The sequence below is a fragment of the Homo sapiens genome, chromosome 4 (assembly GCF_000001405.40).
Source record: "Homo sapiens chromosome 4, GRCh38.p14 Primary Assembly".
In the NCBI taxonomy this organism is placed as follows: domain Eukaryota; kingdom Metazoa; phylum Chordata; class Mammalia; order Primates; family Hominidae; genus Homo; species Homo sapiens.
The window spans coordinates 146,706,334-147,283,049 of record NC_000004.12 but is presented as its reverse complement, the minus strand read 5'-3'; the positions used below and the strand labels follow the sequence as shown (position 1 = coordinate 147,283,049).

At 37.2% G+C, this 576,716-nt stretch overlaps 1 protein-coding gene, 4 long non-coding RNA genes and 1 pseudogene across 19 annotated transcripts, besides 6 other annotated features; 2 read left to right on the top strand and 4 right to left on the bottom strand.

Moving 5' to 3' along the window:
* Positions 145,264–145,800: an enhancer, noted in NCBI's record as "NANOG hESC enhancer chr4:148058402-148058938 (GRCh37/hg19 assembly coordinates)". NCBI's record gives its function as "activates a minimal SCP1, AML or CMV promoter by ChIP-STARR-seq in naive H9 embryonic stem cells {active_cell/tissue: H9 hESC(naive)}" and the evidence as "EXISTENCE:reporter gene assay evidence [ECO:0000049][PMID:30033119]".
* LOC105377476 (uncharacterized) lies at positions 185,751–211,918 on the bottom strand. Its single transcript, XR_939316.3, has 3 exons — positions 211,715–211,918; positions 209,824–209,971; positions 185,751–186,229 (listed from the first exon to the last, which is right to left on the bottom strand). It is a non-coding gene; the product is annotated as an uncharacterized LOC105377476 (long non-coding RNA).
* Positions 211,919–254,244: 42,326 nt separating this feature from the next.
* On the bottom strand, positions 254,245–255,071 carry LOC100996262 (uncharacterized; annotated as a pseudogene).
* A 6,973-nt stretch (positions 255,072–262,044) lies between these two features.
* On the top strand, positions 262,045–299,357 carry LOC105377475 (uncharacterized). The gene is made up of 5 exons (XR_939315.3): positions 262,045–262,188; positions 263,057–263,180; positions 278,872–279,016; positions 280,686–280,816; positions 298,712–299,357. It is a non-coding gene; the product is annotated as an uncharacterized LOC105377475 (long non-coding RNA).
* Positions 291,117–291,782: an enhancer, noted in NCBI's record as "H3K4me1 hESC enhancer chr4:147912420-147913085 (GRCh37/hg19 assembly coordinates)". NCBI's record gives its function as "activates a minimal SCP1, AML or CMV promoter by ChIP-STARR-seq in naive H9 embryonic stem cells {active_cell/tissue: H9 hESC(naive)}" and the evidence as "EXISTENCE:reporter gene assay evidence [ECO:0000049][PMID:30033119]".
* Positions 291,783–292,449: an enhancer, noted in NCBI's record as "H3K4me1 hESC enhancer chr4:147911753-147912419 (GRCh37/hg19 assembly coordinates)". NCBI's record gives its function as "activates a minimal SCP1, AML or CMV promoter by ChIP-STARR-seq in naive H9 embryonic stem cells {active_cell/tissue: H9 hESC(naive)}" and the evidence as "EXISTENCE:reporter gene assay evidence [ECO:0000049][PMID:30033119]".
* Positions 299,358–307,594: 8,237 nt separating the features above from the next.
* On the bottom strand, positions 307,595–349,046 carry TTC29-AS1 (TTC29 antisense RNA 1). 3 transcript variants are annotated; one of them, NR_188447.1, is made up of 7 exons: positions 348,713–349,046; positions 340,059–340,204; positions 337,496–337,619; positions 331,915–332,032; positions 325,564–325,662; positions 323,475–323,605; positions 307,595–307,895 (listed from the first exon to the last, which is right to left on the bottom strand). It is a non-coding gene; the product is annotated as a TTC29 antisense RNA 1 (long non-coding RNA). The 3 variants fall into 3 exon arrangements; NR_188445.1 differs by lacking the exon at positions 337,496–337,619 and adding an exon at positions 320,705–320,807; NR_188446.1 differs by lacking the exons at positions 323,475–323,605; positions 337,496–337,619 and adding an exon at positions 320,705–320,807.
* Positions 322,699–323,898: an enhancer, noted in NCBI's record as "BRD4-independent group 4 enhancer chr4:147880304-147881503 (GRCh37/hg19 assembly coordinates)". NCBI's record gives its function as "activates an origin of replication core promoter dependent on BRD2, P300/CBP, MED14 and CDK7 cofactors, and independent of BRD4, by STARR-seq in HCT116 cells {active_cell/tissue: HCT116}" and the evidence as "EXISTENCE:reporter gene assay evidence [ECO:0000049][PMID:35650434]".
* Positions 324,691–325,890: an enhancer, noted in NCBI's record as "BRD4-independent group 4 enhancer chr4:147878312-147879511 (GRCh37/hg19 assembly coordinates)". NCBI's record gives its function as "activates an origin of replication core promoter dependent on BRD2, P300/CBP, MED14 and CDK7 cofactors, and independent of BRD4, by STARR-seq in HCT116 cells {active_cell/tissue: HCT116}" and the evidence as "EXISTENCE:reporter gene assay evidence [ECO:0000049][PMID:35650434]".
* Positions 337,054–337,193: a silencer, noted in NCBI's record as "silent region_15740". NCBI's record gives its function as "represses an Ori minimal core promoter by ATAC-STARR-seq in GM12878 lymphoblastoid cells {active_cell/tissue: GM12878}" and the evidence as "EXISTENCE:reporter gene assay evidence [ECO:0000049][PMID:35858748]".
* TTC29 (tetratricopeptide repeat domain 29) lies at positions 337,186–576,433 on the top strand. Of its 13 annotated transcripts, XM_047416240.1 has the most exons (15): positions 337,186–337,341; positions 337,973–338,019; positions 338,717–338,953; positions 340,366–340,466; positions 343,149–343,246; positions 345,373–345,456; positions 373,801–374,024; positions 379,321–379,506; positions 408,122–408,334; positions 415,467–415,552; positions 449,153–449,244; positions 462,802–462,925; positions 479,365–479,593; positions 575,499–575,565; positions 575,862–576,433. In XM_047416240.1, exons 4-15 carry the CDS (start codon positions 340,395–340,397, stop codon positions 575,890–575,892), a joined length of 1,506 nt encoding a protein of 501 aa, XP_047272196.1. In that variant the 5' UTR covers positions 337,186–337,341; positions 337,973–338,019; positions 338,717–338,953; positions 340,366–340,394; the 3' UTR covers positions 575,893–576,433. The 13 variants fall into 13 exon arrangements, 12 of the variants coding, with proteins under 12 accessions (XP_047272196.1, XP_006714399.1, XP_005263327.1 ...); NR_133922.3 differs by lacking the exons at positions 338,717–338,953; positions 340,366–340,466 and adding an exon at positions 451,256–451,409; XM_006714336.2 differs by lacking the exon at positions 338,717–338,953 and having other exon boundaries at positions 479,365–479,566; positions 575,502–575,565.
* Positions 449,251–449,813, bottom strand: LOC105377474 (uncharacterized). The gene is made up of 3 exons (XR_939314.2): positions 449,765–449,813; positions 449,589–449,678; positions 449,251–449,493 (listed from the first exon to the last, which is right to left on the bottom strand). It is a non-coding gene; the product is annotated as an uncharacterized LOC105377474 (long non-coding RNA).
* Positions 576,434–576,716: the final 283 nt, after the last annotated feature.

Sequence of the window (576,716 nt, the reverse complement as noted above, 5' to 3'; positions counted from 1 at the left end):
TCATTCATCATTTCCATACTTTGAGTATTGTAAATAATGTGGAAATTAACATGGGAATGCAGATATCTCTTGGAGAGCCTGATTTCATTTCCTTTGGATGTATACGCAGTAGTCAGGTTACTAGATCTTTTTATTTTTTGAGGAACCTCCTACTGTTTTCCATAATGGTTGTACCAATTCACATTCCCAGAAACAGTATATAAGAGTTTCCTTTTTTCCACAGCCTCTCCAACACTTGCTATCTTTGGTCTTTCTGATAATAGCCATTCTAACAGATGTGAGGTGATAACTCAGTTTTGATTTGAATTTCCTTGATGATTAGCAATGTTGAGGGCATTTTCATAAACTTGTTTGCCATTTGTATGTTTTCTTTTGGGAAATGTCTATTTAGATCCTTTGCTAATTTTTGAAACAGGATGTTTTTCATTATTGAGTTGTGTGAGTTCCTTATATATATTGGATATTAACCCCTTATCCTTCTCGCAGTTTTTCAGTTTCAGGTCTTACATTGAAGTCTTCAATCCATTTTGAGTTGATTTTTGTATAGGTGTGAGATAAGTGTCTAATTTCATTCTTCTGTATGTGAATATCTATTTTTATCAGCATCACTTATTGAAGAGACTGTCCTTTCCTCAGTTTGTGTTCATAGCACTCTTGTCAAAGACCAGTTGATTGTAGATGTGAGGACTTATTTCTGGGCTTTCTGCTCTGTTCCATTGGTCTGTATGTCTGTTTTTATGAAGGTACCATACTATAGATTTGTAAAATAATTTGAAATTAGGAAGTGTGATGCCTGCAGCTTTGTTCCTCTTGCTCAAGATTGCTTTGTCTATTTGGGGTATTTCGTGGTTCCATATGAATTTTGGAAGTTTTTTTCTATTTCTATAAAGAATGACATTAGGACTTTGATAAGGATTGCAATACTGTGAATTGCTTTGGGTATAATGAACATTTACAGACGTTAATTACTCCAATCCATGAACACAAGATATTTTCCCATCTATCTGTGTCTTTCTTAATTACTTTCACAAACATTTTATAGTTTTTAGTGTACGTGTCTTTCACCTCTTTGATTAAATTTATTCCTAAGTATTTTAAACTTTTGGCTGTTATTGTTAATGGATTATTTTTAAATTTCCTTTTCAGATGGTTCATTGTTGTGAATAGAAATGTAATTGATGTTTGCATGTTGATATTTTACCTTGCAGCTTTACTGAATTCATTCATTATTTCTAATAGTTTTTCTTTTTGCTCGTTGTTGAGCCTTTAAGATTTTCTATGTGTATAATTATGTCATTTACAAATAGACAATTTTACTTCTTTTCCAATTTGGATGCCTTTTTATTTCTTTTTCTTGCCTAATTGCTGTGGATAAGATTTTCAATTCTAGGTTGTAAAGAAGTGGCAAGAGTGGGTATCCTTGGCTTGTACTAGATCTTAGAGGGAAAGCTTTTAGTTTCCCGCCACTGATTATGATATTTACTTTGGGCTTTTCCTATGTGGCCTTTATTGTGTTTAGGTAAGATTCATCTGTAGCTGTTTAGTTGAGAGTTTTAAGAATGAATGGATGTTGAACTTTGTCAAATGTGTTTTTTTTTTTGCCTCTATTGAGATGATCATGTGTTTTTTTCTCTCATTTTGTTAATATGTTGTATCATGTTGATTCATTTGCATATATTGAACCATTCTGGTATCCCTTTGTTAAATCTCACTTGTTCATGGTGTATGATTCTTCCAATGTGTTGTTGAATTTGGTTTGCTAGAAAAATTGGCCTGTAGTTTTGTTTTGTTTTTTTCCTGTAGGGTCTTTTCTTGGTTTTGGTATCAGGGTGAAGCTGACCTTATTCAGTGAATTTGGAAGAGTTTACTTTTTTTCTATTTTTTGAAAATTTAACAAGGATTGATATTAATTCTTCAAGTGTTTGGTAGAATTGACATGTGAAGCCATCAGGTCCTGGGCTTTGTTGGAAGGTTTTTGATTACTGAGTCAGTCTCCTAATTTATATTCAGGCTTTCTATTTCTTCCTGATTCAGGTTTGATAGCTTGTATGATTCTGGGAATTTATTCTTCCAGATTACCCAGTTTGTTGGCATATAATTGTTCCTAATACTCCCTTATAATCTGTTTTATTTCTGAGGCTTCCATTGTATTGTCTCTTCTCTTATTTCTGATTTTATTTATTTGCGTGTTCTCTTTTTCTTAGGATTTGTAGATTTTAGTAATCTTTTAAAAAAACTTGTAGTTTTATTTTATTATTTTTTATATTTGTTCTGCATTTGATTTATTTTTTTCTCCAATCTTCATTATTTCCTTCCTTCTGCTAACTTTGGGCTTAATATTTTCTTTTTCTAGTTCCTTGATGTGTAAAATTAGACGTTCATTAGGGACCTTTCTTCTTTATTAATGTAGGCATCTATTGCTATAGACTTCTCTCTTATTACCGCTTTTACTACATCCCATAGGTTTTGGTATGTTGTGTTTTCATTTTCATTTGCCTCAAGATCCTTTTTAAAATCCCTTTTCATTTTTGCTTTGTCCTAATGGTTGTTTAAGGGTATGTTGTTTAGTTTTCACATGTTTGTTGGAATCAGTTACTGGAAAATTATTGTGTTTGTTTTTGTGGCACCACTTTTTGAATTTTTTTTTTGTTCGTTTCTTGTGGCCTTGCATTGATGTCTGTACATTTGAGGGAGCAGTCACCTTGTCCACACTTTATAGACTGGGAAAAGACCTTCAGCTATGTGTGGGTGTGAGGACACTGGCTAGGTGGATTGTGGTGGTTCTGGCCCTGCAGGGCAGGATGCAATGGTGGTTCTGGTCTTGGAGAAGGCACGGTATTGAAGTCTCCATGGAATTTCATCAGCTGAGGTTAGTGTTGGCAAAGACTGCAGGAGTCCTCTGCAGCTAAGGCTGCAGGTGTCTACATTGGCAATGGGCTATTGGAGTCATTGGTGGTGAAGTCTGTTGATATCCACCTATTCTCATTTATTCCTTCAGGGAATAATTATGGCTGAAGGGATCACTCTTGGCATGTGGTCTAGCACATGTGATCACATGCACTGGTGGCAGCATCTGGGTTAGGTTTGGGGCACAGACACATTTGACATAGTGGTGGATGTGTTGTCCAAGGTACAAGAACACACCAAGTGTTCGTGGAAGCACACTAAATGGGGTCTGGGGCTTGGGGGTACGTTGAATGAGTGTGGCATTTGGGGCAGAAGTAGAAATGTACTTACTACAGTGGTGGCACCAGTGTTCAAGGTGCAGATGATCCGAGTGACCCTGGATCTGAGGTCTAGGTCCTCTGTGCAATTGTGGGAAGGTGTAGGAACTCTGAGGAGAAGGGGTTGGGTAGGACACAGCAGTGGTGGCTCTAGTCCTCAGGATGGGGCTTAGGAGTGGGCTTTGGCCCCAGATGGTGTGGGGAGCAGCAACAGCAGCTTTGGCAGGGAAGGAGGTGCAGCAATGCTTCCTCTCTGGTGGGGGTAAACAGTAGCTTCTTTTGTAGTGGGGATGCAGTGGTGGCTCCTTTGGGGTGGTGGGCTGTGGTGGCTCTTCCAGTGGGGGAGGTGCTACAGCTGCTCCTTGGTTGGGGAAGTGCAGTAACATGGACTTTGTCAAACTGGGTCCTGTGTTGATGAAGGCTGTGGGGGACCTTGGTGGTGCAAGACACAGGGTATCAATAGTGGCAACGAGGGCTGTTGTGGTCTTACCACTCTCTTTTCCCACAATGTGGGGTGGGGAGTGAGGCCAAGGGGATCCCTCCTGACACCAAGCCATGCCTGACAGGAATGGAGTAACACAGGCATACTGCTTTCTGTGCTTTTTCATGTAGCCACTTTCAGCCTCTGTGCACCACAGGATTCCTGGAGCTTCTTTATTATATTCCGGAGTTCTCCCGTGGCTATTCTTGTCAGCATGTAGTTTTTATTCACTGTTTTTGTTGGGGGAGGACAAGCGTCAGGGCCTCCTAAATGGTCATCTTGCTCCTATAACTCCAGTGGGAGAAATAAAGGTATGGTTCTTACAAAGACTTTTGTCCTGATTATAAAATCTATAGATGTTTATTATAGGAAACTTAGAACACATAAAAATGCTCAAATTAAAAAAAAATTCTTCCATTCCAATCTCACCATTGTTAACATTTTCATATTCTTTTGGTCTTACTATCTGTAAATACAGTAAAATTTTAATAATCTTGCATAAACACTTTTGTACATTTAAGTGAATTTACTGGTTCAATGTATGTGCTAAAATTACTTAGTAGGTATTTTATACTTACTCTCTGTAAAGATATAACAATTTGGATTCCCATCAAGTTAGATATCAGGGTGCCTATTTTTTTCAAATTTTCATCATCACAAGATATCATTGACTAAAAAAATTGGTAACATTTGTAGGAGAAAAATGATATTCTGTTATAATTTGTATTTATGTGACCTCTTATGAGGCTGAATGAATACAATGACATTTGTATTCACTGAACTATATCTTTTTATGCTTGTATCTTAGTGAATAATACAGAACCTGGCATTAGTAGCTGCTCACCTAATTTTGTTTTTATTGATATGTTACAACTGTAAGAACAAGGCTATTTATTCAGTTGGAAAGTTTTATTAATTTACTAAGGATATCAAATTATCTCATGGACAGGACTCAACATAGTTGTGTGTGAGGTGCAAACAGGGGTTGGGAAGGGTGAGGAGGGGTCAAAGTCTAAGCTTATACTTAAAAAGGAGAGTTCATCTGGGCCAAAGGGAAGTTGAAATAACACGGGAAAATGTTTCACAAAGAGGGGAGACCAAGTGCAAGGTTCTAAAGGTAGTACAACATAGTGTCTAGATAAAGTATATGGTTTCAGGCAGATGGATGATAGAGAGTATTTAAGCTGTACAGGGAAACACTAACCAGATCATAATGGGTTTATTTTTCTAACGAGTTTGAACTTTATCTAGAGGATAACTTGATAATATATATTAAACGCTTCAAACCATGTATTGCCTCATTTCAGAAATTCCACAATGAAAAATGTACTGTAAAGAAGTAGAGATGCAACAAAAATAGTCTTTGTATCGTTAATCATAACAGTAAAAATTGGACACAGCTTAAATATCCAATTATAAAAAATTGATGAAGTAAATTATGCTCATTCTATGAAATTATATTGGTCATGAAAAACACACTTTGGAGGAATGTTATTAGAAAAGATATTTTTCACATAATCTTAAGGGAACATATTATATGAAAAATATGGTCCCAAATTAAAAAAAAAAGATGTATAAGTGTTGATCATTTAAAGTGTCATTTCTGAAATGTACAAAGAATATAGAGCTTCTTCATTTTCTATTGCTACTCTCATATTGTTCTTGAGCCCCTTTAGCTGGGTTCAATGTGTGTGTGTACATGTGTCTTACTTAAATACAATTTATTCTCTTCTAGTTAAAAAGAGGCTCTTTTGTTTTTAGACGGTCTTATTTGGACAAATCTTCAACCTTTCACAGTCCTTGCTCAACCCCTTTTGCTCCCCACATATGGCTGCCAGGTATGCTGGAGCAGGTAAGACCTCCAGCTGGCTAGAGAGGGAAGCTTTAGGTGTGTTTACCAGTGTCCCTTGGTGGTCTTCTAAATTACTTTAAACCTGTTGGGGAGAGATATCATTCCACTTGTCTTGGGCATTAGCCTCTTCCTCATCATTACTGAGGTGCTTGTTCCTACCTGGTCTTTGGGCCTGTGATGCCATCTGCTACTAGTGAACTCCATTCTTGCTTCTGCCTTAATGTCCTGGCCCTCAGAAGTATCTATATTATGTTTCCATGCCTCTTTTTTTGCATCAGCCTTTCCCCTTGGGTGGGAATATTTTGAAAATCTGAATTTCCTTTATACCACATACAACCTGGGAGGTATTTTTTGATACACTTCCCTCTGATACTATTGCACTGCTGTTGTTGCACCATCTTGGATGTGGTTTCAGGCTAAGTGCAAGGCTTCTGGGGGAGTTTGCAGCCTCCACCAGACAACACCAGGACGAGTGGAACACTAGCTTAGATGCTCTATTATCCTTTGATATTAATATGAATGTCTCTACAGTGCATTCCCCACATCCCATGAAAGTCTCATACTCTCATATTTAATCTACCGACTATATCCCTTTAATGAATTCCTCTTTCTTTCTTCCAGAAGTGGAAGTATTTTTCTTTCATTTTCTTTTCCATTCTGGCTAGGAGTGTTTCTATATAATGTTATTTTTCAGGATGTTTTGATGGGAAGCATGCAGGAAATCATGATTTTAAAAAATCTCTTGAACAATTTCCTTTACAGCACTTGTTATATGCCAGGTACTATTTTTAAACACTTCACAAATACTAAATTATTTGTGTCTCCTCAAAATTCATATATTGAAATCCTAACCCTCAATGTGACAGTATTAGTAGTTGGGGCCTTTGGGAGGTAATTAGGTCATGAGGGTGGAGACCTCATGAATGGGATTTGTATTCTTATAAGAAGAGACACAAGAGTTTGCTATCTGTCTCTGTTCTCTATCATGTGAGAAGATGTAATGAGAAGATAGCCGTCTACAAACCAGGAATGGGCCCTTACCAGACACCAGGTCTGTTGACACCTTGATCTTGGACTTCTTAGCCTCCAGAGGTGTGATAGATAAATGTTTACTGTTTAAGCCACCAGTCTATGGTAATTTGTTGTAGCAACCCAAACAAAGACACATCCCAATGGTTGAAATTGCAAAGGAAAGTTGAGATCCCGAGAATCCAGATATTGCTAACAAATATTTACCCCAAAAGAAAGGGATTGCACACAGGAGTAGAAAGTCTGTCACTCAATCTCAGCCAAACAGCCAAACTAGGAGAGGGCTTTTGAAGCCCCTTTGTCTGTATGAGTGCGGGGAGACTTTGAGAAGCTTGAAAATGCTATAAATTTGAACCCTATAGAGTACCTGGTTACCAATCTTTATGCTATAAATTCGAGCCCTGTGAATTCTTATAACTAATCAGCTGAAGTTTTCTTCTAAGACAAAGCCTCATATTGAGGAACGACTTCAGGGGGTAAAATCCACATTGACAGCAGGACAGAGCCATTAAGGGGAAAAAAAGAGATTCAGATATGAAAAGGAGAAGAGAAAAGAAAGCAGATTTTGGAAATAACTGTCTCCATATTTTAAATTATTCAATTGTTAGTATAGAACTATGAGCCCTATAATAAAGAAACTAAGAAATATCTTCTGTTCATCCTGCTCTCCTACAAAGCAGGCTCCTCTTAGAAGCACAGAAAAACGTGTTGTGCTTAAACATGAGTGACACAAAAGGATTGTAATTAAGTTCTATACGAAGTTATGATAAGGGAAAAAATGAGCAAAGTAACATCCCCAAGTACATTGAAGCTAAAAACTGTAACCATAATATTTAAAATAAATTTTTAATAGGTTGAGATATCAGCAAGGTGGCAGAATACGATTTTTAACACGCATCCCCCTGCAGAAACATCAATTTGAACAACTATCCATGTACAGAAATACCTTCACAAAAGCTAAGGAAAACAGTTGAGAGATTGTAGTACCTTGATGTAGTGCAGAAGTAAGAAAAGATACATTGGGAAGGACAGTTTTACATTTCTCATGTCGGTGGGGAGGGTGGGTGGTGGGGACAGGGGAGACACCCTTCACTTGCTGGAAGGAGAGGAAAGTGAGCACCAGACCTTAGATCCGAACACCAGGCGCACCCAAATGCAGTTCAGCACTGGCAAGACCCCCTTGTCTCCAAACACTAGACTGGTAACCATAGACTGTGCATTTAGGTTTACCCCAACACCAAGCCTGACATTGCAGCCCCAGTGTCCAGGCCTGCCAGGTATGTTCAGTCTTCGGGCCTTCTCTACCACCAGGCAGCCCCACCCAGCAGCCCCAGGCTCTAGACTGGCCCCAGCACTGGGCCAGCCCCAGTAGCTGCAGGCTTTGAATGCCAGCCAGCCACCAGAGACAAGGCTTCAGAATCATCCTGCAGACTCAAGTCTCCAAGCCAGGCACAGTGGCCCTTGGCTTCAGGCCTGCCCAAGCCACCAGGCTGGTCCTGCAGCCCTAGCCATCAGGCTAGCACCTATGGACCCAGCCTTCAGGCCAGCCCCTGTGGATATAGATTCTAGGCTCACCCAATGCCCAGGCCAATCTCTGTGGCTCCAGGCTCTAGGCTTTCCCAGTTTCCAGCCCAGCCTAGAGCCAGGTCAGCCCATGTAGCCTCAGACTTCAGGCCTGCACCAGCACTAGGTTGCCATACCTGGCTTCAGGTGACAGGCTGGCACTTACAGCTATAGGTACTAGGTCTGCCTAGTGTCAGGCCAATCACTGCATCCCGACCCTCCAGACTGACCACACGTTCCAACAGACTCAGGGTCCAGGCCCATCCCAATAGACCCTAGTGCTGGGCAGCCTCCATGGACTCAAGCTCCACGACTTCTCCTATAGACCCAGGTTCCAGGCCTCAAAGCCCCAGGACTGAGGTAGGCCATTGCAGACCTTCAGGCCAGCATCAACAAACCTAGACTTGAGACTAGCACTCATGTACCCAAGCTCCAGGCTGACTAGGCCTCCTAGGACCCAAAATTCTAGTCTCCATGGCTTCAGGTACCAGGCCAGTACACACAACCCTAGGCTTTAGACCAGCCCCTGCATACCCAGATTTTCTGCCTGCCCCAGCACCAAGCTGGCCTGAGGATCCAAGGAAGTCCTAGTGGCCTCAGGCTTCAGTGGACCCTGGGTTCAGGCCTGCTTCAGGACACCCAAGGTCTAGGGCAACTTCAATAGACTTTAGTACCAGGCTGGCCCCTGTGGTTCCAGAACCACCCTGAAGATCCTGTCTCCAGGCCATCCCCATGGACCCAGGACCTAGGCACATCTCCATGGACTCAGGCTCCAGGTTGACACCAGTGGACCTAGGCACCAGGCCTATCCCAAGATCTGGTCAGCTTCTATAGACTCAAACTCAATGCTCACCTCAGTGCCAGGTCAGCAATGTGCATCAAGGCTTCAAGTTAGCAACCACGTATACAGGCTCCAGGCCCACTGTTGCAGAACCAGGCTGCAGACACACGCCCCCTCTCACCCCGCCACAAACCTAAACAACAGGTCTACCTCAGTGAACAGAGGCTCCACACCCAACCCTGTGGACTCAGGTACCAACTGATCCAGACACCAGGCCAGCCTGCCTGAGGACTCCAGCAGTAAGTCAGCCTACAAACGAGGCCAGATGTCTTGCCGAAAAATCTCTGCAGGGGCTGACTGGTAAAGGGCATTCCCACACAAAGCCAAACTGTAAAAACTAAAATAAGTCACTGCTTCAAATGTGCAGGCATCAATGCAGCCACAAGCATAAAAAACAATCTGGGAAACATGACACCATCAAAGGAACAAAATAAAGCCCTTACTTCTTCAGAGTAACTGGCTCTGAAGATATGGAGACTTACGAATTGCCTGACAATTCAAAATCATTGTTTTAAGGAAGCCCAGTGAACTTCAAGAAAATACAGAGAAGTAAATCAATGAAATCGGGAAAACAGACAACCAAAATGAAAAATTTAATGGAGATATTGAAATTATATATATGCACACATACAAATGTTATAACATATATAACATGTTATATATATCAAATATACTATATGCATATATAATGAATTCTGGAGCTGACAATTGTAATAAATGAAAAGAAAAATGCATTAGAGAATGTCAGTAGCAGACCTGATCAAGCAGAAGAAAGAATCCATGAATTTAGAGACAGGTTATTTGAAAATATAGGACCAGAAGAGGAAAAAAAGGAATAAGTGAAACTAATGAGACATATGGGACAGCATCTAACAAACAAATATTCAGATTATAGGACTTCAAGGAAAAGAGAGAAACACTGGGCCAGAAAACTTCAAGAAACAATTGCAGAAATTTCTCCAAATCTGGGGAAATATATAAATATCCAGGCGCAGGAAGGTCAAAGTTCTCCAATTAGATACAACCGTAACAAGACTACACCAAGAAAAGTTATGATTAAACTGTCAAAAGATAAAGAGGTCATTCTTAAGGCAGTAAGAGGGGGAAAAAAAAGGCCTATCACTTATCAGGGAGTTCGAATAAGGCTAGCAGCAGACCTCTCACAGAAACCTTACAGAGCAGATGAGAGTGGGATGATATATTCAGAACACTGAAGGAAAAATAAAGTCAAAACAAACCTACCATCCAATAATTTACCCAGCAAAACTGTTCCTCAGGTATAATTTACCCAGCAAAGCTGTTTTTCAGATATGAAGGAGAGACAGGGTTTCTCAGACAAACGAAAGCAAAGAGAATTCATTACTACCAGACCTGTCTTACAAGAAATGCTAAAGATAATTCTTCAAACAGAATGAAAAGTGTATTGTCAAATTCAGAATACTCTAATACTGTAATGGTAATGTGTAAATGACATATCTTTAGTACAAAAGTTAAAAGACAAAATTATTTTAAAATAACAGCTACAACAACTGTTAAGAGATACACAGTATAAAATGATATAAATTGTGTCATCAAACACATAAAATTGGTGGAGAGGTTGAGGAAGAAATGTTGAGGATTTTTTAGTGATCAGTTAAGTTGTTATCAGCTTTAACGAGCCTATTATAACTGTAAGATGTACATTGGCCTTGTGGTAAAAATAAAACAAAAACCTACAGTAGATACACAAAAAATAAATGGTAAGAATTCGAAGCATACCACTAGAGAAAAATCACCAAATCACAAAGGAAGACAGCAAGAAAGGAAGAAAGGAACAAAGGATCTACAAAACAATTGGAAAACAATTAAAATGACTGTAAGTCCTTGCTTGTCAATAATTATGTTGAAAGTAAATGGATTAAATTCTCCAATCAAAAGATATAAAGTTGCTGAATAAATTTTTAAAAATCCCAACTATATACTGCCTATAACAGATTCACTTCACCTTTAAAGACACACATATCCCAAAAGTGAAGGTATGAAAAAGGATATTCCAGACAAATGGAAACCAAAAGAGAGCAAAGTTAACTATACTTATATCAGATAAAAATAGATGTTAATAAAAAATTATAAAGAGAGACAAAGAAGGTCACTATAGAATGATAAAGGGGTCAATTCATCAATTGGATATAGCAGCTGTAAATATATATGCACCCAATATCCAAGCTCCTTAATTGTATGAAGCAAATATTTATAGATCTGAAGGGTGAGACATACTGTAATACAATAGTAGTAAGACATTTTAATATCCCACCTTCAGCAATGGACCAGTCTTCTAGACAGAAAATCAACAAGGAAACACTGGACTTGAACTGCACTTTAGACCAAATGGACCTAACAGACATATACGTAACATTGCATCCGGCAGCAGCAGAATACACATTTTTCTCAAGCCACATGGAGGATTCTTCAGATATATTACCTATTGAGCCACAAAACAAGTCTTAATAAATTTTAAGAGACTGAAATTATATCAAGTATCTTTTCCAACCACAATGGTATGACACTCTCAGCAGAAACCTTACAGACCAGATGAGAGTGGGATGATATATTCAAAACACTGAAGGAAATGAACAGAATGAATTTTGGAAAATTCCATTATTTACTCCTGAAAAACCCAAATCGATCAAAGAAGAAATTTTAAGAGAAATTAGAAAATGTCTTCACACAAACAAAAAGGAACACACAACATACCCAAAATGATGGGATGCTGCAAAAGTGGTTGTAAGAGGGAAGTTTATAGCAACAAACATCTGCATCAAAAAAGAAGAAAGATCTCAAGTGCAATCTATTATTTCATTGTAAGGGACTAGAAAAAGAAGAATAAATTAAGCCTGAAGTTAGCACAAGAAATAAAATAATAAAGATCCGAGAAGAAATAAAGGAAACATAGAATAGAAAAAAATAGAAAAGATCAATAAAGTGGAGAGTTGGTATTTTTGAAAAGATAAACAAATTCAACAAACCTGTAGCTAGACTAAGTATTAAAAAAGAGATAACTCATATAAATAAAATCAGAAATGAAAGAGGAAGCATTACAACTGATCATAACACCATATTCAATGGTGAAAATTTGGAAACTTTTTCTTTAAAAGATCAGCAATATGACCAAGAAGCCTACTCTCATCACTTCTATTCAACATGGTACTGGAAGTCTTAGCCAGAGCAATTAGGCATGAAATACAAGAAAAGAAAGGCATCCAAATCAAGAAGGAAGAAGTGAAATTCTCCCTGTTTACAGATGACATCATTTTATAAAAAGTCCACAGGAATACAAATAAATCCAAAAGGATCATAAGAGACTATGAATAATTATATATCAAAAATTGGATAGCCTAGAAAGAATGGATAAATTTCTAAACACATACAGTCTACAAAGACAGGATCATAAAGAAACAGAAAATCTGAATAGAACAAGAATAAGTAAGGAGATTTAATCATTAATTTAAAAAAACTCAAATAATTTATGTTCTCACTTGTAAGTGTGAGGTAAGCTATGAGGATGCAAAGGCATAAGAATGATGTAATGGAATTTGGGGACTAAGAGGGAAGAGGGGAGAGTGGTGAGGGATAAAGGACTACACATTGGGTACAGTGTACACTGCTGGATGACAGGTACATCAAAATCTCAGAAATTACCACTAAATAATTTATTCATACAACCAAAAACTGCCTGTTCCCCAAAACCTATTAAAAAAGTCTCCTGTCAAAGAAGTGTTCAGTATCTAATGGCTTTATTGCTGAATTATACCACGTATTTAAGCAAGAAGTAATGTTGATCCTTCTCAAACTCTTCCCAAAAATTGAAGTAGAGGGAATACCTACAAACTCATTTTACAAGGTAGCATTACCCAGCCAGAGCAGGACACTAAAAGAAAAGAAAACTGCAGACCAATATTCATGATACACATACATCGAAAAACCCTAAAACAAATACTAGCAAACTGAATTCAACAACACATTAACAGGATCATTCACCATGATCAAGTGGGATTTATCCCTGGGATGCAAGGATGTTTCAACATATGCAAATCAATAAACTTGATGTTACATTCACGGAATGAAGGGCAAAAACCATATGATCATCTCAATGGATACATAAAAAACATTTGACAGAATTCAATATCCTTCTATGATAAAAACACCCAACAAACTAGTTATAGTAGGAATGTACCTCAACACAAAAAAGGCCATATATGACAAGCCTACAGCTAACATCATATTCAATGGTGAAAAGTTGGAAACTTTATCTTTAAAAGATCAGGAATATGAACAAGAAGCCTACTCTCATCGCTTCTATTCAACATGGTACTGGAAGTCCTAGCCAGAGAAATTAGGCATGAAATACAAGAAAAGAAAGGCATCCAAATCGAGAAGGAAGAAGTGGAATTGTCCCTGTTTACAGATGACATCATTTTATAGAAAGTCCTGAAGACTTCACTAAAACACTGTTAGAACTAATAACAAAATTGAGTAAAGTTGCAGGATATAGAATCAACATGCAAAAATCAGTAGGGTTTCTATTACTAATAACAAGTTATATGATTAAAAATATCCCATTTTCATTAGCTACCCAAAAAGTAAAACACTTAAGAATAAATTTAACCAAGATAAAAAAAACCTATACTGTATACTACTATAAAACATTGATAAAAGAAGTGGAATAATACATGAAGAAATGGAAAGATATCCCTTTTAAGAAGATTGAGGAATTAATATTGTTAAAATCTCTATACTACCCAAAGTGATCTACAGATTCAATGCAATCTTCATCAAAATTTCAATGACATTTTTTACAGAAATGGAAAAAATAATCCTAAAATTCATATGGAAGTAAGATACTCCAAATAGCCTGATCAATTTTGAACAAAAAGAATAAAGCTGGAAGCATCAGTCTACCTGATCTCATAATACAAAGCTATAGTAATCAAAACAGTATGGTACTGACATAAAAACAGACATATAGACCAATGGAAACAAATAGCCCAGCAAAAAACCCACACATTTATTATAGTCAATTGATTTTTGATGTAGATGTTAAGAACACACAATAGGGAAAAGACAGTCTCTTGAATAAATCATGTTGGGACAAATGAATATCCACATGCAGAAGCATGAAATTAGACCCTTATCTCACACTATAAAGAAACTCCAACTCAAAGTGTATTATAGGCTTAATTCTAAGACCTAAAATTGTAAAATGACAAGAAAAAAATAGGGGAAAATGTTTATGAAATGGTCTGGGCAATAATTTTTTGGATATAAACCCCAAAGCAGGCAACAAAAGCAACAATAGACACACGGGATTACAGTAAACTAAAAATCCTCTGCATAGTCAAGGAAACAAACAACAGAATGAAGAGGCAACTTATGAAATGGGTTAAAATATTTGCAAGCCACAGATCTTAAAAGGGGCAAATATTCAAAATATATAAAATACTCAAAAAACTCAATAGCAAGAAAAATAACCTGATTAAAAATGGGAAAAGGACCTAAATAGACATTTCTACTCAACAGATAGATAAAAAGATGTTCAACCTCACAAATTATCAGAAAAATGCAAGTTAAAACCACAATGATATATCACCTTTCACCTGTTGGAATGGCTGTTATTAAAAAGATGAAAGAATAACAAGTGTTGAAGAGGATATGGAGAAAAGGGAACCCTAGCACACTGTTGGTGGGAATGTAAGTTAGTATAGCCAGACTGGAAAAAGAGTATGCAAGTTCCTAAAAAAATTAAAAATAGATTTGCCATATGATCCAGCAATCCAACTACTGGGTATACATCCAAAGGAAATAAAATTATGTTCGTACTTCCATGTTTATTGTAGCATTATTCACAATAGACATGACATAGAATCAACCGAAGTGTTCATCAGTGAATAAATGGGTAGGGAAAATGTGCTGTATAGATACAGTGGAACACTATTCTGCCATAAAAAGCAAATTTTTTTATTTGTAACAAAATGGATGAACCTGGAGAACATTATGTTGAGTGAAATAATCCAGGTGCAGAAAGATAAATACCACATGATTTTACTTATATGTTGAATCTTAAAAAGTTGAACTCATAGAAGCAGTGAGTAGAATATTGGTTACCGGGAGCTGAGGGTTGGGAGAGTGATTGGGGAGATGTTGGTCATAGGATAAATATATTCAGCTGCTAGGTGCAATAAATACAAGAGCTCTACAACACTTTGTACAACACTTTGGCCATAGTTAGTAATAATGTATTATATTCTTGAAAGTCACTGAGAGTAGATTTTAAGTGTTCTCACTACAAAAAGTATAAAGGATATGTGGTAATTCATTTGTTCATTAGCTCAACTTAGCCATTCCACAATGTACACATATTTCAAAACATCATGTTGTACATGATAATTATACGCAATTTTTATGTGTCAGTTAAAATAAATATATTTAAAATAAATGTAAGGAGCTTTCACTTCTAGATGTACCTTTCCCTATTCTTCCAGCTAAGCTCTAATTAACTACAAATCCGGGACCTTATATATAAAATAAACAATAGAAGCCATTGAAAAAGAAGAAGGCAGGCTGGCTAAGAACCTTGGGATGTGAGGGGTGATGTGAATGTTTGGTTGGCTTTTTTTTGGGGTCTCATATATCTCAGACCTGGATATGAAAAATCAGAAGCCCCAAAATGCCAATGAGTGCAGACCAACAAAAACAATAAAAACCCGTCTAAAAGCCTTATCTCTTTAACCAGAAGACCAGGAAATGGACAACCCAGGAAGACAAAAAAATTTTAGATGTTAATTTGTCGACTCCAGTTAAACATATGTGAACAGTTGACCCACTTGCAATCACAAAATCAAAGGCTGAGTGGAAAGCTAGAGTTTCACCATTGCAAGACTATGAAAAAGCACCCATCAACCCATCTAGGGTGCTATCAGAAAAGGCCAAGTAAGAGTTTAATTCTGCCATTCTTGTAACAAGGCCCTGTGGTGTCAGAGAAGACCACTGCTACTAAACAGTAATGAGGATTATCCCATGTCAGGTGTCAACTGAGGATGAGTGGGTGACTAAGAGATTTCTGCCTTTGCTTTGAAGAAATGAGGCAGCACCACCTTTTCTTCCCCTTCCTGAGCAGTTTTAGAGAAAGTCAACTAAAACAGAAGGCTTAATTATATACAGTCTCAGAACATAATAGGAAAATGCCTGTGTTTTTAGTTCAAAATCATTCATTATCCTAAGGACAATAAATTTCTCAAACTGAATAAAAAAGACAATCAATAGATGCCAACATTGAGATGACAAAGCAGCTGTGATAAAAATGCAATAAGTAATTACAAACATATTTGAGCCAAATGAAAAATTAAAAAATAAATCTTAGCAAGAAAATAGTCTTAACAAATAAATGTAAGATATAAAAGGGAATCAAATGGAAATTTCAAAATGAAAAAATACAACAACCGAAAATAAAAAGTACAATTGATGGGCTCAACAACAGAATGGATGAGACAGAGGAAATATTCAGTGAACTATAAGAGAATAGAAATTACCCAATCTGAAAAACAGAAAGAAAGTAGACTTTTAGAAAGAAACAGAGCCTCAGAGACCTGTGTAACTACAAGAAAAGATTTAACATTTGTGGTTTTAGAGTACTGGAAGAAAAGGAGGAAAAGGATGGGGCTGAAAAAGTACCAGAGGAATAATGACTGAAAATGTCCCAAATTTGGTAAGAGACAAATCTACAAATTTAAGAAGCTGAATGAATCCTGAACAAGATAAATCCAAACAAATTCACACCAAGATACATTATAATTAAACTTTTATAAACTAAAAACTTTTTAGGTCATCAAAAAATAGTTTCACTTTACCTATAGGTGAAAAACAATTCAAATCATAATTGATTTCTTACCAGGAACTATGGGACCCAGTAAGAAGTAACATATTTTTTAGGTGCTGAAATGAAAGAACTGCCAGCCCAGAATCCTATACCCCACACAAATATCTTTCAGGAATAACGAATAAGTTAATACATTCTCAGAGGAAGGAGAAGTATGAGAATTTGTCACTAGTGGATGTATTCTAAAATAATTGAAGTTCTCTAAATAGAAATTATGTGATAAAAGAAGAAAACTTGGAACATTAGGAAAGAAAAACACAGTAAGAAAAAACATGGGTAAATACAATAGGCTTTCCTTGTCCTCTTGAATTTTCTAAATTATGTATGTAGTTGAAGCAAAAATTATAACATTAATGTGGCTCTAAATGTACATAGAGAAATTACTTAAGTAATTATAAATGGAGGGGGGTAAAGGAACTAAGTTATGTATATTTCAGTCAAACTGGTAAGAAGATGACACCAGTAGGGAGTAGAGTATGATTCTATGATTCTATCTATCTATATGTCTGTCTGTCTGTCTATCATCCATTTATCTATCTATATCTCTATTTAAAATGTAACATCTAGAGTGACCACAAAAAAAACTATCAAAAACAGTATAGGTAAATCAAAATCGATTCCAAGAAAATGTTTAAATAGCCCCCAGGAAGGGAGAAAAAAGAAAATTAAGAGAGAAAAAAAAACAAAGAGAAGAAACAGAAAATGAAAACTAAAATGGCAGATTTAGGCTCTAATAATAATTACATTAACTATAAATGGTCTAAATATGTCTATTAAAAGACAGAGATTGACAGATTGGATTAAAAACACCACTTGACTATACTTTGTTCATAAGAAATTCATTCAGTTACAAGCACATAGGCAGGCTGAAAGTAAAAAGATGAAGAAAACACATCATGCAAACATTAATCAAAAGAAAGCACAAGTGGCCATATGAATATCAGGTAAAATTGATTTTAGAACAAAGAAGATTATTAGAGAGGGAAAGAGTTATTACATAATGATAAAAAATCAATCCATCAAGACAACATAGAAATCCTAAATGCATATGCAACTGAACAACAGAGCTTTGAAATATGTAAAACAAAAACTGATAAAACTGAAAGGAGAAATAGACAAATCCTCTCTTAATAATTGATAGAATAATCGACAAAATTATTAATATAGATGAACTCATCAACCAACAAGATCTAATTGTTATTAATAGAGCACTCAACTCAACCACAGCAGAATGCACTTTCTGGGCCATAAGACAAACCCTCAGTGAATTTAAAAGTATTGAAATCATATACAGTGCATTCACCAACCACAATGGAATCAAACTAGAAGTTAATAACAGAAGGATAACAAGAAACTCACCAAACTCCTGTAAATTAAACAAAACACTTCTAATTTATCCATGAATAAAGAAGGAAGTTTCAAGGGAAATAAAAAAAGTTTAACAGAATAAAAATTAAAACTTATCAAAAATAATGGGAAAAAGCAAAAATAGAATGGGGGAAGAAATATGTAGCAGTAAATACATATGTAAGAAAAGAGAACACATCTCAAATTAATAATCGAATCTCTCATGTCAGTAACTTGAAAAGAATTGTTGCAATATAAACTCAAAGCAAGGAGAAGAAAGGAAAAAATAAAGATAAAGCAGACATAGAAATTGAAAATAAAAAAGAGAGAAAATATATGTAGCAAAGAGCTGAATTTTTGCAAAGATCAATACAATTGAAATTAAAAAACTTATAGCAATATCACCAAAGAAGGAATGCAACAGGGGCGATCAGTACAGACCCTGTAGATAATAAAAGCATAATAAGTGAACACCACAACCCATACATTTGATAACTCAGATGAAATGATTTAAATCCTTGAAAAATATAAACACCACAACTCACCTAATATGAAATCAATAATTTAGATAGGCTTTATTAAGGAAATTGAATGTATAATTCAAAATCTCTCCAAAGGTTTAAGGAAGAATTAACATCAATTCTACATAACTTCTTTCAAAAAATAGAAGAGAAATGAGTATTTTCCAATTTGCTTTATGAAGTTACTGTTATCTAGATACCAAAACAAAGACAGTAAAAAAAAATAGAAAATAAAACAAAATATTAATAGATTAATATCCCTCATAGTTATGGACACAATAATCCTTTACAAAACATTAGAAAATGGAGTTCAGCAATTTAAAAAATTAAATCCCATTACCATAGGGGGTTTATTCCAGGAATGTAAGGCTATCTGTTTTAGAAAATAAATAAATGCAATCCACCATATTAACAGGCTAAATTTCCAGAATAAAGTAACTCTATAAAGGTAGAAAATACATTAGAGGTTACCTAGGGGTGGTAGTGGGTGGGTAGGAAATGAACAGCAACTACTAATCAATACAGGATTTCTTTTGGAAGTAGTAAAAGTATTCTAAAATTGACTTTAGTGATGATTGAACTACTTTATGAATATATTAAAAACCACTGAATGTTACACTTTAAGTGGGTAAATTGTACTCTATGTGAATTTTATCTCAATAAAACTGAATGTGTGTATATATATATGCATAATGTATACATACACACATATGTATACGTGTGTATATATAAATAAGTGTAAATCTTATATACATATTATATATATGTGTAAATCTAATAAAACATGTAAAGTACTTCTACTCTGAAAACTGTATAATGCTGGTGAAAAAAATCAAACATGTTCATGGACTGTAATACTCAACATAGTAAAGTTATCAATTATCCACAAATTGATAAACAGGTTTAATCACAATTTCTATCAAAATTTCAGCAATATATTTTTGTAACCATATCCAAGATTATACTAAAAATTTTAAGGAAAAGCAAGGAAATTAAAATTATAAAACAGTTTTGGAAAAGAAGAATAAATTGGAGTAACACTCTACCTGATTTCAAGACTTACAGACTATATAGCTACAGTAATCAAACTGTGTGGAACAATAGACACAGATCAATGAAACAGAAGAGAGAATCCAGTAATAGACCCATGAAAATATGCCCAACTAATTTTTTACAAAGTTGCAAAAGCAATTGAATAGAGATGCAATTTAACAAATTGTCCTGGAGAGTTGGAAATCCATAAGCAAACAAAATTCCCTACATAAGTCTCATAGCTTACATAAAAATTGACTCAATGTCCAGAGAATTATGGCAAGTAAAAACCAATTCCAGTATGTTAGATAATGTATGACTACATTTATATAGCACTCTTTTTTTTTTTTTGAGACGAAGTCTCGCTCTTGTCACGTAGGCTGGAATGCAATGGCATGATCTCGGCTCACCTCAACCTCTGCCTCCTGGGTTCAAGTGATTCTCCTGCCTCAGCCTCCTGAGTAGCTGGGATTAGAGGTGCCTACCACCACGTCTGGTTAATTTTTGTATTTGTAGAAGAGATGGGGTTTCACCATGTTGGCCAGGCTGGTCTCAAACTCCTGACCTCAAGTGATCACCCTCCTCAGCCTCCCAAAATGTTGGGATTACAGGCGTGAGCCACAACACCCAGCCTACACTTCACTCTTGAGATGACAAAACTATAGAAATTAGTCGTTGCCAGGATTTAGAGATGGTGGTAGGGATGGGATGAACTAGGATGTTGCTATGGCAGGGCAACATATGGCATCCCCACGATGATGATAATGTTCTGTATCTTGTCTGTATCAAAATTCATTCAATGAAAGTTAGACTTATGTTACAGTTAATTAATACATATTATGGTGACCTTAATGTCACAATATAATTTATGTAATTTCCATAAAGTATATTTAATTCCAATTTAAGCAGAAGAAAAAAATCACATGCTTTATGTGACTCTGACTCTAGGACAATACTTACAATATGACTTTATCACAACTCCAGAATAATGAAGAACATATGTCTTCAATTACACATGGAACATTATAAAATTTGCCATATCTTGTTTCCAAAGAAAACTTTAATAAATTCCAAAAAACAGAAAAATCAAAAAGCATTTTCTGATCACAATACATTAAAATTATTAATATAAATTATAAACAAAATAAACAACAACAAAAATTCCATAGGGTGGCTTATGGCTGTAATCCCAGCACTTTAGGAGGCTGAGGTGGGCAGATCACTTGCGGCTGGGAGTTGTAGACTGGCCTGGCCAACATAGCAAAACCCCATCTCTACTAAAAATACAAAAATTAGCCAGGTGTGGTGGCGGGTGCCTGTAGTCCCAGGTATTCGGGAGCCTGAGGCAGGAGAACTGCTTGAACCTGGGAGGCAGTAGTTTCAGTGAGCCGAGATCATGCACTGCACTGCAGCCTGGGCGACAGAGCGAGACTCTGACTCAAAAAAAAAAAAAAAGCCCTTTTATGTTGACATTTAAAATAATATATTAATACATCTGGGGTAAACGGAAAACTATATACTGAAGTTATATATTTTTTAAAATAGAACAATAAAGTAAGAATATTATACCAGAATTCATGAGATAAGCTAAAGAAGTTATCAGAAGAAAATGTATAGTATTAAATACTTCTGTCAATAAATATGGAAAACATGAATTGCACTCAACCCAAAAAGCTAGAAAAGGAACAACCTAAAGAAAGCAGTGTCTTAAATATAGTCTCGTGAAGTGTTGCTGTTGAAAAGATAATCTGATTTTCTTTCCCTTTTAAGTGACTTGGTCTTTTTGACTGTACGGCATTTTTTTTTAATTCCACTTATTTCAATAGTATATTTCTTAGTGTTGGTTATGTCTGGTCAATTTTTCCAGCTATGCAGTATGTCCTTTCAACACGTAGTTGAAATCTTTTTTTTTTAAACCTTAACTTCAAGAAAGTTTTCTGGATTCATAGTTTTTATATGCAGTGTGCCTTTTCAGATTTTTAATTTTAGATAAGTATTACTGAATTTTAAAAAATTATTTCATTGCTTCAGTGTTTTTTTTTTTTTTTTTGGAGCTTCCTGTTGTATGTGTTTACTTTTCTTTGCCTGTCTCCATTATCTATCACTTCTCTTAGGTTTCTTTTTTTTTTTTTTTTTTTGAGATGGAGTCTCACTCTGTCACCCAGGCTGGAGTGCAGTGGCGCTATCTCAGCTCAGGGCAAAATCCACCTCCCGGATTCAAGTGATTCTTCTGCCTCAGCCTACGGAGTAGCTGGGACTACAGGCATGCGTCAACACGCCCGGCTAAATTTTGTATTTTTATTAGAGATGGGGTTTCACCATATTGGCCAGGCTGGTCTCGAACTCCTGACCTCATGATCCACCTGCCTCGGCCTCCCAAAGTGCTGGGATTACAGGCGTAAGCCACCGCGCCCAGCCTAGGTTTCTTTTTTTTAAAAAATCTTTCTGATTAAAAAAATTTCTACCTTTTCATTTTTTATTTCTTCTATGGCATTATTTCTTCTGTTGTTATTTTTTTGGTTTGTTTCCTTGCAGTTTATTCTTTTCTGAAAAAAATTAAACAAAATTTCTACTTTTTTAAAATTATACTTTAAGTTCTAGGGTACATGTGCACAACGTGCAGGTTTGTTACATATGTATACATGTGCCATGTTGGTGTGCTGCACCCATTAACTCGTCATTTACGTTAGGTATATCTCCTAATGCTATCCCTCCCCCCTCCCCCCTCCCCCCACCCCACGACAGGCCCCAGTGTGTGATGTTCCCCACCCTGTGTCCAAGTGTTCTCATTGTTCAATTCCCACCTATGAGTGAGAACATGTGGTATTTGGTTTTCCATCCTTGCGTTAGTTTGCTCAGAATGGTGGTTTCCAGCTTCATCCGTGTCCCCACAAAGGACATGAACTCATCCTTTTTTATGGCTGCATAGTATTCCATGGTGTATATATGCCACATTTTCTTAATCCAGTCTATCATTGATGGACATTTGGGTTACTTCCAAGTCTTTGCTGTTGTGAATAGTGCTGCAGTAAGCATACGTGTGCATGTGTCTTTATAGCAGCATGATTTATAATCCTTTGGGTATATACCCAGTAATGGGATGGCTGGGTCAAATGGTATTTCTAGTTCTAGATCCTTCAGGAATCACCACACTATGTTCTACAATGGTTGAACTAGTTTACAGTCCCACCAACGGTGTAAAAGTGTTCCTATTTCTCCACATCCTCTCTGGCACCTGTTGTTTCCTGACTTTTTAATGATCACCATTCTCACTGGTGTGAGATGGTATCTCATTGTGGTTTTGATTTGCATTTCTCTGATGGCCAGTGATGATGAGCATTTTTTCATGTGTTTTTTGGCTGCATAAATGTCTTCTTTTGAGAAGTGTCTGTTCATATCCTTCACCCACTTTTTGATGGGACTGTTTGATTTTTTTTCTTTGTAAATTTGTCTGAGTTCTTTGTAGATTCTGGATATTAGCCCTTTGTCAGATGGGTAGACTGTAAAAATTTTCTCCCATTTTGTAGGTTGCCTGTTCACTCTGATGGTAGTTTCTTTTGCTGTGCAAAAGCTCTTTAGTTTAATTAGATCCCGTTTGTCAATTTTGGCTTTTGTTGCCATTGCTTTTGGTGTTTTAGTCATGAAGTCCTTGCCCATGCCTATGTCCTGAATGGTATTGCCTAGGATTTCTTCTAGGGTTTTTGTGGTTTTAGGTCTAACATTTAAGTCTTTAATCCATCTTGAATTACTTTTTGAAGGGATCCAGTTTCAGCTTTCTACATAGTAATCCATCTTGAATTACTTTTTTGAAGGGATCCAGTTTCATCTTTCTACATATGGCTAGCCAGTTTCCCCAGCACCATTTATTAAATAGGGAATCCTTTCCCCATTTCTTGTTTTTGTCAGGTTTGTCAAAGATCAGATGGTTGTAGATGTGTGGTGGTGTTTCTGAGGGCTCTGTTCTGTTCCATTGGTCTGTATCTCTGTTTTGGTACTAGTACCTGCTGTTTTGGTTACTGTAGACTTGTGGCATAGTTTGAAGTCAGGTAGCGTGATGCCTCCAGGTTTGTTCTTTTGGCTTAGGATTGACTTGGCAATGCAGGCTCTTTTTGGTTCCATATGAAATTTAAAGTAGTTTTTTTCCAATTCTGTGAAGAAAGTCATTGGTAGCTTGATGGGGATGGCATTGAATCTGTAAATTACCTTGGGCAGTATGGCCATTTTCACAATATTGATTCTTCCTATCCATGAGCATGGAATGTTCTTTCATTTGTTTGTGTCCTCTTTAATTTAGTTGAGCAGTGGTTTGTGGTTCTCCTTGAAGAGGTCCTTCACATCCCTTGTAAGTTTCTAGGTATTTTATTCTCTGAAGCAATTGTGAATGGGAGTTCACTCATGATTTGGCTCTGTGTTTGTTATTGGTATATAGGAATGCTTGTGATTTTTGCACATTGATTTTGTATCCTGAGACTTTGCTGAAGTTGCCTACCAGCTTAAGGAGATTTTGGGCTGAGATGATGGGGTTTTCTAAATATACAATCATGTCATCTGCAAACAGGGACAATTTGCCTTTCTCTTTTCCTAATTGAATACCCTTTATTTCTTTATCCTGCCTGATTGCCCTGGCCAGAACTTCCAACACTATGTTGAATAGGAGTGGTGAGAGAGGGCATCCCTGTCTTGTGCCAATTTGCAAAGGGAATGCTTCCAGTTTTTGCCCATTCAGTATGATATTGGCTGTGGGTCTGTCATAAATAGCTCTTATTATTTTGAGATACGTGCCATCAATACCTAGTTTATTGAGAGTTTTTAGCATGAAGCGCTGTTGAATTTTGCCAAAGGCCTTTTCTGCATCTATTGAGATAATCATGTGGTTTTTGTCTTTGGTTCTGTTTATATGATGGATTACATTTATTGATTTCCATATGTTGAACCAGCCTTGCATCCTATGGATGAAGCCAACTTGGTCGTGGTGGATAAGCTTTTTGATATGCTGCTGGAATCGGTTTGCCAGTATTTTATTGAGGATTTTTGCATCGATGTTCAGCAGGGATATTGGCCTGAAATTCTCTTTATTTGTTGTGTCTCTGCCAGGCTTTGGTATCAGGATGATGCTGGCCTCATAAAATGAGTTAGGGAGGATTCCCTCTTTTTCTATTGATTGGAATAGTTTCAGGAGGAATGGTACCAGCTCCTCTTTGTACCTCTTGTAGAATTTGGCTGTGAATCTGTCTGGTCCTGGACTTTTTTTGGTTGGTAGGCTATTAATTATTGCCTCAATTTCAGAGCCTATTGTTGGTCTATTCAGGGATTCAACTTCTTCTTGGTTTAGTCTTTGGAGGGTGTATGTGTCCAGGAATTTATCCATTTCTTCTAGATTTTCTAGTTTATTTGCATAGAGGTGTTTCTAGTATTCTCTGATGATAGTTTGTATTTCTGTGGGATTGCTGGTAATATCCCCTTTATTATTTTTTATTGCGCCTATTTGATTCTTCTCTCTTTTCTTCTTTATTAGTCTTGCTAGCAGTCTATCAATTTTGTTGGTCTTTTCAAAAAACCAGCTCCTGGATTCATTGATTTTTTGAAGCATTTTTTTTGTGTCTCTATCTCCTTCAGTTCTGCTCTGATCTTAGTTATTTCTTGCCTTCTGCTAGCTTTTGAATGTGTTTGCTCTTGCTTCTCTAGTGCTTTTAATTGTGATGTTAGGGTGTCAATTTTAGATCTTTCCTGCTTTCTCTTTTGGGCATTTAGTGCTATACATTTCCCTCTACACACTGCTTTAAATGTGTCTCAGTGATTCTGGTATGTTGTGTCTTTGTTCTCATTGGTTTCAAAGAACATCTTTATTTCTGCCTTCATTTTGTTATGTACCCAGTAGTCATTCAGGAGCAGGTTGTTCAGTTTCCATGTAGTTGAGCAGTTTTGAGTGAGTTTCTTAATCCTGAGTTCTACTTTGATTGCACTATGGTCTGAGAGTTTGTTATAATTTCTATTCTTTTACATTTGCTGAGGATTGCTTTACTTCCAACTATGTGGTCAATTTTGAAGTGTGATGTGGTGCTGAGAAGAATGTGTATTCTGTTGATTTGGGGTGGAGAGTTCTGTAGATGTCTATTAGGTCCGCTTGGTGCAGAGCTGAGTTCAACTCCTGGATATCCTTGTTAACTTTCTGTCTCGTTGATCTGTCTAATGTTGACAGTGGGGTGAAGTCTCCCATTATTATTGTGTGGGAGTCTAAGTCTCTTCCTAGGTCTCTAAGGACTTGCTTTATGAATCTGGGTGCTCCTGTATTGGGTGCACATATATTTAGGATAGTTAGCTCTTCTTGTTGAATTGATCCCTTTACCATTATGTAACGGCCTTGTCTCTTTTGATCTTTGTTGGTTTAAAGTCTGTTTTGTCAGAGACTAGGATTGCTACCCCTGCATTTTTTTGTTTTCCATTTGCTTGGTAGATCTTCCTCCATCCCTTTATTTTGAGGCTATGTGTGTCTCTGCACTTTGGTGAATCTGACAATTATGTGTCTTGGAGTTGCTCTTCTCGAGGAGTATCTTTGTGGCGTTCTCTGTATTTCCTGAATTTGAATGTTGGCCTGCCTGGCTAGGTTGGGGAAGTTCTCCTCAATAATATCCTGCAGAGTGTTTTCCAACTTGGTTCCATTCTCCCTGTCACTTTCAGGTACACCAATTAGACGTAGATTTGGTCTTTTCACATAGTCCTATATTTCTTTGAAGCTTTGTTCATTTCCTTGTACTCATTTTTCTCTGACATTGTCTTCTCACTTCATTTCATTCATTTGATCTTCAATCACTGATACCCTTTCTTCCACTTGATGGAATCGGCTACTGAAGCTTGTGCATTTGTCATGTAGTTCTCGTGCCATGGTTTTCAGCTCCATCAGGTCATTTAAGGTCTTCTCTATGCTATCTATTCTAGTTAGCCATTCATCTAATCTTTTTTCAAGTTTTTTAGCTTCTTTGTGATGGGTTCGAACATCCTCCTTTAGCTCGGAGTAGTTTGTTATTACTGATCGTCTGAAGCCTTCTTCTCTCAACTCGTCAAAGTCTTTCTCCATCCAGCTTTGTTCTGTTGCTGGTGAGGAGCTGTGTTCCTTTGGAAGAGAAGAGGTACTCTGATTCTTAGAATTTTCAGCTTTTCTGCTCTGGTTTCTCCCCATCTTTGTGGTTTTATCTACCTTTGGTCTTTGATGATGGTGACATACAGATGGGGTTTTGGTGTGGATGTTCTTTCTGTTTGTTAGTTTTCCTTCTAACAGTCAGGACCCTCAGCTACAGGTCTGTTGGAGTTTGCTGGAGGTCCACTACAGACCCTGTTTGCCTGCATATCACCAGTGGAGGCTGCAGAATAGCAAATATTGCAGAATGGCAAATGTTGCTGCCTGATCCTTCCTCTGGAAGCTTCATCTCAGAGGGGCACCTGGTCGTATGAGGTGTCAGTCAGCCCCTTCTGGGAAGTGCCTCCCAGTTAGGCTACTCAGGGGTCAGAGACCCACTTGAGGAGGCAGTCTGTCCATTCTCAGATCTCAAACTCCATGCTGGGAGGACCACTACTCTCTTCAAAGCTGTCAGACAGGGACGTTTCAGTCTGCAGAAGTTTCTGCTGCCTTTTGTTCAGCTATGCCCTGCCCGCAGAGGTGGAGTCTACAGAAGCAGGCAGTCCTCCTTGAGCTGTAGTGGGCTCCACCCAGTTCGAGCTTCCCGGCTGCTTTGTTTATCTATTCAAGCCTCAGCAATGGCGGACGCCCCTCCCCCAGCCTCGCTGTGGCCTTGCAGTTGGATCTCAGACTGCTGTTCTAGCAGTGAGTGAGGCTCCATGGGCGTGGGACCCTCCGAGCCAGGCCTGGGATATAATCTCCTGGTGTGCCGTTTGCTAAGACCATTGGAAAAGCACAGTATTAGGGTGGGAGTGTCCCGATTTTCCAGGTACCATCTGTCAAAGCTTCCCTTGGCTAAGAAAGGGAATTCCCGGACCCCTTGCACTTCCCCCCGACCCCTTGCACTTCCCAGGTGAGGCATGCCCTGCCCTGCTTTGGCTCATGCTCTGTGGGCTGCACCCACTGTCCAACAAGCCCCAGTGAGATGAACCCGGTACCTCAGCTGGAAATGTAGAAATAACCCATCTTCTGCCTTGCTCACACTGGGAGCTGTAGACTGGAGCTGTTCCTGTTTGGCCATCTTGGAACCTCCTCCTGAAAATTTATACTTTTTTTAAAAAACTATACCTTCTGAAAAGGGAGACTTCTTTACTGATTTTATCACCTCATTTCTGGAATCTTTTATTTATACTGTCTTTTTACATTCTGCATGACTTTCTTGCTTTTTATAATTTGGCTTAAAATATTGCATTCTAATTTTCATCTGTTTTGGGGGGTTATAGTTTTGGTGGTGTGTTTCCATAATCTGTGGGAATTTTGTACCAGTGCCTATTCTCTCTTTTTTGACAATAACTACGTATGTTTATAATCTTTTCTGTTGCTCATTTGTCTGCAGATTAGTTTTCTGGAAAAAAAGGTAGATGGTATCTGGATAGCTGTGGATCTTTTATCTTCATGAAGTGTTCAAAAATGTAATCTCGTTCTTTTTGGGATCTCTTGATTCTGTTTTTCTCTGTTGCTTTTACTTGGCTTTCTCTTTTCTTTTGCTTCTACTGCCTCTGTCCTGTTTAATTTGGAATCTATTCTCAGCTGTTTCTACTCACTGTAGAAATGTATTCTGGAATATGTTAGATTCTAGTTTTCATAAGACTTGGTCTCTTCCCTTTCTGTTCCCATGCACAATCACCTGAAGTATGAACCTCTTCCAGTTTAATTGTTTTGCTGATATTGTCCCTTCATACTTTCTAGTAGGTGTCTGTTATCATTTGGCTTTCCTGTTCTCATGTCTGATAGATGTCCATTGCCTCTCCCGCTTCCTTCAGTGCACGTGTTCATATACCATGTGGGTCTTACAGATGTGGGTGGTATGTCTTCATCCACTAGTATTTTGGGGTTTGTGAGATACCTTGTCACTTAGTTTTGTTTTAGATGCTCCACATTTAGTTTTGCTATCTAGGGACATCTCTTTTTATAGGAGGGTTTTGGTGAGAATAAAAACGATGCTACTACTTTTTCTGCAACCCTGTCAGAATCCTCCCAAAAAGGAATTATTGATTATTCCTTCTAAATGTCTCGATTTAGAATGAATAAACAAGAATTCATTCTAAATCAAAACTTATTTAGAATGAATTATTATTGATTATAATAACTGTTTATTCTAAACTGATTATTTATTCTAAACTAGTCTTTACTAAATTTTCTTCATATCAGTAAATGGTATCACACAATCACACAAGCCAAATCAGTCACACAAGCCAAAAATCTATGTGTCAGCAATAATGTATCCTTTGCCTTCATCCTTCACATCTGATAGTTATGTCAACAAGACCATCAACAAATCCTGTTTCATATAGCTCCAAGATGCATATTAAATTTCTTAATTTCTCTTCATCTTCACTGTTATTACTCAAGTTCAAATTGCTGTCATCCTCTCCCTGGATTTCTGTATATCCTCTTTTTTTGGCCTCTCTGTTTATTCTCTTTTCCTCCTACAAAAGATAGAGTGGCCTTTTAAAATTATAAACCAAATTGTTACTTTTCTGTGTGAAATGGCTATTAGTAACATTTCAATAAAATAAAATTTTTCTGTAGTATAAAATCCCAATTCATTTCCAGGTCTAAAAAGTCTCTATGTAATTGGATCTCCTACTTTTACCCTATATTCTACTCTCACTTCTGTCTATCCACAGTGGCTTCCTTTTTAGATGAAATAAGTGCTGAATAGATTGGGAAAAAAATATAGAAGTAGCAGCCTGATGACTTCAATGAAGTAGAAGAACAAGTGACACTGCAGAGTAAAAGACAATGAAAATTAGGACATTGTGGTCAGGAGAAAAGATGCTTGCAATTACATTTTCTGTCATGAGGCAGTTTTGGGTGAAAAGTTTCATCAGCGTTGCCTCTGTGTAGGTGGTGGCTCATGATGAATGCTATTGGAAACATATTGGAGTTGAAGCAATTAATAAAATAAGAGGCTAGAGAGTGGGACGGGCTAACTGCATGAAGATGGCTTTTACTCAGTATGATGACAGAAAATAGAGTTTAAAAAACAGTGATAGGTACTCATAAAAATCAAATTTTTGGTTGATAGGTCTACTCCAGAGGTTTTTCTGTCTATATAAATGAGAGATGTTATTGAAATTATTGAACCCTCTCAAAAAAAAAACACTGGAGAAATATTGATCAGGTCTGAGTTTCCAGCTCTCATTTTTGTAGATTTAGTACTGTTCATGTCCTGATATTAGTATTGTCACTAAACAGTCTTTTTATTCAACAAACACTCATAGATCACATCCTGAGATAGGCTCTCTGAAATGGTCCCTGATTCCATGATTTTTTTTCGTGGAGATATAACTCACATACCATAATTCACTCTTTTAAAATGTACAATCCGATGGTTTTTAGTATGTTCACAATGTTGTACAACCATCGACACTATCCAATTCCAAAACACTTAATTACCCCGAGAACAAACTCTGTATCTATAAACAGTCACTTCACACTTTTTCCTATCTCTATGGATATGACTATTCTGGACATTTCATACAAATAAAAATATGTGACCTTTTGAATCTGATGTCCTTCACTTAACATCATGTTTTTAAGGTTCATCCATGTTGTAGCATGACTCAGAACTTCATTACTTATGGTTAAATAGTAGTCCCTTATATGGACTGATAAAGTAGGACTTAAATCTACTATTTTGCTATTTGTTTTCTACATGTGTATGCCTTTTTTTGCTCCTCTATTTCTCCATTGCTGCCTTTTTTCTGAAATAAAAATTTTCCAGTGTGCAATTTTAATTCCCTTGTCATTTATTTTACTGATTTTTGGTTGTTAGTTTCTTAGTTATTGCCTGGTGTTATAATTAACATCTTCACTTATAGCAACCTAGTTTGGATTAATACCAATCTAATTACAATAGTATATAACAATTTTGCTCTTATACGGCTTTGATTTTTCACTGTCTTTCTGCTGTTATTTTCATATAAATTATATTTTTATACAGTGTGTGCCCCTCTATACAGATTTACTGCTTTATAAAATTTTTCTTTTTGATTTTTTAAAATGCAATTTTCTTTTAAATCAGATAGTAGAAAACAGTTACAAACAAAATATACAGATATTTATGAGGTAAATGCATATATTTATTTATGTAATAACCTTTACTAGTGCTCTTTCTTTCTTCATTAGATTTGAGTTACTCCAAGGACTCTAGTATTTTTTATAGCACAGGCTTCTAAGTGATAGATGCTCTTAGTTTGTGTTTTTCTGGGGGTATCTTAGTCTCTCCACCTTAAGTTTTGAAGGATAGATTTTCTGGATATAGAATTTTTGATGACAATATTTTTTCAGCACTTTAGACATGTCATCTGTTTCTAGCTTCCATGGTTTGTAATGAGAAATTGGCTGTTAATCTTATTGAGGATTACTTGTATGTAATGAGTCACTTTGCTGTCGCTGTTTTCAAGGTTCTTTCTTCATCTTTGTCAACACTTTGATTATAATATGTCTTGATGTGGGTCTCTTTGAATTTATCCTGCTTGGGTTTCATTAAACTTCTTGGATATGTAGATTATTTTTAAATCAATTTTGAGCTTTGGCTTTTTTTTTTTTTCCAAATAGTATTTTTGCACCTTTTGCTTTCTCTCCTTTTTCTTGTACTCCCATTACACTGAAGTTGGTACACTTTATCTGGGAATATTAAGATATCACCAGATAAACACAAACTAGGAGTCTGTTCATTTTTCCTTTTTTTTTTCTTTCTGTTCTTCATATTGAATAATCTCCATTGACATTCCTTCAGGTTTGTTGATTCTTTCATCGCCATGGTCACATTTACTGCTGAGCCATGCTAGTAAATGTTTCATTTCAGTTGTTATATTCTCAATTCCAGAATTTCTGTGTATGAAGTAATTTTTTATCTATTTATTGATATTTTACATTTTGATGAGATATCATTATTTAGGTATTGTTGTGTTTCATTCTTTGAACACACTTAACATAGATTATTTACAGTCTTTTGTCTAAAAGTACAATGTTTGATTTTCCTCAGAGACATTTCTATTGTTTGCTTTTTTCCCTGTGTATGGAGCATACTTTCTTTTTTTTCATGTCTAGTAATTTTTTTTTTGAAAACTGAATATTTAAAATAATATGATGTGGCAAATCTGAAAATCAGATTACACCCTCCCCAAGGAGGAGGGAATGTTGTTGTTACTTAGTGTTTTTTCTGAAAGAATTCTACAAAATCTGTATTCTTTATTATATGTGGCAACTGAAGTCTCTGCTTGATTAGTTTGTTAGCTTAATGGTCAGTTAAAGGATTGGATAGATATTTTCTTAAACACTTGAAATAAGTGTTTTCCTATCTTGGGGAAGGGCCTTGTGTATATATTGGGGCATACCTTCAACCCTCAGCAAGGCCTTCTTACTTGTGCAGAGCCTCCAAGTCAGCCCACAGTGACAGCTCAGGTCTTTCTCAGGTCTCTTCTGACTGTGTGCACAGACATGGGCATGTGCACAACTCTGTGCATCATGTTACCTTCTGGATTCCAAGAAATATGTTGGAGCTTTTCAATACCTTTGTGGGTATCTACTTCCCCAGGCTTTACTTTTAAGCATTTTGGTTAGCCTACTGTTTGCCCCAACTGTTGTCCATTGCCTCATACAGCCAGAAAGTTATTCAATTGCCTCTAATTGTTTTTGGAAAATGCTCCTGGGGAAACTGGATGAGTTCTGGGCCAAGTAAAAAACAGACAGCTGTGGGTATGGGGTCTTCCAGGGACCATAAGACAGGCAAAATAATGACAGTGCTTTGAAAATGAGCCTTTAAAGAAGCTTCAACACTATTTTTCCCTCTCTGGCAGCTGTCAGCCTACTGGTTTTCACTGTGATTGCAGGCTGTTGGCTTTCAAAGCTACTTCAGAGCTGTGGAGGAGAGGATTGGATAAGACAAGTTAAAATGCTACAAAGCTTGCTCTTTACCAAGATTCAAATTTTTTCATTTTTTTTTTCCAAATAAATGCTCCCCAGGTTTCTGCAAACCTTTAGCTAATTTCTAGAGTTCTGAGCAAGTTGATTCTGATCATTTTTGCCAGTTTTCTCATTGCTTTTATGGAAGAGAGAATTTTTTTAAGTCCTTACTCTGCCATTTTTGCTGATATCATCTCTCCAAGATTTTATCATGTAGGTTATATAACAAGCTCCAATAGATATTCACTTGAACACATATTCATATGTTATAGTCCCTAAGATTAGTTTTTTTTTCCCCAGCTGATTCTTTAAATAGTGAGAGAAATTTAGTTCCTAGGAAGTATGTGCTCTGGCCATAATGATTAATAATATGTAGAATACTACTGACAACAAACTGAACATTTTTATTCAATTTTCAAAAATGAAGTTAACCAACCTCTGTACTATTTTATGCAGTTCTTATTTCTATCTGTTAAGAAATCATAATGGCCATAGAGAATATGCATATGATATAACATTAGGGCTTTCTAGTTTTAAAAGATAAAAACTCAAGGAAATTTATCCATGATTAATGAATTTGTGGAGGTTGTTTTTCAAGGGCTAATAGAGACTAAAACATAGATATATGTCTTAGTCTGTTTGTGCTGCTATAACAGAATATCAGACTGGGTAATTTATAATGAACAGAAATTTATTGTCTCATAGTTATGAAGGCTGAGAGATCCAATATCAAAGTGCTGGCATCTGGGGAGGACCTTCTTGCTTCATCATAACATGGTGGAAGGCATCATGTTGTGAGAGAAACCAAGTGAGAGAAAGCAAGCATGGGCAAAACCATTCCTGCAGTAACAAACCCACTCCTGCAGTAATGGTACTAGTTGATTCATGAGAGCTCTGCCTCTAAGAGATCCCACCTCCCAATACCATCACAATGACAATTGAAATTCAACATGAGTTTTGGTGGCGACAAACATTCAAACTATAGCAATATATTGAATTATCATATCAAAAATATGCCTTTGCTCTCATTCCTTCAATAAGTTGGACAGGGCAGTAGAAATGAATTAAAATTTAGAAAATCCTTCTTACCTGAATGTAAAATATTGTAAAATTTAAGTTTAGCAGGATTTGGCCCTTGTCTCTAATGCTATAACAGATTTAGAGATTGTTCCATTCAGAGAAACCATGGTATTACTAAGAATAATGAAATACTTACTTAAGAACATTTCTGCCATTAGCAGGATAAAGTTTGATTAAAAATCTAAAAAGTATTTTCTTGCTAATTGAAAGGAGATATCAAATCCTAGGCCTAATACTTTAGCAATGTTCATAAAATCCCTGCCAAGATTTGGCTTCCCCCATGAATCATGGGAAACTGTGATGTGCTAAGTCTGACCTTAGAAGATCTATACTGATCTAAGTGATTGAAAATAAACTTTGTTTTTTTAAATTTAATTTTGGCCAATTGACTTCCTGTGTTTCCTATTTATGTATGTATGTAGTATGCATTTTGAGAGAAAAAATGGAGAAAATTTTAAGGATTATTTTTAATCCAAAACAATCAGAATCTTCAATTTCAGTTCCAAAATTAATTAATATCAGCATAAAGGACAAAAATATACATGTGCTTAGTGAAATTATATTGTACTCATGATGTATATGACTAAAATTATCTGTTAATTTTATGTAAAACATAAAACAGAGTACTGTACGTGTTGCCCCATGCACCTATGTGGTAGGGGTAGGTCACTCTTCAGGTAAAAAATATCCGTAGCCCACATGAGGCTGGTGGCAGTGAGAGCAAACAGAAGTGGATGGAGGGGAGATGTTTAAGAAGGCAAAAAACCAACATTTGTAACTTCTTTCTCCCCATTTAATATAACTCACTTCACCCAGATTGTAAGATTTTATGGCATTAAACATTCCATTACCTTCCAATAAAATGAACTGTCTTCCATGTCATTCTTTCTTAGAAAAAATGCTGTGCTCTCTAGCCACACATTTGAAAAATACTTCTAAAATGTCTTAGGAGAAAGCCTTAATGTGGAGACCTTCATACTAAAACTAAAAGAATCATTTTCATTTGGCCTAAATTGAATTAGTTGGCAACTTTTAAATGTAGAGAGTTTCTTCACATAAAAGTACAGATTTTAAAGCTTTCCTTGAAAATGTGGGTGATCTGGCCACATGGACTCTCTCGGCATGAAGCTACCAGTTGGAGCAGAGTAGCTGCTCAGAGACCATGTGCTCTCCAGACTCTGACAGTTCTCACTCATTAACAGGAGCTTCCTGCTCCTCCTGGAGGCATTTAAGTTGGCAACTTCTGCGGCAAGTTTAAAAAAAAAAAATCCCCAGTTGAAGTTATAGGTGGTTTTGAGAATACTTCTTTCCAGTTTGGGTCAAGAGTGATCAGAGCTTTATATAGCTAATGTTTGTTCTGTGAAGATAGGGAAGCTATAAAATATTAACTTGACATCTCTGGGCCACTTGAAGCTAAGAAGCCCAGATATGTGACTCAGCAGAAAGAGGAGTGAAGGAAAGAAGAAAGAGAAGTGATAATCAAAGAATATTTGCAAGGATTTGGAGGCATGGAGAATTCAGAATTGACCTCGAGTGTTCGCAGAGAGCAGCTTTAAAAAAAATATTTGCCAGTTAGAGATTAGGCGAGGAGGAAGCTTGGCAGAAGTTGTTAATTAGAAATTTGGGGTCCATAAAAAAGATAGACTAATAGAGAAAAATTCCTGTAACTGGGCAAATGTTTCTTGGTTGGAAATTTTTATAACTAGAGATAAAGTGATTTTTCCTTTCTCTGAGGATAGATTTGGGACCCAGCAAGAAAGAAAGTAACCAGGAAACAAATAATTGGTGTTTCTGAGAGAGAGAAGTCTGTCTCTTTTTCCTTTCTTCTTTTGTCCTTCCTTTCTTCCTGTTTCCTTCCTTTCTTCCTGTATTCCCTCTCTCCCATTCCTTCCCTTCTTTCTTCCTTTTTGCTTCCTTCCTTTCTTTCTTTCTGTCTCCCTCCCTCTTTCCTTGTAACCCTCTGTCTCTCTCTTTCTCTCTTTCAGTTTATTTATTTATTTATTTTGAGTCAGAGTCTCACTGTGTCACCCAGGCTGGAGTACGGTGGCACAATCTTGGCTCACTGTAACCTCCACCTCCTGGGTTCAAGTGATTCTCCTGGCTCAGCCTCCTGAGTCGCTGGGACTTCAGGCATCAGCCACCATGCCTGGCTAATTTTTGTATTTTTAGTACAGACAAGGTTTCACTGTGTTGGTCAGGCTGGTCTCAAACTCCTGACCTCAGGTGATCTGCCCGCCTTGGCCTCCCAAAATGCTGGGATTACAGGTGTGAGCCACCATGCCCGGCCTTTCAGTTTATAAAGCACATGCTGTCCTCCTGGTGTACTTGTACATGACTGTAAAATGAGGCAATAAGTGTTAACTACTATATTAGAGGTTCAAAGTGCAATAGTAGAGGGCCTAGGTTTAACAGGGGAGAGGTAGTATGATATAAAAGCAAAGGGATTTGCAGCCAGACTTATCTGGATATCATTAGATCTTATAATTTCCTAGCTATATAGCTTTGAATGAATTATCTCAAAATCCTGCTTTCCTTGTCTGTTAACTTGGGGCATCAGTATTTATTGAGCACTTACTATATACTAAGTACATGCCATATATTATTGTAGTTGATCTTCACAGGAGCCCTATTAGACAGGAAATATTGTCCTCTTTTTCCTGAGGAAGACATGAAGGCAGAAGTTCTGCCCCATTTCCAAGGTCACACAGCTGTTTCAACATAGGTTTTATTATTATTTAGGCATGATAAAGCAACACACCAGGAGGTGACTGCTATTGAAAAGATAGTTTGCTATACTCATAGATTCCAAGAGAAGTGGCACGCCACACCATGGGGGGTTACATGGGGAAGCACTACATCCAGTTAGGAGGCAGAGGGAGAGAAGAAACTATGAGCAAGGGCCAGTATTATAGTTTCCATGGGAAGGAAGGCAGGGTAAACAGGCTTAGGATTGGCTGGTTTGAATGATTTCATGGACTCTTGGGTACGGGGACTGTCCCTAGTTGTCTGGGGTGATTAGGGCAGTGGGAGTGTGAGAGCCCAGTTAAGGAGATGGTTGGGTGTATGGGCTCTAGATTGGTTGGTTTGCATTTGAAAAGCAAGCTCCCACATTTACCATCTCTGAATAGCTAGCTCTGGGAGGGACAGGCTGTCCAGGATCAGTGGGGCCCTACATGTCAAAGCATCAGAATACTGAAAATTAAAAAAAAAACATGGTTAATACAACAGGTTTTAAGTAAGTGATGGAACTGGGATTGGATACTGATTTCTTGACTCAAGCCCAAGTCCTTAACATTCTGTGATGGATGTATGAAGGGGCTTAGGTGAAGGGATTTGAGGAGATGACCAGAGGACTGGGAATTGAAAATCTGTTAATTAACTGTAGAATTTAGTTGAGCTGATTTACTATATGAGATCAAGGCTCTGCTTCCTTGTAATTCCTTGAACAGGGACCTTTCATTGCCCTTAAGTATTGTTAGTTTTCCCCGTCAGAATAACAGCCTATGAAGTGCTGCAGTGAGATTAGCAGAGAAGATAGCAGAGATTCATAAAAGGAAGAATGTGCTGGCCATTTTGACCTGGCTTTGTGGAGACAATGCCTCCTTTTCTCTTAGAAGGAATTTCCAGAATTACTAGTATGGGAAAGGCTCATGCTTTGAGGGCTCCTTTGGGCCCATTTTATCAGAGTTCCTTGAAGTGAAGGGAAGTTTCTTGTTCTAATTGTTTCCTCTTAAGACCTCAGGCCTAACAAGGATCACCTCAGTTGGAAAGGGAAGATGACCAAGGGAGGGAAGCTGGAGCCATGTTGAGGTTGCTCTGCAACAGCCCCATCATTCTGTTAGTCCCCACCTGCTTTTCTTCATCACGGTGCCTGTGCAGTCCAGGCTCATTGGCCAGATGTTGGAGGGTATGTAAGAGGCAAGGATTAAAGAGTGGGACCCCACTTAGAACAGTACATTTAAGACAGAACTGCTAGTGTTTTTCTGAATTTGGGTATGATCACCCAGAGTTACTTTGTAGAGAAAAGTAACTGAAGGAAAATCTGTTTTTCATTTATTCAGCAAGTTAATTGCCTCTTTACACATGTAGTTCTGAATTGTTTACTAATATGTAACATTCCTGGAATTTCACAAGTTCTCTTTAAATAGTACACTTTATTTTCAGGCATAGTTCAAGAACTGAGTTAAAATCAGTTTTGCTTATGAAACTAGATTCCATATGATTTATTTACTGCGACTCAATGACTTGCCATTTATGGGGAAAATATAAGCTACTTGGTTTCTTTAAACAGTATCTTTCACTAGAAAATCTGGAATCTTTAGAATGAAAGCTTTAGGAAAATGTGTACATTTTATCTCAATATTGTAAAAGGTGGCTTTAAGAATGAAAATATCAGGGTCCTTCTAAATGAATCCTGCCAGGAAGATGGAGGAAATTTACCAAAATGACAATGATTGAGTACAAATATTGTAGTCAATACAATAGACTCTTAAGATGGAATGATGTTCTCAGGGCAGCAGAAACATTTGAATAATGGAGCCAAAATGTCACTTTTTTAATTGGCTCCATTACTTGGCCAATAAAGGTGTGACAACCACCGTGGCAGTGGTATGAGTTATGGTTTATTCTTTGAGGTTTAAATATCTAATTTCAAACAAGAATCACTACTGTTTAGAACAAACTGTTTTGCTATGATCACTCTCAGAATTTAATCAAAGACTAGTTGGGAGGAGGTTTGCTTTTGTGAAATCTTCTGATACAGGAATCACTTTAAAAGTGACTCAACAAGTATCCTGTCTTACAACTTAATTTTTGAGTAATAGGATTTGTAACTAAAAAAAAAATTCCATTGCTGAACTAAAGAGTTACTGTTCTCTATTAAAATACATTAGAATGATAGTTCACTAAAAGAATATACTAGGAATATAGCTGAATTTTGAGTTGGGAAACTTTGTTAGAAAATAACTCTCTTTGGAAAGACTGCAATTAAGAGCCAATTTTATGGCTTCACACATTTGCTTAATTTTAAGGCCAACTTGAATCTCTTGTAAGATTTGGGTTTGGGGTTGAGTTTCGGTAACACCTTCCTCACATGTATGATTTTGTTGGCAGTATAGCATCTACAGAACATGGGTGAATTTCCCTCTAAAGAGGGAACATTAGCTTTGAGTTAGAGGATCAGGCAGACCAAGAGGAGGGAGGAAAAAAAGACAGAGATTGAGACAGACAGATGCTAGTGCAAGGGGTTCTTGTTTTTTATTTCATCCCCTGAATCCCAGGATAAGACTTTTCTATTGTTTTCTGTTTCAGACTGCGATGGTCTTTATGATTTTGATACATATGTAGTAATTCTTTGTAGTCTCTCAGAAATATCCAACTAAAAGGTTTTAAACAAACTTCAGAAGTTTTAGAAAAGTTCTTGTGTAGGTTTCATAATATGTCGATTGGTAAACAGAGTATCTCAGTTTGGAGCATTTTTATTGCTGGCCAGGGGCCCCAAACAAATCTGAGTGTTTTGTTTATCATTTCAGTGCCTTTGATTCAGTAAGGACAATTCATATATGTGTGCAGGATAAGAAAATCATGTACATAAATCCCCTCAAAGGTATTTGATCTTCAGAGGTACTGAAGAGTCCTTGTTCATTGCAGTTACAAATCTGTGATTCATCCGGTTAGCTTTGTGATTTAGGGAATGACTCTGAGATGTCACCTGGGGGCAACATTGATGACTTAGATGGTGGGAGTGATCATGTACATGTTGCGCATCTTGAGGCTGCTGCTAAACCTTCTGGGGAGACTGAGTAGGTTACAACAGAGAGTCACCACGCTCCCTCAGTAGTCACGGCTCAGCTCTACCTAACATCTTCCCGAGAGGCACTGGAACAAGAGTGTAACTTTGGGGATATTTCAGATTTGGAAACTCACCGATGGAAAGCTCACCTATTCTTCCTGGCTTGGCAAAGTTGGGAAGTTACATGGATGTAACCTAGTTTATTTGCCCTTCCTTTCTTTTTATTGGTCTCTCCTTTGTTATTCTGTCTATATTCCCTGTGCTGTGAAATAAAACCCTGCCATCTTGGTCTCCACTAATTCTTTGACGCTTTTTGACACACAGGAGGTTTGCTGTGAGGAACATTATTGTATTATATCACCCTCACTGGTGAGCCTGTTCTTCACTCCCTTTAATCTTACCTTCTCTAAGTTGGTTAAATTCACTCTATGTATATGGTGCAATAAAGACAGATTTTGTTAATGCCTCTACCAGGTTAGATCTCTGAAATCATTCAGAATAGTGCAAATAATAGGGTTTTAAAATTCACAGCCTGGAGATGGAACAAATCCAAAGTGCATTTCCTTGTACTTTGAATAGAAATAAGTCAATGTGTGTGGCCAGTGATGCTTTTCAAAAGCCTTATATGATGCAGTCATTTGAAGTGAATATTGTTCTCACTATAAATATACACACTCTCTTCCAGTGTATGAGAAGACATAAATAATTTCTAAATAGATAGGTTGCTGTTTCAGCTTTTATTGTACCTTCCTCCATAGCTAACCTATTGTTTTAAAACAAATAGAAGATTAGCAGGACTATTTTGAAAGACATTTTCATGAACGTTGCTCTTGGGAGTGTAAATTGCAACAAAATTTATGGAGGACAATTCAGCAATATATTTTAAAAGGCTTAAAAGTCTCATACTCTTTGAACTCAATAATTTTACTGTTTTGAATTTACTGTAAAGAGAAAAAATCACAAACATGCAGAAAGAATTATATTCGAGGATTTTTTATTGCAGAGGTAATAATAGTGAAAAATAAAATCCCCTCTATGTGTCCAACAATTAAGAGTGATTAAATGAATTACAAAATATACATATGATGAAATACATATATGCTTTTGAAGTTATTTTATACATAAAAAGCTAAAAGAAATTACTGACTCTTAATAATGCTTATTTCTTTGTAGCATGTGGGAAAATTTTATTTTCATTTTTTTCTTTGTTTTGTAACTTATTCTGCCTTGTATTACTTTTTTAAAATGAGAAAATAGCATAACAACCAAAATAAAGAGAACTCATTCTTCTGATTATTCTTAACCAGAATAATCAACTATATTATTAACTTGACATGTTTCAGCAATTGTTCATCTTTGTGATTATCTAAGAATCTTATTATTTTGTTTGTTTATTCTCAGCTTCTGTTGATTTAACCATTTATTAGTCCTGTGCTTCAAAGTGAATGAACAGGGAGGCTAGGAAGCAGACAGACTCGCAGGACTTTATTATGGACTGGATTTGAATATAACTTTTATTAATAAAAGTTGGGGGAAAGTCTTTTATTCAATAAAATAATATTTTAAAAACAAACGTTTTCACAGAGATTGTTGAAGTGATGAGATTATGTGGGAATCAGTAGTAAATCTTCAGAGTAACTTCTGATTCTTTGTTTCTTTTAAAGAGAATTCAGGAGCAGGATCTGTATAGGCATAAAATCAACATGGCTTCCTTCTGGGTAAGTGTAGCTAACTGAGGGTTTCTTCCCTAAGAGATCCTGGGGAGAAGCGCTGTTGACCTGACACAGAGGACTGTTGACCTGACACAGAGGACTCGGATTTTTTTTTTCTCTTCTTAGCTTCCTTTTCCTCTATCCTAGTCTCTCTAAAAGTTTCTCAGCCACATAGTTGATATGCTCAAGTATTTAACAGATTTCAACTATAGAGTACTGAGCAAGAAATTACTTTAAAAATGCCTGTTCCATATAACCATAATGATGGAAGCTGGAAAATTAAAGTCATATTATTTGTGAAAAGAATCATGCTCCTTATACGTGTACATTCTCTGTGTAGGCACTTTGTGTTTTGATCATATTAATAGTCAACAGCATGGCCCTTTTCAGTTTTATTACTGGCTTGGAACAATAGAAAATGTGTTACAAGGGATGACACAGGGGCACAGGCATCCCAGTCTTGGCTTTTATCTTTTTAAATGTCTGATGGTTAAAAAGTTTTCTTTTCATGACCTTTGCGAAGGCTGAAATGAGTTGATATGTGTCTAGTCCATTAGCCTGAGAAGTTGTTCTTAATTGCTGTGGTGAAGCCCAACATTATTTTGTTCAAGTTAGAGAGTTTGAAGGTAGTCTTGCAACTGCTGTCTCCCTCTTTGCCACTCTGTTCAGTCATGACTACACCCAGTCTATGCTGAATAAATAAACTTCTTGGTGCTTTGTTGGGAAATGAAATTATTCTAGGAAAGGCACTCCGGCCCATCAAGATCCATCAGGTATTGGGTCTTAAAAATTAATCGGCCACTACATCAGATCCATAATGAGACACAGTTCATACAGTCAGGGCAGGCACTGAGTGACTACATTGCTGTGATACATTTTAGAAAGCATTTAGATTGCTTAATATTGGGTGCTCTGTTGAGGTAATTTGCAAGAGACCTATAAAATGTGGGGACTGATATACCTACTGAGGAACTTCAATGTTTTATTTTCTTTTTTTCTGATTATAAAAGTAAATTATGCTCATTGTGGAAAACTTGGAAAATCCATACATATTTTAAAAAAGAAAATTAGAATTACCTTTTATTCCCAGACATCCAGGTAAATACTGTCAGCATTCTGTTGTATTTTTTTTCTAGTCCTTTTTCCTCTGGATATTTACATATGTAGCATTGTTGAGATCCTTAAGTGTTTTGCTTTGTTTTTCTTTCATAAACATTATATCATGATTATTTCTCTTAGCATTAAAAATTCCTCAGATATATATTTAGAATTTATAATATTTAATCAAAGAACCTCAAAGCCCCCCTGTTTTTGGACATTTAGATTGTTTGCAGTTGTTAATTATAAATAATGATGCATTGAACATCTTGTGCATACATTTTTGCCCCTATACAACTAATTCTTTAGGACAGCATCTTAAAAGTGGAATTTGTGTGTAAAATGATGTGTTGAAAAGTTTATATTCTCTCAGGTATGACTAAAATCATATTTCTAGAAAATCAGATTTATTTTCTGGGAAATAAGGCTGGGAAGTGATAAAGTGGGAAGACTGTAGAGCCTTCTAACATAATAATTTAAACTCTGTTCTGATCTCCCAATTAGCCATAATGGTTCAGACTCCTGATAATGCCACTTCAACTCTTTGTGCCTAATTTTCTAATTTTGTGGGATGAATACTACTACTCTTTTTTTTGTTGCCGTTTTAGAAAATTTTAAAGTGGAATGATTGATGGGAGTTTTTAAAGTACTTTGAAAATTAATTTTAAAAGTGCTGTGGAAGAATAAGTAATGCCAATCGGTTGTTTACTTTGTGTTAGTGAACCAAAATCAGATGTGTGGACCTCCAGTGGTTAGAGGCTTGGCTGGGAATGCAGGAGACAATGAGACTGGCCAAAGCAGCATTTACTGTTCAGTATAATTTCAAAGATATGCTAAGAGAAAGAAAGCTCAGTCAAGAATTTATGAGTCGGTCAGAGGCAAAGTTGAGAGCTATCACCTGCTTCAAGGAGGACAGCTTTGGATGAGTTCATATATATGCATGGCACACTGCTGCAGTCTAACTTTATGACTTTTAATGACTCCGACCACCTAATCACTTGTGAAAGGATGTGCTGGAGTTTGCCTTCACTCAGCTTGACAAGGTGATGGGAGGCATATATCTTCCTTACATGAAAACACTTGTCAGTTGCATCATATTTGGTAAGACAAGCACCAATGTCACCTTGGGGGGAAAGAAAAGTAACTCAGCTGACATCCAATGCATATGAGTTTCCAATGTGCTGCAACATAGCCTAATTTCAAGTGAAATATGCAAATACACCCTATTTTGTCTGTAGTTTTTATTTTCCTGATGCTTTCTCTAAGTGCCATATCTTCTGCTGATGGAAACATTGTGTAACTTCTTCTGAGCTGATGCATATTTAAATACGCAAGGCAAAGAATGCTCAGCCTTTGAGTAGAAGAAGCAACATGGCAAGCCAAATGCAAATCTCTCAGTCACCTGTTCTTGTTTTGTTTGTTTTTATTTTATTTTTGGACTTGGGCTGCACTTATATAACCAGTTCACTTTAGTTCAAATTGCTGAATTTTAGACATTTTGTGGGTAGTAGGTCAGTGGAGTGAAGTCAGGGCTTATTAGAGTTTGGGACTAAGCTATGTGGGTGATAGAGGAGAGCAGAGGGATGACTGGATGTGTTCTCATAATGAGTAAGATCATAATGAGTTCTCATAATGAGTAAGGAGTTGGATCACAGATTCATGTCTCTTTCTTTCTTTTAACTAAACTTTTAAGAAGAATGTTAAGGCAAATATGTTTTGTAATCCCCACGGTGAGTTTGTATATTTATTTTGTTTTAATTTCTAAATGACTTATGCATTTGGGCAGTGTACCTAAAGAATTTTAGATATAAATGCATCTCAGAGATAAATATTGTCGATCAGTTGAATATGCTGAATTAGGCCAGTGAGGTACATGGTTTTCAGAGTAGCAGAGTCCTGTTTCCCAGGGAAAGGAAAAGGTAAGTTGAAAATGGGGTGCCACTGAAAATGCTTCAGTGCAAGCCTTGTGCAAGAATAGAAGAAAGCTATAGAGGTATTTTAGAGAGATTGCATTGCCGATTGCTAAAATGGTTACACAGTGTTCCATGGAAAACAAAGAACTTTGCCCACCATCAGACTTTCCCTAATAGAATGTCCTTGTTAAATAAGGAGATAGGTGTCCCTCTTTGTGTACTTCAGAGGACCCAATCTGCCAGTGTTTAATTTGAGTCTCCTAGGTTGTCGTAAATATGTTCAGTCCAACTCCCTATAGTATGCTTTTCTGTTTGTTTTTAATATATATGTATACATATATGCGCATTTATTATAGTTGCCATTTTCTTACAACAAGCTGGTTAGCTGTTGCAAATTACAATGGTCAAAGGTTTCATTTTATTTCGTAAATATATATTGCCTTTGATTGCTGCCAGCCACATATATTCATCACTTCTGAGCGGCTAGAGCGGACCTTTCTCCCACTGAATTGTGTAGTAGAATTCTCCCTATTTTGGAAGCAAAAATTGCTGAGCATTTGCTCATATGTGTAGAGCAAACAAAGGTTTTGTTTTCAATTGGATATAACTTTATTTCCATTTCGTTGTTTCATATCATGAAGAAATGAGTCCTGCTGATGTGCTGAGCCAACGTGTTTCCTCATCCAAGAAACAAGAATCTCATTGTCAGAATTTGATTCTTCATCTGCTAAGTCTTGTCAGTGCTAATGGAAACAGTTGATGCTTACTTTATATAGTTTTTAGAATGTCAAGGAATAAAGATCCAGCGGCCTGTAATTGTCCTCAGTAGCAGACTAAGATAAACATGCAGATAGTGATGTGATATAGTTCCATTTACAGTGCTACACATTCAGAAAAAGAGAGTTCTCTTATAGTCAGAAACAAAACAAAAACAAAAAACCCTACAAATTGCATGGCCCATTGTGAAAACACTATCCTAGAAAATAGTAAGTAAAAACTACATTTTTAAATTCATTTTAATTCAATAAGGGGCAAAATGATGTCAAGTTTATATCTGTGGCCATCCATAACTTTCTTTAAACAAAAACACTAATCAGTAAATGTAAGAGACAGCTATGTGGTTTGCTATGTTAATGAAAACCTTGCTGCTTGGGGCTGGTAGGCTGTATTGAAATTTTTCATTTTAAATTTCAAGCCTTTCTTTCCAAAATTCAACATTCATGACTATGTGATGTTGTTATTATTACTATTTCTTTTTTAAAAGTTGGTGGAAGCTGTATTCCAATGATCATCCACTTATGGTTTGATTTTTTTTTTTTTTTAAATTGGAAGTTATTTGAGAATAAAGTAAGCATCACTATTAATCTGAAATGAAATACATGTTGGGAAACAAACTTTTGCTCATCTGCAATTGTCTCTTATACGATAGGTAGGAACAATGACCCACTTTAGAGTTTATTATTGTGTAGCTCCTTCCACATGTGGAACATCAGTTACATATTTCCTGCTGGTGCTATTGTTCAGTGGTGGAGGAGGGAAACAAAGGAAACGCACTGAGTTGTCACATGACTATTTGAGGGTAGTCGTGAGCAACATTTTCTTCTTGTATGAAACAATAACATTTAAATTTTGTGGTTATGTATCATGAATGTCTGACAGCAGAAACCATTGTGATTGGCAGGCAGTAGATTAAATTTATGGGTTTTAGGCTTTTTTTTTTTTTTTCTTAATAAGGATACCTTGAGAAAGTCCAAGGGAAATGAAAGTCAGTTTTGTCATCTCACACAGATTTCAAAGGCAGGGGGCTACACCAGGGCTTGAAAGGTCTATATTACACCGCTGCTGTCTAGCCATACCTGACAATGAGACATACCGTATTTGCTCACGGTGCTGGAGTTTATCATGCAAGAAGAGTAATTATATTTGAATTGTGTCAGCCAGCCACCCTAAAATGAAGGAACGTCAACGAATGTTGCTCCAAGGAGAAGGAGATGATTAGTTATAATTATACTCAGTGTCCAAGAAAAATGCTTCATTCCCTCATTGTGTTGCAAAAGGGAGAGGAAAAAAACCAACAAAAAATTTTCAGTACTTTTCGGTATTTTTGAGAACTTTTAAGGTGGTCATTTGTTGTAGAAATTTCAGATAAACTGTCTGGTGTGACCATTTAAATCTCTGGGGACTTACTTGGTCTGTGCACAATTTTATAGTCTTAAAAATAGATAACATGTTATACATCTTTAGATTTTTCTTCCTCACCATTTGTGATGATCTCCTAACAGGGGAATGTTAAACAATAGGAAGCAAATTTCTTAATTCCTCTAACTATGGTTTCATCTACATATGCCAAGGTTTAAAATATGGCTTTACAACCACTCATGAGTATAGTGATTTGATCTATAGTTTTTATCAAGCAATTTGTTTGAGATGATGAGATGGATACCTTGGACCATTGCCACTCTGATTTCCTAAAATGCACATTTTATAGTTTATGTGTCTTTGGGACTTTTAAGTTGGTGCATGTTGTCATATATTGTTTCTTATTATGCAGCATCCATGACTAGTTTAGAGTGAGAGTTTTGGGGGCATTAATTTGTTGGTCAACTTTTACAGTAGTTGATTTCAATCATTTTTTATGTATAATCTTTTGGGTAAAATTCTCTGTTTAGCAACTTTTTGTAATGTTGAGATGATCATATGGTTGACGGACTTGGGTTATCCTCAAATAAGTTATTATTGTTCTTAGTTATGAAAATTAGCTTTATTTATAATTATTAACATTTACGTGGCTTTAGTAATTTACCAACACAATTTCATGCAATCATTGTTATAAGTAATGGTAAGATGAGTAAAAATAATGGATTTTAAAAGGGATAATGTTGATATATTTGCTGAAAAAAACAAATTTGTACTTGTAATTTTTGCACAGTATTTAATCCAACTTTCTTATCAATGAAGATACAACCAATACATTTTAAATATTACTTCTATTATCTAAACAATGTATTATTAGTTTTATAACTATAATTATATAATCAGTATGTACCTATTTTCATTGGAAATTGAAATAGTAGTGAAGTATTTTCAAAGAAACTACAATGAGAAAAGTCATTGAAATTGTCTAGTTTCCATTTTAACGTCTTGTTGAATGACTATATGGATCACTCAGAAGTGCCTTGACTCATATTTAACAAAATAGTTTACCTTTCATAGAATTCTGCAAACTTATCAGATGATGTGCAATGTAACTATGTCTGATCCATATATAGTGGACTGGGGACATGACATAGTCTTCATTCAGATCATACCCCATCATTTTGCCTGAAACAGCCAGGTCATTGAAATAGAATTTCTCATTTATTCACACAGACACACACACACACACACACACACACATAAATGTGTGTGTATATATATATACACACACATACAAATCACACAAATATATGTATATTTTAGTCTCTCTATATATGTGTACACACACACATATGTTTCTTTTTCCTTTCGGCTGCTTAATCCATGCACATATGTAGCAAAGTGATGACACTGCTGCCTGATGTAGTTGCCTCTTCCAGGTGGTGCTGGGCATCTTAGTGCCAACCCTGATTTTGTAAGTTAGATACAAATGTGCCACGTGAGCGCTGTTGCTGCAGTGAACTGTTCAGATAGTCTTCCCTTGGTTTGATTTGCTTTCTTCATGTGTTTAAATACTATCAGACCCATAAATCAATTTTAGAAGTGAAAAATTTCTGCATAAGATTTTAAAGCTTTCTAAATTCTACTTAACTGTGGTTAAAATTATGGTTTTGGGATATCACCAGTCTATATTTTTTTGCTATGCTTTTTAAAATATCATTTTCTTTCTCTTTAGATGAATTTTATCTTTAGATGTGGCTGCGTATTGATTGTTCCTAATGTCAATAGCTATAGCTACAAAGTACTTATGTGTTTCTTCGTTTTTGTTTTTGGTCAAATACACAGAGTTGAGTCAACTATGGTCCTTGTTCATGGCCCACTATGTCATAGGTTGGCTTGGTACAAGCCTCTCTTCTGTTTCATCTAATTTTCTCACTTGGTCCCTAAGCTCCTCTCTCATTCTCTTGCCCCATAGACATCTGCTGTAACATACTTAAAGTGTATTCTTACAATTCTTCTCATAAAATAATATATACAATTACATATACATGTAATAATTTATACAGTTGACCCTTGAACAACACAGGTTTGAATTGCGTGGGTCCACTTATCCATGGATTGTTTTCAAGAAATGTTACACCAAGTATGCCTGTCTCTCCTGCCGCCCCTTCCACCTCCTCCACCTCCTCCACCTCTTCTGCCTCTGACACCCTTGAGACAGCAAGACCAACCCTTCTTCTTCCTCCTTCTTCTCAGCCTACTCAGTGTGAAGATGATGAAGATGAAGACCTTTATGATGATCTACTTCCATTTAAAGGATAGTAAATATGTCTTATCTTTGTTATTATTTTCTTAATAACATTTTCTTCTCTCTAGCTTACTTTATTTTAAAAATACAGTATATAATACATACAACAAGCAAAATGTGTTTTAATCAACTGTTTATGTTATCGGTAAGGCCTCTGGTCAACAGTAGGCTATTAGTAGTTAAATTTGGGGGAGTCAAAAGTTATAACCTGATTTTCCACTGTGTGGAAGGGGCAGTGCTCATAACCTCATGTTATTCAAGGGTCAATTGTACATGTAGATTTAAATTTATATCTATACAGTTGGCCTTCTGTATCTGTGGTTTCTGCATCTGTGGTTGGTTGAATCTGCGGATGTTGAACCCACAGATACAACGGGCGAACTGTAGTACACCATTTTATAGAATGGACTTGAGTATCTGCAGGAAGTCCTGAAACCAATCTCCTGCAGATAAGAAGAGCTGACTGTATAACTACACAGACTTAAAGTTAAGTACAATAGCCCCTGCTCATCCTAGGGGGATAATAGTTTTCCATGACCCCCAGTGGATGCCTGAAACTATGAATAATAGTGAACTCTATATATACTATATTTGTTCATATACATATATACCTATGCTAAAGTTTAATTTATAAATTAGGCACATTAAGAGACTAAAAATAGCTAATATACTATTAAAATAATTACAATAACACAATTATAACTATAAGCCAGTACCACTACTCTTGTGCTTTGGGGACATTATTAAGTAAAAAAAGGGTTGCCTGAACACAAGCATTGGGATACTGTGATGATGGATCTGATAACCAGGACAGCTACCAAGAGACTCACAGGCGGGGAGTGTCTGCAGTGTGGACATGCTGGACAAAGGAGGATTCATGTCCTACATGGGCTGGAGTAGGACAGGGCGAGATTTCACCCACTAAACAGAACAGTGCACCATGTAAAACTTAGGAATTGTTCATGTCTGGGATTTCCCATTTAATGTTTTTGGATTGCAGAAACAAACTGTGGATAAGAGAGGGAATACTGTATATCCCTGGAACAATATAGTATTGTTTTAAAATTTATACAAATGATTGTGTGCTATAAATATCATTTCATTTCTTTTAAAAAACTAAGTATTAGGTTTATGAGCTATTTCTATATATGTATTGCTAAATGTAAATCTGCTCATGAGTTCTGACTTTGTACTTGTTTTGTGCACCTGTGATATTTTCCCATTCCCTAGAGGTACTCTATTTTGTTTTCTTTTTGCAACCATTAAGAATGCTTCTATAAACATTCCTGTACAATAGGATCTGTGGATCTGTGAGACTAAATATTCAGCAGAAAGACTGCTGGGTTGTGGAGCTTGTGTCCTTTTCCTTTTCCTTTTTAGGAAAGGATTTAGAAAAGGCTCCCTTAATAAAGCCTTTTCCATCTGACTTTTTACTGATGAATGAACGCATGCTGATTTACTTTTTGGGATGACCTAGAATCTTGTTCCTTGTTTGGGGTTCAAAATTAGGTTAACAGATGTCTTGGAAAAAGAAATGATCCTATTGTCCCCCTTTACATAATCTAATTAGGTGACAGTATAAATATATTTTACTTTTTAAAACCCAGGAATAAAATGGAGGAGGCTTTATAGTAAACTGTGTAAAATATTTATCCTAGCATTGTAATCAGTAGGTCTGTTTTTACAATGAGAATGACTATTTTTTTGAGGATTCTACATTTACCTAGATGACTAATAAAATAACTTCAATGATATGATTGGCCATTTGAATACATTTTTTTACTATATTGCCCACTATGGGCAAAAGAGTAAACAGTAGGCAAAAAAGTGTCCAGAGGGAACAATTGTGCCTTTTGTGTGTGTGTGAGCATCTGCCTGAGCTCTTCATTTTCTGGTTTGGTTGTTCTTATTATAATTTCTTCCATATTCTTTTTATCTCCCAAATCAATAAGCACTTTGAAACAAGTGCTTCAGAAAGTAAATTAGAATGATGTTTGGTGAATAATATTATTTGCCGAATACTTTTGTCAGGCCCTATTACCGGAAGAGTCCCCATTTCAGTGAGTCCCAGACTGTGTTGCACAGCATCTTTTGTTTACTGGAAACATAAACCTTGTACACCCAGGTAGAGGGGTCCGTTTATGTGGGACAAACAGTTATTAGACAGCTAAACTGAGAATCTCTGATTGCTTTCTTATGAGGAATCATATAAATTTCTAAAATTACTTTAAGTGCTATTTCCTTTCATATTTTATTTTCCTGTCTTTCCTGGTATATCTGCAATGAAAATCAGGAAGAACTATAATAAAAACGATTATAAAGGAAAATGTGTTGTTTAGCTTGGTCATGAGAAAGCTGTTATATGGCTGTTTAGATAAAATCTTAATGACCAGTTCTTAATTTAGAAGATTTGGTTATAATTCCAAACAACATTTGTTGTTTCTTCTATATAATAGAAAAAAAGTGTTAACTCTCAGGCATTCTGCTTTACCACAGCTGTATTGATAGCCCTCTGCCCTAATTTTATTGGATAGAAACAGTGATTTCTTTTTCTATTTCCATTGTAAATTCTTAGTGTATTTTTTTAAAATTAGCTGATAGTAACACTGATTTATATAAAAATTATTGAACCCCATTTTTACAAAACTAAATATTTCATCAGATTTCACAGCGATAACAAGAACCAAATTCTTGAACTTTTAGTGTGTGCCTTCTTTTTACCAACCCTTAACTACTCCATTTGGAATTGAAGAGTCCTTTCTGGCTTGTGTTGGGGCTGGGCATGGTTATTAATTCATTAGGGGATGGTGGATGCACTGTTAGGCTCTTCTGCCTTTCTTTGGTCCTGAGAGCCATGGAGAGAGAGGAGGAGGGGTGGTGGGGGAAAGAGTGAAGGGAAGAGGGAGACAGGGAGACAAAGCCTGAGAGGGAGACAATGACATTAGAGGTGACACCTAGCTATCATGAACTTCCTAAGACTGAGGGAAAGAATAATGAAGGGTTTCCCTGCCTTCTACAGCCCGAGGACAACCCTATGGCCACAGCACCTTTTCTAATCCCATTTTCTGTGTGCTGCATGTCATAATCTGTAAGGCACTGGTTCCAAGGGAAAACACTGAATCCAAACAGTGACTGGGTCTTGTATTTATTTGCACTTTAAAACTACAATGTGCAGGAAAACTTACTCTAAAAAAAAAAAAAAATAGAAAGGGAGAGGGACAGCAGCAGCACAGCACCATAAGTTTGTTGACATCAAAAGGGAGTCACTGGGCCCAGAGAGCCTTACATTTTAGTTCTCTGATTTACAGTGGCATTTTACCCATGAAAGAAAAGTGTGTGTTCTCTTTAAACAACTTTTCATAAAAATCTGCCTCCTTTGGAATGTCTTTGTTTCATGCAGTGTTGGACCCTGTGAAAGTAGTTGTCCTAGAGTCTGGCAGACCCTAAGTCCCCCCAGTGTCTGCCGGACCTTGGAAAGCTAGAGTAAAGTGACTCTGAGTGGGAATGGGGTCGGACAATTTTCCTAGAGGCCGGGACCTGGGAGGCAGCATGTGAAAAACAGGGTTATATTCTGCATGTTATTTTGTACATGAAGATAAAACGTAAAAATCAGTAAGAAGAATCTCTATATGGAGCCCATTGCCATAGCCCCTTACCAGCTTTCCTCTACCAGCCTGGTGAGTAGAAGTCATTGGATTAAATTATTTTATTGTTTTGTAAGGAGGGAGTTAGTTGATGGTTTAAAAGTGTGGACAGGGCCGGGCGCGGTGGCTCACGCCTGTAATCCCAGCACTTTGGGAGGCCGAGGCGGGTGGATCATGAGGTCAGGAGATCGAGACCATCCTGGCTAACAAGGTGAAACCCCGTCTCTACTAAAAATACAAAAAATTAGCCGGGCGCGGTGGCGGGCGCCTATAGTCCCAGCTACTCGGGAGGCTGAGGCAGGAGAATGGCGTGAACCCGGGAAGCGGAGCTTGCAGTGAGCCGAGATTGCGCCACTGCAGTCCGCAGTCCGGCCTGGGCGACAGAGCGAGACTCCGTCTCAAAAAAAAAAAAAAAAAAAAAAAGTGTGGACAGTCTGTGTGTGTATCCTGAAAATATGAATAGTATTTTTAAGCCTCCTGGGAGTTACAGGCAAAGAAGGTTGGATATGAACTAGGGTGACAAGATGATTCATGACTGCATCAGTAAGGAGGGAGGAACAAATCAGGGGCACTGGAAACCAGGCAGACTTCTGGGAATAGCATTGGTGTCTGCCTGCCTGTTAAAGAGCGTTCCAGGCAGACCTTAAAGAGAAACTCTTGGAAAGAGCGTAATCTGTCCATTTTACAAATACTGATTAATCATTATGGTTGTAAATATCTCACTGATGTAGAAAAATGATGATTATAGTTGAAAAAAAATTATTACTTAGATCTTTAGTCATTAGAATTCTATGGACAAAATGTTCACTATTTTACTCCTTTTTCATAGTTGGGGCATTAGAGACGTTAAGAATTTAGAACACAATTTTATTATGAAATTGTATTTACTTTTTGCAAATATAAAAAACACCTTGTTTTGAGCTAGTTTACATAACTGGAAATAGATTGTGACAAAGTATTAATAATATGCACTACTTTTTAATAAAGAAGTTTAAACAATATAAAAAAACTGAAGAAAATGCTTTTAAGTGAACATTTAATTTAGCTTTTAACATTCTTCTTATCCCATAAATCTTCTTTCATTTGCTTGTGGATAAGTTGGGGGTACCTAATTTCTTTGTTCACTCTCTCGGGCTATAAATTTACTTCATGTAATTATGCAACAATTCCAAAGGAAAATATTTGGTTATCTTTTGGTTTAATAAAAATCATTGGCTGAAGATTAGAGAGTTGGTTTAAAAATCCACAAATGCATACTAAACATTTTTCAGTAATTATGCCTCTTAGAGCAGTAATAGAAGTCCTCCACTTAAAAAAGTATGGAATAAGAATATGGAGGAAAATAATCTGCTTATCCAACCAGTGAGCATCTAATACTTTGTACAAAAAGGCTGTTTGGCTGTTAGAATTTTATATGTGTATTTTCTGATTCCTGAAGTTAGTTATTATTAGAACTGGCTATCAACTTGGAGGGAGTGTGATGAGCCATCCTTAAAAAACATTTTTAGATCAGTATTTTTTTCACTTAGATTATAATTAGGCATTCATATCTAATAGAATTTGCTAGTTCCCATTAGAATATTATGATTTTTACCCTTTTCTATCTGGTAGTTATTTATAGAGAAAACAAAAGCATTATAGAAAGGCCATTTCAGGTCATTTATCATTGTGTGTGTTTAATGGAATTTTGGCTCATTTAGTATATTCTCATTTTGGAAGAATTAATGGATACCCCAGTGGATAAAAATGCACAATCATTTGTGCTTGACTAAGCTAATTTCTTATTTTTAAAATGATAATATTCTAATAAGATCTCAAGTCACTTCATTTCAGAATAATATGAATACTGTAATAGGCATAATTGTATAATTTCAGGTACATTATGGATACAGAATTTGATTGCATTTCAATGTCATCACTAACTAGCTATATAATGTTGGACAATTCACTAAATATTGTCAGACTTCAGATTCCTTATCTAAAATGAGGACGGGGAAGAGGAATTCCAAGGTCTTTTTCTAATTCTAAAATTTCATGATATGGAAATAATATGCGTGAACTTTAACTGAATGTCTATGTAGAAAACCAGAATTACTTTGATAGGGCAATAAAATTAAATTGAACATTAATTTTCTTTTCAGACATTCAGAAATGTTGTTGAGAAGAAAGTTGAGATATCCTTTCAGTGATTCTGACCATTTCATCTGGTCTGAGTTCATATGACCTGATAGTTGCCTATATGTAAGAAGAGATACTACATAGTAGCTTGCAGTAACTTACAAAATAACATCACAATTTTATTAGTTAGCAATCTATTGGTTATTGGTTGCAAAGTGCCTAAACTCTGGCTCAAATGACCTTATGCAAAATATGGGGAAATTACTGGAATATTGACTACCATCCAAAGATAGATGTAGCTTCAGGTATAGGTAGGTTCAGGGTTTCAAATGATGCCCAGAGGGCTTTGTTTCTCTCTCAGTTCCATTTTCCTGTTGGCTTAATTTTCAGGCAGGCTGCTTCTCAATATGGTAGGAAAGGAATCCCCAAGGATATATCCTTCTTAATTTTGATCAAAGAAAGACTCTTTCTCTCACAGCTAGCTTACATCAAATCTGATCAAATACTCTGGCCTTTTTGAGGTAATGCTGTCATCTAATTTTCATGATTGACATGAGGATAGAACATTCTCTTTGGCCAGTTGTGAGTCACATGATCACCATGGCAGGTGGATTCATCCTACCTAAACCATAGAGAATAGACTCTCTAAAAGAAAAAAAGAATTCCACTATTAGAAGTGAGATGCACAGGCCGGGTGTGGTGGCTCACACCTGTAATCCCAGCACTTTGGGAGGCTGAAGTGGGTGGATCGCCTGAGGTCTGAAGTTCCAGGCGACCAGCCTGGCCAACATGGTGAAACCCCATCTCTACTAAAAATACAAAAACTTAGCCAGGAGTGGCGGCAGACACCTGTAATCCCAGCTACTCGGGAGGCTGAGGCAGGAGAATTGCTTGAACCTGGGCGGCGGAGGTTGCAGTGAGCCTAGATTGCATCATTGCATTCTAGCCTAGGCAACAAGAGTGAAACTCCGTCTCAAAAAAAAAAAAAAAAAAAAAAAAAAAAAGTGAGATGGACATGCTGAAAAGACACAATTAAATAGCAAATCTAACACAGTGTCTCAGATGGAAGACCTTTTTTGCAGTTGAAAAATTTTAGCCAAAGAGACAATTTGTCAACACCTAGGGAAAAAAAAAGCAACAACCTGCTGTTGAAAGGCTTCAACTTTTTCTTTAGAACATTCAATCAGGCAAATGTCAAGGCCCTTCCAGAACTAATTTAAAATTGATCTGCCCAAGGATTCAGAAACTTTGCTTTATTCATGCATTTATTTCATTCTTTTAATAATTTATAGTGGTGAAGCTCCAATGTATTCAAGATGGGTACCTCAATTTTCTTGGTTGCTAACACTAATATGTTGTTGCTAGTATTTCTGCTCCATTCCTATTTTATATAATAAAGAATATAATTTGATATGATAGGAATGGTTTGGTTTAAACGGTGTACTCTTAAGTGATTTCAGCCTATTTTCCCCTGGGCGAGACAATAGTCAAGCAAAATTATTTTATTGCTAAACATTTATAAACTAATGATTAACTGTTTATATGTTCGCATTCTAATCTAGTTAGAAGGAGGTGTGAAAAGAGTCTAGGAAAACGCTGGAAATCTTAAATACATTTTAACCTCACTTTCTTTTAATTCTTGCCATATGATTTGACACTCGAAAAAGTTATGAGGAATGAGAGAACAGAGTGAAAATGTGTAGATTGGAGTTGGAAGTAGAAATAATCCTCACACAGTGAGTGTTCTACTCACAGAATTTACCCTAGTGTACAGCAAATACCAGGAATATATTCAGTCCATAATATACATTTTGCATTTTTTAAGAATTCTTTGTTGATTTTTTAAAATTAAATGAGGTAATAATTTTGTCCTGAACCTTTTTTGATATGAAAAAATGAAAGTAATAGAGTTTTTCCCCCCAAAGACATTTTAAATCATGGAATTTTAAATGATGTCACTGTATATTTTTAGATTATAAAAAGTTATTGAATTTAATCAATTATACAGAACAAAGGCAAATTCAAGGGAGTTTCAATAGCTTTCTAGACAATGACATCACAAGTCAGCCTTCCATTAAGGCAAATTGAAGCCCAACAATCAATAGCATGCTGTGGGCAATAGGTAGGAACTGGAACTTGGAGTTTTAATTGCTACTTTGCTCTAGGTCATGCCTCAGAGTTTCATCTAAATCTCTGGTGTAAAGAATCCCTTGTTTTCTTCTTGTTGCATTTGAATACCTAATGGAAAGAAGCCTGTGCTCCTCAGGGAAATAACTTTGAGCAGTGTGAATCAATCTCTCTCTCCCTCACTCTTACTCTTATTGTCTCTCAATTTCTCTTCTGTGAAATCTAATTTTAGTGTAAATATAGCAAATCAAATGCAAAGAGAAAAGAGATCAGAATTGGTGTCCATTTTTTCTTTCAATGCAAAGTTTTTAACCAGGAAGAGAAAAAAGAGTTGATTTAATCAGAACAGTTTTAAATTTCTGTGTAGAAAAGGGAAAGCCTAGTGGAAATGAAAGTCTGGAAAGCACCAGGATATGTTTGGCCCTAACCTCTGCTATTGAGTAAAAACTATGATTTTGAATAAGTCTTGGATTCTCTACTTGGTCGTCTACATTATTTTAACGACAGTATTTTGACTATGTAGACTCCAAGTGGGAATGGATATGAGCCCAAAGACTGTTGCATTCTAGCACAGAAGAGGATGCGTACATAAATAACGCATCTAATGTTAGGTAGAATGTGATAAATTGTCATAATAAAAATTGTTATGTTGACATGCTTTGGGAGTTCCTAGTGAGGAGAGATTATTTCTGTTGGAATGTGGGGAAGGGGACAGCAAAGGATTAGAAATGAAAAGATAAAGACATTCAAGAAACTGATGACCTTTGAGTGAAATTTTGACAGTTAACAAGGACTTAAGGAATACATTGAAAATTCAAAAGCTATTTAAGATTTCAGAGATGTTGGGATATAAGAAAAAATGTAGTATAATACAACTAATACGAATCTAGTTAAATTAATTAAAATTATTCCCAAACATCTTCATAGCAGCTATATATGTTAATTATATAAAGCTGAGTAAAGCTGTAACTTTCTATGTGTGTGTATTTGTGTGGGTAGATATGGGTTTTAGAAGCCAGTATTTGTGTCTGACTGTCAGAGTTCAGTTTCAGTTTTTATATTGATGAGGAATTTTAACCTCTGCTTGTTCCAATTTTTTGCTGCTTAACACTTCAGCCACCCTGGTCTCCTACTCTTTGAGGTGAAGCAAGCCAATATTAGGAAACTACATTCACTTTGGAAGGTATATACATGAGGATATTTTTTTTCTAATTTTACTTTAAGTTCTGGGATACATGTGCAGAACGTGCAGGTTTGTTACATAGGTATACATGTCCCATGGTGGTTTGCTGCACCTGTCAACCCATCATCTAGGTTTTAAGCCCTGCATACATCAGGTATTTGTCCTAATGCTCTCCCTCCCCTTGCCCCTACCACCCGACAGACCCTGTTGTGTGATGCTCCCCCACTGTGTCCATGTGCTCTCATTGTTCAACTCCCACTTATTAGTGAGAACATGTGGTGTTTGGTTTTCTGTTCCTGTGTTAGTTTGCTGAGAATGATGGTTTCCAGCTTCATCCATATCCCTGCAAAGGACATGAACTCAATTCTTTTTTATGGCTGCATAGTATTCCGTGGTGTATATGTACCACAATTTCTTTATCTAGTCTATCACTGATGGGCATTTGGGTTGGTTCCAAATCTTTGCTATTGTAAATAGTGCTGCAATAAACATACATGTGCATGTCTCTTTATAGTAGAATGATTTACACTCCTTTGGGTATATATTCACTAATGGGATTGGTGGGTCAAATGGTATTTCTGGTTCTAGATCCTTGAGGAATCGCCACACTGTCTTCCGCAATGGCTGAACTAATTTATGCTCCCACCAACAACGTAAAAGCCTTCCTATTTCGACATGAGGATATTTTTAACCACATGGCACATGAACCACTGATTTAGTTAAGCTGATATCTTTGAGATACTATTTTGTAAGTGATTTAATATTCAGATTGGGATCATATATCATAAATACCATAAACTACAGAGAATTCCTCTCTATTTTGACCCCCAAGAAAAATCACATTTTGTCCTAATAAAATTTTGTGAGTCCTAAAAGGTTGGAGTTAAAAGTTATAAGCCACAGATTTTTCAAAAATGTCAAATGAACTAAGTAAATGGATTAATCATTTTCTTAACTGGGGCAAACAAATAAATAAATACATCATAGTCCTGGAATATATCAAGGGTAACTAATTTGCTGGCTGTTTTTGAAAGAACAAATAAGGTTCAAATGTGTAGTGAGGAAAAAAATGATGTTGTTAAGTTTAATTAATTAGACTTTAATTCATTATGCCATTGGAATTTCATTTGAACAATGTGATAATGAGCAGGTAATGGCACCTCTGAAAAGGAATACTGAGTGAAAAGTGCACTGGATTATAGCCCGCTAGCTTTGAGCTACCTTGGCATAGACAGCTGTGAGGTAGCTAAGTTCAGAGGCGCATGGGCTGGAGTCATGCCCGCACTCCCCACTGAGGCTATGGATATGCACAAGTTGTTCTTTTGGATTCTCGCTTTTCTTACATGCTGGCTGGGGGAAATAATAACTATTGCCTGGGGTTGTTTAAGGATAAATAAAACGGAACATGTAAAATGCCAGGCATATAACTGACACTCTATAATTTACAGGTTTTATTGTTGCTGCTATGTATTATTTGCAAAAGGAGTTTTGAGGCCATCTTGGATCCCAGAACATTTGTTGGTACTAAACTAAAACAAGAAAAAATTCAGGAAAGACAATGCTACCAAGAAGTCTACAAAATCTTACTTATTTCTGGTGATGGTGCAAACTGGAATAACTCTTTCTGAAAATGATTTAGCAATTTTGAATCTATTATAACATTGCTGCAGTGCAAGAATGCTCTATTTTAGAGTATTGTAAGAGAACAAGGTGGTCAGGAAAGTGCTTTTGATGGTCCAGTGGGACAAAGGGAGCCCAGAGGAATCAGGAAACGTCTCTTTGGTAAACACCGGAAAAAATGAGAGAAGACAGAGAGGGAGAGAGAGAGAGAGAGAGAGAGAAATGCCAATCTTCGTGGAATTAAACCTTTGCTCTCACTCTTAGCCTGTTTTGACAGCATGACCTAACTACATGCAGAAGGTGGCAGACAAAGCAGATGGTGGTGCAGGCAGTTGGGCTGCTGGCAGGTGGAAACTGGGAGCAACTAAGTCCGTGGCAAAGATTTTTCAAACTGAATCTTGATTCAGTGTCTAGCATGCCATGGGGAAGGAGTGAAAACACACCCTGATGAAAACCCATCCAGAGTCAGCACATTTGAGAAGTTCCACTGTGAGGTAAGGACCAGGAGACAGCACTGACCTCAAGGAGTCACATGAGCAGGTGCGATTAGGTTTCCTAGGCTATGCCCTCCTGAATTTTCCAGGCCTGGGCAGCTTCCACACACCTGTATGAGCTGTATACCATCTAGCCTTTCTGTTACCTACACTTCTTATCAACACTTTTTGGTGTGAGAGTTTGTCCTTTATTGTAAATGTATTGGTGAGACCTAAAAGGTTGGAGTTTGGTTTAAAACTTGTAAGTCATGGATTTTACAAATGAACTAAGCAAATGGATTAACCATTCCTTAACCGCGACAAAAATAAAGAAAGAAAGAAAGAATACATCATAGTCCTGGAATAGTATCAAAGGTAATTAATTTGCTGGCTGCTTTTGAAAAAAAAAGTAAGATTTAAATTTGTAGTTAGGAAAAATAATGGTGCAGTTGAGTTTAATTAACTAAAATATTGAAAAAAGCTAGGACAAGGTGTATACCATCTACCCACATTACATGAAACTATCTGAGAGAATACTAGAGAAACATACAGAGATCAAGGTACTGGAGTAACTGATCTAGAAGATGTCCACACATTTTTTTGCTGCAGTAGTCCTGGATCACACTACTCAATCTGGAAAGGATCCAGAAATACATGAAGAAGTTAAAAAGATAAGCATTTTATTTAAGTAAAGATTTACTTAAGAAATAATAAATAGAATACTTAAAAGTTTAATTAAATTAATAGAATATTGTGCTTCTAATAAAAATTACACATGTGAAAAGGCAATTTTATTTAATGTTATATAGGAAAAAGAGGGTACAATATTTGATGTATGTGATAATTGCAATATGAAAAACATATAAAGTAATGTTTATTTAAAGAGAATATACAAGAACAGTGAAGGGAATATACAAAAATAGGATAATGCTTATATTAGGTGACATGCTTATGGGATATTATTTTTATGTTAATTTTAAAATAAAACAAGAACTTATTTATGTAAAGCTTTTTCTTTTAAGAGAAACTATTATATGTACATCTTTTGAGAACTGGAAAGACAAAAAGAAGAAATTGGTATTTTATTGTGAATATGATAAACTCTTTAGATGAAGTTCTCAAGGGTTGGATTTATTTGAAAGTGAATTATAACTAAATAAAAAACTAAATATAGTCCCATAACTTTAAAATTAAAAGCAGAAATTTTAAAAATGAACTTCAAGATATATGAAAGTTAACCACCTTACCATCACACCAACTAGATGTATTTATTTGTGTCACAGTATAAACAGAAATTACAGACATTGGAGATGCAAAATATTCCTCATCTAATATTTCTTTGGGAATTTTTCATCTCTGCCCCCTTCTGTGTTTCTGGGAATATAAAGACTATTTTGACATTGTTTACTGTGTTGGTCTTCTACTCCTTAATTATTAAAACAGAAAATGGTAGAAAAAGGTGTTAGAAGATCATGTTTCTTTGGGAATGTCCACCAGCTCTTAAGGAAAGTATATTTTCTAAGTCAAAATGTCACAAATATTCAAACAAGAGAAAATCTGGAGGCTGGTTATGGAAGGGAATGTTTTATCATTCGGACCAGATTTTTTTGTTCTCACTTTTCACATAGAATATCATGAAAAGTCCTTCTTCTCTGTTCGAACTACTTTTTCTTTGATGTCTTTGATAATTTTCCAATCAAACAACTAAGAGAAAAGTTTTTTTCTTTTTGTGAAGAAACTAAGGATCCTTTCCCCTAATCCAGTTAAAAGTACAAGAAGACTAAATAATTAGACAGCAGATCTCAGAATCTGCCTAAATCAGCCTTACCAAGAATCATAAAAACCTTGCACTTCCTTCTAGTTCTTCTTTCTTTATATTGGCCTATTTCCTAACAGACTATAACCTCTGGTATGACTCATAAGGTAGTTAATGTTGGAAGTTTCCTTTAATTGGAAGTGTTGATTTTAGGCCGAAAGACCCTTGAAATGCATTTAAAATTAGCATATTGGATTCATTCCTTTTAAAAAATTGACATTTGAATATATCCACTCTATGGAGAATGTTTCTTAGTTTTTCCATTCCTGTCTCCTGACTTAATGGGGAAGTACATTCATAAATATTTAGAGATAGATGCATTATAGCACACAAACTTTTAAAAATGTTAACCTATAAATAAATGCATTCAAACTTGTAAAAGCATGCATACTTCATGGAATACTATGTCAAGCCTATTTTCAATAATTCAAATATTTCAAGGCAGCCATCTAACAAAACTCAGGTCAAAACTTTTTATTTGAAAATGGAAAATATGTTGGTGTGTTTCAATGCTAGTTTCTTCCATTAAATTAAACAGTGTCCAGAAACCAATCATACAATGGGTCTTATGAAATAATGTAATATACCCTTTTTTACTTTTTAGTATCAGTATTTATTTTCTTTACTGGAATCTGTTTTAAGGGTGATTGATTGGATTACGTTTACTGCCAGCTAAAACTTGCATTTTCTCTGTCTATTAGTAGAGAACAAATAGAAAGAGGCAGTGGCAATACTAATATGAACTGAGTCAATATTAGTCTTTTGATCAATTAGAGTACATTTATGTATATAATTTTTGTAAACTACTTACAAGCTAAACTAGTAGGAAAAAATGAATAGATTTTATTTCAATGGAAGCAAACTACCACACCTATCCTTCAAGTATTCCTTGGACTGCCGTCAAAGCATGTGAAGTTTGGTTGAAAGAAAGAGAAAAATAATTGGTTGACTCTGAATTGAAGCTTAAGTAGGGTTGAGGAAATGGAATGGTTGCTACTGAGAACAGAGTTTCAGTGGATCGACTACTGTCCTAAATTCTGTAATAAATACAGTCTACACAGTCATAGATTTAAGCATGTTTATTCTATTGGATGAAAAAGATCAGGGCCCTCTTTCCAAACTCCTCTGCATTTAAAACCTTCTTCTGGTTTGATCCTATTCCGGAGTAAGGAAGTCTTTAATCTGTTTTGGGTTTTAGGAAAGAACCCATTAATCCAAAATAGTTTATCATACTTGCAGTGTGTAAAAATTTATTTGACATTAAGCAAGTTTAATTTCTAAGGTCTCTGGCTTAGAGCAAACTCTTCATGTGGGGTACAGTTTAACGTAATACCACCTAAGAGATGAAGTTACCTCTTTATGCACAAATTATGAAATTCATACATAATAGAAACTGAAGATGTCTAAACTTATCTTCTTGGAATCAAGGATGGATTGAATGTTCCCCTCCCCCCCATTCACTCTATTGCTGTCCATGGACAGTGCCATTTTTCATTTGAAAGTTCAGGTCAATTCAACTAAATGTATCAAGAGCCTGTTTCCTCTGTGCTGTATGTGCCAGGTACTCTGCTGGGTACTCCTGGTGGTTTGCAAGTGATAGCCAGGAATCCTTGGCAAAGACTCAAGAGCCCACAGCAGCCTTCTGAATTGAATTGAAATTATTTTATGTTGAATTTTGGCAGACAGGCAAATTTTTATTCAGGAGGTTTCTCTTGTGTAGTTTTCTTTTCTCATAGTTAAAATATCATGTGATCTTATTATTGCAGAACAACGTGCCTTCAGTTATGAGCTGGTTTCCTTATGCACATACAATATTCTTTTCTCTTATTGGTACAAGATGTTCCAGCCCTAAGAATGTCTCGATTTTCCATAATTGGGTTGTTTTTCATTGTTACAGTAGATTCCAAGGAAAATCCACATACTGAGTGAGCCAAAGGCAAAACTGGGGTACTTTATTTTTTAAAACTGAAGACTCTCATCTCCTAGTTAGTTCTTGGTTGCTTGTTTGCTGATTATAATAGCTGAGTTTTAGGTCCAGGCCCGTGTTGTTACAAGGCTAAATTTTATGCTTAAATATTTTACAAAGTGCATCATAAATAGTAATTAGACTTACCTTTCATTGATACATATAAACCTCTGGGAAGAGAAGTGTTCAGTGCATAATTAATACCTAATATATGTTTCCTATTATTATTACTGAACCCCCTTCACTTTGTGGTTGATTATGGCCCTTGTGGGCATGTTACTTATCATAGAATGTAGGCACTATCAAATATGTGGTTTTGTTCACTGACTTATCCAAAACACCTGGTAGAGTGCCTAGCAGAGTAGGTACTCTGTAATTTTTTAAAATTAATAATAGATTGGTCTCAATCTGGCTGCCCACCTGCCATCCCAGCCTTAGACTTCAACTTGACACCAATAGGTTTGCAGCTATAATGAGTGATGAAACACACTCCAGACAAATGCTGTTAACACTCCTGTGTTATTAGGTGCTGTGATGGCAAAGGTGCTCACTTATTTGACTGAAAGTCATGGTCAAGGGAACTCCTGGACTTGAGTGCAGAGAGAGCATGAAAGCTCTACTCCTGATAGGAATTTTAATGAACTCTTCCATTTCGGTTTCTATTGGCTACATTTTATTAAAGCTCTTTATTTCTGGGTACTTTACATTACAGATATTGTCTTGGAGGGGAAATTATAAACAAAGGGATATATATGTTATATCTTTGTTATAATTGATAAAGGGATCTATATAATATAAATATATAATGTATAATAAACAAAGGGATATTATATAATATAAATATATAATATATATTATAAACAAAGAGATATTATATAATATATATAACTTAAATATATTATATATTATATATAACTTAAATATATAATTAAGTTCATAATTAATGTATTTATTACTTGTTAATTATTAAATAATATATCAAATTCAAAAATGAACTTTATATATATTTATTTTAATCCTACCTGGTATTAAGATGATAAATTTTAAAAATGAAATGAAATATACATATTTAAGTTCATGTATATATATAAGTTCATTTTTAAAATTTATCATTTTAATACCAAGTAGTTACAACTTAGAGACAATGACAAAATATTAAAGGTTTTAATACATCTGAAGTCTGTTCCAAAGCAAAACTGGGAGCAATTATCTTCTAGTTGTGGCAAATGAAGAGAAAAGTCATTTCAGGACAGATTTGTTTTTCAGTTTAAGGTGAAAACACTTTTCTGGCTCATAGAGCATATGCCTTCTTGCAGCCCTTCAGGAATTGACTTGTTGAATGTTGAGAGGATAGCACAGCTAATTTGGCTTGCCACATAAAAGTAGAAATCTCCTGTTTTCTTTGTGGTGCTTCTCAGCAGACCATGTTTCAGTTAGATGATTTTTTAAATTCTAGTTTTCTCAAAGGTTTCCAAATTCTAGTCACTCTTGAGATTTATATTGCCTCTAAAGTCTAAGGATTTTTAGATTTGTTCAGTGTTAAAAATAAATGCTGGATTTATTTCATGACTTCTTATAATCCCCTGTGATTTTTTCTACTGTTACACATTTACCAATTACTGTCCCTGCTTTTAAGTAAAGTTTTCATTTATGACTCAATGGATTAGCATTATTACAATTATATTGTGTTTTGTACATTTGCTTCCATTCCCCATCCCTTAACTAGTTTTTATTTGTGTTAATCACTAACTTTATTTTATTATTATTATTTTTTAGAGATGGGGTTTCACTGTGTCACCCAGGCTGGAGTGCAATGGTGCTATCATAGTTCACTGCAGCCTTTAACTCCTGGGCTCAAGTGATCCTCTCAGCTCAGTCTCCTGAGTAACAGACTACAGGTACATGCCACAACACCTAATATTTTTTTAAAAAAGTTTTTTAGAGATGGGGTCTCACTATATTGCCCAGACTAGTCTAAAACTCCTGACTTCAAGTGATCCTCCTGCCTCAGCCTTCTAAGTAGTTGGAATTACAGGTGTGAGCCACCATGTCTGGCTTCACTAACTTTGACCAAAGTCATTAGGATGGCTGAATTTGTCATTTTAATTTTTACTCTGAAAATTTAAATCTTTCCATGTCCCTATGATAGTGAAGTGAAATCTTGCCTCATCTCTTGAGTAGCTTATATTTAAACATATGTTTCAAGGTATGATGTGTTGGCCTTGCTGAGTTTGCCTAGAGTCAACTATTCTTCTTTTATATTTTTGTTATTCTATCAGTCCTAATTCTTATTCATCCGTTTCCATTGCTCCATTGTTCCTATTGACTATTAGGAATGATCACATTGCATTATTCTGATCTATGTCTCACAAACAGAGATTATAAATATTTTGAAGATATAGACCATTCCTTTTCAACTTTATATATGCAATATGTGGCTTATACTAGGCATTCAGTTATATTTTTGTTGAAAAAATAAAACTGTGGCCAGGTAGTATTTGTTACTTAAGTCATGGACTCTACAGAGAAGTATGGAAAAGAATAGATATTACAAATGAATATTATTACATCTTTAAATATAAGAAACATACAAATATAAAACTCACAGCTCTGGTGGATCCTTGAAAAACAGCTTGTCCTGTGCTGCTTTCAAGAAGGCCAAATGTAATAAATTTGATTTGAAATCATCCTATTATTAACTCTCAGTTTCCATTTTATGGGATTATTTTACTGATGAGACTAATTTAGACTGAAGTTCTTATAGAATTATATTAAATACACTTGTTTAGGTTCAAGGCTAAACCACATTTTACTGAATATTGTATCATATCTCACATATTATCTAGTATCGTAGAGTTGTAGTTACTTTTAAATACTTCAGTGGAAATATATTCTATATTCTTCTTTGATAACTATTCTGATTGTTAAGAAGAAACATATTTTTAAAGGTTCATTTGAAAAGTGAGCCCTGGAGGTAGATACTGTGACAAAAATTGCTTTCTCTGTATAATGATGTAGGGTGCCTGAAAGACTTCTTAATTGCATTTATAGTCACCTGTAGTTCTTCAGGGCTTAAAGAACTGAACAAGGGCCAGATATTTATTAAAAATAAAGGTAAGTTTGCAGTTTCCATTTTCACCTAGGATGTAAAAAGCTAGAATGTATGCCACTTCCACCCAACCTAACAAGGAGAAAAACTCAGATAAACGCTAAAGTTGTAACTTTTCTTGAACCTATAAGAGAGTTGAGGTCACAAGGAAGCCTAAATTCCAAGGAGTGACAAGTCCATGGAATATGAAGTATCTTAACTACTGGGGGAAGACACAAGGGCCACTTAAGCTGGTAAGAAGAAATCAGTAAAAATTTTAACTAATTGTTCAAGGCCAAGTGTGGACTAGCATGCCAATCTGAAATAAATGAGTACTCGCTCTCTTAGTCTCTTTGGATTGCTATAACAAAATACTATAAATTGGGTAGCTTATACACAGCAAAATTTATTTCTCATGGTTCTGGAGGCTGGGAAGTCCTAGATCAAGTTGCCAGTAGATTTGGTGACTGTTAAGAGCCTGTTCCTTATAGATTGCATCCTCTTACTCCATCCTTACATGGTGGAAAGGCAGAATGAGCTCCCTTGGGCCTCTTTCATAAGGACATTAATCCCAATTTCTGAGGGCTCTGCCTCATGACCTAATCACCTTCCAAAGGCCCCACCTCCTAATACCATCACTTTGGAGGTTAGGATTTCAGCATATAAATTTTGAAGAGGGACACAAACATTCAGACTCTAGCACACTCACTAGCAAGAACTTTTCTATTAGGTTTCACTGGGTGCTCCTGAGGGCAGGACAGGAGACCGCAGAGACCATCTTTCTTTGGGGGCATAGGCATGCAGGAGGTAACCTGTGGCTCCTAGGGAAAACCTCAAAGTCTCTCTCACCCCTTTTTGGGTCCCTTCTCTCCTGTGAACCAAACTCCTTAAGCCACTGAGGCAAGGGAACAAAAACTTACACTCATGGGGCACAAAGAATGATTGTGGCTGGGAGAAGAATGGAAGAAAAACTCCATGTTTGTGGGAGAACAGGAAAGCAGGCTGGATTCCATAGTGATACCCTCCACTGGTCTGCTACCACTGGGAGAGAGCAGAAAATGCCTGTCCAAGATAAACCACAGATGCAAGTTCTTAGAGACCTATAAAGAGACATAGACTCCTACACAATAATAGTGGGAGACTTCAATACTCCATTGACAATATTAGACAGATCATCGAGGCAGAAAATTAACAAAGATACTCAGGACCTGAATTCAACATTGAAACAAATGGATCTAATAGACCTCTGTAGAACTCTGTACCCCAAAACAACAGAATATACATTCTTTTCATCTCCACTTAGCACATCCTCTGAAGCTGATCACATAATTGGATATAAAACAATTCTCCACAACTGTGAAAGAACTGAAGTTATACAAAACACACTCTTGGACCATAGTGGAATAAAAATATAAATCAACACAATGAAAATCACTCAAAACCATACAATTACATGGAAATTAAACAACATGCTCCAGAATGACTTTTGGATAAATAATGAAATTAAGACAGAAATGAAGTTCCTTGAAAGTAATGAGAACAAATATACAAGGTACCAAAATCTCTGGGACACAGCTAAGGCGTGGTAAGAGGGAAATTCATAGCACTAAAATGTCTATATTAAAAAGTTAGAAATATCCCAAATTAACAACCTAACATCACAACTGAAAGAATTAGAGAAACAAGAACAAATCAAGCCCAAAGCTAGCAGAAGACAAGAAATAACCAAAATCAGAACTGAACTGAAGGAAATTGAGACATGAAAAACCATTCAAAACACTAATGAATCCAGGAGTTGTTTTTTTTGAAAAAATTGATAGGCCACTAGCTAGACTAATAAGAAAACAGAGAAGATCCAAATAAATGCAATTAGATATGATGAAGGGAATGTTACCACTGACCCCACAAAAATAAAAACAAACATCAGAAACTACTACACACACCTCTACACACACAAACTAGAAAACCTGGAAGAGATGGATAAATTCCTGGACACATACACCCTCCCAAGACTGAACCAGGGAGAAATGATTTTATGAATAGACCACTAACGAGCTCCAAAATTGAATAAATAAAAAATAGCCTACCAACCAATAAAAGCCCGGGACCTGGTGGATTCACAGCTGAATTCTGAAAGATGTACAAAGAAGAGCTGGTACCATTTCTACAGAAACTGTTCCAAAAAATTGCAAAGGAGGGACTCCTTCTCAACTCATTCTGTGAGATCAGCATCCATCCTGATAACAAAAACTGGCAAAGGCACAACAAAAAAAGAAAACTTTAGGTCATTATCCTTGATGAACATCGAAGCAAAAACTCTCAACAAAATGCTTGCAAACTGAATCCAGCAGCACATCAAAAAGGTAATCCATCCCAATCAATTAGGCTCCATCCCAAAGACACAAGATTGGTTTAACAAATGCAAATCAATAAATGTGATCCATCACATAAACAGAGCAAAGAGAAAAAACACATGATTATCTCAAAAGACACAGAAAATGCTTTTAATAAAATTCAGCATCCCTTTATGTTAAAAACTCTCAATAAACTAGGTATTGAAGGGACATACCTCAAAATAATAAGCGCCATCTATGACAAACCCACAGCCAACATTATACTAAGTGGGCAAAAGCTGGAAGCATTTTCCTTGAAAATCAGCACAAGACAAGGATGCCCTCTCTCACTGCTCCTATTCAGCATAATATTGGAAGTACTAGCCAGAGCAATGGGACAACAAAGAAAGGGCATCCAACAGAAAGAGAGGAAGTCAGACTATCTCTGTTTGCAGATGACATGATCCTATATCTAGAAAACCTCATAGCCTTGGCCCAAAAGCTTCTTCAGCTGATAAACAATTTCAGCAAAGTTTCACAATACAAAATTAATGTACAAAAATCCGTAGCATTCCTATAAACCAACAGCGAAACTGATAGCCAAATCAGAAAAGCATCCCATTCACAATTGCACAAAAAGAATAAGATAGCTAGAAATACAGCTAACCAGGGAGGTGAAAGTTCTCTGTAATGGGAATTACAAACCACTACTCAAAGAAATCAGAGATGACACAAACAAATGGAAAAACATTCTATAATCATGGATAAGAAGAACCAATGTCATTAAAATGGCCATACTGCTTAAGGCAATTTACACATTCAATGCTATTCCTATCAAACAACAAATGCCATCCTTCACAGACTAGAAAGAACTATTTAAAAATGCATATGGAACCAAATAAGAGTCCAAATAGCCAAGGCAATCCTAAGCAGAAAGAACAAAGCTGGAGGCATTACATTACCTGACTTCAAAATATACTACATGGCCATAGTAACCAAAACAGCATGGTACTGGTACAAAAACAGACACATAGACCAATGGAATGGAATAGAGAGCTAAGAAAGAAGGCTGCACACCTAGAACCATCTGATCTTCAACAAAGCTGAGAAAAACAAGCAATGAGGAAAAGATGCCCTATTCAATAAATGGTGCTAACTGGCTAGCCATATGCAGAAGACTAAAGCTGGAACCCTTCCTTATACCATATACAAAAATCGACTCAAGATGGGTTAAAGACTTAAATGTAAAACTGCAAAATATAAAAACCCTGGAAGACAACCTAGGCAATACCATCCTAAACATAGGAAGGGGCAAAGGTTTCATGACATAGACACCAAAATCAATCAAAACAAAAGCAAAAATTGACAAATGGGATCTAACTAAACTAAAGAGCTTCTGCACAGCAAAAGCAACTATCAACAGAGGAAACAGACAACCTGCAGAATGAGAGAAAATTTTTGCACACTGAATCTGACAAAGGTCTCATATCTAGCATCTATAAGGAACTTAAACAGATTTCAAGCAAAAAACAACCCCATTAAAAAGTGGGCAAGGGACACAAAGATACTCTTTTCAAAAGAAGACATATGTGGCCAACAGGCATATGAAAAAAAGCTCAATATCATTGATCATTAGAGAAATGCAAATCAGAACCACAGTGAGATACCATCTCACATCAGTCAGAATGGCTATTATCAAAAAGTCAAAAAATAGGCTGCGCATGGTGACTCATGCCAGTAATCCCAGCACTTTGGGAGGCCTAGGTGGGTGGATCACTTGAGGTCAGGAGTTTGAGAACAGCCTGGCCAACACAGTGAAAACCTGTCTCTACTAAAATTATAAAAATTAGCTGGGAATGGTGGTGCATGCCTGTAGTCCCAACTACTCAGGAGGCTGAGGCAGGAGAATCGCTTGAACAGGAAAGGCAGAGCAGAGGTTGCAGTGAACCGAGATCACGCCACTGCACTCCAGCCTGGGTGACAGAGCGAGGCCCCGTCCTAAAAAAAAAAAACAACAAAAAAACAGATGCTGGCAAGGTTGCAGAGATAAAGGAACACTTACACACTGTTGGTGAGAGTGTAAATTAGTTAAACCATTGTGGGAAGCAGTATGGCGATTCCTCAAAGATCTAAAAGCAGAATCAACCTAGATGCCCATCAATGACAGATTGGAGAAAGAAAACATGGTACATCTAGACCATGGAATACTATGCAGCTGTATAAGTGAACAAGATCATGTCTTTTGTGAGAACATGGTTGGAACTAGAGGCTATTATCCTCAGCAAACTAACATGGGAACAGAAAACCAAACACTGCCATGTTCTCACTTATAAGTGGGAGCTAAATGATGAGAACTCACGAACACAAAGAAAGAAACAACAGACACTGGGGTCTATTTGAGGGTGGAGAGTGGGAGGAGGAAGAGGAGCAGAAATAATAACTATTGGGTACTGGGCTTAATTCCTGGGCTATGAAATAATCTATACAACAAACTCCCTTGACATGAGTTTACTTACATAACAAACCTTCACATATACCCCCAAACCTAAATTAAAAGTTTTAAAAATGAAAAAACTCCTTCAAAAAATGAAGATTAAATACTTTTTCATACAAATTTTTATATAAAATTTTTATACAAAATTTCAAACAAAAAATGAGAGAATTCATTGCCGGTTGAACTGCCATATAAGAAATACAAAATAAAGTTCATGCAGGAGTATGATACCAGGTAGACATTAGGATTTATTAGAAAAGAAAGGCAAAGTGCCAATAATGGTAAAAATAAAGGTAAATGTAAAATGCACATATAACTTATTTTAATCACTTTAAAAGATAATTGACAATTTAAAGCAAAAATAGTAAAAATGTACTGTAGGGTTTATGATACATGTAAAAATAAAATGTATGACAACAAAATGTAAGTTATAGGGAGAAGAAATGGAAATATACTGTCATAAGTTTTTTTCATTGTATGTGAAGTAAAAATATTATTTGAAAACAGTATATGATTGTTAAAGATGCATAGTGTCAACTTTAGGGCAATTTTTCAGAAGAAGATGTAACTAACAATCCAACCATAGAGAAAAAAATTAAATGATAAAATATACATAATCCAAGTGATTGCAAAAAAGGGAGAACATCTAGGAAATGGAAAACAACTAGAAAGGTGGTAGATTTAAATGTCATTATATCAACAATTACCTTAAAAGTGATCTAACACACTGATTAAAAGGCAGAGATTGTCAAATTAGAGAATAATGCAAGACTGAATTATTTTCTGTCTATAAGAAACTGTTTTAATATAAAGATCTAGATCTGTCAAAAGTGAAAGGATGGAAAAAGATATACCATACAGTCATGAATCAAAAGGAAGTGACCCTATTAAAATCAGACAAGATAGACTTCACTCAAGATATATTATCAAGGATCAGGAGGGACATTACATATTGATAAAGGTGTCAATTCATGAAAAATGCATTGCTATTTTAAATGTTTTTGGATCACAGTAGGATACATGAACCAACAACTTATAGAAATACAAAAATCCATAATTATACCTGAACATGTCAATACTCTTAGTAATTAATGCAACAAGTTGACAGAAAATAACTAAAAATACAGAAAGTATAATAACTGTCAACTAATTTGACCTAATTGACATTTTACGTTCATCAAAGTAGACCATATTCTGGGCCATAAAACAATCCCAACAAGTTTTAAAGAACTAAAATTTTACAAATTGTGTTCTCTTTGAAGTTTTATAAAGAATTGAAATTTTACAAAGTATGTTCTCTAATTTAATTCTGGGGAATTAAACTAGAAATCAATAACAAAAAGATATCTGGAAAATTAGAAAATATGTGATTAAACCTAATGCTTCTAAATAACCCATTCAAAAAGGAATTTACAATGGAAAGGAGAACATATTGACAATGGAGTAAATAAGAAAATATAAACTATTAAAAATTAGAGGTGCACCTGATGAATAAAATAAAAATTATAGCATAAAGTTCTTATATTTTTTAAAAGCACTTTTACATCAATATTTAAAAATTTCTTCTTTAGACACTAGAAAAAAAAGAAGAGCAAATTAAGGTCAAAGCATGCAGAATGAAGTTTTTATATGACCAAAAAAAGAGAAAGAAAACAGATGAGTAAGAGACAAATTGATAAACTGATCTAAAATTTAAAGATTTAATACCAATCAAAATCCTAGCTGAATTTTTTTTGGGAGGGAGGCATGGTACTTGATAAGCTGACATTAAAATTTACATGGAAATGCAAATGGCTGCGAATAGGCAGACACTCTTAAAGAGAAAAACAAAATGAGAATATGATCTCAATTGGTTGTCAAGTATAAAAGCTATATTAATGGAGCCGATATGGAATTGGTGCAAGAATTGCCAAATAGGCCAGTGAAATAAAATTGAGAGCCTAAAATTCAACTCTCACATATATGAATCCTTGATTTATGACAAAGCTGGCACTGCATGATAATGGGAAAAGGGCAAATATAAAAGCTGCTAGGAAAAGTTACATATCCACCTCAAAAAGAGTAAATTGGGATCCTACTTCATACTATATATAAAACTAATTTTAGACCTACATATTTGAGGGAAAACAACAAAAGTTTTAGAAGCTAACATTTGGGGTTTCTTTGTGACTTCTAGTTAAAGAAGCAGTACTGAAAAATATTTTCTTGAGTTCCGATAAAAAAAGAGATTACTTTGGCCTAGGTAATGATTTAGAAAGTTTTTTGAAGAAGATCAAGTTGATCGGAGCCTCGAAGAACGGGTAGGATTTGAACAGGTAGAAATTATAGGGAAGGATATTCTAAGCACAATCAAAATGTAGACTTTGGAAAACATTGATTACACTGGTTTGGCTGGAGCAGAAGATCTTCCGTTTTGAGAGAGCTGGTGGGGGAGATGCCCAAGGGCCAAGAGTTAGTGGGCTTTGATTGCCAGATGAAGTTGGTATTTACCTCATTGTCAATGAAAATGAGAATATAACGTAATGCAAGTAATAACATGGCGGCAGTGTCAAGTACGGATTGAGGTGAGGAAGTAAGAATGATGCAGTTGGTGTATCCAACCCTGAAATGGTGGATACAAGAGACTTCCTTCAAAGATGAATATTACAAGTACTGTGAATAGATCATTGAATGTGGAGGTGGATGAGGTGATTCAAAGATAACTAAGATTTTAACTCAGAGTAACTGGAGGATTGGTGGGAGATGTTTAGTAGCAAGAGGAACATAAGGGAGAAGACGTTGTGGAGAAAATAATAAATACATTTGGAGCATGTCACACTTAAAGAATGAGCAAGATAGTCCAGGTAGAAATTTCAAATGGCCATTGGAGATGGGTAGTTTGAGCTTAGGAGATTGATCAGGAGAGGAGATATTTGTGTACATAAATGAATGTAATGATGTTTAAAGCTGAATAGATGAGGTTTCAGGATAAGTGCTTAAAGAGAAGAGAAACCTGGACTTTAAGCCTTGGGGAACACCCACATTTAGGAAAATGAAGAGGCAGAAAAGGAATCTGGGACAAGGTGATTAGAAACATATGGAAAACCAGCAGAGACTGGATTTCAAGAACAGATATTGTTAACAGTTTTGAGTTGCGACAAATTGGTAAAGAATGAAGGCAAGGCAATTGCCTTTTAAGTTTGTGGTCAGGAGATGATGGATAACATCAGGAACACAGTTTCAGTGGAGTGGGAGAGGAGACCAAATCTTCAGGGACCAAGGAGTGTGTATGGGAGTTCATTCCCAAACATTTTGTAAACAAAAGAAAGGAATGAAATAGATTATAGATAGAGGAAACAAAATGTCTTTTATCAGGCAATTAGTTTAAATTTATCTTCAAAGATGGAAGGAGCCTTAGAAATTATTTAATTCAGAGACAATTATCTGAATGTCTGGGGACAAATGTGATTTTCAGGCTGCATTACACCAGTAGATATTTTTTGCTTGGCCAATAGAGTGCTTAAAAAATTGAATTAGTTGTGAACATTTAGAAATGGGAAGAAGTTACATATAAATCTTTAATTTCTAGCTTCTCTTGAAAAAGCTGGAAATTTGGCACTTCTGGGCCCGTACTAGGCACATACCATTTAATTAGCTGGAGATGAATAGCACATGACCCTTTGGAAGGGCATGCATTCTTCACTTAACTGCAATCCTTACGCTGCTGGGTCTCCCCATTAAACTACCTGCTGGATCCTTGTAGGTATTTGAGTTGGCAGTCCCTAATTAAGTCCAACTCTCTCATTCTATAGACTAGGAGACTGAGGTCCAAAATGGGGGAGTGACTTGCTTCCAAAGTCACATATCTGGTAGGTGGAAGAGTTCATGTCAGAGCCCAAGACTCCTGATTCTTATTTCAGTAGTTCTCCTCCCGTATTAACTCACTAAGTGTTTCTCTAGCTTGGTAGTCTCTTGAGGACAGGTCCATGGCATTCCACCCTCTTCCTGGATTCTAGCATTGCCAGATGGCACCTACATGATTTGTTTGGCTCTGCCCCAACCAGGTTCTCGATACTTTTCATGTGCTCCAGATGGTGACCAAAGCTATTCCTTGGACAAGAAGGAAACTCTACTCTATGGTCACCAAGTCCAAGTTCACTCTTTTTAGAACTTGGCATGCAACAAAGCTCATAAATTCCCCATAAGGTTTCTTTTATGGAGATTTTTTAGTCCTAAGTGGAATATGTTAAACAATTACTCTCATGCATTGCCTCCCAAACTAGAAAATTCAATTCAATTCACTGAAATTAGTACCAGATCACACTCTCCAAGTCCCTCCACCCAAGATCTGTAGTTGGTCTGTCAACTGAATTTGAATACTGTGTTTACATTTATGTACTTTCTATCTTAAGAAGAAAGTTGTTATATAATGGTGTTTCCTATTTTCCTTTAGATATGCAAATTCATTAATTTTTCAAAAGTATTTCTTTAAAATTTAGGAGAGCTGGTAACAGTATTTAAAAAACCAAACTGCATTGTTAGCCGGAGCATAAACAGTTTCTAACCCACTCACTCAAAAAGGACTTTCAGAAACCCTGGTGTAACAGCCACATTAATTCCTTTCTCCTTCCTCACGCCTATCTTTGTCCCTCCACCACTCAAAATGTATAGGCTTGGCTCAAAGACAGAGGGCCTGAAAGATGTTTGACTATTGGACTTCAGTTAGACAGTGTCATTCTGCTTAATGTTAAAGTTATAATAGCCCTGTGAAAATTCAGAAATACTGCTATTTCAATGAAGCATGACTCCTGAGATAATTTAGTGTTCCAAACTAGCCAAATCTTTCCTGAGCTTATCTTTTTTATGTAATGCCTTGCCAAATGCAGCCTATATTAGCCAAGATACACTATGGGTATTACATCTTTCCATTTTCTTCCTCTAGAGCCTCTGATGCAGTGGGCTGTAGTCTTGTCTATTAAGTTATCATTGATAATAGTTTTACAACCTGCTTCTCATTGTGCAACTTAGATCACCGTATTTCCAGCCTGTGAATTAGCTTCTTTGATGCCTGATGCTCTGCCACATCTTAAAAGTTTCATGATACAGTATCCACTGCCAGTATTAGTCAGGTTGGGCTAAGTTGTGGTGCAGTGATAAACAAGCTTGGGACTCTCAGTGGCTTAGTAAATTAAGATTTACTTCCCTGTCTGATGCAGTTGAAGTTGCTCTGCCATTTTCATTGCATAGTCTCCATTGTTGCCTTTATGGATGACCATGCATTGAATTTTATGAAATAGGCATGAAAATGGTAAATTGCTTCCTTCTATATATCACTGGCCAGAACCCAGGTACCTGTAATTAACTCAACTGCAGAAAACACTGGGAGTTTTATTTTTCCTTTCTTTTTGGAGAAAAGGAAAATAAGATTAGTAAATGTCTACCCAATCTTGCTGTAATATGGATTCAAATATACATCACTTTAACTGTAAATAGCGTTTTTGTTTCTTTTAAACTAGTACCTTGTGACAAGAGTACGACATAAACTTTAGAGCTCTAGAATTCAACTCTGTGATTTGACCAAGCAGATGAGATCACCAAAGGAAAACCTTGTGATGAAAGAGATCAGAGTCTCAAATATCATCTGTTTGTGGTAGGTACCTTCTAAACAGGAAAATAAAAGCATTTAAATGTGTATATGAATTTGTTAGAAAATATAAATGTTTGTTCCTACAAGAAAGAATCGACATATATGAATGCGTATTAGTATGTCTACTAATTACTAACAAGTGATCATCTTTCTCTATCGCAAGGGCGATTCCAACCAGCAGACTAAACTACAAATCATAACAGTGTCATTTCAGAGTTATTGAAATAATTTTATAATAAAAATAATTCTAATCAGCTCATTAAGAAGTAAATAACATGCTTAATTGCCCCAATGTTTAAATATCAATTTTTTAAAAAATTCGATTTTGATGGTGATTGTTTTTCTATGGAGTTTATAAATTCAACTTTTTGGACTTATATATTAAATATGTTAGTTCAAAGTTAAAATTTTAAAATGCATTTTATAAACATGGAAAGTTTAAAACTTTTAGTTTGGAGATTTCCTTGTATGCAATGAAGAAAAATATCTCTGGACACATTAAGTGTGTATATGTACATGTGAATAGTAAATTTTTAAAAAATAATGTGTTTGCTTAGTGATGACCAAGTATTTTCAAAAGAATGCATACGGATCAAGAATGTTATATTTTAATCTAAGAAAAAATTCTGGCTTTGGCCTAGAGCAAAAAAAGCTAATATTTTCGATGTCTATAATTTTCTGATTTTTAATTTTTGTGTTTACTTTAAAAATCCCTTATACCACTATCTGAACTGATAATAAAAGATTTGTACTTATAATACATACTTATTATGCTTGAAGAATTCTCTTTAATACAAACGTGCTGTTGTTTTTCTAAATAACCAATTTCAGAATCCTGACAAAATAAATCTATAGGCATTGTTATTCTTAAATTCTTTGATGTATTTATTGCATTAGATCAAAAATATTGATCAAAGTATAGATCGTTTCTATTTCTATCAAGAAATACATAAAATCATTAAATTTAATCTATTTCTCTAATAATTTAAAATTTTAATTTTATGTAGTATATTTAACTTGATATTAATTGGGTTGCATTATTTTATATTTCTACTTTGAGGGAAATAATTGTATTTATCTAAAGACCTTTCAAAGTTGGTCTCTAACACTAATTTTTTCTGAATTAGGAAGTAGTGATGTTGGAAAAATTCCCCACCATAGGTATTATTTTATAATATGCTTGGATAAGATTTAAGTTTATTTTTAAAATCGAAGTTATGAAAACTTTAAATATGAATTTAAATAATAATTTGGTATAACAATATATGATAGTATATTAATGTTAATAAGAAAATATTATACATTACATAGGAGAGAAACTGGTAGGATAGAAAAAGGAAAACATGAAAAACTTTTGTATCGGGATAAAATGAGATAAAGTGAAGTTAGATTTAAATTGATGCATTCAAAACTTTACAGTCTAAGGACTCATGTATCATTGCACATAATTTGGTCTATTACCAAACTCACATGTAATTCAAGTGTGAATTAAACATTGTGAAAAATTAATATTGGAATGATTATAATCCCATTACTATAAAAGTAGGTTTACCTCAATTAACTGTAGCCTAAGAAGAATCACCCTTGGAAATAGAATGCAGATTCTCTATTGATAAGCTGAAATGTTAACATTAGTGGTTATAGACTAATATGATCATTCTGTTCTTCTTGGTTAGGGGACTAATATGTAATCCTGGGATGAAGAAATGAATAAATTAAAAATATTAATCAAACTGAAATGTCCTATAGAAGAGCTTCAGGAACCATCCTGCCCACTGACAATGACTTCATATGATGTTTGCAAACTTGATTCCATGTTTCCAAACAGCCTCATTTATAAATTAAATTCATTAACCACTTCAAAAAGTGTTTAAAACTTTAATATAGCTGATTTTCTCTGATACTTCAAATGCCTGACAAATCTGGCAAGCAACAACTTTCTGAGCATTTAGTCTGTTCCTGCAATTTTAATAAATCTTGTTTATAGTGATTTGGCTACTATGTACGTTGTTTTTATATATGTATGGTAACACATTACATTGCTTTGTGTGTGCTTCAACTATTAGGATGCATAATATGCCTAGAAAACCACATTTATTACTATCCAGTAGTTGAATGATGCACCAAATAGGGAATGTAATCTGCATAGGAATCTATTTCTAATTGCAAGTGTTCTACACAAAGTAAGGAATTTCTTAGAGTTACTCAAGGGCAAATAATTTGACTACATAATTAGGTAGGTATATTCAAATGATGGCCCACTAAAGTCAACTGCAATATTGTCTGATTGTTAACCTAGAAGTTTTATTGTTACTGGGGATATTAGTGAAGTTTTGTTAAAAACAAGACTTGATAGTTGGTGGTGCAATAGTCTGGATCATCAGCATGGGGGCTGTGTTGCAATATGATAATTAAGATCATGGTCAATGAAACAGATAAAAGCTTGTATGCTAGTATCACTATGCAGGTGGAGGAGTGCAGAATTCCCTCAACTTTAATGAGGCAGGATGGAGGTTAATTTTAATCTATAATTTAATCTATAATTTTAATCTATAAATGTGGGTGAAGAATCTTACAACTCTGAACAACTAACAGAAAGTTGTAAATGTTACTCCAACTTTCTAAGACTTGGTTTCCTCTTTTGTAAAAACAGGGAAAATAATAGGATGTCGTTCATAAGGGTACTTGAAGGATGAAGTTAAGTCATCTATATGCCGTGTTTAGTAGAGCACATAGTCAATAAGCATCCCACTGCAGCTGCTGATAGCAAAGGTGGCTGTTGATGGTAGCATTGTTGTTAAGTAGCATGTTAGGCAGGTCAAGCAGACACTTCTTTTGCTGCAGAGAGACATGACAGAATGTGCTGTGTGTGGGATGGAATTCTTTCTATTGCTTCCTTCAGAGGACTTGTCCACTTTGGCTTTCCTCCATCATTCTATTAAGTCTCTTACTGTTTATATTTTTCAGAACCTAAAACAAGCCAATATATTTCAGTTTGGATGCCTTCCTTCTCCCTGTAACTGATACTCCTCTCCTATCTTTTCTCTCTTCAGTTCCCGCCCATTTTGGTGGTAATTCTGGTGAATGTCTTTTCGTTAAGGCTTTGTCTTCTGTTGGGTCTTTGGTGGAGAACGTTAGGGATAAGAGGAGCTTTTCTTATTCTAATTGATTAAGGAACCTAGAGTGACAACTAGGCAGCTCTAATATCTTTCCTGTACTTAGAAACTTTCTCTCTCTCATTGTGGACTTTTGCTTTTCAAATCAATGGCTCGAACATTCTCATTTTAAACATATATTTTTTTGTTTCCTAACACTCCTCATTGAGAAAACATTTTATAAGTGAAATTTGCTTAGAAGGATGTTTCTGGCCGGGTGCAGTGGCTCATGCCTGTAATCCCAGCACTTTGGGAGGCCGAGGCCGGCGGATCACGAGGTCAGGAGATCGAGACCATCCTGGGTAACACGGTGAAACCCCGTCTCTATTAAAAAAAATACAAAAAATTAGCCAGACATGGTGACAGGTACCTGTAGTCCCAGTTACTCGGGAGGCTGAGGCAGGAGAATGGCGTGAACCCGGGAGGTGGAGCTTGAAGTGAGTCGAGATTGTGCCACTGCACTCCAGCCTGGGCAACAGAGTGAGACTCCATGTCAAAAAAAAAAAAAAAAAAAAAAAAAAAAAAAGAAGGATGTTTCTTTAGTAATTCCTTTTGTACTTTCTCTGCTCCCTTTTTTCATCTTTTCTTTTCCTACAGGGTCTACTTGCTGCCCAACTCTAGCAGGTAGTATTCATATTGAATGCTATGTGAATGGTGGCCCTGAAATCATGCAATTAAGTCATCTTGCTCCCAACCCAAACTTGTAGTTCTATTAAAGCAATACTCTACAGAATCATATAAAATATTAGTACCATGAGAAAATGTAGATGAATCATAAATTCCTAACATAGAGATATTGGAGAGATATTATCATAGAGGTATTAATATAATTTTATGAAGTGTATGCAAATGGTTACTTTTAATGACTACAAGTCCACTGGACCCCATTTTTCTCAGCAAGAAAATAAAATTGGAGTCTTTGGTAGTAGTATTCTACTTGACTTCTGGGTCTTATTTGCCACTATATCCTTAGAGAGTGCCTCACATGCCATAGATAATTTATTGAAAGCTTACCAATATGGTTGAGGACCTCACTCAAAAACCTTTTCTCTACATGGTTCACCACGTCTATAATCCTGTGGGTGATTGCATCACAGAGAATAACAATAATTGTTAATCATTTTAAGAGCTACAAGTAGCAGCTTTGAACAAAGTTATTATTAAGATGGTTATTAAAGTGACTCATATGATCTTCAACTTCTACACTTGCTTTCTATCAGTAGCAGTTTCAGATGGTTAGTGTTATTTCCTTTCTAAACCATTTTGATATTTTTGTTTATAATCTTTCTAAGATGGTATGCAGCCTGTTCTGTCTAACTGAGGTCAGAGTATCTGAACTACCAGAGAAAGCATCTCAGAAAGTGGTTGTATATGTATCCCAGCTTGCAAGTTCTTTGTGGAAATCATCCAATCTTGGGCTAATTCTTGCTGTCTCTACCACACTGTCATAGTCAACTACTTTTTACATTTTTAAAGAGGATTAGACTAAGAAAATTCACAGAATATTTACTCACTTTAAATACCTTCTGTTTTTTCCCTACATCACGGACGACAATGAAAAAAAATGAAACAAGAAAAAGAAGAAAAGAATTGTAAAGATTTAATACATTTCTTTTAAATGTTAGGTTCACCCTGACTTCTTTCAGGTTGAGGGTAAATAAGTTTGTATCTGATTTGCGAATGCGTAGTATAGCTCAATTTTGCATTCTGAGGTTCTTGTATTGGTTGGTATTTAAAACATGAATGCAATAGCGAAGATTATTGGAGCACCTATCCTGTGTCCCTTTCTCTTTATGAGACTAAATAATATTGACTCATAATCCCTATTTCATCACATAAAGGCTCATGATACCACGGAGGACCTTAGAATCTTACTTATTTTCCCAAGGAAATGCTTGAACCATCCGTATCCATTAAGGGAGTGTTTCTCTGGCGGATGCTGTTCTGGGTTCTTGGGTGTAGGTCGATATTGATCCATGAAGCCCAGGCTGGCAGAGCATGACTTAGAGTGCCTGGAGCCCCCTCCTCCCCATCACTACTTTCACTTTCCTCTCCTTCCCCAGCTAGTTACTTCTAGACACACTGACTTGTCTGATTACTGCTGAGTATAAATACATACTATCATTTTCTCTGAGAGCCATTACTTGGGAAACACTGCTTTAAGTGTTAATATGATCATATCTAACTTTTTCTAGTCAGATACATATGAAATCCTGTGGACTGTTGGTATATCCCAAATCTGAGAGAGACACCAGAACCAGCTGAGAGGATAAAGGCAGACTGTCAGGTGTCCCAGCTATCTGCTAACACAAATACTACCCTTCATTCACACATGATTGGTGCAGTGGAGTCCTGAATAAGGTGGCTGTGGAAATTGTAGAAACCCTTAACAATTCCCTTAATAAAACATTTTGGGGGACTTCTTTTTTAACATTGAGATGGGGGGCAACAAAGGATAAAGGTGTGTGTGGCTGGAGGCGAGCAAATGACATCCATTATCAACTACATTTTCTCCGAGCCTCCCATTAAATGAAACATTCTTAAATGCAATTTTTTCTCTCCCATACTCATGTTACCTTAAGTCAAGGCTTAATTCAGTGCCACTATGTAATGATCCTCTGATGGGCCACAAAAAGTACACTTAACATTTTCCCTAAAGATGTTCTACGATCCCTTGTTCTCAGAGGGCCAGATTTAATTGTTTGCTTTGGTAATAAGAAGCCATTAAGTCCACCAGTGCTTCTTGTCTTCAGAAGTTGTAGCTAAATATGCAGGTGTGGCTGAAGGGCTGCTCAGGACTGTATCCTGTGCTCTCACATCTGTTGGTTTTCATTATGGTCTCATGTAAGGAGACCTGTAGATGTGGCCCTTCCAGTTAAACAATTCAGCCCTCATTTCATGTAAATCCTTCTTCGATAAGTAATTTGGCCCTTCTCTCTTCATGGCTTATTGTTTGTCTTATTAAAAACTGTTGGTCAGGGTAGTTATGATCTTCTGGCACAGTTCATTAAGTGAAATTAGTAATTAGAAGAAAGCTAAGAAATGAATAAATTCAGAAGTGTTCCACATTTGTACATTCTTATATGATTGTGGCCAGCAGGGAGTCAGGTCTGACTACAAACACTTTTGGTGCATAAATCCTTGTGTTTTTGTGCTCTGGAGAAATAATTGTTACATGCCTAAGAAATTAATACATATTTCATGTTCTAAGTTATGGACCCACTGAAGTACCAACAAACTACAAATAAAACCAGACTAGCCCATACTCACAGATTGTTGCTATTACAGCCGCATTTGTCAGACCATCCTGCAAATATTGACCATCTCAGAATCTTCAGTCACAAAAACCAAGAGGCAGGCTTACTGTGAGAAGATATTATAGATGTATCATCTGCTCCTTCCCAGTTTTTCAGGGTTAATAGCCTACTGGGCTAAAGCATAACATGGTTCACTTCTTTATAACGGTTCTCTAATTAAATTGAGGAGGTTGATGTCCCTTCTTCAGAATGCACACATTTTACCATTAAACAAGCAGTCCACTCTATTAAGTCTGGAAAGGATCAAGCTATGCTTCAGGGACAATTGTCTAAGATGATGTTCCCTGCTAAGGAGTGTGAAGTAGCACAGCCTGGTGATGCTCCTACTGAGCCTCGACATGAAGAGACTGGCTTCTGCAGAAATATATTTGAAACCATGTCTTCTGGCATAAGAATGATGTGCTTATTTCCTTACAAGATGGCTATTTTTCATTGAGACTTAGTTTTTGGCCTTTGTTTCCTGTGTGTACGTTTCTGATATGGCGTGATTAGGCTGTTTGTTTAAATTAATCTGTGCTTAAAGGAATGTGATAGAGAATGTGAGAGCATTTCTGGAATTCTTTGGAATGCTCTGGCTATTTGCAAGAACATTCCTGCCTTCAGCTTGATTGTTTTTGGCTGACAGGTGCTGACTTTCCCCTTAATTATCAGGGTAACAAAGAGATGTGCAGTTCTCATCTATCTTCAATATTAGAAAAACTTGGATATGCTAGCTTCACTTATTAACAAATAACATTTGGTCAGCTTTATTTCATGCCATGCGTGGCTGGTCTAATCCTCATGACAAATTTTTGATATAACTACTAATGTGATCATTTTACAGATGAAAAAACCGAGGCCTTAAAAATTACCCATTGTTCCAGATGACACAGCTAAAATGTGTTGGAGGATTCAGTGTTCAGGCTTCTTTGATACCAAGGCTTGAGCCCACAATTTTCAAGATTTATAAATGTTTGGTACATTAAAGGATGCAACATATAAGCTTATGATTTGTGAATTATTCTGAGAAGCTAGTGACTCTTCCCTTTTGGGGAGTGGCTTGTTTTTGTTTGTTCTTTGTATGCCAGCACAGCATATTGGACTATGTTCTTTAGAATAATGCATCGTTTCATTTAATGTATCACTTTCATTTGTATGAGGTACTTTCACATCCATGATCTAATTGGTGCATCATAGCACTGGATTTGATGCTTTGCTCACATAAATTAACCTGCGATGTTCCCCATGGGAATGCAGTCTCCCTCCCCTGCCAGGCATACTCCCTCTTATTTTCTTATGCCCAGTTTGGCTCTTACCTTTATTGTGACACTTTTCCCGAATTCCTAAGGTAGAGTCAATTTCTCCCCTTCTGAGCTCTTAACTCCTTTAGAACGGCTATCAGGTTGTTGCTTAATTATTAACTTACATGTCTTCTTCCCCTCACGGGGCTCTAATCTACTCGAGGTGGGGGTATTATCTATTTATCTTTATATTCTCTGCATGTCACATGCTTGTAAGTATACTTACATACAGAGAAATGGTAGGGAGTCCAGGAAGATGGCAGAAGTGAGAAAGGAATCTGTTACTGACAAGAGTTTGATAATAACACCTCACTTCTATTATCCAGGAGAGCACTTGATTTAATAGCCTATATTTCTATGATAGAAGAACTAGTATATAATTAATAGGATGCAGATTTGGAAGGATCTGAAGCTTATACAATTTTGGAATACACTCCTTAAAAAATATAAAGTTATGAATATAAAATTGTATAAAAGGTAAATATTTATTACAGATAGGAAATCACAAGAAGTTGCCAACTAATAAAATCTGAGAAATGCCATATATACTTTAACTTCCAGAAAAATAACATAATGGTTTTTATTAATACAGTGCCTTGCAAAATTCCATATTATCTTTTTACCCTACTTTTTGGCTACGTTCTTTTTTTATCACCTCTGCATAAGACAACAATTTTGTAATATTTTTCATAAAGAGAACACAAAAAGAATTCAGTCTTTTCTCTAAAACATGATTGATTTAAATGTATGTATTATTAATAACATAGAAAAGTTTGTTTCAGATTTATAGCTTGTTACTGGTAATGCCATACATTTTTAGGGTTGCTGTCAAATTTGGGAAGACTTCTATCAAGTTTCTTTTACATATGAGCCTTATAATTTAGAAGAATTTTCACAGACTAGCTGTACCTTCATGTCATGATGCTGCCTAAGTTGGCAGAGCAAGTATTTAAAATACATTCCCTTTATGATTCTTTTAATAAAAGATCATTGAACAAATTGATTAGTCTTGTCTGTTGTTAAGGAGGACTCCTCTTACCTCAAACTTTTCCCTAGGTTTCCTTGAAAATGTCAAATTCAGTCAAGAACGCCAGAGAATGAGGAAGGTGACATGGCCATTGTATTTCACAACAGGGAGTTTTTTGTGGATTTACAAACATTGTTGTCCACAACCTTTCATTATGGCACCGGAGAGAGGAGAGAGAGTCCATATTCCTAGGTGAGCAGGAGGAAGCAGGTGTTGAGAAAAAAAAAAAGGAGGCAGTGAATATAGACTATATATTTGAAACTTTTGTAAAATAAGAAAAACTAGTAAGAGAAAGACCAGTAGGATTAAATAAAAAATTGTGAGAGAGGGCTATTTGCATTTTTAAGAAAGAGGAGCTTGAATGCAGATTCATAAATTTGTCTAATCAGCTCTGTGTTGGCTCTGATGCAGCTTCCCAGGAAGGCATTGTTTGTGGGAGAGTGTTAACCTGGCATCAATCACCAATGCATAGAAATGCTCCTTCTAATAACTCCGTCATGCACTTGTCAATCATAAGCTTAGATAAACTGGCTAGGCATGGTGGCTCATGCCTGTAATCCCAGCACTTTGAGAGGCTGAGGTGGGTGGATTACTTAAGGCCAAGAGTTCGAGACCAGCCTGGCCAACATGGTGAAACCCCATCTCTACTAAAAATACAAAAATTAGCCGGGCCTGGTGGCGGGCACCTATAGTCCCCGCTATTCAGGAGGCTGAGGCAGGAGAATCACTTGAATCTGGGAGGTGGAGGCTGCATTGAGCCTAGATGGTGCCACTGCACTCCAGCCTGGGTGACAGACCACAACTTTATAAAAAAAAAAAAAAAGTTTAGATAAGTCAATGTTTTAAGTTATTTGACTTGTAACATCTTGCAGGTGAATATTAATGATATCTTCTATTAATGTACCACTTCATTTGTATGAGGTACTTTCACATGCATGATCTAATTAGAGCATCATAGCTGTTACATTATTTATAAATAAATAAGTGATGTCCAGTTTACAAGAAACAGGTGAGACTCTAACATGCCTAGGGAAACATTCGAAAGAATAGACAGTTAACAGTTTGGGGAACTGAAAGAAATGGCATTGGGAGTACCTTCCTCTTCTTGACAATGTGGAGCAAAGGGACTGATGGGAATACTTATGGGGAATTAAAAAAATTTTTTTCTGCAGTATGCAATGAATTTCCCCTCCCTCTTCTGTGTCACCTAAAAAAATGCTTGGAAAAACAAGATTCACTGTTCCAATGTTTTTACATCAAAGGATTCTTTAAGGGGGAATAATGAGCATGCTTTAGTGTGACTAAGTGGGTGCTTGAGTAGAGAGTGAAACTGCAGACTGAAATTCAATGGAAACAAAACGGGACAGGGAACTCAAAGATGTGTTGAGTTCTGCATCCAGGTGGGTGTGGGTCATGGGCTGGAGCGGGAGGATCAGGACAAAGCTGATCTCTGGATTGTGCCTGTTTCTCCAAGGAGGAGTCTGAGGCTTAGAGAAATTATATGACTTACCCTAGGTAGCTTAGAGCTGACAATTGGAGGTGGACCAGGGACTTGAACCTTAGTCTTCAGTCCTTCAGTCCTACATTGTAACTGGCCTGAGAGACAGCATACCAATGCGGTGAAGACTGTGGATTTTAGAACCAGGCTCCTTGGGTTCGAATCTCAGCTCTTCCACTTATTAGCTATATTATCTTAGACAAAAGATTTAATCTTGGCATGCCTCAGTTTCCCCATTTGAAAACAGGGATAATTTGTCATAGCTTTAAATGAGTTGCTACTGGAGAATCCTTTCAGTAGGCACCATGCAACTATCTGTAAGATAATTAAGAAACTCCTCTCTCATGACCTACAGGGTAGAAGACAGTACTTTATTTGTTTGCCCCAAGTGTATATTGCACTTCATTGCCTCCTCTCCACCTACATCCTCATCTATGGTATCCACATCTGGTGTCTCCCCAGCTCTGCCTTCACTGAGTCTTCTCTTTCAGCTTTGTGGGCTCCAGGAAAGGATAGAGCGACCCAGTTAGAGGCAGGCACTAGCTGCCTTCCGTGCAAAGCCAGCAGAGGCAGAAAGGGTGTTCTAGCTCATTCTGTTGCTTTGCCCTTGCTTGCATTCACAGAGATTTAAGTTTCAGTTTTTAAATCGGCTGGTAGAAAATGATTGAAAATGCTACCCAGGCACAGGAGAAAGTGGGCTTTTTTGTTTTGTTTTGTTTCCCCCTTTGGACATTCTAATATTCTACTCTTACTGGCCAGGAAATTTGCCACACGTTTTCCAAATCTGTAATGATTCCCTTTCCTCTCTCTTTTTCAATGTTTTTCAGAGCAAGTCTTATTTGCTGAACGTGGATGGCTCCTTTTTCACCCTGTCCTATTTGTTAAAGGAAAACACATATGCATTTAAAAATCATAATTTTCTCTCTGACAGTGTCCAGCAATTCTCAGTTGCTTTGTTATTTTTGGATATTTTCCTTTGCTGGCCTCTGATATCACAGTACATGTGGGTGTTGTCAGTGGCTGTTAGCCAATCCATGGGACAGCTGGGTGTTGTCTCTTGTCCTTGCCTTGTCTCACAAAGGTGGCACTAGTAGAGGGCCTTCATAGACTTTTTCTGTGGGAAGCCATGACTGCCCAGGCAAGTTGCTGGCTCACTCAACCATAAAGGGCAGTGGGGCAGGCTCGTTTATACCCACTGCTGGGAGTGAAAATCAGTACCTGGTTCCGAAGATAAATATGGCAAAATGTATGCATACATATTACAAATACATACCTATTACTTAATACAAAGTACATGTTAAATCTTAAAAGTTTGCAGTCCCTGACTTGGTAATTCCATGTCTGGGAATTCTTTATTTCTAAGGAAATATTAAACAAGTGTACTAAGGTTTATAAACAAGTGTATTTATAAAAATGAGTTGTTTATAACAGCAAGAAGATTGGAAGCCACTCTACTGTCCATTAATAGAGGCTTGACTAATAAGTTATGGTACATCTACATAATGGAATGTCAGGCAACTATTTAAAACCACGATATGGGATATAATTATTATATATAATATGGAAATTTTAAATTTAGCTATGGGAAAAAGGATTATATATAATGCATCTTTAAAATTTGGTATATTTATCTATGTATGAATTTTTATATGCTTAGAAAAAGTCAGCAAATATACACAACAAAATATTAACAATAGTTATTTCATACTGTGGTATTATTAATGATTTTAATTTTCTTATTTTAGCTTATTTATTTTTCTAATTTTTCATACTAATAGTGTATGTTACTTATGTAATAAAAATGACTATGCGGAACAGTTTATATATGACAAATAGTGTGTTGTAAGGTGTTCTTCCCTGAATTCTTATTAGAGAAGTTTATACATGGGAGTAAATGTTCCTAACATTTCATTTTGTCAAATGAGGGAGAAGAAAGAGGCAAGATGGCTCCTTGAAGTGCTTCTTGAAGTGCTGCATCAGTACTCAGAAAGCCAAATTGCTTTAGGTCTGTCATTTGTTGGCTTGTACAGAAAGATATCTCCATAAAGTTAGACCACTGTTGGGTTAGCTTGTGGACCCTCTGTTTTTATATTCTCAAATCCATGCTACAAAACCAGAAGGACTGACCATCTTCCATGTTTTTATAGTGCACATCTAGAAGCCAAAAGAAATAAAGAATAAAGCCAAAACCCAATACATATACATATAATTGTTCTATATTTTACTTGGAAAATATTCTAGAGAAACATCATTAGCGCCCAAGATTGCATGGCATTGAATTTGCTTCTTTGTACTCTATGCCATTTAAATTATTCTACATTCTTATCTGCAATTTTATGGACATGTTACAAATAACCTTCTGAATGCCAAGAGTCTTTTTTAAATGCTTTCTCAGTTTGAGGTTTTCATGTTGTTTCTATAATAGAGAAGAAAATATGTCATCATGGTAAGTTAGGCAACCAGATTTTAAGCCTGGTTTTGCAGTTGACTGCTCTGTGAGCTGGTATGATGGTGATCATGATGATGATGTAATAGTAGTTGTAGTAGTAACAATAATAATTACTAGGTAGTTATGCAATAATAATAATATTAATTGTTAATATTAAATGTTATTAATAAATCTAATACCAATATCATCTATTGATCCCTTACTATATGTGAGAAACTCTACTAAATGCTTTACATACATTGTCTAATTTAATCTTGAAATCTCCCTTATAAGTAGATATTATTACCTTCATTTTACAAATGACAGAATTGAGGTATAGAAAGGTTAAATAATCTGCACAAATGAGAGAGTTAATAGGTTGTAAAACTACTGATCCAATCCAGGTTATTTGTGTTGAAATACCTTGCTCCTTCTGGTATACACACTGTCTTCCCAAATCTCTTAACAATCCTTGGAGCTTTAGTTTACTACTAATACAATAAGGAAGTTAGGCTAACTAAATAGTTGCTGTGTTTTCCTGTAAGTTTAACATTCTTGCAGTCCATATACATTACAGTAGGAAATTGAGATAACTAAATGGATAAAGCCTGTGTTCAGATCTTGGCTTTACCATTTGCTAGCCTTGTGATCTTGCCAAGTTACTTAATCTCTCTGTACCTCTATTTCCTTATCTGTAAGCTTAAACTTGCAATAACTACATTTCATAAGATGGTGATGAGGATAGAAAGAGATGATAGGTTATGTACAGTGTTTGACATGTTATGAATGTTAGCTTTATGAAGGGAAGATCAAATTGAAAGCATGTAAGTTCTACAGTGTCATCCTGAACCTGACAAGTAAGGTCCTCTCCTCTCCCTCTTGTCCCAGGGTTAATCTACACATGAGCTGCTGAAACATCCCAGGTGGTTTCCTGTGACCTAAAATGTCTTTGCATTTTCACTGACCTGGAATATTTAGCTGAAAAAAAATACTCATATGCCTCAATCTTTTTACTTTAATAAGTATTTACTTTAATAAGCATTTCTTCTGCAATGGCCTTCATGGCTTGAAACTAAAGTGTCAGAATATGTGACCCAGGCATGTGGAAGTATGCAAATATTTCAGTGATACCACATGATCAGCTAACCCATGTACCCTGACTACTTCTACATTGTTGGAATATAGTTGAAAGTCCTTTAATCATCTGTCACATGTCAATTTTGTGTCAAGATTTCTTCTAGGAAAAAATGCCTAAAATGCATGCCTTTATTTCCTTATCTGTAAAAAGTAACTAATAACAGTACTCATCTACTAAGGTTGCTTTGAGGACAATTGAGATATTCCGTGCAAAGCACTTCAATCTGTGGATGGTATGTTAAGTTCCCAATAAGTATTTGACAGTATTATTGTCTTTCATTAATATGTATGCAGCTAGCACAAAAGTCCCTGGACAAAGTTGCATTCAACAAAGTACAGCCTACCAATCAAGAATAATAAAAATATTTCTGATATTTTCATATTTTCGCAAGATACGTTAAAGAAAGTCTAACTTTCTTTTCTTTTCTGTACAATTCTTTCACATCCTTAATCTTTGATTGAGCAAAACTCCAAACAATTTCAAGTTCTAGTAATCAATTCATTGGGGTTTGCCAGGGACTTTTCCAGCTTGAGCCCTGAAAGTCTCATTTCCCAGGAGACTCTTCTGTGCCAGATAAACTTGGATAGTTGGTTACCCTACTTTTTAATTCTCTACCAAAACTCCCTGAGGCCCCAGTTTCTGTGGCTTGTCTTTTCTTCATTCATCTTTACATTTCCAGTAGCTTTGTCTCTCCCATCCTGGAGGGATGTGGGAGAACTCATTAATAAATCTCTTTCTTGCTACACTTCTCTATGTGCTTTCCTACCAGCTCACGCCATCGTACCAACTCACACAGTCAAAAACAGATATATATATATATATATATATATATATATATATATATATATATATATGCATGCTTGTTCTACATTTTACTTGAAAAATATTCTAAAGAAACATGATACAATTTCCATCTATGCAAACTTGGATGGCATTAATTTTGCTTGGCAAATTGTGACTCTTAAGTCAGAGTGTTATAGAACTCTAGCTGAAAGTTATCTTAGATTGATTGTATCTTGTCATGTTTTGAGATATGGCTGGAAGCGGCCCAGGTGACTGTAATAGGATGAGGAGGCAGAAAAAAACTCAACCCATACATTAAGGTCATGGAGGGTTTGGGGGGCACAAAGCCAGGTGTAAAGTAAAGAAAAGTTCACCCAGTTTGTTCCATGTGAGGACTCTGGTGACAGGTGGCAAAGAGTAGTCTTGATTTTTGGGAAGGAGAAAAATACACCGATGAGTCCAACAGGTGAGTGGCACACAGCAAAGGAAAATCCAGGGACAGGGATTTTCAGTTTCAGACAGGAAAGGCAGGTAGGCAACGTCAGGGAAACCAGTCATTAAGCAGACAGACTCCAACTAAAGAACAGTTCAGGGACAGAGGCCCAGGCAGGAAGCCATAGAACTGGCCTTCTGAAAGCGGCCAGAATTTTAGGCAGGTTCCAGTCAGGGAATCACTAAAAAATAAGGCAAAATCCCAATTATTTGAATTGGGACACAGATGCAAACCACATTTAATGAAAAGGCAGAAGCCCATTGTCAGACTCAGGGCACTAAGTCAGGGCCAGAATATTGACAGGATGGCTTAATGCTAGGTATTAGAGTCTTTGGCTTTGTTCCCTAAATCGGAATTTTAGCCTAATATCAGGATTGGCACCAGAGTAGTAGTTGCCAGTCTTTACTGTTTATAGGAATCACCTGGAGTATTTATAAACAGGAAGATTCTGAGGCTTGATTCTTTTTTAAAAAAAAAAAATGATTATTATACTTTAAGTTCTGGGATACATGTGTAGATCGTGCAGGTTTGTTACATAGGTATACACATGCCATGGCGGTTTGCTGCACCCATCAACTCATCATCTACATTAGGTATTTCTCCTAATGATATCCCTCCCCTAACCCCCAACCCCTGACAGGCCCCGGTGTGTGACATTCCCCTCCCTGGGTCCCTGTGTTCTTACTGTTCAGCTCCCACTTGTGAGTGAGAATATGCGGTGTTTGGTTTTCTTTTCCTGTGTTAGTTTGCTGAGAATGATGGTTTCCAGCTTCATCCATGTCCCTGAAAAGGAAATGAACTCATCCTTTTTTATGGCTGCATAGTATTCAACGGTATATAGGTGCCACGTTTTCTTTATCCAGTCTATCATTGATGGGCATTTGGGCTGGTTCCAAGTCTTTACTATAGTGAACAGTGCTGCAATAAACATACGTGTGCATGTGTCTCTATAGTAGAATGATTTATAATCCTTTGGGTATATACCCAGTAATGAGATTGCTGGGTCAAATGGTATTTCTGGTTCTAGATCCTTGAGGAATTGCCACACTATCTTCCACAATGGTTGAACTAATTTACACTCCCACCAGCAGTGTAAAAGTGTTTCTATTTCTCCACATCCTCTCCAGCACCTGTTGTTTCCTCACTTTTTAACAATTGCCATTCTAACTGGCGTGAGATGGTATCTCATTGTGGTTTTGATGTGCATTTCTCTAATGACCAGTGATGATGAGCTTTTTTTCATGTTTGTTGGCCGCATAAATGTCTTCTTTTGAGAAGTGTCTATTCATATCCTTTGCCCACTTTTTGATGGGACTGTTTGTTTTTTTTCTTGTAAATTTGTTTAAGTTCCATGTAGATTCTGGATATTAGCTGCTTGTCAGATGGATAGATTGCAAAAATTTTCTCCCATTCTCTAGGTTGCCTGTTCACTTTGATGATGGTTTCTTTTGCTGTGGAGAAGCTCTTTGTTTAATTAGATTTCATTTGTCAATTTTGGCTTTTGTTGCCATTGCTTTTGGTGTTTTAGTCATGAAGTTTTTCCCATGCCTATGTTCTGAATGGTATTTCCTAGGTTTTCTTCTAGGGTTGTTATAGTTTTAGGTCTTACCTTTAATCCTTTAATCCATCTTGGGTTAATTTTTGTAGAAGGTGTAAGGAAGGGGTCCAGTTTCAGTTTTCTGCATATGGCTAGCCAGTTTTCCCAACAGCATTTTTAAATAAGGAATTCTTTCCCCATAGCTTGTTTTTGTCAGGTTTATTGAAGATCAGATGGTTGTAGATGTGTGGTGTTATTTCTGAGGCCTCTGTTCTGTTCCGCTGGTCTATATATCTATTTTGGTGCCAGTACCATGCTGTTTTGGTTCCTGTAGCCTTGTAGTATAGTTTAAAGTCAGGTAGTATGATGCCTCCGGCTTTGTTCTTTTTGCTTATGATTGTCTTGCCTATATGGGCTCCTTTTTGGTTCCATATGAAATTTAAAGTAGTTTTATTCTAATTCTGTGAAGAATGTCAATGGTAGCTTGATGGGGATATCATTGAATCTGTAAATTACTTTGGGCATTGTGGCCATTTTCACAATATTGATTCTTCCTATCCATGAGCATGGAATGTTTTTCCATTTGTGTCCTCTCTTATTTCCTTGAGCAGTGGTTTGTAGTTCTCCTTGATGAGGTTCTTCACGTCCCTTTGTAAGTTATGTTCCTAGGTATTTTATTCTCTTTGTAGCAATTGTGAATGGGAGTTCACTCATGATTTGGCACTCTGTTTGTCTATTATTGGTGTATAAGAATGCTTGTGATTTTTGCACATTGATTTTGTATCCTGAGACTTTGCTGAAGTTGCTTATCATCTTTAGGAGATTTTGGGCTGAGATGTTGGAGTTTTCTAAATATACAATCATGTCATCTGCAAACAGAGTCAATTTGACTTCCTCTCTTCCTATTTGAATATCCTTTATTTCTTTCTCTTGCCTGATTGCCCTGGCCAGAACTTCCAATACTATGTTGAACAGGAGTGGTGAGAGAGGGCATCCTTGTCTTGTGCCAGTTTTCAAAGGGAAGGCTTCCAGCTTTTGTTCATTCAGTATGATATTGGCTGTAGGTTTTTCATAAATAGCTCTTATTTTTTTGAGATACATTCCATCAATACCTAGTTTATTGAGAGTTTTTTTAGCATGAAGGGGTATTGAATTTTATTGAAGGCTTTTTCTGCATCTATTGAGATAATCACGTGTTTTTTGTCATTGGTTCTGTTTATGTGATGGATTACATTTATTGATTTGCATATGTTGAACCAGCCTTGCATCCCATAGATGAAGCCCACTTGATCATGGTGGATAAGCTTTTTGATATGCTGCTGGATTTGGTTTGCCAGTATCGTATTGAGGATTTTCACATCAATGTTCATCAGGGATAGTGGCCTTAAATTTTCTTTTTTTGTTGTGTCTCTGCCAGGCTTTGATATCAGGATGATGCTGGCCTCATTACATGAGTTAGGGAGGAGTCCTTCTTTTTCTATTGTTTGGAATAATTTCGGAAGGAATGGTACCAGCTCCTCTTTGTACCTCTTGTAGAATTTGGCTGTGAATCCGTCTGGTGTTGGGCTTTTTTTGGTTAGCAGACTATTAATTACTGCCTCAGTTTCAGAACTTGTTATTGGTCTATTCAGAGAGTTGACTTCTTCCTGGTTTAGTCTTGGGAGGGTGTATGTGTCCAGGAATTTATCCATTTCTTTTAGATTTTCTAGTTTATTTGTGTAGTGGTGTTTATAGTATTCTCTGATGGTAGTTTGTATTTCTGTGGGATCAGTGGCGATATACCCTTTATCACTTTTTATTCTGTCTATTTGATTCTTCTCTCTTTTCTTTTTTATTGGTCTGGCTAGCAGTCTATCTATTTTGTTGATCTTTTCAAAATACCAGCTTCTGGATTCATTGATTTTTTGAAGGATTTTTTGTGTCTCCATCTCCTTCAGTTCTGCTCTGGTCTTAGTTATTTCTTGTCTTCTGCTAGCTTTTGAATTTGTTTGCTCTTGCTTCTCTACTTCTTTTAATTGTGATGCTAGGGTGTTGATTTTAGATCATTCCCACTTTCTGCTGTGGGCATTTAGTGCTATAAATTTCCCTCTAAACACTGCTTTAGCTCTGTCCCAGAGATTCTGGCACATTGTGTCTTTGTTCTCATTGGTTTCAAAGAACTTATTTATTTCTGCCTTGATTTCATTATTTACTCTGTAGTAATTCAGTAGCAGGTTGTGCAGTTTCCATGTAGTTGTGTGGTTTTGAGTGAGTTTCTTAATCTTGAGTTCTACCTTGATTGCACTGTGGTCTGAGAGACTATTATTGATTTCCTTTCTTTTGCATTTGCTGAGGAGTTTTTTACTTCCAATTATGTGGTCAATTTTAGAATAAGTGCAATGTGGTGCTGAGAAGAATGTATATTCTATTGATTTGGAGTGGAGAGTTCTGTAGATGTCTGTTAGGTCCACTTGGTCCAGAGCTGAGTTCAAGTTCTGAAAATCCTTGTTAATTTTCTGTCTCATTGTTCTAATAAATTGCTTTATTTCATTGACAGTGGGCCGTTAAAGTCTCCATTATTGTGTGGAGTGTAAGTCTCTTTGCAGGTCTCTAAGGACTTGCTTTATGAATCTGTGTGTTCCTGTATTGGGTACATATATATTTAGGATATTTAGCTCTTTTTGTTGCTTTGATCCCTTTACCATTATGTAATGCCCTTCTTTGTCTTTTTTGATCTTTGTTGGTTTAAAGTCTGTTTTATCAGAGACTAGGATTGCAACCCCTGCTCTTTTTTGCTTTCCATTTGCTTGGTAGATATTCCTCCCTCCCTTTATTTTGAGCCTATGTGAGTTTTTGCATGTTAGATGGGTCTCCTGAATACAGCACACCAATGGGTCTTGACTCTATCCAATTTGCTAGTCTGTGTCTTTTATTTGGGGCATTTAGCCCGTTTACATTTAAGGTTAATATTATTGTGTGTGTGAATTTGATCCTGTCATTATGATGCTAGTTGGTTATTTTGCCTATTAGTTGATGCAGTTTCTTCAGTGTCAATGGTCTTTACGATTTGGTATGTTTTTGCAGTGGCTGGTACGAATTGTTCCTTTCCATGTTTAGTGCTTCTTTCAATAGCTCTTATAAGGCAGGCCTGGTGGTGACAAAATCACAACCACAAGCATTTGCTTGTCTGTAAAGGGTTTTATTTCTCCTTTGCTTATGAAGCTTAGTTTGGCTGGATATGCAATTCTGGGTTGAAAATTATTTTCTTTAAGAATGTTGAATATTTGCCCCCACTCTCTTCTGGCTTGTAGGATTTCTGCAGAGGAATCCACTGTTAGTCTAATGGGCTTCCCTTTGTGGGTAACCTGACCTTTCTCTCTGGCTGCACTTAACATTTTTTTTTTTTTTCATTTCACCTTGGTGAATCTGATGATTATGTGTTTTCTGGTAGCTCTTCTTGGGGAGTACCTTTGAGGTGTTCACTGTATTTCCTGAATTTGAATGTTGGCCTGTCTTGCTATGTTGGGGAAGTTCTCCTGGATAATATCCTGAAGAGTGTTTTCCAACTTGGTTCCATTATCCTTATCACTTTCAGGTACACCAGTCAAATGTAGATTTGGACTTTTCACATAGTCCCTTATTTCTTGGAGGCTTTGTTCATTCCTTTTCATTCTTTTTTCTCTAATCTTGTCTTCATGCTTTATTTCATTAAGTTGATCTTCAATCTCTGATAACCTTTCTTCTGTTTGATCAATTTGGCTATTGATACTTATGTATGCTTCACAAAGTTCTTGTGCTGTTTTTTTCAGCTCCATCAGGTCATTTATGTTCTCTCTAAACTGATTATTCTAGTTAGCAATTCCTCCAACCTTTTTTCAAGGTTCTTGGCTTCCTTTCATTGGGTTAGAACATGCTCCTTTACCTCGGAGGAGTTTGCTATTACCCACCTTCTGAAGCTTACTTGTGTGAATTCATCAAACTCATTCTCCATCCAGTTTTGTTCCCTTGCTGAAGAGGAGTTATGATCCTCTGGATGAGAAGAGGTGTTCTGGTTTTTGGAATTTTCAGCCTTTTTGTGCTGGTTTTTCCTCATCTTCTTGGATGTATCTACATTTAGTCTTTGATTTTGGTGATCTTTGGATGGGGTTTCTGTGTGGATGTCCTTTTGTTGATGTTGATGCTATTCCTTTCTGTTAGTTTTCCTTGTAACAGTCAGGCCTGTCTGCTGGAGTTGCTGGAGGTCCACTCCAGACCCAGTTTGCCTGTGTATCACCAGCAGAGGCTGCAGAACAGCAAAGATTGCTGCCTGTTCCTTCCTCTGGAAGCTTCATGCCAGAGGGGGGTGTGCCAGATGCCAGCCAGAGCTCTCCTGTATGAAGTGTCTGTTGTCCCCTGCTGGGAGGTGTCTCCCAGTTAGGAGGCACAGGGGTCAGGGACCCTCTTGAGGAGGCAGTCTGTCCCTTAGCAGAGCTGAAGCACTGTGCTGGGAGATCTGCTACTCTCTTCAGAGCCGGCAGGCAGGAACATTTAAGTCTGCTGAAGCTGTGCCCACAGCTGCACCTTCCCCCAGGTGCTCTGTCCCAGGGAGATGGGTGTTTTGTCTATCACGCCTTACTGTGGCTGCTGCCTTTCTTTCAGAGATGCCCTGCCCAGAGTGGAGGAATTTAGAGATGCAATCTGGGTACAGCAGCATTTCCTAGCTGCAGTGGGCTCCACTCAGTTCGAACTTCCTGGCACCTTTGTTTACACTGTGAGGGGAAAACTGCCTACTCAAGCCTCAGTAATGGCGGATGCCCTTCCCCGCACTGAGCTAGAGCATCCCAGGTCAACTTCAAACTGTTGTGGTGGCAGCGAGAATTTCAGGGCAGTGGATCTTAGCTTGCTGGACTCTCAGGGGGTGGGATCTGTGAGCTAGACCACTTGGCTCCCTGGCTTCAGCCCCCTTTCCAGGAGAGTGAGCGGTTCTGTCTTGCTGGCATTTCAGGTGCCACTAGGATATGAAAAAAAACTCCTACAACTAGCTCAGTCTCTGCCCAAACAGCCTCCCAGTTTTGTGCTTGAAACCCAGGGACCTGGTGGCATAGGCACCAGAATGGATCTCCTAGTCGTGAAGACCGTGGGAAAGGGTAGTATCTGGGCCAGAGTGCACAGTCCCTCATGGCTTCCCTTGGATTGGGAAAGGAGTTCCTCGACCCTTACGCTTCCTGGGTGAGGCAGCGCCCCACCCGGCTTTGGCTAGCCCTCTGTGGGTTGCACCCACTGTCTAACCAGTCTCAGTGGATGAACCGGGTACCTCAGTTAGAAATGGAGAAATCACCCACCTTCTGTGTTGATCTTACTGGAAGCTGTAGACTGGACCTGTTCCTATTTGGCCATCTTCAAGTTTCTTTTTTTTTTAATCCATTCTAGCACTGGTGGCATAATCAGTGATTGACATTGAAACGTCAACCTGGAAATATAATTTTTAATCATTCTCAAGAACATTTATGAGATAACTATTTTGGGCTAGGCAGTTTGGAAGAACAAATCCTGTGCTCAAAATCATTCAAAGGCTGGTAATTTTCTATTAAAGGAGGGAGGGTGCTTGACGTAATAGAAAAATAAAGGGATGTGTAGTCAGACAAACTTGGATTTGAATTTCAGTTCTCCATTTTCTAACTAAGTTACTGTCTAGGAAACTCTCGTGGAAAGTAACCTAACTTACCTGAGACTTTGCTTCCCTTCTTGCAAAATAAGATAATCATGGGTGTGTGACAGTCACTGCCAGTTGCCTTGATAATACTTATTCCTCTCCTTCTCCCTATTTTGTTGGGGTGGCAATGTACCCAGCTAATAAGCTTGATTTCTCAGACTCCCTGGAAGCAAGTGGTGGTCAAGTGACACATTTCTGATGAATGAGGACTAAGCAAAGGGGAAAGTAATAGTCTTGAGGTCACAGGGATAATGGGGCTAGGCAGATTCTGAGGGGCCTTGAGGCTATTTTAGGGCTTTGGATTTTACTGAGTGAAAGGGAAGCCATAAAGCATCCTGAGAGATGACCACTCCAGATGCTATGTTGAGAGTAGACTGGAAGGGTGAGGAAGGGAGATCTGGTCAGAGAATGTTGCAGTAATCTATGTGAAAGACCATGATGGCTTAAACTAGGTTGGTGAGCTGTAGAGATGGCACAAATTGTCTGATTTTGGATAGGTGTTGGAAGGAGAGTCCACAGGATTTGAAAATAGAATAGTTGTGGAGAGTGTGATTACGATAATTAAGAAATAATCCAAGTTTTTGGCCTGAGTAACTGTCAGGAAGAGATTGCCCTCAACTGAGGGGAGGAAGGCTATAATAAAGTGTGTTTGATGGGAAAGGCTAGGAGTTCATTTTTGTTTATGGTGAATTTGATGTGTCTACTAGAAATCCAAGAGGAAATGTGAAGTAGGTAATTTTGTGTATAAATCTGGAGTTGAAGAGAGAAACCTGTGCTGAAGAAGCAAATTTAGGATTCTAACATGTGTTTAAAGCTGTGAGATTGGATGAGATCACCAGAGTTAGCATAAGTAAAGGAGAGGTGTGTGTGCCCTGTACCAATCCACCATTATGAAACACGGAGAAAAGAAAGGAGACTGAGAAGGAAGATCTAGTAAGGCAGGAGGAAAAGCAAAGGGGTGTTGTCTTGGAAGCTAAGAGAGGGGGTGCTCAACTGTGTCAAAGGCTGCTGATTAGTCACTCTAAAATTCAGACAAAGAATTTACCATTAGATCTAGCACCATGGAGGTCATAGGTCACCACAGGGAAAGCGCTTTGTGCCTGCTAGATGTGCCTTGGGGGAAATGAAAGGGGAAGAATTGGAAACAGAAAGTAAACAGGACTCTCAAGGAGTTTTAAGGCAAAGATTTAAGATAGTTGTTAGTAGGAAAGTGGAATAAGGGGCAAGAGAAAGTGGTGTGCATGTGTATATATATATGTGTGTGTTTAGAAAAATTACATAATAGTATCTTGATGAAAATAATCCCATCATCAAAATTTTGATGATGTTATAGAGAGGAAAAATGGCTAATCACTTTAAGTAGGATAGAGGAGACGTAATCTAAAACACATTTAGAAGAGCTTATACTTTTTTATGTATACCATCTGTAGTTAAGGCATGGGTGGTTATGGAAGAAACAAAAGGCAAAGTCTGTTACCTCAAAGTACATATAGTTTAGCTAGGGAAATGAGAACATTATGTACGCTGCTACCTCCTTAGAGCACGTCCCACCCCATCCTTTTTGTTTCATGCGTTGTGAAGATTCTTTGACTCACAGTGAGATGGACACACTATTATCTTTCTTTGTTATCTCTGGGCAGAGAATTTCAAAAGTGGTATGCATTTGTCAATTAAATTCACCATACCAGAGGACTACCATAATTTTACCTATATTTTATGATTGGTTTATAACAGCTTCATTGTGTTTCTTTAAACTTTCAACAAACTTTTTCCACTCCCTCTACAATTCCAGGCCGTTTGCTAGGTGCTGGGTTTGGAGAAATAGGAACTCTGTACTTAAGCAAGTAATGAGACCCTGAAATAAAGCAGTGGTGTTGACAGCAGGGTAGAGGGAAGGGGGCGTGTTAGAAAGAGATCCAGAAAGTAGAGTCAGTACAATTTGGTGATTGCCTAGAAATGAAAAATTGGTGAGACTGAGGAGTTTAACTTTATTTTGAGAATGTTCTAAATACAAATCTCAGTTTCTACAATAATTAGATTGATAATCATATATTATTACTCATTTTATTTGACTTCTTAAGCTAGTTTTGTTTGTGTTTTCCTATAAATTAATCAATTTTGTATACATTTCTCATCGTTTTACCATCAAGTTGTACGTAACATTCTGTTTACATTTTAAATATTTTGTAAATAAATTTGCATTCCTAAGATTTTACACTGGTGCTTTATCTCTTAGCTTTTTGAAAATTTTAGATGTTTCACTAACCTCTGTGTTTACCTTTTTGCTCTTTCATTTCTTGCTTTCCTTAAAATTTTCATTGATTTTTCCCTTTAGATTCTAGAATTAAATATTTACTTTCATTGTTTCCATTCTTTCTTATTTAATAATAAAAGCTTGTAAAAATACAACTTTTCCTCTGAATATAGTTTTGACCACATTCCACTTCAATTATCTGAGTAGCGTGTCATTCCTACTTGACCCAGAAGAGTGATTTTTCATATACTTTACTTTTAACATACATTGATGTTTTCACTTTTATTAATAGGTTAGAGTCTAACTTTATGGTATTCAGAGAATATATTGAATTTTTCATGGAATAATAGGTGATAAACTGAAGGCCTGCTATATAAAGTGATTCCAAAGTGATAGAGAAATAGTTTTCTGTTTTGTGTGAACCTTGAGTTCTGAAATAGGAAGTAGGCAGAGGGAGAAAGGAAAAGAAAGGATATTCTTACTTTTAGGTGAGCAAAGCATGGGTAGGCCACAATTAAATAGAGCTTTATTGGCCTTCTAGTGCTGTAGGAAATTGTAGGTTGTAGGAAATTATCTAATTTTATTTTATTTCTGATACTTTATTTCTGATATTTCCTTGACTTTATATATACTTTTTTGGTTTTATTTTATTTTTTTAAAGATAAGGTCTTTTTCTGTTTCCCAGGCTGGAGTGCAGTGGCACGATCATAGCTCACTGCAGCCTCAAACTCCTGGACTCAAGTGATCCTCCCATCTCAGCCTCCCTATATATACTTTTTCATTTTTCGTTTTAGAGATGGCATCTTTCTATGCTGCCCAGGGTTGTCTCAAACACCTGAGCTCAAATGATCCTCCTACCTTGACCTTCCGAAGTGCTGGGATTATAGGAGTGAGCCACAGTGTCCAGCCCTTATATATACTTTTATACCTTATTTCTGATATTTTATTTCTGTTACTTGGGTTTCAATGTTACTGTAAGTTTTCATTTTTCTGTCTTCATAAGGTTAAGTGAAATGTTAAGACCATCTGCCTTGTAGTCTTCCTTATAGCTGGGTGCCTGAAAGAATGACAAAATTAATACATGATTAATTTATGAAAATTTTAAAATATAAAAAGTGAATTTAGATCTATAACTTTATCACCCAGAGACAATTATCAGCATTTTTACACATCATGAATATGCTTGCTTATATAGAACAGTAATATTATAAGTAAAAAAAAAATCATTTAGTAAATATTGTGTGTAACTTGAGTATTTCACTCAACAGTATATGTGTGTATTTCCCCATATTACTAAGTATTATTCTATAACATGCTTTTTAAATGGATGCCATTCTGTAGTAGCATTATTTATATATACTCTTTTGATGAACCTATATATATTACCTTTAAAATATATATATACTTTTGCTATTATGAACTTCCTTGTGCATATATTTTCTATAGATCCCTGTGGTTTTCCTAGGATAAACTTCTAAGGCGTTTAAGAATTTGTGGGGAGAGGCACCTCAGCGCTAGGAAGCTTTGCTCTATGTTGCAGTTTGCCCTTTAGAATGATGGTATCAATTTACACCCTCACCAGTATTGCACTTAGGCCCAATGGATATTACCATTTATTGTTATCTTTCATATTAGTTTGCTAGGTCTGCCATAAGAAGATACCACTGGCAGGCACAGAAATTTATCTTCTCACGGTTCTAGACAATAACAGTCTAAGATCAAGGTGTCAGCAGGTTTGGCTTCTTCCCAGCTCTCTCTCCTTGTCTTGCGATGGCTGTCTTCTTGCTGTGTGTTCACATGGTCCCTGAGTGCATGAACGTGCCAGGTGTCTCTCTGTGTGTCCAAATTTCCTCTTCTTATACAAACACCAGCCAAATTGAATTAGGGCCCTACCTCAATGGCCTCATTTTAACTTGACCACTTCTTTAAAGTTCCTATCTTCAAATACAGACACATTCTGAGAAACGTGGTTAGGGCTTCAACCTATGATTTGAAGAATAGGACACAATTTAGGCCTTAACATACATCTTTGTTGGAGAAGAGGCAAGTAATGCTATCTAATTGTTGTTTTCATTTTTATTTATTTAATTATTAGTGAGGTTAAACATTTTATATATTTACTCACCATTTGTATTTCCCCTCTTCATATTCTTTGTCCAGTTTTGGATATTTCTAGTTTCTTCTTATTCTCTACATCTTCTTATCTTTTAAAACATACATATTAATATATATGCATCTTGTTGATTTATAAGGGCTCTTTCTATGTTATAAATATTGGCTGTAAAATATATTGAAAATTTTCAATTGTACCAGTCAGCTTTAATAATCTTCACATTTTGGTATATAAATGTTTTTAAAATTTAAATGTTCCTTTTTGGAGGTCGTTAACCAGTTTTTCTAATGGATTCTTGAGAAGTACATCTTCTTAGTATTAAAGGCTACCTTTTATGTATTAAAGTATTACATAAATGTGAATGAATTCATTTATTTTTATATATGGAATCTCTATGTTGTTTAATAACATAATTTTATAATGCATTTTAAGAAAATTGCAGGGCAAGCCTTGCATCTTTTTTTTTTTGAAAAATACTTTTTCCTTATGTTTCTTGTTTCTTTTTTGCCATTTTTTTCTTCACATACATTTTATAATTATTTTGAAAAATCTTCTGCATTGTCTAATGCCACCCTGCCACCGATGCTATTGGGATTTGCACACGTAATTTCATTAAACGTTTGGGCTGCCCCAAAGTTTAGCCCTCTGTCACATAAGGCAGAGAAATCCCCACAGCAACCCCAGGTTTCATGCAGTAAACCAGGCTCCAATTTCCGACCTCCCTCCAACAAATTGAGTTAGTTTTGGTGACACCCTGGGAGCTGAATTCCGAGCCTCTTTTGTCTGCCTCTGCATCTGGAACCCAGGAGGCCCATGGCTTCAACTCCACTTACTTATTTCACCCCTTTGTGTTTCAGACGCACAGAGACAGTTACTTAATTTTTGATAATGACCGGGCTATTTGAATTATCCCTTTATAACCTAAGTGTCATTGCTATGTATTTAGAACAGAGGAGCTCTCAAAGCATGAATTTTTAATACCCTTTAAAACAGAAGATAAGCAATTGATCTTGTATTTTTCATTTGTAATTGACAGCCTTGTTGAACTCTCTTCCTAGTTTTCATGTTTCATTGATTTTTTGGGTTTTCCAAAGAAATTACTGACTTGAAAATGTTACCAGTTTGGTCTTCTCTTTCCCATTTTTAGATTGCTTATTATTAATACTGTCACATGTCGCTGAATGACAGGAATACATTCTGAGAAATGCATTGTCAGACAATCTGGTTGCTATGTGAATATCATAGAGTATACTTAAACAAACCTACATGGTATAGCCTACTATACACCTAGCCTGTATGGTATTGTTTATTGCTCCTAGGCTACAAACACGTACAGGATGTTACTCTTCTGAATACAGTAGGCAATTGTAACACAATGGTATTTGTGTCTCTAAATGCAGGAAAGGCAGTGCATTGCACTACAATGTTAGGACAGCTACAGTGTCAGTAGGTGGTAGGAAGTTTTTAGCTCCATTACAACCTTATGGGACCACCATTGTATATGTGGTCCATTGTTGACTAAAACATTATTATGCAGCATATCACTGAATTATTATTTGTTCTCTTGCACCAGCTAAAGCTGTAATGTTAAATAAGTTTGGGGAAGATGGGGTAGTAAGCATGCTATTTTGGAGAAGCTTATGGAAGCCAAACTGGCTGGAGTGGGCCAGAGAAGGAGCACAAGAGGTCAGACCACCTCTGTGCCTGAGATTAATCTGGTTGTATATATTTTTCATCACCTTTATATGTCAATGACTGATTACACAAATTGGCTGATATAAAATCATAAGACCCAAACTTTTTAAAAGAACTCTGTAGAATAGATGTTACGCTACTGTCCTTTGGTTTTTAAGACTGAGAAAAAGAAATCTGAGATTAATTATTTTTCTTTCTGCCTGGGTTTTGCATTTGCTCTTTTTTTTTTTGGAATTTAATTTTGTTGCCCTGAAATATGTCTAGATGTTGGTATTTCTTTAGTAACATTACTTTGTGTATGGTAAATCCGTTTGTTCTGCACCTTCATATCTTTTTTAGTCCAGAAATAGATCTAATGGTTACGTCTTTATTACTTATTTTCTGTCTGCTCTAGACTCTTCTTTAAAAGTTAATAATCATTCTTGTTTGGGATCTTTGTTTTCTATTCTCTGTATCATTCATCTGTTATAATTTTCTGTTTTATTTCTTCTCTTCTAATATACATTTTAACGTCTCTAACATATTTTGTTTTCTTGGAGGAAAATTTTTTGTACTGCCCTTAACAGTTTATCTTTTATTTTACAGTATTGTTTCACTTCATCTTATATTTTATTTCATATTCTGTATTTTTGAAGGCAGAGAGTGTCTTTCTGACCAATATTTCTTTTTTTTTGTAATGTCTTTATCAATATTATTCTCTTCCTCTGTATCTTGCATGATATATTCTCCCTTTTTTATATAGAGGAATCTTTTTCTTTCTAATTATCCATGAATGAAGAACAGGCTATCCAAGCCCATTAGATGCATGGGAAGCTGTGACTTGCAGTCTCTAACTATCTTCCATCACGTATTCAATGTCTGTTAATATAACTTTAAATTACTTGCTCAGTTGTTGGACTGCCACGAAAGGGCATGGGAAGGGAGTTAAAGCCCTTGGGCAGTCCAAGCTGAGGATCATTTTTTTTTTCTGACTTTGTAGGAGCAGCTTCCTATATCTGTCTGTTAGGCCATTCCACATCAGCTATATTGTGTGTTTGTGCTGTGTCTCCTTTATGATGCAGCCATCTACATCCAGATATAAGCCCCCACCTCTCAAATCTTAGAGAATCCTTGCCCCTCTCCTGGCTCTTTTTGATGCCCCCATTTTATGAGCCAGTTGGGCCTTTCAGCACGATTGTTTTGAATGCTGCAGATTCCCATGGCAAACGGCCTTTCCAAGTGGTGTGCTCCTTCTGTCCTTAGACCCTTTCCTTTACCTCTAAATCAGAGGCTTTTGAAAGAATCTCTTCTATTGTTTCCAGGGTCTCCCTTATCTATTCATATGGTATGTTCTCAAGAAGCTCTTTGTTATTTTTCTATTGTTGCCAAAACAAGTTAGTACAAAGTTAGTGGCTTAAAGAAACAAATAGATTATCTTACAGTTCTGAAGTTCAGAAGTCTGACACATACACCTCACTAGGCTAAAATCAGGGCCTTGGCAGAGCTGCATTCCTTTCTGTAGGCTCTAGGTAGGATACTATTTTTTTTTTCTTTCTGCCTTTTCCAGCTTCCCCAGGCCTCCTGCAAGCCTTGGAGTGTGGTTCCTCCCACCATCTTCAAAGCCAGCAAAGGCGTCAAGTCCTTCTTGTATTGCCTCACCCTGACCTCCTCTTCTGCCTCTCTTCTACTTTTAAAGACCCTGTGATTCCACTGGGCCCACCTGGGTAATCCAGGATAATCTCTCTCTTTTAAGGTTACATGATTAGGAACCTTAATTCCATCTTAATTACTCTTTGTTATATGGTTTAGTGTATTCATGGTGTACTTTAGGGATTAGGACCTGGACATCGTTGGGGGGACCATTATTCTGCCTACCAAGGCCTCTGTATCTTTTTCAACTGTATTATACCTCCAAAATATCTGGTGACACTTCCTTAACATTTCCGGCATAATCTTGATACTCTTAACCTATTTTCCACGACTGATGCCACTTTTCGTGTACTTTATTTTCAATGGGAGAGTTACATGGGTGTACTCAGGCCACCAAATTTTCAGGAAAGTGCAGATACTATTTATTATAAAAGGAATTATGTGACTTTTTCAGGGAGTTTCCCCATGATTACATTTACATATTGATTATGAAATTTGTGGTTATTCAGGTTATATTTATTTTCCTGGATTTATGGCTTTCTGTTGCATTTTTGGGAATTTCTCTGCAAGTTTTGTTATCCAGGAACTCCCTTTCTCATGGACATTTTCAGCACAGGGTGGATAAGGAACTAAATTTAGCCACTTTTGGTTCTCATGTAAAAAATGGACTGGGGAATGGGTCAAAAACTTCTCCTCTCAAAATCAGTGTACTCAATGCAAATTTGTTATGTTTCTCTTATATTGAACATTAAGCTCTATTTATCAAACACTTCCCACATATGTTTTCCGTTAGCTTTAAACCCTGGTGAATTTTTGGAAGATACCCTAGCTTTTAATGGTCCCTTGAGGAAACTGCTGAAATTTTTCCAATTCATTTTATGTTGTGAAAACTAATTTTTATTCTACTTTAAATTGTGTCTTAAAAATGTCAAGGGTTTAAATTTCTATGAACAACTTCTTTGAATTTTGTCTCATAAATTAGGATTCCCATGGGCATATTATTTTCCTTAACATTTTAAAATTTTCAAGATTATATGACATTGTAATATTTACTTATTCTCCAGGGATGCAGTCTCCAAAGAAATTGGAAAGTTTTTTTTTGTTTGTTTGGTTGGTTGGTTGATTGTTGTTTGTTTTTACATTAAAAAAATTTTCCTAATTGGCTAGTAATACCTTAAATCCCAGCTGTATACTTCATATTTCAAAAAGGCTGAAGAATAAGCTGTCCCAAATGGCACTAAGATAATATCTATACGTAAAACAACATATGAGTCTCTTGTTTCTTTATTACCAATAAACTGCAAGATTAATTTCTTTGTTTCCCTCCAAACATCATTTTATTTGGAATGGAGTCATTGTAACATTTCTTTTATGCACTTAATGACCTAGATTTTTGTTGAACTCCGTAATCTAAACACCATTTAGATCTACTAATGGTGTAAGCCTTCTGTGCTGACAGAACACCCCATGTGCTAACTTTCAGCTTGGGTCCCCCGATATAAAGTCTGCTGGTAAAAGTTGCTGAGCACTGTCAGGCTTATCAACAGACTTCAGTGAGGAGTGTGGCATTTCAGTGATACTAAGCCAGGGCTGTGCTGTTCAGACATACCATTCATCACCTCCTTCACAGGGCCTGGACAGGCATTCCTGCTTCTAATCAGTACTTATATGGTGTTGGGAACAACGACAACAAAAAGATGTCCGCTGCACCAAAGTAGGACAGTCATTATATCTAGTGGTTGTTGAATTGGTCGTGTACTAATTGCTCTCATTGAGATATACTGCTCAAGAAAAATGAGGAATGAATAGCGGCCAGGACAGGCGTGAATGAGAAAGAGCTTCACAAATCCTTAGGTTTGGTGTTTCAGAGGAACCAATTGTTGAAGAGAAGGCCAGAAGCAAATAATGAAAATAGGCTCTGCAAGTATCTGCATTAATATACCAAATAAAATAAAGTTTATTTTTATTTGGATTATACAGAGCAATATTAATGCATTCTATATAGAAAATCAGACCACTGAACCAGAGGGCCCGCCTCTGTCCAAGACTGACTTGGTGTGATCAGACCTCACTGTGTTTTTAAACCTGCTGAGGTGTGGGAGGATATGGAGCCATGAATCTTTCCCTGCTTGGCACAAGATGAGTTGGTGGTGTCAGGTGTGGCAGTGGCATGATTCCTACTAGTGGTTGTTATAGCTGTCTTTGAAAAAGAGGTTCTCCTAAATATCCTACATTAGAAATTAACTAAATAAAGTATGGTTTGTAATTAGATTATGAAGAAGTCATTAAAATCACATTCTTTAAGAATATTTAACTACACAAAAGTATATACATATTTTAAAGGTAATATATACAGGTTCATCAAAAGAGTATATATAAATAATGCTACTACAGAATGGCATCCATTTAAAAAGCATGTTATAGAAGAATACTTAGTAATATGGGGAAATACATATATTGTTGAGTGAAATACTCAAGTTACACACAATATTTACTAAATGATTATAATTTTAACTACACAACAAAATACTCACTATTACAAAAAGGGGTAGGCAACAGGATGCAAAAATTATTAAAATGTGCCAAAATGTTTTCAGTATTTGTTTCTGGATGTTAGCATTATAGTAAATTTAAAATTTTATTTTTTATGTTTTTTTTTCTATTTCTTGGATATTCCACAATGACCATATGCTCTTATTATCACAGGGAAGATGTATTTTTAACAAAGAAATTTAAGGAAATATTTAAAGCAAATATGCCAGGCCTGGATCTATCAGTTCTAAATTTTGTTGAATAAGATTTAGAGCTATGTGGACAATATTTAATCTTGAGATTTGGGTTATATTGGACAGGTAAAATGTTAGTTGAATATATTTTTAATGGAATTTGATTCTCATGTTATTTCAGGGGTCTATTTTAAAGATAAATATGAAAGTAATAATTATTTTCAATATGTTAAATGTGTACAAAGATAAGCTTTAAATTTTATATTTTTCAGTGGGAAAAGAAAAAATTAAGCTAGTGCAATGCTATGGTCCCAACGTTGGTGGCCACTAAAATTCACATGTGAAAACTACTCCTTAATGAAAACATATTAAGAGGTGGGCATTCGTAAGGGTGATAAAAGAGGCTCGAGGGACCTGTTTACCCTTCCATCATGTGTGGACATGTAGAAGGCACTATCTATGAGAAACAGGGCTTCGCCAGACACAGAATCTGCTGGTGCCTTGATGTTGGACTTCCCAGCTCCCAGAACTGTAAGCAAAAAATTTCTGCTGTTTATAAATCACCCACATTTTATCTGGAATAAATGATAGTGGAAATTTGGTTATTCCACATCCATATCACCTTTTAAGTACTCAATAGATATTTTTCTTAATGAATAAATAAGTGTCTGTTTCAGTCAATCTATTGTAGAACAATTATTGCCAGTGACAAAAGTCATTGTTTGTTTGCCCTTTGGCTAAAACTAACAAATAGAGAGAAAGCTGAACTCAACAGTAAGCAATTTTGAGCTGTGAGCATGTTATGTGAAGTTATTCTATGTTCTATGATAACCATGAAAATATCATTTAGTGTTATTTCCAGGATATACAAAAATGTAGGAGGTAAGCTCTTTGAAATACAGCTCTTATTTTCTTTATGCTACAGAGAAAGGGGACAGTGGAAGGTAAGAATAATATCTTATTGTCGAATGACAGTAATCTACTAAACTAGTGAAGGCAAGAAGATACGATGCTATAAAACAAAGAATTGGGAATCAGATTTATTTGGTGTCTCCCTCTGCTTTGTGATTAATTTGTGTCTGTTGGTTGCTCTGTAGGCCTTAGTTTTTTCAAGTGTAAACTCAAACATTTGTTCTAAAATTAGTTCTAAAATTGTCAAATTGCAGAGGCCCAGGAAAGCTACAGAATCTGGCAATGGCAATAGTGAGGGGAGAAGCAGGGTACCTATGAGCCATTTTCACCCTTTCTGATCAGATTGCCACTTTGCTTATCTGTTTTTGGAAACTGGTTGTTTTATGGCTTCCAATGCAAAATAAATAAACACACTCCCTACTTATGAAGAATTGTTTTGGTGGGAGAGGCACGGAACGACTTGTTCAAATGAGTGGGGTTAATTTAAGCTTTATTTTCATATATATAATGATGTTTGATAATTATTTTTAAAGGCTTGCTGACACTACAGGATTGCAATTCATTGTTGTCAATGTGCTTTGTTCTGGAGGTGTGGTTTTACACTAGCTAGTTATTATTTCATGTGGTTAGTTCAGGGATGAGATGAAATCAGTCATCAAGTTGTAAGTAGTGAGTGTCCCTATAAAAGAATGGGATCTAATGGCTGAAAAAAAAAATAGTCCCTGATGGGAAACCAGAAAATGTGCATTCTGTTCTCATCACCCACTGGCTAAAGGAAGGGGGACAATATAATAGAATTTTCTGCATTTTGCTTTTCCTATCAGCAAAATGGAGGTAGCACATGTCAACCATCAGTCTCCACTGAGGTTTTCCTGGGAATCAACTAAAAAGGCTTTTCAAGTGCTCTCTGGGGTAGACACAGTTTGTATTTAAACGACTTTGACAACCATCTTGGAACAGCTTCACTTGGCATTCTAGTGAATGAGCTCAGATAATTTTTTCATTCAATTTATTATTTTATTGATACATAATAGCTGTACATCTTTTCAAGGTACATGTGATAATTTGTTTTTTGTTGTTGGTTTTTTTTGTTTGTTTGTTTTACTTTAAGTTCTAGGATACATGTGCAGAATGTTCAGCTTTGTTACATAGGTATACATGTGCCATAGTGGTTTGCCACACCTACCAACCCATCATCTAGCTTTTAAGCCCCGCATGCATTAATGCTCTCCCTCCCCTTTCCCCCCACGCAACAGGCCCTGGTGTGTGATGTTCCCCTCCCTGTGTTCATGTGTTCTCATTCATTGTTCAACTCCCACTTATGAGTGAGAACACGCAGTGTTTGTTTTCTGTTCCTGTGTTAGTTTGCTAAGAATGACTTTTTTTTCTTTTTTTCTTTTTTTTTTTTTACTTTAAAGAGCCTGGATACTTTTAGAATGACTTTTCTTACTCTTATATAACTGAACTACTAATAACTTAATTTTCCCCAAAGTATTATTTCCTTTGTGAGCTTGAATGAGGGAGAAAGAAAGGAGGTATGGCAAAGTTTACATAATAGACTGTACTTGAGTGTTTTAACTATAGTAAAGCACAATGATCTTGCTTCTCACCTGGGGTGACTAGTTGTTCTGAGGTCTGGAAAGTCTGTCAAGACCTACATCCATGAGAGAGAATCTTATTGACCACAGTCCTGTGTGTTCTCAACCTCATGGGTCACCCAAAGTTTTCTTGTGACCATAGAAAGATAATTATTATCTTTTCTCTGCTGAGATGTTTGTGTTCTCTTAGATTTCAGAAGATTCCAGCAGTTAGAAAATATAAGGCCAATATTTTGCAAAGATTCAACAATTTTTTTGGGAGAGCTAAATTTGCAATGCACAGTAATGTATCTGCTTTCATCAAATAATCAAAGGCTTCCTTATTGGTATAATGTAACTTGTAAACTAGCCCACATTTTTTAGAGGAACCAACTAGACCTAGAATTGCAGTAATAGATTCCTGGACTGCAAAATTAAATGCCCCAATAGTTTGCCTCTGTATCCAAAGTCACGGTTATCCATTCACTGGGTGACGTGTGTTACATGCCCTTCTGTACTCAGGAGTATTAATTCCCTTTCATTAATAATGTGGAAGTTAAAAACATATATTTTTTCTTAAGTAATAAATAGGATCATAAAATGTAATAGATAATGAAGCTCCTCCTATGGGCAAAATCTTAAATTTGCTTAAACCTTAAATTTGGTTAAGTCTTTTGCTGTGAGTGTAGAATTTTCCATCTCCAAATGGGATCAAATCATTTCTTGACTGTGTTCAACTAATTTATTTTAAGGATGTTCATTTTTCTTATACACAGATTTTCTCATTCTACTTACTTTTCTTTCTTTTGGAATACGATGCATCATTCCAGGTCTTCCTCATATCCCACCTCTTCTGGGAAAGCTTTCTAGCCATGAATGGCTCACAGTGTTCTCTCTCTTATAGGAACTTTCTCAGTACATGATTGAGAATTTCTTTGATCTTTATTTTTGTGTAGTAATTTATCCTCCATTTCTTTTTTTTTAAACACACATTTTTATTGTGACAAAATATGCATAACATACAATTTACCATTTTAACCACTTTTAAGTGTACACTTCATTGGTGCTAAATACATTCACATTATTGTTCCATCATTGTCTCTCACCTTCTCCAGAACTTTTTCATTATTCCAAACTGAAACTCTATGTCCATTAAACAATAACTCCATATTCCCGCAGAACCCTACCAACCTTGGTAACCATCATTCTACTTTCTTTTTATTATTATCATTATTATTATACTTTAAGTTTTAGGGTACATGTGCACAACGTGCAGGTTTGTTACATATGTATACATGTGCCATATTGGTGTGCTGCATCCATTAACTTGTCATTTAACATTAGGTTTATCTCCTAATGCTATCCCTCCCCACTTCCCCCACCCCACAACAGGCCCCAGTGTGTGATGTTCTCCTTCCTGTGTCCATGTGTTCTCATTGTTCAATTCCCACCTATGAGTGAGAACATGTGGTGTTTGGTTTTTTGTCCTAAACCATCATTCTACTTTCTATGTCTACGGATTTGACTACTTCAGGTACCTCGTATAGGTGGAATCCTACAATATTTGTCTGCTTATGCCTGGCATATTTTATTCAGCATGATATCTTCAAGGCTGTAGAATGTGTCAGAATTTCCTTCATTTTCAGGGCCAAGTCATATTCCACTGTATGTATATACCACTTTTGGTAATCCATTCACATGTTGATGGACATCTAAGTTGTTTCCACTTTTTGGCTATTGTGACTAATGCTGTTATAAACATTGGCATGCAAAGCTTTCATATATATCTATATATGATTTGAGTACCTAAAACAAAATCTTTTAGATAAGACAAACTAATAAGACATTAGAAATCTAATACTTGGTGTTAACTGGGATGCCATACCTGGTGAAATTTTTGAATCATTTTGGAAGTATACATTATAGTTAGAGTGACCACATAATTTATCATCCAAACCAGGATAGTCTTGACAATAAAAATAATATGACTAGTATTTACCTAGACAAAATTGGCACAAAACAGAACTATCCCAGGCAAACCAGGTCATGTGGCCATCTTATCCCTTTGAAAGGCAGTTTAATAAATAGAATCTTTTGTTTCCAGGTACTGGGATCTGTCATTTGAAAATATTGTATTTAATTTCATTGGAAATCATGGTCAGATTTTCAGATTAGGAAGTATATTAGTAGTTTTAAACCTCTGGGATTCCATTTAGTGAGATGAAGTCAAACCCATTATTCTCTTCTCATGGAGAATCTGAGATAATTACTGACAAAAGTGCTAGCAATAGAAAACAATGGGTTCACCTAGACCTATCTGCTTGGTGCCACCTCTGTTAATAATTATCATTTCCTTAATATCAAAGGACAGTATTAAGTGGTTAACTTAAGGGAAATATATTCCATTTCTTTAGCAATTTCCACAATGTCTAGCTCAATGCCAGTATGGTGCCAAATAACAAATAAGTGCTCATTAATTACTTGTTGATGACCATTTCTAAAATGAATAAATGAACAGGTCTTCAACTAATACAAAATTATTTTTACTGGTTTTAACTGTGGTTTCTGAACTCTGTGTTGTTCTGGGAATAATCACAGAGAGACTAGAAGAACATCACTGTAATTTTAGAAGCAGGAAACCCAATTTTTTGTATTGTTTTGAGACACAGTGGATAAACAGAAGGGTGATACTAGCTTAGAACATAGAAGGTTAACCTACTGAGTCAGAGGTTGGTAGTCATTATGCAGGGGTTAAAGGGGAGCTTCCTTGACTTTTAGACGTAGGCACTCAGGCCACTGTGGTTGGTCAGTATCTACTGTTGACTAACCTTTAATTCACTTACTAATTGTACTAATTGATAATTCAAGCATTTCCATTGGACTGATAAGGTATTTTCTTCACTCTAAGAGAATAAATTGGCATTCTGATTTACCAGTCTCTATGTTCTTGGCTAACGTTACTCTACAACCAGGAAGATAGTTCCTGGTTGGACTGATAAGGTATTTTCTTCACTCTAAGAGAATAAATTGGCATTCTGATTTACCAGTCTCTATGCTCTTGGCTAACATTACTCTACAACCAGGAAGATAGTTCCAGGTTGGCCCTGCAGGGCTGAGGGCCAAACTCTTGGCTGTGGTGCTGAGGAGGCCCTTCTCATGGAACCTTCTATACTTCTTATACTACATACCTTAACATTAAGAGCACTAAAAAGAGCTAAAAAGAGACAAAGCCTTTTATCCCAAAAACTATTTATCATATTTTAAGCATATAGAACATAGCAGCACACTTTTAAATGCAGAATACAACAGTTTCCTCTCAATGCTCCATGATCAGTTTCTTTTCCTTTTTTCTTTTCTTTTTTTTCTTTTTTTTTTTTTTTGAGACAGAGTCTTGCTCTGTTGCCCAGTCTGGAGTGCAGTGGCGTGATCTCAGCTCACTGCAACCTCTGCCTCCCGGGTTCAAGCAATTCCCCTGCCTCAGCCTCCCAACTAGCTGGGAACTACAGGTGCATGCCACCACACCCGGCTAATTTTTTGTATTTTAGTAGAGACGGGGTTTCACCATGTTGCCAGGATGGTTTTGATCTCCTGATCTCATGATCCACCCACCTCAGCCTCCCAAAATGCTGAGATTACAGGCATGAGCCACTGCACCCGGCCTCCATGAATACTTTCAACAGGGAGTGCAGATGACCTTCTGAATGCAGTTCTGAGTGACAACATTTAGTTTCCTTTTTATGTATTTAAAGAGGCATAGAAAGAGAAAAAGAAAAAAGAAATTCAGAAACAGTCATAAGGGACTTAAAGATTCCATTTTTTAAAAATGAAGTCTCATAAACACTAACCAGTTTAATTTTTTTAAGTTTTATGTGCCCATGTGGTATGCTTAAAGAGACACTATACATTTATGTAAAAGCAAGAGCCAGAGACGGAAGGGGACAATTATGGTGACCCAACATGGCTAAGATGGAAGAATTTTTCTTTTTAAATTTTAAGTACCTGCACACCAGAGGGACTTAGGTCAACTGGCTACTGCAATCCCAATTTCTCAAGTTTTCCAACTAGGTTGGAAGAGGGCTGAGGGACCTTTTGGCTCTCCATGGAAATTTGAGGCACGTAGGAGTCACTATAGATAAGGAGATTTGAAGGTGTAAGAAAGGGAAGCTGAGTCGTAAAGGATTTTTTATTTTTTTATTTTTTGCTCCACAGTATAGCCATGTAATCCCAGCACTCTGGGAGGCTGAGGCAGCTGGATCACCTGAGGTTGGGAGTTCGAGACCAGCCTGACCAACATAGAGAAACCCCATCTCTACTAAAAATACAAAATTAGCTGGGTGTGGTGGCAGGTGCCTGTAATCCCAGCTACTCGGGAAGGCTGAGGCAGGAGAATCACTTGAACACCTCGGAAGGCGGGAGTTGTGGTGAGCTGAGATCTTGCCATTGAACTCTGCCCCAGGCAACAAGAGTGAAACTCCGTCTCAAAACAAACAAACAAACAAACAAACAAAAAAAAAAACCAAACCAAAAACAAAAAAACTCCACATGCCTTTGATTTCACTTTTTGTTTACCTAGAAGTGGCAGTCTCTTCATGTGTAAGGTAATGGCAGTTGCCTTTTTGATTTTGAAGTGTTTGAGGAGGATTGAAATGGAAAGAATTTTAAAATTTATTCTCGGAATGGTGAGAAGTAATGGCATTGGTAGAAAAATCATGCTAACGTCTCATGTATTCTATTTTCTCACAGAAATTATAGAGCTAGATCTTTGGCATTTGTCCCCCATCTAGATATAGTTTTCTTTGGACGTTTTCTCAGTCTTTTGGAAAAATTTTGAATTTGGAAGACAGTACCTAAAGACATTTATTTTCTTCTTTAGGATGACTTTTTTTTTTTTTTTTTGGTTGTTATACAACACAATGACAATAGCTACTATTTTCAAATGCCTATTGGGTTTTTAGGGGTTTTACGCACAGTATCTCATTTCATCTTCTTACCAACTCTGTAAGAAGTGAATAGTAAATATAGTAAACTTTATTTACTTCCCCTGTTTAATTTAACTAAGGTGGCTTAAAGGAGGGAAGTCAGTTGTTCAAGGGTACAGAAGAATTTTTTTAAAATTCACTAACTATCATACAGGAACAATGTTATGTAAAAGAGCAGGTTTCCAAAGCTGATGAGACTGGCTTGTTGTATAACTTACATTATGCAAATAGTGCTCTGGTTGAGGAAAATACTGTGATTGGAGGCTCATAGGAAACTAACACTCTATTTCCTCTAGGAGTGATCGTTTGACATTTACTAATTCAGTGATTATGATGACTTTATAGAACACAGCTACCACAAATAACAAGAATCATCTGTATACAGTAAGTCCTCACTTAATGTCATCCATAGGTTCTTGGAAACAGACTTTAAGTGAAATGATGTATAGCAAAACCTATTTTACCATAGGCTAATTGATATAAATGAGTTAAGTTCCTATGGCATATTCCTAGTCACAAAAATTCACCAAACTTCTAAATAAAGATGAAAACACTTCTAATATTAAACATTGAAATAAATGTGAGATATATATACATTTAAGAGAGATTAATAAAAACAAATAAGGTAATAGTTTACCCAGTTATTCCAGCTCAGGGTTGCAGGTGGCCTGATTCCATCCCCGCAGCTCAGGGCACGAGGCAGGAATCCCACCCTGGACAGGATGCCATCCCACCACAGGGTGCACTCACCACTCCCACACTCACTCAGGCATGGAGACGCACCAATTCACCCCACGTGCACATCTTCAATATGGGAGGAAACCAGAGTACCTGGAGAAAACCCATGCAGACCTAGGAGAATGTGCAAATTCCACACAGACAGTGCCCTTGGCTGGGAATTGATGCTTTTCCTCATCAATGTTGTAACAAAATAACATTGAACGAAACAATATTAGTTGAGGACCTGCTGTATTCACCAGGGATAATGTAGTGGATTCTAAACACCCTTTGACTCCTCTGAGAGGGTGGACTCTGTCTTTTAACACATCTTTGGGCTTGTTTTCTTTCTCTTTATGATGGTTCCTTCATTTTTATGTTGTTCTCAAATTCCATATCAAGTAAGAGCTTTTCTTAGCAGAACTGACAACCTGGGAATCAAAGGATGTTGACCCCATATTCCAATATTACATTACTTTGGAATGAAACTGTCATCTTCTTCAGTCAATGACTGCAAGTCTGAGTGTAGTGTTTAACCAATGAGGCGAGGAGAAATGGCAGTGCCACAGCCTTCAGGTGGGATTATTCTTTGACCTGGGAATCACAGAGCATCATCTATGTATTCAGCAAGTATGTGAGCCCAAGTATGTATTAATGCCCAAGGCACTGCGAGTGGCTTGTGCATCTCCTCGGAAAGAAAAGAGCTTCAAATATATATTTAACTTTGATAAAAAATGGACTTCCACAAAGAAGGGTTCTTTAGGATCACATTTTCCAGGTTTGTTCTTTCTGAGGACCAGAATTTCGACTTTAATAGTCAGGAAGGTTCTACTGCATTGAGGTATCAATATGTCACAATCCCTGAAGGGATGCTTGAACTAAGCATTTTATGAACATAGCAAAACCTCATGACTTAGCCAAGGCTGGGTAAAGAGTAGGCACTCAATACTTATTTATGAAATTTATAAATAAATGAATGATTGATAATCAACACTGTACATTGGTAGTTATATGTATATATGTACACACACAATAAAACAAATGACAAGGAATGTGTGCATGTGCTGTACAGTCTTGCTGTGATTTCCAATTCCTTCTCCCTGTGGAATTAGTCTGGAGTGTGACCAAGAGAGTATATGTGATCCTGATCTGGTTTGAATTCCTCTTCATGCATGGGTCCAAGTTCCTGCTGGATAAGCTCCAAAAGGACAAGCATTATGTTTGTTTTGTCCACTGATGTATTCCAAGTATCTACAACAGTGCCTGGCACACAGTAGATACTCAGTAAATATTCACTGAGTAAATGAATGAGCACTCATCATCTTTACATGTGTGCCAGACTGTTGTCTTCCCATGCTGTCTACTGGACTGTTGTTCTCATATGTCAGAGCCCTTTTGGGTAAGTGGGTAACATTACTTCTTCCAGTCTTTATCATTGTTTTGCTAGAGTTGTCTGCTCCTTCAAATCTGCTCTGAACAAAGCCTGCTTCCTGCTTGACTTGACAACATGAGAATGTCTATTGCTGCATTTTTTGCCTCTTTCTGATTGTAGAGCTGTGACTACATTTCTGCATTTATTGCCGGCCATAATGTGGTTAAAAAAGAGGCATTTGAAACTCTCTTCAACTGCATGTTTTCAATGTGGACAGTGTGCAGGGACCTATGAAGAACGGCAGCTATAGGTTTTGACCAACGGTTGGAGGTTGTGAGGGTTAAATAGGCTTCTTATTTCCCATTGGTAGACAACTCCTTAAAAGGAGCACTCATGGCTGAGGAAGAATCTATTTAGGTGTGAGCTGAAAGGTAAAACCTTAAAGGTTGGGTACACTTTCCTACCTCATTGATTTTGCTCTCTAAAAACGGTATCACTTTGATTTTTTAAAGCTGGGGAGCTTTTTAGAAAATACAGTTTTTCAGGTACTGCACCCATTCATTTGTTCTGAGGTGTAGCCCAGGAATCTGGATGTTTATTCCCAGGTTATCACGATGAGAGAGAGGTTGTTGTTATGGAGAGGGAGTCTGGTAGGGAAAAGAATTCAGAGAGAAAGAAGATATCTACTGTATCAAGTGAAAACCCACTGTCTTTTGCAAGAATGCTCCTATGAAATGTTTCTGAGTTCCAGCATGTTATATCTCTATACTTAGGGATGTTATATCTCTGTGCTTAGGTTTATTGGAAAGACAGGTGAGGCTATGCCCTGTTCATTGCACAAGTGGACCTCTTTGTTATTCAAAGTCCAGATCCATCTGAATTTTCCTCTCTGCTCTCTTCTGGGATATCATTCTGCTGACAACAGCATGAGATTTTAAGTCGCAATGTTTATTCATAAGGAATTAGACTTGAAATAAGCTAAGCAATAAAATTTTTTTAAACCTCTAAAGCTCTATAGGCATCTTTTGTATTATTATTACTACTAAGAAAAACAGTATTATTGCTGAATCTTGTGGGTGCTTTGAGGCATGCAGTAAGCCAAGCTGGACATGGTAAGTAGGAAGGCCCAGGTGTGGTTGGTGGACTCACCTCTGGTGAGCGCTCTGTGAAATCAATTGAGTTGGCTTATGCTCTCTAGCCCCAGGAGGATACACTTTTCACATTGTATCCTTTGGCAGTTTAAAAATGTGTGTTCCAGGATTATTACTTTAAAAATTTTTGCCTGTGATCCTACACCCTAACAAATATGTTGTTTTTCTAGCAGATTTCTTTCTTTATTCTTATACATATATGCACATATTTTATACAGTTTTATTTATGTTATGGATACAATTTTCTCAATTTTTTTAACCAAACATTTTTCTTGTTTTTTCTAATCTTCACAATTTTAATCGTAATAACTACATATTATTTGGTATTTTTATTTGATTATTGTACAATTATTAGATAGGTTGTTTCCAAATTTTTCTGTGATGAATAAACCTAGGATTAATATGATATCTTCATGCCAACACCTCCTCCAACAATTTGAGTTTTTATCTTTGGCCAAACACTCAAATGTGAGATTATAGTCGCAAAAGATAGAAACATTTTCCAGGCTCCTGAAAACTATTAGAAAAACCTCTGCGCTTGATTTTCTCATCCTTATGATGAGGTTATAATAGTATGTTAAGTGATTAGAACAATGCATTCAATACATATTGGTGGCCACAGCTGCCACCACTACCACTGTATTACTACTACAATATTATTTGTATTATCATTTTGGGGAAGATCAGCTTTATTCTTATGAATAAAAACAAACATCTTAATACAATTTTGATAATCAGAATGCTCATATAGGGTTTTTTTTTTTTTTTTTGGTTTCTCTTTGTCTTTTTAAATTGATTTGAAGGCTGTTTGGTTTTTGTCCTTCCTCAATACCAGCTTTCGTCTTAAAATAATTGTCTTCTTAATTTCCTCCTTTTCCTTACTTTTTCCTCATGATGCCATTTCCATATAGGAAAGTAAACTATGCGTCTCTTATATTTATATATAATATTCTTACATTGTATTTGGTGGTAATAAAGGTAAATTGAAGAGGAAAAGGTGCTAGGAAAAGAAACACCATTGTCTGTCTCAGACTCAAGCTTAGCATCTATTCGGGTGGGGTGTAAAAATCTGACCTCTGGTGGTTCTGACCTGTAGCTGCAGGTCAGACTTAACCAAGTCTGAAATGGAGCACAGAAAAATGTATCCTCTGGCAGTGGCTGAACTGGTACAGGGCTGATTGATTGTTAAAGTTCTTTTGTACTGGTTGTGATGATCATTCCTTATGCCAGTTAAGACACTCTTGCTTTCTTCCTTACCAAGGAATTATCTTATAATTCAGTTCCTCAGAATGAAGGGCTTTAAATAAGTGTACCAAGCATCACAGTCTCCAAAAAATATTTTCTTAAAACTACTAACCACTACCATCATCGCCACAACCACCACCTGTTGAATTTTATCTAGAAATTTCAGAGAGGAAAAATGGATTCTAAACATGAGCAAAAGGGAACATCAGAGGGATTAAAATTCTATTTTTTTTTGGTCTTCAGAACTTCTTTAAATGGAGATATACCTTATCTCCTGATCAAATATTTTCAAAATTTTTACCTCCCAGGATTTAGGTTTTCTTAAAAAGTAAACTTAAAAGTCTCAAAAATAATTGTCAGATCTCATCAGATATCCGTATTTATTTATTGATCATGTAATTAAAAGGGAATAATATAAATGAAGGAAATAAAATTAGGTCTAAGAGGCTACAGGGAGTTTACGAGAAACACATGGAATATTTTTGTTTTTAATGGTTGTTTAAAATGATATGGGAAGGGTGTCCCTTTGCCTAAGCTTGAGAATAAATATTTATATTAAATTTTTATTATTTTGACTCTATAAAAACCTGTTTTCAAGGTGATTGAATTAATAGCACACAACTAAAAGTTAATTTGGTATTGTGCGTTTACATGTGTTTGTGTACAAAAGCTAGTTGAAAAGTGGAAGGATTTAGTTAATCATAGCTATGTGTTTGGTTCACATGAAATTATAGACTGTGAGACAGTTGGCATTGAAAATAAGTTTATTATTTCTAGATAGATGACACATTCTCCTTTGGTCCCACTATAAGTAGGGGCTGGTGTCTATGTTATTGTCTCTAGTCAAGAAGGGGATTATTAGTGACATGTCCTTTGCAAATTGGTTCATCAATCGTCCCCAGAATTTATACTATTGACCTTGACTTCAAATAAACAAGATTAATACTTTTCTGTAAAATAAGGTTGAGATTTGAATGTGTTTCTCGATCTCTTCCAAACCAAATCTTAGACTGACTAATGTTTAAAAGCTTACTAATGAGCCCTGTCATTTCAATATATTCTAATTATATATTATTGCTATGAATTATTTTTGAATTTGTATATATGTTGCAAAAAAGTTCAGAAATGCCAAAATATATAAATAGGACAATAATATATATATATATTTTGAGACGGAGGCTTGCTCTGTTGCCCAGCCTGGAGTGCAGTGGCGCGATCTCGGCTCACTGCAAGCTCCACCTCCCGGGTTCACGCCATTCTCCCGCCTTAGCCTCCCAAGTAGCTGGGACTACAGGCGCCCACCAACACGCCCGGCTAATTTTTTTGTATTGTTAGTAGAGACGGGGTTTCACCGTGTTAGCCAGGATAGATTTGATCTCCTGACCTCGTGATCCACCTGCCTCAGCCTCCCAAAGTGCTGGGATTACAGGCATGAGCCACCGCGCCCGGCCTAATATTTTATTTTTAAAATATGTTGACATTATAATTTATTTTAAATGGCCCATAGTTTTCTTATTTGAGCAGAATTAGTTAGCAAAAATAAATAACTAATATTTATTGTGTGATAATTCTGTGTGAGACAGTTTTTAGTTTTCATATGTAGTACCTAATGTAATGTTCCAACAATCTCATAAAGTACTATTATCCCTAATTTTGCAGGCGAGAAAATCTACAGAAAGTTTGCCCAACATGATACAGTAAGTGGCTACATGAGGAGGTGAACCCAGGTTACGTGACTACAAAGCCTGTCTTATAAGCAATGCAAATTTAAAATGGTAAAATCTACGTGTGGACCGATCATGAGCCATACCTCAAAACACACAATCCAGACATATGAAACTGCTTAATTAAAATCAGTTATAATAACTGGAAAACATTCTCTACCATCAATGAATTTTACTAGTATAAAATGTATTTAAAACAAATCAGAAATCTATGTATATTTTGATAATATGAAGTCATCATTTTTTTCATACTTTAGTTTATCCTGGGAATTTTGAGCAACCAGAAATTGGTTTAGAGAAGGAATTTCTTCTTTACTTAAATCCTATTCTAGTTCCAATCTTTTCAATTCACTGAACTTAAAAATAATTGCTATCCATATTTTCTCACTAGCAATAATTGCAGTTCTGGAAATGTATTAAGTGGTTTTATTATTTTCTAAATCCTGCTTGCATTTCTTTTTCCCAGTTGAATCCACACCCAAAGCCGTATCTTCACCCCACCACAAACTATTAGCTTTAGAAAGGAAAAGAAAAACCACAACAAAACAGTGTGTGTGTACCAAAGACTTATATGTGCATAAGCAAAAGCAAACAATAGCATTAGCAGGAACTCGTGGACATTCCAGGGAAGGGGAGGAATTAGGCGGGGGAGCGCGCTTCGTTCCCTCTGATCTGATGCACAGACAGACACGGACACGGTTATCCCCTAGGGTCTGGAGGGCTGTCAGGGAGCCCTGGCTCAGTCTTGCTGAGTGACAGGCCCAGGGAGCCCCGACTCCCCGCTGACCCCGCTCGGCGCCTGCCTCAGGACGGCCGGGAGCTGCCGGGAGGGGCCGCGGTGCCTCCTGACAGCCAGACGCCAGGCACAGCTCTGGGGCAGAGGGACGCAGCTCAGGGGGCCCTCTGAGAAGGAAGGGGGCGTCGCTTCAGGGAGAGAGGGAACGCGGCGCTTCACGGGGCTCAGTTTGTGCAGTGCCAGAGTGGCGGATGAGGCAAAGATGATACTAGGAATGCAGCTGCTGCCCTCTGAGGATACAAACTCGCCCCTGATTGGCAATAGAGCAGAGAAGAGCCTTGTTTTCTAACTAAAATCTGTAACTCCTGGTCTCAAGCAGGGCATCAAGCCATTCTACCCAGGCAGTAACTAGGGTTACTTAATTGAAACAGCAAATACTGACTTGAGGCTAAGGTGTGCCATCTACTGTTCTAGATACTGGGAATATGGAGCTCTCAGAAAGCTGACAGTTTATAGAACTGGGTCTTTTATATCTTATCCTCTTCCCACCGCCCAATTAGCATGGGACCTGATGCGTGTAATAGATACTTGGTCATGTTCATTGATTGAATGAGAGCAGTGAAAGGTGCCAGGGCAGAGGGGATTGCCCAATGACCCAGCGATGAACCTGGTGGATCACTGTGTTTCCAGGTTTGCCAGCAGTGCTAAGATGGGTTTTTCTCCCACCTGGCTGCTGCTTCAACCTTCTCCTGATTTCTTCTCTTCAATCAGGCAGCTTAGGTGAGCCTCTCCTTTCAGTTGCTCAGATCATGATGGAGATGGATGTTCTAACAGCTGGTAGTGGCCTCTGAAAAGCCAGAGAGGAAATCAGGTGAATTGGAGAAAGACTTGTATTTTGAATGCCCAGAAAAGAGAGAATGGAGTAAACAGACAAGAGTGCAGGAAATGAAGAAAGTGGCAGGAAATACAGATGGATGAGGACAGACCTCTCCTCGGCAGTCAGACGGCTGTGCTGCCTTCCATCCCAGGGGGGCTCAGAAATAGGATTCCAGAATCTATTGGCAGAGGCCTGCAAATGACTTTAGCTGGGTAGGTCTGTTTCCACACAAACTACTCATTTTGCTCTTTGCCTATTAAAATGTAAACCACTGTGTCCCTTAAAATGTATCACACTTAAAAATGTTCCTGTAGCAGAGCCAGTTTCAAAGATGAACAGTTGTACCTCAGTGGTCAAGGATGCCCGTGGCCACTCACAACTCCTGACTCTGTAATATGAGGGGCTGGAAACTGCTTCCCATCCATCTTGCCCTTGTAAACCATTTGGGCAGGCTGCAATGGCTACTCCCACCAGTGTACTAGTACAAGTTAGGATCACTTCGACAGTTGAATTTCATGGTAGGGAGAGGTTATGGGAAATTTCCTCGGCTGCAACCATGAAAACGAGAATTGTGGTTTGGATTTTTGTTGTTTGCTGTTTGCCAGTGAGAAATAAGGACTGTATTTCTCCAGACCAAGTCTATTCCTGATAGTTTGACAATTAGGATCAGGGATAATGAGAACCATGTCTGCGGAAGCAGAACAGCCAATCTCCTTGTATGATGGGCCTTTCCCCTTTCAGAACCTGATGTGCTGCCACAGCCTTTTTTTTTTTTTACCCCCTGCCTGAATGGTGAGCTCTAAGATGGCTTCAGCATGTGAGACACAAAGATCACATCCAAGACTTGTTTCTGTGGCATGGATGAATCCTTTATCAGATGCCAAAAGTAGTTCCTGTTTGTATACATGGGTCACAGCAAAAACTCTTGGGCTAGTGAGTGAAAGTGTATGTTTTAGTCTTAGTGCTTTAATCTATATATTGTTTTTTTTTTCAGAAATGTTAGCTATATGAGTGCACTAAGAATGCTACAAAATTTGGGCCTATTTTTCTCGATAATTAACAAAACTACATGAGGCTATTTACATTTTGGTTGTTATCCTTCCTCTGAATAGTAGGAGGCTTCTCATTCTGGGCTCTGAAAGGCCCAGCTGATGAGATCTGATGAGATCTGATGAGATCTGATGAGATCTGAAGGGCCTGTGCTGCCGCAAAGCCACTCATGTACATGGAGCTCATAACTTTTCCTGGCTGTTGACACATCTTGGCATGTGAGCAGATTGAAAAAGCCTTGTTCCACAGCTCAATATTAAGATGGATGTTACTGAACCACAAGGTTAGGGGAGTGTGATTAAAAAGAAAAAAACTAGATTTGTGTAGGCTGGGTCTAGGCAACACTAGGAAAGATGTAAAGTTTACCTTTATCGTTTTCCCTTTTGTGTGTCTTTCACTTGCTTTGCCAAAGTAAAGTTTAGGGGTGTGTGTACATATTTGTGTGAATGTATGTATGAGTCTCTCTGTGTTTGTCTACCAATGAGTTAAATCCCAGTTATCCAAAATGAAAACATTCAGCCTCTGTCTTCAGTGTATTATTGATAAAGCATCTACAAATCTTTAGCTAAGGATGGTTCTGTAATGCCATGGCCATTGCAATGTTACATAAGAAAGGTGTCTATGTTTTTCCTCAGTTAGGTAATGTCTTTTTAATAATCCCCAACTCTGATATGTCATGGTTTATTTTAGTTAGTGTTCATTTAGAATCTCTTTCCTAAATGGCAATTAGCAGCACTTCTAACCCTTTCTAAAAGGAAAATATTCAAGTAATGCCTAAGGGAAAATACTGACCAGGGTAAAAGGTCAAAAGAAGAATACTCTGCTATGTTGAACTCTCAAGATCTGTTGACTGACCTGAGGTGACCATTACACAACTCACAACCATGAAGAACAAGGAAATTCAATCAAGAAAGCACTTATTGCAGAAAACCTTAAATGTAGACAAATTATGATTAATTTAAAAATATTGATGAAACTTATAGGCAAATTGTAGCAATATTTCAAAAATTTCTCATAATTGTCCGTTTATCTACCTACCTATTTGTTTCTATATGATGGGTATGATAGAAGTTGACATTCCTCAAAGTATATTCCATCTGCAGGATGCTCAGGGCGAAGTAGTTCCATAGTAAATAATTTTGGGACTTACCACCTGCTTATGTCTCTCTTATTAAGACAGTCAAAGGACTCTCTTACATAGAGAGTTCTGAGAAGTTCTGCAGTAAACAAGCCTATTAAAATTTATTCAGTTCAATGTTCTTCAAGTGTACTTGACTCCAAATCCTTCTTTACAACGATACCTATTTTGCATTCTCTTTTTCTTATCAATGCAAAAAAACAGATGAATCTGTTTTAACAGGGAGCTAACTTTTACTAACATTGATGCACACACACAATTTTAAACAAAATTTTTAAAGAAATCTTAACAGATCAATACTTATGGAACAAAAATTTTAACTTATAAAAATTTCTTATAGATTTCTAGGTTAGATATATATATGTGTATATATATGTATATACATATATATGTATATATATGTATATACACATATATATGTATATATATGTACGTGTATATATATATATATATATATATATATATTTTTTTTTTATGAGATGGAATCTTGCTCTGTTGCCCAGGCTGGAGTGCAGTGGCGTGATCTCGGCTCACTGCAAACTCCACCTCCCCGGTTCACGCCATTCTCCTGCCTCAGTCTCCCAAGTAGCTGGGACTACAGGCGCCCGCCACCACGCCCGGCTAATTTTTTTTTTTGTATATTTAGTAGAGACGGGGTTTCACCATGTTAGCCAGGATGGTCTCGATCTCCTGACCTCGTGATCCGCCTGCCTCGGCCTCCCAAAGTGCTGGGATTACCGGTGTGAGCCACCGCGCCCGGCCTCTAGGTTATATATTTTTGTGGTTAATTTGTAGGAATATTTAAAGGAGCTCATACTTCTTATACTATATGTTAAATTAATAAATCATTTTGAAGCATATAGAATGATGGACAATATTCCTGCCAAAAATACCTGAAAAAGATCTTTTCCTTATCTCTCACCCTCTCCAGCCAAAGAAAACCTCAGAGCAATTCTTGTTATGAATGTATATTAATTCTTAAACAATAAGTAAGCCATATTCCTTGGTCTATCTAAGAACAATCCGCTATCGCTAACTAGGGTTAGCAAGGAATGTAAGGGTTATTTATTTATTAGAATATTAAATAATGTAATTATTTCAAAAGGTTAATAATGATAAATCATTGAGAAAGATTTTGAAAGCCCATGATAAAAATTAAGCCTCTGTTTGTGTATAGCTCTGTGAGCTAGGACTTGAAGAATAATTATTTAACAAGATAACCAATGCCCACCTCAAATCAATTGCCAATCTCATCTTTAATGGTGAAAAACCATGGGAAATAAGAATGTCTTTCATTACCATGAACATTTCCATTTCAAACCAATACAATAAGAAACAAAGCAGAAACAAGAAACCAACCAATAATAATATATAATAAAACACAAGATTATTATTATTTTCATATAATATGTTAATCTAGGAAAACAAAAAATCATCCCACCAAATTTTCCAATAGTTCAGATAATTGGCTAGTATAGAATAAATGTGGGAAAAATGTCAATAGATTTTTCTCTAAATTCCTAAAAACACTCTATTATCTGAAACTGAAGACCTCACTAACAATATCAACAACAACAAGCAAGAATCCTACATAAAGAAAACTTTAAAAGTGTACTGAGTGATTTTCTCTTCCATAAATGATGAGTGGGACAAATGAAGATATAATCTGTTCTTGAAGAATAGATTTATTCAAATAAATATATCTATTCTTCCTTTTAATTTAAAGTATTAATGAATTCTAATTTAAAAACCTCAACGTTTCTTTCTTAACTTGGAAAATATCTTGACATTAATTTAGAAAAATTAATATGCAAGGAAGAGCTAAAATGTTTTGAGAAGAAAAATAATGGCTTAGAAGATTTTATGAGATATTTAAACTTGATTTGAATTCCTGGTAATTAAAATAATATGGTATCAGGAAAAAAATGGATAAGCAGATGAATGGAAAAATACATCAGCTTTTAAAATTGTTGCAGTACAATAGTGTTACAGGAAATTATTAAGGTTAAATACAGGAAGTATTTAGGGTCAAATAAATGAAACTATTTTAAAGAGGTTTTCATAGCTGTATAAACATTACGTAACCTTTATTTTGGTCGCATATATTGGGAATCTCCAAGAGGGGGATTTAATATCCCATATTCTCACAATCATTTAAACATGAAACTTTTTATTTTAAACTAGCTTATTGCTGGAACCATTATTCTTTGAAACATTGTTTGTGAAAGGCTGGCAAAACCAATCTAGAAACAGCAAATATTTGCTAAATAAATAAGAAAATCTTTTGGTCTAATAGCACACTATAAAAGTTTATCTCCTCATCGAGTATTCCTTGTTAAACCCTAAAAATATTTCTTTTAGTTTAAAAGGACAACCTTCTCTTATATCTCACAAATCCACTGTTAGTATAATGTCCAATTTCTCCTTTGCGCTACTATATGGCCACGCTAGGAGATACCATACAGCAGCATTTATCATTTAGATGTTAATAATTATTTCTAATTACTAGCTGTACTCCTAAAACATGAAAACAATATCGGAATATAATTGCACAAGAGAGATTCTTACCTAACAACTATGTATCAGTGAAGTTCCAAAATAGGGCCTGAGGAGAAGGTTAATTCATTCTAGGCATGGTTTATTAAGAGGGTCCCAAGAACAGTTGATAAGCCTTCAAGTTTGGGGATTCTCTAGCTGAGGGTCCATGCCTGTAGGATTCCTGGCAATTATAAAATTAATATGAAGCCTTGACCAGAATTTAAATTAGTTTACCTTTTTGCTGTTGTTTTTCAAATTCAATTTAGACTATAAATTAATACCAAAGTCCAGTAAAGTCAGTTTCTAAATTTAATGACATTGTACAGGGTTATTCTTAGTACAAATAAAAAAGATCCTCCCCAGCCCCTGTCGCTCTTCTACCTTATCCCCATATATGTAGCTTTTTGAAAACTGGCAAATACATTTTTCTCTTCTCATATATCAGCACTGTTCACTGTTAAGATTTTATCTCCTCCTATCTTTTTTTCCCAACCCTTTTCCTTTTCCTGCTTTGTTCCTTTCATCTCAACCCTATGACAAAATCTTCATGGATTGGCTACTGTCTTCCATGCGCTGTTTCTTTGTCCCTGTTCCTAATCCATAAGCAGGGACCCTGCTGAGCAACATAAGCCATTTCTTCCCCTCTGTCCTCCTCTGGGCTGCCTCAAACACACACACACATCTTTGGGTTAACATATCGCCAAGCTGAATGCAGCTGGAAGTTACAGTGGTTACTTGCATACCTTATGGGTTTAAAAGCCATAGATACATAGGAGTTTACTGCCTATACTGCATTTTGATTATAATGTCCAGTAAGTGTCAGCTATTGGACAATTAGCCAGTTAGCCAATAAGGCAGCTGGCTAAATGGTTCTCATTAGCATAACTTGACCTTTTTGCATTTGTGCAAGCCTTACTCTTTCTTTCAAAGATAGATTTAAGTCAGCAGTTCAACCAACTGGACATGTGCCTTATGCAAATGTTAAAAATTAGTTCCAACTCCTAGAGAGTGTGCCTCCTTTAAAAACCTTAAGCAACTTATAGTAACATTTAACATTCCTTAAAACCAGAGGGATGTCTAATCCATGATGCCAAACTACAAGTCCAGACCTAATCAATAATTCAATTGCAGATGAGAGATATTTTTTTCCTATGAGGAATTTATTCATTTGAGTTTAGTGAATTAAGTTTCAGAAAAAGTGGGAGAATGTATAATAGATATGATTTTGATGATAATACTATATTTCATCTGCTTTATATCAAATATTACAAAACATTTCCCATACTTAAATATAGGATAACATTTGTTTTAAATGATATTTTTCATAGACTATCACAGGCTACATAAGCCTATTATTATAAAAATTATACACATAATTGAATTGTAGTTGAGGGTATGAATGTGTCTATACATTTTATATTGTAAATGAAAGACAGAATTTCTGGTCAATTAATTAAAAATGAATATATATTCAGTGATTAGATTGGCAAAAGTATTAAAGTATTCTAAGTGAAAATGCAAATTGTCATGAGTTAGCCAAAGGAAATGCTTCAGTGGAATGAAAAACTGGCAAAAAGGTGTATTTTGCATTTCTCCTTGTACTCGATGTGGTGCATAGAGGCAGACCACTTACGAGATTTGCCATTTATTCCTGATACCCACGTGACCTGAGGTATGTATGAGATTGGGTGGCCTCAAAATATGCTTGCAGAGGTAAGAATACCAACAAGACCAGAAGCTGTGGCATTATTAAATCATAAACTACATTCAGGGAGGAGTGCACATTCGTTTTCATTTTGTAATGCAAGCAGAAAAGATAATTTTACTCCTGAATCCCATATATCTATTAATAGATGAAAAGTATGTTTGTAGATAAGACAAAAAAGATAAGATAGGAAAAAGTATCAAAAAATTTCTAACAAGATTGAAAGCTGATGGATACATGTAGCCATCATCTTTAACAGAATCAATTAGACTAGTAGAAGGTGAAATCATTAATAACAAAACTAGTAAATTATAAAACATCTAGGGTATTGTAGCTATTATTGAAACCTGTACTGCAATTATTTTACAAAATTTTTGAGTTTGATATAGGCTCATATATTTTTTTAAATAACAGATTTCCAAAAAATAAATTGAAGGAAAATATGCTGCTAGAATTACTGCAGTTTCCACATCCTTGAAAAACAAGAAAGCCTGTAAAATGTATAACGTTAGTATCAGAGAAAAATAATGAATTTCTTTCTATTCGTATTTGGGAAGAGAAAATACCTTGTCCCTACTCCAAGAGGAAAATGACATTCTACTTTGGTCACTATTGGATTTCAAAATAGCTTACTTTAAATGGAGCTCCATGCAGAAATAGGGCTAGAGATTTGCTAGTTTTAAGAAATGATAACACATAGATTTTACAAAAGAAGAAAAAATACCTTCAATGGAAAAAATAAATTTAGTAAAGCCTGAGCCATTGTTTTTTTGAGCTCTAGGAAAATAAACAATCAAATCGACAGCTTCACTTTGCAACTGATTATTACTTAAATACATTCATGACACCGTAAAGGAAAGGTAAAATAAAGAAATCGATAGTGTATCTGTTTGTGTGACTAAATATTGAATGTTTTTATTTTTATTTTTTGAAATGTTTTAGATAATCAGAATAAATATAGGATCAAATGTAAAACTACAAATGTAAAAACACTAGTAAGTAGTTTAACACAACATGTATTGAAATGAGGCCGGAGAAAACTTGCATGCAAAGTGATGACACACAGGCACACACAGGTCGCATTTCCAAACAAACTTGACACAGTGAACCAAATGAAAAGAATGAATTCTTAAAGTTAACATTTTATAAATCAATTTTTTAACCTCATAAAAACTGAGAAAAATGTCTTTCTTATTCATAATTTACACCAAAACCCAATAAGGTGCATTAAAAGATTTTAGAGAAGTGAAAAACAGAAAAAGACATTCACTAAGCAGTAAGCTTTCCTTAAAACTATGGTGATTACTAAGTGACATGCTAGAATGTCACATGGCTTACTATTAATTATTAATCAATTGCTATAGACCCGCAATTTTTGAAGCTTTTCCAGACCTCGGTCTTCTTCAAAATGAAAAAAAAATATGAATGGCTCACTCCATCTGCTCATAGAAGACAGATATCAGATAAAATAAACATTTCTCCAGAATATCAGAAGAACTAGTTTTACATCTTATGAGATACCAATGAACTCAGTGAATTTTATTCACCTCAGATAAATTAATAATTCATACTAAAATATTAGTTATAAACATTAAGATTAGAAAATGACAAACTACAAGTCTGTAGACATCCTAGAAGCCCTTTATTTTCTGTTAAAAGTCTTTCAGAGCTCTTCTCTTTCCTTCCTGAAAAATTCGGTCCTAAATCGTGAAGTGGGGCAGAGCAAGGCAAGCATCCGAGGTATGTGTGTGTCGGAGATGGACTGCAGTGGTCCAGAGCCTAAGCAGGTTGAAGATGGTCCACAGCAGGGTGTCCAGTGTCAGAATCCATGCAGGCTGGGAAAGGCATCCCTGCAGGGGTGGACTGGTGAGGAGATTGAGCCTGATCAGAGTTAGGAAGACGTCCATGCAGAGGGGCAGAGGGAAGTTGGCATAGAGTATCAACCCTGAGCAGGGTGAGGAGTGAGTCCACGTGGAGGGGAAGCTGGAGAAGGACAGGAAAAGAAACTCCAAGGAAGGTGGCCTGGGGTGGGATGTCAGAGCTCGAGCAGGGAGAGAAGAATGTCCTTGTTGGGGGTGGCCTGGTGGGAGATAACCCAAGCAGGGTCAGGTGCAATGCCTCACAGAGATGTGATGTGAGCTGTCAGAGTCTGAGCAGGAGAGGAACTGTCTACGTGGAAGCAAGGGCAGCTCAGATTGTGGAATCATAGCTGTGCAGAGAAGAGGAGGCAGCCTCGCAGGGGAGGACTGATGGCAGATTACATACAGTGGGATGGATCAATTAAGTAAATACATAAAAAATAATTGAGGGGCTGAGCACGGTGGCTCATGCCTGTAATCCCAGCATGTTGGGAGGCTGAGGCGGGCGGATCACGAGGTCAGGACTTCGGGACCAGCCTGGCCAACATGGTGAAACCCCGTCTCTACTAAAAATACAGAACAAATTAGCTGGGTGTGGTGGTGATTTCCTGTAATCCCAACTACTCTGGAGGCTGAGGCAGGAGAATTGCTTGAACCCGGGAGGCGGAGGTTGCAATGAGTTGAGGTCGTGCCACTGCACTGCAGCCTGGGTGACAAAGTGAGACTCCATCTCAAAAACTAATAAATAAATAAAAATAATTGAGACAGATTTCTCACTTTTGGAGAAGGGAGTTAAAAATACAGAAAGGGAGAAAACTAGAATAAACCCAGTTGTTGGATTGGATATGTAATGTCCATGTGAACTCATGGACTCTGATAGATAATAGATATGACGATGGATAAATAGGTAGATACACAGAAAGAAAGATAGATAATTAAAGATATAAATGTATGGATATGGAAGTTATCTGTATGTGTATTACATACATATATTTCCTAGCTTTCTCCACTGAGAGAGGTGGGAGCAGTGACACTCCAGTAGCAATGAACACACCTAACACTCACATCTTGGCTTTTAAATACCATTTTCCATGCAAAAGAGCCAGGGCTCCTTGAGAAAATAGCTAATTTCAAGGATGGGACAGGAAAAATACGAAACAGGACATCTTGTGCCAGAAAGTAAGGATGTGCTAAAAGGATATTGCGAACATGTCAAAAGGAAGTAGAAATGAGTTTAAATCGGCTTCTTGTAGCCAAACTTGGGACAATTTGAGCATAAAATTAATGATAGTAATGGGTTATAACCCACTAAATGAAATAGGAAATTCATTTAGGTATAAATAAATTTATGAATAAATAGAAAATTTGGAGAGAAGCAGGATATTTATATAGTTTCAAAATATTTCCCCCAAAATAATTGTTAATTCCTAAGGAGAAAGGAAGAATTTTGCAATGGAGAAGCTTTGCAGATATCACTTCCATCAAGAAATCAAAGTAAACATCATCAGTAATGGGACTAATAAAAATGACTTGTAATCTGGTAGAATTCAGTGAGAACATGTTGTCACCTCTGAAATATTCTTGCCAAAAAGGCATAGTCTGAATCTAATCAAAAATAAATACTGAACAAAGCCAAACGGAGGGACATGCTACAAAGTAACTTGTCTGCAGAGTTTCCAGTGTCAAGGTCAGGAAAGTCAAGGAAAGACTGCAAATCTGTTCTAGGTTGAAGGGACTAGACAATTAAGGGACATGACAACCAAATGCATGATTCTGGACTGGATCTTTTTGCTCTAAAGTGTATAATTGGGGAAATGTACAAAACGTAGATGGCGTTTGAGAATTAGGTGATGCTATCACTGTGAGATATCATGGTTAATTTCCTAATATCTGAGTCCATTTTCGTGTTTCTATAAATGAAATCCTGAGGCTGGGTAAATAAAAGAGGTTTATTTGGCTCATGGTCTTGCACACTGTACAAGCAGCGTGGTACCTGAATCTTCTTGTGAGGGCCTCAAGAAGCTTTCACTCATGGTGGAAGGGAAAAGGAGAGTTGGCATGTGCAGATCACATGGCGAGAGGAGGCGGTCCCAAGCTCTTTTCAACAAGCAGTTCTCATGGCAACTAAGTGAAGACTCACTCACTCCCATGAGAACGGTACCAAGCCCGTTCATGAGGGATTCACTCCCAGGACCAAAACACCTCCCACCAGGGCCCACCTCCAACTCTGGGGATAAAATTTCAATTTGAGATTTGGAGGGGGACAAATATCCAAACTAAATCACCTAACTTAATAGATGTATTGTGGTTACATAAAAAAAGTTCTTGTTTATCAGAAATACACACTAAGAAATCCAAGCATAGCAGGACATCAGTTAGGCAACTTTTAGTTCATTTGCCCAAAAAATAAATAGAAAATGTTCTATGTATTGAATATCCAGCTGTTTTGTATGTTTGTGGTTATTAAAAACTATAGGCACATGCCTTGCCTTTTGTTCCAGCTACTCAGGAGGCTGAGGCTGGAGGATCGCCTGCATCTAGGAGTTAGAGGCTGCAGTGCACTATGATCGTTCCTGTGAATAGCCACTGCACTCCAGCCTGCATAACAAAGCAAGATCCTGTCTCAATTTTTATTTTGTTTATTTATTTATTTAAGATGGAGTCTTGCCCAGGCTGGAGTGCAGTGGCGTGATCTAGGCTCACTGAAACATCTGCCTCCTGGGTTCAAGCAATTCTGTGTCTCAGCCTCCTGAATAGCTGGGATTACAGGCGCCCACCACCATGCTCGGCTAATTTTTTTGTATTTTTAATAGAGATGGGGTTTTGTCATGTTGGCCAGGCTGGTCTCAAACTCCTGACCTCAGGTGATCCACCCACCTCAGCCTCCCAAAGTGCTTGGATTAAAGGCGTGAACCACCATGCCCAGCCTCTATTTTTAAAAAATAGATAATTTTTAAAAATTGGAGAGGGACCAGACCAACCCCCCTGCCTCTCCCACCCCCACACACACAGCCTCCAGAGGCTGCAGCTGCGCCTGAGCTCTGGCATTATTTCTGGAACCTATCATTCCCACTAATACCGTCTCCAAAGGGAGCTGAGGGGCCTCTCTCCAAGACCCAGCTTGTCTGGAATCTAGAAGCTCAGACCATAAAGAGTAGAGAGCTTCTTCATCCTCTGGAGGTGAGTACTAGGTCTAAAGTCTAGCCCTTGACCTATTGCTGCAGCCCTCAGTGATGCTTGCCCTTCCTAACAGGTGAGGCTTAAGAATCAAATAATCCTTTGGCTAGCCTACTCACCTTGACGAGGTTCCCTAGTGATCAAAAATGAATCCCACCTGTAACTAATTCAAACAACCTAACTGTCTGCAGCTCCAAGAAGAAACCTATTATTAATTCTTTGGAAACCCTGAGGACAGCTGAACCCACCATGCCTCACATCTCTGACTTCCTTGATTGACACTTAGGACAAATGGCCCTCCAGTTCTTTCTCTCCTCAGGTATTCTCTTTCCCTTGAGTCAACCTCAGACCATTTCCCACCATCCCAGGCTCTCATCTGAGATTTGTGGTACCCTTTTCTATAGTTAACCAACAACATTACATCCTCAACCCATCTCTGTTGGTTCCATCCATTACTTGTCTGCATCTGAGGAAATCACTTCTCCTGAAGCCCTCTCAAGTCAGGTCAGGTTATCTGTCCACACATCACTTTCCTCAGGGTAGGAAGTGGGCTCAGCAGCCTCCTCCTTGGCTTCTTTCAAACCACTGCTCATCCAGCCTGATAAAAAAAACACTGTTTTGGTGCTCAGGCCATCTGACTGTATCATCTTTTATCCTTCTTCATTGCCCTTTCCCACCAATGTATTCCTTTGTCTGCTCAAGACTTTAGTAGCTACTTGTGTCTTTCTTTCACTTTGAGTTCTGGCATTCTCCTGCATGTCTGTGTAGATGATGCACTGACACCCTGGCTCTCAGTTCCTTCATAATCCCAACTTCAATGGCCTTCTCCTCCATGCCCCTTGAACTGTTCATTCTCATGTCCGTAACCTGGATCTTGCTAGCTCCTGGATTTTCTCTCCACCTCAGAATATTTCAATTCATTTATGCCACTGTTTTACATCATCCTCCTTTCCTTCAGTCTCTCATATGTAATGACTCTCAATATTCTTGACCTTTTACTTCATAAATATATTTAATTTCTAGCCCTTTTTGCTGTATCTACCAGTCTTCCTTCATGCCAATTTCATTCCTTTCCAACTCTGCTTCCATGATTTATCCCTTGAGCCATCTTTCTGTCAGTATCCACAGAATCTTTTGCATTTTCATTCTTCCTCCATACTCACCTGGCAATACGTTAAACTAAGTCCTTCCAAATTTCTACTCTTACCTCTACCTGGGCTCTGCTGAAGCCATTAACATAGTTTTCCAGATTCATTCCACTAGAAGTGTATGGCTTTAATCTCAACAAAATACTCAACATTACCCAGAGACACTTGCATGGTTACTTAGTCATCTCTCTGTGCTATTTTCCAATGTGGCTATTTCAGAATCCCCACCCTTCTCAAACTCCTGACCCTACCTCCTCCCCTGTTACTCTTAACAACAAATCTTGCCAGCAGATATTAAAGAAAACAGAAACAAGAAGATCACTTCCTCAATTCCTGCCACCATATTGAAAACTTTACCTATATCCAAATCTACCATTTGCTTTTTCCTCCTGTTTCAATGGATGATGTGTCTTTCTCTCAAAGATACTCCCTCAATCTGCATTCTGGATGACATCCCTTCTTGTGTCCCTTAAGAACTGTTTTGCTGATTGCATCTTCAATCTTCTATATGGATTTGTTAACATCCATATTTAACATGGTCAATTTTCTCCCTTCTTACCAAACAGTTCCCCCTTTGGCCTGTGACACCACTGCTTTCACTACCTTCATATGGGTTATAGGAGCCATATGTAATATTAAATTATATGGCTACCATAATCCAGTTTTCCTGAAATCTATTTTTTAGTCTGGGGTCAGTGTTAGTCTTCTAAAACACAAATCATTTTCATGGCTTCCCTGCATAAAAACCTCCAAAGGCTCCCATTACCCTCAGGGTAAAATTCAAAATATTTGATACGGCTTATGAGATCTTTTACAACCTATCCCCTGCTACCAGCTTGAAAACTTAAGCACCATCCATATCTTCTTCCTCCTCCATCACATATTCCAACCCCACTCTTCCCACAGCCCTCACCAATATAGGCTCTTGTAATTTCTGGAATGTATCTCTTGTCTCTGGGCTTTTGAAAATACGTGCTCTTATTAGAACATTCTTCTCTTTTGTCCTTTGTTCAATTCTTCTCATTCTTTAGGTTTCAATTTTGAAGTTCCCCTTGAAAAACTTCTCTGACACCCCAAGCCTTTGTCTGACAATGTGCCCTCATAATTAGCACTTATCCTCAGTCATAGCGCTTTGCACACTCTTGGAATGCCCTGTTTACCTGTGCTCATTAGGATGTCAACTCCTGAAGGGCAGCAGTCAGTTGTATTTCACTTGCCTTTGTCTTCCTATTGCACAGTTCACTCACTTGTACAAAGTGGATGTAGCTGGTAAACATTGTTGAATACATGTGTCAGTGGTCACTGCCAATGAATTGTACAATTTTGGCAAAAATATTTTAAATTAAAAAAGAAATTATTGCACATTTTCAGAAAACTGAGTAATTCAAATGCAGCTAAAATGTGTTCAAGTTAGTGGACAGGAGCTTCCTATTTAATACAGTAATAAATGGTAATTAAGGGAAACCATCTCATTTTGGGGGAATGTTTGGAAATAATGAGGATAAAGGATCAGGAGTAGCCATTGCTAACATACTATTTTAAAGACTTATTTAGAGTTTTTTCCCCCTTGTCTTTAGAGATAAAAACACCTGTTCAGAAAAGTGATAAAAATAAGTTATATTTTGGTAGTATTCACTGAGCTATGATGGAGAGAGAACTGAAAAGAAAAAGAAGTACAGGCATACCTCAAAGGGATTGCAGGATTGGTTCCAGAACATGACAATACAGTGAGTCAAACACATTTTTTGGCTTCTTAGTGCATATAAAAGTTATGTTTAGGCTGGGCGCAGTGGCTCATGCCTATAATCACAGCACTTTGGGAGGCCAAGGTGGGTGGATCACCTGAAGTCAGGAGTTCAAGACCAGCCTGACCAACATGGTGAAATCCCATCTCTACTAAAAATACAAAAATTAGCTGGGCATGGTGGTGTGTGCCTGTAATTGCAGCTACTTGGGAGGCTGAGGCAGGAGCATCGCTTGAACCTGGGAGGTGGAGGTTTCAGTGAGCTGAGATCGTGCCACTGCACTCCAGCTTGGGTGACAGAGTGAGACTCCATCTCAAAAAAAAAAAAAAAAAAAAAAGCAAAAAAGTTATGTTTACACTATGCTGTAGTCTGTGCAATGGCATTATATCTAAAATAAAAATACACATACCTTAATTTAAAAAACACTTTTTTGCTAAAAAGTGCTAATAATCATCTGAGCTTCAGTGAGTGATAAACCTTGTCGCTGGTGGAAGGCCTTGCCTCAATGTTGATGGCTGCTGACTAATCAGGGTGGTGACTGCTGAAAGTTGGGGTGGCTGTGGCAATTTCTTAAAGTAAGACAGCAATGAAGGTTAGATTGACTCTTCCTTTTATGACATACTTCTCTGTAGCGTGTGATACTGTTTAATAGTATTTTACCCACAATAGAACTTCTTTCAAAATTGGAGGTAATCCTCCCAAATCTTGCTGCTGTTTTATCAGTTTATGGAATATTCTAAATCCTTTGTTGTCTTTTCAACAATGTTCACAGCATCTTCACCAGGAGTGGATTTCATCTCAAAAAATTACTTTCCTTGCTCATCCATAAGAAGCAACACCTCAGCTGTTCCAATTTGATTATGAGATTGCAGAAATTCAACGGCATCTTCAGGGTCCACTTCTAATTCTAGTTCTCTTGCTACCTCTGCCACATCTGTAGAGACTTTCTCCACTGACATCCTGAACCACCCCCCAAAGTCATCCATTAAGGCTGGAATCAGCTTCTTCCAATCAGCTAATGATATTCTTCCAATATCAGCTAATGATATTTCGACCTCCTCTCATGAATGTTCTTAATGGTGTCTAGAATGATGAATCCTTCCCAGAAGATTTTTAATGTACTTTGCCCTGATCCATCAGAGGAATCACAGTGTATGACAGCTATGGCCTAACAAAACTGTATTTCTTAAATAATAAGACTTGAGAGTCAAAATTACTCCTTGATCCATGAGCTGCAGAAGGAATGTTGTCCTAGCAGGCATAGAAACAACATGACTCCTTGTACACCTCCATCAGAGCTCTTGGGTGACCAGGTGCATTGTCTGTGAGCAGTAATATTTTGAGAGGAACCTTTTTTTTCCTGAGCAGTAGGTTTCAGTGTGCTTAAAATATTTAGTATACCATTCTGTAAACAGATGTGCTGTCAACCAGGCTTCATTATTCTATTTATAGATGACAGGCAGAGAATACTTGTAATAATTCTTTTGTGTGTGTGTGTGTGTGTGTGTGTGTATGTTATCAAGCTGAATCTAAGATTCCCACCAGACCATTATAGGCTTTTTATCATTGTTATCGTACTTTAAGTTCTGGGATACAGAACCTGCAGGTTTTTACATAGGAATACACATGCCATGGAGGTTTGCTGCACCCATCAACCCATCATCTACATTAGGTATTTCTTCTAATGCTATCCCTCCCCTAGCCTCCAACACCCCCCGACAGGCCCCCGTGGGTGATGTTCACCTCCCTGTGTCCATGTGTTCTCATCGCTCAACTCCCACTTATGAGTGAGAACATACGGTGTTTGGTTTTCTGTTCCTGTGTTAGTTTGCTAAGAATGATGGTTTCCAGCTTCATCCATGTCCCTGCAAAGGACATGAACTCATCCTTTTTTATAGCTGCATAGTATTCCATGGTGTATATGTGCCACATTTTCTTTATCCAGTCTATCATTGATGGGCATTTGGGTTGGTTCCAAGTCTTTGGTATTGTGAACAGTGCTGCAATAAACATACGTGTGCATGTGTCTTTATAGTAGAATGATTTATAATCCTTTGGGTATATAACCAGTAATGGGATTGCTGGGTCAAATGGTATTTCTGGTTCTAGATCCTTGAGGAATTGCCACACTGTCTTCCACAATGGTTGAACTAATTTACACTCCCACCAACAGTGTAAAAGCATTCCTATTTCTCCACATCCTCTCTAGCATCCGTTGTTTCCTGACTCTTTTTTTTTTTTTTAGACGGAGTCTTGCTTTGTCACCCAGGCTGGAGTGCACTGGCACGATCTCAGCTCACTGTAGGCTCCACCTCCCAGGTTCGCGCCATTCTCCTGCCTCAGCCTCCTGAGTAGCTGGGACTACAGGCACCCGCCACCACGCCTGGCTAATTTTTTGTATTTTTAGTAGAGATGGGGTTTCACCTCGGCCTGCCATAGTACTAGGAGTACAGGTGTGAGCCACTACACCCGGCCAGCATAATTCTTAAAGCTTTACTATATAGTTTTTGTATGTGACCCTCCAAACCTCATGTTGAAATTTGATCCCCAGTGTTGGAGGTAGGACCTGGTGGGAGGTGTTTGGATTGTGGGGGCCAGATCCCTCAGAATGGCTTGATGCTATCCTCACACTAATGAGTGTCTTCTTGCTCTATTCATTCCGTGAGAGCTGGTTGTTAAAAAGAGTCTGGTGCCTCCCTCCCCACTTGTGTTCTCTCACTCTCTCTCTCTCTCTTTCTACCTCTTTCTCCCCATGTGATCTCTGCCTGCTCCTGTTCACTTTCTACCATGAGTGGAAGCGGTCTGAGGTCTTCACCAGAAGCAGATGTTGGTGCTATGCTTCTTGTACAGCCTGCAGAACCATGAGCCAACTAAACCTGATTTCTTTACAAATTACCCAGATTTGCATATTTCTTTATAGAAACAGAAATGAACCAAGACAGAACCCTAGGACATTCAGAATGGTAAATGAGTATTGGCTTCGACTTAAAGTCACCAGTTGCATTCGCCTCTAACAAGAGAGTCAGCCTCTCTTTTGAGTCTTTGACTTCTCTTCTCTGGCTATAGAAGTCCTAAATGACGTCTTATTCCAATATAAAGCTATTTTATCTGCATTGAAAATCTGTTGTTCAGTCTAGCCACCTTTATCTATTATTTTAGTTAGATCTTCTGGATAAGTTGCTGCAGCTTCTACATCAGCATTTGCTGTTTCACTTTGCACTTTTGTGTTATAGAGATGGTTTCTTTTCTTAACCTCATGAACCAACCCCTGCTAGCTTCAAATTTTTCTTCTGCAGCTTCCTCACCTCTCTTAGCCTTCTTAGTATTAAGTAGACTTAGGTTCTTGCTCTGGATTTAGCTTCACCTTAAGAAAATATTGTGACTGGTTTGATCTTCCATCCAAACGACTCAAACTTTCTCCGTATCAGCAATAAGCCTGTTTTGTTTTTTTCTCATTCATGTGTTTGCTTGAGTAGCACTTTTAATTTCCTTCAAGAAGTTTTCGTTTGTATTCACAACTCGGCTAACTGTCTGGCTCAAGAAGCTTAGCTTTCAGCCTGTCTCGGCTTTCGATACGCCTTCTTCACTAAGCTTAGTAATTTCTAGCTTTTGATTTTAAGAAAGAGATATGCAACTCTTCCTTTTACTTGAACACTTAGAGGTTGTTGTGTGGTTATTAAATGGCCTAATTTCAGTTATTGTGTCTTAGGGAGGCCTAAAGAGTGGAAGAGAGATGGGGGAACCGCCAGTCAGTGGAGCAATAAAAACACAACATTTATAAATTAAGTTCACTGTCTTACGTGGGCATGGCTCCTGATGCTCCCAGATAATTACAAGAGTAACATCAAAGACTAGTGATCACGGACCACTATACCAGATATAATGATAATGAAAAAGTTTGAAATCCTAAGATGTGACATAGACACAAAGTGAGCACATGCTGTTAGAAACATGGCTCTCATAGAGTTGGCAGATGCAGGGTTGCCACAAACCTTCAATTTGTAAAAATTGCAGTATTTGTGAAGTGCAATAAGGCAAAGTGCAATAAAACAAGGTATGTCTGTATTTAATCAATATTTTCAGAAATGACTTGGGGCCTCACCAGGCTCATATTTCTCCCTTCTTACCTAGCAGTCCCTCTTTGGCCTGACACTGCCACTCCAGCCACCCTCAACTTGTGTAGGGCTTGTTATAGTCCATGTTTTCCTGATACCTATTTTCAAGACCTATAACTTAGTTATCTTTGTGTACCTGGTACCAGATGCAATGCCTGGCACAGAGTATTGCCCAATAAATACATATTAAATAAATAAGTGAAGATAGAGGTGCCCTCTTTGATCCAGGTCTATAATTTTTCTTTTCATGTTATACTTCAAAAAGGATTGCAGTCCTTTTCCTTATCCTATGCTTCCTCTTGTGAGAGTTTAGGAGTAGGAAGTTGCTTATCCTTATTATCATCTAGTATCTTTACCTGTGGTATGATCAATGGCAGGACACTAATTTTATCAGATCAGGTTCTACTTTGGCTGCCTCTATGGAGGTGTGAATCTCAAAAAAGTTGTGCCTTCTATAAGCTCTATTACATATGAAGCTGGAGGCAGCCTATTTCCTTGCTCTTTCTTCTATCAATACATTTGTCATTATCTTCATTCTCTCAGAAGTGACCTTACATGATCTTTCTCTTTTCTCTTATCTTATAAAACATATTTTGGTGTGTTTACTCACTCAGTTTTCCTCCCATCCCATTGATCATGAGAGCAAAATTGCATTAGACTGAAACAAGCCTGGCTCCCAGGACTGCTGACCAAAGGCAGTTCACAGCCCTGGGGACATCTTCTCCCCAGTGTTCAAACCTCACATTCCATTCTGGTCATGCTTTCCGTTGTTAATCCTGGCTTTAGATGAAGCCCAGCTTAGAAGCCAAGGATGTATTAAGTAGTTTCCAGTGATCAATTTTGCCTCTGATCTTTGATTGCAGATGTAGTTTTCAACCTATGCATATGAGTCATGTAAGTTGGCTATTTGATGAGAAGTAAGGGCACTATGTTATTTTACTTAATCGAGTGTTCATAAACTCCTTATAAAGTTGTGGCAATCTAGCAAAAATCCCCCAGTCATTTACCTTAGCTCATTAAGCAAAAATGTATGTTCTTTGTTTAGGGAAATGTCTTCTCAGGAGATTGTCTTGGAAATATTATTCTGAAAATGATGAAGACACAAATATCCCCACAAGAGAAGACAAACATAGCTTCTTGTGTGCCTATAAATGCTGTATTTTCTCTGGTTCAGTTGGCAAATGTGCATGGCATACCCTAAAACATCTATCAAATGTTCAGTCCCTGACAGACCCTTACCCAAAAGTAGCTAATAACTGTTCTTGTTATGCCTTTTGACAGCTAAGCCACAGGAGCTGCAGCGATCACCCAATTTTTTATTCTGGTCTTGCTCATGTATTCATTCAATACATATTTATCTTGTTCTTCTGGTGTCCCAAGCACTATTAGAGGTGCTGGAGATACATCAGTAAACTAGGTATGATTCTTGCCCATGACCAGTGGAGGCGGTTAGAAGACAGGTGATTAATAGAAAAAATATTAGAGAAAGTGTCAGGTGGAATATTTAAAAAGTGGATTATGTAGAGAATAACAGAGGGTTTGAGGAGGAGAGATTTTAGATTGTGAGGCTGGGAAAGGCTCTCCTAGGGAGACAACACTTAAGCTGATCACTGAGGACAGCGGGGAGCCAGCCAGCCAAAGATGACAGAAGGGCATGCCCCACAGTGGCTCAAAGTCAGACATAAGCTTGGTGTGTTTGCAGCAAAGAAAGAAGGCCTCCAAGTGGTGAGACTTCCGTGCTTTAAGATGAGGCCATATAAAGGAAGATAAGATGCTTGTGTTTTTATTTTAAGACACTGATGACCTCATGGCCTGGCTGCTCTGGGAAAATGGAGGCAGAGTGGATGAATGGAGGCCAGTTAGGACACTATTATAGGAATCCAGGCAAGAGAGGGTAGTGACTGGGATCAGGATGGCCACAGTGGGGATGGAGAGAACTAGGCAAATGAGGGAACTCTTTTATCAGAGAAGTTGACAGCAGTTACTCTTAGCTGCGATGTGGGGCTAAGGAAACAAGGGGACCCAGGATAATTCGCAAACATTTTTAAATTTCCTTTCTCTTCATTAGGCTTGTTGACTGTGCACTTGAAAACCTCGGAAGCTTCCTAAGAGTAAACCAGCTTTCGGTGTTCCAGGAAATAACCACAGGGAGCTTTCAAAACTAGGGGCCAAGGAACCAGTACTTCCCTCCAGTCTGGAGAGGTTGTGATTTATTTTCATTCATTGACGTTCATTTTAGTGAAGCTGTTTGGTTAACATAGAAATTTTTACAAATAATTGATAAGAGTTTTGTTTTAAAACTTGTATTTTATGGAAAGTGTGTAGCATTTCATCTTGAAATGACAACAATGACTCTCTGTCCTCAGCTTTTTGATTAAGGAGAGAAGTGTGAATAACATTTGTTTGGGGTTTTTAGCACTACTATGGTTACAGTGTGATGGTTGAAAATGTTCTATCCAGCACATTATTAGTTATTCCATTTCTTGATAAAGCAGACATTTACCAACAAGGCAGAGGCAGGGAGTGTGGTGGGGGTGGGGGAGGCCAAACTCTGTGAAACGCTTAACCTTTTAACATAGTTCAACAAAGTTTAGATTTCTGGCAAAACGCCTAGACTTTGTAAGGCTGTTCATGGTTGCAAAACCCGACAAGACCCTAGTGCTTAAATTATTCTGGCTCAAAAATTGAGACAATATGAAGAGAGCAAAGGGAAAAAACAAACACACCCTGATAGCTACAGCTGGGCTCATGGCACAGAGTAAGTAATTTGGAAAAGGATGCTGGAGGTGGTTGACTACAACCTACAGTTCTCCTTGGAGGTTTGTCAACTACCTCTGCCAAGAGAACAAATTCTACCCAAAGGGAAAGCAAGTTCGGCATGCAAGGTGAAGAAGGACCTTAAGAACACATGACAAACCAAATATGTCATACATTCGAGACAATCGCTTGTTTCCCAGAACCTCAGCGATTGTCCTCACAGAGAACAGCAGCAAAGATTCATCAAGGAATACAGGTGTTAAGCACTTTGCCTGAGAAGAGTTGTCTCATCCAGAAATGCAGATGTAGGTTATAATTGCTGACAGTGTCAATGACAGCATCTTCTAGCCAAAGAAAATGGGGAATTTGTAACTAGCCAGAAGTAATCACATATTTCCTTATACCGGCCTTTGTCTGGTATGTGTCAACATTTCCGTTGGTTTGAATTCCTAGGAGTTTGTCTAAAATTTGTTAGAACATATGGATCATTTGTAAATAAGAAAGCATAAAATGATAATTATGAAATAATTATGGATGAATGTAGTACAGTGGTTCCCATACGTGGTCCTCAGAACCCTAATTCTGAGGGAGGCGCTGTAGATGACAAAGGGATTAATTTAAGTATTAGTTCCTTGGTCAATAAAATTGGGAAGCTTCTGAATGTTGCTTAGATTTCTCTACAATAGTATTTCTCCTTTTCAAAGTCTGTAACAGTTTTATATGCATTGTGAAGCTCTGGAAGGGGAACAGAGTATCCATCTTTTTTTCCAAATATATTTGGTCACAAAATTATCTCTATACCGTGTCTTCATCCCACTATTTTGATGGATTATATCATCAAACACATATTCTGAGGGCACATACACTGGTCAACACTGGTGTAATGCAATGTGCATCATAGGCATGTCTGCAGATGGATGCGTTTTCACATAGGGGCTCAAGAACAGTGGAGAAGGAATCAGACAAACAGCAAAACAAATGGAGGAACTGGGTAATTCAGTTCAGTTCGGCAATTTTACAATGTCAGATCCAAGATTTCTGCATTCCTTTCAGCTGTTCCTTCCTAATTGCAATATGGCTGCTCTAACTCTGACAACCACATCTGCATCCGATGTAGGAAAAAAGTAGGAGAAAGGGGAAGGGTGTGAGAAAGGCTGTTTTTGTAATCAAGAAAATGAAAAAGTTTCCAGGAACACTACAGCAGATTTGTGAATGTATATAATTTCATGGGACTATGTCACACAGGAAAGAGCTGTGAAAGAGATTACGTTAGAATTTTATTTTGCTCTATGGGGCATTTTCTTGGTGACTTAGAGGCAGTAAGAGAATTGAGGTCAGAAAAGGAGTATGGGGTGATTTGTGCATATTTCAAGCTGTAGAAATATGAGGTGGAATGTGTTATTTTAGACACATTCCTTTGAGCAAGTCTTTTGAAGTAACTGGGTCCTTCTTTTAAAAAGTGGTAAAATATCCTATCTCCTTTTTTTTTTTTTTTTTTTGTCTTGGGGGAAGTATACTCTCTTAAAATAAACATACACAAAACCACACACACATACTCCTTTAAAGCTAGGTCGGGAGCAGACATGCCCCCCATCCCTGGAAACGCTGTCTAGTGGCTTTTCAACCATCAGATCCAGGTCAGTACTTGTCAGAGGACAAAATGTTCTGAGGCTTTTCCTTAGGTTACTAGTAGACTTTGTTGCTTTTGCTAGATTGGATCTTTCAGGACCCAATCCAGGCCATGGCTTCAAACATGAAAGTGTTTTAGAGACATCTGAGATAATTGCCGTATTTTTTAACTCTCTGTGCTCTTAATGAGGATAAACATACACTAGGAAACAAATTGGTTCAGTTTGCTTATGAAATTTTCCTTGGTAGCAAGACACAGACATGTTGGTACAACACTGTTCTCTATGGAATGGAATTTATGAAGAGGAAGCCCCATGATGAAACCTCCAGAAGGGGCTAGCAACTTTTAGTCTACGAAATACCAAAAAAGAATATTTGCTATAAAATGATTTCTTTGAAAATTGTCAATCATATGGGCCTCTAATTCTGTTATAATAAAATCCCACTGGTTTTATATCACTTTTAGCAAAAAAAAAAAAAAACTTAAAACATGTTCATTTTTATATTTTTCATTTTTAAAATAATATAAGCCTCATTATTAACTCTTCAAAAAAATGGAAACACTACTCTGAAACCAATCATCCTAAGCATTCTCTTGAAATATCTTCTAGGTTTTTAAATATGAATTTTCTTTAAACACATGATTAAACTTGTAGCATTATACCGACATCTTACTTTCTTCACTTTCTGTTATATGGTAAGCACTGTTGTCATGATACTATCTAGTCTCATACAACCATATGAACAATTGGGTTGTTTTCATTTTTTTCTCAAAGTGCCATATTATTGAGCCCATATTGTCATCCCTCATATGGTAATACTAGTGTTTTTGCCCATAGATGCAAAAATTATTCATTTAATCCTTCAACTGATTTATTGATTACCTATTTACATATGTGCAAGAAACCATGAAGGATACAAAAAAAAAAAAAAGAAGTGGGCCCTAACTTCAGGAGTACGAGGGTAAAAGTTATCCATATGTATGTCCATATGGAGTTGACAAAACTAGCCATTTGTAGAAGGTAAGTATAAAAGATAATAGGAACACCAAGGGCATGTACACAGAGGAAAGGCCACCTGGGGACACAGCGAGAAGGCACCATCTGCAAGCCAAGAAGAGAGGTCTCAGGGGATACCAAACCTACAGACACCTTGCTTTTGGATTTCTAACCTCTAGAATAGTGAGAAAATAATTTCTGTTGTTTAAAGCAAAACTAGGAATAAAAAAAAGATGACAGGTGCTACAGGAGTTGAGAAGAAAGGGGCTGAGGAAAGAAGAGATTGGAAATGGACTCACCATTCCATTCAGCCCGGATCTGATCTGGATTTAGAGAGGTGAGGATGAGGGGGCTGAGGGACATTTCAGGCAAAGCAGAAAGGGTGGGAAATTCCTGGGTATGTTTAAGGAGTAGTCAGATTTATGCCTAGTTTGCATAGTGGAGTTTATTTTAACCGCAATTTCCTGCATTTCCAGAAGAAAATGGTCTGGAACCTTTAAATGCTGAGAATTTCCCAGTTCTCTTCTTCACTTGTATGTGCAAAATCAGGGAGTACGTGTTTGACAGTGAATAGACATGAGGTCTCCTTTTTTCTAGTGTAAGCTACTTTCCCAGACTCATACTCTTTGCCTGTCATCTCTTAAAAAATCTGAAAAAAGAAAGCTTCATTTGGAAGAAAAGAAATCAAAGCCATTTATACCTTTTCATACTCAGCCTTCCCAGAATTTTCATGTTGACTCATATTTTCGGTAAAACTGGAGTTAAATGTCTGTGCATTTTGCTTTGTGAGAATGGTATTGAAAAGTACATGCAAGTTGAAGAAATTTTGTAATTACAAAGTGTCAGAGCTGGAGAGGCCTCATTACAGATCACTTAGATCATCTAGCCAGTGGTTTTCAAACACTGCATTTTTAAATGTGTATTTGTCCTATTAAATGGAAGCTTTACTCTTAAGACCAAATGCAAGCGACATAAAACCAAGTCCCTCTCCTTAGGCAAATTATCTGAGTCCTTAAAGTTTCTCAGAGCACAGATGAAAAAACACCTGTTTAATCTTATCTGCTTACCTTACAGATAGTAAAATTGAGTCCTAGAAAACAAAGTACCCTTAGAGGATATCATAAGTCCATTATGAGGGCAGGTATGTTCAGGATTCAGCATCTTGGCTGACTCCAAGCTTTTAAATCAGAGATGAATGCAATGAGTTAAGCCATAGTAAGTCTCTATTTCTTCATTCTCCCATCTCCCTTCTCCTAGGGAAAAGAAAGAAAGTCATGTTTCTGAGGCCTGGGAAGCAGAGGACAATGCAAAGGGTATTCACCAGTATTCAGCTGCATCCTCCACTTTCAGGTCCTCTGGGTCCCAGGGTCTGGGCTTCCCCTCACACAGCCCCAAGAGAGCAGGGAGGCTCATAGCTACACGTCCGCTGTGACGAGGCTGCCTTTCAAGGAGCACCAAGCAGCATCAGAATGGGAATGAGAGCAGGAATTCTCATTCTTAAACAAATACTTTGTGCCCTAAAAACAATCAATTTTTACTTTCTGAAAAATTGCTGTTTCTCAGTTCCAAGCCTTGAAATCCTTCTAGTGAATTGGTTCTATTTCATGTAGACAGAAGAAACATATCTAAAATGGACTACAAATGACTCTTCTGATGGAGTATTTCTACTGGCACCTATTATGCCCTCATGCTTCATGGGCAAAGTTGTTACCATGATATGATTACCTTTCAAGTCATGCTGATAGTTTTTGGATTAAATGTACCCGTGGGATAAATGGTGATGTTTAGAACATGGGTGACCCATGCACGTTAGGTGTATTTTGCATAGGCCACAAATTGGTGAACGAAGAACCAAATGTGTGATGTAGATTTGCTTTGTGAGGGGTGTCTGGCATTTTAAAATTTTTGAATGAATTTTTAAGGGATTTCACCTAAAAATTCAGATTTCCTATTTCTCTTCAAAAATCAGAAGACTGGGCAATACTGCCTCCAAAGTCTTAAGGATGACTGACATGATAATGTTTGATCTGAGCTGTGCGGTATCTGGTTCCGTTAGATGAGACATGCATTCCTCAGTTTTCTCTAGTTCCCTATTGTGAAGCCACCACAGGGGCCTGGTGCTTTTTTATAGTATTCAATATTCCTTTGAAGCCATGCTTCTGCTAAAAGTGAAATAAATATTTGGTGTAGAGGGTACATGTTTCTTACATAGAGTCGGGCTAAATACCTGATTTAATTGGCCTTGTGAGCATTTGAGTTTACCGCTCCTGTACAATGTGTAAATGGATAACACGGTGTGGCACTAATTCTGTCATAAACATTTTTCTCATATTTTAGCATCTCTAAAATTGGGAGGCATCTTAGATTTGCTGTCACTGGGCCGCAGCCATGGGGAGTTAAATGGTTGCTGCCTGCAAACTTGGTCATAACTGTTTATGTTGTTATATCAATTGATTTTATGTCTAGTGTTGGAAAGGTGCAACACCAACAAAGGCATTGGTTTTAAGTTACTATTTAAAACATCTTCAATAAGATTATGCCATTACTCAGTATTGACACAAAAAGTGACTTTAATATGCAGAAAGACAGGGAAACAGCAACTTGCCATGACTTTGATATTAGTGAAGCAAAAGTTCCTTGTAGGAGTAATGACTGCATTTCCTTCTTTTCTTGGAAAGAGGATCCAGGTGCTTTAGGAGACCTAAGAAGGGGAAATCTTACAGGTCTATGAGGCTTTGTTACATTTTGTTACTGAGATAAGTGCAAAAGAATTCTTATTACAGGCCAAGCAGTGCAACCAAAGGCAAGAGAAAATGCCAAATAGTTTGTAATAGATAAAAAGAAATGTCCGGACAAAGGCTGTGTGGCCCACCCAGGCTTCACAGAGGACTATCATTAAGGTGTTGCATCTGGGATTGATTGGAAATGTATCCTCTTTTCTGTATTGGTACCATTAAAAAGAACCTGAGCCAGACAGTATTTAAAGCAATTGGAACACGTTTTATTCAGGAGCGATTGCAATATGGGAAAAGAAACCTCAGTATAGGACTGAGCTCAATTCTGAATACAGCAAGGACAAGTGGGGAGGTATAGCTAAGGAACAGGGTAGCGGGGGCGGGAGGGGGGTTCAGTGGATGAAAAATGACTAAGAGGACACATCAAGAGTAGGGGAAGTTTTGATAAACTAACTTAATAGGATTCTTGCTACAACTGGGCTATGCAGGTCCAGCAAAGATGGAAGGAAGGCTGAGACCTTAGGAAGAGGGCTCAGAGGAACCTGACTGAAGTTTGGTCAAGAAGAGTTTTGGTCAGTGCATAAAATAATGGTGCATTTCACCATCCATGATGTCTTAGATTCAATAAATATGATGAAACAAAGCCAGAAAATGGGAAGGCCTTGCTGCCTCTACTAACTATCAACATGGTCGCTTCTGCTACTGTCTATCTGCCTTTTTCAGAATCGCCTCCTCTCTCTTTCTGACTACTGAGTGAAGAAGAAATGGAGGCAAAATGCTTAAATGGCATGACTCTTAGGAAACAGCAAATGCTGCTGCGGTAGAAAATAGAACCAGACACAACAAACCAAGCTGCCTCTAAAATTCTAAAGGCAGACCAACCTAGACCCACACATCTGAGAATTGTCTTCCCAAGTCTTTCCAAGTTTAAAAAAGGACGTTTAATGAAAACCCCAACAGATTCATAGGAAGCCACAGCTGAAGGGCTAGGTGAACTTGGCCTGTTGTCTTACAGGCACCAAAACCTGCTGTTCAGGACAGTGACAAATCCATCCCCTGTCATGTGTTATTACTTATAGTACATGTCATGGGACAAATGTTTGTTATTAACAGAAGTTCCATGGACAAATTTTATCATCCGCTTTCTGGTCCTCTCCAATTTAACAATTTTATATTTTGCCTGCAGGCTAGGAGAGCTGAGTTTATGCCAAAGACATTTCTATTTTAGCTGTCATGCCCCAAAATGAACACTTTGTTTTAAAAAGAACTGGAAAAATAACAGGCAAGAAGAAAAAAGTAATTCCTTTTTTGACATTTTGAAAATAATTTAAAGTTAATTCTAACCAACCAATAGCTGTTTGGTTCAGTTATCTTTCCAGAAAGTGAGATACTGGGTTTAGTATTAGAAACAAATCATCTTTACTTAGCAAAAGGCCCTATTCATAACACACATGTTTAGGGAGTTGTTTAACTTTATTGCTATGCTGAAAGACACCGTGAAATGTCCTAGGGAGGTGTGCATTCATTTGAGTATTTTCTGTTTCTCACATTTATAAGCCATGCTATCAACCAAATAAACTGCTAGCACGGGAATGACCCCCTCATATCACTTTTGGTAAAATTCGTTGAACTCCAGGGTTAATTAGCATATTTTTTACTGGTAAAACAAAGTGGAAATGGCCTTGCCTAAAAATTAACCACCCATACTCCTTTCTTCAGAAGGAACACAAGAGCCAAGGTAAAATGTTACTTTCTCCAGAAAATGTATGCTTTCACTTTTAAATTGCTAAATTATTGTGTTTTGGGGGCTGACATTTTCATACCTTTTACAATTATCTAATGGTGAGATTTTGGTGATTGAATTTTAAAAGTGTAATTACAACATATTTGAAAGCTAAATGATAATCGCCACTGTTACTGCTAGAAATTTTGTACTGAATAGAATTAGAGCTGGAATATGTCAGAAGCTTATTTGGGTGGAGCACATCAACATAGTTTTAATGTTTTAAATCTGGTGTGTTTCCAGAGTTCCCAGGGCAATAAGACAAACTTAATAGGTGAATAACAGTTTACATAGTGTCTGATATTGAGTAGGCACTTGTGAATATTTGTTGAAAAAACTTTGCATATGCATGCACAGATACATGAAATGTGCACACTATCTTTCAATAAAATTCAAAATTAGGACATGTCCCACAAATATTACATTTAATACTACTCAACAAGTGAACTCAATATATTTAGAATAATGATGATAATTATTATAGGTAAGTTATAAATAAATTTTTTTATTATTAACTAACTCTCAACTTCATTTACCTTTTCTGCTGTCATCTCCACCTCAGATAGTACCTTAAGACCTCAGTAATTCTAGAAAATGTCTCTGATAAGAAGGCCACAAGTCATCTCTAGAGCAATTCCTAGACCCAAACTGTGTCAAGTCACAGAGAGCTGCACCTTCATACTCCAAAAGAACAATGACCAAGAAGAATCTTTTCACTGGTTTTATCTGGATGAGAGGAGAAAAGCAAGAAGAAAGATCATTCATTTATTCACTGATATATTCCAGATATTTATAGAGAAGGGGAAAATATATAAAATTTCTGGTGATAGAAGAAAGCCATTTATACAGAAACGTGAGCACCCTGTTGCAACTTTACCTAAACATTCTCACGAACTTCTCAGTGAATTAAAGTTAACTTGATTTGGGAGGAATTTGGAAAAGTTTGAGTCTACGTCATATTGATAGTGGAGACTCACCATGTGGCAAACCAGGTACAGTACAAGGGTGGTCCTCCAAGAGAGACTAACACCAAGATTGCTTAGTTTATTTATTTAGACTAACAAAAAATTCACTCCTTGACCAAATTTGAGTCTGACTCCTCTGAGTCCTCTTTCTATCTAGGTATTGTCCTTGGGCTCTGTCATTGGCCCACTTAGTTCAGTTTTAGCAAGTATTCTGCTAGGTCAGTGATATGGTTTGGCTGTGTCCCCACCCAAATCTCATCATGAATTGTAGCTCCCATAATTCCCATGTGTCATGGGAGGGACCCAGTGGGAGGTAGTTGAATCATGGGGGCAGGTTTTCCCATGCTGTTCTCATGATAGTGAATACGTCTTGCAAGATCTGATGTTTTTATAAGGGGCAGGTCCCCCCCACACACACACTCTTGCCTGCCGCCATGTAAGATGTGACTTTGCTCCTCAGTCACCTTCTGTCATCATTGTTAGGCCTCCCCAGCCATGTGGAACTGTGAGTCCATTAAACTCTTTTTCTTTATAAATTACCCACCCTCAGGTATTTCTTCATAGCAGTATAAAAATAGACTAATACAGTCAGGTTAGTGAAAAATCCCCCACCTTTGGAATCTGATCACCCTCCATGTCTGATCAAATTCCTTATCCTCTCACTCTTGATATCTTATTTCCTTGACCTGTCTTCAGCAAGAATCCTGTGAGTCCAGCTCTCAAGAATCCTCCGGTCTTGATATTTAATCTTGGTAATGTTCCCTCCACTGACCCTGACTCTGTTCCTTGCTATAAATCCCTGCTTGTCTTTGTTATATTTGGAGTTGAGCCCCATCTCTTCTCCCCACTGCAAAACCTTCATTGAAATAATCTCTCTTGAATAACATCTTCCTTACCGTCTTTAACAAACAAGTGTCATGAACAACTTTTTATTTAACAAAGTGTAAATATTACCATAGCTATTTTATAGCCTGTAACTTAAATTGCTAAATCATTAATCCTCTATTAAATTTTAAGTCAATCTAGGCATATAAGAGATGGTACTCTACGACAGTTATAATCTGAATAGTTAGGACCCTATTCACAGATTTATATTTCAGGCAATAGAAATCTCTGTATTGGCATGTCAAAACTAATAATATTTTATTTTATTTTTAATTCTATGTATTTTATTGTATTCATTTATCTATTGACTTGACCAAACTCTCACGGAGATCCATGGCACAAAAATGATTTTAAAAAGAAAACCCTGGATTTATTCTATTGAAATATTTTTTAAAATTCAATAATATACTTTGTTTAACCCAATATGTCTAAAACATTATCATTTCACCATGTACTCAATATAAAAATCATTAATAAAATATTTTACATTTTTTTGCTGTCTTGTTAAAAATATGTTGTTAATTTTACACTTATAGTACATTCCAATTCACACTTGCTACATTTCTGAAATAATCTATAAAAATAACAAATCAGAAAGCCTATGTTCTGTGTGCCTAAGCTTGATAGAACTTTGAAGGGATGTCATATCGGTGACTCTTCCTTTTAAGACAGCATTAGAAGAGATAAGTTGAGAAGACCTGAGAGGAACGTAAAACAAGTTGGCAGGATTTCAATGCGGATGAAAATTTATAGGTTTGCAGTCCAGGACTTTACCAAGTATAGTTCTACAGTAAATCATAGCTGAATTGTTTTCCAATGAAGTTCAAATTTTGAAATTAAAGAGAAATTACAAGTGTTGTTAGATTTAGCTTCTGGAAAATAAATGTTTCAACCATACCTGTTGTATAATGTCATTGACCTCTGTCAATTAATTGGGAGAAAATGGTTTGCCTGTCTGCTTGGTTGTTTAGGGGACTAAAGGTCTAACTATACAACACACCTTGGTGTATGAGCAGAAAATGTGAGCTCTGTATTCTGACTTTGTTGGCTGAGTGGATGTAGAGTTAATGTTTGGTTGACATTTATTGAGCATCTATTTAGCCAGGCACTGTAATAGGGTCTGGGGAGGCTATAAAGGTAAGTGAGAGAATTTCTTCAGATGACTACATTGCTTGGGCATAGAACAGAATCCCTGTTTTTGTAGAATGTGAATATTTTGTTAAATGGCACTTTTATGACTTTAAACAGTTAGTTCTCCTTTTACCCCAATTTCTTATCATCAGGAAATAATTGGATGATCTAGTTTTCCTTTCTTCTAGAGTTTTCCAGAACATTAATATTCCCAAGCACCAAATGTGAGCTCCTTGAGCAGGGCACCACATCAAGAAGCAGCTTTATCATGGTGGCAAGTCCTGAGATGTCAATAAGGCATGGCTTAGGAGGCCTGGAAGGCCCTCTTGACCCAACAGGTTTCTCCCAGTTTGCCCAAGATAGTCACATTACTAAGTAGCAATACATTAGAAATTCATTGGATAAATAAGTATTGATTATACCTCCTAATGACTCTTTGAGCCCACCTTCACTGAGAAAGTAGAAATTTTCACAAGATTGGGGGTAGGTTGAATATGAGCCACTGCAGAAGGTGAGGTGACATGGGGCAGAGCAGATTGAGGTGCGCAGTGCTGCTTGCAGTGTGCAGCATGAAGACCATAAGGCAACCCACTGGCAACCTGAGAAAATTCTGTCCATTTCAAGAGTGGCCTTGTAGAGTAGTGCAGATGGGGTAACTCTTCCAGTTAGAGGAAGGGTGCAGAAGCCAGTGTTGAGAGAGGAGGGATGATGCCCCCTGACCTTGTCCTCAGTAGAGTCCTCTTGCCCGGTGACTCCACATTTAAGCTGATCTCTGGCAGTGCTGCCTCCCTCATTGGACTGACTGTAAATGATGATATGTTGCTTCTGAGAATTCTTCAGAGCACAATGAAATGCAAGCAGCAACATTCAAATAAGATTTTATTAACCACTTACAGATACCTGAAGGTAAAGAGAAATAACAGCATGAAATTAAATAGTTTGGATTTTAAGGAATAAGTACTCTGTCTTCAAGTTGTAGTCCAGCAGCTCCAGGCCAGGTGTGTGGCAGAGGCCATCCTTCTTCCCTGACCTGGGGATGTCCTGTAGCATATTTAGGCCCCTCTAGGCCCATAGAGATGCCAGCCACAAGGGGAAGCCTCAAGAGATAGGAGTTATCATTCCTGTGGACTGTAACTTTCTTAATGGCAGAGATCACATCTGTTTTACTCACATTCTTTCATTGAGGAATTTTTTCACTGAGCATCCACCCTATGCCAGATGCTTGGGATACATCAGGAAGCCAAAGAGACAAAAACAAAACATTTTCAAGTAACAGACAATAAAAAACATTTTTAAAAAGTTTGGTTAGAGTGAAATAAATGCTGCAGAACATGATAGATAGGTAAAGGGGGACTGGAAATTCCAGCGGGGAGTTTGTATGTTTGGGGGTGGGTGGTGGAGTGGGGTGTTTTTGCAATGCAAAATAGGGTGGTAAGAGTAGCCTCATAGCTATAGAAGGTGAAATCTAAGACAAGGTTTGAAAGAGATGCACAGATGAACCACGTCAATATAGAAAGGGAGAGCAGGAGGCAGAGAGAAGAACCAGCACCTTGACCTTAAATTGGTCACTATTAGATAATTAGAGGAAGAGTGCTAATTAGAGGGAGGGTGCAGAGGCTGCCATCAAGGAAAGGATGATCTCAGAGAGGTAGGAGGGATGAGGGGTCATGGGAAACTTAAAGGCCATAATAAGGACTTTGGCTTGTCTTGAGTGAAATGCAGAGCCACTGGAGGGTGTTGAGCAGATGAGTGGTATGATTTGAACTTAAATTTTATCAGAAATACCTGTGGAGTGGTGCTGAGAACGGACTATAGGGAGGCAAGGTGAAAGCTGAGGTGCCAGTATAGAGATGATGGTGGATGAGAGCATGGTGACAGCGGTTAAAGTGGTGGAAAGAAGTCAGACTCTGGATATATTTTGAAGGAAGAGCCAACAGGATTTCCTGATAGATAGGATGTGGACTGTGAAAGGAAGAAAGGCATCAAGTCTTTTGGTTTGTGCAACTGGAAGCATAGAGTTGCCATCAGCTGACACGGGGAGGAGTGGGTTGCATATGGTGGGAAGTTGGAATGTAAGTTTAGTTGTGCACACGTAGAATTAAAGATGTCCATTAGGTACTTTTGTGGAAACACTTAATGGGCAGTTGGATATACAGTTTCTAGTTTTGGGCAATGATTTGGGCTGGAGAACACTGCCGGATAGGTAGTAAGCATTCAATAAATATCCATTGAATGAATGAATGGGCGAATGAATGAATTGAAATTCTGTCTTCCAAGGTTGGATTTTCTGTCTGAGGAACTTCCTTTCCCCAGATAATTGTCACAGAAATACTAACTTTGCTTAGTGGAGACATCAATCCATATAACATCATAAGACCACACTGTCAAAATATAGCAGAGTAAGTCTAACATATGTATGTAGGTACAAATATCTACTCATTTATAAACTGGTTGGGCATGGGTGCATGTGTTGGTTTGGTGGCAGCTGTTATAATTTTTACTAGGTTATTGAATAAGTGACGATTAGAGTGGAGCCAAGGAAAGTGATACGGGTGATCTTAAACACACAGGGTTTCTAAATTTTGCTTAGAATTTCCTTGGAATGGATTTAGAGACCTAAAAACCAGTATCATGAAATCAAAGACCACTAGGACGGCCCATAAATTATTGTTTGACTTGAAATGTTTCCAGTAATTCAGAGAGGGCAGAGGTGAATGTCTAGGTTTCCAATCTTATGATCTAAACTTCCTTCTTTCCCCATTTGCTCCATTTGTTTTTCTAGAAAATTTGTCCCTGTAGGAGGTAGCTGAGCTATTGGAAGAATTTGATCTCAATAAATTACTATAGTAGTAATACTGTAACACATCTTTACTTTTTAAAAACAGAGCTTCCTTATCCAGCCAAAAAGCATGTAGGTCTTTGCATACACAATACATTTCTACAAAAGTAATTAAAACAACATGAAAGAACCATGTTGGTGGAGAGCCTTTTAAACAGCCCAACGAGTTTGTTTATAAATGTGGTTTTCTAGATCATGCTCAGAATTCTTTGCAAATAAATATTTGCATGATATTTTTGTTCAAAGATTAATTTTTCCTGGGATAAAATGGGGTTTTAGAAATATTCTTGTGTTTAGCTTCATATTGCTTTTCAGTGATATTATGGATTTATAGAACTATTTCTATTAAATGGAAATTGTACACTGAGCACAAAATTTTGTGAACTTAATTTGAAATGTGGGCTATATTCAAACTACAGAATGTGCTGTTTTAAATAATTCACAGTAGAGATAGACAAAGACAAAAATACATCTGGACAGCAGTAGTTGAGCTGGCTATTTTAAGAAATCAATCTCAGTGGTAGCAAACTCACTCTCTTTTATGAGATTGTAATTTCTAAAGCACAGTTAATATTGGGCCCTATCACATGCATCTGGGAGTAACTGCACATCTGTGAAATGTTTTTACAAAGATAATTCATCTTTTTCTAAAAAGAGACATAAAATTACTTGTTGGGTGAGGCTATTTATATGCAAAATATTGTTATTTTTTTGCACCCAACCAGGAAAGGGGATTGGTTTGCATCAGGTTCTCCTTGTTTTCCTTCTGTTCTGATTTATTCTTTTGTTTTTATCATAATTATTATCAATAGTAGGGTGTTTTTTTGTTTTTTGTTTTTTTTTTAAAAAAAAAAAACAGGGTCTTGCTATTTTACCCAGGCTGGTCTCAAACTCCTGGCCTCAAACAATCCTGCCTTCTAGCCTTCCAAAGTGCTGAGATTACAGGCATGAGACACCATGCCTGGCCCATCAGTAGTTTTTTTACTTGGTCTAGTGCTTTATATTATTTTAATTCCCAGATGGTCGATTTGCTTATACATCAGTTTTCCTGTGAAATGACTAGAATACTTTGATCTTGGCAACAAGAATTCTTTCAGGTTTACGACATGTTGAATTGAATCTTATCATGAGGGAAGTGAACAAATCAGGAAAACCGAGTAGGTATCGTAGTTGTATTCATCAAAGTACAGCAATTGGAACAAACAATTCAGGCAGTTGACTAGATTCGAACTGTAACATCATTCCAAATATTTATGGTTGTGGATTTAACCTGCAAAAGTTTTGATTCCTAAAATATAAGAGTTTGTAAATAATCTCTGGTTTCCTAAAAAGGAAAATGATATTACAGTACACATACACATATAGATCCTAAAGTAATAAGGGCTGTACTCCAGCACAGTTTAGTTGAACTCAAACAATATTATAAGGTCCTCACTTCAAAGAGGAGCTCAAGAGAGTATGTTTTTAAAAGAAAATCGATCTAATGAATGACTTGTCTCCATTTTTCACAGCTTAATTAAGCTTGGCTTTATCCTTAGAACTTAATGAGAGGGTTCCTTAAAATGTTATCCTGGATTCTTGAGGCTTCTTCAGACTTCCTCAGGCTTCTTCACTGCTTCAGGCCAATTTGGCATCAAGCATCCTTCCAGGATCCCATAGTTCAAGCTCACAGGGTGGGTGTCCTCTGAATAATCAAATTGCTCAGTTAGAAATTTCTCTAGCCTCATGCCTCTTTCCAAGTGGTTCTTTTCTGAAGTAGAGTAAGAAAAAAACTGCCATAGAGAAAGAAATATAATTTATCCTTCCTGCTCTACCTTCTCTCCACTTTTCCTTCTTTGTTCCACTTCAGGGTAAGGCACAAAAGGTACCTGTGCTAGGGTACTAGAGTAAGGGAGAGTAAAAACCCGAAGCAAAGTCAGGAGACACACTGCTTGTCTCTTTTCTGTTTGCTTTGAATACTTATCAGTTCTTCCTCCTGTCTAACTGAAACACTGTACCCTTTGGCCACCAGCTCCTCATTCCCCTGACTCCTCAGCCTCTAGTAACCACCATCTCCACTCTGTTTGACTGTTTTAAATTCCAAATGTAAGTTAGAACATGGTATTTGTCTTTCTGTGCTGGCTTATTTCACTTGGCATAATGTTCTCCAGGTTCATCCATGTTGTCACAGGTGACAGGATTTCCTTCTTTTTTACAGCTGAATAATATTCCTTTGTGTATATACACCACAGTTTCTTTATCCATTCATCCATTGGTGGACACTTAAGTTGATCCCGTAACTTGGCTATTGTGAATAACGCTGCAATAAACATGGCAGTGTGGATGGCTCTTTGATGTACTGATTTCAAATCCTTTGGACATGTCCCCAGAAGTGGGATTGCTGGATCATATGGTAATTCTATTTTTTTTTTTTTTAAGGAACCTGCATGCTATTTCGAATAATGGCTGTATTGATTTACATTCCCACCAGCAGTGTGCTAGGGTTCCCTTTTCCCCACATCCTCACTAACATTCACCTCTCATCTTTTTGGTAATAGCCATTGTGACACTCCCTGTGTCTTTAAAGAACACATCACCTGCAAGCTCCCTGCTCCTTGAGGTGTGTCACTCCAGACGCTGGGTCTCGTGCTATTTGTTACAGTCTTATATCACAGCATATAATGTTTGGAATAGTACATTTAAACAGAAAATTTAACATTTTGAGACGTTTAACAACGAGGTTACTGTTTGTTTGTTTGTTGGAGAACAGTCTATAAAAAACATTTACTTTAGGCCAGGTGCGGTGGCTCATGCCTGTAATTCCAGCACTTTGGGAGGCTGAGGCTGGTGGATCACCTGAGGTCAGGAGTTCGAGACCAGCCTGACCAACATGGCAAAACCCCATCTCTACTAAAAATTTAAAAAATTAGCCGGATATGGTGGTGGGCACCTGTAATCACAACTACACAGGAGGCTGAGGCAGGAGAATTGCTTGAACCCAGGAGGCGGAGGTTGCAGTAAGCCTAGATCGCGTCATTGCACTCCAGGCAACAGAGTGAGTCTCCAACTTAAACAACAACAACAACAAAAAAAAACCCCAAACATTTACTTCATACATTTCTTGGGATAGTTATCCAAGTACATTTTAGCAGCCAGTTGAATTGGCTGGCAGCATAAAGTAAGTATTACCATTGTGTTAGGGTTTATGAGATTGCTAGTTGCAATACCGCTATATTATTCTTCTAGTTAGTTAAGTCATAATCAATTTCTTTACACTTTCTGCTTTATGGAGGCTATTGCTCTGATCTTTGGAGTGAGAGAGAGAGAAAAAGGCCTCGTTCAGTCAGCAGTGGTTGAGTTTTCTGAGTAGGTGGGCCAGCTCGCATCAGGAAGAATGGAAGCAAGCCTCCTGGGATGTGCTGTGTGTGGCTCTGTTCTTACCAGATTACAGTATTTTAGGGACCAGTGGCCACTGCGATCAGGACCAACAGCATTCAACAAGGACCAACTTCTGTGATTTCTCTGCTCTCTAGGCAGAAGTGATGCTGGGTGGGGGTGGGGAAGGTCGGGTGAAACAGGAATGAACTTCTAAACTGCTGTAATCTCTTGAGCAGGGGTGAGCTCACCTGGCAGCAGAGCCCTGGGTGGCAGGAATTCCACAGTGGTGGTCTTCACCTGCCACACTTGTTCTGGCCATCATGACTGACACCTGGATGAGACAGGGAGGTGTCTGTGCTGGAGAACCTGAATGGTTATGTTTTAATATGAACAGTGCAGAAACTGAATGTCTGGATTTCACCATCACATTTGCAGCATCATTAGGACACAAGTTGGTCTCTGAGAGCAAAGCGTACTTGTCAGGGGGAACTGTTCCTTTGCAAAGTACCAGAAAGTGAGATGATGGCAATAAAACTGCAATAAGGGGACAGAGAATACTTTTCACCTCTGCCAAGTTTTCCTAATGCATTCTCTAAAATGCAGATTCTGATTTTCATTAATTCTCTTTATGTAGGCAGAATTTTCCATTATTCCTCAGCAGACAATGCCTTAGTGTATCTCCAGATTTGGAAACATTTCACCTTTAAAATTGTTAATGTGGATTGTGAGAGTGAGAGAATTCTGGTGGTAACCCTTTTTAAAAGGAATATTTTGTTATCCTCCCTACTTTCCCAATCCCAACTGGCATGAGGTGGGCAAAGCCGTCTGCCTACTTGTTGTAAATGTGTACTCCAAATGGACACATTTTCCTAAAGCGGGTTTCCTTGGATAAGATAATCATGCTGATCTTTGTAATGACCAATGGCTAAAGTTCATTTGCAAAAGAAGAAAAAATCATGTAGATATAAATACAGACTCTGATGTATTTATGTGATCATATATTTATATTTAGCTACATGTCACATTTTATGTAGCATTTATTAATTTTAAGAGAGCAAGATACCCACTTCATCTGTATTAATGCCTTATCATTTAGAATATCCACTAGCTTAAGGTACCTTATTCTATTTTATTTTCTATTACCTATTCTCTTGGGAAATGTATTAGATGAAGTGAAGAACAGGAACGGGAGAGAAAAAACTCTCCTAACATGATTGTGATAAACCTCAGGAGCAGTATCATGTTTACTAAGGAGTTTCAGTTTTGCTTGGAAGCCTTCCCCTGTCCATTCTTGGTTATGGGCTTTGGTCCAGTTTCTCAACTAGCCGTGCTGTTAGCAGCAATAACTAAAGAGGAAGAGAAATTACACAGCAGCATCAGCTCTGTGAAATCAGGGCCTAGCACATAGTGGTCACTTAGTACCTGTGTGCTGGATTTGGAAGTGACAAACAATATAGTGCATCCACATTTTGGGGTCAGGATGCTGCCCCTGCAAAGGTCCACTAAGAAGGTAAGGACTGTGTGATGGTCGTGGTAGGGCCAGCAGGTGCCGAGGCAGGGCCAGGTGTCTTGAAAGCAGAAAAAGATGGGAAATGCTCCTATTAAAAGTTAGGGGCAAAAAGAGACTGAATGCTTTCTCTGTATTTTTGCAGATAACCTAGTGTGTAATATAGCACAATATGTCAAAAATCCATTCCCACACCTCCTAAACAGCCATACCCCAGTATTTTAACCAACAACTGAGATCATGTGGGAGTAGAGAGGCTGGTATTAAAAAATATAATATTTGTGGGCTTTTTTTTCTGTAAATAATCTAGTTTTTCAGATAAAATTTGTAATATTATTTTTAATAAATAAAATTGAGTTTCAGTTAGAGTACATCTCTTGTGCATTTATTTCATCTCTGTTTTGAAATAATCATCAAGTGAGGAAGCCTGAGTTTTGTATCAGTTTTTCAGGTGTGTTTTGATGTTATTATAAAAATATGTTTGAAAGGAGCAGAAGAAGATACCTATCATCCTCCAAATATCAGAGATTTGCTGAGCATGACGAGAACAATATTGCATTTTCCTTAAAACGAAGAATGAAAAGATTAAAAGAACATTGTATTTTAGAACCCAACTCCTTTTTAAAATATAAAAAAATGAGATTGTTTGCCAGACTATATAGGGTCCATGGAAAAACTACCACCATAGCCAGATCTGAGAAGAAACCCAAGGATCTAGAGTGAGAGAGTGAAAAACAACTCATAATGTTTGGACTGAGGGTTAAAGAAGGAAAAATCCACAATCAAGGTGTGATTCCAGGAGAGAAGGAGTGAGACGGCCGTCAACAAGAAAGCTGGCTTATTGCAGAGCAGGAACTTGGCAGGAGCGAATGGTAATACAGACACACTATCTTATCTTCTCCCGAGAAAGGCCTCCAGCTCTGAGCCTAATCCTTTTGGCAAGGGAGAATCAGGAAGCTTAAGATTTTATAGCCTTGCTGGGCTCTCCCTGTACCTATTTGGAAGATAAACAAATAACTCCAAGGCTTTTCATCACCCTTTAGCCTAAATAAGGAGTACATTTCTCCAGATAGATGGCTATTTTCAAGCCAAAAATGAGAGAGCAGGAACACATCCACTGTGGAAAGAGATAAGAGCTGTTCTGCTTAGACAGCAGAAGATCTGGAGACACCAAATCCCAGGCCAGATTTCACCGTGAGGAGTCTGGGGAAAATTTCCAATCTTTTGGGGATAAGAGACTGTAACTAATTCCCTTGGCAAATGGAGTTACGTGGGAAATAATCTTCAGTGACAAAGTCATCTTAAAATGATCTAAAATGACAATTGTCTGCATTTAATATTTTTTATCACTTACTACTTGATTAACCAAAGGTTTGGCACAACATTATGTGGTTTTGAAAGTGATGTGGCCAAAAAGAGAGGTAATTTTTTTATAAAGATATAGCCTGGTGTAGCAGAAGGATCATGGCTTTGGGAGCTAAAGATGTGGGCTTGTGTCTGAAGTCTTCATCTTGCTTCCTTTGTGATCTTATTACAAGTTACTTACTCTCTCTAAGTCCCAGATATTGTTTTCATCTGATGATAATGATAACCTACTTATTCTTTTGTGGTGGGGATTAGATAAGATACTAAGAATAGACATATATTAAATGATGTCACCTAATAGCATGTTTTGGATACTTGGAACGTAATCTGAATCCTGAAATTCCTTTTTTTTTTATTATTATACTTTAAGTTCTAGGGTATATGTGCACAACGTGCAGGTTTATTACATAGGTATACATGTGCCATGTTGATTTGCTGCACCCGTCAACTCATCATTTACATTAGATATTTCTCCTAATGCTATCCCTCCCCCAGGCCCCCACCCCCCGACAGGCCCTGGTGTGTGACGTTCCCCGCCCTGTGTCCAAGTTTTCTCATTGTTCAATGAGTGAGAACATGTGGTGTTTGGTTTTCTGTCCTTGTGATAGTTTGCTCAGATTGATGGTTTCCAGCTTCATCCATGCCCCTGAAAAGGAGATGAACTCATCCTTTTTTATGGCTGCATAGTATTCCATGGTGTATATGTGCCACATTTTCTTAATCCAGTCTATCATTGTTGGACATTTGGGTTGGTTCCAAGTCTTTGCTATTGTGAATAGTTCCACAATAAACATATGTGTGCATGTGTCTTTATAGTAGCATGATTTATAATCCTTTCGGTATATACCCAGTAATGGGATTGCTGGGTCAAATGGTATTTCTAGTTCTAGATCCTTGAGGAATCGCTACACTGTCTTCCACAATTGTTGAACTAATTCACACTCCCACCAACAGTGTAAAAGCGTTCGTATTTCTCCATATCCTCTCCAGCATCTGTTGTTTCCTGACTTTTTTTTTTCTTTTTTTGAGACGGAGTCTCACTCTGTTGCCCAGGCCGGAGTGCAGTGGCGCCATCTCGGCTCACTGCAAACTCCGCCTCCTGGGTTCATGCCATTCTCCTGCCTCAGCCTCCTGAGTAGCTGGGACTACAGGTGCCTGCCACCACGCCTGGATAATTTTTTTGTATTTTTAATAGAGACGGGGTTTCATCCTGTTAGCCAGGATGGTCTTGATCCCCTGACCTTGTGATATGCCCACCTCGGCCTCCCAAAGTGCTGGGATTACAGGCATAAGCCACTGTACCCAGCCTGTTTCCTGACTTTTTAATGATCGCCATTCTAACTGGTGTGAGATGGTATCTCATTGTGGTTTTGATTTGCATTTCTCTGATGGCCAGTGATGGTGAGCATTTTTTCATGTGTCTGTTGGCTGCATAAATGTCTTCTTTTGAGAAGTGTCTGTTCATATCCTTTGCCCACTTTTTGATGGGATTGTTTGTTTTTTCTTGTAAATTTGTTTAAGTTCTTTGTAGATTCTGGATATTAGCCCTTTGTCAGATGGGAAGATTGCAAAAATTTTCTCCCATTCTGTAGGTTGCTTGTTCACTCTGATGGTAGTTTGTTTTGCTGTGCAGAAGCTCCTTAGTTTAATAAGATCCCATTTGTCTATTTTGGCTTTTGTTGCCATTGCTTTTGGTGTTTTAGTCATGAAGTCTTTGCCCATGCCTATGTCCTGAATGGTATTGCCTAGGTTTTCTTCTAGGGTTGTTATGATTTCAGGTCTAACATGTAAGTTTTTAATCCATCTTGAATTAATTTTTGTATAAGGTGTAAGGAAGGGATCCAGTTTCAGCTTTCTACATATGGCTAGCCAGTGCTATGAATTTCCCTCTACACACTGCTTTAGATGTGTCCCAGCGATTCTGGTACATTGTGTCTTTGTTCTCATTGGTTTCAAAGAACATTTTTGTTTCTTTTCTTTTTCTTTTTTTTGGATGAAGTCTCGCTCTGTCATCTAGGCTGGAGTGCAGTGGCACGATCTCCACTCACTGCAAGCTCCGCCTCCCGGGTTCATGCCATTCTCCTGCCCCAGCCTCCTGAGTAGCTGGAACTACAGGCACCCACCATCACGCCTGGCTAATTTTTTGTATATTTAGTAGAGATGGGGTTTCACCGTGTTAGCCAGGATGGTCTCAATCTCCTGACCTCGTGATCCACCTGCCTGGACCTCCCAAAGTGCTGGGATTACAGGCGTGAGCCACTGCGCACAGCCAGAACATCTTTATTTCTGCCTTCATTTCGTTATTTACCCAGTAGTTGTTCAGGAGCAGGTTGTTCAGTTTCCATGTAGTTGTGTGGTTTTGAGTGAGCTTCTTAATCCTGAGTTATAATTTGATTGCACTGTGGTCTGAGATAGTTTGTTGTGATTTCTGTTCTTTTACATTTGCTGAGGAGTGCTTTACTGCCAATTATGTGGTCAATTTTAGAATAAGTGCGATGTGATGCTGAGAAGAATGTATATTCTGTTGATTTGGGGTGGAGAGTTCTGTAGATGTCTATTAGGTCTGCTTGGTGCATAGCTGAATTCAAGTCCTGGCTATCCTTGTTAACTTTCTGTCTCGTTGATCTGTCTAATGTTGACAGTGGGGTGTTAGAGTCTCCCATTACTATTGTGTGGGAGTCTAAGTCTCTTTCTAGGTCTCTAAGGACTTGCTTTATGAATCTGGGTGCTCCTGTATTGGGTGCATATATATTTAGGATAGTTAGCTCTTCTTGTTGAATTGATCCCTTTACCATTATGTAATGGCCTTCTTTGTCTCTTTTGATCTTTGTTGGTTTAAAGTCTGTTTTATCAGAGACTAGGATTGCAACCCCTGCTTTTTTTTTTTGCTTTCCATTTGCTTGGTAGATCTTTCTCCATCCCTTTATTTTGAGCCTACATGTGTCTCTGCATGTGAGATGGTCTCCTGAATACAGCACACTGATGGGTCCTGATGGGTCTTGACTCTTTATACAATTTGCCAGTCTGTTTCTTTTAATTGGGGCATTTAGCCCATTTACATTTAAGGTTAATATTGTTATGTGTGAATTTGATCCTGTCATTATGATGTTAGCTGGTTATTTTGCCCATTAATTGATGCAGTTTCTTCATAGTGTCTACGGTCTTCACAATTTGGTATGTTTTTGCAGTGGCTGGTACTGGTTGTTCTTTCCATGTTTAGTGTTTCCTTCAGGAGCTGTTGTAAGGCAGGCCTGGTGGTGACAAAATCTCTCAGCATTTGCTTGTCTGTAAAGGATTTTATTTCTCCTTCACTTATGAAGCTTAGTTTGGCTGAATATGAAATTCTGGGTTGAAAATTCTTTTCTTTAAGAATGTTGAATATTGGCCCCCACTCTCTTCTGGCTTGTAGGGTTTCTGCCGAGAGATCAGCTGTTAGTCTGATGGGCTTCCCTTTGTGGGTAACCCGACCTTTCTCTCTGGCTGCCCTTAACATTTTTTCCTTCATTCCAACCTTGGCAAATCTGATGATTATGTGTCTTGGGGTTGCTTTTCTTGAGGAGTATCTTTGTGATGTTCTCTGTATTTCCTGAATTTGAATGTTGGCCTGCCTTGCTATGTTGGGGAAGTTCTAGATAATATCCTGCAGAGTGTTTTCCAACTTGGTTCCATTCTCCCCGTCACTTTCAGGCACACCAATCCGACATAGATTTGGTCTTTTCACATAGTCCCATATTTCTTGGAGGCTTTGTTTGTTTCCTTTTACTCTTTTTTCTCTAAACTTGTCTTCTCACTTTATTTCATTAATTTGATCTTCAATCACTGTTACCTTTTCTTCCACTTGATCGAATCTGCTATTGAAGCTTGTGCAGGCATCATGAAGTTCTTGTGCTATGGTTTTCAGCTCCATTAGGTCATTTAAGGTCTTCTCTATACTGTTTATTTTAGTCAGCCATTCATCTAACCTTTTTTTCAAGGTTTTTAGCTTCCTTGCAATGGGTTAGAACATGCTCCTTTAGCTCAGAGAAGTTTGTTATTACTGACTTTCTGAAGCCTACTTGTGTCAACTCATCAAAGTCATTCTCCATCTAGCTTTGTTCTGTAGCTGGCGAGGAGCTGTGATCCTTTGGAGGAGAAGAGGCACTCTGGTTTTTAGAATTTTCAGCTTTTCTGTTCTGGTTTCTCCCCATCTTTGCAGTTTTATCTACCTTTGGTCTTTGATGTTGGTGACCTACAGATGGAGTCTTGGTATAGATGTCCTTTTTGTTGATGTTAATGCTATTCCTTTCTGTTTGTTAGTTTTTCTTCTAACAGTCAGATCCCTCAGCTGCAGGTCTGTTGGAGTTTGCTGGAGGTCTGCTCCAGACCCTGTTTGCCTGGGTATCACCAATGGAGGCTGAAGAACAGCAAATGTTGCAGAACAGTAAATATTGCTGCCTGATCCTTCCTCTGGAAGCTTCATCCCAGAGGGTCACCCGCCTATATGAGGTGTCTGTCGGCCCCTACTGGGAGGTGTCTCCCAGTTATGCTACACAGGGGTCGGGGATCCACTTGAGGAGGCAGTCTGTCTGTTCTCAGAGATCAAACACCGTGCTGGGAGAACCACTGCTCTTTTCAGAGCTGTCAGGGAGGTTTAAGTCTGCAGAAGTCTACTGCCTTTTGTTCAGCTATGCCCTACCCACAGAGGTGGAGTCTATAGAGGCAGTAGGCCTTGCTGAACTGCGGTGGGCTCCACCCTGTTCAAGCTTCCTGGCTGCTTCGTTCACCTACTCAAACCTCAGCAATGGCAGATGTCCCTCCCCCAGCCAGGCTGCCGCCTCACAGTTCAATCTCAGACTGCTGTGCTAGCAGTGAGCAAGGCTCCGTGGGTGTGGGACCCACTGAGCCAGGAACGGGAGAGAATCTCCTTGTCTGCTGGTTGCTAAGACCTTGGGAAAAGTGTAGTATTTGGGTGAAATTGTCCTGTTTTTCCAAGTACAGTCTGTCATGGCTTCCCTTGGCTAGGAAAGGGAAATCCCCAGATCCCTTGCACTTCCCGGGTGAGGCGACACCCCACCCTGCTTTGGCTCACCCTCTATGGGATGCACCCACTGTCCAACCAGTCCCAATAAGATGAACCAGGTATCTCAGTTGGAAATGCAGAAATCACCCATCTTCTATGTTGATCACGCTGGGAGCTGCAGACCAAAGCTGTTCCTATTTGGCCACCTTGGAAAGGAGGTGAATCCTGACATTCTTTTGGAAATGTTCTGAAATGATTTCTTTTTCTTCATCTTAGATATAGAATTGGTGGGGGGGGGGCGGGATATGAGCAAGAATGAAATAATGGGTACTGTGTTCCTGGCTTTAGAGAATTATCTTTAAATAAAAATACAACATGAAAGTCCTGATTTATTTTTATTTCTTTTATGTTTGAGATGAAGTTTTGCTCTTGTTGCCCAGGTTGGAGTGCAGTGGGGCAATCTCGGCTCACTGTAACCTCTGCCTTCCAGGTTCAAGCGATTTTCCTGCCTCAGCCTCCCGAGCAGCTGGGATTATAGATGCACACTATCACACCCGGATAATTTTTGTATTTTTGGTAGAGATGGGTTTTTACCGTATTGGCCAGGCTGGTCTTGAACTCCTGAACTCAGGTGGTGCACCTGCCTCGGCCTCCCAAAGTGCCAGGATTATAGGCGTGAGCCACTGCACCTGGCCAGAAAGTCCTGATTTAAATAATAAAGTTCAAGAGTGTGTCCTCTGCCATCCTCGATTTACTAGCTTGCTCTGCTTTAGTGTATCCATCTCTAAAATGGGAATATTATTACTTACAGTTATAAATAGCTGTAACAGAGCATACAGTAATGGTCCTTGAGCTTCTCAGTGTCAGAAGATTCATGTTTTAAACATTTTAAATTCTTCTGCTTATCTATAGCACTCAAGAACATAAAGTGCTTTGAAATAGTCCAATAAAAAGGCCAGGTTTTTTCCTGCTATAGATATGTGGGATGAGGTACATTCAAGTGGTAAATCAGTGACACCCAGTGGCTGCTGCTTTTATATTTAGTTTTTAAATTTTCAATTTAACTTTCTAAAGTTCTGTCCCAAAACAAATGAAAGAAGATGATGAGAGCATGGAAGTTATAGATGCCTTTAAAGAAAGAGTTTCTCAGCAGTGATATGATTTTCCTAGGACATGAGAGCTATTGAATAGCAATACCAAAAATAGAGAGAGTGCAGGACAGTGGAAAACGGTTCTGGGAATTTCCAGCCCCATCATTTGCATGCTATTAAAGAGTGTACTCAAGCTTTCCTGTCACTGTTGGATTTCCCAAGAAACATTCTCATCCTTGAAGTGGCATGTTAACTGCCCAAATCCAGCGAAATCCTTATGTGTTAGAGACAGTTGGGAACATTCACTGGATATTAGACTTCCTAGGTGTAAGCAAGACTTAACTGGAGGTTTAATCCATAGCCCGCACCAAAACTCCCCTCAGTCGTAATATGACTCGCTGTAACTGCCTCAAATCCCCACACACATGAAGTTGAGTAGATTAGCATAATAGAACATGCCGGGCTCAAATCCCAGCTTGCACACTCTGTGGTTGGAGTCTCTTAAGTCACTTAAACCTCTTGGAGCCCTCAGTTGTCCTTCTGTATAATAAAGAATAAAGGCGATAATACTTAACTCATGGGTTAATAAAAAAATATTAGGTTGGTGCAAAAGTAATTGCGTTTTTTTCTCTTCCTTTCTTCCTTTCTTCCTCTCTTCCTCCCTTACTCCCTTCCTTCCTTCTCTCTCTCTCTTTTTGATGGAGTTTCACTCTTGTTGCCCAGACTGGAGTGCAATGGCACCATCTCACTCACTGCAACCTCCACCTCTTGGGTTCAGGCAATTCTCCTGTCTCAGCCTCCAGAGTAGCTGGGATTACAGGCGCCTGCCACCATGCCCGGCTAATTTTTATATTTTTAGTAGAGACGGGGTTTCACCATGTTGGCCAGGCTGGTCTTGAACTCCTGACCTCAGGTGATGCACCTGCCTCAGCCTTCCAAAGTGCTAGGATTACAGGCGTGAGTTACCATGCTTGGCTTGCCATTATTTCAATGACAAACATCTCAGTAACTTTTGCACCAACCTAATAATACATGTAAAGTGGTGGTCATATTACAGGCACTCATCATTGTCCTGATTTGTATCAGCTGACATTCTCTGTTGACCTAGATGCACAATGGCTGCTGAGCAAAACCCTTCTCTGAAACTGGATGAGTCTATTGCACTTTTTAGGTGTTCTGTGATCTGACTCCTCTCTGAGGTAACAGCTTGGATGGAAATGTACTCATTGTCATTTTTTATAATTAGAGAGTGGGACTATTTTCCATATATGACTAGTGTTGCTAAAGTACTTAGGATTTTCTGGATGAAGGACTCTGGAGAAATACTGTATTTAAAAATTCTTAGCTAATAACTTACATTTTAAGGATTAGTATTTTTTCCACATAAAACATTAAAGAAGTTTTAATAGCACAGAGATATGCTAAGTAAGGCAATTAGGTAACAGAGTTTATTAAAAACTACACAAAGGGTACATTAAAACAAAAGGCTCTAGTGCTTAGTTGCTGCTCCTTTTAATTGCTAGATAAATATCTTCAATAACTAGGTTATTAAACTATATACATAGAAATATGGTAGTAATATTTTTAAAAGATGACCTTTTTCTACATTAGTTAAAAAAGTGGAATGGTTAAGATGCCAGGCCTTGCAGCTAGGTGGACTTGAACTTGAATCTTGGATTTTTCCACTTACTGGTTTACTTAGATTCTTTAAGCTTTAGTTTATATAAACAATATAAAATTATGTAGTTTTATGTCATCGATAGAAGGTTGGGAAGAGTGAAGGAGAGCAAGTATGGGAAATACTTAGTATCTGGCACACAGGAAGCACTCAATATGGAAAGTGGAAAAATAGGAACTGCATAGAACAGAGGCTCTTAACCTTATCTGATTCCAACCCTACATAACAAATATTTATTTATATATTTTTACTTGACAAAAATTGTGTATACCTATGGTATCTAGCATGATGTTTTGATAAATGTGCACATTGTGGAATGGCTAAATCAGGCTCTTTAACATATGCATGACATCACATATGTATTTTTTGTGGTAAGTGCTTGAAGTCTTCTTGCAATTTTCAAGTATACAATATATTGTTATTAACTATAGACACCATGATGTTCAATAGGTCTCTTGAACTCATTCCTCCTGTGTAACTGGAAATTTTGTGTCTGTTGACCAATGTTTCCCCAAATCCTTTCTCCCCCAACAAATAGTTTTATATTTTCTTTTCCCTTTACTATCTTAGAAAGAAATTTTAGAGCTAACACAAGATACTACATTATTTAAATTCGAGCACATTAGAGTGCTCTAATTATAACATAAAGGAGAAATAGAGGAAATTGGCAAATGGTGAAATCATAATATGCATTTCATGATAATTGGCAAATGGTGAACTAATAAGCATTTCAACATAATGCTTGGATACAAATGACACCAGAAGACAAAATACTTGTGCTTCCACAGTCATCCTGAGTATGGCAACTAGCCATGCAGAGCTATCCAGCTATGTGACTCAACAAAAAGTAGAACCTTGGTGACTTTTTCAAATAGGAAAAAACCCTTGGTAATATATCAAACAAGGCATAGTGATATTCCCTCACATATGTGGTAGGTGCATTACTGGGAATTTTATATTGGTTTATACAAACTAAATGTATCGTTTATATTTAAACCATACAGAAGCACCATTAGAGTTAAGGTTCTAAGCTAAAAAAGTTATAATCAGATTTTTTGGCCTACACAAACTTGGGATGGAATGATTTTTCATTGTGGGACTGTCTCCTTCATTACACCATGTTGATAATTCTGGACCCCCATCTACTAAATACCAATAGCCCCTACCCTCTAAATCTTAACCAAAAGTAACCCCACAGCTTTCCAAAAATACCTCCTAGTGGGATATGCTACTCTCTTTAGGAATCAATGGCCCAGAGAGGCATTGAATCTCAAAGCTGATTTTCTTAACTTCTTAAACAAGCCAAAGGTTTTGAAATCCAGGCTGTGGGGAGTGAGACTGAGGAATTCCTTTTTTTTTTTTTTTAACTTTTATTTTAAGTCCAGGGGTACATATTCAGGTTTGTTATGTAGGTAAACTCATGTCGTGGGGGTTTGTTGTACAGATTATTTCCCCATCCCAGTGTTAAGCCTAGTACCCATTACTTATCTTTCCTGGTCCTCTTCCTCCTCCGACCCTCCAACCTCTGGTAGGCCCGAGTGTCTGTTGTTTCCCTCTTTGTGTCCATGTGTTCTTGTCATTTAGCTCCCACTTATAAGTGAGAACATGCGGTATTTCATTTTCGGCTCCTGCATTAGTTTTCTAAGGAAAATGGCCTCTAGCTCCATCCACGTCCCTGCAAAGGACTTGATCTCATTCTTTTTTATGGCTCCGTAGTAGTTCATGGTGTATATGTACCACATTTCCTTTATCTAATCTTTTATTGGTGGGCATTTAGGTTGATTCCATGTCTTTGCTATTGTAAATAGTGCTACAGTGAACATTCATGTGCATGTGTCTTTATGGTAGAATGATCTATATTCCTTCAGATATATACCCAGTAATGGGATTGCTGGGTCAAATGTTAGTTCAGTTTTTAGCCCTTTGAGGAATCGCCACACTGCTTTCCACAGTGGTTGAACTAATTTATCCTCCCACCAACAGTGTATAAGCATTCCTTTTTTTCCACAACCTCGCCAGCATCTGTTACTTTTTTGACTTTTTAATAATAGCCATTCTGACTGGTGTGAGATGGCATCTCATTGTTTTGATTTGCATTTCTCTAGTGATCAGTGATGTCGAACATTTTTTCATATGCTTGTTGGCCACATGTATGTCTTCTTTTGAAAAGTATCTGTTTATGTTCTTGGCCCACTTTTGAATGCAGTTGTTTGTTTTTTCTCTTGTAAGTGTATTTAAGTTCATTATAGATGCTGGATATTAGACCTTTGTCAGATGCATAGTTTGCAAATATTTTCTCCCGTTCTGTAGCTTGTCTGTTTACACTGTTGATAGTTTCTTTTGCTGTGCAGAAGCTCTTTAGTTTAATTACATCCAATTTGTCAATTTTTGCTTTTGTTGCAAAAGCTTTTGTTGTCTTTGTCATGAAATCTTTGTCCAGGATGGCACTGCCTAGGTTGTCTTTCAGGATTTTTGTTTTTTGGGGGTTTTACATATAAGGTTTAATCCATCTTGAGTTAATTTTTGTATATGGCATAAGGAAGGGCCCTAGTTTCAATCTTTTGCATATGGCTAGCCAGTTACCCCAGCACCATTTATTGAATAGGGCATTTTTTCTATTTTTGTTTTGGTTGTTTTTCTATTGCTTGTTTTTGTCAACCTTCTCAAAGATCAGATGGTTGTAGATGTGTGGCCTTATTTCTAGACTCTCTATTCTGTTACATTGGTCTAGGTACCTCTTTTTGTTCTAGTACCGTGTTGTTTTGGTTATTGTAGCCCTGTAGTATAGTTTGAAGTTGGACAGTGTGACATCTCCAGCTTTGTTCTTTTTGCTTAGGATTTCCTTGGCTATTTGGGCTCTTTTTTAGTTCCATATGAATTTTAAAGTAGTTTTTTCTAGTTCTGTGAAGAATGGTATTGGTAGTTTGACAGGAATAGCATTGCATCTATAAGTTGTTTTGGATAGTATGGCCATTTTAATGATATTGATTCTTCCTATCCATGAGCATGAAATGTTTTTCCATTTGTTTGTGTCATCTCTGATTTCTTTGAGCAGTGGTTTGTGATTCTCATTGTAGAGATCTTTCACCTGGTTGGCTGTATTCCTATGTATTTTATTATGTTTGTGGCAATTGTGAATGGAATTGCATTCCGGATTTGGCTCTCAGCTTAGCTATTGTTGGTGTATAGGGATGTTAGTGACTTTTGTATTTTGATTTTGTATCCTGAGACTTTGCTGAAGTTGTTTATCAGCTGAAGGAGCCTTTGGGCCAGGGCTATGGGGTTTTCTAGATATAGAATCATGTCATCTGTAAACAACAATAGTTTGACTTCCTCTCTTCCTATTTGGATGTCCTTTATTTCTTTCTCTCGCCTTACTGCTCTGGCCAGGACTTCCAATACTATGTTGAATAGGAGTGGTGAGAGAGAGCATTCTTGTCTTGTGCTGATTTTCAAGGGGAATGCTTCTAGCTTGCTCATTCAGTATGATGTTGGCTGTAGGTTTGTCATAGATGGTTTTTATTATTTTGAGGTATGTTACTTCAATACCTAGTTTGTTGAGAGTTTTTATCATAAAGGGTGTTGAATTTTATCAAAAGCCTTTTCTGCATCTATTAAGATAATTATGTGGTTTTTGTCTTTAGTTCTGTTTATGTGATGAATCACATTTATTGATTTGCATAATCCCTGCATCTCAGGGATAAAGCCTACTTGATCATGGTGGATTAGTTTTTCTATGTGATTCTAGATTCAGTGTGCCAGTATTTTGTTGAGGATTTTTGCATTGATGTTCATCAAGGATATTGGCCTGAAGCTTTCTTTATTTGTTGTGTCTCTGCCAGGTGAGGTATTTCTAATAACCAAGATTCTTTGAAATTTCAAGAGGAAAGACTGGCAGTTTGTGGAGTTTACCTAAGGGAATCCTTGCCTAACTCTCCCCCTACCAGGAGAATGTTAGAAGGAGAGAAAAATGAGAGAGGCTGGGTGAGACATACATGTCCCCATTTTTCCTCTTTCTGGTCAGGAGCCAAGGGAGGAGAGGTGTTGGGTCGAAGGATGAGAAAAATTTGCCCAGTTTGGAACCCTGTAAGGAGCTTCTGTATAGAGTGACCACCTCAACATGGGATGGTGGAGGGGGCAGGATGGTCGCAGCTGAGCACTGAGTAGCAGAACAGGATTGAGCAGAAGAAGGGCCAGGTTTAGCTTTCCCAGGTATTTTTGACACCTCTGGGATGTGAATGGAACTCAAACAAGCCCACAGGCCTCCAAGGAGAGCCAGTAAATGGGCCAGGGATCTGTAAAAGGAGAAGGGTAAGGGATGCCCTCACAGCTGAGTGCACAGCCTAGGCCAAGGGCAGAGGGAAGAGGAGGGGCAGACTCTGACAGGCTGCAGCACTTCCTCATGGCAAACCCAAGCCTGGAACATGAGGAGGCTCCACAGAATCCCACACATGAAGCCAGGAAACGCAGCAGCCTTTCAGTAACAGATGTCAGCAGGAAGCCCAGAGATGGACTCGTCACAATTTAGTGTTTAAATCCAGCCTGAACAAGTCACTGTGCCTAAGGGGCCAATGAGGGTCCAGAGGATACCTCTTGTCTCCTCTGTCACCATCTGATCATATAAGCCACACTCTTTGCTGATAAAGCCAGAGATGATCTAGAGTGACATTTAAGAGACTGAACTTGACCTCATTCATGACCTCAGAGATGGAGCATTTACCAAAGGGATATTTTAAATTATTGAGTCAGACTATATTAAGTTTTTTTCCCTTTCATTATCCATCAGGTAGAGGCTTATGAGAAAGATAGACTCAATTATAAGGAGGAAGTGGAAATCTGTACTTTCTTTACACATATTTATAGTGTGAATAAATTTGTGATTTTCTATGCTATTATTAACCAAGGGTTTACACCCAGGATCTAGACATGACACGCTGGTAGTGCTTTTTGATGAGAGATGGTTTTGACATTACATATTATAGTGGCTTCATTCACAATGTCAAGCCTAACTCACACTTGTGTTTGGCATTTATCTCATTAACAAACAAAATTAGCCCAGTAATTTTCACTGGCAAATTAAGAGACCATGGGACTTTTGTAGGAAAACAGGGTGTCAATTTTAAAATATTACTTTTAGGTAAGTTGCACTTGAATCTCATAAAATTTACCTTTCGCCCTGATTTGATATGATCAAATAATATTTGGTTATTTGATAGTATTAATACATGGCAATTTTTAAAACATCGCTCCTAACCAGTTTTAGAATTTCCTCTCACTCATCTTTTAAGGAAAATAGTTCTGTGATTTGTTCATGGCCAATGTTAAAGGGTCAGGTAGCACTATAGATTAAGGGAGGCAGAAAATTTACAGAGAAAAAACTATTTCCATTGTTATGAATTTAATGTTGGAAAAAACAATTTCCATAGTTATGAATTCAATGTAGCTCCGCGCCCCCCACCCACCAAATCAAATGCCTATGGCTCACACGGTTTTCACGTGTGTTCTACATTTCTCGTTGAGTCACAGACGGGAGCAGTGAACCCTGAGGAAACTCAGTACACATTCTAAGGACAGTCACGCCAGAAGCTTGCCTCCCCAGGCTTCATGCAGCCCCAGTGAGTCAGGCAGAACTTTCCCAGCAAAGCAGCCTGTGTGTCACAGTGGACCAAGGCGAGCTCCTGCTGTTATAAATAGATTCTTAGTGGGACTGGGAAGGGCATGGAGACACCAGAAAATATAGCAGTTCTGGGTGGGGTGGCAGACTGAGGACAGAAAGTGGTAACAGACTATGATGCAAGTTAAATTGATGCCAGAACCTAGGCTTCTGCTATTAACAGTGTTTCCTTTCTCAGAAGGGACTAACTGGGCAGTTCTTTGGCTCCAACTGACTTCTACCCCCCTTGCTAAATCATTTGATTTCTGCTGGCTCGCACCCTCTTTGCTTCTTCCTGGCAAGCTCTTGGGCTGATTTCCAATCGCTTCCCCTTGTGGGTACCCTTTTCCAGGGTTACTTGAGGTCGTGCAGTTGTTTTGTTTCTTCACAGACTTTTAGGCAAAGTTATTCCACATGGCTCTTTAAAGGCCACCCAAACTACAAATTTCTTAAAAATATATGTGCATATACATGGGGAAAAATCATAAATTTGAGTAAAAATGTTCATTATAAAACAAAGCTAAAAAAAAAAAGCCAGTGGCCCCCACACCAAATCTGAATAGACTACATGGTCCAAATTTTGTATTATAACCTTATAGGAATAGATTATGTTTACATTACTATACAAATGCATAGACAAAACTACAATAGCAATATAAAACCTGGAAGGAAATATAAGAAAATATTTATAGGAATCTACCTCATGTAGTACAATTATAAATTATTTTTATGGTTTTCATTATAATTTTCTTCACTTTCAAATTTCTATAATGGTATATATAAGTTTTATAGTAAAAACTATTTAAAAACCACCAGTTGTTTTTTTTTGTTTCCATTTTTACATCAGCTAGTACATACAGTTTTCTAAAACAGCAATAGCTGTGTGCAGCTGGTGGTATATGGTGGGTGGGGTGGGTGTAATATAGGAAGAGGAATGTAGAAAAGAACAGTATGTTCAGAAGAAATGAATTGAGGCTCTTGCTTTAGACATAAAGTATTTTACACAAATTGCCCAAGACTTCTCATTTACAGTCGGTCACAAGCTATAGTGAATATTGGCTGGGTTTTGGCAATGCTGAATGCAATTTTGCCTTTCTTTTCTTTCCTTTTCTTTCTTTTCTTTTCTTTCTTTCTTTTTCTTTTCTTTTTTTTTCTTTTTTTCTTTTTCTTTTTTTTTTTTTGAGATAGAGTGTCGCTCTGTCACCCAGGCTGGAGTGCAATGGCACGATCTCGGCTCACCACAACTTCTGCCTCCCGGGTTCAAGTGATTCTCCTGCCTGAGCCTCCTAAGTAGCTAGGATTACAGGTGTCCACCACCACACCTGGCTAATTTTTTTATTTTTAGTAGAGATGGGGTTTCGTCATGTTGGCCAGGCTGGTCTCAAACTCCTGACCTCAAGTGATCTGCCCTCCTCGGCCTCCCAAAGTGCTGGGATTACAGCCGTGAGCCACTGAGCCTGGCCAATTTTGCCTTTCTAACAACAATTTTCTTTTCAGAAATTAGTTCTCACCCAGTCTAGTTTAACTGTTATCAGGAGCCCCATACTTACTTAGACTGGGGACAGATACACAACCCAAGTCTAGTTATTGAAATGTTCTTTTTGCTGTGAATTTGAACTATGAATAGAGAGACAAAAGAACTGAAAAACTGATTGTAACTCCATTAGGTCCTGGCAGCACCTTGTCATTCCCGCTACCTTGTCCAGGGCCTGCCTTGCTATGTGCCTGTTCCCAAGTCTAACTAAATTCCCTGCTGCTTAAGTTAATCAGAATCAGTTTCTTTTGCTCATGCCTGTGTCATACAGTTATTTTTACAGCTTGACTGGGGCATCTCCATGCTGACCTCCATGAATGCCTGGATGCTTTGCTTTGACACTTGGCCAATTTAAGGTCAGTGGGCTAACTAACCAACTAATCAGTGATTTGCAATGCACTGTTTACAGTCCAGAAGTCCCCTGGCGAAACCCAGGGCCAGAATGTTTGTTGATAGCTTTCACCTGGTGTGACCAGTTGCCTGTCTTGGCTAACAAAGGGGTGAGGGGTTTGGGGAGACTGCTGTCTAGAGGTTTTGAGAAGCCAAGTTCATATCACAAGTCTTGGTTATTTAATCTGGAGAGCAAGCACCTCCTCACACAAATCAGAAGAAACACAGTGCCTGGAGATGTCTCAGATTCCCAGTGCTTGAGTGCCATCTCTTTCTCTTGGTATACCTGAGCTTTTACCTTTATTTGAAGTCTTAGGTGAGTGTGCTTTGTGAAATTTCCTGAGCCCTTTCAGATAACTTAATCTGAGTAATCTTTTTGGGACCCTAACTGACACAGAAGTAAATAGCAGATACAGAGTGACAGAAAACCCTCAGTGATGAAAAGGTCTAAGACAGCGAGTAGGTAGAGGCACGATTTAAGGTGGAGAGAGGGGCTTGGCTAGCTAGGCAGTCTTTTTAAAAACAGTTTTTTTAAATGTTTATTTCTTCAGAGACAGGATCTTGCTCTGCTCTGTTGCCCAGGTTGGAGTGCAGTGGTGCCATCATAGCCCACTGCAGCCTCAAACTCTTGGGTTCAAGGAAGCCTCCCACCTCAGCCTCCCAAAGTGCTGGGATTACAGGAGTTAGCTGCCATGCCTGTCTAACAGTCTTTCATATCAGATCCAGAGAGGGGCAATGTGCAGTCATTTTTCCATGAATGTGTGAAAAACTAGGCGGCATTCTAGACCATTCTTATAAGATACTGTATATCAGAATGAAGTCAGGAGAACCTTTGACTGTTTTGTGAATATGATAGAACCCATTCCTGTTACTGGACAGGTGTCAAAGCCGTGGCTCCGCGGTAGTGCTAATGAGCAGGTTGCTGCTGCTCTTCTTGGGTGCATCTTCCTCACAATTCCATGCCCCGGGTTGCATCCTCTGGGCCGGTTCTACCATTCTCCTGTGGTTGCTTGGTGAATTGTAAGCTAAGATCTAGTCAGGGAATGATATGTTGGGAGTCAGTGAATGATATGTTCCAAAAATGCTGTTAATCTGTGGCTGGGTGTGGTGGCTCACACCTGTAATCCTAGCACTTTGGGAGGCTGAGGTGGGTGGATCACCTGAGGTCAGAAGTTTGAGACTAGCCTGGCCAACATGATGAAACCCTGTCTCTACTAAAAATACAAAAATTAGCTCGGCATAGTGGCGGGTACCTGTAATCCCAGCTACTCAGGAGGCTGAGGCAGAAGAATCACTTGAACCCAGGAGGCGGAGGTTGCAGTGAGCCGAGATCACACCACTGCACTCCAGCCTGGGTGACAAGAGCGAGACTCCATCTCAAAAAAAAAAAAAAAAAGAAGCTATTTATCTACTGGGGTCAAGCTGTGGATGAGTTCTGGTTCACAGAGATTTGCAGGATTCACTGGTTCCATTCCTCTCTTTTTGAAATAATCAATTGCGTTATTGCACTATCACAGTGAAGTTTAAGTCTTTATTTTTTAATCTCCTGTACTGGCTGTGAGCATTTGATTGCTGCAGTTTGGCATTTATCTTCCCATTTTCAACAGTATCAAGCAAATGCCTTGCATATAGTAGGTGCTCAAAAAGTATTTGCAGAATAAGCATATACATGTATATATTTATACATTTGATGACCAAGCTACCAGAAGTTCAAAGAAACCTGTGTTTTTCCTTCTGCTCCACTGTCATAAATTAGAGAGTGACAAAAAGGAAGCACAATAAACTGATAAAAGAAAGAAATGCAGCTTATATCCTCATTTATAAAATGGGGATAATGATCCTACCTACCTCCAAGGGTTGTTCCAAGGATTAAATGAGCTAATTTTTCTAAGCAGTTTCTGGTACATAGAAACCATCCCCCACCACATTCCCTTGGCCATGTAATCACACAATAAACCCAATATCTAAGGCCTTACCAGCAAGGAGTTTGCAATATAAGCTGAAAGGCTGCTATAAGCCTTGTATTCTCTATCACCCTTTCTCTGGGTTATCCTTAGATATTCTCTCCTGGCAGATCTTCCTGCATGTGCACAGACTGGAACAGGAAAGCCCTACTGTATCTCCTTGGCCTCAGGCTACCCGTAAATTCTTCAAGAGGGCTAGTGGAGGCTTTCTATAAACCCATTCTCTCACACCGATCATGCGCCTTTTCATTTCCAAGGGATTAGATAGGAAATACAGATTGCCTAAATTAATCAAGAAACAAATCTTGCATAAGAATACCTTTTGTTCAGGTAAACACAGAAATAGGTCCCATTAAGTGAGAAGTAGAAGGAATAGATTACTAGTAGTAGTGACTGGGATTTCCATCTAAGAAGCTCTTTAGGGACCTCTGCTCTACTAGGGGACCCTGTTTCAATGTGTAAGAGTTACTTTGCTGCTTTTTGAAATATAATGTTATACACTCCACCTTTCAAAGACACACCATCTATTAAAGATGGCTGTCCTCAGACCAGTCTTGGAACTCTCAGAAACAAAAAAATTAAGCTAGAGTAACATTCAACTTAAGACATATCATGACCTAATTGAGATCACTTAGATGAAACCAATTATTTAAAATTAAAATGACTAAAATTACTTATAATATACCTCTTTGATTTATTCCTTTCCTTACTTGCTGATCATATGTGCACTAATATCTATGGTCAAGTGTGCATGTGCAGACATGAAAGTCTTCCTCATCCAGATGATTTGGGAGGCCAACTCCCTCACACAGCTGAGTCCTTGGAACATAGGCAGGCTCAGTCTAGGATGGCTTCTAGAGAGAATACTTGGAGCAGCAATGTGACCCCCTAAGATGTCAGAAGTGGGGAAGGGGCTGAAATCTCCCTTTCAAAGGCTCACAGCTTCCTTGGCAGCTTGAGTAATTGGAAGAAACTAGTAGCCCAGCCATAGCTTCAAAGGGTGGTATCACTGATGATTTGAGAAACTCCCGGTATTAACATCTACCTTAGAACCTTCACAAATACACAAACATGAGAGGATTTGTCATACTATTGTTAGAGTCAAATGAAACACAACCTTGTTGTCAACTGACCAATACTTTGATTTTAGAGCTAGAAACTAGCATGAAGATTAAGGGGGTCTGGTGGTAGTAGCATCTGTAGTTGGGAGAAATCCCCTCAATAATAGAATTTTTTTTACTAAATTTTTTTAATGACTGTGCAAAAACAATTTATTTTGAGAATAAAAATATCTATGAAGTTCAAAATGCATGACAATAATACAAAAGATGAGTTGGTGGTAAATGGAGTTAAACTGGTAAAATTTCCTAGCATCATCAAGGAAATGGTATAAGCAATTATTTTATTATTTATTTATTGAATTTTTTTATTTTTCCATAAGTTATTGGGGTACAGGTGGTATTTGGTTACATGAGTAAGTTCTTTAGTGGTGATTTGTGAGATTTTGGTGCACCCATCACCTGAGCAGTATACACTGCACCATATTTGTAGTCTTTTATCTCTCGCCCCCCTCCCACTCTTCCCCCCAAGTCCCCAAAGTCCACTGTATCATTCTTATGCCTTTGCAGCTTCATAGCTTAGCTCCCACATGTCAGTGAGAACGTAGATGTTTGGTTTTCCATTCCTGAGTTACTTCACTTAGAATAATAGTCTCCAATCTCATCCAGGTCACTGAAAATGCGGTTAATTCATTCCTTTTTATGGCTGCTTAGTATTCCATCATATATATATATATATATCACAGTTTCTTTATCCACTCATTGATTGATGGACATTTGGGTTGTTTCCACAATTTTCCAGTTGTGAATTGTGCTGCTATAAACATGCGTGTGCAAGTACCTTTTAAATAATGACTTCTTTTTCTCTGGGTGGATACCCAGTAGTGGGATTGTTGGATCAAATGGCAGTTCTACTTTTCGTTCTTTAAGGAATCTGCACACTGTTTTCCACAGTGGCTGTACTAGTTTACATTCCCACCAGCAGTGTAGAAGTGTTCCCTGATGTCTGCATCCACACTGACATCTACTGTTTCTTGATTCTTTGATTATGGCCATTCTTGCAAGAGTGAGGTGGTATCACACTGTGGTTTTGATTTGCATTTCCCTGATCATTAGTGATGTTGGCATTTTCCCACATGTTTGTTGGCCATTTGTATATCTTCTTTTGAGAATTGTCTATTCATGTCCTTAGCTCACTTTTTGATGAGATTGTTTGTTTTTTTCTTAGTGATTTGTTTGAGTTCGTTGTAGATTCTGGATGTTAGTCCTTTGTCAGATGTATAGATTGTGAAGATTTTCTCCCACTCTGTGGGTCGTCTGTTTACTCTGCTGACTGTTCCTTTTGCTGTGCAAAAGCTCTTTAATTAGAGCTATTTATCTTTGTTTTTATAGCATTTGCTTTTGGGTTCTTGGTCATGAAATCCTTGCCTAAGCCAATGTCTAGAAGGGTTTTTCCAATGTTACCTTCTAGAATATTTGTAGTTTCAGGTCTTAGGTTTATGAAATATATTTACATTATTTCCTGAGCTGTCTTTTCCTTCAACTTGAAACTTCTCGCAATGGTCTGATTCATTAATGTCTTCAATTGACCACTAGATGGCAACATTGTTCTTTTATGTTGCAGCTTTGACTCCCAATAAGCAAGACAGATTTAATTTTCCAACAACCAATTTTAAAAAGTAAAAATGCAAAAGCTAGTAATTTAAATACATCACTCTGTACAATGGGAACAAGGTACAGCATATTAAATTATGATTTTTCAATTCATTTACCTAAAAAGTGTACTACACAGTATTCTATTTCTGTGCATTTTTGGATAACAGACATTTGTACCTGGTGCATTTGGAGATGGTGTGGCCTCGGCTCTTCTAGTCTTTGTGGCTACAGAGAACTGCCCAGATGTTGAAATATGTTTTCATTCAAATCATTTAACATCTCTCTTGATTTTGCAACATCCTGGAGCAGTGATTTCCAAATCTGGAAGCTAAATAAATAAATAAAATTCCAGGAACCCGTCCTCAGAGATTCTGATTTAGTAGCTCTGATGTGGGCATGGGTATCTGAGTTTTTAATAGCACCTCCATCTGCTTCTGATTATCAACAAGTTTGGAAGTGGTCTTCGTGTCCTTAATTCCTTTAGCAACAGAATCCTTCAAATAATATGAATTTTAAGTCAACTTAATTTAAAATTGCCACACTTTTTTTTTTATTTTAGCAAAATGGTCTTCATTAAAAATACTCAAATATCTCAATTACTAGAAAGTTGAATTCATTGTAAAGATAGTAGGGCTTTAACAATTGTAATTAATATTCATTCACCCTGTGTGTCTGAAAGAAAGGTGATCAGACCCACGTGTGAGTTGGGATTGATGTGATGAGAAAGATGGCTCGCACATGGGTTGCCATTCCTGTGTGTTTCTCAGAATGGGGATCCTTGCACTGGGGAGGGGTGGATTTCTGCAGGAATAATTTCAGACATTGCAGAAGGATGTGTCTCTATTGTTATTCTGTTAAATACTAGGATGTATAACATAAAATGTCATTATCATTTCGGATAATTTTGAGGGTCCCATCAGCTATGTGAAGTAGTATTTTTCTTTGTCATTTCCCATTTTCCCTCTTCTCTTTTTCTCCCTGTCACTTTCTCTTTCTCTGTGTCTGTCTCTCTCCCTTTCTCTCTCTGTCTATATATATATACACACACACACATATATACACATATGTGTTTATATACGTATATACACGCATATATACACTTATGTGTATATACACATAAGTGTATATGTATGTATATGCACTTATGTGTATATACACATATGTGTATATGTATCTATATACACATATGTGTATATACACATGTGTATATGTATGTATATACACATGTGTATATACACATGTGTATATGTATGTATATATGTGTATATGTGTGTGCATGCACTTGTGTGTATGTACACACACGTGTGTATGTGTGTGCATGCACTTGTGTGTATGTACACACGTGTGTATGTGTGTGCATGCACTTGTGTGTATGTACACACGTGTGTATGTGTGTACATACACTTGTGTGTATGTACACGTGTGTATGTGTGTACATACACTTGTGTGTATGTACACACATGTGTATGTGTGTATATACACGTATATATACATATGTGTATATGTGTGTATATACACGTATATATACATATGTGTATATGTGTGTATATACACGTATATATACGTGTATATGTGTGTATATACACGTATATATACGTGTATATGTGTATATGTGTGTATATATACACGTATATATATACGTGTATATGTGTGTATATATACACGTATATATATACGTGTATATGTGTGTATATATACACGTATATATATACGTGTATATGTGTGTATATATACACGTATATATATACGTGTATATGTGTGTATATACGTGTATATGTGTGTATATACACGTATATATACATATATACGTGTATATGTGTGTATATACACGTATATACACACATATACACGTATGTACACACATATACAGATATATATATCTAAATAAATATATATTTCTGTCATTATTTGTTCTGGATCATTATTAACTCTTTGGTTTAAGGTGATAGCTTTAGACCAATTAATCACTGTTCAAATATTATTTGCCTTGGCTCATTTGAATTAAGTGACCTCATTAGTTTTTTTTCTTTCTCTAATATTATATTTTTGTATTTAAAAATGATATGAAAATATAACGAAGACTAGTATTACAAAATAGCACTATCCTTTTCTGGTGTTAATTCATGAATGTGTATAAAGGCCCTCATAATGATAATTAAAGAGAATGGTGCTTTCTTGAATGGGTTTACAGTTAAGCTACACATAATGTTTAAACATTAAAAGCCAGTTTTATTCTCATAGAAAAAGAGTACCAGAATACCATAGCATGACTCTCCGGTTTAAAAGAGTCAAGTCTACTGATCTCCAAACTATACTTACACAGATTTTTGTTGCTAGAAGTTAAGAGTCTGGGAAAATTACTGCTTTGTCACATTCTCTTGCCTTCTTTCTTCTTGTTTCTCTAGTTTTTTAAATAAATCCTTGACTTTAAAGACAAGGAGCTTCTTATAAATTTTCTAGTTCACAAAAACCACTTCTAATTTTTAAAAGACAATTTCAAAAAAGCATGGTTAGAAAATGGAGCATGTATTGAAATGTACATTGACTTCTGAGTCAGATACACAACTTAGAGAAATTCTGTCTGGGCGGCTGCTTGATTTTCCTGTCATAGTTGGAGTCCACACTTACCACTCCCTGCATTCCAGTGATGGTCCTTGGCCATAGGAGAAGAGTAAACACAACATTCTATTTACAAGTTTTCATTTAGAGGTAGAAGTCTCTGAACCTGCCCTTGACAGCTCCCACTGAGCTGGACCAGCAGAGGGACCTGAAGCTCCGCTCATGCACCTGGGGTCAGGGATAGAAATTTGTGTGTCCAAATAAACATTTATTTTCTTAGAATTTTATTGCCTGTTTCTCCCCTTTAAAAAATGCAAGAGAATTATCTGCAGGAAAACATTCAGATTTAGATCAAAACAGAAAAATGAAGCAATGCTCTCTAGTGAGAGGGCTAAACCATACTTCTTCCCTCCTGAAAAATTGTCAGTGATTTTGATTAGCAGGAATCATTGACACTACAAATCAACCCTGTTTTAATTTTTAAAAGACACTTGAGGTGTGTTTCACAGCACATTGTGTCTGTGCAAACTAAAAAATTAAAATAAAGTAAAATTTAAAAATATTTTAAGCCCAAAAAGCAGGAAAGGGAGTACCCCTAAATTTAGAAGATGCCAGATCTTAAATACTAGAAAACCCTGTCCTGGTTTCCAAATGTTTACCCTTCTGCAAGGCTGGCCCACAGAGTACCTTCTCTCTTCAAAAGAAAATCCTGGCACCTAGAAGATTGGGCTGACAGTGAGTATTAAAATGACTTGTTTAATGAGCAGCGTGATTGAACAGGGTAGGGAATGCTGGGGAGTTTTCTCGCAAGGACTAGGTTTGGTGTTTATATTTTGTTATGTTGTGTGCTTCCACTGTCCCTTATTTTGACAAGCTATCGAAAAGTTTAAGATGAAGATGGGCAATTTAAAAAAAAAACTGATTGCTAAAAAGAACTGGTGCCTCTTCTTACCCGTCTCTAATGGAATATAGGCTGTACCACTTAAGTGAGAGAGTACTTGGCATTAATACAGCACCAAAGATTCTTGAGGTCTGTATAGTACTAATGAGCAGGGGCTGTGATAGATGTTTTATTTTTTTAAAGCATTAGGCTACCCTCCACTAAGTAAAGGCTATTTACTAAATGGTAGGCAAATTGCCGATTCTTAGGACTGGAAGGAACTGTCCTCCAGAAATCATTAACTGCATTCCACGCTTCTTCCAGGTTGGACTACATTTACAATGTTTGTGTCCTGCACTCTCTAAGATGATATTGTCTACTCTAATCTTTACTTCCTGATAGACTGGACAAATTCTGCCCCTCACCACCCAGATGATTCCATTGTTTAGGAATCTAACCTCAATTTCCCTTCCTAAATTTAAGATTATTACTTTTTTTTCTTACTAGAAAAATGGAGAACTTTTCTTTTCTTTGCCAGGACAGATATACTGACTTCTTTATGTTTTATGTTTGTCATTTTGCCTCTAAAGTTTGGACTTATTTCTCAAGGAGTTCAATCTTCTCTTTTCTGTCATTTCAAACTTTTCACCATTTCCATTTTTTTCAGGGAACAGGAAATTAAATAACTAGTAAATGTTGAATCAAAAGAAACTCAGGATGTAATATCAAAAACCATACATAGAAATATCATATAAATCTAGTATCATAAAATTTTAAATTTCATGGCTGACTAGTAGGAAGAATGTAAGTGGACAGCTTTATTCTCTTCTACTTCATAGAATTGGGCTCATCAATTTACAAAATGTCCTAGAAGCAAATAAGTGGGTGGTAAATATTCTAAAGATTCTAGCATTTATTCTTTTAAACTAAAACTTCCAGACTTTTATGGATAATATTTTATTCTTTGTGTCTTCCAGAGAAAAAGGGAGTCTATATTGTTCAAATTTACATTATCTATGTTAGAGTCATTTTCCTGAAGGCTATTTAAAGGTTGAGAAATACTGCAAATGTCTGAAAGACAAGTGTATATTTTAAAAACAGATGCATACGTGCATGGCTTTAACAGAGAAATACTAACATATATAACTAATTTTTTTTTTTTGAGACGGAGTCTCGCTCTGTCGCCCAGGCTGGAGTGCAGTGGCGCGATCTCGGCTCACTGCAAGCTCTGCCTCCTGGGTTCACGCCATTCTCCTGCCTCAGCCTCCCGAGTAGCTGGTACTACAGGCACCTGCCACCACGCCCGGCTAATTTTTTTTTGTATTTTTAGTAGAGACGGGGTTTTGCCGTGTTAGCCAGGATGGTCTCAATCTCCTGACCTCGTGATCCGCCTGCCTCGGCCTCCCAAAGTGCTGGGATTACAGGCGTGAACCACCGCGCCCAGCCCATAAATAAATAATTTTTTTAGAGATCATACTATTGCAACTAAAGAGAAAATTTGCTCTCTTTCGACCTCTCTATTCACATGGTCTAAGATTTCTTTTCATATTGCAGTAGGTGGAATGGAGTAAAATGACCACAGTAGGGCTGTAGGGAGAATGCTTCCAAGATAGTGAAACACTGATGGGTAATAATTGGTAAAAGCTCGGTTGTTTCAGGGAAAAAATTTTCATCAGGCTTGGAAATACACATGCAAATGGCACAGAGTTCCAAAATGGGCTGTTGCACCCAACACAAAAGAAGACCTGTGAGCGCATGCATGTGCAGGCATATGTATGTGTGCACGGGTTTTCTGCTGCCAAAGGCTTTATATCTTGGTGGCACCCAGATGGTGAGGAGGAAGTAGTCAGAATTGCCTTGCTTGACTAACTCTCCATTTTGATGATCAAACCCCAAACAAACCCAAAGCTTTGGTCTGGGGGCAGGGTTGTCACTTTTAAATATAACAAAATAAACTACCCTCCCTCTCCCCCCAAAAGCAGCCATTTGTAACTTGGACATAGATTCAGGGCCCATGAGAGCAGAAAGGCTCCTAGAGCTACTGAGACCAAAGCCTCCAGGTGGCGGAGGAAGCGTCAGGCCCAGGTCAGCATGTCTTTTCAGAAATTAGTCAGGAAGACTATGCTGGCAAAGGCAGCTCCTATGCAGACCTGTGTCACCCTTCTCTTCAGAGTAAGTCTCTAGTCCTTGCCTTTTCTTCTTATGGACTCTCCTTTTCCTCCCTCTTCTCAGGGGGAAAATGATCTCAAAGTCACAACATGAATATTTGCTAGGTTTGATTTTGGCAAAATTAAATAACCCCTTGGTTTAAGCCAGGCCACAGGAGAGCTGTGTGTTTTGCCTGGTGTAGGCTGGAGCCTGGTGAATTGTGCTTTCGTGTTGTGCTATTGCTTGTATTGAGAGACACTAGCAAGGGGCCTTATAAAGCCTGTTACTTTGTTCACTGTAGGGATTCTGCAGGCTGCCATCCATACAATCAGGCCATTGGCGAATGCTTTCACATAACTCATGGGAATTAATATTTTAAGTTTTATGATCTGCGAAAAATCATGTTTCTCCCCAACAATTGTGAATTTTTTCCACTATAAATTTTGTAACTGAACATTGTCTGTTTATTGCTTAGGCTGTTGGGAAGCATTTGTCTGAGCTTGCAGGTTCAGTTTCCTTATCTGTAAAATGAAGATAATAATAACGTACCTCATAGCTTTACTATGAAGAAAGATAATGGCTTTATTTTGAAGAATAAATGTTTTTTTCTACAAAGATAAAGAAGGTAAAACATGGTGCATCTTTTTTAGCCCATGGTGAATGTTTAATTAATGTCAGTTGTTATGATTTATGCATGTGACAACAATAATGTATCGGTAAGCAGTAGTGATATGTCAGGCACTCTGATAGATGCTGGAAATAAGGAGCAACCTAGACCCAGCTCGAACTCTCCAAGAGTGCATTCTCAAACAGCAAAAGCAAGCTGGTAAGTAAATAATGAAGTGTGACAGGTGCTGTGACGAGGAAGGACAGGTGGGAACATGCTTCGGGAGCACCTACTCCAGTCTGAGGAGCATGACCCAGAACTGGAGGAAGTTTAAGTGCAAGTTCAGCTGGTGGAGAGGCAGAGGAGCCTCACTGAAAAAACTGTGCAGGAAAGGACATATTTGAATTGTTGAACGAGGTCTGGTGTGACCAGAGGGCAGAGTAGCTGGTGGGGTGCTGAGACTGCCAGAGAGGTGGACAGCAGTGAGGTGCCGGGTCAGGCTAGTATTATAAGCTACACTGAGGAATTCTGACTTTATCTTATGTATAGGGGGCAGTCATTAACATGTTGAAGCAATGATAAGACCTCATCTGATTTGCTTTTTAGAGGTATCACTCAGGTATGGAGACTGAGATTAGAGGAGGGCTAGGTGGGAGTTGAGGAGATGAATTGGGCATCTCTTGAGCATTGGTGCTGGGGACTGGACTAGAGTCAGGGCATCCATCCAGCCAAAGTTCCACCTTCCACTTTCCAGCAACCATACAGGAGTGAATGGTTTGCATTTATATATATTTTGGAATATTTCCTTCAGCATTAGTTTTCTTGTCTATTTTCTTTTTTGCTCCAATTTCAGCTATTTATTATATCCTGTGTAGTGTGTGTCTTCAGGTATGCTTTAAATTCTTTTGTGAAATCAAAATGTGCAGGAAAGAAGGAATGAAAGACGGAAGAAAGAAAGGAGGAGAGAGGCTGGTGATACTCATGAGCTGGTACTCCCTTCTTTACATACATTTATTTCAAAATAACTATAAAGCATCTGTCCTAGTTTTGACCCGATTTGAGGGAAAGTCTTTATATCAGACTCTGTGTATATTTTTTACCATTAAATGCATTATAACCTTGTTGAGGATGTGACTCAGATGGTGTTACCATTGTAGGACAGATATGAGCTTTCCTCCTCTGTTAAACTTCTGACCATAATTCAAACACCTGCGTATTTAAACTGGTGCAGTCAGAACAAGTTTCTGCACTCATCACTTCTTCACCCAGCAAGGTATGTGAAAGAAGATTTGTGCAGCCAGTTGGTACTAAATTGCATAATAGGTTAACCTGAGCCCTTTGAATTCAAACAAAAGAAGTTCTCAACCTGATTGGAATTAACCTACACTGACTTTCTGCTTCATCTTTCCTAAAGTGAAGATGATACCGATCGGCAGGCGGGGAGCCTGATGGATGTTAATGGGGGGTTTTCAAGTTTGTCTTGCTTTTCTTAAACTATTAAGAAAGAACAAAAAACATTATTTAGAGTGGAATCAGTTTCCAAGAAGGGAAAAAAGAAAACTGAGAATTTATTATTAAAGAAAGAAATGGAGCCAAGGTGAAAAAAAGAAAAAAAAAAAAAGGCCTTCTCACATCTCCTGGCCAGGTGCTCCGTGCATATAAATGTTTCAAGTTAAGCTTTAAGATCAAGGGAAAGTCTGCAGGGAGCCTTGTTTCCTAGAGGTCTGCTTGCTAGAGCTGCTCCCGAATACGGGCTGCCCATTTTTATTTGGTTATTAAGGATTAAAGCAGGCGACAATTCTGGAATGGTAGTTCCTTGGTTTCCATTGACTTTGTACAAGAGAGTGAAAAGCAAGCTTCCAAGGGAGGGTTTGCATATGTATTTTGGGCTATCAGCTCGCCCCCTTCCCTGTCATCTTGTGTGTATGTTTAACATGAAATTGCCCTTCCTCTCATGAACTCACACTACAAGAAAGCTGCCTCGTTGCAACGATTGAGAATCTCTGTGCCTCTCAGAAATCCTCCTGGTTTTCACAGGAGTGTGGAGGGAAGATGAAAGGAATTTCACATTAGATTGCTGGTTGCTCCAGATACTGCAGGTTAGCAATTGCCCAGGTTCTCTGGGCTTTCAGCCTCTGAATACATGATTAGGAAGGCAACCCATCACTCTGTGTCCATATCTTTAAATTTTCCTTTTTTCTTGTTAGTTTTACAGCCTGCCCTCAAATCTAAAGCCCGTCTGAAGTTACTTTAGTAAAGTGACTAAGTTTAGTGATAAAACAACACACACCTGAAGAGAATGCCTGATCGTCCTGGTGGGTAATGGGGTCATGAGTGTCAGTTTTAGTAACAGTCGTTATAATAAAAGCAGAGATGAAGAGCTCAGCCTTCCAAAGTCACAAAATAACAGTACAATTTGCTGATTTAATCCAAGCAATGTTTTAAAAACAGAACTGGAAACTCAGAGTTTATAAAGACTTACACCCTCTGTCATCAACATTTTTCAATCCCACAGGAGCCCAGGAGGTTCAATGTATAAACTAAAAGGCTGAATATAAATAAAGTGACTTGTCCCGTGTCACATGACTGGACTAACAAATCATGGAATCTGAAATGAAAACTGTTCGGTTTCACTTCAGTATTGTAATATCCAGTGCCATTATTGTGATTTCGATGCTGCATGTTGTTCTTAATCATTGCCAGGTTTTGCAGCACGGAAGGCTGCATAACATGAATGGTGAAAGATCAACCAAAAACATGTAATTCTGGAACAGTGTCTCTTATTGTATGTTTTTTTAATTGAAATTTTTATATGCTCAGAGCCGAATTTATTTTCTATTATAACCTCATAGTTTTATGTTCATGGCTACTCAATAGCATGGTTATTTTAAAAGCAGTAATCAATAATTATATGTCCATAGTCATTATTACCTAATATGGTAATGAACACAGTTAAAGACTATAGACTTGCAGTTTCATCCAGAGGTTACGTCTATCTTCTGTTAAAATGTGAACTTCTCTTTGATGTGGAATAATAGTTGAGAAATAAAGATGGCTGGCCATGGTGGCCCACGCCTGTAATCCCAGCACTTTGGGAAGCCGAGGTGGGCAGCTCACGAAGTCAGGAGTTCGAGACCAGCCTGGCCAACATGGTGAAAACCCCGTCTCTACTAAAAATACAAAAATTAGCCAGACCTGGTGGTATGTGCCTGTAGTCCAGCTACTTGGGAGGCTGAGGCAGGAGAATTGCTTGAACCCGGGAGGCAGAGGTTGCAGTGAGCCAAGATCACGCCACTGCACTCCAACTTGGGCAACAGAGTGAGACTTCGTCTCAAAAAAATACATAAATAAAAATAAAAATAAAAATATTTCAGTGCTTAGTAATCCTGACACCTCTGTGCAGTATTTGCTCTCTCTCTCCCTCTCTACTTTCAGAACGTTCCAGAATGCTGTCTTTTGATAGTCTGTAATGCAGAAGCTGTTAGAGAAGCCTCACCCTGGGAAAGTATTCTTCAGGACAGATGGCATTCTATTTTATTTACCCTTTGATTGTATCTTAGGAAAAAGTTATCACATTTACTGGGCACAGGAATTTGGGGATGTTGAATTTGGTGATGGTCATTTGTGAGATTTGACTCACTCTGCTGCCTCCACCAGCAGTGCCTTCATATATGGGCCTTAAAGGAGAAGAGGCATGTGGCATCACTCACTCATACAGCAAGTGTTCACCCAGTTCATACTTCATCGGGGCAACTGAGCGGGTCCACAGCATCCAGCAGCCAACTAGAGAGAAGGAGGCAGTGGCTGCAAAGAGCATGGAGTCCACAGATAGAACAGAAGAAGCACACTGGGTGTGAAGGTGGCATTCTCATTAGTGGGGAAGGGTCTAGGATCACTGAAATCCTAGTGGAAACACTGAGTGGATGTGTCAAGTGAAGAATCAGTAATGTCTCAGTGTAACCATCACTTTAACTTAAATGAACGCAAAGACAACAAGCTAATTATTTTCTACTGAAATTCTTGTTTCCAGTGTGCATGTCAAAAATTTATAATAGTTACCATTGTTTGGGACCAGACTTTTTTTTCCTAAACATTATTATTTGTTGTTATAATTCAGCTTGGGTTTGAGTTGTTCGGGGATAAAATAAGAAAACAATATAAAGTGAATTAATCTAATGATCAAACCAACAACATGAAAGTTACAACATGAATGATCTAAGGAAACCCAGGTTGCAAAAGCTACCAGGGCCATTAATAGGTTTCTTATTAATTTTTTCCCCCACTCAGGAACTTCTGTGTTAGTTTATAACAGCAATTTGGATTCATAGCACTGGATGGTTTACAGAGTTCATTTCTGCACATTTTTATCTTAAGATCTTTAAACAATACTATGACTATGACCTAGAGAGTGCAGATTTTATCTCCAACATATAGAAAATAAACTGAGGCTTAGGGATACACTAAAGATAACCACTTAATGGTAGAGACTAGAACTTAACTCCAAATTCAATCTTCATTCTACTACTTTCTGCCTTCCTACTATGAATTCTAAATCAGATCTTCAAAAAATTTAAAGATGATAGCAGTCATATCCTTATATCGAGAATTTTAAACACCCAGTATGTCTAGTTTAAGTACCTATTCTGGGAGATAAGTGATCTTTAAATCACCCACTCTTTCACGCAACCCCATCTCAGAACTGAGAGTGAATTCAGGAATATTTTTCCAGCCTCGGAATAGAGAATCCTTTGGGAAAATAATTTTAATGGTTATGGATCACTAGCAAATCTTGACTGGTATTTTTTTTTTAAACCAAGCCATCTGGCAGTTGTGTCTTATTTCTTCCTGCTGTCAATGGCTGGACCCACACACATTCCAACCTCATACAAGAATGCCAATGTCTGCACATTTTCACTATGAACAGGCATTTTCAGTCAAAGCAGAGAGAAATGAGGCTCTGCCTGTCTGTGGCAATAACATTAATATTACCTCTGTACAGATGCTTTTAGAAGTATGAAGTTAAATGCAGAGCCCTGGAGATGCCTAGAAGCACACATGAGATAAGCACAGCCATTCACGGAAGACCTAAGAAACTGAGCATTTGCAGGACAAACTTTTCACCATGACAAAGTACAGCAATGTTGCGTATTCCAATATGAGACTGACAGCAGGAAATAATGACAATAAGATAAGTGTAAGATGCATTTATGATGCAGAGAGGTGGAAGATACATTTATATGTATGTATTTGGTCAGAATAAGCAAGGATATTATTAATTACCAATGTAAATTTAGCCTTGGGGAATAAAACAGCTGAAATCTGAAGGCAGCAAAGTCAGTCTGGCTACAGATAAGCTAAGAAGTGTAGATCTGAAATAAACATTCATTACAATCCCTTTGACAAGAAAAACTGTTATATTAGTGGATAGCATTTAGGAACTCAGAGGAGCAGAAGGTCAGCTTCACAACAAAAATGCCAACTGCTAAATGAATGTGCTGAGCAAAACTGGCCAGAGAGTGCCCTCACAAAGGCAGCGGTAGGGTGGGACTGGCCCCTGGGGATGCTGAAGAAAATGCTGGTGTCCAGTGGCTTATTGACCCATTTCACTCTCATTCTTTCAACTGCTGTTAAGTGAAAACAGGGTTACATGTGAGCATACACACCTGTGCATCTGTATACATGCATATTTATTTAATGCCAGCAGTCTCTTTCCTGTTTACCCTTCTAACTTCATAAACAAGAGGAGAACATTTTCTAGGCATTAAAAAAATCTGATAAAGCAGAACCACCCTAACTTATGGGAAAAGAAGAAAAGCATTTAGTCCATTGAGTCAAGCTCATGGAACCAGAAGTATGCTTGGAAATCGGCCATTAAGGATAAAGTTGAGCATTTGCAATCCAGGCACTAGATCTAAATACCTACAATTGTTTGTTCATGTCATGGACTAAATATGCAGGTTGTATTTTAACATTCATTTTGACCCCTGCATTGAATTCTGTAGATAACAAGGCTGTTTTCTATTTGTGGATCATGATAGTGGCCATCAGATGCTCTGCAATGGTGTACTTACCTAAAATGTGAGGCCATGGTCAGAATTATATAGTGTTCATCTTATTTTAAAGAGTTAAAAACTGTAGTTTTAGGAAATCAAGAGATTTTTAGGATTTTACGCATGTGCACTTGGTGAAGATTTCACTACTCTGTAATTCAGGTTTTGCTTTTTATTTTTCATGCAAATAGAACCAAGACACTATTCTCTCCACAATAAGGGAGTTAGAGACTGGAGCCCAGAAATGAGACCAAGCATAGGCTTGGTCTTGACTTTGTACCTTAGCCATGATCGGTTTATTGCATTTTATAGTTGGATCATTCCTTTATTCCATGACTGTGAAGTGTGAGGTGGAGACAACAGGATTAGTAACACATTAAGTGATTTATTCACTTCCATTAATTGCCAACTATATATGAGGAACTATGATAAGTATTAGGGATGCAGAGATGAATAAGACAAGGCCTCTGATTTAGAAGATCTCATAGTTAAATGAAGGAGGTAAATTAGCAGACAAATCATAATACAAATAGTCTAACTGAGACATGACTAAAATGTTCTGGAAATTTAGAGGAGAAAGAAACCCTGCCATTGTGAGAGGGCATTTGACTTGGGTCTTGAGTACTTTTTGAATATTTGTATTAATTCTCCCAGGAAAAATAAAGTGAGGAGCCTTCCAATCTCATGTGTCTCACAAGCCTTCTGCTAAAATGATTGAGATTTGCTTAAAGCTGGCTATATGCTACAGCAACTATATATATATTTTGTTTCTCAGTTTACAAAGTGCTTTCTAGCATGACTCTCACAAAATGCCCTTACCATGGGGATTATTCTCCCCATTTTACATGTGAGAATGCTGAGGCACTGAATGGGAAGTAACTTGCACCAGGGCCTGGATTCAAACATTGCAAATATTGGCTTTCTTCCAATTCCAAAAACTTAAATCTTTTTTCTTGTTTATATAAACAAAAAAGTGTATATATATATACACACACACACACTTTGGAGATACATATATACACACACACACACACACACACAACCTTGATTATAGAAATAACAAATTTCAACAGCATCATTTCATTAAGCTTCCCATTTAAAATGGATCCATTTCATTTATGCTTCTATTGAAGAGATGGATGTTCATCTGGTCCTGTTTCCTATTAGCTAAAAGGAACTTTGGAATTGCTCTGCTGGAAAAGCCCATGTTCCATCCAACCTAATATTGTGTTGACAACAGAGGCCTCAAGGGATTTGCCAGGGAAGGACATAGTTTTCCTCCCTGACATTAACCTTAAAGGTTAGGTGTACTCTCAGTAGCCATTTATGGCTCTGACATTCATAAATTTGGTCAAAACCTTTATGAATCCATTTATATTCCTTGCCTGTACCTCTTTTGTGATAATGAGCTCCATACGTTTATTATTTTCTTTGTAAAGTAATACTTCCTTTTATTGGTCCTTAACTCACCTCACTCAAGTTTCAAGGGGGTCCTCTACTTCCAGTGAGAAATTGAGGATTAGTAGAATAACTGTGCTGTGTTCAGTTTACAAATGATCTCCAAAATTCTCCGGGTTTATTTTATTTTTGTCTAAAGCAAGAATAAATAAACTGTACATTATATTTTTATTGTAGAGAGACCAATATTTTATTTAAAGATGAAGATTCTGCCTAGTGGCATATTTTTAGTATACTTTTTGATGCTGCTAAAATTTGCTCTAGAAAAATAACCTCATTTTGGTATTTGTAATACACATTTTGCATGTCGAAGGCAGCTCCAATCTGGCTATGGGGAAAGCTTGAGGTAATTTTTGTTGTCTTCTACAACCACTTTTGAAGAGTAAGTATATTGCATATTATGTATATTTGATAACTGATTATAATGGATGATTATAATGGATGTATGAGAGAATATCATGAAGTAGTAGAAGAATGCTGTCCTAGGTGTCAAAGACCTGGTGTTCTAAAACCATTTCTGGACTGTAGATTTCAAGCTTATGAGATTAGGGATTAAATTAGGTAATTTTCAAGATTACTTTGTACTTTAAAATTGTAAGTCCTTGATTTCCTTAGCCATTCACTTGGTGACTTTAACAGAACACAGCCAATCCTAGCTTCTCTAAGCCTCGGCAGCCATCTCCTGATTCTATCACGATTCATTTGCTCTCAGTACTATTGAAGGCTTGTAGATATTTCTTATTTCCCACTCCAGGGATCTCAGTAAATGAAAAAATTATAATTTCCTCACTCTACCCCCTTACACAGATAATTACCTTTCCTACAGATTTTTCTCAAGTGGTGGGTTTATTTTAGGCTCCCCAAGCTTTTCTTGTTTGGAGGTAGGGCTTAAAGGCCTCTTCTGGATCTCTTCTGTTCTAAGTGGTCACCCTTATATTTGATCAGTACCATCCTTTAGAACTCACTACAAACAAAAGTAAATATTCACCAAAGCCTCTTCATTTTCATCTTTCAATTTGCTCAGAATCTTGAGGCTGATGGCTTTCGTCCCAACTACATTTGTTTGTTGACTTGGGTTAAAATTTTTTTCAGCATTGGCCACTTACTAGTTTTGCCATGAGAAGTAGACATTTAATAAGAATTATTTTATTTGCATTTTTTTCAAATGGTGAGTACAGGGTTGCAAAGTTCTCAGCCATTTTTTTTTTTTTTTTTTTTTTTTTTGAGACGGAGTCTCGCTCTGTCTCCCAGGCTGGAGTGCAGTGGGGCAATCTCGGCTCACTGCAAGCTCTGCCTCCCGGGTTCATGCTATTCTCCTGCCTCAGCCTCCTGAGTAGCTGGGACTACAGGCGGCCACCACCATGCCCGGCTAATTTTCTGTATTTTTAGTAGAGATGGGGTTTCACTGTGTTAGCCAGGATGGTCTTGATCTCCTGACCTCGTGATCCGCCTGCCTCGGCCTCCCAAAGTGCTGGGATTACAGGCATGAGCCACCATGCCAGCAGTTCTCAGCCATTTGAATACAACATCACTCTGCTCATCAAACGAACACTCACTCCTTACACACCCGTTTATGACCAGGTCTCCGCTTGCTCTACCCAGACACAGTGACACTTCAAGCACACAGTTCATGGCGTGGTGAAAGCATGTGAACTTACAGGTTTAACAGTCACATCTGTAAAATGGAGCCAGTGATGCCCACATCATGGGATTGTGCTGGGCCCTAAATGAGGAATGCATGTCATACCTCGGACACATAGAGGAAATTTAGGTGTATGACTGTTGGCTTTTTTCCTGTTATTTTCTAGTTCTCTAATTAAGCCATCCAACAATTCAAATTGGAATAGACCACTGTATCAGAGGTGTATTAAAGCAATAGGACACTGACTCCCCGAAAAACATTGTTTATAAATAGAGAAACACTGTGGTCTGTGAAAACTGAAGTGAATTGAATGTGTCTTGTAAAGTTGACCAGGCTGATTGTCATTGTTTTGAGAAAAGTTTTTCCTGCTCACATTGGCTCTAGTTGTTATCAGATGCTGTGTTGCTATGCTGTTCATACTTTGCTGTGTGGCTGATATTAACCACAATGATCTGGGTCTTTCTCTTAGATAGCCTATTTTAGTAGGCTATAAAGCTTTATCTGTCCAGGTCTGAAATCAGGGCCCCTGCTCCTTAAATGATTTTCTCTGACAGTTGAGTAGCTCTCTCAGCCTCTTTGTGCTGTCAGAGAGTTACTGTCATGAGCGAGTTGATTTCTGCCACCTGCCCTGCAATAGTCCTTAAAGGAGTTTTTTTTTCTGTTTACCACCCAGTACTGCACCTCTATGTTCCCTTGATCCCACTAAGTAGAGGGATGAGGAGGCTGGAAATAAAACCAAAAAGGAATATAAATCCTGGAAATATTATTTGAAAATCCTAGTTGTAGATAGGGTAATGTTTAATAAAATGGCTCACTTTTGGTATCTCTAAAATTAAAAAAATTGTAACAATTTAAACATGTTAATCAGACAAAAATGAGTGACTTTATTTTAGAAGAGCAGGCTGTGTATTTATTCGTAAAGATACTTCATTAATCCTAGAGGATTAATAAAGTTGATTTTTAAAAGTTCAAATACTGCTTTGAAGTACCTAATAGAAGGTACTTGGTAGACATTGGAGACTATAATGATGAATAAAACAAAAGTTCTGTCTTTGTTTCATTTAAATATATAGCATCATTTTTAGCTTAGATTAATGCTTAATCTAGGTGGATTTTGAACGAATCACATTGTATCCTGGTGAATTTCTGATGAGAGTGCACAGGGAAGAGGGAATGGGTAAAACAGCTGCACTTACTTTCATAGTGACTTGACTACAGGGTAAATACAGCTATTTTCATTATAAAGCCTTTTGGCAGCAAACAACAGAACAGTTATTTACCAGGTTAGAGAAAGGGGGTTCTTTTTCTCATGTAGCAGAATGGTGCAGCTGCCTATGGTCAGAAGAGATGCTTCACAGTCCCTAGAAGGGGCTGCAGCTCTAAGTACCAGCTTCAGGCGATGTCCACACTCAAAGCAGGAAGAAGGGCACAGAGGCCAGCACAAGAAACATCTGTCTTTCATATCAGGACAGCAAATACTTTCCCAGAATCCCCCAGAAAAAAAAAATCTTAGGTACTATTGGACAGAAATAGGTGACATGCCACATGCTTCAAAGGAAGCCGGGAAAGTGAGTGTTCAGTTTTACCAGCTTCTAAGAGGCAGAAGAAGGGAGTTGAGAATGGAAATTGGGCTAGTCAACTTACAATGTCTGCCATAATGTTTTAAACATAAGAGCCCCAAATCAATTCTTCCCAAAGCCCGAGGGAGAGAGAGCAAAAAGCAAACACAATTGGAGAGGAGAGCACTGCTCTGTCACATTGGCCTGTCAGCTGCTGGTGAGGTGCTTCTCTTCTAATTTCTACAATTGTTTTAAGGAGAAAAATTTCCACCTGGTTTTACTATGTCAAGTTCTCCAGAATCTCTTTGCCTTTTTATAATTTTCCATGCAAACAGAAGAGTGGCCAAAAGACCTGGCATTTGGCAGGTGAGAGAAAAGCCGTTAAGTTACCCTTTGTCTTAAATATGAAATATCCTCCTTGAGTCGTATCCCATGGTGCTGGGAAGTCTGAACCCTTCCCACATACACCAAGCTGGGCTCACATGGCTTTTCTAGAAGTGGTCCATTTCCCATCTCGCAGTATTTATAACCCTCTCTTTGAGAAGAAAATGGGCTTTACTAGGAAGTCATATTAAGATAGAGAATTCAGGCAGCCCCAGTAGTAAAAAGTAAGGACATAATTTAACTTCATTTGGTTGAAAAGACAAATGCAGATAAAAGCAGTAGACAGGAGCCAAATGCCTTGGCACAGGAAGCAGGCAGACAATGAACTTGGCCCTTTGCCACAGGAGCCATTCACGTCTGCTGAGGGCCTGGTTCTGAGCAGCGGCGAGTGCCCACTGAGGGTCTCTGCCCAGTGCTGTGTGTGGAAGCGAAGTACTGAATGAAACTACTGGGGAAGTGGGGGCAGGCAGAAAAGCTGCAAGAGCGTGAGAAAGCCAACTGGCGGGGAGGGAGGCCCCAAGTCTGCAAGAGCTACACAGTCAAAAATAGCCTCGGGCCACGGTGCTCGGGAAACTTTGCAGATATGCCCTTTGCTTTCAGAAAGAAAATGCAGAATGCTGTTGTCCGTCTTAGGAGTGAAACATTATGTTTTAACTAGAAAATGTCTTCATTAGAAGTACCTGGAAGAACGCTGTTGACACTGCCTGGGTTCTCTGTGGCGTTTTGCTGGAACAGTGTCACACTTCCTGAGCTTCAGATCAATTCATTAAACGTTGGCTGAGTGTATGTTATGAGGCAGGCACTCTGCTAGTTTCTGAGTTTAACAAGATGAAAAAGGTAAGGTGCAACCCTGGAGTGGCTTGCACTGTAACTGGAGGCGCTTTTGTCCTCCAGGGAACGTTTGGCAATGTCTGGAGACATTTTTGATTGTCACAATTTGGAGTGATGCTACTAGAATCTAGTGGGCAGAGGTCGGATATGCTGCGAAGCATCCTATGATACCCGGAACAGCCCGCCCCTGCCACTACAAAGAATTAACCGGCCTCAAATGTCAATAGTGCTGAGGCTGAGAAACCCTGCACTATAGTGAAGATACATGTGGAAAAATAAAAATAGTACAATTGTAGAAGTGTGGATAAGATGAAGTGTCTGAAAGACAGGACTTATAAATTCTATCCAAGGAATCTGTGAATGATATGAAAGTGATGTAAGGTCTTCAGTGAGTGTTGAAGAATGCTCAGGAGTTCACCAGAAGATTAAGAGGAGAGAGAACTCCTTATGGGATTACCTAAGCAAGAGAGGATAAGACTGTGGGCAGAAGCATTTCCAAATCAGAAAGACTTCAGATTGCACAATGTGAACAGTAGGAAGTGCTGGGAAGCAATTTGGAAGGGGATAGGCAAGATCATATTATTAATGGCCTGGGAAGCCAGTCTAAGGAGCTAGAACTCAGTTATATAACTGATGGGGAAAGATTGAAGAACTACAAAGTAATGTAACCAAAATTTTAGGTAAAATAATCCATATAGAAGTAACAAACTGCTTTTCTCTGTTCTTACACTCAACACAGAACATGTCTGTTACCAAATGTGTGGGTGCTTCTCCCACACCAAGAAATTCTCCAATTATCTGTGGATACCAACTGGTGTCCTACAATTTATCTCAATTCTGAAACTATGTACCTGGAGGTAGCATCAAATCAAGGGCTTGGTCCCATGGGGTGCCTCCGCTCCAGACGCCAATCACAAGTAGTGAGTGAGTACCTAGGTTACCCACAACTTCTGTCCAACTTGGCTACAAATTGGTGGCTCCCATGACCTTTCTCAAGTTTGATAATGTGCTAGAATGGATCATGGAATCCAGGAAAATGGCTTACTTACTAGGTTACCATTTTATTACAAAGACTACTTTAAAGGATACAAATGAACAGCCAGATAAAGAGATACACAGGGCAAGGTCCTGGAAGGTCTTGAGCACTGGGGCTTCTGTCCCTGTGGATCTTGGGATGCACCATGCTCCCAGCATGTGGATGTGTTGCTGTTAACCACCTGGAAGTTCTCTGAACCCTGCCCTTCTGGTTTTTATACAGGCTTCCTTACATAGGCATGATTGATTAAATCATTGGCCATTGGTGATCACCTCAACCTTCAGCCCTCCTCTGCTCCCTAGAGATTGAGGGGTGGGGTGGGAGGTAGCATGGGGCTGAAAGTTCCAACTGTGTAATCACTTGGTTGGTTCTCCTGGCACCCAGCCCCCATCTTGAGGCTATTCAGGAGCCCCGCCACCAGCCATCCCATTAGCACATGAAAAGACACCTATCACTTGGTTTTAGGAACTGTCTACTAGGAAAGGGAGGCGGAGACAAAACCTGTATTTCTTATTATTACACAGATAAATAACTATTACATTTTGAATTATTTTGAAAAGGATTTGAGAGGCCCCGTTACCTAGTCATTAGCATTCTACCAGCTCTTTCTCAGCTCATCACACAAAGGCACATCTTTGATGATATGTCCCCAGAATCATCTATGGTGCTGTAGACTGACTTTATGGAAGAGACGTTGCTTGGTGATCAATAGAGAGGCCTGGTCTAGATAGGAAAGTAAAACCAAGAAAGGTTTCATTACTTGACAAAATGTGGAGGCACTGAGAGCTTAGAGATGTGTACGAAGCCAAAAATAAAAAACAAAAAACAAAAAGAGACAAGTTTGGCAGGAAAAAGACCATGAGAAAAATGTAGGATTGGAGATTGTGTCTAGGGAGTGGAATGTAAGTATTCTGATATAGAGCAGATCAGGTGAGATAGGTGAGTAAGATACCTAAATACCAGTGAATGAAGTAGAAAGCAGTTGTTGGCACTGAGTGTGAAGAGAACAATCAGTCCTTGGGCTGGGGAGTTGGGCAGCTTATTCATGTGATCATAAAAGATGCCAGAGATGAGGGCAGGACTTGAGGTGAAAATGATGAGTGCAAAGCAGGTGTCAAGTGTGTCCATAAATATGATGGAAAACATCTCATACATTAACCATGAATATGCTGGAAGACAGCAGTGATGAGGGAGGGTAGAAGCTATCCAATGGCTTAACTGGCAGAGTGAGAGGGAGTTTTGCAACATATTGGGGAGTAATTCCCTGGAAATAGCAATAGGGAGCTAGAGAATGCCAACTTAGTACTGTTGCAGGACTTTTCCTTAGTTCAGCTACAGATGGAGTCCTTGTCCATCCCATGCCACAAAAATATAGGCTTGCAGACAGTTTGAAGTGTGAGTAAAGCAGGGTTTTATTGGGTGAAAAGGAAAAAGCAGGGAACAGGGACCCTCTGCAAAGCCAGAGTCCCCTGCTCCTGTGCTTCCCGCCTCGCAGTTTGAATCCCAGTTTCCACACAGGAAGAGGAGGGGCCAAGCTTTTCCCCCTGCTGCAAAAGGCTCAAACTTCCCAAGACTCCACCCTAGTGTACAGGCTGGCTGGAGTTTTGCCAGGGAGCCCCTCCCACCTGGCTGTCTCAGTGAAGTGATGAATTGCCCTTGAGAGAGCCACATGTAAAGCCATGTCTTCAAGACAGTGCTAGAAGCAGAGAGAGGCTGTTTGGTGAAGAAAATAAAGATGTTGGGAAGTTTCTTTAGCATGGAATGGGAGTTCCAGACATCACAGTTAGGAGATTTTTCAACAATCAGAATGGGAGCAACAGATGGGATGTATTAGTTTGCTGTGGCTTCCATAACAAAATAAAAATGCCACCAACTGGGAGGCTTAAACAACAGAAATTTATTGTCTTACAGTTCTGAAAGCTAGAAATTTGAGAAGAAAATGTCTGCAGAATTGGTTCCTTCTGAGAACTGTGAAGGAGAACCTGTTCTAGGTCTCTGTCCTAGCTTCTGGTGTTTTGCTGGCCATCTTTGGTGTTAGTTGGCTTGTAGATGCACCCTTCTGATCTATGACTTCTCACCTTTGCATGACCTTCTCCTTGTGTCTCTCTCTCTACCTGGAGTTCTTTTTAGGAGCACGCTAGTCATATTGAATTAGGGGCCCACCCTACTCCAGTATGACCTCATCTTAACCAATTGCATTAGCAACAATCCTATTTCCAAATGAGGCCACATTCTGAGGGTTAGGACTTCAACATATCTTTTCTGGAAGAACACATTTTAACCCATAATATGGGGTAAGAGAAGCAAAACACCCAATTGGAAAAGACACAGAGAGGAAAGATGGCTAGAGAGGTTTCCACTTTGGCCAATGATCAAGAATGACAGGTGTATGAGACTCAGTAGAATGAGTCAGTCCTAAGTCTCCAAATCTATCTCAAATGGCAAGGTCAGGTACAGTTGGGATGGACCAATGCTCATTCTGGGGCAGCTGGCTTGACACTGCCCAACTCTAAGGGGCACCTCTTATAGAAAGAGCCACATAGATTACTGTGTGACTGGAGCTCTCTGTTGACCAACTCTAGGCTGTAGCTCACTGTACATGCCTCAGACCATGGGAGAGGAAGTTTGCAACAGGCCAGTGAATTGGGAAAAATCTTAGTATGAATTATGTTGTATACTATATTTTTAAGGCTTTTGAGAGGGCTTCCTCTCTGAGCAAAACACCTTGAGACTAGGATCCATATCTTCTCATTTATAGATATCTCCTTCAGTGCCTTAAAGTCTGATGCAGTAAGTACTCATAAATAAATAATAATGCAATAAGTACTCATAAATAAATAAATAAATGAAGAATTAATTTCTAGTGGTAATAGTGTAGTTACACTTAGTTAAGAGTGGATTCATAGGGAAATGTTTGGAATTGAAAGATTCAATTCTTGGAAAATAGCCCAAGATGTCTGAGAATATGAGACACATTTCTGAAGGACACAATGTGTCTGTGATTTAGGCTTTAGCAGTTAACTATAACACATTCCTTTGCCTTATAGAGTCAACTTCCAAAAGCATTTTCTACTTGAGTGTTTTTCTAAGAGGTTTCAAACACTTTTATCAGAAAGATGTTCAAAGACAAGTATTCTGGGAGGCCACATTTTGGATTTGGGGGGCTTTGTTTTTTCTTTTTTTGTCATTTTAAGTTTTATAATTCAGTTTTGCCCAGCTGCACAAGAAATTTGTTTTTGCATCATTCTTCAAATGCGGGAAATTCAAATGCCTATATAATAGAAGCTCATGGTGGATAAGAAATGTGATAAACATTATCAAATTAATCCTAAAAGTCTTACAAACCATTTGGTTGAATTTATGCAGATTGTATGAGAAATGGGAAAGGAAAATGCTCTTGGATGACATATTCTAGAAATTGAAATGTGATATTTGTCTAGAAGATTAAAATTACGCAGCAGTTAGGGCAGTCCTAGTTGTGGAGTAAGCAGCAATTCCAAATTAAAGTGGCTGAACTTATTGTCTCATATGACAACTAAAAGCTAGGGCTCTTACTGAAATGATGGATTCCACAGCTTAGGGGCATCCCCGTGGATCCAGGTTCTTTTAGTCTTTGTGCTGCACCTTCCACCACTTGTCAAGAAATTTCTTTATGGTCACGGGATGGCTGTAGCAGCTCTAGGCATTACTTTTATTCATTTATTTCACAATTGTTCATTGAGTGAATATTATGTGCTAAGGTTGTAGGTACTGAAAATACAGTGGGACTGAGTGGACCCAGTGGAATAAGCTGGCTATAAGTTTCCAGATAGATCTCCTGCTCTGTTATTAGATAAGAAACAAATTATCTGCCTTCATCAAGTTACACTTTAAAGAAAACAGAGGCTCAAAAAAGGAGAGGGGGTGATACATATATTTCAAGTAGTGAAAAGTGCTGTGAAGAACAATATTGCTGTGCAAGGTAAAATAGTGTTGAAGGAGGTGTTCCTTTTTTTTTTTTTTTTTCTTTTTCTTTTTTTGGAGGCAGAGTCTCACTCTATCACCCAGGCTGGAGTGCAGTGGTGTGATCACAGCTCACTGCAGCCTTGAACTCCTGGGCCCAAGTGATCCTCCCACCCTAGCCTCCCAATTGGCTGGGACCACAGGAGCATGCCACCATGCCTGGCTAACTTTTGTATTTTTTTGTAGGGACAAAGTTTCTCCATGTTGCCCAGACAGGTCTTGAGCTTCTGGGTTCAAGTGATCCTCCTGCCTTGGCCTCCCAATGTGCTGGGATTCGCGGTGTGAGCCATCGAGCCTGGCTGGAGCTGTTACTTTATAAATAGTTATCAGAGAATTCTTCTTTGGCCTACAAGGTAAGACCTAAATGAAGGAGGGGAGTACACTGTGGGAACTTCTGGAGAAGAGAGCTTCCAGACAAGTTCAAAGCCCCAAGGGTAGGGACATGTTTGATGTATTTGGGAAACAGCAAGGAAGTAAACATGGCTGGAAAGGCGTGACCAAGGAAATTGGCAAGAAATGAGATCTCAGAGGTGGTACATTGGATCAGAAGGACCGTCTAGCCATGATTAGAATCTTGAATTTTCTCATAATGTGGGAAGTGTTTGGAGAGTTCTGAGCGGTGGGTGATATGATTGCTGTTTAAAAGGGACACTGGAGGGATATTCTCTTTTTCCCTGTCTGAGGATATTGATGTGTGAGGCTATCAGTATATCCTGAATCTGACTACTTCTCACTCCCCAACCACTATAAGTCAGTTGTCTCTCACCTGGACTGCTTCAGTGGACTCCTAAGCACATTCCATATTTCCGCATTGACCCTCTTACAGCGAGTTCTCCAGAAAGCCTCCTTTATGTAAGTTCTCTTTCTTCTTTCTCTGGGATTTGCAGCCATGCTTTTGTGGGAGTTCAGTCAGGCTGGTGGGAAAAATTTTAAGATGAAGTTATAGGAAATAAACACAAACCCTCTTGGAAGGCCTGGAGGTTTGCATAAAGTGTTTGGCTGAAGGCAGCTGAATCCACTTAATAGCTTAGGCCATAGATACATAGGAATGTAGAGGAGTTTATCCAAAGAGCTCGTTTACTTATGTGGTCCTAAAACTAACCTTTGATCACTCACAGGCAGGATGGCTCTCCCGGGGTGGGGACAACCAAATTAATTACACACAGATGTGTTGACTCAAAGCCTTTGTCATTAAAACTGTGCTAAATAAATGCCTGCAGGGCCAGCTAGTCGGGCCATGGCTGCTGACTCTTTACAGCACCTTCCTTGGTGTCTGTGAGCGGCTTGGACCCCTAGCTGCTCTTTCAGTGAATATCGGTGTCTGGGTACATTATTCATCTGTCGTGTGAGCTGGGGTCCCCCCCAGGCTTTGACTATGTTTTGGGGGTCTTACAGGATATTTACCTGAAAGACTATACCTTGGCCCCTGGCATTGTGATCAGTGTTCCTGCAGGGTTTGCATTAGATACTCACGCATCCTCTTTTCAATCAATTTTGGTTTGGGGTTTTTCTTGGCCACCTCATTAATAAGGTGTCGTTGAAGTACATACTACCCACCCCTCAGAGGAATTCTTGACAGTTGTCTCCAAATTAATTACTTACTGTGTACCTTCTCAGCTTTCCTGGATTTCAACTATATTTTCTTTGCTTCTAGGATTTTGAAATGTCTTTTTGAAAATATCCTTTTGAAATATCTCAAAAGGGTCAATACTGCTATTTTAGAATGAGTAGTGTTTTTTCTTTTGCAGGGGGAAGAGTATGTAATTACTGGTCAACATGAGGAACAAAATGAAGTGCATTTTAACCAGGCCAAAATTTTTTCTTTTCTTTTTTCTTTTTTTTTTTTAAATAAAGAACTTCTTGCCTTCTAGGGTATAAAGGCTTTTGTATTCCTTCAAGCAGAGAACAATCAAGTGCCTTGGTCATTTAGATATTCACCAGGCAGAATAATTTAGGTATCATTGTCTGAAACCAGTGGTCTTCAATCTTTCTTCTACTTTGGGTTAGAGTTCTGAGTGATGGCTGTAGGCTCCCAGGACATTATTCTCTCTCTTAGAATGAGCACAAGCCTAGAATCTTCCAAGTCAGGGAAACCTAATTCCATTAGGTTTATGATTGCTAGTGGAATTCAGTTTTTGATATGATAATTCTTGTTATCGCTGATGGGAGAAAATTATCTAAATACGTTAAAAGGTATTTGGCAAGCTTTTTCTTCTACTCAATTATTCGTATTGGTTAATCAAGAATATATAAAAAGATTTATATAATCATGTTTATATTTTGTTATAAAGTTTTTGATGAATACTTTAAATTTTCTTCATAAAACTAATTATGCCAACTCATTTACTTTTGCTTGGGTAAGTTCTTTCTGTAATGTTGAATATAACCACTAATCCCAACTGTCACTTATGACAAATTAGGGCTTCCAGGCCCACAAATGCAGATCCTGCAGGTCACGTGCCCCAGAGATGGAAAATGTGATTTCTCCCAGGGGCCAGATATACAGACCATTATATCGTCTCACGCTCTGAGAAAGTCTCCCCTCTCCACATTTACCGTGCATCCTCTGACTGCAGAGCATCTTTATCTCTGACCTCTAAGCAGGGTCACTCTTGTAACAGCTGAGAGAAAGCTTTCAGGAATGAATGAGTGCTCACAGAAATCAGGTAGCATGCTCCGTCCAGCATGGTGATCATTTCTGACAATGCTGATCGAGAGGCTTCTTCTGCAGTCCATTGATTTCAGTGTCAGGCAGATGAAAAGTAGCATATTGATGAGACTTTGCCAAAGGTGTCTTGTCAGATAAAAGACCAATAGAGGAAGCCAACTTAAGACAGGCCATCGCATCAATTTTCTTGGTGCTGAAGGAAAGAGAATGAACTGTGATGCTGAAACTAATCGATGACTGTAAAGATACTCTTAAACTCATACAATAAATTGTTTTGATTTACAAAAAAAAAGAGAAGAGTGATCTACAAAAAGGATAAAGGAAAATAGGCCACATAAGGTGAAGTAAATGATTTTCATTTGCAGCAATAGTGAAGTTACAACTGAGACTTTTTTTTAATATTTACCTGTACTAAAGGCTTTTCTGTAGAGCAGGATTGTGTAAAATATCTTGTGCAATGTTTTTTGACTTTTCAGTATTGGCTTCTAGAACTCAAAGTTGAGAGTAAAGGCCACTCTTAATTCAGAGAGAATCTCAGATGAAGGTGCTGGTCTCCAGCTCCAAGGGCTTGGTGAGAGGTGCCCCTTGAGTAGGATCAGAGATGAGCACTTTTTTCAAGCTCTTTCCTTCCTCTATCCATCCATCCTCTGTTTGTATAAAGAAGACTGGAAAAGGGCTAGGAGGTTATTTTTAGGGGCCTTGTCCTAGGCACTTACTGATTTCTTTTCTCAAGCTTAAGGGAGTAGGAAACCAAAGACTGTGGGTATCAATAAGAAATGAACACTTGTTTTTCTCCTTGCTGTCTTCTGAGCAATAGAGTTTGCAAATTTGTTCTGGTGTTTTAGGGGCAAGAACACTAAAGGAAGATGATGGGAGCACTGAAGCCAAATGAAGGCAGCACGGGTCAGTCCTGTTAAGTGTTTCATGGTTCCCAAAAATGAGCTGGGAGAGGGTGCAAAATATAACTGAGATAGAGAGAGGTGGCTGCAAGCTTGCTGGGGTCCACTACAGGCTAGGATGTGATATGGTAGCTAGGTGATATCAACTTTTGAAGATGTATTCATATTTCTAAACAAAATACCTTGGAGCTGAGTCCAGTGCCAGCAGGGTCTTGGGACCTTTTCCTCTCTATTTCTACTGTATAGACCACAGCTTGATTAATGGTGCTGAGCACAGAGAATCAGTGAGGATCTTTGTTGCACTACTGAGGTTGGAAAACATGTTTATCTCTGATTCTGCTCAAGTGGCACCTCTCACCAGTAATATGCTTTTTTTCACATGTGGGCACTCATATTAGGCAAGAGCAGTTCAGGCCAACCAAGAAAAGGACATTCGCCATGCACAGGCATGTCAGGAGGTAGATCTCCTTTCTTCCTCCCAGCACTGATGCCAGAGGAAGACTGCAAGGAAGAAGGAGCAGGGAGGTGGGAGAGAAGACTTCCACCCCCAACTCCAGGCTCTGAAGTCAAGGTCTAGTAGCCTTCATGGGTCTGAGGAGAAGGGAAAAGCCTTGACTCTAATGGGAGATTGATCTGGACCAAGTGTGAATAACTGAAGATGGCAGAAAAACAATGAGATTGGATTTAGAGACTGTTAGCAAAGGGAGTTGGCAGCACAGCTGATAGAAATTATTGGAAAAATAATGTCCACACTTAAAAACTCAATGACTTGAGAGTTCTTGAATAAACCATGACATCACTTTCTCTAGAGAATATTTTAATCTGAGTAATTACAGGTTTACTATAAGGCAAAGAGAAGATTTGTTGTTAATCTTCAAAAAATAAGGGATCCAGGCCTGGCACAGTGGCTCGCACCTGCAATCCCAGCACTTTGGGAGGCTGAGGCAAGAGGATTGCTTAAGCCCAGGAAGTCGAGGCTGCAATGAGCTGAGTTCATGCCACTACACTCCAACCTGAGTGAGAGAATGACACTCTGTCTCAAAAAAAAAAAAAAAAAAAAAAAGAAGGAAACCTAAAATTTTAAAATTATGATAGCAGCAATGTAAATTCATTCCTTCATGGGGTTGGGCGGGGGCACGGTGAGGACTGAGGTGCCCCAGCTCAGCATCATTTTGCCTCTGCTGACCTGACATCTGGTTGCAAACACAGGAGACAGTCCAGGTCAGATCACTCAAAGCTGGCCCAAATTGCCAATCACAGACCTGTGAACTGAATAACTTATTTTGGTTTATGCCAATAACCTTTAGGATAGTTTGTTATGAAGCCAAAGCCAGCTGATACAACAGTATGATGTGCTGTCTGAAAATCATAAAGAACATTTAAAATAAAATCATCCCATGTTACCATCGCCCTAAAACAGCTCAGCATTGTAGAATTAGTTTATTACTTAGCCTGGGCCTGAAATTCCATTAAGATATGTTATTCTTAAAATTTCCGATGGTATAAATTGTTTATCAGACTACATTCTCTTTCTAGCGTGTGTGTGCAGGCATGTAGAATTCTCTGTTCAGACACTGGCATTATTGAGTGATTGCTTGTGTAGGGTCACCTTCCACACCAGTGCTTCCGCTTCATGAGGACTCGATTGAATTTTCACAGTTTAGCCCTGTCCTTGGTCAGATCAGAGGCCCAATTTGCTCAAAGTAAATAGTGATGGTGACAGCAGTAGCACTAGCAGCAGCAGAGAGAACACCCAGGCTGACCTTGGTGGCAACTGATGAAGCTGGATTTTATAATTAGCATTTGCCCTGAAAAATGTTGTCTTCTACTGTGATTCTTTTTGCCCAATCTTATTGTTTATAAGAAAAATATCCATTTGTTCCTGTATTTATTGTTAACATTAAATTCCTCACGTTTTTTTTATTTTTATTTCGCTAGTTTTGGGGGAACAGGTGGTGTTTGGTTGCATGGAAAAGTTCTGTAGTAGTGATTTCTGAGATTTGGATGCACTGTTACCTGAGCAGTGTACACTATACCCAGTGTGCAGTCTTTAAAAAATTTTTTAAAATATTCATTTATTTTTTTCTCCTTAATAATATGCTTTGACTTTTTAAAAATCCTTTCTCTAGTTCATTATAATAGGCAGTTAATAAAATCAGACCAAAGTAAGAGGTCTGCTTGGCATGATCTGGAAACAGCTATAGATCTAGGAGTCTGGAGACTTAAGATTGGTTCTTGTCTCCTCCATTATTTTGCAGTGGTATGTTAGAATGAATTGCCTTCAGTTTTTCCCACGATTAAAGTCAGAATAGAATGCCACAATTGGCTCAGAGTGTGGTAAGTAAGATAATATGGAGAGAAATAATCTCCCTCCAGACAGGACATAGAGTGGCATTGCCCAAGCTTGAGAGGAAGGCCGTATCCCCCAATTCCTCCTAATTTAAAGTGATAATTTATTAGGCTGCTTTAAATAGAAATAGCATTCATAGATGACCAACATAAAATCTTGAATAAAAATATATTAATTTCAACAAGCAAGTGAAAGTATTCAATAGCTGAGGAAATCCAATTAATAGAACAAACACAAGTGCAATATATAAGTATTATTAATATTTTTCTCAGGACAAAAAATCTTCTCATGAGGGCATTTACAAAACAAAGTTTCTTTTGAGGAATTAGCAACATAAGAAATAAATATATAATTGTAAAAATTAATAAATCTTCAAATGTGAATATTTATATTGATGGTCCTATTCAGAGCCAACTAGAATAAACTGAAAAACACAATCTAGGCACATCAAAGTTCAGAAGGAAATAACTTTGAGCTCCAATTCTAAACACAGCCAAATCATCAGTAATAGGTATGCAAGGACTCCTTGAAAGAGAAGAATGCATTTCAGCAAAATAAAAAATTGAAAAGAATGGTATATATGATACAATAAACAGTGAGAGGCAAAGAAATCAGCAAGATGTGTAGTTGTCTAATTGTTAGTTGTAAAAGTAATATAGAACAAAAAAAATGGGTGTTGGAGTGGGTAAGGTGGGTTGGGTAGAAGATGATGTGAGAATAGAGAAGTCTAAATGCACCAGGCTTCTAACTACTTACAGAAAAATGTTTTAAATATGTTAAAACTTCAAGGTTACAAGTAGAAAATTGTAAATAAAACATATAACTTTCAAACAAAAAAGAAAAAATAGTTTAAAGATCCTCCATAATCAAAAAATAATAAAAAGTTAAAAATAAAGCAAGTAAACAGAAAACTTTTCCAAATAACTTTACATAATAAGGAAATCAAACTAAATTTCTATTTAGTTTCAAATTTCATTAGAAATACATGACGATTGATGTGCATACCAAAAACTAGGAGAGCTAGCCAAAGTAGTACTCAGTGGCAAATTTATACCTTAAATGCATTTGTTAGACAGTAAAAAAAAAAAAAAATTAGATTTTTCAACTCAAGAAACTAGAAAAAGAGAAGTAAACCACCCCTCCAAAGAAGTGATTTCTAAAGATAAAAAAAGGTAATGAAAAAAAATAGAATTTACCAGTAAGACAAAATTTTGCTTATTTGCTCCTTTTAAAGATACTCTGTTAAACACACACACACACACACACACACACAATTAGTGATTTTAATTTTAAGAAAGATAGGTGAACACTAAGTACAAATATGTATATGACTAGAAATTTCTGTGGAACATGTCCATATACATTTTAATAGAAATGTATATAGAAATGTCTAAAGATAATGGCCTAATAGCATATGTCCATCAGTTGTCCCTTCCTGATTCACCAATGAAATGGTAGACAATAAATTAAAAGGTTAACAAACAAAGAGAATAGAAATGAGGTTGTTAAGGGATCATAGATTTTAACACATATTTAAAATATTGAGAGCAGATGGAAGCGTGATGATTGATGTCACAGGGTAGAGAAACTAGAGCTTAGAGCACATCAAGAGCAGATATATCATAAAAGAGAGCCCGTTTGCTCCAAGTCTATGGTTTCTCAAACCCTAGGGTGTATCAGAATTGCCTGTTGTGCTTGTTAAAGGATAGATTTCTGGGCTCTGTCCCTACAATTTCTGATTCAATAGGCTGGAGTAGGACCTGAGAACTTACTAGAAATGCTGATGTGGATGTTGTTGGTTTGGGGACAACATTTAGAGAGCTGTTGTTCTAGATAATCTTGGATAGGTTCAGAATTTTGAATCATCAGGTACAGTGGAGGAAAAGAATGACAAGTGGGGCAGAAAACAGGGAGCTAATCAAAACTCTGTGTATAATCTGATCTGCACAGTCTGTGTATATTGAACAATTAATTGTTCAATCTGCTTTTCAAACACACAGAATGTTCAAAACCAGAAATCTTTGCTTAAGCAAGTAATGAGAGGCTTTTTTCACTGGAGCTCTGTTGAAAAGGCCTGCTGAGAATTAATCTATTTTGTTTGAGTTTCCTACAAGGGCAATATATTCACATAGTACTTGTTCAATTAAAAACCAGGTATAGATGGTACACAGTAGTGGCATTTGATTACTGTCACCATCCTTACCTAAAAAGATGAGAAAATATTCTAAAAGTGTCTTGGTCCTCAAGAAAGAGGCTTTCAAGAAATATACTTTTTTTGGTCTCTAGAAAAACTGAAAGAAAAGAAAATATCTTCATCCACATATTGCAGAGTTAGTTTCTCTGTTCTGTCAAGAATCAGATTAGAGCATGTACATATATGAATGATGAACCTCTTAATATCCATATTTATAATGGAAATGTCTGCTAGTAATGACTAGAATAATATAACTGCTATATTTGTAACTGTTTGTAATGTGTCTCAGAGCCCAGATTTTCTCACTAAAGTTGCATTATTTAGGGCTAGACAAAAAAGCTACAATTCATGAGACAATAATAATTTTCTCACTAAAAAATGAATAAGCACTAGTATATATGCCTGCTGCCTTATTATTTTAAAATAGCTCAAGTCAAATTTTTATACCTTCAAATGCTATTTTTTGTTTCTAAAAATCCTATGACTTAACAAATGTTACTTTAAAAATTTAAGAGTCCAAAATCAGACCCACTATAAACTGTATTCCCTTTTTCTTTACTTGTGTGAACCTCAGTCTCTTTCTCTTACAAATTTCAGCTGAAACCAAGTGCATATTTCAAAGTCAATTCCAGTAAGGAATTTTGCTTTGGTCCCCCAGAGTAGTAAACCATAGCAGACCATGTTCCTTGTTACCCAAATAGACATCCAGCGGAACTATTTTCCTTCTATGCAAGGCATCTTGTAAAACAACTCTTTCCATCCCAAGAACTTGTGACAAAACTCGTTTGCACTCCAGGTTTTCATGCCTTTCCTATATAACTTCCTTCTGTTAGGCCATCACCAACAGTGTAATGAAAAAAGGATGCCAAGACATCGTGTTGCCAAAATACAGTAATTGACACGCCAAATGTCTAGTCTTTGCTGCCTCTCTTAGTTAGACGGTTGATTCCCTTAAGGAGCCAAACACTATTGGGGATTTTGACTTGGTATGTGCTCTGATGGAAAAATAAAAGGCCCTTAGCAGGTGAGCTTTGATGTAACACAAAAGGAAGAAAAGGAAAGAGCCTATTGAAAACAAAAACAGGCCTGGCACGGTGGCTCATACCTGTAATCCCAGCACTTTGGGAGGCCAAGCTGGGCGATCGCCTGAGATCAGGAGTTCGAGACCAGCCTGGCCAATATGGTGAAACCCTGTCTCTACTAAAAATACAAAAATTAGCCGGGTGTGGTGGTGCATGCCTGTAGTCCCAGCTACTCGGGAGGCTGAGGCAGGAGAATCGCTTGAACCCGGGAGGTGGAGGTTGCAGTGAGCTGAGATTGCGCCGCTGTGCTCTAGCCTGGGTGACAGAGTGAGACTCTGTCTCAAAAACAAAAAAAAAGAAAAAAAGAAAAAACAGAAAAAGCAAGAAACAAACGAACAAAAGGAAATGGGGAAAAGGAGAGGAATTTTTCCCCCTAAACACTCAGAGAGAATATAATTCTAATTATTATCATTTTTGTCTTTAATTTTCTTTCAACTTCTCTGAGATATGTACATCAAAATCAGGTAAACACTACTAAAAGTAAACATATGTATGTATAGAGCATCTGTTACTCTCCAGATTCTGTTGAAAGCCTTTCATGCCTTACGTCTTTTAATTCCCACAACAACTCTTGTGTAGTGGATATTGTAAATTCCCATTTTACAGATGATGATACTGATGGTCAGGGAGGTGAAATAGCCTGTCCCATGTTGATGTAGATATATTAATGCTGGGGCTGGAATCCCAAATATGTCTGACTCTGTATCCCATGATATTAATGCAGAACTACTGGAAATCAGACAATAGGATGCCAAACTTATAAAAGGTGAAAAATGCCTTTAATCAATTGCCTTTGTATTTGCAGTAGTACAGACTAACCTCTTATTGATTAATTAAATTTACCACATGCAGTATAATTGATCAATTTTTTACTGGAACAACCAACTCCTATCTTGTGTCTTAAAGACTGGCTTGACATGAAATAATTTGTTGGGGGCTTGACATCTAATGTTATCTAATAACATTAATAATGCTGGGCCGGGCACGGTGGCTCACGCCTGTAATCCCAGCACTTTGGGAGGCTGAGGCAGTGAATTCACAAGGTCAGAAGTTCGAGATCAGCCTGGCCAACATGGTGAAACCCCGTATCTACTAAAAATGCAAAAAATTAGCTGGGTGTGGTGGCGGGCACCTGTAATCCCAGCTACTCTGGAGGTTAAGGCAGGAGAATTGCTTGAACCTAGGAGGCAGAGGTTGCAGTGAGCCAAGATCATGCCACTGCACTCCAGCCTGGGCGACAGTGCAAGACTCTGTCTCAAAAAAAGAAAAAACAAATAAACAAACAAAAACCGCTGATGTAGCAATTCATCACCTATCTAAAATCCTAAGGAAAATACAAATATTTCTCCTGCCTAGTATTATTTTGTTTTTATAAAGAGAGAAACTAAGACATTTGTTTAAATAAATAATAAATTACTGCTAAGGTTTATAACAATACCACATTCATTCAAAGATTACTGAAGGCTTTTGCCTGATACCAGCTTTTGTCTTTTTCCCTTAAGAAAAATGTTTTATCCGCTAATGGGTATTTTGTATAAGAATACTGCTTTAGGAAAAGTGATATCAGTAATTGTGCACAAAAACTAAATAAATAATAAACAAATGAATGAATCAGACACCAAAAAATTGATAAGGGTTTATGATTAACATTGCAGAAGAGTAGCAAAGTCTGGTCGAAGTTCTTTGTACTAGAGCACAATTCCCAACTTTGAGAAATAACTTCTGACTAAATTTCAGAGAGGAAAATATTTTCAAGATAATTAAGGAAACAATGCAATAAAGTCTAAATAGATTAGCAACCAATTCCCACTTTGCTGCCTTTCTTTTTGTTTTCTCGAAAATATTTTACTCTTCGCATGAAAAATCTCGGATACTTACCAACTCTTTAGAAAATTCTTCGCTACCAAGAGTCTATACCTTAGCTCGCCACTTTTCCCTACTCTGTCCCAGGGACTGCTGTGTTCTTGAGCCCTGTGTCATCCTCATGGTCCAGGAGTGCCTTAAAGAGTTAATATACTTCCTGAGCCATTTACTTACTTGGCTGGTTGTGGGGAGAATTGAACATATTCATCATGAAATGATTCAAGAGAAAGTTTATTTACCACTTTAGAAGAGATTTTAAATAAGAGATTAAAATAATAGTTTCTTAGTGATCATTTAAACACGTTTCATTGGAAACTTATTTTTTTTTATTCCATCCTATGACACAGAGGCTACCACTCCACTGTCTTCAATTTCACCTGTCTACTGACCAAATTTCCAGCTGCCTGATAAATATTGCCCCTTGTTTTTCTTGCAGACATTTCAAACTTGACATTTCCAAAATTTAAGTTGTCAACATTCTTCAATACATAAAGCTTGCTTTTCTCTAAAGAAAAATTTCCTAATTTTGTGTCATAATCACGTTTTGAGCATTTAATACACAACTCTGCCCTTAGTAGGGGGACATATTTTTTAAAGCAAAGGCTAAAGTAAAAAGTTTCTCTACCCAAACTTGTAAATAATGACATTCATTGCCCATAGCTACATGGGGGTGGGGAGAGAGTGGGGAAAGCATTGTCAGAGATGTAAATAACATACTTTCTAGCTAAGGGACATAAGCTCTGTCTTTTCATTTATTTTTCTTCAATTTGTTCAAATTTTTTTTTTGTCACTCATAATTCAAAAACAATTTAATGGAAAAACTTCAAGTGTTGTATATATATTAGTCCTCGATGAGAACTAGAATGTAAGAATAATTTTACCAACATGGAATTTAAAGTTTTTTTATTTACGGAAGGTTAATTTTTCTCTTCACCGGAGAGCACCATGAAGGTCCCTACAGACAATATTATTTCCACCGGGCATCTGGCCACATGTTTACTAACCTGAGGTTTCATTTTGAAAAATAAAATGCCTTGTCCTTTCTTTGAAAGGACAAAAAATCTTTGTCATAAAACGATTTCCTGTGGGTCTAAGTTTGTCATATTTACTTCTATAAAGTGGCAGCTTATCCCACTGGTTCTATTTTCATTTGCTCCATATAGTTCTCCTTCACCTTTGCTTGTAGATCTTTCTAGGAGAAGTCAACAGAATGTCTCTGTCTGTGGAAATGTGTGTTTATCAAAGGGGAGGATTGGGCCAAGTGAAAATGAGGAAGGTAACAGGCATCAGCTCCCCAGATATCCTCAAAGCAAGGCCAGTCCCTGTTCAGGGAGTGGGAAGTGTGTTTCCTAAACTCTTTCATTCGGGTTAGGTTCCCTCACACCAGTAATTTAGTGAACAGGAGAGTTCAGGCTTGTCCCCAAGAGTGCCTAGATTGCCTGTTCTGTGAATGAGTATTGTCTAGAGATAACTTTTAGAATGCCTTCTTTGAAGAGGCTGCCGAGCCCTGGGCAGCAAGTAGGAAGGGAAATTGAAGTAGCTTTGGGGACAAGTGCTTTCTCTTCTCACACATGCCACAAATGGCTTAATGCTCACACAAAACCTATGGCCATAAAATTCCTTCTAGTAGGTTCCTTATAGGAAACAGAATAAACCACAGCCTGCCCATTATGGAAGGCTAGCCAGCTTATTACCCCGCAGGGATGAAGGATCTCTGGCTCCAAAATGTCTCAGGGTTTTCTTCAGCTTGGTATGTAGAACTGCTGATCTATCACCTCTGAGAAGCAGGAGATAATAATAAACAGGTTAAGGAATCATTAAGGCAAACCTTGCTCATTGATAACATTTCCTTCACATGCCTTTTATTAAATGCTTTTAAAGCTTGCTGCCAAGTAGGCCTACAGTGCATTAAAACTCCTGCTGAAAGGAACAGCCTAATCTAATATGGGAAAAGATGAAGAGCCATGAAAGAGTGCATTGAGCTTATTGTCTTAGATGTGGAATAAGCATCATCTTTGTGGTTCATATTGCCATTAAAAACTCTACTTGTGGTATGTAGTTCTTACCACAGTCAATGCAGCTAGCAGACATGATGTGAACTATGAAGCTATATTAGAAATGAAAGGGGGGTTTTTCTTCCCAGGGAAGCATACCTTGTAGTGTTGTCATCATGTGCCGGCCTCATCAGCTGGGATACAATATTTTATCTGGACGGTCACTGGGAACATTTCCATTAGCATCAGTTAATCCTTGACCTTCATCCTGTGTTGCTATTTGGGTTTCTTCTGGAGGGTGAATTGATGCCACAGAGCTTATCTGCATTAGCTAGTGCATCCTGTAAAAGAATTCCAAATAGGTTCTGTCATATGTGCTGGTGCAGGATAGGGATTGGTTAACTGTTCACTCCTAGCATTTTTGCACCCTGAATGTGATCAGGGAGTAGCCAAAAGTTGGTGAAAAGGAAAATAATAGGTTGTTGACAGCACAGCAGTAATAGAGTCTTGAAGCCCCAGTTGGGGAATTAGACTGGCCTAGAAGAACAGCAAGGCTGAATAGGTCAAGAAGCAATGAACCTTAAGGCAGCTTTAAAAGGAAACAGATGAATAGAGTGAAGAATTCAGCAGGACACTGAGGCCTAAAAGCAGGCTCAGAAAAATCCCAGCAACACTAAAAGAAAGTATGAGCTGCTGCCAAAGGAAAAGGAAATTTGAGCTGGATGGGGACATTTGGGAGGGAGTACATTTTGGCAGGCAGTCCGGGTAGATGCAACATGTTACGATATGTGTTTCAGTTATTGAGGAATGATATTGGGTAAATCGATTAACAAGAACTCAACACTATTCAGTTTTATAAAAAATATAAAAAAACTTCTGAAAAAGACAATTCTGAATTCTGAATCACTTCACATCATATGTCCGTCTTTGTTTCTCTGACCTCTTAACGACACAGACTATTTGTCTCCACTATCTACCCTCTTGAATAAGGAAAGATGCTATATTAGTTGGGAATCTTTTGTTTATTAATAATAAAAAATGGACTCAAGTTGTCTTATGGAACATGGAAATTGATTGGTTCTCCAGACCTAATATGACTGAATTCAGGTGTTCAAAAATGTAATAAGTCATCAGACTTAATTCTTTAAAGTCTCTTGGTTCTGATTTTTTGTATAGGCTCCATTCTATAACTGACTTTCTCTAGTGGGAAATAAATGGCCACCTGCAGCTCCAGGCTTATCTTCTACCCGCTTGGCTATACCAGGAAAAAGAGATCCTCATTTTCCCAACCTTCTCAGTAAAATACCTCTCATGTGAATAACTTTATTACTGATAAAGTCACTTGTCTGCCACAAAACCAGTCACTATGACCAGCATGGGAGGGGGTGGGTGGAGACATGCAAATCTTTGACTGACAGTTTTTGGAAAGTGTGGTGTGCTACTATTAGAGGAAGTATCTTAGATTCTTTTGTGCTGCTATAAAAGAATACCACAGACTCGGTAGTTTATAAGGAACATAAATTTATTTTCTCACAATTCTGCAGGCTGGGAAGTCCAAGATCAAGGTGCCAGCAAGTTCATTGTCTGGTGAGAGTTCAGTCTCTACTTCCAAAATCGCACCTTGAATGCTGCCTCCTATGGAGGGAGGAGGGTGGGAAGAAACACTGTGTCCTCACATAGTGGAAAGAGGAAGGGCAAAAAGGGACAAATTGCCTCCATCGAGCCCTTCATAAGAGCACTTTATCCTGTGAATGAGGGAGAAGGCCTCATGACCTAATCACCTCTTACAGGCCCCACTATTTAATACCGTTACATTGGCCATTAAGTTTCAACACGTGAATGCTGGAGGGGACACATGCAAACCATAGCATTGCAAGGATGAATGGATACTGAGCAGACTAAAGCAACAGATGTCCACCTCCTATGCTCAGTGGCTGGCAACTTTTCTCCACCATGGACTTGCATTGGATGAGCACTAGACTAAAGCGATGCCACCAGAATGCACCCTGAACTGCTCATAAATCCAGAGACATTTTTACAATAGGATTATTTTTTAAAGAATCCTCTTTGATAAGTTTGACCTTCATCTAGGTAATCTGAAATCAGACCTTATATGTCTTTTAAATAAGCATACAAATGCAGAAATTACCTAAAGAACTGAAATACAGGTTGCAGCCAAGAGAATAAACTGAACTTCATGACTTTCTTAGTTCTTTTATAGACCTTGGAAGTTTTCATCAGTTATTTTCTGCCATTTGTGGCTTATTTTGAATATCTAGAGACGATGTTTATGTGTATTTCAAGAGAACCGTGAAAGGGCCTATGTAAATATTATTGTAGTAGTTAACTGTTTTGGAGATCTTAATCAGAATTACATTATTTGTTATTGTACAATTGGTAATTCAAACCCTAAGGATGTGAACTCGTGGAAGGACTTACCTTTTTTAATGTTTCAAAAACTTGTCATAATAGCTAATATAGTATAATGTGTCAAATTATCAAATATAGCAGATAAAATGATTATAGAGATGTCACTTGGCTTGATAATTTTAAGAATAAAATGAAAAAAGGGAAAATGATTATAAAGACAAATTATAAAGAGTCTTATTACAGCTTGGCATCATCCTTTCTCAGGCCTGCTGTATAGCTTTCATTTTTAATAACATTTGAGTCTATGTAATAAATGAATCAATTTTTATAACATGTATTTTTATTAAGAAGGAAGCCCAAGTGCTACATTCATCTAAGTTCAAGTTGTACTTTTCTTATAACTAGCATCTTACTATATACAGGAACCTGGAAATAGGAAAAAAATTAAGTTCAACTTAGAGTGCCCATGAAGAATATGGCTTAGTACAAGAATCTTAAAAGAGTCACCGCTTTTTTATGTGACTAGAGTCGTGCTAGTAAAGTAGCTAATTGAAATTCTAGCTCTAGGGAAAGCCATTAAGGTTAACACACTTCTTGAGGGAGAAAAAAAATGTTCTTGAGGCAAAGGAATGCTTCGTTGAAAATCTCTTACAGTATTTTTAAAAGGATCTTGGTTGGTGGTCTATGTATGCCCATTGTCTTTAACATTTCTTGCTTGATTTTGTTTGTTGAATGTGATTCCCTTGTACATTTCTTTGTTCTTTTTTCCTTAAAAATGTTGCATGGCTACTTACGTTTAGATCAGACAAATAGGCACGTTCCCCTTCAGGAAGTGCTGTTAACGGGAAGAAGCCCGAGATGTAAGAAACAAAACAAGTTGAAGACCTTTCATAGGTTTCTTTTCTTTACATGACTTTACTTTTGTTTGTTTTTAAAAGATCTTTTGCCAATGACAGTATAAAGTTACTCATTTTTTTTTTGCCTATTTCTCTTTCCCACCTTCTAAGAATTTTATGTGTTAATTTCTTTGCAATTTTACCACTATTTTACACTTTCACTTTCAAAATACTGTAAGTTAACACAGTCAGCAGATTCCAAACTGCTAAACTTTTGAATTCTCCGAGTCCTACATGTGTAATTGGGTCTATTTAACTGCAGAATTTGGAATCAGATGTTTGTCAGTTAATCCCACTAATTCAAACCGTCCAGTTTACTCTGTCACCCTCTACTTCAAGCAAAACCCACAGTTTTTTATTTTCAAATGAAATTTAAAAATGTTATTTTGATTAAGCATAAGAGTGGCCAAAGTCACAGCAGAATTTTGTGTGCCTTTTTGTCAGTTACCACACATTTTCTCACTTACCTCGTTTTGGTGTTTTTAATTGAACATACTGAAGTTGTAGCAAGTTCTTCCCATGAACATTGCTCTATGCACTCCCTCTACTGATACCACCATGTATAAACATTGTTTCTGTGTGTGAGAGATAGAATTTCCCCAGAGGCCCACAAAACATTTAATGAAGTGTGAAGCACAAACATTTCATTACAACATATTGTGTACTTTGCCTTTAATAACTACATTCTTCATCCAAGAAGTCTCAATAGCTTTCAAAAATTAATTACAGTAGTATTATTTTTCCCAGAATATAGTTTTTCCATGACAGAAACAGCACTTTCCTAAACTATTGTATTTATTAGCAACCTGTTGCCCTTCGACACTAGTGCCATTTTCATCGACCCTGATCAAGTGTGTATCATTTAAACTTCCTTTAAAAATTATTAAAATAGTTTCATGTTATTGGATTCTTTTTCCTTAACTGTTCACAATCACCACTGAAAATGATGCACTGAAAGGGAAAGTGTGAAGTTGCTGAACATTACTTTGAGTGGAGAAGTACATTTAATTGAAGACCTTCATGGTAGTGGGGATATTCTTTTTTTCCCTTGATTGTGCACAGAGGAGGCAGATGAGCTCTGAATTCCTTTGTTTTACTATTTCCCACTTTGGTCTGCTCCAGAGAAACTCTCCATCTTCTGTCTTTATACCCTTCCTTCCCAAGACAACCCCTCTTAGCTATTATGGATACAAAATACAAAATATTGTGGGATGACAATATTTTATGGCCAATATTACAAATATAGGAGATTCTTTGCCTTGTTCAGTGATGTCCTTCATGATTTTATCAGTGTAGTTAGTTTCTTAGTTCACTTTTTAATTATCAGTAATTTATGTATAAGTAATAATATACAATATATGTTATTTTACATTCTTGGATTCTTTTTTGCAATGTAACCTGTTAGGAATGTTATCCAAATATGTGTTCCTAACTAGTGAGTGAGCTTAAATTGGCATATGATAAAGTTATCTTAGGTAGACTTTGAATAGAAGATACAAGAAAAATTATGAATCTATGAGACATACATCTCATCTGTTGTTGAAAGTTACATTTTTGTTCTATAAACTTTCTGAACTAACACTTATTTTTTTTTTATTGAGGCCAAATAAATTGCTATTGTCCTTGCAGCACAAGACCATCCAAACAATTTTTCATCAGGAAATAGGACTCTCCTTCTCTGCCATTTGCTTCTTCAGCATAGTTTTTGGTAAACCAAGTAACATCTTCAAGAGTGGTAGTTTGGCAACTTAAATCAAAGATTTCACTAAGAAAACATTAATGTTTTCACTGACTTCATTTCTCCTTTCTCAACTCTCCTTTGCCTTATTTTGTACTGTGCACTTGATATACATTCACTTATGTGTTATTCATTGTCCACTGAATAAATTGGATGCTTCCTATGTGCACTCCCTATTGGGTACTCCCTATGTGCAAATGGGAGATATGAAGATGAATAAACATAAATCATGCTCCCAGTAGGCCTACTAAATATGGTGGATATTGTAGACTGGATCACTTCACATTCTCTCCAATCCATTTCCATCATGCCTTTTATGTTTGAATGGACGTCTAAAAATGACATTTCTCAAATTCTCTTGTAACTAGGATTCCACATAGGCACTAGATTTCACCAAACAAATGAACCCACACATAAGACTTTGAAAATGAAAGTGAGAAACATGGGATTGGGCTTATGGGTGGGGAGATTGAAAGTTGTGGTGGAAGCGCTTGGTTTTCCCAAGGCATTTGAAATGTTACAGTCTACATTTTGTCCTTGGTGCTGTATCATGAACTGAGAGGAGGCAGCGGTAATTAAATTTCTATGCAAACAGTTCCCTTAATGTAGCAAAATAATTCTTTTGGCTATATTGTTTCAGGATGTAATTGGTCTAAGCTTGATTTTCTGGCTCTTCCAGAAATTCTATAAACTATTTAGTAGCCTGTGATAAATCCCATTCTGCTTAGACTAGCTGGAGTGGATTCTGTTGTCTGCCTCAAAGGACCCTGACCTTTACTATACAATTGGGAGATATGAGCACAAATTGCTTGAATATCAAGTAAACAGTAAGCAATAGGAAGGTAAAGATAAATTTGTATGAAGAATGGGAGGAAAAGTTATTATTTCTTGCTTGGATGTTCAGAGAGAAAGGGCTATTGGTATTTGAGAAAGGCTTTGAAATATGGATAAGGTAAACTTGCTGGAATGGGGAAAAGGATATACCAAATGAAGGAATAGAATAGAGTAAGAGATAAGAATGGGAGCAGGGCTGGAGCATATGAGCATAATAAGCAATAATGAGATACAATGAGATTTAATGTTAGAAAGATAAATAGGAAATAATGAGACACTGACATTTTTGTGTAGGATAGATAGGAATCACTGATTGATTTGTTCATTTAACAAGCGTTTCTGGAGACCCTATTCTGTGCCAAGCATTGTGCAAGACAGAACTCTGCCTCATTATGATTAATTTAGTAGTAAAGAAAAGAATATATCTTAGTGACGGGAGCACTGAAGGCAGGGAGCCAAGAGGATTTTACCATAATCTAATGAGAGATAATAAGCAGTGACAATAGGAATGGAGTTTGCTATACTACACTGTTGACTTTTTTATTTGCCCATTTTTATTGCATAGCTCAATTTTGGCTCTGCTGCTTTAGTTTAACAATTCTGATGTATTTATTTACACAAACATGACAAATTGTGGTTTGTTTATGATTTCATGTTTATGTGGCTTATCACCTCCCATGAGATTGCAAGTACCTGATTAGTAAATGACTCTGATGTTCTAGATTGTTTCTTGATTGATGGATTTAAGAAATCTCCAAATCTATATAAGAGTGGCAGATATGTATCTGAGAACTCTAAGACCCTATAAAACCACATGCAAGCCAGGTGCTAGCACAGGTCATCCAGGCTTTTGTAATAATAATAAAAAAATTGGCTTAAATCCCCATCTCACCTCCAGTGGGAGACCTGCCCTCCTTTGGAACTTCTGAGTGTCCTTGTGATATGGGTTTGGAGTAGGGGAGGAAGTTTGAGATTCTAACTTTCCTCTGGTCCCAAGTTCCCGGATCACCTAACTATCCCAGTTGTGCCATTATGTCCCATAGTAAATTCCACCCTGCATCCTTTACTGACCACAATACCAACACCAGCCTTGGTGTAGAACAGATTTTTGCTGATGGGTTAGAGTCAAGAGAGGGCTTACATTAAAGCAGGCAAGTGTCTTTCAATTGGTTCTTCAGAAGTCTTACTCCTAGTAGACTGAGACTGAGAACCCAACCTCTGTTAATCTATCTCCAACCATTTATTGGTCAGATCCAGCTTCCCAATACGCTGCTTAGCCTAGTCTCTCTTTTGTTGTTGTTGTTGTTGTTGTTTTTTGTCTCCTTTTTTCTATGTTGCTCCTGTCTCCAATCCCCATTAATTTTGTTGAATTGAATGAAACAATTCAATTACATATTGGTTTACTACTCTCTCCTCCAGGCCATCCCGTTGGGTTCTTAACTTCCTCACCTAAGGCTATCATCCATCATGAAACTTCCCTAACCAAACAGGGAAACTCTTGGATTATCTTATAATATATATTAGTTCTGCTACACAAACATTAAAGAGCATGTATTCTGGGGATATTCCTCTATCAGAGGAGGACTTTTATTCCTGTCAGGAAAAAGGAGCTAAAATTGGCAAAATAAATTTCTCCCAGTTTATGAAACATCATATAAACTGAATTAAAATTTCCATTTTTAAATTGCATTAAATTCTATTCTCATTGAAAAAAGGAGTAAGAGATTACTAAAATTTTCTTCTTTTAAAAAAAACTTGTTGAAAACTATAAGAAACAAACCTAATTTGTTTCACTGCAGCAACATTGAAATACCACTTTTACAAGAATAGTTGTGCTCCATAAAATGTAAATTTATTTAAATACCTTTGGAAGTTTAAATCCCAAGTATTTTGCTTTGGATCAACCAAAAGTGTTGAAAATAACTATATATATATATTTATTTCATATATATTTACATACATATATATTTATAACTATATATAGTTTTATGTATAACTATATATGCTTAGTTTTATGTATAGTATATATAACTATGTATGTAACTATATATCTATATATAGTTATATGTAACTATATATAATATGTATATAACTTTATATAGTTATATTTATACAACTATATAATATATAAGTATGTATAGTTATATATATATTTCTAAAGTTCTTCCAAATATAATTAATATAGTAGATGGTTTAAAATAAACAGAAACCTTATTCCCTTGCCCATCTGTGAGCCAGAGAGATATTGACTACTGTGAGATCACAAATCAATTAACAAAGGCAGCAGTGGCTTCTAAAGCAAGAGAAAGTATTCAATTAAGCCAGAAAAGCTCAAAGAGCTCTCCTCTGTCTAATGAGTCTTCTGTGGCTAGTTCACATCGATACTCCACAAAACCTGAAGAGAGACCACCAGACAGTGCCAAAACAGACATTCATTCTTCAGCCTACCCTCTGGCTTTGAAATACCTCATGAACAAACAACCCTTGGGCATCTTTCCTCTTCAGGGTTAAATGTGGGCTGTCAGTTGTTGATGGTATGTGACCCATCTCACTTCACTTCCCTGCACAGATACACCTTCATGACTCAGCAGTCATTCTTTTTCCGGCAAAGGATATGAGTACCTATGGCTGGATGATCTCAGTCTCCCCTATCTTGAACTAGGCAAAGACATTTCTCCAAAGCAATTTTAAAAATAAAATTTGTTGTAGGCTTTTATTTTTTTGGAAATAAAAATAATACACTTTAATTTTGGAAAGTGTTGAAAAAAAAATCACACCCAGAAATGATCATTGTTGATATTCTTTTCAATCTTTTATTCTTAAAAATGCATATGTGTACAAATGTATATATGCTATATTAATGAAACCATACTATTTTGCAAACCCTCATTCAATACATTGTGAGATCTTTCTATGTCATTGGATATTATCCTAGAGCATTATTCTCATTAACTTTATTATATAAATATATACCATAATTTATTTAAATCAGTTCCATACTGTTACATATTTTGGTTGTTTCTAATTATTTGCTATTTCAAAAAATGTCTGTGCTTGTGTGATATTGCACCTATTTCATTATAAGAAAATCCCAAGTAGTGTAATTTCTTCATCAATAAATGTGGGAAATTTTTTATCGTTTTGATAAATAGAAGTAAATTGCTCTCAAGAAATGTTATACTGCCATTTCTTGGTGTAGAAGAATGACCATTCTTGTTGTTATTGTTCACTTTAACCTTTTTTATTTCAGTATTTTAATCTTCATACTTTTTCTGGAAACTGCTTTATATTAGTTTTCTGTTGTTGCTAAAACAAATGGCCACAAATTTCGTGGTTTTAAAAAACACAAATTTATTATCTTACAGATCTAGAAGCCAGAAGTCTGAAATGGGACTCACTTGGCTAAAATCAAGGTGTTTGGAGAGTTCTAGGGGAGAGTCCATTTTCTTGCTTTCTAGCTTCTAGAAGCTGCCGGCATTCCTTGGCTTGTGGCCCCCTTCCATCTTCAAAGCCCAGAATGGCCAGTGGAGATTTTCCCACATCACCTCTCTGGTTCTGTCTCCTCTGCCTCCCTGTTCCCCATTTACTGACCCTTGTGATTATATTGGGCCCACCTCATTAATCCAGGATAACTGCTCATCTCAAGGTCATCTAATCAGCAACCTTAGTTCCATCTGCAACCTCAGCTTCCCATTGTTAGATAACATAATATATCCCAGGTTCTGAAGATTAGCACATGCCCATCATTAGGTGGCCATTATCCTGTCTACTACATGTTTCATTTCTTGTATGGGAAAATACAACATAGCAAAGAATGTTTAATGGATTGGTACATGCAATTTGAATTCTGCATTTGCATTCTGTATATGTAGATATATGCATTGAATATAGGTCATTTTATGTGTTTTGTCCTTCTATGTGTATGGCTCTAGGAAAAACCATAAATTTACTTCTGTGCAATCTTTTCCATTAAAAATACCTCCTAAATCTGTAAAAATTTTAACAAGAGACTTGTGACATCAGCTGTATCAATCTCATTTGGATTGTTATACATGTTGATAAGCAGCAGTGAGAAGTGAACTTTAAAAAGGAAATCTTGAGAAAACTCTTATCATTAAAAGAAATTGTTACATTGATATAAACTTTAGCACTGAAAAAACAATGTTTTGGTTGTACTTTCATCGTTTTTCTTTCTGTCACTGATGCCCTGCAGGATTCCAGAATTCCTTCATTGCTTTTGGCATTGCTTTTTTGTCAAGATGCAAATAGGTTGCAAACAAACCAGTAGATTGAGCTTTGCCATAGCCCTTCTAATGGGTGTTTATTCAAACCCAAAGGTTTAGAAGGTGCATTGCTTCATGACTGTAAGTGATCTAAAAATAGTTGGGTAACCTTCCGTGCACAACTTAGGAACTTAGAGTTCATTCCTGTCATGTTCTGCTGAAACATATCAAGACCAGAGCACAGTGCCAAGAAATCTGAGTCTACCCAGATGAATTGGGTGTGAGACAGCCTGGAAAAATAAAAAGCCGCAATAAGGTTTAAAGTGAAGTGGATGGTAAATTTTTTCCCTTTAGAGTAAACTTAGATAAGGGCAGAAAGGGCATAAGGTAAACCACCATGACTTAGCTCCATCAAGAAGCACTCCAAAGCAAAAGAACAGCCCCAACACAGCTTTAGCACTTCTGGTTTCCAGAACACAGTTGGATGTAATGTCAACATCAAGGAACTGACAAAATGAAGCCTACTGGTGTGAAAGGAACATCCACCCCACTCCTTCTAAAGAAGCTTCTAAATATCAGTTGTCTAAACCTATTGATAAGCATGGATGCATTATTAATGAAGCCAGCAGCCTGCCTGGTGCTACTCAGATGGTTCAAGCATTTAGTAGGAAATATTTCTGTGAAGTTCTGCACAAAATAATGACCGCATCTGTCTTAAATCGAAACAAATGGCTGTTGCAAGCTCTGGGGAGGCTGGGAGCAAGCAGCTGCTTTGCAGAGAAAGGCAGAGGGCCACCACCTGCTGAAGACAGGCGAGCAGGCAGCGGCCACTGAATATTGACTACTTAATAATTCAGGATAACAGGAACCCCTGGCTCTTCAAACATGGCACTGCCCCTTCATCATGGGCTTTTCATCACCCTAATGAGTTACTCGATGAATTGGATGCTAAAATGTCTTCCAGCAATTCTCCAAAGTCTAGGACTCAAACTGCCACAATGAAAGGTTCTCCTTTGCAACAAAGGGTCCATGTTCTTATTTTATCTGTCTCTTCTTTTCTTTTTTTCTCTTTCTTCCTCCCTGTTACCCTCTCTTCCTTCATTCTCTCTTTCACTTTTTTTTACTTCCACCCTGCCATTTATGTCATGAGAATGCCAAGTAAAATATTAAGTTAGAAAAAAGCTTTAGAATCACCATTCTCCACAAGCTTCTGATACAGTAAATTTAAAAAACAACAAAACGATGCATGTTGGTCCAATTAGTTTTCTACCAGAAACATTTGAAGAAGTTCATGTGCTCATTGGAGCTTTTTCTTTGGAGCTTCCCATAGCCAAGCTTTCAGATGAATGCAACTTCCCTGTCATTTCACAAAGGAAGAGATAAACACTTGGGTTCAGCAGAATGATTTCAGCCAACAGGACCACCCTGAGCCACCTATGAAGCTGATTCTTGTGACTCATAAAGACCCAAACTACAATAGGGGATTTGAGATTTAATTGGTCACACAAAATGGCAACGTGGACAAAGTGATATTTTTATTGACTAGTTGAAAAACAGTTTTCTTGGTGTTCCTTCTCATTTGTTTAACGTGGACTTGTTGAATTCCACATGTCAGATATGAGGCTGGGTCCTGGGAATACAACAGTGATCAAGGCCCACAAGCCCTCTGCTCTCATGGGGTTTAGACACTTTTTGGGGATATGAAAATAACAAGAAAATAAACAAATATGCTTTTATATTTTATATATATTGTATATGAAATAGACAAATATATGTAAAATAACAAACAAATAATAAGAGCAACAATTACTGATTGTGTTAGGTGCCTTACAGGATATAAACAGAGTGCAAGGGAGAGAATAACGGTGTGAAAGGGAAGGGGCTACATAGATTTGAGTTGGGAATACAGTCTTGCTAAAGAGGTGAAATTTTAGCTGAGACCTAAAAAGTGAGAAGGAGCCAGCCATGGAAGAAGTTAGACGACAAGCATTCCATGCAGGAGGAAAATCAACTGTAGAGATTCTACACTGGAAGACTTACCAGAAAGCCATATGGTTGAAGCATAGTGAGTGAGCAGGAGAGGGCTTGAGATAAGGTTGGAAATGTTTGTCTTAAGTATATAGGACATTTCAGCATTACAGAATGTGACTTTCCCAGTATCCATTCTTCCCTCATTCCTTACTAACAAAGTCCTGATTTTATTCTAAACAGTAAAGCACCGAGATAAAATGACTATATTTCCTGGCTTATTTTTGCAGGTGAGGATGGTTATGCTATGTAAGTGGAAGACATTAAGACATTGGGTAGGATTTCTAGGAAATATTATTACAGGGACTGACTCAGCCAGAAGACATGACCTTTTGTCTTTCCCCTCCTTCCTCTTTTTCTTCCCTGGAATGTGGTTGTCAGGCTGGAGCTCCAGCAGCCATATTGGGCCCATAGGTCAACCTTGAGAATAGAAGCCACAACTAAGAGAGTAGAGCACAAAGACAGAAAAAGCAGAGTCCCCATTGACTGGTGTGCCCCCAAATTAGCCTATGAGTACCTTTCCTCCAACTTTCTTCACATGAGAAAAAAGTAAATCTCTATCTTATTCTAGACAGTTCAATTTGGATTCTTTCAAAAACACCACAACTGGTATTATTTTAGATTCTACCTTTTAGATTCAAATATTCGTTTTTGAAAGAGAGTAAAAAGTGATATATAGTTTACTAAGAGAGGAGATATTGCTAAGGTTTTTTTTTTCAAAAGGGGTGTTTTGAGAAGGATTTTTCAGTACTCGTACTCTGAAAAATATTTTCAGAGATGATTCACATACACATTCATTCATCCTTTTTAACATTCAAAATGAGACAACTTGAAAGATGATACAAGTAAAGGAATGAAAACTTCAAAATATTCAAAAAGCCAAGAGGGACTTTGTCAATGCAAAATTCCCACTCTCTTTCCAGTTTAAAATATCATTACTTTTCTACTATCCTTTTGGAATTAAGGTGAGTCATCTAATCATATTTATCTATTTCCAAAATCATTCAAAAAATTAGTTTTTTTTTCTTTTTTTCTTTTCTTTTTTTTTTTTTTTTGAGATGGAGTCTTACTCTGTTGCCCAGGCTGGAGTGCAATGGCACGATCTCGGCTCACTGCAAGCTCCGCCTCCCGGGTTCACGCCATTCTCCTGCCTCAGCCTCCTGTGTAGCTGGGACTACAGGCACCCACCACCACGCCTGGCTAATTTTTTGTATTTTTTTAGTAGAGATGGGGTTTCACTGTGTTAGCCAGGATGGTCTCGATCTCCTGACCTCATGATCCACCTGCCTCGGCCTCCCAAATTAAAAATTAGTTCTATAAAACATTTTTTGAATATCCATGGATTTTCTTGGCTATGTCTTCCTTCAGTTACTATTAAATGCCATATTCCCTTCTGAGACTCATTAATCCATGATGTCCCATCTGAAATATCATCATATTTACATTCCTACAGTATCATTCACATTAGTTGTGGTTGTTGACAAACTCTGGGTCCACATTTTCACCTAAATAAAAGTAAAAATGTAATGGGGGAAACTTAATTGCTTTCCTTGAGTTGCCACTAGGTACCAAATAGACATTGGAATTACTTTACAATTATCTAGCTTATTGTTACAGTCTAGTAAACAGCAATGGTATAGAAATTTCTATGAACATTTGGGTTTAGAAAATCATTGACTTATTTGTCAGTTTTTTTTAATAAGTGGAAATATCATGTGCCTAGTAAGTTATAACGTGTTTGTTGAAAGGAGGGGAAAAGGAGGTCATCAATTAGATATTATTTAAAAATGGAAAAAAAATTGTACTAAGAGAAATACCCCAAACAATCAGAAGCGTGGCTGTGAAGGAGACATACCTGGATACAACTAACCTTGCTGCAAACCAAGATGGGATTAATAAAATAGTACTGACATTCAAGGAGAAATTAATTCTAACTATGGAATCAGAGAAGGCTTTTGAGAGAAGGCAGCATTTGAGCTGGGTCTTAAAAAACAAGAAAGAATTGGAAAGTTTGTAGCATGTAAGGAAACCATTCCAGGCAGAACCCTGCTGGTGTGGAAATGCCTGGTAAATTTGAGAGAACAAGGAAGGATAGGTTCTCAGCTGCAGAAGATGGGGGAGGAGATCTGGCTTGGGACATACTACCTTCCCTTGGCTTGACTCTTGTTCTTCAAAGCCACATCTTATAAAGGGGAAATAAATACAACAGATAAATGCCTGAGTGACAATTAGCGAGATAGAATGAAAGGGGAAATAGAGTGCTATGTGTGAAAACAACCAAGGTTGGACCCTGCTCAAGCAAGCTGCCAGGCATTTCAGGTGACGTTGAAACTATGACCTGAAAGGATCTGGCCAGTTAACATTTGGGGAAAGAGCTTTCCAAGCAAAGGGAGCAGAGTGCGGTGTGTTTGAGGGACTGAAAACGTGTCTGAGATGAGTTGTGATAGAAGGTGAAGTCGTGGGAGTATATAGGAATCAGATCATCTTGAGCCTTTTGCACCATGGAAAGAGCTTGGATTTTAATCTGAAGGCACAAGAAACCATGGAAATATTTACATAGGAAAGTGGTGTGGTTTGGTTTATGATTTACCAGATCATTAACTGATATATGGACAAGAGATTGGAGAGGAAGCAAAGTTCCTAGAGTCATGATATTCAGGAATAAGTTAAAAAAGAAGTTGGAATTCTCTAAAATTTTAAAGATATTTATAAATTAGAGAAAATTTACAAATCATAAATGTATAAACTACAAAAATTTACAAATTATATTTATAAATACTAGAAAAAAGTGATAGTAGTGATTCTGATGGCTATCAAAATCAGACCTAAAATAATCATTGTCTCACTTCTAAAGACCCATTACTGGGCATGGTGGCTCATGCCTATAATTCCAGCACTTTGGGAGGCAGAGGCAGGTGGATTACCTGAGGTCAGGAGTTTGAGACCAGCCTGGCCAATGTAGTGAAACCCTGCCTCTGCTAAAAATACTAAAATTAGCTGGGTGTGGTGGTGGGCACCTGTAATCCCAGTTACTTGGGAGGCTGAGGCAGGAGAATGGCTTGAACCCGGGAGCAGAGGCTAAAGTGAGCTGAAATGGCACCACTGCACCCCAGCCTGGGTGACAGAGTAAGATTCCGTCTCAAAAAAAAAAAAAAAAAAATTACTTTTAAAAACAATATTTTAAATGAATTAACCTTACTTAAAATCTGAAAGTTGACCATCTAAAAGAAGGCAAAAGAATTAATTGTAGACTGCATCTTTGGAGTTCACTTGCAGCACTTTTGAATGCCTTCTTTATTTCTATTAAATTATTTTGTTGATTCTGATAGTTTATAGTTTAAGCTATTTTTTCTGTTGTTAATGATGAAATATTTATTCCCTGTGATGGTGGTAGACTGAAAACTTCTAAACTAATTTTAACCAATGGATATAATGATATTTCCTACTAAGACTTTGACCAGATTTATAATAAATAGCAAATAAGACAGATTTGTTGTACTTCTTAGTTTTGCACTTGATTTGGTGAAATGATGATCTGAGCAATCTCAAAAAGAATAGAAAATACATCATATTGTTTTAATGTCATGAGGGCACATGTATAATTGATTATTAGCTAAAGGCTATTTTTAGATGTTTGCCTATTACCACTGAATGCACAGATATTTTTAAACATTTGAGAAGCCGTGCATATATATATATATGCTTTTCAAATTTCAAAACAAAAGTTTTCACAGCTCAGGTAAATGAGAAGGTCAGTGATATTGCTGTTTCACCGCATAGAAAGAAGAACTCCTTTTGAAAGATGTATTTTTAAGTGTCTTTCAAAGAAGTTTGGATTTGGGCTCCTTGTGGTTCCCAGGAAGTGAAATGAACCATAAATGAGACACATCAAAAGTAACTTACAAAGAACTTTTTTAATATTAAAGCGATGAATCAGAGCTCAAATTAACAAGTAAAGGAGTCCGCCTATAATGAAAATCTTTTTCCAACATAACACTTCATTATAAAGGGAGTTTTTCTATAATAGAAGCAAGTGTAATTACATTTTTATATGTAATTAGGACATTATTATCATTTCACCATATCAAAGTTCATTATAAGACATCTCTGATACATTTTTCATAGAGCAAAAATAAAAAGAGAACAGGAGTCCTTCAATTAGACTCATATAAGGACATCCACAGAGACTGAGAGAAGCTGATCAAACAACTTACTTAGCCCAAAAGGGACCAGGTAGAACCCACGTTGCTTTTATGACACAGAAGTTGCTTTTTTTTTTTTTTTGTATCTGCAGTAATTTCTAATTATAGTTTTCACTGGTTCCTATTCAACCATATGAAATTAAAGGTGCGACATTCTCAGCTGGAACCCAACTTTCCCCAGCATTGCAAGCCAGTGCACCACAGATCTTCATTGTTTACTCGGCTTGGAGTAATTTGTATTGTCCCTGACACAAACACCTGTCAAACGGGAGGGAATCCACTGCTCTGTTCACCAGTTTTATAAAAATAACTGAAGTTCCCTCTTTCCCTTAACCCACCCTCTTGTAACATCTTTGGAAGATAATTAAAGTAGCTTCTAAAAAGAAAGTGACATGTTTTAGAACAAGTTATATAACAGAAATGTTATGTAATAGATTTATATATAAAAAACAGATTACATAACAAATGTCTAGTCGAACATGAAAAATTAGTCATGTGTCAGGATTTGTAAGCATGTGTGCAAATAAATTCTGACTTGTAGAAATTAACATATTAACATGTTCGAAGTTAAAACAATGCAATTTTTATGCATTAGTTTTACAACATAAAAATTATTTTACATTATTTTACATTACATCTGCTCGTTATTTTGAGCACATAAAATGAGGAAGGGAACAAGATGCCAGAATTGACTCTTAGTACTCCAATCTCAGAAATTCTTTTCAACTTCCTGAAGACCCCTCACTGAGTAATGCCCCCGTGACTTTGTCATGTATGTTCATCTTGGTTTTAAGATCTTCAGTCTCTGCTCTACCTGAAAGACATGTGAATATGTGCCAGGGAAAGATTTTTGTCTGACCCAAGTAATTATAAAGTTAGCACTTGGAGCTGTAGAGAGCTTCCGCCTTGAACAGACGGTGAAACTTTGACTCACAAAACGTCTTTGCCTGACCTTAAACTGGGTCCCTGCCTCCATGGCTGGGGATCTTTCTGCTCCACCCTATTCCAACAGCATTTGTTGTGTGTGTGTTTTTTTTAATCATTCCCATGCTTCCAGAAAATAAATTTTTTTACAATTGAATCATTATCTCTATTGCACTATGTAACTTATCTTTATTTTAAAGATTTTTCTTGTGTGCATGTGGTTCTTTTTGTTTTGATTTGTTTTATGCTATGTCATCTGAAGTCCCCCACCTTATTTTTTTGAATAGCAGTTTGATGTGAATTAATATATGTAAACAAATAAAACATATGTAGACAGCCTCCAATACTAATGATTCAGAAGGTACTTCAAGGTTTCCGGGTTTATAATTTTAAATAACAATTATTATTATTAAGTAATTATGGAAAGGTTATAATTAATAGGGCTTCCTGAAATTAAATTAATAGAATTTAAATAGAGAAATTTATGTATGCCAATTTTACCTCAGCTCCACAGATCCTTTTATTCTTTGGGTTTCTAATACTTCCAGATGCATATTATTTCTTATAATCATAGATTGCATATGAAAATGTTAAAGAAGACTAGAGATCTAGGTCATTTATGGCAGAGATGGATTTCAAATCGTGCTCTTATCACTTAAATCACACCACACTGCTTCTCAAAATAAGTGATAACCCATACATGTAAAAACTGTGATTAACTAGTCTGAACATTCACTTGTAGAGTTGTAAGTATAGCTCTTTAGGCAGAGTGAATCCTGTTAAAAATTGCCTCATCTCCTTACTTTCTTAAATCAAATTTAATGATCAGTAACTTCTTACTATACCCATGTTCCTGCCTGTAATCAAAGTTGTTTATGACGATATCATCACTGTGTTATGGAATAAATGTTTATCAAATAGCATCTAGTATTTCTGTACTTTTTTGAATATTCACGAATTCTGTTTGTAATAGAATTTTCTATGCGAGATTATTCCTTAGAACAAGACACTTTCTCCTTTCTCTATCATGCTAAAATACTAAATATGAAAACGATAGTAAAATTAAAAGTATAGTCTTTGTTAATGATTCTTAGAGATGGAGAAAAAAATCTGTTAAAATACTATCTCATTTCTTGCCTTTTAATTCTAAAAACCGTAAGTTAACACAGTGATGTGTCATATTTCTTCCCAATTAAACTTAAAAAAATCTTTCAGGTTCTTTTTTAAAATATTAAGAGTTAAAAGTCTATAAACTATCTTTTTTTTTAAGTTGAAATAAAACCCATAGCCTTTGTAAAACAATCAACAGAATGGTGAGCTAATCAATTATGGGATTAATTTGATGAAACCTTTTATCATGTGATCAAACTATGTTAACTCCTGTCCTATCTCACAACAAATAAATGCTTTGACAGAAAATGAACAAGTTTCTGTTGTGGACAATATTGTCATTCAGCTGTGCTTGTGTGCCTGGCAATGGAAGTTTTGGGACCATTTCAAATGAAGTCACCCTGTCAGTCGGATGCCTCTGCATAAACTCCTGTGTTTGATTGTAATTGGTTTTGCATGCTCTGACTTTTTGAAATGTATGTGCTCTTTGTACATTCACATACATTTGTTTATATGTATTTCTTCTATTTGACTATAGGCACTTTGAAGGAAGAAAATCTATTTTCCATTTTATTTTTACCTTTTCATGGTAGCTGGCAAAGGGCTCTGCCCACCATGGGTTTTCTGTAAATACCATTGACATGTTTTCCAACTATCAATCACTCTTACATTATGGTTTCTTACTTGTTTGTTTTATTTTAGTTCTATGGCACTGTACTCTCTGAAATAAGCTGAAAACTTCCTCTCAAGAACATGTGAATACTGGTGGGGGAAACTGGGATAGAAGGACTGTAATTTATTATATGCCCCCACTGCACTTGTGATAAATACATGCTAAGGTTTCAGATGACTTCCTAAGGAAATGTCGTTTGTGCTCTGTATTTACAGAAGAAGCAATTTTTTTCACAAATCAAAGAAAGTACAGCTTTTTCCATGTTGCTTTCAGAATACATGGCTGGTGAAGCACTCCTTTTAGCCTATCAAAGGACTGATCAGGCGTTCAGAGTCTGAAGTTATGCGGATTCATATTTAATTATGTTGGCCAATTATTTTGCTACACTTACAGAAGGGGGAGGATGGTGACATGGTAGAGAATTCCCAGACCACATAAACTATTGCTATCCCTCCTAGCCATCACTCTCATACTATCGGCATATTCTTGTACCTTTTTTTTTTAAGTCAAACTTTCATCTGTGAAAAGAAAAGCATTAAAATAAAGTGCAACAGAAGGAGGCTGCATTTGGAATTGAGCAAGATGTTCAAAGTGCTTGCATTTTAGAAATGCATTTTTTTTCTCTCCAAAAGGAAAATTTCTTGATCTCATCATGTTTGGAGTAAAAAGCTCGAGACATCTTTTTACTACCTTGACTCCAAATTAGACTGATTTATTACATTTGAAAATAGGAACTCTGCTCTTTTTAACCTTTTGCTCCTTGAGGTTAATAGTAATTATTATTTTTCACAAAATGTGTGCATTATATTTGTATTTTATTCTAAGTGATAGCTTTATTTGGGACAACATTTAAGGTGAGATTAAAAGCAGGCTTGCGCAACACGTAATGGGATGACCAATTCTCAATATATTATGCTATTTTCTTGTGCAGAAAAATAGGAATTTTACTAATGAGAACTATCTAAAGAAGAAGTATCTAAATCTATTCCCTTCATTAATGTTTCTGACCATAGGTAAAGGACAATTTATAAAAAGCTGAAGGAAGTTTGTTTTAAAGTTTTATTTGTGGTTTCATGCTTGTTAAAATGGAGTAAATCTTGTTATAATTCTCCAAGTGAACCTCTAACTTCACATTTCTACTCTAGAAAATTAGGCAGACAACAGTGCACTATCATTCACAGGATTCAATCTTTTTATTTAATGATACAACCAAAGAAATATACTTAAAATTCTTTTTCTTCCATGAAAGCTGCTCTTAAGATATTCTCCCCCCAGGTCTCTGTACACGGCTGTATATTGGGTATTTTGCCCTCATCAAACCATCAGTTCATGCTGCATACATGCTTTCATCCAGATAGATGCTTAAGGGCTGACCACAATGCTGATAGCTGCTTTCATAGAGCTCCCAGCCTGGCAGTAAATCTCACAAGAAGAGCACAAATTTGAGCTTAATGCTTTCATTATTTCCAAAGCAGTGTTAGCTTGTTTTTGCCTTCTCCTCCTCCAGGACAGCTGCTTTGCCTGGGAGACTTGCCCCCAGGTTGAAACACAGTGAGGCTACAGTGGTTCTCGTGGACAGAACCCCTGCTCTGTGGGAAGATACAGCCCCGGCCCGGATGCTGTGATGTTGCATCTCAAGGGCAGCTTGGACAGCTGTCATGGCCAGCTCATCTCTTGTTTTCTCTGACCTCTTCCGACCTCATTTCATCCATAAGTAATGTCTGAAGTTTCATCCAGTGGGCGATGCTCCTGCTCTGCTAATGTGATTATTAGGGTCCTGCAGCCGACCAGTTGGCCAGATGAGCATGGAGAGTGATCTTGCCCGGATGCTGTCAGCCCCAACAGATGGCTGTGTCAGTCATGTTTAAAGGCACCGTGTGCTTGTTCCCTCTTAGACCCCTTTAAGGCTATACCAGCCAAGTTGAGTGCAGGAGAGAAGGGCCAAACAGTAAGACTGATGTGAAGCCTGAATGCCACAGACATAAGCAGCAGATAGTAAAAATGGACACTATGAAGACAAGGGGATGAGTAGGTTTGGGGTATTGTCCAGGAAACTAGTCTCAGAAGTATTCTTTTCCATTCATTCTAGTTTTGTTAAATCCAGGGCGCCATTCTCCTACCCAGGACTTACCTGTGATTAAAGAAACATCCCCCTCGAGTTGGATACAGCGCCTAGGTTTCCGTCACTACTGGTTCCTCAGCAGAGCTCTTTTGCAGGGCACAGCCTGCTGAGCTGTCTCTGTCAGCCCCGTTTCCCTACTTTTCCTTAAGTAACATCAGCTGATGGCTCTCTTCTCTTGCAGCATCAAGAGCTCACCACCTCCAAAAGCACACGGCCTGGACAGCCACTCCCTGAAGCAAATCTGCCATGTATCCATATATTCATGCTGTGAGTATCACTTGGAAAGCCAAGATATCAGCATTGCAGACCACTACCTTAATAACACATACTTAGTCTTATTTCTATGGAGGGATGGACCCTTGTTTCCGAATAGCACAAGTGGGTAGCTTTGTTGTTATTTATAATTAACTGGTCACTTCCCCCACCTCACAATAAAATAAAGTAGTCTTTACACTCTAAGAACATTTTAAACAAATGCAATGCTTTTTTCCAATCTGTGGAGAGTTTTTGCATCCCAGTTTTGTCACTCATTCAGATTCATTCATTCATTCATTCAAACATTAAGAAGAGTGTGTCATCTTCAATATTCTTTCAGGTACTGGGAGAAACAGTTGGATAGGGGCATGGTGTTTGTCTTCACAAAGCTCACAGGTAAGAGGGAAGAGGAATGATCTTTTTTTTATGTGTCTTATTAAATGCCTATGAACTGAGTTCCTTTTCCTCAGAAGGAGGCGTGGGATTCCCAGCATGTTACATTGGAACTGCCCACCTCAGGATAGAGAGTATTGAAGAGGTAGGATAATGAGGTGGTCATTGGCAGAAATTTTTAGTTGAAGCTCTATTCTGCTAATCTAAGTCCCCCAACAGTGTCTCTTAAATCCAGCCTCTTTTCTTCAGCTGACACTACCATCATCTCAGTCTGGAGAACTACACGTGTCTTAAGTGGTCTCCTTGTGCCAGTCTGTTCTAGAGGGGTCAATATCCTTTCCATAGAACCATCAGAGTTAGTGTAGAAAGGACATCTGATTGTCATCCTTCCTCTTTGTGGAAGGTTCCAGTTGGCTCCCTGTTGTCTGTAGGGTGAATTCTAAATGTCTTAGCTTAGCATATGAGTCCATGTACTCTGCTCAAAGCCCAATTCCCTAGTCTTATTGCCTCTCTCTATTCCCTCTCCTCTCCTCAAATGCACAGCCTAAGCTCTGGCCACACTGACATTCTCACCATCCCCAATGCTGCTGATTATCTATGACTTCAAGTCTCTCCATCATCCTTGTCCACTGGGTAAGCTTCTCTCCACACATGAAAGATGCAGACCCCAGTTATAGTCTCAACACATGTGGCCTAGAAAACAGTGTATTCCCTCCTTGGAGATCCCCAGCACTTTTACATGCCTTCAAAAGAGATGAAATTATAGGTTTTCTGCTTACAAGTGTCCTCTCCATTAAAGGATGAATTCCTTGAGGAAGGGAGTTGGGTCTTACCCACCCTCCTATTTTAGGGACATGGCAAAATCCCTAGCATGGAATATCATGTGCAAAATGCTTCTTGAATGAACAGATACACGAAAGAGAAATTGATTGTGCCTGTTCCAAGTCCTTATGTCATCAATGCCCCTCTGTTTATTGTTGAAAAGAGCTTGTTGATAGATAGAGTCATTCCACGGATGGTAGAGTGAGTATATGACCACCTCTGGCACACACCACATTCAGTATTTGGGAGAAGAGGCTGCTGACGCTTTGAATGTAGCCACAAAGAGCAAAGGTAGTACACAAGCAGTTAGCTTCTTAAGCACAAAACCTTTGTCCCTGATTTCTCACTGCTTACCCATTATTAGCAGTTGGGTCAAGCTTCTCTGTACAGAGCCACTGGAAGTCTTTATTTTCCCCGTGATTATTTTTCTTGGGTTTCGAAGAAGTACAGCAATGTTATTTGGGTGATTGTTTCTCTCTGATGCCAAGATGTTTTAGAACAATGTTATGATGGCTGGTCGCACCTACTACCACTGAGACAAGCCCAGAAGTTAAATTATGAAGCAAACGTAAGCTTTGAAGAAATTTTTATTTAATCTGTATTCCCCTGTTTCATCTGCACATCCATCCAGCACAATCTGCATCATTATTAGCCACATCAACTTGCTTTAAAAAAAAGAGTAAAAAGTAAGACATCTGTGTTATAACATTAATATATTCAAAGGTTTTTACTTTCATCTTGCAGACATTAACAGTGTGTAAATGCAATGTAAGCGCAACTTACAACTGCACTAAGTTAGCAGAAGAAAAATGCACTTAGCATAAAAAGAAGGGGGTCTTACAATAAGAAAAAAGAAAAAGGTATGTTTATGTGGAGGGGACAACCAGGATGGGACTTATGTAAAAAGCAGAGTTTTACCCATAAATAGAGTATTTTGCCTATTGCTCTTACATAGCTTTATTTCTAATTGCTAGCGCAATTTCTAAGGCACTGAGGCAACCCTCTAGCAGTGTGCTGAAGGTGTGTTTGTGCTGCTATGCCCTCTGGCTTGGCTGCCAGCCTATTCCCTTAGATCAGAGCCAGAAGGCAGACTGTTTTCGAATACCGATCACCTCACCCGGACCTAATCCTTTGAGTTCTCTTTGGCATCTATTCCTTCTGCCAGTTTCCTCTTCTGTTCCTCTCTTTTCTTCTGAAGTTGACAACAAAGACATCCTCAGGGCCCTCCTTGATGTAAGACCACTCTTGATGTTATTACAGTGTGTTTTTTTTTTTGTACCCTAAAGTTGTGCTACTTTTATATTCAGCTAGCACAATATTTGCACACTAGAAGATAAAGAAAATGTGAATATGTTATACAGAGTGATCGTTTCTTTTTAATTTGTACCCCTCAGTGTTTTTTGATGTAAACCTTTTCCTTCCCTGTCACTCATCTCCATACCTGATCAAGAACCTGAAGGTCTCTCTTTATAGACAATGTTACTTCTATACCTTAAATTGGCCTGACCTGCCACTTTTAATTTTAAAAATATGGCTGTATGGGATATGGATGAATATGGAATTTCTATGAAGCACAAAACTTTTGAACGGTTCCTGTCCTCTGTGATAGTGAGTTTTAAAAGGGAAATCTCCAAAGAGCTAATTAGTAGACAAGTAGAGCTGAGCCTGAACAAAGCTGAAAAGATAGCAGATAACTAAAAGGACCTGGCCATAGCTGACAAAAATCAAAGCCCTGACAGAGAGCTGGCAGTAACCTTGGGCTGCTAACTGACAGGGACAATAAAAAAAAAAAACAACAACAAAAAAACCCCTCTGAACCCAGCGGAGAGTGACAGCCTCACTACCGGCTCTCTGAAGAGCACAGTATCTCCACCACAAGGAAGCAGTAATCTTCCAGCAGGCAAAACCAAAGGCTTCTGCTGCCCGCCCCAACTCCAAAAGGTGTGCGCTGGCTCCGATCACGGCTCTTGGAGGAGAGGGAGAGGGTAGGCCCAGGAGCTTTGAAAAATTCCTTGAAAAGTTCCAGGCCGGTGGTTAACTTGACAGTGGATGTCTTTCTGGAGTGGTGGGAAGAATATGGAGGAGGACAAGGAGCGAGGCGGCTGCTGGAGGCTCAGGCTGAGGAGCCCCTGGAGAAAAGCGGAGGGAAAGCCCTGCTTGGAAAGAGCCCATGCCAGCCAGAACTGACCGCCAACAAACAATGGTTGGAAAGAAAAGGAGTGGCATTTGTAAGAAACTTGAGACATGCAAGGAAAAAGGGAAGGTGGAAGTCAAGGAAAAGAATAACAGCAAGGGCAACAGTAGTTCTTCATTAGAGAAATAATTTGCAAGGAGCAAATTATTTGTGTGGAGTAGAGACCCCCATTTTAAAGTTACTAGAAGAGAGAAAAAAATGATGTTGAAAAAAACTCTTTAATTCACTATGAAGAGAGAGGAAGTTCTGGAAGATTTATATTAGGTTTAGGCACTAATGATCCCTGTTCTGAAATTCTAAGGGTATAAAGGTCATGAGAGGTAAGGAAATATACTTCTGTGAACTCCGTGATCTTAAAATTTCTGTGTTTATGACATTCCATTATATATTTCTGGACACATGAACAATTAATGTTTAAGAACGAAGCCAAGCCCTGACAAAGTGCTACAACTATTAGTATGGTGGAACTTGAAAGCAAGTGCTTAAAAAGCATTCTACTTTGAAACCCAAATGATAGTAACATACATTAGGTGGTTTTTATTATCCCTAAATAGGGTCTTAGTTTCAGACAAGTTCTTCTGGTTCTATATTTATTCCTCCCCCTGATGCTAAAATCTAGATTCGTACTGACATTTTAGCACTTGAAAATATGATCAGTGATTTCAGACTCCAGGGATATTACCTCAGACGGAAACAAGTAGGAAGACCAGGTGAAAGCTTTAGAAGTAGAAACTCAAGGGATTTTTTTTTTTTAAAGAAGGGCAAATAAACGTGCTTAAATTCAAGGAAAATGCAACTCAGTTTTCTTCCTCAGACTCCAGTGCCTGCAGTCATATACCTCACAACTGACGGGGAGTGGAAAGAAAACTATATATTTACTATTCATTTTAAGAATGTCATCCAGTCCTCCCTGCACCACAATCCTGTTTCCACAAAGAACACTTCTGGCAAGTTAAAAAACTTGGCTTGACTCAGAATGAGTCCGATCTCATACGTCTGTCTGAATCGGAACAAAAATGACAGATAATGGAGTAAAGTCTGGGTCAAGAAAGTATTTGAAGATTTTAATCATGGAAAATCTGTCCCAGACTACACTTGGGATAAAGGAATAATTTTCTTTTTTTTGATGTGGATTTGAGATTCAACATCCACTTAGGAAAAATAAATGTATATCAGAAGACTTTGTTTTCTTTAAATATATCTATCTGTTCATATTTAGAGCTCAGTATATAATCTAAAACAAGCTTGGGTTTGTTTGTTTTTGTTTGTTTTAAGCAAGTAAGGGGTTAGTATAAAGTACATTCAGCAAATATTTGCTTTTGGGTTCTCCTTAATTCATATTAACAGGAAAAGTCAGGATTTTCTGTTTCATATTTAAAGATGATGCTTCTAACTCACCTATAGTAGAACAAGTTGTTAGTTATTTTCTCTAGGAATGGAAAACGATTTTTGATGAGCCATTTGCAGGCTACACCAAACATTTTACTGTCACACAGTAACACATATTTGTGGTGCCTGGCCAGGATTCAGATGAATAACAGGGAGAACTGGAAGGGTTTTTAGTCCCTTGTTGTACAGATGAGGTTCCTGAGGCCCAGAAAGGTTGAGAAACTTGGAGCTCAGTGGTGGAGCTGGAAGTAGAGCTCAGGCCTGCCTCTCTGCACAGACTGCTCACTGTTAAGAAGCAAAGGAGCCAAACCATTTTTTGCCTGCTTTGGTATAAGTCAATTACTGCTTTGACAATTACTGCTTTAAAAATAAACTGTCCAAATATAAATGCTTTGATGATCATCCGTAGATAGTGTATCTGAAAATCCCCCTTCTCCCTTTCTCTCTTGAAAGCTTCCTCTGTTGCCGTCTTCTGTGTTCTCTCTTTCATTTGTCTTCATGAGACATCAGTTTGAGAAAACAAAACAAAAGTTGGTTATTGGTTTCCCCTCTAGCACCTACAATGGCTTGTGCATACAGATAGAATGGTGGTTGGCATACAGCTGGTGTTCAATAATATTTTTCTCAAGAAGTAGATGAACCAGTGGTTTTCAGTTCTTGGTTGAAAATCAGACAGTGGCCCAGCTGATTTTTACAAATAACTCTCCATATGAATTTTAATTAGAACTCATGAAGATGACCCAAATAGTATGCTTCCTTTTTTAACTTTTACTGGTGGTTATACTTACTTGATTGGCCCATCTATAACTTACTCATGAAAACCCCTCCCAAATTTGATTTATTAATGTAAATGCTTTAAATCCTTCCTCCCTTAACATGTGCATATGTTTGTATACTGAAGTGATTTTCCTTTTGTAGTTTTCTGTGGTAAAATCTTGAAGTATGTCATAACAAAATGGAAGAGAGAGAGTTGAAAACACACTGTCATCGAGACACAGATTATATATGCTTCATTTGCATAATTTTGGAAAGATTTCTCTTTTTTTCTGAATGTCTTCAATGGGAATTCTATGAATCAGAATATATGCTTCTTAGTCTTTTTAACAGATCTCTCTGTAGTAACACCACATACATTGCTATCAACACAAAACTATGAAAATTCGGCATTTTCCAAGTCTCTGCATTCTGCTATTACTTCATCTCAATGTTGACTTTGCTTTAATTTTCTCTTTAGAGGACAAAAATGTATCTAAAGAACAATATGTATTTTAGTTTTTTAAAAAAAGATAAATGGTCCTGAGTAGTGAAATCTCTGCACCTATCCTATGATATCCTTTAGGAAAATTGTCAGAAGATATCAATATGTTAAATACCAAAGCATCTCTAAGAAAAGGCAGAATATTCAATAACCTTTTGTTGGCATGAAGTGTCACTCTGCATCAGCCTTTGTCCTAAGTAGCCAGTGCAAACTCTTTCCATTATTTTGTTGTAGAAACACAGATAATTCCTTTTTTCTTTCCTTTTTTCATTTCTTTTTTCTTTTTTGCTTCCTTCGCTCTCTCTCTTTCTTTCTTCTCAACATGTAATTCAAAAGTATGGAAAGATAATATTTGAGGTCTTTTAAATACATTTTGTTAATATGATTTTTGTTTGTTTTTGAAAAGATATACTTAAAGTGATTTATTTTTAAAGCCCATGTACTTCAGTGGAGACTGTGTTTTCCCATCATTAAAGTGCATTTACAGAATTGTTGTAAGCTAAAATTTTCTATCAGTAATGGGCATTTACATAATTGTTGTAAACTAAAATTTTCTATGTCCTTTAGATTGGAGTAAGAAATAGTTGATGGGGAATTTTCTTTATATATTTTTATACTGAGGGCTTCTACATGTCTGCAAATGGAATAAGTCACAAGGAAGTTATCTGTGAAAATGATGCTTATAAGACAACTTAGACATCTGGTTACAGAATAACCTTAGGTAATCATACTTCAAAAATGATTTTGCTTCCTTTTGTGATAAATGGCATTGTCTCTTCCAGAAGCAGACAATATGCAAAATGATCCTTTGTGATTATTTTCTTATTCAATTTTATAGGGTTCTGCTTTATGAAAGAGAATTTTAAAAAGGATCTTGAATATAAAGTGAATCTACTCAATCAAATTAACTTGGCAAAACAGGTTGAATGCAGTCAAGCAGTTATATTGAGAACTAGTTGAATTCAATTAAAGGTTATTTAGAAAGAAAATAATTGGTGATAATTTTCTCCCAAAATAAATGGTGACCAAATTATTATTTTTATCCCAAAAAGAATAATTAGAATCTCTAACTTCCAGAACAGCCTTCAAAGTCCATCACTCCAAAACACATTGCTTCAATGCCATAAATGATATTTAGAATAGTCCAGGAAAGCTGATTTAACAGAAATATTGTACATTGGCAGTTAAAATTTGAATATATTCCCTTAGCCAAATTTTACTTTCATAATTTGAAAAAGGATCACTGTGCTCATGACACAGCTTTTATTTTAGGCCTTTGTAGTCTAAAATATGTTATATTAAATTTCTACATCTCTGTCTATCTGGGCAGGATTAAGAATAAAAAGGTATAAACTAAAGAACTGTGGCAATATCTCTTTATCTAACCTGCTGTGACTTTGCAAGTTCCCCTTTCCTCAGCTATCTTATTTGTGAAACAATGATTGCCAATTCCAGTGTATCTCCAACAGAGTGAATGAGAGATATGTACACTTCAAAAGTAAAAGGGGGCAGAATACTGCTTAATGATTACATTACATTTCCTCCAAGTTTTCCTAACTTCTCAAAATGCATAAAGCATCACAACAGAATCCACTACAAGATCTCTAATTTGGTGGCATAGACAAACCATTTTGGTGTTTCAATGTAGGACTATATGCCGAGAATTACATTTTTCTATCTTTGGTAACAATTTCCAACTTAAAGTGTTTAGAATGCTACATGTGCATGCTTCTTGATGATTATCTTCCAAGTTTATAAATGGGAAAAGTAGAGATTAAATATGTTAGCAAAGTTTGAAAGTCAGAGTTAAGGCCAAGCTTTCCCGATTCCTGGATTATCCATGGAGGCCTATCCTGGTGATTTGATTGCCTCTTCAGTCCTCTTCACTCATGGGAAACATACTGGTACCTCTTTTTCATAAACAATCACAGAATTGTATTTAGTATTAAATTCCAATAATTTTCATTTTTAAAAAAATTAAAATAATTTCCAGCATAATAGCCCATAATTACTTCAGAGTTAACTTTTCTAAGTGAAGATGAACACGCCATGCTTTTCTCTAGTTTTTTTTTCCATATATTTGATAATTACATCAAATGATGCATATATCACAAATTTGATTAAGTTCACCACAGTAAACACCAACAATGGGTACACTCAGCTCTGGGTTGAAATCATTGTAAAAGCCAGCAGCTGTTCTATGTAAGGGGTTAATTATGCATAATGAGTGCCTAACTTTAGAGCAACACAAAACACATTTCATCTAAAAATCAAAGAAATTGATGTGACATGCTCAAGTATCTCTTATGAATTTGTTGATTGTCCTTACTAATTCAAAGGATAAGGAGTGAGTGAGCACCTCTTTCTACTCTTGGCTCTTTTCTGAAAGACAGCAATTTTTCCTTTGGGAAGGACTTATGACCTATGCATCCTGCTGAATGATACTAAGTACCTTACTATTTAGATAGGAATACCTTAGTTTAGCACTGAGGTGCTGCGTATTGGCATTGAAGGCCAACTATGCTCTTCCTCAGTATACCTGCAAAATATAAAGGTACTTGGTGGTGTCAACATGTTGGCAAATTCAGGAAATCAACCACCAACTTCTCTTTTAACAACTTGCCTCATATTTATGAAGTATCATGGTCAAAGTGTATCTGAAACATAAATATTTAAAGCCTGACGAAATATAAAACACTACTGATCCTGCTATCTTCTTTAAATTTTATACATTACTTCAAAGAAGCAGCATCTATTTGTACTTATTTTCTCACATTCTAAGGCAGGCAACGTTGAGCCCTATATTGCTTCAGAATCCACAGAGGCCAATCTGCATTGCACTGTCCTCTGTAGGTACTTGGCTCTGTGAGAGAAGAGAGCATTTCCATCTTGCTTATAATTCTATCCAAAATGTCAATCCCAACACCTGACACATAGTTGGCAATGAAGGAATATGCCTCGGATAAATAGAAATAGAACAATTGTGGTTATCCAAATGCTTTGAGCTTGAATGCTGTCTAGGTAATTGGATGGACAATTTCTTACAATTTTCATTTTTTTCTAATCATTTTTGTCCTTTAGGTGATATAACATACTATATTACACATGGTGAGGTGAGACCCTTAGAGGGTTGAATCATTCCGACTAATGGATATACTATCACCAGGTAAATAATATGACCATTTAGGGAGGAAAATGCATACTTTTGAATCAGACTTTGGCTGGTATCCCAATATATTTAAACCCTCTGACCTCAGGTTCTTTGTCTTTAAAACACCCACTTTGAAGAGTTGTTTTATTAGATGAGAAAATGAATATAAACTCTCTAGCATCACACCCAATAACAGATAATAGGTCTGAATTTCGTATTAACTTCTTCCCTTTCCTTTATAGCAGTATATAGATGACTATTAGATTCAGATTGAGAATTTGAGTGAAAGAATTCTTAACAACACATTAAAATATTAACCCTCTCTTTTAACTTCACTGTAACCTGTGAATTACGCGTCATTTTTCTGTTTTCACTTATAGCTTTGGAAGGTCTATCGTCTGCTTATTTGATCTATAATCTCTTCATAAAACATATAAACTGGCTCTTGCCTTAAATCCAAGTTGCCTTCATCATCCAAATTAAGCATAGACATATAGACATAGATTTATAGCAAGAACAGAAATGGTTACTTAAAGAAAATCAACATTAAACATTAAACTCAACAGGCCATATTAAACCCACATTAAATCCACCTGAGCTGCACTCTCCTCTTGACAGGGTAATTGTTAGGGGGACTAGTGAGGCTGAAGGGTGAAGTGATTGCACAGATGGTGGGAGGGTGGAAGACAGGTGTTTGAATAGACACAACCTTCTCACTAGGTCTGTCCAACTCAATGATTCTCAATATATTTTTCTTGCACCACAAGTTCCATTTTTATTCACAGTGGTTTTGCAGATGGTGACTGAGTAAATAGATACAAATGACAGTAAAGTGTGTTTTGTTTAAATATTAAACATGACATTGACATGGGCTGATCTAGCCTTTGGAAAGATAATTGTGTACAAAGTGTCCTTTTGTGATGACAGGCCCTAAGTGTTTAATGCCACCAGTGGCCATGAATCCTAAAAGCTACAAGCAGGTTTGAGTGCCAGAAGAGAATCATCAAATCATAAGAATTATATGTGATCCCTTACATTAGAGTGAACAGTGCATTGTCTTTCCTAGTCCCTATCACCATAGAAGGGAACAAGCATGTATAATAGGTCAGCTTACGTCAATATATTTACAATAACATACAGGAATATAGGAAGACAACAGGAAGCTACATTATGCTGAATTTGGCCCTGCCAGAGATCACTCCAAATGAACTGGCAGCATTTAGTCAAAAGTCCTTGAGATAGCCATGCTGGAATGTTAGAAGCTAGTCACTGTACTATGTAAGAAGTACAGATTTTGGACTCCATTGTTTCAGAATAAAGCAAAAGGGACAGGAGACTTGTCTGAAGAGGACTGCAATTGCATCCTAAACTCCATTAGGAAAGGATAATATGAGCCTTGCTGTGGAGAAAGTGAGTCAAGTTGGTAGAGAACCAAAGATCCGAGTTGTATTCTTTCTTTTATACACAGTGCTAGTGATGCCACTCTTTGACTCTAACCACATTCTGACCTTCAGCAAGATTCCATCTTAACAGAAAAGGACCACAAATTCTCACCCTACAGCAGCCAGATTAAAAGATTGTGGATACCGAGCATCACATTACTTTCATGGGGGACAAAGGCAAGTGCTGTTCTGCACACGGCATTCACAGGCTCACTGTCTCCATCCCTTTCATCAGTGCTTCAGCACTGAGTCTGGTCAAAATGGTAACACGTGGGAGAAGCAGAAGGGCTTCTCTCTCTTCTCTCTGCAAACACATGCATAGGAAGCATTGCATGTGCTCTACCTGAGCAGGCTCCGTGGGACTGTAAACAAGTCTAGGATGTTGGAAATTAGAATCTTATTTACTTATTCATACAATATATTGAGTGCTTGTCAGCTGATAGGACCCATGGCAGGTGCTAGGAACAGAGGGATGTGCAAGATGGATGTGGCCTCTGTCTTTATAGGACTTACAGCCAACTGGGGGTCATAGCACACGAACAATTATACAAGTAAGTATTAAAGTATAATTATGTGAATTGATGTATATAGAAGAAGTAAACTTTATGGAGAGCACACACCTTGAAGTGGCCTGGCCTAGGCTGGGAGTCAGGAAATCTTGTCTGAGGAAAACAGTGTTTATGCTGACACAGAAAGCACAAATATTGGTTAGCCAGATGAAGAACAGGGAAGAGTGTTTTAGTTTTGGGGCAGAACAAACATGAAGTCCCTGGGATGGGAAAGCATTTGCGCATCTGAGGAGGAAAATGAAGATCAGCACAGTTGAACATAAAGATGAGATTTGCAAGGGCAAGTTGGTGTAATTCCTTGTGGTAATGTATCCCTTGTGCAGTGGGAAACTGTTGAAAAGTCTAAATAGAGATAGTGTGGTGTTATTTTTAAAAGTTCATTTTGGACCTCATGAATAACTAGAGATATCAAAGGTGGAGGTGGGAAAAGCGGCTAAGAGACTACTGTAACAATGCAAGTGAAGAGATGGTGGTGACTTGGACTAGGCTGGGTGATGTGAATGGAGAGAGACATATGCACATGTGTTAATTGGCTTTTCCTGAAGCCTTACCTGGGCCATGTCCTTTTTCACAGCTAATTAGGCCAAAGCATTTAAATCATATCTTACTTTCTGGGAAAGAATTGCTTCCCTTTCTGTAAATGGGCACAGCAGTACTTGTATTGTCAAGACTAATGCTTAGTTCAGCCAGTCATCATCAGGAAGATTCTAACAGTGTAAGGCTAATTTGTGTACTGGATGATACTGGATTAAAAGTGAAGCTATAGTACTTCTACCCCTTGACAAGCTGTCCTCTATACATGGTACATTGAGAAAGCTGGTTGCAAGTAATTAATAAGATTACAACTGTAACTTAACATGATTAAGTGAAGCACCAAGGTGTACCATAAATAATTTAAACAGTCAGAATTGTAAATGAACAATCTGCATTTTATTTAGACCACCAATCTTTTCTTACCCAGGTAACTGACAATGGCTACTCTATGTCTTAATCCATTTGTTTCCTGTCTCTTTATCCTAGCCCACTCTTCTCTACCGGGCTCTCTGTTGTCTGGTGGAATCCTCTGTGTTTCACCACTTTCTTGTCATGCCAATTCCCCTGCTCTCTGCTTTTGCCCTGTATTTCCTCCCCTTTTCCTGTTTACTTGGGTAGCTCTCTCTCCTTTTCTCTCCTATTTTCTTTGACCTGTCACTTCCCTTCTGCTGCCCCACACTACACTGATTTCTTGCCCTCTCCTTCAGTTAGTTCTTTGCTCTTTTTTCTGTTCTGCTCTCACTGAAGGTTTCTCTTAGGAAAATCTTCTACTTTTCATAGGACAGAGGGAAGTTAAATTCCCAGCTCAGTAATGAAGCCCGTGTCTCTACTAAAGTCAGGAGAAGAAGCTGATTGGATAAGCCAGAGAGCTCTTGCCCTACTTCTGGGAAACAAAAACATGTGCTATAACAAGGGATTTATCAAGGTTCTATCAATACCAGATCTTTTTTTTTTCCCAAGACGTGAGCTTTGAGACTCAAGTTCTACCCCTAAAGCTTACTCTAGTAACAAATGTAAACATTTGTTACTAGATAGAGGTAAACAGCATGTATTGTACATACTAATATCATCACACACATCAAATTGTGAAACAATCACACGGTCACATCAGATCAGTGGTCATCAAATTTTAGAACTGGAAGAAACATTAGACAAATTTGAATAGCATGTTAATTGGAAAGAGTAATTAGGCATCACCTACTAAGAGGAGATCTTATGGCAATGAAATTGAGGACAGGTTCACGTTCATGAGATGAAGAGAAATGAACAACTTGAAGGAAGTGGAGCATAGCCTGGCCATTCATGAGGCCTGTGGGAAGAAAATGTCAGGCGAAAAGGTCATCAGAATGAGGCACAACAAAGAACACAAGTGATGCCCACTTTGTATCTAGGCATATGGGGGTGCTGGACCAAGTGTGTGCAGCTGTGACATCAAACACTATGTTCACCCACTCATGAACTTTAGCAGCCAAATCCCATAAGTCACGGAAAAAGGATGATGAAGACTTGAAGTCATTTATGCATTCATTCATTCATTGAATAAATAATTATTAAGCCCTTACTATGTGCTAGGCACTCTTCTTGCAATGAGAATATAGTAGTCAACAAAACAAAGTCTTTGTCGTTAAGAAGGTTATCTTCTTGTGTAGGAGACAGATAATAAACCCCAAACAAATAAATGTACTACTACTACTAATAATAATGATTGACACTTATGCTTACAATTGGCTAAAGATTCTTCTCATTGTTTTACATGCATTAACTCCCTTGATACAACCCTTTTTAAGGTAGGTATCATCATAATTCCCATTTTACAGATGAGACACAAACAGGTGAAGTGCCTTCCTTAAGGTCACATGGCCCTAAGTGGCAGAGTTATATAGTGTCAGTGATAAATATCATGAAGAAAAATAAAGGTCAAGAGATGCTGTCTACAGATCTGGCCAATGGAAGTAATATAATTTAGAGTAACAACAGAATATTTGGAATCTGAAATCTTGGATCAGTGTGCTACATCCAAGCTGTCTGATGTTAAATAAATTACATCATTTATTTTGGGCCTCAGATTTCTCATCTGTAAAATGGGGATGAAAAACCTAGTTAAGGAGTTTCTGAAAGCATAAAATAAGATTAAATTATGTAACAATTGTAAAGATTGAGCACAGTCCTGAAGAACATCATATGTATATTTTACATATATGTATTATATATATTTTATATATTTATATACGTGTGTGTGTCAAAATTAAACAACAGGGCTTGAAGCTCAGCAACAGCAAAAAAAAAAAAAAAAAAATGAGAAGACAAATTGCCTGTTGCTGCATGTTTCTGGGACAAGATTTAGTAACTCAGAAGACTAAGAAAGAATATAAGAGACTCAGATCTCTCTCCAAGGCAAATGGACTCTTTCAAGAAGTGATCATTTTCAGCATATATGCAAAGGCAGATGCTCCCTGAGGAACTCTGACGCACTAGGAAAGAACAATGGAGTAGTTGGAGAGAAGCTGAACCCTAGGGGTTAGCAGGACTTTACATAACCCATAACCACAGGGGAAGCCCTGAAGTTGGAATGCATCACACAGCCCCTGTTGGTCATAGAACTTAGAGCTGAAAGTAAAAGAGCTGGGCCAGCCTGAAGCCTTGTTACTGAAAGACATTTCATCTGGCAGTGTATAGGTGGCTCCTTGTACAGATCTAAAAGAAGAGAACATGGCCTGAAGCAATGACGTCTGATTTCATTAGAAAACTTATACAACCTCCTAATGCTCCCTTTTCCAGACTTACTCTGTTCAGCAGGAATCTAGATGGTATTTCTCATTATAGTAAAATGAAAAAAAAAAGTTATTTGTCACTAACGTGTTCCTCAGTTTTTTTTCTCCTTCCTATAATCATGTTCTTTGCTTATCAAACATTTACGATTCATTATTAATATTCTGAGATACGGCCAAGTTCATTCAAAGGATAGCTCTGAGACACATATTATTTTTGGTTGGTTGGTTGGTATATTAGAAAAACATAAGCCTCATGATTCCAGAGTAATTTTCTTGGTCAATCAAAAAGACTTTAGGAACCTTGACTTCTGACCAAGGTTAATGTAGAACAAAAGTTTACTGCCAGCGTTAAAATGTATATTGGCATTGTGGTAAATGCTCATGGTTTGAAAATGAAGAATAGATTTTATGCTGGATTTTGCCAGTATTGTCTTCTGACATTTTTGGAAATCTGGCTAGCCTCTTTAGACATCCCTTTTTCAATGGTGAATGAGAATAATAAGGGTCCATAATATTGGTGTGTTAGACAGTGGTGTAGCTTCAAAAGGATTTATCTCTACTGCATAGGGATAGTCAATCAAGGGAAAATAAATTAATGTAATACTTTATAGGGGCAGGAAGCAGGGAGAGTACAATGTAAGCTTTGTATTATATAATAAAGTATAAAGGTTGAAATGTAGTATCCTTAATGAAACTTGTTTTAAAATACTCTTTCAGACTACTTTTAATATGATATAGTACGTTTGAGAAGTGTCCTAGGAGAAAGTGCAAGGGAAAATAATCTCCACATATTTATCATTGTCAATATTAACACATTTCAATAGAATGCCTAAGTATGTGTGACCTTTAGTTGAATACCTTAAAAATGATTGCTGGTGATACACATTAGTGGAATCCACCTTGCTCTGTTCTTCTTGGTCTACCAGATACCCACTGGCCATTTTTGAGCCTTTCTAAAAGACACAAAACTGGAGATCCCAATTGTTTTACTGGCCTTCAGATTTTCACTAGACTTGATTCAAATTCCTAACCTTTCTAATATAAATTTCCTGAGACAAACAACCTGGAGTGACTTTTACCACTGAAACTTAAAGTTTGGTGTCACCTATACACCTAAGCAGGTTCTCAATAAATATGTGTAAGTGTATTCATGGGCAGCTCCAATGTGAGCAATCAGCACTGTCTTTTATTTGAAGGATACTGTCCTTTAAGCGTAAGTCATGCTGACATGTAATAAATGGAGTATCTATGTTTGCTACAGTGTTCTGAACCATGGGCCCCTCAGAGCAGTGACAATTAGAGATTCAAAAAGGCAAACAACAAAAAAAGAAGAAGGTTAAGAAAGAAGGCTTCAGGGAGGCCAGCCTGTAAACCTGAAGAATGCTTTAGGTAAAATTGGGAGAGTGGTCTTTGTGGAAATGCACATATTCATAGCTCTGGATAGAATGGATAGATGGACTTGTAGGCAACTTTTGAACAAAAATTATTGCCTCTTTCGTATAAAAAAGTCAGTTTCACATTGACTAATTTTTTTCAAATTTTTTTCTGCTGTGTTTCTAGCAACTCAAAAGCGATATTGCATGATTCTATGTCTAGAAAATCCCATAGTCTCAGCCCCAAAGCTCCTTAAGCTGATAAACAACTTCAATAAGGTCTCAGGATACAAAATCAATATGCAAATATCACTAGCCTTCCTATACATGAACAGCAGCCAAGTTGACCACCAAATCAGGAATGTAATCCCATTCACAATTACCACAAAAATAATAAAATACTTAGGAATGCAGCTAATCAAGGAGGTGAAAGATCTATATAATGATAATCACAAAACATGGCTGAAGGAATCAGAGATGATACAAGCAAATGGAAAAACATTGCATGTTATGGATAGAAAGAATCAATATTATTAAAATGGCCATACTGCTCAAAGCTATTTACAAATTTCATTCTCTTCCTATCAAACTACCAATGACATTCTTCACAGAATTGAAAAAACTATTTTAAAATGCATACAGAACCAAAAAAGAGCCCAGATAGCCAAGGCAATCTTAAGCAAAAAGAACCAAGCAGGTAGCATCACATTACCTGACTTCAGACTACACTACAGGGCTACAGTAACCAAAACAGCATGGTACTGTTTTGTACTGTAAAAAACAGGCACATAGACCAATGGAACAGGGTAGAGAGCCCAGAAACAAGGCCGCACACCTACAACCATTTGATCTTCAGCAAAACTGACAAAAACAAGCAATGGGGAAAGGATTCTTTAGTCAATAAATGGTGCTGGGATAAATGGCTAGCCATGTGCAGAGGATTGAAACTGGACCTTTTCCTTACACCACATACAAAATCAACTCAAGGTGGATTAAACACTTCAATGTAAAACCCAAAACTATTAAAACCCTGGAAGGCAACTTAGGCAATACTATTCTGGACATAAGAACTGGCAAAGCAACTTATGAAGATGCCAAAAGCAATTGCAACAAAAGCCAAAATTGACAAATGGGATCTAATTAAACTAAAAAGCTTCTGCACAGCAAAAGAAACTATCAACAGAGTAAATAGACAACCTACAGAATGTGAGAAATTTTTTGCATTCTACCCATCTGACAAAGGTCTAATATCCAGAGTCTACAAGGAACTTAAACAAATTTACAACCCCATTAAAAAGTGGGCAAAGGACATGAACACTTTTCAAAAGAAGACATACATATGGCCAAACAAGCACATGAAAAAGAACTCAATATCACTGATAGAGAAACGCAAATCAAAAGCAAAATAACATACCATCTTGCACCAGTCAGAATGGCTATTATATTTTTAAAAAATCATAAATTATTTCAACCATTGTGGAAAGCAGTGTGGTGATTCCTCAAAGGGCTAAAAACAAAGCTACCATTCTACGAAGCAATCCCATTACTGGGTATATAACTAAAGGAATAGAAATTGTTCACAGAGACACATGCACGGCTATGTTCACTGCAGCACTATTCACAATAGCAAAGACATGGAATCAACCTAAATGCCCAACAATAGAAGACTGGATAAAGAAAATGTGGTACGTATGTACCATAGAATACTATGCAGCCATTAAAAAAGAATGAGATCATGTTCTTTGCTGGAACATGGATGGAGCTGGAGGCCATTATCCTTAGCAAACTAATGCAGGAACAGAAAACCAAATACTACATGTTCTTGCTTATAAATGGCAGCCAAGTGATGAGAACACATGGACACAAAGAGGGGAGTAATAGACATTGTGGCCTACTTGAGGGTCAAGGGTGGGAGGAGGATGAGGAGCCAAAAAAAACAGCTATTGGGAGCTAGGCTTAGTACCTGGGTGATGAAATAATCTGTACAACAAGCTTCCATGACATGAGTTTACCTACGTAACAAACCTGCACATGTACCTCTGAACCGAAAATAAAAGCTAAAAAAAAAAGTATATATGTAAATTCAAAAAAGTTGTAAATATTTGAAGAATATATATTCATAGCATGGATAATATGGATGTATTTGACAAGGAAAAAATGTTTTTGCAAGATTTACGTAAGAAACAAAAGGAGCACTGTGGCTTGTTGGGTTCACCTCAGCCATAAATTACTTTAACAACTGGCACAATAGGCTCTGAATATACAGTTGTTGAATAAACGAAGAAATGTAGTGATCCATGAAGAGTAGAATCTGTAAAAAGTCTTTTGAGTTTTGGAGATATAAAAACAGAAATAGACTGGTCACAGTGGCTCATACCTGTAATCTCAGCACTTTAGGAGGCGGAGGCGTGAGTATCTCTTCATCCCAGCAGTTTGAGGCCAGCCTGAGCAATATGGTAAAAAATCTCTATCAAAAAAAAAAAAAATACAAAAATTACCCAGGTGCTGTGGTACATGCCTGTAGTCCCAGCTACTCAGGAGGCTGAGCTGGAAGGATGGTTTGAGCCCGGGAGGCGGAGTGTGCACTCCAGCCTCGGCAACAGAGCCAGACCCTCTTTCAAATAAATAAATAAATGAAAATAAGACCAGAAATGCTCACTTTACTTTTTCTTTTTTTCCTAAGTTTATTAGAGCCCCTCTCCTTAACTTCAGTGTTCCTTCAGCTGACTCTGCCTCTTCAATGACTCTCCCACCATGGCCAGGCTAACAGTGTGTGCTTTAACAGGGATGGTGGTGACACCCCACGCTCAGTAAGTCTCTCTGGGCTCTAGTTCTCATCTATGTCCTGAATGCCCTTGCTCTGGTCAAGAATACCTGTCCTCTCTTCCACTGCTTGATTCTTAATTATATTCTTTACCCAGCTGCTACTGTGTTCCTGGTTTTAAATGTAAGTATGAGCTTTGGCCCCTTTCTTTATCACACAAACCATAATCTGTGGAGTTTTTCTGTCTCACCTTTGTGCCTTACCCAGCACCGGTCTCTCAGTCTCTTTCCTACCTCTCAGGCTACAGTGGCTGGGTGTGCCGAAGATTCCTTAATGGCCAGTGTAACTGACTGATGTGTTTCTTCAGGAAGCTTCTCCATACCTCAGACAAGCGCACACCCAGAGCTTGAAATCACAGGCCTATAGACTCGAACTTTTCTAGGTAGTTCACTAGAAATAAAGGAGAAACCTAGGCTTCAGGAGAGTTCTAAAGGCCCGCTGTGTCCTGAGGCTCAGGAGTACACTCCACAGGGGTTGATCTGAGTATGGCCAATAGGACCAGGGGCTAAGCATTTTAACCAGAGCATCCCCAGACTCCAGGCTGGTGCCTAGAAATGCAGTAGCAAACAGAGGTCCTGCCATCCTTTCTTCTCAGTATGGCTATTGCTGGTATCTAGGTTTTCAGAGGGGTTTAGCCCACCTACCTGCTCTCATGCTCAGCAAGAGAAAGAGAGATAGACAGGGTCTGCCCTCCAGCCAGAAGCCTACAGCCTCCCAGCAGCAGCAGCATGTATAGAGGCTCATGCGGGAAGAGAGGACCTAGGAAGCCAGATATGGGCCTTTTCCAGTCCTTCATAGAGAGCAGTGCTCCATGTGCTTCTCCCCTGCTCACAGGTGATCTGTTTCTGTCTCAGGACTGAGATGATGACGTAAGGAAGTAGTCACAAGGCAGTATGGATAGCAGGCAAGAACTGGGGTCCCGGGGCCGCACTGCCTGGATTCCAAGCCTGATTTTGCATGCATGACTTGAGACTTCAGGTAATTTGTTTAAACTCATTGTAACTCAGTTTTTTCTTTATAAATTGATATTTCATCATGCAACAACTGTTTATTGTGCTAATTATTTGGGAAGGGTATCATTTTGGGGGCTAGGATATAGCCATCAACAAACCAGATAACGTTCCCTTCCACTGTGCAATGTTAAGTTCTAGAAGGGTTATAAGCAATGCACAAATACATACATTTCTTCCGGGAGATAAGAGCTGTGCAGAAAAATAAAGGATGGCAAGGGAATAAGCAGTGGGGTAGAGTATTTTCATGATCAGAACAGTGTTCACTGGGGAGATGACATTTGACCAAAGGTCAGAATGCCATGAGGAGTAAGCCATGCATATACCTGGGAAATGGTGTTTTGATTAGAGGAAACTTCAAGTGCAAACACCCTGAAGCTATAAGCATGCCTGAGATCATGACATGATCTATTAAATACAGTTGTTGTGACGTTAAGTGAGTTAGTTCATTAAAGTTGAGCCTGCTAGATAAATATTTCTTGATTAATATTAGGTATTAGTATTATCAGAATGCTTCATACTTTCTGGCCCAGCTGGTCCACTTCCACACCTGACCTGTGGCCTCGCTAATGTTGGGGGACACTGCCACCTGCTGCTTCTTGTTGGTAAACCATTGAGTGTGAGTAGCATGTTGAGAAGCTGATGTGGAGTCTGATCTTCTGCCCTTGGTGTCCCTGTATCTTGGCTTCTTCTGGCTAGATGTTCACTCAGCTCCTTAAATCCACTCTGTTTTCTGCTTCATCAGATTTCTACCATTAGTACTGCCTATGTCACCTGTCAAGTGTCAGCTTGCCTTCCAACACAGTGCCTGACATCCAGGACAATTGTCGTATAGGGAGATGTCTTTAAACACAGAAGACTGCTTTCAATACATGTTTCACTAGGGCCTGTGCTTCTGCCAAATGGCTATCTTTGGCTTTGAGCCTAAGAACCCATGGAGAAAAACAAAGATACCAAGTTACGGTGGAGTCTAATGAAAGAAAAATGGACCATCTCCCCCAGAGCTACCACTGCTTCAATGCATTCACCATTTAAGGCTGGTACCTGCTCCCACAGACTCATGACTTTCTGAAACAGCTCTGTTGAATGCATTTGTAATTTGCCACTAAAAAAATTATACTTCCACGTGTTTACAACCTTGTCCATATCTGGGAAAGTGACAAGTAGAAAGTTGGCTTTCTAGTCCTTTCTGAAGGAAGGGTCTGGCTTTGGTCTGTCTGTGCATACAATGGTGCTGTTTGGTATATGCAGAAGCCTGGGTACCTACAGGATTTGCTTAGTGAATATATCTTATATGACCTTCTGGTCCATCACACTTACATAATCCCCTAACATACCATCCCATAGTCAATAACAATAACATCAATTACAATAGACATTTCCTGAGATCCTATTAAAAAGTCATATGTTGGCTAGGCACGGTGGTTCATGCCTATAATCTCAGCACTTTGGGAGGCCAAGGTGGGAGGATGACTTGAGGCCAATAGTTTGAGACCAACCTGGACAACATGGCAAAACCCTGTCTCTACTAAGAATACAAAAATTGGCCGGATGTGGTGGCAGGCGCCTGTAATCCCAGCTACTCAGGAGGCTTGACACGGGAATCAGTTGAACCCAGGAGGCAGAGGTTTCAGTGAGCTGAGATTGCACCACTGCCCTCCAGCCTGGGCAATAGAATGAGACCTTGTCTCAAAAACAAAACAGATGTTTTGCTAAAAACTTTTTATTCATTATCTCATTTCAACCTTGCAACAATCCTATGTGACCCAGATATCCCATACATCAGCAGGTTGTAAGATCACACCTCCCATGAATATCCAAACCACAATAATCTAGGTCTCCTTTCCTTATTACTGTCAGAGGTCCAGTGGCTTCCCCAGTTTCCCTTTCATGAATCTCTTGGAACCCCTGGGAAATTCTTCCTGTCCCTAAACCTGTCTATCTATGGCATGTTGGTTTGGGTTTGCGCTGCTACTGGGCTCTTCTGAAGGTCTCCTCTTCCTGTCCAGAGACTCTTTTCAGGCATCAGGGGCTATTCTCCTGGCACAGCTTTGTCTGAAGTGTAGGCTCAGATGCTTCCCATGTTTTCCTATAGTGATAGGGAAGATTGAGCTGTAATGTGTGAGACATTTATGATGGCTTTGGGGAACAGAATGAATTAATGCTCAGAGGACTTAATACTGGTTATTAGATATGGTTACTGTGGGAGTCCTCAGGCTCAAGCCCCTTCTAAAGCCCCAGCGTGCAGTGCATAGAGCTTTTAGCTCCCTCCTTCCAACATATTGCAGGGGTCAATTTAAAATGCTGGCACTTGGATATCCTTGCAAATATCTCTTGTATTTTGAGTCTAAACTTCTTTTTTCTCCAGTCCTAAACAGAGGGACATTTATCCCATATTATCTAAAATCTTACCCTTGAGCTTTCATTTTCTACCTCTGGATGGGGAGCAATCTCATCTCTAGCCACAGGACCTTACCGTAAGGCCCCCAATACGTAAAAACACCATAAACCAACATATGGGGACATTTCTCAATTTCTGAGTGATTCCCTGCTGACTCACTGCACATACGAGGCCTAAATAGAGCTGTCCAGATTGAGCCTTGGCATTCCCAGATCAGTCCCTTACAGACATGGGGCTAAGACCAGCTGCCACACCCTCCCTGACACCTTTCAGCCTCTGCTCCCAATCTCCATCGTCTTTTGTATGTGTTATCCCATTGAGTTCTCACCATGGTCCAGGCGAACAGATATAACTGCCTTTTGCCACTCACTATGCACAAAGTCAATGAGATTGGAACTATTATTAGGTCCATGTCACAGGTAAGAAAACCCAGGTTTAGAAAGGTTAAGTAACTTGCTCAAGGCAGTAGACATTTATACATAGAGGGCACCTTGTGTATTCCACTTGCTTTCATCCAGTGCTGCCCTCTCCATCAAAGATATTTATTATCTCTAGGAAACCCTTAGCCGCTTCACTAACTACCGCTCTGTCTAGTTGGCTTTCTGGCTTTGGAGCAGGCTACTCGTATCACCACTGATCTATGCACATGGACGAGACAGCTCTCATACCACAACCTTAGGACCTCCACTTCCCTGACCCCTCCATCTGGAGATCTTCCTTCTCTGCACTGCTGTAAAAACTTATTTTTTTTTCTTAATACACATAGCATAGCATTTTATTATTTATTACAGAAAGTCCTCATTAATCACTACAGAGAGTCTTACACTGTTCTCCCATGCTTTTTATTTCAGTAAGTGCTGTATTTGTCTTCTGCATAAAATTAGAACTCGAAGTTATCCTGAAGGACCATGCCTTAAATGTATTTTTGTTATCTCTAAAGAATGTAATGTTATGCTAGTTGTCTATAAGATGCTAAATAAATATTGGCTTGATAAATCCTTTATAGGAATTAACCAAAAAGGAAGGAACTGGTATAAATAAGTCAATAATGTTCCTTAAAATACATGTTTTAAATTATTTTTCATATTGCCAGTAAACTTTAAAATGTTAGAAATTGTCAATGATAATTCTAAAGCAAGTAGCAAAGCCTTTTTATCTTTTAAAAAATTTAAAAATTTTTAAAATAAGTGGTAAAAAAGGAAACAGACACATGTGGTTTTTAATAACTCGGAAAAAAGGTTAAACCGTTTCTTAGCGTTTCTGAGTAATAATTTCCACATGTTAATTGTTAGATAGTCTTATCTTAACATTTTCTCAAGTGTCTCCGGATATCTTTGTCATTTACTTTATATAAGTAAATTAACAATGTGAGCTTTGCAATTTAAAAAAAGAGATTTTTGGTTTGATTTCAAAGACTATTGTTTAAAAAAGGCAAATTCCATCACCTAATTTTGAAGCACTTAGGTTTAATGGCGTTCCTTTTAACATATGTTTAATAAAATCCTGAATTAAAAGCTCAATTAGTTTACTATATGCTTTGTGAACAGCACCTTTTTTTTCTGCCTTTTCAAGAAACTATGTTGCTTTCTGATTACACATGATTTATCTTTGGTCTTGTTTCTTAATGTTTCTGGAGTTAAAAAAATATCTTATGGCAAAGTTAAATCTACTTTAGGAACATTCACATAAAAAGCCAAAGATGATCTCATGGGCCATTGCTGTGCCCTTAAATAATATGAACTTGATTAAAATCAGACGTTGAAGTAGATGACATTCACTGGAAAGTTTTCATTTCTTTCCTATTTTCTTAAAATCCCCAGAAACTTGTTTATTTCAGCAAAGAGCCCACCCTCTTCCAAACACATCAGCCTTTGGAAAGCTTTATTTAAATGCCTCTGCCGAATGAAAGGCTCTTTTCACGCCATTTCAAGCCCCGAAGTACCAAAAGGGTAAATAACTTGAAGTATCATTTTTGACTGACTTGGCTTTGAAACAGGCACAGCCTGCGTAAACAGCTGCTCAGCTGCGCTGCGAGAAGCTCACCGCCTCTCTAAACATTTCCCTCCGTTATCTCCTAATGTTGGTAACAATGATAATCACCTTAATTCACTGGATTAATGAGTTAGAGCCCATAGAAAAGGACAAAACCCATAACTTTCCCACAAACTTAGTTAAATGTCAAGGTTTTTAAAGGCCTAGTTAGCAAGTATATTAGATGAGATATGTCAGTTTCCCAATTTACGACTCTGACTTGTCTCTTGTGATTCCTTATAGCCTCTAGCCATTCTCCTCTTACCTGAGGCATTCTCTGGCAAAAACCTGATGCTTCCAGTCATTCTGCATTCTTGTGTTTCTTCAAAAATAATTGGACAGGCACCTTTCCATAAACAATCATCATTAGTTATATACAGTACACAGATAAGAATACCACACCAATAAGTTTCAATGGAATGTCTTGAGCCAAATAGTAATAATTTGGCCTGTGTGTTACAGATGTGATTGACAGAGAGTTAATGCACTTAGCACTTTTCCAGGAGGCTCTGAGTATTAGCTTCTTGATGCTCAGAAAGTCCTGCTCCCAGAAAAGTGACATAGACATTGACCATTGAGTTTGTTGCTACTCAATAGCCGATTCCGTTTCCAGACTCTATGATTAAAGTCATTATAGGAACTGTCAGCAGAGGGGAAGAAATAGAAACTGTCACAAAAAGCAACTGTCTGAAATGTTAAAGATTTCCATAATGTTTTAAAGCAGGGAATTTTAACTTAATGAAGATCAACTTGAATTATAAAGCTGCAAGCTTCAAATATTTTCTGCTAGATTGATTATTGCCATATCCCTCCTGTGTTTTTTTTTTAAGTCTTTCTTAGAAAAATTCTGAAGAAAACAAAAGCAAAAACAAAACAAAACGTTTGTACTTATGGCTATGAACAAAGTTTACAACATAAATTCATTAACATCTTTCAAGGGTCTGTTCTTAGAAGTATGTATATGCTGTGGAAAAACTAATGAAATGAAAATTCAAGCTTAGTAAAATAAAAGCACATAATTTGAAAGTTTCCAGTATTTATCTTTATATTCGAAGACCATAAGTACAATGTTCAACTGAAAACAATAGTTCCAATCTAATGATGAGCTCATACGTGTTTACAAGTTGCTACAAGTTATATTTTTCCTAATGTTAAAATGAAAAATCCTGATTTATAATTACGATTTATTACTGTTTTTGTAATCTTATATATACAGTATTAGATATAGACTATTAAAATAATTTATATTAAACATTTTAAAAATGTGTTAATTTTTAAAAAGTGGATTTTGAATACATGATCAAGTATTAACACTATTAGATTATCAATTAATGTTTTAGCTCATTTTGCACTGTGTTTAAAAGCAAACAGGAAGTCAGAAAAACTGTTGCAGACCAGGGGAGCCTACCGAGACATGATGACTACATGTAATGTGCTATCCTGAATGAGATCCTGGAACAGAAAAGAGATACATAAGAAAACTAGTGAAATTCAAATAAAAGTGTAGAATTCCGTTCTCTAATATTTATTCTCAGTTGTGGCAAATGTAACATACTAGGGTTACGTTAGGACTGCCATGGGACATTGGTACATTAAAAGATCGTTGATCTTAAATTCAAATTAAACTGGTGTCCTGTATTTTATCAGCTAAATCTGGCAACCCTGATAGTAATGTAAGATGTTAACAACAGGGGAAGCTGGATGAAGTGTGTACAGGAACTCTCTTTAATATCCTTGCCACTTTTCTGTAAATCTAAAATTTTTTCAAAATAAAAAGTATCTATAAACTTAAAAAAAAAAAGTGGGAAAACGTATAGCCCCCAAATGCATTTTGCTTGAATATTTTAGTTGGAGCATTTTATACACCTAAGAAAAATTAAAACCTGACACTAACCTAAGCATTATTATTTTTTCAATATGTAAACAAGTTTACCCTTTAAGAAATGTATGCTTTAACCCCATTTGCCTGTGAGAGGAGAGACTGAAACAATAATACTAACAGTAATATTCTACTATTTATTTTTCTTTTCTCACCTGCTATGCCCAGGTTTTGACATTAAGAATATTGTGTTTGATATTTTCTGCATTAAAAACCACTTTAGGCTTTGGTTCCATTTTACTCCCAGTCAGAAAGATCAGAAAAAGCTCAAGTAACACAGTGAGAAACTTTATCCACTGAATGAGACATTATCCATTCCACCAGACTGCAAATCAAAGAGTATCTCTTAGGCTGCTTAAAAATTCATTTTAAAATCTGATCCTGATTGTACTTATATGGTAATTTCATACCATCAATCATCCTTTTACCTTTAGTCTCTGGGTCCACTGCTCTCCCCATAGAGCTCATTCACTCTACCTCATTATAATTCCTTAGGTGAGAAAACAGGGTAAGAAACCTTAACAGAAAATGAGAGAAAGATGTAAATTTCTTGAGAAAAGTCAGGTTCACTAAGAAGTAGAGCTAATGACATGTTCTGATCTTTTGTTTTTGGATTAAAATATAGGAGGAAAAATGGACCCCAATAAAGCAAAAAAAAAAAAAAGTCTCCATGCAAATAAGATAGTTGTAATCTGCCTTCAATCTCAATTTTATACCTTATAGTTTTTACCTGTCATGGTTCTGACTTGTTTCTGCCATTAGAAGTGAACAAAAGAAATATTTTTTGAAACTCTCTGGAACTTTTCTTTCCTTGTGTGATGTTTGCCTGCCCTTCACCGAGGCCACCTCCTTTCTAATTCTGTTTTCAGGGAATGGAATTACCAGAGTGAATTATCAGCATGCAGCTATAAGCCACAGAGAGCAGGCCCCTCTCTAGGTATATAAGTTCACACAGAGTTATGGGAAATCAATAATATAACTTTGGTTATTACTCTCCATTTGGCAATGTATATATGCCTGCTCCTGCTAACAATTAATCACTGGAAGAAAATAGCATGTGGCTGTGTGTCAGCTGCAAAGTGCTCATGGCAAGTGAAATGATTTCTAACATCCAGTTTAAGTCAAGCATTCGTTCAGCCTTTTTCAGCATGATTCAATTTTACTAACAATAAATGTTATATTTTTGCTCCATTGATTTGAATGCTGACTCCAGTGTAAAGCATCTTTCTTAGAGCAACAAGAAATGCAGCAGATAATAAACTCAGCAGTGCAGCTCAGCCTCGGTACACTTAGATTGGAAGAAAAAAATGGCCATTAACCACAAGGGAAAGGACTGATTTCTCTGAAATATCAAGTCCAGCTGCACTATCGTTTCTAATGTCTTTAACAAAATGTTGCCATAAACCACAGATGCCAATAATAGCAATAATCCCTCCAAAACGGGTTGTTACCAGCAGTTAGTGACCAGTTTCTTAGTTAATGGCCTGAGGGAAAAGGCTTTAAGAAAGCTGTATTCACTATTTCCTCTCAGGCAATTTAACTGGATGCATTAAACTGCATTTTCATCGGGATTTCAAAATGTTTGTGCTCTGACAAGGCGCTCATCCTAAGGTCTTTTGATTAAATCTCCATCTCCACAGTCTTAGGAAGGGCAAACAAGCAACGGATCTAAGTGTGGAGGTGGGATAATTTAAACAGTCTCTTAATTAATAACTAAGCGACAGTCTGAAACATATTCAAATATATGTGCCGATATAATCACGGGGAGCGTCTTTGTTCTTGATTTAATGCTCTGTGCCATTGATAAACTGTAACTTGACCCTCCCTTCATTCATTTCTGTGTGGAGATGATAATCCCTGCCGCCTTCACTGGGGGGTTATTGTGAGGATCAAAGGTAATTCTATTGGTGAAAGAGATTGAAAACTACCTGGTGTTTGGGATCATGAGGCAGGAACTGCCAGCCAGCCGCTTCCTTCGTCAATAGTAACCAGGTGGGCTTTGACAGAGCGAACTAGTTAATTCTCACATTTGTCCAGAGGGTTAAATTTTAACTCTATATTGCAAAGGAGGTTGGGGGTGGGAGTGAGGAGGTGACCAAGGAAATGAGTTTTCAGTAATTGCTTCTAGCAAGAGTCTGAACCCATTCAAATTTAGATTGAAAATTCAAGATTTAAGGGATTCACTTTTATTTTAGGGCTTATAAACCACCAACCCCACTTTGTTTGAAAACGTAAATTTTTTATCAGATGTCATAAGATGTCTGATTATTATAGGATAGTTTCTGTTAGAAATAAATTGCACCTAGCATGCAAATTAACTCAGGCCTATAGACTTCAGACTTTGAAGCGATTACAAGGAGTTTTAAAATTCCACATGAGAAAAAATGAGAATGTTATAATAATTCATATTGGAATAAACTGCCTGATGTACATGAGCTCAGAGATGTTTTACCAATAAATGTGAGAATAGCTGACATAACTATATTTCAGGCGATAATCTGATAACATCATTGAAATGGTCATTGCTATGTCATTATAATAATAATGATAATGTCAGTATAATAATAACATCTGCCTTTGAGGAACTTCAAAATAATTTTGTGTATGCCGTCTTTTTTCATGCATTGTTTTTCCTGACCACACTTAAAATAATTTCCTTTCCTGATTCATATTTTATATATGTAATTAAAATATTAAAATGAACTATGGCCACCAAAACATTTGTTTCAATGTGTTAATCATAGGAATAACACTTCTAGATTTAAATGCAAATGTTCTGACACTATTTATATATCAATCATAAATCATTCAGCAACCTGAATAGGTTACATAGTATTATTTAATTCATCTACTTCCACAGTCTATTGGTTTTAAGTGAAACATTTCAAGTGCTCATTAATCTCAAACATTAACCTAACTTTTTAAATAAAGGCAAAAATGATTGACATTACAAAGAAAATGGCATGCGTCAAGTAGTGGTCTGCTCATATTCATTAAATCTCGTGCTAGCTCAGATTATAAATACTCACTTTTATGTGTGCACTGAGGGGACAAAGGTATGTGCACTCTCTTTCACTCTCTGTGTGTGAATATATATTATGTTACATACAATATATCCCATTTTCTGTGTGAAAACAAAGCAATGTAAGTGAAGCATTACATAGTAAGTTTATCAAATCAAAATTACATTTTGAAGAAAATCAAGTATGCATTTGAAATCACAAGTTTTTATTTTCCTAATAACCAAATTGCAAGCTGTCTAGCACGTGATCCCTTTTGCTTTATTTTTTTAGAGACAAGGTCTTGCTGTGTTGCTAAGGCAGGAGTGCAGTAGTGTGATCATGGCTCCCTGCAGCCTCGAACTCCTGGACTCAAGAGATCTTCCCGTTTCAGCCTCCTGAGTAGCTAGGACTACAGGCAGCTGGTAGAGGCAGGGTCTTGCTATGTTGCCCAGTCTTCTTTTAAAGGATAGTTGAAAAATTATGGATGGCAGGACTTGTCAGCCGGAGAGGATGGTTGAGAATGATGGGCCTCTGAAGAGCTCAGATGGGTATGAAGACACAGCCACATGCCAAGGCACCATTTCACAGCAGAAAAAGGCAGGATGGAGAGAAGCTGGCAGCTGCAGCAAGAGGCACATGCTGACCCTGCTCCCCTCAGTTCTGCTCTTTCTCCCTCACCTCAACATGGCCAGCTTTGGGATATCTAAAAATACTGTAATAGAGACAAAGCTTTTATTCTGCCATGCACCTCAGGAAAAAGGCGGTACTATTATAAAGTTTTGTTTGAAAGGCAGAGCTGTGAAGGAGGGAAAGGGTGCCATGCAAAGTGTGGGCACGGACATGGTAAAGACAGGCTGTGGGTACAGGAAACCAACGCTGCAGCTCCTCCAATGTTGCTTCATACAACTAGCCCTTTTGCCCATCAGTGCATCTCTTAGGACTGTTATGCAAACGTTATTTTTTATTTTATTTTATTTTATTTTATTTGAGACAGGGGCTCACTGTATTGCCCATGCTGGAGTGCAGTGGCACAATCTTGATTCACTGCAGCCTTGGCCTCCTGGGCTCAAGTGGTTCTCCCACCTCAGCCTTCCAAATAGCTCGGATTAGAGGCGTGTGTCACCACACCCAGCTAATTTTTGTATTTTTTAGTAGAGAGGGGCTTTTGCCATGTTGGCCAGGCTGGTCAAACTACTGAGCTCAGGTGATCGCCCGCCTCAGCCTCCCAAAGTGCTGGGATTACAGATGTGAGCCACCACACCTGACCCTTTAAATCAATGTGAAAGAGTGCTGAATTCCTTGGAAGGAAGATAAGCGAGTGTTCCAGTATGACCGCATCTTGAAAGAGCTTGACAAATTTGGGAAAAGCACATGGAGCATAATGTTAATTCAGAATTTTACTAACTTAATTTTCTTTTATTTGATATGGTACTCACTTGCTGTACATTAGAGGAGTCAACAAAAAAATATAAAAGGATGGTAAGAGTACAAATTCTTTCGAAGGGCACTAGTGCCTGTGTTTTCTCCTGAGTGTGGCCATTGGTGAGAAGCAGTGATGGCAGATGAGAGGAAAGAGAAAGGAAACTTGTATTTAAGTATTTTCTCACATATTATTTCTTTCATCCTCAACTATGCGGTAGCTATTATATTATTACAGTCGGTAAAGTCACAGAAAACTTAAGTTAACGTGCCTAAGCTAGTAACTTGCATAGCTAGTTAAGTAGCAAAATGCCCAAATCCAAAACCAAGTCTTTCAGACACCAATGCCAAGTTTTTTCTGCAGCAATAATTGAGGGTCCCAGTACCCATAAAAATCAGGCCTGGCAGGGCCTCTGCTTAGAAACATGTTCATAATTCATTTGAATGATTATAAAGTACCTGTTATTGCAGTTGCATTTTAAAATATCAAAGTCTACAAGTTTCCATAGTAAATATTCTGCAAATATATTTGATCCCTGACACATTTCTACATTTTCCTGGCTGGAAAAGGAAGCTTTGAAAAAGATGTTTCTATCTCAACTAGTGACCTACTTGCTTTGCAATTATCAGAAGATTAAAAAGAACTTTTCTGCAATGTTTTCTTAGCATTCTGGTGTGTAAATTTCTGCTGCTCACCTCTCTCTAATCTGCTTTTATTTTCAGACGTTAGATTTTTCTAGAGACTTACTTTTCCGAAGAATTCAACAACAATTCTCTAAGGCTGCTTACAGAAAGAACTCTTGCACCCTGGGCTTATCAAAATGTGCAACATTTTTCAATATGCAAGGTTATCCGGTGACCAAAGACATTTAATATGAAATCACAAAATTTCAGGGCTAAAAGGGACTACTGAGGGCATCTAGTCCAATTCCTCAATGTGTTTGAAATTCATTAGGACAGAGCATGATGTATGTAGTAAAACTGATTTCTTTCCTTAAATGTGGCTCTCTCATGCTACAGACATTTTACTACAGGCAATTCTCAGCATTGTGGCAGCTTAACAGCCCCTGAATGTAAACGATATAAATTTAATTGATTTCTGCATATAAACAATGTTGTAACAGGATCGTGAATTTGGAGCTCTGTTCCCATTTGAGACCATAGAGCGTCACTACTTCAGTATTAACACTTAATGACAATAGCCTTTTCCAAATTTTTAGGAAGAAAATTAAATTAATTACTGAAATTCTCTCCACTAAAACTTAACCCTCATTTTTTCTTAAACCTTCTCTATTCTCATTATGTAGAGAATGAGAAAATAGGATCTCAATCAGTACTAAATTAATTTAAATTTGATATCTGAATATTTCATCATATCTTATGTTATGATTTTCAGTTGCTCTACCAGTTAAATAATACATTTGAGACTCAAAGTCATAGGGGACTACTTTTCTAACTAAGAACCTACTCTTAATTTTTTAATAGAACAAGACACAAATACACCATTTAATCAATTGTCAATAATATGTTTTTATATCACACAGCCTAAAATATTGCAATTATTTTTCTGTAAATGGTGAATTAGAAATAACACTACTATGTTTATCAATTATATAGGGAAGCCAGAGAAAAACCAATGATACACATTTATCCAGTGGATTCCCAGAAGAGCCTTGGGTAACTACTGAGGACTCTTGGGCTGGGGCCTGTCCTGGCTAGGGCTGCACTAAAGTGTCAGGGCAGAGGACAGGGGAGTTGCATATTGGCCAGGTGGTACAGTTGGTTTGCTCTCTTCACTGAGTGCTACAAGTCAATAACGTGCACAATTTACAGAATTTTGTCCATATTAACCACAGGAAGTTGGATAATTTTGAGTCAAGAAAGCATCATATTATAGATGATGAAAGTGGAAAATAATAGAAAGGACTCTTGTAAAACACATTAAAAAAAGAAAGTAATAGAAAGTGAAAAGGTTTAGCTTATAAAATGGAAAGGAAATGGTCATTGCTAATTCTTCAAAGAGCTTATAAAGAAATTTGAGACAGCCTTTCTAATATCTGGAAAGGTTGTTATGTTATACCTGACTTGAAGTTTTTTTAAAAAACCCTAAGCCTAGTATTGTCTGTTTTTGTTTGAAGAACACTGTGCTTCTCATTGACAATTTGCAAATTCAATTTAGGACTGAAGGATTAGCTTCTCAACCTACTTACCAGAACCAAGATTAGGTGCTGAAAAGAGTCACCTAAAAAAAGGGGGCAGAGAGTCACCTAAAAAAATGAGGCATCACTATGGGTGATAGTACCATGTATTAAAGATTCCAGTCTAAAAAGCAAGGTACTTGAGTATCTCATTCAATCTCCCCAGCATAGCAGGTCACGAAAACTGAAAATAGAAACAATTCTTCTAGCAGGCATTTGAAGAAGCTCTTCTAGTTGATCTTCCAATTGACTGTGAAGATGGGTGAGAGGATATTAATGACATGAAACTAGCTAATAGAATTATGTGGAATTATTGCTTATTATAAGCAGAAAAATTAAACTAACAGGTAGAATTCTTCTGGCTTTCAGTTTTAATATTGCATTTTTTAAATGCCTTCTTGGTGAAACTTTAATATAAAATAATATCTTATTCAGAACTGGTTACTTAGGATGAGGTCTGGTATTGATGACTAAGCAAAATTATTTGTTGGAGACTGAGCTGACTTCTATCTTTTGGTGTGATACCATGACCTGGCTCTACATCTGGCACATAGTAAGTGTACAATAAACTATCGTTAATGGACAGCATAAATGAATGCATGCTGTATGTGTGAGATTTGGCAGAGTAAGGAGGCGGTAGATTGTAAGGTAGAATATTAGTATTGCCTCAAAAATGTGTCTTAATTCTTTTTTCTTTTACATTTTTCTATCTCCACTGCTACAACCACAGTCCAGATTTTATCGAGTCTCGTGTAAAATACTGTACTCGCCTCCTACTTGGCCTTCCTGCTTCCACATTTACCCCTTACCTTCTGTTCTCCAAAGAGAGGCCAAAGTAATTATTTTAAAATGTGAGTCAGGTCATGTCACTCCCCTGCTTGAAACCCTCCAATGGCTTTCTGTAACACTTAAAGTACAATCTGAACTCTTCGCCTGGCCTATGAAGGCCCTGCCTTCTTAGGATTTGTCTGACTGTCTCATATTCCATTCCTTACTGTCCACCTTAACGACTGTGCTTCTGGTACATTGACCTTCTTCTAATTCCTTGTATTTGCCAAAGCTTATTCCTACCACAGGGCTTTCGCACTAGCTGCCCTTTTTACCTGGTAAGCCCACGTGCTCAGAAAGCATGCTCCTTCTTATCACGAAAGCTTCAGCTGAAATCCCCTTTTTGGAGAAGCCTTTTTTGACCACCCTGCCAAAAATGGCCCCTAGGGGCTCTCTAAGACATCACACTGATTATTGTCATTGTTCTGCATTTATCACCACCTGCTATTTTCTTGTTTACTTTTTAAATTATTTGTCCCTCCTACATTAAAAGGGAGGCATCATGAGAGCTTGTTCAGTTATATACCCTCTTAATTTAGTAAAATAAATACATAAATAAATTAAGTAAGTAAGTACAGAGAGAGAGAGAATGAGAGAGAGCTGTATCCCCAGGAACCAGAACAGTCTGCCATTTAATAAGAGTTCAGTAAAGGATTGTAAAAATAAATGAAGAAATGAGAAGTTTATCTTGATTTGTGAAGAATCCATGGTGGAGAATCTTAGCAATTGGATTGTTCTGTGTGTTTATATGCATTTCTGTGCACATCCCAAATGGCAAAATAACAAATATCCAGAAGGGGGATATCAGTGGAGCAAGAATATTTCTGGTACCATGTAGGCAACCCAATGTCTTCATGAATAGTATTATTTTCTTTTTGGCCAGGCGCGGTGGCTCATGCCTGTAATCCCAGCACTTTGGGAGGCCCAGGCGGGTGGATCACCTGAGGTCATGAGTTTGAGACCAGCCTGGCCAACATAATGAAACCCTGTCTCTACTACAAGTACAAAAATTAGCTGGTCGTAGCGGTGGGTGCCTGTAATCCCAGCTGCTCAGGAGGCTGAGGCAGGAGAATCGCTTGAACCCAGGAGGAGGAGGTTGCAGTGAACCGAGATCGTGCCACCTCACTCCAGCTTGGGTGAAAGAGTGAAACTCCATTTCAAAATAAATAAATAAATAAATAAATAATAAAAAATAAAAGATATTTTCTTTACAGCCTTCTATTTGGAGCTCTCATCAGATTTGAGCTATTTGAATTATACTTGGATGCACTTAAAATGTGAAATTTCCAGTGGCCATTTTCTCATAACTTCTGACTTGTTTCACAAAGTCTGTGATGTTCACTGTGATTCTTCTCATCCCATCAGGATGGTCTTCTGTGATCAGGCTTATTCAGTCGCCGACAAATAAGCAACAGCTGTGTCTGGAGCTAGCATATTCCTAAGTAGGATGTTGTAAGAGGAAATATAATGCAGTGGGCTGGGGGAAGGAATGGAGGTGGTGAGATGGGAACCTGTCCACCCATACCAGTTGAAAAACCTACTTTAAAACTCACCCAGCACCCACTGAGCTTAATGTGGTTGTTACAGAGAGCATGGGCATTGTGATGGCTTGTGTCAGGCCTAATTGGGACCTTCTGGGAGCTAAAAGGACATGCAATTTGAGCAGAAAAATGTTAATCCAGCCACAGACACTGTATTCACAAGAAAATTTCCCTTCAGTCCTCCCTGCCTTCCTTACTTAGCAATTCAAGGGATGTGATCGGTGCATGCAAAACTTATAAAAATTTAAACTATTTGGGTGCTTTTGGAAATGAATTACAGAACTCCACTAAACAAACAAACAAAAATCCTCCATGAAAATGAGATCCTTAACAGGTATTGCTGACTCCTCTCTCACGTAGGGGCAAGTCCAGCCAGTCAGCAAGCCACCTGAATTTACAGGAGTGACATTTCCACGTTATTCAAATTCAAAACAAGCCTACTCGGTGAACCTCAGCCCCAAGGAATTCACAGTGCTCTACATCGACTCCCAATTTGCAATTCTAGGTAAGTGTTCACCAAACCACTGTTTTTTGCTTTTGTTTTTGTTTTGAGATGTCGTCTTGCTCTGTCGCCCAAGCTGGAGTGCAGTGGGACAATCTCGGCTCGCTGCAACCTCCACCTCCAGGGTTCAAGTGATTCTCCTGCCTCAGCCTCCCGAGTAGCTGGGATTACAGGCGCGAGCCACCATGCCCCGCTAATTTTTTGTATTTTTAGTAGAAACAGGGTTTTGCTGTGTTGGCCAGGCTGGTCTCGAACTCCTGACCTCAAGTGATCCACTCCCGTGGGCCTCCCAAAGTGCTGGGATTACAGGCGTAAGCCACCGTGCCTGGCCTCCAAATCACTTCTGAAACAATCAATGGAAAATAATATGAGAGAAATCTCTCACTCCCTGGCTTAGAGGGAACCTGAAGGTGGGAGGAGGTTTGTCTATGTTGATATGATCAATTCTGGTGTCATGAAGACCCAGGGAAGACCACTTCCTGGAGGGGGCTTGCCACACTTATGTTCATTCCACAGTTGTCTTTCACTGGGGTAAAAGGTCAAGGTCAATGTAGTTTTTTCAGGTCAAGAGATGACTCTAGGTATTGTGTCCTTTATTTCACCTTGCTCGTTGACAAATAATGAACACAAAAAGCCAACAACTCATAGATGCAAAAAAACAGTTTGTACCCCTCACTTTTGTTAAGTACAATGTGACTTGCCATGAAAAGAAGCTTTGACCAATAAACTATGGTGGCTATCAAGATAGATCTAAAGGAAATTAAGCAAGAGATCTTAGAGAAATATACTTTACCATGCCTGCCTTTCAATTTAGAAAACAGCAAGACAAATTCTAATGGGTTTCACTGAGAATCTAGATGTATTGGGGACCTTTGATATAATTGTTGAATAGTCTTTATCTTGTCCTGGTTTGCCCTAACACTTATTGATTACTCACTCTGTTCCAGATATTATCTAAGAGCTTTGCATACATTAACTTATTTAATTCTCACAACTCTGAGAAGCAAGTATACCCATTGTAACAGACAAGGAGGTGGACAGGGTCACATGGCTTTAAGATTGCAGCACTCTCATGAATAATCAAATACCAATTAATGGATTGTTTTCAAAAAAGAACTTGAGCAAAACTGGAGAGATAAATCTTGTAAGATTTAACATTTTCAGACTAGAGAATGCTTAGAAAAGAACATTGGGAACTATGAGGAGTTAGAGAGCAGCATTCTAGACTTAAATGAGACTTTTTGTCATGGATATGAGCACACATTAGTCAGAACCTAGAGTTTCCAAGGACCAGGAACCTTGCAATCATACCTTTTTTCTACTACCTAAAGCAAAATAAAGTCCTGGTTAACATTTGCCTTGACTGCACACCATGCATCCTATAAGTTGTTTACACATGTTTTTGCTTTGTTTTGTATAAACATTTTATCTCAGGGGTTGCAGGAAGAGCAATGTGGTAAGTTCCCAAAACATGATCTCTTCTATGAGATTGCTTCCCTGCACCTAGTGTGTAACTACAAGTAACTTCCTTATGGGTTATACTTAGGACAAGGTGGGGTGATGTGTCCTGCCAGGCTCCCCAGAAGCAATTCTTTGTTTATCCATATTTCTTCCAGATCATCTCCAAAGACCTGTCTACCTGTGTTTTAGTTCACCTATGTTTTATTTACAGCATCTCACTGAGACCAGGCAGTACAGAAAGAGACCTTGTGTTTTGTGACAAGTTCTTCTTTCAAGTCTTCATGCTCAAAGAGAATTGACTACAGAGTGTCAGGTGTCCTTCAGCTGAGATTTAACAAGCAGGTAGGATACAATGATCAGAAAATGGCTTCATTGGACTTCATGCAATGAATCACAGACAACATCTTAAGTCCTTTCCAAATATTCCAAATTAGAGCAATATATATTATAAAATTAATTTAAGAAATTCACAGTGGGAATCTGATTTTTTCCCCTATAATACTTTCCTTCCCTGATAAACCTTCTGTAGAAGTAGCAAACATGATTTTTCATTCCTGCCATATTCAGCGCGGTAGGAAATAATGTCAGCCAGAGACATTAACTCCCGCGTTGTTGTGCATGCTTAAGTGTTCTCATTAACTACCATGCCAGCTCTAAACTTATTCAAGAAAAAAAAAAGATCTCAGCATGACACTCATTCTGACTATAGGAAGTCCCATGAACTGTGTTTAAAAATTCAGCAGAAACTGTCCTCATCACATACATGAAGTTCTTTTGACAAATGCCTAAGGCCTTGAATTTTAGGAGCCACTTTATGATGGTTTTCAGGGGATCTATGAAATCAAAAAAAGATGTGATATGGTTTGGCTCTGTGTCCCCACCCAAATCTCATCTCCAATTGTAATCCCCACGTGGGATGACGTGGGAGGGACCTAGTGGGAGGTGCATGGATCATCGGGGTGGTTTCCCCCATGCCGTCTTGTGGCAGTGAAGAAGTTCTCACGAGATCTGATGGTTTTAAAAGCAGCAGTTTTCCCTGCGCCCTCTCTCTCCTGTCATCATGTAAGATGTGCCTTGCTTTCCCTTCACCTTCTGCAATGATTGTAAGTTTCCTGAGGCCTCCCCAGACGTGCAGAACTGTGAGTCAATCAAAACCTCTCTTGTTTATAAATTACCCAGTCTCAAGTAGTATCATTATAGCAGTGTGAGAATGGACAAATACAAAATGCCACTACAGGTGGCATTGTCTGAGAATATTGGGCTTTTTTGGTTAACAACACCAGGCAGTCACTGGCAGTCCTTGTTAGATTTCACACAAATAATAAACTCTTTCAACATTTACTTGAAATGCTTACTTCTGAAGCTGATGAGCAAGCCAATGGCAAAATAGGCAATGTTATAAAACAGTTTTGGACTTTGAAAATACCAGCTCAGTAACTGCATGTGTTAGCCACACACCCTAGTCCACCATCATATACAACCCATGTTGCCCAGTGAAGTGGAAGTCGCAACAGTGAGGACTGTAATATGCAGCACAATGTATTCAAGGGCACATAACAAGGCTATTCAGAGGTTCCATCATCAGCAGTAAATGTAGAGTTGTCTCTCTTTTGGATTTGCTCTACAAAATTCATCTTAGGTGTCTCTGCTTTTGTTCATGTGCTTTAAGTACATCTATGTCAAGGCCCTCTTAAAGACCAGCCAGGGGAGATTTCCCTCTTTCTTTGGGTCTGAAGTAGTCTGCAAATTTCCACATAGCATGAGATATGATGGGATTCCTGATGTTAAGGGAGAAGGAAAGCCTTGGATTCCGTGGTCCAAAAGGATTGAATGATTTACCAGGCCCTGATGATTTTCCACAGTAAGCTCATGCAGCACCCCTTTTAGACTGCAAGGATTCCTCACTACTTAACTTGATGAAATGTATATAATCTGCAGTGAACTACTAGAACTGAAATCATTTACCATGAGTACTCATGGCTTTAGGTCCAAGGCAGTGAAAGGGCATTGGAGAAGGACTTGGGCACGGCTGGGATGGCACAGGCTATCTATGAAATCAACATCTATAGCACAGTGATTCTCAAACTTTGCTATACTCAAGCCTCCAGCCCCACTGAAGCAGCCTCACCTTGGCTGTTTATGACAGGCAAACAACCACAGGGACAGCTATGTATGGAGAAAATTATCCCAAGACAGACACAGTTTAAAGGGCACCAACACCTGTCTTGTGGTACTTGATGAACACAATTTGACTCATGTATCATTTACATAATCTGCCTATAAAGAACGCCATTTTTTTGTAATTTTTTACATTGAAACTGTAAGACTGTGCATCCAAAAGGCAAATTTCAATGACTTAAGTCTGACCAAGATAGCAGAAGTTACTTACCATAAATCTGGTGCCTGAACCAGAGTAGGGGGCCAAAACTTCCTGGATATGTGTCATATGCATTCACAACTCTAATCTTGGTAACATGCTAAAATAGAGAGGTTTCGGCACATTAAGAAATATTTTCAGAGTGGCAGACTATATTGTTCAAATATGGAATCATCCCTTTAAATATAGAACACTTAACTGTGCAAGTCATTTCCATTTACTCTTGTCTATTTACTACTATACGCTGTCATTGCTAAGGTCCTTAATAATTCATGCATTCCTAGTTTCCTCTCCTTAAGGTTCTTCTATAGAGCTAGGATGAAGCAATGCCTCATTACTTACACTTCTTATCACCTCTACATTTACCTGGTCATCAGAATGTTTATCTGTGTAAAGAATTTCTCTATTTCTATGATAAAACATTTTGAAGTATTAAAAATATTTACTGGCCGGGCGCGGTGGCTCACGCCTGTAATCCCAGCACTTTGGGAGGCCGAGGCGGGCGGATCACGAGGTCAGGAGATCGAGACCATCCCGGCTAAAATGGTGAAACCCCGTCTCTACTAAAAATACAAAAAATTAGCCGGGCGTAGTGGCGGGCGCCTGTAGTCCCAGCTACTTGGGAGGCTGAGGCGGGAGAATGGCGTGAACCCGGGAGGCGGAGCTTGCAGTGAGCCGAGATCCCGCCACTGCACTCCAGCCTGGGCGACAGAGCGAGACTCCGTCTCAAAAAAAAAAAAAAAAAAAAAAAATATTTACTTGACCTCACTGGAGCAAAAACATGAGGTGTTTTCTTCTAAATTCCAGTATCTAACACAGTGTCTAACTCATAGTGGCACTCAATAAATTCTTATTAAATTTATTTTTTTAAATTTTATTGCCAAAATGAAACATGGTGCAAACCAATGGATGCTAGCCTTTTCGCACAGCCTTTTACACCCTCCTCTTCAAATGCTACAAAGTGCTGACTAGAACTTCAATGACTTACTACTTTCACTTCCAAAACTTTGATTTAAAAAAAGACTTACTGGGAATAAAAATTAAGCTGCTTCTACAACATTGAGACATACAAGCTTGAGAAGATTTTTTAACACTTCTGCAGTGGAAAAATGGTACTTAAATATTCATATTAAATCCATCATATAGGAACAAGTTTTATCAATTTCCATTTAATATCAAGACTCTCATATTTTATTTTAAAAAGCTACTATGAAAGAGCAAAGATATAGCTCATGAAGGAAACGGCATTTGAGAGGAGCCTTGAAGTACATGCAGGATTTTGTTTGGTTTAATTTTACTATTGATTTTAATAGAAGTATGTATATATAAGTGATACGCACTTTCGTGTGTAGGTTTATGTCACAAACTACCAGGCAGGGTTTTGATATAGGAGGGGAACAAGGATAGGAAGCCAGGTCAGTGGGAGATGAAGGATCATGTCTTATACATAATAGGGGCTGGCATGTAGTAGGTACTCTGTGAATGTTTAGTGAAGGAATAAAATGAAGGAAAGCTGGTCAGACATGGTGGCTCCCTTCTGTAAACCTAGGATTTGGGGAGGCTGAGGTGGGAGGACTGCTAGGCCAGGAGTTTAAGAGAAGCCTGGGCAACAGAGCGAGGCCCCGTCTCCACAAACAAACAAAAAAACTAGCCAAGCATGGTGGTGGTGCATGCCTGTAGTCCCAACTACTCAGGAGGCTGAGGCATGAGGATTGCTTGAGCCCATGAGTTCAAGGTTGCAATGAGCTATGACTGTGCCACTGCGCTCCAGCCTGGGCAATACAATACCTTGTCTCTGAAAAAAAAAAAAAAAAAAAAAAAAAAGAGGAAGCTACAAAGATGAAACATACAAAGGCTATTTAAAGAACCACAAGTTGTCCGGTTTGATTGAACAGGTTAGGGCAGGGTTTCTCAACCTCAGTATTCTTGATGATTTGAACTGGATAATTCTTTGTTGTGAGGGAGGACTGTCATTTGCAGTTTAGGGTGTTTAGCAGCATCCCTGACTTCTTCCTACTTCATGCCATTAAACTCCCAAGTCATGACAGCCCGAAATGTCTCTAGACAGCGCCATATATCCCCCAGGTGGCAAAATCATCCCTGATTGAGGACCATTGTTAGGGAATTCCTGTAAAACAGAGCTGGAGAAGGAAATTAGGATCACAATTTGAGAGCTCTTGCATGTTAGGATAGGATATTTGCACTTAATTTGATAGACACAGGATATTTATTAAAGATTTCTTGGGTAGAGAATGGCAAAATCAATATTGCGATTTAGAGAGAGTAAGTTGACAATTTGTAGGAATGTTTGAATTTTTGTAAAGTGTTAATATTTATATTATATGTAACAAATAAGTAAATTATTTAACTTCCTGCGCCTCAGTTTTCTAAAATGTAAAATGGGGATAAACATAGCAGTATAATGAGAATTAAAGTGGGTAACTCATGTAAAGTGTTTGAAACACTGCCTAGCGTATTTTAAGGAAAAAATAAGTTTTTGTTATTATTGTTAATATCACATAAAAAACCAACCTGTTCTACAACCTTGAGACATGCAAGGCCTTGTTGTGGTGTTAGTAACTTTGAATCATTTTTGAAGTACAAGTACCATGTCTAATATGAATCAATATCAAATCATTTATTCCAAAACTAAGTCCCACTTTAACCAAAATAATCACACCCAAAGGGATTAATATTCCCATTCCTTTTTAAACCCTGAATTAAAGGATAATAAAATCACACTTAAAAATAAAATGAGAGAAAAGGTTAGAAAAAGAAAATGGATTTTAAAGCTTCTCAAATAACGTATTGGAGTGCTCTGAAACCATGTAGAGACAGATGGAAGGAAGGCAACAGCCTAAAACTCCTCTGCAGGGGAAACTTTGAATGGGTTGGCTTCCGCAACGTAATTGCTAACAAGCCACAGGTGCCAAGCCACATGAGCAGATGATAGCCTGATTTTGAGAAGAGAAATGACAATTCTTTACCCATCATTCATCCCAAGGTGCGCTTGTCATCTCTCATAGCACATAGCGAGTTACCTTTTTATTAGTGGCTTTGGAAACGTTTTCGCAGGGGAGTAGCAGCAGCATCCATATGTGCAAAACTGCGTGTAAATGAGACTATGCTCAATGGAAGATGTGCGATCCACCTGCCAGGAGGATGAAAGGTGTGTAGTTGAGCTCTCAGGCAATAAGATTAGGGCCTCCTTTCCTTCCTGTCTGTCTCTTCTCAATGACCAAAATGATGGGTGAATGCAGTTCTCCCATCTTTGTTCTCTTCCTCAGTTTCCCTGACCATCTAACCTCACCAGCTTGAAATAAAGTTTAAAATGCAAAATCAAGTTCATTCTATCAGCTTTCTTTAGCAAGTTTTCAATTGCTTTCTCATAAGTCTTCGTGTTTGAGCCCTACCAAAATACTTAAGATAAACAGCACAAATACTATCTACTCCTTACAGAAAGAAACTGGGTGGAGTTCAGTGAGTTTAAATGACTGGTCCATGAAAATGATGGAATTGAGAATTGAAACCAGGTATTCTGATTTATAGCCCTACATCTGCTGAGCCATATGGGTCCATCTACCATCTTATTCCAGTCCAATTCTCCTTCGTTCTGACCACCATTTTTTGGCACATTCCTTAAATCATCTCTCATGGACAAAACATCTACACCCAACGATTCACTGACTTGCCAATCAGTTTCTCTAAACCTGAATGTCTCGAGCCCCAGAACCATAATATTAACTGCTTATTCAACTGATATTCAGCACTTGGATATGACTCCAGGGTGAACACATGTGCACTTCATTTGTTCTTTCTTCTCCACCCACCCTTGTCTTAGCCTGTTCCTCGATTTGTATTTCCCATCTATACATGTCAATAGATGGCAGTATATAGCACAAGCATTTATCCAATTATCTTCAAAATCATTTTTAAAATTTTAAAATATTTTTTGTAATTTTAACTTTTATTTTAGATTCAGGGAGTACATATACAGGTTTATTACTTGGGTATTGTATTAATCTGTTTTCATGCTGCTGATAAAGACACACACGAGACTGGGCAATTTACAAAAGAAAAAGGTTTAATGGACTCACAGTTCCACGTGACTGGGGAGGCCTCACAATCATAACGGAAGGTAAAAGGCACATCTCACATGGTGGCAGACAAGAGAAGAATGAGAGACAAGCGAAAGGGGTTTCCCCTTATAAAACCATCAGATCTTGTGAGATTTTTTCACTACCACGAGAACAGTATAGGGGAAACTACCCCCATGATTCAATTATCTCCCACTGGGTCCCTCCCACAACACAAGGGAATTATGTGAGCTACAATTCAAGATGAGATTTGGGTGGAGACACAGCCAAACCATATCAGGTATATTGCCTATTGCTGATGTTTGGGGTAAAACTGATCTCATCACCCAGGTAGTGAAGATAGTACTCAATAGTTTTTCAAGCCTCACTCCTCACCCTATCTCCCCGCTCTAGTAGTCCCCAGTGTCTATTTTTCTCATCTCTGTGTCCATGAGTACCCAATATTTAGCTTCCACTTATGTGTGAGAACATGCAGTATTTAATTTTCTCTTCCTGCATTAAGTTACTTGGGATAATGGCCTCCAGCTACATCATGTTACTGCAAAAGACACAATTTTGTTCTTTTTTATGGCTGTGTAGTATTCCATGGTGTATATGTACCACATTTTCTTTATCCAACCTACTATTGATGGGTACTTGGGTTGATTCCATGTCTGCTATTGTGAATAGTGCTGCAATGAACGTGAAAGTACATGTGTCTTTTTGGTAGAATGATTTATTTTCTTTTGGATATATACCCAGTAATGAGACTGCTGGGTCAAATAGTTCTGGTTTAAATTCTTTGAGAAATCTCCAAACTGCTTTCCACAGTGTCTAAACTAATTTACATTCCTACCTATATCATATAAACGTTCTTGTTTCCCTGCAGCCTTGCCAGCATCTCTTTTTTGGTTCATGTTTTGTTTTTTGCTTTTACTTTTTAATAATTGCCATTCCGACTGGTGTGAGATGGTATCTCATTGTGGTTTTGATTTGCATTTCTGTGATGATTAGCGATGTGGAACTTTTTTTCATGTGTTTGTTGGCTGCTTGTATGTTTCAAAATCATTTCTGATACCTTTCTCTCTGTAAAGCCAACTGGATACCATGTCCTATCAATTTTATTTTTAATGATCTCAAGATTCTGTATCTTCCGCTCTGTCGTCTTGGCTACTGCTTTAGTTCAGGTTTTCATCTTCTGTCTCCCACCTGGACTCCCACAAAAGCATGTGAACTTTAGTTTCTTTTCACTTTCTGATTCTCAACAAACCACCCTGTGTGATAGGGCAGGGGGAGTAGATGAGAGAAAACTTTTCTGCATTTTTCAATCTCATCGTTGAAGTGCCTACGTGTTCTGTCGTGGTTTGGCCACTTCCTGAGGGTGCCATTCCCTGGTCCTGGGAATGGTGGTATGTTTTGGGAGTTGGCAACTGTAGCAGTAACTTCACAACTTAGTAGCAGCTCCCTTAATGGCTCAATTCAGAATCATGGCTCCCAAAGTCGTTTCTAAAAGCTCATCTTACCATTGATTTCCTCAGCCTTCCCAATGATATATAAGCCATTTAATATTCCAAAATACATTCATTTCTACTTAAACTTGGTAGAATAACTTCTGTTCTCTGCCCCTGAACCCTCTCCCTTAACAATACAGTTTGTCACATTTTCCATTAAGACTATTCTGATAATTCCAGAATTGCAACACAGAAGAAATTACCCCTCCTGTAAACATTTACCTCTTACTTTTTGAAGCAATGGTTCTCAAATTTTGCTGCACATTAAAATCACCCAGGAAGTTTTTAAAGACCCTGATGTCCATGCTGCACCTCTTACCAATTAAATCAGAATTTCTGAAGGTGGAACTGAGACATCTAGATTATTCTAAACTACCCAGGGGTGTTCAGCCTGCAGCCAAATTGAAAAGTCAGTCATTGGAATACTTGTTAGACATCTATGCCGTTATACTATACTGAAGAGCGTGGTATACAAGATGAAATACAATTGGCATCAGAAATTGTTTTCTCCCACTTAGAACTCATTTCATCGAGATACTTTGAAACAGAGAAAAGGAACTAAAAAGTTAAATTCATGAGCTCATTTTAACATTGTTCAAATGATTTCCTAGATGAGAAGAGCATATGCTCAAGCATTTGGAGAACTTAAATATAGCTTATCTTAACTCAGATGTGTTGTATTCAATATTTTGAAACAAACACTAGAAGCTACTTTCAACTTCTCTACTGTGTCTAAGATAGAGACTGGTTCCAAGTGTCTGTAAACTCTATCTTGCTCTTCTGAACAAAACTCCCTATTTGTCCTGTCCCCTATTGCATTGTAATTTCTGGGGTTATGTCCCTGGGCTACGAAGCAAGTTTGAATTGTACAATGCCATGTTTATTGAAAATGTATCTATTAGTGTAAATTATTAATTTATAAAATAATGAAATTTCACTGATTAGATGACTGTCCTGTTGCCTTATACACACTCTATTAAAGCATTTCAAAGTAAATGACCAAAGCATTTTTAAAACTTGCATAAAGACTAATAACACTGTTATTGTTTCAGATTACTTCCTTTGATAAGGCAAATATATATTTATCTCTAGGCATTAGGAAAAACCAGTATTAAAAAGTATATATATTTTCTCTTAAGATCTTTGAATTAAAACTGATATTGTATATGTGTTCAAACAAACTGGATCATGTGAGCAAATAAAGATTTAACTTTAGGCTGGGCACAGTGGCTCACACCTGTAATCCCAGCACTTTGGGAGGCCGAGGTGGGCGGATCACTAGGTCAAGAGATCAAGACCATCCTGGCCAACATGGTGAAACCCCGTCTCTACTAAAAATACAAAAATTAGCTGGGAGTGGTGGTGCGCACCTGTAGTCCCAGCTACTCAGGAGGCTGAGGCAGGAGAATCGCTTGAACCCAGAAGGCAGAGGTTGCAGTGAGCCGAGATCATGCCACTACACTCCAGCCTGGTGACAGAAGGAGACTCCATCTCAAAAAAAAAAAAAAAAAAAAAAAAGATGTAACTTAAAATATAAAATATCTTATTCATATAATGGATGGATAACAATTAGTTTGAAGTGAAAACAATTAAAACAAAAGATACTTTGAAGCCTAGGAAATCTCGTCATGTGTTTCATCAGTGTAAATCAGCTATCAGAGCCCAACTGAGTTGGAGTGGAGAGAGCTGTGTCAAGAGAGAGGCACATGTATATGAAATCATACATTGATGATCATGAAAACACAAGAAAGAACCAGTGCATTTTTATATATTGCACTTAGAGGGCCAAATAGAGTTTAATGACAGTCTAAATAAATTAAGTGAGAAACTTGCTGTTAATACTAGGAAAAATAGCCAAAATATAAAGCCCAATTTATACAAAGATCCATCAAATCCAAATTCTTGCTTGTTCAAGCTTGTGAAAAATAGCTTTACTATTTTACCAGATGAATCACTCATTTAATTGAGGTGAAGTTACATACAGTCAGCCCTCAGTATGCAAGGGTTCCACATCCACAATTCAAACAATGTTGGATAGAAAATATTCAGGAAGAAGAGTAAAAAATAACAATACAACAATAAAAACAGCACATTTAAAAACACAGTATAACAACTATTAAATAGTATCCATATAGTGTGGTGACTAACCATATGGCCTAAGTGTGTAGTAGGTTATACTGTCTAGGCTGGTGGAAGTATACTCTGTGATGCTCACACAATGATGAAATCCTAACCAAGCATCTTTCAGAAAATATCCCTGCAGTTAAATGTCACATGACTATATTCACCCATATCTCTTGTAATACCCCTTCCCTTATAGCCTTCTATGACTGATATTAGTATAATCTCTTCAGCTTTCTTATTATTAGTGTGTACTTGTCACAAAGCTACCTATTCTCTTCACTTCTAACTAATATAAAGTGAATTTCAATATTCAAGATGGGTAACTAGACATAGCCAGGAAGAATGTCTGCCACTGAGAGACTGGGACATCTGGAAGACTGGTGAACTCTGAGCCATCTTCAGAGGGAAGGTATTGAGAGTGGATGGAGGGAGGACACAGGTGCTGGGCTGAAGAGAAAAGAAGCTGGGAACCCGACATGGCGCTACTGCACACTGGGACTCATTCCTGGCCCACAGCGACTCCTGGAGAAGGGGTGAGCTCAGCAGGCAATCAGCATCCTGCTCTCACTGGGGACCTCTGGAATCCTGTCAGCAGGAGACCTCAGGACCTCCATGGACACTTGAGCTGGCAGGGAGAGCTGCTTACAGAGGTGGTAGGGGCAGGACTCCAGCCAGTGTGGAATCCAGAGGGTTTGGTGTGGGAACGTGTGCAGTGGAGCATGGCCAGGGATGCCCATCCCCCAAGGCTTGGCTTGTGCCTCTAGGAGACTTTAGCCTTAGGGTGACTGACAGCCTGGGACAGAGCAGGGTGATCTTGCCTGTGAGATGGGGCCAGCCCAATCTGAGCAACCGCCTGTCTGCTGGCCTGTCCTAGAGCCCCAGTTTGGTTGCATCTGCTTGCAGTACAGCCTCAGATGCCCAACAGGGGTGCTTCCTGGGGGCCTTCATTGTAGTTCCCCACCAGCGGACTGGGCCTGACTATCAGCTACAGCAGAGTGGCCCTGTCAATTTCCATCAGCACACACACTCACACTGCCTTACCCACTGAAGCCTCCTCCAGGCTGCTTTGCTGGCATGCACTCGCCCACAGCCACCCCTTATCACTTTGCCAGTGCACACACATGGGGATGGACATCGCCTCCCCTCCCTCGCCAATTTGTATGTGTGTGTGCACCCTGCCATGCCACTGTTGCTGGTGTGAGCACACCCCACACCCCCCAGCTGTACTGTCATTGCTGACACAAATGCATGCTAAGATTCCATCAATCCCAGGCCCTCCATATGTAGACATCACCACCAGTGAAAACACATGCCGAGAGACCAGCAACCCCGCCCCCACACCATACTGCCATCACCACTGCTGAAAACATACGCACAGAGGCTGGCAGCTCCGCACTCTCCAGCAACCCACCCTTGTTGCTGCAGCCACTGGTGTGAGCATGCACAGGAATACCACAACCCCACTCCCACTAGTACCCCACAACAGCAAACATGCATGCACCCCACCACATTGCCACTGCTGCTGGCATGCACGAATGAGCATGAATCCTGCTGCCACCACCTCAGTGAAGCACTTTGGCTGCCATCATCCATCAAAGTGCTGTGGCCAGCAGTCTGGGAATACCTCAGCCCCTCCAGTTCAGTAGGTTCTGAGCCTCTAGCAAACAAAGAACAAAGCTGTGGGCTGGTACCATTTCTCCAGAGTTAGAGCACAGAGGCCAAGAGTGCTGAGCTGAGACTTGGCTTCCTAAAATCTTTCAGAAATGAAGCTAGCTGACTGAACCCACCTTATACTACAATCAAACACTGAGAGCCTCAAAGAGGATAAAAGCAAAAAACAAAACAAAACAAACAAACAAACATCCTGCATTCAAAGGACAGCAATGTCAAAGATTGAAGGAACATCAGCCCACACAGGCGAGAAAGAACCAGCACAAGAACTCTGGAAACTCAAAAAGCTAGAGTTCCTTAGCATTGGTTATTAATTAGGCTGAAATGGCTGAAATGATAGAAATAGAATTCAGAATATGGATAGGAATGAAGATCATTGAGATTCAGGAGAAATTCAAAACTCAAAGGATTCTAAGGAATACAATAAAATGATACAGGAGATAAAAGATGAAATGACCATTTTTAAGAAAGAAACAAACTGACCTGATAGAACTGAAAAACTCACTTCAAGAATTTCAGAATACAATCGCAAGTATTAAGAGCAGAATCAACCAAGCAGAGGAAAGAATCTCAGAACTCAAAGACAAGTTCTCTGAAATAACTCAGACAAAAATAAAGAAAAAAGATTAAATAAGAATAAATAAATCTACCATGAAATATGGGATTATGTAAAGAGAACAAATGTGTCTCACTGATGTCTTGGAAAGAGAGGAGAGAAAGCAAGCAACTTGGAAAACATACTTCAAGATATCATCCATGAAAATTTCCCTAACTTTGTTAGAGAGGCCAACATTCAAATTCAGGAAGTGCAGATAATTTGTGCAAGATACTATACAAGATGACAATCCTCAAAATACATAGTCATCAGATTGTCCAAGGTTGAAATGAAAGAAAAAATGTTAAAGGCAGCTAGAGGGAAGGGGCGGGTTACCTACAAAGGGAACCCCATCAGGCTAAGGGTGGAAATTTTGGCAGAAATCCTGTAAGCCAGAAGAGACTGGAAGACTATAGTCACATTTTTAAAGAAAAGAATTTGCAACCAAGAGTTTCATATCCAGTGAAACTAATTTTCATAAGCAAAGGAGAAATAATATCCTTTTCAGACAAGCAAATGCTAAGGGAATTCATTATGATCAGACCTGCCTTACAAGAGGCCTAAAAGGGAATACTAAATATGGAAAGGAAAGACTATTACTGGACACTACAAAAACACACTTAAGTACATAGATCATTGACACTATAAGGCAACCACATGAACCAAGTCAGCATAATAACCAGCTGACATGATGACAGTATCAAATTGGCACATATCAATATTAACCTTGAATGTAAATGGGTTAAATGTCCCAATTAAAAGGCACAGAATGGCAAATTGGATAAAGAGACAAAACTCAATGATATATAGTCTTCAAGAGACCCATCTTACATGCAGTGACACCCATAGGTTCAAAGTAAAGGGTGAAGAAAATTGACCAAACAAATGGAAAACAGAAAATGACAGGGATTGCTATCCTAATTTCAGACAAAACAGTCTTTAAACCAGCAATGATGAAAACAGACAATGGCACTACATAATTCAGCAAGAAAACCTAACTATCCTAAATATATTTAAACTTAGTACAGGAGCATCGGTCACAAAGCAAGTTACTAAAGACCTACAAAGATACCTAGATAACCACAAAATAATAGTGGGAGACTTCAACACCCCACTGATAGGATTAGGCAGATTATCAAGGCAGAAAACTAACAAAGATATTTGGGACCTGGACTCAACACTTCAACAAAAGGACCTAATAGATATCTACAAAACCCTCCAACTGAAAATATCAGAATATATATTCTTCTCATCTTTACGTAGCACACACTCTAAAATTGACCACACAAACAGCCATAAAACAATCCTCAGCAAAGTAAAAATGCCGCAAATTATACCAACCACACTTTCAGACTACAGCACATATAAAAAAACAGAAATCAATACTAAGAAAATTGCTCAAAAACCGTATCATTACATGGAAATTAAACAACCTGCTCCTGAATGACTTTTGGGCTAACAATGAAATTGAGGCAGAAATCAAGAAATTCTTTGAAACTAATAAGGGGAAAATACAACATATCAGAATATCTGGGACACAGCTAAAGCAGTGTTAAGAGGGAAGTTTATAGTGCTAAATGCCCACATCAAAAAGTCAAAAAGATCTCAGATTAGCAAGCCATCATCACACCTAGAGGAATTAGAGAACAAAGAGCAAATGAACCCCAAAGCCAGCAGAAGATAAGAAAAAAACAAAATGAGAGGTGACTTGAAGAAAATTGAAATATGAAAAACCATAAAAAAGATCCACAAGTCCAGGGGTTGGTTATTTGAAAGAATAAATAGATAGATTGCTGGGTAGACTAATAAAGAAAAAACATAGATTCAAATAAATACAATCAGAAAGACAAATTTTTTTCCAATTTTTATTTTAGGTTTAGAGGGTATATGTGCAGGTTTGTTACATGGGTATAAATCATTCTACCATAAAGACACAGTCAATTTTGTTTTAAAGAAATTAAGATACAAGCAGAAAACTTTTCTGTTTTACCCACATATTCCTCATTTCTGGTGTTTTTCACTCCTTCCTGTAGATCCATGCTCCCGTTGGGTATCATGGTTTTCCACCCAAAAAACTTTATCATTTATTGTAATTCAAGTCAGCTGTTGATGAAAGTTCTTAGCATTTGCTTATTTGAAAATGTCCTTATTTTGCTTTCATTTTTAAAGAGTATTTTCTTTGCATTTAGAATTCTAATTTGACAGGTCTTTTCTTTCAGTGCTTCAATAGTAACATCACTTGATATTCTGGCTGGCATTATTTCTTTTTCTTTTTTTCTTTCTTTTTTTTTTTTAAGATGGAGTCTCACACTGTTGCCCAGGCTGGAGTGCAGTGGCACAATCTTGGCTCACTGCAACCTCCGCCTCCCGGGTTCAAGGGATTCTCCTGCCTCAGCCTCCCGAGTAGCTGGGATTACAGGTGCCCGCCACCATGCCTAGCTAATTTTTTTTTTTTGTATTTTTAGTAGAGATGGGGTTTCACTACATTGGCCAGGCTGGTCTCAAACCTCTGACCTTGTGATCTGTCCCACTTGGCCTCCCAAAGTGCTGGGATTACAGGGTAAGCCGCTGCACCTGGCCAATTTCTTTGAATATTTTTTCTGCTCTATCTACACTCTCTCTCTCTTCTCCTTTTGGATTCCAAATACACATATATTAAACCTCTTGCTGTTCCCACATGTTATCTCTGGTCCTGTAGTTTGTTTGTTTGTTTGTTTTCAGTTTTTTTCTTCCCTCTGTTTTTAGTTTGATTGTTTCTTTTAATTGGTTTTTAAGTTCAGTGACCTTTCTTACGCACTGCTGTTAAAACTATGCATTAAATTTGTCTTTTCTTATATTGTATTTTTCAATTCTAGCATTTCCATTCATCTTTTGATAGTTTTATTTTTCCATTGTCATACTATACCTGGCCACCCATTATGTCCATTTTTAAATTCTTGAACATATTTGCAATAGCTGCTTTAAAGGTCTTTTCTGCTAATTGCAACATATTTGTCAACTCTGGATTTGTTTTTTCCCTGTCATAGTTTTATGTCACAGTTTTCTAATTCTTTGCCTATCTAATTATGTTTTGTTGTATGCCAAACATTGTTAATGCTACGTTGTTAAAAATCTGTATTTTATTGTCTTCCTTTAAAGAGTGCTGAGGTTTTTTTTCTTTTTTTTTCTGACAAGCAGTTAAATTACTGGTGGACCAGCCTGATCCTATCAAAGCTTGGTTTCAGATTTTGTTAGGGCAGTTAGAGTATCCCTGGCTCTAGGGCTAGAGAAGCTCAATGCCAAAATGTGGCCTTTCTGGATTCTTCAGGAATGCCTGAGTTTTCCGGAAGATTTCTCCATGTCATTGGCTGGAATTCCAACCTCTCCCAGTCCTGTGTGATCTCTAGAATCCCTGTTCAGTTCACAGCGCACCTCACACTATCATTGTTCCCTGCCAAAACAGGTCTTTCACAGTCTCTCATTGCACAAGTATAGCTTACTATCCAGCAAAACACGTAAAAAGGCCCAGCTGCAACCTCAGTCATCTCATTATGTGGGTACAAGCTAAAAATGGATGGCATTTGTTTGACAACTATAGTCAGAGATATCCCTGAAACATGTGGAGAATGAAAAATTGGCTGAGCTATGAGCAGTGCACTTTCTCATGCACTTTGTGTGGAAGAACATATAAATATTTCTGAGCAGTGGCCATCGTCCTAACAAATTGCTCAGGGACTTCGAGGGGAAAAAGACTGGATGATCTGAGAAAAGTAGTTCTGAATAGAGGCATTTGGATAGACATATGAGAGTGAACACAAAGCAAAAAGGTTTTTGTACCACCTATTAATGCCCACCAAAAAGCATCTATCCCTGAAGAGATACTAAAAAAAGAAATAGATAATATGAGTTGGTGAATTGATTTAGCCAGCCTTCATTGTCAACTACCCCAGGCATGTGATGGCATTATAGGATATTATGGAGGTGACATTGCCCCAAAGCATGGACTCCCACTTACCAAGGCTGATATAGCTATGGCTACCTCTGAATACCCAACCTTCCAGCAACAGAGACCAGTGATAAATTTCCAACATGACACGTTCCTCATGGAATACTCCTGGAAGGTCCAGAGGTTCACAGGGATGGATACCTAAACTAAATATGGGTTTGCCTTTTCTGTCCCAGGGCAACACTGTGTGTGTCCCACTCTATTATTTGGTGGTTTATGGAATGAGTGATCCACAGGCAAGAAATCTCACAAAGCATAGCCTCTAACCATAAGACCAACTTCATAGTGAAATGAGCACAGAAGTGGATCTGAGATCATGGGATTCAGTGGTTGTATCACATACGCTACCAACCAGATGCAACTGGTCTCATACAAGTCTGGAAGAGTCTTCTAAAGGTGCCAATGGAAGCACCAGCTCAGAGGAAACACTGAAAGGTAGATGTCATTCTCTAGGATGCAGTGCATTTAATTAACTAGAGATCCAATATGCTGTATTCTCTATAGGAAAAAGGCATGGGTTAGAGCATCAAGGGGTAGAAGCAAGAATAGCCTCACTTGTCATAACTCCCAGTGACATACTGGTAGTTTCATGCTTCCTGTCCCTACAACTCTGGACTCTTCAGGGCTGGAAGTCTGGGTCCCCAGTAGGCACGTGCTCTGCTAGGGAACATAGCATTGAACTATAAGTTATGGCTGCCTCCAGAGCACATTGAACTCATTATTCCCAGACCCCTGGTAAGGAGAGGAGTCACCTTACTGGCAAGAGTAATTTTCCCTGATCAGCAAGAGGAGGCAATGCTGTTTTTACCCAATAGGGGCATGGAGGAATGCATATGAAACACAGGTGCTCTATTTGGTCACCACCTGGTTCTCCCTTTACTTGCTGTATCTGTGAATGGACATTTGTAGCAACCTCAGGCTTAGACAAATGTGATTTTCAGGGGTTTGGATACTTCAGAAATGCTACCAAGACTTGCCTAGGGAATAGCTGAGTGTAAAGGGAGTTGGAATGCATAGTGGAGGAGAGTCAGGGTAAGTCTCAGTTATGGCCCCAACATCAACAGGAGCAATGGGAGCAGTAGCTCATCCCAGTCACCTCCCTATTCTGAGTTTTCCCACAGGAAGGAAAGACCACAGAAACCACAGAGGAGCTACTCTACAAATCTGCATAAAAGTAAATCTGTGTGGCCTAAGAGTGGCCTGTGGCAGCCATGAGAAACACACCTTGTAGATCTGCAACTGTGTGGGAGTATACTTGACCAAAGGCCCCAGCTGCTGCCTTTTAAATCCATTGCCACATTTCTCTCTGATGAACCTATGCTCTCAACATGCTGCTTCCGGTCAATGATGAGCGCATTGGTTCTGCTAAGGCAGGACAATTCCTGGAAGACACTGGCATCCTCTGACAGCAAATTTGATTTTGAGGACTCCCCATGGCCTTGCTTAGACTGTACAGCACTCAGACTTCCTTCCCTCTCTCCTCTCTGGTCAGACTTGCACTGCAGTCTGATGGTGCTCCCAGTCTAACCTAGCTTCGACCTATTTTCTCAAACAGAGTATTTCTCCTAATAGAATTCTTGCCTGTTAATCCTGTCTTAGTGTCTGCTTCTTTCAGAAGCAGGATTAAGAACTTGATAGTTTTCTTGGTATGACGTGAAGACTTTGAAGGATTGAAAGGAGGGGAATGATATGATCAATTACTTGTTCAGCCAGTGGTGTTCAATATTATGTGCCTAATATTTTATGAGGTCACTTCAGATACAAAGCCAAGAACTGAGAGAATAGTGAAGGAGTGCTTTGCCTTGTCCCCTTCCAATTACTAGTGTCCCTGATTATGACTGTAGAAAATTAATATGGATTGTGTCTTCCATCTACAATCTATTCTTGTCTTATTCCAGTCATCACAACTCCATCTTTCTCCCTCACGAAACTGTTTCTCCTGAATGCCCATGAAAATGTTATCACATAGGAAATATTTGTGAGACCTGATCTCTAATAATTATCAGCACTGAACGACTTTTGAATGAAGAAAATGGTAAGAATTATCTCATCTCTTAGGATTCTTCTATTTGGTAACTATTAATACATTTGCTAATTTTTTCATTTACTAGCAACAAATACAAGTTTGCAATGGTTTAATGTTTACCTTTTTAAAAATAACACTTTGGTTTTCAGTGTGTTGAAAGGAGAAAGCAAAAAGCGATTGTATTTTTAAAAGCTTTGGTGTATTGTCACTGAGAAATGAACTGGACCAGCCATATTCCCAAATTTGTTTTTTTAAACAAGTGGTAAATGGTAATTAAGTAATCCACCTTGAACAACATTTCAAGTTTTACGTTTATTCAGGATGCTATGGCCAAGATGGCTCCCAGACAGTTTTTTTCACTAAAGATTACATTTTTGCAACAATTTTCATTGTGTTGGTCAACTTGTGAGCAAGAATCATAGTTTGGAGACTTTGACTTCAAAAACACCTCAAAACTTGGTTTCTTCTGCTTCAAGATTAGTATATCAACTAAAATGATTTAAGAAAAAATGAGTGAAAAATACAGAACAACTCTGTAAATTGTCAGCTATGTTATCATTTTCTCTCCTCTTTCCTTCTATATCCTTTTAATTGTCTTGACTTAATGACTTTTGCTTGTTGTGTAGGCAAAGTGTTTCTGACAGCGATATAACAATGGCATCACATTTGTAGAATCCTTTATTGTTTTCGAAGCACACACATCACACAAGTTATTTCATGTAATCTCTTAGAAATTATGAGAATAAAATAGAACAAAGACTATTAGCTCCGTTTTACAAATATAGAAACTGAAGCACAGAAAGGTTAAGAAACCCCCCGAAGGCTACATAGTGTTCATATGAAAGCCCCAATATTCGTATAGAAGCTTTATAATCATCAATGTCACACACATGGAGTTTTGTATATTCTACATTTACAGAAATATGGATCGAAGTTAGTAACCAAGCTCGGAAGTCACATGTTGCATGTGACATACAAACTGAAGCATATATTACCACAACTATTTTTCAAAAAGAAGCATGGCAAAATTACATCGGATTTTGAATGTGCTAAACACAGTTTGCAACAGATTATTTTCATTCCCCAAAGAGACAAAAATGATGCTGCCGAATCCCTCCCACATTCAAGTGATTGGGCAAGCTGAACTGATCATATTTTACCAAATTATTCAACTTGTCCAACTTTGGACTAAGTCATGATTCTTTCCCATCAGGATTGTTCAACTGTATGCCAGAGAGTTGGCAACATTGGAGTTTGCTTAACATTCTCAGCTCTCTTCTCCTTTGATCTTCATCTCCTTTCTTTGCCTTTCCTTTTCTTCATTAAGACTCATCCCCTGGCCCACTCCAGCTGAAAGAGACTTTTGTTGTGGACTAAATCTGTCTATTTGGCCTAATTAAATGGTTAACTTGGCATAACAGAAAGCATAGGCGAAGGATAATTAAATGTCCAGTCAACTACCTATGACTGATGAAATTTTCGCTTGGCATTTACATTATGCATTGCTTATGTAGATAGCAAGTCCAGGCTGGGCACAGTGGCTCACGCCTGTAATCTCAGCACTTTGGGAGGCTGAGGTGGGTGGATCACGAGGTCAGGAGATCGAGACCATCCTGGCTAACACGGTGAAACCCTGTCTCTACTAAAAATACAAAAAATTAGCTGGGCATGGTGGCATGTGCCTGTAATCCCAGCTACTTGGGAGGCTGAGGTAGGAGAATAACTTGAACCCTGGAGGTGGAGGTTGCAGTGAGCCAAGATCGCACCACTGTACTCCAGCCTGGGCGACAGAGCGAGACTCCATCTCAAAATAAAATAAAATAATAAAATAAAATAGATAGCAAGTCCACTAGGCAGAAGCTTTATGTTTTTGTAAGCTGTATCATATAGTCAAAATTTCATCAGCACTTTTTGATATAAAATAAGAAGATAGTAAGCTACATGGACATCTACATTGTTAGTAATGCTGCATTATTACATCCACACCATACAAGCAATGATGCATCAGAAAGTAGAACTCCAAGGCTATTGGTGATGAACTATCACATGGGTTTTCTCCTCTAAAAGTATCATACTAACATTTAGCCTTTAATTCGTGGTAATGACATACCAAGTTTTGTACCAAAAAGAAAAATGACAATCTTTTCCATACTATATTTGCTATCTGTAATTTACGGAGACAAAAATAAATAAATAAATACTCAAGCCCACAGTGAAACTGCCCACACACTCCTGTGCTCTGAAGAGAATGTTCAGCAGCATTTGCTGATAGGGCAGGCAGTTAGCTAAGGCACTGTGGGAGGCTGGATCTGGCCTTTGCTCGGTTCATGTAATCAGAGACCAGAATGTTCTTAACCTTTTATGGGTGAGTGAACAACAAATTAGGAATTTCTAATTGCCTGCTCTCCGAGGGCCCTCTCCCAACTAAGTAGTGAAGGTATTAGCAGAAAAATGTTGTTCATCCACGGTGATGTTAACTTTTTGTGAAATTAAGAGACCTTTATTTGAAAACAGCTTCAATAGCTAGAGGCATAGAATATAAGGAATGTACTCCAGGCTGTAATAATTGCTGGCTGCCCTGGGAAATGGCTTCAAGGCCTGAGCGGTTGTGGCTCCATGCAAACACATCCTCTAATTATTGAAAAACCTGTGTAGAGTCTCCGTGTTAATCAGTCTCTCAGAGACTTCAGCTTTATGTGGTTAGTGCAGATTTATGGCACTTTTCTTTTTCTGTTATTAAAACTGATATTTCACAAGGAAGAAACTATCTCCAGACAACTGTTAAAATGCAAAGTTTCAATCATAAAAGAAAACTGCAAGATTATTCTGAGAATATTCCATAGAGAATTCCAAACAAGGATAAGAAACAACACATCAAAGGCGGGGGGAAAATTCAAAAAATAAAAAGGGCTGATTCTACAATATTAAAAAAAAAGACTCAACAGTTGGCCCATAGAATCAAGAGGTTATGGTATAATTAATTTAAGTGCTTGTTACAATTATGGAAATAAACATTTCATGCATACATGCCAACCGAATTATACATAATTATGAAAGCACCAAACTAATTGGAACATTTGGATTAACATAGTAGGAACCAAATTGCCTTTTAAAGCCAGTGATATAGTGCTTTGCATGTATCTTGCCTGTACACGGCAAATGTTAGTTAATAATGGAAAGAAGCATATTTGAAAACACATGTTTATATGAAGTTGGCATTTTCTTTCTCTTGTAAAGCATATACATATTATAGGTTAAATTATAGTGAAATACTATGGAAGACATTCAAGGCTAGGACAGGCTGGTTACACCAGTTGTCACTAATCCATAGATGAAGAATGACGGGCAGAGACTCATAGTCCGGGACTTGAGTCTCCCTCCACCCCGCCACCAGCCATATTCTCAATACTCCAGGCTCAGTGGGATAATATGGCTGGATGGCAAGAACCGGCAATTTGAGAAAGATATAAGGAACATTGTGCTTAGCTGAGATGAGGAATATTGAGTATGAGATTCTTCCTCCCCTAAATTTCAAAGTTTGTCTGGACCCTCCCAGCTCCCTTTTGGTATTTTTAAAGTTAGTCTATTAGTATACTTTCTCCTCTCCCAGATGTACCACATCATTTTACCACATGAAGGCTGTACAAATCTTTATAATCTATTGCTATATAGTAGAGAAGTGCCCTATGATTTCAAAAAAAAAAGAAAAACAAAAATCCTCTTTCTACTTTTCTTCTGTCCTTCAAAACTCACATTCCTACAGAGAAGGTGACCATAGCTTAACTTCAGAAAAACAGTCTGATTAAACTACATGTATTATAGTTGAAATGACTGATAATATCCTTTTAATTCTCCCAATAGTAACATCTTGTTAACCCAAACGAGCCAGTAATTATATGTAATTAGAGTTCCCCAGACATTACCATTACATTAGATAAGGGATCATAGTAACAGCAGTGGAGCTAATCTCACCAGCTTCTCTGACTCTGCTTGTTCATCCATTACCTTATGCTCTTGCAAAATCTCACTCCCTGATCTCTAACATCTTGAAAAATGTTTTATATGTATCTAGGTACAAGTTAGCCAGGTATAGTCTACAGTGCATCCACCATGGTCTTCCTGTCTGACTAGAGCCACTTTCATGTATATGTCACCTCCAAACCCCCTCACTATGGCTACGATTCATGGTACCTTCCATAACAAGGTTGGCACCCAAACCAAAAGTGCTATGTATTGGTACTCCCTGAGAGTATTAGGAACACTCCGGGTCTTCTGTGATTTAAAGCCATCGTATTTGTTATCCAGTAGTGAGGAGAATGTTTTCCTTTCTAATGCTCACATTGATACTAAAGTAACCCTAGATACCTGTGTTTCATGGAGTCTCATAAAAATATTCCCTTAGCTTCTTCCTTCAAGCATGCTCTACATAGAACTCAAATGCAAATCACTGGAAGCAGGTCATATGAAGCAATAGATCCTCAATTCCAAGTCACTGTCCATTTTATTGATAGAATATTAAAAATCACCATCACTTACCATGGTATCATTTTTCAGTGTAGTATTTTAACATGTTGCTGAATTATAGTTTACAATATTTTTCTTACAGATCCAGGAGTTCATTAGTGGGCTTTTAAAGTGTTCTTATGAATCTGTGTCTTCTCTCCTTTTCTCAGTTACTCTTAGAAATTTTCATGTGGGCTTTGGGTGGAATAGGGCAGCAAGGCCAAAGGCTTTCACCATTGCGGATTTCTCCACAAGATGAGGAAAAGCATCTATTGTTTTATGACTTTTTTATCTTCTTATTGGGTCTACAATAAGAAGTCTGATTTAGAATCATTAAATCCTGGTATCCCATTGCTAGAAATGACCATAGACATCATTAAGTCAATCAATGTCTTTTCTCTTACATATGGGAGAGCTGGCCACCAGAGAGGTTAAAGGATGTGTTCTAGGCCACAAAAACTATCAGTCATGTTATAACCATGGTTACTTAATTCCTTCAGTTCAATATTTTCCATTTGGTTTATAACCAGCCCCAATTTCCAGCTAATGGACATATTTTTAATATAGTAGAAGGATATAAAATTGAAGTATATATAATAGATGTACATAGAGAATAGAACATATTTACTCCCAAAGATACTTTTGCATGAATTGGCTGTCCATATGACCTGCAATAAGTTATCTAGCCCCTCTATGCCTCTGTTTCCACATCATTACTGAGCTGGACTAGATTTCTATAGTACCTGAATGGGCCCACCAGGATCCCAGACCAAGATTCTTAAAAGCTAAGTCATTTTGAAGTCTTCAGAAAACCGCAGATGTGGCAATATTTGATATAAGGATATAAACCTTGTGGGCACATGTGCTGGAAGCTGAATGGACTCCAGGCTTCGATGACTTTTCTCTCACTTGTAGCACTTGCTGCACATGTCATCCATGAGTCATTTATCACTTGTCTTCCACGTGTTTACAAGTACACATATGTACATGTTTGCACACCAGTAGATTTATTTTAAGTCTCCACGGGGTTGAAACTGTGACTTACAGTTCTTTGAAGTCCCAGTGCCTGGTCTATATGGAGTATGTAATAACCCTCTGCTGACATTAAGGATTAGATGCCTCATGTCTACTTTCTCAGTTAATGAAATATCTATGGAAAATGTATAGGTTATCTGGCATGAATCATTTTCCTACAACTTGCCTGTATTTCCATTGGTATGAGATGCCTTTCCTTCGGTTTCCTTCTCATTACAAGGGATAAAAGAAAGTGAGGAAGATAGGGACCTAAACACATAACCACATCTTACTAATCTGCAGAATTAGTAAGCAATGTAAAGGCCTCATTGTTTTTTAACAAAAAAAAAATACTTGTATTTGCTACTACTGTGGTTGTTTTGAGTTTCCATTCAAACGAGAACCAGATAACAGCAGCAGTTTCTCTAAAAGTCTTAAATCAATAAATAATGTTTCAGCAGTGCTAATAAATCACCACTTCTCTATTAAGCCCCTAATTTAAATCAGTCAGAATTTCTCAGGATTTCAAACTTACCATGTTCTTGAGCAGGAAAGAAAGGAATGGGAAGTATCATCTTTGTTAGCATTAAATGGTAGGCATACCTAAGGCAGATGCAAAGAACAGCAAAAAGAGAGTGATGATTAGGATTGGTTTTGATTTGGATTTATTTTTGCAATATTAGGTTTGTTTAGTGAAAGTGCACATTATCTGAGTGAATAAAGAATTTTTAGCCTAACACTGGAAATGGTGCACTGAGGACTTTTTTATTCAGCCTTCCCCTTTCATCTCTCAAAGGGAATGGAGCAAGCGTGTGATGGGAAGAGTTTGGATTGGATTCAGACAAGATTATGGGACTTAACTTCTGTGAGCCTCAGAATCGCCATCCTAAAATGAGAGTAATAATTTCTTCTCTGGGGATTCTTCTCAGAAGGTTAAATGGGATAGTCCAGAGTATCTAGTATTGTGCCTAATGCATTATAAATGCTCATTAAACCACCTGTGACTTTGCCAAGAAAAATAGCCAAGACAACTGCATTAATTGCCCATTGTTTCTCAGCTCATCATTTTCATTCTTAAAATACTTATTGCAAATCTTTCCTGCAAATTTCCCCAACAAAATGGAATTTATCCCGCACAATTAAGAAGTCAACTACATCCATATTCACATATGCACACATACCATTTCTCTCCCAGTAAGTTAAAGAAATTTTAAATATTTATGCATACATATGCTACATAGTTACATGTATGAATAGACATATATAATACAGTAACTTACAATATAACTTTTTTAAAGACAGTGAATCTTGTGCTTGTTCTTAGTTCCTATGTATTTGAAAATACTATATAAGTACTTTGGTTTGCATTTAGTTAGAATAAGAGTTTCATTCACCAGTGACTCATCCCTTGAATGTTTCATATTCTAGACATTTTCCCTACCCAATCCTCATGTCTCTTCCATGCATTTGTCTTTATATTTACATTGTGTGGTAATATGGATATTTTTATTTGAGATTATTTGGCCTATGTCAGGTATTCTTCTCTGTGGTCCCCAGGGTCTTGTATCTTGTTTTTAACTTCTTCTTTTTCCTTGCTCTCTTTTTATCAAATGTCATCCATTGTGCCTCAGTATTTTACCCTTGGGTGTTTCAATTATGCATGAATGAGATCTGCCTCACAGTTGCACGTTTCCATTTTCAGTCTAAATAACTGCACACAAGAATAAAAGTCTCTGCATTTAACTTGAGGGGCTCTCAGCTGGTCACAGGTTTCATTTGGGCTCACTCTGGTCTTCTCTGCTAGTAGCAATTTTGGAATTGTGTTTAAATCAGCCTGCTTAGGTGTTGCCCAAGCTTTTACATCCAGCCCTCTTCAGTCTTCACTCCAATGTTCCAACTAAGCCTCTATTTTCACATTTATGTATTTGCTACCACTGTGGTTGTTTGGAGTTTCCATTCAAAGGAGAACCAGATAACTTAGCAGCAGTTTCTCTAAAAGTCTTAAATCAATAAATGGTGTTTCAGCAGTGCTAATAAATCACCACTTCTCTATTAAGCCCCTGATTTAAAACAGTCAGAATTTCTCATGATTTCAAACTTACCATGTTCTTGAGCAGGAAAGAAAGGAAAGGGAAGTTAGCATTAGATGGTAGGCATGCCTAAGGCAGATACGAAGAAGAGCAAAAAGAGGGTGATGATTAGGATTGGTTTTCTTTTGTGAAACATTAATCTGGCCATGCATACTAGCCCTTAACTCTTCCAGCTTGCCCCTGTCTGGAATTTCCCACACTTGCTTACTGCATTACACTTGTTTAATTAGGTGTCTCCAGTACATAGCACAATGCCTGACCCATAAAAGAAACAAAAAGGAACAAGTGAATAAACAAATTCAGGAATGAGTCTCAAGGATGTTATGACTATGACAATAAAAAGAGTTACCACATTAGGCATTTCAACAACACAATGTAAATTTGTAAAGTAAACCTGAGGTGGCCAATAAAAACAACTAACCTATAAAATTAGTAGCTTTGTACTAGAACAAGTTTAGGTGATCTTTTTTCTGAGCATTATTCTTATAGGTAATCCTTTGGATCATATGTTCAAAATGGCTTTAAATATGTCTATGCCATGTTTGTCTTCATTATCAATACAGCTGGAGTAGCATGCAGAATTAGAGAAACAATGCAAAGTAACTCTATGCTAGAGTGAGTTGCCTTATAAGGCAACTCAGAGCCTTATAAGGGTCTTTTTCAGCCCAGTTAATGGTGTAATTCTCCTCAATCTGCAGCCCCAGACACTGGCCCATGCTGTGTAAACAATCCTTATAGTCCATCTATAGAGCACAGCCTTGGTTTTCCTACTGATCTCATTTAAGATAAGAAACAAACTCAGTGCTAGTGAAATTTGCGTGCACAATTTCCTGAGCCATTCTAGCTCCATTTCATTAAAGGAGAACATATTCTTTAACAGCTTTGTGTCAAGGACTCCTGTTGTGCCATCTGCCATCTGGTCTCAGAGATCAACCACCTGCACCATAAAGATAACAATCATGTGTTCTCCATTGCATAGAAACACACTCTTGCAACATCAGAGGAAGAGTGGCTAGAATTGGGAAGCTGCAGCATCAAACATAAGCAAGAAACCTGTATGTAGGTAGGCTGATATTTCTCAGCCAATGGGATTTTATAAGACAGAAAATTTCAAACATATTTTTAAAAGAAATAGTAGAACCAATGTATTAATATAAGTGCAAACTTTTAATTGCAAAATGAGATCGTTTAACAAACATATATGCACACCTTAATATTAACTCTCGCCATCATAAAAGGAAAGACATGTTAATGGAAAAAAAAAAGGAACAGTATAATTGCAGCAGTTCTTTAAGTGGAAGTGTTCTTATTTTTCTTTTTTACTGGGTTTGGCCCTGTGGTTGATGGCTTAGTCTTGGCTGTTGCCTCTGGAAGCCTCCTGCCTCATCCTCTTCAGTAACACGCTCAGAAGGCTTCTAGTGGTGGTTGCACAGCTACTTCTGTTCAGTCCTGGGTAGTAAACAGTAGAAACATTTAGGTTTTTTTCCTGCTTCTTGAAGTAACTGTTACAGGCCAGGTCCAGGTCAGTTCTGCCTGTGTGCAGTAAATCAATCATTGTGATATAGGTTTTGCAAAAGAGAAAAGATGTGCTCACAAGACTGACATGTGGTGGGGAAGGGAGGAGGGTGGGAAAATAGCTCTCAAATCTGCCTCCCCCGGGATAAGGCTTAGGGATCTTTATGGTTTGGGGAAGTGGGGTGATGTAAGACGTGAAAAAAGATGACTAGCAATGGGGAACAATGAGGTAACAGGTTCATTTTGGACAAGCATAGTTGGAGTTTATGGCAGTTCTTAGGACATATGTACAGAAAATGGTGGCATTAGGATGATCCAAGGAAGAGGTTTCAGCCCTCGGATAACAAAAGGCCACCTCTTGGGCACTTGCCACAGGCCAAGTTGAAGGGTCAGTGGTCTCAACCAGTTAGACTGGACAGGAGCTGGCCTAAGTTCCCTAAAAACAACGGAAGCAACCATTACTATGGTGACCTATAAATGGTATCTATAAAGTAGCCAGGGAAAGTTAAGTTTCAGCATTCAGTGGGGAGGCCTTTAGCTACCATGGCCTTCAGTTTCATGGAGAAAGGAAAAAACGTGACAAAAAAACAAGTGACCAAAAGCAAGCAGGGCAGGCAGTTCTGATCAAAATAGCCCTTTGGTTTCATAACCAATTTTTTTTTTTTTTGAGACAGATTCTCGCTCTTGTCACCCAGGCTGGAGTGCAATGTGTGCTCTCGGCTCACTGCAACCTCCACCTCCCAGGTCCAAGTGATTCTCCTGCCTCAGCCTCTCGAGTAGCTAGGATTACAGGTGTGCACCACCCCGCCCGGCTAATTTTGTATTTTTAGTAGAGACAGTGTTTTACCATTTTGGCCAGGCTAGTCTCAAACTCCTGACCTTAGGTGATCCATCTGCCTCGGCCTCCCAAAGTGCTGGGATTACAGGTGTGAGCCATCACGCCCAGCCCATATCCAAATTAAAGTCTGTGTCTTAAGTAAACACTCAAAAGTGCAAGCCACTCTTTTTGCCCCTTGTAAATCCACAGACAACAGCACCAAGAAAAGCTCTATGAAATAGAAGGATGTATGACAAACAGTGGAGAACTGAATTTTGCTCACCCACTAGCTAAATCTTTTCTTTGTAAAGGCTTCGTTGTCATTCAAACTGGTCAATAACTCCCCTTGAGTATACATATTCAAGAATAGCAAACAAAATATTTATCTGTGGTGAAATCAACAGTGCTTCTAAAAGAACATGGATGAATAGAAAAGTAAATACAAAACAACAAACATATGACTTTAACAAAAACAACACCCTCCCTCTAGGGAACTTTTTTCTTTTTTTAAAACAATCTATCTGCTCAAACAAGGACTGGGTGTAAGAGACATGATTATTAGTTAAACCATCTTAATGAAATGTACGGACCTATGTGCTCTTAGATAGATAATTCATGTGCAATTTTATTATCTCTCAATGTTTAATTAAGTATTTGCCTTTTGGCTAATCAACAGCAATTAATAAGAGATGCTTATATTTATACAACTTAAAAGAAACGTTGACATGGCCTCCACGGGAATTTCAGTGGTCTTCTCTGTGAAAGCAAGGGTAAGTAAGAGTGTGTGCCAGGCCAGAATGAGAACCTGTATATTAGCATTCTCCAGGGAAACAGAACGCACAGAATGAGTGAATACGTGTGTGTGTGTGCATGTGTGTGTGATACTGTGATTAATAGGAAATATAGATTTTGGTCTTCATCCTTGGTTCCTGACACAAAGCTCCTAAAACCATTGTCGTTTCCTGAGCAATAGGGTTGCTAAGAGAATCTTTTGTTCTAATAGTTCTAATATTTGGTGTTTGATCCTGGTTCCTGACACAGAGTTCCTAATCCCTTGGAATTTTCTGGGACACAGGAGTGTCTTTTGTTCTAGTTAGGTGACTCTTGGTGGACTCTTGGATGGGGGTTGGTCACCAGAAAGACTAAGCCATGATTATAAGCTTGGAACTTTTAGCCCTAACCCTCACCCTTATCCTCCAGGAAGGGGAGAAGGGCTGGAGATTGAGTTAATAATCTATCATGCCTCCATAATGAAGCCTTCATAAAACTCCCTAACCTGTGGGGTTTGAAGAACTTTCTTCCAGGTTGTTGAACACCTGGAGATTCCTGGAGGGTGGTGCACCCAGAGAGGGCATGGAGGCTTTGCACCCCTTCCCACATTCCTTGCCCTTTGCATCTCTTCCATCTGACTCTGCATGCTTTAGAATAAACTGGTAAACATAAGTAAAGTGTTTTTTCTGGAGTTCTGTGAGTCACTGCAGCAAGCGATCAAACCTGAGGTGGGGCCATGGGAACCCCAACTTATAGCCAGTTGATCAGAAGCTCCAGAGGACTCGATTTATGATTGGTATCTGAAGTTGGGGGAAGTTTTATGGGACTGGCCCTTAACCTATGGGATCTGTCTCTAACTCCAGGTCAGTAGTATCAGAATCGACTTGAATTATAGGACACCTGGTTGATGTCTGCTGGAGAATTGCTTGTTGGGGATATAAAAGCCCACACATTTTGGTAACAAGAAGTGTGGTGTTGAGCATATAGTAGGAGAAACCAGTTTGTCTTTTTTTCCTATACTGTGTATCATATATGCCTTCAATTGACAGGATGAGGTAACTTGCTTTACTCAGCCTACTGATTTACAATATATCACAAGGATACATTCACCCCCATATTTATTGCAGCATTATTCACAATAGCTAAGACATGGAATCAACCTAAGTGTCCATTGACAGAATAATGGATAAAGAAAACGTGGTATACACAATGGAATACTATTCAGCCTTAAGAAACAATGAAATCCTGTCATTTGTGGCAATATGGATGAGCCTGGAGGACAGTATGTTTGGTGAAATGTCAAGCACGGTAAGATGAATACTACTTATTCTCACTCATATGTCGGAGCTAAAAAGCAATCCGAGTTCATGGAAGTAGAGAGTAGAATTGTGGGTATTAGAGGCTCGAAGGATAGTGGGCAGGGAGGATGGGAAGAGGTTGTCCAACAGATACAAAATTACAGCTAGATAGGAGGAGTGAGTTCTCAGGTTCTGCAGCACTGGAAGGTAAATATGGTTAACTGAAATTTATCACATGTTTTCAAAAAGCTAAAAGAGGATTTTGAATGTTCACAGTGCAAATGATAACTGTTTGAGGTGACAGATATATGAATCCCCCTAATTTGAATCATGACATATTGTATACACCTATCAAAATATCACTCTTTATCCCATAAATATGTACAATTATTGTGTGTCATCTAAAAATAAAAGGAAAAAATCAAATTCCCAAAAATAAAAAAGAAATAAAAGCTTACATTTAAAACATCATATTGTATATATACAATATACATAAATATGTATATATAAATATATACAATTATATATGTATATATAAATATATACAATTATATATGTATATATAAATATATACAATTATATATGTATATATAAATATATACAATTATATATGTATATATAAATATATACAATTATATATGTATATATAAATATATACAATTATATATGTATATATAAATATATACAATTATATATGTATATATAAATATATACAATTATATATGTATATATAAATATATACAATTATATATGTATATATAAATATATACAATTATATATGTGTATATAAATATATACAATTATATATGTGTATATAAATATATACAATTATATATGTGTATATAAATATATATGATTATACATAAACATATACAATTATATATATACAATTTCTTGTTGATTAAAACAAAATAAAATAACTTTGCTAGCCATAGAACCAAAAATAAACAAATAAAATAAAAACCTGTATTATCTTTTTTAAAAAGACCTATTGATTTAAATGTCAATCTTATCTAAAAAACGCCTTCACAGCAATATCTAGACTGGTATTGGACCAAATATCTGGATGCCATGGCCTAGCCAAGTTGACACATAAAATTAATCATCACAACCTGAGAGGAAAAAAAAAAATCAGAATATTAACTTTTAAATAGAAGGCTTAAAACAGATGAATATTCTAAAAAGGTAAATATAATAAATATTTTATAGATAAAGTCTCCTTTTAAAGTCCCATACTTTTCTACACAGAACTAGAAGGAATTTGACTGGATTGAAAGGAATTTAGAATAATCTGTATCTTAAGAATTTCATCTTAAGATGTGTTTTGTGCAGCATCGATATGCACTTGTGCCACCTAAAACATGCACACAAAGTGTACTTTGTCACCCTGTGAAACATAAAACTGCAAGGTAAACGAAGGAGCCTGTATTAAAATTATAAAGAACCCAGGATGTCATTTGTTTCATAACTTGTCATAAAATAGATAATGATTTTTTGATCCTCAGCTTGGTGCCACCATTTCATGCAAGCAAAGTGACTATTTTTACAGTCTCAGACTTTGCAAAATTTTAAAAACATGAGAAGAGGGGAATCACAAATGACAAATAATTACCAAGGTATTTTGTACATTTGGAAAGTGGTAAATGCTTTGGGCATGTGAGAGGAAACTTTGACTAACTCTCTGCTATAAATTTATTTTGCTTTAGTTTAAACCATCTGATGCTTTATTAAAAAATAACTTGGAACAAAGAAATTCTTAAACTACAGTTCATAACAAATCATAGTTTTGGGGAAGAGGGAAAAGCCAGAACCCCATGCAGAATTTAACCAGAGTAGCTCTGATTTAGACATGAAGCTTATCAGAATTCACTTAAAGAGATGATTCTACTACTAAAGAAAGCTTAAACATCACTGTCGATGCCATTTCTTCATTTAAAGATGTTAAAATTATTTCTATGTTCATAAAATGAGCAGAGAAGTGATGCTGAGCTAGAGCCCTGGCCATCCTACTGAGAGCCTTTGCTCTGGGCAGATCGATTTGAAAAAAGGCACTCCCTCTGCATGGTGGCATCCCACTGGCTTGACCAGCAAAAGGTGCCTTTGTGTGACAAAATAAGTCACCCTTTTCTTTAAAAATTGTAGCCCTTGCTAGGGCACAAGGCAGACAAGTAAAAACAAGCTAGACCTCATCCCTCCTCATGCCTCTTCCACTTAGGAGCCTTTGTGCAAAGTCAGAAACACACAGTGGATCTTTGACCCTACACTGATGTACCCCAGGGTCCCAAATAAGGCATTTAATATGACCATATCTGCTTAGTAAAATTAAATCTATTCACTTTATCTCTTTCTGCTAATGAGTTGATATTGAGTTATATAACACTATCCTAATAGATTGACTTACAGAGATTTTTAAACAAAGAGAACTTCAATTCTCAAAAACACACAGAAATAGATTGTTTGGGGAATAACCTATTTTCTACTCTTACATTCTGCCCACCTTTCCTAAAATCTGCACCTAAAACAGATAAGAAGGAGACAGATACTCTTGCAGACATAGGAGAAGAGACATCAGAAGATTCTTCTTTGCAGGAAGAATGGGGCTGATTTTTTTCAGATATTCTTCCTTAAGGCCAGACACTTTGAGGGAGTCTCTTTCTCCTCCTCAGCCCCTCTACACATTCCTTGAGAATTAGAAAATCCCTCCTTCTCTTTGCTGGCAGGGGAAACAAGTGGAGTATAAAATGACTGATAACTTGGGGTAGAGGCTGGGTCACAATAGCAGGCAGTCACTTGGATGGGCAGGAGAAAAATGGTTTTAAAGCTCAATGGGTTAGGACCATGTAGGACTGGGAGAGCAGAGCTAGGAAAAAGAGTCCAGAGAGGCACTCAGCAGTGGCCACAGGAGGCTCTCTAACATCCCGGGGATGAGGCTGTGAGCCTGGAAAAGACAGTGGGGATAAGTTAACAAACTAAGGAAAATACTCTTGAGGCTCTTTGCCCTTTGGCATTTGTATATATTGGTGTAAATTGAATGACAACACTGCAGAAGGAACTAATTACTCCTCAGGAGTGTGTGTGTGTGTCTGTGTGGGTATGTGCATGTGCATGCATGTGCACACAAATGGGAAGGAAGATGTGTCACCCTTCCTCTCTTCTACTTAAATATACTCTGCTGTCTGTAGTTGTTCAGTGTAGAAAACAGACAAATGGAATAATGTAAGGGAACAACTCATGGGTAAGACCATTTTTATTTTCAGTTCCAACTATGTCTTTTGTGATAAGGATAATAGTACCTAAGTTTCAGATAATAAAGCTTCAGCACAGTCTGGGAGAGACTGGCAAGTCATTATATTCCAGAGAAATTATTCTACTAGATCCTGATTTACTTGAGTTCTTTGAGATTTTAGAACATGATGAAAGCTTTTGATCTGCACTAGATAAATATGTTACTATTAATACTCAGTTACATTGGGGCTGATTAGTCATTTTGTGGGTTTTCTACATCCTTTGCTTTCTCTTCTTTTCTGATTTTTGGCCATTTTATTGCTCATTAGCAACTTTACAAGAAATAAAGATGAAATAAAAGAAGATAAAACTCAAATCAATTATGTAATATTATTTCTCTCTGATTTACTGTGATTTAGCTTGGGGGAAAGTTGGACATATTGGCTGAAAAAGCAGTTTGGGGCTTATTTGTGAATTTCAATGATCTATCTTGTCTCTGAAGAGGAGATAAGATATTGTCCTTCTTGTAGTGTTTTGGAGAGAGCCCTGCCTTTGCAAGACTAAGCTGGCCTGCATTCTTCTGCTTCTTGCTATTTCTGGATAATTATTTTATCTGTATTAGTCTGTTTTCATGCTGATGATAAAGATATACCCGAGACTGGGAAGAAAAAGAGGTTTAATTGGACTTACAGTTCCACATGGCTGGGGAGACCTCAGAATCATGGTGGGAGGTGAAAGGCACTTCTTATATGGCAGTGGCAAGAGAAAATGAGGAAGATGCAAAAGCAGAAATCCCTGCTAAAACCATCAGATCTCATGAGACTTCTTTACTAGCATGATAACAGTATGGAGAATACTGCCCCCATGATTCAAAGTATCTCCCACTGGGTCTCTCCCATGGGGTCCCTCCCACAACACATGGGAATGATGGGAGTACAATTCAAGGTGAGATTTGGGTGGGAACTCAAAGCCAAACCATATTATTCCACCCCCAGCTCCTCCAAATCTCATGTCCTCACATTTCAAAACCAATCATGCCTTCCCAACAGTTCCCCAAAGTCTTAACTCATTTAAGCATAAAGTCCACAGTTCAAAGTCTCATCTGAGACAAGGCAAGTCCCTTCTGCCTATGAGCCTGTAAAATCAAAAGCAAGCTAGTGACTTCCTAGATACAATGGGGGTACAGGTATTGGGTAAATACAGCTGTTCCAAATGGGAGAAATTGGCCAAAACAAAGGGGTTATAGGGTCCATGCAAGTCCAAAATCCAGTGGGGAAGTCAAATTTCAAAGCTCCAAAATGATCTGTTTTGACTCCTGGTCTCACATCCAGGTCATGCCGATGCAAAAGTGCATTCCCATGGTCTTGGGCTGCTCCACCCCTGTGGCTTTGCAGGGTAGAGTCTCCCTCCCAGCTGCTTTCACAGGCTGGTGTTGAGTGTCTGTGGCTTTTCCAGGCACACAGTGCAAACTGTAGGTGGATCTACCATTCTGGGGTCTGGAGGATGGTGGCCCTCTTCTCACAGCTGCACTAGGTGGTGCCCCAGTAGGGACTCTGTGTGGGGTCTCCAACCTCACATTTCCCTTCTGCAGGGCCCTAGCAGAGGTTCTCCATGAGAGATGCACCCCTGCAGCAAACTTCTGCCTGGGCATACAGGCGTTTCCATACATCTTCTGAAATCTAGGCAGAGGTTCCCAAACCTCAATTCTTGACTTCTGTGCACTGGCAGGCTCAACTCTACATGGAAGCTGCTAAGGCTTGGGGCTTGCATCATCTGAAGACATGGCCCAAGTTCTACACTGGCCCCTCTAAGCCATGGCTGGAGTGGCTGGGATGCCAGGAACCAGGTTGCTAGGCTGCACACAGCTCAGGGACCCCATGCCCAGCCCACAAAACCACTTTTTCCTTCTAGGTCCCTGGGCCTGTGATGGAAAGGGCTGCTATGAAGACCTCTGACATGCCCTGGAGACATTTTCCCCATTGTCTTGGGGATTAACATTTGGCTCCTCATTACTTATGCAAATTTCTGCTGCTGGCTTGAATTTCTCCTCAGAAAATGAGATTTTCTTTTCTATTGCATTGTCAGGCTGCAAATTTCTCAAACTTTTATGCTGTTTCCCTTGTAAAACTGAATGCATTTAACAGCACCCAAGTCACCTCTTGAATGCTTTGCTGCTTAGAAATTTCTTCTGCCAGATACTCTAAATTATCTCTCTCAAGTTCAAAGTTCCACAGATCTCTAGGGCAGGGGCAAAATGCTGCCAGTGTCTCTGCTAAAACATAAAAAAAGTCACCTTTGCTCTAGTTCCCGACAAGTTCCTCATCTCCATCTGAGACTACCTTGGCCTGGACTTTATTGTCCATATCACTATCAGCATTTTGGGCAAAGCCACTCAACGAGTCTCTAGGAAGTTCCAAACTTTCCCACATTTTCCTGTCTTCCGAGCCACCTTCCAAACTGTCCCAACCTCTGCCTGTTACCCAGTTCCAAAGTTGCTTCCACATTTTTGGGTATCTTCTCAGGAACAACCCACTCTACTGGTACCAATTTACTGTATTAGTCTGTTTTTGTGCTGCTGATAAAGACATACCTGAGACTGGGAAGAAAAAGAGCTTTAATTGGACTTATAGTTGAACATGGCTGGGGAGGCCTCAGAATCATGGCGGGAGGTGAAAGGCACTTCTCACATGGCAGCAGCAAGAGAAAATGAGGAAGATGCAAAAGCAGAAACCCTTGATCAAACCATCAGGTCTCATGAGACTTATTCACTACCATAAGAACAGTATGGGGGAAACTGCCCCCCATGATTCAAATTATTTCCCACTGGGTCCCTCCAACAACACATGGGAATTATGGGAGTACAATTCAAGATGAGGTTTGAGTGGGGATACAGCCAAACCCTATCATCATCTTTTTGGACCTTGATTTCCTCTACATGGGAAATCAAGACTAATCATTATTAGTCTAAATCAAGACTAATCATTAGTAGTCTTGATAATTTGGACTAGATGTTCTCCATTTGCCTAGAAAATTTCCCTGGTACTATTGAGCCACTGACAATTATAGAAATTCATTGGCAAATAAGATTTCTGACACCTGTCTAGCCTCCTTGTGGCCATTAGTCATCATTTTATAAGGAAGCTGGTTGGAAGGTAAATGCAGTTTTTGGTCATAAAACGGAGCCAGAAATCTGACTTGCTCTCAATAATCCCATGCTCCCTCACATGATCCACCTTTCCTTATAGAACTCCAGTCAATTGCTCTTCTCATGCTTCACTCCCCTTAGTTTTTAAGTGATAATCAGAAGTGGACTTTTCTTCCATCCTCATTACGGGAAGTATAATTTCATAGTGAATAACTCCTAATCCCCACAGTTCAGAGACCTGGCTATCATATCCAACCCCGTCTCTAGACTTTAGGGTATGCAGTGCTAACTCTTATTGTAACATAACTCAAACATTTGTTCTGATATAACTCTAACTTATTGTAAGATCACTCAAATATGCTATTTCTACCTAACACCTTATTATAATATTTTTCCAAATAGTCCTATTGCTATGTGAAGTCTGTAAGAAGAGAATACAATTTTGTTCTGTTTTCATTATTTTCAGCAGAGAGCTGGGACTCACTTTGACTTTATCCTAAATTCACAGATGGTAGGATGCGTGTTTCTTTATATATAACCAGTGCTCATAACCAACTGTATGAATGAAATGATAAGACAAAGAAACTTTTAAAGTAAACCCTTAATGTAGTATATTTACATACTCTTAAATACCAAATATTTACTAGTTATCTAACACAAACTGGAGTCATTTTGTTGAAACGTAAATCATATACAATATAGTTTATTTTCTCCTAGGAAAAGTATTCATGATGGATAATTATCTTTATTCCCTATCAATTATTCACCATTTTATAACGTTTTGCTGTTTATCATTTTTTCACTTCTTATATTTTTAAATAATTATTAAAAATTTTAATAACCTGTGCTATTGCTAATAACAACTATCAGTGACTTAATTCTGGTTCTCTGAGGGGAAGCTTTCCTTGTTATGTCTCAAACTAGATCCTTTTTCTTCACCTTTTTTTGCATTCTGTTTCAGTGTATCTACCATAAACCCTTTGTTTTCATTTTCTTTCTGAAAAGGTATACTGAAGTTTCTAAAGCTTTCAGACACATAGCTCATACATATGTCTTGAGAAATAGATACAATGAAGGAAGTTTGATATCTTTGTCATGATAATTTAATGGCTATACTACTTGATGTTAGGACGTTTCTCAAAGTTAAATAGTCAGAATAAGATTATAACGTGTGCAGTCATTAAGAATATTTGATCGGCATTGTATGAATCATATATTAAAATGTGTTATGACTTAAATTTAAAACATTAGCTTAAACAATTCTCTATAGAATAAATAATATCTTGACCTAGATTTTGATTATTATCTTTCATTCAATCCAAAGAAGACCTTCAAACTCACTTGCCTGAGGCACTCATAAGCTCTAGGTTTTTCATCCTCATGAAAGAAAGATAAGATTTACTATTGAGAAGTGAGAAATCCTGCAGTAAAAACTCAGTGAGGGTTATCGGTTTGTATCCTTTAACTAAGTCAATCCTGCCTTTGTAGAATCTTAATTTATTATTATCAACTTATTTGCCTCTTCAACTATAGTCCATAATGCCAAACTGATTGTCATGTGTTAGCATTACTACATCTAAAGTATAAGAGAGGGTGCTGTGCTCTAAATGTTTCTGTTCCTTCAAAATTCACGTTGAAATAGTAACTCCCAAAATGATTAGATTAGAAAGTGTGAAATTTGGGAGGTGATTAGATCACAAGGGCAGCACCCTCATGAATGGGATTAGTGCCCTTATAAAAGAGGCCTCAGAGAGACCTTTGTCCCTTCTACCACATGAGGATGTGGCAAGAAGGTGTCATCTATGAAATAGAAAAGTGGACCTTCAGCAGATAACAAATCTGCCGCACTTTGATCCTGGGCTTTTCAGCCTCCAGAACTATGAGAAATAATTTTTTGTTATTTATAAGCCACCATTTTGTGGTATTTTGTTATAGCAGCCTGATTAGACTGAAACAAAGGATAAAGTTTAAGTGTATTCCATCAGCTAATTTTATTTTGGAAGTAATAATTTCTAACTACTAAATTAAAAGTGTATTTGAACAGGTATTACTAATGTCTGAAAACCTGGAAGGTAAAAGATTACTTAAAACCAGTAAAGGGTGAAGGTCAGCCAATAGAGTAGGTTCCTTGGGGCTAGATCAATGGCTCAAGTAGAATGAAGAGGCAGTGGTGAGGGGGCTGTGGGAATGTATGTCCCATGTAGGAGCTGGCCAAAAAGAGGGCTGCTGTGGAACTTGGTTTTACTACATCTACATCACCCCTGCTATTAAATATTTATTTTATATTTTACATATGCTATTGAACATAGTGATAATAGCCTACTGGTTTAAACATTGGCAAAGCAAAATTCTCTGTTTTCATTGTTAGAAGAAAGTTTCTATGTTGATTTCATTGTTTTAATTATATAGCACATTAACACTTCCTCCCTCGATGATTTTCATCCCATTCCTATTTTTAACTACAGCCAGTATTCCAACTACTTCCAAATATGTATAACTGATACTGAGTTCCAGATCTGTTTATTCAATGGCTTCCTTGACATTTCCCCCCGAATATGTAATTGACATCTGAAATTGGACATGTCAAAATACCACCTGATTTTGTCCTTTCTCTGTTTGTTTCACCTGAGTCACCTAGCTTTACCTCTCTTGAGTTCTCCATTTCAGTAAAGGCATCACTGTAGTTCCGGTTGCTGAATCCACATAGCTAGGATTTGGTGAACTCTGCATTCAAACTTTTTCCTGACTCTTCTTCTTTGTCACCACACTCCATTCCTACTACCTTAATCCAAGCCAATCTCTACTGCTTACATAGCTCCAATGACTTTCTAACACACTTAAAATAAAATCCAGTTTCCTTACTATGGCCTAAGGTTCTATGTAGTTACCCCTCTACGTCACCTTCTCTCCCACTGGATCACTACCTACAAACCAAATGTGTATTCTTGGCTCCCGGGCCATTTGTTTGTTTTCTGTGCTCTGTAGCAAATGAGTAGAAACTTAACAACTTACAGCCACATATCTATTATCTCATCATTTCTGTATGATATTTAGCTTAGCTGGGTGCTCTGCATAGTGTCTCATAGGGCTGCAAACAAGGGGTTGGCCAGGACTGGGTTCTCATGTGAAGGTTCAACTAGGGAAGTGTTGTTTCCCACTGGCGTGGTTTTGGAAGCACTCAGTTTCTTGTGGCTGTAGGAGTCATGGAAGCTTACTTTTTTAAAGCCGACAGCAGAGGGATAGAGAGACTACAGTAAGTCTGATAGCAAGATGGATCATCACATAAAATAATTACAGGAGTGACATCCATCATTTTTGTCATGTTATATAGATTGGCTAGAGTAAATCACAGATATCACCTACAATCAATGGGTTGAGATCTTCTAAAGATATGAACACTGGAATGAGGAAATCATGGAAAGGTACCACAGCCAATGCACCAATTCTGCTCCCACCTCCGGAGGTTTGCCTGTCCTATCCCACCTACCTGTGATGCTATCCCCACAGCTCTGTACCTGACTTCTCCATTCCATCATTCACTCAGGTTCCAGCTCAAATATCACTTCACATGGTGGCATTCTCTATTCAATCTAAAGAGACATCCCCAAACACACATATGAGTGTGCACATGCATGCATACACACACACATCACTCTAATTGTGTTACCTTGTTTTATTTGATGCATAGCCTTGAAATCATCTTGTTTACTTATTGTCATAGTCTTGAAATCATCTTGTTTACTTATTGTCCATCTCCCATTCCCCTCAATAGAGTTTAATGTTCAAAAAACCCATTAATCTGAGTGTTTTGTTTAGCACTATATTTAAACAGGCAGAAGTGGCACATAATAGTGTAACTAAGATTGTTAGATAAAAATAAAGGAATATTGGAATAATTTGCTTATGCCTTACAATTTTACTTGGGATAAAGAACTGAATTATGAGATTCCCATCTGAAAATCAAAAAATAAAATTGATCAAAATCTTGTTCTAAAGATCAGTTTGCTAATGTGACTAGCAGTGTGTAAAAATCAGTACTTGGAAGATTGAGGTCTGAATTAAAATTCATAATTATGTATCCCTTCTTATTGTAAAAGGTTTATGAAGAAAAAGCATGGGACTTGTAAAACTTTTATTTCTTCAGTGATAATTATATTCCTAAATTTACAATACATATTTACATGAGGATCAGAGTCTTCACATGTTTATACTAGTTTGTCATTTTGTGAATTTTGCAGATTCAAGTCACAAAATTTCAACTTCATTTAAATAACACATGTCTTTCCAAGCTGGAAAAATAAACAAATTAATTGACTGAATACTCATTACAACAGATACTGAAGTAGGCTGTTCTGTAGAGTTTTATGGGATTTTCAGATGGGAATTTCATAATTCAGGTCTTTATCCCAGTATTGGGTAGGAACACTAGCTCAGTGTCTAGCTTACAGCTTTGCTGATGCAACAACAAATATTTACTAGTTCACCAAGAAGTAATTAGGAAGTAGAAACCGATTTACAATGGTCAACATTCTAAAGACTAGTGTTTACACACTAGATTGCCAGTTTATGTTCAAATCTGTATTTGACAAGGCAACAAATCCTAATCCCTTAACTCAAGACAGAACTTCCTTTTTCAATGCATAAAGCAAATTGTCAGTCAGAAAGTCTACTGGCAAGCACAGAATTAGAAAGGAGTCAGATATCCTTAAAAGACATGTCTACCGTGCTTTGGCCACCTATAGGATCACATTACTCTAGTGATATCTCTGGCTACATGACTAGAATTGACCTTTGGAGTCAGCCCTAGTGTCTCTGGACACTGCTGGAGGGCACTTGGTCTTTCTCACCTTCTGCCTTCTGCTGTTTTTAGCAATCATGACATTATCTCTTCTAGGCAACTTATATTGCAGTGGAATCTATTATAGCCACAATTTTCTAAAAATACATCTAGGTCTTTATAGCCACAAGTCCTCAGTCTCAGGGGCAATGCTTTTAAAAGCTGTTTCATACAATGGGCTATTTTTATAGATGCTTGGTCTCGCCTATAATGGTTGATTTTTACAGCTCTCAGTTTCATTTAAAAACTTCTTCCTTTCCCCTTCTCAAGCCCTCCTGTACCCTTTTTGGCACCTGTAGCTTCTGTGAACCGACTATATGTGTGGCTTTTTACTTATTAAATAATCATCTGCTTAGCTAGTTTTGGTGGCACTAATAGGGAAAATATTTTCATTATAAATTCTATCAATATTTTAGAATAAGCTATTGGAAAACATCTGCAATTTTCTATCACAATTTTCAACTTATTCTCTCTGAAACAGAAAGTAATGAAGAGAAAAATGGAAATACTGAAATAAACATTTGGGGTGTCAATTTCCTTGAAAATATTTTATTCTCCCTTCAGTGTGTTGCTGAAGCAGTACACAGATGTGCTCTTCTGGAATCTATGTGTTTAATGATTTGTGTGATGAGCTGTATCTATTAAGAAGCTGACAATGGTAGTTTAATCTTCAACGATACTGCTCTCTCTGTCTCATCTCTCATTCTGCATGTTGTAAAAAAAGGAGAAGTGATTTGGAGAATTTTCGAGGCTTATTATGTATTTCAAGTGATACACCCATTGTTTTGTCTTCTGATCACAAACCAGTAATAATCATCAGCCGAGCAAGATTCTGCTTAAACAAAACTATGCCTCCTGCTATGAATACTGTGCAAAATTAAGTGGATAAAGTAAGTCCATTTTGTTTGTGGTAAGCTCTTACTCAGTTAAAACAACCTAGTCAGATATGCTTCTGCATGTGTAAGGGTCTGTTCTTTTCACAAAACCTCCCACCATTTCAAAAGCAGTTTCTAGCTGAACTATAAAATACTATGTTATTCCACTTGTTGGGATTGGCAAAGAGCCAACTTGAGCAATGAGAGAAGCACTTCAGGAGTTTTGGAAGGCAGGAAGGGGAGCAGCAATGACTCCAGGGGTGGGAACCAGGCTGAACAGGGTGCTGAGACCATGCTGTTCTTTCTGGAGGGAGGAAGTAAGTTAGTGAAAGATACAATGATGAAGGGCAAGTACAAAGATTTGAGCAGCACATTAATGATGTGAAAGGTGCAGGGCGGTTTGGGCAGATGATATTAGAAATGTCAATAATGCATACAGCTTGCTAATCAAATTGATTGCAATTGTCAGTAGGTGGTAGCCAATCAGACGATATAGAGACCGTATTAATGATGTGATCTGGAAGAGTCGCGAAGAGACCACTCACCTTCAGAGGAATCATTCCCATCTGTGAGACATCACTGCTCAAAGTCGGTAGCGCATGGTGATCAGGAGCAAGGACTTTGGAGTCAGAACACCTGAATAAATCCCAGCTGTGTCATTTATTATCCGGGAAAACTGAAACAATACAGCAGAACTGGATACATGCTGCATGGCAAGTAGCTTGCCAAAGCAGAGTCAGGGCTATTCCTGCTCAGACCTAAAACAAAGTACTCAAACTGTACATGGCAGATTGGTACTGGCTTCGGATGTCTTCCAGAGAAATGCATTCAATGCAGGTAGTAAGAGCACTTCTCCCCCAAAAGTCTGTCAAATCACCCATTCAGAACAGGCACAGTATTAATCAGGGTCTTATTTGCAAAGAGCAGAAACCAACTCTGGCTAATATAAGCAGATATAATTTCACTGGAATCATAGTGGATCTTTCACAGAATAGTCACAGCTGGAGAACAAACTTGAAGCCTACAGTGATGTCCAACATCATGCCTCATAGCTGGTCCTGGGAACACTCTGGTGTGCTGGGAACTCATACTTCACCTTGGACTTTCAACTCCATTACTCCTGGCCCTTAGCTCTATACAGTGCTGCCTCTGAAAACTGGATGTGGGGGCTACCACTGCTCTGAGCCTTGCCAGTTCTGCATAACCATTATGTCTTTGCATGACTCCTTTCTGGTTCAGATGCTGGGGCAAACGTGCCTAATTGGCTGAAACTGGCAATGTATCCATGACCTCATTGCAACAAAGTCTGGGAAAGTAACTTTTTGGCATATTGAGCTTCTGTAAATGAAAGTGGACTCTTCATAGGGTGCAAGATTTCCCAAACATAGGCAGAAGGTACAGATGCTGTGTAACCAAAAAGAATGCCAAATTCCCACTATGATCTACCCCTCTGGCTGCCCAACATCAACATACACCGTAATTCCCTTATTTAAATATTCTTTACCAAACCAAAACCATGACCACTCCATTCTCAAAAGGGGTCAACTAAAAAATCTCATTTGTTACTGCAGTTATATCCGCATGCAAGATTGCTCAGTAATGTCCATTCTTTCTCAAGTTCTGGTATGATCTCAGCTCAATATTCTGGATAGGTGGTGCAAGTTTTTTTCTACAACTTGTCATGCATCTTAAGTATGCAGCAATCTTCCTTCTCCACTATATGTTTTCTTTTATTTTTTTGAGCTGGTCGAGGTTCTTTATCTGATGGAATAACTTGAACATTCATTCCAAATGGATACAAGCAATTGGTGTTCCAAATCATATGAGATCATTGTGGTCTTCTAATAATTTTAACCATTAGATATAGAAGTTCTATAAGGCACTCCAGGAACCGCTTGGGTTTCATCAATAATTCCCCTTTTCTCTTGATGGTTCAGATCAATCATCTTATCTAATACCACAACTTCTTTGAGGAGCTCAAGATATCAGGTGGCAGACTCAGTATCCAACTCAACAGAAGCAAAGTTGTGTCCCTTTGTAAAATCATTTCTCCGTTTGGTACTAAGAACTCAGCACATTCCAGAGTTGTGCTGCTGAGAATTTCTGCAAACCAAATATTAGGTATAATATCAAGCAGTGCCACTCTCTGTTCTACCTTTTGGTTCTGGAATTCAAGTATCCTGGCTATGGGAAACAGCACAATACACTGATTTCGAGTTCAGAGTACATATTATATCTTATAGGACTACACCTTAAACTTAGAAGCTAGTGTGAGGCAGCTGGAGCTCTGAGTCTTCATTTGTTTCCTTCTGTAACATCACATGTTTCTGGATGATAGGTGATGTGTAAAAGCAAAAAATTCCTGAACATCAACAAACCCCCTTACTCCTTCCCCTAAAAGCCATTTGTGTTGTGGCCATAAACAAGACATTTATAAGTCCATTTATGATGTGGCTCTCAGTAGCACATCCAATAGAGAAGGTAAATCCATATGCAGAATACATGTCTATTCTAGTTAGGGCAAAACACTGCCTTCTCTGTCACATAGGGGATATAATATAACCGATTTACTACTAGTTAGTCCGTTGGCCCTCCCAGGAAGTGGTATCCTATCAGGAATCTGGGGTTGCTCACCATTGCGTGCAAAATGGGTTCTCAGCAATGGCAAAGGCCACGTCATCCTGGTGAGGGGAAATCCTTGTTACTGTGCTTATTCATGTGTCATCTCCATTCCTGCCAATACAATCATGTAGTTCATAAATCATTGAGTAAGCACTGAAATAAATTGACCTCCACTGGGCAGGAAATTATATCCACCTGGTCTTTTAAAGCCTCTTCTGCCTATTCTGGGTAATTTTTTGGTGGACAAGAGGATATATCTTTCAATGTTCTGACCCCAGGAGGACTAGGCTCTACCATTTGGAATTCTGACCTTGTATAATATGATATAAATGTTGAAGAGAATTTAGGAAAGCTTTTAGATGTGTTGGTCATGGTCTTTCAAGAAGTTGATGCAAAAATGGGCTACACTTGCAAAGATTTTATTTGAGAAAAATGCCCATTTGAAAGAAAACAGGGAGGGAGATGAGAAAGCTGAGAGCCATCAGACTGTGATGCAATTTTGACACCAAATGAAGAGGAAATGGTTAAGTGGAAGTACACTACACTGCTTAAAGGTTTGGGAAAGCCTTAGGAGAATTCTTAAGCTAAGCTTAGCCTTCGAGGAGTCTAGTGTCTCTCAGGAATTGGTCTGCATCTGTACTCCTGCTGCACATAGTCGTTGGCTGGAAACAACACAGAAGAGGCATGGAAGCTACAAATTTCTAAACACAGTATCTTGGGCTCTTGGCTAATTACACTCCCTATAGTTAGTGGTCTGTGAAGTTCATTTTCATGGTCACTACAATAGAGACTAGAACTTCACCTATCCAATTAGTCCAGAAATAAAATATGAAGATATTATTGCTAAAATTGTTAAAAGAACCACTAGCACTTTGCTTTGTAATATCCGAAATCATCGAGTAAGCACTGAAATAAATTTGTTAGGTTATTGCTATGATCTGAATGTGTCCCCTAAAATTCATATGTTGAAACTTGATCACCTATGAGATAGTATTAAGAGGTGGGGTCTTTAAGAAGTGATTAAGTCATGAGGGAACAAGTCATCATTCCAATGGTGGGATGATGGTCCTTACAACAGGGCTTGAGGGAGTGCTTTCTTCCATTCTTTCAACATGTGAGGACACAGTGTTCATTCCCTCAGGTGAATGCAACAATAAGGCACCATTCTGGAACCAGATACTGTGCCCTCAGCAGACACCAAACCTGCTGGCATCTGTATCTTGGACTTCCCAGCCTTCAGAACTGTGACAAATAAATTTCTATTATTTACAAGTTACCAAGTCTGTGGTTGTCATAGCAGCACAAACTGACTAAGAGTGTTACTAGCAGTTTCATCAATATTCTATTTTCTCTTACAGTTCCTATAATACTTAAAAATTTTTAATAAACCACATGGCCCTCTAATTACTACAGTAATTAAGAGAGTAAAGATAGAGCTACCATCAAGAGAAGCCAGTGGTTACTAAATTGGCCCTCAGAAGATGGTCTTTTTCTGGATGGGCCACTCTAGCCAATCTGTTTCCCCTTTTTGCAGGTCCGGAAGCTCTGCAGTACAGAGTGGTGATCAATGGTAGTAAAGGCTTTAACCCAAAGAAACCAAATTCACATATGCTGATACAAAAACCAAATGTCATTACATTAACTTACAGTGAGAACATAATTTTGAGGAGAGCCTAAATATTTATGTCATTAATTAGAATGTACTTTTCATCCACTTAGAAATCTCTACATGGAGAAAAAAATGTGTACCTATGTGATTGCTTGGTGAGCATGGGATAAAAGGAAAGGAGTTAATTAAAGGCAGTGTGATTTAAGAGAAAAGCTTTGGAGTCAGGTAGACCAAGGCTCTTTGTAGAATACTCTTATAACCAATTTTATCCATATAGGACTAATGACTTTTTTATTTTATTTTCTCTAAATAACGAGTTTTATTTTAATCTTCTGGAGGGGCATTCATAGTTCTCCCATGTCCTGACTGTAACTAATTCTATAAAATCAATATCAATTATAATCTCAAACTAAACTAATGAATATGTTATGATGTGTTCAGTTTTTTATTGTCTTGGTTGGAGCTCAAAATTTTATGTTGCTACATTGTTTCATGTCTGGCATTATCTTTCACAGCTCTCTGCCCTTGCATTCTAGAATTCACATGTATCAAGCAAGCCATTCTATTCCAATCCTCAGTACCTGGCACACCTCTATTTATTTTTCAAGGCTCAAAATCACATTACAAGCATTATTCCCTCTGTGAAGTCTTCCATTACCTCTCAACTTCCAGCCAGTCGTGGGAAGCTAGATGGCCCCTCCTTGGGGCAGCAATTGAGATGTCATCTGTACAGAGCTTATCACATGGAACTGTGGCTATGGGACCGGGCTGATTCATGGAGGAGCATCAGCCACGATGGTCTGTGCTGTGCCAGATTCCACTGGACTAAGTTAGTTACCTGCTTCCAGTAGTTATGCAAACTGACTGGAGGCAGGTAACTAATGGGTGGTGAATGCCAAGAAGGTCTGAGATCTGTGCCCGAAGAGCAAGAGTCAGATCTGGGTAGTGAGTTTAAGGTCTTAAATAGGAAATTAGGAGCAGAGAGAATTTGGAACAGATTGGGGAGTGGGGTGGGAGACTTAGGTCTAAGACTTAGGCTATTAAGAAAACAAAGACATCAGTCTAGTTCTCTCTGTTCCTGGTGCAAAGAGATCACAGAAATTAGAGGCAAATAAATAGTTGTCTCTTTTGCCTGTCTGTCTTAACTTCTAGCCTGTGAATTCATTGAGGACATGGCTTATCTTAATATTCCCACCCTAGCAGAGTACCTGGCTGGTTGAAATAATGAATGGGCTGATGGACTTAGACATTCAAATTCAGTACTTAGGGTTGCTACTCCATATTTTTTTCTCTGTTATATCTAATTCAGCTTTTATTTATAACCTTATTGTAAAAATTGTTTCCCTGTGAGACTATAATGAAAGTTATAGTAGAATTTTACCAAATGTGACATTTGTCCTCTTGTTTATAACAATCTCTAAGAAATATCATTATATTCTATATATTTTTCATAAATTTTGAATTTCCTTTGCATATACATGGTTACTTTTTTGTCCTTGGAAAATGAGAACTTCATTTCTTAATTATATTGGACAAATATTAACATGTCTCTTAATATCTAAGAATGCCATTTGTTACATATATAAGTAGCTGGATATAATGTACACACATAATTAAGATTTAAATATATTTGGACAACTATTGAAGCATATTATTTTGTAGATATTTGTCTCCACCTATAGAAAACATTGCCCATGTAATTTTATCAATTACATAGAGGCACAAAATGATGAAGATGAGTAAAATTAACAATAAAGTATATTTGGATATTCATGTTCAAGTGTTATTTTTAAAAATTAGCAGATTTAGCAATCTGAGACAACAGAATTGGACCAAAACAGGACCCAAAGTATGAAGATGCTAAAAAAAAATTGGTAAGTTTAATACCCACTGATGTTTATAAGATAAATTATAAAGTAAAGCTGATTCTTTGTGTACTTTGGATTTAAAAACAATATGATTTGTATACATTGAGGAAAAAAAAAAAACAAGGAAATGCTCATAAAATGCCATATGAGGTAGCCTAGATTTTCAAGCTAGCTTCTGATGGCTTTCCAGAGCTTTTTGGATGTTGATAGTTTTTGTTTGTTTGTTTGTTTTTGTTTTTTGAATCGGAGTCTCCCGCTGTCACCAGGCTGGAGTGCAGTGGCACCATCTCAGCTCACTAAAACCTCCACCTCCTTGGTTCAAGTGACCTTCCTGCCTCAGCCTCCCGAGTAGCTGGGACTACAGGTGCACTCCACCAAGCCCAGCTATTTTTTCTTATTTTTAGTAGAGATGGGATTTCACCATGTTGGCCAGGATGGTCTCAATTTCTTGACCTTGTGATCCGCCTGCCTCAGCCTCCCAAAGTGCTGGGATTACAGGCATGAGCTACTGTGCCCTGCCAGATGTTGATAGTTTTAAGGAAATCATTTCTCAGACCTTCGACTTTCAAATGTGCTCCTTTCCAAAATTGCCGCCTGAGGACTATATGGCCTCAGTGTGCTGCTTCTCCTTTGCCAGTCCCATTTCATTTTACAAAATCCTACCAAAGGGACACTTTGGGAATGCATAATTAAAAAACTCTTTGCTGACTCTCCTTGATTAGATCTTAAAAGTTATTTTTGTAGATTCTTTTAAAAGCAAAACACTTATGACAATTACAAGAGAGTTATATATGTAGGTGAAATCTATAAAAAGGCTTTCAACTCAAAATTCAGTAAAAAGTTATTACTTGCAAGCATCGATAAGCAAATGTGTTTTTTTTGTTTGTTTTACCTTAGAAAACCTAGTGCAGTGCACTGTTTATGTAAGATCGATAAATATTGACTTCTCTACCTGACTTGTTATACAAATGGAAAATGTTTGAAACTCATAAAATATTTTACAATATTTTCAGCCAGGCCAACAACACATCATCATTTGATACTGTATGAATAAAATATTTAGGCCTTAATTTCTTAAACCAATTTTATAAAATATCTATGTAACAATAGAAAAATTAATGTAATTGTTATGTAGGCTCTTTAATGCAATTTATCAAATGAATCTGAGAGCTTCAACTACTTCTTTAGAAAAAGTGTAATATTCTGAAAAGTTCTGTGTAACTGATATTATCTGTAATTAACAGCTACTAATTTGTGTTTTTTAAATAATTTTATCTCATTTGTATCATCTAATGCTTTCTAAATTATTGTATACATTAGTATTCTTTGGTTGTAAATAATAAAAATCAACTCTGTCGACCTTTAGAAAAATTAATTCATTGGAATAATATCAGGGGCTCACAAAATCATTGCAAAGCTGAAAAGCCAGACTTGAGAAGGGTAGATATCAAGGCAGATCCTGGGGCTAGAAAATAAGAACTGCAGTAATTCTCATGGTAGGGTGCAAATGCAGAAGTTATGAGAAGCTAATTCATATCAGATTCCAAAATCCAAACGATAGGCAAATAAGCATTTTGCCTGGTTGTGCAAATTTCAACAAATTATACTTCATTTTGGAGTATCCCTCCATGTAACACTCCTTCCCAACCAAACAAAAACAAAAACAAACAGTGAAACAAAATAAAAAACAAAACAAAAACCGTCACTAAGATGAAAGACTCCTGTGTTTTCATAAGATTTATATCATTTATTTTGGCATGTATTGATAGTACCAAGACATGTAGGGTGCCTGCTATTTCCTGCTTTCCAAGTCTTTTAGAATACCTATCAGTACAATGATGCTGCATGTTATTGCATAATATGGTAAGATAATTTAGGTCCCTGTGGGTTAAATTTCATCAAAGAGGCAGGGTTGATGGGTTACAAGGTTGGAAAACAAAAGTATACTGCTATCCCTGCTACATAGAAGCAAATTACTTCTATTTTTTTTTTCCATTCATCAAAATGTAGGGGAGAAACAGTATATGGTGTGTATCAGGTTGCTCCAGGAAAAAAGGCTGTATCAGGAACAGTAGAACATTTAAAGTTACCATCAGATTAACATATTCCTTTTCAAGATACATGTATTTTGTTCAGCTAACTCAGAGACAAAATAGGAATATGCTAGGAATGATCACCCCTAAAATATTCAAGTCTGAAATTCCCCTGGAGATTATTACTTTTGATTTACTATTTTGGTAGGAAAGTGTGGGGTTAGCTTGCAGTTGGCCTGTGGTAGCTTTATGTTTATCTCCAAAGATGGTTGGAGTCACAGTACTCTCTTTTAGCCAAGACAGAAATGAAATGCACTAGCTAGTGATATATAACATGCTATTTATATCCTGAAGCTCCCTTGAATGCACTCTGTACTAGCTTGTCTGCATCATTTTTTTAAAAATACAGATTGGTAATCTTCACCTGTGTTATCTGATACGTAGACAGGTTTTGGCTATGTGATCAGTGGAATATAAAAGATCCCTTGGTAAACTTTTGCTGTGAAGATGAAGTGCATTCTGCACGACAGCGGGAGGACCAAAGAAGTTGTACCTGAATGTTCAGGACCAACCTGAAGTTGCCTTGTGCTTTCTTGTCCCTGATTCTGTGTAGCCTTTGCTTATAGAAAATCTTTCTGAGTAAACATCACCAGAGTCTAGTAAGTCCTTTCAATTATCTGACCCAGAGCTTCTTTGACCCCTTTTTTAAACCATAATAACCTTTATTCCATAGGTTAGATGGCCACTAAAAACTTATGCCATTTTTTGCATATATCTACACACTCAGAGGAATAACCATAGGATGGGCTCAGAGTCTACTAGGTCTATTATAGAATTAAAAAAATTAATTTACCTGATATCCATTGATAAGTTCATTCTGGGTCCCTGGAAATTAGTATTAGCTCAGAGTTAACATCTAATGTCGAGCAATCCAAAAGTTTTGGATATAATCTTTTCCCCAGTGCAGTTACCTAAGTAAATAAATACAGTTACCTTTGAGAAAAAATAGGAGAAAGATTCACAGTGTGCACTTGTGATGTTATTTCTGGACCCCAGGGTTCAGAGCGCTTTCATTCAATGTGCTATGAATCTAGTCTTAGAACATAGTCAGAGACCAGTACTCTCTACTCTCCATTGCGGTAAATCAGGTCAGGCCTCTGTTTACCAGATTTAGGAGATTTTACTTTCCTCTTTTCTCATACAAATCAAATTCGAAGTAGATTACCCATTATTTGATTCCTAACAGTGTCATAACCAATTAATCATAATTGTAGATCTCTGTAGATCAGGTCATACTAATTAACACTATGGCATTCCTGTATGTTTATGGTAAATACACCAAATATCCCATGAGATTTGATAATCTAGCCTTTCTTTCCTGGAAACATTGACACTCCATTGAAGTCAAGGTGCCCATTTCAGTTTAACATCTCCCACTAGCGCTGTTAAACAAGGGAAACAAAATAATAAAGAACTTAGAAAGTCTCTGGCTTTGTAGATCTCAAATCCTTGAGGAATGGAAAATTTCAACATGGTCTTAAGAGAACACAGTTAGGAGGTAAGACATAATGATGTATGCTAGCATTCCTGTTTCTGAAAGACTTTAAATTAAACTTTTTTTTTTCAACACAACTTGCTTTAGAGTTGGGAAGGTTTGCATTACCCAAACCAGAAAACTGTCAAATATACTTAGTCACCCAAAATAACACGTGGAATTTAGAATCTCTGGAAAACACACTCATTTGACAAATTTATTTTTTCTAATATTGTATTCCAACCTTTTTGTTGAAGAATCCTCAAAAATCTATTCTGAAAGAAAACAATGTCCTTGGAGTTTTACTGATATAAACTAGCAAATTCATCCTTCTCTCTCTGTGTGTGTGTATGCGCGTGCCCGTCTGTGTTTACAAGAGCCTTCTGAGATTTGGATATTTAAACTATTGTCCCCTAGGACATGATGGAATTCACTTCTAATGACAGATCTGGATAGGCTGGGTAAATAAAAATGTATTGTATTTTTTCTTCAAGAGAACCACCTTAGGCAAAGAAGTAGCAGTGTCTTCAAGCAAGGAAAGAACAGCTATATCAGTCAAGAAAGGGGAATTTTCTGAGCAAAGATGCCTCAGTGGTAAATGCTTAATAGGGGCTTTGCACTTTAGGCTACTAAGTCTTCTCTGAATATGCCTAGATAGCACAATTTCCATTGTTAAAAATTTAACCACTAGGTTCCCCATTTGACCCCCTCATCCCTGTGCAGGCTTTCTTTTGATAAGATGTAATAGCTGGATCACCAATGAGGCAATCTTGGGAATGCAATCCATGTGCAGTGAAGCTAAAAACAGAAGAAACTAGGAATCTGACACCATGGAGTGTCATTCCTATTCTGTAGTTTGCTTGTTTGTTTGTTACTCACAGCTGAACCTAATGCTAATTAACAGAGTAACCAAATACAATATGGTACCTAATACAGAAATTTCAACATTAACAAAAGAAACACTTTCCCTGGAAGAAAAGATAATTTAACAAAAAAAAAAGGGCAACTTTTGAGGTGCTATTCCACCATAAAAAAATATGAGATCCTGTTATTTGCAACAACATGGATGGAACTGGAGGTAATTATGTTAAGTGAAATAAGCCAGGCACCGAAAGATAAACTTCACATGTTCTCACTTATTTGTGGGAGCTCAAAATTGAAACAATTGAACTCATGGAGAGAGAGAGTAGAAGAATGGTTACCAGAGGCTGGGAAAGGTAGTGAGGGGGTGGGGTTGGGAGTGGGGATGGTTAAAGGGTACAAAAATATAGTTAGAAAGAATGAATGAGATCTAGTATTTGATAGCATAACAGAGTGACTGCAGTCAATCATAATTTAATTCTACGTTTAAAAATAAGAGTATCAGTTGGATTGTCTATAACACAAAGGATAAATGCTTGACGTGATGGGTACCCCATTTACTCTGATGTGATAATTACACATTTTATGCCTATATCAAAATAATTAATGTATTCCATAAATACATACACCTACTATGTACCCACAAAAATTAAAAATAAAAAGATAACTTTAAAAAACAAATTAATATATTCAGAGATAATTGCAAAATATTACATTAATAAAAGAGTCTATAAAGAAGGAGCAATCAGAAAGCAAGAACGCTCAAAGACCAAGAATGTGACTCCTTCTATGTACAAGCAAATCAATTAAAGACTAAAAAGCAATATTGTCAAAAACTTACAGACTTTAGAATATAAAGGCAAAAAGGATAAAAATCTTTTTTAAAAAATCAAGGATAAAAAAGACAAATCTAGGGATCTGCATTCACTAAACAGAATCTTAAAGAAATAATAGAACAAATTCAAGACAAGGAAATTATAATTTAAAAAATAGAAGACAATTATCTAAATCTGAAGAAGGATGTGAGTACTCAGCTGAAGAGTTCTACCATAAAATTTGAGAACAAAAAGGATAAAGTAACCTAAAAATGCCTGTGTTGAGGGGAAAAACCAAGTCTACGACCATCATTATGACTATTAAAGGATAATCTGGTCTTTCAGGCACAGGTGAAATCGTGCATACCTGCTTTCTTAAAGTTGAGCATGGCTACTTCAGTTGTGGCCAACGAAATGTGAAAGTGATGGATACCCTTTTGGATGAAGCCTTTAAAGCTAATGTGCAGTTTACTCTCATGATCTCTCTGCTACAGACCAGCCATCCTCCAGGTGGCAAAGGTTCTCTCATATTGATTCTGCTGTGGCATAGCATGGAGCAAAACCCAAGGCTGACTTGTGATGGTGACATACGGTAATCAATCAATAAATTTTGTTGTTTTAGGCCACACAGATTTGTGGTTGTCAATTTGTGGTTGTCACTGCATATGGATCTTACTACTACATCACATACAAAGGAAGGACAATAAAATTGCCACTAGACTTCTCATCCCAAACACTGGATACTAGAAAACAGTGAAATAATACCTTCTAAATTCAGAGGGAAATGATTGTTAATCTAGAATGTGCAATCCTACCAAATGATTGTAGGCAAAATAAGGATATTGTCAGACATGAAAGAACTTAAAATTTTATCTCATATGTTCTTTCCTAAGATGTTACTTGGGGATGTGTTTAGTAAAACAAGAATGATTCAGAATAATTTTACTGTAGAAATTGATGATTGAGATATCAAAAACACTTTGAGAACAATTATGGGGAGCAGTTAAGATGGATTGGCTTCCATTAGAAAATTGTCTCTTGCTTCTTTAGGGAGCTGACCTAACCTAAAATCATTTCTCCAGAGCAAGACTGGAAGAGGAAACTTTAGAGGTTGTTATGTCAGTAATAGCATTCAAACTATCAGTTGTGTCACCTGACCTTCCCCCTAGAATTCTAGGTGGAGAAGATTGAGGAAGCAATGAGAAGAATTACACAAGGAAGAATCTGTTTGAAAAACCACTCTATTCTGTCATTCTGTTAATTCAAAAAATATTTTTGAGCACATACTGTATACTAATCCTTGCATACGGTACAAGGGAATTCAGAAAACAATAAAACAAAGTCTCTGCTTTCAAGGTACTCACAATCTTTCAGGCAAGTTTGGTTCCCATAAGCCAAACACCATGCAAAGTTATACTGATAAAATCAAGGTAGGTCTAAGAGAAAGGAGGCGAGAGGAGGAGAAATTAATTCTGTGTAGTGAAAGGAAGAGGTATTCTGGAATCCTCAAAACTTTCAGAAAGGCCTGAGTTTCTAGATAAAGTTGCAGCTGAATCTGGCATCCTTTGGTTTTCATCAGTTTCCTTTTTTGCTTAAGCCCGTTTGTGTTTTCTGTCACTTGCAAACAAAGTTCTCTAACTGAAGGAATTCTATGCTAAACAGAAGGAGAAAGAGAGTTAGTCAAAGAACTTCTAGTGAAAAAACAGCAAGTAGGAGAAGTAAGTCCAAAGAAGCAGGAAGGAACTACCTAGAAAGCCAACTAAGACAGCCTCCTGTGAGAAAGGAAGGTGCATGGAATTCACAAACAGACTCTAAGTCAGAAAAAGCAGCAAGGACTGGAAAAGAATTCACACAGGTCACAGTGGAGTGTGTTAAGGTGATGCTGAAACTGGAAAATAAACTCATGAGAATAGAATGAGAGTCTTACTGGTGTGGGGGATGGGGTGGAGCCCAATTACAGATAGTCACAGTGCTCATTGAATGTATAATGTAAACATACTTGGAAATAATTTAGTAATTTGTTACAGCAAATGAGATGTTAGAATGAAAGTGTGGTTATGGTTGATATGCTTGTACTCTAAATAGAATCGATTTATGGTTAATAGAATGATTCGTGTGAGCAATATCGCTGGCTCGTTCTCCTACAATGTGTGTCAGTAGACAAGGAACAATAGCCTAACTTTCCAGCACTTCTGTATTTTAGAAGTAACAAGTGGCAAGCCTCACTCTCTTGCCCCATATATATATGAGGGAATGAGCAAGGAATTTCACTTCCTTGCACTCATGTCTGAGAGAAGAGATGGAATGATGGGCCGAGATTAATACGATGATATTTATTTAGTGTAAATATAAAACCCTGAGTTTCAGGTAAAAATGCAAAACAAATAAGGACAGATGCAGGGAGATTCTCTGAAAGAGACCTTGAGTATTTAGCGAACCACAATTCAAAATTGAATTGTCTGTGGGGACATGACAGGAAAAGGCATTTGTGGTGGGTTCTGACTGCAAGAGAGGCTGAGGAAGAGGAGAATGAATGACTTAGCTAGATGGATAAATTGGCTTCAGGTCACGGGGATCATGAATGCCTAGCTCAGCGTTTTCCCATCAATCCTGTGGACAAAAGAGAAATGAAGAAAAAGCATTGAGAATGCAAGGCCACGAAAGAAATGAAAGTGGCAAATTCGAGCCTCTTGGGTTACGTGAAAATGCCTAAAAGCGAGCTAACTTCTGAAAGCAGCCCTGCTTGAAAAGCCTCAGCTATCTGGGGGCCCCGCCCGGCCGTCAGTAAGCTCCACCCCTCGCCAGACTCCGCCCCCAAGCCCGAAGAGTCTGGGAGCTGCCCCAATCCCGAGGCCCGGTTTAGCCTAACTCCACCCCCGGCCGTCATGCCTCGCCTCTCTGTTTCCGTGGAGACGCTCTCGGCGTCCCCTGTCTCCGCTCCGGCGGAGCCAGGCTTCGGAATCACTGAGAGAGGAGGGGGCAGCGCCAACGCCCAGCACCTGCCGCCGGTGGGGGACTGACTTCGGCGGAACGGAAAACTGGAGTTGTTTCCCTGGGCCAGTGCACCGAGGTTCGTGACGGCAGGGGCGAGGTTGGGACCGGACTTCCTCAGCTCCTTGGAGAGGCAGGCTGTTCTTCAGGCAGCCCCTTCCCTGACCCCTACAGCCAGCCCTTCCTCCATCAGTCTTTCTCAAGCTTCCTCAGTCCAGGCCCTCGCCACTTACCTCAATAAACGAATTGAAAGAGAAGTAGGGAAAGGCGCCAGTTCCTCTTGCTCCCCAGTTCACCTGACCCTCTGAGGGGAGTGAAAAACTAGGCATAGGATAAGTCCTTTAGTCCTGTTGAGAACTAGGTGGGAACAGAAAGGGAACTGAGATGCTCTCCGTTTTTGGCAAAGATAACTGTATCTCGTAAATTTGAGAGAACAAATGGTTATCCCTAATGTCACATTTGTATTGAAATACATCAATACATATACATATTTCAGATGTTTTGGCATTTCACTGATTTAGTGATTAGTTTCTCTCATAGGATCTATACTTGGGGATTTTCTTTAAAAGTTCATCTAAACTTAGATGGTAGGAAGTATTTGTTGTAAGAGTGAATCTTATTCCATGACTTGGAGCGGGGAGAGGAGTTACACTACTGAATGATTTTAAATTTTTCTTCTTTGCTATTATTCTTTGCTTCCTGATTTTCAGGCTGAAGTCTATAAGCCTGGAGAGACCATCAGCAGTAATCTGCAAATGTAAGTCACGTGAAATATGGCTTGCCTTCAAACTCATTTCCTGCTTGATTTTGTGATTTAGCCATCAATGTCAGCTGGTAGGAAATGTGTGTTTTCTATTTATTTTACTAAACAACCTATCTACCCATGAGAGAGTGCCAGAAGTGTCCAAAAATTATGATACCGAGAATAAACATTATTACTGACTCTTTATAAACTTAATTATGTTTTTTTTTTTACTTAGGGAGCATAATTAGTGATATTTCTTCTGTAGTTTTCATTAAACTTTCATAGTAAAAGAGCTTGGATAATATGAAAAGTTTTAATTCTTATGAATGATTTTTAGTAAAATCCTACTTGTTTTGAACTCGTGATGATGTATAATAAACTTGCTTACTGTGGTTTACTGGCTTTATTTCTCTAATCTCAGTTTTTACTCCAAAGTGACTGAACCCTGCAGACACTGGTCAGCCTCAGACATAGTCATTCTCCAAGTAGCCTCCATTTACATAGTAGTAGGTCTCCCTCCTTTGTGTTTCCTGATAAAGGCATCTCTGGGGATAGAGGGCAGGAGAGTTACTCTTTGAAGAATTTTACTTGGGGGCCAAAAATTTAAGCTCACACCATGGGACACATTCAGCCTGACCTAGCACTCTCAAACCTTTCATCCTGTATTTCTCCATTTTCATTTGTCTTTGCATGTGGGGGCCAAACTTAGAGATTGTAGCTGTGATACAAGAGCCAACCAGCAGATCAAAGAGTACACCAAATTTCTTCTGAATACCAACAGTGGAATGGCTTCAGGCGGCCTTTTGATCTTTGTCTCAGCACCCGATGATGCCACACTGTAGCACTGCCCACTTGCTAGCACTGGCGGAGGTTCCTGTGGGTCCTCCTAACAGGCTGATTCAGCCTGAGCTCCTGGGGCTAAGCTCATTTGGTAGCAGCCAAAGAGGTATCTTTCATTCTTCTTCTTTCTTACTCACCTGAACCTGAGCAATTTCCCTTCCTGCAGCCACACCATCTTGTGTGTTTTCCCCTGAGATGTTGATCTGGGAGAACCCTAAGGAGGTGCCATAACTAGTGGTGATATGCTCCATTTATGCTACAGGCCTGGGTCAGTCACCTCATAGCACTAGTCCCATTCTTCATTGTTGAGTCTAAATTGGAGCTCACATGGGAACTGAGAATGCTGTCTGACCAACACCAGGAAAATGATGCAACTCATATTAACAAAGACCAAAAGGCTTTCTTTACAGGTATTTAATTTAATGGAAGTACTGCAAACCCTGCTTGAACTTGTAAGGCATAAAAGATGGCAATTACTTAGATAAGAAACTAATTTGTTACAGGACCCCTTTAAATATTTGCTGCATTCAAAATATTAACTCTGTCATAAAATTCAGATCACACATTATCTGTTGTGTAAAACAAAATACCTTATGTGGCCACGTATTGATTCTGAGAAACAAAATTCACTTTCCCGATGGGCATAGGTAAGGTAGGATGTGGGGTTCAGAAACAAAGAGAAAGCCTGTTCAACTTCCATCCTGACTCTAAGCTTAAACTGTCCAACATAGATTGATTGAGGGATATTTTTTCCAACATGCTTTTTTTTTTCCACTTTATCATTCAGCTCTGATAACTTTTTTTCCACTTTATCATTCAGCTCTGACCACCCCCCATTCAGAGTTTGTGCCTTGAGGCTTGCCAGCAGGGCTTGCAGTACTTACATTAAACTAAATTTAAGAGTAAAGGTGCTCCTGCTGCTAATGTTCTCAGATCAGAGGAGAGCAAAATGAAGGAACTGGCAGCTGAAACTTTAATGGTAGGAAACGTTGACTCAGAATTTTGAAAAAAAAAAAAAAAAAAAAAAAAAAAAGCACAGTTGATCTGTATGACAAAGAAGACATATCCCTCTCCATGTATGTCATTTGCATTTGGTTTCTATTCCATGCTTACATTTTCTAACAAAAATCATCGAACTCAAGTAAACATCAAAAAGGATAAATTTTATATAACATGCTGGTATGCCAACTTTGGTGGGGAGTTATACGCACCTGGATGAGCTATCTTGGCTGGATCAGCACCTCTGGGGGCTGCTCTCTTTTATCTGTCTACAAATAGCTGGATGTTCTTAGTATTCAAGGAAATTGCAAGCACTGTTCCTCATTTTGAAGCTCCTGGGTGAACTCTTCAAAGACCCCTGCAATTATGAAGAGATTACCCTGGCCCCAGTGCCCACTGCATAATGCTTTGGCAAGTAAAGTGGGGCTTTTAGAAAAGAGTCTAAAATTTATAGAGGATGGAATGCCCCAAATGAGGCAAACTTAGTTGTTTTCTTCTCTCCCTTTTTAAATTTACTAGGGCTACACTGGTGTGGGTTAAGAACTTAGATGATTCCGATGTTCACTGTAACATTGGAAGACTCTGGAACTCTGTGGAAAAGTCTTCACAGCTCCTCTGAAGTAAGCTCTTGGGAGGCCCGTTTGGGGAGCTTTGGTGTCCCTTCAAACCTCACATGAGTTATAACTTCTTACCATATGCTCTGTATGATGCTGCCATTTAGTAAGTTCTTGTTATTCCAGTAACTCAACTGTTTAATATAACATCTAATCAGAAAAATAGATTTTTTAAATTAAAAAAATTGTCATTACGTTATGAAGTTATAAAGGGTAATATAGTATGTTTCTAATGTTTAGTCTGTAGGAGAGGACTAACATTTGCTGTTTAGATTGTGCACTTTAAAGCATAGACCCTTTAAAGGGTAGACCCTTTGCTTTCCAATTAATGTTCATTAACTTCCACTCTTAATGCCTTAACTGCATAAAATAAGTGGGCATTTTGTTTCATAGATCATATCATGCCTTGATAAACTGGTAGTACTAGGATTCTGTTATATTTAAAATAAACCACTGATCTCCATTAGAATTCTCTTTAATTATGTAAAAAATTATTTTTAGGCCAGGATAATAATCTTTTTCAGTAACACAAAGCTGTCTATTTCTACACTGAATTTCAGAAGATTTTCTCTCGTCTTAGTGCTTCTGCACCCCTACCTCCACCATGGCTTTGTAGCACTAGAGGAATATTGTGTCTTAGCTATCCACAGGTGGTTCTATTTCAGGTTTGACTACATCTCTCCTTCTCTACTCCTACCTAAGCCACCACTCTCTCTCCCCTGTATTTCACAGGAGGTTTTGGGCTGGCCTCTCTGCTGTCTACCCTTTCCCCCACTACAGTCTAACCTGAAAGAAAAACTCAGAGTGATTTTTTCAGGATGCAAGTCAGATCGTGTCAATTCTATGCTCTGTATCCTCCAATGGATTCTTACCTCAATAAGAATAAAAGCCAGTTTTTAGAGTAACCATCAAGACATTACACTATTGGGACACCGAACAAAATTCTCCATAACGTCTTTGAGCTTGTCTCCTTCTGCTTTTACTCATCCCTTTGCCATTGGTGAGCATCTGGGTAGTTTCTAGTGCTCTGCTTTGTTTTCCAGCAGAGAATCTTATCAACATCTGAGGTTCTATATATTTTGCTTATTTGTTTAGTGTCTTTCTCCCTATTTACCCCCATACTGCAAAGTCTGTGAAATCAGAGAGTTTTGTCTTTTTCTTCACTGCTGTATCTTTGGCACCTAGAACAGTGCCTGGCACCAAATAGGAGCTCATTAAATATCTGCTGAATATATTCAAGGCCCAGATTTTATTGTGATTTTCCCTGGGTCACACAGGTAGTAATGCTGAAGATAAGCCATTTAAAACCTAAAACAAGCCTTTCAGCTTCTTGGTGAAGCTAAGAGTACAGGTCAAACCTGGTGGACATAGACGGGGTGGGATCAGGAGCCCCTGGCCTTTTGGATGCCTCTCTATTTAACAGAAGCATGGGTTCTTTTGTATCTGACAGCCCTTGCACCATGTAACAATTTTTCTATTCTAAGTTCACAGATGTCATGTCCACACTTCTTCCTCTTTGGAATAGGATTTAGATAATTTGATTTTATAGACTTGCCTTCCTAATTGCTCACCACTCTGGCACACTGCATTTTCCAAAAAGGGCTGCAATAATATCTCCCATGCCATATTCTTTTATTATAATGAAACTTTGACACTCTCCTATCAATAGGTGGTTCTGTATTCATTTGCCTTGAATCTGGGTGAACTTGTTATTACAGTAGAAGTGGATGCTATGTGACTTCCAAGGTTAGACCCTAAAAGGGGATAAAGCTTCTGCCTGGCTTTTCTCTAAAATACTTGCCTTTGGAGCCTGGAGCTGCTATATAAGAAGTCTTAGGTTGCCATGATGTGAGGGAGTCCATGCCACATGAGGAGACCACATGTGTGAGTTCTGGCAGATAGCCCCAGTTGAGTCCCAGCTAACAGCATCAACCACTAGAAAAGTGAGTGAAGACACTTCAAGGTGATTCCTGTCCCCTGTCATTGGGTTACTACAGCTTCTGAGTTTTCTCAGCAGAGGCTCCCATCATCATGGAGGAGAAAAAATCCATGCCTATGATACCCTGTCCTTATTCCTGAACCATGTAAAGTGTGAGATAAAGTTGTTTTAAACAACTTTTAAAAAACAGTACATTTTGAAGTGATTCATTATATTGTTATGGCTGTGTGCTTTCTCAGGGTAGCTGTCTCCTTGTTGAGAATTGTTCTTATCATCTATCACATCTAAGGGAAAGCCTTTATTTGTGAGCGATAAGGCTTTTAGAAAACAGCAAGTATAAGCAATTTTCAATTATTGATTGTAACAGGAAAGCAACACATAAACATTGGAAATCCATAGCTATCCTTAAAATCTTTATTCTTTAATTGCAATCATGTCCCTTACAAAACTCTTACCAAAGATGCCAACTGAACCATCAATGCATTTATCAAATTTTCTTCTTATCTACTTTGTGCTGAAGATACAGACAAATAATAAGTTGGCCAAAAAGCAGACAATGGAAGAAAATAATGAGAGAAGCAACCTGCAGAATCCACTCACTGAGCATGATTCCCGAATAACACAGCTGTAGCACTACACATAGGCATTCTCAACTAAGATGACAGACTGTAAATCTCTAATAATGTCTTAAAGGATCCTTTGAAAGATTTATTCCTTAAAATACAATTTCTACTTATTTCTTTTTGTAGTCCGAAATGACCACCCTGCCCCCACTGCCCATGACACGCCCGAAGCTTACAGCCTTAGCCAGACAGAAGCTGCCTTGCTCCTCCAGAAAAATTCCAAGGTACGTGCCCCTGGTTTTTACTTATTTTCCTACAGAAGGAATTTTCTGTAATAAGAAATGTCAATAATGTATCTCAGAAAATAAAATCATTTCAAGAGAAGAGAAAAATGCCTTGTTATATTGAGAATATTGAAATCTGCTGTTTCAAAAGGATTTATGAACCACATTCAAATACTGCAAATATATTTATTTATTTATTAACCTAGTGCTTATTTCATCATTTTATTTCCTGTTGCAATTATATCATGGTTCCCGTAGAGTTTTGGAGATAAGTTTCCTGTTTTAAATGTGTATGGAGAACAGAAAGCAGAAGCTTTGGGAATGAAAGGTGTAAAGCTTTTTTCTTTTTAAGGCAGAGTCTTACTCTGTCACCTAGGCGGGAGTGCAGTGGTGTGATCTCAGCTCACTGCAATCTCTGCCTCCTGAGTTCAAGCAATTATCGTGCCTCAGCCTCCTGAGTAGCTGGGACCACAGGCACGCAGCACTATGCCCAGCTAAGTTTTTGTATTTTTAGTAGAGACAGGATTCACCATGTTGGTCAGGCTGGTCTTGAACTCCTGGCCTCAAGTGATTCACCCGCCTTGGCCTCCCCAAATGCTGGGATTGTAGGGATGAGCCGCCATGCCCAGACTGAAAGGTGTAATGCTTTTAATCTACAAGGTCCCAAGGGCTGACTTCTGTTTTGGAAGAAGGAGGGTAGAGCCTTACTTGTAGGGTAGATTGGCAGGCAAGAATCAGCTCCTGAAATGATGCTGGGGCTTGAAAATGCATCATCAAACTGCTGCTGCCCATGAATGGCTGCTGAGCTACTCAAATTGTCACTGAGGAAATGCAGGACAGAGAAATTGATACATTTTGTCATAATTATCATATTAACTGATTGTGCTATTTTGAAATTGCCATTTGTAATTCTATTGACTTTTAGTAACATACATATTAGTTACCAATATAAATAGTTTGCATACGTAGGTTTATTTTCTTTATATGCCTACTTTTCCATTCCTGCAAGGCATAATGATCAAAGTATTAGGAGGTTTCTTTGTTCTCATGCCTCATTTTTAGTATTTCTAGGAAATACCAAAGCCCCTGGAACAAAATAAATACATTCAGCTAAACTAACATAAAAATTCTTTAAAAATAGTAAATCAAAATTTTCTTTTCCTATAGCGGAGAAATCTTTCAATGAATGCATAATTCATGTGTGTACACTATAATATATATACATACATATTTTTGTTTTACTTTTGAATAATGTAAAATATTTATGAAGTCTGAAAAAGCTTATTCTTTCTGTCTTTTTAAAGGATTTAATTTATATTTTGTTTTCAAGGTGAGCAAAAGCATAGCCAAATCTCATATCCTTAGGTTAGGATGAGTTTTAAAGAAAACGTTTTCTTGTATTCATTTTATTGAAGAAAAATATTTTTATCATACCCACAAAAGGCAAAGTTTGTATCAACATTCTTTAATAGCTTCTGAATAAAACACTGATATTTGTTTAGTTCCATATCAATCATCATAGTTATGAGAGGTTGATAGCATGCTTATTTTTAAAGGTGCAAAAGGGTGTGAAGAATGAACGCACTACAAGTATAATACATTTTCAATAAGGGCTTCTTAAAATCATTTTGCACCTTGAACCTTTAATAATTTGAGTTTTATGTGTGATTAAAAAAACTATTCAAAGAACATTTCAGGACAAAATTGAGTAATGTTTGGAATAAATTCACGTTACACATTTGAATCAAACAGGTGTTCTTGGCTCAGGATTCTGTGCCAAACAATATATAACTTCAGCAGTTGGAAAGTTACACCACGAAAAAATGTGAGCAAAATAGAAGGTCTTGTAAGCTTTGAGAAGACTCTTGAGTAGAAAGTGAATTATTTCAAGGTGTTGGTGTTTTATTTGTTTACACACTGGGTTTAATATTCTTCCTTATCATTTTCCATTCAGGAAAGATAAAATTTTGAAATGATCAACCAACGACCTAACTCTATAGCTATTGCGTTTATTACATATGGTATTATACCCTGAATATTTCTATTCTCCTGGTGGCATTTTATGTGTTTGGTAGCTTTTCAACTTGATAAGGCTGTGCTTTATTATTTCTTTCTATTTCATTTAGGTCTCAATTGATCAAAGAAAAAGATGACATAGATCATTATCTAGAGGTAAATTTCAAAGGATTATCAAAAGAGGAAGTTGCTGCGTAAGTACAACCTTTAAAGGTACTTTAATATAAAGTTTGTTTCTTTTGTCTTGATTCTTTATTGAAATTTCAATTTTCCTGTGTAATATACTTTTTCATTGGAACATGGCATTTAAAAATTAAAGCTCATATTAAATAGTGATAAGTCATGTCTATTGATCTCACACATATCAAAGTCTTTAATTTTATGGCTCTCAAAATTCCCATATTTACCAAGATATTATACTATCACATTTGCAATATTTAGTTAAGTCTGTGCTATTAATTGCTTGTTAACCTTCATTTTAAGGTGTGTTGTCTCCATGGGAAAGAAAAAAGCTTTAAGAAACAGATTTATATATCTTTTCTCCTGGTGATTAAAGAAAAAGAAACACCTTACTAATGTACTAATATGTCTCCTTTTCCACCCAAGCACTCACAAAAGAACCAATGGATCATACTTTATTGGTTAATTTTTAAATAATTCCAAATTGTCTAGATTTATTTTTTAGATGAACGATACAAACTTTGACATTTTATCACCAGTTAGAATCTAATTTATGGGATGAATAAAAGCAGTACAAAAATCAATGTAGGTTAGTGAGAAATGAATAGAAACTTAGAATAATAGCTAAACAAGTTTAATATTTCTTACCTATACTTAGTGGCTCTGTTATCACATCTTTTCATGTAAGTATTGAAAAATGGAAATCTTGTAAATTTACACGTATCTTATGGAATTCATTAATTGTTTCAATTAAAATATTTTATGCAACAAATGTTTGTAAAAGATTCTCTCTATTAATTTGTCTAATGCTGTGGGATTCTACTGAAAGGGTGTTGCTAATGATATTTTGGTGTAGGTTTGATATATTCTAAAGTTCTAAGTCTCTTGGTGTTTTCCATTTTATCAGATATTATCTTTGTCAATTTGCATATAACATGGAAAAACACAGTCATTTATTTTGTCAATAACTACTTTATAGAATGACAAAATTTTACAGTAGCTGTAATCACTCACTTCTGCAGAGCTCTATAGACTACCATGTATATGGTACGTGGGATTTTTGGCTAAATGCTATTCTGATGATTAATTATTTAACTTTCCGTGATAAACTGTTAGATAAAATTTAAGGCCAATATTGTATTATAGTACAACTACTTCTTAAAAGAAAAATATATGTATGCCGTATTTGGATTCTGATTTAAATATTATATCCAAATAGTTTTAATTGGCTTAATAATTGGAATTAAATTAAAAACTAAACATGCTACACATAATTTCAACAAACTAGAAGTCCATATACTAAAAGTCTACTGACATTTAAGTTTTCAGTGCAGGCTGAAGAAAAATTTTATCTAAGACAATGCAAAATAGGCTATAGTGATGAGTATTCTCTTAATATTATTTTTCCACTAAAGATACTGCCAAATTGATTTCAAATTCATCATTACACTATTGACAACAGTAACTCTGGGTAATTCTCAGGCCTTACTACAATATTCTCCTTAAAGTTTCCTGCACTTCAGTGCTTTCTTAGACCAAAGCTCTTTCTGTAAGATAGTGGATGCAAATCATTAGTATGGAGATAGCTTGTACACAGGTCATTATTATGCTTTTGATTGATACACATTCTAGACCTTGCCCTAGACAGACTAATTGAATAGCATAAAAAGGAGAAAATTGATGAATGATTTCAGCATCTCCCAGCAATGCCCAGCAGGTGCCATGAAGAATTATGCATAGTCTGTTAGCCAGGGAATTACTGCATCAAACTCTTTATAGCCATTCAGCTCTAAAAAGATAAATTGATCAACAAACATTTATTAAGTACTCACTTTATATCTAATACTAGGTTTTTCACAGTGGGAGAGACAATGATATTTTATTGTAAAATACTTGGCCCCATCCTGGAGCCTTAACATCTATTTGAGACAATAAGACCTATGAGCAGGAGACAAATATGAAATGATCGAGTGCCGGCTGTACCGTGAGGTGCAGCCTAGAGGTCAAGAAAAAATCAGAGAAGACTAAGACGATAGGATAGAACTTCTCAAGGAAAATAGATTTTGAGTTTGGCTCCCTGTCTGGTTGCATTATAAAATTATCTAACTGGTAGTCATAGATCTTCAGTATATGAAAATGTAATGGGTAGAAATGGAAGAATCAAATCAGGCAAAAACAATGTCTAAGATATATCCTCAAATCCCTCTCTCTACTGCCTTATTCGTGTCTTTAAGATGGTGATCGATATATTTGTGTATACTCATTAATACAATTGATGTACACTGGCTTTGATATCCCATAGTACACATATGCTCTGTCTAGTTTCAAAATAACCTCTCATCATGTACCCCAAAATATGCCAACCTAAACTCACATGCTGTGACTTTCCTCCCAATGCGATGGGTGGAGAGTTCCTACTGTCATCTAAGCATGGTCCCTCTGCTTGTGCTCTGCATCTCATCCCCTTACCTGCTCCCAAGACTTAACCTCCTGCAGTTAAATTTGCTTTTCTCCTACACCATCAATTTCTCCTTTTTCATTGGATCGATCTCACTGGTATTCATTTCTACTCAAACTTTTTTCTTGACATCTTATCCCCTTCCAGGTTCTACCCCATTTTGATCTACCCAAGACAGCAAGAAAAGTGCTGTCTTAATATTTTCACATTTCATTTTTGCCTCAGTTGACTCTAAATAGGTTTCCAGCCCCCATACTTACTGAAATGCCTCTTTAGGGTCACCCATGACCCCTATTTTTATCACATCTAATAGTTATGTTTCTGTTCCCAGCTTCCTAGATGTCTTCACAGCATTTGACCAAGTTGAACGCTCTCATCTTCTTGAACATTTTGTGCTTGTGACTTTCGGGATGCCATATTCTGTGGTTTTTCTCCACACTGGAGCACTTCAGTCTTCTTTGCAGGCTGCTTTCTCTTTCCAAACTCTCAGTGGTGAGGTGCCCAAAGGCTGGGTCCTAGGTGCACTTCAGCCACACTCTCAACCTGGACCCAGTCTTACAGCTTTAAACATTAGCAATAACCCAACGGCTACTCAATTTATAAATCCAGCACTGGCCTCTCCATCAAGCTGAAAGTTTTTAGATCCAATTGCCTCCTTGATGTGTCTACTTGGATATATCACAGACATCCCAAGGTTAATATAACCCAAAACTGGACTCTTGCTTCACCCCTACTCCTCTCTTATCCCCAATATTCGTCCCACAGCCTTTCCTCCATTCAGCAAATAACATCAAGGCAGCCTTGAGTCTTACCTTGCTTACTGCTACCCCCCTCTAATCCATCAGTATGCCCGATCAGCTACAACTCCAAAATGTATCCCGTGTTCATCTCCTGGTCTTCATTGCAGAGCTGCCATCATGTCTGCTAAGATCGCTTAAATGGTCATATAACTGCTCTTCCCACACCCACTCTCACTCCACCACACTCCTGCTAGAGTGGTCTTTTGAAAACATTAGATCATGACATTCCCCTGCTTAAAATCTGCCAATAGCTTCCCATTCTTCACCTGACCTGAAGCTGTGCATGGTCTGGACTTTACTGACCTCTCTGACCTTCTCTCTTTCTCTCCACCACTCTCTACTCCCAATGTGGCCTTATTGCTGACACTTCTTCTTATGCAGGTGTCAACTTGAATGTGACCTCCACAGTGAGCCGTTTCTTGACCTCATAATACAATGTAAATGAGTAAGCAAGCAGGATAAGCTAACATGTAGTTGTCACTGGAATGGCCAAACCCAAGTGATGGGGGTTTATTTTACTTGGGAATGGTAGAATCGTTCAAAGGCAAAAGGCTTCTGGGTTTTGTATCATCTACCTTCACAGAAGAAATTTCAGTATGCTTCGTTACTTTCTAAGTGACTAGATTATTGTTGTGCCTTATAGGTGCATTTAAAAAAATCAAATCCATTGTATTCACATTCCATATTTGATAATGATGATTTGACTTTAAACTTCAAAGTCAAATTTGACTTAGCAGTGAACTTCAAATGGTTCACTGCTACTATCTAACTGATCTTTAACAAGTACAGACAGTCATGTCCGAAGAGTTTCTGTACTTCTGTACTTCGGATTTTTAATTCTGTATAATATTATCAGAATGCATTATTGTTTTCAAAAAGAACTTAAAATATCACTTATTATCATATCATAATTACTTTGAGTAGCTAAGTAATAAAAGAGTCATTTATAGATTCAAATAAACATTTCTAGAGGGCACTTTACAGCTTTAGCTATGTATGTGAGGAAACAAAATCATCTGGGGACAGAGTGTGTTAATCTGCTCAATATTATTTTCTGCTTCAGATATGAAGTTCTATTATGCAGAAGGATATATTTGGTTCAAAATTGTGGGCATCTCTAAGATATTACTTTCTTTCCGAACATCTTATTTTTAGCATCATCAGTGGATGTTTATTGAGCATCACTTTGTCAGCAAGCTTAGTGGCAGTTAGGACTGTTCATTACTATATTCAGTGAGTTTGGGCTGTAAAGAAACAAAGAACAATTTACTTCATATCTTTTTTTTTTTTTTGAGACGGAGTCTCGGTCTGTCACCCAGACTGGAGTGCAGTGGTGCGATCTCAGCTCACTGCAAGCTCTGCTTCCCAGGTTCAAGCCATTCTCCTGCTTCAGCCTCCCAAGTAGCTGGGACTACAGGCGTCCGCCACCACGCCTGGCTAATTTTTTTTGTATTTTTAGTAGAGACGGGGTTTCACCATGTTGGCCAGGATGGTCTCTATCTCCTGACCTTGTGATCCACCCACTTCAGCCTCCCAAAGTGCTTGGACTACAGGCGTGAACCACCGCGCCTGGCCTACTTTCATATCTTTTAAAGCCTTTTTCTCCTGCCTCATTTTGAATTGTATTATACTTACTCAAAGTAAATTAGTGTTTTGCCAGTCCACATTTTGTTTTTTGCAGATTAGGTTTTTATCTTGAATCTCAAAATTTTTGTCCAAAGATGCTTTTATGAACTACAAATATACTTTTTATATGCAAATCTACCTTCTGGATTTGCACAATGCCCTGGCACTCAAACATATGGAGCAAGATGAAGCCATTTATTTAAGATACAATATTTCATAATTCTTTATTGGAAGTTAGATCCTTTCAAGTGTGCTCTTCCTCTGCTTCATTCATTTTTGTTTACTTTTGAAAATGTTTGTGAAATCATTTTGGTTTCTCTTAAAAAAGTTTGCTCTTTGGTAAAGTAATAAATTCTCTATGGAGGTTTGTAAATTAACTTCCTGAAGAAGTCAGTTGCCAAGCAAATGTTTACATGACTAATCTCCAGATGAGACAGAGATAGGTGGGCAGGAGAAGGAAGAACCCCTGTTTCCTGCTAGGAAAAGAAGATTTTGGTGCTCTAAAATGAAGAGAAAATTTCTTCTTTCTCATGAATTTTTTTAAAAATAAGCGATTACAGAGAATGCAGATGGGAAGAGAGAAGGAATTGCCACTTCTTTTTGAAAAAATTCTGGCATTGTCTTCGAGATCAGATCTCTAGGATGTGAAACCAGGAATGAAAAGATCGTTTTGCCATGATTTAAAGGAAAAGGAAGAAAGAAAAGAAAGAGAAGGAAGGGAAGAAGAAGAAAAAGCAGAAAGAAGAAGGGGGAAAAGACTGATATCAGTAAAGTTTAAAATTGGGGAATTTAAAAAATGTAGTTGGAAGGAGCTTTTTTAAAAACAAAACAAGACAGAATAAAACAACAATGTTCACTAGGTACAAAAAAATGGTCTCAAATTTTCACCAAAACCAAATATAGAGATAAAAGAAAAGATTTCAAATGTCAACAGAACATAGAAATGCCAAGTTCTTAGGCGTTTATATCTTTGTGTCCTTTAGGAGTTTGCTTTAAAATGCTATTTTCACATATGGTGTTTAAGCTTACCAGCTCTAATAGACATTAAAAAAAGATGTCTCTAAGAGGAAAGCATGGGAATCATGACTAGCAGCTCTGGCTATTATAGGAGCTGATTCCTTCTGTGGTTGAAAACTTGGCTTTGTTATGTAATACCTGTATTGTCTTAAGGTTACCTGCTTTCTCCAATCTTTGCTTTCCACAACTATTTGGAGAGCATACTAACAAGAAATTCTTACAAGAAGTAAATGAGATTCTCTATATGAAACACGTGTAGACGACACTCAATTCAGACTATTATTAATTATCATTGCTCATTTTTCTTTGGCTTTTAAGCATTTATTAATAGTATAAATAACCTAAATATTTTGCATTAACTTAATGTGTTGATTTATGTAGTGATATTAATTTATCATTTCTCTTTATGTATAGTTATATCTTTTGCTTCGTACTAAGTATCATTTTCATCATGTTCTAAAGGCAGAGTTTTAAATAACATATATTTCAAACTTATAATACTAATCAGTGAGGGGACTTTTTTTTTTGTAGAGACAGGGTCTCACTATGTTGCCCAGATTGAACTTCAACTCCTGGCTTCATGCAGTCCTCTCACCTCAGCCTCCCAAAGTGCTGGCATTACAGCTGTGAGCCATCATGCCCAGCCAGTTTTTTTAAGAAAATTTCAAGTTGTAATAAAAACTTTTCAGAAATGTACAGATAAACTCGCAGTTTTAGAAATACAAAGAATATAGCTGAAGGATGTGGTTCTTCCTACAATAGCCCGTAAACCACAGTGCAAAATGCACTTCTCTATTTAAAAACCATTTGGGAAATTCCTTTTTCAGTGTCATAGGACAAAGTGATAAATAAAAAAAGATAAAAGGAGACAAGCACACAGGTACCACAGAGGATGAATCAGCCAGAACTGTCAGTCAGTGGGATAAACAATGATCCAGCCACATCACTCTCAATGTATGGGGCAAGATGGTTTTATTATGTTGAGTTTTGTCTTTGATAGTGTCTTCTTTCTGTATTAAGAAAACAGGGAAGATTAAAAACTATTTAGACCCTTTTCAAGTCTCCATTATGGCTAAAAAACAATCCTTAAAATTACTGAGGTTACTGCAACTATGGAGAAATCATCTCCCTGGCCTATACCCGTATCCTGTTCTGTTTTCTATATTGGAAATTGGAGATGTTGTAATAACCAGCATCACCATCTCACTGTTTAAAGCAAAACCAAGTTATGGATTCACAAGAACTCTTTTGCTTCACCAGGGTTTCCACAGATATTACCAGACCAGGGACTTTTCTGGGAAGCTTAATCAGGTGATGCCCACCTCCAGATTAGAAGGGAACAGCATTATCATTCTCTTTTATTTTTATTTTTTAATTCTCTTTTAAAATAAAAGCATTTAAATGTCTAGTTATAAGAAATAAAAAAGAGAATATAAGTTTGTAGGAGATGCTTTTCCTTGATAGTTTTTATTATTTGGAAGCTTTTAAAACTTCATGTTTGTATTTCAGTGATTCTCTGAGACCATTTAAAATATGATCACCCTTTCTTTGATCTAGGAAGGCAACTTATCAAGATATATATGTGTGTATATATATATATATATATATATATATATATATATGCACACACACATACAAATATATGTAGTGTGTATCTTCATAAATATATATATATATATTGTATGTGTGCATGTTTGTGTGTATATATGTATGTGTGTATTAGCATCTTCAAGCTCTGTGCTTTAACTATTAATCCCAATTTTCTACATACCACTATATAAAAATCTTTCAATATATTTTAAGTGCTTCTCTTTAAACCAAAGTGTAAGCATGTTAAGTCATATTAAATACAGGCATACCTTATTCTATTGCACTTTGCTGTATTGCACATCACAGATACTGTATAGCTAGAAAACCCAAATAGAGAAGCTTCTTCCTCTTCTTCCTTGCAATCCACACAGTGCAGGCAAAACTTGACAGTTCCTTCATAAGAAGAATATCAGGAACACATCACTAATTCAGATGTCAGATTTATATTAACCAACATCAGTATATGCATGCAAACCTTGACACAACAAAGAAAAGCTCCAGAAAAATAGCCTACATATTTTACTGTAAGGAGGGCTGTGGAGGCATCCTTAGGCCAAGTCTGTCGACTTAGACATGTATATAAAATTAGGTTTTCTTATTTAACTAGCTTGCCTATATTGCTTTTCATGGAAGCATCCTGTTTTTCCTACTTTAGGTAAATTAAATTTGTAAGGAAGAAGCTAAAATACTGAAATACTAGCTGACATGGGGAAGATAAAATAATTGGCCACTGTGAAAAGGACAGACTGTCTGGGGACAAGGGCAAGGCATGACTGGGCCCTGCAGCCACCCTTTTCAGTGTATTTACATTGTGTTGAAATTAAATAACAGAATTCATAACAAAGCATTTTTTTGTTGACCTTACTCTGTTTCATATGGCAGGGAAATGAATAATATATTTTAGAAAAGTTTTAATTATATGTTTTGCTTTATTAGTTTTTGTTTTAGTCTAGGTTTATATATTGAAAGATTTGTGTTGCTGGAAAATTTCCAATGTTGATTGCCTCTGTCCTTAAATTAATACAAATTGTTTATTAATTTACTTATTAATTAATTACTAGAGTATCTTCCAAAACTCTTAGATGATCAATAAGAATCTTTCCAAATCTCTTTTATGCTTTTTGGATTTTTAAAAAATTCCCTTCACATTGTTCCTAAGGGATAAAAGTTATTTGGTCAGAATAATTTCCAAAAAGCCTAAATTTTCTTCTAAGTATGCTAGGAAACCTTTGGCTCATTTTATGCAGGGAAATGATATGATATCACTTTATTTTAAAAGGATCACTCAAGGCTGTTGTGCTCTGTAGATATTTGACTGGGGAACACCCCAAGCAAAAGACATTGGTGGCTTGATCAGGGCAGATGTAGTAGAAATGATGAGAAGTGGTCTAATTTAGAATATATTCAAGTGACAGAGAGATCAGAGTTTACCGACGGAGTAAACATGGGAACTTAGTAAAGGAATAGATAAAAAATGACTCCTTCTGAACTGACCTGAGCAACTAGAGGGATGTCTTGTTCACTGCTGAGTCTCCAGCACCTATAACAGTATCCACATAGTAGGCACTCAAGAAATACTTTTTAATTAAGGCCAGTCTCATCCCAGCCTGTGCATACTGTTTCCAGGTTTAATTCCTTCCATTCCTGCTTTGAAATTCATCTTCTTGCAAAAATAATAGTAATGACTAATATTTGTAGAGCACTTTCTATGTTTCAGGTATTGTTTTAAGTGCCTCATATGTATTCATTCATTTAATTCACAAAAAGTATTTATTAGTTCAATTTACAGCTAAAAATTGATGCACAGAGATACTAAGTAACTTTCCCAAGGACACACACATAATAAGTAGAAGAGCTGACTTTGAATCTAGGCAGTCTGGGTCTAACACTCATTTTTGGAGCATTATACCATTCTGCCTCTGAAAATACTCAGGTCTTCATTAAACTGTGTTTTCTCTCATCTCTCATTCTTAGTGTATTTCCATTCTCTTGGCCTAGAATGATTTTTCTCCTTACTGTCTCATGATTCTTACTCATTCTTAAATGGCTCGACTGTATTAGATAAACTTGCTACTATCTTGTAATCTCCAGTGCACTTATAGCACTGTATTGCCATTGCAATACAGTATAATTGTTTCCTATACTTGACTACAAGCTTCAAGAGAGCTGAGGCCATTGCTGCTCTGCTCGTATGTGCATCATTGGTACTCTATTCATACAGTGCTTAGCTCACCTCACAGGAATGAGAACCCATGATCTTTTACCCCTTCATAGCCTTGCACATGTGTTCTGCCTGGAAAACCCTCTGCTTTCTCTCATGCCTTGTGTACTGGGCAAGCTTTTATCTTCCAGCTTCAACTTAACAGTTTCCTGCTTTGTGAGGCCTCCTTTGAAACACTTGGTAGAGAGCAGAACTCCTGTTTGAACTATCTTGATGGCCATTGACAGTCATGTACAAGTGTTTTATTTCCCCTTTATTAATATTTAACATACTATAGTATGTTCTATACTATGCATGTATATACTATGTACGTATGTTGTATGTATGTATTATAGTACAGATAGTATATAGATTGTGACTCATTAGTGGGTAGTGATTTTGACCCATTGGTTTGGGGGTCATGGCCAGGATTTAAAAAATGGAAAGAGAGTGTAGACAAATAGGATAGAAAAGAATGCATTGCATAGAGGAAAGCTAAATATTGGGAGGCTGCCACGTATAATGGAATAGAGCATGAATTTTTAAACCATACTCTCTGGTCTCCAGTCCCAGATTTACTCTCATTAACAAAGTAAATGGTTGACTTTGGGGAAGTTACTTAACCTTTCTGTACTTCAGTTACCTAATCTGAAAAAAATAATGATAATAGGACCTGTTTCCTAAAATAGTTATAATTAATTGAGTTAATAATTATAAACTGATTGGAACATTTTGCATATTTGTGCTTTTAAATATTGGTTTAATATATTACACTCACATTTATACATGTGCTGAACTGCAATGTAAGTGTCTTTTTTTTTCTTTTTTTTTTTTTTGAGATGGGGTCTTGCTCTGTTGCCCAGGCTGGAGTGCAGTGGCGCAATCTCCACCTCCTGGGTTTAAGCAATTCTCCTGCCTCAGCCTCCTGAGTAGGTGGAATTACAGGTGTGCACCACCACACTCAGCTAATTTTTGTATTTTTTCTTAATGTGGGTTGTCATAAGGAATGAACTCTGCTCTAGACTGGAGTCTTTGAAAGCAAGGATTGTGTTTTCTTCACCTTTTAGGCCTCTGACTTACATAAAATAACACTTTTTTGCTTGTTGACTTTCTTTCCAGAATGGATTAAAGAAACTTAAAGTTAAAACTTTGTAGGCTGGACGTGGTGGTTCGCGTCTGTAATCCCAGCACTTTGGGAGGCCGAGGTGGGTGGATCACCTGAGGTCAGGAATTTGAGACCAGCCTGGCCAACATGGTGAAACCCTGTCTCTACTAAAAATGTAAAAATTAGCCAGGCATGGTGGCACGCACCTGTAATCCCAGCTACTCAGGAGGCTGAGGCAGGAGAATTGCTTGAACCTGGGCAGTGAGCCAAGATTGCACCATTGCACTCTCCAGCCTGGGCGACAAGGCAGGACTCCGTCTCAAAACAAAAAACAAAAAACAAAAAAAAACCTTTGTATTACACAGCTGTCAGATTATAACTAGAAAATAGAAGGCAAATAAATAAAGTATGTAAATATGCTCCCCACTGGAATTACTACAGTTACTATGAGGGAACATTAAGTTTTTCTTTCAACTTCTGGGTAGACTGGGCAAAAAGGAAGATGCGAAGGACTACAGAATTCTCATTACCTGATGAAAAGACATACATCAGTTCTTTAAGAGAGACAAGCTTTTTCCTGATACTAAGCTCCAAAAGAAAGTTATTATATAATCTTATATAAGAAAAATGTGCACACCTAATGCAACAAAATAGTTATTTAGAGAGCTTGTCATAAATATTATATCCTCGTTAAGTTTTCTTTCAAACAAGATAGTAACAGGTAAAATAAATGATTATTGTGTGCTATTCTCTGTGTTAACTGGTCCTTAAAACAACCCTATGAACAATAACCCTTGTTATTACTCCCAGAGACGAAGGCATGGAGAGGTTAAGTAATGTGACAAAGGCAATCTATTGTTATAAAGAAGCAGAAGCAATGCAGTAGAAAAAAGGATGGTTCAAAGAGAGGAAGGAATGAATAAGCTGGAAAGAAAATGGATGACATATATTTGAAATCAATTTTCAGACTTTTCCAGTATTTCCAGGACTACCCTGGATCCAGAACCTCCCTTGGGGTTCAGTTCTACCAGAACTCAGTTGTTCTGCAATCATGATTCAGATTTCCATGAAATCATTTTACTTAAGCTTGTCTGAAACAATTTTTTATCCTATAATCAAAGTAGCCAAAGAAATGCATTGCTGATTAAGGGAATTGTTTTCTCAAAAGTTAGTTTGGCTTAAGGTTTTTCCACATCAATGTCAAGGTCAAGATAAATGACGAATCTCATTTCTTTTCTATATTTGAAATGGCCACACAGAAGTACAAAGGATAATAAATTCTTACCATGATAAGGAAGGAGAGAAAACAAATTAGAGATCTCAAAATTTCAGAAAGCAGTTGAAATATTACTATGGAAAAAAATGATATTTTATAATGATAAAAGGAGTTGGCTCATCAAGAGGACATAAGCCTAAATGTTTGTGCTTCTGATAGTAGAACTTCAAAAAAACATTAAACCAAAACTGATAGAAAGAAGAGGAGAAGTAGAAAAACCCATAATTTTTGTTGGAGATTCCAACATCACTCTTTCAATAGCTGGTAGAAAAACCAGTAGGAATATAGAAGCCTTGGACAATGCCTTTAATCACCTTAAGTAATTGACACTTACAGAATATTCCACCAAACAACAGTAGAATACATTATGTTCAACTGTGCATGGAGGATTTATCAAAGTAGATTATAGTCTGGGCCATAAAACAAATTTTAACATGTTTAAACAATTTAAATCCTTCCAACTGTGTTCTCCTACAGGAATGAAATTAAGTTAAAAATGATAGCAGAAAGAGTTTTGGAAAATCTTCCCGAATTGGGAAGCAAGACAACATACTTCTAAATAACCCCTGAATCAAAGAAGAAATCACAAGTCAAATTAGAAAATATTTTAACTGAATGAAAAAGAAAACACAGCATGTCAAAATTTGTGGGATACAGCTAAAGCAGTGCTTAAAAGGAAATTTATAGCATTAAAATGCTTGTATTAGAAAAATATAAATATCCAAAATTAATTTTCTAAGTTTTCATTTTCAAAAACTGGAAAAAGAAAGCAAATTAAACTCAAAGTTAGTAGAGAAAAAGGAATAGTAAAATAAGGGCAGAAAGCAACCAAAAAACCCATGAAACTAATGCTGGTTCTTTGAAAAAAAATTGATCAACCATTCGTCAAACTGATCAGAGAAAAAATAGAAGACACAGTTTACCAATTTGGGAAATGAAAAGGGACATATTACTACAGATTACACAGATATTAAAGTGTTACTAGGAGATAAACTTTATGCTGATAAACTCAACGACTTAGATGAAATGGCTAAATTTCTCAAAAGACACTGCCAAAGTTCACTTACATAGAAACAGATAACAGAAGAGATTTATATTTATTAAAGACATTAAATCTATAGTTAAAAAAACTTCCTACAAAGAAAATTCCAGCCCCATGTGGCTCCACTAATGAATTCTACCTAACATTAGGGGAAGAAATAATGACAAACTCAACACGAACTCTTCAAGAAAATAGAAAAGGAAGAAACAGTTCTCAACTAATTCTCTGGCAAATAATATGATTAAGCAGCTGAAAGATCTTCATGACAATGTTAATATAAACCTATCACATGTATTAATTAGGGTTAAGGAGATGATCAGGAAACTGAGATTTAAGTGTATTAAGTATATTCTTAAGTGCAGAAAAGTAATATAGCACATGCTATATATATGTTATTTGTTGAATATAAAATATTAATCTAAAAAAATAAAACCAGTAATATTTGCAAATCAGTTGTCCTAAAAACTTTACCCTGAATTGAAATGTTCCTTTTATTAAATGCCAAATTTTCATGTGTGTATGCATATACCTATACACATACATGTACATATATATTCTGTTATATTGATTTATTTGCCTTTTCTTATATTAATGCCACTAATCTTTTTATCAATATAGTTGAAATGCATTCTTATATTTGGCAGACAGTCCCTTTTGTTCCAAATGAGAAAGTTTTTCTTGTATATTCACTGTTTTATATGAATTTTAGAATTATCTTGTCAAGAGTTGGGGAAATATCATTAAGCTTTTATTGGGATTGTGTTAAGTTCATATGTTATTTTAGGAGAACTGACATTATTAAAATACTGAGTCCCACATTAACAAGGACCTTTCATTTCAATGATGTTACATAATAGCATTGACAGCGGCGTCTCTTCACATTCCTGGCTTCAGTGAAGACTATTCTAATGTATCCCAAAGAGAAAGCCCTTTGCCATAGGTTTTTTAATAGATACACGTTACCAAGATAAAGAAACTTTTTTTTAGTTTCTATTTTTCTTAATCATGTGTGAGTGTTGAACCTTGTGAAATAATTTTCTAGCACCTACTAGATTATTTAAAGTTACTAGATTTTCTATTTTGAACTATTCTTCCAATTCTGAGATAAACTCTACTTACGATGGTTTCGATTTATTGACTTCTCTGTGTGTTAGTGTGCACGCGCGTGTGTGATTTTTGTATCTAAATAATAATGATATTGAGCTACGATTTTAATTTTCTTATGCTACAGTTTAAGGTTTTGTAAAATTGGCTAAAGAATTTTTATCTTATTCAATTAAAAGTGAGGGCAAATTAAAAATTTTTTCAGATAATGCAAGGACCTAGAAACATCTCTTCCTCTGCAGTCTTTCTGGGCCCTCCCCCAGTGAAAGAAATTACAATGGTTACTTGTATTTTGTAAAATTGACTAAATAATTTTTTATCCGTTTCAATGCTCTAGCACATTTTGGATGAAATGGGAATTTCTTAGTATTGAAAATTTGGTAGAACTCCCATGTAAAACAGAATAGTTTCTCTCCTTTGGTGAGAGTAGGGGTCAGGGGAAAAGGGGTAGGTAGGTCTTGTAACTGGTCTTCTAAATCTTCTCCAGCTATTGTTATTTTAAAAAATAAGTGCCTATTTATGTAAAATTTTATATTTACTGCAATAAAGTTTAACATGATATTTTCTAATAATGTTAAAGCCTCTTCTATATTTCTTGAAATATTCTCTGTATCTTGGAGGGAGTGTAAAGATAATGATGGCTAATAATACGGGGTCTAGGGTTGGACTGCCTCTGTTGATGAACCAGCTCCATCACTCACAGGTGTGTGTGATCTTCAGCATGTTAATTAAACTCTTTGTGCTATAGTTTCCTCATCTGTACAATGGAGATTAAAATGATAGCACCTATCTCATTAAAAATGTTGTCAGGTTTAAATAGGCTAATTACATGTAAAGTATTGAAAACAGCACCTGGCACATCATTAAGCATATAGTAAGAGTTAGCTGTTACTATAATTATAATTAGAAGCTTTTTCCGTTCGTGCTACTATGTTTAGTGACTATCTGTTTTTGTTTTTCTTGGTTATATTTGCACAGATATCTTTTTCTTTTCACATAACCAGTTCTTTCATTTTATGTGTCAACTTTTTGGTCTCTCTTTTATCATTTTATTAACTTACTGTTAATATTTTCTTCTCAGATTTTTATTTAGTATTATTTCATAATATTTGTTTTGTTAGGGTTTTTTTTTATCATCCTGAGTTGAAAGCTAGCTTCTTCACTAGTATGAGTTGCTCCTGTTTTTTAGAAAATGCACTTAAATCTATAGCCTTCTTTTTAAATACGGTGATAACTTCTTCTTTCTTTCAATTCTAAATATGTGAAAATTTCCATAGTGGTTCTGCATTTAAGCAAAAAATAAATTTGAAGTGTATTTCTAAATTTGCAGTGAGTAGTTTTTGGTGTTTTCTTTCTTTCTTTTTTTTTTTTTTTTTTGTAGGGGATCCAGGATTGGGAAGTAAATCTTTACTCATGCTTAGTAAGTGTGTCATGGATGTATATCCATGGATGTGTACTAAATGTATCAATTTACAAAATTCCTGGTGTGACCAGTACATGGTCAGGTTTTATAAATATTTCTTTTTTTGACGAATAAGTATATATTCTGTATTTGTTTGATAGATAATTATATAAAAATCTCTCAGAATCTAAATATTAGTGTGAGGCTGTTATTTCAATCAAGCTAGGCAATTACTGTTGAAATACTTCTCCCTCTACTTTATCTGTAAGTTTCTGAAAAAAATTAAAATCGATGTCTTCTCATTATTCTGTTAATTTTATGTATTTTTAAGCTATATTATTAGGTGCATTGTTTCCCACCTGCTATATTTTTCAGTAAATTGATCTGTTTATAATAATATCTGATATTATTATGCTCCTTTAATTTTTTTCTGCCTGAATTCTATTTTGTTTAATACTAATAATATTATACAAGCTTTCTTTTTGTTGGTATTTGCATTATTATATGGTAATACAAAAGAAAAATATTCTTGTTCTCCGCCTACTAATCTATTTTATACTTTTTTAAAAAAGTTTAAATCCAAGGCTCTTTTATTTCATCTTCTTGCAAATACTTTCTTTTGTTCTTGCAATGTTCTTATTGATATACTTTTGTATGTACTAATTCCATATTCTTAGTTATAACTAGTAATTTTCTAAATGTTTAGATAGGTGCAATAAAATTAATATGATATTCAGGAAAACAAGATCTTTATATACAAGATCTTTTATATATACACAGATGTTTTCTAGCCAAAGCATTTTATTATGTTCTGGAAGTTTATCATATACATATAGTCTGTGAAAACTCCTGGCTTCACTGTTCATGTGCGCAGCGCACACTTACTTTGCAACGGTAATTAAAGAGCACATAATATGAAAGATTTATTTACATGACTTACAGTTCGGTAGTTATCTTTTAAGCATTCAAGTTTGATAGGGAAATGTATTCTAATTTTATTTTTAGATAAGGGGAAAATCAAAATATGTTGAGTCAAATGAGGAACTATTTCTATAATAGAAACTTAAAAACCCAAAGAAGAAATGAGATCAACTGCTGCTCTTAAGTAGTCAGAACTTGACATTTCTCTTAAGGTATTTCTCACCCAAGACATATAGAATATATATAATTTCTCACCCAAGACATACAGATTTCTCACCCAAGACATATAGAATATTTATATCTAAAAATATAGAACTGGAGTCATCTTAAGAATCATTTGGTTTCTTTTTAAAAATTTTATCAAAAAAGGGGCTCAAGAGAGTGTAGTTAATGGAGTACCAATGATTGATTTGTAAAAGATAAGTTTTATAAGTGTATATACTTTTTTCTCATGACAAAATATCATTACTTCACTAGAAGACATGCCATAGTAAGAGAAATACACATGCAGTTTTTGTTATTTACCCCTACACTATCTTCCATTACATTACTGAAAAGAGCATGAATAATGTTTTGTTTTCATTTTTAATTTATGTGATTTTTTTCCCTTTGTATTTTAAACGTTATATTTCTCTTAAAAACTTGTCATGTTTACAACTCAATGTATACTATTTTTCTTGCCATTATTTTTAATATGTTTAAAGTATTATAGGGAAATATATGTTTAGAGGGGGCAACATTAGAATATATATGACGAACCTATAGGTGTAAAGAATTGATTGTTTTACCTTTCTCAGAGAAAGCTCCTCATGTAGTTGTTTAGTATGAAAGGTTTTTTCTTGAAAAGGTTAAAAAAGTTCTAATCAACTTTTGTACATTATGTAGAACTTCATTTTCTAAACTCTGCAAAAGAAAGTTTCATATTTAATGGGGAATCATGAATTATTCCATTTATTATCTACTTCCTCCTTTCAAAGACATGATCTGGATAAAAGGCGGGGTGAATAATTTCAAAAAATACAATACATTTTTAATGGGAAGGTGCAAACTACAGATTCTCATGACTATTAGCAAGTGTAGAGGAAACAGAATTTTACTTGCAAAACTTGTCAAATTCTTGCAAAGATAAAATGTATGACATACTTTAGTAAAAAAAAATGCAGTGAGCTGAAGTTTTCTTTATAATGCAACTTGTTTTTACTAAGTTTGTTCTTTATATTCTCCAGCTTTTCATTTTTAATAAAAGTTTGATATTTCCCTGAATGTATATGGGAAGTTGATAGTTCTTTTATTTATAATGCTGTGTAGAAAACTAAAAGAAAATTTTAAATGATGTTATTTGAGAAAAAGTTTTCCAAACAATAAAATTTCAAAAAATGTGGAGGGTATCATAGAATTATGTTTCAAAAAACAGAGTGTCAGTGTGAAGATGGGTGGTTTTAAAAAGAAGAACACAACAGAGTGAATATCATATTCTATGGAGTTTTTTGTTAATAGAAATTATAAATACAAATTTAGACAAAAATGATCATTTGATGAGTGAGTATGATGATATTTACATGTATATTTAGTCCACTCTTTGTAGTCCTGTGATATGAAGCTCATTTTTTGTTTCCCTCCTCTTTTCCTCATGTTTCTTCTTGTTATATTAGGACACATAATACACCAGAATTGTATTACTTATTTGAATTTATTTTGTATCATTATAACTCAATTTAAAAGCTAAGATTATTTCCAGGGTTTATTTTTCAGCTTAGGTTTAACTGGTTTTTCTATAGTAGAGAAGTACAGTGTAATCTGAAAGAAAAGAACAAGAATCCATATGATTTGCTGCAGTTAGCCAAAGGTGTTTGGAGTCGTGTTGTAATCCTGGCTTGAAAATACTGTCCCTGAAAAATTCTCCTTTAACACTCATTTAATATCTTTCCATGTGGAATCTTTGGCTTAAAATTTTTCTACACAAATTATTTTGTATAAAGTTTGAATTTCTCAAAGGAGTTTGGAAGTAATAAGACTTTTATCAAAATTGCATATGTAATTAACCTCATATAAGGAGCTTTTCTTCCAATCCTTTTTTACCAGACTACTAGAGAAGTTTTCATTAAAGGCAGTTACTTTTTGTGAGATCAACAAATGTTTCTAAAACAAACAGTATTTTTTTAAGTCTTAAAAATGTGTATGTTTGAGGTTTTTCGATAAAGAAAATGAATGATGCTGAAGTGCTGTGCGACAGCTACCGTGGGTAACTATTTTGGTAATACTTTCTATTGTCTGATGAATAGTTTATCCATTCCTGGTTGATAACAATTACTGTACTTGAAATATTTGATTAAATGGGAATCACTTGAATAAATAACTTTGAGCAAGTGGGCACATAAAAAATGCCTTTATGTTATTAAGGAAATTATCTAAAGTTATTGTAAAGATTATAGTCCTGTACTATTTGCTAAATAAGCATGCTTTCCTCTGATATTTGTTAATAATCATCAATGAAAATATAGTTTGGTTTATAAACATTTGTTGATCTCACAAAAAGTGACTGCCTTTAATGCAAAACATCAGTTCTATCAAAATAGAATCTGTGAAATAATTTCTGTCCCATTCTACACAAATATTTCATAACTTCTAAAATATAATCACCCATGTTGAAATGAATTCTTATCAGGCTATTGAGAGAATCTTTACTGATCAAATTTTTAGATATTTTTATTATTCGTTGAGTTATATTAGTGATAGTACTATTTACAAAATGCCAGAGGATAAACTTTATTCCTTAATTATTACTAGTTTTTTTCTTAAAAAATAAAGGTTGAACTTAGGTTAGTTTTTTCAAAATAGCATTTTTCAATTTGTATATATACTTTTAAAATGTTGAAATTCTGACTATGCTTTTCTTTATTATTAATAGATAAAAAATCCAAAAATACAAAGCAAAACTTGCATATGTAACAGTTTCGTCTAAAGTTCAAATTAGTAAACGCGTAACTGTTTTGATAATCACATAAAAATTCTATTCCATAAAATGTTCTGGGGGGCAGATTTTATTTATGTATTTAAAATTGTTAAATTGGCCTATCTACCTAAATTGAGTCTAAATCAAAACTGAAACAGAATGCTATATTAATATTTATATTCTGACTTTTTGGTAATATTTTTATATTGCTTAATTTTTTCAGTTCATATAATAAAAGATGAAATCATTTATTTGGATAGCAATTCTAAGAAATTTTTAGAAAAATTATAAATTAATATATTGCATTAGACAATCTCTTTGGAATGAAGCTAAAATGTTATGTGACTCTTTACAAGGAGAATTTTATATAATTTTTATATATAATTTTATATAAATTGTGTATCATATAATTTAATATAAGTAATATAATATAAAATTTATATAATGCATAATTTTATATAAATATATAATATATAATTTATATAATATCTAATTATATATTATAAATAATATATAATGTATATAATATCTAATTGCATTTTATAAAAATTACATATAAATTATATAAATTTTACAGCAATATATAAAATATATAATGGTAAAATATAAGCATATCACAATATTTATACTTTCAAATTATATTTTTAATCTCTCAAAGTGAATATGGTCTATAAATTCTGCAAAAAAATCAAGATCATTATAATGGCTGTGATATTTAAATTATATGATTAGTCATAACATAATATTATAAAAAGAGCTTTTTAATTAAAATATGTTAAATTATAATACATTGAAATGATTGTATTGTGTTCATTATATGTTCAATATTCTTTAAGGAGGTTCTGAAATGTTTAGAGGACATTAATAACAATGTTCATTTTAATGATGAATTCTAGTTGTAATGACTATAATGAAAAATTCTTCTGATCCAAGTATAATAAATTCTACTTTTTGAGATGTTAACATGTAATAATTAAATTAAATCATATAGAAAATAAGCAGTAGTCATATTATTTATGATTGGTGGATGTATGAGATACAAAATGATTTGTTTTAGAGAATCCATCATAATTTAAAAGTGCTTTATATATATATTTTATTTGGATTAATAAAAATTTCTCATTAAATATGTGAATGTTTAAGTATAAAATATTTTTCTAATTTTTCCAAAAATAAGAATTGGATGCTTTGAAAACTGTTAATCTATGGTATGCCACCTGCCCTATTTACATTTTTAACAGTTGAATATTTGTTAACTGATCTCATAGACAGCTACATGTTTTGCTGTTACCAGATGGATGAGATAGAATACCATGCATAACTTTACATTTATCTTCTTTGTCAACTTATTTGCATATCAATTAAAATAATATCTGTATTAGGATGGATAGTGAAAGTTACCAAATTTACATGATGTAACTGCAGTTTGCTAAATTTCCAGTAGATGCCCCCAGAGACCAGTCAACTCATTGGAAATCATGTAAATTTAAAGACCTTTTTATATTGAAACTTCTTTCTTGCTATATTTTGAAGTGCATGGAAAATAAATTAAGAATTCTAAAAATCTTAACTCACTAATCTTTCTTACAAAATACATATATGGCTGTTGGTAGCCCAATTCTTAATCATTGCTAATCAATACTATGACTAATAATTGTGAACAACCTAAGCATTAAGAAAAATGCTTTCAGTTTTCATTATAATTCTATATGGCTTTAAAGTAAAAAGTCATTTTAAACACTCTCAAATTTTTTGTCTTTTTAACTTCTCTCTCTTTATACATTTATATGGCTAGGAAAATGCTATATTGTTATTTTAGCTTTTGGGAAAAAATAGCATTTTTACCAAAAACTATAAAACATAAACAACTCATATAATTTTTATCAGTTAGTAGGTGTATGTCAAGAAATGACTTTTTAAATTCTGATTACGATATACATAATATCTATCTACACCGAAAAAGATAGGTAAGAATAGTGATTCACTTTATTCCAAGGAAATTATATTAACTGAAGCTATTTAAGTATTAATTTAAGTCAATGTAATTATCCCGTAGGTGATTCCAGTAACATTTATCCCTACCATATGAATGTAAAACTGTTATAACTGACACATGGATAACCCACTCGTGACTTATAAATATTAACTTAATGAAATAAAAGTATTATCCTGACTTTTGATTAGATGTTACATATCTTTTGATTTTATCTTTGTCAGATTAAATGAAAATTTTATGATCTTGTTTTAAAGTACGGTTTTTTTATTGAACCGCTTTTGAAATATTTCACTGACTGTAAAGCTTCATCTTGATTCCATAATTCAGTTTATCCTATGAAAAAAATATGTTAAATATATCAGTCATATAATTGAATATACAATAATGCCTTTGATTTTAAAAATTCACCTAATAACTTATACAAAGACCTACTTAGGTGGTTTTATATTACTTGTTAGATTTATTAGTTTAGGTGCAGAGAAAGTAAAATAAATTGTAATTTCTATTCATTGCATCTATTCATCTTTTTTATATTTATAGAAGTATATGCTTTTTATCCTTTTAAATGTTTGTCTTTGTCAGTGTTTTTCCCGTTAGAGTTTACACCCTTGAGTGGGAACCATATCCATTTAATTTGCTCTTCCTGGATGCTGCTGGCTGTCTGCTCTCTCCTTTTAAAGAGAAGGATTTTCTGGGGGAGTCACAAAATGATACTGATCTCTGTCTCCAACCCAACCTAAACATGGATTGCCATGGATAAAGAGAATGGCTTACCAATTGAAAGATTGCATCATAATTGTCAAATAACATCAAATTCCTAATCAATGCAATAAATAAAACATTGTGTGGAGGAGGAGAAGAAGAAAAAGCAACAATACATGATATAATAGGAGGCAATGTAGGGAAATGGGAAGAATTCAGAATTTGCAACCAGAGGGAGCTGGGTGTGAATTCCAACTCTGCCATTTACTATTAATAACTTGTATGGCTTTGGGCAATTCACAACCTCACTGAAGACAGGTTTTTTAATTTGTAAAAATTGAAGTAGTTCTTTATACAGTTATTGTGCCAGTTAGAAATGATGTCTACACAGTGCCTGACACATTGTGGGTGTTCTATAAATAGTAGCTATTCAAAATAGTTTAAGGCAGAATTTTAAAACACTATAATATCTCCATGGCTGTTTAGCAGTAAATTCTCCATTTCCCAGCATCTCTATATATTCACCTGCTGTGGAGTTATGCCATATTGTTCAGCTCTGCTTTCTGTCAGTCTCTAGATTTTTTAAATCTCTGCATTTTTTTAGGGAGATGTTGATGTGAATTCAAAACAATTAACAACATCTCCATTGAATGAATAATGCCCTTAAATGGCAATAAAACCCATATGAAATGCTTGACTACTTAATTTCATTCTCAAATGCATTCTCAAGCTGCATCCCTTATCTCGTTGCAGCCCCAAGTATCTGCAGTGGCAAAGATCTTCCTCAGGATACATTCAGCATGTCCACGAATGTGACAACTTTTGCTTCTGTGAATGGCACGTTTTTTTCCTGTCAGATGAACTCTCCTCATATTTCCTAATATTAAATCTCTCCATAAATTTTACCAGCATTCTCTATTTTCATCCAGTATCATGGCATCAGTTCAAGAAGATTTTTCTTTTTCTGATGCTTAAAAACAGCATCTGTTAATTTAGACTAATATTCATAAAAGTTTTTTAATGTGTAAATGAAACCAAAGCCTAAAAAGTTTATGGCCAAATGAAATAATGATTAAGCGAATAAATCTGAGTTTTGTTTATATTTCTATTTGTGTTTAAAACAATTCTCTTTCATACAGCAAGTGAACTTGGGCTATGGTTCTCTGTTATGAAATTTAAAACCTGAGAAATTCAAATCTAATGGTAGAGATTGACATTCCTTTTTTTTAGATAGCCGATTTATTTTAATAAAAGAAGATTTTCTGGTTAAAAGAAATAATTTGCAATAACTATGAAGGTTTAGATAGGAACCTATTTATTAAACCACTATAATTGTCTTTTCTTGCTCTCAAATATTAGCAATGAGGCTTAAACAGTAGCATATTTGTATGCATAGGTATGTGCGCATGTGTGTAAAAAATAGAGATGATACCAGCATAGTTCTATATGCATATTTAAATACATTTCTATTTGTAACATCATCTGTAAAGAATGATCTTTTTTAAAAATGTACTAGAAATTTTAAAAATTGATATCAGTTATATATCACAGATGTTTGAAGCTGAAAGGCATTGTGGAAATGATTGTCCAACCCCTTCTGAATCACTTAGTGTTCTTTGGTCACAGACAGCAGAAATGGATTCTGACTAAATCAAGTGGAAATGATTTTATTGAAAGGTTATGGTGGAATTTAGAGGAGAACCCAGATCAGAAGAAAAAGACCAGACCCAGCCCTCTCAAATGGACGTAGTTAGCAGGAACTACGAGAGAATCTTGTCAAGATTCTTCCAGATTGATTGAGCACCAGCAACCTCCTACACCTTTATGTTGCTTGCCTCTGGTTTCAGAATTTTGGGAGAGAGACCAGTTGGCCTAATTTGGGTCAATAACCCACTCCTTGGCTAGGGAGTCCCTGAATTTCCATGCCACCAAGACTACACACAACGTGGGATTGGTTATTTCTGAAATACTTTTAGAATGTGCCTCCTGTGGACGTGGAGCTAGATGCTGGGTGGACCAAATCCAGCAAAAGCACCTTCATCTTCCAGGTGGGGAAAATGAGGCCCAGAGTGATTTTTCTGGATTTCTGACCCTGTTGTGATTAGAACTGAGACAGCCTTCTAACTGCCCTATCTAGCATTTATTTGTATCATTTATGGTCAATTTTAATTTTTATCTATTTATAATTTTCTTCATTTTGGCCCCCAAATGTTTTCTTCACTCCTAGGAAGATCGGCTGGCCGCCAGTGCATACACATACAAAGGTGGCATTGCTTGTGTGAGCAAGATTACAACCCCTTGTCCTCTCAGGCCTCCTATGTCACCCCCCAAACTGCCTTCTAGGGTAACACGTGGAGGTCCCCTCAGGCTCCTGAAACTCCAGTTATCTGAACCTTAACTCATTATCTTTCCCCAAACCTGTTCATCCTTTCGTGTTCCCCTCTTCAGCAAATTACTAATTACCCATTACCCAATCCCAAAACCTGGTTGTTATCCTTGCTCCTCCCTTTCCTTCACCCTTGATATCCTTTGAATCACCAAGTAACCCATATTTTTGTCTCCTTAAAATGTTTTGAAATCACCTACTTCTCTCTATCCTTCCAGCTTTACCCTGGTTCCACCCCCAGCACCTCTCCTTTCCACAACCACCAGTCTCCCATCTGTTCTTCCTGCTCCCGGTTTTACCCTCCTCCCCTCCCTTCTCTTGGATCAGGTGTGAATTTCTGACTCACAGACTCGAGAATGCTAAATTGAAAGTCTTTATTTTTTTATAACTTAATTTTAATTCCTGGCCCTGAGCCTTGATCCTCCCTAGTGTAAAAATCCAATCTTGTCACTCTCAGGTAAAGTCAGTCCAATTCGGCAGTTTCTCAGGTTGTTCAAGATTCTAAAACTTCTTCCCCTCACCCTATTTTCCTACACGGAAACAGCAGCGCACTACTCGGGGCTTCAGGGGAGTAGAGTTACTAGATTTAGCAAATAGAAATACAGACCATACAGTTCAGTCTGAGTTTCAAAAACAAGAAATTTTTTTTTAGAATAAGTATGTTCTGTGCAATATTTGGGGAATACTGCTAATAAAAAAATCATTCATTGTTTATCTGATGTTAAAATGTACCTGGGCATCCTACATTTTATCTGGTAACCCCCTGGGGTAACAACATTTATTTTCAGATCTTGACCTGGAACAAGCTTGTCCAACCCAGTGCCCGTGGGCCACATGCGGCCCAGGATGGCTTTGAATGTGGCCCAACACAAATTCATAAACTTTCTTAAAAAGGCTATGAGATTTTTTTGTGATTTTTTTTTTAGCTTATCAGCTATTGTTAGTGTTAGTGAATTTTATGTGTGGCCCAAGGCAATTCTTCTTCCAATGTGGCCCAGAGAAGCCAAAAGACTGGACACCTCTGACTTCTAGGACTTTGTAATTGTCACTGCATTTGTCTGGCCAGTATCCATTCCTTCCTCCATCTTTGCAGACATAGCTCTAGTTTTGCTTGGGGGCAGCAACATGCCCAAGAGCAGGCAGGGTATTTGTTTTTCCAGACTCCTTGCACCAAGGTGAGGAGTGGGGCTGTGACAGGGTTCTGGCCAATAAACAAGTGGAAATCCGCTAGTGGTTGCAGGAATGTTTCATTTTTCCCTAAAATAAGGGATGCCAGTGCCAACCCACTTTCCCTTTTCTTCCTGTCTTGAAAGTAGACCTAATGTCTGAAGCTGTAGCAGCCCTGTAGCAACCAGTAAGGGACCAGAAGGAGGGAAAGTCAAGATAACCCCAGAGACATGGTCTTGAACTTGCCAGGCTACTGAACCAAGGCCCTCAGCTGCCTGCCTTTAGGCAAGAAAATTAGAAACCTCCATTTTTCACAGCACTGTGAGACAAGTTTCTTTTACTTATAGCTGAATGCATTCCTAGCTTATGAAGTCCTTTACATGTGTCCATCTCTGATGTACTTGATCCGTCTTTGTTCTATGAGCTCTGGAAATATGCTGACCTGAACCCTTCAGGAGCTCCCCAGTATGCTCATTTCAGTTTTAGCTGTGTCTTCCTTCAGTCCCCAGTGGGCAGCCCATGAGCAGTCATTAGGATACATCTCCTTGCTATGGCCAGATGACATTGTGACAGACTTATCAGCCCTCTCCTCCCAGTAAATTCTGGGCCACACATGATGCCCACTGGAATATTAAGTCCCTTCTCCTATACCATTCATGGGCTGTGGGCAATTACAGGGTTGGTTCTGGTCCTCTTCTGCCTAGAAGTGCTATGCAGGGACTTTTGCTGCCTTTGCATGCCCTTGCGTATAGGGAGGTGGGGAGAGGGATGTTGGTAATCCTCCCTGCCTTCAATAACCCTAGATGGGAAGCAGGATATGAGTGTTTTCTACTCTTGGCTCTCACTGCATTTCACAGGATGTTGACTTTTCTACTCTCTGAGCCCCTCCATTTGACTGGAGTGAGAAAGAGAAAGAGAACATGGCCCTCCAAGCATCTCACTGCCTTTCTCCATACTTTTCTCCTCTATCGATCGCAATTGGAGGACAGGAATAAGTAACAAGCACTATTCCTTTTCTCTTCCCCATTTCAAATATATCTTATTCTCATACTAAATGTTGGCATTTGATCTTTTGACCTAGGATCCATGTGGTCTCTTTATTCTCTTTACGAACTAGTTCTGTAACAACCTGACTGCCATATAGGGGAAGGTTGCGGTTCAGCTGGGACACTTCTTCCAGATGACTTTTGTAAAATGCAGTCTCGTCATGTCAGTTCCCTGACTCTGATCTCCAATAGCTCTACCTCCCTCCCAGCTTGGAGTCCAAACTTCTCACTGTTGTTTTTACCGTAAGATCTCTTCATGATCTGGTCCCTGCCTTTTTTTCTAAACTTCCTGTCTCACCACTCTCCTGCTTGCCACTCCTCATTTGTTTGTTCTCTACCTAAGTTGATCCAATGGATAAGAAATCCTTGGTAGATGCAAGTCTAGTCACTTTGTTTTGTTTTGTTATTTGTTTGTTTTTTTGAACTCTGTAGGTGAATCTAATGCATAATGAGGAATTGAGAAGCAGCAGTGAGATTTCACATTTCCCAGAGTATTCTCACATACCTAATTTCATTTGGTTCCTAGAGGAATCCCATGATGTAGGTAGCATATACTAATATACACAGCTTAGAGATGAGAAGACTGGAGACCCAGGGAGGTGAGGCAAAACTGGACTCAATCTTGGTGGTCTGGGCTGTTTCCACTCCACGGTGAATTTTTGTTGCCAGTAGTATCACATCATGTCGTTTGTCCTATTTTTTTTTAAAGAATATAATATAATTAGTATAAAGCTATATCTTTTGGTATCTAATTGTTCTTTTAATGGAATAATAGCCACTACACAGCTATTATCTCACAATTCTGTTTATTTCCTTTCTAGAAATTTTCGTGATTTGAAATTATTTCTCATTTGCTTACTTATTTGTTAGTCATGTTCTGCCCCTAGAATGTAAGCGTCACAAGGGTATGGAATCTATTTGGTCTAGAACAGCGCCTGGCACTTAGTAGGAAACTCAGCACCTATTTGTCGCTTGACTAAATGGAATATTCATTTGTCACTTTATCTTTTTGCATTTGATTATTGAAGTGAGAATATAATTATTAATCATTAACTTAATTCTAACTGAAAGTAATTAAAAAATATATAGTTAGTAATAGATTTCAATAAATATTTTCTGCATGAATGAAAGAATGATGAACTTCTGTAACATACAGTGAAACTACTAATATAGAGAGAATATTGTTTTGATATTAAATGGCAAGTTTTATTTTTGCTTGACTTGTTGAGGTTTTTTTTGGTGGGAGGCTGATATATCAAGTATTTTTTAATATTCATCAGTCAACTAGCTTATTTGTCCTTATCAAATGGAGCTCAGCTCTGGAACTGATATGTTTATAATGTAATTTCATTAAAATTACTGTGTTTAGATAGCTCCTGGCATCTTTCATTAAACAGAAGTTGTTCAATTATAAGTGTTTGAGGCAAAGATCTTTTGATAGTTTTCAGTGCTTTCACTGAGGGATAAAAGGCAACATGATTCAACCTTTAATTATTAGAGAATGAAAATACCGTGCAGACTGAAAGGATTAACATAAACCTGAGAGTGTTCTGATTCATATTTCCAGTTATAGGAACTCCTACAAGAAGAATATCTGTGTGGACATGCTGCGAGATGGTTATCATAAGTCCTTCACCGAGCTCTTCGCTCTGATGGAGCGGTGGGATGCCCTGAGGGAGGCTGCGAGAGTCAGGTCCCTCTTCTGGCTGCAGAAGCCCCTGGAGGAGCAGCCTGATAAACTGGATTACCTGTACCATTACCTGACCAGGGCTGAGGACGCTGAGAGGAAAGGTAAGTGGTGGGACTGTGGGCAGAGCACAGAAGGAGCCAGAACACCGAGCTCCTGGGGGAAGATTCCAGATTGTTTCATGTATGAATTTGAAACATTAAGACAACTTAGCACACTTCAACCCAGTCAATTAAACGTCTTTATGGAATTAAGGAAAGGGAATGTTGGATCACGAGGCTGCCCAGACACGGGGGCATTCTGGTGATGTCCTTCCGAGCCAGGGAAGACAACACATAGCACCTAATAATATCTCCAGAACTTCCCCCATGAATTAACATAGTTCCTATCATTAGGTTTAAACCTTTCTACAGTTTTTCTGTATACGTAATCTGAATATTGACTTTCATAGAGGAGATACTTTCAAAGAGTACTATAACTTGAAAATCACACTGATTTTCCTAAGTTTAGATAGTGGACTTTGAAGTTTGGGTCAAGAAGTCCTACTGATTTGAATCAGAGAATTTATCTTTGTAAATAGTAAAAAGACATGAAAATCCTGCAATTCACAATTGCAAATAAAATTGTCAATTTTATATTTTCCATGACATCATTTCTAATACATTTTTTGTATTTCAAAATTTTCCAGAAAGTTAGTATACATTCCAAGTATTAAATATTTTCATTTCTACACTAATTATACTGATATTGTTGTCATAAATATTTCTTAGTTACATATTAGGAACTGGTCATTTTAACTAGTCATCTATAATCAAATAAAAAAATGAAATTCTAGAATTTGGCATGTAAATTTGGTATTCTAAATTATTCTTTTCTCCAAATTTTTTGGGGAAAATACCACAGGATTCAAAAAGAAAAACTCAGGCCTCAACATGACAATGTCTACATGTCATTTCAGGCTTTTCTATGAGAAAATAGGGTATCAGCAACTTTTTGTTACCCAATGGTACCATGGAGAAAATTTATGGAGTCATGTAAACAACATTAGAAGAGTCTCTATATGTTGGAGCCAATACATATTTCCCATCAGGTTGTGACCTGACTTATGAATATGAGACACACAAAAATGTGAACAACAAAACAAATGAACTAGGGTGTGTGTGTGGCAGGGGTGGGATAGGAGGTGGTTATGTATATTATGAAAAGGGTTTCACTGCAGGATGGATGTGAAAAAAAATATTTTGGTGAACTTTAAAATATTATTTACAATTATTTCTCAAGAAATTAACTATTGTAAATAAAAAGTGCTATTATAAAAAACCTCCATTTTGGCTGGGCGCGGTGGCTCATGCCTGTAATTCTAGCACTTTGGGAGGCCAAGGCGGGTGGATCACCTGAGGTCAGGAGTTTGAGACCAGCCTGGCCAACATGGTGAAAACCCGTCTCTACTAAAAATACAAAAAAATTAGCCGGGCATGATGGCGGACGCCTGTAATCCCAGCTACTCAGAAGGCTGAGGCAGGGAATTGCTTGAACCCGAGAGACAAAAGTTGCAGTGAGCTGAGATTGCTCCATTGCGCTCCAGCTTGGGTGACAAGAGCAAGACTCCATCTCAAAACAAAACAAACAAAACAAAACAAAACAACCTACATTCTAGTATTTGCCCAAAATTCTACAGTGATATTTAAACTGAAAGTAGAACTAAGATAATATTTGCTCATTAGCTGTTTTATTCCATTGAATTTTATCATATTCACTGTTTTAAATTGAGGCTTTCATTGGAGATAGTGTAAATATAAGCTAAATATGTCACTTGTCATAAGGTGTCATAGATGTGAGCCAGCTTGTCATAAAGCTTTTTCAAATTTATAAGAACCTAAAATGCCAAATAGTCTATTTGAGGGTAGAAAACATTTTAATATATAATATTTCTTAAAGGAAAGTTACTATAAGTAAAAATGTTTCTCCAATCCAAAAGTTAACAAAGCCTAACTTTTTGTTTTGTTTTGAGACAAACTCTTGTTCTGTCAACCAGGCTGGAGTACAGTGATGTGATCTCAGCTCACTGCAACCTCCTTCTTCCAGGTTCAAGTGATTTTCCTGCCTCAGCCTCCCGAGTAGCTGGGACTACAGGCACAAACCACCATGCCAAGCTAATTTTTGTATTTTTAGTAGAGACGGGGTTTCACCATGTTGGCCAGGCTGGTCTCGAACTCCTAACCTCAAGTGATTCTCCTACCTTGGTCTCCCAAAGAGCTGGGATTACAGGCGTAAGCCACCGCACCTGGCCCAAAGTCCAAAGTTATAATAGCCAAAGTCTCTTCTGTAGGATTATCTCCCACAAAATGCAGTGGCTTTTGTCTGGTTGAAATATAGAAAATTAAAATTATTACAAAAGTATTACTGGAAAAACTTCAGCTGAAGGACATGTAAACATTTGTGTCACCTTTTTTCAAAAATTGTTATAATTTTTTTTCCACATTCAACACATGAACTTTATTGGAGGAAAATTGTGGTTTGAATTAGGGATGTACCAGAAAATGAGATATGCACATTCACTCTTATTAACTTGAATGAATCCTAAATCTTAAAATGTGTATGTAAGCCTAGAATATAGAAATGTGTTAATAGTATCTTAAAGTTCCATTCCATATGGTTGTGACATTAGAGGCAATTTTCCTGAGATAGCATATAACTGAGCAATCTCGTTGCTTCTCATTGGAAGAACCATCACTCTAGGGTCACAGTGAAGTTCATTTAATCAAAGCTATGGCATTAACAATAGTCATCTCAGGTCAGTTCTATCTCTTGAGACTTACAGAGCAGTAACCTAGAGTTATTTAAATTACTTTATAAAACACTTGCTGTTTTATAGCAAAGGTGTGTTTAAAGTAAGCCAATCATTTCTTTTTGGGTTATTTTCCATTTGTTAAAGTGTTTCTTTGTCCCTGATACTTTTTTTTTTTAAATATTATCCATTGTCATGAATCATTGCTGTGCCATCTGTGACATCTGATTTGAGCCTTATGCCCCATGGGGCTAGGGAAGAGATGACAAAAATGGTAATGGGTAAGAGAATCAATAGATAATTCAAACATTATTTACACTTGACTTTTAAATTTATTAAGGGTTGAGCAGCAATTTTTTTCTAATAATGTTTGTTTAAGATACACAAATTATGTTCTAAGGCAAAATTCCACAGGTGTTTACAGATTTGATGTAAAGCAAAACAAAACAATTTTCTGGCCAAATAAGCTTGAGAAATACCCGGTGAACTAACATTGAGGTTAAGCAGGTTAATTTATTGCAGGACTAATCAGAGCATTCAGCATGCTGATGTATATTGTGTGGTTTACTGAAAAAGGAAATTTGCAAAAATGTTTCCCAAATTTATTTTATTGTAGAATCTTCTTTTTAAGGAGCATAAGAAACCCACAATAAAATTGATTTTCATCTTCTGAATATACCTGCTGTCAATTCAAGGAAGTGGTCTACAAGCAAGGAGAGAAGGCTACTTGTAGCCTTTGTAAAGGGTACAGGACACATATTTGGATTGCCCAAAGATTTGAAACTTGAATATATTCTTTTATATTTAATATTCTAGAAAACAATCCTTTATTCATAGAAAAATAGCTTAGCTGACAAGTAGTCTTTAAATATGTAATCTTGGTAGCTTATCTAACTCATTCCTAAAAAAAAAAACCTTATGAAATGTTGCAAATATTTTTACATTAAGGTTTAATTACTAAAATATAAAAAAATTGTTTCGGGACTACATATATTTTTAATTATATATATATATATACTTTTTATTAAAGTGGAAAATATGAAATGTTTTACTTACTGACTTCTAAAAGCAATAACTCTCTAATCAGTAAATATAACCAAGAATATGAAATATTACAAAACAGACTTTAGTGTTGTATTCACATTATGTAGGAAGTTCATAATGGAAAGACAAAGCACAGAAGTATTCTGAGGTGGGAGTATTTGCGTCAGATAAATAGCTTAGGTCATGCGCTACTTTTCACCTGAGCTGTCACCTGGTGTGAGTGTCCTCGAAAAGCAGAATGGCTCTCCAGAATCTCCAGCAACTTCCAGGATAGGGAGACCTTTTTATTTTGTTTTCCAGTTATTAAATTTATTTTGATATAAATGTTAATTTCCATTGGAATTTTAAAGAAGTATATGTAAAGGAATAGAATCGGTTTTAGAAATTTCTTTTGAAACATTGGGGTGACTTACTTACGGTTCTGCAGAATGACCCTTTGTTGTAATCAACCTGTTTCATTTTTTCTGACTTTTGGTTTTAATCTTACAGGTGTCCTAGTGGGCAATATTTTTCATAATTGTAATCTCTTCAGGAATATGTGGGTTGACTCCTCTGGTAGTAGTGAACAATTAATATCAGTGAATTCTAATAGATAATGACTGTTACTAAAAAATTATTGGAAGGGTAACCCAGAGACCACTGCATTTTATAATACAACTATGATTTCAGCATAAATACAAAAGACATAAATATTATGAATTTGTTCATATTCACCATTAGAGTGGAGTTTACAGGACTGAGGCACAACTTATTAACACACAGACATATTCGTTCAGGTTTACTATCACAGTGGGGTTTATAAGACTGATTCACAATTGACGGACACATTTTTTTATGTAGATATAGGTTAGATACCCTTTAGGAAAAAAAACCTACAAGAGTTTAATTAAGAACTTTCTGAGTAAAAACGACAGTATTTATGCATTCCCAGCAAAAAAATACCCATAGAAAACAGAAGCGTAGAAGTCTACTCTTTCTTAACATTGCTAGAAATTTGTATTGCTAGAAACATTGCTTGAAAGCATATGGAGCTTATAGGGTCATTCTGATCATCATTTGTTGTATCTATCAGGCCCGTGACATTTTTATGATATGAAATACCTTGGTATTTTCATATCCATTTTGCTCTCTTCATTTACATTATCTTTTGCTATGGCTGAGAAACATTGCCATCTCTAGAATCTCTAAGTACTTTCAAACCTCCAGTGGGAAAAGTACTCAATGAAACTACATAATCCTTTCTTCCAAAAGCACTCAGCATGTTGCTAGTAGGTATTGTCCTGTCCTACATCTTAAAGCCTCCTGTTTCAACCAGATAGTGTCAATTTCCTACATGTTCTAAGTTTTCAGAAAGCCTTTTGTTGCTTTACTCATCTGCACATCCTTTAATTAATGTAATTAATATAATAGTTAAAATAAATTAATTTTTGCTTTTAGACCCAATTTTTAAAATTGGTAATCACATCTTTAAGGAAAAATAGGAAGTCATGATATTGGTTTGCCGTTCTAAAGGGTGTGCCATGAGACATCTTTCTAATGCCATTCATGGTGCTTTTCTCTCTTTGAAGAATCCTTCGAAGATGTACATAATAACTTGTATGCTCTGGCCTGTTACTTCAATAATTCTGAAGACAAGTGGGTAAGGAACCACTTCTATGAACGATGTTTTAAGATTGCTCAGCTGATCAAAATTGACTGTGGGAAGAAAGAAGCCGAGGCACACATGCATATGGGTCTTCTCTACGAGGAAGATGGTGAGTGGGCATTTGCCAGGATGCCTTGGGTATGTTTTGGTGGATCCTGAGATCACACAATGGAAAAACACGTGGTGGTCGAGAAAAAAGACCTGAGATTTCAGCATAATCATGTATATTATTGAGATCAAAAAGCAAAACCATGTGACTTGTGGACCCAGCTTCAGTATTCCTTGCAGAATATTTTTTGCAGAATCCCTTGCTCATGCTTCTGCCTGAGTGCTCAGCCTACAGTTCCCACCCGGTAACATCCTCACCAAGAGAAAGCATTCTCCCCAACCCCTCTACACACAGGATGAAAAGAATGAAAGGTATACTTTTAGATTTTCATAATGCCCCATGCCCCTTATATGAAAACCAAGAAATATCTGTATAACTCACGTAACACCTCATCATGATTTTTAAAATAATTCCTGAATGTAATACTCATTTAAAAATAACTTCATACTTAATAATGTTAAGACAAGCCAAAATCTAAAACAACAACAAAATTGTCAGAAATAGATAATATATAGTGGCTGATCAAGGATTGCAAATAGGAATTTAAGAATGGAAAATTTTTATGGCAGAATAGTGTGTAGATAATATAAAAAGAAAATATAGGGAAAGATGAAAAGATTTGATCTTGAATAATGCCATTTCTTCCCTCAAAACACTATCTCATTTTGCATAAAAGTTTTTACTTTGGTGAAACTGCTAAATTTTAAAAATATTTATTATTTTGTGACTAGGACTGCATAGGACTTTGAAAGTGCTTCAGGAAGTTGCAGTTCATGTGATTGTAGCTAAAGCTCGCAAGGCGCCTGAACATTGTCAGAAGCCACCATGCGTGCTAGACATAGGGAGTATTAGAAAAGCTCAGAGAAGTGAGAGATCATGCAGACTAGATTCAAGGAAGGCACGATGCAATCAGGAGGGACTGGCAAGGGACTTGGAAGATGGGTGGAATTTAGGCTTGTAAATAAATAGGAATATATTCTGTGAAGAGGGAACAGTGTACACTAAAGCATAATTAGAGCAAATGGTAAGAGGGACAACCTGCGTCCAGTGGGAAGTGTGGAGTGTTTCTTCGAATAGTTAAATTATTTTTTTAACTTTTATTTTAAGTTCAGGGGTACATATGCAGGTTTGTTACATAGGTAAACTTGTGTCATGGGGTTTGTGGTATAGATTATTTCATCACCCAGGTACTAAGCCTAGTACCCATTATTTTTTTGTGATCCTCCCCACTCTTCCCACCCTGGGAAACTGCAGTGGGAAGATAGAATAAGGACACACCAGCAGTCAGAGCTTGGACTTAAGCTTCTGTACACGGAGGGCAAGGAAAGGAGTGTGATATCAGTCTGTCTGTGATACAAACTGTCAGAGGAGGGAAAAGAGGAAGGGGGATGGCTAGGAAGCTGCTGCACTCAATGTAATTAACTCGGATAAAACAATGGAAAACTACTGTATTTAAGAGAACATATTTAAGTATTCCACTGCAGTGCAATCTATAGTATCCCAGAAAAGGGAATTAGCTAAATGTATTTAGCAACATCCATGCAACAGAGTTCTGTGCAGTCATGAAATAGGTTAAAGCAAAAGTCATTGGTTCATTCAACAAACAGTGATTTAGAACCTAGTGTCAGGGGATAGCAGAATGAACAAGACAAAGTCTCTGCCCTTGTAGAGCTTACATTCTTCTAGGAAAACCAGGTCTTAACAATCAATAGCTATATAATATAATATTAAGTCAGTGTTAAGTGCTACAATAAATAATAAAGTAGAGCAAGGGGATACACAATGGTTATCACTTTATATAAGGTGCTTATCTATTATAAGGTGAGACAGCAATGAAATGAGGGAGAAGCCCTTGTGAAAATCCGAAGAAAGGGGTTCCAGAGGGAAGATGCAATAAGTGCAAAGGTCCTGAGGCAAGTGCATGCTGATCATTGCCTAAGGACCAGCAAGAAGGCCAGTGTGACTAGAACACAGTGAGTGGAAGGTGGGAAGTGGAAGAAGCTGAAATTAGACAGGGAGGCTTAGGATAGATCACACTGGGGCTTGTAGGCCAAGGTGAGGACTTTGGATTTTATTCCAAATTAATACAGGAAACTCCAAATACGTGTTAATTTCAGAAAATGCTCCTGATACCTTAAATAGAAAAATAAGATATAAAACAATGTAAAATATATTTATATGGTGCATATATCATACACTAACACGTTAATAGTAGTCATTTCTGAGTGCAGAGACTCTAGGTGATTATAAATGTACACACTGGGGAGATATGGCTTACTATAAATTGAGAAGTTATATCAGAAATTTGAGAAGTTATTGAGAAATTTGTTAAAAATTTCTAGCCTGTTGCTAAAAGTCAAGTTTTAATTTTCAAACTGTACAAAAGGGTTAAGTTCTTCCTTATATAAAATTGAAAGTAAAATTGTTTTTATTTTGTTTTTGTAATTACACCATCAAATTCTGTCTGGACTGTCAAATGGAACTGTCAGTTACTGACCCCCCCACCAAAAGAAGTCATAGAATAAATCATACATATTATGTGAAAATAGGACAAAGAAGTCAGGGCTATGTTGATGAAAACTGAAGAGTGGCTGCAGTGAGATTCAGATAGCTGTCATAAGTGTATTTTGAATTTTTCTGTAAATTTTATTTCTACTTTTTTAAAATTTTGTTTGATTTTTAAATTTTTTATGGTGGTGAAAAACATAACATAAAACTTAGACATCTTCATCATTTCTAAGTATATTTAGCAGTGTTAAGTATATTCACTTGGTTGCACAACCAATCTCCAGAATTTTCTCACCTTGCAAAACTGAAACTCTTTACTCATTAAGCAGCAACTCCCCATTCCCCTCTCATTCTGATTTTTAAAAATATCTTAAAATATTTCTATTGGAGGATTTATACATTGCTCAATTTATTTATTCATTCATCTATGCACCCATTCGTTCAAAAAATACTCTGCCTATGGGCCCTGTGGTTAGTACGCACGGCACCATGTTGCACCTACCATTTAGTGGCAGCCACGCAGCAACTGAGGGAAAGGATGAGGTTGGAAAATGTGAGCAGTCAGGGAGGGTCTGCCATGAGATTACACTCTCAGGTCCTTGGCTTGCTTGAGTTTAGATGCTCCACCCTATTGGATGATGAAATACACTCATATTTCATAAGTAAGAAGTTTGGGTTACGAAGAATTGTAAAGGCTTTTGCTTTTGAGATCATTTGAGAGTGTGTTATTTTGTTTTGGAACTACTTTTGTCAGTCTAAAATATTTTTCTATGCCCTTAAATAGTTCATAAACCCTAGAACCATATCTTTATTGCCTGACAGATAAAACAAGTAAGTCAGTGTTGATGAAAACTCTAGAGATTAACTTTGAGTGTTTGATGTACCTAGTGAGGGTGAAAATTATCTGTGAAGCTTCTGTAATATGGGGTAGAATTTTCAACCTAAAAAAAGTGAACTAGGAGTTTCAAGAATATGTGACTAGAGTGGAGTGGGGACTTGCCTGGCTGAAGGGTTCCCTCTGAGGCGATGGTGGTCCAGCTTCCACATATCTGATCTGATTGGTCCAGACAAGCGAATGGAGGCCTTGCAGCAACAGCTAGGTGGCAGCTGTGCCCAGGGGCAGGTGGCAGCATCCTGATTCCAGGGGTGCCCTCATTCATGCTAAAGTGGGACATTAGCTGGCAGATGGCAACGGGCAGGTGGTCAGGGCCCAACCAAGCAGTCTATAGTCTTTGGCAGGGCTCCAGCACACTCAGGGAACCATAGAGCAAATGAGGAACATGAGCAGAAGCCAGAGCCACAGAGACTGGGCACATGGCTACAGTCAAGGGTCATGTTCATCCCACTGGTGTAAATGTGACCAGAGCCCCACGCAGAGCTCCCTGGCCAGAGTCACAAACAGTAGATAGGTTCAAGTCCCCACTGCTGCTAAAAATGGGTCTTTGGTGTGCGGCATGGCCTGGTTCCCTTTGACTCAAGGGCTGGCAGTCTCATTCTTCAGGTCAAATATCTTTAGATCTTTACCTGGGGTGGCTGGTTTGGAGTTGTCATCAACTGAAAAACACTTGGAACAAATCAGCTGTATCTTCTTTCAGAATTGTGACCTTATTTGTAAGGTTTTTATTATGCAAACAGGACAAACGGACAAGCAGCATTCTCACTGTGTCTGTGGGGCACAGGAGAAAGCTCTCAGACACTGGATCAATAGACGTTCCCATTCATTCTAGAGCTGCACACAGAGGTCTATCGGGGCCAGACATGACTGGGGAAACACCAGCTCCTCCTTTGGTATGATCTGAGGCCAGGGAACAATAGCAAGATGAGTGGCACATTCTTCATTTCAATCCTATCCTGCCAGGTCAGCATTAGTGGTTGGATACAATGCCAGCCTCTTCTCTGGCATAATGAGGGACTGGGGTCCAAGCCTTGCAGTTGCAGCTTTATTGGTGAGGTTTGGGGGGCATGCAAACTAGCAGTAGGGTTTACCACACCAGCATTCATAGTTGAGGAAGCACCAGCACTTTCCTCTTTCCGCTTCCCCATGATGAGCTAAGTTCAAGCCTTGCTTTTGACCAAATTCATGGACTTAAGCACTGAGACTAGATGGTTTACATTGAGCTGTGCAGGAGGCCAGCCTTCTTTGTGAGGGGCTAGACTGGAGAGGTCAGTCTTGGACAAGTTAACCCTTCATTTCAGTCCATATTTTAGTCCTTTCCCTTCTCCCAATTCCAGTGGGTGGCTTGTAAGTATCATCTCCCACTTCATTAGCAGCCCATTCCATTTCAACCCATTAGCTTTGAGTCTAGATATTGACTTTGCTGTGGGAAACCCAGAGGAAAATTAGATGTCCTCTTGGATGATAGATGATTGGTGACAACCCCAAGTTACTGAATATGTTCACTGCAGACAAGGCAGGGGAGATCATTGTAAGAACAACGTAGAAAGTGCACATTTTCCGGTTTGGAAGACCCTCCTGTATGACTTTATTACAGAGTTGGAGTAAAGGCTAACCATAATCTAAGCATTAATTCCAAGTTCTTCCAATGACTGGGGGACTTCTGAAGAAAGAAACAGCTGTCCTGACTAGCTTGCTCAGTTCAGATCCTTAAATTTATTGTTGACAGTTTTTGGACAGACACTAGCTAGTGTATCTCTATAAATTGCCAGGAGCTCAGAAGGCACCAGGAGCAGCACAGTATTGTGAAGACACATTGAAATAACTACCAGCACTCCCTTGAAACACCCAGCAGTGGAAGGCAGACCCAGCAACAGACTTCTGGAGGAGGCCACCACTATAAGGGACTGTCCCCTTTCCCGTTTTGATCTCATAGAGAGGAGTTAGAATTGGGAGTCCACTTATCCCTGTTTGCTGATGGTCAGTACCCTTCCCTAATTATCTCCTCTACCCATTCTTTAGTGATCATGACACTATGTGATTTTGTTTTATTTTTCCATGAGTGTTATGAAGCAGTGGTTCAGCTTTCTTCTCAGTACAGTATCCATCCCATCTTTAGCAACTTATTTTACTCTCACTAAAAAAACAATAAATTCTATCATTGAGTCTTAACCCTGTAGGTCTCCCACTCCTCAGTTTTCCAGGGGTCATTCCTGCTGATAGTCACCAACTCCCAAAGGCTGACAACAACTCTGCTACTAGACCCTCTCTTTGAGTCTTTAATCTATCTCTGCTTTCCTGACTTGCTTCTGGAAGGCCATGATGTGTGCCTAGACAAATATTCCATTTACTGGAACAATTGCCATGCTAGCAAGGTAACTTGGTAAGCAGCACTCACAGCAGACCAACTGGGAGCAGCATTGCTTTGTGAGAACTTGCAGAGGCAGGAGCAATAGCAGGGTGCTGGTCTCCCATTATCCTATCATCAGATGCTGTATGATTAGGAGCCAGACGCAATAGCAATATGACATGGCAAAGCCTTGGTACAGTTCAGCATTCATGATTTGATGTAACATCAGCCCCTCCCCTGCATGATCAGCAGGGGGTGGCAGGGAGCGGGAGAGGGACCAAGGAGAGAGGCCCTGTGGTTGCAGTCATAGGGCATGGCATACAAATAGTAAGATTTACCACATGGGCAATCATAGTTTGGGGAACACCAACCTCTCCCCTGTCAGGAGAGAGAGGCCCCCTGACAAGCCTTTGCAATAGGTCACGATTGATTGCCTTGAGCACTGAGCCTAACTAGTTTCTATGGAGCTTTGCTAGCGTCCATCTTCTTTTCTGAGAAGCTGGCCTGCAGGGGATCAGTTCTGGATGTGTTAACCCCTACCTCTCAGGTCTTCAAATTATGCATAAGGAGTGCTGTTAACCTAAAGAGATTTTGGTTATATTATGACCACCAAAGTCCTGTCCTTTAAGAATGAGGACAAAGATGGGACCATGAGTAAGTCTGTAGGCTTCAAAAGAAGCTTCACCCCTAAGACTAGAACCAAGGGGAGACTGTCCACTCTGCTTGCCTTTGAATACCAGGACTAAAGAGCATCCTCCTAACTGAGGAATGTAGGAGATGAAAGAAAAACTAAGCATTAATCCAGAGGCTTAACTTGGGAAAAAGAACACACCTGTTAAAGTGGTAGTTTTAGAAAACTGCTTCGTATCTTCATAAAGACAAAAGTAGAAACTAGAAAGTCATAAGGATAGAACCAGATGATATGAGAATGAGCACCAGATAAAATCAGGAAGGCATTCAATACAATGTCCTGGGAGAATTAAGGTACAGAGTAGAAAAAGAGTGAAATTGACACAATGAAAAACTGAGTCCATGATGCTGAGGACAAACTTGAATAACGATCTCAAATTGCAGGGGAAGGACTAAGAAATGAAAACAATGAGAGAAGACGACAAATATGGAAGTTCCTGAGGAAGAATACACAATAATTGGAAATGAGACAATAATCAAATGTATTTTAAGAATGCTTTCTTGTTCCTCACACACCCTAAAATTCTGAATATGCACATTAAAATAGCTTTTCATGCTCTAGTCACAATTAATAAGGAGATATTCATAGCTAGAAAAATCATTGGGAATATTTTGAATATTCAAATAGAGAGAGACTCCTACCTGTATCCAAGGAGAAAACACAGATCACCTGCATTGGACTAAAAATTAAACAAGTATTCAGCTTTCTCCTTTGCAACAATAAATGCCAGAAGGTAAAAAGAAGTAGAGTCTACAAAGTTTGAGGGGAGAGAAAAGAGAGTTGAAATGCTGTACAGTTGAGAATTGAGGGCTATAGAGCAAACTTCTGGTTCCTGGGTGAAACAACTGGAAAACATTCTTAGATATGCAAGGTTCAGAAACTGCATTATGAATACAGTTTCTGTATATCATATTCTGGAGCCCAACAAAAGATAAGTCAAAATTAAAAGTTCAAGAATAGAGAAATCCTGCTGTAAAAAAATTGACAGTAAACAATTAAATCAATTAAACATAAAGTTAAGTTTGCAAAAAATCGCACATTAGTAATTTTGGCAGTAGAAGCTACACAGTATAAAATTTAAGTATGATTTTAATTTTTATCTGCATTTTTAATATTTACTATTGTACAGTAATGTTGATTACTTCTCTATCTTATTTTAAAAATAAATTTTTTGAGAAACTTTTATAAATACACTATTAAAAAAACAAGTAGAAAATATGGGCTAATATTTATGCAATTTTAGATGAGAAAGACCTTCAAAACAAAAACAATTGAACAAAGCACAAGGGAAAATGATGGGGTTTATTGAGGGATAATTATATCCTCTCTGCTCCAAGTATAAAACAAATTCATAAGAAACAAAGGAGTCAGACAGATCATAATTGTTAAGGTTGATTAGAGAATAGAGCTTTAATCTGTTCTAATCAGAGTCTCTATTCTCCCCCAGAATTAATCTTAACCACCTAGCTACTGGCAGACTGGGCAAGTTCAGGCTCTCGTACAGGCTCACTGCTTGCTCCTGTGAGCTTCCTCATAGAGTTCAAAGATCACCCTCCTTGAGAACTGAGTCCAGAGAAGATGAAAGTAAAGAATTTCACCAGTCGGATATGTCCTGCCTCTTCCCTTGATGAGAAGTGAAGAATGAAGGAGAGAGGAAGTCCCCTCAAGGAAGACTAAACCCAGAAGGAAATAATAGACCTCTTAACTGACACAGTTTCCTAGTGTTTCCTTCTGGACCAAAGACTCAATACCTTGTCATGGATCTTGGGATTGGGATCCACTACTCAAAAAGTGAGCTCCCTGGTTCAGTCCTGCATTCCTAATTTCCTTCACTCAAGTTTCTTGGAAGCTCCTGCCAGGCTAACTCAGTAACTCAGTGTGAAGAAGAGCCAGCCAATAAAACAGAGGTGTCCATGGAATACTATGAAGCCATAAAAAGGAACAAGATCATGTCCCTTGCAGGGACATAGATAGAGTTGGAAGTCATTATCCTCAGCATACTAATGCAGGAACAGGAAACCAAATACCATATGTTCTCACTTATAAGTGGGAGCTGACTGATGAGAACACATGGACACACCATGGGGAACAACACTCACTGTTTGGGGGATAGCAGCAGGAAGAATAGCTAATGGATGCTGAGCTTAATACCTGGGCTATGGGATGATCTGTACAGTAAACCACCATGGCATGCTTTTACTTATGTAGCAAACCTGCACATCCTGCACATGGTACCACTGAACTTAAAAGTTGGGGGAAAAAAAGAACAACAGAGGTATCAAAGGAGTAGGCACAATAGTTACGGTTGTCAACACTGAACACAGCATACAGACTATATTAGTCTGTTCTCACATTGCTATAAGGAACTACCTGAGACTGGGTAATTTATTTATTTATTTATTTATTTATTTTATTTTTTATTATACTTTAAGTTTTAGGGTACATGTGCACAACGTGTAGGTTAGTTACATATGTATACATGTGCCATGTTGGTGTACAACACCCATTAACTCGTCATTTAACATTAGGTATATCTCCTAATGCTATCCCTCCCCCCTCCCCCAACCCCACAACAGGCCCTGGTGTGTGATGTTCCCCTTCCTGTGTCCACATGTTCTCATTGTTCAATTCCCACCTATGAGTGAGAACATGTGGTGTTTGGTTTTTTGTCCTTGTGATAGTTTGCTGAGAATGATGGTTTCCAGCTTCATCCATGTCCCTACAAAGGACATGAACTCATCATTTTTTATGGCTGCATAGTATTCCATGGTGTATATGTGCCACATTTTCTTAATCCAGTCTATCATTGTTGGACGTTTGGGTTGGTTCCAAGTCTTTGCTATTGTGAATAGTGCCGCAATAAACATACGTGTGCATGTGTCTTTATAGCAGCATGATTTATAATCCTTTGGGTATATACCCAGTAATGGGATTGCTGGGTCAAATGGTATTTCTAGTTCTAGATCCCTGAGGAATCGCCATATTGACTTCCACAATGGTTGAACTAGTTTACAGTCCCACCAACAGTGTAAAAGTGTTCCTATTTCTCCACATCCTCTCCAGCACCTGTTGTTTCCTGACTTTTTAATGATTGCCATTCTAGCTGGTGTGAGATGGTATCTCATTGTGGTTTTGATTTGCATTTCTCTGATGGCCAGTGATGATGAGTATTTTTTCATGTGTCTTTTGGCTGCAGAAATGTCTTCTTTTGAGAAGTGTCTGTTCATATCCTTCACCCACTTTTTGATGGGGTTGTTTTTTTCTTGTAAATTTGTTGGAGTTCCTTGTAGATTCTGGATATTAGCCCTTTGTCAGATGAGTAGATTGCAAAAATTTCCTCCCATTCTGTAGGTTGCCCGTTCACTCTGATGGTAGTATCTTTTGCTGTGCAGAAGCTCTTTAGTTTAATTAGATCCCATTTGTCAATTTTGGCTTTTGTTGCCATTGCTTTTGGTGTTTTAGACATGAAGTCCTTGCCCATGCCTGTGTCCTGAATGGTATTGCCTAGGTTTTCTTCCAGGGTTTTTATGGTTTCAGGTCTAACATTTAAGTCTTTAATCCATCTTGAATTAATTTTTGTATAAGGTGTAAGGAAGGGATCCAGTTTCAGCTTTTGATATATACGGCTAGCCAATTTTCCCAGCACCATTTATTAAATAGGGAATCCTTTCCCCATTGCTTGTTTTTCTCAGGTTTGTCAAAGATCAGATGGTTGTAGATACATGGCATTATTTTTGAGGGCTCTGTTCTGTTCCATTGGTCTATATGTCTGTTTTGGTACCAGTACCATGCTGTTTTGGTTACTGTAGCCTTGTAGTATAGTTTGAAGTCAGGTAGCATGATGCCTCCAGCTTTGTTCTTTTGGCTTAGGATTGACTTGGTGATGCGAGCTCTGTTTTGGTTCCATATGAACTTTAAAGTAGTTTTTTCCAATTCTGTGAAGAAAGTCCTTGGTAGCTTGATGGGGATGGCACTGAATCTATAAATTACCTGGGGCAGTATGGCCATTTTCACGATATTGATTCTTCCTATCCATGAGCATGGAATGTTCTTCCATTTGTTTGTATCCTCTTTTATTTCATTGAGCAGTGGTTTGTAGTTCTCCTTAAAGAGGTCCTTCATGTCCCTTCTAAGTTGGATTCCTAGGTATTTTATTCTCTTTGAAGCAATTGTGAATGGGAGTTCACTCATGATTTGGCTGTCTGTCTGTTATTGGTGTACAAGAATGCTTGTGATTTTTGCACACTGATTTTGTATCCTGAGACTTTGCTGAAGTTGCCTATCAGCCTAAGGAGATTTTGGGCTGAGACAATGGGGTTTTCTAGATATAAAGTCATGTCATCTGCAAACAGGGACAATTTGACTTCCTCTTTTCCTAATTGAATATCGTTTATTTCCTTCTCCTGCCTGATTGCCCTGGCCAGAACTTCCAACACTATGTTGAATAGGAGTGGTGAGAGAGGGCATCCCTATCTTGTACCAGTTTTCAAAGGGAATGCTTCCAGTTTTTGCCCATTCAGTATGATACTGGCTGTGGGTTTGTCATAGATAGCTCTTATTATTTTGAGATACGTCCCATCAATACCTAATTTATTGAGAGTTTTTAGCATGAAGCGTTGTTGAATTTTGTCAAAGGCCTTTTCTGCATCTATTGAGAGAATCGTATGGTTTTTGTCGTTGGTTCTGTTTATATGCTAGATTACATTTATTGATTTGCGTATGTTGAACCAGCCTTGCATGGAGACTGGGTAATTTATAAAGAAAAGAGGTTCAATTGACTCACAGTTCCACAGACTGTATAGGATGCATGGCTGTGGTGGCCTCAGGAAACTCACAATCATGGCAGAAGGTAAAGGGGAAGCAGGCACATCTTCAAATGGTAGAGCAGGAGAGAGAGAATTAAGGGGGAACTGCTACACACTTTAAACAACCAGATTTCATGAGAACTCACTCACTATCATGAGAACAGCAAGGGGGAAGTCTGCCCCCATGATCCAATCACCTCCCACCAGATACCTCCTCCAACACTGAGGATTAAAATTTGACATTAGATTTGGGAGGGGACACAGATCTAAACCGTATCACAGACATCTCAGAAACTCAGTCACATAAAGATACTTAACAGAGTCCTTACAGTATCCACTTAGACATCAGGGGTGCCTGAACTGCTTTCCCCAAGATAATCTACCCTGAAAGCATCTCTCACCCAGTTCCACTTGAGCCATATCCCAGGCAATAATTCCATACAACTAGAAACATCTTCTAAATGTCTGTGAGCATTCCCCAAAGAGGCTCCATTGCTGAAGAACTGCTTCAGAAAGACTTGTATGTCCCAAGACACTCGTGCTCTGGCTGTGCCTCAGCATGGTTCTGTCTGCAGAAATATTTGGTGACCTAAAAGCACACCAGTATCTGCCCAGGCCAAGGAGTAATATCAACATCAAAAGTCCCTGTAATCCTTGTCACCACCCAATGTCTGTGGGCTTCTAATATCCTGTGTTTTATCTCCCAGCTGCCCAGCGTCAGAGCCTTGATGTTGTACATGATGGTGATGGTTTCAACATTTTCTGTCACAGCAACAAATATGTTTGTCTGCATTGACTTAGATAATATTCCTATGAGAATTCTGAGATTAAGACAAACACTGTCCCCCAAAGCAGAAGTAAACACCATCACTAATTATTGGCTACGGTCAAAGTAAAATAGGCTGAAGGTTATGTGCTACCTATAGCTCTATAGCCTTTCTCCCCCACCTAGAAAGCACATTGGAAATCAAACAAACAAGAGTAATTAACATTTTTTAAGTGGATAATGATAAATCAACATTATATATTTTAAAAAGTAAATCATTCAAAAACTTTGGTTGTTTATTGCTATAAGAAAATCCTTGCAACACATTTCGGAACTGATCAGGACAAACCTCTAGGCATCAGCATAGTCACTGTGAACTAGTAGTTTAGGGTAGAGTTTTTGGCTCTGCTCTACTCATCTACCTGGAAGTTTGACTAATAAACTTCTGAGCCCCTTCATCATCATTGCTGTTGTCAGTCTGGTTTCCTTCTCTTGTACTTTCCCTTCCGTATCCCTCTATGTACTCCATATTTGTGAATCCACCATCTGCCAGACATCAGACTTCATCCTTGATATTATGTCTCTTCCAATAGCTCCCCCACTAGTTAAAGGAGACCACCAAACTCAACCATGTGAGCTGAACTCTGCTCCCATTGGCATTAAAAAAAAGCAAAAAACAAAAAACAGAAAACAAACAAACAAAAGAAACAGGCTGAAGTGTGCATAAACCAGAGAACTTTCTGGCTTCTGGAGCAAACCCAGTGTCTTGTGACAGCTTTCCCAGTGATGGATTCTACCCCACAAAGCCCAGGCCCTCTATGTGTGAGGGGAATATTCAGCCATCTGGGCATTAGGCCCAATCATAGAAGCCAGATTTCATTTTTTCAAATGAAGCCTTCCTGCTGTGAAGCCTCTGATGACTATCCCTACACAAGGCTTGTCTTTGGCCCTGTCTCCTCTCTGCTTTGACCTCAGGTTCACCATGGGCACGGGCTCCCAGGTGCACCTCACTTGTAACCGTGTCTGTGATTCTAGTTATCTCTTTGCTGGGTGGGGTGGGCCTTTCTACCTCCAGCCCTCAGCCTCCTGTCATGAGTCCCACATGCTCCCCATGCCTCGCCCTGCTTCTCATGTGAGGGCTGGAAGCTCTTATAGCCCCACAAGTAAGATGGGACTACTACCCTATACATTGGTGGTACTTTTGTTTTCTCAGTTTAGAGAACTTTTTCAACCATGTTTATTATGAGTTGAATTGTAAACCCTTAAAAGATGTTGAGCTCTTAACCCCCAGTACTTATGAATGTGACCTCAGAAGGAATAAACCCTCCTGACGCCTTGAGTTTGAACTTTCAGCCTCCAGAACTGTGAGACCATAAATTTTTGTTGTTTAAGCCACCCAGTTTGTGCTGCTTTTTTATGACAGCTCCAGGAAACTAATATAATATTCAATGTGGTGTCAATGTTTTTCCTTAAGTAACCAAAGATGTTATTTCAGAAATAAAAAAAAGAAATATACCAATGGTGGAGTGGCATGACTCAATATATATGAGAAATTTAATGTTTCTTCATTTTAAGCTCTACACATAAAAAACAATTATGTGCATGGTGATCAATTGAATACTATCTAAAATAATAAAAGATGATTTTCAAAAACTAATATCTCATATAAAAATTTTTTCTAGAGTTTTTACTTTTTACCTCATTCTTTATTGCATTGTAAATATCACTTTATTTTTTGGCATTTGAAGTGAGGTTGATTATCACAATATTCAGTTCTCCAAAAAAGGTAAAAACATATTTAACATAAAGATGTCACATCAAAATTGATCAAAATTTCATTGTAATTTCTTATTTGTCATGGAATAACATTTGCCAGTTTATTAGAAAAACAGCCTTAATAACTAAAAGAAATGCAAAGGACATATCAGTTTTTAGTGTGGTATTTTATTTTCTCTTTCATTTTATTAAAAATTAATAGAGATGTAAGTGCTATTGAGAGGATTTAAAACCCATCAAATACACAAAATCTTAACCAGGACAGCCTCTGGAGAAGGGCATTGATGATGCAAAATTATGGGGAGATTTATTATTCCTTTTCACACTGTTAGGATTGGTTACTTTGTGCATGTATTGTTTAGTTATAATTTTAAAAATTATTTTAAGTATTATTTTTTAAAACTAGCTAATTTTAGAAATCTCATTAAATTACAAATTATTGAAAGGGTTAGGTTTTTACAGCTGGTAAAAGATAATCATGAAGATTAAAGAATTATTGTGGATCTAATCACAACACTATTAATGAGGTAGACAATATGTTTTGGGTGGGGGAATGTTAATTAACCATGGATTGAATGGTCTTTAGGCAGTAAGGGATATTAAAAATAAAGGACACAAATATTGAATAAAAATAAATTAGAAACCTGCAAATTCATACATGGGGGTTAAATTAAGGAGAGTTGATAGATGTTGAATGTATATCTTGGCCTTGTTACTTAAAATGACATTTGAGCATCACTCAAGTGTAGCAGTGGAAAAATGTGTTAGACTGGGTAGTAAACCTAGACTCTCTTTTGACACTGCCATTAGCTAATTAACTATGTAAATCTAGGTGAGTTATTTAATCATCGTAGATCTTGCTTCCCTCAGCTCTAAAATGAGGGAGTTGGAGCAGACGCTGTCTGCTCTTAGTTCACCTCCAGCTCTGATTTCTATGGCAGCTTAAATGATTATTGAAAGATCAGTCATAAAAAAAGAATGATTAGTAATTAAAAACTGTGTGTCAAATTATTTACTAATTAGGGGGAGAAAAATGTCACTTTATGAAAAGCAGAGAAGGAGCCTAATATTAACTTCTTTGTACCTCTCTTTAATTATTAGAAAAAAAATTCTAGTCCTTCAGATAATTGTTTTGAAACTAAATGTGATAAGTAAAGTGTCTAGTGCTCTGCTTGGCACATGGGCCTGTATAAATGCTGCTTTCTCTTTTCACTTCCAGGGCTAGGAAGAGTTAGCTATACTGTTGTAACCCAGTGTTAGGTCTACAAGCAGCAATTTCAGTGAATCCCCATGTAAAACTGGTGAATGACCTCAGGCAGACCAGCATAGGAAGCCCAGGGCTGCAGGGGTGAGAAGCTCCATGTTAGCGAACCCATTCAATGCTTCCCCACCTGGTCTGCTCTTTACCTTCCTTTAGCGTCTCTCTTCATCATATCTCATTCTTCCCTTTAACTCCTGACATTTTATCTTGGTAATCTCTCTGCTCCATTGTTTATGTCCTCCAGGTTCTCTCTGTAGTTCTACGTAGAGGATGCAAATCTACCACAAAGCAGTCTAGCAAAACTTTAAACTATTCTTTTTTGGGACTTGTGTCTTTGATTAAAAAACGAAACCACCTACTCCACTTGTGTTCAAGAGTTTCATATCTTTGTCCTCAGAACATTAAACACATACAGAGTGGGGAAGCTTTGCTCCATTAATAACTTCCCCATTGCCTTTCCAAGTGGTAAGATCACTGTTGTGTGTGCAGTGTCTCCTCAGCACATATTCTCTTTGTCTCGGGGAGCATGAAGGCTTTTCTGCTTGTCCCTATTGTTCCACTTTGATGCTGGGCCACTGCATACAAATGAGGTAACACTTTGAAGAACAGTAGCTTGGGTGGGAAATAGAAGAAGGAAGAATTGTTCTCTGGTGATTAATTGTTCATAAGTGCTTATGATCCCTAAAAATTGATGTCCAAGAAGAGATGCTGTAAGGGTGGCACTAAGGGTCAGGAAAACCTAGTGTCTATGGAATAACATGTGGAGATGGATTTAGCAAATTGTAAAATAGTCCTCAATTGTTTAAAACTGGGTTGAGAATTTATGTTCAATTCTTTTAGACAAATGAATTTTAGAGTCATATTGGATCTTCAAAGTAATCTAGTCTAAACCCTAATTTGATAGATAAGTATTAAGCTGAAGCACTGTAATTGAACAATTTTGCCATGGCCATAAGGTTAGCAGCCGGTGCTAGACTTGAATCCAGAGCTCCTAATATCCATATCAGGCCCTTTTCCCCTCTCCCTATCATACTCTACACAAATAAACACAAACAATCTCTACACATGATTTTCAAACTGATTTAACGGTAACATTTAGACAAACTTACAACAAGTCAGATGTATCTACAAGCTACATAATGGCAGTAACACATAAGAAAGTATATTGATGGAGACTGAGTATTTTTTTCATGCATGCATATCATCCTCATTTTAAGGAAGCAGAAACTAGGATACTAAGAGGTTATTTTGTTTCTTTTTTATGTTATTGTGGTAAGAATACTTAATGAGATCTATCCTCAAAAGATTTTTAAGTTCCCAATAAATATTATTATCTATAGGCACAAAGTTGTACAGAGGGTCTGTAGAACTGATTCATCTTGCATAGCTGAAGTTTTATACTCATTGATTAGCAACTTCCCATCAACTCCTCCCTCCTGCCCCTGGCAACTACCATTCTATTCATTGCTTCTATGAGTTTGACTATTTTAGATACCTCAAGTAAGTGGAATCATGAAGTATTTGTCCTTCTGTGACTGGCTTATTTCATTTAATATTATGTCCCAAGGTTCATCCAAGTCACATATTGCAAAATTCTCATCTTTTTTAAGGCTGAATAAAATTAAATGACAACTAAAACATGTCAGAGCCGGGATGGAAACCTGTGTCTTTAGATCTTAGATTCACTGTTTTTTTCCACTACCCAACACCATCTCCTTATGCAAGGATTTGCTCAGCAGAGACCTTACAAAGTCAACCTTCTGAGTTTTTTGTTCTTGTCTTATTTTATTAAAAGTATGATAAGAAAAGGCTTCTGATATAGGACTCACCCAGGAAAAATTATAAATTTAAAAAAATTTCCTTTTTAATGTCCTCTTTCATTTGCCAACAGTTCTGGCCATTTGCCTTTATCAGGCCTTCTCTCCTCAGCCCTACCCTAGCCCACGCTTCCCATGTCGTGTTCAATGAGTATCCCATTCTATCAGTGGGTCCAGCACATAACTCCCTCATTACTTAATCCTTGATGCCATTTTAGTCTATTCAGATTATGCATTATAAAGGATGGTTTTTTAAGAAAACTAAATCCGTGAAGGTTAATAGATGTGGAGAGCAAAGTTGAGGAGAAACAGATTAGCAAACTGAGTCAGTGGGAAGAGACAGGATTGGACGGATTTCTAACAGGTTTTTTGTCATATGAATTGGGCTGTTCAACAAATGTGGGTGACGTAACCTACAACAGAGGAAATAAAAAGCAGAAGGAAGATACAGGAGGCATTCAGACTGGTGAAGAGAATGGGTTGGAATGTGGCTGAATAAATTGAAAGAAAGGATGATTATCAGACATTACAGCAGAGGAGACAGCATCAGTATTCAGATATAGGGCAGGAGGTAGGGAAAAAGAGAAAAATTAACTTTATATGCATTATATATAATACAGATTTAGTAACTTTTAATGTATCCATCAATTGGTAAGAAAAATGTTGGCAACTATAATTTAATGGCAAAAATACAGAAAATTCACCAAAGATGAAATATGGAAAGTAATGAATACATAGAAAAATAACCAACTTCCTAAAAATCAAATTGAATGATTATAAAGAACCATTTAACACTTCTTATAATAGGGACAAAAAAGTAATCACGATTTCTTAAAGTAACACATGTGTATTGCTGCTCATGATGATGTGAATCATTTAAATGGTTTTGGAAAGTAATATGGTAAGTGGTTTTAGGTTAGTGCAAAAGTAATTGTAATTTTTACCACTACTTTTAATTGAAGAACTGCAATTACTTTTGCGCCAACCTAGCAATCATAAAATTTGCCACACTCCCTTATGTATCAATTCCAGTTCTAAAAATGTTAAGATAGTTAAAAACATTACTTAAAGAAGTAATCTAAATACCTGAGCACTAGACAGATGATTAAAGTGTATATCCCCCCAAAAATATTGCACAGCCTTTTAAAATATGATTATGAAAATAAATAATATGGAATGTCGTTCTAATAAAATAATCTAGATACGTAGAAAATTTGTATTCAATTCTTTACAACTGTGTAAAAATTATGCATGGATATATAACAGAATAGAATGAAACTTGACCAAAATAAGTACATTTTGAGTGATTAATGGTGTTGTCAGCAATACTTAAGATTTTTCCTGTATTGTTTCATTCATGCCAATATATTTTTGCCCTCAAAATAAGTAAACTTATATTGCATTTTATTTTTGCTAAATATCCTTTTTTTTGCTTTATTGCATTACATTTTCAAAATCTTTTGTTATTTTGGGTCAGTTATAGGGTAGTGTCACCCTAATTTGCCTGGGACTGAGGAGGTTCTCAAGACTCATGATTTTTGGTTGCTAGAACCAGGAAAGCCCTGGGTAAACTTGAGCTGGTCACCTTAAATAGAGTGAATGTGAAAATTTTCTTTTGCCTTTCTTAATCTGGTATTGTATTCATGTATGAGATAATAACATCTTTGTTTGCTGTCAATAGATTTTGACAAGCATAGTATGGTTATTTTTGGTTTTAAATAACTCTTATTTTCTATTTTAATTACTATCATATTAAAAAATTTTTAACAATAAAGCCTCCTTTATGTACAGGGTGTTGCAAGAGAAAATGGCATAAACTGATAAAGGACATCTTATTAAATTAAAACACAAACAAACAAAAAACTCCAGCAAGAACTCCTAATGGCTGCAGCTGAGTCATGACCAAAGCTCTCTGTAGGTTTCTCTATCTGGGTGTTAAATCCTAGTGTACTTTCCAGTCTCGTTACACCTTTTGTACAACTAAGCAAGTTCCTTGGGAGCATTTTTTCTCTTCATAGTCAAAAAATAAATCCTACTTGTTCATTTCCCCCATTTGTAAACTGCTTCCAAATTTGCATCTTAAAAGTCCCTCTGGAGGAAATTTTTCCAAAAAGATTCCCTGGAAGAGCAAACACATTATTCCATTCAGGCTTCCTAGTAACAACATGGAATAAAGCCAATCAAACTAGTTCCTAAGTGTAAAGCATTGATGATTGTAATATACCCTTCACTAACACTCAAACTGCAGGTCTCTTGAAAGCACCTCCTCTTTAATGTCTGTGTGATTTAGAGGCTAACTACTTCCCACTGCCACTATATGCACACTTCATTTTTCAGAGTAAATTCCAAGAATGGATTTAGAAAGCCAACCCTAGTAAACATTTTCGAAGGTGCGTCCAACTAGACCAGTGTTAGAAACTGAGTCACTTTATAGTTGAATGAAAGTGAATTTGATAGTTAGAAACTTTCTTAAAGAAGTGGATTAGCATTCCTATTTCTACATAAATTAATTGTCACTTTTTGGGGCATGTCAGTTTATTCTTCATCTACTATGTGTACATGTTCATAAGACCTTATAGTATTTAATGAAGAGATCCTTTTTAAGTATTGATAGCCACAAGAAAATTATACCATGTTTGATCTATGTTAAAGAATCAAAGTCCAAGATCTTTGAATGGAATTTAGAATAAAAATGTAATTGGGTTACATCCCTAAAGTCTGATATATCTTTAAACAAGACTGCAAATGAAACTTTATTAGAGCTTCAAATGAATTATTTCATTGCTTCTTTTTTTTCAATTCATTTTCTTCCCCTTCTCTTTCATGTCTGTGATACTGACATTGCTGCTTGTATTTTACCTGTCTTTTTCAGGGTGTTTTAATTATTTACTGCTTAACGAGTAGCACGGAGAGGAAGCCTCATTCAAAGGTGCCTGCTCTGCAGCAGGTTTTTCTTTTTTCAAAGCTTTGCAAGGAGATCTTGAATAGTTGCACCGAGCCCACAGTTCTTGCTACACTGAATAAACTGTTCAGGAGGCAGTATTTCCTCTGTCTAGGAAGAGGCACTGCCCCTAAAATATCTCTTCAGAGGTACAACTGACCAGGAGTGTAAGGATTATTTATTGTGTTAGAGTTGGATGAAGTGTGCTGTTTCCAATTAGTGCCTCAACTGGCATTTAATCTGAAAAACTGATATTATTCCATAACCTTTAACAGGGGTATTCCCTATAAAAGGCCCATCCAGATTCACAACAAATTGCAAACTTGAAAAAAAAACAAAAAGAAACTATATAACTCCACGTGAAAAGTTATTGGATGTCTGTGAGGCACCAGGCACTGAGCAAGGTGCTAACAATTGTTTCCGCACCCGTTGCAACTACATCTGGAGCTTGGCATAGTTACCCATACTTCAGAATTCTTAAGGAAAGGAAGCTCAGAAGTAGTGTGTGAATGGTCCAATGATATCACTGGGGCAGATGGCCAAAACCTGGTCTCTGGCTTTGAAGTTAAATACTTGACCCATTTTCTAAAAAGGGGAGTGACCCTGAAGAAGTAAAGTCACAGTAGACTTTGGACATTGATTCACCACCTACTGAGTATGTGAATTTAGGCAAGAGAATTCCTGAGGCTCAGTTTCCTCATCTCAAAAATATACTAACACCTGAGGGTGATGAAGTAAGGTTATACACAGACAGACACATACACACATGTGCACACACACAGAGAGAGAGAGAGAGAGCAGCAGCTAGTGTCACGCCTGGCACATAGTAGAAGTTCAACCAACATTATTTCTCTCCCTCCATACTCATCTAAATATCTTATTTTCAGTTTTTTGGGTTTTGTCGTAATATCCAAAATAACACGTTAATCATCCATCAAAACAAAGAAGTGGAGGGGGAAAGTTAACTCTCCTCACTCTCCTCGTCACCATCTTCAATAATCAATACTGATACTTCGGCATAGATGCTTCCGCACCTTTCTCTTTGCTCACATAAACATATAGAAATCAAATTGAGTGTGCTTTATATAAAATCATGAGCAATATATAATTCAAGTAAAAATTACATTATTGATTAAAGCCTGTGCAAATATAATTCAATAGTTGATCTAATGTCAATATTAACTTTATTTATCCTCAGATGTTTATACCTATCGACACTTTTTAGTTAGTATTTTAAGATAAGGTGGGAACATTAAAGTAAAACAATTTATTATATGAGGAAAATAGTCGACTACCAACTATACAAGTTTCAAAATGGCTAATATAAATTCCTTACTTTTTATACATTATACACGTTACATTTTTCAATAAATTTTTTGAGTAACTTTGATACCTCCAATTATGCTCTTTTAAGAGTAAAGCTGCCTAATGCTTATCTTTAGAAATTACAAAACTTAGATTGAAACCAACTGTGGGAGGTTTATTGGCCAAGAGCAGTCAGACTTGCTCACTGGCCACAATTCAGCTATCTAAAATCATAAGCAGCAACAATTAATAACACTTCCTCCGGAATATTTTGGAGATCTAGGCAAATTTTCTGGATTTAAAAAAATGAACTTTTATTTCCATCATCAGTAATAAAACCCTGGGTGAGGTTCTCCCAAACCTGTCTACATGGGATTCTTTACATTGTCTGGTCAATATGACCGATACTCTTTAACTGGTGTGGGGTAGCATTCCTATAACGTCCATTTGAAATCAGCACTCCAAATGACAAAGAGAGGATTCCGTTTTTAAACTAGCATCTTATATTTCATCTAAATATCTAAAAGTAGCTACTCAAAAGTTATGGGCACATTTTCTTCTCAGTGTATTAGGGATGCTATTGAGTTACAGAACAAAATCTTTGTTTTCCAGTGTTCCATTTTGCAATGGTGTGCAGTGGGTTATAGTGCACAACAAATCTCTTGTGACAGGAGATAAACCCTTGAAAGTGATAGTTTCTGTTGGAAGTGTGGCAAGCCCTTAACTATTTCAGCATGTGTAGTGCCGTTATAATTATCATAATTAAATGTAAAAACCTAAAGATAATATAAATTGTTCATGCAGTTAAGCCAAAATGGAAAGCAGTGTCTTTTGTTTTTGCAAAGGGGCAATAACATTTTTCCCTTTTTGCTACTGTTCAATATTGCTTCTAGCAGATTTTATCTCTATGTTGTACAGAATAGTAATTTACACCAAAGATGTCCAGTAGCTCTAGATTAAAATGTAATATAATACACGTAAAGCTTTATTGTTCCTTTAGGTTGTTGTTTTAAACTAAAGTGGAATATTTCCCTAAAGTCTTCAGCAAATGTGCACAATTTTGAACTAAATATGCTTAAGACTTATACCAGTGCTGCTGAAGAAATAGGTCTTATGGATCTGTCAAATTATTTTTATGCAATTGTTTCTGCAGCATTGTTTTTACTGGCAAATGTACAAGTCGATAGAAAAGGAAATAATTAGCTATTTTCAGAATTGCTGATGCATGGAGCTAAAACAGACCAGTCTATGCGTCTTAGAGATTGTGACATTTTAAATTACCTGAACAATACCAGCAGCCATCTTTGGACATAATTAACACCTTGTCTAATTAATGTCAGATCTGGACAGAGTCATGCTGTATTTATGAGATATTATTTTATTTAAACTTGCTTTTGCCCTTATTGCGTTGCAAACTTTAGATTTGTATGCTGTTTTCTTAAGTGGAGCAACTTCTTTTTTTCCTTTTTTTTCTTTTTTTGTTTCCCTCCCCCTTCAAGTAATCAATGCACTGCTGAATGAGTTCATTTTAATGCACTCAATCATGCCTCTAATGTTCGTAGCTTACGGGCGCAAGCATCAGTAATACAGGAATGTTATATGGCTTTAGTTTGGGCCATTTCATAAAATATTCATAGAATCAAAAATGTGCATCAAAATAGCGGCTGGGAGAATTACATTTATGTTCCTGCCTTTATGGCAGCTTCACATTTAAACCCATTTGTGTTAATATCTAGTCAATCTTCCTACTTTAAAAAAAAGCTAAAATGGGAGAGATCATATACATTCTCCTTTGCTTAATATTTGTTCTAGACATCTGCTGTGATACAACAAATATCTATAAACTTGCAAAGATGTTGTGCAGGGAAGAGGGTAAGCAACAATTTGGATAATACCCAACTATATAAAATCTTATTTTCCCTACATCGTGTTTGTCTTAACATTCTACCAAGCATTTTGCAGTTTACAACATTGTTTGGGTTTTGTTTGTATTTTTAAATAAACGGATAGATTTCTTGTTTGTGTGGGCTTTAGATAAAGTAAAACTCCCTTGTAGTAGTTTTATTTTGAGTGCTTGTTCCTTTAGGTAAAAAACTATAAATGCATGCCAAACTCCTCATTGTTTATGTAGATGTCATATAATTGATAAACAAAACAAAACTGAGGCTTAGGCTATTTCTGTTCATACCTGGATACTCTTGTTTGATGCAGTTGTTCACAGTGTTCTCCTAAGCTGTGTTTTCTGATCCTACTTCGTATTATTGAAATAAATTGACTACTAAGGGTATTTGTGGAGGGCAATCCCCAGCCTCTCCAACAAAACATTTTGGCTCTATTTTCTTCCCTGGTTCACATGAAATGTTGGTGGACTATCTGGACTTTTGCTTGGTATAGAGCCATGCATGCAGGCCTTTAATTCAGCAGTTAGTGTGTCTTCCTTACTGTGGTTACCACTGTGATCTGGTTACTCACAGTGATGATGAAGATTTGTGGGTGATTCCTGGTGCACCATGATAAAACTCACTTTCCCCTACAAAGACTTTAATACCTGTGAATAGTCCCCAGGCCTTCTTTTTTTGTCCTGTTTTCTGTTAACCTTTGTATTTGTGATACGTTGGTAAAATTATTCCACTTTTTGCTGTCCCTATTCCTTGATGGAAAATAATGTCAACACTTGATAATTCCAGAGGAGGACAGTCCTTGGACACTTAAACACTTGTTCTTGTCCTTCTAAAAGATTGACATCAGAACCAAGTGAGATTTCTAGATCCTGCTGTGTTAAAGTTTATTTGGTGCCAAAAGGTACACTAAATATGAAAGCTTTGTAGAAGTTATAAAGGAATGCTATAAGCCATGTTAGAAAATCTGATTCATTATCTACATTGATATTTATATTTAGCTTAGTAAAAGTGATCACCATATTGAGGTCTTTTATAATATTTCTCTCAGGTAAATTGAATTTAAAATTTTCAGTTAAAAGCAGTATGCATTATGTCTTAATAAATATCTAGTCTTAATATCAGAACCGTTACTCAGAAAATAAGATGATTTTAAAAATCCAATTCACAGTTGGAAATAGAAATTGGATGGAAATCATATCATTGTTAATCATGCTTAAAGGGAAATGCTTGCATATTTAAATTATTATGCTCTCTTCATAGCATGGGCATATCTTTTAATATTTTTAAATCAAATATTCTACTATATCATAATATATGCTTTAAATTCTGGCCAGCCTTTAGAAATTGCAGATAAGTCATTTGTGTGCTTGTGGTCATTTGGATCAAATCTTTGCTGGCTTATCTTCTTGCTGGCTTATTTACTGCCACCAAATACTTTTAGAAATGAATCCCTACATATGAGAAGGACTGGAAAACTGCTTCTGTGTAGTAGGGACCTCCATTTAAAATACTACTAATCAGGACCCCACTGACCTCATCTGTGGGAAAATGGTGAAGCAAGGGGAAATGAAACCATGAATAGTGAGATGAGGCCACAGGTGCCTGAGTCGAGTGTACCCATGGAATTCCAGAGCCCCCCACAGATGTCACTGCATGGCTTAGAAGAGAGCAGAGAATTCAGATATAGCTGGTTATATAACAGTTTCTTCAGAAAGACCAATCAGAAACACATTAGGGGCTCACATCTGTGTTTTTCTTAGAGGTGACCTATGATGGCCTGAGCAAAGTCAGAGAATTATAGAACTGGAAGAGACTAGGAATCATGCAAATTTGATCATTATTTTTAACACAAGAGATTCATGTCCAGAGAATTTAACTCACTCCACCTAAGTTTCCTGGCTCTCGATCTGTTGACTAGTATCTGATGTGGTGGAACCAGTTGTGTGGGCTTTTGGTGACCTTGGGTTTAAATCCTAATCATCACTTATGAAAACTCTGGAGCATATATTTGAGTCATGTAAACTTTGTGAGTCTCAGTTTCCTCTTTAGTGAAAAAGCAACTATCATATATACTTCACCAGTTTTTGGAATGTTCATTAAGTTAATGTGTAGGGGAGAGAAAAGCCTTGCATTTTGACTAGCACCTAATAGGCCTTCAGGAAAGAGTAGGTCACTGTTCTCTTTTACCCAAGCATCTCAGGCTCCGTCCTCAGGGAAGACTCCAAATAGACCCTTCTGAAAGCTGAACTTTGGCCAATAACCATGAACTAAGTAGTATATTGATACTAGCCCTGAAAGCTCTAGCAAAAAGCAAATCCAACCGAAAAGCTACTGTTATTTCTAACCATCCCAAGGTTGCCTTCTGTAGTCACCAGCTGAAACCAGTGTCCTGAGGACCATCCTCACTTCATTCCTGCTTGGACAGCCTTATCCAGGACACCTAACAGCAACCCAAGACTCAGTAAGGTAACACAGAGGACGTCTGGCGGATAAGGAATACGAAGACACAGCCCCAGCCTTCCCTCCACTCTTCCCACCTCCCATTTTGTCCTGATTTCTTCCACTTCTCCTTTTCCTACTTGACCCTCCTGTCACCTCCCCTTTCTGCCCCCATATAGATCAAATTTTGGAGATGGATATCAGTTCTCATTTGCTATTTACATCATTATACCTCATTTGCCTCTAATTCTAATTGAGTTACCCAGAACTTCATTTCCTTTATGATCCATATCTATTCTGGAACTATCTGTTTTTCTCACAGTATTCTACATCCCTTCTCCCCACTTACATGGCCAAAAAGAAATATGTGTCTGTACTTTATGAATAGATGGACGCTAGATGAAAAAAGAAAAGGAACTCTTGTATACATCTTTCCAGGGCTACAGTGCTATACTTCATAGGCAGAAATATAGTTAACAGAGGAAATATAACACACAGATATGTCAATGCTCCATTCTAGTTTTAAAAAATGAGGGTCATGGGTATTTGGAGCAAGGTGTTTCTGGCAAGAGGTGCTACGTGGGAGAGATGAAAAACTATGCCTGTTTTTCTGGAAGGTAAGAAAAAATATCAGCTAAAAGTAAAGATAGATTAGAGCCATGAACTTCAACCTTGAGTATTGGTCTCAATGTGAAAAAGGTACTGAGCATTATTTCTTAAATAACTTTCATTGTATATCCTGATGACAAAATAAACATGCTTTGATGATAGAAACTTTAGGAAATGCTAATAAGCAAACAGAAAAAAAATCAAGAAAAAGAAAACAGAAAATCAGAAAATAAACCATAAGTTACCCATAATCCTACCTCCCAGACATAACACTGATAATGCTTTCTAAATGTTTTTTTATGTTTCCTAATATATTTACTTATTATAAACACTTGTTTATGTAACAAGATCGGCTTCTATAATATCCTACTCATGGCCTGCAGTCTCCTATCATGTGAAGTTTCATAATATAAATTTATAAACAAGTCTGCAGTACACATTGCCCCTTCTGTATGTATCTTCGCTGACATGTCCTCCTGCACGGCTCAGCAAGGACTTAGACTGTCCATGTCTACTAAATTTTGCTTTTTTTTTTTTTTTTTTTTGAGATGGAGTCTTGCTCTGTTGACAGGCTGGAGTGCAGTGGCATGATCTCGGCTCACCACAATCTCCACCTCCTGGGTTCAAGCGATTCCCCTGCCTCAGCCTCCTAAGTAGCTGGGACTACAGGTGTGCACCACCATGGCTGGCTACTTTTTTGTATTTTTAGTAGAGACGGAGCTTCACCATGTTGGCCAGGCTGGTCTTGAACTCCTGACCTCGTGGTCCACAGGCCTCAGCCTCCCAAAGTGCTGGGATTATAGGCGTGAGCCACTGTGCCTGGCCTGTCTACTGAATTTTTCTACAGACCGTTTACTGATTATCCACCACCACTGGTTGTTTTTCTTTGAGAATACTATTCTTATTTCTATGTGCATTCTTTAATACTCATTCTGGTAACAAATTCAATGCAACAAATAGGAAGAAATTATATGCAATAGTCATGGAAGTAGCTCCAACCCACACTATTCAATGAAATTCATTTGAGGAAAGATATTGAGTCTAATATAACCTGCATAGGTTAATTTAATATGTCATGATGTTATTATTATAGGGACTCAACTAATTTTTGGTTTTTGTGGGAAGAGTAAGTTATACTTAATAAACATGGTAAATTAGTGGCTATATTTCAATTTGCCTGCTGGAGTTTCTGAAGATATTATTACTGTACCAATTGATAACATTAGCCGTGTTTCTTGAGCACCTACCCTGTAACATATAATTGTACATGCATGAATTCATTTCTCACAATAGTACCTCAAAAAGTTACACAGTAATCCTGTTTTGCAGAAGAATAAAGTAAGGCACAGAGAGAGTAGTAATTAGCCTGAGGCTAAACAAAAACTGGGAAAGCTGGGCTAGGAACAGGCTGTCTGCTCGGAGCCCACACTCACTCTTAACCACTATGGTTGGAGTGCCTAGATATAAGTGTTCTTTGTATCAATTCCAATTATGTAACTCCAATACCATAAAAGAGTATTTACATTTCAGGATATTGTGAGCATTCCCATGAGGCAATTAACAAATAAAATACAATCCACTGTATGGAGCTGCAAACTATTCTTCCAGAAATATGTTTGCTCATATTTTAAGGAAAGAAATTACTTACAGCTAATTTGGAATTTTAGCTTGGAGAAGATATATTTTGGATTTTATTATAGGGTAAAATCCAAAAAGGCAGTTAGTTACATTCTAATTATCCAAAACTAAACAGCATATACAAAAACCTCATTGGAAAGTCCAGTCAAACTTTGAGAAGCAGTTTAAGGCGCCATAATGTTTGGATTTGAAGTTTGTAACAGATGCATTCTTTTTTAAGAATGATGAAATTGGGAGGCTGAGGTGGAAGGATCGCTTGAGCTCAGGAGTTCAAGGCTGCAGTAAGCTGTGATTGCACCACTGCACTCCAGCCTGAGTGACAGAGTGAAAAGAAAAGAAAAAAAGAATGATGAAATTGTCATCTGTTGGAAAAGCAGTAGAGGATATTGGTTGAGAGTATCAGCTCTAGAGTTAGATTTCCTGGATGTTATAGCACCAGACTTGCCATCTTGAGCAAAATTCTTAACCTTACTAAATTTTGGCTTTCTATTCTGTAATATGAAATCAGAACAGTCCTACTCCATTGGATTGTTTTGAGGATTAAATGAGAAATGCATATAAAGCACACAGCAGAGTGCATGGCATACATAATGTTAAAGAAATATTAGCCAATATGATGGCTATTAATAAATATTGCTGGCCTTTTACACCCTCTCTAAACATATGCAAGCCCAGTAAATTTCTACTAGCCAGAGTACATCCCTCTTGCAGGTGTGTATCTAAAATTCACGCTGAAACTGAGGTCCAATTAGAGATCACTCCTTTCCCAGTTTAATTCATCTTCAGCCTTAGAAATCCTTCACCATAATCCTCGGTGTTTCTCCATTGAATAATAAAGCTAAAACGTATGCAAAATTTCTGAAAATACGTTCCGTCCTCTGGTTTATACTTATGAATGGCTTTTATTCTCCAGGTCAGCTTCTGGAAGCTGCTGAGCATTATGAAGCATTCCATCAATTGACACAGGGGCGGATATGGAAGGATGAGACAGGCCGCTCTCTCAACTTGTTGGCCTGTGAGAGTCTCCTGAGGACTTACAGATTACTCTCAGACAAAATGCTAGAAAATAAAGAATACAAACAGGCCATCAAAATTCTAATAAAAGCTTCTGAAATAGCCAAAGAAGGTGGGTGGAAAAGAACTCTCTCACATTGCTTTCTTTAATGGGTAGACACTGTTTCTCCCAAGAGTGAAGTAAAAATCGTCAAGTGTTAGGGTGATTATTTCCTATGAAATGCAAAGACAAATGCCATCAATTTACTTTCAAATTTCACTGTAAAACGAAGGTGCCTTAGTGCTGACAACAAGAAATCCATTAGTTTCCTGAAAGCTTTATCTCCAAAATTACAATCCGCTGGGGGTAGTGTTGTAAAACAAAGAACCTAAAGTGAGCAGGTAAGATCATCTGCAAAAGTTAAGCATGTGTGTGTGCATGCGCATGTGTGTATGTGGTTGTATATTCCTTGCAGTCTTAGAGACCTTTCATTGTTTGTAAATTCCCCATGGTCAGGTAATAAGGAAAATATGATATATATTTAGTTATTAGTAACAGGAAAATAGGACTGTAACATATTTGAGACCTTTTTGCCTCTCAAAATGTGGCCTTTGGAACAGCAGCTTCAATATGTTATAACAGCCAGGGTCTCAGGTCCCAACCCAGACCTACTGCAGCAGGATCCTCAGGTTAGCAAGATACCCAGGTGATGTATATGCACACTTAAAGCAGTAAAAATGCTTCTATGAGAGCTGCTCATGTCTTTCATAGTCTATATCATTTCTGTATGTATAAAATATAAAGAAAAAATTTGGAGCATATTCTTATAAGCTTTTAATTTGTGAAATGCACAGATATTTTGTTACCATATAGTAAATTATTACTAGAGTAGCCTTTTCAGGAAGGAGAAAAAGATAAAAGTTATGCTCCTGAACTAAAGTTTATTAGCTTATGGATATATTTAATTGATTGGTTTATTAAGTAATAGATGGCTTATTAAGAGTGAGCAGGACTGATTTTCTGGGTGTAATTTTAATTTACTAAAGAGGAAAAATAAACAGCTTAGTCTCCCTGTAACTTCTTTTAATAATATTAGTCAACATACTCACAGGAAATCACCCCCTGAAAGATGTATCTCATTAAATGAACTGCTTTTGAATAAATGGTCTAGTACCTTCCCCCAAAGGGGTAAACACAGAGTTAGCTCTTATATCAATTTCAGCAGCAAACTTTAGTCACATGGAAAGTTACATGGAATTTCAATGAAAAGGAATGCATTGATTAGGAAAAGATATGTTACTTTAGGTTTACATTTGCTAAGTTTTAAGGTAGTTCACAAAGAAAGAAAAGTTCCTTGGGTCTCTTCCAACAGTCAGAGCCTGTCAAGCAGTCTTCTTTCAAAAAATATCTCTCTCTTACCAAAGATCAGATCAGGAGAAGAGAAGACTTACTTCTTACACTGTTATAGTTTTTAATATCTTTTAAAACCAAAAAATATTTGTCCCCACATTTTTCATCTAAGAAAGTACATAGGTTAAAGGATTACACAATACTTTACAGAGCTCTTAAAGAGGGTAAATATTCTGGGACAAAGCATCCCTTTACTCTTGTCTCCTACTTTGATCAGGGAGCCTGAAGGAGCAAGCTGATGATTACCTGAATAAAGCATGCCCCTCACATTGGTTTACATGGTATTTAAGCGATACTGACACCAACCGTTGGCCAATTCCTTTGTTAGGGTACGTTGATGTAATGCACAAGTGTAGCATCAGCCAACACCTTTTACTTAACATAATGTTTTCAAGGTTCATCCATCATATAGGGCCAAATCGCCTTCTATGGCATGGTTATACCACATTTTCTTTATTCATTTATGATGGACATATGAGTTGTTTCCACCTTTTGCCTATTATGAATAATGCTGGAATGAACATTTGTGTACAACTTTTCAAAGATCTTGATTATATGCTTAGGAGTGGCATCGCTGGGTTATATGATAACTGTGTTCAACTTATTGAGGAGCTGCCAGTTTTCCAAAGTGGCTTCACCATTTAACATTTCCACTAGTTTTATGTGAGGGTTTAAGTTTAGCCATTTCCTCAGCAGCACTTCTTACTTTTATCTTCTTCATTATACTCATCCTAGTAGGTGTAATGTGGTATCTCACTTTAGATTTTATTTGCATTTCCCTGTTGGCCCGTAACATTGAGCATTTTTTTTCATGTGCTTCTTGGCCATTTGTATATCTTCTCGGCAGACGTTTTTATTCAGATTCTTTGCCCAGTTTTAATTGGGTTATTTTTTTATTATTGAGTTTTAAGAATTCTGTATATATTTTATATACAAGTCTTTCATCAGATATACGATTTGAAAATATTTTCTCCTATTCTGTGGGTTTTATTTTCACTTCCTGATGGTATTCATTGAAGCACAAGTTTTTAATTTTGATAAAGTTCAGTTCGTCTAGTTTTTCTTTTGCTGTTCTTGCTTCTGATATCATCAATAAGAAGGCTTTGACCAATGCAAGGTCACAGTGATTTACTCCTATGCTTTAAGAGTTTTTAGTTTTAACTATATTTAATCTTATCATCTATTTTCATGTGTGTGTGTGTGCACATGTGGTGTGAGGAGGGTACGACTTCATATTTTGAAAGTGGATATCCAATTGTACTAGTACTACTTGTTGAAAACATTATTCTTTTCTCAATACATTGTAATGATACCCTACATAAAATCATTTGACCATAAATGTGGAGATTGTGTCTGGATTCTCAATTCTATTGCCTTGATCTCTCTTGTCTAACTTACAACTACAAGAATACATAGATTTTATTACTCTAGTTGTGTAGTAAGTTTTGAAATTGGGAAATGTGCTTTGTAATACTGTTCTTTTTCAAGTTTGCTTTAGTTGTTTTCAACACTTGCATTTCCATGTGAATTTTAGGATCAGCTTGTTAATTTCTGCAGAAAGGGGAGCTGGAATTTTGATGGGAATTGCATTGAATCTGTCAATCAATTTAGGGAATATTGCCATCTTCAAACTAAGTTTTTCAATCCATGAATATGGGATATCTGTCTATTTATTTAAATATTCTTTAATTTTTTTCAATGATTTTTATAGTTGTCAGTGTATATGTACTGCCTTCTTTTGTTAAATTTATTTTTAATATTTTATTCTTTTGATGCTATTGTAAATGGAATTGTTTCTTAATTTCATTTTCAGATCGTTCATAACCTGTATGTAGAAATAAAACTGACTTTTCTATATTGATCTTATAGCTTGCAACCTTGTTAAACTCATTTATTAGCTTTGACAGTTTGTTATGGATTCTTTAGGATTCTCTATATACAAGACTATGGTATCTGCAATTAAAGTTTTGCTGCTTCCCTTCTATCTATGTGCCTTATCTTTTCTTGCCTAATTTATCTGACTAGAACCTCTAGTGCAACAGTTTTAAACAGAAGTATGATATTTACTGAGGGTTTTTTTGTAGATGCCCTTTACTACATTGAAAAAATTCCCTTCTATTCCAAGTTTGTTGAGGGTTTTTAACATGAAAGGGGGTTGGATTTTGCAAAATGTTTTTTTCCTACATCTATTGAGAAGGTCATGTGTTTTTGTCTTTTATCCTATTAATATGTTATATTATACTAATTGATTAGCATATGTTGAACCAACCTTGCATCGCTGGGCTAAATTCCACTTGATCGTGGTGTATAATCCTTCTTATATGTTACTGATTTGGCTTTGTGAGTAATTTTGTTAAGGATTTTTGTGACTATATTCGTAGGGGACATTAGTTTATAGTTTTCTTTTCTTGTAATGTCTTTGGTTTGATGTCAAAATAATACTGGTCTCGCAGAATGATTTGGGAGGTGTTTTCTCTTAATTGCTTAAAAAGTTTGTAAAAGATTGGTGTTAATTCTTAAAATATTTTTTAAAAATTCAGCAGTGAAATCATCTGAGCCTGGCTAGCCTTTTCTTCATGGGAAGTTTTTAAATTACTAATTCAGTTACTTTACTTGTTATGAATTTATTCAGAGTTTTTATTTCTTCTTGAGCCAATTTCAGTAGTTTGTATCTTTCCAGGAATTTGTCTATTTCATCTACTTTATCTAACTTGTTAGTATGTAATTGTCCACAAAATTCTCTTATAATCCTTTTCATTTCTGTGAGGCCTACAGTTATTTACCTTTTTTCATTCTTGATTTTAATAATTTAAGGGTTTCTTCTTTTTCTTTTTTGTTTGGTCTAACTAAACATTTGTTAATTTTGTTGACTTTTTCAAAGGATCATTTTTTGTTTTGTTGATTTTCACTATGGTTTTTCTATTCTTTATGTTATTCATTTCCACTCAAGTTTTTCCTATTTCCTTCCCTCTGTTTGATTTGAGTGTAGTTGTATCCTCTTTTTCTAGTTTTATAAGGTGGAAAGAACTTTCTTATTTTAAAATATAGACATTTATAGCTATAAATGTCCCTCTATGCACACCTTAGTTGTATCCCATACATTTTGGTTTGTTGTGTTTTCATTTTCATCCATCTCAGAGTATTTTTTGGTTTACCTTGTGTTCTTCTTTGACCCATTGTTTATTTAGGATAATTTTTAATTTCCACATACGTGCAAGTTTCCCAAATTTAATTCCATTATGTATTTTTAATTTCACAGTATTGTGAATACCACCTTTTCAATGGAGTCTACTCTGATGACCATACTTAATATTGAAACCTGCTTTGTCCTCTGGACCCCCACTTGGCTCTCCCAATTCCCCTTACCTTGCTCTATTTTCCCTCTGGAACATTTGTCAGCATACACCTTACCACATAATTATTCTTTATTATTTATTTTCTCTCTCTTTATGTCTCTGTCCTCTAAAACATAAGTTTTGATGTGTCACTCAATTTTAGTAGTGCCAAGATTTTAGATCTAACCTTTTCTTTTTGGTTGTTTTTAATCCTATTCTTACCGACATTTTTCTCTGTTATGTTATTGCTTTCATTTTATCTTAACTTTGTTTCTATTCATGTACAAGAAAAGTTCTCATGCTTAAATACTATTTAAAAACTAATATTTGGTGTTTCCAAACTGTATCAGTAGCAATAGATGTTTTCTTTCCTTTCCCCTCTTTGCTGAGCTTCCACTCACATAAAATTAGATGCAGATGATGGTGCCATATCAGCCCGGCCAGTTGCTAGTGCTTTAACACAGTTACACCACTTGACACAGAAAATACATACCACATACAGCCAACTTTTAACTCTCTAATAAGTAGCTTCCTGTCATAGCCTCGTTCTTCTATTCTGTTTTTCCCTTCACTAGTCCCACATTTATCCCCAGAACCCATAATCCTGTACCAGAGAAAAAGTTAGGGCCCAGCTGAATTTTAAGAATTAAAGTTCCCCTTAGTGGATTACTGGCATCATCAACTCTGCTAAAGTGAGATCTTGAAGGTATAATTCTCTGCAATCAGGGAAATAGCTAGAGAAGAAAAAAATACTGTCACTGGCATTTGCCATCCTATTTCCTTGAAGTCTTCAAAGAGCCGCTGCTTCAGCAGCGGTTATTTGGTGAGTGGTGAGAGTGAATGCAGCAAGAAATATTGTTCCTGCTGACATCCTTCATGGTTGGAATGTGGAGCTCAGAAATCTAAGGATACTTCCTGTATTAGTCTATTTTGCATTTCTATAAAGGAATATCTGAGGGTGGGTAATTTATAAAGAAAAGAGGTTTTTTTTTTTTTTTTTTTTTTACTTAAAGCTCCACAGACTGTACAAGAAGCATGGTGCCAGCATCTCCTTCTGGTGAGGGGTTCAGGAAGCTTCCAATCATGGCAGAAGGCGAAGGGGAGCAGGCATGTCATATGGCGAGAGAAGGAGTAAGAGAGATGGTAGGCTCTTTAAAGCAATCAGCTCTCATGTGGACTAATAGAGCAAGAGCTCACTCGTTACCATAAGGATGGCACCAAGACATTCATGAGGGATCTGCCCCCATGACAGACACCTTCCACAGGCACCACCTCCAACATTGGGGATCACATTTCTACCAGGAGATTTGGAGAGGACAAACACCAAAACCGTATCACTTGCTTTCCAAAGACCAAAAACTAAGGTTAGATCACTCAGCATTTGCATTAGTCAGGAGTTAGTCACATTGGAAGCCAATGTTACATTTAATATACTAAATATAAGCAAGTTATATATTTGCCAAATGGTATGAGGTATGTCATGTTGAACCATGTTGTATCTTTACGCATTTTGCTTTTGGAAAGAAGTGGTTAATTTCTGAAATAAAATTAGTAAGATATTGCAGGAATTAGAAAGACTAACTTTATTGCAGAAAAAATGATGAAAAGCATTACCAGTGATTAGTAAAGAAAAGTGTTTGGATTTCAAATATGCATGGAATTTTGTACCAGGAAATTAAGCTGTCAGTTACTCTCACCTATTCTTTAATCAATAGCTTTTTTTAATTATTATTATACTTTAAGTTTTAGGGTACATGTGCACAATGTGCAGGTTAGTTACATATGTATACAGGTGCCATGCTGGTGTGCTGCACCCATTAACTCGTCATTTAACATTAGGTATATCTCCTAATGCTACCCCTCCCCACTCCCCACACCCCACAACAGTCCCCAGAGTGTAATGTTCCACTTCCTGTGTCCATGTGTTCTCATTGTTCAATTCCCATCTATGAGTGAGAACATGCGGTAGCTCTTAAACAGAACATAATCAAAATAAAAATTCATTAATTTGTGAATTATCTGCAGTTAGAAACTTAGCTGAATGTCAGTCCATGTGATTGAGTATGAATGTTTGTGCACCATTTAAGGTTGTTATCCATTATCAGTTGTTTTATGTATGTAGCAGCAACTATGCTAGATGACTGTAAGCCTTTACATGCTGGACTAGTATAAAAATTATACATGAATGTCAAAATGATAATATTGGGCTGTGTTTATAAAGGGAAACCCCTTTATAAACTAAATATAAGCAAGTTATATATTTGCCAAATGGTATGAGGTATGTCATGTATGAGGTATATAATTATATCCTTAAAGCATCTTAATTTAATATCTATGATCCAGGTAAATTGTGTTTACATCAGCCTTTTTTTTTCAGTATATAGCTAGGTTTTGGGGATTATTGATAAAACTGCATACTTTTAAAAATAATTTTCTACTGTCTTGAAAAGCAAGGATTCTGTTTGTTGTAATAAATCATTTATTGAATACTTGGTAATTTTTTTACATCTTCACTTCAGGAAGTGACAAAAAGATGGAAGCGGAAGCCTCTTACTACTTGGGCTTAGCACACTTAGCTGCTGAGGAATATGAAACAGCATTAACAGTAAGCTAAACTTTTAATCACTGCCATTTTTAATTTTTATTTTAGTATATTTATTTTATTTTCCTATATGTTATTACAAGGCCAATAGAAATGAGTTAGGCCTGACATAGGTGTGCCTATTTACTGAGATTAAAGCAGAATAGCAATATGCTAGAAGCATTTTAAAAATCGGTTTTATTGTTTATTGAAGGTACAGTGGTATGTAATCAATTACTATGAAGTGCTTTGGGATATGTGAAAATTAAATAAATAGAGTAATATGGCCCTCCATATGCCCATATCAACAAGGACAAGAGGAAATAGGTTTAAGTGATGGTAAAAAGTAAGTAACAAAAAAGAAATTACAGTCATTTTATAATATGATTTGGGAAATTTTGCACACACAGAAATGCAGTTATAAAGCAAATACAGTGAGCTGCATTGATGTATATCTTCAGTGCAGGTAGTGGGGAGGCAACAGAGGTGGAGGTGGGTGTTAGTCTCAGTCTGAGAAGTAGCCTGCCGTATAATCAAATCACTGTTAGGCTATTTTGCAACCAGGTTTTGTTTGGCTAAAAACAAACAAATAAAAATGTCAAGAGCGATCTTTCCTGAATTATAACTGAAGTCATTTTTTCTTCTTCTCTTACCTCTACTATGTATTTAAAGCATTTCACCTACATCTCTTATAATAATCCAATGTGATACACAATATTGGATTAATTTTTAGCTTTTGGGATCTTCTTTGTTCCTTTAGATATTTTTTGCTAAGTAGAATTCCTATATTTGGGCTAGATATTTTCCTCTAGCCCCCTTACAATTGGATAGCATAGAAAACTTAGGTTTTCCTAGATGACTCTTATGCTTAATATTTTTTAATTAATGATTAGCATTCAGCAAAACTTTGTTTCTGATACCTTGGGGAACACAGAGACAACCAGATGCACACTTCTCTTGAGGGGTTAATTTAATGAGGGTAAACAACTTGCAAGCATAACCACAATTCAAAGTAGGATGAACAGGGGCTTTTTAAGTGCAAAGGGAAGAGTGGCTGGTTCCAACACTGAAGACCAGGGAGGCTGCACCAAAAAAAAAGTTTTTGAGAGACAGGATTTACACATGTAGAAAACATGAGAGTCCACAATGATAGAACAGCAAATATACGTGTGTGCACACATGCGTACACACTCAACATGGACATACTCAGTGTGTTGGGAAGCAAGGACTTAGGTGGAAGATGAGATTCAGTTGTAGGTCAAATTGGAAAATTAGGTGAAAACTAGCTCATAGATATTCTTTCTCTCTCAAGTAATGCAAGCACAAAATAAATTCAAACAATACAATAAAATTCACAATGAAAACTAAATTTTCTTTCCTTCCCTGTACTCAGTCTCACAGTTCTTTTCTCAGAGACAAACACAGTTACACGTTTCTGGCTTATCTTTCTGAAAATATTCTATATATTCAAATATCATAAAGTGCATATATATGTTTCCTTTATGTTATTTAGAAAATTGTTGCATTTTATATGCACTGTTCTGCACCCTGAGTGAATTTCTTCCATACTAATGCATAGACATGCCTAGTTTTATTATTTTAATTTTTCCAGCTTTATTGAGGTATGATTGGCAGATAAACATTGCATCTATTTAAGATGTACAATGTGATGTTTTGATATATCTATATATTGGGAAATTATTTCCCCAATCAAACTAGTTGGCCTGTCCATCACCTCCCATATTAACCTCTTTTGTATGTGTGTGAGGACACGTAAGATCTAGTCTCAGTAAACTTCAAGTATATAATATACCATTATTAACTATAGACGAGTCTCATTGTATTTATTTATTTATAATTTCAACTTTTAGATTCAGGGGTACATGTGCAGATTTGTTATCTGAGTATGTTTTGTGATGCTGAGGTTTGGGGTATGATTGATCCTGTCACCCAGATAGTGAGCATAGTACCTGATAGTTTTTCAGCCATTGCTCTCCTCCCTCTAGTCGTCTATTGTTCTCATCTTTATGTCCATGAGTACCCAAGGTTTAGCTCCCACTTGTAAGTGAGAACAAGTGGTATTTGATTTTCTGTTCCTGTGTTAATTTGGACAAGCCTTATCTTAAGGGGTCTACATGATATCCCATTGTGTGGCTGTGCCATAATGGATTCAAACATCTTCTACTGCTGGGCATTAAGGTTGTTTCACATAACTTTTATTGTAAAGGATGTGGCAGTGAACAGTTTCATCAGATGTGACAAATTTATCCATAGAATAGATTCCTAGAGGTGGAAATGCTGGTGTATCCTATTCCTAGTGGTGTAGGATAGTCTAGTAATGAATAGATTGAAGAAGGAATATTTGACATCCAAGGGATGAACTACTTTACTTGAAGCTGTTACTCCTTTCAGAAGAGTATTGAAATTGTTTCTCTGAAAGTATATGTGAAGCTTAAGTCCCTACAACCTATTAACTGTGTGACACTGGGCAAATCCCTTACACTCTTTAAGTCTCAATTGCCCCATCTATCCAGTGAGACTAATAACTGTACTTATTTCATAAAGGGTAGTGAGTTAAATGTTACTCCCCTTAAAAAAAAAAAAAATCTACTTCCTAATCCCTGGAACCTGTGAATGCAGAGGTAATTAAGTTAAAGATCTTGAGATGAAGTGCTCATTCTGGATTATCTAGGTGGGCTCTAAATATGAAGACAAACATTCTTATAAGAAAAAGGCGGAAGATTTGAAACAGAAGACAGGAAGCCACATGTGCAGAGGAAAAGACCATGTGAAGACAAGGGCAGAGAGTGCAGTGATACAGTCACAAGTCAAGGAATCCCTGGAACCGCCAGGAGATAAAAGAGGCAAGGAAGGATCCTCTCCTACAGCCTTTAAAAAGATCACAGCCCTGCTGATGCCTTGATTTCAGACTTGTAGCCTTCAAAGCTAGAAGAGAATATATTTCTATTATTTTAAGTCATTTAGTTTGTGGTAATTTTTATGTCAGCCTTAGAGAACTAATACATAGGGTGATAATAAGAGATAATTTATGTAAAGTTTTAAAAGACTGTCTGCCTGGTTTATAATAAACCTTCAATAATTATTATTTTTTTATTTTTTCTAATCTAAGTCTCTGGACTTGAGCAGTAATAGTGAAGATGGAAGGAATTAGACAGATTCAAAAGTTATAAAGGACTTGGTAACAGGCTAAGTATAGGAGGTGAGGGAAACAGAGGTGCGAAGATGGGCCCTGAGTTCCTGGCTGTGGAACTGGGTGGATGCTGGTGTTGTTTTCGGGGGTAGGGAATGTGAAAGGCTTGCAGGGAAATGGAGAGTTCAATTTTGGATATGTAGAATTGGAGGAGTTTTAAAGGTATTCAAGGAGAGTTCAAGTAGACAGTTAAATATGAGGGTCTGGAGCTTAAAAAGAAGTCTAGAGTGGAAATATTATATGTGAAAGTTAATTTTATGTGCCAACTAGGCTGGGTCATGGGATGCCCAGATAGCTGGCGAAACATTTCTGGGTGTGTCTCTGAGGGTGTTTCTGGAGAAGATTAGCATTTGAATCGGTGGATTGAGTAAAGCAGATGGCCTTCCCCTATGTGGATGGGCATCATTTAATCCATTGGGGACTTCAATAGAACAAAAAGGCAGAGGAAGGGCAAATTTACTTGACCAGACTGTTTGAGCAGAGACATCGATCTTCCACTGTCAGCACTGATGGTTCTCAGGTCTTCAGACCCCGTCTGAATCTACATCACTGACTCACCAGTTTGCAGGCCTTCAAACTACACCACCAGCTCTCCTGGGCATGCAGTTTATGGACAGCAGATGGTGGGATTTCTCAGCCTCTATAATCACGGCAGCCAGTACCTTACAATAAGTAACAAATCTTTTCATATACACATGAGAGGCTATGAGAAATGCATTTCTGTTATTTTAAGACATTTAGTTTGTCACAGTTTGTTCCATCAGGCCTAAGAAATGGCTACATAGGGTGATTAAAAGAGATTTTGCATCTATCCTATTGCTTCTGTTTCTCTGGAGAACATAATACATTCTATAAATTTGTATGTTTTCAGCAAATTGAAGCTGTGGAGTGGATGAGATTTCCTAGAGAGAGAGTTAATAGTGTTGAAAGAAAAAGGCCTAGAGCCAAATTGGATGAAGGAGGAGGTACAAAAGAGCTTAAGCAGGAGTATCCAGGAAGGCAAGGGGAACATAGAATAGATGGTTTCATACCAGGTATTTCTAAAAGAAACAGACATGCAAACTGCATATTTTTGCAAACTGCAAAATCCTGGGATTTGGGCTGGAACGAGAGAACTCTATGCAGATATTTCCAGTAAATGTACCTGGATTGGAATTAGGTTTAGTTAATTCTTTTTTTTTTTTTTTTTGAGGCGGAGTCTGGCTCTGTCACCCAGGCTGGAGTGTAGTGGCACGATCTCGGTTCCCTGCAAGCTCCACCTCCCAGGTTCACACCATTCTCCTGACTCAGCCTCCTGAGTAGCTGGGACTACAGGCGCATGCCACCACGCCCGGCTAATTTTTTGTATTTTTAGTACAGACGGGGTTTCACCGTGTTAGCCAGAATGGTCTCCATCTCCTGACCTTGTGATCTGCCCGCCTCAGCCTCCCAAAATGCTGGGATTACAGTGGTGAGCCACCACGCCTGGCCCAGGTTTAGTTGGTTCTTGTTATTTAATTCTCCAGCCAGAGTAGAGGCTTCGGGAAACTAGGCAAGGGCGTATTCCAGCCCTCAGGCTCACTGCTATCATCCAGTAGCCTTTGCAGTTGGGAAAAGCCTGGGACTTTCTTCAGAGCCTACATTTTGACAGAATATTTGTGGAAGAATATTGTTGGCTTCTTGGACACAGCACACCCAGAACTGTAGACTTGCAGAAGCCAAGCACAACATTTGAACAGAGCTTTGCTTTGACTTCAGATTTGAAGGCAATGTCTTTTCACTCTCCTTAGTGTCCTATCTTAGACACTTTTTCTATTTCCTTTGCGTTAAAAGGACATTCTTCAAATTTTCAATTGAATCTCCTTTTACTTTTTTCTTTCTGGACCTGATGAAAGTAACGATGTTACATAAGTGATCCATTATCTGCTTGCAAATTTCAACATATCTTCCTATCTGCAGGGTCTTCTGTGATGGCATTCCTTCTAGCTTACAATATTTCTATTAGAAATCTATAGCAGGAGAGAGCACTCCTTATTTAGTGAATATATTTTGTGTGTATATGTATATATATATATATATAATGATAAAATATAAATAAATATGTAGGATCGATTCCCTGATTGGAGATCTAACCAGTTATGTAATCACAAAGTAAATATTCAACATATATTTTTTAAAGTTTTCTTTCGAGATCCTCTTTTATTCTACTTTCCCACCTTGCATAGTGTTACCAACATTGTCTTCACCTGTTTTAAAGCACTACTGATGGTCCTGTCATAGTGTAGCTGTGAAGAGAGGTAAGAAGGCTCAGAAACAGCTTTGTCGTGTTAGGTTTAGCGTTTTCCTTTCCTTTTCGTATTCAGTCTATCTTTAATTGTTGTCATTAATTCTATATACAATTTTATCTTCTCACTTGTATTTCAAATTGATGAATTGGAATATTTTCAAATTCTCAGTGTCTTGCCTCTGGATTCAACTTCTACCTCTCATAATTTTCTCCCTTCCAATAATGTTATTCATCTATCTAAATATTTTTACTTTTTTTTTTCAAAGAAACTTGGATAAACACAAGTGAATATTCCCAATCAATAATAGTTCTATTAATCTGAAATAGAAGGGATTTTGAAATTTTGCTAATGTATCTTAATGGAAAGGCTTTAATTTATCAGTAAAGTATTAATACAGTCATAGAAGAATGTGCAGACAAGCATATGAATAAAACTTTGGTGATTCATTCCTTGTTGATAAAGGGCTCTTTACTGAATGATAGAATACAGCTAAACTAAAAACAAATAATAGATTTATTTAGGACTGAAACACCTACTAGTAAGGAAAGAGTATTTGGTAAAGAGAAAAAATAGTTACACTAATAAATCTGTGCAAGGGGTCATAGAGACCCTGACATTTAACGAGGAGAATGCTACCTGCATATGCCATGTGCTGGGGAAGGAAAACATAATTCCCTTTGGCCATCATCAAATTAGACCTGTAAATGTTCTAAGTAGGGTAAATTCCAAATTTTAAGAGGTATATTATAAGGTCCTAAGATTTGAAAGAGAAAAATATTTTACCAAGAATCACATCTAAGGTCTTGTGCAAAATTGGACCAGCCACATACCAACGTAAAGTTATTTTAAGGAAAAGGAATGGCCTCTCTTAGCCGTTCGTTTTTATGTATGAATTTCCTTTCTCCCTAAATATATCAATTCACTTAATGATTCTAGGAACACCAACTTTATTCAATCTTTAAAACAGGCAGAGAATTATTTGCTTTCTATTATTTTGCAATAATTTAACTTAAAAATGATACTATGAAAACAAAATTCAACAGATTGATATTTCATTTGCTTTTAAAATACAGGATTCACCCCATTACTATTATTTATTCCATATACAAAGCAGTAGCCATCTCTATGTTTACATACATTAGCATCTTTGTAACAGTTTAGAATGCTTCTAACATTAGTGTTAACTTGTAGATGTGGTTGACCTATATCTCCAGCCTCACCAGTAGCATCACATAGAAAAATGCAAATAAGTAATACAAAATAGTCTTCCCTCATCTGAGGTTTTACTTCCCACGGTTTGTTGGTGGTGGTCAACCGCAGTCTGAAAATATTAAATGGAAAAATTTCGGAAATAAAAATTTGTAAGTTTTCAATTATGCACCATTCTGCGTAGCACAATGAAATCTCGTGCTGTTCCACTCTGTCCCATCTGGGACATGAATCATTGAGAGTATCCTTCATTGAGAGTATCCATGCTGTATATGCTGCCTGCCTATGACTGTATAGGAAGAAACAGTGAATATAGGATTCAATACTATCTGAAGTTTCAGGCATCCACTGGGGGTCTTGGATCATATTCCCCACATATAAGGAGGAGCTACTGTATCAGAAAAAATATTCCAAAAATTTTTATTTGATATATATTTATTAACAATGGAAGATATGTATCATGTGTGTAAAATAATATATCCTTAGTGTTTCACTAAAGTAATACATTTTTTCAACTCAATAAATGTAAGCAAAGATAAAGCCATACTGTATGAGAAACAATTTCTATCAATGATTTATTTGCTTTGTAATGTTTAGCTGACAGAAAGTTTTGGGGGGAGAGAGTTCTTACAGTTGTTTCCATTTAGTTGCTTTCTGTATATAGTTTACCTCTCTTTTAAAAGTCAACCCATTGTTTATAGCAGTGGGCTCTTAAATCAAGTGATAATCTAGCTGATATGCAAATACCTTGGCAGATTTAATACTGACAAACCGAAAACTAATCTCTTCTTTGGTCACTTTAATAAGTGAAGACACATTTCTGTCTACTGCTGAAACCATTATGCAACCCAAATAAATCTCAGAGTTCTCCATGGCTCAGTCTTTGTATGATGACATATTAAAAGAAAAGAAATCCAGCATTCTAAACTAAAAGTAATTTTAATTTCTACTTAATTACCCTTAAAGAACAGTAAAAGAGATGATCTTAACTCACAGCACCATTATTTCTTAAAATCCTCTTTCCTTCTATTTCTCTAACTTTTAAATTTGTCTATCACAGGATATTCAGAAGCCCATATCTTTATGTCACTCCCTAAACCCAAAACTCCCACCCTGTATTCCACTTCTATGTGGTTATCACTCCTCTCTCTTCTCTCTCCTGCCTTCTTTTCTCTTTCAGGTCAATAAATCTTGACTCTTTCAGCAGTCTTATCTCTACTTTGCACAACCCATTCCTCTGAAAAATTATAACTGTTATGTGCGTAATAGAACCCAGTAGGGATAACGCTGGTTTGAGAGAAAAAGGAATGTCAAATGGGTTATGCCAGAATTCATAGTCTGGGAAAGGCAAGGCAAGCAAATACACTTGCATTAATCATTTTTTAGATTTTCTTACACTATATGTAAGAAATTCTTGAAAAGTGTATGTCAGAAGAAAAAAATGTAAATAAAAAATAATAAACAAGAGGGGAAGGAAATGAGAACAAAGAAACCAAGGCAAAGGAGGAATCAAGAGAGAGGATGTCTGAGACTCAGTGTTCCTTTGGGTCCTTTCTGTGTCATTTCCCATACTTCAGCTCTAGAGTTCTGAATGTCTGCAGGATATAATAATAGGATGAATCTTCTGATGGATACCCCATTTATTCTATCTGTAGTTTGAATCAGTTTGTCTACAAGAGCAATGGCTTCTTCATGTCTGCATTCTCACTCTTCCCTATCATCTCCTGGCTGCATGTAGATGACAGTTGGGGCCCGTTTAATATGACATCATGACATTAGAGTTTCCTGGAATGCATATAGGTGCTCATATCTGCTATCAAATCTTTGATCGTTAGACATTTGTATGAAGTAAAGGCAGTAAGTACTAGCATTTCTCAGATAAGGCACTCTCAAAATGCTTTTTAGAGAGTACATTTATCAACTCTTTGGAGTGAGAGGACAACAACATCATTAATTGATGGGCTCTAAAATCAAACTAATCAAGCATGGAATCCCAGATCTGCTACCACCTCACCATGTGACATTGAACAAGTGACTGACTTAACCTTTCTGAACATTAGTTTCCTCTTCTGTAAGATGCGGATAATCCTACTCTAACTCAGGACAGCCTTGTGAGAGTTAAGGAAGAATATATGTCTGAAATTTGTAGCATGGGGCTTAACACGCAGATAACTAAAACTATTATGTTACTATTAATATACATAAAATATTTTTTCCGAAGTGCTAGATGATCATACATCTATGAAATCACAATGTCGGGCTTCTGCTCTAGACCTACGGTATTCTCAAACCCCTAGTTAGCATAGGAACAAATGTTAAATGTATTGGTAAAGTCTACACAGTTAAAAGTGTTGGAAGGAGAAGTTGATGTACATATATTACATGAAAAAGAGCATTTTAATGGAATATAGGTCAAGTCATACATAGCAATGGCATTCTAATTATAAGTGGCCAAATATGTGAAATGGCTGTAGGTTTGGATGTACAATGTTCATATCAGAGGTAACTGTGGTACAGAAAGAGCACGTGAGCCTTGGAGCTGGAAGACATGGATTTCAGTCCTGTCTGCCATGCACTAGCTGTGTGACCTTAGGTTAGTCACTTAACTTCTTGGAGGCTCAGTTTCATTTGTGAAATAACAATACTAATGGCAGCTTCACTGTGTCTTTGTGAAGACCAAAATTTAAAAATGTGTGTTTACACTTTAAATTATAAACAGTTCTCAACTGTAAGATACCATTATCACTACAGATTGATGTAACTATAACTGGATAATGATAGCAATGATACTGTAGTAGGTAGTATTTATTGAGCATGCATTCAAAGTCTCTACTTCATTCTTACTTTATTCTTAATTGTAATTTACTATTTATGATATGTACATTACGTAGTACCTAAATTTATCTTTGTATTGGCACATATTTTTATATAATGGAAAGAAGATAAACCAACATTTTGTGAAAAATATTTTATTATTAATTTGTTAATAACTTCTCTTTGAGTTAAAAATATGACATTTATTTTTTAAAAATTGAGTTATTTCTTTCTTTAAACATAGAGCTACTCATTGCCCATTAAACAGAAGTTGTCTTTACTCACCAGTTAGAAATCCTTACCTAAAATTTACCCTTCCATCCTTGGTTTAATGGTCTGGGTAACTGAGGGGAGCTCAGATGCTGCCAGAGAGGAAATCATGGCCCCTTCTCCCAGAGGATGGCTGGTTATCATAATATATAACATGCAGACAAGCCTGCTTGCAGCCAGTTTGCCTCCTGGTCGTGTGTAGTTCATCACCAGCTTCTAAGGCATGCTAAAGAGGGCTCGCCACTCAGCTTGAGATGATTCAAGGTGTAGGCTCAGCGGTCTCAGCAGTCATTTTCCTGCTTTACATCAGAGTTTTCATCTGCTTTATCCTTTTGTCCTGTGGCCCACCTCAGGCAGTCTCTTTCTTGGGGAATCTAAAAGGAGCAGCTGTTACAGATCCCATTTCCCCCAACTGTTGTGGCTCAGACCTCTTTCTATTTAGCATTACCCTCCACACACACACACACACACACTCTTCCACTAGTACACAAACAGCGCCTACCTTATTTTCATTTCATAAGTTTTGCTAAGTAATATTCAAAATATTCAGTGTCTGATGTGCAAAAGAAAGGGTTTTTTAAAACCATTAAAAGGAAATAATATTTTCTAATTTTAAAATATGTATTTATTTACAAATTGTATAGAAAATGTCTTATTCAGAATTATTATATAATCTTAAGGCATAGTATAAAAATATATTCCATATCTGATCTTATTTTGAATAGTTACTTGGAAATAGCCTTACTTGGAAAACAGCATTTTAGGTAGTTTATAAAAATATGTTTTAATACTTGGGGAATTACAAAAACTTAAAATGTTTTACTAATAATTTTGTTATTGTTATCTTAATATTTAAAGTTGTGTCCTTCCTGAAACATTGAAACAGGTAACTTTATGGTACTAATTTAACATAGTTTCTGTAGTAAAGATCACAGAATAGAATCTTAGTAAATTGAATTTTTTTTCATTTCCTCATCAATAAGGAGTAGCTCTTTAAATCATTTTTAATTTTTTAAAATGTCTCTAGTTTTTTTACATATTAATAATATTTTAATTAATTAATAAATAATAATGTTACAGCTTAGGAAAATATGCATCTGTTTCTTTTTTTACCTTGATTATAGTATTTGTCATATAAATTACAGTATTTGTCATTTAAATGACAAAAGCATTGTAGAAAATCAGAAAGCTCAAAAAAATTAAAATATTTATTTTTTGAAACAAATCTGTTTGGTAATAATTTACAATTTACAAACTTTCCTACAAATAAAGAAATGTTTTATGTCAGGAAAGAAAGTTTGTGGCCTAAATTAATATAAATACAAATTTTCTAGTAATAAAATTTATTGATTTTTTTTAACATGAAAGCTGGTTTTAGTTTCCCTTGAGATCTAGAATACCACTTGGGCCAAAACTTCATGATTATTTTACTTATTCGTTTTTTAAAAAGTACTGCTACAGTAGCTCTTTACAAAGCTGAAGTTTTTGTATCTAGGTATTCACATTTTAAGAAACAGTGCAAAAATTTCTGATACTCATTGTGAGAGAAAAATGAAGGAAAGGATAAAATTTTTTATTTAGCGCATCCTAAGAGGATGAAGTTCAAAAATCTGAAAATTGAGTACTCTAATCAACTATACTAAATAGTGACATATGGAACATAATGTATGTATACTCCTTAAAGTTCAAGGCCTAGTGTATGAAAATGTTCGCTGGAGCAATAAAGCAACCTGCATAGTTCATCACAAGACTAATTTTGTGACAGACCTAGAGGCAACGCACAGCTGTTAGCACTCGTTGATCTAGAGGCTGCGAAAGAAGAAGAGGCATTACACCTAGAAGAACCCAGAGAAGATTATAGGATTAGATGTGTTAAACAGGAATAAGTGTGTGGGTCATACTTCATCATTACAAATTTAGCCAAATTATGTATAATTCCTCTAAGAGATGAAAGGGGTAACTTCAGAAAGAAATAATGTAATCAAATATATTAAAACTTATCCAAAACATTCTCAAAGGTGTCTTTAGTGTAAGTAATTATGGATCTACAAGTAACAGTAATATTGCATTTAGAAATTATACAGTATAATTGGTGCACAATAACAATAACATATGCTAGGATTTAAAAATAGCATTAATACCATACTCCTAATATTCAATCCATATACTTGTAAAAAACTCTTTTACCCAGTAATTTCAACTTTCTCCCTTAATCAACACATAAGTTTCATTAATAACTAATAAAATGAATTTAAGATTAAACCTCCATTTTTTCCCACGACTGTCCTCTATTGACCCTTATTTATTTGTTTGTTTGTTTGAGATGGATTCTCACTGTCGCCCAGGCTGGAGTGCAGTGGCGAAATCTCTGCCCACTGCAACCTCCACCTCCTGGGTTCAAGCTAGTCTCCTTCCTCAACCTCCAGAATAGCTGGGATTACAGGCGTGCACCACCATGCCCAGCTGATTTTTGTATTTTTAGTAGAGATGGGGTTTTGCCATGTTGGCCAGGCTGGTCTTGAACTCCTGACCTCAAGTGATTCACCTGCCTCAGTCTCCCAAAGTGCTGCTGGGATTATAGGCATGAGCCACCATGCCCAGCTAATTTTTGTAGTTTTAAGAGACAGGGTTTTACCATATTGGCCAGGCTGGTCTTGAACTCCTGACCTCAAGCGAATCACCCATCTCAACCTTCCAAAGTGCTGCTGGGATTACAGGCATGATCCACCTTGCCTGGCCCCTTATTCATTGTTTTTAATGATGAAGATGATGGCCGAGAATAGAAAAAGAGAAAGAAGATAAGGAAACCAACTAATCCACAAAATGGCATTTGGCACCTGAACAATCAAGGGTTGATTATATAGATGTGTGTAACAGCTTTCTTTTGTGAGCATTTCGAGGGAGGAATTTAATATTCTTTTGCACAAAAGCATGACTTTGAGGCAAAACATTAGAAAGTTAGAAAGCCAAATAGTGTGAAAGTTTGGCAAGGATGTGAGATTACAAGAACTGCAGTTAGGAGGGTAAGCTGGTGTGGCCATCATTCCAAGAGTGACGGTGTGAGTGAAATTCTGTATGTGATTTCCTGGTGGCATACCAGCCCACTCCTGGGAATATCTGTCCCAGAAAAACTCTTTAGGGATACATTAGAGAGGGCTTATGGAGGGGAAAGGGAGTAAGAGTGAGGACGGAGGATGAAGGAGAAAAATTTATTAAGAACAATTGAGGGGGCACACACAGACCAATGATAAAAGTGTGCCCTGCTCTAGGGAGTGTGGCTAACTCGATTCTATGTGCCAGAGTTTTCAAATAAATAACGTGAAATAACGTGGCCACAAAATATTTTTGATTGCAACCCAAATGTGTCACATAGTTCTTGCTCAAATACACATTTTTGGACATTTCATAAAAGCTTACAAGGCATTCTCTGAGTTTTTACAAAAGCATGGGCAGCAATAGGTGAATGCTTTTGCACCGTTGAACTCAATACCTTGACGACTTGGTTCGGGTTTTCCCAGAAGCTGACTTTGAGATGTGGAATTGAGTACATGTGGCTTATTTGGGAGGGATTCTATCAGCCAGGGAGTCAGGCAAAAGAAGGAAGCCAAGAAAAGGTGTATTGCCAAGCCAGTTATTACTGTGGGCAAATGGATCAGTCCTGCTGGGACGCTCTAGGAAACAGTGTAGAAACAAATCAGTTATCCCAGGGGAGGGATGAGGGAGCTGGTGCATTTATCCACCAGTTCCCACCATTCATTGGTTAAGAGTTGCTTCCAGGGACACTAAAATTCCCTGGAATTCCAGTTTACCATGAGCCCAGCCGTCAAACAGAAGATCCCAGGTGCTGGCCTGAGTAGCCCTTGGCCACTCTGTCAGTGCAAGTCACTGACAGAATGCAAGTCACTTAGCTTGTAGGCTTCCTTTTCTGTATGTGAAAAATAGGAATGATAAAGTTGCTGCGGCAGTTAAATAAGATAAAGAAGTAATGTGCCTGGCACTTAGTGAGCATTCAGTAAATGATAGCTTTGTTTTAAGGTTTAAATTTTGTACATCTTTTGACTCAAGAGTTGCTCATTTTGGAATTTACCTAAGGGAAATAATTAGTAATGTGTGAAAATATTGAGCTGTAATATTGTTCATAAAATCATTAATATATACCGAGATCTAGCTATAACCTCTGTATACAATGCTATAAATGCTGTTTGGAATGGTGAAAAATTCAGAAAAAAAGTAAATGTAAAGTAATATCAAATTGAATAAATCATTTTTGGGTATCCTATGCTGAAATACAATGCAGCCAATAAAAATTACAAAATGAATAAACATTTTATAACAATGAAAGTATTACTGATATGTTGAACAAAAAAATCAGGTTATTAAACAGTGTACATTATGACCCTACTTATATATAAATACATATATATGTAGTGCATAAATAATATATGAAAATGCTAGAACTACCAAACTGTTTTTGGTGGTTATCTGTAGAAGCTGGAATAATGAATGACTTTAATTTTTCTATTTTTGGGGGAGATTGGTATCTGTATTCTCAACATTTTCTACAATTAACGTATATTGATTTTGTAATAAAAAATAAAAGAAAAACTACTTAAAAAGTAAACTATTATATCTTTCCATTCCATTAAAATTTAAAGGTTTTAATTAATGTTTTTAATAGGTTTTACATAGGTTGTTCATGGTAAAAATCTTTAGTATAGGATTGATTGTAGCAGGTTAGTCATTTCAACAGCTTATCTCAACCCACAACATTAAAGAAAATTATTAAATGCTTAACAAGTAATAAAAGAATTTAAAAATGAATTCATAAAGTAAAAAATAATCATATAAATTATAAAGCAAAAACAATAAAACAGGGAGAAAAATACAGCCGTATAGATTCCGAAATCCTGAGTAATTTTGTCCAAAGTCCCTATGATCAAAAATGGTAATAATTATGTTGATGTTTTAAACTTCAGTTTGGTGCACAGTGTTGAATAACAGGTCTGAGAAGTTTCTTTTTGGTCAGGTAGATTGTTCCTGTAGTGCAAGACTGCATTATCTACATGGAAAAGAGACATATACCAGTGCCATTCTTACAATAGGGAGCAAGAGCTAGAGAAGCAACAGGGAAGCTGTTGTTCCCTCATTGGAGCAGGAGCAGCAAGAGTAAAGGCCTGGGAGGGCAGCCAAATGCATGCAGCCAGGCTGGAGTAGGAGCCTTGCAGGAGTGAAACTGTTCTGAGTAGGGCTACTGGGGCAGAAGCTGTTTGAAAAGAAGGCTGAGACATCCATTAACTAGTCAGCCCGTGGTCACAAAGCTAGCAGATGCAGAGCCAGACAGGAGCCCACGCCTCTAACTACTGATGTTGTTGTAATTGGTAGAGTTGTCAGTAAGATGATTTTAAACTCACTTGTTGAGCCTCTTCACAAGTTTCCCATATAAATGTTTAATAACATTCTCATCTGTTCCACTTAATGAACTACTTATTGGCATTAATAACATTTTGTTATTCTTGTTCAGTGGAAATTATTATTGAATAACACTTGAAGCTTAAAAAAGAAATCGCCCCTCTGCTGCTGGACCAGTTGGGAATCAGCACAGTTTGGAGAAAAGCACAACAGGACACAGAAGTAGAAGATGCAAATGGCGGGCTGGGTGCGGTGGCTTACCCCTGTAGTCCCAGCTACTCGGTTGGCTGAGGCAGGAGAATCACTTGAACCCAGGAGGTGGAGGTTGCAGTGAGCTGAGATCATGCCACTGCACTCCAGTCTGGGCGACAGAGTGAGACTCCGTCTCAAAAAACCAAAGATGTAAGTGGCATCAGGCTAGAAATGACCCACTGCTTTGTAGCTTCTCCAGAGAAAAAGATGTCAGGAATTCTTACTTTCCATTTCTTATTTCCATTTCCTTCTTCCCCTCCATTATTATAGATAATGGGATACCATGGATTCTTCCTTTGTTATGATGTAACTTCCTAGCTGAATTTGCCTTGAAATTCAGAAAAACTCTGGATGTTTTTCTGACAGTGAAATATGTCCAGCTCTAAAGTTAAGGCACTTGTAAAAAGAAAAAGTAATATTATTCTTTTCTGAAAGCAGTGTAATCAGCATATTATACCTACAATCCTCAGTCTCTTCTTGCTGCAGATGCAAATTTGCTATCTACTAGCAACTCAGTAAATGCAAGGGAAAGAGCATGTGAAAGTGCTGATTGCTAGATTTTCAGTTGAAAGATCTGGTAGGGGAGATGCTTATAATTTTGGATAAAATGAAAGAAGAGGAGGGGTATGGGGTCCTTTTCATCAATCTTAATTTTCTCTGTTGCCATCTCAACCATTGTCACAATATGATTTTGATCTAGTGATTAGGAGGTTGGCCCCTTGGAATCACAGTGCCTGACTGCAAATCCTGTTCCTGACACTTCTAATCCTGAAGCCTTGAGTGAGTTATTTGGCCCATCTTGTGCTTCAGTTTCTTCACCTGTGGCATGAAGATTACTCTAGCATCTAAGTTATAATGTGGTTGTGAGGATTAAATAAGTTAACATACAGAAAGCACTTAGACCTATGTCTGGCATATGCTACTTCCTCAATAAATGTTAGTGAAAATTACAGAATAGTAAAAGTATGATTTGCTGGGTTGGTGCAAGGATTATGCTATTCATGCTGCCACAGCTGGCTTAACAGATCACAGACAAATCTCTTAGCACCCCTTGCTTTGTAAAATGAAGATGATATATGTTAATACAGCATATTGATGAAAATTCCAATGGAATAGTAAAAAGTGGTATGTTTATTGGTCCTTACTGTTGTAATGCAAATGATTTAACGATACATTTTTCCTAAATTTAATTAAACATATTCATTTTCCCTATGAGCTTATATTAGCTTACAGCAGAATGATTGTTTATATCTCCATTTTATAAGTTTATAATATCATAGATATTAAAAAATAAACATTTTCCATTGAAAATATTGTGTAACTAAACGTGAATATTTGTCACATGGTTTCAAAGCCAAAATTACTTCTTAATTGTTTTTTGTAATATGTTACATAGGAATGGGAAAGCATTAGCCAGATAATCATTAGGATCTTCAAAATGGGTTTTGAAAATACCAGAAAGACCACCAAATTGGGAATCAGACATCCTGGATTCTGGTTGTGGTTTTTGTCACCAAGCTCTTGGCCTTGGGCAAGTCATTAAACTTTGTTCAGTTCCCTTATGGGCATTGTTGCAAGACACCATTGTTGTAATCTTGGTCAATCCACAATAGGACAGGTTGCACCAAAAAGATCCAGAAGCTGGAGCCCAGCCTGCATGGTGGCATTGTCAGGCAGCTACTTGTCAATGGGGTGGAAGAGAGGGCTGGATGAGTATGCTGTCTTTGAAGCCAGATGGCTCAAATGTGAGTCCTTTCTTGACCATTTACCAGTTGTATGACCTTGGCCCTGTGGCTTCATCTCTATGTGCTTTTGTCTCCTTAACTTTAAAGAGACAAGAATAATAATAATGCCAATGCATGGGGTGTTAAGAAGATTAAATTAGCTCACACATGTAGTCTTAAGAACATAGTTTTGGAGCACATACTGCCAAGCCTTGTTTTAGATGCTTTGGGTACAGCAATAACAATGCAGACAGACATCTTTGTCCTTGTGGACCTTCCCTCCCATTGGGGAAAACTAACAATGAAGATGAAACATAATTGACAAGTGAATTAAACAGTATATTAGACAATGAGAAACACTATGGGAAAAAGTACAACAAAATAATGAGTCAGGAGTTCCAAGGCAAGAGGTAGGGTGGAGGGAATTATAAATGGGTGATCAGAGAAGGCTGCATTGAGAGGCTGACTTTTGGGAAAAGACTGGAAGCCTGTGAGAGAGTGGGCCATGCAGATACTCGAGGGAAGCACACCCAGGCAGTGGTAATGGCCAGGGCAAAAGCCTTAAGGTGGCAGTGTGCCTGGGGGCCTGGAGCCAGTAAGGCTGGAGAAAAGCAAAAGGGGAGAAGAGTGGAGATAAGGAGTAGGATCATAGCTGACCTTGGAGGTCATTTTCAAGCATGACTTTTTTTTTTTCTAAGTGAAAAGGGGTTCATTTCAGGCAAAGGAATGACCTAAAAATGCTAAGTTAATATTGGCTATTATTACCTCTAATCATTGATCTTCATGATGAAAAAATAGCAGCTGCTAATAGGCAACACTGTGACCAGACAAGCATGAGGTTGACATCTAAAACATCAGACACTGGGCTGCGATGAATGTCCCTGTATGTGAGTGGAGGATAGCTTCTGGCAACTGGGGCAGAAGGCAGTGAGCTGTAGGTGAAGGTCAAGGTCAGCACAATCATGCTTAGTGTGATCTAGCTGCAAGCCTATCACAGTGCTGAAGAACATGGGTTTCAAAGTCCAATGAACCCAGTTCAAATCCTTTCTCCTTCACCAATTCACTGTGTACTCCAGAGCAAGGCACTCAGCTTCTCTGTATTGTATTTCTCTCAGATATACAATGGGAATATTAATATATATTTCGAGGTTCTGTGAAGATTGAATGCACTATGGATATAAGACACCCTGCACATGTAGTTTTGCTCTATAAATGGTAGTGACTACCATTGGCAAGTGACAAGCACCAAGCCACAGGGACTGGGGCTCAAGGGTGAGACTGCTGACTCAGGCATACTGAGGGCAGCAGGGTAGGTCTCCAGACTCGCAGTGAGTAGGGACCAGGCTAGGCACCAAGATAGAGATTCAAGCAAGAAGAACAAGACTGGAATATAGCTCCCCAGGCTGGGATGCACCTTGGGATGTGTGCTTGGTCTCAAGGGACAGGACAAAAGTCCAGTCACTTTAACAAAGGTTAAAAACATTATATGATCCATAGCAAACTGATGTGATGCCAACTTTCCACCCTTTCAGACCAGGAACAGGAGCAGTCCTGGGGACAGGTACAGGTCTAAGTTCCTTCCAAATGGGTGGAACCAGCTGGGAGAATGGCAGGGCTAAGGAAGCAGGGCAACTGGCAATGTTCTCTACTGTTCCTCCTGGGCTCTGTAATTCTCAATGTCTAAGTATTGATAAGTAATTCAAAAGCACCAAATATAACAGTTCCTGCTATAAAACCTAAAGCTTACTATAAGAATGCTAGCAGCAGTTTGTTTTGCCATTTTATTTTCAGCTTGTATGTTATTTCAGAGCTGATCAAAGGCATTGGTTGCAAAGAATAAAATAAATCACACCTCTAAATAAACCACTAAAGAGTGTTAAATTGATTTAAGTGATTTTATGAATATTAATATTTAAAACTTCTCTGTCCCAAGCCTCTTTATGACTACCTATAGCAATAATAACTACCATTTTATCCTACCATTCTTCATCTTATAATATTACACAGTAAACTGTGTAAAAACATTATTTCTTAGCATTGGAATGGAAGTACAGGATTTCAGCTGCTTATTTGTGGAAGTATATCTTGAATTTTATTCAGTCAATAAAAGTATACTCGATTAATGCTTTATTATACTCTTTGCATAGGCTGAGGTGAAGAAAGTATAATGTGTGTTTTCTGTTATTAAAGAAAACTTTGCCTTCCACTCACGTTTCTTTCCAGTACATTTGATTCTAAGCAGCATCTATTTCAGGTTAGTTCCAGTGTTGAGAAACTTTGTAGCTTTACAATTTTGTATATTTAGTTCATCTGAAAATATTGTTAAAGTTGTACAAGTGATTTTTGTGGACTTTTAAAAAAAATGCATAGGGGAGGAAAAGGTATCCACAGTCCACACTGTTAAACGCAGTACCTGTGAAGTTCCCTCAGTGGGAGGATTTAGGCACCAAAGCATCCCATACATCCACTTTGGTGTTGGAGTTATCCAGGCTGCACAGTTTGACAGCAGGTATGCGAGTGAAGACACGCTGCGTGATAAAAGCAACTCAGACATCTGGATCACAGTGCGAGCATTCAAAGGCACTTCTGAACTTTCGATGCATTTGTACTTACCCTGGTCCCCAGCCTTGTCCGTGGCTCACTCAGCATTTTCTCCACCTCGGCATGTCTTCATCTTTTTTTGTACTTCAGCAGCCTCCCTTCTCCCTGACAAGTCACCTCCATCTGCTTCTGTGTCAGTGTGGCCCTTCTGCACATGGCTCGCTGAGGAATTCTCAAGATGAAGAGCCGCATAGTCCTCCCTGTCTCTGCCTCAGTGCCGGCTCCTGCCTGTCACTGCTCAGCACTCTGCACCACACTGGCTTGTTTTGTCAATAACCATTTATTTGTTGCTGGAATAGTAGCAGCCATTACATCTGACCTCCCTGTTTCATCAATTATGGATAGATTATTGAATGTGAACATCTGCAAAAGCTTGCTGTTGAACTCACCTCCTGGCTGGGATTAGATAAAGTACTAAACTGTTGTTTATTGTCAGGCCAAAACTCTACTGGGAAGCCAGGGAATTCCAAGAGTAGCAGAACCCCATCAGAAGTACCAAAAATCATTTCCTATTGCCACCGCTTCCCCTAAGATCCCAGACATTTATTATTTACACTTATTACTAGTTGTTATAACCTACTTGATAAAAGCTCTTGGCAGGCATCGCATTTCCAGTCATTGTCGCTCCTGTCAGAATGGAAATGACTCATAAATTGTTATCTTGTCTCTTCTATCACTGTGAAAGGGTAATAGACGAAGCTTCTTCTGTGCGAAAGCATTCAGTGGAAGACTTTCCTACCATGTTTTATTTTAAAGGAACATGTTCACACAGCCTGATATGGAAGCATTACATCATGGATCTAAATTAGGGTTTACCGAGTTTATCAGAATAATGGCCTGAGGTGGAAAGGATATCAAATTGTACAGACAGGATATGCTCAACATGTTTTTCAAGGCTTTCATGGATTTCTGAGAAAAGGAAACTACAATGAAATTTTATTGAATCCTGCCTTAAATGAGAAAGAAATCCAGTAAGAGGTATGATGAATAGATGATGGCTTTGCTGCCAGCGGAGAGACAGATTTCCTCATGGTAATCAGTTCATGTGGAAATATAGAAATTTTCGTAGGATTAGTGTTTATTAAAACCTTCTAGATAGTCACCCACAAATGTAAAACACCCCCTGATCCTTTTCTGCAGAGCCAGAAACCATTTCGTTCAAGGTGGCCAAAAGGAAGAAGGTTAGGTGGCCACTGGGGAGAAGTTGAGAGACTTGTCACCATGCTAGTGACTTTTCACAGCTTCTCTGCCTCATTTTGGTACTTATCAGGATAAAAACTGTATTTGTCTCCTATTACTCTAGAGTAAATGGAAGAAAAAATGTTTTATATTTCCTCCACAGATAAGAAGAATCGTTCCAAATACCAGGACTATTGTAACGTGGTTCAGTCTCTGACCCACCGGTCCACACTTAGCATAATGACCCCTTGGGTTCGTAATGGGGGAAACTTTTATTTGTCTGAGAATGTGATCAAACAAACCAAATGCACCTTTAGATAGGGGGTTCTTGTGTCAATCTGAAATTTCATGTAAGTCTTCTTCTATGAAGATTGTGCTGATACTTCATATCTCCAGGACTGGCTGTTAACTGAAATTTTTCATACACTTTTCATTTACCATAGGTATAAACTGTCATTTTTTTTTCTCTTATTGAATGCGGTAGAATGCAAAAGTCAATACATACAATGGTTTGTTATAGCCATGTTAATGTTTCTACAGGTACTACTAGTACCTCCCAAGGGCTCTACAATAGTCATTCAACAATATTCAAGGTTAACATAAGACGAGGAGCTAGAGGCACAATGGAGAGCAAAACAGGTATGGATCCTGTCCCCAGGGCACTTACAGTCTAACTAGAAGGAGAAAATAATAAGTAGATATGTTTCACAATGTGGTGAGTGCTAGAATAGCACAAAGAAGTGGTGTGTGTGTGTGTGTGTGTGTGTGATTGTGTGTACAAGTACTGGAAGAGTAGGAGTAAAATGAGAAAGAACAATGCAGGCAGCGGGGCCTGCAATTAACAAGGGCCTGGAGGCAGAGAGAGCTGGGCCCATTCCTTAGTGAAAGGTCTGTACGGCTGGGGTGAGATTCCTAGAGTCCTGCACATCGTAAATCTAGTTGTAGATATTGACATTTCTGCATTGGCAAAGCAAGTGACAATACCTGTTTGGTCAAATTAGACTTGACTGGCACTTTATTTGATTCAGTTTGCCACCACCATCTTTAGTTTCCATAAATAACTGATAACTGATATTATTGGTTATGTTATCATAGGTATAATGAAATTATTTGTCCCACTCACTTTGAATCCTCATAGAAATATAACCAAGTGAAGTGTGAGAATTTATTAATAAAAAAATACACAAGCAACTTACTTTCTCTCATATCTTTTCTGACAAGGATGTCACTAATCATTGTATGTAACCTGTGTCTACTGGCCTATTTCTCTTGCCAGTAGACACAGGCTGAAAGAATCAACCTACATTGTGTCTCACTGATACACATGGAAGGAAAAGGCCTATTTACCGCCTTAACTCTAAGGCAGCTGTTTCATCTCTCAGTGCTTCTCTGTTTTATTCTTGAGGTTCAAGAAAGAGATTCATTCAGATTACCTCAAGTACAAGAGTTGATTGTGAAGATTGCTGTGGCAAGGAGAGAAACCCTAATCCTACGAATTCCCAGGAGAAGCAAACAGTTGGGCCACACACAGACCAAAAGATTCTTGGGAACTGGAAGACCCCTGGAAGACGAGGGGCTGAGTTTTCTTATTTCCCCCTACACAGCAGCAGCAGTCCATCAATTCACTCTGCTGACACGAGTCAGTTGGTCTCTTGCTGTTCCTTTATGTCTGAGTGCCCTCCTACCTCTGCCATTACTAACGACTCAGCTGCTCTGAACTCTCTAAGAGGACATGATGGCACTAAACTAATTGCTTTAATCTTACATTGCACAGAATTTTTGTATCAGGCTGCCTCAGAGATTGCTGGACTGCCAATGAATTGGCTACTCATTCTTCAAGGCTTCCTAGCAAAATATAACCCAAGATCTCCAATGGATTTCCTTAGCAAAAGGTTAAGGGCTGGGGGCTGGGCACAGTGGTTCATGCCTCTAATTCCAGCACTGTGAGAGGCCAAGGCGGGTGGATTGCATGAGCCCAGGAGTTCAAGACCAGCGTAAGCAACATGACAAAACCCCATCTCTAAAATAAAAAATAAAAATAAACAAAAAAAAGAAGGTTAAGAGCTAGGAAATTTTTCTTTCAAGGAGCTGTAAATATAACTCACACTGTGATTGGACTGTACAGGATAAATATTCCACATTTTTTTATTTATAGTACAGTAACGATTGAGAGTTAGAATAAAATCTCTTCATCAATATGTATCTTGTTAAGGTAATACAAAACTATAATGACCAATTTAGGAAATGGCAGTTTTGAGCTGTATGTTCCAATTTACTATTGAGGAAAACTTTTATTTCTAACTGTATATGAAATTTTGTCTCATTACTTTGAGGTTTCAGAGCCATCTGCCTGTTGGATGTTTAAAGAGAGAGTTTTAGATGAAAAAAGATTCTTGGAAATTTTCTGATATATTTATGTTTTTACAGCTTTTGAAAATACAATGTAAACTCTTAGCATGTGAAAGATAATTGGGTATTCTTAACCAGGCTATTACATTTAAGGCTAATCTTGATTTTCATCAAATTATTAAAAACTTCTGACTGTAAAACAAAAATTTGCTATTTTTGTACAGCACTGATTATTACATTTAACTGCTGTTTAATATTAACCAAATAGTATTGTTAATTGAGCTTTCCTTTCTGCCATTTATTCTAATGTAGGGACATTTTAAAAAAGCGTTCCCTAAAACTCTGCAGGACTTATCACATGAGGAGAGAGTATGAAAATAAAATTTCAATCAAATACAATGATTCATCCCTTTGCTTCTTACAGAGAAAGTTTAAAGAGATAAAGTAAATTGATCAGGAATTTTGAAGCCAAAGATAAATTATTGAAAACAATTAGGACATATGTTTGATTATTAAAGATACCAATGTAGAGTTCCAAAATCCAAATCATACTTTTGGAAGGGAGAATTTGAGACCATTTGATTCATCTCCATCATCTAGTAGATTTGTAAACTGAAGCACAAGGTAACCAAGTGACTTGCCCATAGTCACACAATGAGCTCATGGCAGAAGAGAAACTAGTGCTCATGTCTTGCAATACTCAGCCCTTCCCGCCCTTGACCATACAGCCTCCACTTCAGGTGTTGGGCAACGTAAGCAGTCAATGTATGGGAGATACTCTGAATGATGAGTCATGGATTTCAGGGAGAAAGTGTACGTACTCAAATGATCAATATTAATAATTATAAGGCCAGACTATTCCCAGTTTAAGAGTGTAGTTTCAGCGGAATGCAAAAGATGTAACCACTTTTGTGTATTATAATTTACAAAGCGACATCCCTAATTGTCCTCAGTGTCCACTCAAGATAACATATTTGTAGAAAAGAATTAGTGTTTTTATTACATGTCAGATACTTTTCATAAAGTATGTAAGAGCCTTTAAGTGATGTGGGGCCACTGCTATTTGCCTTCATGTGTATTATCTTCCACCAGTGCCTATTTGCTGGCTCCTCTAAAACATCCCTGAATGCTATGGCTGCCCAGTCTGGTCCTCAGCCTGTTACTGCAGTGCTTGTCAGAAATCATTAGCCACTGATTCCTTTGACTAATGTTGCAGTTGATTGTCTGAATCATGTTCAGACACTGTAAATGAGGCAGAAACATCCTCTCTGCTCACCAACTGTGAAACGGCTAAAGGGGGTTAGATTGCCAGAAATCAGAATAAATGTATTTCCAATAAGATTTGACAATGATTTCAAGCTCAAGATGGCAAACTTGATTTTTTATTTCTGTATTTCTCATTGCATAAGTATAAATCTGTATCTTTGCCCTTTTTTCCTCAAAGTAATACACTGCATGGAGAACAGTGCTAAACTTTTGTTATAAAATGACACAATTTGGATTTTGTGTAGGGGATGTATAACACAATATTAGCTATGCTGACTTTTTATGGTGGGGAAGGAAGAAACGGGTAAAAAATGTACCCTGGGCAAAGGACTCATAACTTCTTGTTAACAGAGAAATCTGTTTGATGCTCTTTATGGTTTTATAGACAATTTTTGATCTAGGTGGGTTTATTTAAACTCTTCTGGTTCTCTTAGACTTGTAGACAAAACTGGAAACAAAGCATCCAAATATGGCTAACCTGTAGGGGTTTCATTCTCATTTATTTCAGAGTGTCCTGCATGACTCTCTATAAGTCTGTGGGGTTTGGGGAGGGAAAACAGCCACCTTTCACTATTGGGAGGACTGTCACAAGAAGAGGAATGGGCTTATTTTGCTGTCGCACAAAGCACAACCTTGGCTGGCAGGTGAGAGTTACAGATTTTGCCTGGGCTGAACAAATGTTTTTTCTCAGGTAACTCTCCAGTGATTGAATGGCTAGCCTCACTAGGAAATAATTTCCTATCATGAAAATTGTTCAAGCAAAGGCCAGCTGAGGGTTTCTCAACAGTGACACTATGCACATTTTGAGCTGCATAATGGTTTGCTATGGGGAAGGCTATGGTGTGCGTTGTAGGATGTTTAGCAGCATCCTTGGCCTTGACTCACTAGATACTAGTAGCACCCCCCCAATAATTATAGCAACCTAAAACATATGCAGACATTGCCAAATGCCATCTGGCAGGGGCAAAATAACCCCCATTTGAGAACAACTAGGTTAGATAAGCACTAAGGCAAATTAAGCAGTTGTTTTGTTCAAATCCTTAGACAGTACTTTTACATACCTAATCTTATTGGAACCTTGTAACACCCCTTCAAGGTAGGCTTCATTCATTTCCATTTTGTACCTGAGGAAACAGGCCCAGAGAGATTAAGTCACCTGGCACCATCAGTCAGCTCAGTAGAACACCTTCCAGGCTCAAAAGCCTATGATGTTTGGAGAAAATTTGAACACCCAGAGAAAGATTTCATTATCTCACAAGGCTCCTCCAAGGCCCGGTCTGTGTCTTCAGAGTAGGAGTCCTTACTGCTTCAAATATTGAGTTAACTCAGGAAGAAAGAACAATGGGAAGGGTGGCAAGCAGAGAAAGGAATAGGTACAGAGGAAAAAAAATAAGAAAAAAAATATTCGTGTTCACTGAAGTTTTTGCAAAATTGCAAAACTCCCATCTCAAATAGGTTACATTCTAGAACTTGTTTCATATGATGGCTTCTATGGTGTTTTTTTTGCTTGTTTGTTTTTTTCACACAGAAATAGTGGTAGTTAAGGTCACCAGCCAGAGAGCAGAGGCCCATTTAAATTCATGTCACTGACCTGTGTGATCTGGTCATAGTAGTTTGAGCTGTGCATGCACAGTGCTGTGCCAGAGGGAGAAAGAAAAATACTTCCTCTCCTTTCCCTAGGCACAGGAACAACGCTGAATAAAATCTTGAAAACTTGGAATAACAGAAAACGAGGCAGCCACCTGCACCATCTTGAATGCGGCAAATTTCACCAAACATGTTGAGGTGCTCAGAAAGTAGAAAGACAAAAACTGTGAATTTTTTTAAAGTCCTGCAAAAGACTACTGTTATGTGCATGTAGAATAAAGGGATGAAAATGAATGACCTGCCTTACCTTCTCCACAACAATTAAATACTTTCTTTGAAATCAGAAAGATAAATTGCCATTTGAAAGTTTGTTCTTTAATTTATCAGTTGAAACTGCAATAACTTAGTCCACATTACTAGACAAACATTCTGTGAATGCTTTTTAAAGCACACTTTCTATTGAACATTGCTGCATCTATGTATCCTAGCAAAGCTTTCTCTTCTTTCTCATTGTATCATTTATTCTCATTTCCAGACTTGCTCCAGCTTCCCCAATTCTATTATTCCTTTAAAATACAGATAGAGTTCTTACATGAAGATAGAGTTATTATAGAGTTCTTATATGAAGCTTCTCCTGGTTGTATTCCTTTGTAGTTCTTACAACTATCTGAAATTCATTTATTTATTTATTTCATTACAAATTGTCTTCCCGTTGCCCAAATACAACGTAGGCTGCAATGGGCCAGGGATTTTGTATTATTGGCTGCTGTATCCCTAGCACCTAGAACAAGGCTTTGCCCATAAAAGACACTCAGTATTTATGTAATGGATTAATGTTTTTGGACTAAATTTTTAGCCCTTTATACAGACTTACAGCACTATATAATTTCAGTGTCTGTAAGTCTTATTTCCTTACATAGTAAGGTCTTTAAGAGCAGAAATATAATTTTATATCTAGCAGCCACATCTAATGGAATATACTGGAAGAGTTCTTTGCATAATACATTGGTTCTGAAGGTTGGGCGTTATGAAGAAAGTGATAACAAGGTGGAATGGAAATAGCTGCAGTTCTCTTTACTGGGATCACATCTGCTGCTGCACATTTCCCTCTTCCTTTTTTCATCTCTTCCACGCTTATGTGATAAGGGACATTGTGAAAAAGCTGCAGAGCTTCTAGAAAACACAAAGGTACAGTAGACCAAAAAAAAAAAAAAAGATAAAAACCAGTACCCACTTAAAAGATTAAGAGATAGTATCAAAGGTTAGATTTCAAGACAAGGAAGCTGGCTTTTTATTTTATAACGTTTGTCCCCAAATTTTCCTGCCGCACACTGTCTGAATTATCTTACTGCACTTTATTAAACTGCATAAAATGTAGTTTAGAAGAAATGATGTGGGGCTGACAAACATTTTCTTTTTAAAACTGCAACTTCCTCTGCCAGAGTTAATGACGTTTGAGTCATTCACACCTATGTATAAGTATGAATTAATTCAGTCAACTCCTTTTTTTCTATCACTTAGCTGAGCAAATTGCCAGGGAAATACAAGTGCTCAAGTTAAAGGAGGTGCACCAAAGGGGTAGAGAAGAGATGCCAAGGTATTGCGGAATTTTTCCCAAGGAAGAACTTTTACTCAAGGAAAAGAGAAAAAAAAAAGATTTTCCTTTATCATTTTTCTTTTTTAAGGAGCAAACAAAAAATGAACTAGGAAAGAGTATCATGAGGCATCCTTGTATGATGGAATTTTTCTGTATCTTGATTGCAGTGGTGGCTACATGAATATATTCATGTGATAAAATAGCATAAAACTTACACACACACACACACACACACACACACACACACACACGAGTTCATGTAAAACTGGTGAAATCTGAATAAGGCCAGTGAAATTTAAAAATTTTTATTGCTATATAATAGCTATACATATTTGGGGGTTACCCGTGACATTTGGATTCCTGTATAAAATGTATAATGCTCAAATCAAGGTAATTGAGATATACATCACCTCAAACATTTATCTTTGTGTTGGGAACATTACAAATCTTTTAGCTAGTTTTAGGTATACAATAAATGATTATTAACTATGATTTCCTAGCTATTTTGAAATATATAATTATTATCTATAATATCTCTACTGCACTATCAAATATTAGCGCTTATTTGGTTAGCACACAGTACTTATAAGGCCAGTGGGTATATATCAATGTCATTTCCCTGATTGTGATATTATGCGATCATTATGAAAAAAGTCATCACTGGGATAAAATGGAGTGTAGGGTATATGGGATCACTCTGTGTTATTTCGTACAACTCTGTGTGACTCTACAGTGGTCTTTAAACTTTTTTAAAACAAATGAACTGGAACAGTGTTTTCTTATAAAGGCTGGCTGGACAGAGGGGTCAGGGGACAGTTCCATCTAATTTGGAAAAGGTAGGCCTGAAGTGATAGTTCTCATAGTGATTTAAAATTTCACTTGTTAAAGTGAACATAAGGGCCAAGACTGGTAGAATTTTATGTTTTAATAGTTTCTAAAATAAAGGTATATAAGAGAGGAATTGCAGTGGGGTGAGAAATAGGAAAACAGAGGAAGTTAGAAAGGAGGATGAATACCAAATACAGTTGTTCCTTCAGGCAGGTTCCCAATCCTTCAAATACTGTATTTTCGATCTACATTTGGTTGAAAAAAATTCGCATTAAGTAGACTCATGCAGTTCAGACCTGTGTTGTTCAAGAGTCAACTGCAGTTCATTTTTGTCTGTCCAAGGTACCCTCCTAACTGGTAGTCCTAAGCATAGAAAGGAAAAAAGACAACTGGGTGCTTGAAATTATTAGACCTAATAATGTCTTCCTATGTGTCTCCTTAAAAATGTCAAAGCTCAGGCACAAAATTTATGCTTATAAATTTTAAATTCCTATCTTCTGAAAAAGCAAGGATATTTTTCTACTTTCTCTAAGACAGATAGATATTCTATTTTTTTTTTGACAGTTGACAATCTTTGACTTAAATCTGATATTCCCTCAGGCTATTGCAGTAAAAATAAATTAATAATCCTTAAATTTCATTTTACAACAACACTTCTTCAAAGAATCTGTAGCATATCCCCAGCATTGTTCTTTTGTACACTCTCATTTTTTTCTGATGAGTATTCTAGTAGTTTTGTTTTTAGGTGACCCATAGTAATTATTTTATTTTAAGAACTTTGGATTTTATTTGAAAATGTTTTTACCAAGTACATCTATTTCATTTTGGTAAGAAGATAGTCTGTTTTCTCTGAAGTCATGGAAATTGTTTTTAAAGCTTCATCTTCATTACTCACTGAAACTATTGGAGCAATTGGATAGAGTGGCCATGTAGCACTCAATTCTTATTAGGTGTATGAACTGACTTTGCCAACTTTGGTAACTTTGGTTATCATGTAGTTTGGTGTCCATTGAAACTTACATAGTAACATGCTAAATTAATGTTCTCCTCTGTCTTTTGCCAAAGGTTAAGTTGGTTCCCATGAACTTTAAAAATAGACAAATTCACTTATATTTTATATATTATATATATTTTCAATTCATCAAAATATTTGTACCTGGAGATCCTTTGTTTGCCTATCTCTGATTTGCGATGCTAGATTTTAACCATCCTGATCCTGGCTCTGTTTCCAACATATTATCTGCCACAGGGATAGTCAATCAAGTGCAGTGCACCCCTCAGATTGCCACACTGTATTTTCTTATAATACTTGAAGTATTCTTTGTAAAAGTGGTTCCACTCTTTGTCTAGTGATTCAAGTTGATCAATATTTATTAATTTGTAGGTTATACCTTACCTGCTTTAAGCAGATAAAGTTGCCTACTATAAAACAGTATAAAACATCTGTATCTTTTTAAAAAACTTTTAAGTTCAGCGGTACATGTGCAGGATTGTTATATAGGTAGACTTGTGTCACAGGGCTTTATTTTACAGATTATTTCATCACCTGGGTACTAAACCTAGTACCCAACAGTTATCTTTTCTGGTCTTGTTCCTCCTCCCACCCTCCATTCTCAAGCAGGTCCCCAGTGTCTGTTGTTCCCTTCTTTGTATCCATGAGTTCCCATCATTTAGCACCCACTTATAAGTGAGAACATGCAGTATTTGGTTTCCTGTTTCTGTGCTAGTTTACTAAAGATAATGGCCTCAAGCTGCATCCATGTTGCTGCAAGGGACATGATCTCATTCTTTCTTATGGCTGCATAGTATTCTATGGTGTATATGTACCACATTTTCTTTATCCAGTGAGCATTGATGTGCATTTAGGTTGATTCCATGTCTTGGCTATTGTGAATAGTGCTGCAGTGAACATTTGCATGCATGTGTCTTTATGGTAGAATAATTTTTATTCCTCTGGGTATATACCTAGTAATGGGATTGCTGGGTTGAATGGTAGTTCTGTTTCTAGCCCTTTGAGGAATCACCACACTGTTTTCCACTATGGTTGAACTAATTTACACTCCCACCAACAGTGTATAAGCATTCTCTTTTCTCCACAACCTTTGCCAGCATATGTTGTTTTTTGACTTTGATAATAGCCATCCCAACTCATAAGAGATGGTATCTCATTGTGGTTCTGATTTGCATTTCTCTAATGATCACTGATATTGAGCTTTTTTCCATATGCATGTTGGCAACATGCATGTCATCTTTTCAAGTGTCTGTTCACCTCCTTTGCCCACTTTTTAATAAGGTTGAGTTTTTCTTGTAAATTAAAACATCTGTATCTTCTACAGAATTTGTAGTATCATGTTATTTTTCCACTCATTTTAATGCTTTTTTATTTTAATGAAGACCCTCCTACTCTCTTTAGTTTGAACTACACAATTCACCAATGCACTGGGTTTTGTCTAGTAATCTCTTCATGATTTCACCTATATGCACTCCTCTCTCCCACTGCAGCTCATGTTCCTGAGGATCAGAGGGTGTGTCTTTGATTTAGAGCAGCTCCTTTGCAAGACCCTCATGTGAATTTCATGTGATTGACATTTTCCCTACTTGGTCAATAATGAACTATACTCGTCCTACTGCCTATATATTTCCTGTTTTTCTGTAAATTGTTTAAGGAAATACCCACACTCTCTCAAACCACAAAAAAGATCAGTTGTCCTTACTTTGAGGAGGGACACTCCTACCAGGAGCTGTTCACTGGCAGCTAAATAACAGGTTCCCAAATAATTCTTGTCCTAATATCTACATAGCACTTTATATTATCTCACAGCATTACAACCATTCTCAGAAGTAGATTTTCTTTTTTACTATGAGGAAATTCAACTTAAAGAGATTTCCTGGCCCAAATGTGTTGGGTATGGAAGGCTAGGACATGAATCCAAGTATTCTTATTCTAAGGTTAGTGTTCATTTCAGCAGGCTGCATCTGTCTCCAATGGGAAGCTACTATGGAATCAAGTGCAAGGCCAAAGCTGTCTTTTGCCCCTCTGCTCCCAGGAATTATGGCACAGTGGTGTGGGATAGGAGCCATCAACACTGAAGTATCTACCCATAATTTCTTGGGAACCTACCCTTCTATCCATGGGTTCAAGAGTCACACCTCACAGATAAAACTGGGCACCTCTGATTGTTGCCATGTGCTTCAGAGCCCATGGAGATCAGGGTCATGAGAGAGTGGTGCAATATAAGCACAGCTTAAGTCCTGGGGAAACCTGTCTTCAGTCATTGTTAATTCACACAGTTGTATCAGTCCAAAGTCTGGAGCACTGAACTGTAAATGCCTTGAGGGTTACAGGCATATTCTCATCTACTTAAGATCCTACGGTCTAACATAGTGCCTGAGACACAATAGTGGTATTTGCTGAAAAAAAACAAATGAACTATTTTGGCAGAAAATATAATTATATTCAATCTTTACTTTAAACTTCTAGAATGTCATGTAAATTATATGGACCTTAAAAAGACACCAGAAAATCTTTTCCTAAATATTTTGATATTAGGATTCCAAAAGATCTCTTATAAATTCACAAAATTCAGAGGTACTGCCCTTTAACTCAGAAAGGTCTACGTCAATTCATATCAGATTAGATCTAAGTGCTACTTGTTATGTAAGATGGTGAAAAGAATATTCTCAGGTTTACACAAGGGTTATTAAGAGACTTAAAAATGTTGGTGTGCTGCACCCATTAACTCATCATTTAACATTAGGTAAAGTATAAGAATAAAAAAAAGAGACTTAAAAATGAAAATCAAAGGTAATAATAATGTATATTTCAAAATTGCTAAAAGAATACATTTTTAACATTCTCACCACATTAACAAATGGTAATTTGGTGAGGTGATAGATATGTTTTTATTTATTAGTTAAGAATAAATACATTTTTAAAGTACAAAATACCCCAAAATTTTTAACTTTGTGGTTTTTAGCAGGAATTAAAACCCTGGGTCAGTATATAGCCATAAGTTTTAACAACAGTATTATGTCAAGCAGTCACTTGCAAACCATATGAAACTCAAATTTTTTGAAGTGTCGCAATAGCCTCATTGAAATTATTTCCCAAATATTGACACTAAGGAAGCAAATAAAATATCAACCCTGCCGCTCAGACTTAAACCTTCTAGGCTGCCTGATTCAGGCAGTAGCAGACAAGGTGTTTTTATGTCGTCCCTCACACTGACTCTGTCTTCCAAATGCCGTCAAATGACTTTTGCTAATTCTTTCTTAGAAAATGTGCAAAAAGGATTTCCATAGAGGTCTTTGGAGATTTCCTGTGTCCTCATGTGTGTAATAGGTTGGGTCAAGTAATAATGAAGGAAAAAGGAAGAATGGGGATTCTGTTTTATGTATTTTTCTCCTTCGGGCCATTGAAAGAGGGAAAAGGGAAAATTATACCATACAGATGATGTCAGTGTTAAATTAAATTAAGATCACATGTTTGGCTGTGGCAGCTGTAATCTTTTGATTATTGAAGAGATTGTTGGTAATGAAATACATTTGTAAGAAATATTTTTAGTGTAAACTGTATACATGCACAAACGGTGAGCTATGCATCTAATAAAATGATAGATTTAGAAATTGCCTGGCACCTAAATTCATGCTTTTCAAATAGCTATTTTTAGAAAGAAAAGTGATATTTAAGCTATCATAGTAGAATATTATAATCTGCCTTATATTACGTTAGATAATAATCCCGTATTTTAAAATAATGTAAAAACCATTAAATTATTTATTCACACCTAAGTTATATAAATTGGAAGATTTGGGCAATTATGCAAGAAAAGAATTATTTTTTCCAAAAGTAAGGCGTCACTGTCATGGCTTAAAGAGATTGCCACAAAACAAGTTATACTATAGATAAAAATAAACCAAACCAACATGAATTTTTAATCAACAAAATTTTTTATAGAGACATTAAAACCAACTATTAATTTTATTTTTTTCTGTTATGAAATGAAACATCAGCGTATCTGGCTGTGCTATATGTTCAATATGTATTTCTCTTCCTGATAGGTCCTTGACACTTACTGTAAAATCTCCACAGACCTGGATGATGATCTCAGTCTGGGGAGAGGCTATGAAGCCATAGCCAAGGTCCTGCAGAGGTAAGTTAGCACATTCTCATCTTGCTGTCACTGTGAATTCACTCAACTGTGAAAGGCTTAAATTGTTTGAGGTCTGTCGCTTTCCATTACTGCCTGCTTAAATTTTAAGCAGTGCCCTTCTTAAGTGACCCTTTCATCATAAGTTATTTTAAACCAGTTTGGTAGTTTAAAATATGCATCTAAACTCTTCTTTGTCTGTGCCTCCTTCGTATTATTTTCTTTTTGGTTTTCTGTAAGTTTAGTGATGACCTTGAATAAAAGAGAAAAAAATCGGGTCACATCTCACAAGTTAAGAAAGCAGACAGCACAGAAATATGTAGTACGCTTCAGTGGCTGTGGCTCACCATAACCTTTCCAGATCTCTTCTTTGAGGAAAGTTTCCATTTATGCTTCAGTCATGCTTTTCCATTAAGACATCTCTCCTTTGAGCACATCTGGATAAACAATTGGGGTTAAAACCAATATTCCCAATATTTCATTTAAAACAGAAAATTTTAGATATATGAACAACTTCTGATACCTGTTTTTCCATGGAAGATATATCATTCACCCTTCAGTCATTGTCTTGCAATCATTGTTTACTCCATTTGATTGTTATAGAGTAGCATTATGACTTAAGAAATAATAACAATAAGAAAAGTTATCAGTTAAGGCCTTGGTTTTTACTATGTTATCTTATATCCAAGATAGAGCTTTTTAATAATAGTAATGTTGGTTGCAGTAACTGTAGTAATATAGATTGTATTAAGTTCTAATTTCTTCCCATTTGTACTTCAGTTGTAAACACATACAAGGAGGTGTTTTAAAAGTAAAATTGTTATTTGAAAGGCATTTGAAACATTAAAAAGTACCTAGTGAGGTAAAATTGGAATCATTATATAAGTACCATTACTAATATAATAATCATAGTTTAAAATATCAGTACCAATGAAATTAAAGATATCCTACAAAATAAATAAAACGCAGTCATCACTGGATAAATGGTTTAGGAACACAGACATATTTAGAAGGAGAGGCCAGGCACGGTGGCTCACGCCTGTAATCCCAGCACTTTGAGAGGCCGAGGTGAGCAGATCACCTGAGGTCAGGAGTTTGAGACCAGCCTGGCCAACATGGTGAAGCCCCCTCTCTACTAAAAATACCACACACACACACACACACACAAAATTAGTTGGCCATGGAGGAGGGCTCCTGTAATCCCAGCTACTCGGGAGGCTGAGGCAGGAGAATCACTTGAACCTGGGAGGTGGCGGTTGCAGTGAGCCAAGACTGCACTCCAGCCAGGGCATCAAGAGCGAAACTGTCTCAAAAAATAAGGAAAAGAAGGAGAGTATGGGTGTTTACCCAAGAAAGACAGAGCCAGTCATGGATAAGGCAAGCAGCCTGTGAGTGTTGTGATCCTTCTAAATAAACATTGGTAACTAGTCCATGGAAGACCAACTCAGCTATTTTTCAAAACTTTTACTTCCAAACAACAACCCAGAAGACACAGGTGGTTGAATACAAAGAAGAGACTGATAAGAATTCAATTTATGTCTGTTTGGAACTAATCAACTCTGTTGATTGTACATTTTGATTATGAAATTACTTGACTCTGCTGTTATCACTGCCCAAAAATCAGCAAAAAAAGATTGGATTCTTTGCTTTGCTTTGTAGTAGCATGTAAATGTGTCCCCTAACATGTTTATAAAATAATTTTTACAAAATGATATTTCCATTGTGTTCCAGCATAACTGGAGAGATAAGCTGGGTGTGGTGGTGGGTGTCTGTAATCTCAGTTACTTGGGAGGCTGAGATGGAAAGATCCCTGGAGCCCAGGAGTTTGATTCCAACCTGGGCAACATAGCAAGACCTCATCGCAAAAATAAATAAATTAATTAATAAAGAGATAAAACTTCAAGGGGAAAATTTATTTATAAACATCTACTAAGCGCTTACAATTTCACTGGACAAATATTGAAATGCCCCTTTGGTTACTGATGGTCTTTATAATTATTTTTGAAACTTCCAGAGACATGAGTCTGTCTTCAAATAATTCTCACCTCTTAGCCTTGCTTCTTATCTGGAATATTTTAGCCTCCTTCCCAGGATTTGAATTCCTGGTCGATTCAGTCAAGGCTAAGTGAAGAGTTGAACAATTATCTGGTGAATTTTGGCACTACCAGGTAATCTGATGTTTTAATTTGCCTATTTAAGTATTATTTGGAGCTTGGGAGTGGGACGGGATACAGCTATATTTGATATATCATGAAGTTGAATTTGTTTTGGGTAGGACTGGGGACCATTCTGTTCCAACACTCTCAGCAGCCTGCCAATGTGCCTTAGGGCAAACATTTAAAGGAGCAAGAAGATTTATCTCCATTTTACTTTTATGCCAAGTAAACTAATTCTTTTTATAGGAATTCCTGGCCAGGCACAATGGCTCACACTTGTTATCCCAGCACTTTGGGAGGCCAAAGTGGGAGGATCACTTGAGTGCAAGAGTTTGAGACCAGCCTGGGCCACATAGTGAGAACCTATCTATTTTTTTTAATTAATTAAAAAAAGAATTCCCATCTACTAAAGTACAATAAAGCTACCAGTGATTTCATGGTAGACATGGATTCTTAATTTTATAATGTTATACAATGCCACAATGCACAAGACAGTGCAGGGGATGCTTATTCTGAGGTCATAGTGAAAAAGTGTCCCAAGGCTACAACCAGCTTTCCAATCCAAATCTGTGATTTTGCAGCATTGTTGTTGGTTATAGAGGAGTACTCAGGGGAGTGCAAGCCTCCACATATTATTTCAATATCTGTGCAAAATAATTCAAAAAGTGATCTACTAACAGGCAGATTTTCCAAACCTAAAATTCTATAAGATAGACAACAGCATCCTGAATAGCGCAAAGCATTATTAAATCAAGTCCACTCATAGTATAAATGCTTTGATGTAAATTCTGTGATCATTTTTAGAACATTTTGCTTGAAAGGCTTTATATCCTTCAGTAAACATGCATGTGCACACATACATACATGCACATACCCACACATATAAACACAAACACACACATGTACCAGCCCTTTCATAGCCCAAAATTGTCCTTCTCAGGTTAGTAGCAACGTGCAAGAAACAGACTACAGCCCAAATAGAGGAAATTATGGTGGTGGCAGCTGAGAAATAAATCAAGTTGCATATGAAGCTTAGCATCACCTCTAAATCTCTTTTTCCTAACCTGTGCAATTGCACAAGTTTCACTAATGGTAGACCTATCTCTATAAATATATTTTATATCTTTAAAGGAAATGGAAGAGGATAGCCATGTCTAGGATAAGTGTGTGTCTAAGGCCATCAGCTGAGCGTGCATGAATGGTGAATAAGATCTAAGGCTGGAAGCTTCTAAAATGGTTATAAGAATTTATACTAAGCCCTCAATTGAAAAACACACCACAATCCCTCAAGACTGAGGATTTGGTAATACAGAGTTGCCTGCCTGGTGATATTATTAATAGATACAGACTTGGTGTTAGAGTTATTGGGGAAGGTGTTAATAAGTGAACAAGTTTTGTTATTTTTGCCATTGATCTGAATAATATTAATTGGTTAAGACTTTAAGCAGCATAGCAGAAAATAAGCATTTATAATATCATTCTTCCCCTACTTGGAATAATAGTGAAGAAAAGATTTGATGCTCTAAAATACTAACAATTGCTTTGTGAAACTACAATAAAAGCTAGAATTATGGTCCATAAAACAAAGAGAAAGCCAGTTGAGAAATTACAAGTAAATATTATTATCATACAGACAGACAGTTTGAGTAAATACAGAGAGGGAAAATCCCTATATTTTCCTTATGGCGTTTCTCTTTTTGCCTCATTTACTGAAGTGTAGTTCATTTACAGAAATGCCACAACTTTCCAAAATACTCAGATTATTTAAAAGAATACAGAGAAAAACATTCACAAAAATATGTTTAATACATATTGGTCACAACTAACCCATCTCTGGGTTTATTCCATACCAATTGTAAATTTTCTTGCAAACTCAAGTTAAATTATTTCCTAGAAAACTTTCCACAATGGAGATCTTTAAATCAATCAGTACAAAGTTTCAAGTGTGAAAATTACCTTTCTGTTATAGCTGAAAATTAATTTTTTCTTGCTTGAGAGAAATGACACGCCCTAGTAATTTTCATATATTCTTTAAAATGGAACATCCAGGCTTTGATGTGAAGTTTCCTAAAAATGACCAAAAAATACATCAAAACATATCTATTAATTCATGAAATTAAGAACAGCTTTTTGCATTTTCTCCTGTCACTGATCCCATTTGCCTTATTACTTTCATCTGTGGCCCACAAACTTGGTGGCACAATCAACAAACCCCTTAGTGGCTGTTTCATCTCTGCTCTATTTGATTTCTTCTCTCTGAGTAAATGATTAAGTTTTCATGCATTGGTTCAACCAAAATCTATGTTCACTCAACCACATCCTTTATTGATTACTTCTACTGCAAACAGTAGGCCAAGTGTGATATACATAATTGGACAGTTGTCAAGGGACGTGGGTGTTAACGGTCCTGTTTTCCCAGTTGGAAACTGGAATCACCTTGATACACAAATATTCTGCACTGTTTCATTCTCATTCTTTGGACCGAGGAGTCCTGTTCCTCCGAATATATGTTTTTAACTCTCTAAGGTCTGGTTGAATGAATTTAATGATTATACCATATAATATGCTGTTCAAGTTGCACCTGTGCACTGCATATAGAAAACTGGAATTAATATTTATCTAACATTTTAACCTTGTCCTTTAACTTATACAAATAAGCTGTACCCTTTCTGTAAGAAAATATTTGGTGTTTTCCCCTTCCATAAAAAGAATGGCTTCTAAATCTGTCACTAACTTTTAAATTTGGAAAACCTTTAACCAGCATATAATGTTAATATTTCAGATGTTACATTAACAAGTTTGCTGGCTGTAGACCTATACATTCATTGAGTAAAGCAAATGACTTACAATAATAAGACTTTTTTCTCTAGCATTATTTGTTAGAGCAAGTTCCAGATAATTTTGTATGTTTTGGAGATCTATTGCTCCTTTGGAAGAAAAATGACATGAATTACCCAGCAATAGTTTTATTTATACTATTTTGTGTTTCTCATACTCTAAACTTAGTTTTTTTTGCTTGTTTCTTTGTTTGTATATATCTTGATTTAACAATCCTCAGCAGGCCAAATCTAATTCAAAATGTACTTTCTTCAAAAATATATTGGTTTTTAGAAACATGAACATAAATAAGCTTCAGTGAGTCCATCTTAGCTAAATAATTAATAATAATAATTTTCCCTAAGGTTTTGAAGTGATATTCAGAGAAATCATCATGTTTCCCCCATCAATTTTTTCTTGAATAGTATAGCCTAGGAAAGAGTGTAAAAAATTAACAATTTGATAGAACATTTTTAGCCCTAGAAATCCATAAGTTCACTCAAAATTCTAAATAATGTATTTTCTTTATTAATATTTTATACTCAAGTTCTCTCAATAACTTTTAGTTTCACAAAACAAATATTTAAATTAAAATAATCGGTGAACCTCTCATTATATTTTACTCTATGCCTGCATTTGAAAATTTCCTCCAATAATTCATGATTTTTCTGGAGAATTGACCTATGCCTATATGTGGAAGATCGGTCATAATTTTAGTATGAAAAAGTGAGGACAGAATTATAAAAAGTATTCACAGCTGCAGTAACATAAAATTTCATCCTATTTCTGATATGTAGAAGACTCTTTTACCAATAAGAGGAAAAAAAATGTATTTGATAGTACCTGATACTCAAGTAAACAAAAAATGTTAGCTCTTTGATTTTGCCCCTTAGAAAATAGACACCAGGACTTTATGTGACTGATTTGCAGAGCATACATTAAAATCAAGGATGTTTAATTCATCACATGATGAATGTTTTCAGGAAGGATTGCTTAGCTAAATTGAATTTGCCTCTTGGCTTGTGGTAGACAATGTCAAGTAGAGAGCTGTGAATGTGATAGTTGTTTATTTCACTGAGAGATAATAATAACACTAGTGCCATTTATTGAATCCCTACTACATGCCAAGCTATACATTTACACAATTTTTAATCCCACAGCCACTTGTGGCCATTTTTGAAATGAAGAGACAAAAGTTTTCTTCAGTTTCATAACTTTAGTATGATCAAAGTTATTAATCTAAGAGGCTGAGCTGAGATTCAAACGTACATCTTTCTAAATTCCACCATAACTCATTTTGACTTTAAAGTAATCTAACTTATTTTTAAAAACATATCACTGTTTACCTGTGAAAATGAATGTTTTCCAAACCTTGGGAGGTTATGCAAGGAGATAACCCTAATCCTACCAATACTTGTTTAAAATAAACTTCTTTGAAAATACCTTCTGGGGCATATAGAAATGCTACTGTGGGGGCGGGGCCAAGATGGCCTACAAGAAGCTGGGGCTCCCATCAGAATAAACCATAATAAGTGTGTGAATCCTTCACCAGCAACCAAGTTATCCAGATGCTGTCATCAAAATTGACTAGAAGGCAGGCAGGACCCACGGAGAGAGGGAAGAGCAGTGTGGTGTGGTGGCCCACCTGAGAGCCACATGGGGAAGGGGAGCCCCCTCCCTCCAGCCAAGGGATGTGGGCACAGACATGGATGAAGGATCAAATGGATGAAGTGGCAGAAGTAGGCTACAGAAGATAGGTAATAAAAAACTACGATGAGCTAAAGGAGCATGTTCTAACCCAATGCAAACAAGCTAAGAACCTCGATAAAAGGTTAGAGGAATTCCTAACTAGAATAACCAGTTTAGAGAGGAACATAAACGACCTGATGGAGCTGAAAAACACAGCATGAGAACTTCATGAAGCATACACAAGTATCAACAGCCAAGCAGAAGAAAGCATATCAGAGTTTGAAGGCCACCTTACTGAAATAAGACATGCAGACAAGAATAGAGGAAAAGGAATGAAAAGGAATGAACAAAGCCTCCAAGAAATATGGGACTTCATAAAAAGACCGAGCCTACAAATGATTGGAGTACCAGAGGAGAGGGGGAGAATGGAAACAAGCTGGAAAATACGCTTCAGGATATTATCCAGGAGAATTTTCCCAACCTAGCAAGATAGGCCAACATGCAAATTCAGGAAATACAGAGAATTCCATTAAGATACTCCATGAGAAGATCAAACCCAAGAAACATGATCATCAGATTCTCCAAGGTCAAAATGAAGGAAAAACTGTTAAGGGTGGCCAGAAAGAAAGGCCAGGTCACCTACAAAGGGAAGCCCATCAGACTAACAGCAGACATCTCAGCAGAAACTCTGCAAGCTAGAAGAGATTGGGGGCCAATATTCAACATTCTTAAGGAAAATAATTTTCAATCCAGAATTTCATATCCAGTCAAACTAAGCTTCATAAGTGAATGAGAAACAAAATCCTTTCCAGACAAGCAAATGCTGAGGGATTTTGTTACCACCAGGCCTTTCCTGGTGCTTCCCTGAAAGAAGCACTAAATATGGAAAGGAAAAACTGGTACCAGCCACTGCAAAAACACACCAAAATATAAAGACCAATGACACTATGAAGAAACTGCATTAACTAGTGTGCAAAATAACCACATAGCATTATGATGACAGGATCAAATTCACACATAACAACACTAACCTTAAATGTAAGTGGGCCAAATGCCCCAATTAAAAGACACAGACTGGCAAATTGGATAAGGAGTCAAGACCCATTGGTGTGCTGTATTCAAGAGACCCATCTTACCTGCAGAGACACACACAGGCTTGAAATAAAGGGATGAAGAAAAATTTACCAAGCAAATGGAAATTTTTTTAAAAAAAAAAGCAGGGGTTGCAATCCTAGTCTCTGACAAAGCAGACTTTAAACCAACAACGATCCAAAAAGACAAAGAAGAGCATTACATAATGGTAAAGGGAACAATTCAACAAGAAGGACTAATTATTCTAAATATATATGCACCCAATGCAGGAGCACCCAGATTCATAAAACAAGTTCTTAGAGACCTAGAAAGAGACTTAGTCTCCCACACAATAATTGTGGGAGACTTTAACAACCCACTGTCAGTATTAGGCAGATTAACGAGACAGAAAATTAACAAGAATATTCAGGACTTGAACTCAGCTCTGGATCAAGTGGACCTAGTAGACAGCTACAGAACTCTCTACCCCAAATCAACAGAACATACATTCTTCTCAGTGCCACATGGCACTTATTCTAAAATTGACCACATAATTGGAAGTAAAACACTCCTCAGCAAATGCAAAAGAACTGAACTCATAACCAACAGTCTCTCAGATCACAGTGCAATCAAATTAGAATTCAGGATTAAGAAACTCACTCAAAACTGCAAAATTACATGGAAATTGAACACCTTGCTCCTGAATGACTACTGGATAAATAACGAAATTAGGATGGAGATTAAGAAGTTCTTTGAAACCAATGAGAGCAAAGAGACAACATAACAGAAACTCTAAGACACAGCTAAAGCAGTGTTAAAAGGGCAATTTATAGAACTAAATGCCCACAGGAGAAAGTGGGAAAGATCTAAAATAAACATGCTAACCTCACAATTAAAAGAGTTTGAGAGGCAAGAGCAAACTAATCCAAAAGCTAGCAGAAGACAAGAAATAACTAACATCACAGAAGAATTGAGGGAGATAGAAACATGAAAAACCCTCCAAAAAATCAATGAATCCAGGAGCTGGTTTTATGAAAAAATTAATAAAATAGATAAACTGCTAGCAAGACTAATATAGAAGAAGAGAGAGAAGAATCAAATAGACACAATAAAAAATGATAAAGGGGATATCACCACTGACCCCACAGAAATACAAACTACTAACAGAGAATATGGTAAACAACTATACACAAATAAACTAGAAAATCTAGAAGAAATGGATAAATTCCTGGATGCATACACCTTACCAAGACTAAACCAGGAAGAAGTTGGATCCCTGAATAGACCAATAACAAGCTCTGAAATTGCGGCAGTAATTAATAGCCTAACAACCAAAAAAGCCCAGGATCAGACAAATTCACAGGTGAATTCTGCCAGATATATGAAGAGGAACTGATGCTATTCCTTCTGGAACTATTCCAAACAATTTAAAGGAAGGAATTTCCTCTAACTCATTTTATGAAGCCAGCATCATCCTGATACCAAAATCAGGAAAAGACACCACAAAAAAAAAGAAAATTTCAGGCCAATATCCCCGATGAACATCAATGTGAAAATTCTCAATAAAATACTGGCAGACTGATTCCAGCAGCACATTAAAAACTTACCCACCATGATCAAGTCAGCTTCATCCCTGGGATGCAAAGCTGGCTCAACATAAGCAAATCAATAAATGTAACCCATCACATGAACAGAGCCAATGACAAAAACAACAGGATTACCTCAATAGATGCAGAAAAGGCCTTCGATAAAATACAACACCCCTTCATGTTAAAAACTCTCAATAAACTGGGTATTGATGGAACATCTCTCAAAATAATAAGAACTATTTATGACAAACCCACAGCCAATATCATATTGAATGGGTAAAAGCTGAAAGCATTTCCTTTGAAAACTGGCACAAGACAAGGATACCTTCTTTCACCACTTCTATTCAACATAGTATTGGATGTTCTGGCCAGGGCAATCAGGCAAGAGAAAGAAATAAAGGGTATTCAAAGAGGAAGAGAGGAAGTGAAATTGTCTCTGTTTGCAGATGACATGATTGTATATTTAGAAAATCCCATTGTCTCAGCTCAAAATCTCCTGAAGCTGAGAAGCAACTTCAACAAAGTCTCAGGATACAAAATCAATGTGTGAAAATCACAAGTATTCCTTTACACCAACAGTAGGCAAGCAGAGAGCCAAATCATGAATGAACTCCCATTTACAATTGCTACAAAGAGAATAAAATACCTAGGAATGCAGCTAACAAGAGATGTGAAGGACCTCTTCAAGGAGCACTACAAACCACTACTGAAGGAAATAAGAGAGAAAACAAACAAATGGAGAAACATTCCATCCCCATGGATAGGAAGAATCAGTATCATGAAAATGGCCATACTGCTCAAAGTAATTTATAGATTCAATGCTATTCCCATCAAACTACCATTGACATTCTTCACAGAATTAGAGAAAACTATTTTAAATTTCATGTGGAATCAAAGAAGACCCCATATAGCCAGGACAATCTTAAGCAAAAAGAACAAAGCTGGAGGCATCATGCTACCTGACTTCAAACTATACTACAAGGCTACAACCAAAACAGCATGGTACTCATACCAAAACAGACATATAGACCAGTGGATCAGAACAGAGACCTCGGAAATAACACCACACATCTACAATCATCTGATCTTCAAGAAGCCTGACAAAAACAATCAATGGGGAAAGGATCTCCTATTCAGTAAATGGTGCTGGGAAAACTGGCTAGCCATATGCAGAAAACTGAAACTTGACCCCTTCCTTACACCTTATACAAAAACTAACTCAAGATGAATTAAAGACTTAAATGTAAAACCCCAAACCATAAAAACCCTAGAAGTAAACCTAGACAATACCATTCAGGACATAGGCACAGGCAATGACGTCATGGCAAAAACACCAAAAGCAATTGCAACAAAAACAAAAATTCACAAATGGGATCTAATTAAACTAAAGAGCTTCTGCATAGCAAAAGAAACTATCATCAGAGTGAACAGGCAACCTACAGAATGGGAGAACACTTTTGCAATCCACCCATTTGACAAAGGTCTAATATCCAGAATTTTCAAGGAACTTAAATATATTTACAAGAAAAAAACAAACAACCCCATCAAACAGTGGAAAAAGGATATGAACAGACACTTCTCAAAAGAAGACATTTATGCAGCCAACAAACATGAAAAAAAGCTCAACATCACTGATCTTCAGAGAAATGCAAATCAAAACCGCAATGAGATACCATCTCACGCCAGTCAGAATGACAACTATTAAAAAGTCAGGAAACAATAGATTCTGGTGAGGCTGTGGAGAAATAGGAACACTTATACACTGTTGGTGGAAGTTAAATTAGTTCAACCAATGTGGAAGACAGTATGGTGATTCCTCAAAGATCTAGAAGCAGCAATATCATTTGACCCAGCAATCCCATTACTGGATATATACCCAAAGGATCCAGAAAATGATTCAGTAAACCTACATCATTCTACTATAAAGACACATGCACACATATGTTTATTGCAGCACTATTTACAATAGCAAAGACATGGAACTAACCCAAATGCCCATCAATGATAGACTGGATAAAGAAAATGTGGTACATATACACCATGGAATACTATGCAGCCATTGAAAGAATGAGATCATGTGCTTTGTGGGGACACGGATGAAGCTGGAAACCACCATCCTCAGCAAGTTAACACAGGAACAGAAAACCAAACACCACATGTTCTCACTCACACAAGTGGGAGTTGAACACTAAGAACACAAGGACACAGAAAGGAGAACAACACACACCAGGGCCTGTTGAAAGGTGGGGATTGAGGGGAGGGAACTTAGAGGATGGATCAATAGGTGCAGCAAACCACCATGGCCCAGGTAGATCTATGTAACAAACCTGTGTGTTCTACACATGTATCCCTTTTTTTTTTTTTTAAAAGAAAATACTTTCTGAACTTGCAACATGTTCTTTTAAATAGCCCCAGTTGAGAGGTGGGTTCGGTCTTTAGAAATAGCTAAAAGAATTTGGAGTCACACTTAGAAAACCCAGAAAAAAAAAAAAAAAAAAAAACACTAGACATGTTCTTACGAGGATAGGTGAGTGAATGTACTCCAGGTTTCAAAGCACTGTATACAAGTCAGTACCTGTCACAATTGATCCCATGTATGAATTTATACACTTATTTCTCCAAATTGACAGTGAAACTCTTCAAGCACAGGAACCTTATTCCCCAGCAACTAGCAAATTTTGGGACATTTGCTAGGCTCCCAAAGTTTCTTGATGTTACTGGAATATCCAAGGGTCAGGAGTTTACAATCATAGACTCCAAACATCTATATGCCTTAAGGTTCTCACAGTTTACCTGGATGCTTAGCTTTCATGTGTGCAGCATATGTGTCTCCCTTCTCAAATTTTCAACATTACTTCATTGAAAAATGTATTAATGCTTACTATATGCCAAATTCTCTGCTAGAAATTATATGTCTTCCTGAACATTTTGTGAGGATATGTAACACTTGTATATGTGACTTTAGTGACACCTGAGCTTTCACTACCAATGAAAGCTTTCAAGAGTAAGCTAGTATTCGCCTTTTATAAACTTTTAAAAGTTTTTTTTTAAAAACAGCTTTAGTGAGACATAATTCTTATGCTATACAATTATGACTTTAACAATTGTAGACTTTAAAAGCCTTCAATTTAAAAGAGTCCTCACTTTAAAAATTTAAAGTCTACAATTCAGTGGTTTTTAGTGTACTCATGGGGTTGAGCAACCATGGCCGCTATCTAATTTCAATCACCCTAAAAGGAAACCTTGTACCCATTATTTGTCATTTCTCAATCCTCCACTTTCCTCAGCCTCTAGCGACCACTAGCCTACTTTCCATCTCATGGATTTGCCATTCTGGACATGTCGTATAAATGGGCTTATATGGTGTGTGATCTTTTGTTGTCTGGCTTCTTTCACTTAGCATATTTTCAAGTTTCATCCATGTTGCAACATGTATCACTACCTCATTCTTTTTTTTTTTTCTTTCTGAGACAGGAGTCTTGCTCTGTTGCCCAGGCTGTGATCTCAGCTCACTGCAAGCTCCGCCTCCCAGGTTCATGCCATTCTCCTGCCTCAGCCTCCTGAGTAGCTGGGACTACAGGTGCCCACCACCATGCCTGGCTAATTTTTTATATTTTTAGTAGAGATGGGGTTTCACCATGTTAGCCAGGATGGTCTCAATCTCCTGACCTCGTGATCCGCCCACCTGGGCCTCCCAAAGTGCTGGGATTACAGGCATGAGCCACCGTGCCCAGCCTACCTCATTCTTTTTTAAGACTGAATAATATTTCATTGTAGGTATACAACACATTTTGTTTACCCATTCATCAGTTGATATACATTTCAATTGTTTTCATGCCTTGGCTATTATGAATAATGCTGCTATGAACTTTCATGTATATGACTTTTTGTGTTGACATATTTTTGCTTCACTTGGGTATATATTTTGGAGTAAAATTTCTGGGTCATATGGTAACTCTATGTTAAAGTTTTTGAGGAACTTCCAAGCTGTTTTCCCCAGAAGATGTACCATTTTACATTTCTGTTAGCAATGCATGAGGATTTAAAAGTTTAAGTTTTAACTCAATGTGTGCTCCAAGAAAAACAAGCCATATATTTTAATTTGGTATTTACACATTAAATCTTATTATCCTGATAACCATCTTGCATTTTCTACAGCAAAGACACAAGATACTTCCTCTTTACTGTGACATTAAGTGAGATGATACTCCATTGACTTCCTATTTCATTCATTCTAGCCAAGGAGAGATGACAGAAGCAATTAAATACTTGAAAAAATTTGTGAAAATTGCAAGAAACAATTTTCAAAGCCTAGATTTGGTGAGAGCAAGTACAATGCTTGGGGACATCTACAATGAAAAAGTGAGTCTATGTGTTTCTTGTTTATAGAGAAATTTGCGGTGTTTAGGGAGAAATTTCCCATTTTAAAAGTATCTTCTCATGTCATCCTTGTCTTCCCACAATATATTATGCAGAATGGCCCTGGACTGCAGGGTGTAGTTAATGTCCATGGCAAGGACTAGTAGGAGAAATGCCTCCTCCTCCTTCTCCTTTTCCAATATCTTAGGGCCATGCGGGGACAGTCCTTATGAGCTGCTAACCCTGATTCATAGATTCACATCCAGTGAGGATTCTAAGTGACACAGGATTTGAGGAGCAATTAAAATATTTAATTCAAAGGAAATTGATTATAACTGTTGGCTATTATCTGCTTCCACTGACATTCATCTCTCTCGCTCCAAATTCTTTATTAATCCAGCTGTGGCACCCTGCTAGTTTCCTTAGAAGAAGAAACGACAATCCTAAAAATAATTCTGCAGAAAATTTAGAGTGGATTTTAGCAACAGATTCATTACATGAAAGAGAAAACAGGAAGAAGAACAAAAAAGTCCAAAATAAAATTATCCAATTCAAGAAGCTGTTATTAGTAGAATGTACTGGTCACAATGGACTTTTGTCGTATTTTCTCCTGATTTTATCTTTTTATTACCGATTCTCCTTTAGAAATAGTGTGAAAGAGCCTTGTTTCTCTAGTTATAATTGCTGTTTTGATCATGAATAAGATCCATCATTTTTAGGGTAATTATGTTCTCAAATTATGTTTATACACTTTCTGTTAATCTCTTTCAGAGTCTGTGTATGTAGTGAATAAAATCACTAATTCCAAAACCACACTGCTTGAGTTAAAAACCCAGCTCTTTCACTTGTAAGATCTGTGACCTTGGGCCAGTTACTTAAATTTCTAGGTGCCTCGGTTTTCTCACCTCATAAAGTTATTGTGCATATTAAGTTAACGTATGTGCTTTACAGCTGGAGAAGTACTATCTTTTTTTTATTTTTTTATTTTTTTATTATTTATTTATTTATTTATTTTTATTATTGTTATACTTTAAGTTTTAGGGTACATGTGCACAATGTGCAGGTTAGTTACATATGTATACGTGTGCCATGCTGGTGTGCTGCACCCATTAACTCGTCATTTAGCATTAGGTAACTCGTCATTTAGCATTAGGTATCTCTCCTAATGCTATCCCTCCCCCATCCCCCACCCCACAACAGTCCCCAGAGTGTGATGTTCCCCTTCCTGTGTCCATGTGTTCTCATTGTTCAATTCCCATCTATGAGTGAGAACATGCGGTGTTTGGTTTTTTGTCCTTGCGATAGTTTACTGAGAATGATGATTTCCAATTTCATCCATGTCCCTACAAAGGACATGAACTCTTCATTTTTTATGGCTGCATAGTATTCCATGGTGTATATGTGCCACATTTTCTTAATCCAGTCTATCATTGTTGGACATTTGGGTTGGTTCCAAGTCTTTGCTATTGTGAATACTGCTGCAATAAACATACGAGTGCATGTGTCTTTACAGCAGCATGATTTATAGTCCTTTGGGTATATACCCAGTAATGAGATATCTGGGTCAAATGGTATTTCTAGTTCTAGATCCCTGGGGAATTGCCACACTGACTTCCACAATGGTTGAACTAGTTTACAGTCCCACCAACAGTGTAAAAGTGTTCCTATTTCTCCACATCTTCTCCAGCACCTGTTGTTTCCTGACTTTTTAATGATCACCATTCTAACTGGTGTGAGATGGTATCTCATTGTGGTTTTGATTTGCATTTGTCTGATGGCCAGTGATGATGAGCATTTTCTCATGTGTATTTTGGCTGCATAAATGTCTTCTTTTGAGAAGTGTCTGTTCATATCCTTTGCCCACTTTTTGATGGGGTTATTTGTTTTTTTCTTGTAAATTTGTTTGAGTTCATTGTAGATTCTGGATATTAGCCCTTTGTCAGATGAGTAGATTGTGAAAATTTTCTCCCATTTTGTAGGTTGCCTGTTCACTCTGATGGTAGTTTCTTTTTCTGTGCAGAAGTTCTTTAGTTTAATTAGATCCCATTTGTCAATTTTGGCTTTTGTTGCCATTGCTTTCGGTGTTTTAGACATGAAGTCCTTGCCCATGCCTATGTCCTGAATGGTAATGCCTAGGTTTTCTTCTAGGGTTTTTATGGTTTTAGGTCTAACGTTTAAGTCTTTAATCCATCTTGAATTAATTTTTGTGTAAGGTGTAAGGAAGGGATCCAGTTTCAGCTTTCTACATATGGCTAGCCAGTTTTCCCAGCATCATGTATTAAATAGGGAATCCTTTCCCCATTGCTTGTTTTTCTCAGTTTTGTCAAAGATCAGATACTTGTAGATACATGGCGTTATTTCTGAGGGCTCTGTTCTGTTCCATTGATCTATATCTCTGTTTTGGTACAAGTACCATGCTGTTTTGGTTACTGTAGCCTTGTAGTATAGTTTGAAGTCAGGTAGCATGATGCCTCCAGCTTTGTTCTTTTGGCTTAGGATTGACTTGGTGATGCGGGCTCTGTTTTGATTCCATATGAACTTTAAAGTAGTTTTTTCCAATTCTGTGAAGAAAGTCATTGGTAGCTTGATGGGGATGGCATTGAATCTATAAATTACCTTGGGCAGTATGGCCATTTTCACAATATTGATTCTTCCTATCCATGAGCATGGAATGTTCTTCCATTTGTTTGTATCCTCTTTTATTTCATTGAGCAGTGGTTTGTAATTCTCCTTGAAGAGGTCCTTCACATCCCTTGTAAGTTGGATTTCTAAGTATTTTATTCTCTTTGAAGCAATTGTGAATGGGAGTTCATTCATGATTTGGCTCTCTGTTTGTCTGTTATTCGTGTATAAGAATGCTTGTGATTTTTGCACATTGATTTTGTACCCTGAGACTTTGCTGAAGTTGCTTATCAGCTTAAGGAGATTTTGGGCTGAGACAATGGGGTTTTCTAGGTATACAATCATGTCGTCTGCAAACAGAGACAATTTGACTTCCTCTTTTCCTAATTGAATACCCTTTATTTCCTTCTCCTGCCTAATTGCCCTGGCCAGAACTTCCAACGCTATGTTGAATAGGAGTGGTGAGAGAGGGCATCCCTGTCTTGAGGTACTATCTTTATAAACTTCTGTTTTTCTCTACACCCTTAGTGGTATCAAACAATTCCCCTTTGCCAGACCCTCAGATAATTCTGGGTGGCAATGGTATTCAAACCCATTCTCCTAACCACTACAGTATTCTGTTGTTTGCCATAAAATTGACTTTATTTCAGAAGGATTTAGGATTTTTTTTAAGGAAATCGAGTTTGAAATTAATTTGAATGAGTGAAACTAATATTTCTTTAGTTCCTGATATAGAGTAAGTGCTTTCAAACAAGGTGTCTCATTTCCTTTTTGTCTTACATCCCCTCTCTTGCTCCCCTGGGCTCATTTGCCTCCCCTCTCTCCTATTACTTGAAATCTAAAAAGTCCCCTTTTCTTCTGGCCCTTCTTCTCCCTGCCTCCCTTACCCATCTTGCTCCCTCCTGTCCTGCATCCTTCCTTCTCGTCCCTCCTCCTTGCTCTCTGACCCCTGGGTCATCCTATCCCTCTCCCCCATCTCCACCACGTTGTTTCCCCTCTTTTTTCGAGTCCTCCCCTGCCTGTTGCTCTAGCTGTGCTCAGGTTTTGCATGTCGTGTGCTTCCTCTGCTACCCTCTGGTTCCCTGCCCATTTCTTTGCCTTTATTGACTCCTCTCTCCTTGATTTTTTATTTGCTTTTGCTTACTTTTTAGGATACAGTGGTGAAAACAGACAAGACCTAAACCCTTGTGAGGCTCACAGTCTAATGAGGGAGCATCTCCTATAGCATAGAAGAAAAGATATAGTATATGAATATATGCAGTATGATATGGTGTATGAATCAACTTGTATATTTGAAGGCATATATATTTGAAGATAGTGCAAATACCCAGAATCCTCCAAATTTTTTGTTAGAATAGGGATGAACTGATGAAATTTAACTTCTGGAAGTTGACACAGCTTTTGGATATTATTTCTTATACCTTAACTTCAGACACTAAACTCTTCTCCAAGAATCAAAAATCGGAGAATTAAATACACATTGCTGAGATATAAACTCTTGGCAAAAACATTAAGAAAATGCAAGTATAAAAATATTGCCCCTCAGAAAAGTTTATTTTCCTTGTGCTTTCTGTTATTAGGAAAATATTGGTTAGCAATGTTCATGTTGTACAGAAGGGCTGGGTTTGGGTGTTGTTTGGAGGTAGGCTAAAAAGTTGTGTTTTTTGCCCTTCTGTTTTGAGGAACAATCCTTTTAAAAGCTCAGATCTCTCCCCTCAATTCCAAATGCATACCCCACCACCTACTTGATGTCTTCACTTAGATATCTTCAACTATAATGTACTAAAAACTGAACTTATTGTTTTTTTCTCTAAATTTTTTCTTCTAACAACTTAAATCTCAACTGCTTTAGAATATTATTTAGGCATTTTCCAGGCAATCTTCTCTTTTTAATCTATGAGCTCCTCTTATCTGCCCCATCCAGGCCCATGGCTTTTAAATACTATCCATATGCCAGTGACTTCCAGATTTGTATCTCCAATCCTGATTTCTCCTGGGACTCCAAACTTTGCAAAGGCAATTGCTTCTTTAGCACCTCCACCCAGATTTCTAACATATTTCAAATGGAACCCACTCCTTTCTACTCTTCTCCACCTTAATAAATAGTAACATTATCCATCCACCCAGTCACTTAAGGCAAAAATCTGAAAATCCTTCAATTCTCCTCTCCCCCGGCTCCATATTCAATCCAAAAGCAAACTCTGACCTTTATGTTACCAAATATATATCTCGAATCCACCCTTTTCCCTCTATCTCTGCAACTGTCACATCAGTTTATGACACTATATTGTCTCATGTAGACACTGCAGTAAGCCCTAAACTCAGCTTCCTGCATGCACTCTCTTCCCTCCCACCCCCGCATAAGCAGAAAGAGGCCAAAGTAATTATTTTAAAATGTAAAATGCGATTTCTCTGCTTAAAATGCTTCCATTACTTCTCATTCTTCTGAGAACATAAACATAAATCCCTACCCTGTCCTAAAATATGAGATAGCCCCACCCCTATCTCTGACCTCATTGCTTCCTACTCCTTTTTATCCACTCCACCATAGCGAATTGACATTCTTGGAGTTCTTTAAGCATGTTAAGCTAGTTCCTGCCTTAGAACATTTGCCTTGGCTGGAATGCTCTACATGAAATGCTCTGAACTTCACATTGCTGGCTTCTTGTCACTCAGATCTCTGTTCAATGCCACCTCTTCAGTGGGGCCTTCCCCTTAGCAACGAAAGAATGGCCATCAAGTCGCCCCCCTCCCCTTTTTTTTTTTTTTTTTTTTTTTTTTGAGATGGAGTCTCGCTCTATTGCCAGGCTGGAGTGCAGTGGCACAATTTCGGCTCGCTGCAACCTCCGCCTCCCGGGTTCAAGTAATTCTCCTGCCTCAGCCTCCTGAGTAGCTGGGACTACAGGCGTGCGCCACCACGCCCAGCTAATTTTTGTATTTTTAGTAGATACAGGGTTTCACCATGTTGGCCATGATGGTCTTGATCTCTTGACCTCATGATCCGCCCACTTCGGCCTCCCAAAGTGCTGGGATTATACGTATGAGCCACCGTGCCCGTCCCCCCACCACCCCCCAACTTTTTTTTAAATAGAAGCAGGGTTTTGTCGTGTTGCTCAGGCTGGTCTTGAACTCCTGGACTCAAAGGATTCTCCTGCTTCAGCCTCCCAGAGTGCTGCGGATTACAGGCATGAGCTGCCCCACCTGGGTCACTCTTTAAAATTACTGTATTTGAATTATCCATGTAGCATTTATCTCATAGTTTTCTTGTTCATGTTATTTTCTTATTATTGTTGTTTAATTTGGCCAAAATGTAAGTTTAATGAGAGCGGAAACTATATCTGCCTCGTTTATTATTCTAGTGTCTAGAAAAAAACCTGGCACAGAATAGGTGATCAAAAACATGTCAGTTCCTTGGACCAATAAATAAATTTGTAACCAGTTTCATACCACTTAAGAGTAGTATTCTCTCACTTGTGAAAGTTCAGACTTCTATTTCATTTTGTCGTTGTTGTTGTTGTTTTGAGACAGAGTTTCACTCTTGTTGCCCAAACTGGAGTGCAGTGGTGTGGTGTCAGCTCACTGCAACCTCTGCCTCCCGGGTTCACGTGATTCTCCTGCCTCAGCCTCCCAAGTAGCTGGGATTACAGGCACATGCCACCCCACCCAGCTAATTTTTGTATTTTTCATAGAGACGGGGTTTCACCATGTTGGCCAGGTTCGTCTCGAACTCCTGCCCTCAAGTGATCCTCCCTCCTCGGCCTCCCAAAGTGCTGGCTACCTACAGGCATGAACCACCATGCCCAGCCTCTATTTCATTTTTGTATAATATTTTAGCATTTTGAAAACTTGTCCTGAAACTTTAAAAGCAAACCCAATATTTTCTGGCTTCATATTACTCCTGCAAGGTATTGTAATTGTATTCTTAACAATTTTCAAGAAATAAAAATATTATAAGACCAAAATTATAATAATTGGAAAAATATTGGAGTTACCTTTTCTGTAATTATTATAGTAATTATAATTAGAATTAGCACATCTTAAAAATATCCTGTATCCTAGTTATTTACCTTTTACTATGTAATCATAGAAAATGGACCACTCATCCTACCCTCCGGGTCTTTTGATGGACTGTTAATTGAAAATATATAACTAGTGTAAAGTGGTCAAATGAGAATGTTTCAGAGGAAATAACTAGGTTTATAAGATTTCTCATTCCTTAATAAAATCATAGACTAATGACATAGTTAAAAAGAATGGTGGTTCCAACGCTAAAATTATAGGGAAAATGGGTAGGAAATGATTTATCCTTAGTACTGAGAAAATGCTCATTTATTTTGAGCTTGCTCATTGAATAGAGTGACATTTTAGACACTAAAAATCAAAATAATGCATGAAAATTCTATGTTATAATGTAATAATTCGAGCGTTGTTCCAAGGTCTATGATGTCATCAAGATCCTGTCCTGGAATTGTCCACTGAATGCTTATCAGGAATATTAATAACATTAAACGAAGTTGTTCTCTTCCCGTAAGATTCATTTAGGATGCATATTGTCAAACTCATATTTGAGATTACCAAGACTAATTACTAGAATCTTCTGAATTTTATAATAGAATAGGGATTATCTGATAACAGAAATAAACTGTAGAAAGTTGTATTTAACCTTTGGAGAAGAGATTTAGACAGTAAACTCTAAGAATTAAACATCCACAAGTACAATATACATTAGCAAAATCTCATTCTAAAATGGTACGTATACAAATGTTTGCATCTTAAAATAATTAATTTTTTATTTCTTTAGTAGTGTTTTAAAATAGAGAAACTAGAAAAACTGGTAGGTTTATATCTATTTAATGTCAGTTGTGTGCATCTACAGATGGAATACTAAGTACAATTTGAGGGAATAATAATTAGCTAATTATAAAGCTCCCATTTTAAGAGTAAAAAGGCACTTATAAATAAGATCTAATCAAAATTTTAGGCATATCACTACTTACACTTAACAGTAACCTCAAAAACTTGAGTGGAAACTCCATTTACTGCTCCTTCTGCATGGCCTGGCATTTGGCCTGGCTCAGCGTGGTTGCCAAATGAATGAATGAGTTAATTTTAACTTAATAACATATAAAAATAACTGGAAATTCATATCTATGTCCACTTATTTGTGGTCTCTAATTTTCCTAATTAAGACTCTCACCTAAAACAATAAATAATTGAAATCTCAGAAATATAATTAGAATATCAATTAGATATTTATACTTTTGTTTCTAAAAAAATGGTTATGTTTGGCCTAATTATATATTTTCATATATTTTGTCCTATGTCTTTTATATCTACCAGGAAAATCTATAATTTTAGTGACATTTATTTTCATCATCTTCAATATTTGTAATATTTGTATGTTTCTCAATTATAGTTTACTTCATTGGCATACAAATATCTTTGATACAGTTTTATTTTTTCTAATTAACTTTTTTTCTTATATAAATTTTATGTTTTATGCCTTGAAGAAAGAGAAAGAATTGTTCACCTCAGCAAACAAAAGTTATTTTTGATGTAATATGGAGAGACTCTGTTTCAATTAACAAAGTTGGTTGAAATGAATCATTTGAATAAACAGTTCTCCTAAACTGTCTGTGTGGGCATATAAGATAGTGTTATATGTGCTCTTCCTGTTTCTAACAAAATGATCACAGAAGTTCTATTTCTCCTCCTCCTCACCTTGCCAGAAATTTCTTTATTCAGTCAGTTTGACCGATCTTGGAGCTTCATGATTATACAGAGGTATGCAGAGTTGAAGATGTGTTTTACCTCTACTTGCTGTAATGGTATAAAGCTGTTCCTGTGTTGTTTTTATGTTCATTTCCTTCATAAAATATTAGAAACTGACAACAACTCATACGGCAAAACTTTCTCCCATGTAAGGGTTTCTGTTCAAAAGAGTGCACATGCATGTTTTTGGTTTTTGTGTGTTTGGTGGGGTGAGGAGGAGAGAGATGAGTGGAAGGGAGGAGATGGTGGAGCCTAAAGGGTTAGAAGTCAGTGAAGAAAGGAAATTTTGTCTCCTAGAGCCTTTACAAATGTAGATCAATCCTAGATAATATCCTCCTCTTAGAAAGAGATTTTCATGAGGATTTTTAGAAGATTTGGGGGTGGCAGAAGATGCTCTTTTCTCTGAGGCTCAATATGATTATCTGTAAAATAAGAATAATATTTTCCTCATAGGGTGACATGTGAAAGTTAATGACATAATATATACGAAGTATTTAGCATTGGCCCCCATGCTTCATAAGAGCCATGTAAACAGTATTTATTTGTGGAGGATAGCTTTTAATAGAGGTGACACTGACTAACAAACAACAACAACAACAAAACCCTGAATTTTTGCAGCTCGAGCTGTTGCAAAGGACTTCTTGAAGAGATATTTAAATGATCATTTGATTGGTGCTAGTGACATCACGATCATATTTTTCAGAAATTTTGGATACTTCAATATTCTCAGTTAAGAAGAATGGCATATGAACATGGGAAAATAAGAGCAGTAAACGAATTAGAGGATAGATACATTTATTTTCACCATCCATTAACTAAATGACTTGGCTGAAATGACCTTTTGCTGTGACTGAAAACAAAACATAGTAATCCCAGCACTTTGGGAAGCGGAGGCGGGTGGATCACTTGAGGTCAGGAGTTTGAAACCAGCCTGACCAACATGATAAAACCCTGTCTCTACCAAACATATAAAAAATTAACTGAGCGTGGTGGCATATGCCTGTAATCCCAGCTACTCGGGAGGCTGAGGCAGGAGAATCGCTTGAACCTGGGAGACAGAGGTTGCGTGAGCTGAAATCATGCCACTGCACTCCAACCTGGGCAACAGAGTGAGAGTCCACCTCAAAAAAAAAAAAAAAAAAAAAGAAGGTATGTAAAAAATATTTCATTAGCTAAATCCAACTCTACGAATAGTAAAATTCCATCCAAATCAATGTGAATTGGTTCACTCATTCCCAAATTTCTTTTTACTACCATGTATTAGGTTGAACCATATGAAACTGCCAATATTTGACCACCTTTTATTGATAAGAACATAAGACTTTTTTTATATATACTTTAAGTTCTGGGATAAATGTGCAGAACATACAGGTTTGTTACATAGGTATACACGTGCCATGGTGGTTTGCTGCACCCATCAACCTGTCATCTATATTAGGTATTTCTTCTAATGCTATCCCTCCCCTAGTCCCCCAGTCCCCAACAGGTATGTGATGTTCCCTTCCCTGTGTCCATGTCTTCTCGCTGTTCAACTCCCACTTATGAGTGAGAACATGCGGTGTTTGTTTTTTCTGTTCCTGTGTTTGCTGAGAATGATAGTGTCTAGCTTCATCCATGTCCATAAAAAGGACATGAACTCATCCTTTTTTATAGCTGCATAGTATTCCATGGTGTATATGTCCCACATTTTCTTTATCCAGTCTATCATTGATGGGCATTTAGGTTGGTTCCAAGTCTTTGCTATTGTGAACAGTGCTGCAATAAACATATGTGTCCATGTGTCTTTATGGTAGAATGATTTATAATCCTTGGGGAATATACCCAGTAATGGGATTGCTGGGTCAAATGGTATTTCTGGTTCTAGATTCTTGAGAAATTGCCACCCTGTCTTCTGCAATGGTTGGACTAATTTACACGCCCACCAACGGATAAAAACGTTTCTATTTCTCCACATTCTCTCCGGCATCTGTTGTTTCCTGAGTTTTTAATGATCACCATTCTAACTGGCATGAGATGGTATCTCATTGTGGTTTTGATTTGCATTTCTCTAATGGCCAGTAATGATGAGCTTTTTTTTCATATGTTTGGTGGCCGCATAAATGTCTTCTTATAAGAAGTGTCTGTTCATATCCTTTGCCCACTTTTTGATGGAGTTGTTTGTTTTTTTTCTTGTAAATTTGTTGAAGTTCTTTGTAGATTCTGGATTTTAGCCCTTTGTCGATTCTGGATTTTAGCCCTTTGTCAGTTGGCTAGATTGCAAAAATTTTCTCCCATTCTGTAGGTTGTCTGTTCACTCTGATGATAGTTTATTTTACTGTGCAGAAGCTCTTTAGTTTAATTAGATCCCATTTGTCAATTTTGGCTTTTGTTGCCATTGCTTTTGGTGCTTTAGTCATGAAGTCTTTGCCCATGCCTATGTCCTGAATGGTATTGCCTAGGTTTTCTTCTGGGGTTTTTATGGTTTTAGGTCTTACGTTTAAGTTTTTAATCCATCTTGAGTTAATTTTTGTATAAGGTGTAAGGAAGGGACCCAGTTTCAGTTTTTTGCATATGGCTAGCCAGTTTTCCCAGCACCATTTATTAAATAGGGAATCCTTTCCCCATTGCTTGTTTTTGTCAGGTTTGTCAAAGATCAGTTGGTTGTAGATGTGTGGCATTATTTCTGAAGACTCTGTTCTTTTCCATTGATCTATATCTCTGTTTTGGTACCAGTACCATGCTGTTTTGGTTACTGTAGCCTTGTAGTATAGTTTGAAGTCAGGTAGCATGATGCCTCCAGCTTTGTTCTTTTTGCTTAGGATTGTCTTGGCTATACAGGCTCTTTTTTTAGTTCCATATGAAATTTAAAGTAATTTTTTCTAAATCTGTGAAGAAAGTCAATGGTAGCTTCATGGGGATAGCATTGGATCTGTAAATTACTTTGGGCAGTATGGCTATTTTCACGATACTGATTCTTCCTATCCATGAGCATGGAATGTTTTTCCATTTGTTTGTGTTCTCTCTTATTTCCTTGAGCAGTGGTTTGCAGTTCTCCTTGAAGAGGTCCTTCACATCCCTGTAAGTTGTATTTCTAGGTATTTTATTCTCTTTGTAGCAATTGTGAATGGGAGTTCACTCATGATTTGGCTCTCTGTCTGTTATTGGTGTATAGGAATGCTTGTGAGTTTTGCACATTGATTTTGTATCCTGAGACTTTGCTGAAGTTGCTTCTCAGCTTAAGGAGATTTTGGGCTGAGATGATGGGGTTTTCTAAATATATAATCATGTCATCTGCAAACAGAGACAATTTGACTTCCTCTCTTCCTATTCAAATACTCTTTATTTATTCCTCTTGCCTGATTGCCCTGGCCAGAACTTCCAATACTATGTTGAATAGGAGTGGTGAGAGAGGACATCCTTCTCTTGTGCCGGTTTTCAAAGGGAATGCTTCCAGCTTGTGCCCATTAAGTATGATATTGGCTGTGGGTTTGTCATAAATAGCTCTTATTATTTTGAGGTACATTCCATCAATATCTAGTTTATCAAGAGTTTTTAGCATGAAGGCATGTTTAATTTTATCGAAGGCCTTTTCTGCATCTATTGTGATAATCATGTGGTTTTTGTCATTGGTTCTGTTTATGTGAGAGATTACGTTTATTGATTTGCGTATGTTGAACCAGCTTTGCATCCCAGGAATGAAGCCAATTTGGTCATGATGAATAAGCTTTTTAATGTGATGCTGGATTTGGTTTGCCCGTATTTTATTGAGGATTTTTGCATCAATGTTCATCAGGGATATTGGCCTGAAATTTTCTTTTTTTGTTGTGTCTCTACCAGGTTTTGTTATCAGGATGATGCCGGCCTCATAAGATGAATTAGGGAGAAGTCCCTCTTTTTCTGTTGTTTGGAATAGTTTCAGAAGGAATGGTACCAGCTCCTCTTTGTACCTCTGATAGAATTTGGCTGTGGATCTGTCTGGTCCTGGGCTTTTTTTGGTTGGTGGGCTATTAATTACTGCCTCAATTTCAGAACTTGTTATTGGTCTATTCAGGGATTTGACTTCTTCCTGGTATAGTCTTGGGAGGGTATATGTGTCCAGGAATTTATCCATTTCTTCTATATTTTCTAGTTATTTGCATAGAGGTATTTATAGTATTCTCTGATGGTAGTTTGTATTTCTGTGAGATCAGTAGTGATATCCCCTTTATCATTTTTTGTTGCATCTATTTGATTCTTCTCTCTTTTCTTCTTGATTATTCTGGCTAGCATTCTATCTGTTTTGTTAATCTTTTCAAAAAACCAGCTCCTGGATTCATTGATTTTTTGAAGGGTTTTTTGTGTCTCTGTCTCCTTCAGTTCTTCTCTGATCTTATTTATTTCTTGCCTTCTGCTAGCTTTTGAATTTATTTGCTCTTGCTTCTCTAGTTCTTTTAATTGTGATGTTAGGGTGTCGATTTTAGATCTTTCCTGCTTTTTCAATGTGGGCATTTAGTGCTATAAATTTCTCTCTACACACTGCTTTAGCTGTGTCCCAGAGATTCTGATACATTGTGTCTTTGTTCTCATTGGTTTCAAAGAACTTATTTATTTCTGCCTTAATTTTGTTATTTACCCAGTAGTCACTCAAGAGCATGTTGTTCAGTTTCCATGTAGTTGTGCAGTTTTGAGTGAGTTTCTTAATCCTGAGTTCTAATTTGATTGCACTGTGGTCTGAGACACTGTTTGTTATGATTTCTATTCTTTTGTATTTTCTAGGGAGTGTTTTACTTCCAATTATGTGGTCAATTTTAGAATAAGTGCGATGTGGTGCTGAGAAGAATGTATATTCTGTTGATTTGGGGTGGAGAGTCCTGTAGATGTCTATTAGGTCTGCTTGGTCCACAGCTGAGTTCAAGTCCTGAATATCTTTGTTAATTTTCTGTCTCGTTGATCCGTCTAATATTGACAGTGGGGTGTTAAATTCTCCCACTATTATTATGTGGGAGTCTAAGTCTCTTTGTAGGTCTCTAAGAACTTGCCTTATTCATCTGGGTGCTCCTGTATGGGGTGCATATGTATTTAGGCTAGTTAGCTCTTCTTGCTTCATTGATCCCTTTACCATTATGTAGTGCCCTTCTTTGTCTTTTTTTTTTTATCTTTGTTGGTTTAAAGTCTGTTTTATCAGAGACTAGGATTGCAACCTCTGCTTTTATTTTGCTTTTCATTTACCTGGTAAATATTCCTTCATCCCTTTATTTTAAGTCTATATGTGCCTTTGCACATGAGATGGGTCTCCTGAATAAAGCACACCGATGGGTCTTCAGTCTTTATCAAATTTGCCAGTCTGTGTTTATTAATTGGGGCATTTAGCCCATTTACATTTAAGGTTAATATTGTCATGTGTGAATTTGATCCTGTCATTACGATGCTAGCTGGTTATTTTGCCCATCAGTTGATGCAGTTTCTTCATAGTGTTGATGGTCTTTACAATTCGGTGTTTTTGCAGTAGCTAGTACTGGTTTTTCCTTTCCATATTTAGTGTTTCCTTCAGGAGCTCTTGTAGGGCAGGCCTGTTGGTGACAAAATCTCTCAGCATTTGCTTGTCTGTAAAGGATTTCATTTCTCCTTAGCTTATGAAGCTTAGTTTGGCTGGATATGAAATTCTGAGTTGAAAATTCTTTTCCTTAAGAGTGTTGAATATTGGCCCCCACTCTCTTCTGGCTTGTAGGGTTTCTCCAGAGAGATCCGCTGTTAGTCTGATGGGCTTCCCTTTGTGGGTAACCCGACCTTTCTCTCTGGCTGCCCTTAACATTGTTTCCTTCATTTTAACCTCGGTGAATCTGACGATAATGTGTCTCAGAGTTGCTCTTCTCGAAGAGTTTTGTGGTGTTCTCTGTATTTCCTGAATTTGAATGTTGGCCTGTCTTGCTAGGTTGGGGAGGTGCTCCCATATAGTATCCTGAAGGGTGTTTTCTAACTTGGATCCATTCTGCCCATCACTTTCAGGTACACCAATCAAATGTAGATTTGGTCCTTTCACATAGTCCCATATTTCTTGGAGGCTTTATTTATTCCTTTTCTTCTTTTTTCTCTAATCTTGTCTTCACACTTTATTTCATTAAGTTGATCTTCAATCCCTGATATCCTTTCTTCTGCTTGATCGATTCAGCTATTGATACTTTTGTATGCTTCACGAAGTTCTTGTGCTGTGTTTTTCAGTTCCATCAGGTAATTTATGTTCTTTTCTAAACTGGTTATTTTAGATAGGAATTCATCTAACCTTTTGTCAAGGTTCTTAGCTTCCTTGAATTGGGTTAGAACATGGTCCTCTAGCTCGGAGGGATTTTTTATTACCCACCTTCTGAAACCTACTTCTGTCAGTTTGTCAACCTCATTTTCCATCCAGTTTTGTTCCCTTTTTGGTGAGGAGTTATGATCCTTTGGAAGAGAAGAGGTGTTCTGGTTTTTGGAATTTTCAGCCTTTTTGTGTGGTTTTTTCCTCATCTTTGTGGATTTATCTACCTTTGGTCTTTGATGTTGGTAATCTTCGGATGGCATTTCTGGGTGCACATCCTTTTTGTTGATGTTGATGCTATTCCTTTATGTTTGTTAGTTTTCCTTCTAACAGTCAGGCCCCTCTCCTGCAGGGCTGCTGGAGTTTGCTGGAGGTGCACTCCAGACCCTGTTTGCCTGGGTATCACCAGCGGGGCTGCAGAACAGCAAAGATTGCTGCCTGTTCCTTCCTCTGGAAGCTTCGTCCCAGAGGGGCACCCTCCAGATGCCAGCTAGAGCTCTCCTGTATGAGGTGTCTGTCGACCCCTGCTGGGAGATGTCTCTCAGTCAGGAGGCATGGGGGTCAGGGACCCACTTGAGGAGGCAGTCTGTCCCTTAGCAGAGCTTGAGCACTGTGCTGGCAGATCCACTGCTCTCTTCAGGGCCGGCAGGCAGGAAAATTTAAGTCTGCTGAAGCTGCGCCCACAGCCTCCCTTCCCCGAGGTGCTGTGTCCCAGGGAGATGGGAGTTTTATCTATAAGCCCCTGACTGGGGCTGCTGCCTTTCTTTCAGAGATGCCCTGCCCAGAGAGGCGTAATCTAGAGAGGCGGTCTGGCTACAGGGTCTTTGGGGAGCTGTGGTGTGCTCCACCCAGTTGGAACTTCCCAGAGGCTTTCTTTACACTGTGAGGGGAAAACTGCCTACTCAAGCCTCCATAATGGTGGGCCCCCCTCCCCCCACCAACTTCGAGCATCCCAGGTTGACTTCAGACTGCTATGCTGGCAGTGAGAATTTCAAACCAGTGGATCTTAGTTTGCTTGGCTCCCTGCAGGTGGGATTCGCTGAGCTAGATCACTTGGCTCCCTGGCTTCAGCCTCCTTTCCAGGGGAGTGAATGGTTCTGTCTTGCTTGCATTCCAGGCAACACTGGAGTGTGAAAAAAAAACTCCTGCAGCTAGCTCAGTGTCTACCCAAACAGCCGCCCTGTTTTGTGCTCAAAACCCATAGGCACCAGAGGGAATCTCCTGGTCTGTGGGTTGCGAAGACCATGGGAAAAGCATAATACCTGGGCCACAGAGCACCATTCCTCACAGCACAGTCCCTCACAGCTTCCCTTGGCTAGATGAGGGAATTCCTCAACCCCTTGCACTTCCCAGGTGAAGCAATGCCCCACCCTGCTTCAGCTTGCCCTCCATGGGCTGCACCCACTGTCTAACACTTCCCAAAGAGATGAGCCGGTTACCTCAGTTGGAAATGCAGAAATCACCTGCCTTCTGTGTTGAGCTCACTGGATGCTGCAGACCAGAGCTGTTCCTATTCAGTCATCTTGCCAGACATTGCAGAACTTAAGTCTTATATAGCTTAGTCTAATAGATACAACTTTCCTACTAAGTTAATTTCAAGATATTGAATGGTGAGTAATCACAGGTCTTTAAAAGAAACTTATCCTAATAGCCTGCTTGCCATCTGTTTCTTCTTGAAGATGAACTGCTGTAACTGTCGAAAGGTCAGTGTGGGACATGCCAGGGTAAGGTCAGAAAATATGTGAAATGGTGACATTAAAAGTAAGAAAGAAAATTATTTCTCTTACCTTTTTAGGGATACTACAACAAAGCTTCTGAATGCTTTCAGCAAGCTTTTGACACAACAGTAGAGCTAATGAGCATGCCTCTGATGGATGAGACAAAAGTTCACTATGGAATAGCAAAAGCTCATCAGATGATGCTTACAGTGAACAACTATATAGAGTCTGCAGATCTCACCAGCCTCAACTACCTGCTGTCATGGAAGGAGAGCAGAGGTAACATTGAACCTGATCCAGTTACTGGTAAGGCATTGGTTTTTAGAACACTTTAGTTTTCATATCATTCTCAATGATTAATTTACTTTCATTGGAAAGTTTCACTCAAATGTCGGTGATTTTAATTTGATTGGTAATTTCAATTTTATGGATCCATTACTACATGAAGGTTGGATATACTTTTGTGCTAAATTATACCTTTGATGTTTAAGAGAAGCATAAAATAGTGGTAATAATGTGGTGTACCTGATAAATCACCATTCTCATGCTGTTTTTTTTTTCACCAGTTATCTTAGTCAACAATAGGTACTGATGAGGCATAAGGAATGTGAAATAAGCTTATGCTTTTTTAGCATGCGCCATGTTATACCTTACTGAAAAGAGTGACTGTAGATGAATGCTAATTTGTTTTATGCGCTTACTTTACTGATAAGTATTTTTATCAGTTTGAGTTGGAATATTAATTTAGAAAATAGTTGGTAGTAATCTTTCTCAATTCTACTTTTTTGCCACATGCTTTTTCTTATTCAATAGAATTGAAGAATTCTATTCAAAATAGTAAATTAAAACCAAACAACTAGAAGGGATGCAGGGGTCAGTATTATGTGCCAACTAGGTTTGGCTCTAGTTCCCAGTTAAGAACTTTAGAATGGGATATTTTAAAAACCAAAACAATATAAAATAAAAAACAATACTGCCTATGACAGCCTTTAGAGTTCTTTTATTTGTGTGCAAATCAAACTTTTTAAAGTAAAATATTTTGGCATAACTCAAATGGAATCATAAGGCAAACCTTTTGTAATGTGAAGTATCTTCTATTTGATTTGAACTCTTTGTTTTCCCCTGTGGTCATTTAGATGAAACAACAATCTATTTTGATATTTATTTATTTCCTCCATAGAATAAATTGTAAATAATAGCAAATTAAGCACAAATAAGTTTTGTTGACTTTTTTAGGTCAGTAGAATACTACTTAACTACCCACCGTCCTCTAGTTATAAAAAAGAGGAAAGATCTTCTTCCAAATACATCCATAGTAAGAGAAAACAAGATGAAGTCTTCAAAAAATTGGCAGCTTCTTGAATTTCAGTGTGTTCAAACACCCCCAAAATATTTACAGTCCATTATTAACTGACTGCTTTCAGGTCATATTGTGCTTACTTCAGCATGCTGTCTTGTCATCACGTATTTGAGAGGTCTGTAGTTTTGAGTTATGTATCCTTCAGGTTCGCATATTTTCTGCCCAGAATGGCAGAAAACAATGCAGAGGAAACATGACCTATATTAGATTACTTATTCTGATGAAGGTTTAGTAGAAGATGAGTAAAGCTTCTCACATTTTCAGATTTATTTTGGATAAACTCCAATCATCACAATGGTAATTATGAAAAAAAAAATACTCCTGAAAACAGTATCTTCTGATCAGATCTATGTCTATTCGAGGCCATCCTGATTTTCGCTTTAAAAAAGTCTCTTTTTTTTTTTTTTTTTTTTTTTTTTTTTTTGAGACAGAGTCTCGCTCTGTTGTCCAGGCTGGAGTGCAGTGGCATGATCTCGGCTCACTGCAAGCTCTGCCTCCCGGGTTCACACCATTCTCCTGCTTCAGCCTCCTGAGGAGCTGGGACCACAGGCACCCAACCATGACGCCCGGCTAATTTTTTTTGTATTTTTAGTAGAGATGGGGTTTCACAGTCTTAGCCAGGATGGTCTTGATCTCCTGATCGCATGATCTACCCATCTTGGCCTCCCAAACTGCTGGGATTACAGGCGTGAGCCACTGCACCTTGCTCTTTTGTTTTTCTTTATTCTGTAAAACTATTTATTTTTCTATACTTTTTATGTTTTATTTCCATGTTTTTGTAAGGTCATTTTTTTTTCCAACAGGACTTAGGAGCAGAACAAAAGCATATCAAAATATTATTCAGATATTAAAAACAGCTATTTGTATGGTAGAGGGGGGCAGATTAAGTTGTTCAGAATGCTATAAAATAAAACACTCCTTTGCTGATTTATTTCACCTACATTAGAAATATATGCATGGATGAGCCACAATATTATAAAACTGAAAAATAATAACCTTTTGGGTCCAAGTACAAGTGAGAAATTAATTCTCATACTACTGGCATGGTTTAACATTTTCAGGGGTAGCCCTTCTATTTGGAAAATAAAATCTGTAGGATATTATCAAACAGGTTTGTTTACATAAACATATTTTTTAGTTCAAAAGACGTGAAATTCTGCTTTAAAATGCTTCAAAAATACTTCTTGAACCACAACTCTTAACACCATCTCTGCTCTGCTTAAAAAATCTTCCTCGGCTCCCCACTGCCTGTTCATTAAATACAAGCTTCTCAATCTTTTCTGACCACTTCCCTCCCCTGTCCTCTGCCACTCCCCCTGCCCTCAGCATACCACATGGTTTATTATCACCTACTTTCAGTTCTAGCCCCATCCAGGAAAATCTTGCCCGTTTTGCTAGGTCATTCTCAAATGCTGAAACCCTCCATGATGCCCTCTTATTTAAATGTGGTCTCTTCTCTGTCCCACATTGAATGTCATTCATTTCTCTCCACTCGCTTTTCATTTGGCATATTCTGCATCCTACCACGGCCATTTCTGTAATCGCCTTAACTGCCTGATTAAGGGTAAAAGTCTCTTGAAAACAGGCCCTTGTTCTTGGTATTCCCTACAAAAGAAGACACGATGTTTGGCATCTACTAGGTACCAAGTAAATATTTGTTGAATCAAATAGAATTCAAAATGAGTATGTATGCCCTAATCATAAACTAGTTTGCATTAACGACTTTTTAAACAAAATGTGTAGTATCCCCCCTTCTTGGAAAACCTGTGATCCAACACTGTATTTTGATTACCATCCAATTATCACATGAATGAAGGATGACACTCACCCAACATGATGTCAACAAAATGAAAAAATACAAAAATATTATTTGGAAATCTGAGCAGCTTTTAAGTTTTCAACTTTTGCCTTTCTTCTAAGAAAAGGCATCTTTAATCTTGCCATTGAAGAGTCCCATGTATTCAGAAAAAAAACAGATCAAAGATCTGAAAGATACATTTTAAAAGCTGTGCAGTTATCTTCACCTCTGAGACTTCCATCCTCCAAACAAATCATTAGCTCAGAGAGCAGGCAATATTCTTTTAAGCAGAGGAACATGACCCCCTAAGGGAATAGAGCAGTGAGAGCATTCAGGTCTCTAGATGAAATAGAACAGTGACTCACCAGCAATCATCTCTCATCTTTATACCTTTCAGAGGGAACACAGCAAATGTAGGCACCTTCATTCTATTCTAAGACTCTTAGATATGGTTAGACCTGAGTGCTTATTCTTTCTTTCCAATATTAAAATAAGAATAGATTATCCTCCCAAACTTAGGGATTTAGAAGAAATTCAAATTGATTGCAGTTCAATAAAATTGTTCATCCTAAATCAACTGAAATTGTTTGGCTCCAGAAGGCTTAAGAGCCCATGAATTTCTGCTGATTTCTCCAGAATATAGTTTACTTTCCTTACTAGAGCTATTATCTCTACAATCAAGAAGAATTTTTTTAAATGAAAGGCTCATTCATCTGGCCTTTTGGAGATCTCAGACCCACATGTGGAACAGCAACACAGAAGCAAAAGCTTTCCATATTCAACTTAATAGCAGTGTCAACCTAGAAATGTAATTATAGCCATTTAAATACCAATATTGTTAACCACTTCACTGATAATAATTATATCAGTAACATGGTTTTCATGTACTTTCTTATTGTAGCCAAATGTAAATGACATCAGAGAAATAAGATGCAAATCCTGACTATAGAAATATAGTAGATTAAACTGCTGGCAGTCAGTACTTAAAGACACTGTTTTCTACAAAATGGCATGTAAAGGTTTCCTTGACTGGCAACGATATCATCGTAGTTTTATGCATCATTTAGTATTCTTAAAAGAGAATGATCAAAACCATGACTTTGTCTCACAGCCCTTGGTTTATGTTGGCTTAATGTGGGTCCCTGGGCTTAATATTGAGTCATGTTTTTGTAACCTGTTCCTTGCTTGTATTTTTCATTCATGAACTCAACCCTTTAAAAAAAATGAAAAAAAATCACACTCACTAGTGATCCTCAGCTTTTATTACAATCAGCTACTTCTGTTGGTTATTAACTTTAATAATGAGGAGGAGGTCATGGAATTAGCCAAAAAGTCAGCAAGCAAGTAGGTTTCATCCATCTTATAATCACAGAGGAACTCTCTGTCTTTAATAATGTTTTCATAACCAACACAAAGAAAAAGAAGAATCTGGTGAAAAATATGACTGAATCAAAGCTCACCTACTGGCAGCTTGGTGTCATTCAGAGAGGCTACTAGTCAAGAGTCCAGTGATCTGAGCTCTAACATCATATTGAGCACTAATTAGCTTTGTGACTTTCAGCAAAAGATTTCATTTTGTGTCCTTAACCTGTTACCTGAGGTTCAAAATATATGTCGACAAGATTCCTCTGGAACTGACCATGATTTCTCAGTAAGAGCATCTTTCTCACTAAATATGGTATTTTGTAGTCTTTTTTTTTTTTTTTTTTTTTTTTTTTGAGACGGAGTCTGGCTCTGTCACCCAGGCTAGAGTGCAGCGGTGCAATCTCGGCTCATTACAAGCTCCGTCTCCCAGGTTCATGCCATTCTCCTGCCTCAGCCTCCCGAGTAGCTGGGACTACAGGTGCCCGCCCCAATACCTGGCTAATTTTTTCTATTTTTAGTAGAGACGGGGTTTCACTGTGTTACCCAGGATGGTCTCAATCTGACCTCGTGATCCACCTGCCTCGGCCTCCCAAAGTGCTGGGATTACAGGCATGAGCCACCATGCCTAGCCCGGCCAGTATTTTGTAGTCTTTAAGAGTACAATCTAGATGTTCATGAGCATTTTATTTGTTGTTTTTCTCCCCACAAACATCGGCTTCTGTGAGTTTCCACAAAAGGAAACTTATTATTATCATTATTTTTATTATATATTAAACAACTATAGGAAGACCAAGTGTATTTGATCCTTCTGCTAGAATTTATAATAAAAGTTTTACTTTTCCCTGGTTGGCACTCTTGAGGCTGCTAATCTTAGTGAACTATTTTATCTGAAGACTTTAATTCATCCTCCTGTATCCAATCCTGTGTCTTACTTCCCCTTAGCATTTCCTCAACCCTACCCTATCCCCCGCTGTTCCTGGGGCTCCTGATTTCTGAATATTCCTGCTTTTCTCCTCATGATTATTCCTCTTCATATACTTTACTTTGTGGCTACCTCTTCCCTCCTAAATCTGATGCCACTCCTATATCCTATAGTCCATATGTTCAAGTAGGTAGTAGGAACTTAAAGAGTCATGGAATAAAATGTCCAAGATGAAAAATAAATTGAATGGGATTAGCAGCAGATTACACAATGCAAAGGAAAAGGTTAGTGAACTTGAAGACATAGCAATAGAAACTATTCACAATGAAATACTGTGAAAAAATACTGAAAAAAAAATTGAACAGAGAATGTCAGAGAACTGTGGGTCAACTTCAAGAAGCCTAATATATGATTGAATTGGAGGCCCCAAAGGAGAGGGAAAAGAAGAGAGAACGAATATATATATATATATATATATATATATAAAACAAAGTAATCAGTGGCCAGTTGTTTTACAAATTTGATTTAAGAAAAACCACAAACTGGAATTTAAGAAGCCCAGTAAACTGTAAGCAAAAGAAACATGAAGAAACTAAATGGAGGCATACCATAGTCAGTGCTTGAAATCAGTGATAAAAAGAAATATGTTAAAGCAGCCAGGGTGAGGTGGGAGAGGAAGGACACTACATACAGAGACAGGACAAACAAAAAAAACCAGAAAGATCTTTGTAAAAAATACAGTTCAGAAGAAGATATTTAAAGTACTGAAATAAAAAAAAATAAGCATCAAACCTAGAATTGTATACTCAGTGAAAATATCTTTCAAAACCATAGGCAAAATAAAGCTTTTGCCAACCATATAAAAGCTGAGAGAATTAATCACTAAACATCAGTACAAGAAATGTTACAGTCCTACACACTGAAGGAAAAGGGATTCATTTTGAAATCTGCATCTGTGCAAAGAAATGAAGAACATGAAAATTAGAAATATGTCAGTAAAAATAATTTTTCTTTTTAAATTTGCTTTAAAAATAATTGGTTAATGCAAACAAATAATAACGCATTGTAGGGTTTATAACAAATGTGAAAGTAAATGTAAATTAAATGGAGAAATCTGATTTTGTAGAGGCACCTTCAGTTTCCACCAGGCAGACAACTGCCAGCCTGGGGTCCACCATAGCTCAATATTTGAACTGAATGTTGTCAGTGCTCATCAGTCTCTTCTTTGGGAACTCACTGTTTTAGCATCCATATCTCATTGCCTAGTTGTTGGGTTCCTCTAAAAGGGATTTGTTTTTAATTTTGACCTTTTTTTTTCTTAGATTACACAAACTTTACCTGGCTAAGGGTGGGTGATATATTTTGATACTGGGTATTTTGGGGCCCCAGATCATCACAGCCTACTGCACAAAGGGGCCTTCTAATGTCAGCTTTGTGGATTCTGATGGCTTTCTATTTGCTATGAGAAATTGTTTCAGACTCATGGCATACATCTTTGCATCCAGACCTGGAATCTACCATTTCTACAAGGAGCCCCAACAAAAGAAATTTTTGAAAAAGCAAAAGTAACTTCTAAAAATCTAAAAATAAATAAACAGATAAAGCCAATGACCCTAAATATGTATCCAGTTGGTGATATAATCACACAGGAAGGAAAAATTCCAGATGGCTTTAAAACAGAGAAATTTGACCATACATCTCTAATGGATTATATCCTAAAAAATGCCTCCCACCCAAAAAATCTAAAATTTTTTTTCAGTAGTCATGTTATTGGTGTTGATGTTGACATTATTATTATGATGTGTGTTTTAGAAGACATTAAATGGATAATTACTAAATATACTAAGTATTTTATTCAGTGTCCCTATGGACAAAAATTCTCACCTTGTGTAAGTTTCTCATTTGAAAATTGGGGTGCAACAGAGGTGATTAGACTACATGATCTCTCTGAATTCCTTTTTTTGTTCTTTAAATCTATGATTCCTAGCTTTCTGAGAAAATTCTTATGCTTTTAAGTTTTATTTTACTCTAATTGAATTTAAGATAATCCTAAAAACTAATGAAATTATTATGGGTTTTTAAAACATCATTCTCCCTGATATGGTTTTCAACACTTCTTTTAGATTCTGCTCACAGTTCTTGGTAGCTGGTGGTGTTACCAGTTTTAACTTTCCAATCTACACTGAACTCATCATCACTTGTAAGAAAAATGTAGCTGGGTTTCTCTAATCTGATTTTATTTCAACTTTGTCTTTAATTGCTAGTTTGAGGAGCTTATGAAAAGTTTTCAGTTAAACCATAGCAAAACGAGAGTGAATCAGTAGAAAGGAAGAGTTGGAGAACTCAGCTGTCACCCCATTTATATTTGTCTCATTCTCAGCAAGGGTCTTACCTCTGCCTCTAGCTATGTCATTTGGCCTGTGGCCACGGATTCCAAATATTATACCAGTTCAGCTAGATGCTTTCTACCATTGCTAGAATTTGGAAGCAAAATGATCCTCTCCTATGTGTATTTAATCCTTTTTTGGTAAGGCTTTCTTAGGACAATTCTAGTGGTTCTTGGTCCATAAGATTTCTTCTGAAAAAAGAAGCAATATGACTGTATTTAAAACATGAACACATTAAAGGCACATGTGTTGTTGGCTTCTGATTCTTTTAAACTTTTCCTGATTCAGGGTTTTTTAGAAAAAATATATTCATGGTCCCATAATTTACTTTTCTTAATGTTGTTTTACTCTGTCTTCCCTGCCTTTTTAACTCCCAGATGAGGATAAATATTCTGTGATCTAGATTATTTAGCATAATTAATACAAAAATAAATGCTTTTCATGACAAATATCGCTTTACAAATTATTTCCAATGCCTTATCCCTGGATACATATTTCACTTCTGGTGGATGATGTCTGGAATGATGTCTGCCTCCTGGTGATGGGTCAGTGGGCCCAGTATAGGAAATGCTGGGCAAGACACTAATGACAAGAAGTAGTAGCATATGTCTTCATTTTAATGCCAGTCCATCCTGACCAGTGTTTTCATCTTCCTGGAATGAATTTTTGAATCACTATGAATGTACCTGCACACATTTACTTTCTTACTCCTCTGAACTACTGTGGCAATGAAATAAATATTAAAAGGACTAACCAATATTCACCATACCCAAATCTTTTCACACTACATTATACTCACGTTTTCTCTTCCTTTCATTTCATTCTAAACTTCAGTCAAAAAGCCTGAGAAAATAGGCATTCTTTTACCATGCTCTTAAGGTAAACAAAGTTGGACTTTGTCAAACCAATAGGAAAAACTAAAGTTAGTTCACTTAAGTGCTATTTCTTTGAGGGATTGCATTTATTAACCTCTAATATGAAATCAGATACCTAAAAGGAGAAAAAGCTGAGTTAATTTCAAACTTTAGTGAGATAAGTCTGATTTCTCTGAATTAAGACTGTGCATTTCCATTTACCTATGTAACACACCTGCACATCCTGCACGTGTACCCTGGAACTTAAAATTAAATTTTTTTAAAAAAAGGCTGTGTATTTCATGATATCGGCAGCTAATCAAGTATATTTTGCATTATTACCAAAAGAAGTTTAGTGCAACCCTTCAAAGGGCTTCTAGCCTTGCTTATGAGATAGTAAGCTCCTAAGGAGGGAAACAGTTTTCCAGTTTCCACATATTTTTAATTCTAATACTAACGTATCAGTGGGGAAAAATGAAATGAAATGAAGCTTCAAGATCAATAGGAAAAGAAAGGGTGAGAAAACTTGGGAAAATTTGGTCAAAATAACCATCTTAAAACTTTGAGATTAATATTTATACTGTACCGTACAGATTTATTTGGCCCAAGTTTTTACCATCACCAGCTAACAGGATTATGGAAAAGGGGAAATAAACTATGCAAGAGGAAGCTATCACATTCATCCTTTAGCTACTAATTTCCTTCTATCATAATATGAAAAAACTAATTGTGTTGAATACAATGTGAGCAAAAGAAACAATATTTTTTCATTAAAATCTTAGTAGGCATGGATGAGCAGGCTATTATAATTTGATCACAGGAATATTCCCTAAAAATATAGATGGCCAAATAGCTACATTAACTACCTCTCATGTGAATGACTTCATTCGTCCACTCACCTTTATCCAGGGCTTTAAATTGTAATCACTTTTGAAGATTTGTATGATGAATTGTGAATATAGTATTTTTTTAGTAATTTGATTGGCAGGAAATAAGAAGCAAAACATTACAAGCACAGCTTTTTAATAATTTATCATTACTTACATGAATCTACTAAGTTTGGGCACACAATTATATGACTAATTATGTTGAAAATCCAAGTGGATGCTTAAATAGATGACCATGCCCTGAGGCCCTTCCAGTTGTTTCTGCTGTCTCATTTAACCATGCAAATGTTATTAAGCATTCCTGGCTAAAAATTTTCAAGCATGTGCAAGTGTAATTGCATAGGTAATCATGCATAATGCTGTCACTTACCATATCTAACATAGGAATTTTTCTTTTTTAAAAAACTTCAGCTTTCTACTGGATAGAGTTCTCAGTACAAATATGATTTATAAAAGATAAGTAGATGAAAACCAACCTATTGCTTTTCTTCAGGGCCTCTCCTAGACTCTCTTTTGCACATCAATTTGAAGGAAAAGAGAAAAATATCAAGCCAAATAGAGGCATACCTTGGAGATATTGTGGGTTCAGTTCCAGATCATTGCAATAAAGCGAGTCACACAAATTATTTGGTTTCTTAGTACATATAAAAGTTATGCTTACACTGCACTTTAGTCTGTTAGGTGTGCAATAGCATTTTTCTAAAAAAAAATGTACATACCTTTATTAAGAATACTTTATTACTAAAAACAAAATGCTAATTGTCATCTGAGCCTACGGCAAGTCATAATCATTTTGCTGGTGGAGAGTCTTCCCTTGATGTTAATGGCTGTTGATTGATCAGGGTGGTGGTTGCTGAAGATTTGGGTGGCTCTGGTAATTTCTTAAAATAGGACAATAATGCAGTTTGTCACATTGATTGACTCTTCCTTTCACAAAAGATTTCTCTGTAGTATGCAATGCTGTTTGATAGCATTTTACCCACTGTAGAACTTCTCTTAAAATTGGAGTCAAACCTCTCAAACTCTACCACTGTTTTATCAACTAAATTTATGTAATATTCTTTGTTGTCATTTCAACAATGTTCACAGTATCTTCACCAGTAGTAGATTCCATCTCAAGAAACCACTTTATTTGCTTATCCATAAGAAGCAACTCCTCATTTATTCAAGTTTGATTATGGGATTGCACCAATTCACTCAGATATTCAGGCTCCACTTCTAATTCTAGTTCTCTTGCTATTTCCACCACAACTGCAGTGAATTTCCCCACTGAAATCTCAAACCTCTCAAAGTCATCCATGAGCGCTGCAATCAACTTCTTCCAAATTCCCATAACTATTGATATATTTTGACCACCTCCCATAGATCATAAATGTTCTTAATGGCATCTAGAATGATGAATCCTTTATAGAAGATTTTCCATTTACTTTTACCAGATCCATCAGAAGAATCAACTACCTATGGAAGCTAAAGCCTTACAAAATATTTCTTAAATATTAAATAATATTAAAGCTGTACAAAGTATTTCTTAAATAATAAGACTTCGAAGTCAAAACTTCTTATTGATCCATGGGTAACAGATGGATATTTTATTAGCAGGCATAAAAACAACATTAATCTCTGTATACATTTCTATCAGAGCAATCTTGGGTGCCTATAATCTCTGTATACATTTCTATCAGAGCAATCTTGGGTGCCTAGATGCATTATCAATGAGCAGTAATACTTTGAGAAGAATCTTTTTTCTAAGCAGTAGGTCTCAATGGTGGGCTTAACATATTAAGTAAACCATGCTACAACAGACTTGATGTTATCCAGTCTTTGTTGTTCCATTTATAGAGCACAGGTGTGGTAGATTTAGCATAATTCTTAAGGACCCTGATTTTCAGAATGGTAAATGAGCATGGGCTTCAACGTCAAAGTCACCAGCTGCAGTAGCTACTAATAAGAGTTAGCCTGTCCTTTAAGGCCAGGCATTGACTTCTCCTCTCTAGCTATGGAAGCCCTAGATAGCATCTTCTTCCAATGAAAGGCTGTTTCATCTGCATTGAAAATACGTCGTTTAGTGTAGCCACCTTCACCAATTATCTTAGCTAGATCTTCTGGATAACTTGCTGCAGCTTCTCCATTAGCATTTGTTGTTTCACCTTGCCCTTTTATGTTATGGAGATGACTTCTTCTCTTAACCAATTTCTGCTAGCTTCAAACTTTTCTTCTGAAGCTTCCTTACCTCTCTCAGCCTTCACAGAATTAGAGAGTTTGGGGCTTGCTCTGGATACTGGTTTTGGCTTAAGAGAATGTTGTGGCTTATTTAATATTTTATCCACACCACTAAAAGTTTCTCCATATCAGCAATACAGCTGTTTTGCTTCCTTTTCATGTGTTCACTGGAGTAGCATTTTAATTTCTTTCAAGAACTTTCTTTTCTCTTGTATTCACAACTTGGCTAACTGTTTGGCACAAGAGGCCTAGCGTTTACCTATCTCAGCTTTCAACATGCCTTCCTCACTAAGCATAGTAATCATTTCTACCTTTTGATTTAAAGTGAGAGTTATGCAATGCCTCCTTTCACATGAACACTTAGAGGCCAGTGTAGGGTTATTAGTTGGCCCTTTTTCAATATTGTTGTGTCTCAGGGAATAGGGAGGCCCAAGGAGGGGGAGAGACAGGGGAATGGCTGGTCAGTGGAGCAGTCAGAACACACACAACATTTATCAGTTAAATTCATTGTCTTTTATGGATGCAATACATGGCATCCCAAAACAATTACAATAATAACATCAAAGATCACTGATCTCAGATCACCATAACAGATGTAATGATAATAATATTAATAGTAAGTTTGAAATACTGAATTACCAAAATGTGACACAGAGGAACTAAGTGAGTACATGCTATTGGAAAAATTGTGTTGATAGACTTGCTTAAAGCAAGGTTACCATACACCTTCAATGTGTAAAAAATGCAACATCTGCATAGTGCAATAAAGAAAAGCACAATGAAACAGTGCATGTTTGTAACAAAATTAAAGGAAATTTGAAATACTTATAAATGGAACAATCTATATTCACAAATTGAGAATTCTCAACTCAGTCGAGAATATAATTCAACCACTCTACTTATGATAGTCATAATCATACTTACATGGACTTTGGGCCACATAAATATTGACACAAACTTGGTAACAGGGATACAAAAGAAGTAGCTGCCCTGTTCTAGGAATAAAACTATGGGCTGCAAATTTTTCAGGTTTGCATATACTAAAGCTATGTAACAACAAAAAATGTCCAGAAAATTTGTTTACCAGTACATACATGTTGGTGGGTGAATTTCTTGTCATGAGAACTATTAAGGAAGCTTTACAATACAGAACCCTGCCTGGTGCCATTCCTTGCTGAGTGGGATTCTGCACAGTCTTGCTTAGCAAGTCCCAGCTTCTGATGCAAAGTTTAGTGTGCACAGCACACATGACTCACATGGTCAGGAAGGATACTCACTTCCTGAAGCTGGAGGTGAGTATCTGGCTTTTCAACACCTACAGTGAGAGCAAGTCTTGACTTTCCACCTACATGTATAAAGTAGAAAATTACTTAAGCATAGGAATGGAGATTTAGATGCTGGTGGGCAATCTCTAGAAATAGTGGTAAGTGCTACAAAAAAAAAAATAAAGCAGGTATGAAAATAGAAAGTGATTGGGTTTAGTGGCCGGGTGCAGTGGCTCACGCCTGTAATCTCAGCACTTTGGGAAGCTGAGGTGGGCAGATCACAAGGTCAGGAGATCAAGACAATCCTGGCCAACATGGTGAAACCCTGTCTCTACTAAAAATACAAAATTTAGCCAGGCATGGTGGCGGGCGCCTGTAGTCCCAGCTACTTAGGAGGCTGAGGCAGGAGAATGGCGTGAACCTGGGAGGCAGAGCTTGCAGAGAGCCGAGATCGCGCCACTGCACTCCAGCCTGGGCGACAGAGTGAGACTCCGTCTCAAAAAAAAAGAAAAAAAAAAAAAGAAAGTGATTGGGTTTGGATTTGGTGAGGGCTGTTTTAAATAGAAGGTTTTGAGGAGTCTGAAGAGAAGCCTAATTGAAATAAGGAATCAAGGCATGTATATGTAGGAGGGTGGGGAGAAGATATCCAGATAAAGCAAGGCTTGTTTTACCTGGATAGAAACCAATATGGCTGGAACAAATTAAGTGAGAGGGAGAGAAGTAAGAATTGAAGTTTGAGGGGAAGCCAGTTAATTTAGGCCTTGTAAGCCGTGGTGATTACTTTAGATTTTATTCCAGTTGTTACTGAGTTATCACTGAGGTCTGAGAAGAGAACTCTAACTTTCCAAAAAGAAAGATCACCTTGGCTGCTGTGTGAAGAATAGCTTGTAAAGCAGTGGGCTTTTTTTTTTAATTAAAATCTACAGTAAAAAATATATTTTACCTTGTGACATAGAATACATAATTGAATAAAGAGTTTGACAAAACAGAACTTACTATGTGTGAAGTACTCCGATACTTTTCTATTGTAGTCTAGCTTAGTCTATTTCATATTTCAATTATTTCAAAGAAATTATAAGTAGAAGGTTTTTAAGAGGAAAAAATGACATTGAAGTTAAAAATGTTCAGTGGTGACAAGATATTCTGTTGCATTTCTAATATGAACAAGTATTTTAAGATACCCTGTGGAAAATTAAACTTCACAATAAGCCTTAGGCAGTTTCTCAAGGTGCAACTCAAGGACCACTTGCATCGAAATGATGAGGGGTAGGTGGTGTTGGGTTGTTAAAAATGGATCTCTCTAGGGTCCTATCTTAGAATTATAGAATCAGAATCTCTAATGAAGGGGCTTAAGAATCTGCTTTTAACAAGCTCACCAGGAGATTCTTATATGCAGGAGCTGTCCTTAAGTTTCTTGAATTTTTCAGTATTTTAAGGTGGTAATGCAAGGTTAGCTTTTCTTCATGAATACGTGATAGTTCACTAATATATGTAAACCCAGTTAGTGAGTCTTAAGATAACATTTCCTTATCCCTAAACTCATCCAGTTGTATACATTAAATATGTACGGCTCACTACATGTCAATCATACCTCAACAAAGTGTATTTTTAAAGGATAACATTTCTTAGTAGTATTAGTACTGCAGAACATTATTATAAATTCACAGATGGAATATGGAAAGCACTTCAAATCAGTGCTTTTATTCAGTGCATCTATCCCCATCACCTCCTTTAGATATCTATTTAAAAATCAGTTCAAAAGTTCCTCAAACTCTTTTCCTCTCTGATCCCAACTCTATCAATACTTGTCACTTCACATAATTTATCCAAAATAATCTACTTTCCTCTGCTTTCCTTTCCCCTTCCAAAAGTTTCTTAAGTTTTACTTCCCCAAGAAACCTACCTTCGATGGTTGAAATGTGACTAAATGCCACATATTGACAACTTTACAATTCTAAGTGGTATATGACAGCATCATTTTTCCATACCTTTGTATGTCATTGATTTTCACTAAATATTATGCTCCACTGTGGCACAGGTGGAATTTTCTCAGCATGTCATTCTATTTAGATGCATTCTAGATACTACAGGTTAAATGGTCTTTCTAAAAAGCATTTTCGAACTATTATTAAATGGTGTGGGAAGTTTTTCTTTAGTTGGTTTTAAAACGAAACACAGGAAACCCTAGACAGTAGCTATATTACGAATCACATGCATGTAAGATCAGGCTCCAATCTGGCACATTTGATGTTTGTGAAAAATGGGGCTTAAGACCTGATGTTATAAAGTCATTTTGTAAAATGTTTTCCAACGTCACCTTCACTTTTACTATGGATGGAATAATGTGCCCCACATTAGTGATATCCCTATAGCAAAGCCTGTCACAGGGGCATTCTCCCCATCCCTTAGCCAAAGCAAAATATTCTGACATATGACTGTATGTCAAAGAAATCATCTCTCATCAATTCAGCTTCAAAAACAAAAAAGGGACAGAATTCTTATGTGTTCCTGGGAAAGCATGGGGTTAAACTGGACTGCATTCCAGGAAGTGTTCAGTTGACTTGCTATGTGGTGAAAGGCTGTGCAGTCCTAGCTAATGACTTGTAGGTACTGAATCCTCAGGTCTCTCAGGTGGTTTCAGTCGATCAGTTTCAGCAGCATGATGAAAAGGTTGAGATAAAATAAACTGACAGTTGCTACTCATCGTAGGCAGCATGCTGTACCCAGGCAGCTGAGACCCTGGGAGCCCTCTTTCTTAAACAAAGGCTTTCACTGCAGTGAGCAATGAACTCCAAATAAAAAAAAAAGGGGGCAGATTGGCAGCTGGTGACCGACAGGAGGAGGGGAAGGAGGGAAACTGGGAAACACAGCAATTGTTGGCTAATTAGAAGCCATTCCCACCTACTTAATACCAACCCATTAAGCAGAAAACACTTTTCATCTTTCTCTCCTGCTACACATGACATTATACTCCAATCAATACCCTCCCACTGGCTGCCTCAGTGCCCACAAATGAATACGCTGCAAGTTTAAGATTGCAGGAATTGACTTGGGACGGTGAAGCTGCAGCTTTCACAGAAGATTTTCTGAAGATACTAGGCTAGCGATGCTTAGATAAAGTGATCACATCTGTTAACTGGCAGCTGTCAAAAACTGGCAAACACAGGAGAAAACCTAAGCACGCTAGACTTATTTGAGTCTTAATAGCAAACAACTATGTAAATCAATTTTCCCACTTTGGAGGGAACAACTCAAGTATTTTGCTTTTGCTACAACTACTACCATTTCCACACACACACAGATGCAAACACACACGCATACAATTTTTAAGAAGAAACATGGAAAATATAATAGGTACATATCAAATTATGTTGCATTACCTATTGAGCATGATGTTTAAGTAGAATTCTTTCATTTGTCCCACCTATGATAATTTCTCTTAACAACCCAAATAAACTACTGGAAATGTATCCTCATGCAATATGATGCTATTCATGTACCATCACCTTCATATTATTTTGAACAATTTTTCATCCTTACTAGGTAGTTCTTTAGCTCTCAAAAGCAGATTTTATCCCAAATAACATTTACATGAAAATAATATATATCTAAAATGTTATTTTGATTTGTTTCAGTTCTGTGACTTTAAATTTACTCCCGGGCTCAAGCAACCCTCCTGCCCCAGCCTCCCAAGTAGCTAAGACTGCAGGTGCATACCACCACACCCAGCTAATTTTTTTTCTCTTTTTTTTTGGTAGAGGTGGGGTTTTTACTATGTTACCTAGCCTGGTCTCAAACACCTAGCCTCAAGCAATCCTCCTGCCTTGGCCTCCCAAAGCACTGGGATTACAGCCATGAGCCACCATGCCCAGCCTTAGTTCAGTGACTTTTATAAAGGTTAGATTTTTTTTCTGGGCCTAAATATTAGCTTCTAAAATTTATACAGATTTTCTAAATGTTATGTGGTCACTTCTTTGCATTCTTAGGCACTATTTCTGGGACATTTATCACAATATTAGTCAGCTTTCTGAGTAGGGAATAGAAAGAAAAACAAAATATTACCCCCAAACTATGTAAAAATAACTAGGAAAGAGTTGTGGAACCAATTACGATTTCGGAGCCTAAAGTTTAAATTCACTGTACAGAAGGCTGTTCTATGAGACTGCCTTGAGGTTTAGAGTAGAACCTGCAGCAGGGGAGAATATCTGGAAATCATTCTGGTCACAAAGGGAAGAGCATGGTGCTATGATTTCATCCGTGTGCATAAAACAAGTGATGTGACATCCAAATTATCTTTTAGTAAGAGTGAGTAGAGTGGATTAAATTTTACAAGTTGATTCAACCGTGTTATTTTAAAGCACATATTTCAAACACAGGCGTAATTATTACCCAAAGTGTTGCCTGGCAGTGCCAGTCTTTTAGAGAACAAACGGTCACTTGTGCATTATACCTTACAGCCATCTGCAAGGTAAGGCGACCTCTAAAGATGGTGCCCTGGAGGAAGAGAAAGACGAAGAGGGAGAGACTTCTTGTTTTAAAATTGTGGCTTGATTTCAGAAAACAACTCCACTCATAAGTTTTATTTATCAGCAAGCATTTACACTACTAGTATCAAGCCTCTTAGGTAATTCACAGGAATATTCTTCTGGTATCCCAAACCAACCAAGTTTACTATTTCAGTTGTAGGTGTGTGAGTGTGTGTGTGTGTGTGTGTGTGTGTACACATATATACTGTAGATATACATATATATATATATTCTTTAATAACCCAATTCTAGTACAAAGAATATAGTTTCCTTATCACTAATTTAGTGACCTTTAGTTAACTGTTCAAACTCTCTTATTTCAGTTTAATCATAAGTAAAATGCAGATAATATCAAAACTGTTAACATCATTTTAAGAAATAATAACAGAAATGTTAATAGAAATGTCATCTTTTATTATTAGACCACAGTTTTGGTTTTGAAACCAGACAGCTCAAGAAACATGTAAAAGAATGAAAAGGGATTTGCAGAATTACAACGAAAAAGTTTAATCATTTGGAAAATGAGTCACATGAGTAAAGGTTGAGATTTTTTAGACTGGGGGAAAAGAAGGTTCTCTAAGGACCCAATAACTGTCTTCAAATAGGTGTCATTAAGGAGATAAGTCTTTAAAAGCTGTCCTCCATCTCCTCAGAGGATAGAGCAGAAGAAAATGTATTAACAATTACAGCACAAGAGATTTATTTTGATTCTCCATTGACTAGTGCAGAAATATTTCACTTATTCATCAGTCAAACTTTGATGACTTCAACAAGCCAAACATTTTTGTTGCTGCCATTTGAGGCAGTGGCAACCTCCTTAATAGAAGGATATATTTATCCCTCAATAAGTGTATTAAAAATTAGAGGCTGAGGCAGAAGAATCGCTTGAACTTGGGAGGCAGAGATTATGGTGATCTGGGATCATGCCATTGCACTCCAGCCTGGGCAACAAGAGCGAAACTCCGTCTCAAAAAAAAAAAAAAAGGCAGCAAGTTATAAACAGACAGTGATTACATTAATAAACAATAGCTGAAAATATATTTTTAAAAGGCTCAAGTGTGTACACACACACACACAGAGACACACACACTCTTACACAAAACCTATCAAACAAACATGCAGCAATGCAGCAGTCTGGGGTCATTTTGCGTAGGAACAAAAGGATCTTACAAACTCAATAGCCTCTTACTATATCACATAATTAATTTTTCTATTGATGATCTCCAGCCACCAAGAAAAGATTAAATTATGTTCATTTTAGTCTGTTTAAGAATGCAGGGAAATTTTAAAGAAATATCATTTGGTAGACCTTAATGATGAAACAGATCCTCAGATTTCTGGTTTATCCTCCATTTTTTCAGATAAAGAAACTTAATTTCACAGAAGGTGAAGTGTACTATTGTCTTAGTCCATCCAGGATGTTATAACAAAATGCTATTAATTGGGTAACTTATAAACAGCAGAAATTTATTTCTCACAGTTCTGGAGGCTGGCAAGTCCAAGATTGAGGCAGATTCAATATATGCTGAGGCCTGCTTTTTGGCTCAAAGGCACCAACTGCTTGCTGTGTCCTCACATGGTCAAAGGTGCAAATGAGCCCTCTTGGGTCTTTTTTATAAAGGCACTAATCCCATTTATGAGGGCTCTGCACACATAATCTAATCACCTCCCAAAGGCCCCACCTCCTAATATCATCACCTTGTGGGGTTGGGATTTCAACATAGGAATTTTAAGGGGACACAAACATTCACACCATAGCACCTACCAAAGGCCACAAGGAGTAGGTGACAGGGTCAGAATTTGAAGACATGTCTTCATAAACCACATATGACACTCTTCCCATTTTACTGTGTTGTGTCCAACAATTTTACTATTTTTAATTTTTTTTAAATTTTTGTCACTTATTGGAGTAAGTTTAAATTATCTAAAAGGCTTACCACTTGTCTTCTCAAAAAATGTTAAAAAAGGGATACTATATTATACACTATATTTATGTCCTTTTATACAGTAAGTGTAGTATCCTCCTATTATATAGTTTATGGTATAGTAAATATGGTATATATTTTATAAACATAGTAAATATAGTATATATATGTATATACTATACTATACCTGAGACTTAGCTCCTTTCTCAGTTAAGAAAACTAGTTCAAGCTACTGAGTTAATTCACAAGAATCGATTTCACAAGTCTTTAGAAAGGTTAGAGATAGAAATGAGTCTTAGGTTTCCAGTTAGACATACCATTTGAGAGTAGAGTCCTGGTTAATTTGTCTCTTAAATCTTCATTAATCTGTGGATCCCATAGTTCTCTCTTTATCTTCAAAGAATAATTAACATAACATTTGTTAAATTAGTCAGTCTATCCTTAAAAAATGGTACTGTTTAACATAAATATAGAAGACAAATTTCTGAGATGCTCCTATAATGTAAAAAATAAGAGGCTACCTCTTCACACTTTAGAAATTTTAGTCAGTAGTCTACCTTCACCTGAGACTTAGCTCCTTTCTCAGTTGAGAAATACCAAAAATATGATGAACTGTTGAAACATTACTTCTTCTATGAATGCACATTTTATATGGCTGCTTCTGTCAGGAAAAGATGTTACTGAACTTATGTTAAGGCATCGCAGATTATTCTAGATTTATATTTTATAATAAAACATTTCCCTATGATGAATCAAAATGTGTTCACATGTGAGTGTTTACAGGCTCCCTTCATCCCCACATATGCTCCATTTTCCTCCTCCTAACCCCCAAAGTAAAAGTATTTTCATTGGCTGAGAGAGAGGCTAAGTTGATTTACATAGAGGCTAAGTTTTCATTCATAAAAAAAAAAAATGAAGAAGAGGGTGTATGGGGACAGAGACTAGGAAGCTAAACAAGAGACACATGAGAAAGGAGGTTTGTGAGTACTGTTGGGGGTTGTGGAGAGTGAAAAGGAATTTGATAATAAAGAAAATAGGATGTGAAGTAACAAATATGTTAACTAGCTTGACTTAGCCATTCCACAATGTATGCGTATATCAAAACATCATGTTGTACACCATAAATATATACAATTATTATTTGTGAATTTAAATAAGTAAATAAATAAACAAATAAGTTAAAAAGAAAATTTGGAGATTATGATGTGGTATGTTGAATTTTTATATCTGAAAAATGCAAGTGAAGAATTTGAGTTATACTTCAACTGCTTTTGATGCTGAACTGCTTCCTCTCCTATGACAGAACTCTTGAGGGGACCACATGGGTTTCTGGATTTACAAGGTCTTTTCTAGTTATCTGTTTATTTTCTGACGCTTATTTGATGATTAAAACTTTGGTTAACTTAAATAAAATAATATTCCTTGCCTTTGGGCTTTTATTTTCTATTCTAAATAATAGTCAATAGTAAAGTAATAATTACAGAATAAATTGTTTGGACAGATCATTTTCTACTCCTGTATATATCTCCTTGTATTATAGGGTAGTTTTTAAAGCAACAACACACTATAATAGACAGCATTTTACATCATGGAATAGATTACATTGATATGTGAAAAACATTTTCTTCATCAGTCTTCATCAGTCACTATCATCTACTTCTTACTAAACAAAAACAATGAGCTAAGTATTGCATTGAATGTGGTATGCCCTAACTTATTTCTCTGTAAGTTTCTCCAACAGAGTAATGCCAGAAAACTTGCTACAAGATAAACATTTCATTCCTTAAGTAACTTTACAGGAATGTAATTAACAATCATTTTATCTTGCTATTCAATTTCCTTTTATTCTTCTCTTGATAATTAATACATTTCAATAATCCATTGATTTCAAATAATAATATTTTTATATAAATGGCCAACAGATATTTAATATATATTAAATAATACACTAAATAACTTATTTTTAAAGTAGCTACTTTCTGCACAAAGTTATCAGAGAAGGGACTAGTAGAAGACAAGATAAAATTACTGAGAAAAAGAGTGAAAAAATGTACTACAATGAGTAGAAGTTTAAGTGTCTTCTGTGTGTATTAAATCAGAATGCCAGAAATCGATTTCTCAAAATAAAAATAAAGATAGAATTTGTAATAGGTTGTTGCACCTCTAGACTCAAAAAATGCCATGTTTTCATTGGCTAAATAGCATGTTTTATAGCTGGTATTCTTTTTTTTTCATTTATTTGCTTCAATTTCCTATTTGATAGAAATTGGCCGTGAAATTTGCTAATGATTGTCATTTTAGATTTTTATTCATTAAAAATTAAAAGTCAAGGTTTTCTCTTGGCTATCAGAATCCCTATCTAGTTTACTCTACCACTGATTTCTTTCATACTCCATGCACGCATAAAAATACTTTTGTAGAGAGGCACTCCATGTGCACAGCTAGGTGGAATTCATTTTCCCAAGATACCAAAGTGAAAACACTTCAAAGCACTACTGTGATAAAATTTCATTTTCTGGTAGTCCTATACTAGAGGTAAATATTAATAATTTGAGATAAGGCAGTATTGGAATAGTATGTTAGTGAGCCTTACTTGTAATGAAGTTCTACTGACCTCAACATATAGTGAGTTGGTTTTATATAATGCTTGCTTTTGTTGAGTAAATATTTCATAATACATTTCTTTACACTGTGCTGAGCAGATCTTACAGCCTACTGATTTGTCATGTATATTTCAAGGTTTTAATCTTACACTATAAAATTATATGTGATTTTGCCCATTATTTGTTTGGAGATATTGGGGTTGGGCTATATTTTCATCGTGATTTCAAAATCTCAGTTTCAGGAGCCTTAAAAGAAAGAAATCTTCCATTGAGAGCTCGAGTCTCTTAATCCCTTCTCTAGAGGTTAATATGACAGTTAACTCATTTCAATATGATGCAATCTAAATATTTATATCAAGTATATATCTTTTGATTGGGAAATATGTCAAGCCATATACTACTGGATTATTCAATCCAGCGATTATTCTACTCATGTATCATTATAGATTTTATTGTGTTTCCTTTTTGTTCCAGACACTATACTGACAGGTGTATTTCTGAATATATACTTATTTCAAAAAGGGGAGGATGTATTTTTATAACAAAGCATGTCTGGTGCCATTTTCTTTTCCATTACAATGATTTGAAATGGAAAAAGGAGTGATGAAGTATAATACAATTGCCTTTCTTGTGTACTTTATGTTATGCATGCTCATCTAACTAGCAAACTGAAATTTATCTAACCATTTTAATCTTCAAGTTCAAGACTGTCAGGATATTTTTATATTTGTGAGACTCATGCAGGTCCACAAGTTCCAATTCCCTGGGAAGGAAACAAGAGAAGCTATCTATAGTGAGACACAGAGATGTGGATTGTAATACCAATCCAGCCATCATTTACTCTCTGATTCTCCATTTTATAATTTGTTACATTCAAAAATCATTCTAAGTTTACAGGACTGTTGAAAGAATTAAGTGTGAAAAAAACTGGTACAGTTATATTATATATATGTGTGTGTGTGTGTACTTTAATATATATTTCTTCAGCAATTTAAGAGATGAACTGGAGATAAGGCAAATCTAGAGATATGAGAAGCTGAAACTAGCCCAAGGAAGAACACTTAATCATAGAGAAGAATTCCTGCAGATATTCTCCACTATATACATACCAGAATCCTGAATGTCTTATCTCATTTGCCCAAACAGGACACATGATCCCTGGAAGAGACTTGGAAATTGATGGCCTCAAAAGATAGTGCCCTGGAATATGCCTCTTTGTATTTTTGTGATTTTGATATAATTTAGGCATTTTAAAAAATAAGAACATTTACAATGGAGAGAGTGAAAATTCTTTTGACATCTACACACACACACACACACACACACACACACACACACACACACACACCCCAAGTTAGGAAGACTCATTCAGAAAATGACTCATTTGACGATCCTATACCCATTAAAATGCTCAATCCTTTACGCTTCTGAGATGACTGGAGCATTGTGGTCTCTACCCATACATGTTACCCAAAAAGTACTTTGAAAAGAAGTACTCCACTTAGCTTAATTTGGGGGAAGCAAGTAGTGTTTACTATCCTTGACATTTCAAAGAAAGGTAAAAATATTTTTAAAATCTTTCAAATTATAAGACATTCCTATTTTTGAGAATCTCTGCAGATCTAGACTCTCAAGTAGCTGTAAATGTCATTACTAAGATTGGGTGGAGGTGAAATATAACAAGTTAGCCAAAACAAAAAGTTTATTTGAATGTAGTGTTGAATTTAAGATTCACTTTCTGGTTTCAGCTAACTAGTTAATAGGAGGTTCTAAAAGCAGTGGAAATAGCTGGTGGGTCCAAGCTATATGAAAACCTATAAATTCAACCTTATTTTGACTAGCTTCCAGGTTAGTCTTCCATTAAGTGAGATTCAGAACCAATGTAAAGGAAGTAAAATGAGCCCTTGGCAGTTTCACCAGGAGTTGAGAGCCAAAGACTGTGGGATAAGTGCTGTGGTGCCCAGACTCAGCCAGATAGAGCCTAATCTGATATAATTCTAACCTGCTCTAAAACCTCAGACCATAGTAGCCTATCATGATGAAAATTAACATAGAGAATTATATCATCTACTCTTTTACTCAAAATATTTATTTACTTAATTAATGAGATAGATGTTAAAATTACCAATAGATTCCAATTAATTTTACCAATGGATCTGATTTAAGAATGTGCCACATATCTCAGTTGAATTCAATTTATAATATTACTTGAATGCTTTTTCTAAGCTATAGAAAATTACTTTAAAAATATATTGCTCCTATTTTTTATGCACTTATGCTATACCTAGACATTGGTAACATTATACATCATTTGGAAAAGTTTGAAAATTAATTGGAAGGAATCAAATTATAAAAGAAATGGGAGTGGAAGTTGCTCTTCAATATGTATACATGTGTAGTTGTAACCAGGATGTATTAATTGAGGATGTCAATAAATAACTATTATAAAATATTTTTTAAAGTCTTCATACAATAATTCTGGAATATGACATTTATTCTTATAGCTATAAATTATTTTTAAGGGAATTCTAAGCAGGCTACATTGGGACCAAGTATACTTCAGATTTAAGTTCCTCTTCTTATTGTTCAAAGCTGTTGTTGTCTAGCCCGTAAGTCTTACAACAGCATTTCTTTTTCTTTTCTTTTCTTTTTTTTTTTTTTTTTTTTTTTTTTTGCTTATTTAGGAGTACAAGTGCAGTTGTGTTACATGGATATATTGGGTAGCAGTAAAGTCTGCGCTTTTAGTGTAGTGTACCCATCATCTGAATAGTGAACAATGAACCCAATAGGTAATTTTTCAACCCTCTCTCCCCTCACTGCCTTCTTCCTTTTGGAGTCCAGGGTCTATTCTCCTCTGTATGTCCATGTATACCTGTTGTTTCACTCCTGCTTATAAGTGAGAACGCATGGTATTTGATTTTCACAACAGGATTTCAAAACTGCTTTCACAAAGTTGCTCTTTGTTGCTCATCATTTCTAGAAAGTAAATATGCAGTCTATTTCTTGATGTAGAAATGTGTACTCACATTTGAACAATCAAATTTGAAAATATGATGTACTTAATACAGCTGAAACTATTTCTAACAATAGGAAAACACATATTATTTTCAAGCACATATGAAACATTTTAAAAAATTGACACCCATGAAACGATCCTTGACAGAATCTATAGGATTGATATCATACAGACCATGTTCTCTATGCACAGTGTGATTATGTTAATTTCAACAAAAATTTGTTTAAAATTTTTTTTCAAAAAAAGCAAGTAAATAGGCTCTTCAAAAAAATCAAAAGTGAAGTTAGATAATTCTTAGTACTAAATAACTCTGAAAATATTAAAATTTCAAAATTAACGAAATAGAGCTAAAGCAACTCTTAAAGGGGAATTTATAACCTTAAATAGTTATATTAAGAAAAATAAATAAAGTATATGAATTAACAAACTAAATATATAAATTAAGAAGTTACAATAACAGGATAGACAGAGAAAGTAAAAGAGGAAATAAAGAACATAAATAAAATAGAGCACAAAGATAAAACACTATAACTAATGACTCCCAAACTTAACACGTCCACGAAGATAATCCATGAACTACAGTTCATTGTGGCCAACACTTGACATCTCCATTGAGATATTCAGTAGCCATCTGAAACCCAATGTGAGCTCCTGATTTTCACTCCAATTTTTTCACCCCAATCCACCCATCCTGTTACCCCTAGGCTTGCTCATTGAGCAATCTTCTCTCAGTTCAATGGTAAATCCATTCTTCTAGTTTCTCAAGGCAAAACCCTGGGAGACATCTTCATTTCTCCTTTCTCACACACCATATCCAGTTAGTGAGCAAATCCTATTGGCTTTTCTACCAATTTGATAACTCAAGGACTCTAAAGTAGAGAAACCCCACAAGCATTCTGTTACAAATCTTGATATAATTTTAGTCATGCCAGAGTCGGCATGAAATTTCAAAGGCACCATATACTTAAGTTATAGTGCTAAGAATCTAGTAAGACAAAAGAAAATTTAGAGGCTTAGAACACTGCAGCTGGAGAAGAAAGGACTGGCAAAGTATAGGTACATGAATTGTAAACAGCATAGAGAAAAAGTAATATGAAGGAAATAGTAAGATTATGTGGGAATTTCTTCTATGCTTCTAAAATGCCATCTTAGTTATTAGAACATAGACATTTTTGTCTAATAAATGTGTCCAGAACACACAAATAAAAATGATAAAAACTCCTCTCTCCTAGCTTAAAAAAAAAAAGTCAACGTAATATATAAAAAACCAGTTGGGGTCTAGTCCTGGCTCTGGCATCTGGCAGATGAGTTGGCAAAGGCAATACAACTCTTTGTGCTTTGATTTTCTCTTCTGTAAAAAGGAAGGCAGACATTCTGTTATCACAAAAGTATTAGGTTGGTGCAAAAGCAATTGCGGTTTTTCCCATTACTTGTGCGCGAACCTAATATCTTCCGCCTCAGAGAGCCATGACTGCAGGAGATAGGATACCCGACTGCACTACTGCTGTGATGTGAACACAACTACCTGTCCCCACCCCTGTGTGCAAGAGCACTCATCCGAACTTCCATTGCTGGTGTGAACATGGCAAAGACACTGGTAACCCCACCCCTCCCTGCACCACCGCCACCACCACCGCCAGTGTGAACGCATGCACTGATACCAGTGGCCCTGCCTCTCTGTTCCAATTCCGTCACCAGTACAAACATGGAGGCAGGCAGCCCCACACCATCCAGCACCCCACTCCCACTGCTGCTAGCACAAATGTGAGCACAAACACTGGCAACTCGCCCCGGCCTGTGCCCCACTGCCACAATGAGCACACAGAAGAGTGCAACCCTGCTTCCATCGGTACTCCACTCCAGCCAATGTGTATGCACCCTGCTGTGCTAGCATACTTGAGCAGGCACAGATCCCACTGCCCCAATGAAGTGCTTTTGCTAATACTGCCCACCAGACTGCTGTGGCCAGCGGACCAGGAGCACCTTGGCAGCAGATTCCTAACCTCCAGGGGCCAGAGAACAAAGTTGGGGGTCCAGTACTGGCCCTCCATAGTTGGAGCATGCAGAACAGGAGGGCTGAGCTAAACCTTGGCCCTCTAAAATCCTCCAGAAGCAAACCCAGTCAATTGAACCCAACTGAAACCAAAATCAAACACCCAAATGCATCAAAGAAGATAAAAGAAAAAAAAAAAAACATCCAAAGGACAGCAGCTTCAAAGATTGAAGGAACATCAGCCCACACAGATGAGACAGAACCAGAGCAAGAACTCTGGCAACTCAAAAAGCCAGAGTGTCTTCTTACCACTAGTTCCCCAGCAATGGTTCCAGGCTGAAAAGGTTGAAATGACAGAAATAGAATTCAGAATATGGATAGGAGTGAAGATCATCGACATCTAGGAGAAAGTTGAAACCCAATCCAAGGAATCTAAGGACTACAATGAAACAATACAGAAAATAAAAGATGAAATGGCCATTTTAAGAAAGAAACAAACTTATCTGATAGAGCTGAAGAATTCACTTTAAAAATTTCAGAATACAATTGCAAATATTAAAAAGCAGAATTGATCAAGCTGAGGAAAGAAGCTCAGAGCTCGAAGACTGGTTCTTCAAAATAACTTAGACAAAAATAAAGAAAAAACAATAAAGATGCATGAAAAATGAATTTCTCAAAGGGTAATATGGGATTATGGAAAGAGACCATTTGAGAAATATGGGATTATGTAAAGAGACCAAATCTATGATTTATTGGCATCCCAAAAGAGAGGGCGAGAAAGCAAGCAACCTGTAAAACATATTTTAGGATTTCATCCATGAAAATTTCCCAACCTCGCCAGAGAGGCCAACATTCAAATTCAGGAAATGCAGAGAACCCCTGCAAGATATTATACAAGACAACCATCCCTAAGACACATAAACATCAGATTTTCCAAGGTCAAAATGAAAGAAAAAATGTAAAGGGCAGACAGAGAGAAGGGGCAGATCATCTACAAAGAGAACCCCATTGGGCTAACAGCAGACCTTTCAGCAGAAATGCTACAAGTCAGAAGAGATTAGGGGCCTATATTCAGCATTCTTAAAAAAAAAAAAAAAGAAATTTCAACCAAGAATTTCATATCCAGCCAAACTAAGCTTCATAAGCAAAGGAGAAATAAGATACTTTCAGACAAGCAAATGCCAAGGGAATTCATTACCACTAGACCTGCCTTACAAGAGGTCCTTAAGGGAGTGCTAAATATGGAAAGAAAAGATTGTTACCAGCCACCACAAAAACACACTTAATACATAGACTATTGGCACTATAAAGCAATCACACAATCAAGTCTGCATAATAACCGGCCAACAAAATGATCACAGGATCAAATTCACACATATCAATGTTAATCTTGAATATAAACAGGATAAATTTCTCAGGTAAAAGGAACAGAGTGGCAAGTTGGATAAAGAAGCAAGACACAATGGTAGGTTGTCTTTAAGAGATCCATCTCACATGCAATGACACCTATAGGCTCAAAGTAAGTAAATGGATGGAGAAAAGCTACTGAGCAATGGAAAACAAAAAAGTAGGGATTGCTATTCTAATTGTTAGAAGACAAACAGACTTCTAACCAACAATGATCAAAAAAGACAAGGGCATTATATAATAGTAAAGGGTTCCATTCAACAAGAAGACCTAACTATCCTAAATACATATGTACCAAACACAAGAGCACCTAGATTTATAAAGCAAGTTCTTAAAGAACTACAAAGAGACCTAGACAACCACATAATAATACTGGGAGACATTGACACCCCACTGACACCATTAGACAGATCACTGATACAGATCTGAGATACAGATTGAGACAGATCATTGATAACTAACAAAGATATTCAGGGCCTGAACTCGACACTTGACCAAATGGACCTAACAGACGTCTACAGAACTGTCCACCCAAAACAACAGAATATACATTCTCCTCCTCTGCACATGGTGCATATTTTAAAATCTACCGCACAACAGGCCATAAAACAATCCTCCACAAATTCAAAAAAACAGAAATCATGCCAAGTACACTCTCAGATCACAGCACAATAAAAATAGAAATCAATACAAAGAAAATTGCCCCAAGCCATACAATTACATGGAAATTAACCTGCTCCTGAATGACTTTTGGGTAAACAATGAAATTAAGGCAGAAATCAAGACATTATTTGAAAATAACAAGAACAAAGATGTAACAGAGTCTCTGGGATGCAGCTAAAGCAACATTAACTGGGAAGTTTATAGGCTGAACACCCACATCAAAAAATTAGAAAGATCTCTCATTAACAACATAACATCACATGTAAGGGAACTGTAGAAGCAAGAACAAACCAACCCCAAAGCTAGCAGAAAACAAGAAATAACTAAAATCAGAGCTGAACTGAGGGGAATTAAGACATGAAAAACCATGCAAAAGATCAATGAATCCAGGAGTTGGTTTTTTGAAAGAATAAATAAGACAGATAGACTGCTAGCTAAACTAATAAAGAATATCCAAAGGAACACAATCAGAAATGACAAATGAGTCATGACCTCCAACACCACACATATACAAGTAACCATTACAGACATGAACAACTCTATGCACACAAACTAGAAAACCTAGAAGAAATAGATAAATTCCTGGAAACATACAGCTTCCCAATATTGAACCAGGAAGAAATTGAATCAATGAACAAACAAATCAGAGGTTCTAAAACTGAATCAGTGATAAAAAGCCTATGAATAAGAAGAAACCCAGGACCAGATGGATTCACAGCTGAATTCTACCAGATATATAAAGAAGAGCTGGTGCCATTCCTACTGAAAGTATTAAAAAAAAAAACCCTGAGAAGGAGGAACTCCTCACTTATTCATTCTATGAGACCAGCATCATCCTGATACTATAACCTGGCAGATATACACAAAAAAAGAGAAAACTTCAGGCCAATATCCTTGAAGAACATAAATGTAAAAATCCACAACAAAATACCAGCAAACCAAACCCAGCAGTATATCACCAAACTAATCTATGATCAAGTAGATTAGAGCCTATGATCAAGTAGTCTGTAAGCTCTGGTATGCAAGATTGGTTCAACACATGCAGATGAATATATGTGATTCATCACATAAACAGAACTAAAAACAAAAATCTCATGATCATCTCAATGGATGCAGAAAATGTTTTCAATAAAACTGAATATCTCTTCAAGTTAAAACCCTCAACAAACTGGGCATTGAAGGAACATACCTGAAAATAATAAGAGGCATCCATGACAAACACACAGCCAACATCATACTGAATGGTCACAAGCTGGAAGCATTGGTTTTGAGAACCAGAACAAGACAAGGATGCCTACTCTCAACATTCCTATTTGACATAGTACTGGAAGCCCCAGCCAGAGCAATAGGGCAAGAGAAAGAAATAAAATTCATCCAAATAGAAAAAGAGAAAGGCAAACTCTCTGTTTGCAGACTAGATGATACTATACCTGGAAAACCCATAGTCTCTGCCCAAAAGCTCCTTGATGTGATAAACAACTTCAGCAAAGTTTCAGGATACAAAAATCAATGAACAAAAATCAGTAGCATTTCTATACTCCCACAAAGTCCAAGTTGAGAGTCAAATCAATAAAGCAGTCTCATTCATAATAGCCACAAAAAGAATAAAATACACAAATACAGCTAGCCAGAGAGGTGAAAGATCACTACTATGAAAATTACAAAACACTGCTCAAAGATATCAGAGATAACACAAATGAAAAGATATTCCATGCTCATAGATAGAAAGAATCAATATTGTTACAATGGTCATATTACCCAAAGCAACTTACAGATTCAATGCTATTCCTGTCAAACTGCCAACAACATTCTTCACAGAACCAAAAAAACCAACTATTTAAAAATTAATAGAGAACAAAAAAGAGTCTAAACAGCCAAGACAATCCTAAGCAAGAAGAACAAAGCTGGAGACATCACATTACCTGACTTCAAACTATACTACAAGGTTATAGTAACCAAAATCACATGGTACTGGTACAAAAACAGGCACATAGACTAATGGAACAAAATAGAGAGCCCAGAAATAAGGCTGCGCACCTGCAATCATCTGATCTTTGACAAAAACAAGCAATGTGGACAGAATTCCCTGTTCACTAAATGGTTCTGGGATAACTGGGTAGCCATATGGAGGAGATTGAAACTGGACCCCTTTCTTACATCATATACAAAAAATCAACTCAAGGTAAAATCTAAAACTGTAAAAACTCTGCAAGATAACCTAGGAAATACCATTCTGGACATAGGACCTGGCAAAGATTTTATGACAGAGATGCCAAAAGCAATTGCAACAAAAATAAAAATTGACAAATGGAACCTAATTAAACTAAAGAGCTTCTGCACAGCAAAAGAAACTATCGACATAGTAAACAGACAACCTACAGAATGGGAGAATATATTTGCAAACTACACATCCAACAAAGGTCTAATATCCAGAATCTATAAGGAACTTAAACAAATAACAAGCAGAAAACAAACAACCCCATTAAAAAGTGAGCAAAGGACATGAACAGACACTTTTCAAAAGACATACACGCAGCCAACAAGCATATAAGAAGATGCTCACCATCACTAATCATTAGAGAAATGTAAATTAAAATCACAATGAGATACCATCTCACACCAGTCAGAATGGCTATTATTAAAAAGTCAAAAAATAACAGATGCTGGTAAGGTTGTGGAGAAAAGGGAATGCTTATATCCCACTGCTGGTGGGAATGCAAATTAGTTCAGCCATTGCGGAAGGCAGGGCAAAGAATTTAAAACAGAACTACCATTCAACCCAAAAACCCTGTTACTCGGTGTATACCCAAAGGAATATAAATTGTTCTACGTAAAGACACATGCATACATATGTTCATCATAGCACTATTCACAACAGCAAAGACATAGAATCAACCTAAATGCCTATCAAATGGTAGACTAGATAAAGAAAATGTGTTATGTATACACCATGAAATACTACACAACCATGAAAAGGAATGAGATCATGTCCTTTGCAGCAATATGGATAGAGCTGGAGGCCATTATCCTAAGTGAACTAAGACAGAAACAGAAAACCAAATACTGCATGTTCTCGCCAACAAGTGGGAGCTAAACATTGAGTACACAGGAACACAAAGAAGGAAACAGCAGACACTCGGCCTACTGGAGGGCAGAGGGTGGTAGGAGGGACAGGATTGAAAAACTACCTATCAGATACTATGCTTATTACCTGGGTGACAAAATAATCTGTACACTAAAGCCCCATGACACACAATTTGCCTATATAACAAACCTGCACATGTACCCCTGAATCTAAAATAAAAGTTAAAACAAAGAAACATCTGAGCAACATATAGTCTTTGACTAAAACCTAACCATAAAACTGACAACTAAAGTCCACATGTTTCTTAATAATGAAGGCTTAGCTCTCTGCTTCTGGGCATATTCATATAATGTGCCTGTGAGGTCTTACACTGTATCAAAAATTATGATGTGTATATTTAATCAATGGCTTCTGTTCTTATTGAGTATTAACATATCAAAACAGTATGTGCTAATTGGACATAATAACAGCTAAAACTTTAGAACTAATAGAAAATAATGACTAACATTTATTGAGCCCTTGCATGTTAGGCCCTATGCTAAGCAATTTTCATGCAGTTTCTCATTTATTCTTACAAATGTATTATAAGTTAGTTATTGGTAAGCTTCTTGGCAGCAGGGACCTAGGCTACCCTGCTTTCCTCTGAATACTGCCTGACATCAAGTTGGCTTGGGACATATCGAGAGAAAGACTAAACCAAACAGATATTATTGCTTCCATTTTACACATTAGAAAACTGAAGCTTAGAGATATTAGGGGACACATTGGTAAGTAACATAGCTGGAATCTGAACCCAGGTTTGTTTGATTGCAGAATCCATGCTTTGAACCACACTATCTTTGCCCTACTTGGTCACTGACTCTTGAGTTATCTGAATTGGGAGAATGTTATCTCTTATGCAATTATGCTTAATTTTGAACTTCCTAAAGACCAGAATTCAGTTGAGTGTATTTTTGTTAAGCAATTTGTAATTTATTTAAGTCAAAGACATTACAGGCCAATTCGAGGAATATTTGCCTCCAGTTTCTCAAATATGAAAGAGTTAAAAAAAAAAAGTGAAAACGTTTTCCCATCAAGGTGGCAGTAGAAAACTGATGTGAAGGAGGATAAATGACCCTACTACTAAGTGTGGTTCCTGGCAGTGTGGACATTACCCAGAAGGCTTTTTTTGAGAAATGCAGAAGCTCAGACCCACTCAGATCTACTAGATCATCCTCTGCATTTTACAAAATGCCCAGAGTTCTCTACTCTGGCTGCACTTCAGACTCCACTGTTAGTTTTTTTAAAGCTACTGATGCAGAGACCTCACACCAGGGATTTGGATTTAAATAGGCATTAATTGAGTGTCATTCAGAAATTTTTTTTTTCTAAAGTTCCCCAAGTGAGCCTAAGGAACAACTAGTGTTGAGAACCGCTGGAATTATAAGCCTGAAAACCATGAAGTCCAGATTCTTTTCCCAGTGCCCCCACTTGCTTGAGCAAATCATCGGCTTCTCTAGGTCTGCCTTTTAATCTATTTAATAAAGATGATGTTTAGCCTGCCTACTTAAGGGGAGTTGTAACAAACAGACACAAAAAGCTTTGAGAAGTTTAAAGCACCATTGCTTAGCATTATTTTTATTGTGCTTAACTACAGTTATCATCTATTGTGCAGTATCATTTTTTTAGAAATTTAGAAACAGTGAAAGCAACTGAAGCTGTTCAAGTTCCTTAAACTTGCATAAGAAATAACAGAAAAGCATCAGAACTAAACCCAATTCAGGGTCACTGTTGTGCAACACTGATTCTCGGCCCAAAGTATAACTAAAATGATTATTGGATGGAGAATATATCACCAAGTGAAGACAGACAACACATCTGTTCAGTATTGCTTAACTTACAGCAGAAGTGGGGACTGACTTTCTTTTGTTTTTAATGGTGTGTAAAGTGCTTTTGCATCTACATCTTTCTTCTGGGTAGGCATAAAAAATATATGCTTAATCCCTATTTTAGTATCTAAAAGCTAGAATTAACCAATGGTAGATCCTTATACTACCTTTCACTAGCATATTTTTTGTAGTTATACTTAGTCAAATCCCATAATTGATAAAGTAAGAGAGAAACCATTTTTTAAAAAAATTCTAGAAATCAGGAAAATATTAAGCTTGAATATTAGATTTTTATCAGATATAGTATTTTTATTGCTGATAAGTCAGTGTTTGTCTAAAAGGAAAGTCAAAAATATTCGCAATCACTACAGCAAAAGATTGACATTTTAATGTCTTATGTGTTCAAAATTTCAACCACAAACACCGATACTAAGAATTTTATTCAAAATTCTGAGATTATAGGGCAATATGTAGTTTTTAAGGAAAGAAAGATTTGAAGTGGGGAGAAATGCTTGAAAGCAACCATTTTGTCGCTGAAAGTTAGGCATAGTTAATAGGTTAATTTCTGTTTATTGAATAAGAGAGCCCAATGCTGATTGATATAGTAATTTCAGTGTTTGCTATGGCAAATATTTAGCTCATTATCAGTTTTAATAGCATTTTGCAGAACAAGCCTTTTCTTGACATCTAGAAAATACTATTAAATTTCCCTGCATAGATACATTGTTATGACATGCAATAACTACTTGAATATAAAGGGGATTAATAATTTAAAAGGTGTTAACAAATTAGGGCCATCATTAAAAATAGACTTTGAACCATTTTGTAGCAAAATCAGATTGAGGTAATGCTCTGCTCTTATGATAAAGAATTACTGCATTAATTCTGCAAAGTGAACTTATTGCTCCTATTCGTCTCCAAAACCCTGGAGCATTAAAAGACAGGAAGAATGAAATGATCACTGCATTTTTTTTCAGGCACAACAGCTCTAATATTTCCATCACAGTTTCACAGCTCAGCCAGCCTAGTTGTGTTAATGGAGGGGAAAAAATCTCTTCAAAATTGTCATCTTTTTCTTTAATTTTGCTTTTAGACTGTCTTATAAATTTGAGCCAGATTTTCTCAGACAGTTTATAGTAATAAAGAGAGAATTATATTTAACTTGAGCAACTTCGGTTTTGACTACACAGCTTAATACTGTTTTGCTTCTGACTTTTCAAAATGTAATCCATGAGTATGTTGATGATCTTATTTCCACATTTGTTACCTACTGATGGTTGGAGTTAATTTAGCTGATGGGGATAGCTAAGCAGGGTCCCCTTCCTCATCGACTGCTCTATGGACATCCCTCCTAAAACTAAGCACTTGTCAGTACACAGGACAACCTCACAGAAATTGTTACTTGGTCAAGAGAAAATGATGGCTACACTCTCCTATTTGAATCTTCAAACTTAATACTCAATTTTCTTTACTTTCTCTTCTTTCCTCTAAAAAAATTACATATCATAACACATTTTGAAATGCTATTTTACTTCCTGACAAATAAATTCCCTGCACAACTATTGATATAAACTGGAAAGAAAATGAAAATTGGTGTAGGAATTGCAGCTATAATATATATGTTCATAGAATCATGGAATATTAAAATGAAAATGGACCTAGAAGATCACCTTATCCAACCCTTGAATTTTAAAGGTAAGGAAGCTGAAGCCCAGGTATGTTAAATAGATGGTTTTCAACACACAAAGTTATGAGTGACAAGGGGGACCTCTCCATTTTTATTTTTGCAATAGCAGACATTATTCAGGTCTGAAATTCCCCTATTTTACAATATGAGCTGAGCATTTTATTGATTACAACTGTGAAGTAGAACAAATACTGCACATAGATGTAGCTGACCTAGAGCTTGACTCGCAAATTATGCATGTATCCTTGAGAAACTTACTTGAGCTCTTGTTAGTGTTAGTTTACTTATCCACTAAATATAGACAATAATATCCTACTTCAGGTATGTTATGTGAATTAACAGAGTACATATATGCCAAACAGCAACCTATAGATCTTTATACAAATATAAGTTATTATCATTTAGAAGAAATGTGCGCTTCCACTAAATTAAGGCATTTTGTTATCTGGGAGGGGAATTATTAGTTAGCTAACACATTAACAAGGCCCTGAAGCAATGGGACAAAACAATAAGTTTTCATTTGGGGGAGAAGAAAGGTAGGGAAAGATCTAAGGCATTGACAATTAGAACAGAACAGTGAGAGACCCAGAGCAGTTGTCAAAAACATCATTAAAAAATGGCTGCATTTTACGGTTGAGAAAATGAAAGCTTGGAGAGGTTAAGCAATTTGACCCCAGTGAACCAGGCAGAAGATGGTAGAACCAGGACTAAAACCAGGGCTCTCTGATTCTAGCTATCAGATATGATTAACTACAAGGGGAATGATTTAAAGTATCATAAATAGGATGAAATCTTTGCACTAAGATCATAAAAGAACATTCTTTTCTCATGTCAAATGCTAGAAGTGACATGTGTTACGAAGGAAACCTAGGGAAGCTCCAGTGGAATCTATAATACCAAGTTGCTAAAGCAATAGCTAAATGATGAATAAATGTTTTGTCTACAGGATGATTTCATGAATTATTCTAAAAGAATTCCAATTGGAATTTGTCAATTATCTTTTTTTTATCTTAAACAATTAATTTAAGGACTGGACAACTTCTAAATGTCTATCTCTAATAATATCAATTGCCCACTACCTAACTACTTCTTCCCAATTCACAATCCCTGTTACAAGCCCTTCTAACCTACCTAGGGGCTGCATTTTCTTTTTGGGTTGTAAGTTGATTGAGAAAAAATTATTTAACAATTTACTGAATCTTGTAGCTTCATACTTTGCCAAAGATCTTATAAAACCTAACACTAAAGTACATCTATACATAATGTCATTTAACCCAGTTTTGAAAATCACTGCAATGTAATTTAGCAATAATGAGACTAATAGCTTTATCACAAACCCACTTCTAAAAAATACTAATTCATTTTTTAATTTTTTTATCAGACAGGTTGTCCATATGCAAGAAATACATTATTTAAATAATTATTTAGAAATATTTAACCCTACCTATCCCTGCAAGACAATAAAGCTGCTTTCACCCATCAATGCTTTAAGAATGTCAGAAAGAACTATAAAAGTTATATTTGAGAGTACCAATTGGTGTAGAAGTAGAGAAGAAGAAACAGCTATGAAAATCATAACAAATGAAAAGAAGAATTTGTTCTGTGGTACTTGCCAACACAAAGACCATGTTTACACATAATGATCTCCTGTTCAGAAGCATCTTCTCTCATGTGCCAAAACTATTTGCTAACATACACGTTGCTCCTCTGCTTGGGGTTCCATAATTAGGTACTTCTTTAAGTTAACAGTTTTAAATGCAAACACCCATACAATGGTCATGGCCATTCATACACTAGAATATATTGGCTTAGTCTGATTGTTTTCTTTAGCTGAGCACAGTTGAACTAAGACACTGTGAATCCGAGTAAATAATACTTTGACTCAAGACCTCTCTGCTTCCCAGATTTACTTCATTTCTGAAGCCCCTAACTTACCTTTAGTGTTTTGCTCTCCTTGAGAATCCAGCTACCTGACCTGCATATGTGTTTATGGCAGAGGCCATATATTCCGAACAACAGTCCCCTCTAGAGAGTTGAAGCTTTAAAAACATTTCTGTCAATGTTATTGACAGTTGATTTATATCCTTTGAATTTGCACTCCCAGACCAAGTTCCTTTAAAAAAAAATCAGTCATAGAGTATCATCATCATTTAAAATGGTAAAATTGGGCAAATGCCCAGGTCTGTCTGTCTTATGAAGGCTGCTTGTCTAATCCATTCACTCCGTTTGGGGCCACATTACAACCCAAATCAAGTGGGAGTGTTATTGCTTAAGTAGAAACAAGAAATACCTTGTTATCACTGAAGGATCACGTACTTAGTATGCAGAGATGCTTTCAGGAAGAAATTACAGACGATATTCTCATTTTTGTAGGTAAGATAAAAATTAGGGTTTTAGTTCCAAACTTAGCCCATTAGAAATTAAATCGTGGGGCTGAGCGCGTTGGCTCGTGCCTGTAATCCCAGCACTTTGGGAGGCCAAGGCAGGTGGATTATTTGAGATCAGGAGTTCGAGAAATTAAAACCCGGTTAGTCAAATGCATTTTGCCTAAATGTTACCTTATGGTTTTTGGTCTCTTTTAAAGAAATGACCGAGCATTTAAATAATAATTTCACTTTATAAAGAATTACTTTCCATGAAAATTGTTATCTCTTTCATGTGACTTTGTCTTAATAACACACCTCTCTTTTTTATATTGAGGATTTAATGTTCTAAATTTTTTAAATAGCAGAGAATTACATTTTTAACATATCTGCATGTACATGCCTTTAAGTTATAAAAGACCAACAATTTTAAAATAAGCCCTAAAATTCTTCCAAACTTTTAATTGCATTTTTAAAATCTATAAAATGGTAAGTTAATACATTGAGGTCTGACATAACATTAATGAAGACTTTTTTGGTAATGCATAGAAAAATACACCAATAATGCTTATGGCTAAACTTAAAGTTAACAAGGCTGTACATGAAACGTGAGATCATGAAATCAGCAAACTGATGATCATCATGGAAAAGAAAAAGAAAGAGACAAACTCTCTTCGCAGTTGCTGTCACTATCAGTAGGCAATAAGAAAAAACACCAACGTTAGTGGTACCTCAGGACATGATCATCCTGTTTGAACTGAATTTATTCAGTACATTTCTGTTCCTCAGCACCACGTCTCCAAGCATTGCTTTACTCAACATTGTTAAAGCCTAAGTCTGGCAGTGATCCCTTTATTATAGTTTGATCATCTGCAGGTAAAACGTCAAGTACAAGCGATGAAATAGAAGCAAATGATACCTATGTTCGAACATGATTTTTTTAAAATAGGAAAAATTCTTACATAACTGAGCCTATGTATGGGTACGCTCCTAAACTGATTCTATTTTAAGGTTTTTTTTCTTTTTAAAATAATTATTTTTATTGAAGTACTTATAAACCAATTAACCAGGGAACTGAATGTCAGTAATGCCTTAAGAAACATTACTTATTGAGGTGATAAAGGTTTGGAGTTGTGGTAGGATATGATACTATCTGCCCTCCTCTCTCCTCCTCCCCACCGCCACAATGAGAGGGGTTAAGGCTGCATCTCTCTCGAGTAGCCCCTTGAGGTTAGCTTAGAGCAGCGGTTTTGCTTTGGAAAAAGCTGTCAGCCCTCTGGGCTACAGGAATATGCTGTTTTTAATAAGAATCTTGCACAATACAGTAGCTATGAATTGGAATCTATTTTCTCCCCTATACCACTCTTGAAATGGAACGGATCACAGGGTGATTGAATACTGAATGCAAAACTTGTTCTGAATGTTAGAAATCACCAAGAATTTCAAATCCATATGTTAAACTTTCAAAAAGTGGTTTAAGAGATGCTTTTGGGGTATATCCTCCATGTTGTGCACTTGAAACATTACTATGTTGCATTGCCATAGCAGGGGGATTTAAATGTGAGAATTGAGTGAGGTAGGTGCAGTCATTGTCCCCCCCTCTGCCTTAAGCCATCAAACCTGTTATTTTGTGTGTTATTTTTTTCTAGACCAAAGTTTAGAACTTGTGTGGAGTCAGCCTATAAATATTAATGCACCATACCTGAAAAAGGAATAAGATACAGATTGAAAAGAAGAGGCTTTCTGGTGAAGTCTGTAAGTGTAGCAAGTTTGGAAGTCACGGTATATGACTTCCACTTTCAGAACTCACTTTAGATGGTAACCAAGATAAAGAAACTGATATCACTTTTACTTCTGTCATCCTACTATGCTCTCTCCCCTGCCTCTGTTATTCACTGAAAGAATATCTTTTTCTGAAAATGTGATATTTAACTAAATCTATCTGAACATTATTAGATAAGTACACCTGCTCATCGTGTTGCCTTAAGAGCACTAACCTAAATTCAATTGCTCATCACCCTTAAAAAACCCTTTCCAGTCTCACAATACTTAAACTTCCAGTCATTTGAATATGGATGAATGTTACATTCTACCCTACCCTACACTACATTCTGGTAGAGCTGGGAGGCCTGAGATCTATAACCACCATGCAGTGGGCTGACATGGAACTGGATTATCATCAACAAAATTCCTTGTAGTTAAAAAAGTCAGAAATAGGAGAGAATGGGAAAGTCTGTGGGAATCAGGAAAATTCTTCATTCAAAACTCCAAGAATATATAACTGTTGAACATAAAGTTAATGAAAAGACTTATCTCTTCCTTAACTTTATATTTACTTAATGCAGTCATATTTTGGGGAAGGAAAAAAAAGGAAACATCAGAAGCATAGTACAAGCAACAGGGAACTGGTTGAATTCAGTGTGGCTAAAGAGCCTTGTAAGGCCTAAGAAACTGAAAGCTGCACAATTAAAATAAAGAGAGGTGAGAGAAGTTCTGGGTATCTAAAATTCCAAAGTACTTTAGAATAACCAAACAGGTGGGCAGAACTATTAAAAATGCAAAGGAATTGACTGCTATGAAAACTTCCGCCCTAGGGAATTGACTATAAGCCCTAAATCCAGAAATAATGTTAGCTAAACAATTGCAGCTCAAAGTTGAAATAACAAAGCTTTGTTTGGGTTGTCACATTGTAAATTATGGGCATATATTGCTTATATATTTTGTTTACTTTTTTTGAAATAAATAAAAAAATATTTTCCATGTTCTGGAAAATATACCAGGAATCCAAAAAAGTGGAAAATTATACTTCGGTTATATCCCTTAGTAGTAGACAAGCCAGGCAAACTATGAGTCTGAGGTCACTGAGAAATCAAAATGCATTTTATGATTACTTGAATCATGTTTTTAGAAGGAGGAGAAAAAGGGCAGATGACTAGGCTAGATAAACAATTTCTAAATCCAGATGTTTCAAAGCAGTGATCCTGTGTTAATTATGGCACCTTTTCTTGAAATAGAAATAGAACATACCAGTTAATAGAATTACTGTTTCAGTGAACCCTAATTGTGTATTTAACTGTTGCCTACTATATACGTTATCCAAGGAGATGATTCTTTGTTGACTGTAACAGCAGTGGGATCTCAGTAAGAGATAGCCAGCCAGCTTTTACACAGACTACATTGCCTTAAGAGACATTGAGACTCACAGGAAAAAAAAAAAAAAAAGAAATTACACTGATCCAATAGATATACTGCTGAGAGCTTTCTATTATATTCCAACCTCAGACGTTGTACCACCATTAAATTCACATATTCAGGCCCTGGGAATCAGGCCAGCCTGACACACAAGTTTGGCTGAAATGAATCCACTGTATTAGTTTTTGTGAAAATGATGGAGCTCTGTGGATTCAAGATCAGTTCTATTTTTCAAGCAGTCAAAGCCCTATAAAACTAGGCAAATAAACCTTAATAAGAGACGAAATGAAAGGAAGCCTAGCAGAGATAAAATTGAATAACAAGAGCAAGCAGACTGCCATAAGACATGATTTGAGCCCAGAAAAAAAACACAAGGTCATTTATTTGGCAGGTTTTTGTTTTTGTTTTTGTTTTTTTAAATCTGCTAACAGGCAACATTTTTATAAACGCCTTTTAAGAAGAATGTCCGTCACAAAGGCATAATTTTAATCAGAATTCTTACAACGTTTCTCAAATTCCTAAGGGCATTCAGCTCCACTCAAATTAGTAACTCAGATAAATCATCATTAATTAGCTAATATAAGCCAGCAGGTGGTTTTGAGCCCAGAGACATTCCCTGGTTATTTAAATTATGTATACTACACCATACTAAAAAAGAGTAAGTAAAAGGGAGCAAAGAGACAAGTCTACAAAAAAAAAAAAAAAAACTACTCTGTTTAGGGAAACTACTCAACTAAAATCTCCTGCAACCTCCAAATCTAACCCAGTGGAATACAAGGCAGCTTTGACCCCCTAACTCAAAAAATATTATTCACCCACACTTAGCTCTGATTTCAACATTGATTATGCATGCAGTGTACAAAGTGTGCATTGGAAGCTTACTTGAATATATTTGTTCTAGAAAAATTACCAATTACTAAAGAGTAAGAGAGAAAGAATTGTTTTCATGCATAATTTGTGACACAAGAGAATCTTCTTCATAATCTTTATGCCCTTGTGTTCTTTAATTGACCCACTCTAATTTGTGGAATTCAGGGTTACTTCCTAAACTGTAAAAAAAGATAAAAAGACCTACGTAGCTGCCTATCACCTAAGATTATATTTGTGATTGAATGATGTAGAAGATGGTTAGTTTGTATTTTTTTCCATTAGTTATTATTGGGGTTCAGGTGGTATTTGGTTACATGAGTAAGTTCTTTAGTGGTGACTTATGAGATTTTGATGCACCTAACACTGCACCATATTTGTAGTCTTCTATCCCTTGCCCCAACTCCCACTCTTCCCCCAAAGTCCCCAAAGTCCATTGTATCATTCTTATGCCTTTGCATCCTCATAGCTTAGCTCCCACATATCAGTGAGAACATATAAACAATGTTTGATTTTCCATTCCTGAGTTACTTCACTTAGAATAATAGAATAATAGTCTCCAATCTCATCCAGGTCACTGTAGATGCTGTTAATTCATTCCTTTTTATGGCTGTGTAGTATTCCATCATATATATATATATATAGTATTCCATCATATATATATAGTATTCCATCATATATATATATAGTATTCCATCATATATATATAGTATTCCATCATATATATATAGTATTCCATCATATATATATATATACACATATATATGTATATATATGTAGCTAGCCAATGATCCCAGCACCATTTGTTGAAAAGGGTGTCCTTTCCCCACTTTATGTTTTTGTTTGCTTTGTCAAAGATCAGTTGGCTCGAAGTATTTGGGTTCATTTCTGGGTTCTCTATTCTGTTCCATTGGTCTATATGCCTATTTCTGTACCAGTACCATGCTGTTTTAGTGACTATGGCCTTACAGTATAGTTTGAAATCAGGTAGTGTGATGCCTCTAGATTTGTACTTTTTGCTTACTCTTGGTTTGGCTATGTGGGCTCTTTTTTGGTACCATGTGAATTTTAGAATTTTTTTTCTAATTTTGTGAAGAATGATGGTGGTCTTTTCATGGGGATTGCATTGAATTTGTAGATTGCTTTTGGCATTATGGTCATTTTCACAATATTGATTCTACCCGTCCATGAGCATGGGATGTGTTTCCGTTTGTTTGTATCATCTATGATTTCTTTCAGCAGTGTTTTGTAGTTTTCCTCATAGAGGTCTTTCAACTCCTTGGTTAGGTATATTGCTAAGTATTTTAAATTTTTTGCAGCTGTTGTAAAAGGGGGTGAGTTCTCAATTTGAATCTCTTCTTGGTTATTGTTGGTGTATAGAAGAGCTACTGATTTGTGTACATTAATCTTGTATCCAGAAACTTTGCTGAATTCTTTTTATCAGTTCAAAGAGCTTTCTGGGGGAGTCCGTAGGGTATTAAAGGTAAACAATCATATTGTCAGCAAACAGTGACAGTTTGACTTCCTCTTTACTGATTTGAATGCCCTTTATTTCCTTCTCTTGTCTGATTGTTCTGGCTAGGACTTCCAGTACTATGTGGAAGAGGAGTGGTGAGAGTGGGCATCCTTTTCTTGTTCCTGTTCTCAGAGGGAATGTTTTCAACTTTTCCTCATTCAGTGTTATGTTGGCTATGGGTTTGTCATAGATGGCTTTTACTACATTAAGGTATGTCCCTTGTATGCCAATTTTGCTGAGAGTTTTAATCATAAAGCGATGCTGGATTTTGTTGAATGCTTTTTCTGCATCTATTGAAATGATCATGTGATTTTTGTTTTTAATTCTGTTTGTGTGGTGTATCACATTTATTGACTTGTGTATGTTAAACCATCCCTGCATCCTTGGTATGAAACCCACTTGATCATGGTGGATTATCTTTATGATATGTTGTTGGATTCAGTTAGCAAATATTTTGTTAAGGATTTTAGTATCTATATTCGTCAAGGATATCAGTCTGTAGTTTTCTTTTTTGGTTATGTCCTTTCCTGGTTTTGGTATTAGGGTTATGCTGGCTTCATAGAATGAATTAGGGAGGGTTCCTTCTTTCTCTATCTTGTGAAATAGTGTCAGAAGTATTGGTACCAATTCTTCTTTGAATGTTTCTTGCTAATTTTGTAATTACCATTTCAATCTCACTGCTTGTTATTGGTCTGTTTAGGGTATCTAATTCTTCCTGATTTAAGCTAGGAGGGTTGTATTTTTCCAGGAATTTATTCATGTCTTCTAGGTTTTCTAGTTTATGTGTGTAAAGGTGTTCATAGTAGCCTTGAATGATCTTTTGTATTTCAGTGGTGTCAGTTGTAATATCTCCTGCTTCATTTCTTAGTGAGATTATATGGATTTTCTCTCTCCTTGGTTAATCTTGCCAATGGTCTACCAATCTTATCTTTTAAAAGAACCAGCTCTTTGTTTCCTTTATGTTTTGTATTTTTTTATTTCAATTTCATTTAGTTCTGCTCTGATCTTGGTTATTTCCTTTCTTCTCTTGGGTGTGGGTTTGGTTTGTTCTTGTTTCTCTAGTTCCTTGAGTTGTGACCTTATAGTGTCAGTTCGTGCTCTTTCAGTCTTTTTGATGTAGGTGTTTAGGGCTATGAACTTTCCTCTTAGCACTGCCTTTGCTGTATCCCAGAGGTCTTGATAGGTTGTGTCATTATTGTCATTAAGTTCGAAGAATTTTTTAATTTCCATCTTCATTTCATTTTTGACCCAATGCTTATTTGGGAGCAGATTATTTAACTTCCATGTATTTGCATGGTTTTGAAGACTCCTTTTGGAGTTGATTTCCAGTTTTATTCCACTGTGGTCTGAGAGAGTGCTTGATATAATTTCAATTTTCTTAAATTAATTGAGGCTTGTTTTATGGCCTATCTTATGGTCTATCTTGGAGAAAGTTCCATGCGCTGTTGGATAGAATGTGTATTCTGTGGTTGTTGGATGAAACGTTCTGTATATATCTGTTAAGTCCATTTATACCAAGGTATGGTTTAAATCCATTGCTTCTTTGTTAAATTTCTGTCTTGATGACTTGTCTAGTGCTGTCAGTGGAGTATTGAAGTCCCCTGCTATTATTGTGTTGCTGTCTATCTCATTTCTTAGGTCTATTAGTAATTGTTTTATAATTTTGGGAGCTCCAGTGTTAGGTGCATATATGTTTAGAATTGTGATATATTCCTGTTGGACAAGGCCTTTTATCATTATATAATGTCCCTCTTCATCTCTTTTAACTGCTGTTGCTTTAAAGTATGTTTTGTCTGATATCAGAATAGCTACTCCTGCTTGCTTTTGGTGTCCATTTGCATGAAATGCCTTTTTCCACCCCTTTAAGTTTATGTGAGTCCATATGTTCTAGGTAAGTCTCCTGAAGGCAGCAAATAGTTGGTTTGTGAGTTCTTATCCATTCTGTGGTTCTATACCTTTTAAGTGCAGCATTTAAGCCATTTACAGTCAATGTTAATATTGAGATGTGAGGTACTGTTGCATTCATTGTGCTCTTTGTTGCCTGTGTATTTTGTTTTTGTTTTTTTTTGGTTTTGGTTTTCGCTTTTTAACCTGTATTTTTGTTTTAGAGGTCTTGTGTGATTTATGCTTTAAAGAGGTTTTATTTTGATGTGTTTCCAGGATTTGTTTCAAGATTTAGAGCTCTTTTTAGCTTGTAGTGGCAGCTTGGTAATGATGAATTCTCTCAGCATTTGTTTGTCTGAAAAAGACTGTATCTTTCCTTCATATATGATGCTTAGTTTCGCTGGATACAAAATTCTTGGCTGGTAATTGTTTTGTTTAAGGAGGCTGAAGATAGTGCCCCAATCCCTTCTAGCTTTTAGGGTTTCTGCTGAGAAATCTGCTGTTAATCTGATAGGTTTTCCTTTATAGATTACCTGGTGCTTCTGTCTCACAGCTCTTAAGATTCTTCTCCTCATCTTAACTTTGGATAACCTGATGACAGTGTGCCTAGGCAAAGATTCTTTTGCCATGAATTTCCCAGGTGTTCTTTGTGCTTCTTGTATTTGGATGTCTAGATCTCTAGCAACAGGCACTGGTATCCACGGCTGAGAGACGCATAGATATTTCACATCACAGTACTCTGTGCAGACTATCCCCAGTACCAGCCTGGAGCCAGGGAGACTCACTAGGTGGCTAGACCCAGAAGAGAGACAATAATCACTGCAGTTCGGCTCACAGGAAGCCACATCCGTAGGAAAAGGGGGAGAGTACTACATCAAGGGAACACCCCCTGGGACAAAAAAAAAAATCCGAACAACAGCCTTCAGCCCTAGACCTTCCCTCTGACAGATCCTACTCAAATGAGAAGAAACCAGAAAAACAACCCTGATAATATGACAAAACAAGGCTCTTCAACACCCCCCAAAATTGCACCAGTTCACCAGCAATGGATCCAAACCAAGAAGAAATCCCTGATTTACCTGAAAAAGAATTCAGGAGGTTAGTTATTAGGCTAATCACTGGGGGACCAGAGAAAGGCAAAGCCCAATGCAAGGAAATCCAAAAAATAATACAAGAAGTGAAAGGAGAAATATTCATGGAAATAGGTAGCTTACAGATAAAACAATAAAAAATTTAGGAAACTTTGGACACACTTTTAGAAATGTGAAATGCTCTGGAAAGTCTCAGCAGTAGAATGGAACAAGTAGAAGAAAGAAAGTCAGAGCTGGAAGACAAGATATTTGAATTAGCCCAACCCAACAAAGACAAAAAAAAAAGAATAAAAAAATACATGAACAAAGACTCCAAGAAGTCTGGGATTATGTTAAATGACCAAACCTAAGAATAATCGATATTCCTGAGGAAGAAGAGAGTTCTAAAAGCTTGGAAAACATATTTGGGGGAATAATCAAGGAAAACTTCCCTGGGTTAGTTTGTATTGAAAATCTACTTGTCCATATGGAGGCAACTTGTCTTAATGCCATTAGAGAACTATGCCTTTACTCTTACCATCACCCTAAACAGACAGTGAAACTTTAAACAGTCTTCACAAAATATTTCTTATACAAAATTATGTTAGATTCCAGATGTCTAATTTTATTCTGTTTTTGCTAATGTCATTCATAGTATCATTTTGAACTTCATGGATGTAATGCCTACTTGATAGGATTTCTAAATCATGAGCATAATAAAACAAGTAGACATTTGAATCTGACTACAGATTTTTTTTTTTTTTTTTTTGAGACAGAGTCTTGCTCTGTCACCCAGACTGGAGTGCAGTGGTACAATCTGCTCACTGCAAGCTCTGCCTCCCGAGTTCACACCATTTTCCTCCTCAGCCTCCCAAGTAGCTGGGACTACAGGCACCTGCCACTACGCCTGGCTAATTTTTTGTATTTTTAGTAGAAACGGGGTTTCATTATGTTAGCCAGTATGGTCTCGATCTCCTGACCTCATGATCCACCTGCCTCGGCCTCCCGAATTGCTGGGATTACAGGCTTGAGCCACCGCACCCAGCCTGACTACAGAATTTCTTAAACAAAATCACATTGTCTGATTCTGTTTAAACCTAAAAGTTGAATTTTAGTAACCTATAATAGGTTGAGATACATGTTTAAGATCAAAAGTCTTTTGGGGTTGCAGCTTCCAAAAATAAACTAGTTTTGGAATAGGGTAGACTTGGTTTTGGGTCATACTTTGTGCAACCTTTGGATTTGTGATACAGAACCCTAATTTTTTAAAGAGTATTTTAAAAACAAATTTTATTGGGTATATCTAAGGTATATAACATAATATTGTGGGATATATATATATATAGTTAAAAAAAGTTACTATCATGAAGCCAATTAACAAATCTGTCATGTCACATACTTACCTATTACTTCTTGATTTTGTGGCAAGAGCAGCTAAAATCTCATTTAGCATGAATCCCATATACAATACAATCTTATTACCTATCGTCCCTATGTGGTACATTAGATCTCTAATTTGTTCATCCTACATGTCTGCTACTTTTATCGTCTGATTTACATCTCCCCATTTCCTTTAAACGAGAAAGTGTGATGCTTCCAATTTTGTTTTTCTTTCTCAGAATTGTTTTGGCTATTCAGAATATTTTGTGCTTCCACACAAATTTTAAGATTGTTTTTCCTATTTCAGTGAAGAATGTCATTGGAATTTTGATAAGGATTGCATTAAAACTTTATATTGCTTAGATAGTATGGACATTTTAACAATATTAATTCTTCTGATCTATGAGGACAGGTGTCTTCCCATTTGTGTCTTCTTCAACTTCTTTTATCAGTGTTGTATAGTTTTCAATATAGAGACTTTTCACTTCCTTGGTTAAATTTATTCCTATGTTTTTTTATGCTATTATTAATGGGACTTTTAAAAATTTATTTTCAATAAGGTGGCTATTTGTGTATAGAAATCCTATGATATTGTATGTTGATTTTTTATCCTGCAATTTTACTGATTCTATTTATTGGTTCAAACCATTCTTTTGTGGGTTTTTCACATACAGGATCATGTCATCTGCAAACAGAGATCATTTTTATTCTTTCTTTCTGATTTGGGTATCTTATATTTCTTTTTCTTTTCTGATTAATCTTGCTACTACTTCCAATACTATGTTAAATAGAAGTGGTAACAATGGGCATCTTGCCTGATACTAGATCTTAGTTCATCTTCATTATTATGTTAGTTGTGGGATTTTAATGAATGGCCTTTATTATGTTGAGCTACTTTCCTTCTATACACAAACAGTTGACAGTTTTTATCAAGAAAGGATGTTAAACTTTGTCAAATGCTTTTTCCATGTCAATTGAGATAATCTTGTGGTTTTAATCTTTCATTCTGTTAATGTGATGTATCATATTGATTGATTTGCATATGTTAAACCAGCCTTATATGCCAGGGATAAATCCCACTTGGTCAGGAGATACCATTTTTTGATGTGTTGTTAAAATTGGTTTGCTGATATTTGATTGAGGATTTTTGCATCAACATTCATCAGAAAAATTGGCCTGTAGCTTTCTTTTCTTGTGAGCTCTTCTTTGGCTTAGGTATTAAAGGAATGCTATCTTCTTAAAATATGTTCAGAAGAGCTTAAGAAGTATTGGTATAATTCTTCTTTGTATGTTTGCGAGAATTTATCTGGTATGCTATCTGGGCTTTTATTTGTTTAAAAGATATCCAAATCTCTGTTCAGGCTTTCTAGTTCTTCCTGACTCAATCTTGGTAGGCTTTATTTTTCTAGCAATTTATCCTTTTAATCTAGGTTATCCAATGTATTGACATATAATTGTTTGAAGTAATCTCTTATGATCCTTTTTATTTCTGAGGCATCTGTTATAATTTCTTTTTTTTTAAATATATAAAATGATGGTAGTTTATTTAACAAACAGATTTACCAAAATATTTTTTATTTTTATTTTATTTTATTTTTTTGTATTATTATACTTTAAGTTTTAGGGTACATATGCACAACATGCAGGTTTGTTACATGTGTATGCATGTGCCATGATGGTGTGCTGCACCCATTAACTCGTCATTTAGCATTAGGTATATCTCCTAATGCTATCCCTCCCCCCTTCCCCCACCCCACAACAGTCCCTGGCGTGTGATGTTCCCCTTCCTGTGTCCATGTTTTCTTATTGTTCAATTCCCACCTATGAGTGAAAACATGCAGTGTCTGATTTTTTGTCCTTGCAATAGTTTGCTGAGAATGATGGTTTCCAGCTTCATCCATGTCCCTACAAAGGACATGAACTCATCATTTCTTATGGCTGCATAGTATTCCATGGTGTATATGTGCCACATTTTCTTAATCCAGTCTATCATTGTTGGACATTTGGGTTGGTTCCAAGTCTTTGCTATTGTGAATAATGCCACAATAAACATATGTGTGCATGTGTCTTTATAGCAGCATGATTTATAATCCTTTGGGTATATATATCCAGCAATAGGATGGCTGGGTCAAATGGTATTTCTAGTTCTAGATCCCTGAGGAATCGCCACACCGAATTCCACAATGGTTGAACTAGTTTACAGTCCCACCAACAGTGTAAAAGTGTTCCTATTTCTCCACATCTTCTCCAGCACCTGTTGTTTCCTGACGTTTTAATGATCGTCATTCTAACTGGTGTGAGATGGTATCTCATTGTGGTTTTGATTTGCATTTCTCTGATGGCCAGTGATGATGAGCATTTTTTCATGTGTTTTTTGGCTGCATAAATGTCTTCTTTTGAGAAGTATCTGTTCATATCCTTTGCCCACTTTTTGATGGGGTTGTTTGTTTTTTTCTTGTAAATTTGTTTGAGTTCATTGTAGATTCTGGATATTAGCCCTTTGACAGATGAGTAGGTTGCAAAAATTTTCTCCCATTCTGTAGGTTGCCTGTTCACTCTGATGGTGGTTTCTTTTGCTGTACAGAAGCTCTTTAGTTTAATTAGATCCCATTTGTCAATTTTGGCTTTTGTTGCCATTGCTTTTGGTTTTTTAGACATGAAGTCCTTGCCCATGCCTATGTCCTGAATGGTATTGCCTAGGTTTTCTTCTAGGGTTTTTATGGTTTAGGCCTGACATGTAAGTCTTTAATCCATCTTGAATTAATTTTTGTATAAGGTATAAGGAAGGGATCCAGTTTTGGCTTTCTACGTATGGCTAGCCAGTTTTCCCATCACCATTTATTAAATAGGGAATCCTTTTCCCATTGCTTGTTTTGGTCAGGTTTGTCAAAGATCAGATAGTTGTAGATATGTGGCATTATTTCTGAGAGCTCTGTTCTGTTCCACTGGTCTATATCTCTGTTTTGGTACCAGTACCATGCTGTTTTGGTTACTGTAGCCTTGTAGTATAGTTTGAAGTCAGGTAGCGTGATGCCTCCAGCTTTGTTCTTTTGGCTTAGGATTGACTTGGCAATGTGGGCTCTTTTTTGGTTCCATATGAACTTTAAAGTAGTTTTTTCCAATTCTGTGAAGAAAGGCATTGGTAGCTTGATGGGGATGGCACTGAATCTATAAATTACCTGGGGCAGTATGGCCATTTTCACTATATTGATTCTTCCTACCCATAAGCATGGAATGTTCTTCCATTTGTTTGTATCCTCTTTTATTTCATTGAGCAGTGGTTTGTAGTTCTCCTTGAAGAGGTCCTTCACATCCCTTGTTATTTTATTCTGTTTGAAGCAATTGTGAATGGGAGTTCACTCATGATTTGGCTCTCTGTTTGTCTGTTATTGGCGTATAAGAATGCTTGTGATTTTTGTACATTGATTTTGTATCCTGAGACTTTGCTGAAGTTGCTTATCAGCTTAGGGAGATTTTGGGCTGAGACAATGGGGTTTTCTAGATATACAATCATGTCATCTGCAAACAGGGACAATTTGACTTCCTCTTTTCCTAATTGAATGCCCGTTATTCCCTTCTCCTGCCTGATTGCCCTGGCCAGTACTTCCAACACTATGTTGAATAGCAGTGGTGAGAGAGGGCATCCCTGTCTTGTGCCAGTTTTATAATTTCTTGACTTCCATTTTTTATTTGCATCTTCTCTCCTTTTTCTTAGACTAGCTGAGAGTTTGTCAATTTTGTTTATTTTCTCAAAAAAACAGGTCTTAGTTTCATTGATTCATTTTATGATTTTTCTATTTTGTATTTGATTTATTTCTGTTCTGATTTTTATGATTTCCTTCCTTCTGTTTAGTTCTTCTTTTTCTAGTTCCTGGAGGTATAATGTTAAACTATTTATGTGAGCTCTTTCATCTTTTTTAATGTAAGTGTTTATTGCTACAAATGTCTCTCTTAGAACGGTTTTTGGTGTATCCTATACGTTTTGGTATCCTGTGTTTCCATTTTCATTTGTCTGTTTTTGGCGTATTTTTAATTACCCTTTAGATTTTCTCTTTGATCCGTTGGTTGCTCAGGAGGATGTTGTTTAATTTCCACAATTTGTGAATTTTCCAAGATACCTTGTGTTATTGATTTTTATTTTCATACCACTGTGGTCTAATGTGACTTTAGTCTTCTAAAATTTGTTAACTTGTTTTGTGGCCTAACGTATGGTCTGTCCTGAAGAACGTTTTATGTCCACTAGTGAAAAATGTGTATTTTCTGCTGTTTGGTGGAAAGTTCTGTATATGTTTGTAAGTCCATTTAGTCAAAAGTGCAATTCAAGTACCAGTATTTATGGATTAATTTTATGTCTTATTGATTTATCCATTTAAAGTGGGGTATTGAAATCTGCTACTATTATTGTACTGCTATCTATTTTTCTCTTTGTGTTCATCGATATTTGCTTTATGTATTAAGGTGCTCCAATGTTGGGTGCATATATATTTACAATGATTATGTCCTCTTGATGAATTGACACCTTTATCAATAAATAGTGACCATCTTTGTATCTTGTGACAGTTTTTGACTTGAAGTCTATCTTATCCAATATAAGTGTAGTCACTCCTGCTCTTTTTTGGTTACCATTTATGTGGGGTGTCATCTTTCATCACATTCAGCCTACATGTGTCTTTAAGCTTAAACAGGGCTTTTGTAGGAAGAGAATATTTAGGTGTTGTTTTTAATTCATTTAGCCACTCTGTATCTTTTGATTGGATAATTTAATCCATTTACATTCAAAGTTATTATCGATATAGGTAAAGACTTATCACTGCCATTTTGTTGTTTTCAGATTGTTTTATAAGTCCTTTGTTCCTTTCATCCTCTCCTGTTGTCTACCTTTGTGATTTGATAGTTTTCTGTATTGCTAAGCTTAAGTTCCTTTATTGTTTGTATATCTGCTATAGTTTTTTGTTTTGCGATCACCATGAAACTTACATTTAAAAATCTTATAATCTGCTATTCTAAGCCGATAATAATTTAACCTCTGTTGCATACAAAACCTCTAGACTTATACCCTCCTTCCTCAACAAGTTATGTTTTTGATGTCACAATTTACATCATTTTATATTGTACATTTCTTAACAATATATTGTAGCTTTAGTTATTTTTGGTCATTTTTATTTTTAACCTTCATACTAGAGATGTATATGTGATTAACATACCACCATTACAGTATAGGAGTATTCTAGATTTGACTATGCATTTACCTCTACTAGTACATTTTCTGTTTTTAAATGTATTAATGATAGTAATTATTATATTTTCCTTTCGGCATGAACTTTCTTAAATGTTTCTTAAAAGGCAGGTATAGGGCCGGGCGCAGTGGCTCATGCCTGTAATCCCAGCACTTTGGGAGGCCGAGGCGGGCGGATCACAAGGTTGGGAGATTGAGACCATCTTGGCTAACACCGCGAAACCCCGTCTCTGCTAAAAATACAAAAAATTAGCCAAGCCTGGTGGCAGGCGCCTGTAGTCCCAGCTACTCAGGAGGCTGAGGCAGGAGAATGGCGTGAACCCAGGAGGCAGAGCTTGCAGTGAGCCGAGATCGCACCACTGTACTCCAATGTAGGGCGACAGAGTGAGACTCCATCTCAAAAAAAAAGCAGGTATAGTGGCAATAAATTCCCTCAGTTTTTGTTTATCTGAAAAAGACTTTATTTCTCCTTCGTTTTGCTTCATAAGTGGTACAGTATTCTTGGCTGGCAGTTTTTTTCTTTCAGCAGTTTGAATATATCATCCCATTCTCTCCTGGCCTGCAAGGTTTCTGCTGAAAAATCTGCTGATAGTCTATTGAGGATTCCCTCATATATGACTTGATGTTTTTCTCTTGCTGCTTTTAAAATTCTCTCTCTGTGACTTTTGTCAGTTTGATTATAATGTGCCTTGAAGCTGACCCCTTTGCGTTGAATCTACTTGAGAACATTTTTAGTTTCATCAATCTGGATGTCCTTATCTCTCCCAGGACTTGGGGAGTTTTACCAACCCATTATTTGATTAAGTATGCTTGTTTTCCCTTTCTCTGTCTCCTCTTCTCTGGAAGTCCCATAATTCAAAAATAAATAAATAAAATAAGTAAATTTAATACTATGCCATAAGTCCCATAGGCTATCTTCACTCTTTTATTCTTTTTTCTTTTCTTTTCCTCTGATGGAGGTCATTTCAGAAGACCTATCTTCAACTTTACAGATTCTTTCTTCTCCTTGATCTAGCCTGCTGTTGAATCTCTTTATTATATTTTTTACTTTGTTGATTTAATTCTTCAGCTCCAAATTTGTTTTGTTCTTTTTATATCTTTTTAGTTTGTTTTGAGACAGGGTCTTACTCTGTCACCCAGGCTGGAGCACAGCAGTGAGATCACAGCTCACAGTAGCCTTCAACTCATGGGCTCAGGCGATCCTCCTACCTCAGCCTCATGAGGACTACAAACATGCACCACCAGACCTGGCCTTTTTTTTTTTTTTTGGTAGAAATGGGGTCTCACTATGTTGTCAGTACTGGTCTTGAATTTCTGGCTAAAAGCAATCCTCCTGCCTTGGCCTCCCAAAACACTGGGATTACAGGCATGAGCCACCACATCCAGCCAATGTATATCTCTGTTGAATTTCACATTCAGATAATAAATTATTTTTTTGATTTCATTAGCTCATCTCTCTATTGTATCTTACTGTTTGCTTAAGATCATTATTGTGGATTCTCTTTCAGGTAATTCATAGATTTCTATTTTGCGGGGGGGTCAGTTACTAGAGAATTATTGTGTTTTTTGGTGATGCCATGTTCCTTTATTGTTTCATCTGTCTTGTGTCCCTGCATTGATGTCTGCACATTTGGTCACCTCTTCTAAATTTCACAGAATAGCTTTTGTAGGGAAAGACTTTTACCTGCAGATTGGCCTGAGACAATGCCAGTTGGGCAGGGTGTGATGACTCTTGTTCCATGTGGGCACCGTGATGTAGTCTCCATGTAGCTTCTTCAGTTGCACTCAATGTTAGTGAGGACTGCAGGTGCCTCATTGGTTGAGACTGCAGGAGTTTGTGGCAGTGGTGGTGGCTGCATAGGTTGTTAGGGCAAGGACTTTAGGGATCCTCTTGTTATTGTCACAGTGGAGAGTCTTACCTGAGGGGATTGCTCTTGGTATTGTTTCTGACATGGTTCACAGGCAGTCACAGTGGTGCTGGGTTCCAGGGTACAGGTGTTTGGAGTGGCAGTGGAGCCAGGTTCCTGGGCTCAGGGTCTTGTGAAACTACTGTAGCATCTGGAACTTGAGATGCAGGCTCACTCTCCAAGACATGAGTGGATGTAGTTCTCACATTAAGCCAGGGTCTTGTTCTAAGGCATACCCTAGAAGCTCAGGCCCTGGGATGGGATGTTAGCTGTGGTTCTGATTCTGGGGCCAGTTCACAGCACTGGTGTATCTCCAGGGAAGAAGGGATGCTCTGGAGGCACAGGCCCCACAGAGCAAGGCACAGCTGCCATTTGGAGTCTGGAAGCAACAGGGCACTCTGGCAGCTCGAGCTTCAGAAGATGAGGAACCAAACAGTGAGGAATCTGGACCCTGGAATGGTGGGACGTGGCAGTAGCCTAGGCTCTGTGAGGCAGATGCAGAAGCAGCAAGGACCCAGGAATGGCAAGATGCCACTGTGACTTGGGCTCCAGCGGGTGGGGAACAGCACAGCAATGACTCCACTCCCCAGAGAGGCAAGGTGCCTCAGCAGCTCAGACTATGGGGAGCTAGTCAAGTTCCAGGTAGGTGGGGTGCTGGGGCCATTTGGCCTGATGACTGGAGTGGCACCACTAAGTCAAGCTTCTATTTCCTGGGATGTGAGGCAACACATATTCTTGGCTCTAGAAAGCACAGCTATGTGAGTCAATGGAGCCTCTGGATCCCTAGGGGTAGGGCACCACATCAGATGTTGTGCTGGGAGATGCAACTGCTCTGGTGTTTTGGAGGCCTGAGGTCCCCAGGGTGCTGCGTCAGCTATAGGATTGGGGGCACAACTGCTCCAGCGTGCAGAAGACCTGAAGCTGCCAGTGGGTGGGACACCACATTTGCTCTGGAGCCAGGGGAATGACTGCTCCAGTAGTGAAAGTCTCCATGTTCCCAGGGGTGGGGCAACTTTACCCTATGTGGAGGGTGCACCAGTGACTGCAATGGATATGAATGGAGCAGTTCTGCGATAGCTTAGCCCTAAGAGGCAGGGCATAGCAGAAGCTCTGATTGAGGATGGCATGCTACCAGGTTCCTGTGGTGCAGTGGTGGCTGAGCCTCAGGGATGGAAGGACGTAATGGCTACTCACCCCTGGAGTAGGACACACACTCTAGCAGTGGCTCCAGTATCAAGATGGTACAGAGCAGTAGCAGTGTGACCCAGGTGGGGGACACAGCAGGACACATCATGAGCTCCTTCTCTAGGGGTAGCTCAGTGTGCAGATTCTGAAGAGCTCTCTCAGCTAGGCTCAGAGCCCTTGAGGACTGCATGAGTCTCTAGTAGTAAAAACTGCAAGTGTCCACGGTGGTGATAGGGGATGCTGGGGTCCTCTATCCTACCTTTCTTCCATAGGGAGAAGTTTCTACTGGTTCTAAGTTGATTACATCTGGGGGACGGGGTGGCAGAGGTGACATGTTTCCTTCCCTTCTCAGTGTGGCCACCTTAGGTTTCTGTGTTCTACAGGATTTCTGCTGCTGCTTTGCTGTACTCCAGCACTCTCTTTTAATTATTTTGGTCAAATGTAACTGTTTATTCTTTTTAGGGGGTGGAGGAGGGAGGGAAGAGCACTACAGGTTTCTAGTCAGCCATTTTACTGACATCACTTTCACTGACATCACTCTCCCAGAACCCTAAATTTATATCTCATTCATGCTTGTATGGGGCAGAAACTAGACCAACCTAAAAAACTGGAGAAGTGAGGAACTGTTCCCTACAACATTTCTCTAAACACACTCTCTTTCATCTGGTGGGACAGGGGAGGGGACAGACAAATTCCTCACACACACAATAAAAATTGCTTGAAAATACTATTTTTGTCTAAACTGAAGTTATCTGGAAAATACTTGTAAACCAAAATTTTTTATGTTTGCATATATGCCACAGGATTAAACTAAACAGAAAATTATGACTATTTTAATTTCCTGAATTTAGGGTTCACCATCAAACTATCAAACTGCATAATTTCTTCACAAATACAAATACCTAACATCATAATGTTGACCTGGTTGGAAAATCAGTACTAAGTATATTTGGAATTTGTGATATTTTTAACATTTCTAATTCTTAATGCAACTGTCTATTCTTTGTTGAGCATACTAACGAGTCCTACACAGTGTTGTAGCCCTAGACAGTTCAGAGAAGCAAGTGCTGACTTGTTGCTCACTTCATGTAACCATGCCCTTTGATATCTTTTTTTTTAAGTTTGTAATAATGCTGTGACTACTGCTGTTCACAAATATTTTATTCATAAAATCTATCCTCCCCTAGGGCTGGTACAGAGAATCTACAAGCTGAAGGCTAGTCTATAAACTCCACTCACTCTAGGAGACTGAGCTTCTTTCTCAACATCAATCGCTGAACTGGGAGTTTAGACAGAGTAAACTAGCTGTGCCTCCCAATTGCAATATAGAAAGCAAAGTATCTCTTTGCAAATAGGTTTTCCTGTTGTGGTTGTGGCATTCTTCAGACAAAAAGAGAAATACATTGTGAGATAACAGTGCCCATTCTTTCAGTGTTGGCACTAGAGGCCAGTACTAAAAGCAAAAGGAAAAACAAATTAGCCTATCACCAATTTTAGCTTAACACTTGAATAATAAACCTTATGTAATACTATTAAAAATATTGGGTAGCCTTTATGTATTCCACACTATTGACAATTGACTATGCTATTATATAAATTATTGAAAACAGCGTAAGAGTCAATGTGGGGTGGTCAGAAGAGCACATTAGTGTGTATCAGAAGAACTGAGGTTTCTAAAGTCACAAATATTGTGACTATCAGCTGTAGTTTAAGCAACCGTCCACCTATTGAGTATTAAGCTTGGCTATATAGCTAAACAAGTCTAACCATTGTTCAGACTTTAGCTCAATTTCATTTAATGCCTAAAACAGGAAGGAAACTGCATTCTTTATTCCTCTCTCTTTTGCTCAGCCAAACTTTATTTGCTGCACCCTGCAGAGAACCAACAGAGAACACTGCCATGGCTAATCAATCTGAAGCTATCTCTCTCAAGGCTCAGAATCATGTGCCAGCCTCAGCTCCATGACTAGTGGTTCTCTATCTACCTGCCAGCATTTCATTTTCCCCTTCTAGTTCCAGAAGGCTCTGGTTCTTGCCAATAAATCTCTTCTACTTTCTCTCACTTTGCCAGAGTTTCAATTGTCTGAGCCAAAGGCCCTGTGCCCTTTTCCTCTAGGCTCTTGCTCGACTCCTACTTTACTCATCAGTCCACCAACTTCTGGAGCCCTCTCAAATCTGCCACTGTCTTTCTTAGACTCTTTGTCCAATATCCCCAACTGTGAACATGGCATGTGCTCGATAGAAACTGGTGGTAGTCTAATGCCCATACCAGGCATCTGGGTGTTGATGTTCAGAATTATTTGTTCTTTGAATCTTGGTTAAGTGGACTATTGATGATGAATGACAGGGATTCTTCTCCATTTTCTCCATAAATTTGCAGATTTTTATTCCTAAGATATTGGAAGGTGAGGGAATGATTCCCTCTCCCTACCTTTAATACAACTCACACGTCTTGTTGGGGAAGCTACATAACACACTAGCTATTCATTCATCAAACATGACTTGAATAGAAACTGTAAGCCAGACATTTCTAGGGCCTAGAAATATAAAATGAAAATATAAATGTAATCTCTGCCCTCAGAGATCTCATACACAGACAAGGAAGCAGCTGACAACATACTTTGATAGTTGGTGAGAGAGGCATATACAACACCTGTGGGCCCACAGAGAGGCTGCCACCCATCCTGCTCAGCAGAGAGATTTCTGTCACTCCACACTGTGCTGATGGAGTAATTTAATTATGGTGCTACCCCCTTCATAGAACTAGAATGTATAGAAGAAGACGGCTTGGAAAATTGCAGGCATTTACTAAATGAATCTCTTTTTATCCTGGAAGATCCATATTTGAGGAGCCTGTAGCTTCTATCTCTGCTACTGGTTACCTATTCATTCTATATCTTTCTTCTCTGCCTCCCACCCCACTCCTTCTTTCCTCATCCTCCTCCTCTCTCTCTCTCTCTTTTAAGAGATGGGGGTCTCACTGTGTTGCCCAGGCTGATCTGGAACTCCTGGCCTCGAGTGATCCTCCCTCCTCAGCCTCCCAAACTGCTGGGATTACAGTCATGAGCCACTGTGCCTGGCATCTCTCTCCCTCTCTCTCTCTCTTACACGTACGCATCCTAAGCACACATTTCCACATGGGAAACATCTAACAAAAGCCTTCTTCATTTGGAGTAAAAATGAATAAAAACCAGATACACTGGAATATTATCTGTACAGATATAGGAGTATTTCAGAGGATATCAATACTCTTTCCTTTCCCTCCTTCCCATCTCCACATCATTCTGGCCTTAATCCTCTTCTTTACCAATGAATCATATCTGGTCATGTAGGTTTGCTGGCATTTGCTCCTTGGATTGAATGAATGCTTCAAATATTCCCATTATGGGGTTCTATACATTCCTTTGATCAATTGCTCTATTAATTAGAAGGAATTTGTGAGGGAAGATCCCACTAGCTCCAATTTGTAAATATCTTCCTGAGGTCAACCCCAGATGTAAAGGGTTCACACATTGCTCATGGAGCAATTCAGTAACTGTGCAATACCCTCTTGATGGGACAATGTAGATGAAATTCTCTGTCAATTTAAAGTGCCATACAAATTTTGTATCTTCTAAAGCGAAATAAGAAGCAAAATTATCAGCAGAAGGAAATCAAAGCAATCTGTAATAATCTTCAAACTAAATGCTTTCAGCCTTGAATTTGGCACTTGAAGGACACCACTGTGCTAAAGACATATGAGTGAAGTTGGACTAAATATTTCTGGGAGTGCCATAAAACCAGAGTGTCTTACATTCCATGCTTTGTCGTCTTTAAAACATAAAAGAAAAAAAAGAGCAGTCTGGCTGTGCTGCTTGTTCACTTCTGAACTCTCTAAACCATCCACCTCTAATTCAACCTGACATTGCTAATTTTGGCATTAGAGTTTGAAATGAAAATCAGTATCTGTTTTGAGCTTGAAAACAGAGTGACTGTACCTTGGGTAGAGCACAACCAGGCACTTATTTTCAGTTATCTGGAAGTGAAGACATAGAAATTTCCCAAGTTAGAACACTCAAAATACATATTCAAACGAAATCTGTCTTCATGAAATTAATTATGTATTGCATTCACCCACCCTCCCAAGGCCAATTATAAAATATTTTTCAAGGTTTCTTGCATATTTTCTTTTTAAAAAAAGTGTGTCACCGAGAATGTTTTCTACATGAAATTTAAAGTCTTTTCCTGGCCCTTCCTGGCAGGACAAGAGGTCTTTGACTAACGCTGATGGAGAGTAAAGGGCCAGAGCCTAAGGACTGATTTCTTTTGTAATGTCAGGCAACAAGTTAGCTGATGCTTTTGCTTTAAAAAGTCCTATCTGAGGATTTTTCTTTCCATTGCGTTTTCTGTTGCCTTAGTTTGTTTTATATTTCCATTGAAATCTCTTCTGAAAAGCAGATTATATTATTTTAAATGTTTTATATACATAGCCTGATCTAATCTAATCTTTACTTCATTCTAATACTGAGATCAACTATTTTGGTTTAAAGGAGGAAGAAAGAGGAGGAAAAGAAAGGAAAGGAGAGGGGAGGGGAGGGGAGGGAAAGGGAGGGGAAGAGAGCAGAAGGGAGGGGAGGGAAGGGGAAGGGGGGAGGGGGAGGAGTAGAAGAGGAAAGAAGGAATTGAAGTAAAGAAGGAAGGAAGGAAAGAAGGAAGGAAACGAAGGAAGGAAGGGAGGGAAGGAAGGGAGGGAAGGAAGGGAGGGAAGGAAGGAAGTGGGTGAGGGAGAGGTGAAGGAAGATTAGTTTACACTGATGTGAATACAAATTTTTTTCAATGTTTTGAAGTATTTCTTTTACTTTTAATTATTAGACGTATTTACTGGACAAACTGTTAGCTATACCATCTCAGCTCTAGAAGATGCAGGGAGTCTTCCTTCACAGAGAGAATGAGAAGAATTCTCACCTGTCCCTCTAGAGTTCTTTGTTAGCCCCCTGCAATACAGTTCTTTTGCTACTCCAAAAGTGCCACAGAGAAATGCTTGTGGTTGGCTTGCAGCAGAGTCTAGTGTCACGAAGTGTGCACCTGCTCATAAGCTGGAAGTCAGACTGTGACCATCCAAGAGCCTCATGTCCAGTTATACCCTTGAGCAACTGAGAAAGAAAGAAGGAAGTGAGGAAAGAAGACTCCATGGAGGCAGGGTTCATTCAGCAAATGTAATAGTGATGCAAAGTGCCAACTCTGGGGTCACATGATCTAGGTTCAAATCATGGCCTCACCATTTACCAGCTGTGCCATTTAGACCCTGTGGGCTTCTGCATATGCTTCTGTAATATGGGGATAATAAGTTAAATGAGATAATGCATGTGAACCCATTAATTTCCCACAGTGCTAACTCCCATTGTGATAAAGTTCCTTGGCTGAAGGGCTAGTAGAATCTGATAAGTTCTAAAATCAAGGTATGCAGTGCTATGAAGAGCTAAGGCGAAGCACCTAACTTAGGAGAAGCTTCCCATGGAAATGCTTTCAAGTTGTGACGGGAGTAGAGTAGGAATTCACCCAGTAGCTGGAAAGAAAGGATAATCCAGAAAGGGCAAAGGCTCATGAGAAAACATAGAGTGTTTTAGGTATTGCAGTTGTACAGGCAGCTAGAACATGTTAGGAATATGGCCAGAGATTCTTGGGAATGTGCAAATGTAACTCTGTGGCAATGTAGAGGAGGAACTGGAGATAAGAGAGACCAGAAGCAAAGAGACCAGTTAAGAGTTATTGCAATAATCTAGGGAAGAGATGATGACCTGAATTAGGGCAATGTTCGATGGATTGGAGAAAAGAGACAAATAAAGTAAGCAAAAAAAAAAAAAAGAACAATTTTTTAAGATAATTTGGAAAAGAAAGAAAAAATATATCTCTGCCCATTGTTGGACATTATGGGCTGAACAGTTCGTCCCTTGGTCTGAAGAAATGATGACCATCCAAACCCATGCAATATCTTCTGGGGTTTTTTAATGGCTCTTTGAGCATTTGTGTCTTCCACTGGGTAAGCAAAGCCCACTCCAAAGCCAGTGGCTATTTCTTCAATAAAGTTCTTCAGTTTTTATTCCAGCATAAAAATACTTGCGTATAGTCATCTAAAAATTTCACACCCTGGATCTAAAATATTACTTACGTATCATGTGTTTGCACTAAAATGGCCTTCTTCTCAAAATGTCAAAACAAAGATTCTTCTATTTCTAAGGCAAAGTAAGGTTCACACTACTGGGTGACTTTTCCAGGCCAGAAAGATCAATTCAGCCTTCAACTCTGAAATCATTAAGGCATAAGATTGTTCCACCATGGTCGGTGGCTCGTGCCTGTTATTCCAGCGCCTAGGGAGGCTGACTTAGGAGGGTTGTTTGAGCCCAGGAGTTTGAACCAGCACATGAAACCTTGTCTCTAAAATATTTTTTAAAAATTAGCCAGTCATGGTGGTGCATGTGCCTGTAGTTTCAGCTGCTTGGGAGGCTGAGGCGGGAGGATCACTTGAGCCCAGAAGTTCAAGGCTGCTATGAGCTATGATCAAGCCACCACACTGCACTCAGCTAGGTGCAGTGAAGTGGCTTGAGTGAGACTCTATCTCTAAAAAATTTTAAAAAAATTATTTTAAAAATATTTAGGATGATTTTATATCTAATTTAGATTTTCCTTAATGAACTTTAAGTCTGGTACTTTGAATACCCTTCTCAATAAAAATAAAGATTTGTGTCTATCACATTTACTTATCCAAATACCCAGTTGTTCACTGAATACTGTTTCTGCCTGAGCTAGGTGCTAGGAGAGTGGTGGGCAAAACATACACAACATACATGTATACATATGTAACTAACCTGCACATTGTGCACATGTACCCTAAAACTTAAAGTATAATAATAATAAATAAATTTTAAAAAAAAGATTATTTTCAACCCATTCCCTGTTATCTATTTTCCATGCTAATAGATCCATTCCTTGGGTTCCTTCAACATCCTCTTTGTTACCCTTGAGCTACAATAAAAGCATGGCCATGCTAGCGATTCTAGCTGCTACACACAAGGACGTGTTTCTCCTAAGCCGGTGAAATGTAGTTTGCAGCCACCATTACTTTCCCTGCTGTGTCATTTAGGGTAGGCTAGATTGTAGTAACAAAAAGATACAAAAATACGATGGCTCCATGCAACGGAGGTTTGCTTCTTATTTATTTAATAGGCTAGAGAGGTCCCCAGTCAGCATGTGGAGCCTCTGCTTCTCATAATCATTCAGAGACCCCCCAGGTCCTTCCATCCAGTGCCTCCACCATCTCCTCTGACTCATTACTGTTTGCATCCAACCAGCTGAAAGATAAAGTCCTTAGGAGACTTTTCCTAGGACTCAGCCTGTAAGAGGCACACTTCTATTCATATTTCTTTGGAGGGAATTTAGTCCCAGCCACACCTACCTGCAAAGGATGGCTGAGAGATGTAGCCTAGCAATGTACCCAAACAGAGAGAAGACAAATCTGGTGGTTAACTAGCAGTCCCCACCACAACTACCTATTACCGCCATCTATACAATAGGGAATAAGATACAGAAGGGCACTACATTTATTGGTCAAAAGTGGAGATTGTAGGGAAAAGTATGAATATATGAATATAAAAGACAGCCTACACAGATCTTTTTAATGAAATGTTAGAACCAATTACTCTCCACTCCGAATATCCAAACTGCAGTTGTCTTTTTCTAGACAGTGCTGAAAATCATTCAATAAATATTTACTAAACATTTACTCTATGAAAAGCCCTGTGCTAGGATGTAAATTGGGTGACAGAATGGGGAATACAACTTTGAATCTTAAGTTCAAGGATTTTTACAATCATAATTTGTAAGAAAATCATGCATACAAATAACCAGAATATACAATAGAACATAATATGGACTACAGAAAAGAGAAAGTGTTAGAGGAGTTCCAAAAGAGAGAAAGATCACGTACAGTTGGAAGCATAAGGAATGACGTCAGGGTGAAGGGGGTATTTGAACAAGGCCTTAAAGAGCACTTTAAATTTTATTTTTTCTTTCCTCAGTAAAGGCAGAAAATCATCTCCTATAGCATTCAATTCATGCTACTATTTTTGTTGAATACCAAAACACGTCCACCTTTTTGCAATTTTTGTCATAGTCTTCATCCTATAATAGACAGTTTATATAATCTAGTTATCTCTCCAATGTAATAGACTTTAAATATTATTGGAAATTCATAGCTATTTCCTTTAATTCTGAAAAAGTGAAAGTTTATATTTTCTAAACAAATTTTAAAACAAAAATATTTTGCCAAAATTGTGCTCCAAAAATAATTTTTTTTTACATTTACCAGTTTATTATAAAGGCTATTACAAAGGTACAGGTGAAGAGATGCACAGGGTAAGGCACGGGGTAAGGGCTGCAGAGCATCCATACCCTCCCTGGGTGCCACCCACCAGGAACCACCACTTGTTCAGCTATCCAGAAGCTCCCCAACCTTGCCCTCTTGGGTCTTTATGGAAGCTTCATGACGTCAGCGTTCCTTCCCCCAGAGTATAAGGTAGGACACTCTCTGGGGAGGGTCTTAAGATGCGCAATCACAAAGGCTGGGTAAGATTAGAGTCTCGCTGCGGGGCAGGTGAAAGGAGGGCAGAAGAGAGATTCTGTTTCCTGAAGCCTACCCCTGAGACCTAACACTCCAACATTATGACAAAAGACTGTAACAGGGCTATGGGAGTTATGAACCGGGAACTGTGGATGAGAAACAACATATATCATAAGACCACAGGACACCTCTGGTTTTCAACCACAGATCCCTTCGAGCAAAAAAAAAATATGCAATCTTTAATAATTAGTCCAGTCCATCATACTATATGGATGTCTCTCAGGCTGAGGCCACTCAGGTTTGTAGGCTTCCTTTTAATCTTGTCAGCCTCCAAAAGCAGGAGTGGTCTTGGCAAATACACAGCTTCCCCCCTTCAGATACCTGGGATAACTGAGTTAAAGACAATGGCCTCTCTTGCTCTGAGGCTCCTTAAAGTTGTTAATGTAATATTGGATTTCTCTCCATTTATAACCCATTTATCCATTTCTTCACCATCAGCTATTATTTCTCCTTTTCTCCATTTGTTATTTATTTTTACCCCTACTTTTTCATTTTTAAAAGGAACATTAGATTCTGCCGCCATGCTGGTCCAGATCGCTGGGAGCAATACTAGACCGATAGTGCCTCCCGCTCAGTCCATTTCCATTCATAGACGGTAGAGTTACCTAGGTTCTGAACTAGTGAGCTGTTTTTGCCACCAGGCAATATAGTTGTATTTATTCTTAACCCCAATTTTGCCAGGTGGGGTGAAGACACAATCCAGCCCCATCCAGTCCTTAGGAACGCTGACAAAGTTTAAAAACATAGGGACAGTTTCTGGCTTAGAAATCATCCCTGCTTCCAGCACTTGTCATCACAGCCCTGGTCTTAGGACCACTGCATCAGGGGGGAGGGAAAAAAAAGATTTTTTAGATGATTTGGAAAAGAAAGAAAAACTATATCTCTGCCCATTGTTGTACATTATGGGCTGAACAGTTTGTTTGTTCCTTGGTCTGAAGAAACGATGGCCATCCAAACCCATGCAATATCTTCTGGGGTTTTTTCAATGGCACCCTGAGCATTTGTGTCTTCCACTGGGTAAGCAAAGCCCACTCCAAAGTCAGTGGCTATTCCTGTCAAGACCCGTTTGTAGCCCCCCCCCCCCCAGGGCTACTAGCATCAGCCTCACTTGCCAGATGCGTTCAGGGCCTTCCGACCAGATAATCTGCCCCGTAGTCATCAGCAGTCTCTATCTCTCTCGCTGGGAATCAGAACAGTTCTTACTGTCATTATACACCTGAGAGGGTGCAAAAGGAACATGTTTAGATTGATGCTGTGTTTGCACTGCTGCAGTGCCCCCATATCCATTCATTTCATGGACTCAAGTGACCACCTCAGGGAAACACACAGGAATATCTGCTTGTTGATTTCAGTCACTTTCCAAGCCTGGAAGGGAGTTCTTCTAATGAATATTGACTTGTTCTACTTTAATGCATCCCCCAATCTCCATAGGGCCATGCACCACATAGGCATTTCTTTAAAAGGGCAGGTTTCCATTGCCCTCTTGCCTGAGCTAATGGCCAGGCCATTGGTCACTGCCCAGTAAAAACCCAAACATAGGAGCTTCTATCACTGTTCAATTCTTCCAAAACTGTTAGGAAAACAGCACGGAATTCAGCCCACCAAGATGATCTGTTTTTACCTTCTTTGATCAAAGTGGCAGCTTTTCAAACAAGATGTTGTCCATTTACCTTGGAACTGCCATCTGTAAACCAAGTAGTTCCTCTTGTCAGTTGAGAGCTGTTCATAGTGCACTAAGTGTCAATAGAATCCAGCAGCACCTCACAGAGTTTCAGAGTCAGTCCCAGGGAGCCCAGAGGCTCCCTGCTTGTGACCATCTCCTCCTTTCATTCCCTAGGTACCAAGATCCTGCATAAACCATTTTCATTTTATTATGGAACACTTCTGAGCACTGCCATACCCATGACAGCATTGCTCAGACATCACTGAAGACATCATGAGTATTTCAGGTTTCAGGATCATTTTATGTCCTTCAGTCATCAGGGTAGCTTTACTTAATGTCCCATAACAGGTTAAATGTCCATCAAGTGGAAATTCTCTAGTTCAGAGTCTCAGTAGTCGTTGCTGGGAGGCACATAGGCATAAAGGGCTATCAGATGGAGAATTTGTCCCTGCCAGCACTCTGGCTTCTACTCTGTACTGTGTGGGCTTGGGCCATCTTACTGGTTTCTGTCTAGCATGTCCAATTACTGTTGCTTGAAAGGCAGATTTACATGCCTTCTGTTTTATGTTAGTAAGTAAAGATAACATTTCCCAATCAGATACGATGTCCATTCCCATGATACAGTCAGGTAAAGGACAGGCAACCACTTCACATGAAGTGTATTCAAGTATACCAACTTTCATAATCCTATCAGCCCTTATTTTTTTGTTGTCCTAGTTCCAGGAACTTCTCTTCTCCACTCTCACCGAGACCATTTTACCCACTCCTGTGCAAAAGGCTTTGGGTCCCCAGCCAAAGGTTGAGCCAAAGAACTCTGGCCCTTTCCTCAATCTTTATCTTGATTAATCTGCTTGACTATCGTTCCAGGCAATTTCAGATCAAATTTCTCATTGTAATCTCTGCCCTCCAACCTTCACATTTCTCCAAACTGGAGGAAACATAGCAAACTGGTTTGAGGTCCTTTAATGTTGGATGACCGGCAGGGACTCCCTTTGGTCCACCCAATCTTCGATAGTATTGTATTAAGACTTTTGTTTTAACCCCACCAGTTTCCATTTTATTTCTTAATAACCATCTAAATATTTCTACCTTGCTGGGATGAATCCTTTGATTTTCTGCCTTTCCCTATTGTCTTGTTAATTAATCTTATGTTTTTATCAGCTTCTGTAAGACCCATGAAGGGAAGCTGAGACAGCAAATTTGATAAGGCTTCTCGAACTGTTGTTCAGTTTTACAAGAGTAACATCACATTGGGTGCCCATGTAGAAAGGGCCCTCTTAACCACAACATTTACCATGACCTGGGTAACAGGCACATTCAGTGGTGAATATCCCTGTCATGATAAAGCCAGTCGCCCATGGCTTACATAGAAAGTATATCAGCTGTCTCATCTAGGGTGTGCCACTTGGCATTTATAGGTGGAGTTGAACAGTCCCCCTTCTTAGGGTAAAAAGACTTACACTGGCTTTTATCCAAGCTACCAGGCTGGCTATTCCCTCAAGAATAACCTCCTGTGTGTTTTGACCATGTATACCCATTTATGATTGTTCAGTAGCGAGCCGTGGGTCCTCCATCAATGTGTTCGTCCACTCTGCAGTATTTAAAACCAAAGATACTGTCCCTAAGTTAGTCACTCTCATAATCCATTTTAGTAAAGGTTCCTCAAAAACCTGATGATGCCCATCGACAAAATAGAACACTTCCTTCATACTGTACCCTCTGGTTTGAAGAGTTCCTTGGTTTCTCCCTTCCCCCACGTTGACTACATTCTTGGTAACCAACCACAGGTCTCAGCGGTATTTTCTGTTGTCCCTGCATCATTTTGCCTTTAGGGGGGTGGCTTTGAGTCCAGGGGCCTGAGCTCAGACTAAAATTTAAACTCGGTCTAGCATTAAGGTCCAACCCAGCATTCTCTTTTAATTTCATTGTAGTAATTGCAGATAACAATAACCAATGGATTGAATATTTTGCTTTTTTCTTATTAGTTTGCATTTCCTTATGCATCCAGTGAACCAACTCCCTGGAAGTTAGATCCATCTCTAAATTTCAATGATAACTTTTACCTTTAGTGACTGATCTCAACACAGCTGTGGCTTCATACCATGGGTGACCACGTGGCCACCGAGGAATCAAATATTCCTCAACCCCCACCCTTTTATCCTTTCTCTTCCCAAACCATATGTTTTCCTGAGCCTGGGCCAGTCTAGCAGATCCCATCACTGCCACCAATTGTTTCAGGAAAAACTCTCTCAAACCGTGTTTTTCCTCTACTTTCACACCACAGCAATCATCAACATAGAAGTCTTCTGTGACCAAATGTATTGGTTTTTTTCCCCATACACCAAGCAGCAGACACCAGCTGGATGTCCCCCAATTCAACTCCAAAACTATCTACCTGGAGATAGCATCAAATTCCCCAGGTTGAGGGTTCAGTCCCCAAGACTGTCTCCCACACCCCCAGACACCTGTCGCAAGTCCTGGAACTTCTGACAGACCAGTTTCAAGTTGGGGTTCCCCTGACTCCCTCTTTAGGTTTAGTTAATTTGTTGGAGTGGCTCACAGAACTCAGGGAAACACTTAATGTTTACCGGTTTTATTATAAGGACATTGCAAATGTTACAGATGAAGAGATGCATAGGGTGAAGTATAGGGGAAGGGGTGCAGAGCTTTCATACCCTCCCTGGGTGCACCATCCTCCAGGAAACTCCACGTGTTCCACTACCCAGAAGCTCCCCCAATTTATAATTATACATAAAGTCAGTAATAGAGTGACCTTATTGCCACTTCTTGCTGGCTGAAATTCTACCTATAAATCTCAGGTAATGAGACTATACCCTCCTACCTCTTTTGGTTTGCAATCAATCATATTATAGAAATAAAATAATAGAAAATGTTTTGAAAAAACTGACCAGTCATTTGATGTAGAGAGACACTAGGATTTAAAAGTTTTGTAGCTCTCCTTTGGCCAGTTGTCTAACATTTCTTCTTTAGTTATCCAATGTTTCCATTTATTAGAAAGAAAGGCTTACTTTATCATTTTCTCTTTTAAAAGTTGAGGAAACATTTCAAATCATTGATGCTATTCTGGCTACAAATTAAGTTAGACAGTCTCATGAATATTAATATCTGATTTTTTAAAAAATTACCCCACTGATGCAGTGAAAGAGACCCCCATAATCTCTCAGACAAAAGTAGATGTCTAGGTTACACTGAAAAGATGTTTTGTTCACACACTAATAACAGCCTTGCTTATTTCAATATTTATCTGAAAATCATTAACATAATACTTCCATTTCCCCAAGCTCTTATTTAAGATGTTGAGAAAGCCACTCAAAGAGACATTTTGAGTAGGCATTTGTCATCCTTAAGATGAAAGCCAGTTGATTTTAAATAATAAGTCACCTATTTCTATAGCCAGACAACACACTAACATAAAGTAGGATAAGTATGTAGAATTATTTCTAAGTAACAGGTCTAATAAGATTTTAAAATATGCTTCTTAAAGTCCATAAAGTGTTACCATATTATATTTTCAAGGGAAACAAGTTCGATATTAGGTTAGTGACTGCCATTATTTCATACAAGCTCATTAATTTTTTAAATTGTGATATATATATATCATATACTTACAGAAGTATATCAAACATTTATGTATTTTATCTAGATGTTCAAAAATTAATCAAAATATTATGCTAAATTCTTTAGCATGTAATGTCTATACTAAATAAGAAGGTTCCAAATCTAGGCTCATCACTCCCAACTTTACACCCTCTGCCTGTGACTATCAGGAGTAATTTCAAGATATCTATAGTCACTATTTACAGCAGTAAAGAAAAAATTCTGTCTCCCAAGACTCCCATATGCATAAGGTTCTCCACATATCCTTTTTTGTGACCTCATCTCCCAAATCTCCCCAACTACTGAGATCCTGCCTGTGAACCCCTCAGAAACTCAGGCCAGGCAAGGCAAAATCCACCACCTTTCTCCCACTATTCCTTTGGCTGCCTTGTGCTAATTGAAGCCTGGTTGTCCCCCAAGGATGCCGTTTCCTCTACAGTACTCTCAAGTGATGACTCTTTTCTCTCCCATGTCCTTTGACACCTTTGGGCCTAAAGTTATGACAGGTGGTCTTGACTTTATTGCCACTTCTTGCTGGCTAAAATCCTACCAATAAATCTCAGGTAATAAGGCTGTATTCCTCTTCCTCTTTTGGCTTGCAGTTATCTGCCTCACTGTCTTCCTTATTCATTCCTTGAAGCTTTTAGCTCCTAGTTCTTTGTCACTCCATCTCCACACCTGCTAACTTTTGGTCATTTCAATATCTACATGATGATCCTTCCAATATTTTCTTCTCTCACTTCCTTGACCTCTTCTCCTTCAATGGTCTTGTCTTCCACCATATCTTACCTACTCATTCCCGTAGTTAAACCAGTTAAACCCAAAACTTTTCAAACTACTTCGCTGCCCTCCACAAAGCCAATTTTAAGCATCCCATTCTTACAGGTTCTTTCAGTTCACTTTGTATAATAAATGGCTCCTACCAACATGTGTCATCAGTTGATCCTACTAGCTTTTCATTTTCCTTATGCCCATATTTCTGTCTAGTGTTCATAAATTCCCAGCAGATTAATCTTTGGGAACAAGAAAAGGAATCCTATGAATTATCAAAAATTCCCCAAATCATGAGTCATTCTTAAAATACTTCCAATAGTCTTCATACTCTTTACATATTATTATATATTTTTAAAGTCTATAAGCCCACAACTATAGATATCTGAAAAAATACTAAGCTTAGTAAAATTTACAAAGAACAGTGACCCATCACCTATTTTCAAATAGTAGAAAATGCCAGCAAATATTATTGGATGGTGTTTTGAATACCATAACATTCCCATCTCCTAGCAGTTTAACAGCACTACTCAGAATTACATATCAAAAATACAAACAAAAGGATTTATTTTGTTTCCAAAACTTGTTACTTCTGGAAACATCACTCATAGGAGTCATATGAAGTATACTACTCATGTAAGCTGATTAACAAGTATTGGCAAGAATGACTTGCCATTAGCAGATGACATTGCTACAAACACATACAATGTGGCAGCAGCTACAAGCAACGCTAACTGGCTGGACCATGGCTATTTCTCTCTGACATGCTCTCATTATGGTTCCAGGAATGCCAACCTTAACTTTGATTCCCAAGTGTCAGCATTTCCTGCTCTTGCTTTCAATTTGGCACAAATGGATTCCTTCAAAAGTAACATCTTTATGTTGATAATCTCTAATCCTCAGAGGATAATTTTAATATTTTACCAATTTTCCCAATTTGTCAACTTATCATTTTCTCTGGGACCCAGACTTTGAAAAACATACGTTTTCCTGAGAAATGCCAGAAAGAAATTGCCACATAGAAACACTACTTTTTTTTAGCAGCTTAAACTCTGTGGTCCGTTCTTTGTCCCTCTTTCTTCCTCATACTTGCCTAGTGAAACCATAACACTAGCTAAATACAACTCTCTCTCTGCTGTCTGTTTGCACTCTTACAATTGAATGTTTCTGAAGAAAAACATACAGCTATGCAGTGCTAGCTGTTCTCATTTTGAAGTTGTGATCACTAACCTCAAGTGGGCCCTTAATGCTAATTCCAATCACTGTATTTCCCTGGTTCGTTCTCTCTCCCTCTCTCCCAGCCAACAATTTCATATTTTGTCTTCTTTATTCAACCCTCCAATACCTCCTCCCTATATTTGCTCTCAACTAATGACCCTGCTTCCTATTTCACCAAGAAACACTCAAAAGATAATGACCATAAGGTATCACTATGATATCTACCCACCTACCTACATCTCTGCTCAATATATATTCTCTCCTTTTACTAAGGATTAACTGTCATGCTCCCAGCATAGGCCAGTTTCTCTACCAGTGTACTATATGTCATCCATTCTCATTTACTCAAAGCCATTACCTCCAACAATTCTCTGCTCTGCATCAAATGATCTGTAGATCATTCTCATCAGCATAGAAAAATGCTATGGTTTCTCCTGTCTTTAAAGAATAGTTTTCACCCTCACAATCTCTACCAATTACTATTCTATTTCTCTCCTCCACTTCATAGCAACACTCTTTAAAAGAATCATCCACATTTGTTGTTTGTCTAATTCCTCCCTTCCTATTCTTTCCTGAATCCACTCAGATCAGGTTTCCAGTCCCACCTTCAACTGAAATTGCTGTTCTCAAATTCATCAATGGCTTTCGCATCGCCAAACACAATAGTCATTTCTCAGTCCTCTTCATCTTATTTGACCCATCAGCAACAATGAACAAAGTTGATAACTCCTTCGTCATATAAATTCTTCCTTCACATGGCTTACAGGATACCATACTGGCTCCTTCTTCCTCACTAGCTGCTTCTTCCCAACATCCCCTGCTGGTTCCACTTCATTTGCTTGAACCTTAACTGTTAAAGTGACCCATGGCTCAATCTTTAATTTCTTCTTTTTGCTATTTGCATTCATTCTCTAATTATTATATCCAATTTCATGACCTTAAATATTATCTATGCACTAATAATTCTCAAAATTATCTATCCAGCCTAAAGCTTTCTCTTGAATTCCTCACTTGTGTACATAATTCCTATCTGATATCTCCACTCGAATAGTTAATAGACACCTCAGACTTAGAGTGGCCAAAATCATACTCTAATTCACCCAAGTTAATCACTTAGGGTAATGCCCTCCAGCTGCCTCCACGTTGCTGCAAATGACATGATTTCCTTCTTTTTTATGGCTGTGTAGTATCCCAGGATTTAACATTATTATAGAGAAAGAAAGAAGATACTATACAAGATATGGAAAAATATGAGGAGAATGTATACTTATTTACATAGATATAAATGCTCAGCTGAAAAACCAAGGAAAATCCAATGAAAACCCTTATAAAAATAAGATAACTTGGTAAGATGTGTGAGTACAAAGTTAGTATGTAAAGAATAATACTATTCTAGCTTCTGCTTGTAGAATCCATGAAAGAGTGTCAATCCCACCTAATATGGTTTGGCTTTGTGTCCCCACCCAAATCTCATCTCTAATGGTAATCCCCATAATCCCCACGTATCGAGGGAGGGTCATGGTGGGAGGGGATTTGATCTTGGGGGCAGTTTCCCCCAAGCTGTTCTCATGATAGTGAGTTCTCATAAGATCTGATGGTTTTATAAGTGTTTGACAGTTCCTCCTTCACACTAGCACTCTCTTGCCTGCCGCCATATAAGACATGCCTGCTTCTACTTCTGCCATGATTGTAAGTTTCCTGAGGCCTCCCCAACCCTGTAGAACTGTCAGTTAATTAAACATCTTTTTTTAAAATAAATTACCCAGTCTCAGGCAGTTCTTTATAGCAGTAGGAAAACAGACTAATACACCATCTTTATAACAAAGCAAACCTTTTTGAACCCATTAGACATCTGATTTCACAGAGCAGACATCCAAGCTCTACAATCAAAGATGAAGAAAATGACAACATGCCTTCATAAAAAACTCTGCATGACAAAATATATGATAAACAAGTTTAAAAGATAAAAATGAACTCGGAAAAAAGTCTTCAAATGTCACAAAGAGTTTATCTCCTTCATAGATCAATAAACAAAAGAACAATCCAGTTTTAAAAAGGAAAAGGAAAAGAGAGTTAAATGAAAAGTCAACTTTAATGTGAAAAATGCTGAACTTTACTCATGTTAGGAGAAACGTAAATGAAAAATGTAGGAAGCACTTTTTCAGCTATCAGATCAGCAAATGTTTGATAATACAATTTATAAGTTAGTATAAGATGGCACAAGATCTCCCACATATTATTAGTGAAAAGAAGAGATACGGCCTCCAAGGAGAGTAGTTTGGCAATATCAAAATGTAGAATGAACAAAACTTTGGCCCAATAATTCAAAGTTTATACAATAGATGTACCAACACATTCATTCATTCAACAACTATTTATAATATATCCCTATGTGCCTGGCATTGGCTGAGGGAGGCACTGGGGATACAGCAGAAAACAAAACAAAGTCCCTTCCTTCAGAGAGATGATTCACTAGAGGGCATCTAGACAGATACGTACATATATATATACATACACACATATATATATACACACACATATATATGTGTATATATATACATATATATGTGTATATATATGTATATATACACATATATATGTGTATATATACGTATATATACACATATATATGTGTATATATATGTACATATATCCTCTGGACAGTTATACACACATATATACACATACACACATACATTTTAGTACCCAGTATTTTATATATAATCATATATGTGTATATATATAGAGAGAGAGAGAGTAGTAGTAGTAAAAGTAAAATGTTATATTAAAATAAATAAATAAATAAATTGGCCCCATTCCATCATTCCCTGTCCCTGTATAAATGGGGCAATTTTATTTTAGATAGAATGGATGGGGAAGACCTTTCAGGCAAGGTGATATTTCAGGAGAGTAAAGGAAGGAGTGTACCATATGATTATCTTGGGGGAAGCAGTCCAGGCTGAAGGGCAAGCAAATTTTAAAAGCCTTATATATGTGTAGGAGTTGATTTTCAGTATTACAAAAGATTGCAAACAACTTAGATGTTCAACAGAACACTGAGTGACTGGTTAGATTATGGTACATTGCTGCGTGGAATCTTTTTTTTTTTTTCTTTTTTTTGAGATGGGCTCTCACTCTGTTGCCCAGACTGGAGTGCAGTGGCACCATCTAGGCTCACTGCAACCTTTGCCTCCATGTTCAGGTGATTCTCCTGCCTCAGCCTCCTGAGTAGCTGGGATTATAGGTGCCCACCACCTCGCCCGGCTAATTTTTGTATTTTTAGTAGAGACAGGGTTTTGCCATGTTGGCCAGGCTGATCTTGAATGCCTAACCTCAGGTGACCCACCCACCTTGGCCTCCCAAAATGCTGGGATTACAGGCATGAGCCATCGCACCTGGCCCTATGTGGATTCTTATTCCAGTTAGCAATGAATGAAGCAACTCCGTATGTACTAAAAGAGAATTATCAAGATAATGAGAAGACAAGCTTGGCAGTTTCTTATAAAACTAAATGTACTCTTGCCATATGATCCAATAATTATGCTCCTTCGTATTTATTCAGCTGAGTTAAAAACATGTCTACATAAACACCTGCACACTAATTTTATAGCAGCTTTATTAATAATTGCCAAAACTTGGAAGCAACCAAATGTTCTTCGGTAGCTGAATTTATTTTAATAAACAGTGGTATATCCCGACAATGGAATATTATTCAGCACCAAAAAGAAATGAATTATCAACCTATGAAAAGATATGGAGGAATCTTAAATGCATATTACTAAGTGAAAGAAGCCAGTCTGAAAAGGCTACATATTATATGATTTCAACTCTAGGACATTCTAGAAAAAGGCAACACTATGGAAAAGATTTTCAAAAATCGGTGGTTTCAGGGAGGGAAAGATTAATTGGCAAAGCACAGAGGATTTTTAGAGCAGTGAAACTATTTTATGATTCTGTAATGGTGAGTACATGTCATTATATATTTTTCAAAACCCAAAGAATGTGTAACACCAAAAGTGAACCCTAATGTAAATTACGGACTTTGGGTGATAACGATTTGTCAAGGTAGGTTCATCCATTATAAGAAATGCACCACTCTCGTGCCAGATGTCAAAGTGGGAGAGACTGTGCATGGTATATGGGAACTCTGTACTTTCTGCTCAGTTTTGCTGTAAACCGAAACTGCTCTAAAAAATAAAATATGTAAAAAGAGAGAGAGAATGATATCTAATATATATTGCTTCTTAAAAAGTACAGAAATGTGTGCATAGTATGGTGACATTCATATAAATATAAAACACAAATTTATATTATATATTTTATATAAATATATATCATTTTATCTTTTTATAAGTGCATGGAACGTATCTGAAAGAGTAAGAAACAGTAACAGTGGTTGCCTCTAGAGGAAAGGAAGTAAGTAAGTGGGATCAAGGATTTCAAACAGATTTTTCACTGTCTACCCTTTTTTAAAAATGTACCACGTGCAAGAATCATCTATGCAAAAATTTTTTAATTTTTAAAGTAAGGAATGTGATCCACAGAGAATAATTACAGAATTCTTAGGGCCTATTATTTTCTTTACTCTTTCACAAAAGTTAATAAAGTTCTGTAATAATGTCAATGCAAAGGAACTGTTCTATTTAGTTACTCTTCCAAGTTCAAACCCTTATGTGAGTAACTTAGTTTATATTTTATAATTTAGAAAAGGTGGCTTCATAAAGTCATCAGTAATATGCATAAAGCAGTAGATTCCCCTTAACATTGTTCCAAATATGCTGTCTATATACCATCTTCATGAAAAATATCACAAAACCTTGAGCAAGATAACAGGTGTCAAAAAGAAAAGAGTACTTTTATGACAATACTTGAAAAAGAAAACAGGCCAATCTGAGTAAGACATAACTGAGTAGGAGATGTGAAGGTAGGTACTGAGTCAAATATTTTTTTTCTTTTTGAGACAGAGTCTCACTGTATTAGGCTGGAGTGCAGTGGTGCAATTTCGGCTCACTGCAACCTCCGCCTCCCGGGTTCAAGCAATTCTCCTGCCTCAGCCTTCTGAGTAGCGGGGATTACAGGCGTGCACCACCACACCCACCTACTTTTTGAATTTTTGGTAAAGACAGGATTTCACCATTTGTCCAGGCTGGTCTGAAACTCCTGGCCTCAAGTGATCCACTTGCCTCAGGCTCCCAAAGTGCCCAGCTGAAATTTTTTTATACATGGTTTAGACCTGGCATGATGGCTTACACCTGTAATCCCAAACATTTTGGGAGGCCAAGGCAGGAGGATCACTTGAGGACAGGAGTTTGAGACCAGCCTGGGCAATATAGCAATACCGCTGTCTCTAAAATTAAAATAAAAAATTAGCTGAGTTTGGTAGTACACATCAATAGTCCTAATTATTTGGGAGACTGAGGTGACAGGATCACTTGAGTCCAGGAGTTGCAGGCTGCAGTGGACTATAATTACACCATTGCACTCCAACCTGGGCAACAGAGTGAGACCCTGACTCTAAAAATATAGAATAGGTGTATAGGTGTAAGGGACTCTATTCAAGTTGATATGTAATTTACTTGGCTTTCCGAATATGTGGAATGAAATGCTCTACAATATTGGAGCAAATCAACACTTTAAACTATATAGGCTATTTGGTTTTTTTATTCTCAGTTTCTTAGATCAGAAGATGGCAAGAATGATGCAGGCAAACACCTTGATGAAAGATGGATAGACAGGCAGACAGATATAATGGACAGATAGATATAAAATAGGCTTTTTGGTGATAAGACAATATAAAGTTTTCTTCAACCTAATTTAGTTACGTGGAATTAGCCATAAAAGTAGCCTTTTTTCCAGTAACTGTTTTTTTGAAACAAGGTATCACTCTGTCACCCAGGCTGGAGTGCAGTGGTGAGATCCCTGCTCACTGCAGCTTTGACCTCCCCAGGCTCAAGCAATCTTCCCACCTCAGCCTCCCAAGTAGCTGGGAATATAGGCATGCATCACCACATTTGGCTAATTTTTTAAAATTTTTTGTGGAGACAAAGTCTCACTATGTTGCCCAGCCTGGCTCAGAATTCTTGAGCCCAGGCAATCCTCCCGCCTCAGCCTCCCAAAGTGCTGGGATTACAGGTGTGATCTACCAGTCTGGCCTTTCCAGTAATTTTTATCATCTGAATAAGTACTGTCATATCTTTTAGTAGCATCTCTTTCACTGAAGTATAGTTTATATAATGCCTTTCCAGGAAAAATATGTTTGGTTTTAAGATACAGTACTTTTTTGTCCCTACCACAGTGCAATCGAAACAAAGAAGTTAAATTTGAAGGAGGCAGATTATTTGAGTAGAAAGGATAAACAATCTTCCAAAGCTAGTATTCATTCTCTCTTCTCCCCTCTATGCCCATATATACTCCAGTTACACTGACTGCAATGGGGAAAGGTGACTCAATACCTGTAAACTGCGTAAAAACCACAGAATCCATAAAAATTAAGATAAGTCGTATAGCTGAAGTCTTCCTCCATTAAGAAAGGAAGGAAAAACAAGCATGTATTTCTTTGAACTTAAATAATTATTTTAAATTATTTTAAGAAGCTGATGGCCAGGCATGATGGTGTGTAATCCCAGCACTTTGGGAGGCCGAGGCAGGCGGATCACCTGAGGTCAGGAGCTCAAGACCAGCCTGGCGAACGTGGTGAAACCCCGTCTCTACTAAAAATACAAAAATTAGCCAGGCGTGGTGGTGGGCACCTGTAATCCCAGCTACTCGGGAAGCTGAGGCAGGAGTATTGCTTGAACTCAGGAGGCAGAGGTTGCAGTGAGCCAACTTGTGCCATGACAGAGTGAGACTCTGTCTCAAAAAATAAAAAAATAAAAAAAAAAGAAGTTGAACATAAAAATCTCATTTCTTCTCTAAAGCATTTTATAAACTGTGACTAAAAGTTTAGACTTTTCCTTGTAAAAGGAGCAAATAATATATTCAAGAGGAAAATCAGTTCTTAAAAATTATCTTTTTTTATAATTTCAACTTTTATTTTAGATTTGGGGGGTACACATGCAGGTTTGTTACTTGGACATATTCTGTGATGCTGAGGTATGCAATAAATAGATCCCATCACCCAAATTGCGAGCATAGCACCCAACAGCTAGATTTTCAATCCTTGCCTCCTTCTCTGCCTCCCCGTTTAGTAGCCCCCAGTGTCTATTTTTGCCATCTTTATGTCTATGAGTACCCAATGTTTAACTCCTACTTGTAAGTGAGAACATGCAGTATTTGGTTTTCTGTTCCTGCATTAATTCACTTAGGATAATGGCCTCCAGCTGCATCCATGTTGCTGCAAAGGACATGATTTCACTCTTTTTGTGACTGCATAGTATTCCATGGTGTATATGTGTGCCTTTTCTTTATTCGGTCCACCATTGATGGGAAACTAGGTTGGCTCCATGTCTTTGGTATTCTGAACAAAGCTGCAATAAACATGTGAGAGCATGTCTTTTGGTACAACAATTTATATTCTTTTAGATATATACCCAGTAATGGGATTTCTCAGTTGACTGGTAGTTCTGTTTTCAGTTCTCTGAGGAATCTCCAAACTGCTTTCCACAGTGGCTGAACTAATTTACATTCCCACCAACAGTGCATAAGCATTCCCTTTTCTCCACAGGCTCACAAGCATCTGCTGTTTCACTTCTGAATAATAGCCATTCTGACTGGTGTGAGATGGTATCTCATTCTGGTTTTGATTTGCATTTCTCTGATGATTAGTTATGTGGAGCACTTTCTCATACGTTTGTTGGCTCTTTGTATGATTTCTTTTGAGAAGTGTCTGTTCATGTCATTTGCCCACTTTTTAATGGAGTTTTTGTCTTTTGCTCATTTAATTAAGTTCCTTATAGATTCTGGGTATTAAATATTTGTCAGATGCATAGTTTGTGAATATTTTCTCCCATTTGTAGATTGTTTACTCTGTTGATAGTTTATTTTGCTGTACAGAAGCTCTTTAGTTTAATTAGGTCCCACTTGTCAAATTTTGTTTCTGCTGCAATTGTTTTGAGGACTGAGTCATAAATTATTTCCCAAGGCCCATGTCCAGAATGGTGTTTCCTGTTTTCTTCTAGGATTCTTATTGTTTGAGGTCTTACATTTAATTTTTTTTTTTTTGACGGAGTTTTGCTCTTGTTGCCCAAGCTGGAGTGCAATGGTGTGATCTTGGCTCAGTGCAACCTCCGCCTCCCAGTTCAAGTGATTCTCCTGCTTCAGCCTCCCGAGTAGCTGGGATTATAGGCACGTGCCACCACACCTGGCTAATTTTTTGTACTTTTAGTAGAAACGGGGTTTCACCATGTTAGCCAGGCTGGTCTTGAACCCCTGACCTCAGGTGATCTGCCTGCATTTAAATCTTTAATTCAGGCCAGGTGCCGTGGCTCATGCCTGTAATCCCAGCACTTTGGGAGGCTGAGGCGGGTGGATCGCTTGAGCTCAGGAGTTTGAGACCAGCCTGGGCAACATGGCAAAACCTTGTCTCTACTAAAAATACAAAAATTAGCAGGGTATGGCGGTGCATACCTGTAATCCCAGCTACTGAGGTGGCTGAGGAAGGAGAATTGCTTGAACCCAGGAAGCAGAGGCTGCAGTGAGCCAAGATTGTGCCACTGCACTCCAATCTGGAAACAGAGTGAGACCCTGTCTCAAAAAAATAAAAATAAAATAAAATAAACCTTTAATCCATCTTGAGTTACTTTTTGAATATGGTAAAAGGTAGGGGTCCATTTTTTTTTCTTCTGCATATGGCTAGCCAGCTATTCTAGCACCATTTATTGAATAAGGAGTCTTTTTTCCATTGCTTATTTTTGTTGACTTTGTCAAAAATCAGGTGGCCGTAGGTGTGCAGCTTTATTTTCAGGTTCTCCATTCTGTTCCATTGGTCTATGTGTCTGTTTTTGTACCAGTACCATGCTGTTTTGTTTACTGTGGCCTTATGGTATAGTTTGAAGTTGGGTAGTGTAGTGTGGGACCTCTGGCTTTATTCTTTTTGCTTAGGATTGCTTTGGCTATTTGGGCTCTTTTTTGGTTCTGTATGATTTTTAGAATTGTTTTTTATCCGTTTGTGAAAAATGATGTTGGTAGCTTGATAGGAACAGCATTGAATCTGCAGGTTGATTTGGAAATTATGGCCATTTCAACAATATTTATTCTTCCAATCCATGAACATGGAATGTTTTTCCATTGGTTTGTGTCATCTATGGTTTCTTTGAGCAGTATTTTGCAGTTCTCCTTGTAGAGATCATTCAGCTCCTTGGTTAGATGTATTCCTAGGTAATTGTGTGTGTGTGTGTGTGTGTCTATTGTGAATGGGACTCTGTTCTTGATTTGACTCTCAGCTTGAACGTTATTGTTGTATAGAAATGCTACTGATTTTTTTACATTGATTTTGTATCCTGAAACTTTACTGAAGTTGTTTATCAGTTCCAGGAGCCTTTTGGCAGAGTCTTTAGGGTTTTCTAGGTATAGAATCCTATCATCAACAAAGAGAGATCGTTTTATGACTTATTATACTATTTGGATACTTTCTACTTCTTTCTCTTGCCTGATTGCTCTGGGTAGGACTTCCTTACATAACTAATTTTTATGTACTTATTAAAGAGTTGTCCATAGATCTTGCTGTTGAATTTTTTTAATCTGGCGTTTCAAACCCACAGCTTTGTCTTTACTATATGTCTTTTGTACTGTCATATAAACTTTTAAGAATAGATGCGTTAACTCACTCTGTCTGTCTTTCAGTAGACATCTAACGGTCACCTTCTATGTGCCAACTAACATTTTATTGTGTCATATTTTTAAAGTAAATCATAAGCTGCAGACTGTTCACTCAGAAAACACTATGTATATACTAGCTCTAAGACATCATGCAAGGTGCTACAGATACAGGGACAAATATATTAGTTTTCAAAAGAGAAAAGTTTATAATCTGAAGATTACAAGGAAATGGTGATTATGTACTAAAATTCTAACCATAAAAATTTCTCCAGAAATGACTTCGACTTATCAGTCAAAATGTATACACATTTGTATCGTGTGCACTTTGAGTGTTGAGAAAACATGCTCTAACACAGAGATGCTCTGCTTTTCTGTGACTTTTCATATTTGACCCACCGATTAAGCTGTTAAGGAACCTGAGTCCTACCATGGAAACCCAGCAGACTATTTTTATTGGGACAAGCATTTAAATGCATTTAACTTTATTCCTTTAAAGTCAGTATTTGTTTTGAAACTCTGTGTCCCCTACTAAATTAATTGTTTTAAGAAATTGTACATAAAAACCTCATTTCTTCTCTGAGGGTCATGCACTAATTCAGAGGGTTATGCCATAATTGCAGATTAAACTTCCCATGCCCCTCCTCAGCCATGTACCTCTGAATCTATCTAATTTGAAATCAATTACAAACTGCACCCAAGCACCTATCCCACAAATGTGTGTTTTTCACTTGGGTTCTCAATGAATATCTGTTGAGTGTGTGACAAATGAATAGAGATTATCATTTGTGACTGACACTGTGTATATTCAACATAAACCATATTACTACCAGAAAAGCAGTTTTAAACTTGCATCATTCTGAGAGTGGAGTAGTGTGAATCTCTGTCTTATTCATTATTATACAAGCAGAATAAAAAATATGCTTAGTCAAAAGAGTGTCTACTTGGTTTGCTATTGAGTTCTACAAAACACATGACATAATGGGCCAGAGCCAGTCTAAGTGGCATTTCAGGAGTCTTTGAATATTATTTTTATTTCTCATTGTCCTCACTTTCTCTGAAAAGAATGACTGATAGCCTTTCCATGTCATATCTTGGCTTTTAGAAGTGTTGTTTTATCTATTTTTTATGACTTAACCTTACATTTGTTAAGTGTAATTTTTGCTTTACGTAACATAAAAATTCTGTGATATGATGCCCCATGAATTAACAACAGTGGCTGGACCAAAGACAAGAAATCTTTTAAAAACAAATGTTCACATTAAATACCTTGGATAGGTAGGCCTTCTGGGGGTTTTTCTTTAATGCAAGAAAAGTATACCATTTCTGTTTTCAGGAATAGTTTCTTTTAGGTTTATACTGAGCTCGTCTAAAGTCGTATTACATAAGTAAGGGCTTAGTTTGTACATTAGTATTTTACATCTTAGAGTCTTACTAAATCCTTTTTTGATCAATCTGATATTGAACAGATCTATATTGATTTCTTCTACACATGTTTATGGTATTTATTTTTATATATCTAGGATTAAAAGCCAAATTAACAAGTGTAATCAATTTTCTCAGTGATAAAGAAAAGTCTTCTAGTACTCTTAGACACATTCATCTAGGGACAAAATCTTAAGTGAAGATGTTGTAATAAATGGATCGATTTATTCAATCACTGGGCATGAAAACATTAGCCCTGGGAAAGCATTTTCCTCTAAGCACTTTAGCTACCAAGTTTCACTTACGTGGCACCAAATGATTTGCATTTTTAGAGAAATTTCATGACTGCAGTGAGCTCCAATGAAAACATGAATAAATTGCTTTTTTTTTCTTTTTCTGACTTTATGAAGCTGAATCCATTAGGGGTTGAATCAAAGTATAATGAAATAAAGACAACAACTTACATGATGGAAACCCTAGATTTGATTTCTCACTAGGCCAATCTCAGTTGTCATAGCCTACATGTCAGATTAGTGGTTTTCAGGAAGATCCCTGGAGTATGTGACTTTTTTCTTAACTGCTGCATTAGGAATGGTCTCTAAAAGACAAGAAAGTAAATAGACAAACAACTATTAAGAACTAAATAGGTTTGCTGCAGTAATTCTTGCCACAAAGTCAAATAAATCAGTCTTTCCAAGCCTAACGCTATACACTTGCCTAAGAGGTTTTCTTAAGACTTACCTTCCTTTTGAATTCATTGAAGTGAGAATGAGCACAGAAGCTATGAGGATGGATTTAAGATCCAAATTAACCTGGATTTGAATCTCCAATGAAATAGTTATCAGCTGTGTGAGATTCAGCAAGTTAATCTCTCCAACCTTTTGTTTCCTTATCTGTACAAAATGAATAATAATACCTAAAGCATAGGGTAGTTGAGAGATTTAACGTCATTTTTCATAAATAGAAAAGACAATCCTAAAATTTATATGGAACCACACAGACACACACACACACACACACACACACACACACACACACCCCAATAGCCAAGGCAATGATGAGCAAAAAGAACAAATCTGGAGGCATCACACTACCTGACTTCAAAATATACTACAAACTGATAATAATTAAAACAGTGTGATACTGGCAAAAAATAGAGTTATTGACCAATAGAACAGAATAGAGAACCCATAAATCAACCCACACATGTGTGTATGGTCAATTGATTTTCAAGAAAGGTGCCAAGAATACACAATAGAAAAAGGACAGTCTCTTTAATAAATGATGCTGAGAAAACTGGATATCCGTATGCAGAATGAAATTTGAACCTTAACGCACATCATACGCAAAATCAATTCAAAATGAATTGAAGACTTAAACATAAGACCTGACACTGTTAATGCCACTAGAAGAAAACATAAGGGGAAAACTATGTGTCGTTGGTCTAGGCAATAACTTTTTAGATTTGACCCCAAAAGTGTAGCAACAAAAGCAAAAACAGACAAATGGGATTACATCAAAATTAAAAGTTTCTGCACAAAAAAAGAAAACAACAGAGTGAAGAGAAAACCTATGCATTGGAAGGAGATGTTTGCAAGCCATACATCTGATAAGGGATTAATAACCAACATATAAAAAACTCAAACAACTCTACAGAAAGAAAGCAAATGGTCTAATTTTAAAATAGGCTAGGGACCTGAATAGACATCTCTCTCAAAAACAAAGACATAAGTGGCGAACAGACATATGGAAACATTGCTGAACATCATTAATCACTAGTAAACTAAAGTCACAATGAGATATCAAACCACACCTGTTAGAACGGCTGTTACCAAAAAGATGAAAGGTGAATGTTGGCAAGGAGGTGGAGAAAAGGGAACCCTTGTGCACTATTGGTGGGACTATAAATTAGTACAACCATTACAGAAATCTGTATGGAGTTTTCTCAAAAACTAAAAATAAAATTACCATATGATACAGCAATCCTACTTCTGGGTATTTACCCAAATATTTGAAATCAGCATGTCAGATGTCTGCAGTCCCATGTTCATTGCAGCACTATTCCTAATAGCCAAGTCATGGAAGTGTCCATAAACCAATGAATGGATAAAGAAAATGTGATATATATATAATGAAGTATTATTCAGCCTTAAAAAATGATAAATCCTGTCATTTGCAATATCATAGATGGAATTGGAGAATAGTATACTAAATGAAATAAGCCAGGCATAGAAAGACACATATAAAATGTTCTCACTTATATTGGAATCTAAAATAATCTAACTCAAAGAAGCAGAGAGCAGAAGGATGGTTATCAGTGGTGAGGGAAATGGGAAGATAATGGTAAAAAAGTACAAAGCCTCAATTAGACAGGAGGAATAAGGTTTTTTCTTTAAGATATATTGCACATCATGGTAAATATAGTCAGTAATAATGTATTGTACATTTCAGAATCTCTAAGACGGTAATTCTCAAATGCTCTCACCATAAAAAAATGATAAGCATTTGAAGTGCTGGACACACAAACTAGCTTGATTTAACCATTTCACATTGTATTCATAGATCATAACATCACTTTGTACCCCATAAATATATATAATTATAATTTGTCAATGTACAATTAAAAATTAAAGCTAAATAATAAAGTGCCAGCTGGGCGCAATGGCTCACACTCGTAATCCCAGCACTTTGGGAGGCTGAGGTGGGCGGATCACCTGAGGTCAGGAGTTCAAGACCAGCCTGGCCAACATGGTGAAACCCCATGTCTACTAAAAATACAAAAATTAGCCGGGCATGATAGTGGGCCCCTATAATCCCAGCTACCTGGGAGGCTGAGACAGAAGAATCGCTTGAACTGGGAGGCAGAGATTGCAGTGAACCGAGATTGTGCCGCTGTACTTCAGCCTAGGCGACAGAGTGAGACTCCATCTCAAAATACTACTACTACTAATAATAATAACCATACAAGTGCTGACCATATTCCCTATTACAAAATATGTTCTCAATCCATGGGAAAAAATTTATATTTACTTATTATCTAAATGTTGCAACTGAGCAACAGCCAAGCAGCTACAACTCCTTTTTCCAACATGCTATTAATATTTTACTCCTACTCTACATAGTTAAATATAAATCCATAAAGCAACGATTGTCAAACTTTAATGGGCGAATGAATTACCTTGGGATCCTGTTAAAAGGCAGATTCTGTGTTACTAGGTCTGAAGTGCGGCCTACATTTCTGCATTTCTAACAAGCTCCAGGAAATGTTAATGCTCCTGGTTTGGAGACCACACTTTGAGTAGCAGACATATAGGTCACCTGGAAACTGGTGACTTCTTTCAAAATGTATTTCTCACTGTCATTGTTTTAAATAGACCAGTTCATTCTTATGAAAATTTAAGAGGAAGAATATCTTAGCTGGGATGTACAAGGTTTTGATTTTTAATTTTGGTGAGGGAATTGTTTGGGTTTTTCAGAGATGTTATTTCTAGGAACTACTTTGCTGCTGACCAGATATATATATTTACTCATCTTATAATACTATATTTGGACTGGATACTGTATATCTACAGTATCTCTTCTTTGGAAATCTCAACATACATTAGAAAACTCAATTTTTACGAAAACATTCATTTTCACATCTCTGGATTATTCATTAAAAATATCATCCCCTGGATGATGGATGTGTTTACAGCATAGATTTTGAATGGTTTCACAGACATATACTTAGCTCCAAACCCATCAAGTTTTATAAATTAAATATGTACAACTTTTATTATGTCAATCATACCTCAATAAAGCATTACAAAAAATTATCTCATATAATTCTCTGTTCTAAAGTACAGAGAATATGAAAAGAACATGAATACAGAGCTTGTATATTTTCCAAACTGTTACTCTGAAGTAACCAGAAAAAGAAAATTCAAACCTACCTATCAGCATTTAGTTTCATATTATATGTATTACACTGCACATAATTTGGTCAACAAAATTAAACTTTCTGAGTGATAATGAAATGGTCATTTCTTTGAATTCATTAGCTTATCTTCAAGCCTCAGATCAGGGGAATATATGAGAAGGATAAGTTTTCAAATTAATGTTTAAATTAGAGACAGGCTTTCTTATTTTCAGATTCGAGAGATGTTGATTTTTCAAATCTTATTTTTTTTCTATCCAGAATATTTAAATGAAAAGTGTAAACTAAAATGTAAAAACAAAAATAATGATCAGTGTATATCTTTAACTTTTCACAACCTACCTTCAAGTGACATTAGATCATTTAACACATAGTGTAAGAATTTTTTCCCTTTTATTTTTAGTTGACACATTATAATTGTAGATATTTATGGAATACAGGATGATATTTTGATACGTGTTTACAATGTGTAATGATCAAATCAGGGTAATTAGCATAGCCATCACCTCAAACATTTATCATTTCTTTGTGTTGTGAACATTCAAAATTCGGTCTTCTAGCTTTTGGAAAATAGTCAATAAATTATAGTTAACCATATCCACCCTGCAATTCTACAGAACACCAGACTTCATTCCTCCTATTTAGCTGTAATTTTGTATCCATTAACCAACATCTCCCACCTTCTCCCATCCCCCGACCCTTCCCAGCCTCTAATACCCACTATCCTATTCTCTACTTCCAAGAGCTGGAATTATTTTAGCTTCTACATGTCAGTGAGAACATGCAGTATTTATCTTTCTGTGCTTGCCTTATTTCACTGAACATAATGTTCACCAGGCTCATTTCTGTGGTGGCAAATGACAGGATTGCATTCTGTTTTGTAGCTGAATAGTATTCTATTGGGTATATACACTACATTTTCTTCATCCTTTTGTCTGTTAACGGACACTTAGGTTGATTCCATATCTTACCTATTGTAGATAGTGCTGCAATACACATGGACGTGCAGGTATCCCTTTAATGTATTTATTTTATTTCCTTTTTATAAATACCCAGCAGTGGGATTGCTGGATTGCATGATAGTTCTAGTTTTATAGTTTTTTGAGAAACCTCCATAATGGCTGTACTAATTTACATTCCCACCAACAGTAAAACATAGTATAAGAATCTTATAGGCCAGGCATGTTAGCTCATGCCTGTCATCCCAACACTTTGGGACACCAAGACAGAAGGATTGCTTGAGGCCAGGAGTTCAAGAGCAGAGTAGGCAATGAAACAAGATCCCATCTCTACAAGAATTTTTTTTTTTTAATTAGCCAGACATGGTGGCATACGCCTGTAGTCCCAGCTACTTGGGAGGCTGAGGAGGCAGGAGGATTGCTTGAGCCTGTAAGGTCAAGGCTGCAGCAAGCGAGACCCTGTCTCAATAAAAGAAGAAGTTTACAATTACATCCTTCCATTTCTCCCCTTCTCACCTTTGTGCAACGTTGTCATGCATTGTACTTACCTCTGATGCTCTTCATTTGTTTACATAGATCCAGATTGCCATGTGGTATCATTTTTCTTCTGCCTTGAGGACTTGTAGTGCAAATATGCTGCTAATGAATTGCTTCAGCTTTTGTCTGTCTGAAAAGCCTTTATTTTTGCCTTCATTTTTAAAAGATATTTTCAGTGGGTATGTCATTGTACATTTTATAGGTTTTTTTTTTTCTTTTTCTTTTCGTACTTTAAGTTTCTTAAGCTTGGGGTCTGTTGAGCTTCTTGGATCTATGGGTTTATAGTCTTCAGCAATTTTAGAAAATTTTCTGCCCAATTTCTTGAACTATGTTTCAATTCTTTCTCAATCTCCTTTTTATAATGCCAGTAAATGTCTATTAGGCTGCTTAAAGCTGTCTTATGGTTTACTGATAATATGTTCATCTTTTTGACTCTCTTTCTTTCTTCATTTTGAGGTTTCTACTACTCTGTCTTCAAGTTTATTAATGTTTTATTTTATTTTCCATGTCTCTACTTAACATTTTAAATATCTAAAATACAGTTAGAGTAACTTTGTTTTTGTTCCTAATTCTAATAACTATGTCTGTTCTGGGCCAGTTTTGATTGCTTTTTCTCCACATTGTGCCTTTTTGCATGTTTTGTATTCAAACATATTTCTTGTCTTTCAGAAATCACTGGCTTTTGTTGTCTGATGTCCAGTGTCTTCAAAATCATTGTTTCATATATTTTGTTCAGGATTTTTTGGGTAGGGAGGAGTGTTTTAGGAAAAGAGTCAATCTGATTTCTGTTACACTGTCTTGAATAGAAAAAAATTGCGGGATTTATAATGTAGCAACAATCAGAGAAATAAAAAGAACTGTATGAAGACATTAACACACTATTTATCTTAAGAAAGTATTTAGTGTCTGGACAGATTAATAGACCTGAATCAGATATTCTCATTAAAAGTTTAGATGCCCAGAAAAAGAAATTCAGTATCATTCTATGTCAATATGGTATCTTCAATGCTTCATTCAGGCCTAGTTGCATTCCATTTATTCAGAATAATGGTGTGTAAGGTTAAAAAAAACCCTATACTTTTGAATTGGAATATACTTCTGATCTTTGCATAAATTTTAATTGCTTGAATATTAATAAAAGCCCTTGGCAAGGGAATTGATATATACCAGATCCTGTAATATGAAAGAACACGTCAGTTTTTGACACTTAAGAGAGTCTATCCAAACTTGAAAGTGTCTCCTGCCTTAAAAGTTTCCATCTTGATTATTTTACTCATCAGATATAGAATTACCACATCATGATTTCTACTTCAAAACACAGATAAGAAAGATTAACTTTTTGTTTTGTTAACAACAAAATGTAGAAAAATATTACCCCCCAAATCACATATTTTTGATAGAGTGAGATTAACTCTATAATCTCAGGCTTTGATTCATAAATTTTTTACAAAACTGTAAGATGAGAAAGCCATGAATGCATGAATGACAAACCAATATTATAGAACAAGGAGGAGGAGGAGGAGGAGGAAAACGAATAAAGAAACACCCAATTATATGCCAACATTAAATATGTTGACGCTCAAACCACACTTCACATGACTAAATGTTTGCTAAAGGAAAACATTTGCATTTTATGGTTATTATATGCTACTTGTTTCCCCTCCCCCACCTCTTACACACACACACACACACACACACACACACGATCAATTCTCCCACCTTCTCTGCTCTGTGTCCCAGGAGACTGACTTCAGACTGCATCACACAGGCTGACTTGCTTTCTGGCTTCATCGTATGTATTTAGCCAAAGGGAGTCACCAGCAGATGAGAGGTTAGGAAGGTGGAGAGTTAGAATACTATTCCTCTGTCCCTCACTTCTTCAGCTCCTTTCTGACAACTGTGACACTCTACAACTGCTACTTCTAGATTTAGAAAAGGCAGTCCCTTTTCTAAATCTCTGCCCTCACCCAAAGTCCAGTGGCACCATCCTCTCTCTTTACCCTGAATTTAGACCCAGAGATGATAATGGCATGGCACCCTCTTTTGCAAGTCCCTAGGTGCCTCAATATCCCTTATTAGCTCCTTAGCCCTGCCCTCATCTCTTAATAGTCCCTTCATTAAAGTCTCTTCAAAATCCCAGTTGCATGTGCCATCTGTTTCTTCCTGACTGATACCCACTCATCTATTGTGAGTATCAAGTGGGTAGCTAAAGGCAAGCAAGTACAAGAAATATTAGGAAACCTCTGCTGAAAAGTTCAATTGATTAAGAGAACAGTGCTAATGAGGCCAAAATTAGTGTCTGGCTGTGTTCCAGGATCACAGCCTGCATCCCTGACCAGCCGTTTTACAAACCATCAGTTACAAGGTAGACCATGCCAAAGAGCACACATGAGTCTATGTCAATCCATCATCACTCCTGGGAACACAGCTCAAGGACTTAGCTGTTCAACTGAGATAGCGTCAAAATCATCTTTTTTCCCAAAGGACAGCTTTCGTAATGTGATTTTAATGAAAAAATTTATATGTTACTTCAAATAATAAAGTCATAACTGTCAATATCTTTTTCAAAGATGAGCTCTCATTTCATTCCTTATTTGTGGCTAATTCATAATAAAATAATTTAAAAGTCAAGCTTATCTAAATAAGCCTTTTATTGGTAATGGGATTCTGGGTTTATAAAAACCAGATTCATAGCCTTGAATCAGATATTCTCATTGTAATTAAATGAGTGAACCTATACAACCATCATATTAAGAATAAACAGTTAAATATTCTATTTATTTATGTATTTATTTATTTATTTATTTATTGGAAGGGATTTTCTCATTATCAAGTGTGATTGACAAGTTTTCAGTTCATATACACATTTCCCCCAAACAGAACTTCGTTCTCTTCAGTACAGTGGCCTTGTAAAATCATATTATAAGCAGGCCATTGTAGATGTGCCATTATATTAACATTGATATACTGGCTTACTTCCAGAGTAATTTTATATGATTTACATGGTGGGGAAGGGAGACTTCTGTTCCTTTTTCAGAAATCAGTTTCTGAGACTCTTTACTATCAGTGAGAGAGAAGTACTGTTTCTACTAAAATTGAATCTATGACTATCAATAAAATCTGCTGAAATACAAAAACAAAACATCTCATCGTTAATAATAGCATAATGTTACAATCACCTATAAGATAGGAGCATAGTTTATACGCAGTATTTATTCTTAATCAGTTTCATAAAACATAATCTGAGTTTTATTTTTTAACAAAAGCTTTTGAGTCATTATGATAAGGTCAACAGAAAGCACAGTCTTTTAACATTAGGTGATCAACTTTTTGACAATGGCAGGACCGGCGTAGCTAATGGAATAATAGCCTGCAGGGTCCAGCTAAATATGATATACGAATGTAATCAACCTCTGTGATGACTATTCAAAAGTAATCCCTTTAGCTTTGAACTGCAACATATATTTCAACAAGGCAAAAACCATATGAAGAAATTCTCTGCAGACCACACTGATACAATACAGCCTTCATATCATGCTCTCTGTGTTTGCTGCTTATAGTGAGTTTTAAATTTAAGGTAATGACTACTGTATATTCATGTGAGCATACAACAATACTTTTGGTTTGTTGAAGAAAGGTTGAATCCATTACCAGGGGTCTAGTCTATAAACTCTGACACAACCTTTATGAATGAGTTATTTACCCTTTTTTAGAGTAAGGCCACTACAAATGTTTAGCATGCCAAAATTATAAAAATTCATTTACCTTTCCAGTCCCCAAACTACCAGGTAATGTCTTCTCCATTTCAATTCATCCTTCTCTACAGATAACATTTTTAAAATCTTGTTTACATAGAATACTGTATAATATAAATATTATATTCCATTGTTTTCAAAAAAGGGATGCGATGGTGGATTTATAGCAATTTAGCATTTACTGGCTTATTCTATTGCTTTTGTAACGTATAGGCTAAGTGGTGGTATAAATGAGATCTTTTTGTTGCCCACTTGAATCTACCATTTCAGAGTCTTTACTATTAGCAACAAAGAAGTGCCAATTTCTACTGAAATGTAGATCGTATAAGCAAATATCACACTTCAACATGCTGTTGCTTCTAGTCTCCCTTACTAGAGTGGTACTGTTCCCAGTCTTCCAGCTCCCTTGAAGTCCTACAGATCAAACATCTCAAATCACACCTTAAGTCAGACCCATAGTGCAAAACCTAGGTTATAATCCAAATGAGTGTTTTTGCAGTGATGGAACCAAGAGCCAACAGTCCTGTGGCGAGTGAGTACCCAATGTCTAACACTCAGACCCAGAAGAAGTATCCAGTCATGCACCGCGTAAGGACATTTCTGTCAACAATATATGCCATACACAATGGTGATACTAAAAGTTTATAATGGAGCTGAAAGATTCCTATGTACTAGTGACATTTTAGCCATCATAACACTGTGGTGCAATGCATTACCTTTACTATGTTTAGCTATAGTAAATATTCATTATAGTGTTACAGATGCCTACAATATTCACTATAGTAATGTGCCGAACAGGTTCATAGCCCAGAAGTAATACGCTATAGTATATAATAGCCTAGCTATGTGGTAGGCTGTGCCATCTAGATTTGTGTAAGTACACTCTGTGATGTTTGTACAACAACATCACCTAATGACTCATTTCTTAGAAGGTATTCTTGTCGTTAAGTGACACTTGACTGTATATTACTTTGCTCATTTCATTGCTGAGAACTTAGTCACATGGCTTTAACTAAATAGTTCTCTACTGATAGGGAAGATCTAATAGAGAGGAAGAGCACTGATGAGTGGGAGGCAGAAGGAAGGACTGAAACCCTGTCTTGTCTAGACAAGAGGGCATGAGGTCTAGTGAAGAAGTAGAGGGATAGGCCTTAGGCAGTTCATTGGTACTAACAGAAGGGAAGACAGAGTATACAGAACAGAAGCAGTAGGTGAGTAACTCTTGCCACAAAGCTTGTGGACAATTTTCCCTATTGTCATTTATTTCCTCTATGAAGCCAGAAAATAAATCATCAGCTGAGAAAAGTGGAGGTTGGGAGGTTTGAGAAAAATAGAAGATTTAGTCATCTAGGGGAGTGGAAGAATGAGTGGACTAGGAATGTCTCATAGAATGGCCTGGAAGTGTAAGGGTCTACTTAATGTTTGTGGCCATGAATTTAAGACGAGGCATCTCAGGCCAGTTGTATTTTCTCCAGCCATATTGAACTATACAGTGCAGGAGAGGAGTAGGCAGATAACTAGATTTAACTAGGGCTATACTTTTGCCAAGTAAGCAAACAAAGTGAAAAGAAGAGAAATTTAGACTTTATGCAAGGAAGTAGATAACCATGGAATTTAAATTATATAAGGAAGGAAGAAGAGACAGAAAAATGAGGAAAAACAATGAAAAGGTGGTAGAATTGGAGGTTCCAATGAAGTAGAAGAATTGCTGGGGTCAGGATACCAGAGGGAGTGATCTGGAAATACAAAAGGAGGCAGCCAAACAGTTAAATGCAGGAAAATGAGCTAGAGGGGGCTCATAGTTACTGATAATGACAAGGTCTAAGTATGACCAGGAGAATTAATGGCTGTGGTAATGTAAAGGACAAGATGTAAAAGAACAGGAGGTCAAGGAATTGAGACTTAAGGTGGAATAATCTTCTACCTTTACATTGAAATTACTAAATTAAGAAAGTAGTAGTACAGTGACAATGAGGCAATGATAACATCAACTGAGAATGATTCCGTTTGTAGATAGATCACAATAGTGACAAATGGTTGACTGTATAATCTAATGACATGAGTGTTAGAAAGGGAAAGAGGAAGGGCAAGGGTCCTGAAAGAACAAGGAGGAGAGGACACCAACCCATCTTCAGGTGCAGTAGTGAGAAGACCGAGAAAATCAATAACAAAAATGGGTTTCTGGGCTGATAGTATCTTGAGAGAAGAGACAAATTTCTGTTAGAGCAAGAAAGTAAAAGGAATTTCAGAAAATAGGGTAAGGATATAGGACATTTTGCTAAAATAATGAATCAAATATTCCAAAAGGCAAAGTGGAACTCTTTCAGGAATTTCAGTGGGTAGGAGATGGGGACAGAACAGGAAAGGTAATAAAAAATAGAATGAAGGGACCTGAAAACTGGGGCCTGTCATAAACAGGAATAAACGGTACCTTATTAGATTAATCCCAGTTAATTGAAATCAAAAGTAAAAGGCCAGATATGAAAGTTAAAGTTAAGTAACAAATTAACATGGCTCTCTCTATGTATATAGATATACATATAATATATGATAAATGAAGTCATATATACACATATATCTACATATATAAACTTCCCATATTTGATTTCATTATCACAATATCATAATAATGAAGTCAATGTGGGAAGTTTTTATATATATATGTTTATATATGTATTTATATATATACACACACATACATGTGTATATATATATATATATATATATATATATATATATATATATATATATAAACTTCCCATATTTGACTTCATTATTTGGGTACTTTATATTGCTCCCTAAATTAATTTTCCTTTTGAGTATTATTTTTAAAAGTCATCTTACCCAACAAAAGGTGGCCTTTTCAGTAGCCATTTTATTATATCACAAGAATTCTGTGGATTAGGAATTCAGGCAGGGCTCGTCTGGACGTTAATTGAAGTCACTAAGTAGTATTCAGCTGACAGATGGGCTGGTTTGAAGGGTCAAAGGCAGCTTCACTCACAGGCTGGAGACTTGGCCAAGATGGCTGGAAGGCTAGACTCAGCTGGGACTGTCTGCTAGAACATCTATACGTGGCCATTCCAGCATGGCAGTCTCAGGGTATGAGGACTTATATGGTGACTTGCTTCCTCCAAAAAAAGTATCCTAAGATAACCAGGTAGAGGCTGCATAGCCTTTATGGACCTAGCCCCAGAACTCATTTTTGTTACTTCCTCCATATTCAGCTGATCACAAAAGAATCTTAAGGGTAGCTCAATTTCAAGAAGAAAACTGGATTCTACTTCTTCATGGGGGATTGACAAGATCGTGCTGTACAGGAACATGTGGAGTGGGAGAGATTGTTGTGGCCATCTTTGTACAATACAATCTGCCCTGGTGATACATACACCCTTATCTTATAGGTGATAAGGACAGATATCCCTGAAAAGGGATTCCCAGGTTCAAGATCAAAATAACTATAAACTGTGTTCATGATAATCTATTAACTTTGTGTATTTTTTTTTTAGAAGAGTTTAGAGGATCCACAGTGGAAGCTGTATCTCAAAACTCAGAACGTTTGGAAGAACTCAGTAGGTATGATAAATCAAGTAAAAAGTTTCTATTAAGTACCCACTTTGCGCAATATACTAAGCATAATCTCATTCTCCAAACACAAAAAGAGGAGCTTCATCCAGCACTTGATAACCTTAATAGTGAAACACTGCTTTAAAAAAAATCACAGATTTATTTTCAAATGTCACATAAGGTTAAGTATTTTTAATTTTGAAGCCACATCTGAAAATTACAGAAAACAAATTATTTTTCAAAACAAATGTTCTTTGCTTTCTAGCCCAGTATAAAAGTTAAATTTATAATTTATTTTATTTCAGGTTTCCAGGTGATCAAAAAAATGAAACTTAAAGCAGCTTTTCACTTAACATCAAAGCAAGAAGAAATCCATCATGTCACCTTAGACTTCAATACTTGTAATAGGAGCATGTTACAGATAATATAGAGTTATAATAAAACGGACTATGACTCTTTTCATTGGATTTTGCATTTCAGTGTGTTACTATAAATTTAATCCAAAACATCTAAATCCATGAAAATAAAATATATTCCAATTCTTAGAAATATCAGCAATCATCCATGAAATAAATGATTTCCTCTTATCCACTATTCCACAAGAAATAGTGATACCATGAAACCAAAATAAGAAAATATTTTCTAATGAGAAAATAATTACAAGCTTAAGAAAATCTTTCATGCTGAATTCATGTAGGAAAATATTTGCTAAAACTCTAGGGAAACTTCTCAACATAGATAAAAGGAGTATAAGCAATTAAGCCTACCATACTGATAAGTCTTGTTTGAAACAGTTTTCTTTACCTGTGTAACAGTATATTTTATGATACTTTTAGCTGATAGCACATAATAAAACTTATCCATGTCAACTTAAAAAGTTTAACTAAGTCCTTCAATCTTACAAGCCTTACCTAATGTGTCTTGCAAATGAAAGAACACAGCTGAGATGGTTACATGTATAATTTCAGGAGATCTGAAGATCTAAGGGAATTTATGAATTAAGTACATTACCAACAATAAAGCCTTTTATTCCCATTTAATCTTGGTTAGTATACAGTTTAAATCTGGTTTCTCAAAAGAAGAGTCCAAATAGCCAAAGCAATCCTAAGCAAAAAGAACAAAGCCAGAGGCATAATATTACCCAACTTCAAACTATATTA

Coding starts and splice junctions, on each gene's coding strand:
- TTC29 (NM_001300761.4), top strand. CDS start 340,395: ATGATTCCGATGTTCACTGTAACATTGGAAGACTCTGGAACTCTGTGG. Junction 345,457..373,800: donor TCAAAAGAGGAAGTTGCTGC/GTAAGTACAACC, acceptor TCATATTTCCAG/TTATAGGAACTCCTACAAGA. Junction 479,594..575,498: donor TGAACCTGATCCAGTTACTG/GTAAGGCATTGG, acceptor TTTTTTTTTTAG/AAGAGTTTAGAGGATCCACA.